Source organism: Aotus nancymaae, unplaced genomic scaffold (assembly GCF_030222135.1).
Source record: "Aotus nancymaae isolate 86718 unplaced genomic scaffold, 86718_ANA_hifiasm-v0.15.2.pri h1tg000040l, whole genome shotgun sequence".
Classification (NCBI taxonomy): Eukaryota; Metazoa; Chordata; class Mammalia; order Primates; family Aotidae; genus Aotus; species Aotus nancymaae.
Window position 1 is genome coordinate 76,745,704 of NW_026988454.1, and position 534,115 is coordinate 77,279,818.

Below are 534,115 nucleotides of genomic sequence, written 5' to 3' on the forward strand. Positions count from 1 at the left end.
ACGCACACATACACACATACCACTATTTAAATAAATTTAATTTAATGGTGATATACCATGCTCAAGGATTGAAAATTGCAATATAGGTAAAGATGTCAATTCTCCCCCAAATTAACTAATCCAAAAATTCAGTGTGGAATTGTAAATCACTGAGTAAAATAAAACTCTATAAATGTACATGTATATGTATGCACGTGTACATGAGATGTATATGCATGTGATTTTATTGAGAATGAAGAAAAAAATGCAGAAGGATACACACCAGGAACTCATATAGGTTACCTGAGGTCTACTGAATGTGATGAGAGTGGAGGGAAAGTTAAGGTGGATAAAAGAGAGGCAAAAAAGAGAAAGGAAAGGAAAAAAGTTCTAAGAAAGCATGACTGATTTTTCATCAAAAGTGTACATTATGTAAATTTTTACCTGTATGTACATATATAAATATAAATAAATTTTTAATAAAATTGAAAAAGTGGTAGATAATCTCAGAATTTGGAAGAGGTATTAATAAGACTTTTATAATTTACTCTATGTACTTGTGAATTGTTTGAAATTCAAAAATTAAGAATGCAGTTATTTATATTACTTGCAAATAAAAATCAGATATTAAAATTCAGGACTCAGACCTCATTAACCAAAAGCAATAATTTACTAAATTCTATCCTTTCTTAAAAGAGTTTTGGTATTTTTTCCATAATTATTTTCTTAAAAAATTCTGGTTATAATTCTTTATTTTACAAACAGATTTCCTCTGCAGGTAGATATCTGGAAAAATAAATAAATAAAGGATTTCTTTAGCACTTAAACAAAAAAACCTATAGCTTCTATTTTCTATAGAAACCCAGAGGTGGGAAAGCTAACTTATGTCAATTTTATTCCTGTTCGGCAGTGTTAAACTATATAATACTTCTTTTTGCCACTGTCTCTTTAAAATGTGGAAATTATTATTTTTAAATAGCAAGGAAAGGAAAACTGAGCTTAACCTATATGAAAAACAGAAATACAATCTTACATATGAAAATACAAGACATTTTGTCCTTTAGACAATCAGTCCGTTTTCTAAAAATAACTATTTCTTACCATTAAATTAGTGTGGGTCTTAGAAATATTCTTGAATTTTCTTTTATTTATCAAATACAAATTTAGCATCTCCTATGTAAAAAGCTGATGGTCCTTTTCATCATATTATTTCAGATCTTGTCTTTCTACCCCCACAAGGATTTTCTATATATTTCTCATAAACAAGAGCGTGCACATATTTACTACTTACCTTATGGGTGAACAAAAAAAATCACGATTGGGTTCTCAGAACCTTAAAGCTGCACTGTGTGTGGCTCATTAGTGGAAAAATTGCTGCTGGTTGCAGATATAAAGGCTCTGATCAGGTGGCTGTGGGGCCCTAATCCAGAATGAGCACAGTTATTTTGATCGATGGAGTCTAACCTAGTCCTCCCGCAAGATTCAAAATGTCCTCTGGTGCTTTGCAATTTTCTTAAAGTATTTTAATCTAATTGATACCAAGCTGGGACCTCTCCTGGTGTATCATATTTGGAAATGGAAAGTGAAACAAATGAGAATTTTCCTTTTGCACTGGTGAATGCATACAGCGATTTAAGTTTGGGCACATTTCTTTCAGTCTGTTGATTGTTCTAGGAATCAATGCTCACAGATCAATGAGTCATGTCCGATTTCACAAACAGCTGCCTGGGGTGAGTCTGGCCTCGTAAATGTGAACAAATAATAATGGAGTGGAAATCAAACCTAAAGTGTTATTGCAAATCATGCCATGCTGAAAGAAGTAACATCTAAAAAAGAGAATAAACATTTGTAGAGTTGGATGTGATAGTTCACGCCTATAATACCAGCACTTTGGGAGGCCAAGGCGGGAGGATTGCTTGAGGCCAGCAGTTGGAGACCAGCCTGAGTAAGATAATGAGACTCCCATCGTTACAAATAATAATAATAATAATTAACAGGGCATTGTGATGCATCCCTGTAGTCTTAGCTACCCAGGAGACTGAGGAGGAAAGATAACTTTAGCCCAGGAGTTCAAGGTTGCGCGTGAGCTATGATTGCACCACCCTTTCCAGCCTAGGTGACAAAGCAAGACTCTCAAAAGAAAAGAAAAGAAAAGAAAAGAAGGGCAGCATGTAGTGGCTCATGCCTGTAATCCCAGCACTTTGGGAGGCCTCAAGCAGATCGCTCGAGCCCAGGAGTTTGAGACTATCCTGAGCAACACTGCAAAACCCCGTCTCTACAAAACAATACAAAAATGATCTGGGCATGGCGGTGTGCACCTGTAGCTCCAGCTACTTGGGAGGCTGAGGTGGGAGTATCGCTTGAGCCCAGGAGGTGGAGGCTTCAGTGAGCTGAGATGGCGATACTGCACTCCAACCTGGGCAACAGAGCAAGACTCCGTCTCAAAAAAAAAGAAAGAAAAAAGAAAAGAAAATAGGAAAGAAAAAAATAAACCTCCCCCTCCCCCTCTCCTCCTCCTCCTACTTCCTCTTCTTTCTCCTCCCCTTTCTCCTCCCACTCTTCGCTCCTTCCCCTTTCCCCTCCCCTTCCTCCTCTTCCTCCTCCTTGGACCTGGAGGGTTCCGGAAGGTGGTGCCGCTGGGTATCGGCGCTGCACAGCCTGCTCCTTAGGTACAGACACCCACACAGTCCAACCCTACAGACCCCGCCTTCCAGGAAGGTCCACAGCTAGCAGCCGCCTGCCTCCCAGGCCCCAGCACACGGCACGCTTGGTGCGAGGCCACACAGCGCCAGGCCCTCCACCGGGCCGCGGATGGCACGGAGCTGCCTCGAGGTGAGCAGGTCCATGGGGGCGGGAGGGTGTGCAGACGTCCTGGAGGCTGAGGGCTGCCCCTCAGAAACTGGTGCTCATCGGGACAGGTTGTTGGCCCGAGTCGCTCCCCAGGCTCCCTTCTCCGGGTGGAACTTCACGTGGATCTGATTACGCAGCACAGCTGCCCTCAGTATCCAGCCTTTGGCGCGGTGCTGAAACTCCCTGCCCATCCGCAGAGACTTCTCGAAGGTGGTGCTGCGCTGATTCACATCCTGGACGTCCAGGATCTTGCTGTGCGAGTCCACGCGGGCGCTAATCAGCCCCTCCCGGATCCGCTGCGTCAGCCCATCTTCCCAGGCTGCCACCGCGGGGCTGAGGGCACCGCCACCCCTGTGCGTGTTGAGGGCGCAGCTGCGAATCTGGGCCTACAGGGTCCTGACGGTTCTGGGGGGAGGGCAGTGGGGGAGGTACACATGTCCGAGAGCAGATTGTCCTACATCTCCTTTTGTGTGTGTGTGTGTGTGTGAGACAGAGTCTCACTTTTTTTTTTTTAATTGTGCTTTAGGTTCTGGGGTACATGTGCAGATCATGCAGGATTGTTGCATAGATATACACATGGCAATGTGGTTTGCTGCCTCCATCCCCCTGTCACCTACATCTGGCATTTCTCCTCATGTTTACCCTCCTCAACCTCCCCACCCCTCTGCAGTCCCTCCCTTGGCCCCCCCGCAACAGACCCCAGTGTGTGATGTTCCCCTCCCTGTATCCGTGTGTTCTCATTGTTCAACACCCGCCTATGAGTGAGAACATGCGGTGTTTGATTTTCTGTTCTTGTGTCAGTTTGCTGAGAATCACGGTTTCCAGATTCATCCATGTCCCTACAAAGGACACGAACTCATTTTTTATGGCTGCATAGTATTCCATGGTGTATATGTGCCACATTTTCCTTGTCCAGTCTATCATCGATGGGCATTTGGGTTGGTTCCAGGTCTTTGCTATTGTAAACAGTGCCGCTATGAACATACATGTGCATGTGTCTTTATAATAGAACAATTTATAATCCTTTGGGTATATACCCAGTAATAGGATTGCTGGGTCAAATGGAATTTCTATTTCTAGGTCCTTGAGGAATCCCCACACTGTCTTCCACAATGGTTGAACTAGTTTACACTCCCACCGACAGTGTAAAAGCGTTCCTATTCCTCCACATCCTCTCCAGCATCTGTTGTCTCCAGATTTTAATGATCACTATTCTAACTGGCATGAGGTGATATCTCAATGTGGTTTTGATTTGCATTTCTCTAATAATCAGTGATGATGAGCATTTTTTCATATGTTTGTTGGCCTCATATATGTCTTCTTTTGAAAAATGTTCATATCCTTCTCCCACTTTTGAATGGGTTTGTTTGTTTTTTTCTTGTAAATCTGTTTTAGTTCTTTGTAGATTCTGGATATTAGCACTTTGTCAGATGGGTAGATTGCAAAAATTTTTTCCCATTCTGTTGGTTGCTGGTTCACGCTAATGATTGTTGCTTTTGCTGTACAGAAGCTCTGGAATTTAATTAGGTCCCATTTGTCTATTTTGGCTTTTGTTGCCAATGCTTTTGGTGTTTTAATCACGAAGTCCTTGCCTATGCCCATGTCCTGAATGGTTTTGCCTAGGTTTTCTTCTAGGGTTTTTATGGTATTAGGTCTTATATTTAAGTCTTTAATCCATCTGGAATTAATTTTAGTGTATTTGTATCCCAGGCTGGAGTGCAGTGGTTCCATCTTGCCTGACTGCAACCTCTGCCTCCCAGGCTCAAGCAATTCTCCTGCTTCAGCCTCCTGAGTAGCTGGGATTACAGGCGGGCACCACCAAGCCTAGATAATTTTTGTATTTTTAGTAGAGGCAGGATTTCGCCATGTGGACCCAGCTGGTCCTGAACTCCTGGCCCCAAGGCTCAAGGTGGCCCTACATCGTCTAGCATCTTCAGACACGAGGCACACTTGGACTCGTGGAATTTGAAGATGATGTCTCCAACCTGTGGCTCCAGCTCCAAGAACAACTTGAAGGAGCTGCTGGTGATGAGGTGGCCTGCAGCTCCTGCTGGTCGAAGGTGGCCAAGGGGCACAGGCCCCCACAGACAGTCACGTTGCTGGAGGACAGCAGCTCACGGACGCCATAGTGATCAAACGAAGCCAGCAGGAAGCATTTGGCAGCCTACTTATCCTTCCTTGCAGCCAGCTGGGCCAAACCTACAGCACAATGGAGCTCAGTGAAGACTGCCTGGGCCTGGCTGGCTGCTCCCCTGTCCTCGCTGCTCCGCAGTCTCCAGGGTGGACTCGGCCTTGCTGACACGGCTCAGCAAGTGAGGCTAATTTTGCAAGTAGACACTGACCTTGAAGACGTTGAGGACATGTTGATGGTGTGCTTGGTGTTGCTGCGGTAGTCTCAGGCAGGGAGTAACACTTGAGGGCATAGCTGAGGCCCAGGTCATCATGGCTATGCCTGATGCTCTCCTTGGTGGGGTGAACCTTATAGTTCTTCAGGTCCGCGTCCGGCTTCTCCAGCTTCAGCAGAGCCTCTTGAGTGGCCTCCACCCAGGCCGTGTCCAGGGAAGGGGGCTCCATGCCACTCTTGGGGATAGCGTCGGGTGCGTTCTGTAGCTCCCTGGTGGCCTCCAAGAGCCCCTGGTGGACCTCTTGTACATGTCCATGTTAAAAATTCTCTACACAAAGGAGAGCGCCATCTTCAGGGCCTCCGACAATACCAAGAGGCAGTAGGCAGCAATGAACTGCAGCCACTCAGTGTGCATCAGGCCCCTGCAACTGGCAACGCACTGCTCCAGTTCCAGGGTGGGGTCCACCACATAGTTGACATCGGGTGCATTCTGCACGTCCTCCGAGGGGTCCACGTTGATTTCCATGGGCTCCACGGCTGCCTCTTAGAGCAGTGTACAGGACGACAAGCTGGCGCTCTGGATGAAGTTCCTGGCCATGCCAGGCAGGAGGAGGTCTCACCTACAGCAAATTTTATATATATGTAAATGTTATATATATATATATATAATTGTTTTTTAAATGAGGTGGAGTCTCCCTCTGTCGCCCAGGCTGGAGTGCAGTGGCGACCTCTCAGCTCACTGCAACCTCTGCCTCCCGGGTTCAAGCTATGATCCCGCCTGAGTCTCCTGAGTAGCTGGGATTACAAACATGAGCCACCACGCCTGGCTAATTTTTGTACTTTTAGTAGAGACGGGGTTTCACCACGTTGGCCAGGCTGCTCTCAAACTCCTGGCCTCAAGTGATGTGTCTGCCTCCACTTCCCAAAGTGCTGGGATTACAGGAGTGAGCCACTGCACCTGGCCAAATATTTTTCTTTTTTAATAGAGAATCTGGAAGCCAGTAGTAGCCTTAAAAACCTAGGTCTGATTTTTGTAGAGAAAGAATTAGAATTCCAGAGAGGTCAAACAACTTGCCCAGTGCCAACAGGCCAGCTTTCCAACCTCTCAATGTGCAGCATCTTTCACTAGTCACCTCTCAGGCACGTAATCTGAGTGCCATCTTAGAGGTGTTGACTGCAAGGGCATCACTAGAACCTAATGAGGGTTTCAGATCACAGCTCTAAGGCACATTTGTAAGCCTGCTCTTTTCCATATAAAATGTAGAAGTGCACAAAATTACTCATAGTTCATCAGTGTCATCTGCCTATTCTATTTTTGGTCATGTAGTTTTTAAAAAGGATGATAATGAAAGGTAGACAGGTGACATTAAAATCCCACTAGCCTGGCACATCAGCCCAGAGTACAAATTGTCTGTCAGAATTAACTAGAGGTAAAAACATACGATGTATTAATAAGTGTATTTGTATAGTATTAGGTTAAAAGTCACATGAAAAGTAATGAATGTAATACCTTGAATGCATTTCATCAGAGGCAGAACATTAAACATTGATAAAAGTAAAGGATGCATGTGTAATCGCTAAGGTAAATTCAGACAACAATAAAGTTAAGGGAGGTAAAATTGAATTAAAAATAATCAACCTCAACTGGATAAAGTGGCTCACGCCTGTAATCCCAACACTTTGGGAGGCCAAGGTGGGTGGATCACCTGAGGTCAGGAGTTCGAGACCAGCTTGACCAACCAAGATGGTGAAACCCTGTCTCTACTAAAAACAAAAAATTAGCTGGGCATGGTGGTGCATGCCTGTAATCCCAGCTACTTGGGAGGCTGAGGCAGGAGAATCACTTGAACCCGGGAGGCAGAGGTTGCAGTGAGCCTCGATCTCGCTATTGTACTCCAGCCTGGGGAACAGGAAGGAAACTCCATTTGAAAAAAAAAAATTCTGAGTGAATAAAGGAAGTCAGAGAACAATACATACATTGGAATACTCTCATAAATTTAAAACTCAAATCCTATATGTTGTTTATGGAAATATGTATTTTTATGAAATATATATTTTTTTCTTAATTCTAAGTTTCATGAGCTGAGCAAGCCTGACATCTGAGAATGGCTCCTTTCTTGATTTTTGTAAGACCCTCGAGTGTTAGAATGTTAGCTGCCAACCTCCAACAATTTGCTTTTATCTGGCAGGGTGAACAATACATCTTTCACCATCTTGCCTGAGGCTACGTCAATTTTTCTGTTCTCTGCTATAATCTAGGTCACAGAGGTCTAGATGATCTTGATATCCCCCAGAATATCATACTGGGTCACTACATTGATAACATTATGCTGATTAGATCTGATGAGCAAGAGAAAAGTACTATAGATGTTTTAATAACAAGACAAATGCAGGCCACGGGGTAGAATATAAGCCCCACAAAAATTTAGGGACCTGCCACCTCAGCCAAGTTTCTGGAGATACAGCCCTTCCCAAGTGAAAGCAGTTTCTAACCCTTGCAGTACAACTACCACAACCACCACCACCATACAAAAAAAAAAAAAAAAGATGCCATGCTTGATAAGCCTTTGTGAATTGTGGAGGTCATTTGATATGCTACTCCGGCCCATTAAATGAGTAACCTGTAAGGCTGTGAGCTTTTACTGGGAAACAGAGAAAGAAAAAGCTCTGCAATAAGTTCAGGCTGCAGTGCAAGAGTTTGCAAAATCCCAGCAAATTAGATGAATTTAAACTTTAGCTAATAAATATGCAATGTGGTTTGGCTGTGTCCCCACCCAAATCCCACCTTGAATTGTAATAATCCCCAAGTGTCAAGGGCGGGGCCACATGGAGATAATTGAATCATGGGGATCGTTTCCCCCATACTGTTCTCCTGGTAGTGAATAAGTCTCTTTTATTCTTTTTTCCAGCCCCCCACCTGTCCCCTCTCGAATAAGTCTCATGAGATCAGATGGTTTTATAAATGGGAGTTCCCCTACACAAGCTCTCTTGCCTGCCACCATGATTGTGAGGCCTCCCCAGCCATGTGGAACTGTTGAATCCACTAAACTTCTTTTTCTTTATAAATTACCCAGTCTTGGGTATGTCTTTATTAGCCACATGAGAACCGACTAATACAATATATCACATGGAGGCTCTAGCAAGTCTCAATAAAAGAATGATAGTGCAGAGCTTCAGTGTTCTGGAGCATAGCTATGCCCTGTTAGAGACTGAATGCCTAACTGTGATGAATCCAGTGACCAGGTGACCTGAGATATCCAGAATGAACTGGGTATTATCTGGCCCATGCCACCGTAGGTTGGGCACACAGCAGCAATACATTAATAAATGTCAATGTTATATAAAACATCAGGCTGAAGTAGGTCTGGAAGGTGTATTAGTTGCATAAGCAGACTCCTTTGATACTCAATACTGTACCTGCTTCTCTTCTCACTCAGTCAACATCTATCTAGAGGCTCGTGTGGAGTTCCTTATGACCAGTTAACTGAGGGGGAGAAAAAAGATTTGGGCCTATTTTCCAGATGTTTCTGACTGATGTGCCAGCAAAGGCCAGAAAAAGACTGCTACCTTGTTACAAAGCCAACCAGCAGATAAAGGTGAAGGGAAATTCTCCTGGGAGGTAGAGCTTTGAGCAGCATATATGATTGTCTTCAGCTGGAGTGGGGAAGGGCCACATCCAAGGGAAGTGGTGAAAGGTTTGGCTGGATGGTTGAAGACTTGGAAAAAAAAACTGTGACAAGGTCTAAGAAGTATCATGAATGGACTTCTAGGATTAGAAACAAAATGTGAAGAGATTTGTGTTTTATGTCAGTGTTCACCAAAGACACTGTAGAAGAAAATTTCCATATGAGATGAACAAAATAATCCATTCTGGGGATGTCAGTCTGTGTCTTTCCCTTGCAAACCCAGTGTTTGCTCAATGGGCCCATATACAAAATCACCATGGTGGTGAGAAAGAAGGCTATGGGCTCAGCGACATGGACTTCCACTCACCAAGGCTGACCTGGGTGCCTCCGCTGTGGAAGGCTTAACATGTCGGAACAAAGTCAAAGTTAAGTCCCAGTGTGGACTAACCAACTACCTATTAGCAGGTTTCTTATATCAGACTGACCCTATCCATGGAGGGGAATGTAATTTGTTCTCACTGGGAGAGACATATTCTCCAAGTGACCTTAATGCTTTTGTCAGCACCACCAAGCACAGCCTAACGGAATACTTATTATTCACCATTATGGTATGATACACATTTTCTGTTCAAGAAACAGATTTCACAGAAGAAGTTCAGCAATGGGCTTATGCTCATGTTTTTCACAGATATTATCATGTAACTTTTCAAGAATTTAAAAGGAGGGCCAGGCACAGTGGCTCACACCTGTAGTCCTAGCACTTTGGGAGGCCAAGGTGGGTAGATCACCTGAGGTCAGGAGTTCAAGACCAGCCTGGCCAACATGGTGAAACCCCACCTTTAAAAAAAAAAAAAAAAGCCGGGCGCGGTGGCTCACGCCTGTAATCCCAGCACTTTGGGAGGCCGAGGCGGGTGGATCACGAGGTCAAGAGATTGAGACCATCCTGGTCAACATGGTGAAACACCGTCTCTACTAACAGTACAAAAAATTAGCTGGGCATGGTGGCGCGTGCCTGTAATCCCAGCTACTCAGGAGGCTGAGGCAGGAGAATTGCCTGAAACCAGGAGGCGGAGGTTGCGGTGAGCCGAGATCATGCCATTGCACTCCAGCCTGGGTAACAAGAGCGAAACTCCGTCTCAAAAAAAAAAAAAAAAAGAATTTAAATGGAGGGAATGCATTCCAATTCATTTTATGAAGTCAGCATAATAACTTGGATACCAAAACCTGACAAGACATTAAGAAAGAAAAATATGTAGCCAGGTGCAGTGGCTCACGCCTGTAATCCCAGCACTTTGGGAGGCTGAGGCAGGTGGATCATGAGGTCAGGAGATCGAGACCAGCCTGGCTAACACGGTGAAACCACATCTCTACTAAAAAATACAAAAAAAATTAGCTGGGCATGGTGACACATGCCTATAGTCCCAGCTACTCAGAAGGCTGAGGCAGGAGAATCTCTTGAACCCAGGAGGCAGAGATTGCTGTGAGCCAAAATCTTGCCACTGCACTCCAGCCTGGTTGACAGAACGAGACTCCATCTCAAAAAAAAAAAAAGAAAGAAAAAATGTAAGTCAATCTCACACACACAAAAAAACAGCAGAATATCCTAAATAAAACATTAGTAAACTACATCCAGCAGTATATTAAAAAATATATATATTACTTCAAAGTTGTGTTTATTATTGTGTTGACAAGGAGTTTTAAGAAAATAAGGAGGCTGAGTGCGGCGGCTCATGCCTGTAATCCCAGCACTTTGGGAGGCCGAGGTGGGTGGATCACCTGAGGTCTGGAGTTCGAGACCAGCCTGGCCAATATGGTGAAACCCTGTCTCTACTAAAACTACAAAAAATTAGCCAGGCATGGTGGTGGGCACCTTTAATCCCAGCTACTCAGGAGGCTGAGGCAGGAGAATCACTTGAACCGGGGGGGGCAGAGATTTCGGTGAGCTGAGATCACACCATTGCATTCCAGCCTGGGCAACAAGAGCGAAACTCCGTCTCAAATAAATAAATAAAGTAAAAATAAAGTTAAGTTTATTCTGAAACTGCAAGGTTTAATTTTTAATGATTTAATTTACCATATTTAATAAAGGGGAAAATAAATAAAGAAGATTTTTTTTTTTTTGAGATGGAGTCTCACTGTCACCCAGGCAGAGTACAGTGGCACAATCTCGGCTCACTGCAACCTCTGCCTCCCAGGTTCAAGCGATTCTCCAGCCTCAGCCTCCTGAGTAGCTGGGATTACAGGTCTGCGTCACCATGCCCAGCTAATTTTTGTGTTTTTAGTAGAGACGGGGTTTCACCATGTTGGCCAGGCTGGTCTGGAACTCCTGACCTCAAGTGATGCACCTGACTTGACCTCCCAGAGTGCTGGGATTACAGACATGAGCCACTGCACCTGGCCTAGAAAGAAACTTTTGTAAGATGATAAACAGTATACATTTTTTTCTTCTTTTTCTGAGACAGGGTCTCACACTCTCTCCCAGTCTGGAGTGCATTGGCACAATCATGGCTCACTGGAGCCTTGACTTTCCAGGCCCAAGCAGCCCTCCCACTTCAACCACCTGAGTAGCTGGGATCACAGGGGTGTGTTACCGCACTCCGGCGCCACGACATCTGGCTAATTTTTTTTTTAGACAGTCTCGCTCTGTCACCCAGGCTGGAGTGCAGTGGTGCCATCTTGGCTCACTGCAACCTCTGCCTCCTGGGTTCAAGTGATTCTTAAACCCAGGAGGGCTAATTTTTTGCATTTTTAGTAGGGATGGGGTTTCACCATGTTAGCCAGGATGACCTCAATCTCCTGACCTCGTGATCTACCCGCCTTGGCCTCCCAAAGTGCTGGGATTACAGGCCTGAGCCACTGTGCCCGGCCCTGGCTAATTTTTTTACTTTTCTGTAGAGACAGGGTCCCACTATGTTGCCCAGGCTGGTCTTTAACTCCTGGGTTCAAGTGATCATCCTGCCTTGGCCTCCCAAAGTGCTGGGATTACGGGCATGAGCCAGTGCACCCTGCCGAACTTTGTGTCCTTGATGTAGAAGCTGGTAAGAAAGAAAATAAATAAATGAGTAAATAAAAGAAAGCAGGGCCTCAAATATGAACACCTGTGTTCATAATACTCCACGGTAGCCTAAATGTGGAAACAACCCAAATGTCCACTGAATGGTTAAATAAAAAGTGATAGGCAGGGCACAGTGGCTCACCCCATAATCCCAACACTTTGGAAGACTGGGAGGGAGGATTGCTTGAGCTCAGGAGTCTAAGACCAGCCTGGGCAACATTGCAAAATCTCTATAAAATATACAAAAATTAGCTGGGTATGGTGGCATGTGCCTGCAGTCCCAGCTACTTAGGAGGCTGAGAGGATCACTTGAGCCCAAGAAGTCAAGGCTGCAGTGAGCAGTGACTGCATCATTGCACTCTAGTCTGGGCAACAAAGTGAGACCAAAAAAAAAAAAAAAAAGAGTAAATTAATAAATAATAAAATAGACCAGGTTGTTCATGCCTATAATCTCAGCACTTCGGGAGGTCAAGGTTGGTGGATCACTTGAGACCAGGAATTTGAGACCAGCTGGGCCAACATGGTGAAACACTGTCTCTACTGAAAATAAATAAATAAATAAATAAATAAATAGCCAGCCATTGTGGCGCACACCTGTAGTCCCAGCTACTAGGGAGGCTGAGGCATGAGAATCGTTTGAACCTGGGCAAGGAAGTTGCAGTGAGCTGAGATCATGCCACTGCATTCCATCTTGGGCAACAAAGAGAGACTCTGTTCCAAAAAAAATAAAATGCTGTAGATGCATATAATGGAATATTATTCAATCTTAGAAAGGAAGAAAATTCTGACATATTCTACAACATGGATGAACCTTGAAGATATTATGCTAAGTGAAACAAGCCAGACACAAAAGGACAAATATTATGTGATTCTACTTTTTTTTTTTTTTTTTTGAGATGGAGTTTCGTTCTTGTTACCCAGGCTGGAGTGCAGTGGCACAATCTCAGCTCACTGCAACCTCCACTGCCTGGGTTCAAGCAACTCTCTTGCCTCAGCCTCCCAAGTAACTGGGATTACAGGCACACACCACCATGCCAGCTAATTTTTTTGTATTTTCAGTAGAGACAGCGTTTTGCCATGTTGGCCAGGCTGGTCTCAAACTCCTGACCTCAGGTGATCCACCTGCCTTGGCCTCCCAAAGTGCTGGGATTACAGGCGTGAGCCACCACACCCAACCCGATTTCACTTCTCTTTTTGAGAATGGAGTCTCGCTCTGCTGCCCTGAGTGGCATGATCTCAATTCACTGCAACCTCCGCCTTGGGTGTTCAAGGGATTCTCCTCCTTCAGCCTCCCTAGTAGCTGGGACTACAGGTGTGTGCCACTATGCCCAGTTCATTTTTGTGTTTTTAAATAGAGACAGGGTTTCTCCATGTTGGGCAACCTGGTCTTGAACACCTGACCTCAGGTGATCTGCCCGCCTCGGTCACCCAAAGTGCTAGGATTACAGGCGTGAACCACCTCGCCAGGCCGTGTGATTCCACTTCTGTGAGCTACCCAGAATAGTCAAATTAACAGAGAGAGAACACAGAATAGTGGTTACCAAAGGCTGGAAAGCAAGTAGGGAATGGTTACTGTCTAATGTTACTGTTGAATGCATAGAGTGGGTAGAGTTTCAGTCAGGAAGATAAAAACGATTTGGAGATGGGTGGTGGTGATGACCACATGTGAATGTAATTAATGTCACTGAACTGTATTTTTTAAAATGGTTAAACTGGCCAGGTGTGGTGACTCATGCCTGTAATCCCAGCACTTTGGGAGGCTGAGGCAGGTGGGTCACCTGAGGTTGGGAGTTCGAGACCAGCCTGACCCAACGTGGAGAAATCCTGTCTCTACTAAAAATACAAAATTAGCCAGGCATGGTGGCGCATATCTGTAATCCCAGCTACTCGGGAGGCTGGGGCAGGAGAATCGTTTGAACCGGGGATATGGAGGTTGCAGTGAGCCGAGATCATACCACTGTACTCCAGCCCGGGCAGCAAGAGCAAAACTCTGTCTCAATAAAATAAAATAAAATAAAATAAAATGGTTAAACTACTACATTTCATTATAGATATTTGCCACAATTTTTTTTCAAACTGTGCATAACAGCATTACTTCTAACAGTCCCGAACTAGAACACAAATGTCTATGACAGTGGGATAGGTTGTGGTTCAACTGAAATATATACAACAGTGAGAATTTACTATTGCTATACTCAACACAAGCATGAACCTCACATACTGCTTAATGAAAGAAGCCAAATCGTATCTACAGTTACAATTCCATTTGAAAGTTCAAAGACAAGTAAAACTAATCTATGATAATGTAAATCAGGGATAGTGTTCTGATAGTGTATGTCCCTAGGGAGAAGGAAGGACTAATACTAGGAATGGTGACGGGGGCACTCTGGAGGGCTGGTAATGTTCTAGTTCTTAATCTGGGTGCTGTTATACAAGTGTTCGCTTTGTGAAAACTCACCATTTCTTTCATGCACTTTCATATGTGAATGCCATACCTCAGTTTTGAGTTTGACATGTTTATGTCTACACCTTCTTCCTAACAAGGCAAGAACTATAACATTTGTATGCTTCCTTGTTCTCCTCTACTCACCATTATGTTGATACTGTCTAAAATTATAATTCTAATTTACTGTTTTCTAAAAATATCTTTCTCTCCCTATACATATCTTACTGAGGTATCTGAACACTTATCCCCATAGCTTTTGCAATATTTTCTGGACTTTTTGTTGAGTATTTTTTCTGAAATGTTTCAATGTGAATCATTGGCAAATCTCTTTTTAAATTTTTTAAAAATTTTCTGTAACTTTAGAGGTTCAAATGGTTTTCAGTTACATGGATGAATTGCATAGTGCTGAAGTCTAGGATTTTAGTGCACCAGTCGCTGACGTCACGAATATTGTACTCAATATAGGCGCAGTGGCTCACACCTGTAATTCCAGCACTTTGGGAGGCCAAGGCGGGTGGATCGCCTGAGGTTGGGAGTTCGAGAGCAGCCTGGCCACCATGGTGAAACCCCATCTCTACTAAAAATACAAAACTTAGCCGGGCATGGTGGTAGGTGCCTGTAATCCCAGCTACTCAGGAAGCTGAGGCAGGAGAATTGCTTGAATTCGGGAAGCGGAGGTTGCAGTGAGCCAAAATGGCGCCATTGCACTCCAGCCTGGGCAACAGAGCAAGACTCTGTCTGAAAAAACAAAATGTTGTTTTTCATCCCTTCCCCATTCCCCCTTCTGAGTCTCAATATCCATTATACCACTCTGTATGCCTTTGCATACCCATAGCTTAGCTCCCATTTATAAGTGAGAACATGAGGTATCTGACTTTTTTCCCTCCGGTTCCCAAGTTTTATTAAAAAACTCATACAAAATATTCCACATAAATGAATTTTAATCCTCATCTTCTTCCTCCTATTTGTCCTAATTTGGAAGTAACATGATTCATAACTTTCTTCACTGTTAGCAACTACGTGCAACCAATTCCACAGATTATTTTTCTTCAAATATTCTTTTTTTTTTTTTCTTTTTTGAGACGGAGTTTCGCTCTTGTTACCCAGGCTGGAGTACAATGGCGCGATCTCGGCTCGCCGCAACCTCCGCCTCCTGGGTTCAAGCAATTCTCCTGCCTTAGTCTCCGGAGTAGCTGGGACCACAGGCACGCGCCACCACGCCCAGCTAATTTTTGTATTTTTAGTAGAGACGGGGTTTCACCATGTTGACTAGGATGGTCTCGATCTCTTGACCTCGTGATCCACCCGCCTCAGCCTCCCAAAGTGCTGGGATTATAGGCGTGAGCCACCGCGCCCGGCCCTTTCTTCAAATATTCTTTGGTGAGATATTTCAAATACCTTTAGGAAAAAAATCACCTTGGAAATTATGGTGATCTTGCTCTTGCTCCTATCCATGGTCACGCCGCCTCCATTGAGATTCCTGGCTTTTCCATTCACTTTGATCCCCTCTTGCAAAAACTGCTCAAACTTAGCAGCTTAGCAGCATCCATGATTCCATCCTCTACAGTGGGGGCAATTAAGAGTAAATATCAGAACTTGCTTTTTTTTTTTTTGCCCCACTTTGCCACAAGCTTTTTCATGAGTGTCATCATGGCAGTGGAAGCAGAAAGGGGTTTCTGGATTTTTTGTTTTAGTTTTTTGAGCTGAAGTCTCACTTTGTTGCCCAGGCTGGAGTACAGTGGCATGATCTTGGCTCACTGCAACCTCCACCTCCCAGGTTCAAGTAATTCTCCTTGCTTCAGCCTCCGGAGTAGCTGTGATTACAGGCACCTGCCACCACACCTAGCTAATTTTTGTATTTTTAGTAGATAGGGCATTTTCCAGTGTTGGCCAGGCTGGTCTCGAACTCCTGACCTCAGGTAATCTGCTCACCTGGGCCTCCCAAAGTGCTGGGACTGGTATCTGGTTTTCAATTCCTGAGTTACTTTACTTAGAATAACAGCCTCCAGTTCCATCCAAGTTGCTCCAAAAGACATTATTTTTTTCTTTTTGTATCGTTGAGTAGCTCTCCATGGTATATGTATACCACATTCTCTTTATCCACTCATCAGTTGATGGACACTTGGTTAATTCTGTATCTTTGCAATTGTGAATTGTGCTGCAATAAACATGTGTAGGTGTCTTTGTGATATAGTGACTTCTTTTCCTTCGGATAGAGATCCTTGGTAAATCTTAATGTTTCTATTAAGTCCTCACATTTGAATGACAATTTAGATAGATTAAAACTTTAAGTCCAGTACTTTAAATATGACATTGTTTTCCTACACCCAGTATTGCACTTGAGAAGACTGAAGTCAATCTTATTCTTGTTCCTTTATACAGTTACTGTAAAAGCTTTTAGATTTTTTTCATTTTCTTGCTACTCTTAAATTTCGGCATGTGTCTCTTATTTGGCACTCTATGGTCCTTTCAATCTATATTTTTTTCCTCCTGGGCTTCTTACCTCAATGTTGGCACACCTACTTCTGGCCTCCATCTTGCTTAAATCCGCTTTCATATTTCCTATATTCTTTTTTTTTTTTTTGCTTTCTTCTGGGGGTTTCTCAGCCTGATTTTCCAACCAATTTATTCTGCACCTGTATCTATCCTACATTTTTGTTTTTGTTTTCTTGAGACTGAGTCTCGCTGTCACCCAGGCTGGAGTGCAGTGTCACGATCTCGACTCACTGCAACCTCTGCCTCCCGGCTTCAAGCAGTTCTCTGCCTCAGCCTCCCGAGTAGCTGGGATTACAGATGGCTACCACCATTCCTGGCTTTTGGTATTTTTAGTAAAGACAGGGTTTCACCATCTTGGCCAGGCTGGTCTTGAACTCCTGGCCCTGGCCTTTTAAAGTGCTGGGATTTCAGGCATGATGTACTGCACCCAGTCTGTATCCTACTCCATTTATTATGTTATTTTAAATGTTTCATTATTTCTTATTCTTGTATCAGGTCGCTAGCATCTTTTAATGTTTACTAGTTTCATTTTAGATTCTGAAAGTCGTACATAATCCAGTTTTCTTTTGAACCAGTAGTATCTTTCAGTCATATTACTTTGCTTGTGAACTCACTAACCTGGTAGCATGAGATCTTCTGAGTGACAGTATGCACTGGAGGACTGACAGCCAACCCTCTAGTTGGTATTAAGGGTTCAAAGAGAAGGAAGGGGACAAGCCCTCATGTTAGAGGGCCCTAGCACTACAAAACCACTGCTAGTTGTTTCAATGTGTAATCCTTTAGGACAGGGCTTCTTCCTTTGAATACCCTGAGAAAAATGGCAATGAGAAAAGGCACTTCCTAGAATCTAGGGCCTACATTAACTCACTAGTTCTGTGAGTTTGAAGGCAGAGGGGTGAAGAAGTAATGCCCAAGCTAATGAGTCCTTACACCTGTTTTCTCAAAATCTTCACTCAAAAAGCTCTTGTGCTACTCTAATTTTATCTGTGAGGACACCTGCAGCAGAGATAGGGCTCACTGTTTCAGTGCTTGCTGTGAGAAAGCAGGCAAGAGCAATCAGTTTTCCCTAACAAATCTACTCAGAGCCATTCAGCCAGCCACACCCCCACAAGGAACCACTTCAAAATTGCTCCCTACGTCCCCTGGGACTTTTACCTCTTTTGATGTTTTAATTATTATGTAAACACAGTAAAAGTAAAATAAACATTCTAATCAAAATACAACAAAACTTTACATGGTTTTATTATACATTACTGTTATTGAAAGCAAACTTTATACAAAACGTTTTATACAGATACAAAAATCCTTGGCTAGGCAAAGCCATTTATGTGTGTGCATACAGAGACACACATACATACATATACACACAGTATTTTACATCATTATACATATTTATAAATACATTATTTAAATTATTTTACAATATACCAAAATGAGAGGCAATTATAAAAGCAAATAAAAAAAGGGATGAACACTTGAACTAGTCACTAAATTTAAAATGCTACAAAACAATTTTTTAAATCTAGAAAAGAAAGTCATTTCTTTAAAATATCAAAACTAAAATTTCAATACATCACTGTTTTCGTTTTAAGTTCTAACATGTTTAAAAATAAATATTTTGGCCAATAACGCATAAGTAAATCAGAATGATGACTGGAACAAGCTGAACATGCTGATGTGAAATCAGAGAGTCACCAAGTAATAACAAACATAGATTATCATCTGGTAATCAAAAAGGTGATAAATCTCCCTCTAGTGCTCATTTATAACATGAGGAATTTGAAGCTTCTGTGTAGTATGCAATATCAATTAAGACTCCCAGGAATTCGGCAACTTATCTGTAATGTAAGAAAATGCTAAAGTTATGATTCTATTTATTTTTCTGATAGGACTATCTCATAATGTGTTACCTTTTAAATGAGCTCTATTTAGACAATATTGGTGTTTAGTAAGCTGGCTTTCTCATCTTCCAATTGGTCTCAAAATTTTAAAAAAAACACTAGCTTTTGCAATCAGTTTGGTAACTATCATTATACTTTGATTGATATTGACAAAAATTTAATGAGACTACAGTACTTGTGGGGGAAAAAATCAGTTAAGAGGCAAGACAGAAGTGAAATAACCCATGATATGTGCTATCCTGCAAGCAAAGAAAATCTCAAATATCAAATTCATTAAATGGTTTTAGATTTTTGGTGAGATACGGTAGCTTATGCCTGTAATTCCAGCACTTTGGGAGGCCAAGGCAAGTGGATTGCTTGAGTCCAGGAGTTCGAGACCAGCCTGGGCAACACAGCGAAACCCTCATGTGTATTTACATTCTCTTCACAAGAAAATGGAAATCGTATTTTAAGATAACATTAAGGTTAAAAAAAGAAACTTGATTTAAATTCTTAAAGGCTGCAAAAATCTTAAAGCAGAGTTAATATAAAAGATAACCAAGCCACTTTGCCCAGAGCTTTTTAAAAAAGTTTAGAATAAGCTTCTTTTTCAAATTCCTCATTATTTAATCTTACATTCTGTTGTATGGTTTTATTTTTTTTTCTTTTGAGATGGAGTCTTGATCTGTCACTCAGGCTGTAGTGCAGGGGTGCCATCTTGGCTCACTGCAACCTCCACCTCCCAGGTTCAAGCGATTCTCCTGCCCCAGCCTCCCAAGTAGCTGGGATTACAGGCACGTGCCACCACGCCCAGCTAATTTTTCTAATTTTGGTAGAGATGGGGTTTCGTCATGTTGGCCAGGCTGGTCTCAAACTCCTGAACTCAGGTGATCTGGCCACCTTAGCCTCCCAAAGTGCTGGATTACAGGTGTGAGCCACTGCACCCAGCCACATTCTGAATTATATAAATAGAAATTTAACATCATAATTACATGAACCCAAGAGGCAGAGTTTGCAGTGAGCTGAGATCTTGCCACTGCACTCCAACCTGGGCAACAAAGTGAGACTCCATCTCAAATTAAAAAAAAAAGAAAAGAAATTTAATGTTGGCCAGGTGCGGTGACTCACGCTTGTAATCCCAGCACTTTGAAGGCCTAGGCGGGCGGATCACCTGAGGTCAGCAGTTTGAGACCAAGCTGGCCAACATGGTGAAACCCCGTCTCTTAAAAAAAAATTTAATGTCATAGTAAACTACTAAACATATTTTGAAGAGCTCACTAGCACTGTGCTGTATGTCCAAATCTAGTTGCTTTTTTTTTCTTTCTGAGAGACAGTCTCACTGTCACTCAGGCTGGAGTGCAATGGCGCAATCTTGGCGCTCACCACAACCTCCACTTAGCAGGTTCAAGTGATTTCATGCCTCAGTCTCCCAAATAGCTGAGATTATAGACACGTGCCACCATGCCCAGCTAATTTTTGTATTTTTTTGTAGAGAAGGGTTTCATCATGTTGGCCAGGCTGGTATAGAACTCCTGGCCTCAAGTGATCCGCCCACCTTGGCTCCCAAAATGCTGAGATTACAGGCGTGAGCCACTGTCCATGGCTCTCTATGTCCAAATATAGTTTCTATTCAGATTTAATTCAAAAACTTCATTTAATTTAAAATTGAATGTTTTGGATTCAAATAATTAGGACTACAAATCAATTAAAAATATAGTGATATGTTAAATATCTTTAAAATTTTGCTTACATAAAAATCCAAAATATTTAAGCAACTGGCTGACATCTTACAGAAAAAAACCTGCTGGTAATTTATTTATTTAATTAGTTTTTAGAGACTCACTATATTGCCCAGGCTAGAGTGTATTGCTTATTCACAGGCACAATCCTAGTACCCTACCCTCAGATTTTCTGGGCTCAAGCGATCTTTCTGCCTCAGCCTCCCAAGTAGCTAGGACTACAGGTGGTCACCACCACACCCAGCATTCTGCTGATAATTTAGATATTATTGCCTTAATAAACCTGTATGTACAAGATGACTTGTACGAGAAGTACAAAACCTGAGGAAACATGTCTGTGAACATTATTAACAATTTAATATGGTAAATCATGTCATCAGTTTAGATGACAAGAGACTTTATAAATATGTTTTGTATTTTAATTAGCACTAATTAAAAAATGTGAGAAATATTAAATTACCATGACAACATAGACTTTTCTGCTTATGAACCACATACTGCAATTCAAGAATGTTTGGTTTTATATTTATCTATAAAATTTTTTTAGTAATCAAATGGATTTCCCCCCACCTTAGACTCATCAGCAATCAGAGGGTTGAGGAGAGATGCCATGCTGATCTGAACTGCAGCAGGCTTCACTCTGAGCACGTCCCTGTGGATGAGGTCACCTTAGATGCCTGCTCGAGCAACCATCCTCCAACCTGTGACTGAGGCAGGAACTCAACTGGATGTCTCTCACCCACTATTCACATCTTCAATGACTAACCAGCCATTCACTGCACAACTACAGTGTCAAACATTTATTTTACTAGTCTCCTGTAGTGTAACCATTAACTACCTGCATTTTGACTTTTCAAAGAGCTTCATTAGCTGCTGGAATCTTTCTGAGACCTGAAAATTTAAAAATCAGTGTTAATTGTAAATACCTCAGTAATCTTTTTCATCTTTGAAGAATACTTTCATAAGACAGCTAAAGACAGAAAGTTACCTTCAATAATAAAGAGATGAAGTAATGTTTAGAAAATTATCTTCATGGCTGGGCACAGTGGCTCACACCTGTAATCCCAGCACTTTGGGAGGCTGAGGTGGGCGGATTACCTCAGGTCAGGAGTTCGAGACCAACCTGACCAACATGGAGAAACCCCTTCTCTACTAAAAATACAAAATTAGGTGGGCATGGTGGCACATGCCTGTAATCCCAGCTCAGGAGGCTGAGGCAGGAAAATCGCTTGAACCTGGGAGGCGGAGGTTGCGGTGAGCCAAGATCACACCATTGCACTCCAGCCTGGGCAAGAAAAGCAAAACTCTGTCTAAAAACAGAAAAAAATAAAAGAAAAATATCTTCATATACTAAAGGTGATTATTAGTTAACTTTTCAATATTAAACTTTTGTTTTTAAGGAGACAGAGTCTAGCTGTGTCACCTAGGCTGGAGTGCAGTGTCAAGAGCATAGCTTACTGTAACCTGGGCTCAAGCAATCCTCCCAGGTCGGCCTTCCAAAGGACTGGGATTACAAGCATTATTATTTCTTAAACAAGCAAACATCAGTTTACAAAATAAACAGGATTTTCCCAGTCATACTTCTTCCACAATCACCAAGTTTTTAACAGTCCTACACTGAGCCATGCTTTTAAAGAGGCTGGCTAATAAATACCTACATATTCTAACACTCAAAAAGTAAATCTAAGCCAGCTCAGGAGTTCAGATCTAGCCTAGGCACTGTAGTGAGACTCTATCTCTTAAAAACATTTTCTTCACGCCTATAGTCTCAGCACTTTGGGAGCCCAAGGCAAAAAGATTACATGAGGCTAGGAGTTCAACACCAGCCTGGCCAATGTAGCAAAACTCTGTCTCTACAGTAATCTACTAAAAATATAAAAAATTAGCTGGGTGTGGTGGCACACACCTGTAATCCTGGCTACTTGGGTGGCTGAGGCACAAGAATCACTTGAACCCAGGAGGTGGAGGTTGCAGTGAGCCAAGATCATGCCACTGCACTCCAGCAGGGGCAACAAAGTGAGACTCTAGCTCAAAAAAAAAAAAAAAAGAAAACTACTAACTTGAATTCAAAAAGAAAAAAATTCAATCTAAGCATTTATTTACTTTTATTTGTCTGAAACAGGGTCTCACTCTGTCTCAGGCTAGTGTGCAGTGGCATGATCATGGCTCACTACATCCTCAACCTCCTGAGCTCAAGCAATACATTTGCCTCAGCCTCCTGAGTAGCTGAGACTACAGGTACATGTCACCATGCCCTGCTAATTTTTTTGTTTTTTGTAGAGACATGGTCTCACTCTATTGGCCAGGCTGGTCGTGAACTCCTGGGCTCAGGTGATCCTCCCTCCTCAGCCTCCCGAGTAGCTGAGACCACAGGTGCACACCACAGCATCCACTAATTTTTTAAAATTTTTCTATAGAGGCAGGGGTCTTAATATATTGCCTGGATGGTCTCGAACTCCTGGTTGCAAGGGATCCTCCCACCCTGGCTGTGCTGGGATTATAGGTGTGAGCTGCCACACCCAGCATAAATCTTAAGTACTTAGAGTAGCAACATCTGTGAACCAATAGAGATGTAAAAATTGGGTAGTTACCTGATTTGGATTTTTATCCAACTTGGCAGCTAAATATGTAAATGTTTTAAATGATGGCCCTCTTTTCTGACACTCCAGTAAAATTTCCCGGTCATCATTTCTGAGGAGGAAAAATCTGTATTTAGTTTTTGTACATAATAGTAGGAAGGTAATAAAAGTCCCACTGCTTAAAGTCCACCAATCATGGAAATTTAAACCCATAGGAAAAAGGAAAAGTGTATATACAGAAATAATGACAATGGGTATCTCTGAGAAATAAGATTTAGATGATTTTACTCTATGAACTCATGTAATCTACAACAAGTGTACTGATTTATTTTCCTAAAGACAAAATTAAAGTTCTTTTTTTTTTAAATTCTACCTTTAATGTACACACTAAAAAACTTAGGGCCCAAAGATGGTCACAGACATAATAAGCAGAAGAACCAGAACTAAAATAGAATCCACATCTTCTAATTCCCAGACCTCTGCTTTTTCTAAATACTCTGACCAAATGTGTGTTTAATACAATTGCTGAGATTTTATACGGCCATCTGCAAAGTTATATGAAATGGGGATTTGAAGACTGTGGAATTTGAGGACCATGAAAACTGATCACCAGTTTTCACAAAACTTGGCTTCTCATTAAGCATTCTAGTCAAGTATGTCTACCTCTAGTCCAGTGATTCATAACTGTTGTTACTTCTACATCTGAATGAGGTCTTAATTTTCTTAAACAGTTCATATGAAACTCAAAAGGATAACTGGTTTAAAAACTGTAAACTTCTAATTTGGAGGAAAAATCAAAGCATTAGGTTGCTGCTAAAGTAACTGCGGTTTTGCCATTAAAGTAACGGCAAATGGATTAAGGATTAATCCTTAAAGTAATGGCAAAAACCACAATTGCTTTTGCACCAACCTATACCAACACTCCCATTTTTGCTGTTTCATCACTTGTCATTCCTTCTAAGATGTGCTTACACTAGTCGCTTCCAAATGAAATAATAGTTTTTAATTTAAAAAGTGAAGTTAAATATACTTTTTAACTTTTTTTCACTACTTTTAACTTCACAATAGAGCTTTTCAGAGTGAAAAGCTGTATCCATGACGGTACTGCACACCTCTGGTTAAGAGCCACTGTTCTAGACTATTCCACAGTACAGCAGTCTAGAATGTATCTTGAACTAAATTTGGCTACTTTTGAAGTCATCATCTTCCTTATTTTAGGATAAAGCTATGAAGACATGACAGATTAGGTATCTTTAGGTTTTAGGATTTTTTTTTTTTTTTTTTTTTTTGAGACAGTTTTGCTCTGTCACCGAGCCTGGAGTACAACCTCTGCCTCCCAGGCTCAAGCAATCCTCCTGCCTCAGCCTCCCAAATAGCTGGGACCACAGGCCTGCCGCAACATGTTGGCCTGGCTAATTTTTGTGTTTTTTGTAGAGACAGAATTTCACCGGGTTTTCAAGTTGGTCCTAAACTCCTAGGCTCAAGTGATCCACCTGCCTCAGCCTCCCAAAGTACTGGGATTACAGCTATGAGCCACTGCACACAGCCAGACAGATTTGATTTCTGAGCTCAAAATTTCTTGGTGATTTAAATATCTCACAAGTCTTACCTTGTCCATAAAATGATAATTTCTCCCTTCTTTTTAATAACATTCTTGGCAGAAAGGCTTGTAGAAGTGGTGAGTGCTGCTGATGAATCCTTAATCCCTGGAGATGCTTTTAATGATGAGAGATCTTTATTCACAGGAGGGGCCCTCTTCTTACTGACTTTCTTTCGGTGAGCTTCAGTATTCTCACAAGAATCTTGGGTAGGTTTTTTGGTCTTTTCCCTGTTGGTTAAGTCTGTTTCCTTTCTTTGTTTTTTATGAGAATGATTTAGATCAGAAAGGTTTTTTCTCTTTTTGTGAGCATTATGCAAAGTCCCAGGCAACTCCAAATCATCACAATTTGATGCTGGCTCTGATTTTAATTTGTCCTTTTTTACTTCACATGAACTGGGAGATTCTGTGGTCAAGTCGATATAGGTGTCCTCAACAATGCATTCCAAAGGTCTGTTTGCCATTTGCACCTTTTCTTCCTTACAATTATCTTCATCTACATGTATCACCCCACATCCCAAGTCTTCAACAGCTAATTCAGGATGATTATCTTCACTTTTACTCTCACTTGAAGCATCTTGTGTCAAATCAATGAAAGCACCTACAGTATCAGCCTGCAAAGAACTGTCTAATATTTGAGCACTTTGATTTAAATTGCCTTCAGAACATCCCAAATGATCAATATTTAAAACTGTTACTTCTATGAATTCCCCCAAGTTTTTGGTTTCAGTAACTGGATCTTTTGTTAGGTCTATGTATGTGTTTGGAAGATGATCCCCAACAGGGTGTGAGAGTTCTTCCACTGATGGCAATTCTTCAATGCTTTCAGGCACTTTTGGTTCCCACACTTGATTCAATTTGAAACATTCATCAGCCACTCCATCACTATGATCCGTCTTACCTGAAGCATCTTTAAGAAATTCATATATATCAGGAACCTGTGTTTGTATCACAGAGCTCCGTTCTTCATGAGTTGACTTACTGCTATCAACATTTTTATTGGAATTTTCCACTTCTTCCACAGATTTAAAAACTGTGTTCTCACATGAAATATATTCTTTCTCTGCTGCCTCATCAGCTTCGTTTCCACACTTGGGCAAAGATGTCAATGATTCATCAGGCATCATACTCTGTTTAAGACCAGAAGTAGATGGTGTTGCACGCCGTATTTTCACAATGAAATGATCATTGGACTTTTCCATTATGACAGCATGCATAGGTAGATTAGGGTGGTACTGAAAGCCTGGAGCAACAGATCGGCTTGTCCAGGATGAAGAACAACTTGATTTACTGCTTGAATTATCAGACTCCAGAGCTAAATGAATATCTTGCTCAGATGCATCCTCTTCTTCAAGTAAGGCATCTTCACTAAAATGAGCACTAATGACTTCTTCAGGAGTTGAACTAGATGAAACATCAGGCTTTAAAAAACTGAGATGAGCATCTGACTTCAGAGGTGATGGTACTGTTAAAGAGACTGCTAGATCTTCAAGAAGTATGGAAGAAATGCAGGGTTTGCTCTTTTCTGCACTACACACATTATCTTTACTTAAAGGTAGGTTAGTAGACACTTCAAACATACAACTTTCATCCAACACATCAGGATGAACTGGTAATGGAAGCCCTGAAGACAGAGACGGACCTTTTTCAGATGATAATAATGACCAATTATCATCACTAATAATTTTAGGACATGGAGAAGCCACCCCTGAAACTAGTTCTTCTGTTGTACAAGCTGGTATGGACTCGCACTTAAGAGTCTCTAGCAGCTGCTTCTCTGGAGTCTTTAACTCCCACTCACTTTTTTCAGTACAGTTAACACTGCTGTCTAGAAGATCAGAACCTTGCAACAAACTTTTAAATATTTCACCCATTTGTGCATCACTCACTAAATTAAAAGTAAGGCTAGATGCTTGCTGTTCAGTAAGAATCTCAAAACTTCGTTCTGGCTTCAAAGCTGCATGCTGGGATGTCTGTGCATCCTCTATGCTGCTTCCTTCATTTTTTTCTGACTTTGGGGTGCTTGGACGGTGTAATTCCAAGGAGTGCTCTTCAGGTTGAGAGTTCTTTATATTATCAAAGCAGGCGTTAAAATTTTTTTTAATGTCATGCTTTACTGTGTTAATACCGGAGTTATTTTGGTCTTGATACTTTTCCTCAGATTTTTTACATGCCAGTGAAGACTTATAATGAACAGTGTCTTCTGATTTCGGCAATTTTTCTTTCAGCGATTCTTTGTTGTCCACACTCCTTTTCTGACATCTCGAAGATTGTGCATTTGGTTTACTTGTTTTTTCAAGTTTGCCTTCATCACTACCTCTTCCAAAGTTCATGGAATTTACTAAGATTTTCCTAAGCTTTGCAAACAAATAATCAAGTTGTTCATCTACAAACTTCCACAATTTTTTTTTCATATCTGGTAGCTGCTGTTCAAATAAACGATCAACTATGCCATTCTTTTTAACTTGCTTAAGTTTAGATTCTATAACATCACAGAGATTCTTCTGTAAGGTAGTCACTGATTTAGAGATTTTGTATAAGTTGAGATGTTTAATTAGAGATGTAAAACTCAAAATTGCTGACTCAATAATTCTATGAAATTGTATTAATGAAAATTTTGCCTTGAATTTCATATAATTTTTCCTTACATGTTTTCTTATTATTCGGAACATATGCATGATCTCTTGTTCAGAAGAAGGTACAGCAATAATTGGAACTATTTTTTCCAAGCTGGAAGTGCTCATTACTTTATCTTTCTTCTCTGTTTTTGAAGATCTGCTAGATTTACCAGGTTTTTTATTCCATTTGTTATTGGTCTGATGGATTCTTACATGTGTTTTCCTACTGTCTTTATCCAAACACACAGTACTTCTCCCACCTGCTGGGACAGTCTTTGAGTTCCGCACTTCAGCTCTAGGCTTGGCATTTTTTTCAAAACTTCCTTGTGGTTTAGATGTTTCACTATCACTTCTAATTTCTCCTTCTTCTAATTCATCTAAAGGTGAATTCTTACATGCGTCTTCTTCTGTACATTTGTCGGATTTGTAAATTGGCTTTTGATTTTCCTTATTGAGATCAGACTGACTCCTAGAGGTAGAATGAGCTGAATTTGGTAAAAATACATCTGTAGAAGACAAAAGTATATTAAACACATCTATAGAAGATAAAAGTATATTAAAGTTTAGTCATTTGACATGTCCACATTAAATATAACAAAAAAATACTGAGGCAATTCAGTTTTACTAGTTCTTTTTTAGGCAGAATGTGAATGCCTAATACTTTTATCATTGATTTTTTTTTTTCTTTGAGACGAAGTCTTGCTCTGTTGTCCAGGCTAGAATGTAGTGGCATAATCTTGGCTCACTGCAACCTCTGCCTCCCGGGTTCAAGCAATTCTCCTGCCTCAGCCTCCCAAGTAGCTGGGACTACAGGTGCCTGCCACCACACCCACCTAATTTTTGTATTTTTAGTAGAGATGCCATTTCACCATGTTGGCCAGGCTGGTCTTAAACTCCTGACCTTGTGATCCACCCGCCCTCAGCCTCCCAAAGTGCTAGTATTACAGGTGTGCGCCACCGCACCCACCTGTATCATTCGTTTTGATTGGTCTTAAAAAGTGCTCAGGTGTCTGACAAGTATAGAGTTTGGTTATTTGAATAATCATCAATTATGCATTGTGTCTTTACTTCATTTTAGTAGCATCACCTACTCTAAGCCATTTGATGATGGCTTTTGAACAACAAAAATACATCAGAAAGCAAGTAAACAGTATTTAAAACAACCTGTCCTAACACTCCCTTCTTTGTATAAATAATTAAGAATTACCTAAATGGGCTGGGCATGGTGGTTCACACCTGTAATTCCAAAATTTTGGGAGGCCAAGATGGGCAGATCACTTGACGCCAAGAGTTCCGAGACCAACCTGGCCAACACAGTGAAACCTCATCTCTACCAAAAAACACAAAAATTAGCCAGGCGTGGTGGCACACGTCTGTAGTCCCAGCTACTAGGGAGGCTGAGGCAGGAGAATTCGCTTGAACCCAGGAGGCAGAGGCTGCAGTGAGCTGGATCGCACCACTGCATTCCAGCCTGGGCGACAGAGTGAGTCCCTCTCTCTCAAAAAAAAAAAATTACCTAAATGTAAGACCCTGTTTCAAAAAAACAACTACCTAAATGTAGACTAAAGACTCCATGTTGGCCAGGCGAGGTGGCTCATGCCTGTAATCCCAGCACTTTGGGAGGCTGAGGCAGGTGCCATCATGAGATCAGGAGATAGAGACCATCCTGGCCAACATGGTGAAACTCCATCTCTACTAAAAATACAAAAAATTAGCTGGGCATGATGGCAGGCGCCTGTAGTCCCAGCTACTTGGGAGGCTGAGGCAGGAGAATCACTTGAACCCGGGAGGTAGAGGCTGCAGTGAGCTGAGATTGCGCCACTGTACTCCAGCCTGGATGACACATCAAGACTCTGTCTCAAAAAAAAAAAAAAAGACTCCATGTGCACTTCTAGATACAGGGGCTGAATAATAATGGTACTTTTTATGTTATCAAAAAAGAAAAAGCACCAGTTTATCTTATGGATTTTACATTCTCATAAAAAGAGAAGTTACAGAATATAATATCAACTATTACCTTTATGACTGTTATTATACACTGGAACTTGAGGTGGGCTTTCATTTCTACAAACTTTTGCTACAGGTCTCACTGGACTATTCAGAGGACTGATGGCTTCCGGAATAGGCCTCAGGTGATTAAGGTCAATGCTCAAAACTGAGTTATCATCATCATGATATGAGTTTGTTTCACCAATTTCCATTCTGTGGTCCATTAACTCAGTCTGCTGAAGTGAAGAGTCTAGAATCTCTTTAGGTAAGCAAGGCTCCAAATGACACGACTTACTCTCAATCAGTGGTGTAACTGTAACAGAAGGCTCAAATTTTGGGCTATTATCTTCTGAAAGCATTATTGGCAAAATATCAGCTTCTTCAACTGAAGGCTGCAAAATGCTTTCAGTGGTTTCACCCACTGTTGTTGAAAGTGCCACCTTCATTTCCATATCTTCAGAAATATCACAAGAATCTGAATTATCATTTCTTTTGGTATTCAATTCCAAGGCCAAGTTTTGGGACACATCTGTTTGTAATATATCCATTACCACAGGAGCTGCCACCCTTGGATTAATGGTTTGTTTCATTTCTGTTGATGGAAGCAAGGATTCTGTTTGCTGTATTTCCACAGGAGATGAGAAGGAAGTCTCTGTAGCACAAATGGGCACTTCACAATGCATAGTACTGTCAACACATCTAACTAACAAACTATTTTCTTCTTCCATTTTGGCTTCTGAGATACTGATCCTGGGTTCAGTTACTGCTAGAACCACCTTTGGTTCCAATAACGTTGACTTGGTTTCCCCCATGGTATCTTCACTGACAGAGGCATTCCCCAAGATATGTTCATTGATGGAAGGAACACATGCCACTGTTTTAGCTGGCAGTGAAGACTCTGAATCACATACACCACTGGATTTGGGAACATCAGTTATTTTATGATGATTATCCTGAGAAACAGGTTGCTTTTTAGCAGGAGAAAGAGTTAAGTTCAATTTTTTCATAAAACTCAATTTTAAGTCTTTGTTTTTTGTTTCATTTGAACGACTCTCAGCTTTCATTGCAAGCTCTTTATTATCTGTTCCTTCAGAAACACCATTATCAAGGACTTCTCTCTTATCAGTCTTTAGCTCATTCTGTTTCTTTAAATCAGTAGTGGTCTTCTTAGTTTCCTTATTAGCCTTCTGCAAATGTTCTGTAGGTACTCTTTTTTCATTTCTAATATGCCTATTTTCTTCTTTGCTTTCTCGTTCTCTTTTCCTCTTATCTTCAGTTCTATGTCTTTCCGCTTTTAAAGGTGTATTTTCCCATTGGTGTATAGCACCGACTTCCTTACAGTCAATGTTTTTGTGAGTTCTACTGTTTGAAAGAGAAGATGGACATCTCCCATCTTGAAAACTATGATTGTTTACACTCCTGTCTCTTTTACAATCTTCCCATCCTCTTCTCTCTTCTACATGGTATTTACTTGAATTATGAGAAAATTTTCCTATTTCATTCTTGGAATGAGGAAGTGATGGTCGTTCAGATCTTCTCCAATGATCTTGGTCCTTTACTACTGATTTAGGTTTTTGATCAGCTTTTTTTTCTTCTTTATCTTGTGATTTAACTTCTTTTCTATTTATACTTTGTGATCTTTCACTTTGTCTTTCTAGTTTTTTGTCACTTTGAGAGTCTACTCGACTGTGTGACCTTTCTCCAGGGGTCTCTTTCTCCGAAGAAGAGTTAATGCGTTCACCTTTATAGTCAGAATCTGAGTTACTTTTAAACTTTGAACTTTTGCTTTCAGTCTTTGCTTCACCTTTACCATATTTCTCAGGATGTCCTTGTAGCTTTTGACTAGCCTCCAAGATCCTTGGTTCACCATCACCACAGCCAGTACTTAAGTCTTTTCGTAATCTATCAGTTCCTCTGCTAAACTGACAATGTCTAACATCTTTTCTTCCTCTTCCATTATCCTCATTTGAGCTACCCTCACCAACCTGATGATGAGAACGCGACCAAACACCATTGGTGCAGTGTTTCTCAACAGATGAAGGTAAATGTGAAGTACTCCTTTTATCAGAATGTGATTTTCCTTCCTTTTCCAGAGTTGGCAGTGAAATGCTATGACGTGCATTTTTAGAAACATCACTTTTAGCTCTGGTATCAGTCTTTGAACAATCATCCAAATGTGGAGATCTAGATTTAAGATCTTTTGTTTTAACTGTGTCAAGTGTCCTTGCAGTTTTATGATTATTTCGAAAATGTGGAAACTCAGACAATCTATTGAGAAATAAAAAAACAACAAAGTTAAATGATATTTAGCAATATTCCAAACTTTATTCACATGAGTAATTCATGATTAATAAATTACCAGCTTTGGCCAGGTGTAGTGGCTCACACCTTTAAAAATCCCAGCACTTTGGGAGGCTGAGGCGGATGGATCACTTGAAGTCAGGAGTTCAAGACCAGCCTGGCCAACATGGTGAAACCCTGTCTCTACCAAAAATACAAAAAAATTAGCCAGGTGAGGTGGCAGGCACCTGTAATCCCAGCTACTTAAGAGGTTGAGGCAAGAGAATTGCTTGAACCTGGGAGGCAGAGGTTGCAGTGAGCCAAGATTGCACCACTGCACTCCAGCCAGGGTGACAGAGCAAGACTCTGTCTCAGCCTCAATCTCCTGGTTGAGAAAGAAATTACCAGCTTTGGCCAGGTGTGGTGGCTCACATCTGTAATACCAGCACTTTAGGAGAACACGGTGGGAGGATCACTTGTTTGAGCTCAGGAGTTCAAGATCAGCCTAGGCAACAAAGTGACATCCTATCTTTAAAAAAATACTTTTGTTTTAATTAGCCAGGCATAGTGGTACATGCCTGTGGTCCTAGCTACTTGGGAGGCTGAGGTGGAAGGATCAGTTAAGACCAGGAGGTTGAGACTGCAGTGAGCCATGATTGTGCTATTGCACTCCAGCCTGGGTGACAGAGTGGAGTGAGACCCTGTCCCTAAAAAAAAGAAGAAAAATAAATTACCAGCTTCCAACTAAATTATCCAGTTTTAAAACATGAATTCTCTTTCACGTGCTTTGCTCAAAGAAGTTTTGAGGACCTGTCAGATCTATCCCAGTACTTGCCAATGTCTCTTAGACACACCACAGTGCACAACTCCCCATCTAACCACAAGTTCACTTATTTTAGAACAAGTGACATTATTTTCTTGCCTTATTCATTCTGGCTCAACTGAAACACAAGGAAAAGTAAAATCTTGCTAAACAACAGACATGATCAAAGTAGAACTCGATATAATTCCCTATGCTAGTTTTCTGTTTCATATACAATCCCATAGCAAGCCGAAGCACTAACTGCCATCTTAAGGTGTTATATACTATGCAAAAGTAAAAAGGAATAAAGAGTTGTAATTCCTTCCTAGGAGAATGGTATATATTTACTGTTTAAAACACACAAAATCTAAGTCTTAAGGTTTTATATTAGTGTTTAAAAAAACTGGTAGGTTTCAGGCCGGGCATGGTGGCTCATGCACTTTGGGAGGGCCAAGGTGGGCGGATCACCTGGCACTGTGGTGAAACCTCGTCTGTACTAAAATACAATAATTACCCAGGCGTGGTGGTGTCCACCTGTAATCCCAGCAACTGGGGAAGCTGAGGCAGGAGAATTGCTTGAGCCTGGGAGGTAGAGGCTGCAGTGAACTGAGATCGTGCCACTGCACTCCAGCTCGGGCGACAGAACTAGACTCCATCTCAGGAAAAAAAAAAAAAAAAAGAAGAAGAAAAAAAAGTGGTAGATTCTCTAGCAATAAAATGTACATAGCTCATTTTAACTTTTATTTTTGAGACAGGATCTCCCTCTTTCACCCAAGCTGAGTGCAGCAGCACAATCATGGCTCACTGCAGACTTGACGTCCTAGGCTCAAGCAATCCTCCCACTTCAACCTCCCAAGTAGCTGGGACTATAGGCACACGCCACCACACCTGGCTAATTTTTAATTTTTTGTAGGGACAGGATCTGGTTATGCTGCTCAGGCTAGCTCAAACTCCTGGACTCAAGCAATTCTCCTACTTCGGCTCCCAAAGTACTAAGATTACAGGCATGAGCCACCATGCCTGGCCCATTTTGGCTTTTTGTAATAACTTCATGTTCCTGAACTTCCATAACTTCTCTGAATTTTCATACATCTATTCCTAATCAGTATTAATTGTGTAGAAAACCCCAAAACGTAAAAAAACTCAGAAATATAGGGAGATTGTTATAAAATAAGAGGATTAGGAAACATACAACCTAAAGCAATATGTAAACCTTATATGAACCCTGTTATGAGTTGACTGTGTCCCTTCTCCTGACCAAATTCATAATGTGAAGTTCTAACCCACTGTAGTTCAGAATATAACCTTTTTGAGACCCTGTCTCAAAAAAAAAAAAAAAACCACATATGTATATCATTATAATATACCAGTTGGAATAGTAGTCATCACTCACATTAAAGCCTTAAGTATTTAATAAAATACATTATTTTCATCTTTCCTCTCAAGGTTAAAAATATTCCACACATCAATATCCATGTAATTTATAACATCTATACCACTCAGTAATACCTTTGGTGAAGATTACTTATTTCTTCATCCTTGCGGTTTATTTCCACTCTGGCAGTTTTGATAAGTGCTGAAATATTCTTCTTAAGAGACTGGTTTTCACTTATTAAGCTGAAATTCTAAAATACCACAAAATATATTAATGAAGTACATACCTACGGGGTTACTAATACTACTGCATATATTAGCTGGTAATTATTGAATGTTAACTACATGTAGGCATCATACATTTAATCTTATATAATTCATAAGCCCTATGAAGAGTATTATTCCCCCTTATACAGGTGAGGAAGCTGAGATTATGAGAAGATAACTGGCATCAGAAATAGTCCCACTTAAAGTGAAACTACTTAAAACAGAGATCAAAGTGAAAAACCAATGACAGCAGAAAAAGTAAGTTCTGTCTAAAACATGATCTTGAAAATTGAAAATAAAAATAAGAATTATATCATATTTAACAGCTTGAGTTAAATTTGCAAAGATGTATTAGTCCAGGCTGGGCGCAGAGGCTCACACCTGTAATCCCAGCACTTTGGGAGGCTGACGCAGGCAGATCACCTAAGGTCAGGAATTCAAGACCACCCTGGCCAACATGCCTAAACCCTGTCTCTACTAAAAATACAAAAATTAGCCAGGCATGATGGCAGGCGCCTGTAATCCCAGCTACTCAAGAGGCTGATGCAGGAGAATTGCTTGAGCCTGGGAAGGGGAGGCTGCAGTGAGGCTGCAGTGAGCTGAGATTGTGCCACTGCACTCCAGTCTGGGCAACAAAGCAAGACTGTCTCAAGGGAAAAAAAAAAAAAAAGATGTATTAATCCTCAGATAAGCAAAGAAATAATTGAGAGTTCACTGGTTTTTTCAGAGGAAAGGTAAGGAAGAGAAACAATTTTACCAATAAGTAAAAACCAGAACAGGACATGACATTCCTGATTTTTGCAGCACAGTCAAAAAATTGGGTCATTCTGGCAAAAACTGTGAAGTCATCATCACTGTCCCCCAAGAGCCATTTTAAACCCATATCTTTGCTCCTCAAAACCATTATTTTAAACCAGTTGCCATCATCTCCACAAATTTTCTATTAACTAACTATTAATTGGCCTAAGTCTAACAGACCCTTTATATCAATGCCATTTAACAGATCAAGCCAGCCGGACGCAGTGGCTCACATCTGTAATCCCAGCACTTTGGGAGGCTGAGGCAGGTGGATCATGTGAGGTGAGGAGTTCGAGACCAGCCTGGCCAACATGGTGAAACCTCGTCTATTAAAAATACAAAAATTAGCCGGGCATGGTAGCACAAGCCTGTTATCCCAGCTACTAGAGAGGCTGAGACAGGAGAATCACTTGAACCCAGGAGGAAGAAGTTGCAGTGAGCTGAGATTGCACCCCTGCACTCCAGCCTGGGCAACAGAGCAAGACTCCGTCTCCAAAAAAAAAAAAAAAAAAAAGCCAGCCATTTTCCTGTATCAGTTTCATCAACTCAGAAAATAATGCATACATGCCACATTTGCTATTTCATTTAATACTAAAAGAAAGCTTCCTCATGAATTATCAACACTTTAACATTTTAATTTCTAAGAACATTTTTTATCTTTTTAAGTGACAGGGTCTTGCTCTGTCATCAAGGCTGGAATGCAGTGGCTCAATCACAGCGCACTGTAACTTCAATTTCTTCAGTTCAAGGGTCCTCCCTCTTCAGCCTCCTAAGTAGCTAGGACTACAGCGGCCCACACCCAGCTAATTGTTAAACATTTTTTAGTGGAGATGAGGTTTCGCTACCTTGCTACGGCTGGTCTCAAACTCCTGGCCTCAAGCAATCCTCCCACATCTGCCTCTCAAAGTGCTGAAATTACTTGTGTGAGCCATTGTGCCTGGTAATTTGTTTTTTATGTTTTGATTTATACCCTACCTGTGTCTGTATTTCTTTATACTTTTTCATCAGCTCTTTCATTTGCAGTTGACATTTTCCATATTCTACTTGCAACTATAAAATATAAAATAATTAAAGTATCATTCAAAATTATTTTCTTAGCTTAAATGGCATTTCAAAATATTTTAAAATTTGCAAATTAATCCACTAAAAAGCCAGATGAGGTCTACTACCAGAAAGATTACCAGTTTTTAAAGTTAAGCCTGCCAGTAATCTATTTTGTTTAGTTTGACATTCAACATCCAAACCTTAAAATTCAAATATAGAAAAAAAAAATGTCTCAGGACATTTTGTGCAACATACAATATAACTTAGTACATGTAATGAAAAGAAAAAAATGTTCTCTAACAGATTGCCTGTTGAGGTTTTATATTCAGATGCTTAAATTGAGTCAAGCAAAATTTTTTTTTTTTTTTAGACGGAGTTTCGCTCTTGATACCCAGGCTGGAGCGCAATGGCGCGATCTCGGCTCACCGCAATCTCCGCCTCCTGGGTTCAGGCAATTCTCCTGCCTCAGCCTCCTGAGTAGCTGGGATTACAGGCACGCGCCACCGTGCCCAGCTAATTTTTTGTATTAGTAGAGACGGGGTTTCACCATGTTGACCAGGATGGTCTCGATCTCTTGACCTCGTGATCCACCCGCCTCGGCCTCCCAAAGTGCTGGGATTACAGGCTTGAGCCACCGCGCCCGGCCAAGTCAAGCAAAATTTTAACTAAATTTAGACAAGTATTCAGAAAACATTCCTTTAAAAAGCAAGTCTAAAGACAGAAACTAACTTAAGTATTTATTAGACTAAAAGCTAGGTTCCTAAACAAAATATTTATTCAAAACTAAGCAGCTGACTGCTCTTCAGAAGTTACAAAACTAACTGTCCTTAATAATTTTGGCAACCCCATACATCATTATATGTTGCCTCCTTCGCAGTTCCTTCTTCAGTCAGGATCTCTTCATATAAGTCCAAACAATTTCTTGATGGTACACAGGATTTGGAAGCACTGTCTAAAAACAAAAAAAACCCTTCCATTAAAATATTTGTTACACTTTTTGTTTTGTTTTTTGAGTCTCGTTCTGTCACCCATGCTAGAGTGTGGTGGCAGTGGTACAATCTCGGCTGACTGTAGTCTCAGCCTCCCGGGTTCAAGCCATTCTCCTGCCTCAGCCTCCTGAGTAGCTGAGATTACAGGTGCATGCCACCACATCCCACTAATTTTTGTATTTTTAGTAGAGATGGGGTTTCACCATGTTTTCCAGGCTGGTCTCAAACTCCTGACCTCAAGAGATCCACCCGCCTTGGCCTATCAAAGTGAAAATATTTGTTATACTTTTTTTTTTTTTTGAGATGCAGTTTTCTCCCTCTGTCGCCCATGCTAGAGTACAGTGGCTCAATCTTGGCTCACTGCAACCTCCACCTCCTGGGTTCAAGTGATTCCCTTGTCTCAGCCTCCCTGAGTAGCTCGGACTACAGGCATGTGCCACCACGCCCAGCTAATTTTTTTTTTATTTTTAGTAGAAAAAAGGTTTCACCATGTTGGCCATGATGGTCTCAAACTCTTGACCTCAAGTGATCCGCCTACGTCGGCCTCCCAAAGTGCTGGGATTACAGGCATGAGCCACCGCACCTGGCCTTGTTACCCTTTTTGATGTTTTGTCTACTTCGAAGAGTTACACATTTCTCCATCTCCTATACTTCATCCTACATTTCACTTCTCCTATATTCCAAATTTATACTGATTTTACAGATGGTCTACCAGTTTATTTGAAATGGTTGTGTCAACCAAATTAGATGTGAAGATCATAGTTCAAAACTTTGAGAAATCTGATTATGGAAAAGGTTCCTAATTTGAATAGGTAAGTAGATTCTCAGCATACCACTCTTACTGATACATTTAAAAATATTTATAATAACTTACACTTTTCAAATGTTCTAATATTATGTAACCTAGTGAGGCCAGGTGCGGTGGCTCACACCTATAATCCAATATGGTGAAACCCCGTCTCTACTAAAACTATAAAAAATTAGCTGGGTGTGGTGGCACATGCCTATAGTCCCAGCTACTCAGGAGGCTGAGGCAGGAGAATTGCTTGAACCCAGGAGGTGGAGGAAAATATTTTTGCACAAGGTCCAATTAAATCTGAGATCTAAATGAATTAAAAAAACCTGTGTGTTAATTTGTTTTTCTGATCAAGCTTTGGTTAAGATTGGGTTCTGGAAGTTACCATGGGGGAAAAAAAGAAAAGAAAAAAGAATTAATTAACTCAGTGTAATTTCAAGAATGGGCAAATTGTTTAGGAGCTATGAGTTATACTAGAATTTGGCAGCCACAAAACAAACACAATGAACTGACCAAAGAAAATGAAACTATTTTATGGAACTCACATACCAGAAACAGCACTATCCAACCCAGCATATATGTCCAATGAGCCTTCATCATTGTTCTTAAGAGGAGAAGCTGCAAGAAAAGCAAAGACTAGTTAAAAATGACTTTAGGCACTGAGATTTTTCCATTCCTGCACTGAAGGACCAGGAAAAGAAAGAGACTTAATAGTTTTGCTTTAAAAGAGAGATAAGCCAGGCACAGTGGCTCGTGCCTGTAAACCTAGCACTTTGGGAGGCTGAGGAAGGCAGATCGCTTAAGCTCAGGAGTTCAAGACCAGCCTGGACAACATGGCGAAACCTAGTCTCTACTAAAAATACAAAAAAAGACCAGGCGTGGTGGTTCCTGCCTGTAATCTAAGCACTTTGGGAGGCTAAGGTGGGAGGATCATTTTTGAGGCCAGGAGTTTAAGACCAGCTTGGACAACATGGTGAAACTGTGTCTCTGCTAAAAATACAAAAATCAGCCAGAAGTGGTGGTACACGCTTGTAATCCCAGCTACTAGGGAGACTGAGTCACAACAATCACTTGAACCCAGGAGGTGGAGGTTGTGAGCCAACATCGTGCCACTGCATTCTAGCCTGGATGTCAGAGCAAGACCATGTCTCAAATAAACAAAAAAAGAGAGAGAGAGACAAGTTTCTCTACACATAGTTATAAAAAGGAAGATTTGGTCACATTTATTTATTAACTACCTCAAATATATACTTCAAAAATTCACTTTTAAAAATATACTAGTGAGGCCAGGTGCAGTGGCTCACACCTATAATCCCTGCACTTTAGGAGGCTGAAGAGAGGATTGCTTAAATTCAGGAGATCAAGACCAGACAACAGGCCGGGCGCGGTGGCTCACGCCTATAATCCCAGCACTTTGGGAGGCCGAGGTGGGTGGATCACAAGGTCAAGAGATCGAGACCATCCTGGTCAACATGGTGAAACCCCGTCTCCACTAAAAATACAAAAAATTAGCTGGGCATGGTGGCGCGTGCCTGTAATCCCAGCTACTCAGGAGGCTGAGGCAGGAGAATTGCCTGAACCCAGGAGGCGGAGGTTGCGGTGAGCCGAGATCGCGCCATTGCACTCCAGCCTGGGTAACAAGAGCGAAACTCTGTCTAAAAAAAGAAAAAAAAAAAAAAGACCAGACAACATAGCATATCAAAAATAAAAATTGGCTGGGCACAGTGGCTTGCCTCAGGTCAGGAGTTCAAGACCAGCCTGGCCAACATGGTGAAACCTTGTCTCTACTAAAAATACAAAAAATTAACTCAGCATGCTGGTGGGTGCCCATAATCCCAGCTTCTCAGGAACCCGAGGCACAAGAATCGCTTCAACCGGGAGGCGGAGGTCGCAGTGTGTGCCAAGATAGCACTATGGCATTCCAGCCTGGGCAACAAGAGCGAAACTCCATCCAAAAATAATAAATAAATAAATAAAATTAGCCAGGTATGGTGGCACATGGGAGGCCGAGGTGAACTGCTTGAGCCCAGGTCAAGGCTGTAGCCAGCCATGATTATGCCACTGCTCTCCAGCCTGGGTGACAGTGAGAGATCCTGTCTCTCATACACACACACACACACATATATATATATATATATATATATATATATATATATATGTATTCTAGTGAGAGTTCCAATTCCAGTTATAGCAGAGTAGTTTCTACAAAACCAATCCTCCTGCAGATAACCACCGTAAACACTAAATATTAGAAGCTATCTCAAGAGCTAGAGAACAACATAAAGTAGGCAAAAACTGAAAGAGTAATGACAACTGAAAGAAAACAGCACCTCACAAGTTCTCTGTTCCCTTTTATTACTGCTTTTTTTAAAAAAGATGGGGTTTCACCATGATGGCCAGGCTGGTCTTGAACTCCTAACCTCAGGTGATCCGCCCACCTTGGCCTCCCAAAGTGCTAGGATTACAGACATGAGCCACCGCGCCCAGCTGCTATTACTGCTTTTTGTAGAAAGACAGGCCCTAGTTGTAGCTACACTGGGCAGTGACAACTCAAGACAGAAATCTCCAGTCCTAGTAGCTTGAAGAACCAGAGAAAAGAATTTGGGGTGATAACAGTGATTAGTACATGAAAGGGGAATTACAGAGATCCACAAAAAGCATTATCCAAATTCTGCCCAAATCGCTGGGTGACCCTCAAAAAAGGGTAGAACTTCAAAAAGCCAGCTAAACCTAAAATACAGATTTCAGTTGCTATTACAGAAGAGACCGAAGTGCAAGTTAAGTATCTGCTAAAATTAAAAACAACTCTTCAGAGGAATATAACAGCATCCAATATCTCTATAACATTTACAATGTTGACTATTCAATCCAAAGTTACTATATGGTGGCCAGGTGCAGTGACTCACACCTGTAATCCCAGCACTTTGGAAGGTCAAGGCCAGAGGATTGCTTGAGCCCATGAGTTGGAGACCAGCCTAAGTAACATAGTGAGACTTTGTCTCTATTAAAAAAAAAAAAAAAAAAAAAGAAAATTAGCTGAGAGTGGTGGCACATGCCTGTAGTCCCAGCTACTCAGGAGACTGATGCAGGAGGATGACTTGAACCCAGGAAGTCGAGGCTGCAGTGAGCCATGTTCATGCCACTATACTCCAGTCTGGCTGACAGAGGGAGACCCTGTCTCCAAAAAAACCACACAGACACACACAGTTATTACACAGAAAATCTCAGAAACGTCTGGGCGCCATGGCTCACGCCTATAATCCCAGCACTCTGGGAGGCCGAGGTGGGTGAATCACGAGGTCAGGAGTTTCAGACCGGCCTGGCCAATATGGTGAAACCCTGTCTCTATTAAAAATACAAAAGTTAGCTGTGTGTGGTGGCGGGCGCCTGTAGTCCCAGATACTCAGGAGGCTGAGGGAGAATTGCTTGAACCTGGGAGATGGAGATCGCACCACTGCACTCCAGCCTGGGTGACAAAGCGAGACTCATTCTCAAAAAGAAGAAAAAAAAGAGAGAAAGTCCATACATGAAGATAAAGATGCTGGCATAAAATATTAACAAGAGGTAAATTCGGAAGAAATTAAGTAAAGGGTTCTCTATATATGCTTATTCTTACTAGTTTTCTCTAAGTTTGGAATTATTTCTGAATAAATTTAATAAAAAACTATTGCAGAAATGTTATAGGAATAAAAATGTTTTTGAAATCATATTAAGTGATAAAAGTCAAGACACAAGGCCAGTGCAGTGGCTCACGCCTGTAATCTCACCACTTTGGGAGGCTGAGGCAGGCAGATCACAAGGTCAGGAGTTTGAGACCAGCCTGGCCAACACAGCAAAACCTCATCTCAACTAAAAATACAAAAATCACCCAGGTGTGGTGGTATACCCCTGTAGTCCTAGCTACTCGGGAGACTAAGGCAGGAGAATCACTTGAACCCAGGAGGTGGAGGTTGCAGTGAGCCAAGACCATGCCATTGTACTCCAGCCTGGGTGACAGAGTGAGACTCTTTCTCAAGAAAAAAAAAAAATTATTTTTCATGAGCTTACTTTACTACCAGGTATTGGCAGTTATCTCTTTTTCAAACTAATCATCCATTGCGACTATCAATTTTTTTCCTGAACAACAAACAGCCATCACTGCATTTACTAAAAATATTAACTTCAAGAGTAACAAATACCAATCTTATATATTTTTGGATATAAGAATAAAAATCATTATCATTCATATTAACAAAATCACTAATTTGACTACATTCTGAGGCTTGAAAGCATACAGTAAGTTCACATTTATTAAGCATTCCCATGTGCCAGGCACTTTACTGTATTATTTCATTTATGTATAGAAAGAAAACATTGACAATGACTGGGTTTCCAATGAGAAGAGGTAAATGATTTTGTAATTTAAAAAGTAAAGTTAGGCCAGGCACAGTGGCTCACACCTGTAACCCCAACACTTTGGGAGGCAAAAAGGAAGGGTTGCTGAGTCCAAAAATTAGAGACCAGCCTAGACCACATAGTGAAACCTTGTCTCTACAAAAAGTAAAGTGATTAGATGGCCGTGGTAGCATGTGCCTGTAGTCCTAGCTACTCAGGAGGCTGAGGTAAGAGGATTCCTTGAGCTCAGGAGTCTGAAGTTATCGTGAGCTACTGATGGTGCCACTGCACTCCACCCTGGGCAACTGAGGGAGACCCTGTCTCAAAAGAAAAAAAAAAAGGAAATTAGAAAGACAATTAAAAGTAACTCTTACCGGAAAAGACATCAAATAAACTTGTTCCATCACCATTGTCATCATCTGCTGCCATGATCCTATTTCCTTTTGATAGTCACCACCTATGGTATTAAATATTTAAAAATTTTCACTGTTAAACCTGACAATTCAGAGAATAAACCTAGCAATTTTCGAATTTGGACACATTGAAAAAGTTCACCCTACCATTCTTTTTTTTTGGAGACAAAGTTTCACTCTGTTGCCCAGGCTGGAGTGCAGTGGCTCGATCTCGTCCCACCTCCTGGGTTTAAGTGATTCTCGTGCCTCAGTCTCCCGAGTAGCTGGGATTACATGAGTGTACTATAGCTGTGATTACAAGAGTGTACTATAGCTGTGATTACAGGAGTGTACCACCATGCCTGGCTAATTTTTGTTATTTTAGTGGAAACAGGGTTTTATCAGGCTGGTCTTGAACTCCTGGTCTCAAGCGGTCCACCCACCTCAGCCTCCCAAAGTGCTGGGATTACAAGTATAAGTCCCTGTGCCAGGCCTCTTTCTCTACCATTCTTAAAAGGAGATTTGTGTTATCAAAAAAAAGTGCCTAATATTTTCCAGGAAAAAGTCAAAACTATAAAATAAAAATTTTAAACTTATTAATATGGCTAGGCATCTTAACATGCCTATAATCTCAGCACTTTGGGAGGTCAAGGCAGGTGGATTGCTTGAGCACAGGTTTGAGACCAGCCTGGGCAACCTGGTGAAACCCATTTCTACAAAAAATACAAAAATTAGCCAAGCGTGGTAGTATGTGCCTGTAGTCCCAGCTACTTGGGGCTGAAGCAGGAGGATCACTTGAGCCTGGGAGGCAAAGGTTGCAGTAAGCCGAGATTGTCACGGCACTGCAGCCTGGGTGACACAATGAGACCCTGTCTTTAAAAAAAAAAAAAAAAGGGCTGGGTGCGGTGGCTCACGCCTGTAATCCCAGCACTTTGGGAGGCCAAGGCCGGTGGATCACGAGGTCAAGAGGTCGAGACCATCCTGGTCAACATGGTGAAACCCCGTCTCTACTAAAAAATACAAAAAATTAGCTGGGCATGGTGGCGCATGCCTGTAATCCCAGCTACTCAGGAGGCTGAGGCAGGAGAATTGCCTGAACCCAGGAGGTGGAGGTTGCGGTGAGCCGAGATCGCGCCATTGCACTCCAGCCTGGGTAACAAGAGCAAAACTCCGTCTCAAAAAAAAAAAAAAAAAAAGAGAGAAAAAGAAAGAAAAACAAACTTGTTTATATGATTAAGCTATGTACTAAGTAAATGATCCTAATTTTATAAAACAGACCAAAATACAACTTAACTTTTGCTCTAAAATAAGAACCATCACTACTATCACAACACACACACACTAATACTAACAAGAAATATTCGGCCGGGTGCAGTGGCTCACGCCTGTAATCCCAGCACTTTTGGAGGCCAGGGCAGGCAGATTACGAGGTCAGGAGATCAAGACCATCCTGGCCAACATGGTGAAACCTTGTCTCTATTTAAAAATAAAATAAAATAAAATGAAGTAAAATAAAGAAATATTCATACAAAAAAAATTAATCACTTAGACCAAATAGAAAAACAATCAAAAAGCACAGACAAACCATTAAAAAATAAATAAAATCAAAGCTTTTGGAACTGAAAGATGTTTGACTTCACTAATCATTAAGGAAACACAAAACGAAGAGATATGCCATGTTGTGTAGGAAAGTGTTGGCATAGCCAGGCATGGCTATTTATCATTAGAAAGGCTGATAACTAAGGGCCCTTGGCTGGAGTCTAAGAACTCAGATTTCAGGAGGGTTCCCACAATTTCCAGACAGATAAAAAGCGGCTCAAGGTGCCTAAACTGTTCATACAAACAATTTGGTCTATCATAAACACCTGTTTCCTTCTGGGATTCTTAAAATTTTAGTACATGCCAGGCAGAGGTGGCCTATGTGACCAGCCCCCAATAAAAAGCCTGGGCAGAGTCTCTAACATGCTTCCCAGATAGACAACATTTCACAACTGCTATCACTAGTTGCTGGGGGAATAAACAGATAAGTGTGTGACTCCGCTGGGAACAAAACCATGAGAACTTTAACCTTGTTAAGATGACTGCTTTGTATCCTTTCATTTTAATAAATCATAACTGTGAGTACAACTACATAGTGAATTCTGTAAGTCTGGCAAATCATCAAACTTAGGGGTGGTTTGGGGGACTCCTGACACGTTTTCACCAATAACACAGTAAAATAAGCAAATAACAAAGTACACTAGGTTGACAAGGTTATAAGAAAAGAGGTACTCTCATATAGCTCTCTCAAGTGTACACTGGTAAAAGCTCCACAAAAGCAATTTGGCAATAGCTTTGATTTGATTAAAAATTTGATGAAATGTTTAAATGTTACAATACTCTTTGACCCAACAATTTCACATATAATAGTTACCAGTGTTGTTTGTGGAAAAACTAGAAACGTTTAAGAATCCAAATCAGTTGGGCAAGGTGGCTCACACCTGTTATCCTAGCACTTTGGGAGGCCGAGGTGGGTGGATCACCTGAGGTTAGGAGTTCAAGACCAGCCTGGCCATCATGGAGAAACCTCATCTTTGGAAAAAAAAAAAAAGAATCCAAATCAGTAAACAAACAAACAAACAAACAAAAAAACCAACAACCATGCCAGGCACGGTGGCTCATGCCTGTAATCCCAGCACTTTGGGAGGCTGAGGCAGGTGGATCGCCGGGGGTCAGGAGTTCAAGACCAAACTAGCCAACATGGTGAAGAAACCTCCTCTCTACTACAAGTACAAAAATTAGCAGGGTGGTGGTGAGTGCCTGTAATCCCAGCTACTTGGGAGGCTGAGGAAGAAGAATCGCTTGAACCCAGAAGGCAGAGGTTGCAGTGAGCCGAGGTTATGCCACTGCACTCTAGCCTGGGCAACAAGAGTGAAAGTCCATCTCAAAAAAAAAGAACCACCTCTCTTCACTAACTTATCTTGCATCCTCTAGTCTACCAGTAAAACCCAATGAATGATGCTTATGGCCATTGAACTATGGCCACTTGGGGGCATGAAATTATTAGCAAGCCTGCACCTGCATACTTCTGCTCCCACCAATTGACAAATATGCTTATGTAGTGGAGGGGGTCTGTATGCTGCCTGAATCCTGAAGGACAGGAGGTGAGCCAAAGCCATGGTACTCAACTGAAGAGCAAGTGACCCTGAGAACCCAAACATCCCAGAGAGTATCTGAGAACCTACCAAGAAAAACAGTCTCATGGCTTAAACACAGTAGGCAATGAGCCAGAAAGTCAACTTAAAAGCATTTTATAAACAAAGGGCAGCGCAAATTTCTAAAGTTGTCCTGCTGCCATCCAGGAGTGCCTTGTAATAAATAAACTGATTAGTGTATCTATTTCCCAAGCTGGACTTGTCTGAGTCATTCTTTGGTCTCTTGGCTCCCTCTTAGTTTGGAGGAAGGTTTTCTATATACGATTCTGGGTTTTTCTCACAGCTTACACATGCGCATTTATTGTCAAATCCAATTATGCCGGTTTTCCTAAATCATAGTATGATGAAAGATCACATTACCAAAGGGAGTTATTTTCTAGTGAAAACAAGGCAGAATACTATGGAAAGATAAGCAACAAAACACACACACATGTGCACAGATACACACACAAAACTGCATGTCAAATCAAGTGAAGATGGAATCATCCAAAGTACTATCGGAGAAAATCCTAACCTCAGATCAGTTAAAGAGTATCTAAGGCCAGGCGTGGTTGCTCACACCTGTAATCCCAGCACTTTGGGAGGCTGAGGCAGGCGGATCACCAGGTCAAGAGATCAAGACCATCCTGGCCAATATGGTTAAACCCTGTCTATACTAAAAATACAAAAATTAGCTGGGCGTGGGGGTACATGCCTGTAATCCCGGCTACTTGGGAGGCTGAGGCAGGGGAAATGCCTGAACCCAGGAGACAGAGGTTGTGGTGAGCCAAGATCACGTCACTGCACTCCAGCCTGGACGACAGAGCAAAACTCTGTCTTAGAAAAAAAAAATTACAAACAAAAATACCTCACACCTGTAATCCCAGCACTTTGGGAGGCCAACGTGGTAGGATCACTTGAGCCCAGGAGTTTAAGACCAGCCTGGCCAACACAGGGAGACCCCATCTCTATTTAAACAAAATAAATTTTTTAAAAAAGTAGCCAGGCATGATGGTTCACACTTATAGTACCATCTAATTGCTTGAGCCTGGGAGGTGGAGGCTATAGTGAGCTGTGATCATGCCACTATACTCCAGCCAGAGTGACGGAGAGACAATGTCTCAAAAATAATAATTAAAAAAAAAAAAAAAAAAGGGCCAGGTATGGTGGCTCACGCCTGTAATCCCAGCACTTCAGGAGGCCGAGGCCAACATGGTAAAACCCCCTCTCTACTAAAAATACAAAAATTAGCCGGGTGCAGTGGTGCGAGCCTGTAATCCCAGCTACTGTGAAGCTGAGGCAGGAGAATCGCTTGAATTTTGGAGACAGAGGTTGCAGTGAGCCGCGATCACGCCACTGCACTGCAGCCTGGGCAACAGAACAAGACTCCGTCTCAAAAAAAACAAAAACAATTGGTGACAACACAAATTGGGAAAAAAAAAAAGAAAAAACAAAAAAAAAGACTAGGACCAACCATCTCTGTTCTGTTCCCCAACTCTCACTGTATCCCCCCCCCCAGCTCTCAGCAGAGAGCCTGGTAGAATGGCAAATAATAAAAGAGTATCTGTTGAATTAATGAAATTCCCAATTTGTTAAAACACGATTCTCATGTTTCTAGCTTTGGAGGATAGTCATGCTTTAATTGCAATGGAGAACCAACGAAGTCATGTTGAGTTATGTGTAGGACATCCAGATAAAGACGTCTAACAGAGGCCAGGCACGGTGGCTCATGCCGGTAATTCCCGCACTTTGAGAGGCCAAGGGAAGTGGATACCAGTTAGGGCCTACTATGTGCTAGGGATGGATCTAGGCGCTGCAGAGATTAAAATAAACTTATTTAGGCTTGTTGGTTTGATGCCTAAATAAGTGTTTCAGAAACATCCAACATCAATGATCATCTGACACTCCAGGAAACCCATTTCTCCAAATAATTCCATCCGAAAGCTTTTAACAGTATATCCCAAGGAGAGAGTGGATGGGGGGAGGGGCAGGGCGAGCGGCCGAAGGGGTAATTCCTCGGCGCGTCCGCCCCTAGCCCCCGCCCAGACCCTCTCGAGGTACCACAGAGGGACGCAGGGTGCAAGCCCAGAAGCTGTACCGGGGGCGGAGGGTACATGACTACCTGGGGGGACCAGACCTCCGGTGAGGCCCTTCCCCGACCTACTTGGCCGCTCCAGATGCACTCCCTCCGACTCTCTGGCTTCTCGGGGGCCGCCGACCTCCGCTCGGGGACTACCGCACCATGCAGCCTCTTCCTTAGCAGCCCCGCACTGACCGGACCCCTACCGCTACTTACCCGCCCTGCCTGGCCCAAAACAACCCCAGTTCCTTTCTGCCCACCGAGGTCCCCCTGGCATCTCCACCAATACCAGAGCTCAATTAGGGTACGGAGGCGGGACTGAGTGCCTATGGCCAATGAGATCAGACGCAAAGCACGTCGCAGCGTCCACAACTAGTTCCCGCCTTTGGAAGGTCAAAAAAAAAAAAAAAGCACGGTTGGCGCCAAACTCCAGTAGTCTTCCTAGGGCTCCAGTAGTCTAGAAAGGGGCGGGGTGTAAGGGGTGGCAGGGACTGAGACGCGGCGGGGCTTCAATACGGAAGGGGCGGGCCTGAGTGGAGTTAGGGGCGTGGCCTGGGAGAAGTTCTTCAGCGAAGGAGAAAGGAAACCTTGAGTAGTCTGTCATTTATTTAGTCCTTTATTTGCATTCTGCTGTCAGCTCCGTGCTAGATAAAGTGCAGGGCTCGATTAAAATGAATAAATTTGTTCCCTGCCCTCAGACGCGTTCCTGGATGATAGAGAAACAATTTAGCTTCGGGTGTTGGGAGCCTTAAGGAGAGGATACTAGTCTAGCGGGGGCAGAAGAGAGAAGAGCTTATTAGAGGGTAGAATAACTGACTTGTCTTATAGAACCTGTAGGAACTGGGGGTGCATAGGTAGGTATAGAGTCAAGAGCTCAGCCTGCGCATTGATAGGTGCGAAAATAAGTCCACCTTCCTCGGCTACTTATTTTCTGCCTATATTCATTCTTGTTTGTCCACTTAGCTGTTTTTTCTTTTTGCTTTCAGACGAGATACCGCTTTGTCACTCAGGCTGGAGCGCAGTGGCGCGATCTCGGCTTACTGCAACCTCTGCCTCCAGGATTCGAGCGATCCTCCTTCCTCAGCCTGCAGAGTAGCTGGGACCATGGACGTGAGCGACCACCATCGCTGGCTAATTTTTTTTTCTGAAACATAATTTCACTCTTGTTGCCCAAGCTGGAGTGTAATGGGCGATCTCAGCTCACTGCAACCTCCGCCTCCCAGGTTCAAGTGATTCTCCTGCCTCAGCCTCCTGAGTAGCTGGGTCTACAGGCGGGCACCACCACACCCAGCTAATTTTTGTATTTTTAGTAAAGACAAGGTTTCACCATGTTGACCGGGCTGGTCTCGAACTCCTGACCTTAGGTGATCCGCCCGCCTTGGCCTCCCAAAGTGCTGGGATTACAGATGTGAGCCACTACACCGGCTGTTTTTTTAGACAAGATCTCACAGTCGCCCAGACTGGAGTGCAGTGCATGATCACGGCTCACTGTAGCCTTGACTTCCTGTGCTCAAAGGATCCTCCCACCTCAGCCTCCCAAGTAGCTGAGACCACAGGTGTCTGCCAGCACACTAGGCTAATTTTTAAAAGAAATTTGTTGGGCTGGGAACTGTGGCTCACGCCTGTAATCTCAATACTTTGGGAGGCCGAGGTGGGAGGATTACTTGAGGTCAAGAGTTCGAGACCAGCTTGACCAATATGATGAAACCTCGTCTCTACTAAAAATACAAAATTTAGCCAAATTTAGCCAGGTGTAGTGGCATGTGCCTGTAATCTTACCTACTCAGGAGGCTGAGACAAGAGAATCAGTGGAACCCAGAAGGAGGAGGTTGCAGTGAGCTGAGATTAAGCCATTGCACTCCAGCCTGGGCAACAAGAGAAAAACTCTGTCTCAAACAAACAAACAAAAAAATAGAAGAAGAAAAAGAAATTTGTTGTAGAGACAGGGTCTTGCCATGTTGCCATAGTCTTAAACTCCTGGGCTCAAGTGATCTCCCTCCTCATCCTACCAAAGTTCTGGGATTACAGGGATGTGCCCCACACCTGGCAACATGGCAAAACCCTGTCTCTACAAAATACAATAATAATAATAATATCATTAAAAATTAGCTGGCCAGTCTCAGTGGCTCACGCCTGTAATCCCATCACTTTGAGAGGCCAAAGTGGGCAGATCAGCTAAGGTCTGGAGTTCAAGACCCACTTAATCAAGGAGAAACCTCATCTTTAGGCCGGGCGCGGTGGCTCAAGCCTGTAATCCCAGCACTTTGGGAGGCCGAGGCGGGTGGATCACGAGGTCGAGAGATCGAGACCATCCTGGTCAACATGGTGAAACCCCGTCTCTACTAATACAAAAAAATTAGCTGGGCATGGTGGCGCGTGCCTGTAATCCCAGCTACTCAGGAGGCTGAGGCAGGAGAATTGCCTGAACCCAGGAGGCGGAGGTTGCAGTGAGCCGAGATCGCGCCATTGCACTCCAGCCTGGGTAACAAGAGCGAGACTCCGTCTCAAAAAAAAAAAAAAAAAAGAAACCTCATCTTTACTAAAACTACAAAATTAGCCCAGCATGGTGGCACATGCCTGTAATCCCAGCTACTTGGGAGGCTGAGGCAGGAGAATCACTTGAACCCGGGAGGTGGATGTTGCAGTGAGCCAAGATTGTGCCATTGCACTCCAGCCTGGGCAACAAGAGCAAGACTCCATCTCAAAAATAAAAAAGACAGCTGGATAGGAGGTTTGATCCTTTTGGTAAGACTATAGACAGCATTATATTCTTGCATCAAGAGCCAAAGTAAGCCAAGTCTTTTTGCCCTTTTTGCTATGTTAGCAGCCATTGATACTTAATGCCTAGACCAATGGATTAATTGGGAGTTGCAAAATAGTGGTACTCTAATTTTGTCAATTATTTTTCAAATTAGGTGGACTATGCTCAGGAAGAGACTTGTCATCATCTTCTATTTAGTTACCCAGTGGTACAATTCACATATGAGAGGCAGGATACATTTAAAAATTTTTCTCTTTATGAGCTTTCAAGATTGACTTCTCTCTCTTTTTTTTTTTTTTTTTTTTTTTTTTTGAGATGGAGTCTTGCTTTGTCACCCAGGCTGAAGTACAGTGGCATCATCTCGGCTCACTGCAACCTCTGTCACCCGGGTTCAAGTGATTCTGCCTCAGCCTTCTGAGTAGCTGGGACTTCAGGTGCACACCACTACGCCCAGCTAATTTTTGTATTTTTAGTAGAGATGGGGGTGTTGACCAGGCTGGTCTTGAACTTCTGACCTCATGATCCGCCCCACCCCCCCACCTTGGCATCCCAAAGTGCTGTGATTACAGGCCTGAGCCACTGCACCCAGCCCACAGGTGCACTTTTAATGTTATGTACTCAACTGTTTTTTAGGATTTCCAGAATATTCTATAACTTACACTGCATAGTTTATTTAAATATTCTCAAACTGAACATTTTCTTCCAACATCTGTATTAAGAAAACTGCAAGGGGTGTCTTTGTCACACTTATGTGAGAATTTCCGTAGGCTAGAGTCCTACAAGGGGAATTTCTGGGTCAGAATGTTAAAGTAGGTACCTAGTTAGATGTGAGCAGGGCAGGAGACGCCTCCCCATCCCACACACACCAGGAGTATTGGGTGACCACCAAATGACGGTCAGGCAGTTGTTAACTGTTTCTCTAATGTTCACTGTAGCCAGAGAAATGCAGCCTCCTAATAGAAAACAGCTGAAACTGATCAGCAGCTTCCCAATAAGATCTCAGGAGTGGGGAGAAGCAATCCAAGTTCCCAAAAGTATGCCAACATATAAAATATGCCAACATATAAAACTTCAAGTCAGGCTGGGGGCGGTGGCTCATGCCTGTAATCCAAGCACTATGGGAAGCCAAGGTGGGTGGATCATCTGAGGTCAGGAGATCAAGACCAGTCTGGCCAACATGGTGAAACCGAGTCTCTACTAAAAAAAAATACAAAAATTGGCTAGGCCTAGTGGCTCACACCTGTAATCCCAGCACTTTGGGAGGCCTAGGCAGGCAGATCACTTGAGGTCGGGAGTTCCAGACCAGCCTGACAAACATGGTGAAACCCCTGTCTCTACTAAAACTACAAAATTTGCTGGGCATGGTAGCACATTCCTGTAATCCCAGCTACTCAGGAAGCTGAGACAGAATTGCTTGAACCCAGGAGGTGGAGGTTGCAGTGAGCCGAAATCGTGCCATTGCACTCCAGCCTGGGCAACATGATCGAAACTTTCTCAAAAAAACAAAACAAAACAAAACAAAACAAAAATTAGCCGGATGTGGTGGCAGGTGCCTGTAATCCCAGCTATTCCGGAGGCTACAGCAAGAGAACTGCTTGAACCTGGGGGGCGGAGGTTGCAGTGAAATTGAGCCATTGCACTCCAGCCTGGGTGACAAAACCAAACTCTGTTTCAAAAAAAAACCTCAAGTCAAGAGGTCAAGATGGGCACTTGGTTTCTCAAGTCGCCTGCTTGGCCGTCTTACAAGTTGTACTTTCCTCCTTTTCTTTCCTTTCCTCCTGTTCTAAAGCCTTTTCATAAACTTTTACTCCTACTGTAAAACTTGCCTAGGTCTCTGCTGCCTTATGCCCTGCATGGAATTCTCTTTTCTGAGGAGGCAAGAACTGCTCAGAAAAAAGCAGTTCTTTTTTCTGCTGACCCCTACCTCTACACCGGCTAACTGCCACCACTAACAAGAAGGGGAGAATCAGCCAGGCGCGGTGGCTCAGGCTTGTAATCCCAGCACTTTGGAAGGCCGAGGCGGGCAGTTCACCCGAGGTCAGGAGTTCAAGACCAGCCTGGCCAACATGGTGAAACCCCATCTCTACTAAATATACAAAAAATCAGCTGGACTTGGTGGCAGGCGCCTGCAATCCCACGTACTCGCGAGGCTGAGGCAGGAGATTCGCTTGAACCCGGGAGGCGGAGGTTGCAGTGAGCCAAGATTGCGCCATTGCACTCCAGCCTGGCAGACAAGAGCAAGACTGAGTCTTAAAAAAAAAAAGAAGGGGAGATTCAGCCTTTTTTTTTTTTTTTTTTAAACAGAAAAGTCTGCTCTGTTCCCCCTCTGGAGTGCAGTTGGGTGATCTCGACTCACTGTAACCTCCGCCTCCTGGGTTCAAGAGCTTGCCCTGCCTCAGTCTCCTCGGTAGTTGGGATTACAGGCGCCAGGCTAATTTTTGTATTTTTAATAGAGACAGGGTTTCACCATATTGCCCAGGCTGGTCTCGAACTGCTAACATCAAGTGATCTGCCCGCCTCGGCCTCCCAAAGTGCTGAGATAAAGACATGCGCCACCGCACCCGGCCGAGAATCAGCTCTTCTTTCACATCTGATCTTTCTGTGTGTTCAGGCAGAGGGAAGGCACCGTGGGCTGATGATCACAGGCCCGTGGAGCCTCCCTTTTCTCCCCGGCCTAGCTTACTCTTTTCTCTGTTTCGCCACGTGCTGTGTTCGCGAGCCCCCATCACTCTAGAATCAAAACCGCCTGGGGGGAAAAAAAAAAAAAAAAACCGCCTGGATTTTTGCTTCCATTTCCCTCCCGGAAATGGCGAGACATTAAAGACCGGCGTTTCCGCCGCAGAGGGGGTGGGGTCAGGAAGGCGTCGCGTCGCGGTCCCGAGCTGATGACGTCAAACGCCGTGTGTTCACCCACGTGTGCTGCAGCTCTCGCTGTGTCGGCGCTGGAGTCGAGGGCGCCTTTCCTGGGGGCGTAGTCGGTGGTTGCTCGGGCACTGGGGCCTCGGCGGCTTGGGGACACTGGCCGTGAAGCAAGGAACGCAGGTGGCCGCTCGCGGTGAGGGCCCTGGGTCATGGAGCACTTCTTGATGGAGGTGGCGGCCGCGCCCCTGCGGTTAATCGCAGCCAAGAATGAGAAGAGCCGCAGTGAACTGGGCAGGTTCCTGGCCAAGCAGGTAAGACGAGAGAAGGGAGAGGGAAAGCGCCGGACCGACCGAGTCGCCCCCATCGCAGGCTTCCTGCCCTCCCCCGCTGAGACTCACCGCTTTAAGTGGGTAGTGGTGCGGCTCCGGTCAAGCTGACCCCCTCCTCTGAGCTGGCGGGTCGTGGAGGTTTCCAAGCGTGTTTGAGGTGATTGGATGGGGTCTTTTGTTTTTATCTGGGGGAGCCTTCTAGTACCCTTCCCACCGCCCTTCACCCCATGCAAGCGCTTTGGCTGCGTGTGGCAGAGGTGGCCTTCCGAAAGGAATATGGTTTGTTTTTCTGAAATTGAGGTTGGTTTTCAGCCGTTTTGACACGTGTACGTATTACCTAAGTGTGCGTAGTCCAGCCACTCCTGTTAGTTTGGGTGAACCATTGACAAATCTTGATTGCATTCCTGCTGTAAGGGACGGGGTGGCGCTGTGAGAAAGTGGATAGTTAAATTCGTTACAATCTCTGCCGTGAGGGAAATTTGCATCTATTTTTGGAGACAGTTCGTAAACACTTAAAACAGCTGAAGAGCAAAGCAAGCGAGCGAATGCTAACTGTTTGTAATTAACCATACAAATTATGAGGTGAACTAGAGTTTTCTGGGAAATGGGTCTTCGGGCTCTTAAGAACCTTCTCGTTGACTCCCTCTACCTGAGTAGACTCCCTCTACCTGAGTTGACTCTGTCTTATCACACATCTTTTCAGTTTGTTTTTCCATTTTATGCTTCCTCACCCTCAATGCCTGTAAGCTTCTTGAGAGTAGAACATGTGTTTATTTTTGTACCTCCATTATCCAGAACTCACTGATTGAATGACAATAATGCATTGCCTACGTGTATATTTCATTGCTTAGAAAGCAACAGTAGTATTTTGAGTGAGTGACCGAGGGACTTGTGCAGTCTGGAGGCGCAGAGCAACTAACGTTGTCTGTATAATAATGACAACAAATTTAACGTAAGAAGAGTCGTCGCATTGTCACCCAGATTTCTGGCCCTGTGGTTAGTGAAGTTGGAATGAAGGGAATTACACAAATGGAAAGTTGTAGAAAGAAAACTGAATTTTGGTGGGTTCAGCTAAGGAAGGGGATGATTAGTTTAGATGAGCTAAGCTTATAAAGGGCTCCTGCATTATAATATTGTTGCTAGAGGTGCTTTTCTATACGTGGGCTTAGAACTTAGAGCACAGGTTCTGAATTTAGGGTTTATAGATCGCCTCTGGGGCATTTATGACTCCCTACCACTGTATTTGGATATAAAATCGGTGTTTATGTATTGAGGATGGCTTGGAAAAATGGTTTATACCTTTTATTATAAAAGATTTTAGAAACTCTGACTTACTGAAATGTAAGAACCCACCACTCATGTACATTTTGAGAATTTTATAGTAATGCTACTGACCTAGGAAGTTACTAGAAAATTAGTTGGTATAGGCCGGGTGCAGTGGCTCACACCTGTAATCTCAGCACTTTGGGAGGCCGAGACAGGCAGATCACCTGAGGTTGGAAGTTCAAGACCAACCCCACTAACATGGAAAAAACCCGTTTCTACTAAAAATAAAAAATTTGAGACGGAGTCCCACTCTGTCACCCAGGCTGGAGTGCAAGATTTGCTGACTGGTAATTGGTTGAGAGTTTATTTAAATCCCTGGAATCAATAGAATGCAGTGTCTGGGTTAAGATAGGGATATGGAGACCAGGGTTCAAACAACTCTCCCACCTCATCTTCCCAAGTACTTGGGACTAATTTTTGTATTTTAATAGAGACGGGTTTCACCATGTTGGTTGGGCTGGTCTGGAACTCCTGACCTCAGCCCTCCCAAATGGCTGAGATTACAGGTGTGAGCTGCCACGCTCTGTCTTTTCCGAAGTGTTTTTTTTTTTTGATTTTTTGAGACGGAGTCTAGCTCTGTAGCCCAGGCTGGACTGCAGTGGCACGATGTCGGCTCACTGCAACCTCTGCCTCCCGGGTTCAAGTGAGTCTTCTGCCTCAGCCTCTCAAGTAGCTGGGACTACAGGCACACACCACCACACCCAGCTAATTTTTGTTTTATTAATAGAGACAGGGTTTTACCATCTAGGCCAGGTTGGTCTCCAACTCCTGACCTCGTGATCCACCAGCCTAGGCCTCCCAAAGTGCTGGGATTACAGGTGTGAACCATTGAGCCCGGCCTCCTGAAGTGTTTTTTTGATGTGTCTCCAGCCCAGTTGTTCTGGAGGGGGGGCAATTTTGCTCCCAGGGACAAATCTGGAGATCTTTATGGTTATCAAAACTGTTCATTATGGGGATGCTACCAGCTTCTGCTGCATCAGTGCCTGTTATGTATGAGACAACTCCCTACAACAGAGTTATCCATCACAAGTGGCAGTGGTGCAAAATTAAGGAAGAAATCCTGCCCAGCCTGGTTTTTTACTCTCTGCTCAGGGTTTGCTATTTCAGCAACACTGAGCTTTCTGCAATGACCACAGGTTGTTACCCTCTACTATTGTTGACTGGAGTCACTTCCTGTTGTTAACCTCTGTTGTTATCGTCTGGGTCATCCATTGCTATTACTTGCCTCATTGACTTTGCATTTCCTTTCCTTTGAAGACTGCATCTCTGCTGTGGCCTGCTCAGTTAACTTACTTGTTCTGGAAGACTGCTTTTGGAATGGTCCTCCCCAGGAAGACTTCTCTGACTTTCTCCTTTCCTTTTTCTCTTACCCTTTGTTTCAACTAACTGATGCTCAATAGTTGATTGAGAGTGTGCCAAGAGAAGGGACTGTGTAGCTGTAGTGTCCAGTACAGTGTCTGATATGCAGCAGGCAGTAAGTGTTTTTTGACGGAATTAACAGAGTAATGTACTGACAAATTTTGATACTTTTGTCTATGAAAAGTGTCAAACTCTGAAAAATATTTGAAGAGATTTATTCTGCGCCAACGACACAGCCCAAGGAGATCCTGGGAACATGTGCCTAAGGTGGTCAGGCTACAGCTTGGTTTTTTACATTTTAGGGAGACATAAGACATCGATCAGTGCGTGTAAGATGTACGTTGGTTTGGTCTAGAAAGTTGGGACAACTCGAAGGGTGAGGGGGGGCAGTCTTCCAGGTCATAGGTGGATTCAAAGATTTGGTGACTGGCAATTGGTTGAGTTTATTTAAATCCCTGGAATCAACAGACTGCAATGTCTGGGTTAAGATAGTGGTGTGGAGACCAAGGTTCATATTATGCAGATGAAACCTCCAAGTAACAGGTTTCTGAGAGAATAGATTGCAAATGTTTCTTTTCAAAAAATTTTGTTATTTTTTAAAGAGATGGGATCTTGCTATGTTGTCCAGGCTGGTCTGGAACTCCTCGGCTCAAGCAATCCACCTACCTCAGCCTCCCAAAGTGCTGGAATTATAACCTAGACTGTAAATGGTTTTGTTTTTCTTTTTTTTTCCCCCAAATGCAAACATTCCCCCCCCACCCGGCCAACAGAGTTTTTGCTCTGTCACCCAGGCTGGAGTGCAGTGGCATGATCTCAGCTCACTGCAACCTTCACCTCCTGAGTAGCTGGGATTACAGGTGCCCTGCCACCGCACCTGGCTAAGTTTTGTATTTTTAGTAGAGACAGGGGTTTCACCAGGCTTGTCTTGAACTCCTGACCTTGGCTTCCCAAAGTGCTGGGATTACAGGTGTGAGCCACTGTGCCCAGCTGCAAAGTCTTTATTATTATTATTATTTTTGAGACAAAGTCTCAGTCTGTCCCCAGGCTCTGGAGTGCAGTGGCACGATCTTGGCTCACTGCAACCTCTGCCTCCTGGGTTCAAGAGATTCCCCTGCCTCAGCCTTCCAAGTAGCTGGGATTACAGGTGGGTGCTACCATGCCTGGCTGATTTTTTGTATTTTATTTATTTATTTATTTTTATTTTTTTGAGACGGAGTTTCGCTCGTTACCCAGGCTGGAGTGCAATGGCGCGATCTCGGCTCACTGCAACCTCCGCCTCCTGGGTTCAGGCAATTCTCCTGCCTTAGCCTCCTGAGTAGCTGGGATTACAGGCACGCGCCACCATGCCCAGCTAATTTTTTTGTATTAGTAGAGATGGGGTTTCACCATGTGGACCAGGATGGTCTCGATCTCTTGACCTCGTGATCCACCCGCCTTGGCCTCCCAAAGTGCTGGGATTACAGGCTTGAGCCACCACGCCCGGCCGATTTTTTGTATTTTAGTAGAGTTGTTTCACCATGTTGGCCAGGATGATCTTGATCTCCTGACCTCATGATCTGCCGCCTTGGCCTCCCAGAGTGCTGAGATTACAGGCATTAGCCACCACTCCTGGCTGCAAACAGTCTTTATTATGAGAAAGCAGTGTTATCTAGTAAAGTCACACGCTGGTTTCTTTCTAATAAAATGACAAAGCAGTTTCTTAAATAATTTACAAAGGGCAGAAGTTGCTCTTAAACAGGGCTACCCCTCCTGGCACACCCACAGTGCTCTGCCTTGAGCATACAAATAGCTACCTATAAGCCCAGGGTCTTAAGCCTGGAACTATCTCCTATGCCTTCCTCCGGGTCCCTGGTAGGGAAAGCAGGGATGAGAGTGGTGTCCCCAAGATCCTTGGCACCAGAAACAAGTGGGCGAGTGACTCTGTGGATGACTCCCCAAAAACCAGGCACCTGGGTGCACGGTTCAGAGCTCTCAAACATCTGATGCTGGCACTTCATGTTATAGATAAAGCAAATACCAGGCTCCTGGTCAAGTATACGATGAATTTCTAAGTCCAAGAGTTCCCTGGGGGAGTAGAAGGAACAATTCTCCCCACCTTTGCAAGGTCTCCCCAAGACAGTCTCACTCAGGCTGTTGCAGGCAGTCACTGACGGTTTCCAGATGTGGCTAGAGCAGGGGGGCTCTGGGCGTCTTGCTAGTCAGGTCCTTGTTAGCAGTGACCCAGGGGTACTCATGACTCCTAGGAGCTTCCACCAGGAAGCTCATGGGGAAGCACAGACATTCTTGGGTATGAAACCTTGGTGGTCAGACAGGGCTTGTTTCCTGCCGGGCACTTCCTCAGTCATGAATGAGAGTGTCATTTCATCACTTTTCTAAAGCCATAATGGCTTCATCCAGCTCTTGGGACAGCTTCTGGAGATGCTGAATTCCTGGCCTCCCACAGACCCTAGGCCACTATCAGACTCACTGGTAGAGCAGAGAGGCTCTGTCAAGGAGTAGGGGCTCTGGAAGGCAGCTGTCTGCCTCCACCTCTGTAGTGTTTGGGCACTTGAACCTGTCCTGGCAGAGAGGCAGTGATGCCCAGGGGTCTGTGGCTCCAGACAGCCGAGTCCTCCTCTAGCTCAGGCTGTGAGCTGGGGAGCCACTGCCCTTTTGTACCCCTTTCTTCTTCCTTCTGGCCTTCACCTGGGTCTCCACTAGCCATTTGGTGGCACTTTGGCAGGACTCCTGGATTCTCTGTGACATGGCACCCAGGGTGCTCTTAGTTGAGCAAGCTGCTGCCTGGAGTCTCTGCCGCCCTGACTCTGTGGTTCCTAGGCGTTTCCAGGAGGGGCCTACCCTGAGGTTGAGGTTGAGGGCTCTCAGGGGTGGCCTCCTTTGGAACTGTCTACACAGAGAACCCAGGTCCCCGGCGGAGATTTCCTGATGGCTGACCATAGGCTGCAGCTCCTTGCTATCTACCAGCTGCTCCTGGTGCTGGAGATATTTCCAGCATGTGGAGACCCTTGCGTCCTACCAGTGAGAAGCCGTCTGTCTGGCCAAGAGTCTTCTCCGCTCACTAGACCTCAACACCCCCAACATCTACCCAAAGCCGAGCACTGTAAATGTTAAATGTTTCTTATAAGACTTAAAGAGGCCGGGTGTGGTGGCTCAAGCCTGTAATCCCAGCACTTTGGGAGGCCGAGGTGGGCAGATCACCAGGTCAAGAGATCGAGACCATCCTGGCCAACATGGTGAAACCCCATCTCTACTAAAAATACAAAAATTAGCTGGGTGTGGTGGTGTGCGCCTGTAGTCCCAGCTACTCGGGAGGCTGAGGCAGGAGAATTGCTTGAACCCAGGAGGCGGAGGTTGCGGTGAGCCGAGATTGTGCCACTGCACTCCAGCCTGGTGCCTGGCAACAGAGCGAGACTCTGTCTCAAAAACAAAAAAAAAACAAAAAAAAACTTAAAGAGACAGCTTTGCAGGGCCATTTCAAAATATGTCAAAGCTATATATTTTGGTCCAGACATGATGGCTCATGCCTGTAATCACAGCACTGTTGGAGGCCAAAGGAAGAGACTTGTTTGAACCCAGGAGTTTGAGACCAGCTTGGGCAACATAGTGAGACTCTGTGTCAACGGGAAAAAAAAGGGAGGGAATAAAATAATCCTGAAATACTTCTCTTTTTTTTTAGACGGAGGGAAGTATCGCACTGTCACCTGGGCTGGAGTGCAATGGCATAATCTCGGCTCACTGCAATCTCTGCCTCCCGGGTTCATGAGATCCTCCTGCCTCAGCCTCCCAAGTAGCTGGGACTACAGGCACATACCACCACATCTGGCTAGGCTAATTTTTTTTGTATTTTTAGTAGAGACGGGGTTTCACTATGTTGGCCAGACTGGTCTTGAACTCCTGACTTTGTGATCTGCCCGCCTTGGCCTCCCAAAGTGCTGGGATTACAGGCATAAGCCACCATACCCAGCTCCTGAAGACTTCTTTTAGGGTTTGCTGTCTGTCATATTGGTATTTTCTTGCTACCAACAGTCTGTTTTGTCAGTCCTTTTTTTTTTTTTTTTTTTTTTTGAGACGGAGTCTAACTCTATTGCCTAGGCTGGAGTGCAGTGGCACAATGTCAGCTCACTGCAACTTCTGCCTCCCAGGTTCAAGTGATTCTCCTGCTTCAGCCTCCCAAGTAGCTGGGATTACAGGTGTACACCAACACACCTGGCTAATTTTTTGTCTTTTTAACAGAGACAGGGTTTCACTATGTTGGCCAGACTGGTCCCGAATTCCTGACTTTGTGATCCGCCCGCCTCGGCCTTCCAAAGTGTTGGGATTACAGGTGTGAGCCACTGCGCCAGGCCTCTTTTGTCCTAAGGTCTCTGTTTTAATGTTAATGCTGGTCAGCTGTGCCAGAATTCTAATGGGAAGAGAGTATAATGAGGCATGCCTGACCACCCATTCCCAGCATGGCCTGAACTAGGGTTTCAGGTTTAGTTTTGAGAGAAGAAGAGTTCACCTTCATTCAGTTGGTTGGGGGCTTAGAATTTTATTTTTGTTTTACACGTTTTTGTTTTTTAAGACGGGGTCTGGAGAGCAGTGGCCTCACCATCCTAGGTTCAACTGATCCCACTTCAGGAACCTCCCCATCCCCTCAGTAGCTGGAACTACAGGCACACTACTGCGTCTGGCTACTTTTTTTTTTTTTTTTTTTCCTAATCTTAGGTAGAAACAAGGTCTTGCTGTGTTGCCCAGGCTGGTCTCAAACTCCTGGCCTCAGGCAATCCCCCGACCTTGGCCACCCAGAATGCTGGGATTCCAGGCATACTTTCTTATTTTTGGCAGAACATAGCTTTAACTTTGAGTGATTTAACCAAATGATGACAGTGATGACACCTTAATGCTTCCCCTGCCTGAGACAGGATTTCCCTTTATGGCCCGGGCTAGAGTACGGTGATGTGATCATAGCTCACTTCAGCCTTGACCTCCTGGGCCCAAATGGTCCTCTCACCTCACCCTTCTGAGTAGCTGGGACAGCAGGTGCACACCACCATGCCTGGCTAGTATCTTTTTCTTTTGAGACAGAGTCTCACTCTGTTGCCCAGGCTGGAATGCAATGGTGTGATCTCAGCTCACTGCAACCTCCTCCTCCTGGGTTCAAGCAATTCTCCTGCCTGAGCCTCCCAAGTAGCTGGGATTACAGGCACCTGCCACCATGCCTGGCTAATTTTTTGTATTTTTAGAACAGACGGGGTTTTGCCATGGTGGCCAGGCTGTTCTCGAACTCCTGACCTCAGGTGATGCACCCGCCTTGGCCTCCCAAAGTGCTGGGATTACAGGCATGAGCCACTGCATGCGGCCTTGCCTGGCAAATATCTAAACACATTTTTGTAGAGATTTTGGGGGGCAGGGGTCTCACTATGTTGCCCAGGCTGGTCTTGAACTCCTGGGTTCAAGCCATACTTCCACCTTGGTCTACCAAAATGTTGGGATTGCAGGTGTGAGCCACCACACCCAGCCTAATTGCTTAGGTTTTATTGAATAGTTTAGGAATTGTTTCTCTTTAGCTGAAAATACACATTTCAGCTGATACACGTAATTATAAAAACACTGAGGTAGAAAAACTTGCCCTATCTTTTTAATTAACTCTGCCTTGAGAAGGGCTAACTGATTGATTAGCAGTTGAATATGACAATGTAGTAGTTTCATTACTCAAAACAGTAAAAAAATCTCAATACATTAAGCATACAGACATACAAATATGAAGTGTTTTTTTTCCTTTTCTATTTTTGTTGGCTAATTATGGGGAAATTGATGAATTTTGTTATAGCAAAGGAACGGAATTGGTTGGTATTTTTGGTGGGAAGAGAAGAGCTGAGCCACCTTAAAAATGTTTTTTTCTTGGCCGGGCATGGTGGCCGAGCTCAGGCAATCCACCCGCCTCCCAAAGTGCTAGGATTACAGGTGTGAGCCACCACACCCGGCTGATAAAAATGCTTTTTCTTTTATTTGTTAAGTAATCAGTGTTCTTCAGCTTTCCTCATACTTGCTTGTATCCCAGCCACCTAAATAAAACCCATTTAAGCTTCACAGAATATTAAGTGAGAAAATACAAAGGTATAGCGGGGAGGAATGTAGTCCTTTCCCTTTTCCAGTGGGTCCCACTTTCCTAAGGAGAAAGGCAAGATTTCCTAAGAATATTAAAGGAGTAATCACAGGTTTAAGAAGTAAATCCTGGCTGTGTGCGGTGGCTCATGCCTTTTTTCCCAGCACTTTGGGAGGCTTAGGTGGGCAGATCACGAGGTCGAGAGATTGAGACCATCCTGGCCAACATGGTGAAACTCCCTCTCTACTAAAAATGCCAGAAAATTAACTGGGTGTGGTGGTGTGTGCCTGTAGTCCCAGCTACTTGGGAGACAGAGGCAGGAGAATCGCTTGAACCTGAGAAGCAGAGGTTGCAGTGAGCCGAGATCACACTGCCATACTCCAGACTGCGTGACAGAGCGAGACTCTATCTCAAAAAAAAAAAAACAAAAAAAAACGGAGTTAATCCTTTAGCAATTCATTGTTCTGTTTTTGTTTCCTGCAATAGCAAGCCAGCTGACATGGTCAAAGATGCTTTGACTAGCAAGGCCCCTAGGCTTACAGAAAGAGAAAGCTGATTATGTAGTTTTCCTGTAACCTCCACCCACCCATACTCACAGGTATCCTACCTAGCTGGTCCCTTTTCTTGCAGGCCTGGCATTTACCCTTTCATGGATTTTAGTAAAACACTTATTGTTTTTTAAGCTTTATTAACTAGTAGTATTCATGGCAGAATACTTGGAAAAGTCAGGAAAGCACCACCAGTATTGTAGGTAAAATTGTGTCTGCCAAAAATATATGTAGAAGTCCTAGCCTGGGCTGGTCCAAGTGCAGTGATTTTTACAACTAATCGATCACAACCAGTTACAGATTTCTTTGTTCCTTCTCCACTCCCACTGCTTCACTTGACTAGCCTTTAAAAAAAAAAAAAAGATATCCTAGCCTGTAATACCTGAATGTGACTCTATTTGGAAATGAGGTCTTTGCAGATGTAATAAAGTCAAGATGAGATCATCATAAAGGGCCTAATCCAATATGACTGTTTTTTACTCTTTTGCCCAGACTGGAATGCAGTGGTGTAATTCCTGCTTACAGCAACCTCTGCCTCTTTGGTTCAAGTGATTCCTCCTGCTTCAGCCTCCTGAGCAGCTGACATTACAGGAGTGTGCCACCATGCCTGGCTAATTTCGGAATTTTTAGTATAGATGGGGTTTCACTATATTGGCCAGGCTGGTCTCGAACTCCTGACCTCAAGTGAGCTGCCTACCTAGGCCTCCCAGAGTGCTGGAATTACAACTGTGTGCCAACATGGCTAGCCCAATATGACTGTTCTTATAAGAAGAGGAGAGAAAGACATAAATGGAAGATGGCCATGTGACGATGGCAGAAACACATATTGGAGTGATAAAGCTGCAAGACAAGGAACAGCAGGGATTGATGATGACAACCAGAAGCTAGGAAGAGGCAAAGAAGGATTCTCTTCTATAGTTTTCAAAGGAGTATGGCCTTGCTGACACCCTGATCTTACACTTCTAGACTTGAGAATTGTGAGACAATAAATTTGTGTGTGGTGTTTTTTGTTTTTGTTTTTTTGAGACGGAATCTTGCTCTGTCTCCCAGGCTGGAGTGCAGTGGCGCCATCTCGGCTCACTGCAGCCTCTGCCTCCCAGGTTCCAGTGATTCTCCTGCCTCAGCCTCCCGAGTAGCTGGGATTACAGGTGCATGCCACTACACTCGTCTAATTTTTTTATTTTCAGTAGAGATGTGATTTCACCATGTTGGCCAGGCTGGTCTCGAACTCCTGACCTTAGGTGATCTGCCTACCTCAGCCTCCCAAGGTGCTGGGATTACAGGCATGAGCCATTGCGCCTGACCAAATTTCTGTTTTTTTTTTTTTTTTTTTTTTTTTTTTTTTTTTGAGACGGAGTCTCGCTCTTGTTACCCAGGCTGGAGTGCAATGGCGCAATCTCGGCTCACCGCAACCTCCGCCTCCTGGGTTCAGGCAATTCTCCTGCCTCAGCCTCCTGAGTAGCTGGGATTACAGGCACGCGCCACCGTGCCCAGCTAATTTTTTTGTATTAGTAGAGACGGGGTTTCACAATGTTGACCAGGATGGTCTCGATCTCTCGACCTCGTGATCCACCCGCCTCGGCCTCCCAAAGTGCTGGGATTACAGGCTTGAGCCACCGCGCCCGGCCTGTTTTTTTTTTTTTTTTTTTAAGTACTTTGTTATGACAGCCCTAGAAAACTAACACATGTAAGAAAAACATTCATTCAGGAACTGCTTATGTTAATATTGTGATATATAATCTTCCAAACTTAAAAACACCTTTTTTTTTTTTTTTTTTTTTTTTTTTTTTTTTTTTAATGAAACAGAATCTCACTCTGTTGCTTAGGCTGGTGTATAGTGGTATGATCATGGCTCACTGCAGCCTCTACCGCCCAGGCTTGGGTGATTTTCCCCCACTCTAGCCTCCTGAGTAGTAGGGACTACAGGCACATACCACTAAGCCTGGCTAATTTTTTTGATTTTGTTTTTTGAGAGGGAGTCTTGCTCTGGCACCCAGGCTGGAGTGCAGTGGCATGATCTTGGCTCACTGCAACCTCTGCTTCCTGGGTTCAAGCGATTGTCCTGCCCCAGCCTCCCAAGTAGCTGGGACTACAAACATGTGCCACTATGCCAGCTAATTTTTGTATCTTTAGTAGAGATGATGTTTCACTGTGTTGGTCAGGCTGGTCTTGAACTCCTGACCTCAAGCAATCCGCCCGCCTTGGCCTCCCAAAGTGCTGGGATTACAGGTGTGAGCCACTGCACCTAGCTAAGCCTGGCTAATTTTTGTATTTTTGGTAGAGATGGGGTTCTGTCATCTTGCCCAGGCTGATCTTGAATTCCTGGGCTCAAGGGATCTGCCTGCATTGGCCTCCCAAAGTGCTGAGATTACAAGTGTGAACCACTACACTCAGACTTGTATATGTAGTCTTTTCTCTATGAATCTGAGAAGATAGAAATAAATGTTTAAATTTATAGGAAGTTCAGTGCTGTAACATGAAAAAGTCAAATTCATAAATACTTCTTTTGTTCATGATAGAATAAATGGTACTGGATTAGCCCTGTTGCCAAAACAACTAGAAAAACAGGATAAAATACATATGAAAAACTTTCAAATATTGGATGAAAGGTAGCATAGGATTGGGATTCCTAAAAATGGGAAACAAGGTAGGCCTAGAATTATCTCGGCTGGAATCACTTACGGGACTGACTCACAGAGGAAGAACGAAGTTCAGCAGTGGTCTTCCAATTGAGCTGAGAAGACAGAGCTCAGAGTGGGAGAGATGCTTAGGTAGTTGGATTATGCTGGGAAGAGTCTTGGAGTGGAGGGAACAGCTCTATAAATAGGGGGTCTGGTGAGTATGGCTGAATGTAAAGTTGCGTTTTCTTTTTTTTTTTTTTTTTTTTGAGACGGAGTTTCGCTCTTGTTACCCAGGCTGGAGTGCAATGGCGCGATCTCGGCTCACCGCAACCTCCGCCTCCTGGGTTCAGGCAATTCTCCTGCCTCAGCCTCCTGAGTAGCTGGGATTACAGGCACGCGCCACCATGCCCAGCTAATTTTTTTGTATTAGTAGAGACGGGGTTTCACCATGTTGACCAGGATGGTCTCGATCTCTTGACCTCGCGATCCACCCGTCTCGGCCTCCCAAAGTGCTGGGATTACAGGCTTGAGCCACCGCACCCGACGAGTTACATTTTCTTAAGGAAAATTCATGAGCTATGCAAAAAATAACTACTGAGTTTTTCTCTGTAGGAGATGTTCACCTCCTACCAGTTGGAGTGGAAAGAACAAGTTGAATACTGACATAATTAGTGTGGAACCCAGAAGGGTCACAAGGGCCAAATCAGCCCTCAAAGCCTTTCTAGACTGATACTAACAAAATTTAAAAGCAAGCCTTGAAAGGATCAAGCTGACCTACAAGGTGATTAATTGCCTATAGAACAGAGGAAGAGAACAAAATCTAGACACATATCTATGTGCCACCATGAGACCAGCCTGGGCAACATGGCAGAACCCCATTTCTACACAAAATACAAAAATTAACCAGGCTTGGTTAGGTGCGATGGCTCAGCATCCAATTAAAAAGTTACTAGGTATAGGAAAAAGGAAAATGGTGGCTCATTACCAGGAGAAAAATGAGTCACTATAACAGACCCCAGAATAATACAGTTATTTAAATTAATAAACAAGGACTTAAAAGAGTGATTATATCATGATGATATGAATGTTCAAAAAACAAAAAGGAAAAAAGTGATTGTAGGGTGGGCTGAGAGGAACGCTTGAGGCCAGGAATTTGTGATCGATCTGAGCCTGGGCAATAAAGTGAGACCCCATCACTCTCAAAAACATAAAAAAAGTAATATGTGCAGGTACTTAAAAAGAAACATAAACATAATGAGAGAAATTTAAGCTTTGAAAAACCAAGTGAAACCAAAAAAATACAATCTTGACAATGAATATTTTACTGGATAGGCCTCATCAAAGATTAGACACTTCATAAGAAAAGAATATTGATTTAGAAGATATAGTAAGAGAAATTATCTAGGCTTAAACAGACAGGGTGGGAAAAAGCCAGAATAAAAATCCTTCAGCGATCTGTGGGCATTACCAACTAGTCTACTGTATGTGTAATTGGAGTTATAGGAGGAGGGAGAGAAGAGAAACAGCAGAAATACAAAAAGATAATTGCAAAATTTCTAAAGTTGATGAAAAATAATTCGCAGATCCCAAAAACTCGTAATCTTAAATCTACTAAACCCAAAAACATACCATGCCATATCATAATCTAGTTGTTGGAAACAAGTAATAAATAACATCTTAAACATTCCAGAAAAGAGGCTGGGTACGGTGGCTCACGCCTGTAATCCTAGCATTATGGGAGGCTGAGGTGGGCGGGTCACCTGAGGTCAGGAGTTCAAGACCTGCTTGGCCAACCTGGTGAAACCTCGTCTCTACAAAAAGTACAAGAATCAGTTGGGCATAGTGGCATGTGCCTGTAGTCCCAGCTACTCGGGAGGCTGAAGCAGGAGAATCACTTGAACCTGGGAGACAGGTGGTTGCAGTGAGCCAAGATTGCACCATTGCACTCCAGCTTCGGTGACAGAGCAAGACTTCGTCTCAAAAAAAAAAAAGCCAAGAAAAGATTCGTTACATGCAGAGGAGCAAAGATAAAAATGACTGCTGACTGCTTAACAGAAACAATACAATGAAACATCTTTCAAATGCTGAGAAAAACTGTAAACCCCCTGGACGTCTGGCGCATGCCTGTAATGACAGCACTTTGGGGGCTGAGGCAGGTATCCACCTCTTAAGCCCAGGAGATTGAGACCAGACTGGGCAATGTGGTGAAACCCTGACTAGTTGTAAAAATACAAAATTAGCTGGGTATGTTTGTGTGTGCCTTAAGCCCAGGAGATTGAGACCAGCCTGGTCAATGTGGTGAAACCCTAACTAGTTGTAAAAATACAAAAATTAGCCTGGTATGTTGGTGCGTGCCTATGGTCCCAGCTACTTGGGAGGCTGAGGTGGAGGATCACTTGAATCTGGGAAGTCAAGGCTGCAGTGAGTTGACATCGAAACACTCCAGCCTGGTGACAGAGGGAAACCCTGCCTCAAAAAAAAAAAAAAAAAAAAAAAAAGGTTAAAAAACAAAACATGTTTGCTTAAGACAGAATTTTGTATGTAGAAAGTCTTAAGGAATCTTCAAAATAAAGAATTTTGCAAGGTCACAGGATACAAGGTTAATGTATAAAAATGAATTATATTTATATGTTTAAAATTGGGGAATGAAATTTACTTTTTATGTATTTTATTTTTAGAGACAGAGTCTCATTCTGTTGCCCAGGCTGTAGTACAGTGGGCACAATCATGGCTTACTGCAGCCTCGAACTCCTAGGCCAAAGCGAGCCCCTCTCCTCACTCCTGCACACCATCACCAGTTAATTTTTTTTTTTTAATTTTCAAATATATATATTTTTTGAGATGGAGTCTTGTTCTGTCTGTTGCTCAGGCTGGAGTGCAGTGGCACAATCTCTCCTCACTGCAACCTCTGCCTCCTGGGTTCAAGCCGTTCTCCTGCCTCAGCCTCCGAGTAGCTGGGATTACAGATACCTGCCACCACACCTGGCTAATTTTTTCTATTTTTAGTAGAAACAGAGTTTCACTGTGTTGGCCAGACTGGTCTCAAACTCCTGGCCTCAAGTGATCTGCCCTCCTCAACCTCCCAAAGTGTTGGGATTACAGGCGTAAGCTACTGCTCCTAGCCACACCAGCTAATCATTTATTTATATATTTTTGAAGAGGTGGCATCTTGCCACATTGCTCAGGTTGGTCTCGAACTCTGGCCTCAAGTGATCGTCTCACATTGGCATCCCAAAGTACCACCAAGCCTGACCAGTTTTCTTTGGATACGTTTCTTTTCCTCTACAGTGGAACTTCTTTTAATTAATTAGTCAATTATCTATTTTTGAGACAGTCTCACTCTGTTGCCCAGGCTGGAGTGCAATGGCACGCTCTCAGCTCACTGCAACCTCCATCTCCCGGGTTCAAGCAATTTTCTTGCCTCAGCCTTCAAGTAGCTGGGATTACAGGCATGCACCATCATGCCCAGCTAATTTTTTTTTTTTTGTACGTTTAGTAGAGATGGGGTTTCACCATGTTGGTCAGGTTGGTCTCGAACACCTGACCTCGTGATCCACCCACCTTGGCCTCCCAAAGTGCTGAGATTACAGATGTGAGCCACTGCGTCTGGCCTACTTATTTTATTCTTTAAAAATTGGGGCCACAGGCCGGATGTGGTGGCTTACGCCTGTAATCCCAGCACTTTGGGAGGCCGAGGCGGGTGAATCACCTGAGGTCAGGAATTCGTGACCAGCCTGGCCAACATGGGGAAACCCCGTCTTTAAAAAAAAAAAAAAAATTGGAGCCACACTTACCTGTAATTGCAGCACTTTGGGAGGCCGAGGTGGGAGGATTGCTTGAGCTCAGGAGATTGAGATCAGCCTGGGCAACATAGTGAGATCCACATGTCTACAAAATTAAAAAAATTAGCTGGGCATAGTGGCACACACCTGTAGTCCCAGCTACTTGGTCTCAGCAGGAAGAATTGCTTGAGCTTGGGAGGGTGAGGCTGCAGTGAGTTGTGATCTTACAACTGTACTTCAGTCTGGGCAACAGACCAAGACCTTGTCCCTCCTCAAAAAATGGGTGTCTTTAGAGAGCTTGTTTATGGGGACATGCTACAGTTGAAAATGTGAGGTTTTGCTCCTATGAATCATGACCAAATCTGTTAAATTTCTTTCCCTCGATTTTTATGAAATCTTTCAGTCAGCCTCCTATAAAGGACAGAAATACTGACAGAAATTGTTTCAAAGTAATGTTTTTCCCTAATCAGTGCTTTGATCAGAATCAAATGTTTTCATGAGAGAATGCTCTATAATTTGGAAGACTTTGTAAGAGCTCAGGTGTAAGGTGACTTTCTGGGTAATAATTTTGGAAAAACTTGTTGAATTTTGCATATGACATTTAGATTGTGTTCAGGGTGCCCTTATATAGGTAACTAGGGTGAACCTCCTCCTCTATCTTTTTTTTTGGAGACAGGGTCTTAACTGTTTGTCACCCAGGCAGTGGCACAATCTCAGCTCACTGCAACTTCCAACTCCCAGACTCAAGTGATCCTCCCACTTCATCCTTCTGAGGAGCTGGGACTGCAGGCGTGTGCCACCAAACCTGGCTAATTTTTGTATTTTTTGTAGAAATGCGGTTTTGCCATGTTGCCCAGGCTGGTCTTGAACTCCTGGGCTCAAGGGATCTGTCTGCTTCGGCCTTCCAAAGTGCTGGGATTATAAGCATGAGCCACCACACAACCTGGCGTGAAACTTCTTAGGATAAACTCATAGCATTGGACTTGCAAGGTCAAAGGGCATGTTCCCCTTTTAAACCTGCTGTTACATTGCTGGGCAGAAAGGGTTGTGCAGACCTGTATACACACTAGTAATATAATGCCTTTTACACAGTTACCAGTTTTCCTTTGTATGCTTACCTACATTCTGAACCCAGGTACTAGAATTTTATGTTCTATTTCATCTTCCATTTCAAAGTGTTGCTGTCTACTTTGGATCTGTTTTTTATTTATATATTAGAGACTGATGCCTTAATCAGCGTGATAGGGATATTCTCATTCATTCCCAGGAATTAATTTTTTACCTCTGTCCTTTCCTCAAGAGTTGGAAGTTTTATGTACTAACTGCAGAATTCCCGTTTTTTTCTTCAAGAGTTAAAGGAGCTGGGGGAATACTGGGGTTTTGGATTCCCTGGAGATTGTTGAAACCCCAGCACATAGATTATTTTTCGGTGTAGTTGTGTAGCTTTTAAATGGAATTCACATATTAGTCCCTGTACCTCAAACTCCAGTAGACTGAAACTTATTTGTAACAGCCTTTATATTAAATTAACTCTAATCCTCCATTGCAAAAAATTTCCACAGTATTTTATGATAGAAACTCACTTATGAAGTCTGGAAATTGGACATTTTTTTTTTTTTTTTTTTTTGAGACGGAGTTGCGCTCTTGTTACCCAGGCTGGAGTGCAATGGTGCTGTCTCGGCTCACCACAACCTCCGCCTCCTGGGTTCAGGCAATTCTCCTGCCTCAGCCTCCTGAGTAGCTGGGATTACAGGCACGTGCCACCATGCCCAGCTAATTTTTGTATTTTTAGTAGAGACGGGGTTTCACCATGTTGACCAGGATGGTCTCGATCTCTTGACCTCGTGATCCACCCGCCTCGGCCTCCCAAAGTGCTGGGATTACAGGCGTGAGCCACCGCACCCGGCCCTGGAAATTGGACATTTTAATTCCAATCCAGGACTCTTTTCTGCTTTTCTACAACAGTGCAAATGAATATTATTTACATAGATATTTTGTTTTGGGCCAGACGCGTGACTCACACCTGTAATCCCAGCATTTAGGATCAAGGTAGGCGGATCACTTGTGGTCAGGAGTTGGAGACCAGCTTGGCCAACGTGGTGAAACCCCATCTCTACCTCAAAAAAAGAAAAAAATACAAAAATTAGCACAGCATGGTGACAGGCGCCTATAATCCCAGCTACTTGGGGGAGACTGAGGCATGAGAATTGCTTAAACCTGGGAGGCGGAGGTTGCAGTGAGCCAAAATTGACCACTGTACTTCAGCCTGGGAGATGGAGTGAGACTCTGTCTCAAAAAGAAAAGATAATTTTGTTTTGCCTTTCTCAGGTATGGACACCTCAAGATCGCCAGTGTGTCCTGAGTACCTTAGCACAGTTGCTCTTGGATAAGGACTGTACTGTGCTGGTTGGTCGCCAGCTTCGCCCTCTCCTTTTGGATTTGCTGGAGAGGAATGCTGAAGCCATCAAAGCTGGAGGCCAAGTCAACCACGATCTGCATGAGCGGCTCTGTGTGTCGATGAGCAAACTCATCGGTAACCATCCTGATGTCCTCCCGTGAGTAGCAATTTTATTCACATTTCTCCTTGAGGTGATAGAACCTGCTATCTCCTGGGAAGTAAGGGAGTCTGAGCTGAGATGGGAAAAGGGAGATACAGAAAGGAGAGAGATAAATAGTATCGTTTTATAAAAAGAATCACAGCAGAATCCATTTATCTAGCCCAGTTCAGTGAGCCTTTACTAGATTTCTCTTAAATCTTGGCCATCAGAACAGACCTGGAAACACGGCCAGGATATGTCCCCAGTGCTGGCAAGGATTATATCATGTGGCAAGATATTCATATGCAGCAGAGTAAATGAGGTTTAATTGAAGTGCTTATAGCATCCACCTCTAATGGGAAAGATTTTTTGCTTATTAGAGCCGCTGAAGGAGTGGATTAGAAGAGCTATAGTGTCCCTTCCAGCTTCTGTAAATCTATCTGAATTAGTGTAGCAAGAACTGTGTTAGAGCTGGGTTGTAATGTGACTTTAAAATGATAGTAAAATATGGTTTGTGAGGAATAGTCCAAAGAGGCACCAAAACTGAGTGTTAGGTTTTTTTTTTTTTTTGAGACGGAATTTCGCTCTTGTTACCCAGGCTGGAGTGCAGTGGCTCGATCTCTGCTGACTGTGACCCCTGCCTCCCAGGTTCAAGTGATTCTCCTGCCTTAGCTTCTAGGTAGCTGGGATTACAAGCATGTACCACCATGCCCGGCTAATTTTTTTATTTTTAGTAGACATGGGGTTTCAACCACGTTTGCCAGGCTGGTCTCGAACTCCTCACCTCATGATCCGTCCACCTCCGCCTCCCAAATTGCTGGGATTACAGGTGTGAGCCACCATGCCCAGCCTAATTTTTGTATTTATTGTCGAGACGGGTCACCATGTTGTCCAGGTGGTCTTGAACTCCTGGCCTCAAGTGATCTGCTTGCCGTGGCCTCCCAAAGTGCTGGGATTACGGGCGTGAGCCGCTGTGCCTGGCCTAATTTTTATATTTTTAGTGGAGACAGGGTTTCGCCATGTTGGCCAGGCTGGCCTCGAACTTTTGACCTCGGATGATCTGCCTGGTTTGGCCTCCCAAAGTGCTGGGATTACAGGCATGAGCCACTGCACCCAGTGATTATTTTCCCTTAATATTATGTCAGAGTGTAACCTTATTTCTAAGTTTTACCTGTACTGACTTGACCAGAGCCTGCTGAGAATCATGTCTGTAGTACATAGAAGTATCCCAGACTAGTGAAGAAGAAATGGTTCCTTTTCCTCTACGTTTTCAGAATGCTTCACCTCTAACACTAGATGTGTGACTTTTTTACCTATATCTGTCAATTCTCTGACACTGGTTTGGTATCCTACAATTCAGTTCAACTCTGAGACTGTCTTCCTGGAGTTAGTACAGACCCTACGGGTTAAGGATTCAGTCCCACAAGAGTATCCCTGCATTCCTCCTCTGCAACCCCTTCGGTAGACACCAGTCTCTTCTAGCTTCTGACCAAAAGACTCTAAATCAGAGACTCCCTTGACTCCCCGTTCAGGTTTGAGTGTTTGTTAGAATGGCTCACAGAACTCAGGAAAACAGTTTCTTTACCAGATGACAAGTGTGTTAGGAAAGAATATAACTCAGGAAGAGCCAGTTGGAAGAGATGCACAGGACAGGACATGGGGGAGGGGGACAGTAAGCATCTGTGCCCTCCCCAGCTGCAGCACCCTCTCAGCACCTCTATTTGTTCACCACCCTGAAAGCTCACAGAACCCCATTTTTTTTTTTAAGATGGAGTCTTGCTGTGTCACCCAGGCTAAAGTGCAATGGTGCCATCTTGGCTCACTGCAACCTCTGCCTCCCGGGTTCAAGCAATTCTTCTGCCTCAGCCTCCCAAGTAGCTGGGATTACAGGTGCGTGCCACTACACCCGGCTACTTTACCTTTTCAATTGTAAACACTTATGATAAGTACCCCCTCCTTTTGTAGGTAATTACTTTAGGTTTTTGTATCCTCTTAGTCAGAATTATCTTATGTCATGGTCCTGGTTCCTGAAATTGAACGGGATAAAATTTTAGAACTAGCTAGATTTGGCATTTATCTCTCTATGTTGTCAGACACTTGGGGAGTTCTGTTCTGTGGTTCTGTCAGAGTAGAGAGATGTGTTCTGTGATATTCCCACCAATCAATGAAAATGTAGATACTCCTTGTTGAAAATAGCTGAAGTTGGCCGGGCGCGGTGGCTCACGCCTGTAATCCCAGCACTTTGGGAGGCCGAGGCGGGTGGATCACGAGGTCAAGAGATCGAGACCATCCTGGTCAACATGGTGAAACTCCGTCTCTACTTAAAATACAAAAAATTAGCTGGGCATGGTGGTGCGTGCCTGTAATCCCAGCTACTCAGGAGGCTGAGGCAGGAGAATTGCCTGAAGGGGGCGGAGGTTGCAGTGAGCCGAGATCGCGCCATTGCACTCCAGCCTGGGTAACAAGAGCGAAACTCCGTCTCAAAAAAAAAAAAAAGATAGCTGAAGTTGAAAATGCGTTTAATACTCTGATAAACCGATTACAAAGCTGAAAAATTGTTAAGTCCAAACATTGTTAAGTTGGGGATGCCTGTATTCTTTGTTTTTGAAGGTTTGCCCTGAGGTATTTCAAGGACACATTCCCAGTCTTTCAAAGACTCTTCCTAGAGAGTTCAGATGCTAATCCAGTCCGCTATGGACGTAGAAGGATGAAGCTCCGGGACCTAATGGAAGCAGCCTACAAGTTTCTGCAGCAGGAGCAGTCTGTGTTCCGGGAGCTCTGGGACTGGAGTGTGTGTGTCCCTCTCCTGAGAAGCCATGACACCTTGGTTCGCTGGTATGTAGCTGCTAGACGTTTTTGTACTTCTAGAGTGGGGCTGGTACATTTGTGGAGTTGTGTTTGTGAGGAGGGAAAGGAAACCATTTAAAATTTGTTATTTTTGTTCTTGTGGCTTTTGAGTTTTTATTTCCTTTCTTTAATCACGTTATTGCAGAGGAAAATGAGATGATATGAGTGGATCTCACCTTTTTCATGTTCCATTAAGTAAATTTATTGTGCCTTATTTGTATTTTCTGTTTCTAAATGTGTTATAATAATTGAGATTTCCTTTTCTAGTGTTCAGTTGGCTAGTAAATTTTATTTATTCTTTATAATCAGCTGCAGATAAACTGAATTTACATACTTTCTTTTTCCCCAGGTATACAGCCAATTGTCTTGCTTTGGTCACCTGTATGAATGAAGAGCACAAGTTATCATTCCTTAAGAAGATATTTAATAGTGATGAATTGATCCATTTCAGGTTGAGGTAAGCAGGAGCCTTCGTGGAGGTCTTACTATCTTGCTGTAGCATTTCTTTTTTTTTTCTTTTCTGGGGGCGACAGTCGAGAGGTAACTGTGGGTCTTGCTGTAGCATTTCTGAGAAATAAGATAATTGATGAGACTCTCCTTTCTCTCAGGTTATTAGAAGAGGCCCAGTTGCAGGACTTAGAGAAGGCTTTGCTTTTGGCCAATCCAGAAGCCTCCCTTTGGCGTAAGGAGAAAGAGCTGCAGTACTTACAGGGACACCTTGTTTCGTCTGACCTCTCCCCTAGGGTGACAGCTGTCTGTGGTGTGGTGCTGCCCGGGCAGCCGCCAGCCTCTGGAGAGCCGGTATGTTGACATCAGTAGAGGGTGTGTCCACTTCCCCCTACTAAACACTTAATGTGCTCTGTCTTTGCCTGGGCTCTGTGTACCACCTGTGAGCTAAATTTAGTTTGTTAAATTGTTACTCCATTTTTGGAAGTATTCAGGGCGAAATTAAGAGAAATTCATCTTGGGCTTTTCCCTTGATATTCCTATTGTTCTTGTTTTTATTTTTTATTAATTTTTTTAAGTTGTAGAGATAGGATCTCGCTATGTTGTCTGTGCTGGTCTGGAACTCCTGGTCTCAAGAGATCATCCCACCTCCGCCTCCCAAAGTGTTGGGATTACAGGCGTGATCCTCTGTACCCAGCCTGTCCCTGTTTAATATGAAATTAAAAACTAATGTGCCTGTGTGATGCCTTTAACTTGAGCAGACCTCTTCCATATATCTTCTTGCTTGCTCACTGCAAAAACTGTGTGAAGGTCTATAGCACATGTTATAATCCCATGTTGATGTAATTCAAAGGCAGAATTAACTTGCTGGAGACTCTTGGACTGCTCTGTGGCTAAGATAGTCCTAGGTCTAGAGATAACTCCTAGCAGCCTCTTCTTTCAGAATCTCATTGTATGAGAGTCCAGTATCTGTAGTATACTTCCTCTCTGCCGTATCCAACAAGCTTCATTCCAAGAATGGCTTGAGATCATACTTGAACAGCCTTACAGATCATGAATCTGGCACTTTTGGAAGCCAGTCTCTTTTTCCATAGCAGTCTTCAGTCAGTTGCCACTTTGTCTGATGGTCAGATCCACCCACTTTTCTTCTTGGAATAAGTCCTGGGTCATTTCTTGAACCATGAGTTGGGCTCTGGTCAGTAGCATTAAAAAAAACTTATATGTATACGCACATTGTTGTACGTGTATAGTTGTATAATCACTAACACCAAAAACCCAGACCTTCCAAAGCTCTTTGTGTTTTTTTCTAGTCGTGAAGACCCATCCCCCTTCCCCTCTTTACACCCCCTATGTACCCTGTAACCAGTATCCTAACCTAGGTTATGTTTAGGGCATTAGGATTTTAACATAGGGAAGGATTCTGGTTAGAATGGGCCTGCTGTTGGTTGGCAGTGGGGACCCTGGTGCCAAAGTGCAGGGTAGAGTTGGGTGTAGCCTGCCTGCTAAATTTCTGAGAGGGACAGCCCTGAGGAAAGTTCAAGGCTTCCAGCTCTGAATTTCTCATTTAGTCCTCACATATCTTTAGGGAACCAGCCATATTTGAGAAGTTACTACCCCTTAAAAGTTATAAATCATTCCACTTTTCAAGAGGTCTTCCCCCCATGTATCTTAGATGCATTGTTATTATTTAACAAATTAAATTTTTTTTCTTTGAGCAGAGTTGCGCTCTTTTTGCCCAGGCTGGAGTGCAATGGCACTATCTTGGCTCATGACAACTTCCACCTCCTGGGTTCAAGTGATTCTTCTGCCTCAGCCTCCCAAGTAGCTGGGATTACAGACGTGAGCCATCATGCCCAGCTATTTTTGTGTTTTAGTAGAGATGGGGTTTCTCTACGTTGGTCAGGCTAGTCTCGAACTCTTGACCTCAGGTGATCCGCCCGCCTCAGCCTCCCAAAGTGCTGAGATTATAGGCGTGAGCTACCACACCTGGCTACAAATTAAAAAATTTTGATAACATAAATATAACATTTACCATGCTAACATTTTTAACTTTACACACATTAGTTCACATTGTTATTTAACCAATCTCTAGAATTTTTTTTTTTTTTTTTGGCAACAGGGTCTTACTCTGTTGTACCTGGGCTAGAGTGCAGTCGTGTGATCAAAGCTCACTGTAACTTCAAACTCCTGGGCTCAAGGAGTCCTTCCACCTCAGCCTCCTGAGTAGCTGAGATTACAGGTGTGTGCCACCATGCCTGGCTAATTTTTAAATTTTTTGTACAGTCTCACTGTGTTGCTCAGGCTAGTCTTAAACTCCTAGCCTCAAGCTGTCCTCCCTCCTCAGCCTCCTAAATTGCTGGGATTACAGGTGCAAGCCACCTTATCTGACTCAGAACGTTTTCATCTTGCAAAACTGAAATTCTGTACTCATTAAACATATCGGATTCATTCTAATACTCTTTTTCACTTTTTGTTATGGAAAATGTCACACATATTCCAAAGTAGAAAGAATGGGTATTCAATAATTATCAATTACATTTCATTTATATTTCTTCACAACTTCCTCTCATTCTATTACTTTGAAGCAAATACCAGGCATCATACTATTTTATATGAAAAATTTCAGTATATATCTCTAAAAGAAACTTAAAAAATAACCCCAGTACTGTTATTATACCAAAAAAATAAAAAATTTATAATATAAAATATTCTCTGTGTCTGTATTTTCCTGATTATCTTATAAATGTATTGTGTGCATTTGTGATCTTAGATGGGAAATCCTGTAATATGGGGAGGGGAAGAAAAGAAAAATCCAAAAGTAATAGATGAGGTTTGCTCCCCCCCACCCTTGTGGATCAGCTTTTTTTTGGCTACTTAAACTTTGGGAGACTTTCTTAAATTTGCCAACAAATTCTGCTTCCCTACTTCCCGTGGAATATCCCACATCCCTCACCCCCAATAAAATGGAAAGGGAAAGAAAAATCAGATCCTTGCTTTATTTTTATTTATTTATTTATTTTTGAGACGGAGTTTCGCTTTTGTCGCCCATCTGGAATGCGGTGGCACTATCTTGGCTCACTGCAACCTCTGCTTTCTGAGTTCAAGTGATTCTCCAGCCTCAGCTTCTGGAGTAGCTGGGATTACAGGCACATGCCACTATGCCTAGCTAATTTTTTTTTATTTTTAGTAGAGATGGGGTTTTGCCACGTTGGCCAGGCTGGTCTGAAACTCCTGACTTCAGATGATTCACCCGCCTTTGCTTCACAAAGTACTGGGATTATAGGTGTGAGCCACTCACTGCACCTGGCCCCTTGCTTTATTTTTTAAAATTTATTTATTTGTATTTAGAGTTGGAGCCTCTGTGTCACCCAGGCTGGAGTGCAGTGGTGTGATGATGGCTCACTATATCCTTGAACTCCTGGGATGAAATGATACTGCCATGTCAGCACTTCCAGTAGCTGAGACTATGGGCATGTGCCACTATGCCCAAGAGATCTTTACCTTAGATGACATACCTGTTATTATTATTTTGGTACTACTCATTTGCTTGCAAAGGTTTATATAAGGTTGGAAGGTTTGTTGTAGAAATTAACTTGTGTTAATTTCTTGACAAGGCTTTTGTTTCTCTCACTTGCCTCTTTAGGTTGGTAATAGGAGTTCTTCACGTGAACAGGAGCTGGCACTTAGGTCTTATGTGCTGGTTGAGTCTGTCTGCAAAAATCTTCAGACCCTGGCTATGGCGGTTGCTTCTCAGAATGCTGTGTTGTTAGAAGGACCAATAGGATGTGGCAAAACTTCCTTAGTTGAATATTTAGCTGCAATGACAGGTAGAAGGAAGCCTCCTCAGCTTCTCAAAGTCCAGCTTGGAGATCAGACTGACAGTAAGGTAATAAGGAAATGTTCAGTTTTGGTGGCTTGTCATGCTTGTAAATATTTGCATTAAAATATTGCTTTTGGTAAGGGAATATAAGAATAGTTATTGGTCTTGCTTATAACCATTGAGGCCAAACTGTATAAACCTCAAGTGCCTGCTTACTTATACCTATCTATAGAGGATTAACAGTTAATCAAAGGTTGTAGCATTGCCACTATAGGTGTGATTTTTCAGTAATTTATCTTCTTTTTGCAGATGCTTTTGGGGATGTATCGCTGCACAGATGTTCCAGGAGAATTTGTGTGGCAGCCTGGCACCCTGACACAGGCAGCTACGATGGGCCACTGGATCCTTCTGGAGGACATTGACTATGCCCCCTTAGACGTGGTATATTATCTCACAAAATCATTGTCCCTTAATATATTTTCCTGTCTTGGAAAAGCATTTTGTTAATAGTGATTCTGGTGATGGTCTAAACAAAAAAGGTATTTGATTAGACATACTATGTTGTAGGTACTTCATGATTACTTACCTGATCTGATTTGTGCTCCTGAATTAGTTGACTAGTTTCTTGTTTGATAGAAGATCTATAAAATTTTGGTTGTGCTGTTTCCTATAGTAGTCAAATATGTGACCAGTTTCACAGCAGTTTTTTCCTCCTCTAATTGAATATGAGATCAACCTTTTCCAAGAATAGGTCTGGTTTGGAACATCTCAACCACGTAAGAGATACATTGATAAGTTTGAGATCCTGCTTCTTAGCTGTGGCAGTTGCAGAGCAGTGGCCTGAGGACAAGTGAAGGAGGAGATGATGTAGTAAGAGTGTACTTGCCTTTTGTTTCATTAAGAAAAATATGCTGGGTGTGTATTTTGGTTTGTAAAAAGACCACTTCTATATGTATGAAATTAGCCATTGAGACAATCCTTGTTGCCTTTGTAGTCTGAAAAGTGACAAAAAAATGTATTGCAGAATGAAATAGTCTTACTTTGGACAGATTTTTTTTCTGAGATTGGTTTTAGACAGAGTCTTGCTCTGTCAGCCAGGCTGGTGTGCAGTGCGGCACAATCTCAGCTCACTGCAGCCTCCATCTCCCGGGCTCAAGCAATTCTGCTCAGCCTCTTGAGTAGCTGGGATTACAGGCATATGCCACCATGCCTGGCTAATTTTTGTGTTTTTAGTAGAGACCGGGTTTCACTACGTTGGCCAGGCTGGTCTCAAACTCCTGACCTCAGGTAATCTGCCCACCTCGACCTCCTAAAGTGGTGGGATTACAGGTGTGAGCGACCATGCCTAGCTGATTTTAATTTTCTTTTAGGGTGAACCCGCTCAAATTAACCGTATATGGACTATTCTCTCTTGAATATGAGAGAAAGAGTGTGTGTGTGTCTATGTGTGAATATGTGTGTGTGAGAGAGTGTTTAGGGAGAGATGAAGGGGAAGGAGTAGCTGAAAATAAGTGTGTACGTTATATCAATGTAGCTGAAAATAAGTGTGTATGTTATATCAATGTTTTTAGAGTGTGATGAGGTAAAGATGTTCTGGAGATGTTGGCCCAGAGAGGGCCTCACAGTTTGATCACTGTGTTCTGGTGTCTTAATGTTCACTTTTACAGAACTGGAAACTCAGTTTTTTTAAGCCCAGAGCCAGGGCTGACTCCTACCAATGAGACTTAAAAATAAAATTGAGATGTTAACTACAAGGCAGTTTAAAAATATTTGTTAAGTTTTTTCCTTTTTGGTGCCCTTCCTGGGCAGTTTTTTTTTTTTCTTTTAAATCAGATATCATGTTATCTGGGAAGTCATTAGCTTTACTTATTTATCTATTTTTGTAATTATTATTATTATTATTTTGAGACAGAGTTTTGCTCTTGTTGCCCAGGCTGGAGTGCAACAGCATGATCTTGGTTCACTGCAACCTCTGCCTCCCAATTCAAGTGATTCTCCTGCCTCAGCCTCCTGAGAAGCTGGGATTATAGGCATGCACCACCATGCCTGGCTAATTGTGTTTTTTTTAGTAGAGGCAGGGTTTCTCCGTGTTGGTCAGGCTGGTCTTGAACTCCCGACCCCAGGTGATCTGCCCACCTCGGCCTCCCAAAGTGCTGGGATAACAGGCATGAGCCACCGCTCCCTGCCAATTTTTACTTTTTTTTGAGACCCAGCCTGGCATGCAGTGGTGTGATCTTGGCTCACTGCAACCTCTGCCTCTTGGATTCAAGCAATCCTCCCGCCTCAGCCTCCCTAGTAGCTGGGATTACAAGCATACGCCACTATGCCTGGCAAATTTTTGTATTTCTTTTAGTAGAGACAAGGTTTCACCATTAGGTCTATGGATGTGTGTGCACATTGTGCGGATTATACAGATGTTCTTACTATTTTGTTTTTTCTAGAACTTCTCAGCTCATAGTTGGCCCGTTATCATTTTAAAGTAGCTTTTACAGACCTTATTCAGGATAATTTTCTTTAGGTTCAAGTTTTTGAGTATGTTGGAATTGCTTCTATATTATTTTGGGCTTCTCTTTCAGCTCCTAGCCATGTATGAAATAATGATGCTTAAAAAAATTATGTCTGATATTTTAGAACCCTCTTCCTTGGCTCTCTGCTCTTCTCGCTTTTTTTTCCTTTTGAAACTTCCCTTATAAACTCACGACTCCTAGATCCATATGTCTAGTCCACACTTTTTTTTGTTATTTAGTTTTTATTTCATAACCATAAACTTAACTCTGCTATCCAAGTAGATGTAGAAGGGAATAAGGAAAATATGGAACACAGAGAGAATGTGGAACTGCAGTGAGCGCACAAAGATTATATAAGGATACTGCAAGCAAATGGAGTGGAGGGGATGCTCTTGTAAGCTATAGAAGGAATGGTTCTAGTGGTTAAGAGAAGACACAAGTCAAATTTTTTTTTTTTGAGGTGAAGTCTCACTGGAGTGCAGTGGTGTGATCTTGGCTCACTGCAGCCTCTGCCTGCCATCCTTAGGTGATACTCCTGCTTTGGCCTCCCAGTAGCTGGTACTACAAGTGCATGCCACCACACCTGGCTAGTTTTTGTATTTTTAGTAGAGACAGCATTTCACCATGTTGGCCAGGCTCATCTTAAACTCCTGACCTCAGGAGATCTGCCTACCTCGGTCTCCCAAAGTGCTGGGATTACAGGCATGAGCCACTGCACCTGGCCTCACAAGTCAAATTTATTAGAGTTGCCCACAGTCAGCAGTGGTGATCCTCTTATTGGCCTTGCTGTTCCTGGACCCAAAATACTTCATGGCCTCCATAATATTCATGCCTTCTTTCACCTTGCTGAAGACTGCATGCTTGCCATCCAACCACAGAGTCTTGACACTACAGATGAAAAACTAGGAACCATTTGTGTTTGATCCAGCATTTGCCATGGACAAGATGCCAGGATCTTTATGCTTCAGTACGAAGTTCTTTTAATGAAGTTTTCCCTATAGATGGACTTGCCGCAGGTGCTGTTATAGGGTGTGAAGTCACTACCCTGACACATAAACCCTGGAATAATTGTGTGAAAGTAGGAACCCTTATAACCAAATCCTTTCTCTCCATTGCTTAGCAGGAAAGATTTTGCTGTCTTTCAAAATTTGTCAGCAAACAGCTCAAAGGAAACATGGCCCAAGGGCTCATCCTCATGGCGATACTGAAGAACATGGTGGGGTAGACTGTGGCTAGTGGCAGAGGGCTCCGGGGGTGGCGGTGTCTGTAAAATGGGCTAGCCCACATTCTTAAGAAAAAACAACAGAACTCTACTTGGCATATCCATTGCCAGCACAAAGTTCAAGATGTCCAAATTGGACTTACTTTCTTTTTTTCAGAATAGCCTTTTCTTAAGCACTAACAAAAAAGAAAACAGCCTTTTCTTAAGCACTAACAAAAAAGAAAAACAGAAACAAAACCTACTATGGCAAAAAAATAAATTGTTAGGATCAAAAAAACACTTTGCTGTCTGGTCATGGTGGCTCATGCCTGTAATCCCAGCACTTTGGGAGGCCAAGGTGGGCAGATTACTTGAGATCAGGAGTTTAAGACCATCCTGGTCAACATGGTGAAACCTTGTCTCTACTTAAAAAAAAAAAAAAAAAAGAAAAAAAATCACCAGGCATGGTGGCGCATGCTTGTAATCCCAGCTACTCGGCAGGCTGAAGTGGGAGGATTGCTTGAATCTGAGAGGCAGAGGTTACAGTGAGCTGAGATTGCACCACTGCACTCTAGCCTGGGCCTCAGAGTGAGACTCCATCTCACAACAAAAAAGAAAAAACAACACTTTGCTGTGGGCAAAAGAAAACAAAACAAAAGAACACCTTTTGTTCCTCATGTTACCAGCTAAACACTAGACACCTCTTCCTCCTTCTGTCATTCAGATGGTCTCCATGTCGTTTATTGCCTTTTCCTTACCTCTTTATTCTGTTCTTATCCCATTGTCTTAGCACTGGATTCTTATTTTATCTACCTATCTTGCCTTTGTTACCGGAATAGTGTCCGTTTTGGCCTTTCCTCCAGGGTAGGGCCTTTCCAAATTGCTGCACAATTGAGAATTATTTCTTTTCTTCTCAACCTAAAATCCTCTTGATAACTCTTATGAAAAAGTTAAAAGCCCTTAACTCAGCACAGTGGGCCTTTTATTACTTATCTCTAAACCTTACTTTTTTTTTTTGAGATGGAGTTTCACTCCTGTTGCCCAGGCTGGAGTGCAATGGCACTATCTTGGCTCACCGCAACCTCCACCTCCTGGGTTAAAGCGATTCTCCTACCTCAGCCTCCCAAGTAGCTGGGATTATAGGCATGTGCCACCACTCCCAGCTAATTTTTTTTGTATTTTTAGTAGGGATAGCGTTTCTCCATGTTGGTCAGGTTGGTCTTGAACTCCCGACCTCAGGTGATCTGCCTGCCTAAGCCTCCTAAGGTGCTGGGATTACAGGTGTGAGCCACCACGCCCAGCCTTAAACCTTACTTCTTTCTGTTGTTTCTTGTGCACATTCTACCTTAAATGTAACAGAATCCTTGTGCCATAGCTTTTAGGCATATCAATTCTTTTTTTTTTTTTTTTGAGACAGAGTCTTGCTCTGCCCAGGCTGGAGTACAGTGGCATTATCTCGGCTCACTGTAGCCTCTGCCTCTGGGTTCAAATGATTTTCCTGCCTCAGCCTTCTGAGTAGCTGGGACTACAGGCATGCACCGTCATGCCTGACTAATCAATGTTGAATATATAAATTGTGCTGGAATGTAGGTGGTTCAGACGTTCCCACCTGCATATTGACCCCAGTTTGGACTATGCTGAAGTTTTCTCTAAGGGTGTGTCTGTCATTTTGAGAGAGATTTGTTTTGTTTTGATTACTTCTGTCTTAATAGCTTTATCAGTGCGGTTTTCTGATTTAGGTTTCTGTGCTGATCCCGCTTTTGGAGAATGGAGAGCTCTTGATTCCAGGCAGAGGTGACTATCTGAAAGCGGCACCTGGATTTCAGTTTTTTGCAACCAGGAGGTATGTACTAGTAACTTTTGGTTTTCACTCTGAAGCCACTTACTCATAAGTCTGCATGCTGAGCTAATGAAGATCATTTATAAAATAAGATATTTTTTCCCACTTAATAAGTAACCAGTTTAAAACAGTTTACCTTATTTCATGTTTTAAAAAATAATCAGAGGTGAAGTTATTGTTATATAGCCCTGGGTTTGAGTCCTGACACTCAAACCCAGGGCTGTATAACAAGCTTAGTACCTAGGTATACCTTGTCTGTCTGGTTATGATGGAGTTAATAATACCTTCTTTAAATGGTGGCTGTAACGAATAAAGTGAAATGACTTGTACTAAAGACCTGTCACAATAGATGCCCAGTTACTGGATAGCCATGATGGTGATAATGATAGGTAGACTTCAGGCAATTGAAAAGTTAATTGGATATAAACATGAACAGAGGCACAAAAACTGAGCATGCTTAGTATATATTCCTGCCTACATTTTAAAATTACATGAAGGCAATGATTTATTTCTTACTGCTAGTCTATACCTGCACAGCTTCTTCAATGTCTTAAAAATCCCCATGAGTGAAACTAACACCATTCTATAGTTAATGATTATGTTAGTGTTTACCTCAGTTAACATTCACTTCCAGATGGAACATGGCGCTAACCCAGTAGTACTCGAGGAATACCTTCCTAGACCCAATTACTCTTTTTTTTTTTTGAAATGGGGTCTTGCTGTGTTGCCCAAGCTGATATTGAACTTCTGTGCTCAAGCAATTTTCCCAGCCCAGCCTCCCAAGTAGCTGAGACTACAGGCACATGCCACTGTACCTAGATGACCCTGATACTTTTTTTTTTTTTTTTTTTTTTTTTGAGATTAAGCCTTGGTCTGTTGCCTAGGCTGGAGTGCAGTGGTGTGTTCTTGGCTCACTGCAATCTCTGCCTCCTGGGTTCAAGCAATTCTCCTGCCACAATCTCTCGAGTAGCTGGGATTACAGGTGCCCGCCACCATGGCTGGCTAATTTTTAATATTTTTAATAGAGACAAGGTTTCATCATCTTGGCCAGGCTGGTCTTCATCTCCTAACCTTGTGATCCACCCGCTTTGGCCTCCCAAAGTGCTGGGCTTACAGGCATGAGCCACTGCACTCGGCTTAACCCTTCTACCTTTCTTTTAAACATCGATAGTGTTTTGCTTTGTCACCCAGGCTGGAGAGGAGTGGCTTGATCATAGCTTATTATAACCATAAACTCGTGGGCTCATGTGATCTCCTGCCTTGGCCTCTTAAGTAACTAGAACTACAGATGTACACCACCATGCCCAGCTAAAAATAAATTTCTTTTCTTTTTTTTTTTTTTTTTTTTTTGGGATAGGATGTTCCCTCATTGACCAGCTTATCTCGAACTCCCGGCCTCAAGCAGTCCTCCTGCTGTGGCCTCCTAAATTGTTGGAATGACAGGCATGAGCCATTGAACCTGGCACTGTTAGTTTTAATAGACCTTGATTTACTTTTTTAAATTAATTTATTTGAGAACAAGTCTCAGTCTCTTTCCAGGGCTAGAGTGCAGTGGCATGATCTTGGCTTACTGCAACCTCTGCTCCTGGGTTCAGGTGATTCTCATGATTCTCATGCCTCAGCCTTCCAGGTAGTTGGGACTACAGTGGCATGCCACGACTCCTGGCTAATTTTTGTGTTTTTAGTAGGGGCAGGGTTTTGTCATGTTGCCCAGGCTGATCTTGAACTCCTGGCCTCAAGCAGTCCACCCTCTTCGGTCTCCCAAAGTGGTAGGATTACAGGCGTGAGCCACTGCATCTGTCCTATTTCATGTTTTTTTAGAGATGAAGCCTCAATTTGTTGCCCAGCCTGTCTTGAACTCTTGGACTCAAGCAATCTTCCTACTTTGGCCTCCCAAAGTGCTGGGACTACTGACATGAGCCACCAAGCCTAGCTGACCTTGATTTTATTTATAGAGATAGTGAAGTTCTTTCCTGGTAGATTCAAACACTTCCCAGAAAGACCTGGGACATCATGGAAAGATGTTAGACAAACTTGTAATCCGATAAACTTGAATTTAATTTTCAGTTCTGCTGTTTGCAGTCATAGTTGAGTGTACAAGGGCCATGCTTTCCTTCTCTTCCATTTGTGTTGGAAGAAAAGAATGGCATCTTCCTCTCAGGACAGTTGTGAGGATTAAGTGGCTTATTGATAAGCATGTACCTTTCCCAGAGTGTATGTTTAATGTATATTCCTTCTCCACTGGAAATTTTTAATGGTTTTAAGTACTGTAGCTTCTGGTAACAAGCTGTGAACTTAATGTTGTTGCTATGGACCTTAGAGTATGTTTTCTCTTTCCTGAGGTTATTTATGCCTTAAGGAAGAGAAACATGTCATTGAAATTAAAACTTTTACCTTGTAGAATCATTTGCAGTGATTTGAAAATACTTGGTTAAAGCACTATCACTCCTTAGGAGAAGAGCCAAACATGGGTTAACTGTCAGCCTTTCATTTCTCATCTGCTCTGTAAGCCCAACAGTGTAGTATCTGGAAACAGAAGGGTTTATGAGTATTCTTCATATGTGAGACAATGTACAGCAAGTAATACCCAGAGGCATAATTCAGGATTTAAATTTGGAGTTTTGTTTGACTGTGTTTTTTATTTTGAATTGTAGACTCTTGAGCTGTGGAGGAAATTGGTATCGACCGCTAAATAGTCATGCTACTTTGCTGGACAAATATTGGACCAAAATTCACCTGAATAATCTGGATAAGAGAGAACTGAATGAGGTATGTTCCTCTTAGAATCAATGCTTTTCTAAGTGAAAAGTTCCAAACTTGCCTGAAACAGGACATAGTATAATAAACCACCAGAACAGTTATCAACCTAAATTTTACACTCTGTGTGCCAGTATTTTACTGTATTTGCTTCATGTATTATTTTTGCTGTGCTAATACATTTGAAAGCAAACTTCCAGCATACATCTCTAAAAATTTGAGGTCATTATATATAACCACAATAACATTATTATATACAATAAAATAAATAGTAATTCTGCAGTATCATTGAATTTTTGGATTATGTTTAGATTTTCCCAATGGTCTCCACAGGATCATTTTACTAAGTTGATTTGAAGTAATGTCTTTCACATGTAACTTAATGGACATTTTGATCTAGGCATTAATGCGAATTGAAGTGAATCACTTTATAGGTTTTCTACATTGATTCAGTTTGTAGTATTTTGGTTATCCTAGATCTGTAAGAAGTATACCTCACTTGGCTGTGCTCACGCCCCACTTCCCTTGTATGTCTCACTTGGAGGATTTCCCTTCTGCAGTGCTTTCTCTAGGAGAGTGACAGACAAAGCATGGTCAGTGGTCATTCAGACATGGGAGAGATGCTTTCTTGATTTATGTGTATAGATACATAAATCCCCTTTCTTGATTTATGTGTATAGATAATTATATGACACTAAATAAACTTCAATTTTTTTTTTTGTTTTTGAGACAGAGTTTCATTCTTGTTGCCCAGGCTGGAGTGCAATGGTGTGATCTCGGCTCACTGTAACCTCTGCCTCATGGGTTCAAGCAATTCTTGATTACGAGGTTATAAGGGGATTACAGGTGTGAGCCACTGCGCCCGGCCACAAACATTTATCCTACATATTCTTTTCTCTTTCTTTCTTTTCTTTTTTTTTGACATAGTTTTGCTCTATTGCCCAGAACAGTGCTCTGTGGTGCAATCTCAGCTCACCACAACCTCTGCCTCCTGGGTTCAAGTGATTCTCCTGTCTCAACCTCCTGAGTAGCTGGGATTACAGGTGGCTGCTACCACACCAGGCTACTTTTTATTTTTTTGAGACGTAGTCTTGCTCTGTTGCCCAGGTTGGAGTGCAGTGGGTGGCACAATCTTGGCTCACTGCAACCTCTGCTTCCCCTGTTCCAGTGATTCTCCTGCCTCAGCTCCTGAGTAACTGTAATTGACAGGTGTGCACCATCATACTCAGCTGATATTTTTTTTTATTTTTGGTTGTAGGGTCTCGCTTTCTCACCCAGGTTGGAGTGCAGTGATGCAATTTTGGCTCACTGTAACCTCTGTCTCCCAGGTTCAAGTGATTCTCCTGCCTCAGCCTCCCGAGTAGCTGGGATTACAGGTGCACACCACCACGCCTAGCTGATTTTTGTATTTTTGGTAGAGATGGGGTTTCACCATGTTGACTAGACTGGTTTCAAACTCCCGACCTCAAGTGATCCATCCTCGGCCTCCCAAAGTGTTGGAATTACAGGCGTGAGTCATTGCACCTGCCTGCCACATTTTTGATGTTTATTAGTAGAGGGATTTTCATGGTATTTAGATTAACATATTACTGGGAAAATACTGATCATGTAATCTCTAAGAAGCCTTCCCTTGCCAATGTGATTTTATAAGTGCATACAGCCTATATTTTTTAAATTTCTTTTTTTGGGAGACGGAGTCTTGCTCTGTTGCCAGGCTGGAGTGCAGTGGTGTGATCTCTGCTTACTGCAGCCTCAGCCTCCCGAGTAGCTGGAACTACAGGTGCGCGCTACCATGCCCAGCTAATTTTTGTATTTTTAGTAGAGAAGGGGTTTTACCATGTTGGCCAGAATGATCTTGATCTCTTGACCTCGTGGTCTGCCCACCTCGGCCTCCCAAAGTGCTGGGATTATAGGCCTGAGCCACTCTGCCTGGCCGCATACAGCTTATTTTGCAGTTGTGAGTTGCTTATCTCACTCAGAGTTGCAGTTCTGTATTTTTTGTCTGATATGTCTTTTTCCTCATCTTGTTGCCCCAATTATAAGCTCCTCTAGTAAGTTTTTCACCTTTGTGTTCTAAGAACTCATCCTGTGCCTGGCACACAGTAATACTGTTTGTTGTATTGATATGTCATAATGCAACTCTTTCGTTTACTATTGTAGACATTTGAATGTTTAGTTTTTCAACTTAAATTTACTAGTCTGTTCTTTGAAAGGACAGGACTGAAGTTCACATTTCAGTGTGATTTTTTTTGGGGGGTGGGGATTAAGGGATGAAGAACATATGACAGCTTCTCTTTTCTTATTTTATTCTGTACTTGAAGGCCAGGCTCATCATTCCATTTTTGTCATGAGCAGCAGTGAGTCATTCTGCTCATAGGAAGAACAACAGGAGCATTCGTCTTCTCACTTATTTCATGTATGTCATATTTAGACAATTGACTTTGACATGCTCTCTTGTTGTCTTTGAACTTTTGGATTTACCAATCTTAACAATACTCTCAATAATTGTTAGTGCTAAAACCCTTGTACATATTACTTAGGAAATAAAGAAAATCTCCTACTTAATTCATAGAGAACACAAAGTACATTTCTGTTGCTCCCATCCCAGGTGTCTTATGGCTTGAAAGATTATGCGTTTAACTTCTTGCTGAAATACTGAACTGCTTTGTAAAATGAGCCATCTACAGTGCTTACCTCCTACATAGGAAGTGCCGGGAACTTGCTTCTGGCATTTTTCAAAACTTGTCTCCCCCAGTGTCTTAAGTATCTTCAGTTGTCTTAACTTGTAGATGGCCTGTGTTCTCCGCTGGCAGTGCCCACTCACAGCCATTGGTGAGCTCTGACAGGCTCATCTCCTGCTCTATGAAACCTTCCTGGGTTTCCCAAGCAGAGCTGTTGATGTTGTGCTTTGGACTGCAAGCTTGATTTTGTTGCACTTCTGTGTTTCACACCAAGTTGAGCCTCTTGAGAGTCCACTACATTCCTCATTTATCTAGTTTCACTATCCCTGGAGGAATGTCTGATACAAAATAGGTACTTAACAAATGCTTCTTACAGGAATGAATCCCCAAAATACATATCAAATTGATAATAGAGGCATTTCATGTTTTTTTTTTTTTGAGGAGTCACATTCTGTCTCCCGGAGTGCAGTGGTACGATCTCGGCTCACTGTAACCTCCCACTCCCTGGTTCAAGCAGTTCTTTTGCCTCTGCCTCCCAAGTAGCTGGGACTACAAGCATATGCTACCACACCTGGCTAATTTTTGTATTTTTAGTAGAGACGGGGTTTCACCATATTGGCCAGGCTGGTCTCGATCTGACCTCGTGATCCACCTGCCTCTGCCTCCTAAAGTGCTAGGATTAAAGGTATGAGCCACCATGCCCGGCCTCATGTCAGGTTAGTTTTAAAGTAATGCTGTATTTAATTTTTTGTATTTATGGTAATAAAGAAAAGATATGTTTTGACCAAGCTAGAAAATGAAGCCTTAGTGAGGACACAAAAATCTTTTCTGTTTGGAACCTTTGGGCCAGGTGTGATGGCTCATGCCTGTAATCCCAGCATTTTGGGAGACCAAGGCAGTCACATCACTTGAGGTCAGGAGTTCAAGATCAGCCTGGCTAACATGGTGAAACCCCATCTCTACTAAAAATACAAAAATAAGCCAGGCGTGGTGATTGGTGCATGCCTATAATCTTAGCTACTCGGAGGCTGAGACAGGAGAATCGCTTGATCCTGAGAGGCAGAGGTTGCAGTGAGCCAAGATTGTGCCACTGTACTCCATCCTGGGCAACAAGAGCGATACTCTTGTCTCACAAAAAAAAAAAGAAGCTTTTTCTCCAAATAGCTGAGTCCTCGAGTCCTTAATAAAGTGTTAAACTTCATGAAGTATTTTTCCAAGTATAATTAGTTTTTTTTTTTTTCTACTGGGTCATAAATATAACACATGCTCGTATCATGGAATTCCTGCTCAACAATACAAAGGAATGAGCTGTTGGTACATGCAGTATTGTTTAGGTGAACCTTATTTATTTAATTTTTTGAATCAGAGTTTTGCTCTTGTTGCCCAGGCTGGAGTGCAATGGCGCAATCTCAGTTTGCTACAACCTCCGCCTCCTGGGTTCAAGCAATTCTCAGCTGGGACTACTGGTGCCTGCCACCACACCTGGCTAACTGTATTTTTTTAAAATAAGCATGCTTATCCCTTCATGGAAATTTTTTGTATTTTTAGTAGAGACGGGATTTCACCGTGTTGTCCAGGCGGTCTCGAACTCCTGACCTCAGGTGATCAGCCTGCCTCGGCCTCCCAAAGTGCTGGGATTACAGGTGTGAGCCACTGTGCCCAGCCTAGGTGAATCTTTAAAAGATACTGTTAATAAATTAAAGAAACCAGAATACAGGTTACATCCTGTTTGAGTCAATGTATGTGACAGGCTTAAAAGACAAAACCGTAGAGATGGGAATCAGATGCATGATTCCCGGGGGCAGAGATTTGGGGAAGAGATTGGTTATTACAAAAGGGTCACTAGGGAACTTTTTGTTTTAGGAATGATAGAAATAGTTCACATCTTGTTTGTGATTTTGGGTATGTGATTTTATAGTGTATTTGTTAAAACTTTACATCTAAAACAGTGAATCTTCGAGTATGAAAATTATACCTCAAAAAATCGGGCTTACTAAAAGTCAGGTTAAGTAAGCCTTTATGTCTAAGTATATGAACATTTTGATAATCATTTTCTCTGTACCCACAAAAAGTATATACTACATTTGAAAGATCCATTAAATTAACTGTTGATTTCATTATTCTCTTCTATGTCCTTATTTTTATTGCATCTGAAATATATGTTAAGCAACAGTATGAAGAAATAAAACCTATTAATATCTACCACTTGATGACACTGTTAAGGCTTTAGTTCTTTATCTTTTGTAAATACTTGGGCATTATTTATATATACAAAATGTGTCCTTATATGTACAAATTGGAATCCCAGTGTTCTTTTCAAGCTGGTTCTTTTTTTTTTTTTTTTGAGATGGAGTCTTGCTCTGTCACCCAGGCTGAAATGCAGTGGCATGATCCCAGCTCACTGTAATCTCTGTTTCCTGGGTTCAAGCAATACTCCTGCCTCAGCCTTCTGAGTAGCTGGGATTACTGGTGCCCACAACCACACCCGGCGAATGAAGATGACAAGCCTGGGCAACATAGTGAGATCTCACTCTTACCAAAAATTAAAAAAAATTAGCAGAGTATGGTGGAGGCTGAAGCCTATTCAGGGGCCTAAAACTGGAAGATCGTTTGCCAGGTTCAAGATTTACATGAGCTATGATGGAGCCACTGCATTTCCAGTCTGGTTGACAGAGCAAGACCTTGTCTCAAAATAAGTACGAATTGCAAATGCTTCGCTAAGGGTTTCGACCTCAGGTTATCTGCTCGCCTCAGCCTCCCAAAGTGCTAGGATTACAGGCATGAGACACCGTGCCCGGCCCGGTTGTCTGTTTTTTTGTTTTGTTTTGTTTTGTTTTTTTGAGACAGAGTTTTGCTCTTGTTACCCAGGCTGGAGTGCAATGGCGCAATCTCGGCTCACCGCAACCTCCATCTCCTGGGTTCAAGCAATTCTCCTGCCTCAGCCTCCCGAGTAGCTGGGACTACAGGCGTGCGCCACCATGCCCAGCTAATTTTTGTATTTTTAGTAGAGACGGGGTTTCACCATGTTGACCAGGATGGTCTCGATCTCTTGACCTCGTGATCCACCCGTCTCGGCCTCCCAAAGTGCTGGAATTATAGGCGTGAGCCACCGCGCCCGGCTCCGATTGTCTGTTTTTTAAAGATCAACTGCTCACCCATAAATTTGTATAATTATCATATGTCAAAAAGGAGATTGACTGCTTTTTTATCAGTACTTAACATTAGCTCCTCTTAACAGATTTTATTATTTATTTTTTTCCTCCTCCTCCTCTTCTTTTTCTTCTTCTTCTTCTTCTTCTTCTTCTTCTTCTTCTTATTATTATTATTATTATTACTTGAGAGAGGGTCTTACGCTGTCACCCAGACTAGAGTTCACTGGTGCAGTGCGTTGGTGCTCAGCTCATAGCCTCAACCTCCCAGGCTTAGGTGATCTTTCCACCTCAGCCTGCCACATAGCTGGGACTACAGGTATGTGCCACCCTGCCCAGCAGTTTGTTTTTTTTTTTTTAATAGAAGTGAGCTTTCACCATGTTGCCCAAGCTGGTCTTGAACTCTTTGACTCGGGCAGTCTTCCCACCTCAGTCTCCCAAAGTGCTGATACTACAGGTGTGAGCCACCGGCCTGGCTCCTTTTATATTCTTGTTGAGAAATTACGTAATGAACCTTACCAGAGCTGTGTTTGAAATTAAATAGTAATTTAAGAATTCTTTAATGAATAAATTCCATGGAATTGGTTGCATATATTTTGGTTACTTGGAGAACCTTTTAACATCTGACTTCTGCCCCTCAAACTGTATTATAGATGGTGAGATTGCAAGATAACTGAGTTCTGGGTAGGAAGAAAGTCATTGGTGTTTGAGTGGGATAGGTGGGTGGGAGCAGAAGTGGGTAAGGGGGAAGTTATTATTTTTGATAAAGATGACATTTCATTTTATTTTAAATTTTATTTTTTTTTTTGAGATGGAGTCTCACTCTGTTGCCCAGGCTGGAGTGCAATTGTGCGGTGTTGGCTCACTATAAACTCTGCCTCCCAGGTTCAAGTGATTCTCCTGCCTCAGCCTCCCAAGTAGCTGGGACTACAGGCATGAGTCACCACACCCAACTAATTTTTGTATTTTAATTAGAGATGGGGTTTCACCATGTTGCCCAGGATGATCTTGAACTCCTGACTTCAGGTGATCTGCCTGCCTCACCCTCCCAAAGTGCTGGGATTACAGCATGAGCCACTGCACCCAGCCTATTGATTGATTGATTTAGTCTTGCTCTGTCACCAGGCTGGAGTGCAGTGGTGCGATCTCGGCTCATTGCAGCCTCTGCCTTCTGGGTTCAAACAATTCTTCTGCCTTAGCCTCCCAAGTAGCTGGGACTACAGGCGTGCACCACCATGCCCGGCTAATTTTTCTATTTTTAATAGAGATGGGGTTTCACCATTGTTGTCCAGGATGGTCTCAATCTCTTGACCTCATGATCTGCCCGCCTTGGCCTCCCAAAGTACTGGTATTACAGGCGTGAGCCACCGTGCCTGGCCTTTATTTACTTTTTTTGAGACAGTGTCTTGCTCTGTCACCCAGGCATGATCACTGTTCACTGCACTGTTGACCTCCCAGGCTCAGATGATCCTCCCTGCTCAGCCTCCTGAGTACCTGGGACTACAGGCACATGCCACCATGTCCAGCTAATTTTTGTATTTTTTTGTAGAGACGAGGTTTCACCATGTTGCCCAGGCTGGTCTCAAACTCCTGAATTCAAGCAATTCCCTTGCTTTGGTTTCTCAAGGTGTTGGGATTACAGGTGTGAACCACTGCCCCGGTGGACAAATTTCATAGAGAAATCCAGTTTTTGACTGACTAGTTTCAGCAGCAATTTTGTGTTTTTCTAAAAATTACTATGCTTTGTACTAAATTTTCTTTTTCTTTTTTCTCCTCTGTCAGGTTCTTCAGAGCAGATATCCTAGCCTATTGGCAGTAGCTGATCACCTGCTTGACATTTATATCCAACTTACTGGAGAGAAACATCACTCTTGGAGTGACAGTTCTGTTGGGTGTGAACAGGCACCTGAAGAAGTTTCAGAAGCCAGCAGAGAAAACAAAAGACCAATCCTTGAGGGAAGAGAATTATCTCTAAGGTATTGGACTAAACAAAAAATTTTTTTTTTTTTGAGACACGGAGTCTTGCTCTGTCACCTAGGCTGGAGTGGAGTGGCACAATGTCAGCTCACTGCAACCTCCACCTCTCGGGCCTGCCTTAGCCTCCCAAATAGCTGGGACTACAGGTGTGCATCACCATGTCTGGCTAATTATTGTATTTTTTGTAGAGATGGGTTTTTGCCATGTTGGCCAGGCTGGTCTTGGATTCCTGACCTCAGGTGATCCACCTGCCTTGGCTTCCCAAAGTGCTGAGATTGCAGGCATCAGCCACTGCCCCCAGCCCAACAGTTTTTTAAAATAATATTTTAAAAACTTTTCTTTAAAAGTTCTTACCAGCTAGAAGTAAATGGTCAGGTTTTGAAATTACCAGTTGTTTCATGGTGTCAGATCCCTTTTTCAGATTTATAATTAATGACCAGGAAGGCTTGATTAGGGTAATGCTTTTAACTTTACAAAGTAACTTTTAAAGACAAACTTGGGAATGGCTCCTAACATAATTCTTTCACTGAATACCCTTTTCTGACACTTGCAGTCTTTAAGTCTTCTTGGATTTTGCTGTCTGTGACTGCTGTGCCGTTCTCTGTCTCAGTGGTTGACTTTCCCTTTGAGAAGGGAGAATTAGACCTGGGCAACGCCTCATTCTGATCTCCTTTGGTTGCTCCTCTCCTTTCCTGCTACTTTGTCTAGAATGAATGGCAGAGAAATGAGTTGATAGGTCACTTCCTGGTATGAATTAAGATTTGGAACTCTATTTTTGTTTTTAAATTTTACACACAAATACAAAGAGTGGAAGTATTGGGAACCCTTACTCTTTGCGAAAATACCTTTTATCTTCTCATTGTCATAAGAAAGGAGAGAGCTGTCAGGTATGCCCAGATTTAAGTGGATCAACAAATGTTGATGCCTCTGATGTTTTTGGCCTGTGGTCTTTTATTTCTTCGTTTTTCTTTTCTTTCTTTTTTTAAAAGGGATCTGCTGAATTGGTGTAACAGGATTGCCCATACCTTTGACAGTTCATCTTCATCAGCATCATTAAATATTTTTCAAGAGGTAAGATCTGGTTTTCCAGTCTTTTTTCTCTTTGCTCTGTAAGGCTGTTGACTTCTGTTCTGTCTTTTGATTGCCATCAGAGCGTTTTCTTTTCCCCTAGTATGATTTCTTGTTCTTAGGTAGTTAAAAATTCATCTAAAGTGGCATTAAAGCTAATTGGGTGTAATATATGTTTTGTGGTTTCTGAAACAAATTATTATTAATTTCAGAAGAAGTACAGTTTGAGATAGGGTAAAACAGATAGGGAAATTAAAGTAAATGAAAAAAAAAAACTCCCAGGTAATAATAAAGCAATGTTTATTCCTATATAAAATCTCTTAGTCTGTTTGGTAAATTTGTATCTATCTGCTCCCTCCACTTTTCTCAGTAGAGTTAGTTGATGTTGGTTGACTGAACCTCTTTGTAAGTGTTAAGTCCCGGATGAGTTTCAATGAGGGTGGTGGACTCTTCTGACCAATGGGTCTGGGGTCCATTGTTAGTATCTATGATAGGAGCATGCATAGGCACAGGACTTAACCATTCTAGTGGATATTATTACAGAAGACCAAATCATAGAGGTAAAGGTGGAATAAGAACAGAAGGAGTTGGATGTTCTTTTAGAAGTAACTCTTTTAAACTATAATATGGTGACCAGAGCAATTTTCTCTTGTACTCTAAAATATATTACTACTGAATTTGAGACCAGCCATTTCCAATCAGTAGTGTAGATTCTTTTGAGAACTACTGATGAAACACTGGCAAATTGTTTGTTTGTTTGTTTGTTTTGAGATGGAGTCTTGCTCTGTTGCCTAGGCTGGAGTGCAATGGTGTGATCTTGGCTCACTACAACCTCCGCCTCCTGGGTTCAAGTGATTCTCCTGCCTCAGCCTCCCGAGTAGCTGGGATTACAGGCACCCGCCACTACGCCTAGCTCATTTTTGTATTTTCAGTAGAGATGGGATTTCACCACGTTAGTCAAGCTGGACTCAAACTCCTGACCTCAGGTGATCTGCCCGCCTCAGCCTCCCAAAGTGCTGGGGTTATAGGTGTGAGCCACCATGCCTGGCCCTGCAAATTGTTTATGTCCAGGTCTTTTCCCCACTTACTCGATGTAGATCACAATTTACCTTTATCAAATATTAGCTGTACTGTAATTTATTACAATTAAAGACTCCACCTATATTTTTGTTAGACCTAGATTGTGATTTCTCCAAGGACATTGAGAACATATTTTTTCCTCAAAACTATTTACAGTCAAATTTGTTCAGAGGAAGATTGCTTTTGGTGACTGCCATTAGCCCTCCGTTTCTGTGGCCTCTTCATCTGTGGAGTCAACCAAACTTGGATCCGAAATATTCCATTTCTGTCCTTAAGGTAGACAGTAAAAAGGAAATAAATAAATAAATATTTCAGGAAAGAAATGATTGTGTTGAACATGTACAGATTTTTTTCTTACTACTCCCTAGACAATACAATGTAATAACTATTTGTATAGCATTCACATTGTATTACGTATTCTAAATAATCTAGAGATGATTTAAAGTGAATAAAGAGGATGTGTATAGGTTATATGCAAACACTACACCTTAAATTTTTTTTTTCTTTTACTTATTTTTCTACATACCGACGTGCACTCTATGCCATTTTATGTAAGGGACTTGAGCATCTTCAGATTTTGGTTTCTGTGAGAAATCCTGGAACCAATCCCCCAGGAATACCTAGGGACAACTGTATCATAATAGTAAATCCTATATTTCTAATATTGATGTTTGTAACTTTAGATTTCTGGGTATAAGTTTTCCTACTTATTACTAAATTGTTGGGAGGTGTATTATTTGGGTCTTTTTGCATCTTGTAAACTGACTTACAATTACAGCTTTAAAATATATTTATAATTCTAAAAGGACTAGGTTCTTCTTGTTAAAAAAAAGATAGATGATGGAAGAAACTTAACTACTAACTCTACCACTGAGACAAAAGCCACTTGCAGTATTTGGGGCCTATTTTGTCATATTTTCATTAATTGAGACAAATCTGTTTATTAAGTGTTCTGATTATTTTAGCTGTCAGGACAAAATTATAAAATACTTTTTTTTTTTTGAGACAGAATTTTGCTCTTGTTGCCCAGGCTGGAGTGCAGTGGTGCCATCTCGGCTCACTGCAACCTCCGCCTCCCGGCTTCAAGCAATTCTCCTGTGTCATCCTCCCAAGTAGCTTGGATTACAGGCATGCACCACCACACCCAGCTATTTATTTGTTATTTTTTATTTTTTTGTATTTAGTAGAGATGGGATTTTGCCATGTTAGTCGGGCTGGTCATGAACTCCTGACCTCAGGTGATCCACCCATCTTGGCTTCCCAAAGTGCTAGGATTGCAGACATATGCCAGCACACCTGGCCTAAAATATTTTTAAAAAGGAAGAAAAGAAAAATGATCAAGTTGTAACTGCCCAACAGTTTCACCTTGCCTGCTGCCTAGACACCCAATTTATTATGACGGGAATTGCAATAAAGAGTAATTCATGTACCCCATTATACAGGAGACCAGAGTTTTATTGTTATTCAAAATCAGTCTTCAAGAGAGTTTAATGAATGCTAGGCTAGAGACATGGGAAATGGAGTTATTACTCAAATCAATCTCCCTGATAACTCAGAAGCTAGGGTTTTCATGGATAATTTGGTGGGCAAGGGACTAGGGAATTGGTGCTACTGAATGGTTGGAGATGAAATCACAGGGGTGTGGAAAATGGTCCTGTACACGGAGTCTGCTTCTGGGTGTGGTGACTGAGTCAGGTGGGGTTAGTTGCCAGTATTCAAAAATCTGAAAATCATCTCAAAAGGCCAATTTTAGTTTCTACAATAGTGATGTTATCTATAGGAGCAGTTGGGAAAGTCACAAATCTTGTGACCTCTGGCCACATGACTCCTAAGCAGTAAGGGATTTTAGAAACTACACCTATATTTTAGCAGAATTCAGGACCCTCCCATAATCCTAATCTTGTGGTCTTTCATTAGGGCAAAGGGGGGTTAGTTTTAGGGACTATTACCATCTTTGCTTCCAAGTTAAACTATAAACTAAATTCCTACCATGGTTAGCTTTGCCTATGCCTAGGAATGAGTGAAGATAACCAGCCTATGAGGCTTAGAAGCAAGATGAAGTCAGCCATGTTATATTGCTGTCACTGTCATAATCTTTGTAAAATTAGTTTCAATTCCACACTCATGGTGTCCTTTACCTTGTTTTATGTCTCATATTTTCTGTAAATAGAAAATAGAAAAATGCTTGACAAATTTAAGTTTAACATTTTTGGTGTACAATCCATTTTTGATGTTATTTTATATTTCATTACATCAGAAGACATGTCTGGTTGGCTCACTGGTAGTTGCCAGGATTGAGTACTAGGTTAAGATAATGACCATGCGATATTACACACCTAGTGTTTAGCTTACACCTAGAAAGCAGTCTTTTGCTATTACTTCAGCACTGTATGAGTCAGTTCTCCTTGAACCATGTACCCATTTGTCAATACTAGTTGCTCTTCCTTGCCTGAAGCTAAGGGTGTTTTGTTGTTTGCTTTTTTAAAAAAAATTTTGCCAATATTTCAATAATAAATTCTTTATGTAGGTGTCTTGTCTTTCCGTTATGGTCAGGTCCTGAGTCCTGGGTTGGTACCTTTTTTGTACTCCCTTCATTCTTAGAGAAATGTTTCTGCTGGATTTTGTGTTTTTCCCTCTTGTGGCCAGAAAAATGATGCTCTATAATTAATATATTATTTTGAAAATCAGCTGGCATTTACCTTGGTTGTTTTAACAGGCTCTGGACTGTTTCACAGCAATGCTGTCTGAGCATACAAGCAAACTGAAAATGGCAGAAGTTATTGGAAGCAAATTGAACATTTCTAGAAAAAAGGTATGTGTGCTGTTTTTACTTCTCTGCTGAAAGGAGGCTGGGTTTTTTGCTTGCTTGCTTGCTGGTCTCTCGTCCTTAGTTGGAACAGCTTTTGAAGTGGTGCTTCTTTCGTAAAAGTTGGTGCTTTTATTGCTGCCTGTTATGGGCATAAGACTCCCAGATCCCCTAGTTAAATAGTTCTTCATATGTTCCACATTCTTAAAGGGAGCTTCCTCATGTCCTGTATCATCTTCTTCAGTGTTTTGGTTAGCATTTATTTTATTTTGTAGTTTATAGACTCAGGACAGTACTATGTTTCAGTAATACCTTTGTGTATAACTTAGTGCTCAGAGTTTTTCCATAATTTTTATTATTTTCCCTCATTAGAAAAGTTGACAAGAGGCTGAGCATGGTGGCTCACGCCTGTAATCCCAGAGGTTTGGGAGGCTGAGGCGGGCACATTACCTGAGGTTGGGAGTATGAGACCACCCTGGTCAACGTGGTGAAACCCCATCTCTGCTAAAAAATAAAAATTAGCCAGGTGTGATGGCACATGCCTGTAATCCCAGCTACTTGGGAGGCCAATGCAGGAGAATGGCTTGAACCCAGGAGGCACAGGTTACGGTGAGCTGAGATTGCACCACTGCACTCCCTCCTGGGTGACAGAGCCAGACTCCATGTCAAAAAAAAAAAAAAAAAGTTGATAAGAGGTGGGGCGTGGTGGCTCAGGCCTGTAATCCCAGCCCTTTGGGAGGCCAAGATGGGCGGATTACCTGAGGTCAGGAGTTTGAGACCAGCCTAACCAACATGGTGAAACCCCATCTCTACTAAAATTTCAAAAATTAGCTGGGCTTGATGGTGAGTACCTGTAATCCCAGCTACTTGGGAGGCTGCAGGAGAATGACTTGGATGTGGGAGGTGGAGGTTGCAGTGAGCTAAGATCCCACCACTGCACTCCAGCCTGGGCACAGAGTGAAATTCCATGTCAAAAAAAAATTGATACGTGGCGGGGCATGGTGGCACATGTCTGTAATCCCAGCTACTTGGGAGGCTGAGGCAGGAGAATTACTTGAACCCAGGAGGCAGAGGTTGCAGTGAGCCGAGATTGCGCCACTGCAGTCCAACCTGGGTGACAGATCGAGATTCTGTTTCCAAAACAAGCAAAAACGTTGAAAAGAGGAGTACCAATGAATACCTTAGGTCCATTGCTGACATTGTTAATATTTTGGCATTCTTGTTTTATGTCAAAATATGTATTTTGGGAGGAGGGATCCTTTCAGTAGTGGCATTGATGGCTCGAGAAATATCTGGCTTGTCTTGAGGCAGGTACCTGGTATTCTCACATGAACGATTATGCTGAAAGATCTTATGTCAGGAATTACAGTAGTAGAGATTTTTATAAGGCTTCTGAAATAGTTGGGATGGCTTTGGCTGGAGGTCATAGAATGTCCTACTGAAAGGGACATAAATGATACATATGTTAATCATCTGGAAGAGTAATAAAACCACCATGAATATTCATTCCACCAATATTCATCTTCATTTGTTGGGGAAGAGCTCACTTTTCCCAGAGTACTTTACTTCTTTTACTCCTGCCCCAAACCTGAACAGAGTCTGTGTTCTTTTGACAAGAGAGGAATGGCTGCTGGGTAGACTTCCAGGAGCACCTGCCACAGCTCTTTTTGTTTTGGCTGTAGTCAGATATGCCAGTAAGTCTACATCTAAAAGGTAACAATGTTGGAAATATTTCCAACATTATATTACCTTTTAGATGTAGACTTACTGTTCACTTTCTCTGTTGGGATATATCAGGGTGTTCACTCCACATATAGGTAGGGATTATTTAAAAAGTACCAAGGAAACATCAGTGTTTTAAAAAACATAGTATTAGAAATTTGGAAAATGAAAAAAGAAATTTCTTGATGAAAAGCTCACGTACCTGTCTGGGAATTAGAGAATGATTCTTTGTAGAGGGCTAATTTGAGGGCCAGAAGAAGCCTCTAGATAAGGAAATGTTCAAAAAGTATATGAATTTTTACTCAGATAAAATCTTTTCTCCCACAGGCTGAATTCTTTTGTCAACTTTATAAACCAGAAATTGTGATCAATGAGCTAGATGTGCAAGTCGGTCGGGTGCGGCTTCTCCGGAAACAAAGTGAAGCAGTTCACATACAGAGGTAAGCAGGGCTCTAAACTAAGCTGCCAACTGTGGGGATTCCAGAAACTGGACAGAAGGTCTAGCTCAGCCTCTTGTCTTTTTGCAGAACGCGTGTCTGAACTGTGATATCTGCAGTATGTTACGTGGGAAGTAGTGTTGTTTTCCCAAAGTGTGTTCTGTGAAATTAGATATTAATAGGTGAAAGAGGCAATGAAAGTTATTAGAGACTTGACACTACCAAAGATGAATCATTGATTTTATTCACTGCAGTGTATTTAGTGAAGTAAGCCTCAGTTGGAAGTCAGACATTAGTCCGTAAATTCCTGGAAGGCTGGAGTTATATAAGATTCTGAGATCTAGCTGGGTGTGGTGGCACATGCCTGTAATCTCAGCTACTTGCAAGGCGGAGGCAGGAGAATTGCTTGAACCCAGGAGGCGGAGGTTGCAGTAAGCCGAGATCATGCCTTTGCACTCCAGCATGGGCAACAAGAGCGAAACTCTGTCTCAAAACAAACATAACAACAAAAACAACAAAAAAACCCACCAACAACAAAAATGATTCTGAGATGGAGGTAACATTTAGTACTTATTACATGTCTCACTTTGTACTAAGTCTTTACATATTTTCTCATGTACTGGTTGTAATAATTCTGTAAATTAATATAATGTCCTAGGCCTGCCATGACAAATTACCATAAACATGGTGGTTTTAAGCAATAGACATTATTCTTTCACAGTCCTGGAGGCTGGAAGTCATACTACTCCCTCTGAAGGCTCTAGGGGAGAATGCTTTCTTGCCTCTTCCTGTTTTTTTCTTTTTTTTTTCCATTTTTTTTTTGAGACAGAGTCTCACTCTGTTACCCAGGCTGAAGTACAGTGGCGTAATCTTGGTTCACAGCAACCTCTGCCTCCCTGGTTCAAGTGATTCTCGTGCCTTAGCCTCCCGAATAGCCGTGATTACAGGCATGTGCCACCGTGCCCAGCTAATTTTTATATTTTTAATAGAGACAGCATTTCTCTGTGTTGGCCAGCTGGTCTTGAACTCCTTACCTCAGGTGATCTACCTGCTTTGACCTCCCAAAGTGCTGGGATTACAGGCCTAAGCCACAATGCCTGATTTCTTTGGCTCCCAGCAGTCCTTAGTGTTCTTGGCTTGTAGTTGTATCACACCAAGTGCCGTCTCTGTTGTCACATGGCCCTTCTTTCTTGTGTGTGTATTTCTTTGTCACCAAATCTTCCTCTTATAAGGACACCAGTCATTGCATTTAAGACCCACCCGAATGCAATGTGACCTTATCTTAATTTGATTAATTTTCTTCAAAGACCCTTTTTTGAAATAAGGTCACATTCATAGGGTCTGGGTGGACATGAGTTTGGGGAAAGATTATTAACCTATTACAGCTAGGTACTGTTGTTACCCACATCTTGCAGGTGAGGAAACTGAGGCTAAGACACATTAAGTAATTTGCCCAAGATGAGATAAGTGGTATAGATAGTCTTGTCTTATTAGTCTTTTTAATCTCCGGAGCCTAGCATGGTATCAGATATGTGAGTATTCAGTGTTTGCAGAGTGACTGAATTCTGTAATTTTTGTATGTTTTAAGACTGATATAGTGTGAAGACAATTACTCTGAGCTGTTTTCTCATTCTTGTTTGTTGACTCTGGAAAATCTGGTTTCTCACAGCAAAACTAGGAAAAGCTTGCAGCGTGGTTTTTAAACCCTTTTTTTCTCCTTCCCAGGGAGAAGTTCACTTTTGCTGCTACACGGCCGTCCTCTGTTCTCATCGAACAGCTTGCAGTGTGTGTCAGCAAAGGGGAGCCTGTGTTGTTGGTGGGAGAGACTGGGACCGGCAAAACCTCTACTGTCCAATACTTGGCTCACATTACAGGTAATGCATAGAGGAAATAAATCTGCCCCCAGACATTTCATACTGACTACCTTTTTTCCTTTTTTAAAAATACTAAATTCAAAGACCACGGAATTTAACAAGTGCCAACACTCCACATGCAGTCTCTTTGCCTGGAAATAAGTACTTTTAACAGATTGTTATTAAATTATTTCATTTCTAATCTTCACCTATGCAAATACGTAGACAGATAGATAGATAGATAGATAGATAGATAGATAGATTTTGTTTTGTTCCAAAACAAAATACAGGATTATATTCTACATACTGCATTTAGTTAAGCAAATTGGACAACTTTTAAAAACAGAATACTTCATTTCTTTTGATATTTATTTATTCTTTTTGAGACACGGTCGTACTCTGTTGCTCAGGCTGGAATGCAGTGGCGAACTCACAGCTCACTGCAGCCTTGACTTTGCAGGCTCAGGTGATTCCCTACCTTAGCCTCCCAGAGAGCTGAGACTACAGGCGCATGTCACCACGCCTGGCTGATTTTTTAAGTTTTTTGCAGAGATGAGGTCTCACTGTGTTGCCCAGGTTGGTCTCCAACTTCTGGGCTCTCATGATTCAGAGCAAATGCACATTTGAAAATTTACCTTATTACTGAGCACAGTGGCTTGCTCATGCCTGTAATCCTAGCACTTTTGGAGCTGGAGGCAGGAGGATTGCTTGAGCCCAGGAGTTTAAGACCAGCCTGGCAACATCGTGAGACCCTGTCTCTACAAAAAAAAATACACAAATTAGCCAAGTGTGGTGGTATGTGCCTATATAGGGTTCCAGCTGCTTGGGAAGCTGAGACAGAAGGATCACTTGAGCCCAGGAAGTCGAGGCTGCAGTGAGCCATGATTGGGCCACTGCACTCCAGCCTTGGTGACAGAACAAGACTTTCTCTCAAAAAATAAAAAAGCTCCATGCCATATTGCACAGCCTTGAGCACACTGGATATTATTGGTCTTTAAATTATTGGAGTAACTCTTTTGTACTTTCTTTATAAAAGGCCACCGTTTGAGGGTTGTCAATATGAATCAACAAAGTGATACTGCAGACTTGCTTGGAGGGTAAGTTTGACTTAAAATTTTTTTCTTATGTTTGTGTTTATTGCTTGAGGGAAGAAATACTGTTTTTTTAGTGTTAACAACCACAAGTTCTAGGGTGCTCAGTGCAATAGAAGTTTTCTCAGATAAGGCTTCATTGGAACTTTTGCCAGGGAGGTAGCACAAATTGTTGCTCTCTCCTACCCGTTTCCTAATTGATAATGTGTGGGCTGGGTTTAATTTATATAAGTAAATCAATTTCATATATTTATTATTCCTCAGATTTTAGTCAAGCTTAATTAAATATGGATGGTTTCTTATTACGCCCTATACATGATTATTTAGACATGTTGGGAAAATAAATGATGTGAATTTTACTGTTCAAGTAGGACTTTAAATATTTTTTTTCAATTTTATTTTTTTGAGATAGGGTCTGGATCTCTTGCCCAGGCTGGAGTGCAGTGGTGTGTTCTTGGTTCACTGCAACCTCCATCTCCTGGGCTCAAGCCTCCTACTTCACCCTTCCAAGTAGCTTGGACTGTAGGTGTGTGCTACTGCGCCTGACTAATTTTTATATTTTTTTTGTAGAGACAGGGTTTTGCCATGTTGCCTAGGCTGGGTTTGAACTCCTGGGCTCAAGTGATCTTCCTGCCTCAGTGTCCCAAAGTGCTGGGGTTACCAGTGTGAGTAGCCGGGCTAAGCTAGTTTTTTCATGGCACTGTTAATTTGATAATCATTTTTACCTTCATTATAGGCCCTTCAAATGGGGGAAAACAGATTACAATTTAAAACTGTAATGTAGATTTTAAATATTTCGGTAGTATTTCTGACTTAGATTAAATGAAATCTGAGACCTACTCCTATTTTCTGAGCCATGCTTTCTAACTTCTGTTAACTTCTGAAGTTTGTAAATCACATTTACCTGTGTCGGTTTCAGTTATAAACCGGTGGACCATAAGCTTATTTGGCTACCCTTACGGGAGGCATTTGAGGAGCTCTTTGCCCAGACATTTTCCAAGAAACAAAACTTTACGTTCTTGGGGCACATTCAGACCTGTTACAGACAGAAACGGTGGCATGATCTCCTGAAACTAATGCAGCATGTACACAAGTCTGCTGTTAACAAGGATGGAAAAGAGAGTGAAACTGGTAAGGATGTGACTCAGGCTGCCGTAGGGGAGGGCGTGAGGCTGGGCTTCAGTGAACAGACTAAGAGTTTTGGGGAAGAGTAAATACTCTTACTCTTGGAGTAAGAGTACAAATTGGAGCTTTCTAGGACTTGGCAGAATGACTAATTATGAGTATTGTGCCCCCATTCTTCATATGATTTCTGCAAAAACAGATGACTGGTAATGCTGATGTGCAAGTTACTATTTAGTCAGTAAGGCTCATTTTCTCAGAAAAAACTTGTTTCTAAGGAGCTGGATTCCATAGCCAAGAGGCTTTTGCTAGCTTAGTTTACTTCTGTGTGGTTCCTTATCTGTAAAGCAGAAATAAGAATAACTAGTCCAGAGGGTTGTATAAGGGATAAATGAGATAATTAATACATATATATGCATACACGTGAGCTAATTCGTGTTATGTCTGGCGTTTAGTTAGCATTATGAAAGGTTTTAGACTTAGTGTTTTGTGTGCTTAATTTTTGTGTGTTTTGTTAATTGTATTATGTTTAAAAGTTGTATATATTACAACTCAAAATGTGTGTTAGATTCTTGTCTTTATTCTTTCCTAGGATTACTCATAAAAGAGAAATGGGAAGCATTTGGTCTTAGACTCAACCATGCCCAACAACAGATGAAAATGACTGAAAATACCTTATTGTTTGCATTTGTAGAGGTATTTCTGTTTTTGTTATTTAGCTTACAGGAATGTTGATTTGATGCAAAACATAACGTTTTAGGCAGGTTACTGTTTTGTATTGTCTTAAGGAAATGATTTTGGGGGAAATTTTTAAAAAATGTTCTTCATGGTAATTATGGCAATTATAAGGTCTTAATGAGCAACATCATTATTTAAATATAAATTTTAAAAGTATAAATTGATGAATTATAATTGTATATATTTATGGGGTACAAAATGATGTTATAATTTATGAATACAGTGGAATAACTAAGGCTAATTAACATATTCATCACCTCAAATACCATTTTTTGGGGTGAGAATATTTGAAATGACTGCCTTAGCAATTTTGAAATGTACAATACATTATTTACTGTTTACAGCGTGGTCACCATGCTCTGCAATATGTATCTCAAAGGAAAGAAAGTTTATTTTTTCTGTCTAATTAAGGCTTTGTACTTTCATTACTCCATACTCCCCAACTCTCCTAGCCTCTGCTAACTCTACCATTCTGCTGGCTGCTTCTTTGAGTTCTGTTGTTTTAAATTTCACACATAAGTGAGAGCGTGCGATACTTGTCTTTCTTCGCCAGGCTTGTTTCACTTAACATAATGTTCTCTGTTTCTGTTTATGTTGTAGCAAATGACAAAATTTATTTTTCCAAGCTAAGTAAGATTCCATTGTTTGTATATATGTATATATACAAGATTCTGTTTATCTGTTGATGGAAACATAGGTTGATTCTTTATCTTGGCTATTGTGCATAGTGCGAATGCACATGGGAATGCAGGCATCCCTTCGACATACTGTTTTCATATTTTTTTGGGAAGTACCCAGAAGCGAGATTGCTGCATCTATTATTATTTTTAAAGATACAATTGATGATAACTAGTGAACTCTGTAGTCTTTCTCTTGCCATGTGCATCCCCAGGGAGTGTGTGAATGTGAGAGAGGGATTTGGAGCTGTTCACTTTAGTGCCCCAATTTTAGTCCCAAGTCATGGACATCTCTACTGTTTGCTGTCCTATGATCCTGTAGGAAGGATCAACTTGGTCAGATATTTGTGACTTGGGCATTTAAAAGAAATTTGTTTCTGTGACAGTCCTTAGATGAAGCCCTAGAGGAAGTGGGAGTCTTACTTGATGGTGTTCTAGTAACAGAGAAGGTCTACTCAACCATATGTTGTGGGTGTGGGAAATTTGGTCATCAGAATGATTCTTAATAGGATTATTCTAAAACAACCAATTAAATTGTTGTGTTCTCAAAACAAGGCTTATGTTTTATGACTTAGTAATACACTGGAGTTAATATATTTCTTCTGTTTTATGTTTTTCTTTTTTTTTTTTGAGATGGAGTTTCGCTCTTGTTACCCAGGCTGGAGTGCAATGGCGCGATCTTGGCTCACCGCAACCTCCACCTCCTGGGTTCAGGCAGTTCTCCTGCCTCAGCCTCCTGAGTAGCTGGGATTACAGGCACGCGCCACCATGCCCAGCTAATTTTTTTTTTTTGTATTTTTATTAGAGACGGGGTTTCACCATGTTGACCAGGATGGTCTCGATCTCTTGACCTCGTGATCCACCCGCCTCGGCCTCCCAAAGTGCTGGGATTACAGGCATGAGCCACCGCGCCCGGCCCTGTTTTATGTTTTTCAATTAAATTTGTAGTAGATTTGTTGTCAGGATGAGCGTTTTTACAAAAGTATAAAGCAGCTTCATAATCGTAAAATAGTTTTTGATGTTGTGTCAGCTGAGTAGATTAGATTTGTTTTTATTGCTCTAGGATATAGAATTTGAAGAGATAACACTAGTGTACTAAAGCCAGGGGATGATTCATTTTGACATTCAGCAGGTGTGAAAGGCTGTGCATGACAAACACTAAACACATTTCTCTAATCTTGATATAGCCTGACCCTATATTTATTTTGAGTTTTAACAGCCATTGGGTGCCTTTAAACACCTGACTACAATGTAAGCTATTTACCTGAACATCCACATAATTAGAGGATTTAGTTCATTGCATCTTTCTGTTAGGCCCAAAGATGTTCCCTTGACCCTTTTGGACATTTTAAAAATTAGTTTGGCCTTAACTCTGACTATCTGCTGTCAGCCAATGGGCAGTTAAGGTATAGGCCCATCAAGTGGGAAAGATTACCGCCTGCCTCTGTTTCTACCCCTGCTTGCATAACTGTTCTTGGAAAGTGTGCCTTTATTTGACACAAATTCTTAACATTTTATTTTATCTTCTTCTAGGGTACATTAGCTCAGGCTGTAAAGAAAGGAGAGTGGATCTTGTTGGATGAGATTAACTTGGCTGCTCCAGAAATACTAGAATGTCTGAGTGGTTTGCTTGAAGGATCCTCTGGATCCCTAGTGTTGCTGGATCGAGGAGACACAGGTAGCACTTGAATCCCTTGGGATTTGACATGGTGTCGAGCCCTATGGCCACTTTAGAGTGAGAATTTATTTATTTATTTTTTTGGTTAGAAGGATGACATGGGCCTCCCAATGGAATTTGTTCATTTCTTAGATATTAATTTTGAACTGTTTTGGTATGGGGAATGTAAAGAATAATAATATAATTTGACAAGGTGTTTGGGTTGTGGATAATAAACACACTTACAAAATAACAGGTGAATGGTTGATAAAAGATAACAGTGAATACATATACCACAAAAGACTGCAGTATAAAATTAGGTTGTATATAGAGGCCTGGAAAATGATTTCAGTAGGGTTTCAGAAAAGACAAGGATGGTGTGAACAGCCAGCACCAGGCTGGCTGGGCCTGAGGTTCTGTGGAGTTAATCATACCTTTGTTGAGAATTTATAATTTTCTCTTACAGAGCCACTGGTTCGGCATCCTGACTTCCGTTTATTTGCCTGCATGAATCCAGCGACTGATGTAGGCAAAAGAAATCTCCCACCAGGAATAAGAAACAGGTGAGGACATGGCTCTTAAGAGTCTTTCTTTTTTGCAACAGGTTCTTGCTCTGTTGCCCAGGTTGGAGTGCAGTGGTGTGATCTTGGCTCACTGCAAGTCCTAGTTCAAGCAGTCCTCCCACCTCCCACCTCAGATTCCTGAATAGCTGGGATTACCAGCACATACCACCACACCTGGCTATTTTTTTGTATTTTTAGCAGAGATGGGATTTTGCCGTATTGCCCAGGCAGCTCTCTAACTGGGCTCAAGCGATTTGCCTGCCTCAGCCTTCCACAGTGCTGAGATTACCAAGCCTTCTTTTCAAGATTCTCTTTATTTATAGATTGGTAATATTAATGTAACCAAACTTTAGAGCAGTGCTTGAAATTTCTTGGCCTCTGATAGAGGAATCTTGATTTCCTGAATTGTGGTATTCCTCTACTTTGTGCAGGTGGTAGGCATATGGGAATCTCCAGAACACTGGAAAAATTTTCCCTTTATGTTACTAGTATGACAGTGAATATTGTTGAAAATAAAAATCTTTCCTTTCTCAGATAATTTTTTGGCTATTAGCAAAATTTCATACACAGTATAACAGGAAAACATATATCAGTATGAGTATATTTTAGGAGCACAGTCCTTTTTGGATGAGGCTGATGATCTGAAAAGGCCTTTTAAGTTTCTTTCATTTTTCATCACTAAGCACTGACATGAACAAAGTACTTAGTTGTTGGTGTTTTATGTATGTAACATTTGGGAAAAGACAAATGACCAGATTTATTGTTGGTAACCATTTACTTCATTTTTAGTTTTAAAATAGCTTTAAAACTTTATTAGATCTCTCTGTTTGTTATAAAGTAACAAAAGCTTCTTCCGGAAGCTTTAGAAACTACATTAAAGTAGTTGTTTTCTTTTCAACTATTTTGTTTTGTTTTTGATGGTGAGGGGGCTTGTTTTTTGTTGCACTTACTTTTTTGTGACATGCAGTTATCATAAAAAAACACCTGAAAATGAGAATAATTAATTCTTATTTTTGTAACTTTTTCTTCTTGTAAGGACTATTCATGGAAGACTTACTGCATAGAAGAAGCAATAATGATATATTTTTGGTAATGGTTACATTATCCTTTATGATCAGTTTCTTTCTCAGGTTGAAAGACATTTTATACTACAAGCAGTTAAAATGAGCTGACATAGCTTCTTCTGTTTCATGTTTTTTCTATTGTCAGCATAGTTATTAACTTTCTAAAAAGTGTTTATTATTTATTGTCTTACAGATTCACAGAACTTTATGTAGAAGAATTGGAAAGCAAAGAAGACTTACAGGTTCTTATTGTAGATTATCTGAAAGGATTGAGTGTGAACAAGAATACAGTGCAAGGAATCATAAAGTAGGTTCCCTTTGGTATGTCTTCATAAACTCTTTCTCTGAACATGGAAATGTGCTACTTATGCACACACACAAATAAGTATTATTTTTTACTTCTAACTTGAGAAAACTGATGGCAAGATTATTATTTAGACTCTGTTGTAAAGTTGAAACCTGATGTGAACTCCTTCAGGATTTTTAAAAAAAATTACTTAGAAAGCTATGAATCACCACCTATGAGAATATATATAAACTATCAGATAATGCTTTCCTAATTACATTTATATCCATGGCTGAGAGTTTGAATTCTTGGAGATGTGCATGGCTTGCATTTTGATCTGTCTTGAAGAAGGTTACTTTCCTTTCTTTTCTTTCTTTTTTTTTTTTTTTTTGAGATGGAGTGTTTTGCTTTTGTCGCCTAGGCTGGAGTGCAATGGCACAATCTCAGCTCACTGCCACCTCCGCCTCCCAGGTTCAAGCAGTTCTCCTGCCGTGGCCTCCCAAGTAGCTGGGATTACGGGTGCCTGCCACCACACCAGCTAATTTTTGTATTTTTAGTAGAGACGGGGTTTCTCCATGTTGATTAGGCTGGTGTTGAGCTCCTGACCTCCAGTGATCTACTCACCTTGGCCTCCCAAAGTGCTGGGATTGCAGGCATTTTGCAATATAAATATTTGCAATTTATATTTATATTGCCTTTTGCAATATAAATTTGCAATTTGTATTTATATTGCATTTTAAATATATTGCATTTTGCAATATATTTATATTTATATTGCATTTAAATATATTTATATTTATATTGCATTTAAATATATTGCATTTTGCAATATAAATTCACAATTTATATTTATATTGCATTTTAAATATAATATACATATTATATTTGTATTGCATTTTGCAATATAAATATAAATATTGCAAATTTTCTATTTGCAATATTTATACTAGCTATGTGGGATATAGGGAGAAAAGGTTTAATATAATTGATTGTGTCAGGTTTGGAATTATTGGAAGCTTAGCCTAACAAATAATAGAGTAGTTGTGTGGCTTGGTGCTTTAATTTGAGACTGTTATTCCTGCTTTTTTTTAATGCCATATGGGCAGTGTGCAATCTTTTGTGTCAGATAACCTCAATTCTAGCATTGGTTCTTTGAGAAACTAATTGTGTCATTCTGGGCCAGTGACTTAATTTGTCTGTTCTCTGGAAAAAAATATAACATGTAAAGGGATTGAAACAGGGTAATATTAGTGTTTTACTGTGTATTTGTGTGTTTTTTTCTCTTCCTTAATACAAATATTTACTGAGTGCCTTGGTGCTAGGGATATAGCTATGAGTAAGACAGACAAAATCCTGGATCTTCTCATTAAGCTTTAATTCTAGAGGAATAATATGGGTTGTGATAAGTGAAGAGAAATTACATATAAAGCTGAGTAGGGTTTAAGAAAATGAAGAGTTGGAGTTCTATTAATTTTTTGATTTTTTTTTTTTTTTTTTTTTTGGTGGAGACAGGAGGTTTGCTTTGTTGTGCAGGCTGGTCTTGAACTCTTGGATTCAAGTGATCTGTGAACGTTAGCCTCCCTAAGTGCTGGGAATACAAGTATGAGCTACAGCACCTGGCTTTGAAATGCTATATTAAATAGATTAGTCAAGGAGGCATTTGTTTAGAATGTTTCAGAATGGTTTTCCACACCACACCCTAAATTGGAATACTCTTTTTTAGCCAAGAATATTTGGACAAAAGTATAAATACATATAGTTATGATTCCAGATGCTAAAAGTAAGCTTTTATAAGTGCCTTATTTTATCTAAAGAGGTAAGGAGATAAACTGAGGCCCTTATCAAATACTGATATTTTAAGTAGTACATGTTCCTTATATTAAAAACCCAGTTCTGAAACATAGATTATTTCTACAAAAGAAAAAGTATTTTTTAGACAGCAAAGAGGCAAGACAAAGCCTGTTTGGTCAGGAACTTGGATTTCATCTGTGATGCATACTTGGTTACATTTGATCTTGAGGTGCTAATTGATCATGCATTTCACAAAATGCAAGACATTCATGTTTCAGTCTGAAACTTCCCATCCTGTCATCACCTGGACTTCTAAAGTGTGGTAGTGACAGTAGTATTGGCCGTCATATCTTCCTGCTTTTTAACATTTTGTCAGTATTGATTATAGCCATATGAAACACCATGCATTGTTTTTTCCGTGTCTTTATTCATCCCCATTTTAGATTGCACAGGAACTTTATATTCCCCTTAAGCTTGAGCAGACTCTGGAACACAGAAGTTTCTCACTCTTTTTTTTTTTTTTTTTTTTTGAGACTGAGTTTCACTCTTGTTGCCCAGGCTGGAGTTAAACAGCACAGTCTCGGCTCACTGAAACCTCCACCTCCTGGGTTCAAGCAATTCTCTTGCCTCAGCCTTCCGAGTGGCTGGGATTACAGGCATGCACCACCATGCCCAGCTAATTTTGTATTTTTAGTAGACACGGAGTTTCTTTTTTTAAAATTTTTTTTAGACAGACTTTTGCTTTTGTTGCCCAGGCTGGATAATGGCACGATGTCGGCTCACCACAACCTTTATCTCCCAAGTTCAAGTGATTCTCCTGCCTCAGCCTCCCAAGTAGCTGGGATTACAGGCATGTGCAACCATGCCCGGCGCTTCTCACATCAGTACCTTTTTGCTAGAGAATTACACATTGTACTTCCCAGTTTCCATAAAGAAATGGATAGATCTTCATTTTATTGTTTTGAAAGATAGCTCTCAGCATGTGAAAAGTAGATTTAAAAGAGACTGAGATATTTTGATTCATGCCCTAGGAAGTTGCATGCAAGCATGACCATTTCTGCATCTAAAAATGTTTGGATTTTCTGTAGAGAATTGATAACAATGGATACTTAGTAGTAAATAAAATGACCTTTATTCTGTTTGTAGCTTCTACACAGCTTTGCGGAAAGAGTCTGGGACCAAATTGGTGGATGGCACTGGCCATAGACCTCACTACAGCCTTCGAACTCTGTGCCGGGCCCTGCGATTTGCAGCCTCCAATCCATGTGGCAGCATTCAGCGCTCACTCTATGAGGTCTTTCTGAAATCTGTTTGACAGGATATGCGCTTGATGAATGGGTTCATGGGAAGGAAGGAATAGGGATGCATATGCCAGGATGCCTGTGCTTTCCAGTTAGTCATATCAGCCCAGAATACTTCATACCAGACCTACCCTCCCCTTTTAAATTAAATATTTTACTTTTTATCTTAAAAAATTTTTTTTTTCTTTTTTTTTTTTTTTTTTTTTTTTGAGACGGAGTTTCGCTCATTACCCAGGCTGGAGTGCAATGGCGCGATCTTGGCTCACCGCAACCTCCGCCTCCTGGGTTCAGGCAATTCTCCTGCCTCAGCCTCCTGAGTAGCTGGGATTACAGGCACGCGCCACCGTGCCCGGCTAATTTTTTGTATTTTTAGTAGAGACGGGGTTTCACCATGTTGACCAGGATGGTCTCGATCTCTTGACCTCGTGATCCACCCGCCTCGGCCTCCCAAAGTGCTGGGATTACAGGCTTGAGCCACCGCGCCCGGCCTAAAATTTTTATTTTTAATTATACATAGAGACAGGGTCTATTACTATATTTAAATATTACTATATTAAAAAGTTGGGAAGCAGCATCACCCAAGAGGTTAAATTTTGTTCCAGAAATAAGTTTGGTTGTTATTGCAGAAGGTCACTTAGCATTATGCATATTTGTGTTTTCTCTCTAGGGTTTTTGTTTGGGTTTCTTAACACAACTTGACAGGGCATCACACCCAATAGTTCAGAAGCTCATCTGTCAACACATTGTCTCTGGCAATGTCAAGAGTCTGCTAAAGCAGGTATATTCTTTTGTTATTTTGGACTTGTTATACATGAAAGGCCGAATTACCAAATTTTCAGCTGTTTGGTTTTTTTTTTTTTAACACATAAATTTTTAATTATAAAAGTAATCCGTTGCGAAAAGTTTAAATATTACAGAAATGTGTGTTTAGATGGTGAAAGTTTCCAATAAACATGCTCTTTGGAGATTTAAATACTGTGGATAATCCTTTCCAGATAAATTATATGATGTGTATATTTTATTTTCTTACATATCCAAGTTTTGATATGTGTGTGTTGATTTATTGAGGTAAATTCTAGTATGTATTTAATGTAAGTGGGACTGTCTCCTAAGAATATATATATTTTTTTGAGAGACATAATCTTGCTCTGTTGCTCAGGCTGGAGTGCATTGGTTTAATCTTAGCTAACTGCATCCTCTGCCTCCTTGGGTCAAGGGATTCTCTTGTCTCCGCCTCCCGAGTAGCTGGGATTACAAGTGCACGCCCCCATGCCCAGCTAATATTTGTGTTTTTAGTAGAGACTAGGTTTCACTGTGTTGGCCAGGTTGGTCTTGATCTTCTGACCTCAAGTGATCTGCCTGCTTTGGCCTTCCAAAGTGCTGGATTACAGGTGTGAGTCAACATGCCCAGCCCATAAGAATATTCTGTAACTTTCCTTTTTGACCTAACTGAATCTTGTATTTATTTCTGTTTTATTTACCAGAGTTCATTGTGACATGCCTTCTAAGGGCCACATAGCATTTCACTGGATGGGTACACCATAATTTCACTATCTACATAGTTTAATTACACAGTTAGTTATAATCTATGCCTTCTGGTTGATGGTTGGGCCTTTTTTGAGGAGGGTGGTAGTGAGGTCACTATTATAAACAATAGCCATTTTGGATTTGACAGGAAATTACAAAATAGCACATGACTGAGAGAGGCTGAGAGAAAGTGGCTCACAATCAACATGTAAATTGGCCTGTTTACATGTTGATTGCTTATTCATTAGGAAGAGAGAGCCCTTGGGACTTGGGGGTTTCTTTGGACTCAGTCTTTCAAAAACTCATACAAGTAATAGAAGCGTAAATACTTTTGGCAAATTGTAAAAATATTGAGAAAAGACTCAGGTTTGCTTTTACTATTACTATAATCAAATAGTAGTCTTTTCCAGTTGCTCATTTTGTGTGTATGTGTGCCTTAGGGTGTGATAGAAACTTAAAAATCTCCTTTCCCTGTTTCCCCCACTGCTTCTCAACTCAACTGAGGAGGGCCTAGACTTGTAGCTTGAAATCGGGCGACCAAATGCTCTAGAAGAGTACTTTTCCGTAGTTATAGATTTGACCACCATTTAACCATTTTTTACTTATAAAAATGGGAATTTGTATAATCGAACCAATAACTTACACCATATCTCAGAAAAGTTATGCCGTCATCCACAATATTATTCTTAATGGGCTAGTTGCTCTGGAAAGTCAATTTTATTTTTAATGTCCTCTAGGGGATCCAGAGTATAATAGTGCAAAAGCTCTTTCCTTAGTACAACACTGGCCCTCTTTTTGGAACATGGTTTATAAGAAATTCATGTTTTTGATGAAAATTTTTAGAGTGGGCATTTTGATATGTGAGAGAAGAGGACTGATTCATAAACCATTTGGGAAATGGTTTTGATTCCAATTGTTTTTTCCCAAACCTACCTACTCTACTTCAGCTTTAAAACCAATACATAATACCATTTTGTTTTCATTCCTCATAATTTTATGTTCGTATTTCACCCATGGGTTTCAATGTTGAAAGTACCCAGAATAAGACAGCTTGTTCAACAAATAGCTCTTTTCCTACTCTGAAAGAATGCCTTAGTTGTTGCAATTGTGGGTTATTCCTTGAACTTCTGTGTCTTTCAGCCTATTCCAGAGCCAAAAGGAGGTCGGCTTATCCAGGTTGAAGGCTACTGGATTTCAGTGGGAGACAAGGAGCCTACAATAGATGAGACGTACATTCTGACATCTTCTGTGAAGCTGAACCTGAGAGATATAGTCCGAGTTGTCTCTGCAGGGTGTGTGGGCTTTTTTCTTGCTGCCCCGGATTTGCTGCAGGCATAGGCATTGATGACAGTTTGGTCTGACTTCCTTAACTTTCAAAAAGCTTTATTCTTATTCTTTGGTCAAGTGAATAATTACTTACAAAAGTCAGTACTATACCTTTTTCCTGGTAGGAAACATTGTTTCTAGTTGCAACTTTGGAGGGAACACTATGGATGCAGATAATTTTAAAGTTGTCTTTTGTTATTTTGCTGATGAATATTTACCACAAATTATTGGGTGAATGAGTAACAGTTCTCCTTTCAGTTTCTCACAAGTGTTGCCCGCAGAGTTGGAACTGCTTTCCTCAGTATTTTTTGAGGAATAATGTTTACAGAGAAACTTCTCAGTGTATGGGTATAAAAATCTTGTTTTGCTTCTTGAAATTTCCAGAAACGTAAAAAGAAAAAAAAAGAGAAAAAGTGCTCTTTTAATGATACTGTTAAATGATGTAGTCATTCTGTTTAAAAAACAACAACAACAAAACAAAAAACAATACTTGACCAGGCGCAGTGGCTCATACCTGTGATCCCAGCAGTCTGGGAGGCTGAGGTGGTTGGATCACTGAGCCTAGCGGTTTGAGTCCAGTGTCAGCAACATGGAAAAACTCTGTCTTGGCAAAAAATACAGCATTTAGCTGGGCTTAGAGGTGCATGCCTGTAGTCCCAGCTACTCAGGAGGCTGAGGTGGGAGGATCACTTGAGCCTGGGAGGTCGAGGCTGCAGTGAGCTGTGATTTTACCACCACACTTCAGCCTGGGTGACGGTGAAACCCTGTGTCAAACAAAACAAACAAACTAATACTCAGTTCTGGTTTCTCAGCTTTGTATTTTTTTTTTTTTTTTCAAGTTGCTTAATTGGCTAATCTTTTACAGAACCTATCCAGTGCTGATTCAGGGAGAGACATCGGTTGGTAAAACAAGCCTTATCCAGTGGCTGGCTGCAGCTACTGGCAACCACTGTGTGCGTATTAACAATCATGAACACACGGACATTCAGGAGTACATTGGTTGTTACACATCTGACTCCTCAGGGAAGCTTGTCTTTAAAGAAGGTAGGGTTAAGATTCCATTCCATGGACATAGGTGTTCATTCTTTCAGACACATTTCCCTAAGTAATATTTTTCTTCATCCTTTCTAATTGTGGCACATGGATCTTTGCTGTAACAGCTGGCTTTTCTTGATGCCTGAGCTATAGATAGTTAAGGAGGATGTACAAGGTGCTGGCTTTCTTTAGGTTCTTACTAATCTTGCTGGCTGTATATAAGACTAGAGCCAAATTTTTAAGATAGGGGTTGAACTGCTGCTTCATTTTCTTTTTATTTTATTTTTTTTTAGAGATGGGGTTTCATGTTGGCCAGGCTTGTCTCGAACTCCTGACCTCAGGTGATCTGCCCGCCTTGGCCTCCCAATGTGCTGGGATTACAGGCGTGAGCCACCACACCTGGCTGCTGCTTCATTTTCTAGGGATTCAGAGAATGGAGTGAGTGTTAGCCTTTCCAACTGAGGCACATGGACCTTTGTTATAACAGCTGGCTTTTCTTGATACCTGAGCTACAAATAATTAAGGGGCGATGCATAGGTGGCGTGCATTCTTTAGGTTCTGTTAAACTTGCTGGCTATATATAGGGCCAGATTTTCAAGAGGGGAATTGAACTGCTGCTTTATTTTCTAGGGATTCAGAGACTGGGGTTAGTGTTAGCCAAAAGGAAGTTGGGAATAGATACGAGAATGTGGTGATTTAAATGAAATTAGACTGCAGGGAAAAATTAAACAAGAAACGAAGTATTTGTCAGCCTTGGCTGTGGGGAAAAAGGGGACTATTTTAGTTGAAAATTGTTCCTCCTCGATCTTCAGTGTCATAATTTGTTTTGGGGCAAGACTAGCTGCAGAAAGTAATTTGCTTTGAAATTTAATGATAGCCTAGGATTTGTTGATTTGTACATAACACATTTTAAAACTTTGGACTGATTTATACGCTAGTTTTTGGTGTTTGTTTCTTCCTAGGTGTTCTTATTGATGCCATGAGAAAAGGCTATTGGATTATTTTAGATGAATTAAATTTGGCTCCTACTGATGTGTTAGAGGCACTGAATAGGCTGTTGGATGATAACCGTGAATTGCTTGTAACAGAAACACAGGAAGTTGTTAAAGCACACCCTCGGTTTATGCTTTTTGCCACCCAGAATCCTCCAGGACTTTATGGAGGCAGAAAGGTATGTAGCATTTGTCCCCTTCCTTCAATTTGTTACATCAGATCGTAGATTTTTCTTAGTAAGAATGAGATGTTTTTACCTCTATTTTAATATTTTATGGTGAATGCTAGAGCCTCCATATTGGAGATTAAAAGGCACCTTTTACCGTATTCTTTCTATGCTTTGCCTAGGTGCTTTCTAGAGCCTTCAGGAATCGGTTTGTGGAATTGCACTTTGATGAGTTACCTAGCTCTGAGTTGGAAACAATCTTGCACAAGCGCTGTAGTTTGCCACCGTCCTATTGTAGCAAGTTGGTTAAAGTCATGCTGGATCTTCAGGTATTTCATTTCCTTATCACTGAGCTTAGTTTCAAATGGAATGTGTTGATTATATTTGGTGATCAAAATCTCATGGCTTCTTTTGTTAGAAAAAAGAATCTGTTTATATATTTTTCCAAGTAGAGGTTTTTTTGTTTTTCTTTTCTTTTTTTGGGAGAGACAGGATCTCACTCTACTGTCCTGGCTAGAGTGTAGTGGCACAGTCATAGCTCATTGCAGCCTTGACCTCCTGGGCTCAGGTGATCCTCTCATCTCTGACTCCTCACTACTTAGTAGCTGGGACCGCAGGTGTGCACTGCCATGTCCGGCTAACTTTTTTTTGTAGAGACAAGGTTTCACCATGTTGCCCAGGTTGGTCTCGAACTCCTGGGCTCAAGGGGTCCACCCACCTTGATCTCCCAAAGTATGGGGATTATAGGCGTGAATCACGGTTCTTGGCCTTCAGGTAGAGGTCTTTTAAATGCTTCCCACTAATATATATTTTTAGTTTTCTTTTATCGATCAACAATTTGACATCATTAAAAATTTTCTGATATTTACATATGATTTTGTATTTGTGTACAGTATTGAAGCATTTTGTTTAGAATGGAATTTGGCTTGGGAAAACTGCAGTTTACGGTTTTTAAACGGATATAGTCCTTCAATGGACATAATTTTAGAGATCCATTCTTTGTGGCTCCCCTTTGTCAACTGCAAAGCTATAGCTGATCTTTAAAAATTCCATTTATCTTATGGGGTTAAAAGTATTCTTTATCAGAAAGTATACATTGTCAAACTGCTTTTTAGAAAGCTAATAATAATGAAGACTCCTACCATTATGGTCCCACATTGTTTCACTAATCTTCCTGCATCTTTGCCACCATTTGCATTACTATTAATCATCTTTTTGTATGTCGCATAAGAAATGTGGAATTCCATTTTATATTCTTAACTTAAATGTGAATTTGAACATTTTTCTTCAGAATATTTACATTAAAAATTATTCAGTGGAATGAAATCATTTTAATGGGAGAGTAAATTTGTTAGGAATTTTATATATGTTGTACTACAGGCTTACTATGCATTGCAGCTAATGTCCTTTTTCATTTGTTTTCATACTTTAACAGTCCTATCGCAGAAGTTCGTCAGTGTTTGCTGGAAAGCAGGGCTTCATCACCCTTCGTGATCTGTTCCGATGGGCTGAAAGATACAGATTGGCTGAGCAGACAGAGAAGGAGTATGACTGGCTGCAGTACTTAGCCAATGATGGTATGTTTTCAGTCAGATGTTCTCAGTATATAGTTATGTTAAATGTTGAAACTTTTTATTAAAACAAATCTTGCCTCAGATTGTGATTGATGTATACATTTGACTAGGTATTCCAGAGAGCCTGTTTCCCTCCAGTTCTAACTGCTTTTGTAAGTGATCTTATTCCTGCCAGCCTCCATGCTAATAAGGACTGGTTGCTAAGGTCTTCCTACTCTTTGCTTCAGGTAGCACATGTGGGAGTCAGGATATGGGCATAGCCTCTTTGGGAGTTTAGGCGGATGGTTGATGGTAGCTTTGTGGGCCATTTTTCTGCAGTGTCACCACAGATAGCCTGGCTAGTGCCTTACAGACATACAGAAAACTGATTTGTCAGAAAACATCAGCATTCTGAGAGACAGAATTTATATAATCTGAGACTCAGGTTGTGTTGTTTTCTTTTAATGCATGGGAAGAATTTGTTACTGTTTGTGATAGGATACAAATTGTTTTGGAATTTTCCTATTTGAAAAGTCCTGATGAATGGGCTAGTTAATAAGTAAGAAGAGTATATAAAACTAGTACAAGAGATATTTTTCTCTACTTGTAAAGAATATTTATGCAGAGGAATACTTCTTTTCTTTTCTTTTTTTTGGCTACGCAAATCAAAAGGAGAGAAAAACTTTTTGGCCTGGCGTGGTGGCTCATGCCTGTAATCCCAGCATTTTGGGAGGCTGAGGCAGGCTGATCTTGAGGTCAAGAGATTGAGATTATCCTGGCCAACATGGTGAAACCCTGTCTCTACTAAAAATACAAAAATTAGCTGGGTGTGGTGGCGCACGCCTGTAGTCCCAGCTACTCAGGGGGCTGAGGAAGGAGAATTGATTGAACCTGGGAGGCAGAGGTTGCAGTGAGCTGAGATTGTGCCGCTGCACTCCAGCCTGGCGATGGAGCAAGATTCTGTCTCAAAAAAAAAAAAAGAGGAATACTTTTTTAAAAACTTTTTTTATTGAGGTATAACATGCAGTAAAGTATTTTCCCATGTAAAGCATCACCTAGACCAACATTTAGAATATTTTCAATAACTCAATAAGTAGGTCTCTTGCCAGTGGAGGTAACCACTACCCTGGCTACTGTCACCACTAATTGACTTCTGTCTGATTATCATTACTAATCTGATTGAACAGAATTTTGCTTGTCCTTGAGCTTCAGCTAGCTGACATTGTGCACTATGTACTCTCTGGGTTCTGGGTTTTCACTAAACCTGATGTGAGATTCAATCATGCCATTATGTGTATCAGGACTTCATTCTTTTTTATTTTTTTCTTTGTATTTGTATTTGGTAATCTATTGTATGGAGACACCACAGTTTGTTTATTCATTCTCTTGGTTATGGACATTTGGATCATTTTAATTTTTTAGCTATCATGAGTAAAGCTTCTCCAAACATTTTCGTGTATGTCTTTTGACCCACATGTGTTCATTTGTGTTTGGGGATACTAGAAGTCATATTGCCGAGGCATAGTATGGTCAGTTTTAATAGGCCCTCCCAGTTTTCCCGTGTAGTTCTTCAGATTTCTACCTCACCAGCAGTGTATGAGAGTTGCTATTGCTCCATATTCTCAATGTCCCTTGGTGTTTCCAGTAGATACTTGATGATTCCTCTCCTCCTCTTCCTCCTCCTCCCAGGTTATATGCTTCTGGCAGGTCGAGTCAGGAAGCAGGAGGAAGTTGATGTGATTCAAGAAGTCCTGGAGAAACATTTCAAGAAAAAATTGCGTCCTCAATCTCTTTTCTCCAAGGAAAATGTCCTAAAATTGCTGGGTGAGTAGGCCAAAATCCCCAGAGGGGTTTGATTTGAGTTGTACTCACTAGAATCTAAATATTTATTTTTCCTTGGATAGGTACATTGTCTACTCAGATGTCCACATTGGAGTCTAACTTTGGCCACATCGTGTGGACTGAGGGCATGCGGAGACTCGCGATGCTGGTGGGAAGGGCATTGGAATTTGGTGAGCCAGTGCTGCTGGTTGGAGACACTGGGTAAGGATCTATGGCAATGACTTGTGAGGGTTCATTTCAGTTCCACAGGACTACTTGAGTTATCACTGAAGAACTCATGAAAGTATTAATCCCTCCTTTTCTCCTCCTTCCTTTTTTTTTTTTTTTTAAAGAAGAAACTAAGATCTGTTAGTTTACTTTCCTCTACCTTCAGACTAGATCTTTATTTATGGAAAAGAATGACATTATTATTATTATTATTTTTGGAGATGGGGTCTCACTCTGTTGTCCAGGCTGGAGTGCAGTGTTACAGTCACGGCTCACTGCAGCCTTAACTTCCTGGACTCAAGTGATCTTCCTGGCTCAGCCTCCCAAGTAGCTGGGACTACAGGCACACACCACCACACTTGGCTAATTTTTAAATTTTTTTGTGAAGTCAGAGTCTCAGCCAGGTGTAGTGGTTCATGCCTGTAATCCCAAAACTTGGGGAGGCCGAGGCAGGTGGATCACTTAAGCTCAGGAGTTAGAGACCAGCCTGGGCAATATGGCAAAACACCATCTCTACTAAAATACAAAAATTAGCTGGCTGTGTTGGTGTCTGCCTGTAGTCCCAGCTATTTGGGAGGCTGAGGCAGAAGAATCGCTGCTTGAGCCTGGGAGGCAGAGGTTGCACTGAGCTGAGATCGTGCCATTGCGCTCCAGCCTGGGCAGCAAGAGTGAAGCCCTGCCTTTAAAAAAAAAAAGAAAAGGGTGGGAGTCTCACTTTGTTGTCCAGACTGGTCTCAAACTCCTGGACCCAAGTGATCCTCCTTCCTTGGCCTCCCAAAGTGTTGGGATTACAGGCCTGAGCCATTGTACCCAGCAAGAATGATTTTTTACTTCATTGCATTGAGGGCAGTTTTTGTCTATTTAGTTCTTTTAAACAGTGAGAGTCATTCTACACATGTGTAGAGAAGAGCGGATGAACTAGTGTCTCTTGCAAGTCTATAAAGTCTGTACGGATTAGATTTCTTTCCCATCCCTTAGTGGGTGTTTTTTGTTGTTTTTTTTTTGACACGGAGTCTCACTTTGTTGTCCAGGCTGGGGTACAGTGGTGTAATCTCAGCTCACTGCAACCTGTGCCGTCTGGGTTCAAATGATCTTCCTGCTTCAGCCTCTGAAGTAGCTGGGACTGCAGATACGTACCACCACGCTGGCTAATTTGTTTTTTTCTTGTTGAGACGGAGTCTCGCTCTGTTGCCCAGGCTGGAGTTCAATGGTGCGCTCTTGGCTCACCGCAACCTCCGCCTCCCAGGTTCAAGCAATTCTCCTGCCTCAGCCTCCCAAGTAGCTGGGATTACAGGTGTGCACCACCACATCTGGCTAACTTTTGTATTTTTAAGTAGAGACCAGGTTTCACCATGTTGGTCAGACTGGTCTCGAACCCCTGACCTCGTGATCTGCCTGCCTCAGCCTCCCAAAGTGTTGTGATTACAGGCGTGAGCCACCGTGCCTGGCTAATTTTTGTATTTTTAGTAGAGATAGGGCTTTGTCATGTTGGCCAGGCTGGTCTTGAACTCCTGACCTCAGGTGATCCACCCGCCTCAACCTCCCAAAGTGCTGGGATTACAGGAATGAGCCACCATGCCCAGCCAGTGGCTGTTGATAGAACTACGACGGAATTTGTGCAGTACCTGCCTTCTGGATAAGGAATATAGGAGAGTGCAGTCATGCAGAGAGGTGCCTGAGCCTGGGTTTGAGGTTCCACATTGGCCAGGACTCTCTGCTGCTGCAGTGAGACTCTCACGGTGGTTCTTCTCTTTTGCTGAGGGGTTTGTTTATGGATATATATTTGAAAAATATGCCTTGTTAATCAGTTGCATATCTCTAACAGGTGTGGGAAAACTACTATCTGTCAGGTGTTTGCAGCCTTGACAAATCAGAAATTATACTCTGTCAGCTGCCACTTACACATGGAGACATCAGACTTCCTTGGTGGCCTGCGGCCAGTGAGACAGAAGCCAGATGACAAGGTTTGTCCAGCAGCAGGTGTTCCTATTCATTTAAAAAACTGCAGTTGGCTGTTCATGAGTCAGTGGTGGGGTTATATTCATGGTGGGGTTTCTGGAGCTGGGTTCTGGTTTGGTTAAATGTGCATATCTGCAGATTTTCACTGGTCTACAAGGGCCATGGCATGCATTCCGGTGTGCAAGTTCTATCTCCTGTTCTCAGATTCTTAACTTCCTCAGCATGCCTGTTTCATCCCTGGAGACACCAGCCAGCTGCATGTATATTGTCTTGTGGAGCCGTCTGCCCTTTAATTTTCCCCACTTTTTCAAATTATAGGATGAAATTGACACATCAAGACTCTTTGAGTGGCACGATGGGCCTCTGGTTCAGGCCATGAAGGAGGATGGCTTTTTCCTCTTGGATGAGATCTCACTGGCTGATGACTCTGTCTTGGAAAGACTCAACAGGTACGTGCCTGAGAGGTTTGCCTTGTGTTTGACATTTTTTTGTTGGTGTGGTTTTTTTCCCCCCCAAGACAGTGTCTCATTCTGTCACCCCAGACTTCAGTGCCATGTCATGATCATAGTTCATTGTAGCCTCGAACTTCTGGGATCAGGTGATTGATGTGATTTTTATAGATATTAAATCCTGTGCACAGTAATGCTCCTCATAGGTGCACCTTAATAAATGCACCATGTTACCATGTCTTTTGGCTTTAGCATTCAATGTCTTTTAAATTTTTAGGTTTTTTCAGCTATCAGTAATCAGATGGGATCGTGGGGTGGCAGGGCTAAAACATGAGCTGAAGTCAAAACTATTTTTTAAAGTGAATTATATGCTTACTCTCTTAATATTTTGAAGGAGCTGTAGTCAGAATCCTAGACTTGTGGCTATAAGCCATCATCAGACCTCAGACCAATATGAATCTTGATGTAGTAACACCCCTTTTTTCTCTTTTGAGGTATAGTTTATATATCATAAAATGTATAATTCAGTAAGTTTACAATCCCATGATGCGTTCTTCTTAAAAGCTGTATGCGTAGAACCAAGTTACTGAGTTAGTGGTATTGCAGTAGAGAAAGAATTTAGTAATTGCAGAGCTAGCCAAGTAGGAGGACAGGAGTTTATTATTCATATCAGCTTCCCTGAAAATTTGGAAGATAGAGGTTTGTTTGTTTTTTTATATAGAGTCTTGCTCTGTTGCCCAGGCTGGAGTGCAGTGCTGCAATCTCAGCTCACTGCAACCTCTGCCTCCCAGGTTTGATTCTTGTGCCTCAGCATCTTGAGTAGCTGGGACTACAGGCATGAGCCACCACACCCTGCTCATTTTTGTATTTTTAGTAGAGATGGAGTTTCACCATCTTGGCCAGGTTGGTCTCCAACTCCTGACCTCAAGTGATCTGCCCACCTTGGCCTCCCAAAGTGCTGGGATTACAGGCATGAGCCACTGCGCCCAGCCTACAATCCAGTTTTACAACATTTCCATCATTCAGTAGAATCCCTTGTGCCCATTACACTAAATTTCTGATGAATGTATTTTTTGTCTCTGGAGATTTGTCTTTTGGGTATTTCAGGTAAAAGATCTCTTCTCTTACTTTGCATTAATGTTTTGAGATTCATTCCTATTTTAGCACATATTAGTTTGTTCCTTTTTATCCCAAATAGTATTGGCTATACCACATTTTGATTATCTGTTCACCAGTCAATGGTATTTTAGTTCTTTCTAGTTAGCTATTATGAATAATGCATGCAATGTGTTTATTTGCTTACAAGGTATTCATTTTTAAGACCAATGCCTTAATAGGTTATAAGTGGAAAAGTTTCTTTCTTCATCAGAAATAGCCATTATTACACAGGAATTGGATAGTGAGTCATTTTAACATTTGTGATAGGACACCATTAACTAAAGTAAAAATTTAGTAGAGAGGAGATGACTTTTTTTTAAAGAACGTCAAGACCATAAAATTGAAAGATTATATAAGCCCTTTTCAGTCTTCTTCAATTTTTCTTTTAGTGTCCTTGAAGTAGAAAAGTCTCTGGTATTAGCCGAAAAAGGCAGTCAAGAGGACAAGGATAATGAAGTAGAGCTGTTGACTGCTGGGAAGAAATTTCGTATCGTAGCAACCATGAACCCAGGGGGTGACTTCGGAAAAAAGGAGGTAAAATTTTTCTGGTACACAATTTCTTTCTGGTTTTTGACCTCAGCTTACTGGTACTCATAAATATAGTATGCAATAATGGATTTGGAATTTTATGTTGGGTAAAAACTGGGTAAAAATGTAAAAACCCAAAAATATTTTAAAATAATTTGGGTTAGAAAATTCTGACACAAATATCCCCTTATTTGATATCTCACTTTGTGTATGTGCTCGAAATGTCATTGTTAGAGTCACCTTGCCTAGCCCTTTACTTACGTATGTTACCCTGAGAAAGTGCTCACGAGCTCTGCAAGAAAGTTTTTATTGTAGTTTTATGGATGAGAAGAGTTGTATCTGAAATTTAAATTAAACCTCTAAGAGTCCACTTTCTTAAACACACCTTTGCTTTCATAAGTGGTTTTAAAGTGACAAAAAAGTCATAGCCAAGAAGCTCTTCTGGTTTATAGATGGAGTTGATTTGTTCTCAAAAGGGTCATGTGGGTCACTTTCTGACTGCTGGTAAAGTAAAGAGCAGAGGGCAGCTCCTGTGTTCAGAGGGTTGTGTTCAGGTATATATAGGAACTAACTAACAACCTTATTGGTTTCTGGCTCCAGAAACCTTTCAGTGAAGAAGTCAGCACTGTGTGCTGGATCCCGGTCTGTTTAAAGTTAAGAAGAGAGTCATGTAACAGGGCAGGGATGATGAGAAGAAACAGAGGGGTTGATCTTAAATGAGGCAATTAAGAGTCTTGGTAATGTGGTGGGTAGCTGAAATGATATTTTGGGCCTAGGTTTCCTCAGTATCATAAGAAGAAAGATTAGCTCTGTGCTTCAAGATATGTTCTGAAGAGAGGGAATAAAATACATCACATTCAAAATATAAAAACTGGCTCCCGAGCAAGTAGAAATGCCACAGAGAGGTCTGATTTAAAGGTTGTGTATATTAACTTGCCTGTCAAATTATATTGTTTTCTTTAAGTCAAAGCTTGCCGACTTTTACCCAAGGGAAAGTTACTTTTTAGTTTTGCATGCTTAACAAGCAGAGCAAGGCAGGATGCTGGACACCAGAGATACTGGTTGTCTAAGATACTGATAAGGTGATAAGGTCCACACATGAATTCACCAGGCATTACTCCTGGGTCTGTCTGTGGTAGACCAGATAGATGATCATCAAGTAGAAGGAAAGTAATGACAGAGTAATCAGACAAACCAATAATTATGCTTATGAAGCACTGGCAAACATTTGTGAATAGTGTTAACTGACCTTTTGAAGGGAAAAGGAACCTACAGGGGCAAAGGCCCTAAGACTGAAGCAGCTAAACAATTTCATGTTATGCAAAAGGTAGAAATATATATATATTTTTAAATTGCACTCCCTTTGAGCCACATAAAAAAAGGTTCCTTCTTCTACGTCAGACTGCCCTCCTCTGTGGGAAGATAGGTGTTTATTTTCTCTGAAGTCTTATTTACCTGATGCAAAGTAAAGGTAAAGTAAAAGGAAGAATCTCTGCTTAAGAAGAAGAGTTCAGGCTTGACTGGCACTAGCTGGCTTCCATCACTTAGTCTGTCAGGCCTCTGACCATGTCTATTAAGAAAGTGATGATGCTGCTGGAAGGTGTCATGGAATGTAAGGAGCCAAGACAAAGTACATCTTCAATTAATTATATCTGGTAGTAGAAATAATAAAAGAAGTATGTAGTATTTGCTGGACTTAACAGCTAACAACATTCTTTCAAGACTTGTTTTCCAGCTTTCCTTATAGTTGTAAAAATTCACATTGGAGTTTGTGTTTCTTATAGCTGTCTCCTGCCTTAAGAAACCGGTTTACGGAAATATGGTGCCCTCAAAGCACAAGTCGTGAAGATTTAATTCAGATAATCAATCGTAATCTTCGTCCAGGATTGTGTCTGGGCAGAATAGATCCTAAAGGTGAGAGTTTGCAGGTGGTGATGGTAGTATTGTGTCATAGCAGGATTTGTGTTGGGAGTTGAGGGATCTCTTACAGGACGTTAGCCCTATACGTATATGGTATGCTATAAGAAGAAAGGAGATAGATAAAGTAGACAAGGAGAATATGGCACTATTCTGTTACCTTCTGTTTAAGTGTCCCTTCTTCATATTGTCGTCATTACCACCTTGACACAATGTCTCTAGAATTTCAACTGCATTTCTTTAGTTGTCATCAATGAATATGTTATTCTTTGACTTTATTTTAAGTTTTTTTTTTTTTTTTGGCTGGGTGTGGTGGCTCACGCCTGTAATCCCATCACTTTGGGAGGCCAAGGCAGGCGGATCACCTGAGGTCAGGAGTTTGAGACCAGCCTGGCTAACATGGTGAAATTCCATTTCTACTAAAAATATAAAAATTAACTGAGCAACTGTAATCCCAGCTACTTGGGAGGCTGAGTCAGGAGAATCGCTTGAACTAGGGAGGTGGAGGTTGAAGTGAGCTGAGGTCGTGCCATTGCACTCCAACCTGGGCAACAGAGTAAGTTTCTATCTTAAAATAAATAAATAAATAATTTTTATTATGAAAAATCTCAAACATAAGGAAAATAGATTAGTATCCATAGCCTATAATTAACAGTTTAAAATATCCAATAAGAGTCAACACTCTGTCTATACATCTTTTTGTTTTTGAAGCCTACGATGTATGCATATATCTTTGATATTCAATGGAGTAAATTTAGAACGCAGATCTGGTTGAAAGACTAAATACATAGTTTTTTGGATTATTTTTATAGTCTTAAGGAATATAAAAAGATAACTGCTTCTTTGAAATCAGAATTCATGGATATATTTCACTTTTTTTTTTTTTTTGAGATGGAGTCTTGCTGTCGCCCAGGCTAGAGCGCAGTGGCATGATCTCAGCTCACTGCAACCTCTGCCTCCCGGATTCAGGCGATTCTCCTGCCTCAGCCTCCTGAGCAGCTGAGACTACAGGTGTGTGCCACCATGCCCAGCTAATTTTTTGTATTTTTAGTAGAGATGGGGTTTCACTGTATTGGCCAGGCTGGTCTCGAGCTCCTGACCTCGTAATCCACCCGTCTTGGCCTCCTAAAGTGCTGGGATTACAGGGAAGAGCCATCGTGTTTGGCAGGATACGTTCAACTTTTTAAAGGTATCCTAAACCATATTTTCAAAAATGAGTAGGGTAGCTTTGAAGAGCATCTAATCTGCATGGAACCCATTCTTATTTCTGGTGTTTTAGGGAAGACAGACTCTTTAGTCAGCTGAGCAAAGACTTCTTTTGAAGAATGGCCCACAGTGAACTGCCACATTTGTAGGTATACACAGTGCTGCTTGAATGGCCAGAGTTGAACTTCCATTGTTCTCTCCGGTCTCTACCAACATCATAGTCACCCAGTGACACAAGAATTGACTAAGTGTGTAGCTAGTTAAAGACTCACCCAGTGTTGCTTATTCAGCAGGGGCACAAGAATTCGCCTAACAAGGCCTCAGGTGATGCCACTAATGTTGGTCTAAGGCCCATGCTCAGAGCTTTGGAACTCAGACCCTGTAACTCTAGGTTGTGTGCTGTTTGCAGTGGCACATTTGTTGTGAGAATTCCAGTAAAAGAAGGAGTATAATACAGACTTTTGGAGGGGTAGGCTGGAGTGCAGTGGCAGAATCACGGCTCACAGCACTCTTGACCTCCTGCGCTCAAGTCTTTCTCCTGTCTCAGCCTCCCAAGTAGTTGGCACTGTAGGCATGCACCACCATGCAAGCCTAATTTTTATGCTTTTTTGTAGAGAAGTTTCACCATGTTACTCAGGCTGGTCTGGAACTCCTGGGCTCAAGTGATCCACCTGCTTTGGCCTCCCTAAGTGCTGAAACTACAGGCAGGAGCCAGGAGGCCAAAGCCGCCCTGAAGACAGAAATCGTTAACCAAGCATGGTTTGTCTTTCAGCTCTGTGTTGGGGCTGGATTCCTTCAGGAAGTTACCTCTACATCTCCTGTGGGCTGTGCTTATTCTTTTCTTAGTTGAATTGTGATAAGAATGACAGAGGGTTTAATGCTGTCATGACCATGCTTGCTGCCTCACCAGTGTGCTCCATGAAAGCGTGGGAGCCCTGAGAACTTACCTCTGAGCCCCACAGCTTGTTCTTAAGGAGCTTGTTTACTTCAGGCTTTCTAGGCTACACAGCAGCAGACTTCCCAAGGAGGCATTAGAGACCTTGAAAGGAGCATGGTGAATAAGGGAAAAGTGGCTTAATAATTCACAGCAGTTTTATTTTCTGGATATAGATTAGGAAGGCACAACATAAAAACTTCTTTAAAAAATTGTGAAATATAAAACAGGAAACTAGACATAGCTTTTTGTTTTTAGATTTTCTTTAAAGATAGCTAAGATTTAATGAATTGAATATTTTAACTGATAATGTCCTTCTAAACTGAATTCCGATCCTAATTGTAGTACTTATATTTATTATTTTAATGAGTATATAAATAACACTGTGGATTCTACTTAGTTTCTCTAGTATTTTTAGTTCACAAATCTCTGTAGTAGTATTACCTGTATATTCATAGAATAAACAAAAGATTCTAATAGCCAGGCATGGTGGTGCATGCCTATGATCCCAGTCTTGGGAGGCTGAGATGAGGGAATCCCTTGAGCCTAGGAGTTTGAGTTTACAGCAAACTATGATTATACCATTGTACTCCAGCCTGGGCAACAGAGGAAGACCCGCTTTTTAATTTTTTTAAAGATTCTGTGAAATTGATTTGTTTTAAAAAAAATTTGCTTGTGAAAAGCACATGAGCTGCTTTTTACAATCTCAAAGTTTTATAAACAGTACTTCTGTATTACATTGGTTAATGTATGAACTATTGGTACATTAGCCAGTATTTTAATGAAGCATTCTATTTCATTAAAACTATTGTTTACAATGATTTTCTTGAGTTATATTCTAAAAGTGGAGATAAGAAACTGTATAGTTCTCATTAGGTAAGGTCAGATTTCCTCTCCAGAAAGATGTTACCATTCACAACACTGCGTGCAACGTAGTGCATGTGCTTCTTGTCACAGTCCCTCCATCAGGGAGTTTTCTTTTTCTGGTTTTTCTTTTTTCTTTGAGACAGGGTGTGGCTGTGTCATCCAGGCTGGAGTACAGTGGCACAATCTCGACTCACTGCAACCTCTGCCTCCCAGGCTCAAGCCGTCCTCCCACTTCAGCTTCCTAAGTAGATGGAACTACAGGTGTACAACACCACGCCCAGCTAATTTTTGTGTATTTTGTAGAGACAGGATTTTGCCAGATTGACCAGGCTGGTCTTAAACTGGGATTATACATGTGAGCCATGGTGTCTGGTCTCATTTAAAAAAATACAATGAAATCCATTATTTTATCCTTATTAGTTTAGTGGAGATTTAAAATTTCCTTGTCTTTTGTTATTAGTGACATAGAACATTCTTTGTGTTTTATTTTTATTTATTTTTTTGAGATAGAGTCTCACTCTGTTGCCCAGGCTGGAGTGCAGTGGTGCCATCTCGGCTCACTGCAACCTCTGTGCTCAGGTTCAAGCGATTTTCGTGCCTCAGCCACCCAAGTAGCTGGGATTACAGACACACGCCATCATGTCTTGCTAATTTCTGTATTTTTAATAGAGATGGGGTTTGCCATATTGGCCAGGTTCGTCTTGAACTCCTGGCCTCCAGTGATCTGCCTGCCTTGGCCTTTCAAAGTGCTGGTATTAACAGGCAAGAGCCACCGTGCCCAGCCTTTATTTTTAATAAAGTAATCATTTCGCATTTGGTATTCATATGTCTTTGGGGTGATAATCTTTATTACATTTATCACAGGTTTTAACATTCTGTTACTTTTTCATATTTGTTCTAAAAATACATATGTGTATCTTTATTTCTGATGATCTTGTTTCTTCAATAGTCATAATTTAATTTCTCTTAATGGACTTTTTCATTTTGATTTTTTTTTTAATTTACCTTGAATTAATTCTTTTCTGAAGTATGGATCTGAGTACTAGTATTTACTGTGCAGTTGTTGAAATAGCATTTAATTTCTTTCCTCATTGTTACTGGATTTTCTCCCTTGCTTTGTCATTTTAAGCTCTTTTTAAAAAAGAGTTGTGGGTTTTTGTTGTAATTAGTATTCTTCCAATCAATTACATTTTTTCTAACTAATTCACAATATATATAGCTTTGGAGGCTGTTGCTGTGCTTAACATTATAGCAATGCTTCCTTCAGAGATTTTGTTTCTTTTTTTTTTTTTTTTTGAGACTAAATCTTGCTCTGTTGCCCAGGCTGGAGTTCAGTGGAGCGATCTCAGCTCACTGCAACCTCCGCCTCTTGGGTTCAAGTGATTCTCTTGCCTCAGCCTCCCGTGTAGCTGGGACTACAGGCATGTACCACGCCTGGCTAATTTTTTTGTATTTTTATTAGAGACAGGGTTTCGCTGTGTTAGCCAGGATGGTCTTGATGTCCTGACTCATGATCCACCCGCCTCAGCCTGCCAAAGTGCTGGGATTACAGGTGTGAGTCACCGTGTCTTAAATCTACTATTGACTTAAGACATTTTATGAATTCTTGATGTAATTGAGATTTCTTTGAATCCAGACAAATATTATCTGATAGGAAATTGTGATAATTAGAATATTCAACTTGATTCATGAGACAAAATTTGTGAATCCCCCCTAATTTGCTGAATTCTGTTTGCTGTATAGATGTAAAAAAACCCCAAAAACTTGAATGAATGCCATTGAAAAGATGACATTCCTTATTATATTGAAGTAAACATTTATTTAAAATACAAGTAAAACTATAAGATATAACAAAATTTGCATATTTTCTAAAATAATTGTGCTAGAAGTGTCTGAACTCTAATTAACTGAATACTTCTTTGAGCAGTTTGCAAGTCAGTGTCTAAAACTGTAATTCCCAAGGTTTTGTTTTTGTTCTTTGGATAGGGATGAATTGCTATTAATAAATCCCTTCAGAATTCGATCAAAGCTGCAGATTGCTTTTGTTAGAAAAAGCATTTATGTATATTCACAGAACTTTTTTTTAGAAGGAGCAGAGACCCCTTTTAGGCTATCTGTGTGCCCCAGGTTATGAACTTTTGTTATGAAATCTCCACTAACTGCAAATGCTTTTCTCGTTTCTTGTGTTTAGGGTCCGACATAGCTGAAGTGATGCTGGATTTCATTGACTGGCTGACCCACCAGGAGTTTGGCCGAAAATGTGTGGTCAGTATCAGAGATATCCTGTCCTGGGTCAACTTCATGAACAAAATGGGGGAGGAAGCTGCTTCGAAAAGGCCTGAGAGCATCTCCACTGTGACATCTTTTGTCCACGCTGCATGCCTGGTGTACATAGATGCAATAGGTTCAGGTATGTTGTCTGGTAGCTGGTGGGGACAAGTGCTCGGGTAGAGAGGCATAGAAAATGGAGGCCCAGGCCTCTGACCCGTCTGTTTTATAGAATCAGTTGGCTGAACATTTCCAAAACTCAGAATGGCTTTCCTTTTCTTTGTACTCTTTGAAAGGTGGTTGGCACGCAAGATAGGCTACAACTTCTCAAAGCTTATAAACCAGGTACTTAACAAATGTGAAGTGGTGATTATGAGTAAAGACTGCTGAAAATGTCTTTGCTTCTGAAGCACTGGCTGCTACTTCTTCTTTTTTAAAAAAAATTTGTTAAGTTCTGGAATGCATGTACAGAATGTGCAGGTTTGTTACGTAGATATACTTGTGCCATGGTGGTTTGGTGCACCCATCAACCCATCATGTAGGTTTTAAGCCTCGCATGCATTAGGTATTTGTCCTAATGTTCTTCCTCCCCTTGCCCTCTGTCCTTCAACAGGCCCCAGGGTGTGATGGTCCCCTCCTTGTGTCCATGCGTTCTCATTGTTGAACTCCCACTTCTGAGTGAGAACATGCAGTGTTTGGTTTTCTGTTCCTGTTTTAGTTTGCTGAGGATGATGATTTCCAGCTTCATCCATGTCCCTGCAAAGGACATGAACTCATTCTTTTTTATGGCTGCATAGTATTCTATGGTGTATATGTGCCACATTTTCTTTATCCAGTCTATCATTAATGTGCATTCGGGTTGGTTCCAAGTCTTTGCTATTGTGAATAGAAGCACTGGCTAATTTTTAACATGAATAGTCATTTTTTGATAATGGGCCTGAGTATTTTGTTTTAAGTTTATTTTAATGTCATAAAAGTCACAATGATTTGGTTTTTCAGTCATGAAGTTTTGAAATATAAATCAACATGGTTACTAGTGCCATATTAGGTACTCTTCTAGGCTGACTTATCATTGAGTGATTAGAGTACTTTACTGAATGAGCTGCTGCTTAATTGATGATCCATAGGTTGGCAGTGGGTGGGTGTCAGACTTCTTTTGTAGGACTGCTTATGCTAGAAATCACATTTAGGCTGCAGTTTTGCTGAGGCCTATTTTTTCCAGGAACCTGTACTAGAGCTCCTGCTGAATGGTGGTGAAGCTTGGTATTGTGCTGTTGCATCATGGACTGATCCTCTGTCTTTTAGGGGTAACTTCATCTGGGTTTGGTACAGCCCTCTTGGCACGAAAAGAATGTCTGAAATTTCTAATCAAGAGGCTTGCCAAGACAGTACGACTTACAGAATATCAGAAAAATGAATTGAAGATTTATGACAGAATGAAGGCCAAAGAATTTACTGGGATAGATAACCTTTGGGGAATTCATCCATTTTTTATACCAAGGGGTAAGAATGATTTTTTAAAAAATGAATTTTCCTTTTTTATAGATCATAGATACTTGGTTTTTATTGTGACTTAGTTTTAATGTGTAATACTCATATTTTTGTACTAAGTGAGTTAGATTCTGACTTGGGACTTAGCATAATTGTGTAAATGGTTGAAAATACATAACTGGCATATAAAAATAGGGGGAAATAGAGACTTCAGTCTATAAATAGATTGTCTTATACATTGCTTATCTTTTTATTAGTTGGTTCCCACAATAGGAACTTTCCTTTAGTAAAGCTCTTAACTCTACTGATGTTGACAATAAACTTTTAAGTGGCTTGTAAAGACCAATTTAGCCCATAATGTATCTTAACTATAGAACTATACTATAGCTTACACTTGGATTTAAGGAAAGTAACTATGAAGGTAAATTGTCCAAGTACATACAGTGATTCAAGGTATAGGTTGTGAAAGGAGAGGTGTGTATTTGCAATTAGACTTATGTCCATGTATGTGTATAGGAGATGGAGAGATCTGTGTAGTAGGCACAGTTGAAGAAAACGTGCTATTGGCTATTCCTATAAAGCATTTTATGGATCTAAAGGTGGAGCAATATTGAAATAGGGATTGAACATTTTCACCGCAAATGGTACCTCAGTAACTGATAGGCCATGTGGTCAATGCTGAAAATCTTGAGTTGATGTTTACATATGATTTGGCGATATCCCGCTTATACATGGCTTTCCTTTTCTCCGCTTAAGGACCTGTCCTACACAGGAATAATATTGCAGACTATGCGCTCAGTGCAGGGACCACTGCTATGAATGCACAGAGGCTCCTAAGAGCAACAAAACTGAAGAAACCCATTCTCCTGGAGGGTTCCCCTGGTGTTGGCAAGACAAGTTTGGTGGGAGCATTAGCAAAGGCTTCAGGAAATACCCTTGTTAGGATCAACTTGTCAGAGCAAACGGTAAGTTCAGTCATCCTGCAGCTGATGGAGATAGCTATAGATAGTAATATCTGTGTCAATTTATAATTTTCTAATCAGAAAGGGTTATATTATCAGTATCCTCAAATTTTTCTTTCTTTTTTTGGAGACAGAGTCTCATTCTGTTGCCTAGGCTGGAGTGCAGTGGCATGATTCTCCTGCCTCAGTCTCCTGAGTCACTAGGATTACAGATGTTTGCCACCACGCCTGGCTGATTTTTATATTTTTAGTAGAGACTGGGTTTCATCGTCTTGGCCAGGCTGGTCTCAAACTCCTTATGTCAATTGATCCAGGCCTTGGCCCCCTCAAAATTGTTGGGATTACAGGCGAAAGTCATGGTGCCTGGCCTGTATCTTCAAATATTTCATATCATAATAAGGACCACAGCAACATGACCTTCCAAACTAAATCATCTTTGGATTTGTTAATTGCTGACACCTAAAATATTAAATCTCTGCATGCTTTATTCTAATTCTCTTTTGAGAGAGAATTATCTATCTACTTTGGTATTTATTGTACTATAACCCCACTTAATTTTTTGCTTAAATTAAAAAAAAAAGAAATAAAATTACTTTCAACAATCAAAGGAAAATATGGTACAGATGACAAATTGAATCAGAATCCTTTGGAATGGGGTTTTGTTGCTTTTTAAGCCCGTCAATTGAAGTCCAAGTTCAGCCAATGTTCCGAACTATTAATCTAGAGCACCAGCTCAAATTGATTGATATATGAGCATGTTGAGAAAGTTCTTAGGCTATGTTTGGGCTGCTAGTAAACAGAGCTGGGATTGGTTAGTTCATCCTGGGTGTAGGAAGGAAGAGTAGTGGTACCAGCCCCAAGTATTTGTCATTTCAGATTTAGGGTGTTAGAATCCAGTTGATTTTTTAAGTAATACTGGCTTTTCTCCATTTCTTCCCCTTTCAAAGGACATCACAGACCTGTTTGGAGCAGATCTACCTGTTGAAGGTGGCAAGGGAGGAGAGTTTGCCTGGCGTGATGGCCCCTTACTGGCAGCTTTGAAGGCAGGCCATTGGGTGGTGTTGGATGAGGTGAGGGGCCTGTTTGTTGTGCCCAAGATGGATCATGTGTGTGAGGAGCAGTCATACTTTTCACAGCTCCAGGGCATTTCTCAGTGGATCATCTCGCTGATGACTTTTCTCTAATGGAAAGATCCTCCGTAGTTTCCTTTAAGAATAAGGAGGATCACTTGGCAGAATACACATACAGACGCCCCTGTACATAATAAAACCTACAAACTCTTCCACTGTTTAAAATTATCCTTCAGAGGAAAACTGATTGTCACTAGTTTAGTCTCTAGCAGGTTTGCTGTTTCTGCATTTATTTCAGAGGCATTTTACAAAGAGTGTCAACCACCTCATGTTTTATTAGTGCACCAGAAAGACTGAGGAAAGACATGCAAAATGACCTACCAAAATGAGAAAATGATCAGGTGTAAGTGCATATTGGGTAAATTATGCATCAGAAGAAAGAGCAGAGCATAAAACATGCTAAATACTGAATCTCTGACAGCTGGTGATATGGAGCTGGGTCAGTTTGGGGTGTACAGTATTCACGAAAAGGCTAGAAATATTTGTGGAGCTGAAATGATTTGAGTGATGTGTCACAGGTGAGACTTTGGACACAGGCTGCAACAGGTTCCCCAGGTTCAGACTCCTGGATCCGAACATCAGAGAGGGTGCTGTGGGACTCCTGTCTGCTGAGCTTTCTGCCTTTTATTCTTGGGATAACAAGGAGAGGGAATTTTTTTTTTTTTTTTTTTTTTAAACAGAATGTCTGATAGAATATATATTAGCCAGGAAAAGAGAAAGCCTAGTTTTAAAGCTGAAGGCTACTGACCATACTTAGCATTTAGTGGAATTGTATTCAGGGACTGCCAGTCATTCTAGATTTACAAACACATCTAAGAGCAGCTTTCTGTTTGGGAATATACAGAGGTGTTTGTGCTTGGTAGTGCTTATGTAAACATGACACTTGAAATTCTAATGTAGTATGCTTTGATTTTTACCGTTTGTATTTTATTAATTTGTATTTTCCCAATCTCCTTTTTTTTTCTATATTACCAACAAACCACACATGCTTCCCATCCCTGAGCTCTGAACTGCTCATCTGAAGACCTCCATTCAGCTCTTTTCATTTCTGGCACAAGATCCCCTTGTAATTGCTCTTGTTTACAGAGTTGGTGGAAATTAGTTGTATTGACTCACTTTGTGTTGTTTATATCCTGACTTTGAATCCCTTTGGAGATTTTATTCAGTGTTTGAAATGGGAAAGTATTTAAAGAGTTAGCAAACCTTATCTATTCTCTACAATTAGTGTTACCTGTCTTTTTCTTTACTTTACTTTTTTTTTTTTTTTTTAAAGGCAGAGTCTTGGTCTGTCACCCAGGCTGGAGTGCAGTGGTGCATTCTTGGCTCAATGTAACTTCCTCCTCCCGGGTGAATCTCCTGCCTCAGCCACCTGAGTATCTGGGATTACAGGTGTGCGTCACCACACCTAAGTTTTATATTTTTATTAGAGACAAGGTTTTGCCATGTTGGGCCAGCTGGTCTTGAACTCTTGGCTTCAAGTGATCCACCTGCCTTAGCCTTCCAAAGTGCTGGGATTGTAGGTGTTAGCTACCATGCCTGGCCAATTAGTGTTATGTATCTTAAAAACTCAGATTGTGAAAATGAAATATCTGTGTATTGGCAAAAAATTTTTAAGTTTTTACTTACAGAGCAGGTTAATACAGGTGCATATAATGGATACAGTTTAATTTTTAAGAAGATTTTTAACTTTAAAATATAATTTGAGCATTTATTTAGTTTGAAGATTATTAATGTGTGTATATATATATAACATATACATATGTGTATATACACATATGTAAATATTATATAAAATACCAGCCAAAATCTCTTTAACATACATGTGAAATAAAGAATAATAGAATTGGACCAGGAACAGTGGCTCATGCCCATAATTCTAACATTGAGAGGCTAAAGTTAGAGAATTACTTGAGCCCAGGACTTGGGACCTTCCAGGACAACATAGCAACACCTTGGCTCTACCAAAAAAAAATTAGCTGAGTGTGGTGATGCATGCCTGTGGTCACAGCTGTGCAGCAGGCTGAGGTGGGAGGATCTCTTGAGCCCTGGAGATGGAGGTTGCGGTGAGCCATGATCGTGCCACTGCACTCCAGCCTGGGTGACAGAGTGAAACCCTATCTCAGAAGCAAAACAGAAGAATAATAGAATGAATACAAACAACTCATAACTCAGCCTAAAATATAGAAGGTTATCAATATTGTTTGAAATTCCACCTTCTGAAGATAATGCCACCTTTCTTTGCTGCGTATTATCCCCCTGCTTTTTGTTGCAGTTGTACAGCATATTTGAGACAAATATATGTACTTTCTTTTTTAAATAGCTTAACCTGGCTTCTCAGTCTGTATTGGAAGGACTCAATGCTTGTTTTGACCACCGAGGAGAAATCTACGTGCCTGAGTTAGGAATGAGCTTTCAAGTTCAGCATGAGAAGACGAAGATTTTTGGGTGTCAAAATCCTTTTAGACAAGGAGGTGGGAGGAAAGGCTTGCCCAGGTCTTTCCTTAACAGATTCACTCAGGTAAGATTTGCTGTTGCCACAGAGACCAAAGATAGACTGTGAGGGTAGAAGACTACTATCATGAAGCCTTTAAGGATGTTCACTGTGAGAATTAGCTTAACAATACTCTTTCTTGTCCTTATGTGATCAATAGTAATGTGACTGATTCCCATCATTGCTTCTGTCCGTCTTTTGTCCCAGAACACTAGATGTGTTAACAGTTGGAAGAAAGTTCCCCAGCCTCTTTAGGATTCTAAAGCCTTTATTCTTACTTGCAGAGTGGTACATGTGTTTGTGTATGCTTACTTATTTTAACAGCAGGTTTTCAGAGTTTGGCCAATGTAGGGGTTTGGAAACGCCTCTAAATTTCTTTAGTGTCATTGCCCCTTATGATTAGGAATTTGCTGAGTATCTTTTAAGAAGGTTTCATTGGGCACGGTGGCTCATGCATGTAATCCCAGCACTTTGAGAGACTGAAGTGCACAGATCACCTGAGGTCAGGAGTTTGAGACCAGCCTGGTCAACATGGCGAAAACCCGTCTCTACTAAAAATACAAAAATTAGCTGGGCGTGGTGGTGGGTGCTTGTAATCCCAGCTACTCAGGAGGCTGAGGCATGAGAATTGCTTGAACCTGGGAGGAAGAGGTTGCAGTGAGCTGAGGTTGTGCCACCGCACTGCAGCCTGGGCAACAGAGTGAGACTCCATCTCAAAAAAAAAGACCAAAAAACAAAAAGAATGGTTGTATTAAGAAAATTTTCAGGCTGGGTGCAGTGGCTTGTGCCTGTAATCCCAGCATTTTGGGAGGCCGAGGCAGATGGATCATAAGGTCAGGAATCCAAGACCAGCCTGGCCAAAATGATGAAACCTCATCTCTATTAAAAATACAAAAATTAGCTGGGCGTGGTGGCGGGCACCTGTAATCCCAGCTACTCAGGAGGCTGAGGCAGAGAATTTCTTAAACCCGGGAGGCAGAGGTTGCAGTGAGTCAATACTGTACCACTGCACTCCAGCCTGGGTAACAAAAGCAAAACTCTGTCTCAAAAAAAAAAAAAAAAAAAAAAAAATTCAAACATAGGGAAAAGTTGAATGAATTTTATTGTGAATACTCATATCTACCACCCAGATTTAAAAGCATTTTACATTATATATAAGAAATTTTTAATAACATAGTTTTTATTAAAACACATGATATGCCCACCTCAGGCTTCCAGAGTGCTGGGATTACAGGCATTAGCCACTGTGCCCGGCCTAATAACAGTTTTTAAAACATAAATTGCATATATCTTTTTTCTTTTTTTTTTTTTAAGATGGAGTCTCACTCTGTTGCCCAGGCTGGAGTGCTGTGGCTTGATTTTGGCTCACTACAGCTCCTGCCTCCTGGGTTCAAGTGATTTTCCTGTCTCAGCCTCCCAAGTAGCTGGGATTGTAGGCATGCGCCACCACACCCAGCTAATTTTTGTATTTTTAGTAGAGACGGGGTTTCACCATGTTGGCCAGGATGGTCTTGATCTCTTGACCTCGTGATTCACCAGCCTCGGCCTCCCAAAGTGCTGGGTTTTCAGGTGTGAGCCACCGCGCCCAGCCTTTTTTTTCTTTAATTTACTAGAATAGACCTTAAAAACAGAACCTCTACTGTGCCCTATTAAGATTTTATGATTCTTTTTCCTCAAAATGCAAAAAAAGAAATTTCTGTAACTGAAAATCATATATATTTCTTGTGTATTGTTACTTGGTGTTAAAGATTTTACATGATGAGACATAGTAGTCATTTCTAGTGTTTGGTAAAGAGAAACAAAAGCGTTTCTTCATGTTATTTTTGGATTTTCTAGGTCTTTGTTGATCCCCTTACAGTAATTGACATGGAGTTCATTGCCAGTACTTTGTTTCCAGCCATTGAGAAAAATATTGTTAAGAAAATGGTTGCCTTCAATAACCAAGTAAGTACCTACATGTATTGGTTCTTTCTTTTTCTTGCTGTATTTGAAACCAGCATTTTTTCAACATAGGGTTCTACCAAATTATCAGGATCTCTAACTAAAAACAATTACTTTGAATTCTACAGGTTTCTAGTGGAAGGCACACTACATAGTGGAGGCTTCCAGTAGTTTATTTCTGTGTTGTGGCTACCAGTGTTACTGCTTAGAGAGTATGCCTGGCATTTCGAAATCTTGAGAAAGAGGCATCTGAATCAAGCCTGTTAATTCTTGTTTCAGATTACATATGCTTTTGTGGTACGTTCCTAGTACTTAGTGCACTGCCTGGTAGCAAGCAGGATATGTTTCCCAATCAGGATGTTTTCTTTCTAGATTGATCATGAAGTGACTGTTGAGAAGAAATGGGGGCAAAAAGGAGGACCCTGGGAATTCAACCTACGGGACCTTTTCCGCTGGTGTCAGTTGATGCTGGTTGACCAGTCCCCTGGGTGTTATGATCCTGGTCAGCATGTGTTTTTGGTCTATGGTGAAAGAATGAGAACCGAGGGAGACAAAAAAAAGGTGAGTTTCACATTTGCTGTTTGTATTTCTTTCCATCCAAAAGTTGATTTCCTGTGGGTGAGAAAGGATATACTCACACTAGTAGCAGACTTTTTCTTTTTCTTTTTTTTTTTGAGATGGAGTTTTGCTCTTGTTTCCCAGGCTGGAGTGCAATGGTACAATCTCAGCTAACTGCAACCTCCACCTCTCAGGTTCAAGTGATTCTCCTGCCTCAGCCTCCCAAGTAGCTGGGATTACAGGCATGAGTCACCAGGCCCGGCTAATTTTTTATATTTAGTAGAAACGGGGTTTCACCATGGTGGTCAGGCCGATCTCGAATATCCATCCACCTCAGCTTCCCAAAGTGTTGGGATTACAGGCATGAACCACCATGCCCAGCTAGCAAGCCTGTTAAAGCTGCTTCAAAATTTAAAGGTTAAAAGAACAGACTAAATGTTTTCCTATCTTGGGGTCCCATAACATAGAGTAACTTGCTTTAGAGGACATAATTTGCTGATCTATTCAAATCTATTCTGCTACCCATTCCATGTTTTTTTGTTTTGTTTTGTTTTGTTTTGTTTTGTTTTGAGGGAGAGTCTCACTTAGTTGCCTAGGCTGGAATGCAGTGGCACAATGCTGGTTCACTGTAGCCTTGACCTCCTAGGCTCAAGGGATCTTCCTACCCCAGCCCACTGATAAGCTGGGATTACAGGCACGTACCACCACACTCAGCTAATTTTTGTATTTTTAGTAGAGACAGGGTTTCACCATGTTGGCCAGGATGGTCTCCTGACGTCGTCATCCACCCACTTCAACTTCCCAAAGGGCTGGAATTACAGTCATGAGCCACTGCGTCTAGCCGAAGTTTGATTTTATAGAGCTAAACCAAAGAGCTAGATTGGGAAAATATTTGTAATTTGGTTTTTTTCAAATGGAGTCTCCCTCTGTTGCCCAGGCTGGAGTGTAGTGCACTGGGCAATCTTGGCTCACTGCAACCTCTGCCTCCTGGGTTCAAGCGATTCTCCTGCCTCGACCTCCTGGTAGCAATATTTGTAATTTTAACCCTCTGGTAAAACATCAGGGATTGAGATTGTATGGGTTAGTGTGGAACATGAGGTCATGTATCACCTGAACTCAGAGGTAGGTGACAGGAATGCTTTCCTGTACTGCTTTTAGTTTCACAGTCCAATGTTTGATACTGATTATGATTTTATCTATATTATTTTTATTTTTGTACTTCAGTGCAGTATTCAATTATTATGTGAGTATTGCCGCTTTTTAGAAAAATCATTTTGTATGCTTTTTTTCTTGACTCTAATTTTCCCTCCCGTTATGGGCTAAATTAATGTTTTTTATATACCTGTATCCACCTCCACCATTACTCTTAGATTTTTGAAAGAGATCCAAAATCAAAGAGAGTTAACAGAACATTATCTAATAGTATTACTGCTGACGAAAGGATAACAAAGTAAATAATTGATCAGAGGAATAAATTTGGTTTTCATATCCGCATAAGTGTTTGGAGGGTTAACATGTTTTTGGAGGCAGACTGGCTTAGATTTAAAATCAGTCACCAACCATGGGCAAATTCAGTAACTCTTGTGAGTTTTATCTATATAAAATGGACATGATGACCATTTTACATGGGTATGAAGAACAGAAATAATCTCCCAAAGTACTTAATACAGTGTTTGGGTCATAGCAGACGGGCAATAAATGGTCATTACTGTTGTCCTCTTTTTAGATAGTGTTGATGAAAGCAAACAAGTCTTTTTTGTCTCTAGATTTCAATACTACAGAGTCCATGGCTTCAATTTAATTTATGGTGCATTCTCACTGAAATCTCAGATAGTTTGGGATATGACTGCTATGTTCTCAATCTCAAATTTACTTTCATTCCAAAGAATTAAATAAATGCAGTCGATTTTTTTTTATAAGAAAAATTCAAAAGGTTAAGGAAATTGTGCCCAGCGTCCTTAGAATAGTGACTCTTATCACTGTGCTTGTTTTCTAGAAAGTTTGCCTAAGAATTAGGTGGAGTGATTTGTGTTTTTATAGCATTATCTTCTTCCTTTAGGTCATTGCTGTATTCAAGGATGTGTTTGGTTCAAATTCCAACCCATACATGGGAACCAGACTATTTCATATCACTCCCTATGATGTTCAGGTAAGGAGACTAGGATAATCCTCTATCCTTTGACATTTTTTAATGGTTTCTACTGCTCCCACTACCGGCACACTTATAAAATCTCATTGGCATATCTTTGCAGCTGGGCTACTCGGTCCTTTCCCGTGGCAGCTGTGTTCCTCACCCGTCCCGCCATCCTCTGTTGCTCCTGCACCAGTCATTCCAGTCTATGGAGTCAATCATGAAGTGTGTGCAGATGAGCTGGATGGTCATCCTGGTTGGCCCAGCCTCTGTGGGCAAGACCACCCTGGTCCAGCTTCTGGCACACCTTACTGGCCACACATTAAAGATCATGGCTATGAACAGTGCAATGGATACTACTGAGCTGCTTGGTGGATTTGAGCAGGTAACCAGTCTGCCTTCATATTTTTGGACAAAGCATAATAAACCATGTGGTCTGACTGTGGGTCTTCTGTGTTGGTAGTGAGTACAGAAAACAGTATTCTTTGACCCTGTGATGAGTTCATGTCCTCTGGAAATTGCAGGTTGATCTTATACGACCTTGGAGGCAGCTGCTGGAGAAGGTGGAGGGTGCTGTAAGGGCACTGTTGAGGGATAGCCTCCTTATCAGTGCTGACGATGCAGAAGTAGTGCTGCGAGCCTGGAGTCACTTCCTTCTGACTTATAAGCCTAAGTGTCTTGGAGAAGGCGGTAAAACTATCACGATGGAGATTGTCAACAAACTGGAAGCAGTGTTATTGCTTATGCAGCGACTCAACAATAAAATCAACTCATACTCCAAGGCAGGTATGTATATTTGGATCTCTGTATCAGGCACTTACCATTGCCTGTATTGTGTCCATTTACACGTAATAGATTTACAAATATAATGCTCACATTTTATATTAATTTAATGATTACTAACAATCAGAACTTGTGGGAAAGTTTGGCCTACAAAGTAAAATGAGGCTGAGATAAAGTATTCAGAATAGTCGATCCTAAAAAATCAGATAGGAAAAAAATTGCTTACCACACTTTATGGTTTATTTCGTGTGTAATCACCTATAATGATAAAACAGCATGTAAAACTTTTATTATTATTGGCTGTTTTTTTTTTTACTCGGTAATTTCTCAGGAAATTGAGCATTTTAAACTGAAGAATAGGAGTCCGAATTCATAGGATGCGTTTATTCATTTATGTGGAGATGGAAGAAATGCATCATTCTGTATGCCATCCAATTAACATGGAAACTTCTCTCATTCTGTGGTGCCACTTTCTGAGTGGTGGTGAGCATGCCCTTAGGGAGGATTCAACCTAAAGGCCCATAGGCTGGATCTGTCACTATGCTTGTTATTCTTTATTTCCAAAGCCTGCTTGTAACTGATTACAGAATGTTGATTCATTATGGCTGAAGAAATCAGACATCCCACTTCTAGCCCAGCAAACATTTTATCTGTGGCTGTGGACCACTCATTTACTTTCTTCATTGTTGATTTGATCTATCATTTCTCACTTTAAGCCTGCCATTTGAACTTGAAATCCTTTACTCATTCACTCAAATTAATTATAAAAGATATCCAATGGAGCTACGTATCATATATTTTTTAATGGATATTATAAAACTCATCGAATTATGAGTATTGCAAACACTGTACTGAATATATGTACGTTTAATCACCACGACAACACTGCATTATAGGAAGGATTATATACATCTAATAGATGAGGAAATGAATGTTCATAGAGATGAAATTACTTGCCTGCAGTCTTACAGTTAGCAAGTGGTTGGCCCAGGGTGTTTTTTCGGGGGTGGGGTGGGGGAATGTTTCTGGGGAGAATCCAGAAACAAGGGGCTAAAAGGTTTTGAATCCAAGCCTCCTCCAAAGCCGTTAATCTAGTGAGTGTGTAAGTCTTTCCTAAGTCAGTTAGAAATTAAATAATAGGGTTAGTTCTCACAGCTTATTCCCAATACTACTATTTATTTAGGATTGGCTGTTTCATATTGAGTAATTTCTTAGGGTTATTAATAGAGTGAAAGGACTAAGCAATTTGTCTGCTATTTTACATTTGGCTAAAACTTTTTAACTGTATCTTTTGATGTTTCTCTGAACTTGTATGACTTTTAAAATACAGTTCCCACTATGTTCATACTTTTTCTGAGATAGTCTCACTCTGTTGCCAAGGCTAGAGTGCAGCAGTGTGATCACAGCTCACTATAGCCTTGACCCCCTGGGCTCAAGCAATCCTCCCACCTCAGTCAGCCTCCTGAGTAGCTGGGACTACAGGCATTTGCCACTATGCTTGGCTAATTTTTAAATTTTTTTTAGAGGTGGGTTCTTGCTACGTTCCCTAGGCTGATCTTGAATACCTGGGCTCAAGTGATCCCCTGCTTTGACCTTCCAAAGTGTTGGGATTACAGGTGTGAGCCACTGTACCCAGCCACTTTTAAGCTTTTTAAGATCAGATCTAGAGTATACTTTACTGTAGGGCTGGATTAGCCTCACTATTGAAGCATGACCTGGGTAGCATCTCTACTGAATGTCCTTGTAGTCAGTGAGTTCTCTTCAATTCGTCTGGTGGGAACTAGAATGATACTCAGCACAGTTTGAACTCTGGGAATTATTCAGCTTGCATTTCCCCAGGAATTGTCCTTTCTTTGGCAGTTTTTCTAAGGCCCTTACTGAGATTTTTGGAGTTCTTTCTCTGAGTAATTTCCTCCGCTTAAGTACTCTGTTCTTCATTCAAGTTGCCTTAGCCACCCTGAGCTCTACTCTGTCTGTTCAACTCCATGAACTCCCTGATGTGTTTGGGTTCCCCCTCCCTGCTTTGCAATCCAGAAATTGATTCCAGGAAGAAAGCCAGGGCAATTATGGGGCTTCACCTGATTTTTTTTCTTTCCCTCACGTATCACAGTCTTGTGCTGCCTATTGTCCAATACTAAAGCGTATGTTTCACATATTTTGCCCAGTTTTCTAGTCATTAATTAACAATGGTAGATTAAGTCTAAACGTTCTTACTACCTCATCTTTAGAAGTAGAAATGCAATGTATATTACCTTGTATATGAAAAATGGTCATAAAACAATTTCCAACCAAAAAGCTCTATTGAAAAATTTCTAGGGAAGGGCTATATAAACTACAGTGCACTTGGCAAGTAATTGCCAGTTATTATTATAATCATATGATATGCTCATTATAAAGGAAGCCCAGTTTGTATTGTGTGAAGTTATAACACTTTCATTTAGTATAAATGCACTGATAGGTGGGAAACATCCTCCTTCTGCCATTTGACAAACCGTAATACAGAAAAATCATATGCCACTTCTGTTACCCTAGAGTCAGCCCTGAGTAGCTATTAATTCAGAGAGCCGTTAAGAAGTATTTTCTGTCTTAAACTTAACTTTCCTATCTGTGTTTAAATAGAAGCAAAACATTCTTCTATTTATTCTATTATGAAATCTTAAAAAAAAAAACTGGGCTAGAAGTATCAAGCTTCCTTTTCATAAACTTAATTCTTGGTTTGAAGTTAAGTGCTGTGGATGGTGATTCTTCGCTGTGACATTTCAGAGTTTGCCAAACTTGTTGAAGAGTTCCGAAGCTTTGGTGTGAAGCTTACGCAGTCAGCCAGTGGCCGTAGCCATGGCACGTTCGAATGGGTTGACAGCATGTTGGTTCAGGCCCTGAAGTCTGGAGACTGGCTTCTGATGGATAATGTTAACTTCTGCAAGTAAGAACCTTATGCCTTGTCGTGAATGGTTCAGCTTGAAATCTGAGTGTGCTTGTCAAAGTAGAGAACCAGATAAGAGTGCTGGTATTTTGAAGCTACCTTTTTTCTTAATTACATAGGCATCCTCAACCATATTCTGTAAACTTCGCCCTATGGTGGACAGTGGTAGTTTATCATTAGACAACTATAAGATTTCAGCTCTGTATGATAATTTTGAGCCGAACCAAAGGCTAACAAAATTGGATTACTTTTCCCAGCAACCTCCTTTGAGTTAGGCCTTTTAATATCAGAAGTCTTCTTTTTTTTTGTTAGAGTTTCTTCGGTGCAGTTTTTTCTAATGCAGGGTCTGACACAAGGCAGGCATTTAGTAAACGGGCATCAGTGATACAGCGATTCAACCATGTATCATTTTTGATCTTACAGTAAGGTAAAGGACAATTGTGAAACTACTGTACATATGTAGTTACCATAATAGAAGCTATTACAAGTTACATGATGGCCATTTTTTGTGGAGCATTTATCTAACTGTTACAAATTGAAATCCAGTCACCTTAAATGGATTTGATAATGTTGTGGGATGGGGGGCAGGAAAGGAAAAAGTGAAAAGGTTATAGTGCAAGGAACTTATTAGCATTTTCTTTAATTTTATTCAAAAATATCTTGAGTATTTACTGTGTACAAGGCCCTGGGCTATGTTCCTTGGGGAGTGAGAAGGGAAATGAATGGGGAGTATACTTTGGAAGGAGATCACTACTGTATCTGGGTAAGTGATTGTGCCAAAAGGAAATGTGGGTCAAAAGCATTTGGAGGCCAGGTGCAGTGGCTCATGCATGTAATCCCAGCACTTTGGGAGGCTGAGGTGGGCGGATTATGAGGTCAGGAGTTTGAGACCAGCCTGACCAACATAGTGAATGCCCGTCTCTACTAAAAAGACAAAAAATTAGCTGGGCATGGTGACAGGCACGTGTAATCCTAGTTACTCAGGAGGCTGAGGCAGGAAAATTGCTTGAACCCAGGAGGCAGAGGTTGCAGTGAGCAGAGATTGTATACCAGCCTGGGTGACAGCGCGAGACTCTATCTCAAAAAAAAAGGCATTTGAGTCCCGGGCATGGAAGGAAAGAAGAGTCAATGCAGCATGTCGGCCTATTCACCATTTGAATTCTGTCTGTGCAGCCCATCAGTATTGGATCGTTTGAATGCTTTGCTTGAACCTGGAGGTGTCCTCACAATTAGTGAGAGAGGAATGATAGATGGATCCACTCCCACGATAACACCAAATCCCAATTTCAGGTATTTATGTCTCTTACATTTCTGCCTCAGAATCTGGACAGCCTCAGTAGCAGAGGTAGACATTCGTTAAGACTTCCTTACATATTTTATTTATAAACTGAGTCATGGGCAAGTTCACCATTTAATAATTCACTTAACAAATACTTACTGAGGCTCTACTATTTACCAGGCACTGCTGGGCTCTGGGAACACAGCATAAACAAGAGGTGCGAGGTCTTGGCCTTGCATTGGTGATGAATGTTGGAAGCAGGGATAGGAGTCACATTCCTTTTGCAGTAGTTCATGCAGGACATCACAGTGGCCTAGATGAAGGTGGTCAGATGGGTTAACTTGCTGATGGACATAATGGATTGAGAAAAAGAAGAATCAGGATGACATCTCTGTTTTTGGCTTGAGTAACTGGATAAATGGGGTTGCCATTCATTGAGAAAGGGAAGACTGGTAAAGGAGGAGGTTTAATTCGGGGAGGACCTACAGGGAATCAGCTGTTTACTTTCAGACATGAATGAGAGAGGTGTCAGATAACTAGATGGAGATGTTGATGGGCGTTCAGTATATGAAACCGATTGTTTCAGGAGATGACACTTGCTTCTGTTCTGCTGTCTGTAGTTCAGTTAGAATAATGAATTAGGAGTGCCAACCTTGAGGAATATCTGAAGGTTAGATTTTTAAAGTTCTCAGCACTAAAGGTACACTGGATATATCATACACAGTTCCTTAGGAAAGTAGGCTTAAAGAAAATATTTTGCTATATTGATGCATGTTAGAAGTAAAAGATCCTGCTGGGGGCGGTGGCTCACGCCTGTAATCCCAGAACTTTAGGAGGCTGAGGCGGGCAGATTGCCTGAGCTGAGGAGTTCACAACCAGCCTGGGCAACACAGTGAAACCCTGTCTCTACTGAAATACAAAAAATTAACCAGGCGTGGCAGTGTGTGCCTGTAGTCCCAGCTACTTGTGAGACTGAGGCAGGAGAATTGTGTGAACTTGGGAGGCAAAGTGGCAAAGGTTGCAGTGAACCAAGATCATGCCGTTGCGCTCCAGCCTGGGCAACAAAGTGAGACTCCGTCTCAAAAAAAAAAAAAAGAAAAAGAAGTAAAAGATCCTTGGTGTGAATTCTCTGACAATGAGCTGCATAAAACTTGCCCTCACTGACTCATGCTGAGCTACACCTTTGGTTACACTGGGATTTAAAATAATTATTTTCTTTGAATTGCTGTTTTTCTAGACTTTTCCTTTCAATGGATCCTGTTCATGGAGATATATCCCGAGCTATGAGGAACCGTGGACTGGAAATCTACATTTCAGGAGAAGGGGATGCGAGCACCCCAGACAACCTGGATTTGAAAGTTCTGCTACACAGCCTTGGATTGGTGGGGAACAGTGTATGTGACATCCTCTTGGCTCTACACACAGAGACCCGGAGCACTGTTGTAGGTGAGATGCTTGACTTTTGGGCCTGTGCATAGTTTTAGTCTTGAAGAAATTTGTTATTCCATGGACTATTAGTCAAAGATTTCTTACATTTAGTGTATATAGATAGAAATTATCAGGAAAGCTTGTTAAAAATGTGAATTTCCTGATAGTTTCTATCTATATACACTAAATGTAAGACCCTAAGAATTGGCCGGGCTTGGTGGCTCACACTTGTAATCCCAGCACTTTGGGAGGCCAGTGTGGGCGGATCACTAGGTCTAGAGATTGAAACCATCCTGGCCAACATGGTGAAACCTTGTCTCTACTAAAAATACAAAACTTAGCTGGATGTGGTGGTGTGCGCCTGTAGTCCCAGCTCCTCGGGAGGCTGAGGCAAGAGAATTGCTTGAACCTGGGAGGCGGAGGTTGCAGAGCCTAGATTGCGCCACTGCACTCTAGCCTGGTAATAGAACAAGACTCCATCTCAAAAAAAAAAAAAGACCCCAAGAGATTGTGTTCAGCAGGTAGCAGGTCAGGGCAAGGCACAGAAATCAGTATCTGAAAGATGCTTTCTATGCCATTCTGATGCATGTAAGCAGAGGCTAACCCCTGAGTAATTCTGCTTTAGACACTGAGGTTTATGAAGTTTGCCCCCATCATTTCTCTGGGTCATTAACAGCCTCTTGAAGTTGGAATAAAGAGGAAACTTTGGTTTGTTTAAAGCAGACAGGTGTGACTTTTTCTAAATCTTCAATTATATAAAAAGCAGCAAGATAATAAATGAAGTATTGCTTGTTGGTAACTACTCTGTTAGGTCCCATGCAGATTGCGTATTTAGTCATTACATTAGTTCTGCTAGGCATATGCTTTCATTTTCCAGATAAGACTAAGAGACTTTGGTAATTTATCATTTAAGAATAATGGCTGGAGTTTGCAAATAGGTTTGTAGGCTTTCAAATCCCATGGTCTTTTATGAGGTTACACTCAACTTGTCACCTTCAGTGTGTTTCAGCATTAGATTAAGGGTATACATGACCAGGTTTTATCACATCTGTAAATGAGTCCCCTATAATAAACTGCAGTTAGCCAGAAAGAAACAGGAAGCTAGGAATACAAAGGTTCCCACAGGTCCATTGTGCCTTTGGGGGACTCTAGAGTCTATTTAGAAGGTTTTCTAAAATAAGTATCTGGGTGGGGCTGAGTGGAACAAGGTTTGATGGGAGGGTAGAATTTATCCATTTTCATAGGAGATTTTAAAGACTCTATTGTTTATAGATGGCAATTTTTTTTTAATAGGTTCTCCAACATCTTCTGTATCAACTCTAATCCAGACAGCCATACTAATTGTCCAGTACCTGCAGCGAGGGCTGAGTTTAGACAGAGCCTTTTCTGAAGCATGCTGGGAAGTATATGTCTGTTCCCAGCATTCACCAGCAAACCGGAAGGTACTATGAAGTATTTCAGAAAGTTTCTAAGTTGCAATACCCTACATTATTGAGTACAAGGAAATTATTTTTAAAGATGGCACCCCAGTGACCTGAAACAGTTGACCACTGCAGTTTGCTCTAATAGAGATCTGGTATCCAGGTACTTTGCTGGAAAATAGCTTGAATGTAAATATTCCTTTTTGAAACTTACCTGTCATCAGCAAATGTAGAATTTAACTTGTGTTTTTCATTGAAGAGTATATTAAGAGTTGTGAGGTGGTCACATGAACTCTTACCACTTTATTTGCTGTTTCTTTGGAGAGTATCACTTTTATGTTGGTACCACTGTACTGTGTTTTCATCTCCTAACAGCTTGTACAGGTTTTACTGGAGAAACATGTATCTTCTCTTCGAGCACATGAAACCTGGGGAGACTCCATTCTTGCCATGGGACTGTGGCCAGATTCTGTGCCCTCAGCTCTCTTCGCCACTGAAGATTCTCATCTGTCTATAGTCCGAAGTGATGGACAGATCTTAGCATATTGTCTCAACAGGATAAGCATGAAAACCAGCAGCTGGGCAAGGTCAGTGGAGCCTTCAGCTTTTGTCTCTGGTTTCTTGGCTGATTTTTGCTCTTGCTGGAAATGGTCAGGACACAATATATTTAAGTGGAGCATTCTGTGGCCATTTATTATGCAGCTGTCATAGTTTTGTTCTTTGTGATATTGCTCCCTATTATTTATTAGAAATGTTTAAATTGTCTCTCTGTGGGGGACTCATCTTTCCTCCTTATCGTTCATCCAACATTTGTGAAAGGAGTTTTCTCAGTTATTTGGAATGTGAAATAAAAGGTTATTCTAGTACTGAGTTTGTTCATTCAAATGAATTTCAGGAGTCAGCCTCTTACCTTGCAAGACTTAGAGAAAATTATGCAGTCCTCCAACCCTGAGAACCTGAAATTCAATGCAGTTGAAGTGGATGCTTACTGGATCGATGAACCAGATGTTTTGACCATGGCTGTTAAATTGCTCATAGAAAGAGCAACCAATCAGGATTGGATGCTCAGAGTTAAATGGCTTTATCATTTAGCCAAGAATATACCACAGGGGCTTGGTGAGTAGAACAACTTAATTTGTCCAGTGATGTGATTTATATACACTTATGCTATTTCAGTGCCCCAGGAGCTGTGTTAATGTGTGAGTACACCGTTAAAATTACAGTTGGGAGATCTCCTAGGAAGAAATTTGTGATCTAGCGTTACTGTTCGGGAGCAAGTCTGTATGTGGATGTGTCACAAGATAAACTTTGGTTTCCATGATATCCTTAGCATTTCAGGACATATTCACCTTTCTAACACATTCAAAAGGAAAGCGTACTATATTATTTTAGTTTTCAGTTTTGAATATCTGCTTTTTGTGCTGTACTACTGTTGCAGAATCATTCTATCTGGGAAAGGTATTAATTTTGATAAATTCATTTCCTCTAAAAGTATGTAAGATTCTAATCTTATTTTAGTTCCAGTGCTACATTTTGCAACACTTAGAATTGTCCCTTGGTATCTGTGGGGGATTGATACGAGGTCTCTCCCTCCCCCACCAACCCGGGAATACCAACATACGTGGATGCAAAGGCCCCTTATATGAAATGGGATAGTATTTTCGTATACCTTACACACATCCCTTGTATGCATTAAATAATCTCTGGATTACTTATAATACCTAATACAATGTAACTGCTATGTAAATAGTTGTTGCAGGTCGGGTGTGGTGGCTCACACCTGTAATCCCAGAACTTTGGGAGGCCGAGGTGGTTGGATCACCTGAGGTCAGGCGTTCAAGACCAGCCTGACCAACATGGAGAAACCCCATCTCTATTAAAAATACAAAATTAGCCTGGCATCTTGGTGCATGCCTGTAATCCCAGCTACTCGGGAGGCTGAGGCAAGAGAATCGCTTGAACCCAGGGGGTGGAGGTTGCAGTGAGCCGAGATCGTGCCACTGCACTACAGCCTGGGCAACAAGAGCAAAACTCGATCTAAAAAAAAAAAAGTTGTTGTAGTATGTTGTTGAAAAATTGATATTATTTTTGTTGTACTTTTATTTTTTTTAATTTTTGAATATTTTTGATTTGCAGTTGGTTGAATTCCACAGATGTGGAACCCTCAGATATGGAGGGCCACCTGTAGTCTTTTTGTACTTCTTTCATTTTAAGAGAGGTCAAAGCAATCACAACATTGTTTGAACTGTAAAGTACAGAACATGGAATTTGTTGGTGGAGATTAAGTAATTGCGTTTACATGAACCTTTCTACTCCATGAGAATTTGTCAGTAAGCCGGTGGATATTTATATTATTTTGTGAAACGTGGTCATCTGTCTAAACGTGTGTAGAGAGAATTTGTATAAATATTTTATCTACGTTGTCCTATATGATAGCCACTAGCCAGCCACAGAGAGCTACTGAAATTTAAATATAAATTAGATTTTAAAAATCCAGCCCTTTAGTTGCACTGGCCCCATTTCAAGCCCTCGTATGTGACTAGTGGTTATTCTGTGCAGCTATAGAACATTTTCATCATTGCAGAACGTTCAGTTGGATGGCACTGCTTTAGAGTCTAACACTGTTTTCTCCTTCCTCCACAGAGTCCATACAAATTCATTTGGAAGCCAGTGCTGCATCTCTCAGGAATTTTTACTCACATTCCCTCTCAGCTGCAGTCAGTAATGTTTTCAAAATATTACAACCAAATACATCAGGTATGCACTTTTGATTTCTAGCTCTTAGCACTGTTTAGGAAACTTATCTTTTGAGTTCACTGGAAAAAGATCTAACCTGTTAGAGGTCTCAACATAACAGTATTTTTAAAGAAGATTAATGATATGCAGAAGCAAATTCTCCCTCTTTTTTTTTTTAAACTCCTTTTTTTTTTTTGAGACGGTTTTGCTTTTGTTGCCCGGGCCGGATTGAAATGACGCGATCTCAGCTCACCACAACGTCCGCCTTCCAGGTTCAGGTGATTCTCCTGCTTCAGCCTCCCGAGTAGCTGGGATTGCAGGCATGTGCTACCACACTCGGCTAATTTTTGTATTTTTAGTACAGATGGGGTTTTTCCATGTTAGTCAGGTTGGTCTTTGAACTGCTGACCTCAGGTGATCCACCTGCTTTGGTTTCCCAAAGTGCTGGGATTACAGGCAAGAGCTACTGCACCTGGCCTCTTTTTTTTTTTTTTTTAAAGAGACAGGCTCTCATTAAGTTGCCCAGACTGGTCTTTATATTCTGGCTTCAAACGATCCTCTTCCGTTGGCCTCCCAAAGTGCTAGGACTAGAGGCTTGAGCCACCATGCTTTACCTAAAGCTATCCATTTACCCTTCAGCTTCTGAAGGAGACTGATGATGTGCCAAGGAGTGAAAATAATCTGAGAGTTACAACACTGGGCCCTGGTACCACTCTGCCACAAACTGGCTTGGTAGATTTTTGACTCATCGTTAGTTGTCTCTGCTTGTGTTTAGAAACTAGGGGAATTAAGCTCTTATTTCTCTGAGGTCCCTTCCACTCTTCTTTGTGGTGTTTACCAGCTCTGTTAGTAGGAAGAGTTTCAAACCATGAGATATTTGACTTAAAGGAAAGTTACACAGGATCAGTTAACTTAGGAAAATATAAAACTTTAATCAGTGGCTTATAGCTGTGGTCCAGCTACTTGGCAGGTTGAGATAGGAGGATTGCTTGAGTCCAGGAGTTTGAGGCTGCAAATGAGCTGTGATAGTGCCACTGCATTCTAGCCTGGGGGATAGAGCCAAACTCTGTTTCTGAAAAAGCCTTGATGACAAAGTTATAAAACCATAGTGATAACAGAAATAGCCATCTAAGCTGTCTGATCAAAGGAAGTATTCAAGATTTATTTTTTAAAATAAGGAGTGAGAATAAACATTTCCTAAAACAGAGTAATATAAACTTGATTGACACAAGCTTTAATGAAGAAACTGGGCATTTTCACACCACATTTAAAATTTTCTACCTCCATCTTCATTTGATATTGATCAAAATATACCATTGGCCATTTGGTTTAGAAAAAAATATGCATGATGCTTCTGTGCTAAATGATTCCTTTATGTACACTAAAGATCGTGCAGTGAATGGGAAGAAATCAAACAATAGAGAAAAATACTTTTAGAGTCCAGTTGTGGCTGAACTAAGTCATGGCTTTCCACTATGAGGATTGTAATCTTTACAAACAGTTTTACAGTAGCAGCTTTCATTTTCAGCAGGGATTACTTGTCCTCTGTTGTCACACATTAGCTCTAACCATCTTTTTCAGTTGTGTAGCCTTTTTATCTTACTGGGCGTTGGAAATGGTTTCCCTCTTTAATGTACCTGCTGTTCACACTATGTTCTGAATAGTCTGGGTTGTCCACTATATGGTGGATACTTTGCAAACTTAAAGTGCTCCAGTGAACCATCCTGCCAGCCACCTTCAAATTAATGTTACCCTTTTTGGTGTCTTGCCTCCCACCCTTTGGTTTTTGCAACTTCTGGAAAGTGTCAGTCTCCTGCTGTTTCACAGAAGTTGTATCAGATGTGAGCCAGAGGATTGTGGGGCATCAACAGCCACACTCTGATTATAGATAAATTGTTTCTAAGTTTAAAAAATTGCATTGTTGGCCGGGCACGGTGGGAAATGCCTATAATCCCAGCACTTTGTGAGGCCGTGGTAGGCGGATCACCCTAGGCCAGGAGTTTGAGACCAGCCTGCCTAACGTGGCGAAACGCCATCTCTACTAAAAATACCAAAAATTAGCTGGGCATGGTGGTGGGCGCCTGTAATCTCAACTATTTGGGAGGCCGAGGCAGGAAAATAGCTTGAACCCTGAAGGTGGAGGCTGTAGTGAGCTGAAATCACACCATTACACTCCAGCCTGGACAACAAGAGCGAAACTCCATCTCAAAAAAAAAAAAAATTGCATTGTTTTCTTAATGAAAACAGATAGTGAGATGTATTCATTCATTTTCTGTCATGTAAGTAACTTTTTTTTTTTTTTAGCTAATGATGACCACTGTAATTTAGCCCATGGATTAGTGTGATCTCAGGAAGTGAATTCATTGGTTGGATTGTTGTATTTTAGTAGGGATTACCTTTATATCCTGCATTGGGATGGACTTGAAAGAATGTAAAAGCTATTAAACCCTGCTGTTCTAGTATCATGGGATGAAGCTCATGGTATTTACTGGTTCAACCTCTTCCTCATCAGGACTCAATGTGCTCAAAGTAAAACAATGAAGATATTCAACTGAAACTTGCTAGGCAAGGCGTTTAACTCCAGTATTTCTGATTTTTGTTTTGTTTTGTTTTTAAACTAGATGAATTTGTGATCCCTCTGGACCCCCGATGGAATATGCAGGCTCTAGACATGATAAGAAATTCGATGGACTTTGACCCAAAAACAGACCAGCCTGACCAGCTCTTTGCCCTTTTAGAATCAGCTGCAAACAAGTAGGTGAAACCTGCTGCTCTGTGCACTGTTTGCCTCACCAGCTTCTCAGATTATACCATTCCTACGAATCTGTCAAATACAGCTTACATGTGTTGAATTTTGTGAACCTGAGAAGTTGTGGGGTGTTGGACATGATTGCCTTTATCGTACGATAGTCATATTTCTACTGTTTTCTGTTTTGTTTTATTTTTTAGAGATGGAGTTTTGCTCTTGTTGCCCAGGCTAGAGTGCAATGGTGCGATCTTGGCTCACCGCAACTTCTGCCTCCCAGGTTCAAGTGATTCTGTTGCCTCAGCTTCCCAAGTAGCTGGGATTAGAGGCATGCACTACCACGCCCAGCTAATTTTGTATTTTTAGCAGAGACAGGGTTTCTCCATGTTGGTCAGGCTGGTCTCGAACTCCCAACCTCAGGTGATTCGCCCACCTCAGCCTCCCAAAGTGCTGGGATTACAGGCGTGAGCCACCATGCCCGGCTGTTTTCTGTTTTTGTTTTGCTTTTGAGATAGGGTCCATCTCTGTCACTCAGGCTGGAGTGCAGTGGCACAGTCTTGGATCACTGCAGCCTTTGCCTCCTGAGCTTAAGCCATCCTCCCACCTCAGCCTCTCAAGTAGCTGGGCCTACAGGGACATACCACCACACCTGGCTAATTTTTGTATTTTTTTTTATAGAGACAGGGTTTTGCCATGTTGCCCAGGCTGGTCTTGAACCCCTGAGTTCAAGTGGTCCACCTGCCTTGGCCTCCCAAAGTGCTGGGATTGTAGGTGTGAGCCATTGCCCCTAGCCTGGTTTTTGTTTGATTCCCAGCAGCTCTTTCCATTTTTTCCTACTTGTTTTCACTTGTCTCTTCCTTAGCCATCTCTCTGTCCACATCATTTCTTGTCCTCAAATGTTGGAGATATAATAGCACCCCCATACGTATGTACACACTCACATATGAATTTACATAATTTCCAAAGTGAATCCACAAGTGTAGTGTATACCTCAGAGGTTGCCTTGCAAGCTGCCAGCCCTCTATTCCCCTACTCCCCCAACTCCTCTTTCTACTGTGGCCACTTTGAAGAGTTCACAGTTCAGTTTGTCAGGTCGTGGCAGACCAAGGCCTGGCAGTCTGCCTAGGCCCAGCTTTCTCCATCCATCCATCCTCTTTCCTTTCACCTTAGTAGTTGTCACTTTCACCTCCATCTCTTTAGTCCAAGATTTGCAGAGGCAGGAGAGGAATGGCAGGATGAAGGACCCTGATATTCCAAGTTTTCCATCAGGTAGAAGATACGATTGAAAATGTTATTAACCGATAACTATTTGTTACGTTTTTTGAATCTCATTCCAGGACAATCATATATCTTGACCGGGAAAAACGGGTTTTTACTGAAGCAAAATTGGTTTCTGTTGGTAGCAAAAAGCTAAGAGATAGTGTTTTGAGAATGTCCTTTGAATTCCATCAAGGTAAGAACATTTACCTTTTGTGTTCTCTAATTAAGCATCTGATTGCATAATGTTGCTAAAGTTGAGAGGCATGTTCAGCAGCTGCTGCTGTTTACTGATTTCTTTTCATCTGCTGGCCTGATTTTAAACATGTTCCCTTACCCAGTATTAATGACTAACATTTACTGAGCACTTTGTGCCAGGTGCTTAGCTAAATGCTTTTACATGTCCGTGATCTCATTTACTTTTTATAGCCACCTGTGAGACAGGTCCCCATGTTATCAGTGAGGAAAGGGAGACACGGAGATGCTCAGTCAAGGTCACATGTCCAGCAAGTAACACAGCCACTGGAAAACCAGATCTGTCAGCTAAAAAAAAATAACATTCATAAGCATTTCCTATAGGAGGAAGCATTTCTCCCATCTTTATTTTGTTTTTAATTGAAAAAATAGTCGTGCTTGTTGGAAAAAATTCAAACTGTTAAAGTATAAAAATTGAAAAAGTTCATCTTTACATCAACTACTGTTAGTAACAATTTCATTTATATTTTCTCATATCTATTGGTGTTAACTCTCCATCTAAACATATGTACTTAATTTTCATTTTGTTCTTAAACACTTTTATAAATACATTTTTGCTTTATAATCTGCATTTGTCAGTGAGACATTATTTACATTTTTGCTTTATAATCTGCATTTGTCAGTGAGACATTATTACAGCTACCTCATTAGCAAATGAGGTAGTTAAACATGCCTCATTTGCCAAGTTTAATAATATAGATTGAATATCCCTAATATGAAAATTCGAAATCTGAAATCCTCCAAAATCAGGAACTTTTTGAGCACTGACATGATGTCACAAATGGAAAAATTTTTTTTATTTTATTTTATTTTTTATTTTTTATTTATTTTTTTTTTATGATTTGGCTTTTATTTTTTTATTTTTTTATTTTTTTTACCCTTTTTTTTTTTTTTTTTTTATTGCATTTTAGACAAATGGAAAATTTTATACCTGACCTCGTGTAATAAGCCATGGTCAAAATACAGTCCAAACTTTATTTTATGCACAAAATTATTTAAAATATTGTAAAATATAAAATTTGGACTATGTATATCCCCAAGATACCTCATTATTTATGTGCAAAGATTCCAAAATCCAAAAAAATCCAAAATCTGAAACACTTCTGATCCTAAGCATTTCACATAAGAGACACTCAACCTGTAGTAGGCAAAGAATTTGGTTTTGGTTTTGCTCTTTCAAAATTGACCTTTGTATTGGGGATAACATTTAAGTTCTAGATTATAGTGTATTTTGAAAATGTCCAGAGATTATTTTAAATCTGATGAAATGTTCTTATTTATGTTGACTCTCAGATCCAGAGAGTTATCACACTCTGCCCCATGAAATTGTGGTCAATCTTGCTGCTTTTTTTGAACTTTGTGATGCACTAATCCTGCTCTGGGTACAGTCCTCCCAGGGAATGGTGTCTGATGCCAGTGTCAATGAGGTAAGGAACTACACCTTGTTTTCTTTTAAACAACAAAATTTGTCTTTGTTGGCATAAAGATTCTTAGGGCTAAGAATAACTTCGGTGTTACTGTATGCCCAATATTCTTTAAGAAATTTATTCTTAACAGTTTTAAATATACCTATACACATATTTAAAGTCTTATTGGGGTATAATTTACATATTACAAACTGCGTATATTCAAAGCATATAAGTTTTGACATGTGTGCACCTGAGAAACCGTTATCACAATCAAGAATAATGAACATATCCATCACCCCAAAACGTTTCCTCATTCCCTTTTCGTATTTTCTTCTTTTTTGCTCCTGCCCACAGCCAAGTAGCCGTTGATATGCTTTCTGTTACTGTGGATCAGTTATATTTTCTACAGGTGGAATTACACATTTTTTTTTTTGTTTATCTTCTTTCACTCACTGTTGTGATTTGGAGATACACTCGTGGTTTCAGGTATCAGTCGTTCATTCCTCTTTATTGCTGAGGAGTGTTCCATTGTATGGATCTATAGTTTTTTTTTTTTATTGATTCACATATTGATAGATTGTATCAGTTACATTTTAATCCATTTAAGTCCTAGACATTATTGTCACATATGGGTTAAATGGAGTTTTTATTCCATATTATTCTAGTAAGTCTAATAAAGTAGAACAGCCAGTCTTAAACTTTTTGATCTCTGCCTCTATACTCTTAAAGGTTCTCAAAAATCCAGAAGATGCTACATCTGTCAGTTTTTACCATATTAACTAAATCTGAAAAATATAAAAAAAAAAAACCCATAAATTTGCTTAAAAATACAGGAGCAAACTATTTCATGTTAATATGGATAACTTATTTTTAATTAAAAAAAAGCAATTTCTAAAATAAAAATTGAAAAGTGCAGAACTGTTTTACATTCCTGCAAGTGTCTGTAGATCTGGCTTGTGAGAAGATGCATTCTTGTAGTATGGTATTTGGAATAAAGTTTGTGAAGAAAAACTGGCCTCTTGTAGTTAGGTTGGAAAGGGGAGGAATATGTTAGTAACCATTCCATATAATTTTAAATATTTTTATTTGATGGCACACCAAAAATGACAAGCAGTATAACCTTTACAAATAACCTTTTGTAAAGGTTATTTGCAATGGGCAATCTGAGCAACTAATCACTGATCTTCTCATGTTAAAATTCATTGGCCTACTTTGCAACTTGTATGGACTTTAACCCTGTGTGAGTCTATAGCTCATGCATAGATAACTTGGAAAATACTGTTTACTGAGTTGACAGATTTCATCCTTCAATATAAATAAATAAAAAAGTCATACTTGTGAAAATCACAAATCTCATCAGAAAAATCGTTACCAGGAAGTTATCAAACTCTGTTTTCCAGATTTATTTTTTTTATTTTATTTTTTGAGAAAGAGTCTCCGTCACCCATGCTGGAATGCAATGGCGCAATCTTGGCTCCCTGCAACCTCCTCCTCCTGGGTTCTAACAGTGATTCTCCTGCCTCAGTCTCCTGAATAGCTGGGACTACAGGCACGCGCCACCACACCTGACTAAGTTTTGTATTTTTAATAGAGATGGGGTTTCACTTTCTTGGTCAGGCTGGTCTCGAACTCCTGACCTCAGATGATCTACCTGCCCCAGCTTCCCAAAGTGCAGGGATTATAGGCATGAGCCAGTGCCCTGGCCTCTCAATTGTTTCTTTTGAAGTAACAGTTTCACATCATTCATTTTCAATGCAATATCTGTCAAATAGTCATAATTTGCCTGTCAGTCCTTTTTTGTACCATTAGTGTAAATGTCATCATAGTGAAAATGGCAAATAACGTGATATGAAAATAGCTTTGACCTCGTGGACTATGGAAGGAAATCACTAATCTAGAAACAGTGTTACTGTAAAAATACATTATTCAAAGGGCCATGTTGGAGACTCAGTTACCTGATTTGCATTGCAATCCTGTATTGAAACCATATGGTATTGTCTAAGGATAGACATTTAGATCAATGAAACAAAATAGAGGATTCACAGATAGACCCCCTTCCCCATACATGGTCAGTTATTTTTGTTTGTTTTGTTTTTTGTTAAATATGCAAAGGTAATTTAATAGCAAAAATGATCAATTCAGTAACTGATGATGGAACAATTAGATGTCCATATAAAGTAAAATGAGCCTTTACCCCATCTCACATTATATGTAGTTACCTCAACATAGATGAGACCTTTAAAAAAAGAACTAACATTATGAACTGGCTAAAAGAAAACATAGGAAAAAATCTTTACAATGTAAGTATAGGCAAAGATTTTTTTAGGATTCTCTGTAAATGAAAGAAATTGATAAATTGATTTCATTAAAATTTAAAACTTCTGTTCTTTATAGCTACCTTTATAAATGTACTTGGAGAAAATGAATATACTGGGAAAAACTCTTAACAAAACACTTAAATTCCATGAACTAGCTATACTAATACAACCCAGTTTTTTTTGTTGTTGTTTTTTTTTTGAGACGGAGTCTTGCTCTGTCGCCAGGCTGGAGTGCAGTGGCATGATCTCAGCTCACTGCAACCTCCGCCTCCTGGGTTCAAGCGATTCTCCTGCCTCAGTCTCCTGAATAACTGGGACTACAGGCATGAACCACCATGTCCAGCTAATTTTTGTATTTTTAGTAGAGACAGAGTTTCACCATGTTGGCCAGGATGGTCTCAATCTCTTGACCTTGTGATCTGCCCTCTCAGCTTCCCAAAGTGCTGGGATTACAGGCATGAGCCACCTCGCCCCACCACAGCCCATTTTTAAAATGAGCAAGACATTTGAATAGAATGTCTTCTCAGAAGTTATAATAATCCCCAGTAAACACTTAAAAAATTGCAGTGTCATCAGTTATCAAAGAAATGTCACTTGAAACCACAGTGAGATAACCATCCACCAGAATAGAAATAAAAATGAAACTAAAGTTAAAATCATTAACAGCCAATATTGGCAAAAAAAATGGAAGAACTGAAACTCTTCTACCCTTCTGGTTGGAGTACAAAATGGTACAGCTGCTTTAATACAGTTAGTAGTTTCTTATAAAATGACCTACACTTTGACCCAATAATTCTATTTTCTCTAATAACTTTCTGCTTCAAATGCTGAAAGATCTTTGCCTCCTCTGTCTGCCTTAATGTTCCTACATACATTCCAGTTTAGTCTTAGACTTTTTGTGTATGTATGTTGAGCATTGATTAACAATTATACTCTTACCTTGTGTACCTTTTCCCAGAAGATGTTTGTGAACAGTCTTGGTTTACGTTGTTTTTCTTTTTCTTCTTTTTTTAGTCATTCCTCTTGCCATCTTATCTAAGAGACTTTGTTTTTAGATCTTAGGTTCTCTGCAGTGGCGGGACCGGTTTTGGACTGTAGCCGACACAGTAAAAGTAGATGCCCCAGGTCTGGCGCTTCTTGCCCTCCATTGGCACTGGGTTTTAAAACATCTGGTCCACCAGATCCCCCAACTTCTGATGAATCACGAAGACAAGTAAGATTCATATTTATAGTAGGAATGTCAAGAATTACAGACAGATGATGTTAAAGATAACAGGATTTGGAACTGAAACTGTTTCTTCTTGCTTTATTTTGGTTTATTCCCTTGGCATATTTGTGAATATACAATTAAAAAAGAAAATAGTAATGGCTTCTATTACTCTCCAGCATTTCCCACTTTCCTTATTTCCCCTCTGCTCTTGTTCTCCTTTAAAGATATTACAAAGAAGTTCAGACTGTCTCAGAACATATTCAGAAGTGTCTGGGGAGCCAGACCGGCGGCTTTGCTGGTGTGAAGAAGTTGCAGAAGTTCCTGGGACGACCGTTTCCTTTTAAGGTATGCCTGGAAGTATCTAGTAAATAACAAAAATTTGACTACTTTTCCTGAAGTCCTGGAACTTGGGAACTGACATCGGGTAAGAATTAATCATTGTCAGCCGGGCACAGTGGCTCACACCTGTAATCCCAGCACTGTGGGAGGCCGAGGCAGTAGATCACCTGAGGTCAGGAGTTGGAGACCAGCCTGACCAACATGGAGAAAACCCGTCTCTACTGAAAATACAAAATTAGCTGTGTGTGGTGACACATACCTGTAATCCCAACTACTTGGGAGGCTGAGGCAGGAGAATTGCTTGAACTGGGAGGTGGAGGTTATGGTGAGCCGAGATCATGCCATTGCACTCCAGCCTGGGCGACAAGACTGAAACTCCATCTCAAAAAAAAAAAGAAAAAAAAAATATTAATCCTTGTCTTTAAAGCATAACTCTTAAATACAGTTTTCCCTTGGCATCTGGGGGTGATTGGTTTCAGGATTCTCCTATGATACAAACATCCAGGACAGCCCACGCCTCTTATATAAAATGGCGTTGAGTGTGTATATAACCTGTGTACGCTTTACATCATCTCTAAATTACAGTACCTCATACAATGTAAACGCTGTGTAAATAGTATTATACTGTATTGCTTAGGTAATAATGACAAGATAAAAATGTCCTTAACGTGTTCAGTACAGACACAACCATCCATTTTTCCCCCTGAGTATTTTCAACCCATGATTGGTTGAATTGATGCCGAACCCAAAGATAACAAGAGGGCAGGCTATATCCTATGAATCTTGTTAAGTAATATGCTACATAATATCATTTTACTTATTCCTGAGATTACTAAGGCTGGGTAGAGATTTAACTGGGTAGAGAGTAAACAAGTCCTTTGTTTTCTGGAAACATTAAGAATATATCATAAATTTATTCTCAGACCGTATAGGCTACTAAAGAAAACCACATTTGTGCTCTATGGTTTGCTCTTGTGGGTTTTGTTGTTTCAGGACAAGCTGGTGGTGGAGTGTTTTTCACAACTGAAGGTCCTTAACAAAGTCCTTGCCGTCAGGGAGCAGATGCCTGCCCTTGGGGAGAGTGGATGGCAGGAAGACGTTAATCGTCTCCAAGTGGTTGCTTCTGAATGGACATTGAGGAAAAGTCTCCTGCAAGCCTGGGGATTGATACTTAGAGCTAATATTTTGGAAGATGTCAACCTAGGTAAAATATTCTAGCACTTGGCTAGCTGACAAATGCTCTGAAAATATACTCTTGCTGGTAGCTAGTAAGTTTTCTCTTAGACTTTTCTTTTCTGGGGAATGTGAGGGGTATAGTGTAAATGTCTTTAAATAAGTGTCAGGCATAGGGCTAAACTTCACATATATTTTTAATTCCATCAGTAGAATTGTGTGGGTATTAATAACATTTCACAGATGAGAATCTCAGAGCTCAGGTTAAGGAGCTTAACTCTGGTTAGCTCAAGTTAAGCTTGCAGTCTCATATCAGGCTGTTGAGAATCTAGAGGCTATACGCTTGACCACTGTGCCCTAATACAATGTTTGTCTTTTGTCCAGATGAACTGAAGAATTTTGTGCATGCTCAGTGTTTAGAACTGAAAGCCAGAGGACTCTCACTTGGTTCTCTGGAGAAAAAACATGGTGAAGCTTCCTCCCTGTCCCATCCAGACTTTACCTCCTTGATCCAGCTCACCAGGAGTGTTCAGTTGTGGCCTGCGATGGAGTACCTGGCTATGCTTTGGCAGTACAAAGTGACAGCTGATTTTATGGCACAGGCTTGTCTTAGAAGGTAAACCATGCTTTCAGTTGTTTTTCTTGTGGGAACTTTTTCTCTTGATTATTCTGTGTATCCTATACCCATAAACAAAGCACAGACTTGATGGGGATGGTTTCTGAAACAGAGGGAGATAGTTTGCCATTTTGGAAAGCCAAAATGTATTGAAGGTTTTTTGCTAGTTTTGACTCTACTTTAAAAGTCACTAGGAATTTTATCAATAGACTTGTTCATTTTTAGATAAATGTATTATAAGTTTTATGTTACACGTTCCTTAATATAGCAGCTTTCCAGTAGTTCTTTGATAGTCCACACCCCATCTTCTCCCTCTTTGTTTTTGGAACAGATGCAGCAAAAATCAACAACCCCAGATAAATAAGGAGATATGTCATCTCATCTCATTTTGTCTTTATCACACACCAGTTGCTCCTCAAGAGCTTCGAGATCTGTGGTCCTTGCTGCATCATCAAAAGGTAAAAATTACAAAGAGACATAAGCCTCCTTTACACTATGAGTTGATTAGATTTTCTGTGACAGAGTGGTTGCAAAACATTTTCTTTGTTCTTAAAATTCCATGTTGGAAACCTCAGGTTATTTGAGTTACCTCTTAAAGGAGAGAATTTTTAATATTCTTTTGTAGTAATTATGAGGGTATATTACAACTCTTATCACAGGAGTATTCATTTGGTTTCCAGTTAAATGAAATGAAAATATTTGCTTCTAAAAACTTCCCAATTGCTCAAAAATATATTGTGAGAATGTTTTGTACTCTTCTCTTCTAATAAGTTGAATATGAATACTAATAAACTCTGGTTAATAGAATTTCATTAGTACAGCTTTAAATAAAACTGTAAACATGTCACATTTCTTGACCAAGATTACTGATGTGGCAGAGAATCAGAAAAATTTGGATTAATACCTTTAAAGTCATGATAGTTTTAGATGAGTCTTAGAAAAAAGAGAACTAATAACTTGATTTATGAAGTCTTTCTCAAATATTCTCTTACCTAATTATTCCATTATTTGTAGGTGTCTCCTGAAGAAATCACTTCTTTGTGGTCCGAGTTATTTAATTCCATGTTTATGGCTTTCTGGAGCAGTACAGTGACCACACATCCAGAGTACTGGCTAATGTGGAACCCTTTGCCTACAATGCAGGAGAGGGAGGCGCCCAAGTCCCTTTTGGGCTCCACACTGCAGGTTTGTTGGTCTAAAATTATAAAAAATGTTTGATAGTGGCCAAAGAGTTTCTGAATGGATCTATCAGTAAACATTTATTCCTGGCATACAATAGTGACTAGGTGATTGCAACGCTTTATTTTCTGCAGGATGTGAAATAAGTGTAGTGTCAGTAAAAGTATACCATATTAAATGTTTTGTGAAATTCGGAGATAAGTCAAAAAAGGTTTTATTGAAAAAGTCTATACTATTTTTCTAATTAAAAGATCTTTTTTTCACTATAAAATATTTAAACAATACAGATATATGTATATATAATATATAGAATTCATTAGAAATATCCACTCTGCTCTGTATCCTTTTGTTTACATATATTTTTATATTAAATACATATATAAACAAAAATAAGTACACATATATGTAATAGAAATATGTATGTCATTCCAGCTTATTTATCTTTTTGTGATGGATTTATTCTCCTGCCTCAGCTTCCTGAGTAGCTGGGACTACAGGCATGTGCCACCACACCCAGCTGATTTTTGTATTTTTAATAGAGACGGGGTTTCACCACGTTGGCCAGGATGGACTCAATCTCTTGACTTTGTGATCTGCCTGACTCTGCTTCCCAAAGTGCTCGGATTACAGGCATGAGCCACTGCGCCTGGCTCATTCCAGCTTATTTTGTAAAGTTATTCCGTTGTATTGATGTGTTAGAATTTATTTCACTCACTTTCTTATTGATAAAGTGTTGAAGTTTCTTGCATTTCTCCCTCCTCCTGTAATAAGCATGCCACATTGACTGTCCTTGTATACATCTTTGTCCACTTGTTGGCGCATTTCTGCGCATAAGTTATTGGAATTACAATTGAATCTTGGTCAGAGTATCTACACATTAAAAGTAAAATTATGGTTATTATCAGACTACAGATGTGGCTTTTGCATTTTACTTTTTTAAAGATGAGAGGAGCCAGTGAAGAGGGAAGTCCTGAAGTCCTGGATGACCACAGTGAGGTTTAGTTTCCTTTAATATAGAGATGAGGACCTGTTCTTCATCTGCTTGCCACACTAGGTGTTATAAACATTTCTAATGGTTTCTGCCATATAGTTAGAACTTATTTGCACTTCTTTGATAAATACGAAGATTGAGCATATTTTCACATTTATTGATCTCCCTTAGTTCTTCTCTCAATTTTCTAGTCATACTCGTCCTTTTTTAAGAAAAAAAAATTGGGTTGGCTGGGCATTGTGGCTCACTCCTATAATCCCAGCTACTTGGGAGGCTGGGGCCGGAGAATTGCTTGGGCCTGGGAGGCAGAGGTTTCAGTGACCTGAGATTGCACCACTGCACTCCAGTATGGGTGACAGTGTGAGACCCTGTTTTAAAAAAAAAAAAATTGGGTTGTTCTGCATCAATTTATTATTGAAGATCTTTTTATATGTTATGGATGTTAAACTTTTGTCCAATATAGGTTGGAATTATATTTCTCGTTTTCCATCATCTCTCAAGTTTGTTTTCTTATATGTCACAAGTTTTATTTTTTCCCTCCAAATATGCCAGTGCCTTCTACTTACTGACTTTAGGATCATGCTTTTAAAAAATGTTTTCCGGGCCAGGTGCGGTGGCTCACGCCTGTAATCCCAACACTTTGGGAGACTGAGGCGGATGGATCACGAGGTCAAGAGATCGAGACCATCCTGGTCCACAAGGTGAAACACCATCTCTACTAAAAATACAAAAAATTAGCTGGGCATGGTGGTGCGTGCCTGTAATCCCAGCTACTCAGGAGGCTGAGGCAGGAGAATTGCCTGAACCCAGGAGGCGGAGGTTGCAGTGAGCCGAGATCGCGCCATTGCACTCCAGCCTGGGTAACAAAAGTGAAACTCCGTCTCAAAAAAAAAAAGTTTTCCTTCATCACCTCAACAGTTCAAAGTTATTTTCTTTTATTTTCTCCTATATTTTTATTTTATGTTTAAATCAATGTCATCTGTTTATGTTTTATGAGATAAGGATACAAATTTTTTCTTTTATACAAACAGATCCAATAGCGATGTAATAACACCATTTTGACTAATTTGTCCTTTCCACTCTCATTTGAAATGTCACATTTATCATACACCTAACTGCCTCAAATATTTATGGATTTACTTGACTTTATTGTAAAACACCTCTCAAAGCCTTTAGTGATAAACTTTGGATCCCTGAGGGTTGTGTGACATATACAGAGTTGACTATCACACACATTTGGCTGTCAGCCCTTTGACAACCCTTTGCTTTGGACAGTTATTACTGTGTCCCATTTAACAGTCTAAGGAGCACAGACATGGCAGATTTTGTCCCTGGCTCTTACATTTGTTTCTCACTCTTTCCTGAATTGCCTTTTATCCTCCTATAGTGTAGCTCCTTCCCTTCTGCACGAATGTTCTCCCTGATTCCCAGGTTTGCAGTCTTTCCTCCTGCATTACTAAAGCACCCATTGCCCATATCCTAGAGCATGGAGTCCACTTTGATTTAAGGTATACCAGCCCCAACCCATTCTCTCCTTCTAATCCCATCTCTGAGTGATGCTTACCTGTTCCAGGCAAACTGAACCTTCTCTTTTTATTCTTTCCTCTCAGGTTCCCTATTGCTGCTTCTGGAAATTGTCTTAGTTAATTTTTAAAAGTTACTGAGTCTTCTCTTGTCCCTTAGGGCCCTGGCAATCTCAGTAGACCCATATTCTCTAAGTGCTGCTTTGAAGTCTTAACCAGCAGCTGCAGAGCAAGTCCCTGGGATGTGAGTGGCCTCCCCATCCTGTCCTCCTCTCACGTGACCCTGGGAGAGTGGGTTGAGAGAACGCAGCAGCTCCAGGACCTCAGTTCAATGCTTTGGACCAACATGGCTATCTCTTCAGTAGCAGAATTCAGGTATTCCCTCACCCTGGAAGCATACTGTAAAGTTCCTGCCTTTTCTCCAGAGCATGGAGCAGAGACCCAGTGAGAACTTCCTTCTATAATGGCTAGTTCTGGTGTTTGAAGTGAGGGCATTTTCTGCCTGGATCAGCATGTTTTCGGGCTACCATGAGCTGACCAGTTCCTCTGTCAGTTTTAAGCATATTGTGATCAAGAGGGTGATGCTTAGTAAACCAAATAAGACTATGTGAGAACAGAAATTCAGCTCCACATATTGATGCTGCATTCTATGGTTATTTCTTGAGAGAGCGATAGTATATGAAAAGGAATGCCTTTTGATACAGTACAAGACTTTCAGTGCTTTCTTATTTTCCCCACAGACGCATGGATTCCCAACTGCAGGGGCTGGTGCTATTCCGGCACCTGGCAGGCCTAGCAGAGCTGCTCCCAAAGCCCCGGCGGCAGGAGTACATGCAGAACTGTGAGCAGCTGCTGCTTGGGAGCAGCCAGGCCTTCCAGCATGTGGGCCAGACTCTTGGGGACATGGCTGGTCAGGAGGTGCTGCCCAAGGAACTGCTCTGCCAGTTGCTCACCTCCCTGCACTACTTTTTTGGTGAAGGGGAGAGTAAGAAGAGCCTGCCTGAGCCAGCCCAGCGTGGGAGCCTCTGGGTGAGCCTTGGCTTGCTGCAGATTCAGACATGGCTTCCCCAGGCACGCTTTGACCCTGCGGTGAAGAGGGAGTACAAGCTCAGTTACGCCAAGGAAGAGGTATGGGAGCCAAGCGTTTGGAGCATTGGCTCCTTCCCTGACCCGAGTTCAGATCATGATATTGCATAAACTGCCTTATGACTTCCCAGGAGTCTTGTTTTGTTTTGTTTTGTTTCATTTTTTTGAGATGGAGTCTTGCTGTGTTGTCCAGGCTGGAGTGCAGGGACGTGATCTCAGCTCACTGCAGCCTCTGCCTCCTGGGTTTAGGCAATTCTCTGCCTCACCTGCTGAGTAGCTGGGATTATAGGCACCCGCCACCACGCCTGGCTAATTTTTGTACTTTTAGTAGAGATGGGGTTTCACCATTTTAGCCAGCCTGATCTTGAACTCCAGACCTCATGATCTACCTACCTTGGCCTCCCAAAGTGTTGGGATTACAGGCGTGAGCCACCATGCCCAGCCTGGATTTGGATATTCCTTTAGATAGTATATAGTATCCCTGTGTCCTAGGAATTTTGAACTTATTGGTGTTTGCTGTCTAAAACTCAAGAATCAAGTAGAGGCTAGGTGTGGTGGCTCACCCCTATAATCCCAGCACTTTGGAGGCTGAAGTGGGAGGAACACTTGATCCCAGGAGTTCAAGACTAATCTGGGCAACAACATAGTAAGATCCTCATCTCTACCAAAAAAGAAAAAAAAAAAAGCTGGATGTGGTGGTATGTGCTTCTAGTACCAGCTACTCACTAGGCTGAAGCAGTAGGATCACTCGAGCCTGGGAGGTCAAGGCTGCAGTGAGCTATGATTGCATCACTGCACTTCAGCTGGGCTAAAGAACCGAGACCCTGTCTTAAAAAAAAAAGAGAAGTTGAGTCAGATACTGTGGTATCCCTTGCTATGTGAAGTTTGAACCAAGTTCGGGAACTAAATACATTAAGGTAATGGTACGTTAGTACATATTTTGAAGAAGGAAAATTCTATTAGTAGGAGTAGCAGAAAGACTAAAAAATTCAGTGGTGGAAATAAGATTGTTTCTTTCCCCTCACAGCTCTGATGTGAGTGGTCTAGATGAGTGGAGCAGAGCCACCTCTCCTTGGGTTATTCAGGAACCCAGATTCCTTCCATCTGGTTCCTCTACGTGCCCCCAGGGCATTGTCTTCATGTGCATAGTCATAGCTGGGACACAGTGAACTGATTTTTCTGTTTTCCATTAGTTACACCAACTGCAGTGTGAATGGGAGACGCGGAACCTGTCATCCCAGCTGCAGACTGGACGAGACCTGGAAGATGAAGCCATTGTCGGCTACTCTCATCCTCATGTCAGGTAACACAGCAGAGTGATTATTTGTTTTGGGGATTATTGACTCTCCTTTTGATGGAGTTGACCTTTGCAATGTAATTATGGTGTCAGTAGAGGTGATAATATACACTTCTAAACTACATTAGCAATTAGATCCCAAAGCCTTGGTTATAGTCAGGAAAAATGTATGCCTTGTGAAAGGAGGGGAGGGGGCTATTCAAGGTGTGTGTTCACATGGGGCCAAGATGTTTGAAGCCAAAACTTAGTCTCAGCCTAGAAGAACTGGGGTGTGATGGTATACACTGTATTTCTCTGCTGTTCTTGGCTGTAGGTCTGTCACTAGGAAATCAGTACGGGTTGGGGATCCCTTATCCAAAATACCTGGGACCAGAAGTGTTTTGGATTTGGGGTTCTTTTTTTCCTTCAGATTTTGGAATATTTATACCAGTTGAGCATCCCAGATCTGAAAATCTGAAATCCAAAATACTCTAATGAGTATTTTCTTTGAGTGTCATATTGGCTGGCCATCGGAAAGTTGGGAGCCTTTTGGATATTTGGATTTGGGATGCTCCGCCTGTATAATGTAGTAGCTTCTGAGTTCCAGTCCTACTCCTGACCTTTGGTTTTAGATGTTGGGTAAATCACTTAATGCCTTACATCTCAGTGTCCATATCAGCCCAAGAAGGATAATTGCAGTTACCTACTCCAGCGAGTCATGATGAGGCTTCAGTAAGGTATGCATCCGAGCACCAGCAACATAACACAACACAGTAACTGCTGTGTAAATGTTACCCATTTTCACTAATTGTCAATATTGTCATCACGATTGAGATGATATTAGAAATTATTATTTCGCAGCAGCTGATATTTCTTCCTTCTGTTTTCCTAGCTGAGGATCCAATCTAGATTTGCTGTTCTTCTTCTGACATAATTTGCATACTGTGTTACTTTCTCTGTAGGCTGCTTCGCCAAAGGATGGATCGGCTGGAGAATTTAACCTCTCGCCTGTTGAAGAAACAGGCGTTCAGACCCCAGGTGCCTGGCTATGAGTCCCTGGTGCAGGAGATCCACCACTACTTCACCAGCATAGCCAAGGCCCCTGCCATTCAGGATCTGCTCACACGGCTCCTGCAGGCCCTCCGCATGGATGGGCCACGGTCTGCCCAAGTAGCCCAGAGCCTTCTAAAGGAGGAGGCCTCTTGGCAGCAGTCACACCACCAGTTCCGGAAGCAGCTGGCAGAAGAGTACGCCTTGTATCCAGATGCCGTGACCCCACTGCAGGCATCCATATTGCAGTTACAACATGGCATGAGGCTGGTGGCCTCCGAACTCCATGCCTCACTCCATAGCAGTATGGTTGGTGCAGACAGGCTGGGGGCCCTGGCCACAGCCTTGCTGGCTTTCCCATCAGTGGGTCCCACCTTCCCCACTTACTTTTCTCATGCAGACACTTTGTGCTCAGTGAAGTCTGAGGAGGTTCTACGAGGCCTTGGGAAGCTAATCCTCAAGCACTCAGGAGGAAGGGAGCTGGATGGCAGGGGCCAGAGAGCCTGTCCCACTCGGGAGCAGCTGCTGATGAATGCTCTCCTTTACCTGCGCTCCCATGTACTATGCAAGGGAGAGTTGGACCAGAGGGCCCTGCAGCTCTTCAGACATGTGTGTCAGGTGAGCCATCTCTGGGAGGGTGGCCTACAGGACATTAGCATGCCTAATAGATACACAGTGTGGTTAGGGCGTGGGCATTCTGTTTTCTGTTCCTTCCTTTTCCCAATATAACTAGTATGTTTGCAGATCTTTGCCTCTCAATTTTTAAGAGATTTAAAAAAAAATGAGAAAGCCATTTATCATACACTGCAAATATTTTCTCCCAGTTTGTCAGTTGTCTTTTGACTTTGTTTACGGTAATTTTGCCAAGTACTTGTGTCAACTTACATTAAAATGTTCCCTTATTAATAAAAGTCATTTGTTCTCCTTGTATGCAGCTAAGAGAATAAAAACCAAAATTTCTAATGATCCTACCACTTAAAGCTGTATAAACCCTACTAACATACCAGGTATCCCATTCTAGGCTTGCTTGTGTGTATATATTAATATTTATCTGTAGCTGTATGTCTTTGACACCCTAATTTCAAAAAATAATTTGTCCCAGTGACTTACAGATTTTTTTTAGTAGCAGCAGCTTTAAAAAGTACAAATCTTAGCATAGTTAATAGAAAAAAAGAGTTGCACTGGTTCAGTTTGATTCTGATCCCCCCAGAGCCCCTGGACATGTTCTTAAACTGCTACAAAATGATGTACAACAAACCACTAATAAAGTTTATTCTATTTGATAACTTTGTTTTAAAAACTTCACATATAGTGATTATATTCCTGTCATTGTGTATTCTTCACCTGCTTCCTATTTAGTGACTGCCATGTATGTTTATGCCACAAGTAATTTTAACTGTTTTTCTATCATTGAACATTTACATTTGTATATACTTGCTTTTACTATTTTGCTCCCCCTTACCAAAAACAAAAAGCAAAAAAACAAATCCAGTGCTACAGTAAATAGTCTCACAGCTAGATACTTGAATACGAATCAAGACTGCTGGGCAAAGATTAAACACACTTCTTAGGCTTTGCGTGCAGATTACCTTCCTAGATGGTGGATGCTTATTTCCTCAGCCTTAGCAGTATTGGATGATTCTTTAATTTACAGGTTTTTCCAGTTTAAGGATCTGAAATCTTAGAGTTGGAAGGGAATTTCAGAAGTGTCTGGTAAGACACATTCCAGTTTTGCCTGATTGGTGCCCTTTCTAAGGGCACCAGTCCCTAATCTAAGTGTTTCTTTCCTGAACCCCTTGGCCATCTCCTCGGCCATCTCCTCGGGGTGCCACCCAAGTGCAGTCTGAACCACAGCCCTCTCATGGCCAGCCCCGAGTCTGTCCTTGTTACAAAGCACATTTAGCTGTTGACAAGAAGTTCCCATTAGCTGTACTGTGGCAAGTTTTCCACCTTCAAAAGTACAATGACACAGCAGGGGGGATTTAGGAAACTGGTTGTTTTTGAGTCATGATACTTTCATGAGAAATCATTAGTAAATCTTGCCTTTGTGAGTGCCTCAGCAGTGAAAGTTCAGCTTCTGTCTATGTAACTTTCAGGAAATCATCAATGAGTGGGATGAGCAAGAACGCATAGCCCAAGAGAAGGCTGAGCAGGAAAGCAGCTTATACAGATACAGGAGCAGGAACTCTAAGACAGCCCTGAGTGAAGAGGAGGAGGAAGAACAGGAGTTCAGAAAACAGTTCCCCCTGCATGAACAGGTAGGGCAGTGGTGGCCAGGTTTGTTTTGGAATGAATCCCCTTCATGCATTCCCTCTGATGGCTTTCTCTCTCCCTGTCTCTATTTTAGAGACTAGAGTGCAGTGGCACAATCATAGCTCACTGCAGCCTCAAACTCCTGGGCTCAAACAGTCCCCTAAGTAGCTACAACCACATGTGCATGCTACCACATCCTGCCAGTTTTTAAATCTTTATAATATACAGACAAGGTCTCACTATGTCACCCAGGCTATCTCAAACTCCTGACCTCAAGCAATCCTCCCACCTCGGCCTCCCAAAGCACAAGGATTACAGGTGTGAGCCACTGTGTCCAGCCTATAGTCTTTTAAAATATACTTTAATACATATATAAGTCCTATTTCATTTTCTCCATCATTCTTAGGCTTTTTTCTTTCTTCCTTTTGGTCTGATTAGAAGTAGATTCTGATTTTTAAAAGTTCAATTGCTCTAATGCTATTTATAGGACTTTGCAGACATTTTGGTACAGCCAACGCTGGAGGAGAACAAAGGAACTTCAGATGGGCAAGAAGAGGAAGCAGCCACAAACCCAGCTCTCCTCTCCCAGAATTCAATGCAGGCAGTAATGATGATACACCAGCAATTGTGCCTCAACTTTGCTCGATCCCTCTGGTACCAACAGACTCTGCCACCACATGAAGCAAAGCATTACCTCAGCCTGTTTCTGTCTTGCTATCAGACTGGGGCATCGCTTGTGACACACTTCTACCCCGTGATGGGTACAGTAGTTTACTGTTGTTATGCCCTTGGGAAGTCAAAGCAAATAGATGCTGTTGCTGCTTCTGGAACAATCACACTCATAAATTTCCTGTTTTCACATAATTCCTTATTAATGGAATTTCCTTGGCTTAAATAACTTAAGCTGATTCAAGAAAACTGATTTAGGATTATGTAGTAAGATGGATTTTCATCAGTGTGCAAATGGGTAAAGAAAAAGATGGATATGTATTGTTTGGATCCTTTAGGGTGAAGGATTAAGAAAATAAGGATAAGGAGTTAATTTTATTTTTTTTCCTTTTAATATTATTTCTGCTTTCTGTCAATAGCATTAGTGCTTTTCAAATGAAATAATATATACCTGGAAGCAACCAGTCTCCTGGAATATGGTTTAATAGTTGGTTCAGTGTAGTTTCCTACCTGATTTCATGGCATTATTTCATACAAGTAGGGAGGAGGCATAAGTTTCCTTTCTGTTTACCTAGAATAGGTATAAAACTGGGAATTTGAATGCATTGAGTTAACCCCTACACCCTTTTGTTTATACCTAGGCAGTTTCTGACTTCCTCTGCGCATCCCAAAACTTGAGAACTTTAGGTAGCTACTGTGGTATTGGTATTACAATTCTCTAGGCCAGTATTGCTTTGGGGGAGAATGGCTGGCATTAGTGCCAATTAGTTCATTGTTGCTGATGTCTTTTTTTTTTTTTTGGGAGGGGGACAGAGCCTTGCTCTGTTGCCAGGCTGGAGTACAGTGGTGCAATCTCAAATCACTGCAACCTCCACTTCCTGGGTTTAGGTGATTCTTCTGCCTCAGCCTCCCAAGTAACTGAGACTATAGGCGCGCACCACCACACCCAGCTAATTTTTTGTATTTTTAGTAGAGACAGGGTTTCACTGTGTTAGCCAGATGATCTCGATCTCCTGACCTTGTGATTCGCCCGCCTTGACCTCCCAAAGTGCTGGGATTACAGGAGTAAGCCACCACACCTGGGCTTTTTGTTTGTTTGTGTTTTGAGACAGTCTTGCTCTATTGCCCAGGCTGGAGTGCAGTGGCAGGATCTTGACTCACTGCAACTCCACCTCCCAGGTTCACCCAATTCTTGTGCCTTAGCCTCCCAAGAAGTCGGGATTACAGGCACATGCATGCCTGGCTAATGTCTGTATTTTTAGTAGGAATGAGGTTTCACTATGCTGGCCAGGATGGTCTCAAACTCCTGTCCTCGAGCAATCTGCCCATCTTAGCCTCCCAAAGTACTGGGATTACAGATGTGAGCCACTGCGCCTGGCCCTGTTGCTGACATCATCTTGACGTGTTGATAGATCAGCTTACTGAGTTCACTGACTTTACCATGATGTTAATTTCACAGGAGTTGAACTGAATGACCGACTCTTGGGCAGCCAACTTTTGGCCTCCACCCTCTCCCATAACACTCTCGTTGGGGAGGCAGCCTCAGACCTGATGGTGAAACCTGATGGGCCCTATGACTTCTACCAACATCCTAATGTTCCAGAAGCACGGCAGTGTCAACCTGTGCTTCAGGGTTTCTCAGAGGCTGTCACTCACTTGCTGCAGGACTGGCCAGAACACCCAGCACTTGAACAGGTAGGGCAGTTGCTGAGGAAGGAATTCTCATAGTACTGAATCTGCAATGAGGATACAACCTCACCATCATCCCTGGGGGCACTCACTTACACACGTGTACATATAAACAAAGGCTTAAAGAAGTGCAATTCAATGAGATGCAACTTACTAACTACAGGATGAACACACCAGTTTTGTATTTCTCTTGTATAAATGATGTTTGGGGATTCTGTTAATTTTATTTGTTGGGCAGGGGTTGCTGACCATATAATAAAATGCTGCCATGTTGCTCTGTTAATTCAGACACATACTCATATTACCAAAGGCTTTATAGTTTTCTTAAATGTACTAGAAATAGGTTTTGCTTTTTTATGATGAGCAGTTTTAACTTGGACATTGCTCTGTGGTCTTCAGCCAGTTCTATAACCCTTAGTACAGGAAATAAGACTGATTATCTTGTCAGACTTCATCTTATTTCTGGGGTATGCAGTAGATAAAGTGCTTATCTCGGTCAAAATACATACCCCTGAAAGTTTTTATTCATAGTTTTCAAAGGTGTTTTAAAAGCAGAGAATTGGGAGGAAACTTCTGGTCAGGACTTTCTTCAGTACCCTGTGACTTTGGATCACTGGTATTCCTACTGAGATACCCATATCTTTATTTCTGCAGCTGCTGATTGTAATGGACAGAATTCGTAGTTTCCCACTTTCCAGTCCCATCTCAAAGTTCCTGAATGGCTTAGAGATCCTTCTGACAAAGGCACAGGTGAGCCAATCCCTCTCTTCCTCATTTTAGTTGGTGGTCAGTTGGCAAAAGATGTATCTTGTGGCACCTTTGTTGTTAGACAGAAAATTATGGTTTGGGCTGGAAAAAGATAAGCATCTTTGGTTTTTCTGGCATGGGGTGAGATCATTGCAATTGAGCCATTGCCCCTGTGATGAGGGTGAACTGCCTTGCCTTTTTTCCAGTGGGATGCAGTGTCCACTGGTAATGAGGGTATAGTCCTCCAGGCCTTCCAGGTGGGCCTTCAGTCCAGCTGAGTGCCCACATATGCTGTCCCCCGCAATGCCCTCATGGCCTTGGAGTTAGCTGTTACCTCCCCATTGGACAGAAAAGGGCCACATGTCTTTGATCCAGGTCAGATAGCAAACAGCATGAATTCAGGCTCCAGTCTGTAAACACTGTGCTTTCTTGCCTGCCTCTAAACTTGAGTTCTGTCATGTGACCAGACAGAAGCTGGATACACTGTAAATTCATTCCTGCAATTGGTGTAAGTCGTTTAGGGGCCCAGTAGTCTTCAGTCACGCACAGTTCAAGATGTTCTTGAGGGAGGAGGTCAGGATTGAAGAATGTCCACGGTGAATTTTGTCTTTGTTTCTTTAGGATTGGGAGGAAAATGCAAGTCGAGCTTTGTCTTTGCAGAAACATCTGGATTTGGTCAGTCAAATGATCATTCGGTGGCGTAAACTGGAGCTGAAGTAAGTGACTCTCCTTCCTTTTCCTGAACTTAGGTTGTAAGGGCTTTTTTCTTTTGGTAGTTTAAATTTCTTTAGGATTTATATAGTATTACAGCTACGGAATGTGGTTTTTAGTCATTAATCACAGAGTTAAAAGCAGGGCATTAAAATGGCCTGAATACAGTCTAGACAACAGCGTGTGTTCTTGCGGCAGGAAACTGGGCGGTTCCTCCATCTCCATTTGGGAGGAGAGAAGAGTGAGCATGCAGCTTCTGCATCTCTGATTTCAGATCTTTCAAATGTTTCCCTAAATGCCCCCTTGGCTACTTTTCTCGTTTCAGCTGCTGGTCCATGAGTTTGGATAATACCATGAAGCGCCACACTGAGAAATCCACCAAGCACTGGTTCTCCATCTATCAGATGCTTGAGAAACACATGCAGGAACAAACAGAAGAACAGGAAGGTAACACCTGGCAGTACGTTTCCTGGCCACTTAGAGTTTCCCAGCTAAACGGAGTGCTGCAAAGCGTAGGATTTCCCTGCTCCTGCCGCTCCCCCACACTGCTTTCATGAGGGAATGCCTCCCATTTGACTTTGTGGTATTTCTGAGAGGTCAGCCAAGAAAGCTATAAATAGCGTTTGTCTAACTGAGAGAATAATAACAAAAGTCTGAGAGGTTTAAATGTCTTCTCCAAAAGTCTAAAGAAGCAGTCATATGGTAAGGTTTCCTTCTTCTCTATGTCCACGATAGAATTCAAACTGAAAGTTGACTTCTTGGTAGGTAGTGGCCAACATGCTTGAATGAAAAGTCATTTATACTTAACGACGAGCACCTTATAGTTCATTTTCATAATTTGCTGTGAGTGCATTTAACACATGCCCTATGTGCAGCTGTTACTTTATTCATTTAGTTTTTTGAGATGGAGTCTCGTTCTGTTGCCTAGGCTGGAGTACAGTGGTGCAATCTCGGCTTACTGCAACCTCCACCTCCCAGGCTCAAACAATTCTCCTGCCTCAGCCTCCTGAGTAGCTGGAATTACAGGTGCTGACCACTATGCCTGGCTAATTTTTGTATTTTTAGTAGAGAAGGGGTTTCACCTTGTTGGCCAGGCTGGTTTTGAACTCCTGACCTCAAATGATCCACCCACCTCGGCCTCCCAAAGTGCTGGGATTACAGGCGTGAGCCACCACACCTGGCCTGTTATTTTAAATCAGCTTAGAATGTAGCTGTGGTCCTTGCTTGAGAGCCTCACATTGTGATCTCTACCTCATGGTCATCCATAGTATCCCAAATAGATTGCGTGCCCGTCAGGAATAGGGAGTGATGGTTGAAGGAACATACATATTTTCCTCTTTGAATTTTTAAAGATGACAAACAGATGACCTTGATGTTGCTGGTCAGCACGTTACAAGCATTTATTGAAGGATCCTCGCTGGGAGAGTTCCATGTGCGACTTCAGATGTTACTGGTTTTCCATTGTCACGTCTTGCTGATGCCACAGGTTGAAGGAAAGGGTGAGGATTTTTTTTTCTTTCCTTTTACATCACACTATTCAAATGGGTTAGGCTTTGAATTTACCACGAGACAGGTGCCTTCTTGCACACTTGGTTTTAAACAAGACACATATAGTTATGTTTAATGTGCTTCACATTAGATAGAGAGGAGAACACTGAAAGTGAAGTGCAGATGGTTCTAAGTTTAGCACTGACTAGCAAGCTCTGGCAGAAGTAAATTGCCAGATGAAGATCTCAGGACCTAGCATGTTGAGGCAGCACATCTCTGCCCAGACACTGTAATATCCTGCTAAGCTACTGCTTGATCCAGGCCATTATTAGTTTCTTTCATCCAGTGAGAGCACTGCCATCCATCAAGGAACTGCACATAAAATTGCCTGTTGTCAAGTACTATTCCTGACCACAGCAATTGGGATAAAAGTCTCACTACAAGATGAGTACAGACTGTACATGAATGAGCATTTGGGGTGACCTGCTTAATATGCCATCTTTTAAATCAAGCTCAGTTTCTGCTGATTTTACAATAAGATTCAGAGAAAGAATTTGACATTATGATTTTAGAAGAACCTGAGTACATCATCTTCAAGAACAAAAGTGCAAAAAAACATCTGTTATAAGCAGAAGTGAAAAATAGGGGAGTGTTGACAGTCTGCATCTCTGAGAAATGCTAAAGTTAGACAGGCTCCCTAAATAATCCGCCTGTGAAACTTGCTGTAATCTCATGGCATAGAGAGTAATGAGGAAGGACCATTGCTGAACTATGAAGGCCACGGCTGGCAGCAGCAGCACATGCAGCAAGTGTGGTGTTTTTGTTTCCTTTTCATTTCTTCCAGATTCACTTTGCAGTGTTCTATGGAATTTGTACCATTATTACAAGCAATTCTTTGACCGGGTCCAGGCCAAAATTGTGGAACTTCGTTCCCCCCTAGAAAAAGAACTTAAAGTAAGATGAACAGCTGTCATGATCACTCTTGGGAGGACAAAATCAGCAAATTCTCTTTCTTTAATCCTGTTATCCATTTAACACTGAGGCAGGGACCTAGGGGAGTAGTGACGAGCATTGCCATTGCTAAGTAGGATGGCAACATGTACAGTGGTGGCACTGGCTTCTTTTGTCACCTGCAGAGTGTGAGGGGTTGGTGGAGTGGCCTATCAGAGCCTCCTCAGAGGACTGCCACAGAAATCTGTTTGTGTTCCCCTAGTCTTGCCCAGGCTTGTCTCCTACCTCAGAGCTGTGCCGTGTCGTGTTGGTCCACGCACCAGTGAAGTGCCATGGGGGAAGGAGGGACCTCTCTTTTGGATACTCTTGGTGGTTCCTAAGCTGGAGTACATGTCAAGTGACAGTGACTGTAGCAGCAATTTTTTTTTTTTTTTTTTTTTTTTTTTGAGATGGAGTCTTGCTCTGTCACCAGGCTGGAGTACAGTGGTGTGATCTCAGCTCACTGCAGCCTCCGCCTCCCGGGTCCAAGTGATTTTCCTGCCTCAGCCTCCCGAGTAGCTGGGACTTCAGTCACCTACCACCATGCCCAACTAATTTTTTTATTTTTAGTAGAGACAGGGTTTCACCATGTTGTCCAGGATGGCCTTGATCTCCTGACCTGGTGATCTGCCCACCTTAGCCTCACAAAGTGCTGGGATTACAGGCGTGAGCCACTGTGCCTATCCCGTGGTTTCTTTTGTACACTTGTTTTACTTGTTCACTGACACACAGTCCAGTTTTTGGGATAGAGTGGGCTCTGGTCTTTGCCGAAGAGAAATCTGGAAACAGAATGACACTAGCTTCATAAAGCCATTTCTTGAACATCATTTATCTTACAGGAATTTGTTAAGATTTCCAAGTGGAATGATGTCAGCTTCTGGTCCATTAAACAATCTGTAGAAAAGACACACAGGTAATCTGTCTTTTAAAACTGGGGGCAACCAAAACAGAATTTTGTGTGGTAGGGAGCAAGACTACCTAGTTACCATAACCTGACTTAATATTAAGTATTTAAACTTCTCAAAAAAAAAAAAAAAAACAACACCTCGATTGTGTTGGCTTTGCTTTCAACACCACCCCCTTCTTCTCTGAGCAGAGTCTGCCTGCAGTAGGGATTGGTGTGCCTTGAGACAAAGCAGGCTATGTGTCAGGTCTTCTGCCACCCCCTAGCTGTTAGAGCAAAGCAATCCCATTCTTCCTGGCTTTAGTTTCTCTTCTAGAAAAGGAGGATAACAGTACCTGCCAATCTTTTTCTCTTAAAAATAAAACAGCTATTAATATTTAAAGAGATCATTGTATATAAAAGGTACAGGGTATTAAATTATGTATGGATGCATTATAATGTATTTTTATATTCACTTGCTAATCCAGTTTTTTTCTTGTTATCTCTGTCATTACCTGGGGACAGGACCCTCTTTAAGTTCATGAAGAAATTTGAAGCAGTCCTGAGTGAACCCTGCCGGTCATCCCTGGTGGAGAGTGACAAGGAAGAACAGCCTGACTTTTTGCCCAAGCCAACAGATGCAGCTGCGAGTGAACTGTCTTCCATTCAGAGTCTGAACAGGGCACTGAGGGAGACCCTGTTAGCCCGACCAGCAGCTGGGCAGGTACTTGGTTGTGGGACAGTGCTTGCTTATTCCCAAGCCAATCAAATGGGATCTGTGTTTTATGTGCAAGGCATGTCCTCAGTACTAGACAAGAAAATGCCTTTGAAATCTTATTGTTTGGACATATATCGCATATATTTGTTTGCTTGACTTTCCAGTAGAAAAAGGCAAAAAATCTTGATCTTGTTGCTAAAAAGTTTTTCTTTTTTTTTTTTTTTTTGCTTTTTTTTGAGACAGAGTCTCAGTCTGTTGCTCAGGCGCAATTATGGCTCACTGCAGCCTCGACTTCCTGGTCTCAAGTGATCCTTCCATGTCAACCTCTGAGTGCTAGGACCACAGGCACATGCCACCATGCCTGGCTAATCTTTTTTTTACTTTTTGTAGAGATGAGGTCTTGCCTTGTTGCCCACGTTGGTCTCGAAGTTTTGGTCTTAAGTGATCTTCCCTGCCTCAGCCTCCCAAAGAGCTGGGATTATGGGCGTAAGCCATCGCACTCAGCCTTGCTGCTTCAAGTTTAATGTCAGCCTCTGAGAAATAATTGTGCTTACCTGTGAACATCACATGCTATGAACGAAGATTTGAAGCATCAGTTTAAGAATATGCCATTGAAGCTGCCTGTGGGCTACCACGTGAGGAAGCTGCTGCACAGAGTGTGACTGTGTGCCATGATGTGCTGGTTTATAGTTACTGTGGTGTAAATACTCCTGCTATGGCCAGTTTCAAGCACCAACAGTTAAGATTTGGCTTGCAAAATTCCCGAAAACTTAACAGTGATACATCTTGAGTTAGCAGGTCTGTTATAGAATTTATGTTCCTGCTTCATGTCCTTGGGTGTGGGGAGCTTCAGGATCGGAAAGCACTCCTCCAGAGAGTAATTTCTTGGCAGGCGTAGTGGCTCACAGTTGTAATCCCAGCACCTTGGGAGGCTGAGGCAGGAGGATCACTTGAGCCCAGGAGTTTGAGATGAGCCTGGGCAACGTATGAGACCCTGTTTCTCCAAAAAAAAAAAAAAAATTTTTTTTTTAAAGAGTAATTAGTTTTGCCTTCTTACTGTATTTCCTACTTGGGGTTCACAGAGTTAGTAATGAAAGTCCTTAAGCTATTTTTGTTATTTTAGTGGTTCAAAACTCATAATAGAAACTGAACATATAGTCATAAGAAGGCTGCAGAGATATGATATGGCTACCAAATTTACTTTCTTTTGACTGTATTTGTCAGCTCACTGTTTCTGTCATTCTAATCAACAATTTTGATTTGCTAATGACAGCATAGTAATATCAGGTTATTCCTCAGGACAAAAAAATGAAAATATGCCCCTGATGGACAAAAGCTCTTCCCTTCATATAATGTCTGAATTCCTGTGTCTGGGGTGCATTGGCTCATGCCTGTAATCCCAGCACTTTGGGAGCCCAAGGCAGGTGGATCACTTGAGACCAGGAGTTCGAGACCATCTTAGCCAACATGGTAAAATCCTGTCTCTACTAAAAATACAACAAATAGCCGGGTGTGGTGATGCATGCCTGTAATCCCAGCTCTTGGTGGGAAGCTGGGGTACGAGAATCGCTTGAACCTGGGAAGTGGAGGTTGCTGTGAGCCAAGATGAGGCTACTGCACTTCAGCCTTGGTGACAAAGTGAGACCCTGTCTCAAAAAAGAAGGAAGGAAATCTAAATTCCTGAAATTTGTACTGTTAATTAGGGGTAAATGGTCATAGGAGCAGGACCAATTTCGCCTGGCTGGTATGTCAGAAACACAATGTGGCTCAGCACCTTAAGGGCAGCGGTGATACTATTCATTCCACTCTGTTCGTCATTCAGAACTGGAGTCTCTCTGTGGCTATCGTAGTAAGCGTTGCTGGATGTAGGGATATGGGGGTCCTTCCATTATGTTGATCTCTTATAGAGCAGTAATATGGTTTTCTAAATATCTGCAGTATGTCCCTTAATTTTAGTGATGCTACATTTGTTCTCATGAGACTTTGGAGATGATGGTAATTTAATATTTGCTGAACTAGGGATGTGTTTGTGTGCAACAGTTAAATCTAGTTCCCGTGCAATTTAAAATGATGCCCGTCATTCTTGGCAGCGAGGCTAACCTGTCCTTTGTATCACAGGCCACAATTCCAGAGTGGTGTCAGGGCACTGCCCCTTCCCCCTTGGAAGGGGAACTTCTGCGTCGCTTGCCAAAGCTCAGGAAACGTATGATGAAGATGTGCCTGACCTTCATGAAGGAGAGTCCCCTGCCTCACCTTGTGGAGGACCTCGATCAGTTCATAGGTGGGTGCCAGCAGCCAGGTCAAGGGTGGCACTTCCTCTCTGTTTTCCCCAGTGGCCCAGGAGGTCCGAGAATGTGGTACCTATGTCCTTTTTTGACATCTTGTATAGTGTTGAACAGTTGATTGAATACACAAGTGGGCTTAAAATCTCACAGAGCCAGACACAGGAGCCTACTGAGAGCACACAGTCATAATTTTCATATTGTTGTCCTCTCATGTAACCTGGTACTGTGCCATTTTTTTATGAGAGCCTTGTCTGCACTAGTTCCTATTGGCTGGCATTTGGGTAAAGGGGCACAGAGAGTCCCCACTGTCAGAAGGTTGTCTCACTTGAGGAAAAGGCAGATTCATCCCCATCCTCTTGCTTGCTTCACTTCAGAGACACACAGCAGTTCATTTCTCAGGCTGTCTTGGCTCAGGGAAGGTGAGAGCCAAGACCTGCTCATAGTGTACACAGTAATAGCTGGGAAGGGAATACAGAATTTAATAGAATGTTTGGGCCCCTGGCAGCCTCTCACTACCTCCTTCACCCCATCTATTGCCCACCCATAGTGAGTGTGCTGTCAGTGAGGCTGACTTTCCTTTAATGAGGTTGTGTCTGATCTCAGGGAGCTCTTTCTTTTTAAAACTTGCCAGCTGTTGCTTAAGGTGACACGAGCCTGAGACTGGGGATGAGTGGACTAGATCCACATGCATCTCTTGGACCAGGGATATGCAGCGTGATGTAAGGCCTCCCTCATCCTCTAACTCTCCCACACTGTCAGTCTGTTGTCTTTGGTGTCCTTGTGCTCATTGATAACTGCCTATATTTGGCTGGTAGTGCTGCCTTAATACAGTACCACAGACTGGGTGGCTTCAGTATGAGGAATTCATTGCCTCACATTTCCAGAGGCTAAAAGTCCAAGATCAATGTGTCAGCAGGGTTAGTTACTTCTGAAGCCTATCTCCTTGGCTTGCACATGGCCACCTTCTCACTGTGTCTTCCTGTGGTCACTCTTGATCTGTGTGTTCTGTGTCCTGATCTCTTCTTTTAAGGACTTCAGATTAGAGCCCATTCTCATTTCACTTTCATTACCTCTCTAAAGGCTGTCTCCAAATATAGTCACATTCTGAGGTTGGGGGTCGGGGGTGGGACTTTAACATATGAATTGAGGGGGAAGGGAAGACACAGCCCAGCCTGGAACAGTGCCTGCAGCAGGGAAGTGGCACCCTTGTGTTACTGGTACCCACATGTATTCAGGAAGGCAGGTTGGTGCTGTATAGAAAGAACTTGGGCTTTGGAGTATGGTAGGTCAGTGTTCAAGTCCTGGCTCATCTACTCATTAACCACATGGCCTTCAGATAGTGAGTAGACCTCACTGAGCCTTTCTTTGAAGTCTGTAAAATGGAGCTACAAATAGGTGCTTCTGAAGTTCTGCAGATGAAAAGAGAATTTACCATGTACCAGCTACAAGTGGAAACTCAATACATATTAGTCAGAAATTTCCTTCAAGTGATTATAAATTTCTAGTATAATGCACTGCACATAGTTGGTGCTCAATAAGTTCATTTTGCTTGATTGATTATAAAACCCCTAAATACAAAAGAATGACTGCTGTTGTTTGGTTCATTTATTGTCAAGAGATTTGAAGTCCTTTGTGTTATTTTTCTGTTTCCATGCACCTTGACCAGTTTGCTTAAAACACTTAATGAGATTTTTTAAAATGCTAGGGACTAGGATAAATAGTCGTATAAAGATGAATGATACTTGGCCTTTGTTCTCCAAAAGGTCCCTGGTGTTGGGTAACTTAAACACATTACTAAACCCCTGGGTTTTCTTATTTCCCCCTCCCCTGCCTGTTTTCCCTTACAGGTGAAGTGATTTCCTCTGTGAGTGAGCTACAGAGCTTAAAGGTGGAACCCTATGCAGAGAAGGAGAAGCAGCGGTCAGAAGCCAAGCACATTCTCATGCAAAAGCAGCGAGCTTTGTCAGACCTCTTTAAACACCTTGCAAAAATTGGTAAGGCTCTCACTTGAAACCCAATGAAATGTAGTCATCAACTTATAGGAAGAGAAACAACATGACTGATTTGGGGGAAATGCCAGACAGTTGAGATGGTGGACAACAGAAGGTACAGGCAAGGTTTTTGAAATGTCATTCTAAGAGTTCCACTCATGCAGGAAAATCCTACGACCAGCTAGCTGATTCCCAAATATTTCCAGTTTTGTATGAGGTTTCTCAGAATCTATATTTTTAAAATTTCCATCACCATGTGCTGTACCATATGCTTGCAGCATAGTATAGAGAGCAGTGCTTCTCAAACTTGAACGTGCATGTGAATCACCAGGGGAATATTGTGAAAGTGCAGCTGCTGTTCCTGTTTGAGTTGCTGTGGGTGCAGCCTGAGAGTCTCCATTTCTAACCAGCTCTCAGGTGATGCTGTTGAGAAGATTTTGCTTTGAGTAGCAGGGGAGAGTGGGCACATCTGGTCTCTACTAAGTATCTTTGTTTAAGTGAATGCGGTTTATTTCCTAGGTCTGTCATATCGCAAAGGTCTTGCATGGGCCCGTTCAAAAAATCCTCAAGAGATGCTTCATCTTCACCCGTTAGATCTCCGGAGCGCATTGTCCATCGTCAGCAGCACTCGGGAGACTGATTCGAGGTTTGTCTGGTTTTGTTGTTTTTCCTTGCTTATAAATGGAACAGGTAATTTAAAACTCCTTGGCCTCATTTGCAAAAATGGGAATAGCAGTACCACTGTGGCTACCACTTACAAGAGTGCCTGGCTCAGGATCTGATTCCTGATGGACATTCAAATGAAAGTGTGAGGCTGGGTGTGGTGGTTCACACTTGTAAACCCAGCACTGTGGGAGTCTGAGGTGGGTAGATCACTTGAGGTCAGGAGTTCAATACTAGCCTGACCAACATGGCAAAACCCTGTGTCTACTAAAAATAGAAAATATTAGCCAGGCATGATGGCACATGCCTATAATCCCAGCTACTCAGGAGGCTGAGGCAGGAGAATCGCTTGAACCCAGGAGGTGGAGGTTGCAGTGAGCTGAGATCGTGCCACTGTACTCCAGCCTGGGTAGCAAAGTAAGACTGTCTCAAAAAAACCCATTTCTTTTCTTTCTCTTTCTTCCTTGCATTCACCTCTCCTTCTTTATTTTTTTTCTTTTGATTTTCCTGAGGTCTGCTCACTTCATTTGATAATACACGTGGAAATCTATGGGGAAATGGCATATTTTTAGTTGCTCTATATACATACATCCCTCATAAGTTCTAAGACGTTCTTGAATTTGTGGGTCCATACACTGTTGAGACAGGCAGGGCTACCTCTATCTACAACACAGCAGAGGGTGCTGTGAATGATGCTTTGCATGAGCTGGGTATAGTACACATTTGCGTTTTCTTTGCTCAGTTGACCCTCCCAGGGCTTTAAATTTGAATTCAACAGAACATTGTAGACAGGAAATTTTACATAAGCATTCTGGATTTTCAGTTTTTCAGGAAAATTTGCCAAGTGGGCTTGCATTCCCATTCAGTCAGCAGTGCTGTAGCTGAATAGTAGTTTCCTCCTATTGATAGGACACATTCTCTCCAGCTTACTTGAGTCCTCAACAACCCCCGTGTCTTCGCCACATTGAGGTCAGCTGTCATTGCCATGCATCATTTTGTGCTTGGCTGTCTTTAGTCCTCTTAACATTATTTGCCTGGCCCCTGTAGGCATCAGAGTTTATGACCCCCTAGCCTCCACTGCCAAAATAAGAAGGTTTCATTAAAGAAACCATATTGTCAGCATAATTTATTTCCCCATGATACTTCCAGTGCTGAGTATAAAATACATCTGTTAAGTAAGGGACTAATGAGTGCCTCACTGAATGAGTCCTCATGGAAAAAACCTGTTCAGACAGCTGACTCTTGGTTATGGCCAAATATATCCATCTCTGAGTTTTTAGGATCTGGGGTGGGAGAGTGTGGTTTTAATTAAGTAAATGATGTTGATATCTTTTCCAGGCTGCTCACAGAAATCTCGTCTTCATGGGATGGATGCCAGAAGTATTTTTATCGCTCTCTTGCACGGCATGCCAGGCTTTACACAGCACTAGCAACTCCTGCCAAGGTAGAATGATAGAACATGAGACTTGCAGGGGACCAGGGAAAGCTCTTATTCTGTTCATCCCAGTCCACATTCTCAGACCTTGTTAAGTGGTAACAGCTTGTTAGTGGAACTGAGCTTTTTGCAGTATATCCTTAAACTTAAAAATATAAATCAGTGTAATTCTTTGCAAAATCAGAGAGCATCTTAAATTCTGTTACACTTGCCAGCAGGACCAAATGTTTAAGAAAAATTAAGAAAAACCTCAAATTGACACTGCCATGTTCGGATCTTTTTTCCCTTTGTGAATTGAGAAAAGACCACTAATAAATGGATTTTTGGAGTTAAATCCAGTTCCTGTCTATGGAATATCAATGATCTGTGCAATCATAATTGGAGAAACTGCTCAAAAAAAAAATGAATATGTCATCTTTAGAGTGTATGTCTGTCACTTATATTGGCAAGGGACTCCTCCCCTGGAAGAGTCCAGAAACAACTTTCTAGAGGCACAGCTGTGGGTGGCGTTTGCCAGCAGCCCCTTCAACATGTTTTTCCTTCTCCTGCCAGGAGATGGGCATGGGCAATGCAGAGCGGTGCAGAGGGTTCTCGGCACATTTGATGAAGATGCTTGTCCGACAGCGGCGCTCCCTGACCACGCTTAGTGAGCAGTGGATCATCCTCAGGTATCAGCTGATGAGTTGGGCTATTGGGAAGAATTGGGTCAGTCAGCTCAGAGTTGCCGCATATGGGGAGAGGAATAAGACATGCTCTCAGTTGTGAAATGAATTTAAGGCCCAAAGAGGCAGGTAGGGAGATTTTGGGGTTGCGTCAGGCAGTGAAAATTGTCATGGGTGAACTATACCTGTGTCTGGAATGAGGATATATGTTGCTGAAAGTCCATGTGGGCTGCTAGATAGGGTCGTGTTCATGGTATTAGGGTGTCCCAGTCTTGGGCACAGATGAGATTTGAGTCTGCTTCTGTTACTTAAGCTTTTGGGATCTGCTGAGTCATACATGGAGGCTCCTCAATGGAAACAGATAATTAAGAGATGAGGACAGTGAAGAAGGTTGGCGTCATCTGTTGAATGGATTCATAGCTGAGAGATAGTACTTCCAGACTGTTCACTCTAGCTTCAGGTATTTCCTGCTCCATTCATTAGGGTTTATATAGCAAAGTACAGTACATTTACTAGATATTCCTAGTTGAAGTCTCTGTAGTGGTGTGATTGTGTTGTGATGCTTTTCCTGAAAGACTGAGGGATGGGTTTAAGTACTTTGGGAGGCATTTTAACAGACTTCTTACCTATATGGGAGATTCTTCCTTCTTGACTATATGGAAAAGCCCAGGCTTGTTCAGAAACACAAATTTCTTTTAAAACAATATAGTAATGTGGTTTAAAGTGCCATTCATTGTGTTTTTCCCATGGGTTTCTCTGTACAGGAACCTCCTCAGCTGTGTGCAAGAGATTAATAGTAGGCTGACGGGGCCCCTGGCCTACCCCGTGGCCTTTCCTCCTCAGGATGGCGTGCAGCAGTGGACTGAGCGCCTGCAGCACCTGGCCATGCAGTGCCAGATCCTGCTCGAGCAGCTCTCCTGGCTTCTCCAGTGCTGCCCCAGTGTGGGGCCAGCTCCAGGCCATGGTGATGCCCAGGCATTGGGTCAGCGTCCTGCCCCCTGCCTGGAAGGACCAGAACTTAGCAGCGGACAACTGTGTGGAGTAGTGCAAGACCTAATTCCCTCCAATCTGAGCTACCCATCTCCAATTCCTGAAATTCAGCTGCCCTTTGGTTGCCGGATGCGGAAACAGGATCAGCTTTGGCAACAGTCAACTATGAGATTAACAGAGATGCTAAAAACCATTACAACAGTGAAAGCTGACATTGACAAAATTAGGCAGCAGTCTTGTGAGACTCTCTTTCATTCTTGGTACGTGTGTCTATGTCTTTACTCTTCCCTGTGTGCTTAGGTTCTTACTGTGCTTATCTAAATTGGGGATGGGAAGGGAAGAGTGTTAACAGAAAGCAGCAGCTGTTAGACAGCCCTGGGGTCTAGGGAACTCGTCGGTTTAGGGTATGGGGTGGGGAGGGGATAGGGAGTGTCATCTGCAGGTTCTGAGACTTTAGTGGAAACAGCCTTAGCAAAAAGATGCCAGACGAAGCCCTAAATAATCCTCAGGGAGAGCAAATCACATCCTGCTATTTGTGGTGGTCCAAAATAAAAGCCTATCACCCCAAAGACTAATGATAATGGAATATCATTAGTCTTAATGGAATAAGTTTAGTAATTTATTTAGTAATTTATTCCATTACTAAACCTAGGTGTTTAGTATTTTGCTCCATTATTAAACCTAGGTGTTTATTAATTTATTCGATTACTAAACCTAGGTGTTCAGTAATGGAATAAAATTATGTAAAGAATTGTGCTTCAGTCCTGTGTTACTCAGTGGACCTGCACAGCACTTTGTGGCATGTGTTCAGCTGTAACCTTCTGATAGGAGGCGTTCTGCCTTGCAAACATTGTAGTGGTTGGAGGGGGGAGGGGTGTGTGTTTGTGGGGATTGTAGTGCATTCTTTTCAACATTGTGGTATTTCTGTTGCAGGAAAGATTTTGAAGTTTGCTCTTCTGCATTGAGTTGCTTGTCCCAGATGTCAGTTCATTTGCAGGGCCTAGAGTCCTTGTTCGTTCTTCCAGGGGTGGAGGTTGAGCAAAGAGACTCAAAGATGGCACTAGTTGAAAGTCTGGAATATATAAGAGGAGAAATTAGTAAAGCCGTGGCTGACTTTACCACCTGGAAGACACATTTACTTACTTCAGGTAGCCAAGGAGGTAAGGAATATTATTCAGTCAGGGAATAAAAGCCCAGTACAGAAATGATGTCTTGTAGATGTAAGTCTCATTATCCTAAAGACATATTATGTTTTGGTCTACATGTACGTGTCCAGGGTTCTGAGGGAGGGAGGTGTGGTTGAAATCCACAGCTCTTAACTTTTGCCCCATTTGTTTGAATGCCTGTTACATACTCTGTAGTACACACAGGAAGGCAGCACAAACTCACTGTCTGTTAGTTTTCCCTTAGATTGAAAAAGCTTGGAGCTGGTATTTGGACTAAGTTAATGTTCATACTGTCTTAACAGTTTTCATATTTGTTTACATTGTTTTAGTAAAATTGTTTTAATACAAAGTAATAAACTTGTAGGTTTATCGAGGCAAGGAATTTGTCTCTTTTCTTTGTATCTGACACAGCTTGACAAGTAGCTTATCAGTAAATGAGTATTTTTAATGATTTCCAGACGGACTAAACCAAATGATTGGTGTCTTTCATTTGTATGTTTGTTTTGCACCCTGTTACTTACTAGGAAATCAAATTTTGGATGAAGGGTTTGTGGAAGATTTTTTCGAGCAAATGGAAACTGCCATCCGAGCCATCCTCTGTGCCATTCAGAACCTACAAGAAAGAAAGAATGAAAAAGCACAGGAGAACACTGACCAAGCAAGCCCACAAGAAGAGTCTGGTATGTCTGAGATCAGGCAGAAATTAGTTTCATGCCTGATTTAATATTTGTATTTGATGATTTATTTCTATGGCTAAATAGTTAAGGGTGAATATTAGATGTCTGCATGAATAGAGATGAAAGGATTTGTTTGCTGTTATTTATCATGTTATTTTCTCTGAATGAATGGGGCAGCAGGCTTTGAGAGACTGCAATCAGGACATCTAACAAAACTCTTAGAGGATGACTTCTGGGCCGATGTGAGCACTTTGCATGTGCAGAAAATAATTTCTGCCATCTCTGAGCTGTTGGAGAGGCTGAAATCGTACGGTGAGGATGGCATAGCAGCAAAGCACCTGGTAATTAACTGTTCTTTACAAGCTTTTTCCAATGCACTGAGCAAAGGCAGAGTGGGCTTCACCTCACTCCATGTGGTTAAGTCCCAGAGCAGGCCTCAGTGCCACCATCACCAAGAACTTGGTCTCTTTATTTATATGTGCAAAGTCATTGACAAGCTTTGAAAAGCTTAGGGCTTGCTAGCTAATTGTAAGATGCATAAGTGCAAAACTGCTAAGCATTCAGAATATCCATTATATTAGGATTCTTTCATATCTTACTCACATACTCCCAAGTATTTGATGTTAATGATAGATGATGTTATCAACTGAGGCTTAGCAGCCACCTTTTGTAAACACTATTTCCACTGTGGTAAGCCAACAGAGTAAGCAGTTGTAGTCTCTGCAGTGAGTCCAGAGAAGCAACTTATTTTGTAGGACATTGTATGTTATTCTATATCATTGCCTCTAGTGCTAACTTTGAATTAGCAATAGAATTTATTTATAAACATTATTTTATTTTTAATTTTATTATTTAATTTTATTTTTATTTTTTATTTTATTGTACAAGGTCTCATTCCATCTCAAAAAAAAAAAAAAAAGAAAAGAAAAGACAGGGCGTGGTGGCTCATGCTTATAATCCCAGCACTTTAGGAGGCCAAGGCAGGTGGATCACCTGAGGTCAGAAGTTCAAGAACAGCCTGGCCAACATGGTGAAACCCTGTCTCTACTAAAAATACAAAAAAAATTAGCCAGGCATGGTGGTGCAAACCTGTAATCCCAAGTACTTGGGAGGCTGAGGCAAGAGAATCACTTGAACCTGAGAGGCGGAGGTTGCAGTGAGCCGAGGTCGAGACTTTGCACTCCAGCCTGAGTGACAAGAGCAAAACTCCGTCTCAAAAAAAAAAATTGTAAAATTTTCATACATAAAAAATTATTTTATTTTACAAGGTCTCATTCTGTGGCCCATGCTGGAGTGTGGTGGCATGATCACGGCTCACTGCGGCTTTGACCTTCTGGGCTCAGGTGATCCCCCCACCTCAGCCTCCCAGGTAGCTGGCACTATAGGCATGCACCACCATGCCCAGCTAATTTTTGAAGTTTTGAAGAGATGGGGTCTGGCTATATGTTTTGTTGGTTTGGTATTTTTTTGTAGAAATGGGGTTCACCACATTGCCCAGGCTGGTCTTGCACTCCTGGGCTCAGGCAGTCTACCCACCTTGGCCTCCCAAAGTGCCTGGCCAACATTCTGTTTTTTAAAAACCAACACTGTGAGCCAAAGGAGACGTCAGTCTGAGAATTAAGTGTACTTTTGTGATGATTTATGTAAATGAAGAAATCTCAGTGAGCTGTGTGTATTGGGGTGGGATGGGGGTTACAAACACATACATGTAATTTGCCATTAGTACTAGTTAGTGCATTTGCAATGTTGTGCAATTACCACCACTATCTAGTTCCAGAACGGAAACCTGGTACCCGCCAAACAGTGTGAGCGGGCCTTTTGTTTTGTTTTGATCTCAGTTCTTCAGCCAATCCTGTTCCTTGCTGGTGCGCCTCATGCCGGTCCTCTCCAGCTACTCAGACCTCGTCCTCTTCTTCCTGACCATGTCTTTGGCAACTCACCGTAGTACTGCGAAGCTGCTCTCTGTGCTTGCCCAGGTCTTCACAGAGCTTGCCCAGAAGGTAAGGACTGTTCACATAGTGCACTGTGAGCAGCAGGGACCCAAGTAAATTTCATATCATTAGTCTCTGGTGAGATAGGCTTTTAGCAAGATGTGATTTGCTCTCCCTGTGGATTATTTAGGGCTTCATCTGGCATCGTTTTGCTAACGCAGTTTCCACTAAAGTCTCAGAACCTGCAGATGACACCCCCTATCCTCACCCCACCCACCCCATCCCCCAAACCGATGAGTTCCCTAGACTCCAGGGCTAACAGCTGCTGCTTTCTGTTAATACCCTTCCCTTCCTATCCCCAATTTAAATCTTCAGATAACTCTTGAACTAGAGTTGTAGGATAAACCCTTAAGGCAACTAAGTTTTCTTTTAACTATGTAGGTGTAATTATGATTAAATGATAATGGGACTATTAGTATTAGAGTTTTTTTCTTTAGCAGGGAAATCATTTGTTCATTCAGCTATGTACCCAGTACTGTGAAAAGCACTGAGGTTGTAGAGATTGTAGACCCTCCCCTTGAAACTCAGGGAGAGTAGACAGTGAAATCTAAGAGCAACACGGTGTGGGTAGGTCTAGTCATAGAGGTATCCAGCTGTCAGTCTCTCCTAACCTCTCCAAGCCTCAATTTCCTCATTTGTAAAATGAGATCTGCCTATACTCTTAAGCATTTTTGTGAGCGAGAACCACCTGCATTTGAGTATATGAGTTTTGTTTTTGTTCTTCCTTAGCAGTCTAAGATTTTCTCCAAGCTAAGTGCAGATGGGATGTACTCGAAGAAGATAGGAGTTTACAAACTGAAGATAGGGTCTGAATTTCTTATAAACAGTTAAAAGTTTTTAGTTATGAGTCTCTAAAATACTGGAAAGGGTGAAAAGTGGAAGCTAAGCCTAATGCCTTATATCAAGAGGATAAATATGTTTATCTGCTGAATAAGAGAAGTAAAAGAATGAGTCTCAGGTTTGTCCTCTCTGATGGGCACCAAGCCAATCTTAACCTTCCATTGCTTCTTGGAATAAACACTGTATGCCAACGACAGTGGCAGGAAAATGTATGGTATGGGTGCCTTGAGATTTGGCTCAGCTAGATCTGTCCATTTGCACCATAACTGTTGTCTGACAGGCTGTAGAATGACGTTGGCCTTTCAGACCTTTGTCTATTTAGGGTAGAATGGCTCTGATATGTGCAGAATGTTGGGAGCCCAGTGGCTATCCCAAATGTAACAACTGCAGTGATATGCTCTGGTAGGGGCATCCGAAACTGCTTCCTATGTGGTCTTATTCTTCGCCTATATTTGAATGTCTCTCTTTTAAATAATGTAGTTCAGTGCAAAAATTAAGCAAGTAAGCCAAACTGTATTTTCCAATCTAGGTCCTAAAAGTGTCTAAGTGTCCAAATTGTATTCATATCCTTTCTGAGTAGTTCTGAGGGAACTTGAAAGTAGGTTAGACAGTGCTAAGATAATAGATCTAGGTTGTAATTAAAGCTCTTGATCCAAATAAAAAAAACAGCTCTTGATCCACAGGAAGCTGTTTCTGTGTAACCAAGTCATAATTAGTGTTTACTGGTTTTGGATCTTAATTCCTTGCTAATTAGCAGCTTTTTAAAGTGCATTATCATCCTCAGGTTGACAAATATCTTCATAATATATATTTTTTCTTACAAAATTAAAATTTCTGATTGAGAGTCACTACTTCTTTTTCTTTTTAATTCTGTTCAGGGGGCTAGTACTCTTCTCAGGTTATTTTCATGTATAAAATAGTTTTGTTGAACATTTCACAGTTACTACTGTGTCTGGCTGTGTTCTCTTCAGAGCCTTTTCTGCCTTGCTCAAGGCCTTTTCCTAAATACTGTCCTTCTAGTATACTTCATTTAGATTTTTGTCTTGGCAGACAAATGACCACATGCCAGAGACTTCTACAAAGTCAAGTCATATGTTAAATCTGATGTCAAGCTGTGAAATTGCATAACTATTAGCACCAAGAGGAAAAGAATGTCAGAAGTCTGCTGTACTTCCAGCAGATTTAAGATGAAAAGCTAGAAAAACAATTCAGCATGTGTTTCAATTGTTTTCCTATGGCAAGAATCAAAATCCCCTTTTAAAATTGCTTTTGTGCCTAACTGTTCACTTCCTTTTTCTTTTTTCTAAGGGATTTTGCTTGCCCAAAGAATTTAGGGAAGATTCAGCTGGAGAGGGAGCAACTGAGTTCCATGACTATGAGGGAGGTGGAATTGGAGAAGGCGAGGGCATGAAGGATGTGAGTGACCAGATAGAAAATGAAGAACAGGTATGTTCTCACATAGGTATACAGTTGACAGAAGATCACTCTCTTCAATATTTAAGTTGCACATAAAAATGGTTTTTACTAGGTTAATGATTTTTAATCTGTGATCTACAGAGCCCAGAAATATTGGTGCTTGGGCAGTGGGTGTAAATAAAAAGCCTAAAAACCACAGGAAGGAACCTTGCAACTCTGTCATTGGTTTTGGCTATAATTATGGAGGAAATAAATGATTTTTACTTTTTTTTTTTTTTAATGGGGAGATATATTTGCTGATGATTTTCTAGAATATTTTTTGGTAGTATTTTTAAGCATAAAAGGCCTGGCTATCTTAAGTGATAATTGCATTAAACAATAATGCCAAAATATGCTGTTAATAGATTTTGCTGTTGTCTATCTGTAGGGCATATTGAGAGTTAAAAAAATCTGTATCCTTTTTTGGTTGGAATCAAGCAACTTCTGAAATATTCAGATGCTATGGACTAAGACTGTAAGATGCAAACCTTGTAGAAAAGTACAGTTCATGCAAAAAACAGTATGTGGAATTAAAGGTTTCAGAACAATTTGGTAGTGTCCGCTGAATTTTAAATTATGTGTATTCATTGACCCCCCAAGTTCCATGTTTTCTTATAGAAATACTAGTGTTGGCCAGGTGCGGTGGCTCACACCTGTAATCCAAGCACTTTAAGAGGCCGAGGCAGGTGATGAGGTCAGGAGATCAAGACTATCCTAGCCAACATGGTGAAACCCCATCTCTACTAAAAATATAAAAAGTAGCTGGGCATGGTGGCATGTGCCTGTGGTTCCAGCTACTTGGGAGGCAGAAGACTGTTTGATCCCAGGAGGTTGAGGCTGCAGTGAGCCATGATTGTGCCACTGCACTCCAGGCTGGCAACACAGCGAGACTCTATCTAAAAAAATAAAAAATAATTTTTTTAATAAAAGAAATATATAAACTAAGGAATGAGCAAGATTCTCTTGGGTCACTGTCTTTCAGCGATCATAGTGACAAAAATTGTATTAAAGAACTGGATAATAAAAGATTGGTGAATTTTTTATCCTACAAAGACTGTGTATTCTTTCAAATGTCCCTGGGATTATTTTTACAATTACCAATAAGAAAACCTGAATGAAATTTTATATTCTTTGATTACAAATGCAATAAAGTGGAAACTAACTCCAGAAATTTTACAAATTCCATGTGGCTGTCTCTGTTGTTTCTTTTTTTTCCTCTCCCAAATATATTTTTACACCATTAATCTTGGCATTTATATCTCAGAGCTGAAGCAAACATTGGTAAAGTTATAGCATTTATTTATGTTTAATATAATCGTTTTTTATATAGGTGGAAGATACATTTCAGAAGGGTCAAGAAAAAGACAAAGAGGATCCTGATTCAAAATCTGATATTAAGGACGAGGATAACGCCATTGAGATGTCTGAAGACTTTGATGGGAAAATGCATGATGGGGAGCTTGAAGAACAAGGTTTGAGATTATCTGTCACTTCATTCTTTTCAAAGTATAAATATTTTATCCAGGAAATTACATGTTCCTAATAAGGAACCTAATATAATCTTTTGAAACAAGTTGGTTACTGTGCTTAACTGCAACTGAAAACCTCAGCAGCTGCATGTACCATCACCATCTCCACTGAGGCAGAAGTCCCTAGTCTCAGAGTCATCAGAGTAAACTAAGACATTGACTGATATTCTAGCTGCCTCATGGGCTACATGCAATGGCTCAGTAGTGCCCTTCAGGGAAACCTGAAAGGAGATGATCCCTAATGGAGCTGGGCTCTCAACAAAAGGCAAATTGTTCTGTGTGATGTTTAAAATATCTTTTATCCCTAATTAGAAAAATAGTAGATGTTTGTTGTAGATGATTTGGAACAAAAATGTAGGAAAGAAATAGATCCCCCCTCAGGCCTACCGCTCATAGTGCTTAATAAATTGTTGTATATTTCTTTCCATTTATTGCGTGTATACATACACACAGACCATACACAGTTCTGTAGTCCGCTTTTTAAATTTAATATCTTATGAACATTCTCCCTGTCATTAAAAATTATTTGAGAATATGATTTTTTAAAGTACATCATTTTCTGTCATATGTTTATGCCATAATTCAGCCCTTGCCCAAAATTTCTCTCCAATTTGAGATACTATGTCTTATTCTAAAATGAGTATCTTGCAGAAATGAAAGTTGACCTTAGTGTACAGTTTGCCTAAGGCACATAGGATATGACCTTTGGCAAAGTAGACCCTGTGCAAAGACAAAAGAAGACCTGATTGAGACCTGATTTTAGATGTTGGAAAAAAATCATAGCAGTATATTGAAGATGGGGAGGACCAATGGAAACCACATAGTCCAACCTCATCATTTCACAGACATGAAACTCAGGTTGCTGAGTCCCATAATGGCCATTCCCCCAGCACTAGAACCAGGCATCCTGATAGGTATTTCCCTTCTCTTCGTACCATCTGCTCACATATTAGAGACTTCCTTGTTCCTCCACTTTGCAAAACACAGTAGGACTTTGTGTAGTAGGACTTTGTTTTTGACATGTGTAGATCTAAAGGCATCCACGCATGTGGTGTTTCCTGTAGAAAAAGGCAGTAAATCTGGGAGGGGCCCTTACCCAGGAAGCAGGTCCATACCTTTCTTACAACACAGGACTGGGTCGATTTGGAGATCTGCCTAACTAAGCTCAGTGCCTTCCCTTTCAGAAGAGGATGATGAGAAATCAGATAGTGAGGGCGGAGACCTGGATAAGCAGATGGGTGATCTCAATGGTGAGGAAGCTGACAAACTAGATGAGAGGCTTTGGGGTGATGACGATGAGGAGGAAGATGAGGAGGAAGAAGACACTAAAACTGAAGAAACAGGACCAGGAATGGATGAGGTAATTAAAAGATTTCTCCCTTCCAAAACAAGCTGAGCAGAGGTAATCTGCCCACCAACTGCCATTCCCTGTCATTTACTTCTCTGCCTTTTCTGTATTTGGTTTTGTTCTCTTTCTTCAATTCTTTTTTTTTTTTTCTCTCCTATCTCATTGATTACATTCAGAGCTAAAAGAGTAGCCTGACGTGAGTCATCCCATGTGTTACGGAGGAGGGAGATGAACAATACTCAGTGCAGATGTTCTAAACTGATTCTCCTATAGGCCACTGAATTTCTCCAGCTCCCAGCTTAGAAGACTCCAGGGCTGAGATAGAGAGACTTGCACTGTTTTCTCTAGGTCACGGATGGCACTTCATCAGCCATCCATGGGGATAGGTCCAATAGGCAGAAATTATGCATGTCTAAGTCAACCCATGTAGAAGCAGTTTCTTGGATTGAGTGTGGTAACTGTTTTTTCTTCCTTTAACATTTAGGAAGATTCTGAACTTGTTGCTAAAGATGACAACTTGGATAGTGGCAAATCGAACAAAGATAAAAGCCAGCAAGATAAGAAGGAAGAAAAGGAAGAAGCAGAAACTGATGATAGTGGACAAGGCGAAGACAAAATCAATGAACAAATAGATGAGGTAATGAAAATTTGAAACTGATCCGCTCTTCTGACTCAAGGCCAGGGCTCTTGAACTGCATAGTTCTTGGGGTGTCTCAAGACATTTTTCCCCCTTATTCGCTGACTGCTCTCCTATTACCTCATAAAAGAATATGCAAGAGGCTCTTAACATAAAATATCTAACTGTTGGTTCCTGACAAAGTAGTTCATATGTTGTTTGGGCTTCTGCTAGAGATCAGAAGCTAAAACAAACCTATGATCCCTTCTTTATTTTGTCTTGTAAGTTTCTTTGAGATTAATTAACATAGCACCACTTGTCCTTGGAAGCACTTGCATAGAAAGTGAAATTTGAGATTCCAACATGAAAGGTCTAAAAATAATATTAAAATACTAATGTGTACATGTAATTTTAGGGAACAGATATTGTATTTTCTCACAGTGTAAATGCTTAGAGCTGATTTTATGGGAATTCTACTTTTTAAAAAACGTTTTGTATTTTTATTTTATCTCGTTGTCTCCATTGTCCCAAAGAGGGACTATGATGAAAATGAGGTGGACCCTTACCATGGCAATCAGGAAAAGCTGCCAGAACCTGAGGCCTTGGACCTTCCAGATGACTTGAACCTCGACCGTGAGGACAAGAATGTTGGTGAGGACACTGACAATGAAGAAGGAGAAGGTGCGTCTTTCAGAAACAGAGACCAGTTAGAACTCACTACAAATGAACAGTAACCTATTTGTCTTTCGAGAGCTAGCTCAGTGTTATGGCCAGGGGATAAAGCATTTTGGTTGGCTCAATCTCAGTTTAAGGAAATGGTTTGCCTTGCCTTTGTAGTGTTTCTCATGTGAGTGTCCCCTACAGCTCATCAACCAACATGTATCTCTCAAACTATTGTCACGTCCTATCTGCTGTGCCCTGGTAGTGCTTCACACATAACACTGTATCTTCATAGCCATTACTGCATGTCCCGTCTCATGGGATGGTGTACATGGTGTGCAGTCTTGGCATACCAAGCTGTTGTGGAGTCCAGTTATAGCTTTTTTAGCGAAATGATGGTTTTAGTTATTGATTGTCACATGTGTATAGTGGGGAACGAGACTAAATAATCCCAAGAGCAATCACATGGCATATGACAGTATTTAGTGCCTTTGTCACCCATTTTTTCAACCCTAGTGACTCCTTTAGAGAATATTGTCTGGTATTGGTTGAAAGCATTGTGTTGGAGGTGCCCCTGTAATAGAGGGCCCCATTCCTGCTGCTTAACCAGACAGAAAGATACGAGCTAGCCTCACTGATAAATGAATCAGTTACACAGTTACAAAATCTATTTTTTAAAATGTATATTTTTATAATGCTGTATTAGAACAAAAATGGCAAGTTAGAAAGGAATAAATAAGAGGTGCCATTTATGTAAAAATTAACTTTGGATCTAGGTGCAAACAAAGTCAATAACCAAGAAAGCATAAAATTAAGAAAATTAAAATCCACTGAGAATGTAATAAGCTATCTGATTTTAAATAGCCAGACACATTTTGTATACTAAGAAACAAGTATTCAAAATCATTGGCGTATTTAAAATCATTTGCTAATTAAATAATTTAAAAAAAAAACCAATAGGCTGGTCGCAGAGGCTTATGCCTGTAATCCTAACACTTTGGGAGGCCAAGGTGGGAGAATCACTTGAGTTCTGAGTTCGGGACCAGCTTCAACAACAATAGTAGAGACCCTGTCTCTACTAAAAATAAAAAATAAAAAATTAGTTGGGCATGATGGCACACACCTGTAGTTCCAGCTACTCAGGAGGCTGAGGCGAGAGAATCACTTGAACCCAGGAGGTTGAGGCTGCAATGGGCCATGATCTCGCCACTGCACTCCAGCTTGGGTCACAAAATGAGACTTCTTGTCTGTAAAAATTAAAAAATTAGCTGGGCATGGTGGCTCACACCTGTAATCCCAGCACTTTGGGAGGCCGAAGCGGGCAGAGCACCTGAGGTGGGAGTTCAAGACCAGCCTGACCAACATGGAGAAACCCTGCCTCTACTAAAAATACAAAATTAGCCAGGTGTGGTGGTGCACGCCTGTAATCCCAGCTACTCAGGAGGCTGAGGCAGGAAAATCGCTTGAAGCTGGAGGCAGAGGTTGTGGTGAGCCGAGATTGCGCCATTGCACTCCAGGCTGGGCAACAAGAGTGAGACTCTGTCTCAAAAAAAAAAAAAAAATAAGACAGTTATTTTAAGAATTTGCTAATAACTGATATTTGAAGTGTCCAAAGTATAGAAAAGCTCTTTTGACAAAACTTTTTCAAAATAATTGTTTCTATTTCAACGTGAGTTGTATTTTTTAAATATGATAATGATCCACCAATTATTCACAATGATAATTGAGCATTATAAGCTGTCATTTCCTATCATTGGCCTAAAATTTTCCTACTATGTTTTTTTGGTTTATGGGGTTTTTTTTGGCGGGGGGTGGGGGTAGATTAGCTATTAGTCTTTAATGAAACATGCCATTGAAACAACTGTATGTTGAGTATGGTTTAGAACAAGGGTGGGCAAACTTTTTCTTATACAATTTCAGATAATAAATTTTTTTTTTTTGGAGACAGGGTCTTGCCCTGTGACCCGGTCTGGAATGCTGGGGTATGATCATAGTTCATTGCAGCCTTGTCTTCCTGGGCTCAAGTAATCCTTCTGCCTCAGCCTCCTGAGTAGCTGAGACCATAGGCATGTGCCACCATGCCTGGCTAGTTTTTTATTTTTTGTAAAAGATGGGGTCTCTCTCACTATGATGCATGCCCAGGCTAGTCTCGAACTTCTTGGCTGAAGCGATCCTTCCATCTCAGCCTCCCAGAGTGTTGGGACTATAGGCTTGTGCCACCGTGCCCGGCCAGTAGAACTTTCTTCATAGAAACATGTGGAGGGCCAGGTTGGCCTATGGGTCACAATTTGCCAATCGCTGGTTTAGAGAATTGTAATAAGACAAAACTTGCATAATTGGCTCCCAGCTTAAGAAATCATGTAAGTTAAAAAAAATTGTGTGTTCTTCCTTTTTATTGTATCTATACAGAAGAGAATCCTTTGGAGATAAAAGAAAACCCAGAAGAAGCAGGTCATGAAGCTGAGGAAAGAGGAGAGACCAAGACTGACCAGAATGAAAGTCAGAGTCCACATGAGCCCGAGGAAGGCCCCAGTGAAGATGACAAGGCAGAAGAGGAGGAGGAAATGGACACAGGATCCGATGACCAAGATGGAGATGCTGCTCAGCATGCTGAAGAACACTCCGAGGAGCAGCAGCAGTCTCTGGAGGAAAAAGACAGGGAAGCCGACGAGGAAGGTGGAGAGAATGGCCCTGCTGACCAAGGTTTCCAGCCCCAGGTATCGTGGGATGTCTGTCTTTTCTTATGTTAAAAATAATGAGAAAGAGAAGTCACCTTATTCCCATTAAAATCTCTTTTAGAATACTCCTCCATCAACCTGTGGCACTGCTGAGGAGTTCTAAGTTTCTGTTTTAAGACCCTCAGTGAGGAATGGGGAAGCCTATTTGTTTCAGGGTCTCCCACCTTATGCTTTTCCCCCAGAGCATTTAATGCTGTGTTTGATTTCTCTGCAGAAGCAGGAGGAAGAACAGGAGGACTCTGACATAGAGGAGCAGGTGCCAGAGGCTTTGGAGAGGAAGGAGCACGCCTCCTGTGGGCAGACTGGTGTGGAGAACATGCAGAGCACACAGGCCATGGAGCTGGCTGGGGCCGCACCTGAGAAGGAACAGGGGAAAGAGGTGATCTATGGTTTCACTGCAGCCACCGGCTGCCTCTTAGTAGGGTCTCTTCTCCCTGTCTGACATCACATTCTGTGTAGCAGTAGTTGGTTTATGTTTGGTTGTTTTGTTGTTGACATCTAACAGACCACATCTCATTCTTTAAGCAGTGTGTGACTGAACCATTATTTTTATAAAGACAGGGATACATTCTGAAAAATGCCTCATTCAGCAGTTTTGTCATTGTGTGAACACCTTGGAGTGTGCTTACACAAACCTCGATGGTACAGCCTACTGCCCCTAGGCTGCAAACCTGTAGTGTGTTACTGTACTGAATACTGTAGCCAGTTGTAACACAATGTAAGTATTTGTGAATCTAAACATGGAAAAGATACAGTAAAATGTGGTATTATAATCTTATGGGACCACCAGTGCACATGCCGTCTTTCCTTGACTGAAACGTTGTTAGGTGGTGCATGACTGATACTTATTTTTATATGCGCTCCAGGACAAACCCCAGAATATCAGCTATATTTAAGTGGTGTGCATAATAAGAAAAAGTTGTTAGACTGGTAGTTCTAGATTGGAGAATCAGGTTCATGTTTTTCAGAAAGCTCTCCAGGAAGGAAACATGGAATTTAGACTTCAGGCAATGTATGCCTTTAAATGGTGTTTTTCTTTTCCTTGCTCATCATCAGGTTTCTAAACGTTTAATTTAAAAAGCAAAGCTCTTTTTCACTCCTTGATCTGGTGATGATGTGTTCTGATACGGCCACAATTCAGGTTGCTGGGTGCTATGGAAAGAACCTGGAATGTCAACAGAGGACCTGCTGGTTACAGTGGTGATCCTTGACAACTTCAGTCTCTTTGAGTCCTAGTTCTTAATGACAATAAGAACCATTTATATTGCTTATACCCTATGACCACCACCTCCACCACAATTATTCATTGAGCACCCATTAGGTGCTAAACATTTTCATTACTTCAAGTCCTCACTGTGTCCCCATGAGATGATATTGTACTGTTTTTCTCCACTGTATATTTGAGAAAAATAAGCCTCAGTAAAGTGAAATGACAACCTCAGGTGTACACAGCTGGCTGTTGAAGCCTGGTTTCTAGCTGAGGTCTGTCCTGCCTTTGGAGTGAAACGTAATACTCCTGCAAAGAACTACACAGCCTTACAAAGGCCCCTGAGAGGATAACATAAGGTGTACCTGGACACTCCTATTTCTGCCTATTGGCCAGGCCTTAGTTATGGTGAGTTCCAGAGCAGGCAGACAGGCAGGAGTGATTATATGATTGAGAATGAAGAATAGCAGTGAGAGAAGTTGTACTCAATGCAGCATAGTAACCAGGGACTTGTAATAGCTTCTTCTAACTCATTCTTTTGTGGCTTGGGATTTCCTAGGAACACGGAAGTGGATCTGCAGATGCCAACCAGGCAGAAGGCCATGAATCGAATTTCATTGCCCGGTTGGCCTCCCAGAAGCACACCAGGAAAAACACACAGGTTTCTGTCACTCCTCAGCTAACCTTAGTTAGGTGAAGGCTGCATGTTGAAAAAGATACTCCAAATGTAGTGATTTTTTTTTTTTTTAAGTCATACTCCTGGCTTTTGCTGTCCCACCAGATAGTAGCCTTGGTGAGCAGACCAGGACCATGGGGTTTATCCGGCAGGGTCCTGTCACTGGGCTTCTTCCCTGCATGTGTCTCTCCCCCATCCCTGATTCCTGCCATGAAGTCTTAAGAGCCAAGTGCCGTGTGCTGCTGCCCAGTGCCAGCCCGTCTCACTCTTTTCATTGTCCATAGGCTCTTGTTTTTTAAGAGTAAGTTTTTAAAGTAGGGTATAATTTATGCAAATGATGCAAAATTAATGTAAAATACCAATCCCTAAAAAGCTTACATCCTATTCCTGTCTCCAACGGACCTTCCCCAGAGCAAACTGGTATTATCAGTTCTTTCTTCTTTTGGAGATATCTTCTGCATATATGACATATGGATGTGTGAAAGTGTGTTTCTTTGCCTTCATTTTAGATATAAAAATATATCATATTGTTCTATATAAATATATAGAGGCCTTGTTCTTTTTAATAGCTGTACTAAATTCCATTCTTGTATGGCTACACCTAATTTACTTCCCCTGTCCCCTACAGATGAATATTATGCTTATTTTGTGTCCTTTTGTCATGACAGGCAAGGCTCTGATGAATTTCTTTTTACTTCTCTCAGAGTTTTAAGAGGAAACCTGGGCAGGCCGACAATGAACGTTCTATGGGTGATCACAATGAGCGTGTGCACAAGAGACTGAAAACTGTGGATACGGACAGCCACGCTGAGCAGGGGCCAGCTCAGCAGGCCCAGGCCCAGGTGGAGGATGCAGATGCATTTGAGCACATTAAACAAGGCAGCGACGCATACGATACGCAGACCTATGGTATGGTGCCGGGAAGGCTGCTGCCTTTGCCCACTGAGCTCTTTGTGCGAGCTTGTGCTGTTATGACTGTGTGCCTGGCAGCTGATAGTACCCATTCATATCAGGGGAGAGAGGAAATGGCTTTGTAAAGATAAGAAATGTGGAGAAATACAGTTTGTTTTTGGTACAGAGGTATCTGTAACCAAGTGAAGATGGTTAAGATTTCTCAGTTTAGTATAAACCTTTTAGATATCCTTAAATATAATGGTTAAAAGTAACAGTTGGCTACATCCAAATGCTGATATCAGGGTTTCTTAGTACTGGACATTTCTTTCTTCTTAGTCATTTCTGGATAGGTCCCTGTACTGAGGAGCTATGAACTTGAAATATGTTTTCTCCATAAGTGCAAAGGGGAGGAAAAATGTCTCATCATGAGGTCATTGGTCAGACTCCCCTTCTAGTTCTCTTGGTGACTTCACTGCTTCATTCCTAATATGTAAACTCATGTTGAGAATAATCTACCTTTGAGAATGGTACAAACATGACTGCTGTACATTGGATTATGTTTTTCTCTCCTGGATCCCACTTAAAAAGAATTAGAACAGTAGCTACCATGTATTGAGCTTTTGCTTCGTGCCAAAAAACTTTCTGAGCCTTTGCTGCATTATTAAACTCAAATAATCCTATGAGCTAGAGCATCTCTGTTTCTTTTTTTTTTTTTCTTTTTTTTGAGACGGAGTTTCGCTCTTGTTACCCAGGCTGTAGTGCAATGGCGCGATCTCGGCTCACCGCAACCTCCATCTCCTGGGTTCAGGCAACTCTCCTGCCTCAGCCTCCCGAGTAGCTGGGACTACAGGCATGCGCCACCATGCCCAGCTAATTTTTGTATTTTTAGTAGAGACGGGGTTTCACCATGTTGACCAGGATGATCTCGATCCCTTGACCTCGTGATCCACCCGTCTCGGCTTCCCAAAGTGCTGGGATTATAGGCGTGAGCCACCGCGCCCGGCCTGCATCTCTGTTTTATAGGTAAGTACACTGAGGTCAAGTGGTTTAAGAACTCACCCAAGATCACAGTGCTGAGGTTACTATTCTCAGGTTCATCTTTCTGTGCCTTGTTTTCTGCTTCTTTTTATTATTTTTAATTGACCCATAATAATGATACGTATTTATGGGGTACAGTGTGATGTTTTGATACATGTATACGGTGTTTAATGATCAAGTCAAGATAATTAGCACCTCAAACATTTATCATTTATCATTTCTTTGTGTTGGAAACATTCAAATCTGCTCTTGTAGTCATTTGAAAATATATATAATTATTGTTAGAGTCACCCGATAGCCCAGTTAAACACCCTGTTTTTGTGGTCACGTGTATAGTTACACTATACCCTCATAATTTCTGTAGGAGGTAGGGAACAGGCAGTTCGTTATGTCAATAGGTCAGTAGGAACTCTTGGGCACAGACAAGTCTCCAAGCCACATAGCTGGTCAGTGGCACAAGTCGCATCAGTAGCATCTTGGAAGCTAGAATGACAGAAACCATACCCACTCTTATCATTACTTTGTTCTGCAAAGACCTAGGATTTTTATGTGTGGGTGCATGCCTTGTTGACAGATGTGGCCAGCAAAGAACAGCAACAATCTGCAAAAGACTCTGGCAAAGATCAGGAAGAGGAGGAGATAGAGGACACCCTCATGGACACAGAGGAGCAGGAGGAGCTCAAAGCAGCAGACGTGGAGCAGCTGAAGCCAGAGGAAGTCAAGTCAGGCACCACAGCACCCTTCAGTGAGTCCTGCTAGTGAACAAATCCTTCCCAAGATCTCTGATTTAAAGTCAGTTCCCTCTCACTATAGTCTAGTTTGGTGTTCAGTTCCATCTCCTAATCCATGGCTTAGATGAATCATTTACCTATAAAAATAAAAATTTTATATATATATATATATATATATATTTTTTTTTTTTTTTTAAATAAGACAGGGTTTCACCATGTTGGTGAGGCTGGTCTTGAACTCCTGACCTCAGGTGATCCACCCACCTCAGCCTCCCAGAGTGCTGGGATTACAGGCATGAGCCACCGTGCCTGGCTTACACTATATTTTGTTTGGGAGCAAAAAAAACAATATGGACGGGGTGGATGGTGCACAACACCATCCTTCGAGGAGTCCCCTGGCACTTGAATTTCTGGCAAAATCTCATCAGTTCTTAAAAAATATGTAGAAGAAACCAGAATAGTATACTGACTACAGCTATAATGAAAAGGTATATTATTAGAGAAATGGTGTTTTCAGTTATATTAAAGTACCATAGTATTAGCATAAAATGCAGTAAAATATTAAAGGAAATAGAATGAGGAGTTTCCATTGTATAGCCAACCAAGTTCTATTACTTGTCAAAAAAAAACTTTATCAGCAATGCAATAAATCCAAATTCAAAAGAACTTGCCAAATTCAAAGGCTTTTTCTTCTGCTTCATTCCTGTCCTCTCAAGAGTGTTAGAACAGTTGACTGCCCTATATGACAATGCAGGCTTTGCCTCTCACCTCACAGGTTGAAGCAAATTATTCATCCGTTCTTTGCCTTAGTTTCCTCATCTGTAAAATGGAATCATGGCTTTATTTTAGTTCTTATTTCTATCAAAGTTATACATGCATATAGTTTCACGAATCATACAGTTTTACAAGGCTTCTTAAGACAACCCAAAATTTCCATTATTTCCTTTCCTAGAACGTCTGCCTTCAACATCAGGAGGGGAGGTTAGAGATTGTGGGTTGGCAGTGACTGTCTCAGAAAGAAAGAACATGTGAAATCAACATATGGAAGTATGTTGGAAAGTGAATGAAGTTTGATTAATTGTTAGGATTAATGGGCAACAGCAAAGGCTTTGTCAGTCAACAGGCTAATATTATGGTAAGTAAAATTATGTCCTTAAATGAAAATAGGCTTTGATGAGATGGAGGTGGAGATCCAAACTGTAAAAACAGAGGAAAACCAAGACCCCAGAACAGACAAATCCCATAAGGAGACAGAAAATGAGACACCAGAAAGAAGCCAAGAGTCAACCATTCATACAGCTCATCAATTCCTCATGGACACAATCTTCCAGGTACTAAATAAAACTCACAAATTACTACATTAGTATTGGGTTAATAAATTAACAAAATATACTTTTTAAAATTGCTTTTAAATCTTTGTCTTTAGAACTTTATGGAACATCTGGTTGTTGGGGGTGGTTTCATGTTCTTATTGAAAAGTTTTAGGAATACTATCGGTATGATAGGTGTTCTTTAAACACATGATACTGTTCCAGCAGTCTGTGATGGCGTGTCTGGTCCCTGGCGTCTGGGACTCACATCCCACTTTTCTAACCATCTTTGTGTAAGGAACCTTCAGGACAATGAAGTTTGTGATGGTTAAGTAAAAAAATCTTTGGTTCAATGCCTGTATTTATGAAGAGCTGATATTAATCATATAACATTTCCATTATTGATGACTTAAGGGTGTTTTGTTTTTGTTTTGATAGAGTGGCTTTATAAATGTTAAAAGTTTTCTTTATCCATATTGTCTCTCTAAGAGGGGAAGCAGAATGCTTGTCTGGCATCATCTCATTGTGCCACTGTATTTGCTGAATTAAGTTTTGAATCTCAGGAGGATTTGACTGTGTAGATTGAGTTCATACTGTAGGGTGCAAGGCAGCCAGTTAAAGTAAGTTGGTGATTCCAACATGGGCCACCTCTTATCTATGGCTTTTTCTTCTTAGCCCTTTTTAAAAGATGTCAATGAGCTAAGACAGGAGCTGGAGAGACAGCTGGAAATGTGGCAGCCACATGAATCTGGAAACCCAGAAGAAGTAAGTCACTGTATTTTTGGAAAATATCTTGACTTTTCTTTGTCTGACATCTAGCAAACTTAATAGGTAAGCTATTACCTTAGTAAAAAGGACCAGGCATACGGAGACTATAATTACAATCCTAAAGCCTACGTATATCCATCAGTTTCGTCGTCTTTGCTGCTAGATCTGTAGCTTAATTAGATAGAAATTGGTGTGCTTAATTTCCGTAATTTCTGTTGCTGGCTCTGTTAATGGATGTAATAGTTGTGACAGTGGTTGAAAAACTGGGCAAGAGTCTATGCTGTGCCATCATGAGAGGAGGCCAGCTAGATTGTTGCTGACTGACTTAACGTGGTAGCATGCATTAACCAGCAGTTTTATTTTTAATGACTTTGCATCCTAAATTTACTGTATATGTACACATTTTACTTTTATATCTATTGTCATCATCACTCCCACCACATATATGTACTTGAGTGCTCTAGTTGGCAGTAAATCATGGGGCTTTGTGTTGAGTGTGTTGCTGGAGGGATTTGCACTTAGCACTTTTACTTTTTTTTTTTTTTTTTGAGATGGAATCTCGCTCTATTGCCCAGGCTGGAGTGCTGTGGTGCGATTTCAACTCACTGCAACCTCAGCCTCCCAAGTAGCTGGGATGACAGGCACATGCCACCATGCCCAACTAATTTTTTTGTATTTTAGTTGAAACGGGTTTCACGATGCTGGCCAGGTTGGTCTCAAAATCCTGACTTCAGGTGATCCGCCCGCCTTGGCCTCTCAAAGTGATGAGATTATGGGCATCAGCCATTGAACCTGGCCCACTTTTACTTTTGAAACCTGACTGAGAATCCACGAGTAAGTAACTAGATCTGCTGGTGCCAAAATTGCCCATTCACATCTTCCTCCCTGTATGAAGGGTACATGTTTTACTCTTTGTAGGAGATGTGAGTAAGGCATTGATTTGGTCATGAATTCTGATAATTAACTGCCTTGTTTCATTCTTTCTCACGTAGAAGTGCGGGTTACGGGTTTGGTTGAAGGAGAGATTTTTTTCTTCTTTTTTTTTTGTTTTTGAGACAGAGTCCCACTCTGTCACCCAGGCTGGAGTGCTGTGGTGCAATCTTGGCCCACTGCAACCTCGGTCTCCCCAGGTTCAAGAGATTCTCCTGGTTCAGCTTCCTGAGTAGCTGGGATTGCAGGCACACGCCACCATGCCCAGCTAATTTTTTGTATTTTTAGTAGAGATGGGGTTTCACCACATTGGCCAGGCTGATCTTGAACTAGGATTACCGGCATGAGCCACCACCCCCGGCCAGAAGGAGAGACATTTTTAATCAAGTAAATTGCATGGTAGCTTGCTAGGAGATTTTAAAGTGCTTCTGTTGAGAAAGTTTATGCAGGTCATTTTCTACCATCATCTTGCTAGAAGACTTGGTTGGCTCTGACATTCTGAGGGTGAACTTACATTTTGTTGTCGCAGGAGAAGGTTGCAGCTGAGATGTGGCAGAGTTACCTGATCTTAACGGCACCTCTTTCACAGCGGTTATGTGAAGAGCTTCGTCTCATATTAGAACCTACCCAGGCAGCCAAGCTGAAGTAAGTTGCCCTCTAGAAAGCCTCACAGTGCCCTGGGAAGATGGCCGCTTCATTGATTCTGTTTCACTCAGCACCTAACCATTTATGGTTCCAGCTTCTCAGTTGCCTCTTCTGCCGTACAGGCACCAGTGTTCCTTACCCTGTTTTCCTGTTGTTATCTCTGCACAAAAGTTTCTGGGTGTCTGCATTGATTACCTTGTTCATGTTGAGTTACTCACTTGTTGAGGTGTTACTCACCTAGATCTTTTCAAAGATGTACCCCAAATCTTAGTTTTAGAATAGAAAAGAGAGAATCCAAGATTTCGTATTCAGTGGATTTTTGTCCTAATTTTTCAAAAGATGTTTGGAAGGACCTAGTTATTATTGCCACATACATGTCCACTTTTTCTGGCTGGACATCAAGAAGATCCTGGCACTCAGTCCTCAATTAACAGTAACACTTCATTGTGCCAGGCTCCTAGTTACTTGGTATTATTTATTTTAAGGTATTATTAATGTGATTTTTGTCTCTAATGAAAATTCTCGGGAATTAAATGTTGTTAACTAATTTTTGCCCATTTGAATCAATAAATAGAGGAGACTATCGAACTGGGAAACGACTGAACATGCGGAAAGTCATTCCATACATTGCTAGTCAATTTCGGAAAGACAAGATTTGGCTTCGAAGGACCAAGCCCAGTAAACGCCAGTATCAGATTTGTTTGGCTATTGATGACTCTTCTAGTATGGTAGACAACCATACCAAGCAGGTAAGGAAGAGAAATGTAGTGGTGGTTTGATAGGAAATTAACACCAAACCATGTTCCATGGGCCACCAGAGCCACCAGAATGCTTTCAATATGATATGGCTAAGACATTCTGAAATACTTGTTAGGCCTGTTTTGAGAATGTGATAACCATCTTTGATAAGAGCTAAGATTTAAAGAGTTCAAAAGGGCAATTTTAGGATGTCTCAGATGTGTTGGTTTCTTACTGTTGTAGGTCTTTTAAATTGTTTTCTTTCTTGACCCTGCTCTTCTTACTGTCTAGTTGCAGAGTAAGTAATTCTGATAGTATTTATTTTGCAGTAAATGCAACAATGTACTATTAAACTATTTAAGACTATGCAGTAATTTCAGAAAACTCTGATTTTTTTTTACATATATATCTAGGATACATTTCTTTTGTATCCTAAATTATCCAGTTATTGTTCTGTCAGTGCTAATATTAAGTTTAGGAGCCTGAACAGAATTACTTACACCTACATTACAGACGCCAAAGAGTGTTTGTTTTTGGCAGTGATGCTGTTATACAGCACGGGCTAACGAGCAACCTAAAATTTGTATGTTCTGCTGGAAAAGGTTAATGCAGCCTCTGAACCTGGGTTCCTATCCCAGTTCTATTTATTAACATGTGACTTTGGGTAACTTATTTCTTATGTATCAGTTTCATCTTCTAAAAAGTGAGGATTATATACATATATATATATTTACATGCACACACACAACAGTAATTATAACCTCATACTCGCAGAATTGTTATGAAGATTAAATGAAATAATATATGGAAAACACACTCAGTTTGCTACTTCTTTTGTCATATTGCAGATAGTAATGAAATTTTCTGATATAGCTGTACGGTTTGATTTGGCTGCATATGTATGAATGGATTTTAAATTGGTTTTTAAAATTTGTTATCTACAAGAGGTTACTCTTTACGTAGGTCCAAAAAAAAAGAAAGAAAAATTAAATTCATGGACCATATTTCTCAAGGTCCCCCCCACTTTTTTTTTTTTTTTTTTTGGAGACAAGAGTTTTGCTCTTTTTGCCCAGGCTGGAGTGCAATGGCGTGATCTCGGCTCACCGCAACCTCCGCCTCCTGGGTTCAAGTGATTTTCCTGTCTCGGCCTCCTGAGTAGCTGGGATTATAGGCATCCGTCACCACGCCTGGCTAATTTTGTATTTTTTACTAGCGATGGGGTTTCTCCATGTTGGTCAGGCTGGTCTTGAACTCCCGACCTCAGGTGATCTGCTCGCCTCAGCCTCCCAAAAGTGCTGGGATTACAGGCGTGAGCCACTGTGCCCAGCATTTTTTTTTTTTTTAAAGACAGGGTCTTGCTCTGTTGCTTAGGCTAGAGTGCCGTGGCATAATCATGGCTCACTGTGGCCTCAGCCTTCTGGGTTTAAGCAGTACAGTCCTCCCACTTCTCTGGAACCAAAGGTGTATGTCACCATGACTGGCTAAATTTTTTTTTTTGAAGACAGGGTTTCACTCGGTTGCCCAGGCTGGAGTGGTAGCTCACTTGTAGCCTCAACTTTCCGGGGGTCAGATGATCCTCCTACCTCAGCCTTCCAAGTAGCTGGGACCACAGATGTGGGGGGTCTTGCTGTGTTACCTGGGCTGCTCTTGAACTTCTGGACTCAAGTGATCCTCCCTTCTTAGCCTAAAGTGCTGAGATTATAGGTGTGAGGTAACACGCCTGGCCCTCAAGGTCACTTTTTATTCAATGTCTACAGCAGACCATTCCTATCAGTGTAATGGATTCTAGGTTTCAACATTTATGGTACCAGGCAGAGCATAAGGCCATCAAAGCCTCAGAGTTGGTTGTGACTATAATAACCTTACTGATGTTATTCCTCTACCTGCTGAACAAAAAAACAATGTTTTCTGTGGGAATCTTGATGCAAAAAAAAAGTTGAGAGGCTCTGGTTTAGAGGATATTCTGATTCCTGAAATCATTAACTTTCTAATTCACAGCTTGCATTTGAATCTTTGGCTGTGATTGGAAATGCTCTAACCCTCCTGGAAGTGGGTCAGATTGCAGTGTGTAGGTAAGGTTGCCTTTAATTCTATTGTGAAAACTTTTCACAATCTGTTTGGTTATTTTGATCACACAGCAAACAAACAACTGCTGTTGTATTTTTTCCGCCCCCAAGTTTTGGAGAATCTGTAAAGCTGTTACACCCATTTCATGAGCAGTTCAGTGATTACTCTGGGTCCCAGATTCTACGTCTCTGCAAATTCCAACAAAAGAAAACCAAGATTGCTCAGGTATGAAGATGAAATAAAATGTCTTCTGCATATTTTTAAACTGGTGTAGATAGGAGGGAGAACTTTTTTTTTTTTTTTTTTTTTTTGAGACAGCATCTCATTCTGTCACCCAGGCTAGAGTGCAGTGGCACCATCATAACTCACTGTAGCCTCAAACTCCTGGGCTCAAGCAGTCCTCTTGCCTCAGCCTCCCTAGTAGCTAGGACTACAGGCCTGTGCCACCATGTCTGGCTAATTTTTATTTTTTGTAGGAACAGGGTCTCACTTTGTTGCCCAGACTGGTCTCAAATTCCTGGGCTCAAGTGTTCCTCCCTTCTTGTTCTCCCAAAGTATTGGGTTACCATCATGCTGGGCTGAGAAACCATCCCCCAACCCATCCAGTACAGACTGAGAACAGGGATAGTCCTAAACGTCAGCCTGTGTACCACTGGAATAGAAGCTTCCTTGGCATCCATTATAAAACAAGGTGTGACTTTTTCTCAGTTCCTCAAAGATCACTTGACTTTGCATCACTGTTTTCTGGCTCCCTACTTTTTTTGCTGAGTAGTTCAGAACATTATGCAAAACCAACCCCATCTCCCATACCCTTAGGGTGGGCCAAGACCTACTTTTCTCACTCATTAAGCCTAGAGAAGAAATGATATGATATAAAGTCAGTGACTTTTTGAGGATAGCACAAGTTCAAAACAGAGCATGGGATTGTATTTCTCCTGGGTCCTGCTCTGATTCAATCTGCTTTCTCTAGGCTGCCCCGGACATTTTGTATTTTCTTGCCTTCTCTTTTGCACATTTGTTTTCTGTTCTTGAAAGAAGACAGCTGTTTGGTTTATTTGAGGGAGTTACTGACTTCTTATGTCCTAGGGAAGCACTTCTTTTCCTTTGGGGTGTCTTCCAGAACTCTAGTGGCTTATATGTTAACGAAACATGTCTCACCTGTGCTTGAGAATGCATGTATCATCTAGGCATGAGGGCTCACACTTGTAATCCCAGCTTGAGGCCAGGGGTTCAAAACCAGCCTGGTCAACATAGTGAGAGCTCATCTTTACAAAAGACAAAATATTCACGAGTGGTGACACATACCTATAGTCCTAGATACTTGGCTGTAGGCTGAGACAAAGCCCAGGAATTAAGGCCACAGTGAGGTGAGATCGTGCTACTACACTGCAGCCTGATGACAGAATGAGACCCTGTCTCAAAACATAATTTAAAAAAAAAAAAAACAGAATGTATGTATCCAAGGATCCTCCCTTTTAAACTACATGTGGCCAGAAGGGACAATTAGTTGATGGTCTATAAGCCTGAGGTGGTTATCTGATAATCACTTCAGTGTCAGAAATACCATCAGTCTCTTTGATACTGGGAAGGGAGCATTTAAATAGTTTTCTAATTATCTATTTCTGGTTCTGGTTTAGTTTCTAGAGTCTGTCGCCACCATGTTTGCAGCCGCTCAGCAGCTCTCACAGAACATCAGTCCAGGTGAGCTACATGCCTTCCTCTTCAGTAACAAAATGCTTTCTTGTACTCTGTATTCCCAAGCTGCTTGCTTCAGCTCACTGCCCCTGTCACCATGTTTTAACAGGTATGCTCCACAGGAAAAGATATAAGTTGATGGAGCTGATGGAATTTATTAATTCATTCAGAAATTTTTGTTAAACCTGTACTCATGAGGCTTATAATCAATGGGAGATCTAGACACTCACTAGTATATACACATTTGATAAGAGTTTAGAGTTGTGAGAGAAAGGAGCAAGTGTGTGGAATTAAATATAAAGACTACAGTTGACCCTTGAATACCACAGGTTTGTCTCTACGGCTCAGGTCTACTCACACATGGAGTTTTTCCAACCAAAAGTGGATTGAAAATTCAGTATTTGAGGGATGCGAAACCCGAATATATGGAGGACCAACTTTTAATGTATGTGGGTTCTCCAGGGCCATCTCTGGGCCTGAATATGTGTGTATGCTGGTATACTAGGGGTGGAGGGTAGGTGTCCTGAAACCAGTCTCCTGCGAGTACTTTATTCTCTAATATTTTAATAACAGAGGAAAGTAGAGAAAGACATAATTTAAAAAACAGCTAATCCAACCACATTTACTTTGGGGGTTTGAAACATGCCCATTCTTTAGTGCTTTCCAATAATCTCTCAGTGTCCTCAGTGTATCATGCAGAAGCTTCAGGTTTTGATGGAAGCAAGTCATTCACACCTCTCAACATCTGCTACAGCAGCCCACCCTCAACTTAAGTACTATATAATCTTTATATGGAAACACTATGTAGCAAAATTTTTAAAACATCTTATTCACTGTTGAGTGGTTCCTTTCTATTTGTTTTTGTTTAAACAAGTCAAATTTCAAGGGGAAAAAAATACAGAAATTAGGTACAAGGAATTAACAGAAATCTGAAGGTGATTATTACATGTGATGACAGAACTTTGGAAGACATAGTTCCAGGTTTCTGATTTGGGTACTTTCTTCTAATGGCCTACTTGATACTATCATTTTTAAAATTAATAGCCATAAACAAGTGTTTTAATTCTCATCTACAGTATGTTGCTCTGTAATTGACGTTGAGCTGAACTTAACATTTCCTAAAGCACTATTGAGAAACTCTGCTGTACTGACAGAAGCTTACTTAGTATCCCTTATTATGCCTTGTCTCTGACTCAAGCATCCTAAGGGATAGATCTCATCAGAGGTCCCTTATGTTTGTGCCTAGAATTCATCAGCTTTAGAGGTCTGTCTAGCTTTAATAGTACAGAGAAAGCCTACACTAATATGTCCTACTTTGGATAGTTTGAGTTATTAAAAATGGATGTTCATTTTATTCCCTTGCTTCCTCTTATATGGTCTACAGAAACTGCACAACTCCTCCTGGTAGTCTCTGATGGGCGAGGCCTTTTCCTTGAGGGCAAAGAAAGAGTCCTGGCCGCAGTTCAGGCTGCCCGGAATGCGAACATCTTTGTCATCTTTGTTGTATTGGACAATCCCAGTTCACGGGTGAGTGACTACTAAAAGCCATCTCTTCGGGAGATAAAGTGGGGATTCCCTTCAACCTGTTCAATCTGCATTATGGTCTGGATCACTCAGACATACTGAGAACTCCCAGCATTCATAGTACCATTATAGGCACTCAATTAATCTTTGCAATAAACCAGTGAGGTAGGGATCATGATTCCCACTTCACACTGAAAAACTGAAACACATAGAGGTTAGGTAATGAGTGGGAGAGCCAAGATTTCAGAATGACCATCCTCTTGGGTCGTCTTTTTCTTCTATGCAAAGTTAGTACAGGTATTACAGCCTTGATAATGGCTACTGACAACTTTGAAATGGAGATCAGGTGTTTCTACACTTATGTCTCAGCAGCCCTCCTCACAGCAGGAAGCATCAATCATCTTAGCGAAATATGCCGACAGGGCAGTTCTATTCCAGGGAAGCACTGTGTCTGCAGGTCACATTAAGGCCTTGATAGCAAAGTAAAGATTTAATGTGATTGATTCCAAGTAGACAATGGGGAAACACCACTGTAGGGAAAGTAGATTTTTCTATCTATCCCTTTTCCTTTTTTTCATCAGTGTCCCTCCTCCTCGAAGGGCACTAAAAAAGAGATCTACCTCCTTAGTAGAGTTCTGAAAATTCTCTTTTACTTAGTAATAAAAGCTAGGTTCATATGCAGGAATAAGACACAGGAGGAGACACAAAAGTTGTCAGCAAAAGAGCTAGCTAAGGATGCTGCTTTAATCGCTACCTCCTCATTTCAAAATGCCTTTTGTTGACAGGATTCTATCTTGGACATTAAAGTACCAATATTTAAAGGACCTGGAGAGATGCCTGAAATCCGATCCTACATGGAAGAGTTCCCATTCCCATACTATATCATTCTACGAGACGTAAACGCACTTCCTGAGACACTCAGTGATGCCCTCAGACAGTGGTTTGAGTTGGTGACAGCCTCTGATCACCCATAGAACAGAAAGAAGAGTCCAAAATGGGACTTAACCGTGGTCAGAAGGTCACGTTCCTTACCCAGGTGCTCCCTTTTGGACAACTACAAAAAATTTTATTGTAATATATATTTTTATTTTACAACATGATCTTACAGCCTATAGAACGCTCTCTGGCTCCCTGCTTTGCCTGGGCTAAGGTTTTTACAACAAACTTGGAAGCAGCAGCCGCCTGAACTGGTAACTGGAAGAGATACGAGTTCAGACGCCTGCTGCTGCAGTGGGCTTGGAAGCCCTGGCCTGGGAGGAGGTCATACCCCACCGTTGGAGCCCAGCTGCCTGTTTTCCTTTGCAGGGGACCTGGGCACCTGTGCCTTGAGGAGATGCTGCCAGGAGCATGGGATTCTGACAGTCCTTTGTATAAAGGATTAAGGGGAGCTAGCTGCCCTTTTGACCCTGCTCTAAGCTCTGCCTTGCCAAGCCCACAATGTGTACCCAAAAGCTGTCAAGTGGCTGAGACAGCTGCAGTTTCTGGAGAGTATGAGGGTGTGTTGTTTTCTTACTGGGAAAGGAACTACCTTCTCTTAGAGGGTAGGAAGAGTGTGGGGTGTGTGTGTGTGTGTTCTCATAAAGCAACCGGACATTATTAGAAGTCCAAGTAATCCATAAAAACGATCCTTGGGCTGTGTAAACACAAAGTGGCTTTTCAGTATCCTCTTTCACATGTGCTGCTTCGGGAGACTATGCAATGATGGAAAGATGATTGCCCCTTTATTTCATTTAGTGCCATGGTCCCTGTTGTTGTAGTAATTTATTTGTTTAGTTCATTTTTTTTTTTTTCTTTAATGGTTAAAGGGAAGAGTCATTCCTCACACTGCTTTCAAGCTGGACTGAGCCAGTTTCATTCTGGGAAAGAAACACTGTATCCAGAAGAACTCAGCAGCTCCATCTATTTTTTCCAGTCAAAAGAAACTGATTTTTAGGCAGTTTTTACTTGGCCAGAAAGCAGTGCTTGAATACTTGAAACTGTGTGCTCTGTTCTACTTAATGATCTGTCAGAATGTTCTTTTGTAGGCAGTATGTCATGATGTAATCATCTATCTATCTCCCTGTCTGTTTCCAAGTTACACTGTGAAGTCTGCCACCCTTTTGAGGTGGTCATCAAAGACACAGATTGCTTGTTGTTTGTTTAACCAAGTGTGTCCCAAAGCATGTACCTGAAGTTATATCATTATTTTTTATTCTAAAAAGCTATGCAGCTTATATTCTGAGAACTATTAAAACATATACCACTGTTGATATAATTTGTGACTATTCTTAATGGAAGATGACAGGATTGTAAAAGGTATGCTAGGAGATTGATCTCTGCTGGATCAGTAAGCTGTTAGTAGTTAATGCTGTGCTAACATGACCTCCAACTTCAATGTTGTTCTTACTACAAGGGTTGATTTCTCATTTGCATTTATGTCCATGGTAGGGTGAGCTATAATATGCTGGCTTTGCGGCAGAATGAAAAGGGTGAGTTGATAGGGCCGTGCAATGGCTTGTAAAGATTCTCCTCCATAAGTGATGTCACATCCACTCACATTTCATTGGCTAAAGTCCTCCATGGGGCAGGCAGTTTAATCTTCCAGTAGGGTTGAGTCTGGGAGGGAAAGACACCAATACTATGACAATGCTGCAGTCTATTATATCTGCCTTTGGAAGCTCCATCTTAGATAGAACTCCCAAACTGGAGTGCCCAGAGTGATTCCCTTGGCCCTGGGTTAGCTCATGAGATCAGGGACAGTAGGAATTCCAGGAAGCAGGAACCCAAGAGTGCCATTTTCAACTTGTGCTCCCAACAGGGCTTGCAGGAGTAGTGATAAATTAACCTATCATGTTGATAGTTCACATTTGTGCCATCCTGCCCATCCCCCCAGGCCTTGGCCAAATAGGTAAGTTCTGATATTTAACGAATGGACAGCAGAACACAAATGTCCGCCATGGCATCTTAAAAATCTCACTTTGGGGCTGGGCGGGGTGCCTCACCCCTATAATCCCAACACTTTGGAAGGCAGAGGCGGGTGGATCCCTTGAGGTCAGGAGTTTGAGACCAGCCTGGCCAATATGGTGAACCCCGTCTCTACTAAAAATACAAAAAATTAGCTGGGTGTGGTAGTGCGTGCCTGTAATCCCAAGCTACTGGGAAGGCTGAGGCCAGAGAACTACTTGAACCAGGAGGCACAGGTTGCAGCGAACTGAGATCACACCACTGCACTCCAGCCTCGGTGACAGAGCAAGACTCTGAACAACAACAAAATCTCACTTTGGACAACTTCACCACTCCCATGGCACTCCCATGGCCTCAACCATCATTGAAGCAAAAAGACTAAAATTCTCCATCCAGGGGTCCAGGAAGTCTACTCTTTGGTATTCTCAATTATATTCAGACATCTGTTGGAGCTGTATTTAGGCAACAGACTCTTCAAATGCATCACATTCAAAATGTCACTCTATTCTAATTCCCCTATCCCAAACGTTCCTTCAACATTCCCATATGCAATGACCATTCCAACAACCACCCTGTTCACAAACTTGGAGCTTAACCTATACATCTGCTTTACTTCCTTCTCCATTTCTATCCATACCCCAATCAAATTAATCATCTTGTCCAGTCTGACTTCGGGACATCCTATCCTATTGCGCACCCCCTCCGCCCCCATTCCATTGTGACTGGGGCTCTTTTAATCTCTAGCAGGGACTCTTGCAGTGGTATCCTGACCAGTAACTTGTTTTTGCTTGCTTCGCTTCATCCTACATATAACATCCAAGATCTTTCTAAAAGTTCTCTAGCTGAAAATCCCTTCAAAGCTCCCCGTTGTGAACAGGGTAATACTCCAGCTTCTTCACGTGACCTATGAGGCTCTTGCCTGACCCTTCTGTCCCTTCTCTCCCAGTATCCCTGCCAGTGTTCCATGTGTTGTCTGGAATCTTCTTACTGACTTTGCTTTTCTGGCAAATACCTAGCTCAGACAAGCCCTCCAGGAAGAATGATTTCCCACAGTATGAACCGCAACATTATTTGTTAGCACTATATTGAACTTAAGGGATTTTCCTGCCCAAAGCGTAAGTCCAAGCAAAGAGCATATGTGACTTATGACAGCATTGCCAGTGTCTAGCATGAGTTTATTGTTTTTCTTTTAATGGAGATTTGCTCTTGTTGCCCAGGCTGGAGTGCAATGGTGTGATCTCTGCTCACTGCAACCTCCGTCTCCCAGGTTCAAGCAATTCTCCTGCCTTAGCCTCCCGAATAGCTGGGACTACAGGTGTGCACCACCAGTCCCAGCTAATCTTTTGTATTTTTAGTAGAGACAGGGTTTCGCCATGTTGGGCAGGCTGGTCTCGAACTCCTGACCTCAGGTGATCCACCTGCCTCGGCCTCCCAAAGTGCTGGGATTACAGGCCTGAGCCACCGCGCCCGGCCTGAGTGTCTCTTGATGGGAAGAGGAAATAATGTAAAAATGTGTTTTCTCACATATTAATTTATAGATTCAACACTATTTCAAAATTCCAATCAAGATAACAAGATGATTTGGAGGGAAATTATACAAAACATTTCTAAGTGTTATAGAGAACAATACTAACATTTTTTTTAACAAGAAACTAGTTTTGCCAGATAATAAAAACATATGTATAAAACAAAAATCAAAAACTTAACCCCTCTAATATGAAACAATTCTGGATTACACAGACCCTAAATGAATTTGCCATACAGTCAAAAAGACATCCATCATAAGCCCAGGAAAAAGTGAATTATATAATAAATGATACTGATACAGCTTAACATCTAGAAAAGAAATTAGATCCACATGATGCTGTAAACCAAACTAAATTCTAGATGGAATAAATATTTTAAAAATAATGAAAACTTTAAAAAATGAATTACAAAGGTCTGAATGGGAAATGAAAAGCCTCAAAAGGCACAAAAATACATGTGATTGTATAGATAAAATTTCTGTATGTATAAAGAAATGACAAAAACAAAACAGAGCCCATATAAAAGAATAAAAGTCCTCATCATAAACAGACCCAAGTCATGAACAATTCACAAAATCAGAATAACTAAAAATGGCAAGGGGTATTTAACTTCACTCATACTTTTTAAAAGTTAGCAATGAACTATCAATGCTAATGTATTAGACAAAGTTTGACAAATATATTATTACAATGCCTGGTGAAGTTCAAAAGAGCAATGATTAGAGTTCATATGTGTGCCAGGTCCTGTTCTCAGTTCATTACAGATACACAACTGAGGTAGATGCTGTATTTCACTTTACAGGGGAGGTAACAGGCCAGGAGAGGGTAAATAGCCAGAACACAGCTAGGAATAGGGAGCCCCAGGATGCCAACAGGCAGGCAAGCAAGTACTCAGTAAATAGCAATTGAATGAACACTTTTGGTACTATTTTAATTTGATACAACACTATTTGGAAAATTAATAATGGCAAAGGTTTGCTAACTCCACTTTTAGTGACTTAACCTAAAGGCATGTGGTGTGTATTGTGGGAAAGATGAAACAGTTATAAGGAAAGAAAAGCAAAAGCTTAGGGAGGGTTCTGCTCCTCCTTATGAGGCCCCCCTTAAAACTGCAGTGGGGGCCAGGCGCGGTGGCTCAGGCCTGTAATCCCAGCATTTTGGGAGGCGGGTCACGAGGTCAGGAGTTCAAGGCCAGCCTGACCAACATGGTGAAACCCCGTCTCTACTAAAAGTACAAAAAAATTAGCCGAGTGCGGTGGCGCACGCCTGTAATCCCAGCTACTCCAGGAGGCTGACGAAGGAGAATCGCTTGAACTCAGGAGACAAAGGTTGCAGTAGGCCAAGGTAGCGCCACTGCACTCCAGCCTGAGTAACAGAGCAAGACTTCGTCTCAGTAACAAAACAAAAAACCCCGCAGTGGGGCAGCCATTCAAAGCTTTGTTTCAAAGGATCATGAAAGTCACCGCTCCGGGAAAACGCTTGTATTAGAAAAGAACAGGACGAAAAAGAGAGAGAGAGAGATGCACTCCAAGGCTATTCATATTGCCAAATCCTTCCTTTCTCACCACCACAACCCCTGTCCCTCAGACACGCCTCTAGAGGCCGAGTCAGCCTCTGTTCTGCTTTCTCAAGACTTGTGCCAAGTGGGATCAAATGAAGTACTGCCAAAAGAACATTCAAATACTTTTTCTCCTCTTTGCCCACACAAAAAAAAACAAAAACCCTTTTTTTTTTTCCGAGGCATAGTCTCGCTCTGTCGCCCAGGCTGGCGCAATCTCGGCTCACTGCAACCTCCACTCCCGGGTTCAAACGATTCTCCTGCCTCAGCCTCCCGAGGTGCTGGGATTACAGGCATCCGCCACCACGCCGGGCTGGTTTTTACATTTTTTGGTAAAAACGGGTTTTCACCATGGTAGCCAGTCTGGTCTCGAACTCTTGACCTCAGGTAATCTCCCCGCCTCGGCCTCCCAAAGTGCTTGGAATTGCAGACCCGAACCGCCGCGCCCGACCTCCTTCACTTTCATTTGATGAACTCTCTTTACCAAGAACCGTGCTAAGTGCCCTACCTTTCTTCTTTCGTCATCACAACGACCCTATGAGGCACTGCTATCCCATTTTGCCGACGAGCAAACTTCAGCCAGCGGAGCCCATAACCTGCTCCAAACCCTAGGGCCTCAGTCCCGAGACCTCGCGCTCTCAGTCAGTGACAAACCTGCCGCCCGTCTCCCAGGAAATCAGGCTCGCCACACCCCTTGGTCGGAACGCCCCCCCACTTCCGCTCCTGCGCGCTGAGGCTCCGGCAGACAGCTGGCGGACATGGCCGCTTCCCGCTTACCCGCAGCGACTCTAACATTAAAGCAGGTGCGGTTCTCTGCCCTCCAGAGCAGCTTACCTGGGTCTCAGGGTCTGGATTCTCCATCTACCCTCCATCCAACGGGGCGCGTTCCGGGATCCTGACGCGGCGCGCGCGCCCTCTGATAATAGCCCGACGCCTGCGGGGCGGGGCTTCGCGCCGAGGAGGCCGATGGGAGGCAAGAACCGCTTACTCGGTTTGGTGTGGTCGCGTCAGGTGCGCCAGGTGCTTGATTTCCTCAAGTACCGGCGCCCCTGCTACTCAGTGCAGCTGTTAGTTGCACTGAGCTGTGGCAAACGGCAAATGAGATTACCAAAGATTTGAACAACTGTTAATTTAGAAAAAGTGCTGTCGTCGTGATGACAACTTCTAGGAGACCGGCAGCCCTTTTCAGCCCGGTAGTCAGCTCCTGATTTTTGTGTGTGTGTGTAGAGACAGAGTCTCACTCTGTCGCCCAGGCTGGAGTGCAGTAGCCAGATCTCGGCTCACTGCAACTTCCGCCTCCCGGGTTCAAGCTATTCTCCTGCCTCAGCCTCCTGAGTAGCTGGGATTACAGGCGCGCGCCACCACGCCCAGCTAATTTTTGTATTTTTAGTAGAGACGGGGTTTCACCATGTTGGTTAGGCTGGTCTCAAACTCCTGACCTCATGATCCGCCCACCTCGGCCTCCCAAAGTGCTGGGATTATAGGCATGAGCCACCAGGCCTGGCCGATTTTTTTAATCGTTCTTAGGTTTCACAGAGGAGTAAGCAAAAAGATCAGATGAACCTCGTGATGCTTTCTTTAAAACATGTTTTTGAGACAGGGCCTCACTCTCGCCCAGGCTGAGTGCAGGGGAGCAATCAAGGCTTACCGCACCTTACACCTCCTGGGCTCAGGTGATCCTCCCATCTCGGTCTCCTAAAGTCCTGGGATTACAGGCCTGAGTCACTGCACCTGGCAAAAAAAAAAAAAGAAAAAAAAATGTCTTTGCCTTTTTCGAAATTGACCAATGAGAAGGAGTCTGGTTACAGTTTGTTTGCTGAAATAGAACCTTCCAGGCTGGCGATTGTGCAGTAGTAATTGCTATTTCTCCTCTCTTTTACAGTTCATAAGAAGGCAACAAGTTCTTCTCCTCTACAGAAGGATTTTGCAAACAATTCGGCAAGTTCCAAATGATTCTGATCGCAAATACCTGAAGGATTGGGCAAGGGAAGAATTCAAAAGAAACAAAAGTGCCACCGAAGAGGTGAGAACAAAATCATGGTGAGGACAGACCCTAATTCTTTTAATTGTCCAGTGAATTTTTTTTTTAAGTTTAGCAGACATCTTGGAATATAATGCCACCGAGCTGGCATAGCTTTATCATTGCTTGTAATGTTACCGATTTTAAATGATATTTTAAAATTTAATATTGCTGTATCTGTACTCTTCAACATCATCACTTGACTTTTATGTTATGTATTATATATGTGGAAATCTTTTGGGGGGAGGCAGCAGTTCCAATACCTAGTATTGGTTCTTGATTTTAACAAATAAAATGGTATAGCTATACCTTGTTTAACCAGGTAAAACAGTAACCAGATTTTACTTTATTCTACAGGACACAATCCGGATGATGATTACTCAAGGCAATATGCAGCTCAAAGAGTTAGAAAAAACACTTGCTTTAGCAAAATCTTAACTATAGCATTATTCTGAAGGATTTTCAAAGTCTCTATGTGTTTTATTGCATTTAGGATTAATGATGGACAGCACAAAGCCCAGTCTTACTATTTGTATGTACAGTATTTGCTGCATTTTGAAAATGTTTATGGATGTCTCCGAAGTTTTTAAAAGAAGCAAAACCACTAACAAATGGCTAGTTAGCACATGAGAAGATGCTGGACATAATCATTAGGGAAGTGTAAATCAAAACCAAGAGGCGGGGTGCAGTAGCTCATGCTTGCAATCCCAGTACTTTACGAGGCCAAGGTAGGTGGATGACTGGAGGTCAGGAGTTAGAGACCAGCCTGGCCAACATGGCGAAACCTTATCTCTACTAAAAGTACAAAAATTAGCGTGGCGTGGTGATACATGCCAGTAGTCCCAGCTACATGGGAGGCTGAGGCAGGAGAATCACTTGAACCCAGGAAGCAGAGGTTACAGTGAGCTGAGATCATGCCATTGCACTCCAGCCTGGCTGACAGAGTGAGATTCCATCTCCAAAAAAAAAAAAAGAAAACACACAACTATGAGTTATCACTTCATTCACTAGAATGGCTGTAATTAAAAAGAAAAATAATAACAAGTGTTGAAGATGTGCAGAAATTGGAACCCTCTTACATTGCTGGTGGGAATGTAAAATGGTGCATCCACTTCAGGAAACAGACTGTCAGTTCCTCAAAAGATGAAACAGAGCTGCTGTGTGATTTAGCAATTCTACCCCTAGGCCCATAACCATTATTTGGCAGTAAAAAGAAACAAAGGACTGATATATGCTAATCATGGATAAACCTTGAAAACGTTAAGTGAAAGAAGCCAGTCACAAAAGATCACATGATTCCATTTAAATGAAATGTCCAGAATAGGTGGAAAGATTAGTGGTTGCCTAGGCTGGCTGTAGGTAGAATGGAGTAACTGCTAATGGGTGTAAGGTTTCTTTTCAGGGTGATGAAAATATCCTATAGTTAGCTTGTGGTGTAGGTTGCACAACTCTGAACATACTCAAATCCACTGAATTTTACATTTTAAATTAAGATATGAATTGTATCTCAATAAAGCTGTTATAAAAAACAACTCTTAGGTGTAGGACTGAGAGTATACTGACATCAGGAGATACCCTGGAACTTTCTTGAAAAATCCTGTATTATCCCTGAGGGTTGTTCGGATATGTTCTTCACATGTGTTGTGGTTTGATAGAGGACTTGTCAAAAAGATCACCACTGGGAATCTAGATCCCAGTTGGAAAGGGAAGGGAAGGAGAAGCTTAATGAGCACATTGAAGCACTTACCAGAAAGAAGAGGGAAGACTTCTGGATGAAACTTCTGTGAGTACCTTAACATACACGTAGAAGAAGTAAAAAAAATTAAAATTCTGGGTGCAGTTCTCAAATGACAGGAAAAAACAGAGAATTTGAAGAATATGTCAGAGATAAATACATTATAACCAAAGTTGACTTTGGAGCACTTTTGAAGGAAACCAAATTTATAACTCAGTGAAAGATGTGAAAGTGAAAGCTTGTGGAAGATGCTGGAATCAGTTCTGAAAACTGAAGTCGTCTGTTCATCAACAGAACAGAGCTAAGAAGCTAATCTAAGAATCTGACCAGCACCTGAAAGATATAGACATCATTTTGCAGAATGATAAATGGTGTCCAGTACTGGACTGCGCCTGAGGAGAGGCATAAACTCAATGTGGATATTGATGACCTGGACTATCAGGGTCCACCTCTACTACCTCCCTGAGCTTCAGAGCCCACAAGACAATAATTCTGAATACTGTTCTATGGGAGTAATCTACTAATTCAGAATGCTTGCTTGAGCCAATTTTCAGGTTTTTATGTAGATAAGTATTAGTAAACTTATTGCAAAATGATCTGAAAAACAGGAGGAGCATTTGTGATGCTTCTGAACAGAGAACACTTTGGAAATATTTTTCTTTGAGTGGCATGATTGATATACTCAAATACAGGCTATCTAGTAAATCTAAAATCTTGAAACTCAAATCATCCTTTTATGGGTGTGGAATTAGTGATTTAATGATGCTCTTCCTAACAGTGGTGTGCATGGAAAGGTTTTCGTTAAAGAGCGTATGTGGTTTGCATTGCAAGAGGCAGATAGCACAGATTCCAAGAAAACCTAGTTTTTTGTTTGTTTTAAAGTATGTGTCTGGCCATGGTGGCTTACCTGCTTTGGGAGGCTGAAGTGGGAGGATCGCTTGAATCCAGGAGTTCGAGAACAGCCTGAGCAACATAGTGGGACCCTGCCTCTATAAAACATTAAAAAATTAGCTGGGCAAGATGGCATGTGCCTGTAATTCCAGCTACTCAGGAGGCTGAGGTGGAAGGATTGCATTTAGCCCAGGAGGTTGAGGCTGCAGTGAGCCATGAACATGCCACTGCACTTCAGCCTGGGAACAAAGCAAGACCCTCCCTCCCCCCCAAAAAAACTAAAACACTGAAAACTGAATAATCTGTCAGAGGCGAAAATTACTGTAATGGATGTGCTTTTACTTTCATCTCTAAAGAACAATTTAATATGTTCACTTACATGCTTTGCTTATCTCCTCTGAATTATAGGCCAATCTTGTTAGTTAACCTAAGGGGATTTATTTAGCAATTTATTCTCAGGTATGGAGGCACAGTCATTATGAAGTTGGTCTGAATTGAACTGCCAGTGTTTTTTATGGAGGAATGAAAAAAACAAAAAAAAAATGGTGAAACACACTTTATTCATCATGAAGCATCTCTGGATTAGACAACAAATTACTTTCTAGATGTTTCCTGAAAACTGTACTTCTGTTTGAATGTTAAACTTCTGTTCCTAAAGTTTAAGATGTTTGAATGTCAGTTTATGTATTTGAACCACAATAAATCGATCCTTTTATATTAAAAATTTAAATACAGAAGCTTTGTAGCATAAGAAGTAGCTAAAGCTACTTATTATATAAACATTAACTGCCCATGTTATTTCCCCCTTTTAAAATGTGCCATCAGGGCCTGGCATGGTGGCTCATGCCTGTAGTCCCAGCACTTTGGGAGGCCAAAGTGGGTGGATCACTTGAGGTCAGAAGTTTGAGACCAGCCTGGTCAACATGGTGAAACCTCGTTTCTACTAAAAATACAAAATTAGCTGGGCATGGTGGCACATGCCTGTAATTCCAGCTACTCAGGAAGGCTGCCTCAGTTTGAACCTGGCAGGCAGAGGCAGAGGTTGCAGTGAGCCGAGATCATACCACTGCACTCCAGCCTGGATGGAGTCCACAATGAGACTCCATCTCAAAAAAAAAAGTAAAAATGCGCCATCAAGTTAAAAGTTTTAAATTCATGGTACAAGCATTACCATAAATGTGCCTGTAAGGAACACACAGATGACTTTTTTTTGAGACATGGTCTCTGTCACACAGGTTGGAGTGTGGTGGCTTGAACATGGCTTATTGCAGCCTCAACCTCCCAGGCTCAACCGATCCACCTGCTTCAGACTTTCATGTAGCTGGGACCACAGGCATGTGCCACCATGTCTGGCTAATTCTTAAATTTTTTTTGTAGAGGAGGGTAATCTCACTGTGTTGTCAGGCTAGTCTCAAGTTCCTGGGCTCAAGCAATCCACCTGCCTCGGTGCCCAAAGTGCTGGGATTACAGGTGTGAGCTTTTTTTTCCCCTTTTTCATATGGAGTCTCCCTCTGTCACCAGGCTGGAGTATGCAGTGGCGTTATCTCAGCTCACTGCAACCTCTGCCTCCTGGATTCAAGCGATTCTCCTGCCTCAGCCTCCCAAGCAGCTGGGATTACAGGTGCACGCCACCATGTCCAGCTAATTTTTGTAGAGACGGGTTTCACCGTGTTGGTCAGGATGGTCTCGATCTCTTGACCTTGTGATCCAACCGCCTCAGCCTCCCAAAGTGCTGGGATTACAGGCATGAGCCACTGTACCCGGCCAAGCTCTTTTTTTAATTAAGAGACACAGTCTTACCTCATTCTGTCACCCAGCCTGGAATGACTTTCTAAAATTACAGAAAGCAGAACATATTTCTTGCTGTTTATAGTTATTGTAGTCATACCAAAGGGGAAGAGTGTTTCTCCTTAAATAAAATTACAAATAAAAAAATCTCTGTTTTACTCTTACTCATAAAAGTTATTCTAGAATACAAAAGGGTAGTTTTTCAAACTGGTTTTGTCTTTGGCTTTTATTATCCACACTTCACAAGAAGAAATGCATTTAAGAATTAACTTAGGGGCCGGGCGCGGCGGCTCATGCCTGTAATCCCAGCACTTTGGGAGGCCGAGGCGGGTGGATCACGAGGTCAACAGATCGAGACCATCCTGGTCAACATGGTGAAACCCCGTCTCTACTAAAAATACAAAAAATTAGCTGGGCATGGTGGCGCGTGCCTGTAATCCCAGCTACTCGGGAGGCTGAGGCAGGAGAATTGCCCGAACCCAGGAGGCGGAGGTTGCGGTGAGCCGAGATCGCGCCATTGCACTCCAGCCTGGGTAACAAGAGCGAAACTCCGTCTCAAAAAAAAAAAAAAAGAATTAACTTAGTCAAAAGGTATAACGTTGGTAACTACTGCAGATGATGTTTTGTCCCTCCCCTTTGTCCAGTATTGTCCAAATGGTCAACAGTTTAAACATTTAAGCTCGCACTGAGAAACCTTGCCACATTTCAGCAGTTTTGTTTTGCTTTTGGTGAAAGGCACCTGATCTCGACTTTATAGCCAATGTATGTACTCTGAATTACACTTTTTTTCTTTTTTTTTTTTTTTTTTGAGACGGAGTTTCGCTCGTTACCCAGGCTGGAGTGCAATGGCGCGATCTCGGCTCACCGCAACCTCCGTCTCCCGGGTTCAGGCAATTCTCCTGCCTCAGCCCCCTGAGTAGCTGGGATTACAGGCATGCGCCACCATGCCCAGCTAATTTTTTGTATTTTTAGTAGAGACGGGGTTTCACCATGTTGACCAGGATGGTCTCGATCTGTTGACCTCGTGATCCATCCGCCTCGGCCTCCCAAAGTGCTGGGATTACAGGCGTGAGCCACCGCGCCCGGCCCCTCTGAATTACACTTTTATAGATACAAGGTAAAGTGTAGCTGGGTGAAGGGTCTCAGGAGCCATAAACTTTGGTCAACCACAACAAATGAAAATATAAGCTAAACAAAGTATTCACACTTTTGTTTTTTTAATAAGGAATTTAAGATCCACAGTATCTTAAAGTTTAGTGCTTGGAAGAGACACAGATTCAAGGTGATAAAAATATTGATTACAAGACACATAACATGCCTCATGAACACTTGACTTCACAAACAAGGTTTAACCATGAAAACAGCACTCTATTTTGGGCTCCCGAAATCAAAAGTAAGATTAGAACTAATATATTTATTCTGTCACAGATATTTAGTATACTCAATACAATAATGCACTAACAATTTCTTTAAAAAAACACTAACATTGTACAATGTTTTTGTGTTTCACATTATTTTTTTTTTCCACAGCTGTTGAAAATTTCAGCCTCGGTTTGAACCATGACCTGCATGACAGGCTATACACTGTCAATAGTTCTGTTTCTTTGGAAAAGTACAGTTGTGGCATTTACTCATTTTAGCAGATAGCTAAAAGGGAAAAATATACACTGGACCTGCAGTTAAGTTTTTGACAATGCCAAGGATCAAAAACAGACTAAACAACATTTGTTGAAGATGAAAAGGTATTGCATTGGTCTTAATAGAGATACTGTCATCTCTGGGTAAGGATGCTGACTGAGCCTATTCTGTTTCTTCACTTCTATGTGTTTTCTCTTCTACGACAGACTTCCAAGAGACAAGATCATGTAGTCAGCCACACTAGGTCCATTTGACCTTTCTCATTCTCTGGTCTCTTCCCTGTGACTTTTGACAAAAATACTCAGTTCACAATATTAGCTGCCTGCTTCTGATGGGTAGGAGGTATATAATCAAAATACTCCCACCAAAGCACTCTATGGTCTAGACTTGATACTTAATTTAGTTTTCGGCATTTCTCAACAAGGATACCTTGAGGTAATAGGAGATATTTTGGTAAGTGAAAATAATGCCTGCTTGGAACACAGCTTACTGAACTCAGGATTTCATTTCTTTGAGTATTAGGCAGTTCTCAATAAACTGATGTATGTTGAGGAATAATTCTAAAGAGGTTAGTGATATCCTGTTTAGGAATAGGTTTAGAAAACTGAAGGTACTCTCCAGCTCTACAATTCTGTATTAGGAACAACTGGGAAATGAGGAAGTGCCTCTATACTGCAATCTAGTGGTCTCTGGGGGAAGACTGTCTGTCTGCATAGTGGTTGAGGAATAAGACGAGCTCACAAACACATGAAAATCAGCTTGAAATAACATCAAATTCAGCCTCGGCAATATAGTGAGACCCCATATCTACAAAAAATTAGCTGGGCATGGTGGTGCACGCCTGTAGTTCCAGCTACTTGGGAGGTTGAGGCAGGAGGATCGCTTGAGCCTGGGAGGACAAGGTTGCAGTGAGTTGTTATCATGCCACTACACTCCAGTCCGGGCGACAGAGCAAGACACTGTCTCAACAAAATCAAACAAAAACATCAAATTCATTTCATATTCAGGTTCTATAACAGTGACATATATCTACTGAATTACTTTTTTTTTCTTTTAGGAATGTCTATATCTATGGATTGTCACTATTAAAAAAATCCCCAAAACTGTGAGCTTGACAAAGGAAATAAAAGAATACTTTGTTTTTCTTGGTGTCTCCATGTCAGTAAGTCATTTTTTCTCTTTGGCTCAATGAGCAGCATTTTATTCACAATTATGTTCAATAGTCACTAGGTTCCTGTGTTTATAGAAATAGAACTGAAGTTTCTATGCATACATGGGATATTGAGGAGATGAATATAAATCCCACATTCCAAAGGACAAGAAGTGGTCCAGAGTTTCAACATATCCAAGCTACTTTTACAACTTTGTTTCTGCGTTTATATTTCATTATGGAGCAAAGTAAAGTCTTCAGGCCTCCATGAAGCTGGGGAACAGTGAGGCCTAAGTTGTTACGGAGTATGTTGCCTTGACATAGTCACTGCAAAGCAGTAGAAAGGTTCTGAGGTTCTTTAACGACGGTTTAATTCAAAATGAAATACTTTCAAAAAAATAGCCTTATTCTTTATAAAATGTAGAGCAATAATCTCAAATTCAGAAAGGTACTCTGATATAATTGGGTTTGATTAGGAATAGGTTACAAATTTTCAGGTAATTGTTACATGAATGTTTTTTCCATTAACTTGCTTTAAAATCACTATAATTGATTTTTTGGCTGAAAATACAGAAAGGATCAAACAATTTGAATCTTTCTTGTTTGATCTCATTATTGTTTTCGGAGCTGTTAGCTAATTATTCATTATCTAAATAAACTGACTTTTCAATACATTTTATCATAAGATATATTGGATCTTCTGTCATCATGAAAACATGTCTCCTCAATCTGGTAACTTTTCATGTGGTTAATAGTCAACATTTTAAGAATTATGAATTTGAGAAAGAGGGTTTACTTAGCACATCCCAGAGTTACAGCTCTCTTAGAGAAAGACACTTGTCTAGGCACAGCAGGTGTGTTCAAATTTATATGAATGACTACTGGAGTTCAGACGGGATTAAGTTTTTCTTGGTTTTGACTTATTTCACACATCTTGAATTTTAGAGTCTAGGCTTACACATCATTCGATTTCTTGGCATGGCTTGCTTAATCTGAGCTTTCAAACTTCAGATGAACCTGGACTGAGGCTTAAACCCAAAACTAAGCAAACTTCCCCTGGTTTCAGTTTAATTGTTGAGGCCTTCATAACTTCCGGGCATAGGAAACATGTATCTGGCACACTGTAGAAATTAGTGATTTTTTTTTAAAGGCAAATCTGCGATATATACAATAGTTGACTCCTTGGGCATAACTACTATGCAGTTGCAAAACTGGAAATCTTCAAGAATCCTTTCTTGTTTCCACTTTATTGGTGCTAATTTTCCTTCTGCACTCTAGTCCTTAGTTTAGCAAGTTCCTCTTCTAAACTTTTAATGTGTTCCTTCAAAGTAGCCTTGTCTTGCTGAGCTTTCTGATTTGCTTGGCTTCGTGCTTCTTCAATCTTCCTTTCATACCACTTTTCCATCTGGGTAGAAACAGCCTCAAAAAAATACTGGGTAAGCTCCAGAGCTTGGGTGTCCCGAATGTGAGGGCCAGTCTGCTCGCCTCCTGCTGGTGGCGGCTGCCCACAGGTGCTGCTGGCTGCAGGTTGCTGGGTGCGATGCCTTGTCAGCCCACTCTTCGCAGACTTCTTAGTTTGAGTGCCTCTGTTGACGCAGGGCCCAGCCTGCTGATCAGATCTGCCTGCCTCATTCAGGGGTAGCAAGACTGTCTGGACCTTGACGTTCCTCAGTCGGGAGCCTGTGCAGTCAGAAGACGACAGCTCCTGCTGGAGTCTCTGGGTAGCAGTGGAGTTGAGGGCCTTTTCCTTGGGCCTAACCACTGGAGGGGAGCTGTCAGAAGTTGCTGCTGGACCTGCAGTCACCACTGACTGATCCACACCTGGTTTCAGAAGGAAAACAAACGTGAGAGCAAATCCACATTCACACAGTCATGTGGCTGTGGGTCAGTATTTGAGTCCTAAGGATCCTGTAGATCACCAGCCTTTGCCATCACCACCCACCACATGTAACGTCTCCTGTGAGCTTTCTCGCACTTTTCTGTTCCTCCCTTCCACTTTGTCTCCTCTGATGATCACTTTGGCTTGTCAGGGCTTTCATGGATTCTGTGTTAGCCACACTGGTATCATTTAAGCCAAAAAAGTTGCTGGCTTTTCCTTTATCCTGTCTCAATCTACCTGAGAAGGCTCTGGGTCCTGTTTCCTGATGCCTAAAGATGATACAGCTCACCAAGTGTCTCAAAGCAGATTTGGACATTTATCTATGAGAATATGTATTCCCATTCTCTAATTCTGGGCCTATTCCATAACTAATTGCTTGACCCAAGCTCCAATTTGGAAAGGAGGCCCCATTTTCCACACCCAGAGCGCCATGACAAGCTCCAAGGGTAGTCTTAGCATGAAACATTTTCTGGGGATGTTTCCCCATGTTGTTGGTACAAAGATGAAACCACAGTTCCAGAGATGGCCTGTGATAAAAAAAACACTTATATCAAAATCTCCCATTGAGGCCTAGTTACCCAGGCTCTGAATGTCCTCAAAATTACCACTGAGTATAACCACTGTGGCTAATGTCAAGATGTTGTGCTTGAAGCACTTCCTGTCTAGCACTGGGGGCAAGTTCGATGTAAGAACTTGCTGTTTAATGAGGATTTGCATAGGTGGACAAAAGTAAAAGGCAGATCAAAGAGAAGAAAGGGGTAAAAGGCAAAAGGCACGGGAGGTAGAGCCCTGCTGAGGAGGCTGATAGATCTTCATCACTTCTCATCTTTGGGGTCCACTCTGATACCATCAATATTGTACTCAAAGCAATGTTATCACCAATCAACAATTCTCTAATTCCTTTACTCAAATAAGCTTCAGCACATAAATGAGAATGCTTTTTTACTATATAGCAACTGAGTATATGATTATGAGTAAAATATAGTCCTTGCCCCTACAGAGTGCACCCTACCATCCAGTGTTTCCCACAGTCCTATCATACGGACTGCCTTTTATTTATTTATTTATTTTGAGGCGGAATTTTGCTCTTGTTGCCCAGGCTGGAGTGCAATGGCGTGATCTCTGCTCACTGCAACCTCCACCTCCTGGGTTCAAGCGATTCTCCTGCCTCAGCCTCCCAAGTAGCTGTGATGACAGGCATGTGCCACCAGGCCCACCTAATTTTGTATTTTTAGTAGAGACAAGTTTTCTCCATGTTGATCAAGCTGGTCTCAAACTCCCAACCTCAGGTGATCCGCCCGCCTTGGCCTCCCCAAATGCTGGGATTACAGGCGTGAGCCACTGTACCCGGCCCAGACTGCCTTTCAATGCAGGAGAGAACAAGAGCTGCTGGTTGTGTTCCTTTTGGACAAAAGGGCTCTCTGTATGTGGGTTACCTGTAGAGGACTCGCAAGTAGATGGTGTGGATTTAGCTCTGGAGGCCCTAGAATCTCCAGAAAGCTTCAGCTCCAGATTCTGAATCTTTAACATGCACCAGGTTTTTAATTCATCCACCAAGGATATCTTAAAATAAATAAATGAATGAATGAATGAATGAATGAATTTGATACATGGTTTATGAATTAAAGCCGCAAGATGGACTTTTCAATTCTAACAGTTGAGGACATCATCTAACAAACCCAAGAAGTTATGGCTTGCCCACTGCTATAGTTTGGTTATCTGACCCCTCCAAATCTCATTGAAATCTGATCCCCAATGTTGGAGGTGGGGCCTCATGGGAGGTGTTTTGTCACGGGGCTGAATGCCTCATGACTGGCTTGGTATTATCCTCATGGTTAGTGAGTTCTTGCTTTATTAGTTTTTGAAAGAGCTAGTTGACACCTCCCTCCTGTCTCTCTTGCCTCTTATCTTGCTAGGTGATCTGTGCACACCAGCTCCAAGCTTCCTGAGGCCCTCATCAGATGCAGATGCTGGCACCATGCTTCTTGTACAGCCTGCAGAACCATGAGTGAAATAACTCTCTTCTTTATAAATTACCCAGCCTCAGGTATTCCTTTATAGCAACACAGCCAAAGCCACCCTTTTATAGGCTACAGCAGGCACCCAAGCAGAGAGCTATCTACAATCTTCACTAAGTGACTTAGAGCCACCTTAAACTCAACCACCCAAAGCTACCCAAATCTTCCAAACCAAATACTTCTGGCTGCTTAGAAGCATGAGTTCTCACACACTCACCTCTACTCATTACATGTCTATTGTCTTGGTGAGACAGTAAGCTCCCTGAGGGCAGAAACTATGTCTTGTTCTAAAACTGTAATGGCCTAACAAATGCACAATACATGGACTTAGTTTGGGGCAGAAATGGCATCTTCCCCAGCATGGTCAGTCTTCATCTGTTGCCAACATACTCTGCCATGGACATAAACAGAACTACAGGTTCTTTTCTACTAACCTCATTTCAGGATTATAAAAATGATACACTATATAATGCAAAAGCTCTCAGGGAGTCTCAGCCTCTGAGTTTTCAGTGTCAGGCCTGCCTGAGCTCAATGGGCCTGCGTGGTAAATCATAAGTTAAGGATTGGCAGATACTGGTTCCTACCTGTCGTTTCTCCCCCTCATGCTTCTCTGTGTCTGAGTGCTGTTGCAGGCGGTTCAGGCACTCTGTCCTCTCTGCAGAGAGTCGCTCAACCATCAGCTTGTCCAAAACACGCATCTAGGAGTCAAGGGGAGCAGGTGAGCCCTGGTTTCTCAGCTCCTGTGGAGGGGCTCAGGGGAACCAAGTAGGAGCCCCTGCATGCCAGCTTCAACTTCTCATCTGATTCCATTTGCATATAGGACTCATGGAACTTTTTCAGAATTCTTGAGCATGTTTCTATGAGACCAATATTTCTTTTTTTAAAAAAATCTCATTTGTTAAAGTTTAAGAGGTTTAAGAGATTATGAATATGCAGGCCAGGCGTGGTGGGCTATAATCCCAGCACCTGAGGGCAGGAGTTTGAGATCAGCCTGGCCAACATGGTGAAACTCCATCTCTACTAAAAATACAAAAATTAGCCAGGCGTGGTGGTGGGTGCCTATAGTCCCAGCTACTCAGGAGGCTAAGGCAGGAGAATTGCTTGAACCTGGGAGGTGGAAGTTGCAGTGAGCCGAGATCACACCACCGCATTCCAGTCTGGGTAACAGAGCAAGACTCCATCTCAAAAACAAAAGAATGGGAATATGCAGTAAACACACAGCTTGAGCCCATGTAGGCCTTGAAGGCCTTAAAACATTATTTCCCAGACTACTGTAAGGAAAAACTACATCTCAAATTATGGAGACTCTCTTCCCCAACCCTGACTTTCAAAAATGTTAGTGGTTGCCTACAGGGCAGTAAAATGACCTTTTATCCAGCTTTTCCAGTGAGCAAATATTTTTTGGTGCTTCACTGGAAGTAGCTAAACTATGTAAGAAGAGTGTAGAAGGAACTTAAAAGAACTGCTTCAGAGAACAAGGCGTTGTCACTTTTCAATCACATGCCCTTCTGGAGTCCCCTTCATCTCAGCATTTCCTGTAAGACCCCCACACCTAGAAGGGCCAAACTCACTGCTTTGACAAGGACCAAAGAATGAAAGGAACTATTGTTAGGAAGAGCCAATCCATGAAGGCTCACTGGTGATCTCCTCTCCTGTCAGGGACATACGCGGCATTCTACATTAAGAAAAAATAAGCATCAGTTCTGGAGACGTGGTGAGCACCTTCTGTTTTTCTTTTCAGCTCATGTTTTCCTGTGAACTGTGCTCCTCCTGTTTTCTAGGATTGGCCTACTCTCCCCCGCCTCCCTTAACCTCTTCTTCCAGGTGGCTGTTTTCAAGAGCAGCCATAGGTATACATTGCTTTGTTCACAGGTCATATTGATTGGCTCGGGTATGAACATCTGACTCAAGAGTGCCCGGGTCCTTTCTCTGTGATTTGGAATGAGGACTAAGATTCTATATCCCAATCTGTCACTTCCTTGAACTGAAACAAGGCCCGTAAGGTATCCCAGCATTCATCTCTCATTCCTCTTTGAGCTTAGGCTAGGCGAAGTAGAGTTTTGTGCACACAAAGGTATGCACAAATCTATGATGGCCCTAAGAAAAGACTTTTAAAATGGCCTTTCTATAAAATACGGATAGAAAATAAGTCTTAAAAATGTTTAATCTTGGGCCGGGCGCGGTGGCTCACGCCTGTAATCCCAGCACTTTGGGAGGCCGAGGCGGGTGGATCACGAGGTCAAGAGATCGAGACCATCCTGGTCAACGTGGTGAAACCCCGTCTCTACTAAAAATACAAAAAATTAGCCGGGCATGGTGGCGCATGCCTGTAATCCCAGCTACTCAGGAGGCTGAGGTAGGAGAATTGCCTGAACCCAGGAGGCGGAGGTTGCGGTGAGCCCAGATGGTGCCATTGCACTCCAGCCTGGGTAACAAGAGCGAAACTCTGTCTCAAAAAAAAAAAAAAAAATGTTTAATCTTATCAGTAAACAAGGAAATAAAACTTAGTAAAATGTCCTTAATCAATTTGGCAAAAACTTAAAAAAAAAAAAAAGAGCAGGGCATGGTGGCTCATGCCTATAATCCCAGCACTTTGGGAGGTAGAGGCAGGCGGACTGCTTGAGCCCAGGAGTTTGAGACCAGCCTAGCCAGCATGGTGAAACCTCAACTCTACCAAAAACCACAAAACTTAGCTGGGCATGGTGACATCTGCCTTAGTCCCAGCTACTCAGGAGGCTGACGTAGGAGAATCGCTTGAACCCAGGAGGTGGAGGCTGTTGTTAGCCAAGATCACCACTGCACTATAGCCTGGGTGACAGAGTGAGACGCCATCACAAAAAAAAAAAAGAGCTATAAAAAATATTATTTTAGGAAAACTAAGAAAATCTGAATATATATGGAATGGATGACATTTTCTCAGGTGTGAAAACAATATCGTTGTTATGAAGTTGAAACTGTTATTCTAAACATTCTGAAATATTTAGAGGTGCCCTGTCAGGACAGGCTGCAACTAAATCTGAAACAGTTCAAGAGGAAAAAAAAGTATGTGTGAGAGACACAAGGCAAATGTAACAACATAGTAACTGGCTGACTGCAGGGATTATATCCGAGGATTTATTCTATTATTCTGTGAACTCTTTTGTTATATTTGACAACTTTCAAAAAAAAAAAATCTGGGAAAAGAAAAAAACTACAAACATAATTATTCTTTTTTTTTTTTTTGGAGATGGAGTTTCGCTTTTGTTACCCAGGCTGGAGTGCAATGGCACGATCTAGGCTCACTGCAACCTCCGCCTCCTGGGTTCAGGCAATTCTCCTGCCTCAGTCTCCTGAGTAGCTGGGATTACAGGCATGCGCCACCATGCCCAGCTAATTTTTTGTTTTGTATTTTTAGTAGAGACGGGGTTTCACCATGTTGACCAGGATGGTCTCAATCTCCTGACCTCGTGATCCACCCGCCTCGGCCTCCCAAAGTGCTGGGATTACAGGCATAAGCCACTGCGCCCAGCCCCTACAAACATAATTATTCTAATTTTGTATGCAATGGGGAAGGAGTGTAGCAAAAACTGACATATAAAAAGACTGGAAGAAAAGAAACCCCAATTTTTTTTTTTTAAGACGAGTCATGCTCTGTTGCCCAGGCTGGAGTGCAGTGGTGCAATCTCCACTCACTGCAACCTCCACCTCCCAGGTCCAGGTGATTCCCGTGCCTCTGCCTCCTGAGTAGCTGGGATTACAGGTGTGCACCACCGTACCAGGCTAATTTTTGTAATTTTAGTAGAGGCGGGGTTTCACCATATTGGCCAGGCTGGTCTCAAACTCCTGACCTCAGGTGATCTGCCCGCCTTGGTCTCCCAAAGTGCTGGGATTACAGGTGTGAGCTACCACTCCTGGCCTAAACTCAAATATTAATAGTGCTTTTTCAGCACAGTGGGATTATGGGTGATTTATTTTCCTAATTTTCATGTCTAAAAATGCTCTGTAATGGGGATATCTTACTTTTAAAATAAGAAGCAATTTAAACATGTTCTTTAAAAAGCTGAAATAAATGTGCTTTAACAGAATCACATAAGCAGAAGCAGGGCTCTTCCCTGACAGCCCACTGGACACTCCCAGAGCAGAAGGGTGTGCTAAAGTCAAAGTCTGCTCTTGAGTTCATGTTCTGCCAGAACACCTTGCAATTAGGAGGCTGGGTCTTATGACGTACTTGGTGCTGGGTCTTATTCTCCATCTGCCCCAGCTTTATATTCATTTTGTCCTGAACCGATCCCAGCTCTGCTTTTATCTCCTCCACAGTAGCCTCCAACTGATTCTCCAGCTTGTTGATAAGAGGTTCACATCGACAACCATTTATTGGTGCCTAAGAGAGAAACAAAAAAGGAATTAATCCCTTGTTCATTCCCTCAACAAGTATGTTTTGAGCATCCACCATGTGCCAGGCAGTATACAAGGGGATAGAGATGATGGAAGAGACAGGCTCATCCTTGTTATAACTTTGGAGCATCCTATAGGCCAAGCTTTGAGGGCAGTAATCACTAAGAAGATTCAGAGGGTAAGATTTGGTCCCTCTCCTCAAGCTGCTTTTATACACCCTGGGGCCTCAAGATACCTAGTCACCTGAAGATGGTGCAGCAAGCTTTGCAGCTACACCTCTGTGTGCCTTGGCTTAGCAGCAGGAGTGATCTGCCCTGTGCAGGTACGGAGGCCATCTGGCTTACCTTCAAAGCTCATGCTTAACTAAGTCAATGCCTGAAGTAGCTATCAGCCCCCAGGAATGCTGTTAAACAAACCCTTGCTGAACGCCTAAGTTCCCTTCTCCTGACAGTGCTTAGCAGGTACCTGCATCACTTTCCCGTCCTTGCCCCGGTACAATGTGTACAGCTGGTATGCCCTGAACTCATGGGGTGGGGGTGGGGATGAACACCGATGCCTGTTCCTCTTTTTAGGGTGATTATGAGTATGCAGGTTCTTCTGATGTCCAGGCTGTTGGTCGGCCGGTGGGGTGGGATCAGAAAATGCTGACACCTGTGGGAGAGGAAAGGACGACACCTCTGAGCCCTCTGACCTTTGCAAGACTGATACCAGTCAGTGGTGCCCATGTCACCCAATTTGGGCAAAGAGCCCCACTTTGTTTTACCTCATAGTGTTCTACTCCAAGCTACACATGTCAAAAGAAATACATCAGCACATTAACTTTGTGTCTGATGTTTGCCAGATTTAATTTCTGTGCTCTGGCTCCAAACCAGCCAGCTAAGTGAGGTGGCTTTTTTTTTGTTTTTATTTTTTATTTTTTTTTATTTATTTTTTTGAGACGGAGTTTCGTTCTTGTTACCCAGGCTGGAGTGCAATGGCGCGATCTCGGCTCACCGCAACCTCCGCCTCCTGGGTTCAGGCAATTCTCCTGCCTCAGCCTCCTGAGTACCTGGGATTACAGGCACGTGCCACCATGCCCAGCTAATTTTTTGTATTTTTAGTAGTGACAGGGTTTCACCACGTTGACCAGGATGGTCTCAATCTCTTGACCTTGTGATCCACCCGCCTAGGCCTCCCAAAGTGCTGGGATTACAGGCGTGAGCCACCGCGCCCGGCCCGTGAGGTGGCTTTTTAGCTGATAGGCATGACACTCTGCCAGGACTCTCACCTCCCTGCCTCCCAGCCACCCTCTGGGCTGCTTTCTGTGCCTCCTGACCTTGGGCCTTGATTTCTTCCTCTTGTCATCCTTTGCTCTGGGTTCTGGGGAGGCTGACAGGAACTCTTCTTTGCCTTCTTCTTTTCTGGGCACAGCCTGTTCACTGCTGGGGGTGTCTCCTGCTGAGACACTGCCCTACAGAAGAAAAAAGCCCGGAGACCTATTCCATTTGCTCCCTTGGCCTTTTTCACTAATAGGGTCAAATTTTCTTTGCAAGATTCCATCTATTAAGAGACCCAAGGGAAAGTTTGCAAATGAGATAAATTTCAGACGTAGGAAACACTGCTTGGTGATCTTAACTAACATAGAATATTTTTCCTGGTTGGTTGAACATTTGGCTTTCATTGTGTTTACTAGGTCCTAAACTAAAGATATTCCTGGGTCTAATTTGATGTTGTAGAACACCAGGAACCTACCCGACACAAAATACCTCAGCATTAGAGACTTTCAGTCTTTTGCATTTCAAAAAAACATAACTCACTCATTCTTTGACCTTGGACACCACCCCCTGCCAACAAAATTCATGGCAAAGAGTAATAATCCTTTGAAATGAAAAAATATCATATTTCTGGTCCTTGTGAGAATGTTCACAACTGAATATGTACAATTCACACCTAGGAAGTTAATCAGAGTTGCAATGGCTTAACCCTCGAAATCGATGAGAGGATTCTGAAATAGCAGATAGAAGAGCAAGTACTTGGTGATAACATTTTCTGTGCCAAAAGCTGTCTCTATATCCTAGACTTCCTCCTGAGTGAACACAAAGGCATGGTTTACATGGCACAAGGGCACCTAGCTGAGGCAGAGGTATGAGGCAAGAGGAGCTGAAATCAGCTCGGGCTCTGCTCACCATGTCTGCCCTGTGCACGGCGGGTCTGCCCATGGGGATCTTTTTCTAATTCCTATAAGGGAGCCATATAGGCTGGCATAGCCTTGGTCCCCTACCTGAAGCGACCTATGCCACTGGCTCTCAAATTTTAGTCAACATGAGAGTCCGCTGGAGGGCTTGTTTCAACATAGATTGCTGGGCCCACCCAAGTTTCTGATCCTATGGGTCTGAGGTGAGGCCCAAGAATTAGCATATCTAACAAGGTCCCAGGTGACACACTGGACACCACATTTTGAGAGCCACTGCCCTACACAATCTGGGCACAGTGTCAGAGAGGCAGTGCTGCCCACAGGACAGGGGCAAAGGCCACAGATACCTGAGCTGGTAAGCGTGCCGCCGACGCGTACCGGATGGGTAATAGGCAACGCACACGGCGGCACATGGCCTGAAGCCTTGGGGAATGGAGGATGTGAAGCCAAAGAGAAAAATACTGGCAACAGTTTGAAGAGCCCCAGCAAGGAGGAGAGGCAGAGAAGGGCCTGGCAGAAAGCAGGTGAGCCCGGCCGAAGCAGGGAGATAGTTTCCCACCCTCTGTTCATGGGCAGACTAGGGGACGGCGGGAGGACTGCCCCCCACCTTGCTTTGGGCCACCTCATCTCTTGGCACAGACTGGGCTCTCCTCTCTTCCTTGAGCCTCTCTCTCTTTTTCCTCAGGCTTCGCCCGCGACTGAAGCGCAAGACCTGAAGGAGGCAAACGGCATTGTTACAACCACTGGTGTGCACAGCATCCACGTGAGAGAATTCTCCCTGGACCTGGGGCTCTGACCTAATGGAACTGACAGCCTAGAGGGTGACAGCAGGCGCTCACATCAAACAAGCACCTCTGGACTACCTAGCATCCTCCTAGGGTTTGTCCTGGGCACTACAGGGACTTGGAGATGGGTAGGCTATTATCCCTGACCTCAAGAAGCTTAAAGTCTATGATGATAATAACTACAGGCACTGATGCTGGGCCAGGACTGCCAACTACATGCACAGAGGCTGTGCTCCAAGGAGTGCCATTCACATAAACTAGGATATGAAGGGTGTTCCCCAGAGGTGTGCAATGCAGCAGCCCTGTGCCAGGCAGTCTCACTCTCCATCTTGGTACACTGGACCTGAGCTAGCCTAGCAGATGTTCCCTTGGCCAAACTGTGTCCAAGTCACATCAATTTGATTCAAATATTATTAAGGTGTATCTATGAGCCACAGTACCAACCATGAGACAGGAATCTCCTCCCCAAAAGGAAGCATTTACTCTGCCTCTTACAGCGCAGAGTGACAGAATGGACACAGAAAAATGTATGTGGGGTCAGAACAATCTCAGTTTGAACCCAGTAGCCACTGGCTGTAGGGTCTTTGGGCAAGTGATTTGAGCTCTCTGTGCTCTGTCTTCTCAAATGTAAAAATAGGTCAGGTGCAGTGGTTCATGCCTATAATCCCAACACTATGGGAGAACAAAGTGGGAGGACTGCTTGAGGACAGGAGTTTAAGATCAGCCTGGCCAACAAAGCAAGACCTTGCCTTTTTAAAAAAGAAAAAGAAATAAAAACGGGGAGTTGTTGGGATTAACCAAGAAAAAATAGGTGGCTGGCATGCAGTGACTGTCAGGGGCCTCCCTACCTGCCTTCAGGTGGCTTACTTGGCAGAGGGTGTTTAACAGAGTACAGATCTTTGAGCTGATGGAAACCTTCAAACTCTGGTCCATAACAGTCAAAAACGAAACAGAGTCCTTAGATCAGAAAGTCTGAGAAACACTTCCCTGAGTCATTTCTAAAGCTAAATTCAGACTCATTAGGAAGTCAAGTATGATGAAAGAAAGTGACTATACCCATCGCTCACCTGATTTATGGACTCTTTTTTTTTTCAGAGACAGAGTTTCACCATGTTGCCCAGGGTGGCCTTGAACTCCTGAGCTTGGGTAAGCCACCCGCCTCTGCCTTCCAAAGTGCTGGGATTATAGGTGTAAGCCACCACACCTGGCCTATAGACTCTTAATATAGCACCAGAATCAGCCTAAAATTTACTTTCAGAGCATTTGTGAACCACACCAATCAAAATGACAAGTGACACTCAGAGGTCACCCAAACCCAAAATAATCATCGGCAAAATTCCCTCCATTCACCATGTTATTAGTCACTGAAAATAACTGCATGGCTTCCAGCCTTTCTCAGTAAACCAGACCATCTACCAATGGGACGTCATTAATCTTTTCCAGTCCACAGAAGTGAGGGAATATTGACCTTGAGGCCTCCAATAGTAGTATTATCTAGATGGGCATGGTGGCTCATGCCTGTAATCCCAGCACTTTGGGAGGCTGAGGTGGATGGATCACCTGAGGTCAGGAGTTCGAGATCAGCCTGGTCAACATGGCGAAATCCCATCTCCACTAAAAATACAAAAATCAGCTGGGTGTGGTGGCACACACCTGTAATCCCAGCTACTCGGGAGGCTGAGGCAGGAGAATTGCTTGAACCTGGGAGGTGGAGGTTGCAGTGAGCCAAGATTGTGCCACTGCACTCCAGCCTAGGTGACAGAGCGAGACTCCATCTCAAAATACATACATACATACATAAAAATTAAAAAATAAAAAGTAGTATCCTCTTAGTACTGCTGTGGCCCATTTAAAATCCACGTCTGACTATGGGCCTAAGGCAAGGGGATTTCTCTTTTCAGGCAAAGCAAACACTAATGTTATTTCTGTAACCACAGAACAAGAGAACAGTATGCATAACATTTTATGCATAAAGTTCCTTGTTTGTGTTGAGAATAAAGCTCAGCATATACTATTCTGCATAAAATAAACTTTCACAGCATGTCATCCAACTTATTTGTTATTCGATGTAAGCATGGAGAAACTTGCTTAAGTCTTTTTTTTTTTTTTTTATGGAAACAAAGAACTGCATAGGGAAATGGTCCACGGTAAGGTCTTTTCCCTGTAAGTGAAGATCCTTGGGCTCTGGAAGACAAATGACAGGTGGATTAAAGATCCGTCAATCTTTCTGTGCCTGGGGAACCCTCCAGTCCCATAAGATTTGATGATCTTTGTATGGCTGAGGGTGGGGCTGGATGTCCATTAAATTACCATATACTGAAACTGCCAGAGAAATGTGATGGGTTCTGACATTTATACAGCACTTCATACTTTTAGATTCATGAGAGACTAGCATTTTTCTATCAGGATTCATGGATGTGATTCCACTAACGATAAAAGCTGCTAGAGGTAGAAACCCCGCAGCTTTTCCTACTGACTTCCTTTTGTTGGGAGCTCTGTGGCCTTCCAGAGACCACTAAGAAGAACCAGCTCCATGCACAAGAGGGTGATCAGTTTTGCAAAAGATACAAATCTTAACCATTTCCAGAAACTACTAGTTATATTAGGCATGTTTTAAAAATTTAAATGAAATAAAGGCCATCCCAAACCCTGGGCTGGTATCGAGTTATTTTGCAGCAGGGTGGTGTTCAAAAATCTTCCTTTGACTCCCTGAGACTTTATCTTCTTGCAGAATAAGATGGAAAGCCAATCAGTGTTTGCTATAATGTAATACAGAATAGTGCCAATCTGGAAATAACCTAAATGTCCATCATTAAGGAAATGGCTTAATAAAATATTAATAGCAACAAAAAAGAATATTATGCCTCCATTGTAATGAATAATTATGAAGACTGCAGAGCACTGTTTGTTAATAGGATAAAAGGCAGAAACACAAAAGAGTATATACATTGTAAGCACAATTATATAAAAATTATGTGTCTCATGCATTTTGTGGATGAAAGAAAAACAGTTGTTTCAGGGGGCTAGAATTATGAATAATTTATAAATTATTATTAAATGTCTTTATTGTTACTTAGATAATGTCAACCTTAACTAAAGTATCAGCCACCATTTAAAAAAAATTAAATGATGGTCAAAATACCATTATTCAGTAAAAGAGGAAAGAAAACTAGACTGTACTTAACTGTCTCTGGCAGGTGACTATCTGCCCAGAATGGTCCCCTCCCTCTTGCCTTTCTCTGAGGAATGCCCATTCTCTTCTTAAAGTCCCTGTCCCACTTCTTCAGGGATGGGCATTTGGCCTAAACTCTGCAATCATGGTCCTCTCCTGCAATGTCTTAAACTGGAACTTCTTCCTTGGCTGAGTAGCTGGGAAGGTATGACCCAGGCAGCTGGCTGTGACAATGATCCAGCCACAGGGAGAAGACGAGGCAGCCCAGGCCATGAAGAGCTGGACTGGAAGCCTTTGACTCTCATCATCCTGAGCACCCATGGATACTTACACCTCCACTGCCTGGTTACATTCCCTATTTAAGTTAGTTTGAAGTGGCTTCAGTAGACTGCAACCAGGAGTCCCAAAACTTTGTAGCCCCACATAATCAGTACCATGGAAAGGGCAGTAAATCCTACCTGGGGAGCTTTAGTGAGGAGAAGAGCAACTTCCGGGTTATTGTGGTAGCGGGCAGTCTCCAGTGGAGTCTGGCCTGCCTGAGGAGAGGCAGAGGAGGACAGGTGAGAAAGGGCCACTGGCCCGACACACACATAGCCCAGTTGGCATAGCTCTGGCCAGAAGCAGGCAGTTCCACACCCAGCTACACCCAGCACCTACATGGCAAAACACAGCCACCTATGTGATATGGCCCTGAGCATCAGCCTCAGACCCTCCAATGAGTGCTGGGTCACACCAGAGGACACCTCAGTAAAATACACGGCCAGAGGGCAAGGGCAGACCAAGGGGGCAAGAAGTGCTTTAGGAGGCCAAGGCCTGGGCACCATCCACCAAGGAGTGCTTCCCAGAAAAGAGGGGAGGGAAGGTAGCACTCAGATGGCATCCAGGGGGAACGTTTCAGTTGGGGAAACACCACAGAAGATCTGAGGTCCAGCCCAGTGATTTACCTCCCCTGGAAAACAGTGGGAAGATGCCGGAGGGGCAGATCAGGGCCTGGCCAGAGTTTCAGGAAGTGGAATATGAAAAGCAATTACAAGTTATGGCCATAATGTAAGTTCTCAGGAGATTAAGCCAAAACCCAGGAGTTGATAGCAAAAGGAAGATATTCAAGGCATCATGGAAGAGGTAACTGTGCCCCCAGTACTGGTTATAGAGCTATGAGAAGGCAGGAGGAAGAAGAGGGAAGCCAGATATAGGAGCCAAGAAGGCTTGAGAGCCTGTGCCAGCATCAGCAGTCCCAGGCCACCCCCCTCAAAAACACCTTCACACAGCAGCTGTTGCACCCTCCAGGCCCCGCTGAGCCATTCAGAAAGGCAGAGACTGCAGGGTGGCCTCGAAGAAGAAAGTGCACCTGAGTTGGCGCCTGCTCTAGGATCTGCAGGACACACAGTGGCGGGGGAGGAAAACAGTGAGGTCAGGCAAAGTGGAAGAAAAAGGAGTTGGCTTAGAATTTTGAGGCTGATTAATCTGAGGGCCAGGTGGCCATTTTTCTGAGCACCACATGAATTTACAGCCTGGAACTCACTTTGGGTAGCATTCACTTGTCAGTTTACCCGGACATCCCTGAGTTCCTTTTCATGCCAGGTTGTGCTCACTGCAGCTAGGCGGCTAACAGCAGGCTTGTCAATTCTTGGGGCTGCTCAGAGCATGGGTTCCCTTCAAGTCCACCCCAATGGCCCCAGGGGCTGTGGTTCCAGCAGAGATCCCCCCTCTTCCAAATGCGCTGGGCCCGAGGGTCTGCAGGGGTTTAGTTGTAACAACACACATCTCATTCTGGAAAGGGGTGGGAACCACTTCAGAAAGCAATGTTGCAACTGAACTTACATTGTTAACAATGGTCATATCTGCTCCGGCTTCCAGTAAGATTTTGGCCACTTTCTTGTGATTTAGGGCAGCAGCAACGTGAAGTGCTGTGTCTCCAGCCTGGAATTGATTAGAAGGCCTGCTAAACAACATCTGCTCATGGCCTACAGCCCCCAGCTTTTCATTACCTGGCCTAGGTATGGCTCTTCAAAGTCAAACCAAGATTTGCCTGAGACCAAAATGGGGCCCTTTGTTAAAGCGTCATGAGTCTCTACTTAAGGAGATCTTGGAACTAAGTGACCTCAGCACTGTATCATCTTTCTTTCTGAGTGGGGATACCTAAAATCACAGAGCAGGATTAAACGCAGGGGCAGAGTAATGCTGGCCTGGAGTTGCTGAGAATGGTAGGACCTGAAGCCTCACAAAGACAGGAGGACAGGCGGGAGGCCTGGGGTGGACAGGCTAGTCATTCCACTTTTGACTCTTTTACTCAAGGAGGTCAGAGGTCAGAAAAATTGCTTGGTGTCCCACTGCTGGATTGAGCAGGAGAAGCTGTGAAGATGGCTACTTCTGCAAGCACTGGAGAGGTGACAGGCTGGCCTGCAGCTACGGTGGGTAGATCTGAAGGGGCCACTGGAACTCAATCCATCTGCAGGCTCAGGATATGCTTTGTGCGGGTGGACACACCAAGAACCAGTGTTCGCTTAAGACCAACTGTTTTCTACATCTTACAGATAGCCTATAAATAAGTGCTCACATTATCTTTATACAAAAAATATGCTTTCACAAAATCAACTCTGAAAAAAGGATAAAGACAACTGCAGCTCAGTGGGCCCATTCCAAATGCAAATGCTGTCATTTCCCAAACATGATGATATAAATAAACCAGACAAATATAGGAAAAGTGAAACAATTCATTCTCTCTCCTATCAGGTGATCAGACAAAGCGCCTAATACTTTTTTCCTGGGTAGCATGAAAATTCAGTCATCTTTGTGAGGGGTGGAAAAATTTTATTTCTTTTTTTTTTTCTTTGGGACAGAGTCTCATTCTGTCACCCAGGCTGGAGTGCAGTAGTGTGATCTTGGCTCACCACAACCTCCACCTCCCAGGTTCAGACGATTCTCCTGCTTCAGCCTCCCAAGTAGCTGGGACTACAGACGTGCATCACCACACCAGGCTAATTTTTGTAATTTTTTTTTAGTAGAAATGGGGTTTCACCATATTGGACAGGCTGGTCTTGAACTCCTGGCCTTGTGATCTGCCCGCCTCAGTCTTCCAAAGTGCTGGGATTCCAAGTGTGAGCTAACGCACCCAGCCATATTTCATTTCTGAGTCACTTAGCTGGGTGTGTTGAAGGAAGCTCTGCAGCAGTGCTTTTCCCTTGGCTGAATACTAGAATAAGCTTTGGAGCTTTAAAAAATGCTGATGCCTGGGTCCCACTCCCAGATATTCTAAATTCATTGGTCTGCCATGTGGGCTGGACAGGGGGACTTTTTAAAGCTCTCAGGTGCCGTAACATGCTACCAAGGCTGAAAGGCATTGGTGGAGGGGTTACCTGATGACCTAGCACCTACTGGGGAGGCTGTGGAATGACAGACTTAGCTACTTGATTAGGTCAGTGGTTCTCAGTCCTGGCTATACACTCAGATAAAGAGCTTTTTAAAAACACCATTGCCTGGACCTCACCCCCAGAGGTTCTGGCTCTCTTAAACTGGGGTAGAATCCAGGAACAGTATTATTAATTCCCCTGTTGATTCTCATATGCATCCAGGGTCAGAAATCACCATTATATGGTATGTTAATCTGCACCACAATCTAATGTTTTTTTAGTTCAGATTTATGCACTTCAACAAAGAAAAGCCAAACAATGTACCACATAGGTATCAATAAATACCAAGACAATCTATTTTTTAAATCCAACGACTGCTGGAAATTGTACACATTTCCAAGGAAGACTGTAATACTCACAGCTTTATTTCAAAACCCCATTACATGGCACTATCTATAGATTATGTACCCAATATACAGAAATGAAAGACTCTATCAGCTCAATTGTAAGTAAGTAGCAGTACAAGGAACAGAACTCAGGGAGTCATAAGACTTTTAATTACTTGCTTGGTGTTTTTCTTTTTTAAGAAAGAAAACAGAACTCAGGGAGGCATAAGACTTTAAATGTTTGCTTGGTGTTTTTCTTTCTTCTTTAGAGAGACAGGGTCTCATTCTGTCACCCAGACTGGCGTGTAGTGGCAAGATCACAGCTCACCACAGCTTTGAACTCCTGGGCTCAAAACAATCCTCCCGCTTCAGCCTCCTGAGTAGCTGGGACTACAGGTATATGCCACTCTGCCTAATTTTTATTTTTTAAATTAATGTATTTACTATTATTATTTTTTTGAGACAGAGCCTCGCTCTATTGCCCAGGCTGTAGTGCAGTGGTGTCATCTCGGCTCACTGCAACCTCTGCCTCCTGGGTTCAGGTGATTCTCCTGCCTCAGCCTCCTTAGTAGCTGGGATTACAGGTGCATGCCACCATGCCCGGCTAATTTTTGTATTTTTTGTAGAGACATGGTTTCACCATGTTGGCCAGGCTGGTCTCAGACTCCTGAGCTCAAAGTGATCCACCCACCTCAGCCTCCCAAAGCACTAGGATTACAGGCATGAGCCACCATGCCCGGCCGCATTTAAAAAAAATTTTTTTTTGTAGAGACAAGGTCTCCCTATGTTGCCCAGGCTGGTCTTGAGCTCCTGGCCTCAAGTGATCCTCCTGCCTTGGCTTCCCAAAGTGCTGGGATGTGAGCCACTGTGCCTGGGCTCCCTTGCTTCTTTACTAAATCACATTCTTCCTTGTGGGTTTTCTTTTTAAAATCATATTTAAAAAACAAAGCCTGCCCCAGGATCTCCAGAAAACGTTCAATATGCAAATGTGGTGATATGCACAGGAATTATAAGGGCACACTTTCTCTAGGAGGCCAGATAAGCCAGGGCCACTAGAACTCAGGGGGACACCCATGCAAAGCCCAGAGCTGGTGGAGTCCCAGATAGGTGAAATGGCAGCACTTCCCAGCAGCCTCTGCTCCTGTTTGCACTAACACACCTGTCCGGTAGCCTTGTGGGAAGGATGCTGGCAGCCATGAAGAGGAAACATGCACTGACCTGGTTCTTTTCATGGACAGAACAGAAAGCACTGAGGAGGAGCCTAATGATGGACAAGTGATTATAGCGCGCAGCAACGTGCAAACAGGTGTCTCCTGCCTGCGAACAGAAATCAAACTCTAAGCACAATCTGAGCAGTTACAAAAAAAATAGAGAAAAGTAGAAAGAAAATATTATTTAAAAGCTGGTAGACTATCATATACTCTTTAGGAAACCATAAGCAGCTCTTTTAACATAGATGCCAAGGCTCGCCGTCCTTTGCTGCTGTGACTGCTGTGTGCAGCCTTGCTTCTTTTCTGCCTGTGTACAACAACCAGTGGTCACAGAATCACTGCTTTCATGTTTATGAAACTAGACATCTGCTCTGCACGAGACCTTCACAAGAGCTGAGGCAGGCTCTGCTTACCCAGTGCTTGAAGAGGATCCAGTGACCCTGGGCTCCCTACGACCCAAAATCTGTAATACACTGACTTAAGACCAACTGCATTGCTTTGGAAATGAGCCCTTCCCAGCACGGATTCCTCATGGATGAAAGGACAGGGCAGTAGGGGGGTTGTCAAATCTTAAGATCACATGTGCCCCCTGAAATTCAAGGAGTATCCTACTTTGGACCTTAATATCCTATATGAAGCTATGTAGTGGGGGAGCTGATAAGGAAGCAGTCACTGGGAGCAAAAAAGGGTATGAAGGAAAACTCAGGGCAGGATCCTCACTAAGCACAGCAGATAGAATCCTGCTCCCAGAAAGACAATAAAGAACTGGAGACAAAAAGCTGCCTGCAGTGTTCTCTTCCCGTTTCCATTCTAACTCTGTCTGGAAAATGTTGGCCACACGGCATACTTTCCTCCCTTGCATTAAGATGGAACCAAGCTCAAAGCTGAGGTTCAGAGCTTAGATGAGTTAGATGAGGTCTACCCCAAACAGGGAAACCTCAGTTGAGGCCACTTTAGAAAAAAAACCTCAGATTTTTTTTTTTTTTTTTTTTTTTTTTTTTTGCCAATGTGGCTAAGGCAGGGGATTTATAAAGGAAATACAGCTTCTTTATGGAGGAAGAAGTGATACCCACGTGACCTTTCTGGTTAGCTCATCCCAAGGGTGCCTCAGTAATCAATAGGACCTGCTCACTGTAGACGCTGGGCGTGGGGTATTAGAGGACCTCTCCCTGTAAATGGCACCATCCCATATATGCTGATAATAGTACAACACTCTATGTGGGTAGAGACTTTCTTAAAACATTAACTGGTTTCCTAGTCTTTCATTGGCCAGACATGTGCTGTAAGAAATGATAAACTAAAGTTGAGGCACGAAGGGAAAAGGATGGGAGAAAAGCAGTATTTCCAAATCTATTGATTCCTCTTCTCGTGTGCCTAAATGACCCCTTAGAAAACTGGCAAAAAAAAAGAACACTTTAGAGATAGTCCCTAAACACTTTTTACGTTTTAATTTCAAGACATTAAGGTTCAAGTATGCTCATGAAGTTATTTTCTGAAGTGACACAAGAAAGAGCATGAGAAGCCGGTTTTGTTCACCCACGTTATTTTTGAGGTCAGCGCGGGACCCGGCCAACAGGAGGACGCGTGTGCTCTGGGAGTGGCTGTTCTGGCAGGCCAGGTGCAGAGCCGTGTTCCCCGCCTTGGAGAGAGGCAGAGAGAGGGAGGACACATTAGCAACATGCTTCCGCACAGACCTGCATGCCTTGCAGAGGGGCAGTACTTACTCCTGGGAAAAGGCAACGCTCACATTCTCTGCCTCCTCAAAGGAAGGGTTGGTTTTGGTGGGGATGCTTCAGAGGCAAGAACATTTAATTTGGAGTCCAAACAGGCAGAAGAGTCCTATTTGTCATAAAACCTTGGTTCCAAGTCCTGGCTCTACCAGTAACTAGCTAAAAGCCAGTCTCTTCAAATGCTCAAATTACTTACCTGGGAAATGGAGCATGACCCCCACATCCTGAGGCTGTGGGGACTGATTCGGTGTCTAGGAAGGCATTTTCTTAACCATACAATGCTGGACACATGCACAGCACTCAATTCCTGTAGATGACATCCTACCTCACATAAGGAATAGCTGTGGTTACGATCCTTGCCAATGGTGGGCTTAAAAAGGTAAAACTAGCCACTTCCTGGACGTGCATGTGAATACAACTGAGATTTAACTTTAAGCCTTTTTCAAGTCACTCATTCTTGTATTTTTCTTGAAACATCAAAATTTTAACTATGGATACCAGGCCCCGCCTTTTAGGCAGTACAGTCACATATGTCACTTAGGACACAGATTGAGACTCTCTTGCTTTTTGGGTCCCTCTTGTTTTTGAGATCCTCAACACACCATGTCACAATGGGTCAGAATAATGTCCATAGCAATACTGCAGGAAAAAGTTGCAGGACATAAACACAACTTTTGAGTCTATGGGAGTAGGGCACATGAGGCTGCTGATAACCCCTAGAAAAGTAACAAGAAAACAAGGCTATGCGATAGGTGACACTTTGTCATCCAAGAGCCTGCCAGCACTCAGGAGGTTAACACAGAAGCTCTGCACTGGTTCTGCTGAGCTTACGTGCTGGGTCAGGCTTGCAGGTGTGTGGGCTCAGAGCTATTACACTGCCTGGCTGATTGCTTCTCCCTCACCTAGTTCACTCCCCTCTGGATCTCACAGTACTGACTGTTGACACTCCAGTATGTTAGATTCCTGATCTTTTAAAAATAGAAATGAGTTTGAAAAAAAAATAGAGGAATACTGGATGCGGCCAGTTTACTTATCCCCCTTCTCTTCACCTTAGCTCCAACCAGCCCAGGTGGACCTTTTGTCTCTACCTCCAAGCACAGGGAGGATTATGGGCCTGAGGTTCTAGCAGGCTCACTGGTTCTCAACCCTTGGATGCACATTGGAATCACCTGGGGAAGCTTTCAACCCATCCCTGTGCACAGCCGCAACCGTTCTAGGGACTCTGATTTACTTGGCCTTGGGGGTGGGTGTCCAGCGTCCCCATTTTAGCACTGAAAGTCCCACATTCTGGGAAACCCCTTAGCCCAGGGTGAACTGGAACAGTACATCACCCCAGGCCTGGTCTTCAGGGTTTTTTTTTTTTTTTTAAAGTTTTGTTTTTTGTTTTTGTTTACAATTCCCCAGGAAGGGTCTAATGTGCAGCCAGGTAGAAAACCACTGCTAGCTTAGTTTCAGCAACAAGGGGTCTGCCCAGGTTTTAAACACTCTACTCTCAAGTTGTCTGCAAGTTATGGGCTTCATGGCAACCATTAAATACATGCTGAATAAATGCGTGAAGTGAAAGAAATCTGACGCCTCTAGAAATATATCATATCAAAGCTTATTTTGCCGCATCAATGATGCGGAAAAGCATTTACGTCAAGAAAATTAAAAACCATAGGTTTAGATACATTGTGGCAGATCCACACAATGGAATACTACTCAGCAATAAAGAGGCGTGATCCATTCCTCCATGTAACAACATGGAGGAATCTCAAAAACATTATGCTGAGTGAAAGAAGCCACACACAGAAGGCCACATACTATATGATTCCATTTATATGACATTCGTGAAAAAGCAAAACAGATCCGTGGTTGGCTGGAGCTGGGAGAGGGTGACTGGGGGCTGCCACCAGAGGGCGCAAAGGAACTTTCTGGGGCAATGGAAGCATTCTATATCTTATAGTGGTGGTGACACAACCGTATACATTTGTCAAAACACACAGAACAGCATGACTTCATACCTATATCTCAAAACCTGACATTAGAAAATGTGGCCTAGGGTAGATATATGTGTAGCAGGCGTTTTTCCCCACCCTGAGTAGTGGGTACTGATTTCCCAAACAGAAGCTGCTATATTTGCTGAATAAGGATCTTTCCAGAGGCTATGCCTGGTGCAGAATGCCCCTCTCTCTGGGATGCATGAGTTTCCTGACCTGTCCTTCTGAAGCCATTTTATCTACACAGAAAGAATTTGTGACCTTCCACGATATTTTTAGGGCCCTCCATGGGATAGAAGGCAGTATGGTGGGACAGACTGACCTGAACTAGTTCATAGCTCTAATTATGTCATCAAGAAATCGTGTATCTTAGTCAAGGACTCTACTGGCTCCCAGCTTAGGCATACTTATCCATTAATTGAGACCGCTTGCCTCTCAGAGTTGGCATTTTAATAATGTGATTACAGGCTGGGCATAGTGGCTCACACCTGCAAACCCAGCACTTTGGGAGGCCGAGGTGAGCAGATCACCTGAGGTTGGGAGTTCAAAAACAGCCTGGCCAACATGGTGAAACCTGGTCTCTACTAAAAATATAAAAATTAGCTGGCGTGATGACAGGTGCCTGTAATCCCAGCTACTTGAGAGGGTAAGGCAGGAGAATCGCTTGAATCTGAGAGGCAAAGGTTGCAGTGAGCCGAGATCGAGCCATTGCACTCTAGCCTGGGTGACAAGAGTGAAACTCCATCTCAAAAAAAAAAAAGTGATTATATACCACCAACTCCTGTTCCAGACCATGTGCACTTTGATGAAATGGGGCAGCCACCCGCCTGCTGAGCAGCAAGCCAGGCACTACCAGCAGTATTACCGCGCATAGCTCGCTGCTCTCCCTCAAGCTTTTGACCCATGAGGGAACCATGAAAAACATGAACTAGGAAATTACAGCACAAAGCTGCATCTGGTGCCAAGGGACAGCTGTGGAAGCAGCCCCATGAGCCTTTGGAGGGAAAGGGCCTGGGGCCAGGTTGGAGGTCTACAAGCAGGAATGAGGAGCAGGCCAGTGAGGGCGCAGAAGGCCCTCTCGGGAAAAGGAGCTGAGAGTAGCTCCAGAGGTGGGCTGGGAGAGCCTTATAGACAGTGTAGGGCAGGAGCTTTACAGGAAGGTTGCTGAGCAGAGGAAGAGCAGGATGAAAGAAGAGACTAGACTTGAGCCCACCGATCTCTTGAGGCTTCTGAAATAATCCAGGGAATGCTTACAAATGAGCATGGAAAGAGGAACAGGTGTGAGACTTGAGGATGTCCTAAGATGTGATGAGGGACTGGAGAGGGGAGACAGATGAAAATGAGGGAGGCATGGCTTGCTTAACTATGCTCTCTAATAAACCAATGAAAAGGCAGTGAAAGCCAGAAGATTTACCAAAGGGCAAAGCCACTGAGGTGGGTTCTCTTGCTCCCACAGAGATTATGTTCACAAAGGCATTTCAGGCTGTCATTTCTATTTCCTGCAGCATGCAAGGTCCAGAGAAGTCCCTTCATTGATGGGATATATTTCTACAGGTTGATTCACCTGACATTGTTATTGAAGATCTTGTATGTAGATGTGTGTGTAGGTGTCATAAGCTAGAGATACTATGGTTTCAGATTTGACTTGGCCATGAAATTGTACTTACTGTGTGTGTGTGTCTGTGTGTGTGTGTCTGTGTGTGTCTGTATTAGAGAGGCTACTTACTACTGCCCATGGTCCCCAGGCTATTGCCATCCAAAATCCCATTCTAGCCCACCTGATTCATTATCCCACCACTATTAGCTGAAGCTACCACCCTGTGATGTGCCAGTGCATTGTGGGAAATTCTGTCCCCTTTAAACCCTTGCTACAGACCCAATCTGGCCATCCAGGGACAGAAAAGATGGCAAGCCCTTTTATGACCCTTCTTACCTCAACTGCAAATATCTCCAGAGTACTGATAATGCTTTTTTATTTTTAAAATAAATCTCTTGGCTGGGTGTGGTGGCTCACGCTTATAATCCCAGCACTTTGAGAGACCGAGATGGGAGGATCATGAAGTCAGGAGTTCCAGATCAGCCTGGACAACATGGTGAAACCCCATCTCTACTAAAAATACAAAAATTAGCCAGGCGTGGTGGCACATGCCTGTAATTCCAGCTACTCTGGAGGCTGAGGCAGGAGAATTGCTTGAACTCATGAAGTGGAGGTTGCAGTGAGCAGAGATCACACCATTGCACTTCAGCCTGGGTGACAGAGTGAGACTCTGTCTCAAAAAAAAAAGTCTCCCAATTATAAAAGAAATAATGGGTTCATTTTGGAAAATTTGGGAAAGGTACAAGAATAAAAATCAATCTTAGCCTCAATTTCCAGAGATAACCACTCTTAATATTCTGATGATATCCTTCTGTGCTTAAATTTTTAAATATACAAATTTATATTAAGCACTGGGACATGTACTATATATGATCTTATATCTCTGTCATGTTCATGTTATTTAACAATGGAAAGCATTACCTTCAAAACTATGATTTTAATATCAATTATATTCCACTGTATGAATGAACCATAATTCTAAGTCTCCCTCTCCATATTTAAAACATATCATTAACTACTGCTGTCATGAATGTCTTTGTGGGTAAAATTTTACTGGTTTTATTGCTTATTTTTTTTCTTTTCCATATTTCATTTTAATAGCAGTTTTCATTACTTTTTTAGGATGGAGTCCCAGAAGGTAGGTACTGAGTAAAAAGGACCCTTTTTTTGAGATGGAGTCTCGCTCTGTCACCCAAGCTGGAAGTATAGTGGCACAATCTCAGCTCACCGCAACCTCTGCCTACTGAGTTCAAGCGATTCTAGTGTCTCAGCTTCCTGAGTAGCTTGGATGACAGGCATGCACCACCACACTCAGTTAATTTTTTTGTATTTTTAGTAGAAACAAGGTTTCACCATGTTGGCCAGACTGATCTCCAACACCTGGTCTCAAGTAATTCACCTGCTTCAGCCTCCTAAAAGTTTGGGATTACAGGCATAAGCCAGCACACCTGGCAAAAAAAAGGACGTCCCCACCTTCCTTCCCCTGCAATAGTCTTGGTCTGTGCCCAGGCTGGAGTGCAGTGGTGCAATCTTGGCACACTGTGACCTCTGCCTCCCAGGTTCAAGTGATTCTCCTGCCTCAGCCTCCCAAGTAGCTGGGACTACAGATAGGCACAAGCCACCATTCCTGGGTAATTTTTGTATTTTTACTAGAGATGGGGTTTCACCATGTTGACCAGGCTAATCTTAAATTCTTGACCTCAGGTGATCTGCCTGCCTAAGCCTCCCAAAGTGCTGGGATTACAGGTCTGAGCCACCATGCCTGTCAAACAGGAACCAATTTTAACACTCCTGATTTGTTTTGCCAAATTGTCTCCCAAAGGTGGCTGTTCGTATCACACTCTCCCAGCAGCATCTGGGTAAGCTTACTTTACTAATTTTGGGTACTAGTATTTTAAAGTTACAAATTTATATTAAGTTCTTTTGCTGATATTTTTTAATGCCAACTCCATTGCTAAATTTTTGAATACAAAGAAACTAAGGGACAATAATTGCATGTAGATTCCCAGCAGCAGTCAGGGACCTCTCACATGAGCAGGGTTTTGGTGCTGTTAGTGGGCCTGCTCCTAACCTGGGACATCAGTCAGCTTCTAGCCTTTTCTGCAAAAGAAACTTCTGGGTCAAATGGACCTTCAGGTTCCTCGTGCCCCTCTGGGTTCCCACTTTTCTTGCTGGAAGAAGGTTCCCACAAGGGGAGAAACCCACAGCCATCCTCACCTGTGAATGAGGCATTCTAGCACCTGCCAGGCCTCACCTTGTTCTTGGCAAGCACGTTGGCTCCTGCTTTAACGAGCAGCTTGGCTGACTGGCTGAAACCGTGCCAGGATGCTTCATGCAAGGCTGTATTCCCATCCTAAGGAAGACACACAGATGGGAAAGGCACATTACCCAAGACTAATTCTTCTCATCATGATCAATACATCACAGTGGATTTTTACAAAACACCAGAAGACCTTTCTCAATTGGACTTTCTCATCTGAGCCACAGACTACAGAAGATGATTTGAGTGGTTAGTTTCTCCATTCTCCCAGAAATGATACATAATAAGAACCATTCTAGATGCACAGAAGACAAATGAACCCAAGACGAGCCATGGATGACTGTTCATAAGGCATTAGGGGTTAAGTCTCTCTAAGAACCCCAGTTGAGAAAGGCTCCAGGCCCCATCCACAGCTTGTTTAACAAAAAGCGACATCAGGATGGCATGCCGTCTTTTCCTTCCCACCTCCACCACCCTTAGAGTCTGCTCTGCTCCTGGCATCAGAGAGAACCCTGCAAAGGTCAGGCAAAGGAAGAGCCCAGCTTTGTAAGATTCAGAGGGCTGACAGATTCCTCCACCACTGTTCATCAAAACTTAATCTCTCCCACCACCTTAGTCCAAAAGCCTCAGGGCCCCCAACAAATAATGAGCAAGGACTGAGGAAACAGTGATTTGGAAATAAAACTAACAAGTATCCTCAATGTGTGGCTTTTATTTTTTGAGAGAGAGTCTCGTTCTCTGTCACCTAGAGTGGAGTGCAGTGGTGCAATCTTGGCTCACTTCAACTTTTGCCTCCGGAGTTCAAACGATTCTCCTGCCTCAGCCTCCCAAGTAGCTGGGATTACAGGCATGCACCACTACACCTGGCTAATTTTTGTATTTTTAGTAGAAACAGGTTTCACCATGTTGCCTAGGCTGGTCTTGAACTCCTGACCTCAAGTGATCCACCCACCTTGGCTTCCCATAGTACTGGGATTACAGGTGTGAGCCACTGCACCTAGCCTAATGTGTGGCTTTTAAATAAAAATCATTTAATGAACATAGCTCATATTTGCTTAGTTTACTATTTTAAACAAAGAACTATCATTAAGTGCAATGAATTGAGTGGGGTGAGAGCAGGAAGGCAAGGGTTACAGGAAGGGTGGAGCCTGGAGAGGGAAGGGTGCCGGGCAACAGCTGGGGCCAGCACAGGTGCATTCTCCAATTACATCCAGGTTCTGGCTTAGGCTTTAACTCAACCACAACCATGCCCCTGGAAACAACTAAAAATAAAGGCCTGGCCAGGTGCGGTGGCTCATGTCTGTAATCCCAGCACTTTGGGAAGCCAAGGCAGGTGGATCACCTGAGGTCTTGAAAAAGTTCAAGACCATCCAGACTAACATGGAGAAACCTTACCTCTACTAAAAATACAAAATTAGCTGGGCGTGATGGCACATGCCTGTAATCCCAGCTACTTGGGAGACTGAGGCTTGGGAGACTGAGGCAGGAGAATCACTTGAACCTGGGAGTCCGAGGTTGCAGTGAGCCAAGATCATGCCATTGCACTCTAGCCTGGGCAAGAAGAGTGAAACTCCATCCCTAAATAAATAAATAAAAAGTAAAGGCCTAACGCAGTTGACATCCACAAAGGGAAGTCTAGGGTCTCAAAGGCCAGAGGATGGGGTGGTTGCTGGGAACTATATTGGCGATATGTGGCTTGGACAGTGGGACTGACTGCAGAAGGAGGAAGCCACAGGAAAGGGGGATGCAGGGGGCAGGGGGCACAGGGTGTGGGGCTTCTGGGTGCTGTCAATGAGCTGCTTCTTGAGCTGGGTGCTCACACAGGTGTGTTCAACTAGTGAAATTCATCAAGCTGCACACTTGTCCACTTTTCTGTAGGTATATTTTAATGAAGTTTTTTAAAAAGTAAAGCAGAGTTCTTCCCAGCATAGCCTCTTTTTTTTTAAAAAAAAGGAAGCAGTGGCTGAATTACACTTAATTGTGAAGTTTTGTGTTTTAAGATTGTTTGAAAATTTAAAAAGATCAGGTTAATAAGTAAGAAGTCTCTCACTCTGTTGTCCAGGCTGGAATGCAGTGATGCAATCATGGCTCACTGGAGCGTCAACCTCCTGAGCTCAACAATCCTCCCATCTCAGCCTCCTGAGTAGCTGGGACTACCGGTGTGTACCACCATGCCTTGCTAATATATTTTTTTTAATTTTCAAATTTTTTGTGGAGGCAGTGGTTTGCTATGTTGACTAAGCTGGTCTTGAAGTCCTGGCCTGAAGCAATCCTCCCACCTTAGCCTCCCAGAGTGCTGGGATTATAGGCGTGAGCCACTGTGCTTGGCCTAATGGAGCTTACTTTTTTTCCTGCAGTATAGTTTGAAGAAATTAACTTGCTCACTTATCTAAGAAAGTAAACAGAAAGTCTGGGGGCACATCCCTTGTCCCCACCCCCACCCCCACCCCTACCCAGGCTTACATACGTCCTTATTTCTAGATTTTTTTCTTTACCATTTAAGATTTATATGGTTGTCACTGGTGCCATGGAATAAGGAAAAACATTAAAAAAAAATACAATTGGCAGCTGGGCGCAGTGGCTCATGCCTGTAATCCCAGCACTTTGGGAGGCCGAGGTAGGAGGAGCGCTTGAGCCCAGAGTTCCAGGTGCAGTGAGCTATGATCATGCCACTGTACTCCAGCCTGGGCAACGGAGTAAGACCCTCTCTCAAAAAAGAAAAGAAAAAAAAAAAAAAACTAAAATTGTCTGGGATACAGCTAGTGTTTCAAAGGAATTTTGGGCTGATTTCATCATGTTAAATCATAAGTGGAAAGACGGGAATGATAATAAGGCAAGGACTCAAAAAGTTTCCAGAGAGGGCTCCTCCCTCAAGCCACTGGCTTCCCTCACCTTGGGGAATAAGTAAGCTCAGTGTCCACTCACCTTGTCTTGTCTGTCCAGGGCACACCCCTCATGGATGAGTGCGGAGATGATCTCCGTGTTCCCCACCACGGTGGCCCGGTGCAAGGCAGTCTGGTCCCCCTGCAAAGTGACACGAAGGCAGGAACAGCAGTCAGCTCCCCTGCACCCCCTTGCACTACTCACTTGACACCTGGACACAAGAACCCCTCGTGTCCCCATATAGAGCAGAGTGATTATTTGCAGAAGGGCTTGGTTATCACAGGCAAGGCAGGCTTTGTGGTCTTGTTAGTAGACAACGCATGCTGGCAGAGCAATTTTGTTCACAAACTAAGAGAGAGACATTAAGCCAACACCAAGAATAGCCCTTGGCCACAGAGCTGACCTCAAAATGAGGGTCAGGCTCTCACCTTCCATCCAGGACACTTGATTGTCACAGGTGTGAAGAGTGGGTGTGGGGGCAGGTGTGTGCTATGCAATTAAAGCAGCAATGCCTGGAATCTCTACTGCCTGCCAAGTTCCCAGCTTGCAGGGGAACCACTGTCCAGCTCTGTCAGTTAGCAGCACTCATGATTTGATGCCAGGCATGTCATTTGTTCATTGACTTGTACTAGTCAAGAGCAATGCAAGGGTTTGCCCTATTTCATCTGAGGACTCCAGGGACTGCAGCTATCACTGCATATTTCTAAGAATCCTCTTCAGAGATTTCATGACAACATCCTCACTGATTTATGCTGCATTCTGAACGCTTTTCTCTGTGATTGGATTCCTGGGATTGCCAGCCATTTTTCTCCTTTAGGCGCCAAAGGGAGCTTGACTCTTCCTAATTGCAGTTGAGTGAAGGATGAAACACTCCCAGAGGTAAGCAGGTCAAGACTGTAACAGGAGAGTTCTGAAGTCTCTAAGTACCCTTTATCTCTGACAGGTCCTCAGGAAGCTAAGCTGAGGCAAATCAAGCTGAGCCTGTGTTCCAGGCTTCAAAGGGAGGAGGGGTGGGCAGTATGGAAATGCTCTAGTGGAAAAAGTAATGAGCATGAGACAAGGGGTCAGGAGGCCGGGGTTGTGCACAGCTTGCTAGAAGCCTGTTGCCCCGCTGGACCTCAGGTGTGTCACCTATAAAAGGAGGGGGTGGATGATCCTCAGGGTCTCTGAGTTGCCTTCTTGAATTTTGTGATTTGGTTGGTCAGAGTCTTGTAAAGTTTCCTGGCAGAGCACCAGAGGGGCAAAGGAAACACTCTGGGGTGTCCCTGGTCCTTGGCCCAGGAGGGGGCAGAGGCCATCGCAAGATAAAACGATTTTTTAAAAGAAGGATGCACTGCTACCTATAAACAACCTTAATGAAATACTGATTCTACTTACCAAACTCCCCTGATCTATAACAAACAACAATGCACATTAAAAGCATGTCATCTGAAACAAAGTTCTAAAGATGGATGGTGATGGTTGCACAACACTGTGAGTGTACTTAATGCCACTGAACCGTATAGGTAAATATGTTCAGATGCCAAATTTAATGCTATGTATGTTTTATTACAATAAAAAACCAATCCTAGTTAAAACTCAAAATTGCTTTCTTAAAATTAAAAGAGTCCCTTTAAAACTCCATGAGAGGATTTTTTCTCATTTTTCTTCTTATAATTTTTAATATTTTCCAGCTTTTTATATTTGACACGGATAACTTTTAGCATCCGGAAAAACTGTTACTTATTGGAAGTCTGAGCAGAAACAATACTCCAGTAATGGGACTGTCCCTGTCACAGACTCTTTTCTCACTGTTCATTCATGGAAAGTAAAGAATTTCTGCAGTAAGAAGGTCAGGACACTGAGGACAGGTCACTGTCCTCAACACTGCCACCACTGACCCTCCCTTCAGCATCCTAAACTATTATTCCCGTAGGCTCAGGCTGGTTTTCTTCCCAGACCTCTTATTCAAAGATAACCCTTGCTGTGGTTAAAAGAAGAATGTGGCTGCTGTGTCAGTGGCTGCAGGAGGTGGACTGTGCCATTGCACTGTCTACCTCACACCTCTTAGAAAGTAGTTCTAGACAAGGAAACTAGTAATCATATGAGATACCGCCCAGGTTTCAACTTTTTGTTTTTGTTTTGAGACGGAGTCTCGCTCTGTCGCCCAGGCTGTTGTGCACCATCTTGGCTCACTGAAACCTCCACCTCCCAAGTTCAAGTGATTCTTCTGCCTCAGCCTCCAGAGTAGCTGGGATTACAGGCATCTGCCACCACGCCTGGCTAATTTTTTTTTTTTTTTTGTATTTTTAGTAGAGACAGAATTTCACCATGTTGGCCAGGCTGGTCTTGAACTCTTGGCCTCAAGTGATCCACCCGCCTCAGCCTCCCTAAGTGTTGGGATTATAGGCACGAGCCACCATGCCCAGACCCAAGTCTCAACTTTTTAAAATTTCCATAAGATTTCCAAGACTTCCCATTTCTCTAGCAGAATGCTGATGGAGTTTCCCAAAATAGGCCTCTGGTGCAATTAATGATTACTGATCTGCTAACAAACAGTGCCCTTCTTAGCAAGAACCATGTAATTGCAGCTCACGCTTTCAGGGTATTACTGACTTGGTTAGATTTCCACTCATTACAGGCTTTTTAATATAACCACAAACTGCCTACACTCTAGCGCTCTCTGGACCAACAAAAACAACCTTTTTCCAGGATAAAACCTATCACTCTGTATTATTCATAAAGTGTGAGCAATAAGCCCTGAGCATACGGGGTGAGTTAGCCACACTTGCTGTACAAATTATTTCATGGAGGGCCTTCACTGGATGATAGGGCTTAGTCTAACATAAGCCTTGGTTTAGGTCAAATGTTTTTTATCATGTTTCACAAGCTGCCCTCTAAATTATGAGTTGAGGCATCTTTGGAGCCAGAATGGCACGTTATTTATTACTTGCTTTCATCATCAATCTACTGTATTTGCTTCCTTTGAGACAACTTTCCTTTGTGAAACTCTAGCTCAATGCAAGCAGCTAAATCTAACTTTCAGTTCAGACCTTAGGTGGAAATTTCTAGAGTAGCAAGATTCGGGTGATCTAATGACTTGTGTGAGGTTGCAGCAAGAACACAAATTGTCCTAAGCTGCTGGCACAGGTTTCTCCTGCACACCCCTTCCTCTGGGGGACCTTGTGGCTGTCCTACCTGTCTCCAGCCCACAGCACCCCCTCCAGCCGTCCTCTCAGACAGAGACCTCACTGAGACCCGGGTCAGATAAACAATGCTGTCACGCCAGGCTCGGCCTCTGCCTACAGAAAGTGGCTGTTCTTAGCTGTGCTTACACTAGCTGGAATGGTTCTGGAGGACTGATCAATATGCTTTCTTTGGCTTTGAAAAACCCACCCTTCTCAAGTCACCAAGATGAGAATTAAAGGCTCTGAGGGACACAAAGCATAAACAAAGGCTGCCTCAGGTTATCATCTCAGATCTATTCTTCCTTAGAATAAAACACAAACAATTTAGCACCCCTCGGTTGAAGCAGGGTCAGTTACCTACAAATGGACTCTTTCCTCTTGTAAGATTAAAATTTACTGTGGAAACATTTCCTCCTTGCAATGACACAGAGAAGAACAAGATGTACCCTCAATACATACAAGTGGCTACTTTGACATAATTCTTTTTTTTTTTTTTTTTTTTTTTTTGAGACAGATTCTCGCTCTGTCACCAGGCTGGAGTACAGTGGCAAAATCTTGGCTCACTGCAATCTCCACCCCCCCGGTTCAAGGGATTCTCTTGTCTCAGCCTCCCAAGTAGCTGGCACTACTGGCGCATGCCACTATGCCCAGCTAAGTTTCATATTTTTAGTAGAGACGAGGTTTCACCAAGTTGGTCAGGATGGTGTCAATCTCTTTACCTTGTGATCCGCCCGCCTCGTCCTCCCAAAGTGCTGGGATTACAGGTGTGAGCCACCATGCCTGGCCCTGACATGATTCTTACTTGTATATGATCTAAGTCAATCATGAAATTCTGAAATGCGAGGAAAAGGCAGAGAACTCTCAACAGCATTTACTCAATTATCTACTCAGTGAACGTTCATTCATTCATTTTGAGACAGGGTCTCACTCTGTCACTTACGCTAGAGTGCAGCGGCATGATCTCAGCTCACTGCAACCTCCACCTCCCAGGCTCAATCAATCTTCCCACTTCAGCCTCCTGAGTAGCTGGGACCACAGGCATTTGCCACCATGCCCAGCTAATTTTTAAAATTTTTTGTAGAGATGGAGTTTCGCCATATTGCCCAGGCTGGTCTCCAACTCCTGGGTTCAAAGGATCCTTCCTCTGTAGCCACCCAAAGCGCTGGGATTATAGGCGTGAGCCACCACACCCAGCCTGAATATTTATTGACTGACTGCTATGTGCCAGTCTAATTCCCTCATTTTATTGATTTTTTTTTTTTTTTTGAGACGGAGTTTCGCTCTTGTTACCCAGGCTGGAGTGCAATGGCACGATCTCGGCTCACCGCAACCTCTGCCTCCTCGGTTCAGGCAATTTTCTTGCCTCAGCCTCCTGAGTAGCTGGGATTACAGGCACGTGCCACCATGCCCAGCTAACTTTTTGTATTTTTAGTAGAGACGGTGTTTCACCATGTTGACCAGGATGGTCTCGATCTCTTGACCTCGTGATCCACCCGCCTCGATTTTATTGATTTTTATCTCATTTTATTGATGTCTAATTCTCTCGTTTTATTGGTAAGCCTAGAACTCAGGGTAGCACGCTTGGACCAGAAATCAAATTGTCAAGGCTCTTTGCACTCACTCCAAGCTGTCTTCAACTTGGAAGTCATTAACCTTAAGACGGGCCTCAGAAAAGATCAGACGCATCTGTGGGGTTGGGGCTGCCTCTTTCATAAAGTATAGCCACTGTAGCTGCCCAAGAAGTATTTGTTGAATGATTAACTACAAGAAGCAGAAGGAAAAATGCCGTGGCTGGAAACTTGAAGAGGCTGCCACCTTGCAGTTTGGCACTATGATTTGGAACACGTTGACCCATTTGCAAAGTACATGAACTGCCAGCTCTCAGTTCTTCAGAGACAGTGTTTCTCACTTTGAGATTTTAAGAGCTTTGATGTCTATAAGGTCTAAATCTTTGTTTTGAAATACTGTTATTTTTCTTTCCTACATGGTGAAAAAGAGTGAGCGTAGTGTTGGCAGATTCCAAGGCCACGCTCATGGAAGAAATTCCAGTCATGCAAGCGTGCAGCGTTCCCGCCCCTCTTCAGGAGGAATCACACCCATGTGGCACAGGCAGACATACTGTAAGGAAGCTCAAGACAGGATAGTGTGCAAAGCAAGTTGCTGACCTCTTTTTCTCTCTCTGATCTTCTAGGGTCCTTCCTAACCTTCCCTCTGTGGTTTTTCTTATTTTTATCTTCTTTCATGGCTTTCATTGTGGCCACAGGATCCTGGACTATTTCTGAGGTGGGGGCTATGTGACTGCTCACTGACCAATCAGAGATGGCATTAGCACTCCAATGAGAGTTGACAGGATTGGCGGGAAGCAAGGGAGAATTTGCTCCTGGAGTTGCATAATCTAAAGAACTGGTTTCCACAGGTTGAAATTCATAATAATCCCACTCCAAGCCACTGGAGGTCATTCTTCAACTAATTCTCAGTTCTTACCATGCCATAAATCAGTATCTGTAGAATATGAAATTAGGAGTAAATTCTTCATAACACTAACATTCTCTGTTTCTACCCACCATCCAAGACAGGTAACTTCTGATATTGATTTTTTCTAATAACTGATCTTCTAGATTCTTTAAAGGACACAATTTCTTCCTTGATTTCTTGCATGTATTTCAAGGCTGGTCATCAACAGCATGTTAAATACACAGAGAACAGGAATGGATCATATGCTGGCAAATGCGTTTTTTCAGAACTAGTGAAGGTCAATTCTACCTTCTCCACTCCCAACTACTTCTTGTTGTTGTGTGTGTTTTTTTTTAATCTGGGAGAAGCAATATATGCATTATCTGTCTAGGACAAGGAAAAGATGCAAGAAAATAACTTCAATAAATAAAAGGAGGTCTTTCTGTCTAAAAGTAGAGCTGGCTTTTCTTCTGCTGACACGTCTCACTTTGGCTACCTAAAATAATTCTTGCCTGTTCCACGTCCTACCTTGCCTGGTATAAACAGTTCTAGCAAATTAGCAAGGCTTTTGCTGCATGAGAACACAGTGATACTTAGAGCCCAGGATGTGAGGCAGGGGTATCAAGTTGGAATGGGTTAGCACGCCCGGCATTTTGGCATTGCCACTGTGGCAAGCAAAGCCTTTAATTATACGAAGAGAAGACCAGATGCATCCCAACATGTTTGCACCAGTAACTCAATGTCCCACCTTTTCTGTGGTCAAAATCTTTTCTCTCTCCTTGTATTTTTGCTCCTGTCATCTAAGGATATGATATAGTTGAGAATGTTATGATGGTCACAGTGCAGGAAAATAAAGTATTATGACCCAAGGTGGAAATCAACAGCTTAAAGCTAAATCAGCATTTTTTGAAAGTAACGTCCTTGATGACCCAGCAGTTTCCAGATATAACCAGAGATTTATGAAAGACACTGGATGGCCTTCTGCCCATGCATAAAACAGTCATATTTAGTTATTTCTTTGCAAATACTGTCCTTCTCACTGTGTGTTTGCCAAGTTTTATGACATTATACACAGACCCAAAGAAGATTAGAAGCACTTTGGTAAACCACACTCTAGCAGATCTGAAGGTCTGAAATTTGAATCACACTCTATAACTACACTTATTAAAGTGAATTTGGAAGAGGTTATAAGTGCAAACACTCTAAGATTCTGTGTTCCCCATAAAAGTTCTTATTTATTAGAGTTCTACTACACAAATTAGTGTTGCAATCATTTCTAAAAATAGTTTTCAATTATACTATCAAAGGACCTTTTCCTAATAGTTGTTGGAGGACAATTTATATGGTCCTTTCTTAGAGAATTTACCTTTCCAAAGACCCAATAGGGCAGCCCACTGTACTGCATGACTCCACCCCAGCCACTACTAACTCACTCAGGATTGGCCACTTGATGCCAGAGGAGCCAATCAGAGTCCATCTCTAGATAATCCAAATGCATAGACTCAGAGCTGAGTTGGTTGGTGGACATGTCTCAATAATAGCATAGTACCAGAGTGAACTGTTTCTGGAGGCCTCCTTTTTCTTAGATTCTATGATATTTGTGTCTTCCCCCTACTCCCCAACTTGAATAGCTCCTTTTCCATGTCATAGTCACTGACAGAGACATTAAGATAAGAAAAAAATTAAGTTTTTGACCCCCATTTTTCTCCAATGATAAATTTGGTCACTGACACACATTTCCAGTGGGTCTTGCCCATACTGATGTGCATGTGTGTGTCCCTTTATGCTGAGACCGGACACAGGCAAAAATGCCCTTTGAGGCATTTTGTATAATAGACAGGAAGTGATCACTTGAATAATAGACAGGAAGTGAACCATGATGGAAGAACCACCCCATACTCCCAAACTCTAACTTGCTACTGAGAATGGGCCTCAGAGCAGGTCTTCAAGAGGAAGTTCTTGCTGCCCTAGAGACCAAGATGTAGCTAAAATGTGCTGGGAGGGCATCTACTACCCTCCCATCTCATAGCTTACACTTTGTGGATTTCTAGCCAGACAAGCTTCACTGCCAACTCAGCCCCTGATAGAATGATGGCTTCTACTCACATCATCCTGGACATCGAGGTCACAGCCAGCCTTCAGCAAGATCTGGACCACAGGAAGATGGCCCTTATTGGCAGCAAGATGCAGGGGAGTCCGGCCATGCTGTGAATGTAAAACAAACAATGATTTCAGAACAAGTCATCAAAACCACTCCCTTGGGAGACAGAGGCCCTAGAGCAAGGTTTGTACAGGGGCTTTTGGATGATCACTCCCTCCTGCCCCTTTATATTGGCAGGAGATTCTTATGGGTTAACCAGAATTCAAGTTTGTCTCAGTTAATCTTGGCTATTGTCATTGTAATCAATGAACAAGATATACTCAAAATGTGAAGACTTCCTTTAGTGCATTATTTCTACTCTCCACTCATCAGACTATCAAGTAGCAAAATGAGCAGTTTTGTACCTTCTCTTAATTTCTCACTGGTGCTAATAGTGAGGAATGATGAAGTGGCCATGATGAATCTGGGCAAGAGGTGGGAGAATAGCAAAAGGAGGCCTCCAGAAAGAGTTCACTCTGGCACTATGCTATTATTGAGACATGGCCACCAACCAACACAGCTCTGAGTCTATTCATTCGGATTGAGATGGACTCTGATTGGCTCCTCCTCCATCAGCCCCAGGAGTCCAGTTAGTAGTATCTGAAAATTAAAACTGTTGATTGAACTGATTAGGAAAGGTTCTTCTTCTTCTTTTTTTTTTTTTTGAGACAGGGTCTCACTCTCTGCCAGACTAAAGTGCAGTGGCATGATCTTGGCTCACTGGAACCTCTGCCTCCCAGGCTCAAGGGATTCTCCTGCCTCAGCATCCTGAGAAGCTGGGATTACAGGCACCCCCCTGACTGTCACCTAGCTAATTTTTATATTTTGAGTAGAGACAGGGTTTCACCATGTTGGCCAGGCTGGTCTTGAACTCCCAACCTCAAATGATCCACCCGGCTTGGTCTCCCAAAGTGCTTGGATTGCAGGCGTGAGCCACCGTGCCTGGCTGGTTCTTCCACTTTTTAAAAACAAATTCTAGGCTGGGTGTGGTGGCTCACACCTATAATCCCAGCATTTTGAGAGGCTGAATTGGGAGGATCACTTGAAGCCAAGAGTTTGAGACCGACCAGCCTCAGCAACACAGTGAGACCTGATTTCTACTTAAAAAAAAAAAAAAAATTCTTTTCTAAAAAAAATTAGCTGGGCATAGTGGCATGTGCCTGTAGTCCCAGCTACCTAGGAGACTGAGGTGGGAGGATCACTTGAGCCCAGGAGGTCAAGGCTGCAGTGAACTGTGATTATACCACTGCACTCCAGCCTGGGCAACACAGCAAGACCCTGCCTTAAAAAAACAAACAAAAACACTAAATTAAAATTATGAAGTATTTCAACCACTAAAAAATCTAAGTAATATTTTAACATTCACACACCTACCAACCATTTCAAGAAAACAGATAAATCATTGATATTTTTTTGTGAACAACTCCTAGGTCTCATTTCTCTTCCATCCCCAGAGGTAACCCACTCTCTCGAATTTGGTATTCATCATCCCTTTGCTTTTCACTATATTTTACTAACATGTTTGTAGCCAAGGACAATATATATAAACATTGTGTTGCTTGTTTCAAACCCTACATAAATAGCTTTTTTTTTCCTTTGAGACAGGGTCTCACTCTGCTGCCCAGGATGGAGTGCAGTGGCATGATCATGGCTCACTGCAGCTTCAACCTCTTGGCTCAAGTGATCCTCCCACCTCAGTCTCCTGAGTAGCTGGGACCACAGGCATGTGCCACCATGCCTGGCCAATTTTTTCTATTTTTTGTAGAGATGGGCTTTTGTCATGTTGCTTAGGCTGGTCTTGAACTCCTGGGCTCAAGTGATCCACCTGCCTCAGCCTCCCAAAGTGCTGGGATTGCAGGTGTGAGCCACTGCGCCTGGCCTAACAGTTTTCAACTATACAATAAACTTGGCATTTTTTTGTCTAACTTTATATTTTTGAGATATTTTTTCATGTTGTTCATGTGGTTTTGATTCACTTATTATTTACTCATCCTCCTCCTGATGGGCACCTAGACTATTGCCAGGAGGTTGCAGAACACATTAGTGTGTTCCCCTCCTTCTGCACCTGAGTAGGCTTCTTAGCCCTGCTGCTGGGTCACAGAGAAGACCATTCCCTTCAACTGCCCTAAGCATGTTGGCTTCCAAGGTGCCACATCAAGGGTGACAGCCAGAAGAAATAACACTTTTTGATGTAAATCAACTTCTATCCAGAGAACTGCCCTGCCAAACTCCTAATTCTCCAAATTCTCCAAATTGTGAAGCAAACATGTTTCCTTTGCTTTCTCCTACAGGTTTCACTGTGAAGAAACATTCAAATATCATTGAACCATGGCCCTACCCATGCTAAGATCTTCCCAAAGGCCTTTATTGATACTCTAGCAGGATAAACATTTATGATTTCAAGAAAGCACCAGTTTGCCATGGGTAATGAGCCATGGAGGAAAACAGGGATAACAGACAATAAAGGATCTTAATTTCTCCCCATGAAATGCAATCAAAGCACTAAAATGATTCTGGGAAACGGTCAGAGCTTACTTTAATCACTTCCAAAAAAAGTGGGCTATAAAAAGCCTTTAGAAAAAGATAGTGTCTGAGATGAAGAGTGATCTTTCTCTGATGGTGACTGTGCTCAGTCATGTGCTCCCTAACCTCGATTCTTCCAATGAAATGTCCATAGCTGATGAGATAAGAGTGGCATGACCAGGCTCCAATGGCTGGGCCCGGTCTCCAGCTCCATCTGTCACCACGTATTCTTGTCAAGGACTTCTTAACATTGAGTAAGTGCCATTCACAAAGTTTCCTAAGACATTCTGAAACAGGGGAGTTTATCACATGTGAGGAGAGAGGTGTGTGCTATGAGGGAGGTGACATCACAAGTGCTTCTGGGCAGCTGGAAACTATAGACCAGCATGGAGGGAAGCTGTTGGGGAGTCTGGAAAGGGGCCAACAGACCCAGAAGCACTTTAAAAAAAACTGAGATGGAGTCTCGCTCGGTCACCCAGGCTGAAGTGAACCTCTGCCTCCCGGGTTCAAGCTATCCTCTCGCCTCAGCCTCCCAAGTAACTGGGATTACAGGTGCCCGCCACCAGGCCCAGCTAATTTTTGTATTTTTAGTAGAGATGGGTTTCACAATGTTGGCCAGGCTGGTCTCAAACTCCTGACCTCAAGTGATCTTCCTGCGTCAGCCTCCCAAAGTGCTGGGATTACAGGTGTGAGTCACACGCCTGTATTGTGTTTCAAGAGATCCTCCTGCTGTACTTGGGATCCCAGATGCCCGAGTACCTCCTGGTACTCTGACCATGGACTTCCCAGAACTATGAAGAGCAAACATCTGTTGTTTAAATTACCCATGTTACCTTGTTAGAGAAGCCCAAATGGACTAAGATGGGTTCAAACAAGATCATTTCTGGGAGGGCACTTTATAAACTATAAATTACAAACAGGATGGGCCTGGATTGGAGGCACCTTTCTAATCCAAAGTCAGCAAAGAACCACCCATGGAGACATGAAAAGCCAGAAGCATCAGCGCCTAGTTTGAATCCCAGCTCTGAGTAATAACACCTGTGTCATTTGGTGCTTAATCCCCTAAACTAAGCCTGCTTTCTCTTTTGTAAAATAGGAATAACCTCCACTGCCCACTCCATAGGCTTGAAATAAGGACAGGAGGTAACATCCACCATCTAGCATGGGTTTCCCTTCCCTCCAGCTGTCCTTAGCCCCCACCCCAGAGGACACCCCAACTGTCCCCTCTCCTCTTCGACACTTTACACCTTTGCCTTTGCAGAGACCAGTAGGATATTTCCAATGTCAAATGGATCTGAGTGAAGAGCTGGATCTCTTCCAACCAAAAGAGCTATGGCTGGAGAGTCCAGGTTTCCACCAGCCAGTCCTGACCCACTTGTCCACTTCCATTTTTGAAATGTAAACTGTGGTTCCCAGTCTCTGTGTCTCTTTTTGGAAGGCATTCTTCAAGAACACCGTTCTCCAAACTATGACTTCTCTGATGCTCCAGCAATACTCCTGACCTCCCACAGCACTCAGGCTCCCTGTCAGGAAACTGCAGGTTCTAGGATGGCTCTGCCCCTCTGAGGAGGTGTGACATCCTGGGAGCTTCAGGAGTTGAACAACAACAGTGGCACAGGGGCTTTCTGAGGAGGGTCTGTGTTCCCTGCACATGTGTGACTCCTTTTCTGGCATCTGGTAAAAGTACTGCAATATCAAAGGCAGTAGTTGGTTTCCTATAAAAGCTGAAGCTGTCTCCTCTGTCCCTGGTGCTTTCCTAGTACGAGACCCACCCTCTTAAACACACACCACCTGCCAAAGGAGAAAAGCAAGAAAGCAGCAGACATGCACTTGATTTTCCAGAACATTCTGTAGTAAATAGCAATCAAAATAGAGCCCCTTGGAGAAGAGGCTGCCCCTATCCAGCACATAGGAATGCTCCCAGGCATATCCGACTAATGGGAAAGGCTGGAACCCCACTAAGGGTGAGGGAGCAAGTAAAAACTGATCCTCAGAGGCAGCTTTGAATGACTTAGACTTAAGGATGCAACTACTCTTATTTCCATTTCCGTGCCCCCAGGACTGGCCACTGGAAGAAATGGGAACAGGAAAAAAGCCCATGTATTATGAATGATAAGCAGTTTGGGCTGGGCAAGGTGGTTTGCACCTGTAATCCCAGCACTTCAGGAGGCCAAGGCAGGTAGGTGGATTGCTTGAGCACAGGAGTTCTACAGCCTGGGCAACATGGCAAAACCCCATCTCTACCAAAAAATACAAAAATCAACTGAACATCATTTTGTGTGTCTGTTGTCCCAGCTACTCAGGAGGTAGAGAGGGTGGATGGATTGAGCCAGGGAAATCAAGGCTGTAGTGAGCTGTGATTGCACCATTGCGCTCCAGTCTGGGTGACAGAATGAGACCCTGTCTCTCAAAAAAAAAAAAAAAAAAAAAAAAAGGAAGATATTTTAAAGCATCAATTTGCCCTGGGTCCTACCCCAGTTATCCTCAAAGATCAGTTCAGCTTAACTCAACCCAGGCCCTGGTGAGCCCAATAATGATGTGAGCAGAGCAAAAGATAGCAGGAGCCAGCATTTATTGAATGCTTGGGTCCATTTACTGTGTAGAAGGCACTATCTTAAGAATTTTACACGTGTTAGCTCATTCTATCCTCATTAATAGACACTATTAATGAGCCCATTTTATAGATAAGGAAACAGGCATGGGAAACTGTCACTTGTTCTAAGTTACATAGCAGGTAACTGGAGTTTGGATTCACCCCTTAAGCCATTTGAGCCCAGCTGCATGCGCTTCCCCACCACTCTGCGTGCTGCCCTGGTTGTGCTGGGGGTGGGAGTAGGAGTGAAGTTCTTCCCTGGCAGAGTGGGGGCTTCATGTCTCACCCTTAGGAAGCTCCGAAGTTCTTGGGTGTTGTACCTCAGCCCAGCCACTAACCTCTGGGGCTTGTTTAAAAATAACCTGATTTCTTTAGAATTTCAAGGACAAGGAGAGGCATTTTCTATTTTCTCTGTATCTGGGTCTCCCGGGGAGGTTGCTCTGTTATCATCTCTCTGTATTGGTACATGAGCCTCTCCCTCCAGAGTCTCTAATCAACTTGCTGTGGTGAGGCCCAGGCACCAGTTTTTATACAACCTCCCCAGGTGACTCTAATGTGTGACCTGGTTGAGAACCACAGGATGGAATCAGGAGGGGCCAGGACAAACCCTCCCTGGATAGCTACAGGCCCTTAGGCTAAACCTGCCCTTCAGGGCTGCCCTAGCAAGGACCATACCTCTTTTACATTCTTTATGATGCTCTCCTCTGCCTGTCAATACAAAACACCTAAAATACTGCCTTGCCACAACCTATAGCTTCCCAGATCTTTAAAGAGTATATAAGCAATGTAATGACATTACTAAACATGTGGAAAAGAATATCTTTATAATTCTACAACCCAATACAACCATTATCATTTTTATCCTATTTTTTCAGTACATCTCCAGATGTGGCTGGAGGTTACAAACCACTGCCTTCAATCCTTTAAAGGTGCTGGTGTCTCCAAGGGGCCCTGGAATCAGGCTGGCCCATCTGAGGCCAGCAGGGGTGAGGAGAAGAGGCAGTGTACACCCCAGCCTCCTGCATCTCCCTCTGATCCAATCAGGAAGAGGCACAGACTCAGGGCCTCACTTCCAGGGAACTGAATCAAAGGGCCTTGAGATGTTGCCAAGCAACAACCACAAAAATGTGGCTCCACTGTCAATACTGCTGGAGCACTGGCCTGGGATGATGATTTGTTCAGACAGGTTGAGCCCTGTGGACCTGGACTCCAGCATAACTGCTGCATGGGAACATCAGAACGACTCCCATTCCAGCAGGAAAGCTATAAATTACACAAACAGATTATCACAATGATGCACAAAACGAAACGGTCCCTGCTATTCACTCTGAGGAGGCCAACTCCCAGTTGGGAGTGGGACCCTTCCGGGAAGATGATTCCAGTTAAGACAATGATCTCCCACCAGTGAGGGAGCCCAGCCAAAGATAATCGGCTTAAAAGAAACCTTGAAAGGAAGTGGAGGTGTTTTTTGTTCCCAGCAGGTGTCAGATTGGCATTCAGTCTCCTTCCTGGACTCCCCAGGCAGACCAAGGTGTTACGCTAGAAATACCTCCATAGGAGGGGCCGGGACCTACGGAGGAGAACCGTGGCCATTTGAGAAACAACCTACAGAAATAAGCCAGTCAACTGCCCCTGCCACTGACTGCGTGGGGCCTGGGAGCCCAGGGCAATGACCCTGGTCCCTCATCACCCCAGCCAGCATGCAGGGTGGGTCCTGGCTTCTTGCTCCTGCTTCAGTATCTTGGATCCTACTTATTAAAGGGTAGACCTTTCAGACCAACAGTACCTGTCCCAGGAATGACAAGTCTAACAGAGTACACCTGAAAAGGGAGAAGGAAGGGTGTGGTGCTTAGCCATTCCTGGAACACCTTTATTTATTTTTTTTAAGATGAAGTCTCACTCTGTCTCACCCAGGCTGGAGTGCAGAGGTGCAATCTCAGCTCATTGCAGCCTCTGCCTCCTGGGTTCAAACGATTCTCCTGCCTCAGCTGGGAGGCAGCTGTGACTACAGGCATGTGCCACCACACCCAGCTAATTTTGCATTTTTAGTAGAGACAGAGTTTCACCATGTTGGCCAGGCTGGTCTTGGACTCCTGACTTCAGGTGATCCACCTGCCTTGGCCTCCCAAAGTGCTGGAATTACAGGCATGAGCCACCGCACACGGTCTCAATGATAATTCTTATGACCAGAGTCACAAGGAAACCTGGGGCAGAAGGCAAAGGAATAAAAGGGCAGAAACTGAAGGAAGGGGCTGGGGAAAGCTTGTATAAAGGAATTGAGACTCATTGGCTCAAAGAAAGAAAACAATTTAAATGTCTTAACTAGGGACTGTAACAAGGAGGGCAGTTGCATGATGTGACCTACACAAGGAGAAATGGTGTAATGGGAAGAATTTAGGTTAAATTAGTGTAATCATTTCATAATGATAAAGCTTCTTTTCTTGAGGAGACCATGAGAAATACACTAGATAAGGGTCATGCAGTCTCTTTTGAGGCAAGTAATGCCTGCCTATATTATCTGTCACATTAAGAAAGAGGTAGGCTGGGCATAGTGGCTCAGGCCTGTAACCTCAGCATTTGGGAGGCTGAGGTACGTGGATCACGTGAAGGTCAGGAGTTTGAGACCAGCCTGGCCAACATGGTGAAACCCTGTCTCTCCTAAATAAATAAATAAATATATATATAAAATTAGCCTAGTGTGGTGGCAGGCGCCTGTAATTCCAGCTACTCAGGAGGCTGAGGCAGGAGAATCGCTTGAACCTGGGAGGTGGAGGTTGCAGTGAGCTGAGATTGCACCATTGCACTCCAGCCTGGGCAACAAGAGCAAAATTTCTCCTCAAAAAAAAAAGAGAGAGAGAGAGGTAGTAGGAGGCAAGAAAGTTGTAACACTACTAAAATAAGAGTGGCACATATTTTACAAACATAATGTTCAGAATGAGAAGAGTCTTTGAGAGTTTTATTTGGCTGAAGAGGTGAAATAAATTCTCAGTATCTCCAATCTTGTTTTTTGGCAGAACTGCAATAGCTGGAATTCTGGCCACTTGGTTCTCCATTTCATTTTAAATAGTAGAAGACCCCATCGACTTTCCTAAGAGCCCCAAGGGTCCTCTTATCATAGATGATGTTCCCTAAGAGCTTCAACAGCCTGGAATGGTGTAAATTTGGGTCAGAAAAGTTCAAAGTCCTTCTCAGGCTTATGGTTCAATGCAGACAAAGTTTTGAAGACATTCAGGAAAAAATGGAGGACATTCGAGAAAAAAATCAAAAAGGTGCCATCAATCAAAGGAGGAAAATAAAACTTTACTTTTTTTTTTTTTTTTTTTTTTGAGACAGAGTCTTGCTCTGTTGCCCAGGCTGGAGTGCAATGGCACGCTCTCGGCTCACTGCAACCTCCGCCTTCTGGCTTCAAGCAATTCTCCTGCCTCAGCCTCCCGAGTAGCTGGGACTACAGGCGCATGCCACCATGCCTGGCTAATCTTTGTATTTTTTTTTTTTTTTTTCTTGAGACAGGAGTTTTACTCTTATTGCCCAGGCTGGAGTGCAATGGCATGATCTCAGTTCACTGCAACCTCTGCCTCGTGGGTTCAAGTGATTCTCCCATCTCAGCCTCCTGAGTAGCTGGGATTAGAGGCGCCTGCCACTATGTCCAGCTAATTTTTGGTATTTTTAGTAGAGAAGGGGTTTCACCATGTTGGCCAGGCTGGTCTCAAACTCCTGACCTCAAGTGATCCATCTGCCTCAGCCTCCAAAGTGCTGGGATTACAGGCATGAGTCACTGTGCCCAGCTTCATTTTTCCATTTTTATTAGAGATGGGGTTTCATAATATTGGCCAGGCTGGTCTTGAACTCCTGACCTCATGATCCACCTGGCTCAGCCTCCAAAAGTGCTGGAATTACAGGCATGAGCCACTGTGCCTGGCTGGCCCTAGTGCTTTCTAAATGTTGCCTCTTTAATCATGTTTCCAATATTTCCTATGCTAATTAGACTAAGTTTGCTGCTTCTTCCTGCGTCAATTTGTGATTTACAAATTTGTGGTCAAATATGCATATATATATAATTTACCATTTTAACCATTTTTAAGTGTATAATTTAGTATCATTAAGTATATTCATAATGTTGTGCAACCATCACCACCATCCATGTCTAGGACTTTTTTCTTATTGAATTCCTTACGTTCTTCTTGCTTTATTGCAGTGGCTAGAACTTCCAGCACTACAGTGAATGAGAGTGGTCAGAGCAGACATCCCTGCCTTGTTCCTTATCTCAGCGGGAACACGTTCAGTCTCTTACCATTAAATATGATGTTAGCTGTAGGATTTTTAAGATGCTCTTTATCAGGTTGAGAAAGTTTTCCTCAATTTCTGGTTTGCTGAGAGTTCTACTCCCAAATGGATGTTGGGTTTTATCAAGTTCTTTTTCTGTATCTGTTAATATAATCAGATGATTTTTCTTGTTTAGCTTGTTGTTATGGACTAAATGTTAGTGTCTCCCTAAAATTGGTATGCTGAAACACTAACTTTCAACATGATGGTATTTGGAGATGGGGTCCTTTGGAAGGTAATTAGGTTTGGATGAGGAAATGAGCGTAGGGCCCCGATAAGATTAGTGTCCCTATAAGAGGAAGAGAGACTAGAGCCTCCTCTCTCTGCCACACAGAGAGAAGCCGGCCATCTACAAACCAGAAAGAGAGCACTCACCAGGAACAAAATCTGCAGGCAACTTAATCTTAGAGAGACTTCCCATCCTAGAAAACTGAAAAATAAATGTCTGTTGTTTAAGCCACCTAATACGTGGTAGTTTTTATAGCAGCCTGAGCTAAGGCACTTGTTGATATGGTAGAGAACACTGATGTTGACCCAGCCTTGCATACTTGGAATAAATTTCACTTGATCATGGTTTATAATTCTTATACATTGCTCAACAAATTCACCGAAAACATGAACTAAAAGCAGACTAGGCAGAGCTACTACCTATTCACCCAATTACCCTCAATTATTGGCTTAGAACAACGAACATATAACAGTCCACTCTCACTAGAAACACACTGACAGGCCTGCTGAGAAAGAATTTTCAGTGTCCCAACAAGCTCCTGGCTTAATTTATTTTCTGAAACCTAAATCATCATAACTTAAAAGAAAGAAAAGAAAAAGAAGGAAACTACTAAGAGGGCCTCAGGGGATTCACTAACAGACCACCTGCACTGGCATCTGAGCAGAGGCCCAAGTGGGCAGTTCAGGGGCTTTGAGAGCTCCTTTCCTCTTTGGCTTCTTCATTCTACAGGGTGTGGACGTGGAGAATCACCCATGCAAGCCTCACAACATGCTGATTACTGGCCTGGAAACCAGTAATCCTCCAACGCATTTTGTTCAGGAAAGATACAGGTATTTAGGGAGGATTTTTAAATGCTGACACCCAGCTGTGCCACAGTATAATGTCTCGTCTAGAGTGCTTAGGACCTACTAAATATATGTTTTCTAGTTTTACTAGCACATAATCTGGGTTATAAAGCACTCAGCTGCGTAGTTAGGCTTACTTTTAAGTGCAGACTGCTAAGGCAACAGGATACAACATGGACAAATGACGGTGGTGGCAGATGGTGGATGGCTTGCTGATTGAACACTCAGGGGCTGGGGGTCCTCTGGGCCCAAACTTCCACCAAGCTTACCCAGAGCTGAGGAGAGAAGTAGGGGGCAAACAGGGCCTGCCTTCACTGCCACTGAGAACCACTGTAGAAAAGGTGGGCCTTTACAGAGGGCAGGAGGAAAAGACCTTGCAATTCTGCATAGGTAGTAAGGGGGCAGCAGAGAGCAGACAAGAGACTCAGGACCAACTCCTACCTAGACTCTAAAAGCAGCCTAATAGCCTCTCCTAAGGTGCTTGAGTTAGCTTTGGGTGTCCACCTCCAAAGTTCTGAGGCTTGTTCTCCTCAATTATAGCATGTCTGATCTGCCACACCAATTCTTCCATTGTCCCTCTCAATCTGAGGTGCCGCATCTCTCTTTCCTCCAAAGAGCATCTCCTGGGGACACCTACCTACTTTTGCTAGAAACATGAGTCACTGTGGTGCATGCCTAATTAGCATCCTTATCATAGTAAGTTAACACTTAAGACTTTCATATTACTGACCCAATAATTTTTCATGTGTTGTCTCATAGACAAGCCACACAACAATTCACAGCATACATTTGTGTTCCCATATTTGAGACATTTATTTCCTGCTAGTAAACTTGTTTCTAGTTTGAATCATGGCATTTAGAGTATCAATATTTCATGGTATTCTACAAAGAGCAGCACAACTTCCAGATATCTAACCAGTGGTTTGGCCTGATGCTCAATGGACAGTGTTGTCCTGCCCTGCATGGAAGGCTCTGAAACCTCAGGGGGAAATACCAAGAACCGTAAGTGGTTCTCCGCCTTTCTGCTCTAAAAAATCCCAAACCCAGGCCATACCCCAGACCAACTAGACTACAGCCTCTGGGCGTGGGCCTGGGCATCAGTATTTAAGGCTCTAAAGGAGGTCACATGTGCAGTTAATACTGAGAACCACTGACTTTTGTGCCTTTGAGGACAGACGACTCCAGTGGGGAGTTGGTCTTCATGATCATAGAAACTGCCATTTGTTTAGCTCTTTCTACATCCTTAATTACACTGTTCTAAGCACTCTACATGGATTACCTCATATAATCCTCACCACATATCATTGAGATCAGTGCTGTTATGCTGATTTTACAGACAGGAAATGAAGGCTCAAGGAGGCTAATAACTTGGGCAGGGTTGAAGAGATGGTAAATGTGATTCATTGCCTTTACTCTTGGTAAGGAAAAATTGTGAGAGACTTCAAAATGGGTGACAAATTCATAGTGACAGAAAGTGGAATGGTGGCTGCCAGGGGCTGGGTGGGAGGGAGAAAAGGGGAGTTAGTGTTTAATGGGTACAAAGTTACGGTTTGGGAAGATGAAAAAAGATCTGGAAATGGATGGTAGTGATTGCACAACAGTGTGAATATACTTAATGCCACTGGATTGAACACTTAAAAATGGTTAAAAAGGGGCTGGGTGCAGTGGCTCATGCCTGTAATCCCAGCACTTTGGGAGGCTGAAATGGGACGACTGCTTGAGCCCAGGGGTTCAAGACCAGCATAGGCAGCATGGCGAGACCCCATCTCTACAAACAATAAAAAAAAGTTAGCCTGGCATGGTGGTGCATACCTGTGGTCCCAGCTCTTTGGCAGGCTGAGGTGGGAGGATCTCTTGAGGCTAGGAGTTCGAGACCAGCCTGGACAATATAGCAAGACGGCCCCCCCAATCTCTACAAAAAAATTTTTTTTAATTGTCTGGGCCTGGCCTGACAATTCTCCTTCAAAACAGTTGTAACATCTTACTGGTTTCCTCTTTAATTAATGAGTTAGGTAAAATCTTCGTTTTGTAAATGTTCATTTTATAACTGTTTCTCAGAATTACCACCATATGTCAATTTTCCCCAGAGATTTTTGATGATGAAGTACAAAAGCCTAAGTTTTCCTGGTTGAGATTTTCTTCCCACAGGGTGATGTTTCTAGCTATTGTAGAACACAAGCAGATCTTCTGTTTCACCTGCCATGTAACTGTACACCCTCAATGCCCTGTTTGTTTCAGTGAAAACACACCTGCTCCACAGTGTGTGGATGTGCTAACCCAGAGCAGAACCAGGCACTGCAGCAGCCCTGCATGGGCTCCTGCCCTCGCTCTGGATGTAAGAACACACTGGAGTACTAGCGGCCAGGACAAAAGACACAGGCGTCTTGGGAGGGAACTCCATTTTCCATTTGGGAATGGAGGATGGGGAAGGGGAGGAGAGGTGTGAAGATCCCCGTCTTCTGTTCCCTTGCCATCAGCCACTCCCCCACTTTTCCCTTTGATTCCCAGGCAGCTGGCCCTAGACTCAATCCAGAGAAAATTCTACAAAACCTATGCTGAAGTGAAGAGGAACTGAGGCCACACAGGCCAAATCCACCTTAGCAGAGAGCTCCTGGAGAGAAGGCTAGAAAGGTAAGATGAGCTCAGATGGTGAAGGGCCAGGAGAGGCAGCAGAGGGAGCCCAGTGTACCACTGGCACCATGTGTTTAAAGGTCAGTACCATTAGGCCCCTCACACACTGCTGGTGGGGTGTAGACTGGTACAACCTCCCTGCGAACAATTTAGCTCTAACTGTCAAAATTACAAGGGCATGCATGCTCTGACTCAGAAGTACCACTTAGAGAAATCTATCCCACAAAATAATCATACTGGACAATAAGACCTTTGAACAGAGTCACTGCAGCATGCTTTGTAAGGGCAGGAGATTAACATAATCTAAATGTCCATCAATAGGGGATTGGTTAAGCCAATTAAAATGAAGAAGGGGAGTATCGCATCCCATAATTTGTATAAAAAGGGCAAACACACAGAGATACATCTACTTGCGTGTATGTCTGTAAGTATCTCAGGAACAATGTAAGAAACAGGTAAGACAGATGCCTTCAGAAGGGGAAACACTGAGTGGTGGGGGCAGCATGGAAGAAGGACTAGGCAAACTTTGTGCCTTCTGTGGTAGAACCATTACCTACTCCAATTAAAATAAGTGTATGGGGGCCGGACGTGGTGGCTCATGCTTGTAATCCCAGCACTTTGGGAGGCCGAGGCGGGTGGATCACGAGGTCAAGAGATCAAGACCTTCCTGGTCAACATGGTGAAACCCCGTCTCTACTAAAAATACAAAAAATTAGCTGGGCACGGTGGCGCGTGCCTGTAGTCCCAGCTACTCAGGAGGCTGAGGCAGGAGAATTGCCTGAACCCAGGAGGCGGAGGTTGTGGTGAGCTGAGATCGCGCCATTGCACTCCAGCCTGGGTAACAAGAGCGAAACTCCGTCTCAAAAAAAAAAAGAAAAAAATAAGTGTATGGAGTCTCCTGGAAGGAGCATTCTATATACAACACATTCTCTCAAGTAAAAAGTTTCACCTGACCAACAACCTTGTAAGTGTCTATTTCCCCACATCCTGGGGAGTGACAGCTTAAAGCAAATGACTAGGAACCAGCAGGCCGGCAAACATGAATTCAGGCCATGCCATTCTGGTAAGTCCTAACATTAAACACAAACCCAGGAAATCAAAAACAAAGCAAATGAACACCACAAAATATCCTTCGCTTCCAGTGTTCCCCTGCCCTGAGATGCCAGCATTGCAAACCCCTTGTGGAGGTAAGGTTTTGTCGAAACTGGAAACAGGTTTAAAAGCAGGAAGCCCGGTGACAGCAGGAGAGCCTCTCCGTGCAGAGCCCGTTCTCGCTGTTTCTTGAGGCCATGAATGTACACCACTTACTGACTTCCAGTATTCTCTTGAAAGTGGCTGCCAGAAAATATTTACCAGCCAGGCATCCTCTTCATTTCTGCAAACACCATCATGTGCTCGTGCTGGGGAAAGTGACCACTTTACTACAATCGAACTCTTTGCATTTCTCTTTGGAAAAGTTTAAAGTTTATATTGCAGTACAGTAGTTACCAGCATGGGGAGACAACACGATGCAAAAGCCCCACAGGAACCACAAGCAACCTATAAAGGACTCATTCAGCCTCCTGACACTTCTGTTTCCTCATCCATAACAATTATCATACTTAGGAGAGTTCTTTTTTTAAAAAAAATCAGGTTTCTTGAGGTATAATTTCCACTCAACAAAATTCACTTTTTTAAAGTATTCACTTTGATGTGGTTGGAGAAGTGTATACAACCACTCCCCACAAGCAAAATATGAAAGATTTTCATCCCCCTCACCCAACATTCCTTCCTGCTCCTTTGCAGTCAGTCACTTTCTACCATCCCCAGCCCCTAGCAATCACTGATCTATTTTCTGTCCCTATAATTTTATCTCTTCTAGTAAGTCTGAAAGATACTAGTATGTCTGGAAATCAGGTAGTAAATGTCCTTCAACTTTGTTCTTCAATGTCGCTTTGGCTATTCTAGATTTCTTGCATTTCATATAAATTTTAGAAGCAGCTTCTCAACTTCTATCCCAAAAAGCTGATAGTTTTCATTTAGTAAATGTTGGACATTGAGCTAGACACTATCATCTCATTTAGTCTTTTTTTTTCTTTTTCGATACAGAGTCTTGCTGTGGCCCAGGCTGGAGTACAGTGGCATGATCTCAGATCACTGCAGCTTCTGCCTCCTGGGTTCAATTCTCCTGCCTCAGGCTCCCAAGTAGCTGGGATTACAGGCATGCACCACCACGCCCAGCTAATTTTTGTATTTTCAGTAGAGATGGGGTTTCGCTGTGTTGGCCAGGCTGGTCTCGAATTCCTGGCCTCAAGAGATCCACCAGCCTCGGCCTCCCAAAGTGCTGAGATTACAGGTGTGAGACTCCATGACCAGCCTTTATTTAGTCTTGATGGCAATCTCATGAGGTTGAGATTATCCTCATTTTTCAGATGAAACACTGAATGGCCTTGAGTCCTCTACTCAGGACTCCCTGCCAGATATTTGGACCATAGCTCTCAGCATTGTTGCACTGGCAGAATCCCCTCAGTGCCTACTACATTTGACACTGACTATGTGCTAAGCACTGTTCTAAGTATTTTGCATATATTGATCCAGTTAGTGCTTATATAACCTAATGAGTAGCTGCTATTATTTACTCCTCATTTTAGGGGTGATGATATAATGTACAGAGATAAAGTAATTTACTCAAGACCACAGAGCTAGTAAAAATATCATTGGCATTTGAACCAGCGCACCTGGCTCCTGCGTCCAGGCACATATCTTCTACACTACATTGCCTTCATCAGGAATTTCTGAATTTGCTATAAAACTCTGAGAATGGTATGCCTGAGGCAGGGACAGGGGAGGAGAAAAGTCCCTTTGGCCCACCCCGCAGACAGCCTCTTTCTCTGTTTGCACTGAGGGGTGGCCAGCATAGTGCTGGAAGGGCAGGGACTATGGAGATGCTGGAAACAGGGTCAGGAGTGTCCTCCATGTGGGCCTCAGGGCCACACAAAGCTGGCTCCTTCCCAGGACTTAGTGCTTACTGCTTATTTGATCATGGGCAAGTTACTTTCTGCCTGGCATCTCCCTTTCCTTACTGGTATCTCAGAGAAAAAAGCACCAGCTTGGCAGAGCTATGGTGAGGATTTCAACCAGATAATATATGGCAAGCGCCTGGGCCACTGCTGGTGGAGGCACTCAACACATATTTTAAAAATTGACTTTATCTTTGGCAAAGTACAAAATTAATATATGCTTATTTTAGTAAGTGAAATAATACAATGAAAAAAATCAGGCTGGGTGCAGTGGCTCATGCTTGTGATCCCAGCACTTTGGGAGGCCGAGGCTGGCAGATCACTTGAGGCCAGGAGTTTGAGATTGGCTTGGGTAACATGACAAAACCCCATCTCTACCAAAAATACAAAAGTTAGCCAGCTGTGGTGGCACATGCCTGTAACCGTAGCTACTCAGGAGGCTGAGGCAGGAGAATTGTTTGAACTTGGGTAGAGGTTGCAGTAAGCCAAGATCATGCCACTGCACTCTAGCCTGGGCAAGAGAAGATTCTGTCTCAAAAAAAAAAAAAAAAAAGCACTAATCATCTTCCCTGCTAGGTAGCCAGTGTTAACAGTCTCATGTGTCCCATGTGGTTCTCCTGGCTCACACAAATACAAGCATACATTTGTGAAGAGAAATAGATTTGCCTCTTTAAACTGAAGTAGATCATACCGTACGGTCTCCGTGCTACCTGCCTCCCCTGTTGCACTCTGCAGAGAACTCTGTGGGGCTCACCCTCTATGAACAAGCTCTTTGAGGCCCTGGGCTTTGTGCTTAATTATCTAAACTCCGATTTCGTTACTCGTGGGGAGTGGCAGTTATCAAACGGAGATTAATTTTATGAATGAAACTGAATTTTCTTCTTAACCAAACTTGTATCAAACCATCTTTTTCTAGTTCCTTTTGGAGAAGACAAAAACTTCAGTAAAACATTCCAAGGACCAGCTTTCTCGTTGTTTTGTTTTTTGTTTTCTGAGACAGGGTCTCCCTCTGATGCCCAGGCTGGAGTGCACTGGCATAATCATAGCTTACTGCAGCCTTGACCTGCTGACTCAAGCAATCCTCCCACCTTGGCCTCCTAAGTAACTGGGACGGCAGGTGTGCATCACGATGCCCAGCTAATTTTGTACTTTCTGTAGAGATGAAGTCTTACTATGTTGCCCAGGGTAACATGCTTCTTAACGATTCTAGAAAAAATTACTCTGCCTGGGGACTCCTAGAGGCTCTCAACTCTAATGCTATGGCCAATTCTTGGCACTAAGGAGCAATGCAGAGGGTTTATCCAGATGACAAAACACCTGCTGGTATTGAGATAACAAAATTAAGCTGTATGAGGAGGTATTTGACTAAAGCACAAGGGAACTAAGAAGAGTATTTTCATTTATAAAACCAGAGCTTTCTTGCAAAGAAAAAAAAATCCCTTTTTTTTGGTTTTAGTATCAACTATCTCAAGCAGTTGAGAGAAGTTAGGAGGCATAATGAGTCTCACTTGGTCATGGACAGGAAGCATAAGTGGAGGGATGTTAAAGACCCAAGACAAGAAAGGATGGCTTTGGGCGCTGCGCAACTGGGGCTCCCTTGCATTGATAAAGCGACCTTGGAAAGAGGACCAGGCCTCAGGAGAGGTTGCAGCTTCCAGTGCGAGCACTTAGATTTGAAATGCCTGTGGATTCTGCACATAAAGATGCCCAGGAAGGCTGGGCGTGGTGGCTCACGACTGTAGTCCCTGCTACTTGGGAGGACAATCACTTGAGTCCAGTTTAGGACCAGCCTGGGCAATATATTGAGACCCTTGTCTCAAAAAAAAAAAAGAGCCCATGAAGGCAGCTTGCCATGGGGGTTAGGAGACAGGGCAAAGCTGGAGAGGGAGACATGGTGACCAGCCTTGAGCTAGAAAAGCCAAGTGGGTGTCCAGGGGGAGAGCAGATGAGCACAAAGGGCCTGAGGAAAGCGAACTTTAGAGGCAGGAAGAGCAAAAGGAGATGGAGAAGGCACCTTGGGGAGGAAAACCAGAAGGCAGAGCTGACAGACTGAAGGGGAACGTCAGGGACAGAAGTGCGGGCAACAGTGTCAAATTTTAGCCTGTCTCACCAAGAACGCAAGCTCCAGTAAGGGCCAAGAGGGCTTTTATTTTCTGTCTTGTTCACTGGCGCACAGCTGATGCTCAAAATATATTGTCTGGAGACTTTGGTGAAAGGAGTAGCAGGAAAGTGAAGGGTCACGAGCCTGAGTTATTGTCTCCAAGAATTTGGTCCAGGGACACGTCAGACTTCTCAGCATACCCAGTGCTTTTGTCAGATTACCTGTTCCAGCTGAAAATGTCTTTGTCAATATAATGAAGTACAACTGGTCTAGATATGAAAGTTGTGCAAACAGAAAATCATAGTGCTCAGTGAGCCTTTCTCTTATGAGTTTTAAATTCTTACACGTACACGTAGTTCCCACATCAATTCCCAGCTCCCGACCCCACTTGCTCTAATGACATGTCCTGTGCATGACAACCCCACCCCTACTTAGTGGACAACATACTGGAACCACCCACTATGAGCTGAAGTGAAATCCCCAGGACGGAAGAGATGCCCTTATCTGTAGCAGAGAAAATGTGCATGGCAGCTAGGGAATTCCAGTTCTGCACAAGCAACATATATGTGAAAATAATATGGAAATGTTTTACACAAGTACAATCCCATTATTGGGATATTGCTTTTTCTCTTTAAGTACCTGGGCATACTGGGCTTGCAGTCGATAAAATATTTACAGATTATATCCACAATGTGTCAAGTGCCAAGGAATATGCTGTAATAAGAAGCAGCCCACAGGAAGTTGACAATCCAAACTTATAAGCCACATAGTTGAAACATGATGGTTACTAGTGTTGGGGCTCAAAAAACAATACCCTAAAATTTTGGAAGGCCTCAGGAGCAAAAGTTTTTCTCTGACATTTTCCTGCCCTCCTGTCTCTGGACCCTCAAAATTCCTTCCCAGAGGCTAACCACAGAAACTTGAATCCCTCTTCCCCCAAGGCAGGTCATAGAAACCAGAACCCCTTTCCCCAAAGCCAGCCATAAAACTTTAAAATATTACTCTGACTTCCCCCCCCCCCCTCCCCTTTCTGTGTAAAAGCAGGCCATAAAGAAATTATCTGACCTAGCTGACTATAGGTTTTAAGATTCCATTCCAGAGAAGGTTCTGCCCCATACCCAGAAGGCAGGAATGCTGCTCAGAAGGGCCAGGAAGAACTTAGACGGACTGGCTTTGCTGGGTCTCCCACTCAGTCTATCAGCCTTAGATCGTATGCTTTTTGTCCAATCATATTTCTGCATGGCTGTCCACACTGTTTTGAACCTAAGCATAAAAATGAACAATTTCCCCTGTATATTTGGGTCCTCATTCCGAAGGCCCCTGTGTGTACATGTTAAATAAATTTGCATGCATCTTCTACAATTTATCTGCCATTTGTGAGTTGGTTTTTCAGTGAAACTTCCAGGGCCAAGGAGAACTTTCCTCTTTGTCCCCTATGGGAGCAAGGACTCTTGAACCAGATGGCCAGGGTTTGAATTCCAGTTCTGACACTTTCTTTCTTTCTTTCTTTTTCTTTTTTTTTTGAAAGAAAGAAAGAAAAAGAATAAAGAAGAGGAGGAAAAAGGAAGAGAAAGAGAGAGAGAGAGAATGGGAGTATTGCTTGCTTGCCCAGGCTAGAATGCAGTTTAGTAATGGGTATTGAAAACCTCTTTTATACCAATAATTATACTTGATGTAGACAGGAAGGAATAACGGAAGAAAATAACAAACGAGCAGCCAACCAATATTTCATTTAAACCTATGAAATGCTATGCGATTACTGAGGAGTGATTTACTTCCAATTATGTAGTCACTTATGGAATAGGTGTGAGGCAGTAATGTATGTTTTATGTATTTGAAGTGGAGAGTTCTATAAATGTTTATTAAGTTTACTTGTTCCGGGTCTGAGTTCAAGTCCTGGATGTCCTTGTTAATTTTCTGTCTCGTTGATCTATAAAATCGTTAGCTCTTCTTGTTACATTGATCCTTTTGCCATTATGTAATGTCCTTCTTTGCCTCTTTTGCTCTTTGTTACTTTAAAGTCTACTTTATCAGAGGCGAGAATTGCATCTCCTGCTTTTTATTTGTTTATTTTTACTCTCTGATTGGTTGATAAATCTTCCTCCTTCTCTTTGTTTTGAGTCTTTGTGTATTGTTGCATGTGAGATGGGTCTGGATGCAGCATAGCAATGGGTTTTGGCTTTTTATCCAATTAGAATATATATAACTTTAATACTAGCATTTGATGCTAGCTGGCTGTTTTGCCCATTAGTTGATGTAAATTTTTCGTTGTGTTAATGTTCTTTTCTTTTTGATATATTTTTGGAAAGGCTGATATTGGTTGTTCCTTTATATGTATAGTGCTTCTTTCAGAAGCTCTTGTAAAGCAGGCCTGGTGGTGGTGAACTCTCTAAATACTTGTTTGTTCGCAAAGGATTTAATTTTTCCTTCGATTATAAAGCTTACTTTGGCTGGATAGGAAATTCTGGGTTGAAAGTTCTTTTCTTTAAGGATGTTAAATATTGGTCCCCACTCTTTTCTGGCTTGTAGGGTTTCTGCTGAGAGATCTGCTGTAAGTCTGATAGGTTTCCCTTTATGGGTAACCTGACCTTTCTCTCTGGCTGCCCTTAGTATTTTCTCCTTCATTTCAACCCTAATAAATCTGGCGATTATGTGCCTTGGGGTTGGTCTTCTTGAAGAATATCTTTGTGGTGTTCTCTGTATTACCTGGAGTTGAATATTACCCTGCCTTGCCAGGTTGGGAAAATTTTCCTGAATGATATCCTGAAGAGTATTTTCCAACTTGGATTCATTCTCATCACATTCAGGTACACCTATCAAACGTAAATTAGGTCTTTTCACATAGTCCCATATTTCCTGGAGACTTTGCTCATTCCTTTTCATCCTTTTTTCTCCAATCTTGTCTTCTCGTTTCATTTCACTGAGCTGGTTCTCGACTTCTGATGTCCTTTCTTCTACTTGATCAATTCGACTGTTTAAACTTGTGCATGCTTCACGAAGTTCTCGTGTTGTGTTTTTCAGCTCCATCAATTCACTTATATTCCTCTCTAAATTGTCCATTCTTGTTAACATTTCATCAAACCTTTTTTCAAGGTTCTTAGTTTCTTTGCATTGGGTTAGAACAAGTTCTTTTAATTCACAGAAGTTTCTTATCACCCACGTTTTGAAGCCTGCTTCTGTTATTGGAACACACTCATAATCTATTAAGCCTTGTTCCGTTACTGATGAGGAATTGCAATCCCCTGTAGAGGGAGAGGCATTTTGATTTTGAGTATTCTCTGCCTTTTTACGCAGATTTCTTCCCTTCATTATGTATTTCTCCGTCTGTTGTCTTTGTAATTACCGACTTTCTAACTAGGTCTCTGAGCAGACGTCCAACTTGTTGATTCCCAGCGCCGAAATCTGAGCAGTCCACTGCGCCGGCCAAAATAGCGGTGTTAAGATTGATGGTGCTTTTCTGCCCGAGAATCTCCGGACTCTGCACCAAAAACTGGTGCGCTAAGGCACCAGCAAAACCGCCGTGCCGGCCACAAGAGTCGCCCTGGCGACACGTGGGACTCCTCTGCTGGGAATCTCCTGGTCCGTGAGCAACAAATATTCGTCTGAAAGTGTGGCGTCCTCTCGTTCTCTGTGCTTTCATTGGGAGCTAGGAGCCCGAGCTGCTAGTGATCAGCCATCTTGGATCTCTCTCTCCAGTTCTGACACTTTCTAAGGGAAACTTAGGGCAGGTTACCTGATCATTCCTTGCCTCAGTTTCCTCATCTATAAAATGAGGATAATAGAGTCATGGTGAGGTTTGAAATAGTTAATTGCTGTAGAGCTCTTACAGGAGTGCCGAATACCTTGCAATTGCTATCAAAGTGTAAGAAATTTACAATCAATAACATTACTCCCCTCATTCAGCATAGATGGGGCCTACTAAGTGAGTACTGTGTGAGGCACTGGAAGAGTTAAAAATAACCAATATTTTATGTCCACTTAGATTTTATAATTATGGCAACATGTGCTATCACACATAGTCCTTATGGAAACTCTGCAAGGTTTGTGAGGAAACTGAGACTCCTGACATGATTGGCCTAATCTGTGGTTCTGAGGCGGGGATGATTTTGTTCCTCAGGGGATGTCTGTCGATGTCCAGAGACATTTTTGGTTGTCAAAACCGAAGGGAAGGAAGTACTACTGGCACCTATGGCAAGAAGCCAGGGATGCTGCTAAATACCCTATAATGCACAGGACAGCCCCCACAGCACAGAATGATCTGGTCCAAAATGTCAGTGATGTTGCTGAGGTTGAGCAACCCTGGCCTACATGAATAAGCCACTAATAAGCATCAGAACAAGCACCTATATCAAGGTCTTTGGATTCCAAATTCAGTGCCTTTCTCCTCTGTCAAACCAAACACAAATCCATGTAAGAGAGACACTATGACGCAGGTCACAGTGATGATGCGGTGGGAGTTCTGAGCACCCACAGAGCGGTATGCAATTATGAAGGACACAGAGTGCATGGACGACAACGTTATATCAATTAGGAGGAAAGCAAGTTCCATGCAGGGTACCATTCACTGGGTGGACTTCATCTTGGTGGTGGCTCCTGAGCTGAGTCCTGAATGTCCAGGTCTTCAAGGGGCAGAGTGGATGCAAAAGGCCTTTCAGAAGGCAGTTGTAAGAGACACTATAAGCTGAGTTTCCCAACAGCAACAGTGTAAGCTCAAAGATGAGGCCCTGCCTGTGAAGTTCTTAGGCAAAATAATTCCCTATACCAAACTGTCACTTAAGCAAGAGGCTAGAATAAGATTTTTCAGACACACAGACTCTCAAAAGATTCATGTCCATATTCCCTTTCTTAGGAAGATATCAAAAAATGTGCACTATCAAAGTCAGAGTGACATGGGTTCCAGCAAACAGAGGATCTAATACAGGGGAGAGGTGAAAGGACATCTCAGGATGACTGTTCAGAACTAGAGCAACCCAGATCAATCAGAAAGAAGGATAAATGACTCCAGAGGGGATATCCCCAGGAAAAGACTTGGGCTGATGAATATGTATTAAGTTTACTCATGGAAAACTGCATTAAGAACTGTTTTACAGAGTTATTGGATAATAGAGGAAACATTTACCAATAAGTTTAAATCAAATTAAACAAGTGAAAAAATTAGGGTAACTATGAACTCCAGGAAAAATAATAAGCTATATATATTTTTTTAATGTACTAATTCTTGGCTAACCAGTGAGCAGCATTTACATAGTCACAATAGCTATAGGTCTGATTTTAAAATTGTGATATTTTGGGAGGCTGAGGCAGTAGGATGGCTTGAAGTCCAGGAGGTTCCTCATTATTATCAGCTAGGCATGGTGGCACATGCCTGTAGTCCCAGCTACTCAGAAGGCTGAGACAGGAGGACTGCTTGAGCCAGGAGGTTAAGGCTGTAGTGAGCCGTGGTTGTGCCACTGCACTCCAGCCTGGGCAACAAAGCAAGACCCTGTCTCAAAAAAAAAAAATTATGATATATAGTCACAACAATTTTGAAAAGAACAAAGTTGAAGGGCTCACACATTCTGATTTCAAAACACATTAAAAGCTACAGTAATCAAAACAGTGTGGTATTAGAATAAAGACATATAAACCTGTGAAACAGAATAGAAAGCTAGAAATAAACCTTCATGTCTATGGTCAAATGATCTTCAGCAAAGATGCCAAGACCACTCAGTAAGAAAAGGATAGCCTCCTCAACAAATGGTGTTGGGAAAGCCCAATATCCACATGCAAAAAAATAAAGATGGACCCTTACCTTACACTATATAACAAAATTAACTCAAAATGTAATAAAAACCTAAACATAAGATCCAAAGCTATAAAGCTTCTAGAAGAAAGGGGAAAAGCTTCATGACTTTGGATCTGGCAATGATTTCTTGGCTATGACAATAAAAGCACAGGTAATAAAAGCAAAAATAGATAAATGGACATCAAGCTTGAAAATGTGTGTACATCAAAGAACACAATCAGCAGAGTAAAGAGACAAGCTACAAACAATGAGATACCACTGTACAGCTATTAGAATGGTCAAAATCCAGAACACTGAAATACAAAATGCTGATGAGAATGTGGAGCAACAGGAAGTCTCATTCATTGCTGAAGGGATGCAGCAGTTTCTTGCAAAACAAAACATACTCTTGCCACACGATCCAGCAGTTGCACTCCTTAGTATCTAATGAAAAAAGTTGAAAATATATGTCCACACAAAAAACTGCACATGAATGTTTATAGCAGCTTTACTCATAATTACCAAAATTTGGAAGCAACCAAGCTGTCCTTCAGCAGGTGAATGCTTCCAAAACTGTAGTATATCCAAGCAATGGAAGATTTTTCAGTCCTAAAAGGAAATCAACTATCAAGCCATGAAAACACATGGAAGAAACTTAAACACATATTACTAAGCGAAAGAAGCCAATATAAAAAGGCTACATTTGGTATGATTCCAACAATATGACATTCTGAAAAAGGCAAAATTACGGAGACAAGAAGAAGATCCAGTGGTTGCCAGGGATTGGGGTGGGAGGAGGGAAGGGGATAAATAGGTGAAGCACAGAGGAACTTTAGGGCAGTAAAAATAATCTAGATGACACCATACTGGTGGATGTATCTCATTATACATTTTTCCAAATCCATAGAATGTACAAGAATGAGTGGTAATGTAAATTATGGACTTTGGGTGTTAATAATGCATTAGCATAGGCCCATCAGTTGTAACAAATGTATCACTCTGGTGGGGGATGTTGATAATGGGGTAGGTTATACATGTTTAGGGGTAGGAGATATATGGAAAATCTCTGTGCCTTTCTCTCAATTTTGCTGTGAATCTAAAACTGCTCTAAAAAAAGTATTCTTTTTTTTTTTTTTTTTTTTTTTTTGAGACGGAGTTTCGCTCTTGATACCCAGGCTGGAGTGCAATGGCGCGATCTCGGCTCACCGCAACCTCCGCCTCCTGGGTTCAGGCAATTCTTCTGCCCTAGCCTCCTGAGTAGCTGGGATTACAGGCACATGCCACCATGCCCAGCTAATTTTTTGTATTAGTAGAGACGGGGTTTCACCATGTTGACCAGGATGGTCTCGATCTCTTGACCTCGTGATCCACCCGCCTCGGCCTCCCAAAGTGCTGGGATTACAGGCTTGAGCCACCGCGCCCGGCTAAAAAAAGTATTCTTAAAGGCAACCATAGAATGAAAAAAAAAGTTACAAATCAAATATATGATAAAGGATTAATATCTAGAATATACAAAGAACTTACAACTCAACACCAAAAAACATCAAATAACCAGATTAAAAAATTGGCGAAGAACTTGAATAGACATTCCTCCAAAGATGATATACAAATGGCAGATAAGCATGTAAAAAGATGTTTAACATCACTAATGATCAGAGACATGCAAATCAAAACCACAGTGAGATACCACCTCACACCCATTAGGAAGGTCGGTAAAAACAGAAGATAAATATTGGAAAGGATATGAAAAAAATGGGAACTCTTGTGCACTGTTGGTAGCATTGTAAAATGGTGCAACAGCCATGGAATGCAAAGTTATTCAAAACTTTAAAAACAGAACTACCACATTTCACTTCTAAGTATATAACCAGAATATATGAAAGCAAGGACTCAAAGCCCCATGTATACCCACGTTCATACAGCATTATTCACAATAGCCAAAAGGTGGTAGCAACCCCAAGTGTTCATCAGTGGAAGAAGGGATAAACCAGATGTGGTATATACATAAAATAGATTATTATTCAGCCTTAACAAAGAGTGAAATTCTGGTACATGCTACAACATGAGTGAACCTTGAAAACATGCTAAGTGAAACAAGCTAATCACAAAAGGGCAATATGGTATGATTCCACTTATTTGAGGTGCGGCTAACAGTCAAATTCAGAGACAGGAAGTAGAATGGTGGGTGCCAGGGTCTGGGAGGAAGAAATTAGAAGTTAGTGTTTAATGGGTATACAGTTTCAGATGGGGAAGATGAAAAATTCCTGAAGATGGATGGTGGTGATGGTTGCACAACAATGTGAATGTACTTAATACCACTGAACTATACATTTAAAGTCGTAAATTTCATATATATATTTTTACCACAATAAATAAATTTTAAAAATATAAAAGAGAGGCCGGGCATGGTGGCTTATGGCTGAAAATCCAACACTTTGGGAGGTTGAGGAGGGAGGATCACTTGAGCCCAGGAGTTTGAGAACAGCCTGGACAACATAGGGAGACCCTGTCTTAACAATTTGCATGCCTGTAGTCCCAGCTTACAGGGAGCTGAGGCGGGAGGACTGCTTGAGCCTATGAGGTGGAGGCTACAGTGAGCCGAGTTCATGCAACTGCATTCCAGCCTGGGTGACAGAGGGGAGCATATCTTAAAAATAAATAAATATATATATATGTGTGTATATATATATATATATACATATATATATATATATAGAGAGAGAGAGAGAGAGAGAGATACACACATATGAGTATAACATAAATAAAATATTAAATGTGACTTCATTACAAAAATTAAACTGATGAATCAGGTGGTAGAACATACACACTCATTGGAAATATGGAGAGAAATGCCAGAAAAAAAAACATCTAGAAGGTTGAAAGTTGTTACTTCAGAGTGTAAATGGGAGTCAGCTAAGGGATCACTGTTTTTATTAAAAACCTTTAGCAGTATTTGAACTAATAATTTTAAAATGCCAATGGGCATGTGTAACTTTGATAATGATAACTATAAAAAGGCAAATAATGGAGAAAAGACAGACAAGCACTGGTGAGAATGTAGAGAAACTGAAACCCTCATACATTGCTCGTGGAATGTAAAATGGTACAGGTATTCTGGAAAATAGCTTGGCAGTTTCTTAACATGTTAAACAGATTTGCCATATGACCCTGCAATTCCACTTCTAGGAATATACTCTAGAGAACTGAAAACATATTTCTGACATAAAAACTTGTGTATCAATTTTCACAAAAGCATTATTCATAATGGTCCCAAACTGGCATCAACCCCAATGTACATCAGCTAATAAAGAGATAAACAGAATATGGTGTATGTATACAATGGATTATTAATCAGCCATGAAAAGGAATGAAGTATTAATACTTGCTACAACAGAGATGAACCTTGAAAACTTTATGTTAAGTGAGAGAAGTCAGACACAAAAGACTGTACACTACATGATTCTATTTATATAAAATGCCGAGAAAAGGTAAGTTTATAGAGACAAAAAGTAGATTCATGGTTGCCAGGAGCTGGTGGGAATGGGGAGTGACAGATAATGGGTATGATGATTTTTATTGGGAGCTGGGCACAGTGGCTCACACCTGTAACCCCAGCACTTTGGGAGGCCGAGGCAAGTGGATCACCTGAGGTCAGGAGTTCAAGACCAGTCTGGCCAACATGGTGAAACCTTTTCTCTACTCAAAATACAAATACAGGTGTGGTGTTATGTGCCTGTAGACCCAGCTATAGGGGAGGCTGAAGCACAAGAATCGCTTGAACCTGGGAGGTGGAGGTTGCAGTGAGCTGAGATAGTGCCACTGTACTCCTGCCTGAGCAACAGAGTGAAAGACTGTCTCAAAAAAAAAATTTTATTGTGATGATAGGAATGTTCTAATATTTGAACCTGCTTGTGTTAGTCTGCTTAGGCTGCCAGAACAACAGAGATTTGTTTCTCAGTTCTGGAGGCTGGGAAATGTGAGTTCAGGGTATCTGCATGGTCAGGTTCTGGTGGGGGTCCTTTTCCTAGCTTGCTGATGACTACCTTCTCACTTTGTCCTCACATAGTAGGGAGGGACAGAGCAGACCCCGGTGTCTCTTCTTACACAGAAACTAATTTCATCACAAGGGCCCCACTCTCATGACCCCATTTAAACTTAATTACCTCCCAAAGGCCCTATCTCTAAATACCACTAGGGCTTAGGGTTGAAACAAACAAATATGGGGGAGAAACAATTCAGTACATAGCAGTGGTGATGTAAATACACTAGAAATTATTAAATTGTAAAATTAAAATAGGTGAATTTAATGTATATAAATCAAACTTTAATAAAGCTGTTTTTTAAAAAGCAAATAATTAAGTCTATCTAGAAGAAAACTTGCAGACTATGCACTAAGTCCATTAAATAAGTTATTGTTATTATAACAGTCTTGAAAAGTTGACATTATTATCCCTCTTTTACAGATAAGAAACTGAAGCTGAAAGAAGTTAAGCAACTTGCACAATTAGCAAACAAAGCAGAGTTAAAATCTGTGAGTATGTGCCCTAACTACAGAGTTCTGCACTTTCTCCTATCTGTGATTGCCTAAGCCCTGAAAAGTGCTATGGATAGATCACGAGAGCTCTGAGTTAAGGGGCTCCTTTCACCCTCAGTTCAGACAATTCAACCACCATTTATGTGCAGACAGCTGTTCAACTCCATGGGGAACCTACAAGTAGCTCAAGACCTCCCTGGAGGCCGGCATGGAATGTGAAGACTACATGTAAGTAACCATGAAAATATGAGCTGGCCAGTCTGCCACAGGAGGTCAGAAGTTAACAGACGATCCTATTTGAAAACAAACTTTGCCCCTCTCCACAGCTCTTTCTGGAAAGGTCTGGAGAGTGGGCTTCGGAGCCAGATTCTGGGTACCAGTTGCATTTCCACCACTCAGTGGCTGAGGGACCTCATCTCCAAAGTGGAGATGAGAAGAGAATCTCTTCTAGAGGGCTGCAGAGTGCTTACAGCAAAACTAGGGCTCAATAAGTGCTTGCTATCAGTGTTACTTTGCCAGTGTATTTAAACTCTCCGTCTAGCTGCATAGAACATGCCTTTTCTTGGCTTTGCTACAAAACTGCCTTTGGCCAGTATGGTCTCTCATCTTAAGCAATGCCCTCCAAAGCTTACCACACATCTTCACTGACCCACATGAAATCAAAGTCTATAGAAGTTGTAGCAGTCGTCTGGTCTAGGCTGTCACGATACAGACGAGGACAATGAGACTCGGCACAGTGGAGGAGCTGTGCACAAGCTGGTCTACCTCCCCAGGCCTATCTAACGTGATTACTGCATACTCTGTCCAGTGTCCCAACTTATCCCAAGAGATCTGTCCATTTGGCTAAAGAAATAGGTGAGAAAAGCCACAGTGATTTTAAAGACTGTCAAATGCTAATTACAAGTTGCTCCACTTGAAAGATGGCAATGAAAGCATTCTTACTAATCCTCCTTCTCCCTAAATCTCATCACTGGAAGAAGAGCCAGTTCTTTGAAAGCTGCGAACCAAACACAGCAGTTTTTCGGACAATGGTTAAGAGGTAGGCCACTTCCCAGGGAATGGCTACAGCATATTTTTCTGTTGTTACCTTGGTAACCGCTACCTTGGCGCCCTTGTTGATGAGCTGAACCACATTCTCTGTTTGGCCTTTGTAAGCAGCTATGAGAAGGCGTTCTGAAAGTGCAGCGACCGCATCTTGCTGGCTCATGAATTAGGAAAGAAAGGTTTTCAGGGAGGCGGTAGACAAGTTCCTTCAGCTCAACACGAAGTCACTGGCCCGGGCTGGCACCCACGGGTAAAGATGTTCACAATCATCAAAAGATGTCTTTATGAATATGCCATCTTCAGGACCTAGGGGTTACAAAACAAAGCTGCCATCAGGGTCACTTGACACACAAGGACAGGTCACACCTCTTCTTTCTGATTTTAAGGCATTCTGCTGCTTGCTTGTTGCAGGAGGGGAGCTGTGGGAGGCAAGACACACAGGAAGCTCACTCCACAGCAAAGCCCCTGAACAGAACTTCCAGAAGGCAGCAGAATATGCCAACCTCCCTCCCTTCCTTCTTCCCCCATTAGGGACATCCTCCGGAAGAGTACGGCCAGAACTGCAAGGTTTGCTCTGTTTTTCTCCCAGGGAGCGGAGGCCTGGTATAATCCCCTAAGCACCACCTGGTTTACACACCACCTTTGGCAGGGAACTGTACTGTGTGTGATCACCATAGGCCCCCTGGCTGGGTTCCGTGGGTCCACTATGGTTAACGCGCTGCTTCCCCAGTGGGTCAGCAACCTGTGGAACACACCCCACAGAGACCCTGCTGAGTGTGTTCTCTTTTTGGGGTTTCTCCCAGCATTTACTGCAGTTCTCTCCCTTCATTCTTTTCTCACTGTAAATAGTGTAGTTCTCCAGTTCTGGAACAGATGGAGAGCTGGGCACAGGCCCGGGCCGATTCCTGGTTCCAAGTGGCTGAAACAATCCACCTTGGGGACAACACAGATGCTAAACACTGACAGTGGCCCTGCCAATGCAGGGGGCTGGTCATGTTGCTTCCTTGCTAACAGGAGGAAAAGAAATGGCCACCAAAACCACCTATGGAACACTAAAGCCCTGTCACAGAGCAGTGGTCTGGAGGGTAGTAACTACTAGTAAACTGAATTCTTCCTACCACATGGCAAAATGAATAGAATTTTAAAGACTGGGACTCCCCCCAGTATACCTGGGCCACCATTAAACCCAACCAAAGTCATTGGTAATTATTTCAAGGGTGAAGGGTTCTTTGGGCTGAAAAATGAATACTTAAATGTCTAATCTATTCCTGCTAGAACAGCAAGGAAGTGAGGGCTTCCTTTGTATTTTAAAAGACACTTATTAAAAATACTAGTATATACAAATGCAAAGAGAACGCTACAACAGAGATACCACTCTTCAACCCAAACCCTACCACATATCCTAATTTTGAAGGTCTGGAAGATGCAGCCATCCTTTACATCTGTTCCCAGGCACACCCAAATGTCCTTTCAGTCTCTAAAGATTAAGGAATTGGCCATGATATGGCTGGAAAGCCCTGGACCATATCCCATTCTAACTCGTTCACCATGGCATTCAGGCAGGTTGTTTGGCCAACCACTCTGGGAGGATGGGGTTAGATGCTCACGTGTAAAACAGAATAAATTTATCTCCCAGGACTATGGTGAGTATTAAAGAGGGTATTTTATTATGTGAAAGTGTGGGCCAGATGTGAATAATGTAACCTCGGAAAGATAATTCTTACCCCGTACTCTTGTGAATTATCAAATTTTCTCATCATTCTCCATCTATTGCTCAAAATGCAGGGAAAGAGTAGCAGGGAAATACAGAGGAACCCTCACAAACCCATCCTGCTCCCGCTCACTGGGTCATTAGAAGCACAATAAATCTGGAGAAGGGTCTGCTCTAAAGCAGCTTGGTGAGTCACGGTCAGAGAACCCTGGGATATGCCAGAAGTAGAATGAGCCAAAAAAAAAAAAGGAATAAAGTTGAGACTCAAAACACGGAAAGAAATGGAATTAGAAACGCCTTTGAAAATTCTCATGGTTGCACTGAACGCCTACAGTCTGGGCTTTGTGTTTCCCAGACCATTACAATATTTAGAAGTGGTTTGTTTTTATAAACATAAGCTGCCTCTTTTCATTTAGGTAACCAGTGGTACGTTCAAACCAATTATACTGAGCTTCTGCTCTGCTTGCCCAAATATTGCAAAATCACTCCAGGCCCAAATGGCAGGAAAATACAGAGGATTAGCCATGATTTCCGAAATGATCTCCCTCCCACAACCATACCCTCCCCCTCATCTACCCATTTGTTATCTCTAGACAGTAGACCCAACAGCCCCCTTCCATTCTAGAACCTTTCTTGCAATGGACATTTGAATGTCTACAGTACAACAGTCCAGTTCATACAAATATTATCATGGCTACAATTCTACTCATTCTGCTCCATGGCTTACCCCCTGAGGGTAGAGGTTTCTTTGCTGCATCCTCGGTACAGCCCATCAGTTGAGGTCACAAGCTCCACACCAGCAGTGCTGTGCAGCCTTCTCAGCAATGGATACAGGGGTCCAGCCGGCCCATAGTAAATTGATAGCCATTCCCCTCCCACCCTCCAGTCTCATGCAATGAATTCAGTCTCCTGGATACTGACACTGAAGCACACTTAGGCCATAGCTGCAGGCTATTGAGATAGCCTTGTTAGACAATTACCACTGGTAAACAGCCCTTTGGAAGTACAGCCCACAATTATTTTCCTTTTTGTTTGGTTAAAGATAGAAAAATACTACAGTGTTGAGAGAACATTGGTCAAGCAGAAACATCCTTCTATTTTTTGCTTTTCAGTTATAGCTACTTAAGAATGTGCCTCACTGTCACCCCATCCCCTCCACCACAGATGGCCAAAGCACCCACAGCAGCCTCCAGAACAGGTCCCTCACACAGGATTTTGGATACTCCCCCTACCAGAGTCATATAGAAAACTGCCTGCAAGATCAAGAACAGAGCCCCAGCTTTCCAATTCCTAGTCTGTTGCCAACACCATCCCTATTCCCTTGGACAGCTCAAGCTCATTTTCAATTTAAGCCCAGTAATTGCCTCCTTACTAGGACCTCCAGCCTTCACCTGCAGGTGCATTTACACACAGTGTGGGTGGGAGGGTATCAAACAAGGGTCTTCTTTTCTACTTCCTTTCTGCTTCTTCCTGCATCTTCAGCCTTGGGTGTGGGTGCAGGCCCAGCAGAGATACCACCTTTCTCCCTGTCTCCTGGTCATTCTTCCTAAATCCCAAATCCTTACCTCCCATCTAGAATAATGATCCCCATCTCTTAGAGTGAGAAGACACTCTGCTTCTCATCTGATGCTTTGACCTGACAAATCAGACCAGACAGAGGTCTGGTGTTTCAGGGGGGCAGTTTAAGAAGGAATGGGGGAACCCCTGACAATAAATTGGGAAGGGGAAGGGAACAGAGGGGTGAAACCAGTCTGCAATCAATGAGTTAAACTACACTGCCAACCTGTTGGCTACCTCGGCTGTAGCAGTTCATCCCCTCCTTACATCTAAGCGTCCTTTCCAACTAGATCAGCTATCATTCAAGATACTTCCCATTGCTGGCAGTGAGAAAGTTACTCTGCCCCAAGCCTATCAATTACATCCCTCTTTGTCACAATGCTCATTTTTCACAGCATTCTAGAGGAAAACCTTAAACGCAAACATGCTGCCCATTCTTTAAGCAAAAAAGGAAATAAATACCTGAGCATAAGTATGCAATGCCCATCCTGAATCTAGGTACAGGAATTTAGCTTCTTAAGATTTCCCTCCTTTCTCCCAGCCCACTGCCCCATTTTTGTTGCTCTCTAATTTGCCAATTCTTTTGTCTCTCATTACAAATATCAGAGGGTCACACAGCTCCTTGGTCTGTGATGCAATCGGTTTTCTTTCTACAGAAGAAGGTCTATGAGGCTTGCTTTTGCTGTTTTCTTGGGGCTTTACAACAAATTCTCCTATACTTTGGAGAATTTGTCAATATCCTAAAGCCACTACATTTTGTCTCCCAAAAGGCAAAATATTCTAGAAGAGACCTGCAAATAAAAGTCCTCACCCGGCATTATGTTCAACCCACCCAGAGATGGCCCACAGGCATCCAGGAACCAGTGGTTATGGAGCGCCATCAGCTATAACAACTAGCTTTGTTCCTACTGCTCCAAACCTTGTGTTGAAGAGATGGTACTCACATCCGAGGGGCTGTCCTCTCTGTTCTACATCGTGTTCAGTTTCTGGATAACTGTGGTCAATTCTTTCCTGGAGAGATCATTCGCTTCCTAAGGCTGTCATTCCCAGCAAATCTGCAGTGATTTACGTTACAATATTCGCTGCCTCTTCCCTTTAGCCTCCTCTGCCGATGCTGGCCAAATCACATCTAAAAGCTTATTAAGACATCCATTCAGCTTGCAATGTTTTGTGGCTTGCTAGTCTGCTCGTCACAGCTTCTGAAAGTCTTGTGTCTGCAGATTTTGATGGACTGCTTCCTCCTGCCAGCAGAGGACCTGTAACACTGCCCCGATTGAAGTCAGGGAAAAATTCACAGATCAGAGGAACATTTCTGAATGACGCTCAGATGACAGAGAAATGAAGTTTGCATTCTTTCAGCAGTAATGCAAGAAAAGATGAATGTGAGTGTTGTAAGGGAGGGAGGAATGCAGAAAGAATTGAAATCTGTAACAAACTGCCTCCAAGATAACAGAAAAATGCTTGCTTTGTGGAAGCAGCAGAGCCCAGACACTCCACCCTCCTCAGCAGAGAGTTCCAGCACAATGACTGCGGCAGCACAAGAGACAAGGGTCTGGCTGAGCAGCTGTTCCTGACGTTTGTCTCACAAATGCTCCTCTGACAGTCTCTGCAGGGAAGGGGGAAGGGAGTAAACAGGGAGCAGAGCCCCTTCAGAAGCTGCTCTGAGTGCTGTCGACTGCCCTAAACTGCAAGCGTGTGCTCCAGCCCACTTGTTGAGGCAACAGAAATCCAGCTCCCACCTGGAGAGATCATAGAAAGGAGAGGGCTTTCATTTTGACTTGAGTCAATATCCCCACATTTTGTTCTTTGTTTCTAAAGATAGAATTGTTGGTCCCAGAGATGGAAAAATAACTCTACTCTGTCAGCACAAACGCTCTTACCACCTGCCGTCCTAAAGCCTTGCCCTATTTCCCCGAGGGTAATAGGGGCAATGGAATGGACTGCAATCCTGCTTTGGTCATCATTTGGCTTACACCAAGGGCAGGAGAATAGCTGGAGACTCTGGCAGGTGCATTGCAAAGAGGCTGAATCCCACTAGGGAAACAAATTGCCAGCAGAATAACACAAGCTTCCCAAAAAAACAAACAAACAAACAAACAAAAAACAACCCACAACACTCTTACTAGTTTATCCAAGAGCAATCACTACTGGGTTACTGTGATCTCTACTGGGGGACAAGTGAGGCTGCAACAGAGAGGTATGTGACTGTATCCTTACTTTAAAGAAACTCATCATCTGGCCACTGAAAAGCCATGATCAGGGCTTTTGCCAGAAGATGAGTGTAAACTGAGTGGGACAGAATAGAGCAAGGAGTGGTTCATTTTCTCACAGCTTCCAGGACACTTCCTCCTTCTGAGAAGATCTAATGCCACAGATAGGGCCCTTAACACAGTACTATCCATGAGGACACTCAGCACTGACTGCTCATAGAACCTGGTGCCCACCAGGACCATTTGCAAAAGAAGGGAAATGATAGCATGGACATGCTCCGCTTTAGCAAGCCCTTGACTCATTACATACACCCCACTGTCGCAAAGGAACAAGTATGTTTATTTCTTGAGCCATTTAAAGTACAATAACTCTCTTCTTTTAACTGTGACAGTCACTGAATCTTTGAAATAACCACCTCTGCAGGAGGCATAGAGACTGTTGCAGGGAAAGCTGAGTGACATCTGAATATTATTCAGGAAACCTGTGACATGCCCTACCAAGAAAAGCTGATTACAGATGTAAACGTCACATAGGAGGAATAAGCACATATCACTGAATAAAGATGTGACTGCAGAAGGCTTGAGATGTAGAGACCTCCTCTTTTTATGTAGAATAATAACTTATGACTGACCAGCACTGCTAGACCACATAAGCTCCTGCTATGAACTGAATTGCGTCCTCCCCTCCAGGTGCCCATTCATATGTTGAAGCCCTAACCCCCCAGTATGACTATATTTGGAAATATGAGAAAACTAAGGTGAATTTGTTCATAAAGGTGGGTCCCTGATCTAATAGAATTAGTGCATTCATGCTTGTGCATGTTCTCTGAGTGTGCACACTCAGAAGAATGGCCATGTGAGGACAAAACGGCCATCTGCAAGCCAAGTAAACAGCCCTCACCAGAAACTGAACCCTGCTGGACTTTGATCTGGGACTTCTATCCACTAGAACTGGGAGAAAATAAATTTCTGTTGTTTAAGCCACCCAGTATGTGGTATTTTCTTATGGTAGCTCAAGCAGACTAAGACACAGTATAACTGCTGTTACTGGCTCAAGGTTGGTCTCCCTGGTTACATGAACTCCTTGTGGCAGGAAGCCCGCTTTGATCATCTTGTATCCCCAGAGGCTACCATGGAGCCAGGAACACACTTTAATGTCCTTTCAACAAATGACAGAAAAAACAATAACCAATTTATTTTTAGTCATCAGTTGGTCTTCAGGAGCCTGTGGTCCCATAAGAAATATATGAGGTACTTAGCTAGTCACCCCAGCTCTGCCACTTACTTTGGGCAAATTTCTTTTTCCTTTCCAAATAGATGAGGCTGGCTATGGCTCCAGACCCTCCAAGAGATAACAGAGAAGGGATGTGATCATTCTCCTCTCTCCCTTCCTCCTCAAAACAGAGGACTACAGTTTTTGGGGCCAGAAGATTTACCACTCCAGACGTGGCCCTTATTCAGTGATTCAGTGAGACAGGTCTGTCAGCACCAAAGCACTGGACAGCACCACAGCCTCTCTAGGAATTTTCTTTGCAACACCTTCAACCCCTGTTAGGTAAAGACCCAAATGCTAAAGACAAATCAAAATAATCAACACAGTATCACAATAAAAGCAATTATATGTATTCATATCTCAATTTCCACCCACTCCTTAAATCTGCTCTGATCTGGCTTTTCTGTCCACAGTTTTTCCACTGAAACCTTTTTTGTTATTTATTTTGTGGTGTATTACATTTACTGAAGAGATGGGCACAAGGAACTGTGGAAACTGGGAGAGGGATCATTCTTGCTCGCTGTGCTGGGGTGAAAGGAGGTCAGGAAGGTTTTCACAGAGAAGGTAGTGTGTTAGAGGAGGTAGGACTTGGTTAGGTTAGAAGGGGAAAAGACACAGGCAGAGGAAACAGCAAGAGCAAAAGGCAGAATGGTCTGAAAATGTGTGTCATGAGTAGGAAAGAAAGGCAAAGAGACAACTGCAGCTGGAGCTTGTAAAATACAGCAATGACCAGTGATGGTGCTGGAAAATGAGGTGGCAGTCAGGCAGCAAAAATGTTCACATCATGCCAAAGAACTTGAACTGTATCTTGTACTTGTGATGGGGAGCCCTAGAAGTCAGTAAGCAGAAGAGTGGCTAGTCATATTTTTGCTTACTTGTAACACAAGCATACAGAATTAATTATAATTATGGTTTTATGCTACACTCTCAAGACTGTATATGCATGGCTTTCTCTTTCTTCCTGCCCTTTTTCCTCCTTCATTTATTTCTATTCTGTCCTTTCCTCTTTCCTTTTTTTTAATCTTCATTGATTGTCTTAAAAAAAAAAAAAAAAAAAAGTCTGAGTCTTACTTTGTCACCCAGGCTGCTGGAGTGCAATGGCATGGCTTGCTGCAACCTCTGCCTCCTGGGTTCAAGTGGTTCTCCTGCCTCAGCCTCCCAAGTAGCTGGGACTACAGGCACGTGCCACCACACCTGGCTAATTTTTGTATTTTTAGTAGAGACAGGGTTACACCATGTTGGCCAAGCTGGTATTGAACCTTGTGATCCGCCCACCTCGGCCTCCCAAAGTGCTGAGATTACAGGCGTGAGCCACTATGCTCGGCCAAATAGACTATTTTTTAGAACGACTTTAAGTTTACATAAAAATCGGGCAGAAAGTTCAGAGTTCCCAAATAGCCCTTTGCCCACCTCCACTCCTACAGTTTTCCCTTTTAGTAACATTCTTGTATTACTGTGATACATCTGTTACAATTGATGAGTCAATATTGATACAGTATTATTAACTAGAGTCTGTAGTTTGTATTAGGGTTCACTCTGTGTTGTACAGTTCCATGGGTTTTGACAAATGCGTAATACCATGTATCTACCATTAAAGTACCACACAGAGTAGTTTCACTGCCCTAAAACTCCCCTGTGCTCTGCCTATTCATCCCTCTCTTGCCCCAAAGCTCCCGGCAATCACTGATCTTTTCACTCTTTCCACAGTTTTGCTTTTTCTGTAATTCCATATAGCTGGAATCATACAGTGTGTAGCTTTTTCAGACAGGCTTATTTCCCCTAGTAATATGCATTTAAGGTTCCTCTGTGCCTTTTCATGGCTCATGTCCTTCTGGTACTGAATAATATTCCATTGTATACCATAATATTCCATTGTACCACAACTTGCTTTTCCATTCATCTGTTGAAGGACATTTTGGTTGCTTCCAAGTTTCAGCAATCACAAATAAAAATGCTGTAAACATTCATATGCGAGTTTGGCAATTACAAATAAAAATGCTGTAAACATTCATGTGCGAGTTTGTATGGACATATGTTCCATCTCATTTGCATAAATACCAAGGAGTACAATTGCTGGGTAATATGGCAGCACAGTGTTCAGTTTTGTAAGAAATGTCTATACTGTCTTCTAACACAGCAGTCTTCAACCTTTTTGGCACCAAGGACCGGTTTCATGGAAGACAGTTTTTCCACAAATCTGGCAGTGGAGAGGATGGTTTCAGGATGATCCAAGCACATTACATTTATGGTGCATTTTATTTTAATTATTACATCGCAACACATGATGAAATAATTATACAACTCACCATAATGTAGAATCAGTGGGATCCCTGAGCTTGTTTTCCTGCAACTAGATGGTCCCATCTGGCGGTGGAAGGAGAGAGTGACAGATCATCAGGCGTTAGATTCTCATAAGGAGTGTATAACCTAGATCCCTTGCATGCGCAGTTCACAATAGGGTTCACACATCTATGAGAATCTAACGTTGCCACTGATCTGACAGGAGGCAGAGCTCAGGCAGTAATGCAAGTGATGGGGAACAGCTGTAAATACAGATGAAGCTTCACCTGCTTGCCTGCTGCTCACCTCCTGCTGTGCGTCATGGTTCCTAACAGGCCACGGACCGATACTGGTCCATGGTCTAGGAGTTAGGGACCCCATTCTAACATGTCTGCAACATGTTACACTCCCACCGGCTGGTTTTACATTGACCTAATTGCCAAATGCAACAGTAACTTTTGACATTTCCTTTACCTGACTTCTCTGTTGCATTGGGCCCTGTTACCATCCCTCTCTCAAAATTCCTCCTTCTTGGTTCCTGTGAGCCATTCTCTCCACGTTCTCCTAACCATCCCTTGGATGATTCCTTTCTTCCACTGAATGCTTCTTTCACCGATACCTTAAATGTTGCAGGCCCTTGAGGTATTTGGGCATCTTCTCTGCTCATTTTATTCTCTAGATCTCAGTGCTCCCCCTCCCTGCTGCTCACGCGCTCCTCTGCTGCCTAGATACAGATTCCTCCAAGTCTACTTCTTTACCCTGGATCACGTTCTCTGAAGCTCTATATTTAAACACCCAACCACCTACCAGACCTCTTCCTTGAATGTCCCCTATCAACGTGTTCACAACCAAATCACCATCCTTACTCCCAAACCTGTTCCCTTTCCTGTGTCCTCACCTTGGTGAGGGGCTCCATCTTTCATCTAGCTACCTATTTCCCTAATCTGGAACATTCCTCCCATTTATTTCCTTCCCCTTCCCCCTACCCCACATTCACTAAACCACCAAATCATCCTGATTTGAGACAGTAAGGCATAGAAACTAAAAATACAAGCTTTGAAGTCAGATTGCCTGGGCTTAAATCCCAGTTCTGCCACTTACTTTGGGCAAATTTCTTAATGACTCTGAGTCTGTTTCTTCATGTGTAAAATAGAAAAGGTAACAGTTCCTACCTCATTGGGTTGTTGCAAAGATTGAATGAGATAATGCACATTTTATTCAATGCCCGGCACATAGAAAGTGCTCGATTAACATAAGCATGGTTATACGGTTACTGTTTAGATGTTCCTTTATCTGTTCCATCTTCTCTAGCTGTACTGCCACTGCCTTAAGTTGTCATCATTTCTTACCTGGGTTATTGCAATAGTCTCTAACTGAATGTTGGAAATGTTTCTTGAAATTCTGTTTGTGATTATCTAAACTTAGAAATTGGGATGAGAGGTAAAGCAGGTTTCAGTTTATATATGGAAATCTGCTTCTGCAGATGGGTTTTCACTTAGGGAAAAATAGAAGCCAAAGCCAGACTAATATTCAGGATTTAGACAGTGAGTGTGCTTTGTCTCAAAATAGATCCTCAATAAAAGATAACTTTATACAAGTCAACACAACCTGGCCAGCTAGTTCTTAGGATTAAACTTGACTCCCAGGAAAAACAGAACCATTGAGGCCATGGTGGTTAAATTCTCTGTCCTCTGTCTGGATCTTAGAGAGCAATGAGCCAACAAGAGGCAAGTTTCTGCTTTCTGATGTGTCAGTGTTAGAAGAAAGGGATAATGAGAACCTAGCCCTTCCCCTTCAGTTTGTTTCAAGATGGCAAAGGTGGAGAACAGAGAGCTGTGCTGAAGTGCCGTAGGACCCATTGCCACTGTGCCCACCTGCCAGGGGGCAGATTGCTGGCAGTGGTTGGTAGATCTATGGTGCCTTTATCTATGGACTTCTCTTCCTCTGTGCCTCTTGTCAAAGAGTGTTTTATGTGAACAGACCATGCAGGGGGCTAGTGGGACTGCTAACTATGGGCTGAATTCGCACGCAGAAGCCATTCTGCCACGTTAGTCTCCCTGCCTCAAGTCTTTCCCTCACCCTCCCCTCCCCTGATTTATGTGATCCCTGATGTTTCAGTGCTCTTTTCACAACACAAATGTGATTGTGTTTCTCCTCTGCTTGTAACCCTCAGTGACACACATTCCCCCAGAACAAAGTCCAGTGATAAACAATTTTTCCATGCAGCCTCTGTTTCCAATCACCTTTTTTTCTGGTTCCCTGCCCCCTGCCACACCCATCCTGCATCCCAGCTTGGCCAAAAGGTACTTAAAGCACCTTGAAAGCCCCACCCTGTCATTTTTGCTTAGAATTCTCTTTAGAACTTATCTAAACTCCTTCTTAGCTTTCAAAGATACCTGATTCAAAAGTGTCTTCCTCTTAAAGATTCTCCTAATACTCTTCCAACCTTCAGGATCCCAGGGGTGAAATCGCCCTGCCCTCAGCTCAAATCCCAGGTCTGCTACTTATTTTGGGCAAGTTTCTTAATGACTATAAGCCCACTTCCTTATGTATAAAATGGAAATAACTACAGTTTTTGCCCACTGGGTTGTTGCAAATGAGGCCAGCACAAACTAATGTATTTTTAAAATCTCGCTGTAATACTTATTAAACTGGATTGCAATTGTGTGATGTCAGTACCATTGGCCTCTCTTCTTACATTCTGAATAAAAAGGCTTCCCCGTGTGCCTCTCCTTTTTACAGAGACTATCCTAACCAGAGAAGGTCCTGGGCTTTAGGACGTAGACTTACAGGACAAGTGGGAGAGATGAGAGGAAGGTTGACTTGTCAAGGGAGGCAAAGTCCATCTATATAACAAAACGCTGAGGTGGGGGAGAGGGGAGAGAAGGGGGAGGAAGGGAAGGGAGGAGATGATAAGGAGAGAAGGGGGAGGGAAGAGAGGATAGAGAGAGAGGAGGGAGAGAGGGAGAAATGAATGTGTCATGCAGAATGGGGGAATGGGAGCAAATTAGAAGGGAAAACCAGGATATGAAATTGTACTATGGGAGGGCCGGGCGCGGTGGCTCACGCCTGTAATCCCAGCACTTTGGGAGGCCGAGGCGGGTGGATCACGAGGTCAAGAGATCGAGACCATCCTGGTCAACATGGTGAAACCCCGTCTCTACTAAAAATACAAAAAATTAGCTGGGCACGGTGGTGCGTGCCTGTAATCCCAGCTACTTGGGAGGCTGAGGCAGGAGAATTGCCTGAACCCAGGAGGCGGAGGTTGCAGTGAGCCGAGATCGCGCCATTGCACTCCAGTCTGGGTAACAAGAGCGAAACTCTGTCTCAAAAAAAAAAAAAAAGAAATTGTACTATGGGGTTATGTTTTGGGTTTCCTTTACTTTTGAGAACAAGAAATGACTAAAATGTTTTTAAAAGTTAATTTTGGTCTTTGGATTGTGCTTCTCTGAATATCTTCTTACAAACACTGGACCATGAGAGACTGAAATTCTCTCAGGTTCCTCTTGTGTACAATGTCTTTCCTCTCAGACTCAGCTTCTCCAGCACAGGAGCTGTTGTCTCATTCCACTATGTAAGTTCAATGCAGCCACACAGCCTGTCTCATGCACAATACATGGCATGGGAACAATATGTGCTTATTGAATAAACAGACACATCTATATTTACCCAATTGCATTAGACTCTCGGAGAGCAGGTACCTTCTCTTATTTTTCCATGTTTCCAGATAAACTAATGGAATTCTATAGTGAACTGAATGGTGGCTCCCCAAAGATATGTCCATGTCTTAGTCCCCAGGATCTATATTAATTTATATGACAAAAAAAGAGAGATGTGATTAAGTTAATCCATGGATGTCCTGGATTATCTGGGTGGGTAGTCACATGTGTCTTTTATAAGAGAGGCAGAGTTTTGAGACAGAAGAAAAAGGCCATGTGACCCCAGAGGCAGAGATTGGAGTGATATGGCCAGAAGCCAAGGAACCCTGGAGCTACCAGAGGATGGAGGATGTAGGAAGAGTCTCCTCCAGAGGCTGTGCGGCCTCACCAATAGCTTGATTTCAGACTCTGCCCTCCAGAACTGTGAAAGAACAAGTGTCTGTTGTTTCTAGCCATGTCATTTGTAGTGGTTTGTTACAGCAGTCAGAGGAAATGAACAGAAATGCCTTCTGCATAATGGATGTTCAATAACTCTTCACCATTATTTGTCTCAGCCACTGAAAATCACAGGCTGTGCTGCCTTTTTAAAGTCACTCCCACACCCTCATCTTGAAGGCCCAGAGCCAGAGCTCCGATATGTCACTTTAACACCTATGACTACTTTGTAACCTAAAGGTCCCCTGCTGCTGTTTGAGGGATGGTCAGGTTCCAGGGGCTAAGAGTAGTCCTGATGGCTACATATCCTTCATATAATTTCCATACATTTTATACGTACTTCTATATATTAATTATCCATCACTCATTCCTTTGTGAGGGAGAGAGTAAGGTAGGGAAGCACTTGATGGGCATGATGCCCGCAGGAGAAGTGGCTCCTGCTGATGAGGGCGAGAGGCAGGCACCCTGGCTGGTGTCTCTCCAGCTGCCAGCTGAGACAGGCTGAGTCCTCAGTAGTCTCCCATAGGAAACACCACTGAACTGATATGAGAGTGTCAGCCTGCCCCTTTCCAATTCTGTACCATAAGCTTGAAAAAACCAGGTAGCTGTTCTGCTAGCGAGAATTAAATGTCTGACTATACTCCTCAAACACAGTCCTGAATATAGCAAAGGGAAGTCTGGGATAAACGAGTATCTACTCAGAAGTAAACACCAACTGTGATTTGCTACTCTAATTTGGTTTCCAACAATAATTCTTCTATGCTATCCCACAGAGGACAGAGGCCTTCATCCAGGGCTGGAGGACGCCTGCAAGTCAGCGAGCCCGCAATCCTCAGGCACACGCTCAACCTCTCAGCAACACATATTTGTTTCTGCTTATCAGTCAGCTGTGTGATCCTCCAGAAATGGTGTTTCTAACTCTTCTGGGCCTGGTTTTCATTTCAGAAGTCCCATTTTATTCAATCATTCTGCCACTGAGTCATTTCTTGAAAGGATATCCATCTGGTGCTAGAAATTCCAGATACTATGACACACGCTGCTCTTCCTTCTCATCCCCCACTATCCCTAAGCCACATAACCTTCTCTCACAGCTCTCTGCAGCTATCAACATGCATGTTCAGGTTACATGTGATTTTATGCTGATAATGTCTACCACCTGTGAGAGGTGACATTATGGTCTGGAATCACCGGTACTGCATGGACTGTCCACACCACTATCCACCAAAGACTCCGTCGGGTCCTCCTTCTCAATTCTCTTCCAAGGTTGGCTGAGGCAGGAGTGGGTAGAAGCAAGGGAAGGAGAGGATCTATTTAAACAGTCCACCCATAGAATGTGGGCATGGCCCTAGGCAGGTTATATGAGTAGCTTCCTTGAGCCTTAATGTCCTCATCTATAAATATGAAGATAATAAAGCTAGCTGCTGACTTCATAGGGTAGCTAGGAGGATTCACTAGGGAGCTACTCCCAAGGCCCTAGATGATAAGCACAGCACTTGGCACAGAAAAAGCACTCAGTAATTATTAGTGTGTATGTATGCCTGTATGAAGTCAACAAGAGGCTAAATTCTCCAATTATATTTCCAAGCCCTTCACAACATCTACTTCTCCCTATGTCTCTTACACCTTCGCCTCTTCTTTATAGTTCCCAAGGGCTGCCCAAACCCTCATTTGGTCTCTTGGCCTTACTCAGCATGCAGCATGACACAGTATTTGGCTTCAGAACTGAGTTTTGCTGGGATCAAGTGTCCCTGCAGAGAAGGGTGAGTAGGAGGACTTCAGGTACTGCTGGCTGTCAGGGAGGCCCCAAGGGTCCTCTCCTATATTCATGTCATCACACACAATGATTAGCCGTGTGCATGAGCAGTGCATGGCAGGAAGAGGCACTCTGACCTGGTGGACTCTGACCCCAAGGAAGGTAATGCTCTAGTTAGGTGGAGGACAGGCTTCACAAGAATACCCCGTCTGAAGTCAGCTTATTCTCAGTCAGCATCTCCCTAACCCTGGTTATATCTGATTATTTCCTAGCTAAGGCTTTCTTCCAAATTGGATATTCTCCGTATTTTAAGTTTCAGCCACAGATTAGCCATAGCAAGTCTGGTCCACTACATTCTTTAACCAATAATTATGTCACATGACAAACATACTAAATTGCCAACATTATCAATACTATGAATTATTTAAAATCAAAATTCTGTCACATCTTTATAAGAAAAGGTCCCTAATATGAAGGCTGAAGGAATAGAAATGAAACCTACCTTGAATTGTTTTTTTAATGCCCAGAATGAGGCCCAGACATTTATTCCTGACAGTTTTAAACAGTCTTAAACATCTCTCTCAGGATATTCTCATTATTATCACTGGCAAATTATTTCTACAACAAAAATATAATTAGCTGAGCTTCAGCAGCCTTCAGGAGGCAGGATCCAAAATAACCTAAGAAATTACAAAGCTTAAGACCCTTCTGTGAATAGTCCCAGGTTAACCCTGTGCCCTTACCCTACTGCTCTCACAGCAAAAGGCTTAGCCCTCTCCACAAAGAAACTCTGCATTTGCTATGGTAGATGGTGGAGCTTTCTCTCGTGGGCTTGCCTCTTCCTTGATCTCAAGGGGCCTGGGACCCAGTCTTTGGGGAGTCCTTTGCAGGGAGAATCCGCAGACCTTCTCCTGGTTGGACATTCCAGTCCTGACATCCCTTTTCCCGGGTGGTCTCCCAAAACCCTGGGCAAGGACAGCTCTGCACATTCCCCAACCTCAGGAGATTGCCTCTTTGATAATTTTTTTCTAGTCCAATGTCAAAACAAAGAGCATGGTGGGAAGAGGGTGACAGAAAAAAGCTAGGAAGATTTGGGGGTAGGAGAGGAGAAGCAAAGGAGGAAGGACCACATGAAAACAGAGCATAGCAGTGTGAGGAAGAGATGCAGCTACTGACACGGGGTGGGGGCTGAGCTCAGTCCCTCCCAACCCTCAGGCATTCTCAAATCCCACACCCTTCCCAACAAGACCTCCCCCCCAGCCCAGGCTCTGTTCTTCAGATAGTTGTTGAATTAACAAAAGGATTATTTCTAATTGAATTTGTTACATTTCCATAGTCTGTATCATGTTTAAGATTTTATTTTAGATCAAGAGATAGGAAAAACATAAAACCAATTATTTATATGTATGTGTGTATACATATATACATATATATATGTGTGTATATATTTATTCTTTTTATTTATTTTTGCTTTTTGAGATGGAGTCTCACTGTGTCACCCAGGCTGAAGTGCAGTGGCATACTCTCTGCTCACTGCAGCCTCTGCCTCCTGAGTTCAAGTGATTTTTCTGCCTCAGCCTCTGGAGTAGCTGGGACTACAAGTGCCCACCACCATGCCTGGCTAATTTTTGTATTTTTGGTAGAGACAGGGTTTCACCATGTTGGCCAGATTGGTCTCGAACTCCTGACTTTAAGTGATCCACACGCCTCAGCCTCCCAAAGTTCTGGGATTACAGGCGTGAGCCACTGCATCCAGCCTACTCATTCTTTAAAAAATTCTAATATACAGAAAAGTTTATAATTACAGTATGTAAAACTTTCTAACAGAATGTACCTGTGTAACTAGCACTTTAGTCAATAAGAAGATTAACCAGTGTCCAGCAGCCCCTCACACCTCTTCCAATCACTACCCCCAAGAGTAGTCACTGTCCTGGTTCTAATATCACAGGTCACTTTTGCCCATATTTGAACTTTATATGGATGGAATCACATAGGATATATTCTTTCCTGTCTGGCTTCTTTCACTCAAGTTTTATTTGTGAAATTCATCCAATATTGTTATAATTCTTTCATCCTCATGCTGTATAGAGTTCCAATATGTGAATTATCATAGCTTATTTATCCATTCTTCTGGTGAAGAGATTTTGGGTAATCTTATATTTTGTGTATTTTAAAAAAAAAAGTGGTGCTGCTATAAACATTCTAATATGCATGTCTCTTGGTGAACAGACAGACACACATATATACCTAACAGCAGAATTACTGGGTCATAGGTATGCATGTATATGTTTAACTGTAGCTGGTTTCTTTTTCTTTCTTTTTTTAAGACTGAGTCTTGTTGCTCAGGCTGGAGTGCAGTGTCACGATTGTAACTTACTATAGCCTCAAACTACTGGGCCCAGGTGATCCTTCTGCCTCAGCCTCCTGAGTAGCTAGGTCTACAGGGCCCTGCCACCAAATCTGGCTACTTTTTTTTTAAGAGACACAGATCTCACTATGTTGCTCAAACTGGTCTTGAACTCCTGGCCTCAAGCAATTCTCCTGCCTTGATATAGCTGATGTTTTTATGCAAATTTCTCCTATTCAAATATACTCAGAAGTCTGTTTGAAGCATATAAGGCATTGGGTGTCCCAGAGGCAGGAGTGCAGGGCACTGGGCTTCTGTCTATTTCTCACCACTCTAAAAAGCAGTCTATGACTTCAAAAAGTCACATAAAAAAAAAAATCATGTAAGAATAAACTCGTTTTTGTATGTATACACACACACACACACACACACACACACACACACACACACACACACACACACATATTAGAATTAAAGAACAATCACTGCCTGAATATGGTTAACTGTAAAATTAGTAACAGAGGTTGACCCCTGAGAGCACAGCCTTCCGCTTTAGGTCAAATGCAACAACAGCCTTGCCAGCTCCCTACAGAAGCAAATCACTTCACCCCCTGGGCTGGCATCAAATGCCCAGTTGTTGGAAAAAAAAGATGCCATGATTTCTTATCAAAGCAGGCTTAAAAAATAGCTGAATGTATGGAAGGTTGTCTTAGTCCATTTTGTGCTGCTATAACAGAATACCTGAGACTGGGTAATTTATAATGAACAGAAATTTATTTCTCACAGTTCTGGAGGCTGCGAAGTCAAAGATAGAGAAGCCAACATCTTGCAAGGGCCTTCTTGTTGTATCACCACACAGCAATGGGCAGAAGGGCAAGAGAGCGCGGGAGGTGTTAGAGGTTGGGGGTTGGGGAGGCAAACCTGCTCTTTTATAACGAACCCACTCCTATGATAATAGCATTAATCCATTTACAAGTGCAGAGCTCTCATGGCCTGATCACTTACTAATGGTCCTACATCTCACCTCTTAATATTATTACAACGGCAATTAAACTTTTTCTGTTTTTTTTGAGACAGAGTCTCACTCGGTTACCCAGGTTGGCATGCAATGGCATGCTCATGGCTTACTGCAGCCTCAACTCCCAGGCTCAAGTAATACACCCACCTCAGCCTCCCAAATAGCTGGGACTACAGGTATGTACCACCACCATGCCCAGTTAATTTTTTTTTTTTTTTTTTTTTTTTTTTTTTTGCTGAGACAGGGTTTCACCATGTTGCCCAGGTTGGTCTCGAACTCCTGGCCTCAAGCAATTCACCTGCCTCTGCCTCCTGAAGTGCTGGGATTACAGGTGTGAGCCACTGTGCCCAGCCTCAATTAAATGTCAACACAAGTTTTGGAAGGGACATTCAAACCATAGCAGCGATAACAGAAATGGAAATCTAACTATTACTACAAAAGTCATGTGTTTTCCAGCCTACACACTTGAGACTCTGTGTAATCCTCAGTTGCTAACACTGATTGCCACTGGATAATTTTATCAACATAATAACAAAGCTCCAAAGGAAAAGCCTCTTTTTTTTTTTTTTTTGCACAGCAGTGGGAACTCTCCTCTCCATAACATGCTAGCCTTCTACACCACTGCCTTAAAAATTGTCTATTTATTTTATTTTCATACTTTGAGAAGACTCAAGAGTTCAAATAAAAGTCCGGTTAATTCATAAAGTTACCATATGACTCAGTAATTCCACTCCTAGCTCTATACCTAAGTGAACAGAATACATATGACCATACAAAACTTGTATATAAATGTTCTCTTCAGCATTATTCAAAATAACCAAAAAGTAGAAACAACTCAAATGTCTATCAATGGTGAACTGATAAACAAAATGTACTACAGCCATACCATGAATATTATTCAGCCATAAAAAGAAATGAAACACTGATACATGCTATAACATAGATGCATCTTGAAAACATTAAACTATGTAAAAGAAGCCAGATACAAAACACCACATATTGTATGCTTCTATTTATATGAAATGTCCAAAATAGGCAAATCCATAGAGACGGAAAGTATATTAGTGGTTGCCAGGAGAAAAGGATGGGGAATGACTACTAATGCGTATGAGCTGTCTTTTTACGGTGATGATGTTCTGGATTTAGTGGTGATGACTGACATCTTTGTGAATATACAAAAAAATCCACTGAATTGTACACTTTAAAAAGGGTAAATTTATGGTATGTAAAATATATCTCAGTTTTAAAAAATCTAGTTAAGTGTTGGGGCATTGAAATCAGACACAGATTTAATTCCAGTTGACTGCATGCTGTATGCCATGGGCAAGTAATTTAAGCCCTGTAAGCCTCATTTTCCTCCTCTGCAAAATGAGGGTGATAAAAGAATTATTGATACGGCTACTGTGAGAACCAAAGAAGGTAATAAACATAAAGTGTTTGGCACAGTGATGAACACAGGAAGGGCCCACTGACGATTAAAGTGACAGAAGTGGTAGGAACTGGCTCTCAGCCAACTTACCTTTCGACATTCCTGGATATACTCAATGATTTCTATAAGACCCAACAAAGGATATAATTTTCTATAAAATCCTATGTAAGGAGTTAAAACTGGTTTGCTGTTTAGTCAGAAGAGGAAAATCCTACAATCAAGGAATATCCACAAGCAGAGAAACAGCAACTAACACTGAGGGGATGGCAAGAGTTGTTTCCCAAGTCCCGCTGGTGCACTGCCAAGCAGCTGATGTCGAGGAGCCCCTACATGAGTTAGCTGAGCAGGGCAGGCTGCCACCCAGAGGCAGGTGACACCCCCGGAGGCCTGGGAACACAACACCACACCTGATGGCTTTCCACCCTGCCCCTTTGTCCTCAGGCATGGGCAAGAGCATCAACATCAGGTCTGCAGGCCATGGCAAAGGCACGTCCCACACCACACCAGTGAAACCACTCAGCTGGGCTGGCTCTTACTGGAGGTGGCAGGAAAAAGGGCTGCCAACAGTGGTTTCCCACCTCTAAGACCAACCCTTGCCAGATTAAACACTGCTCCCTACATTTGCCTCAACTCATTGCTAGAACACATATGTAACCCCCCAAATAACAAGTTGTAACTAGTTACTATTCTTAGCAATGCCCCATAACAGTGCCCCATAAAGAAGTCTCTTAAGGCCAGGCACAATGGTGTGCACCTGTAATCCCAGTACTTTGGGAGGCCGAGGTGGGAGGATCATTTGAACCCAGGAGGTTGAGGCTGCAATGAGCTGTGATCACGTCACTGCTTTCCAGCCTGGACAACAGAGCAGGATTTGTCTCAAAAAAATTAAAAAAACAAAATTTCTTAAAATTGATATTTCATGGCAGCTCAACAGGTATCCTGTAAGTGGCAAGGACTGGAGAGCAGCTGACTGCAAGTGCTCCTCATAGTCCTTCGGCTGCTCATCCTGGTAAACGTCAATCATAGTTAGAAGGTCCTAAGAAACAGGGACTTCTCCCAATTTTTTCCTCCTTTTCTTTTCTTCTTAAATGTGGTTTATTGCAGTAAAAATATGTAATAGGCAAGGCGCGGAGGCTCACACCTATAATCCCAGAACTTTGGGAGGCGAGGTGGGCAGATCATTTGAGGTCAGGAGTTCAAGACCAGCCTGGCCAACGTAATGAAATCCTATCTCTACTAAAAATACAAAATAAGCCAGGTGTGATGGCACACACCTGTGGCCCTAGCTACTCTGAAGGCTGAGAGTTCAAGAATTGCTTGAACCCAGGAGGTAGAGATTGCAGTGAACCGAGATCACAGCATTGCACTCCAGCCTGGGCGACAGAGTAAGTCTCTGTCTCTAAGTAAATAAATAAATCATCACATTGCTTTCAGCTCTTCCCCCTACCCAACTTTTGGAATGTCAATAGCTTGTTACATTGTCCCTTTTTCAAAAATTACATACATATTAAAAATTCTTATGTTTTCATGGCTTGGTTGCAGAAGCAAAATAGCTGTTATAAACCAGATGGTTAACATTTTAGAGTCGGATAAATTTAGGATCAAATTCAAGCCCCACTCCCCTCCTAGTTATTTTACTATGGAGAAGCTGCTTAACTTCTCCAAGTGTCAGCTGTTTCTTTTGTAAACTGAGCATATTATCTCTTTGATAGATGGTTGTAAAAATTAATATATACAGAACATTTAGTCCAGGGGCCATCTTTTAATAATGGTCAGTAAATGGTAGCCACAATTATTATTGCTATTATCATGGTTATAATAACAACCACATTTGATTCAAGTTCAATGTTGTTTTCTTCAAGATTTAGTTCATCTTTTGGGGTCTGAGAAACTTCAGAAGCAACACTTGGCCTCCCAAGAATCCTGTGACTGTATCTGTCACACAGGAATTCTGGGTTTAAATGAAGTACTTAGTACTTATCTGACCTCAGAAATAAAGGCTCGTAGAAAAACCTTGGACAAGCATCTCCTGTGCACTACTTCATAATCCTCTCAGCTGCTTACTAACTACCTTAGCAGCTACTAGTGCTGTGACCAGTAGAGCTACATAGCACCTCACCTGGGATGGAGTTTCTCTGACACCAAGGAGTCGGACCACCCCTACAGGAAACCACTGTCACAACCCAGAGGTGTGGAAAGTTTACCCAGATGGAACCACTTTGATACTTGTGATTAAGGACATTTGGTGGACAAGTCCCAGAATCTTGAACTCCCAAATTCCCTTGAACTTTCTGGGCCAGTAGAAACAGCCCTTTCTTACTAGAGGAGAGGAACCTCTTCTTGCCTGGAGATCCTGTAAATACCTCATCTGAGGCAGCTGCTTCTTAAGATGATGCTTCCTCAAATCCTTCCACCCCAGCTGATAGGATCATGCAAGGAATAGCTTCATGCTGAAGAACTTTCAGGACCCACTGTTGGGGCTTGGGGAACAGGCTGGAAGGGGAGGGTGATGAAGTGAATGTCAGGCTGGATTGGTGAGGCTTTATCTGCACAGAAGTACTCTGCTGTGACTTGTGGTTAGTATTCTGGCACAGACACCTGAAGCTGGTCCTCAGACACTGGGATGGCTCCTAGCAGCCTGAGCCCAACAGTGGCCTCATGAAAGTTAAATGGAAATGCTGGAACTGCCTTGGCAGAATATTGAGGAGGTCAAAAGGCTCAAGGGTGGGCATGTAGAGTGGATCTCTTATGAGATATCAGAAGAGCCAACCATCTGACTGTGATCCCAGGAGGGCCGAGAGGTCACTACCTTTACTAAAGGGATAAGTGCATCCGTGAGGGGCACAGTGTCATTGAGAAGCTCAATGGTTCTGTCCTCTGTTAGCTGGAGTTGACAGTAAGAGACACTGCCATGGTATTGAGCTTTTGAATTACTGGGGGATGGTAGGATTCCAAAATAGCAGAGGCCAGGTGGTAACAATTAACCAGAAGTTAGATGGATGTAATACCATAATGGACAGCAAGGCCAGAGTGGCAATCGGAGTTCTTTAACCACAAAGAATCTGTGGCTGATTGGCATGGGTGAGATGGACGGAACCTGACACATGTGTTACCTGACTTGTATAAAAGAGAGGGAGATGACAAACAGAGGCTGACATCAGATGCTGCAATTCAATCTCAAGAGTCCACTGGCTGAGGAGAAGACAGGTCTTGTTGAGGAAGGATCCTGCAGTACCCACACACACAGTTCATATGATAAAGATTTCACTGATCCTCCTACAAAAAAACCTTCTACCACCTATCAGAATCACAGGCCACAGGCAGGTGCTGGGGAAAGTGGAATGCCAGATCTTTCAAAGACTGTTAGATATGGATCTGAGCCGGCCCTGATACCACGGGATCTAAAATGATGATTCTCTCATTAGAGTGGGGGCTTATGGAGTACGGGGCTTATGGGGCCAAGTGGAGCTGTTTCACAGTGAGTCTAGTAGGTCCACAGAAGCACCTTGTGGTTATTTCCCCAGGCCCCAAGTATATAACTGAGGTAAATATACTTAGAAACTAGCAGACCTTCACAATGGTTACCTGGATAAGGAAAAGTCAGAACACTCTCCACGGAAAAATAATATCTACAGGTTTTCCTTAAGTCTATAAAGCAAAATATAGTATGTTGTCCCTGGAATAACAGGCAGCAGCTGTCACTCATAAAAACTAGTATATTTCCATTCACAAGATGGCATCAAGGAATCTCCACACATTTGCTTTTGCCATGTCTGACACTCCTTGCATTTCCATGTTTGGCAACCTAAATCCTATCTGCTATCAGGCAGGCTGAATGTTAAGTAACATAAAAAACCCCAAGAACAAACAGACATTTGACAATTTTTAATTGAATAAAGCTTATTCATTTGAATAAAAAAAATCCCTACCCTTCCCACAAAGTTGCATTCTGTTTAATGACCAGAAACAGAAGTTTGTTAAACAAGAACAAAAATGCTACCAGTTTCTGAAATTGAAATTAGAAGGCTGTAATTAAGAATACCTTTCAGTAAATTTTTGCCCTCATATGAGTAGATTGTGGAGTGAAGTGATTTAGCACTGAATTACTTATACTGGTAATCTTAAATAATTTCAGGTGTCAGAGCTGATCCAAACAGTGAGACAAAAGTCTTGAGGTTAAAACACGATGTCCTACTCTCCTTTATCACTGACTTGTCTTCACAGTGCTTTGCAAAGAGTAGATGTTCATTAACTAGTTGCTGAGAGCTATTTCTATATGACAAGAGACCTCTAGAAAAGTGGAATCAGATAGGAGGACTTTTAGTAATGTCAAAGGACTTGGTGTCCTATACTATCTATGCCTCCTATGGTGGGTTGGTGGGGTGGTCAAAGAGTTGATCAGGTGGTTTCCCTTTATAAAATTATCTCATATAAATGAGCATAGAGATAAATGAAAGAGGAATAACAGGATTAGAATATCACCACTGTGCATTGTCTAATACCTAATGGCTCTTGACAATAATCATCAACAGGCAACATCACAGAAAGAGACAAGCAGCAACTAGACAGTGTATCCTCCTGTTGAAAGTACGTAACATTGTTGTGAAGTAGTCCCGTCCCTCTTACCCAGAAAAAGGGCCAGACTCTGATGAACCTTTTAGGAGCTCTAACTACCAATTTACAGGAAATACAGAAACAGAAGAACAGGTTAAATGACACCACAGGCATGTTTGTTTCTAACTTGGTTTTTTAGTTCTAACCTGTCACAATTTAAAAAATTGTTGATAATAAAAATACATTAGAAAACAGACATAAAATGCATATAAAATACAAGCTGGGTATGGTGGCTCCCACCTGTAATCCCAGAACTTTGGGAGGCCGAGGCAGGTGAATCACCCCTGAGGTTGGGAGTTCGAGACCAGCCTGACCAACATGAAGAAACCCCCTCTCGACTAAAAATACAAAATTAGCTGGGTGTGGTAGTGCATGCCTATAATCCCAGCTACTTGGGAGGTTGAGGCAGAAGAATCACTTGAACCCAGGAGGCAGAGATTGCAATGAGCCAAGATTGTGCCATTGCACTCCAGCCTGGACAACAAGAGTGAAACTCTGTCTCAAACAAACAAGCAAACAAAGAAAAAACAAGCCCCCAAAGACATCAAAGTACATGTTAATTAGAAAAAAAAAAAAAAAAGCAAGAACAAATAAATTAGGAAAGTTACACACATTATTTATTGAAAGTACACATACGGACAATTATTAGAAAATTGCTATTACACTCATAACTTTCTGTTATTCTGCAGTCATAACTAAGTGAAGTGGACTCCATAAGAAAACTAGTAGAACTGATACACAAATACAATTATGTTGCAGGATACAAAAATCAACAGCATTTCTATATGCCAACAGTGAACGATGTAAAAAAAATTTAAAAAGTAATCCTACTTATAATAGCCACACATATTGGGAGGCCAAGGTGGGCAGATCATGAGGTCAGGAGTTCAAGACCAGCCTGGCCTACATAGTGAAAGCCCCTCTTTACTAAAAATACAAAAAATTAGCAAGGCATGGTGGTGGGTGCCTATAATCCCAGCTACTCAGGAGGCTGAGGCAGGAGAATCACTTGAACCTGGGAGGTGGAGGTTGCAGTGAGCAGAGTTTGCACCATTGAACTCCAGCCTGGGAGACAGTGCGAGACTTTGCCTCAAAAAAAAAAAAAAAAAGCCACACATAAAATTAAATACCTAGAAATAAATTTAACCAAAGAAGGGAAAGATCTCTATAATGAAAACTATAAAACACTGATAAAAGAAATTGAAGAGGACACCAAAAAATGGAAAAAATTCCATGTTCATGGATTGAAAGGATATTGTTAAAATGTCTGTACTACCCAAGGCAATCTACAGACTCAATGTAATCCTTGTCAAAATACCAATGACATTCTTCACAGCAATAGAAACAAAAATCCTAAAATTTATATGGAACCACAAAAGACCCAGAATAGTCAATGCCACCTTAAGCAAAACAAAACAAAACAAAACAAAAACTGGAGGAATTACATTACCTAGCTTCAAGTTATACTACACAGCTACAGTTACCAAAACAGCATGGTACTAGCATACAAATAGACACACAGGCCAACAGAACGGAATAGGAAAACCCAGAAACAAATCCATATACCTGCAGTGACCTCATTTTTGACAAAGGTGCCAAAAAGATATACTGGGGGAAAGACAGTCTTTTCAATAAATGTTGCTGGGAAAACTGGATATCCATATGCAGATGAATGAAACTAGACTCCACCTCTTGCCATATTCAAAAACAAAATCAAGATGGATGAAAGACTTAAATCTAAGACCACAACTATGAAACTACTACAAGTAGTTTATTGAAAGTACACATACAGACAGTTATTAGAAAATTGCTATTACACTCACAACTTTCTGTTATCGGGGAAAATCTCCAGGACATTGGTCTGGGCAAAAATTTCTTGAGCAATACCCCACAAGCACAGGCAACCAAAACAAAATGGATAAACAGGATAACAAGTTAAAAAGCTTCTGCACAGCAAAGGAAACAATCAACAAAGTGAAGAGACAACCCACAGAATAGGAGAAATTATTTCCAAACTGCCCATCTGACAAGGGAATAATAACCAGAATATATAAGAAAAAAAAAATCTAACAGTCCAAACAAAAGATGGGCAAAAGATGTGAACAGATATTTCTCAAAAGAAGACACAGAAATGACAGACATATGAAAAGATGCTCAACATCACTGATCAGAGAAATGCAAACCAAAACAACAACAAGATATCATCTCGCCCCAGTTAAAATGTCTTAATATTCAAAAGACAGGCAATAACAAATGTTGGCAAGGATGTGGAGAAAAGTGAAAACGTGTACGAAATTGGTGGGAATGTAAATTAGTACAACCACTGTGGAGAACAGTTTGGAGGGCCCTCAAAAAAACTAAAAATTGAGCTACCATATGATCTAGCAATCCCACTGTTGGGTACATACCCAAAAGAAAGGAAATCAGTTTATCAAAAAAATATCTGCACTCTTATGATTGTTGCAGCACTGTTTACAATAGCTAAGATTTGGAAGCAACTTAAGCGTCCATCAACAGATGAATGGATAATGAAAATGTGGTACATATACATGATGGAGCACTATTTAGCCATAAAAAATAATGAGACCCAATCATTAGCAACAACATGAATGGAATTGGAGAGCATTATGCTAAGTGAAATAAGCCAGGCACAGAGAGCATTATGCTAAGTGAAATAAGCCAGGCACAGAAAGACAAACATCACTTATTTGTGGGATACAAAAGTCAAATCAATTGAACTTAGGGACATATAGAGCAGAAGGATGGTTACCAGAGGTTGGGAAGTGTTGTTAGGGGCTGAGTGGAGGGAAATGAGGATGGTTAATGAGTATTAAAAAAAACAGAATAAGACCTACTATTAAATAGCACAGCAGGGTGACTATAGTCAGTAATAACCGTACATTTTAAAATAACAAAGAATGTAATTGGATTGCTTGAAATTCAATGGATAAATGTTTGAGGGGATGGATACCTCATTCTTCATTATGTGTGTATTTCACATTGCAGGCCTATATCAAAACATCTCATGTACCTCATAAATATATACACAGACTATATACCGACAAAAATGAAAAAAAATTAAAGTTATAAAGAAGGCAGCAACTCTTCATAATAAATGCTTATATACATACTGCACAAACACTATGCATATCATTATTTAAAATTTTTAATATGAAACATAAGCTTCCTTCTAGCCTATTAATCCTAAATTGGGTTAAGGATAACACTACTTGGGGATATTTATATGAAATGTTTCAATGTTTAATAACAATCATAGCAGGAAAAAACAGTCTCACAAAGGTATATTTATGTAAATGAAAGAACAGATTTTAAAGTAATTTTTATTTTTATTTTTAATTTTCTTTTTAATTTTTTTATCTCTCTACCCCACCCAACTTTGCCATAATTTTTAAATCCACAATTAACTCCAAGATATAGTAATTCCAAGATATTTACTTTTTAACTTTTATTCAAAATGAGACAACTGACATTCCATTTTCATAATTCACCTTCAATCTATAATAGCCAATTCTAGTAATTTATTCTGTAACATTAAATTATCTTTCAATGAAAGAAACAGATTCCTAAATCCATGTATTTCCCCTATGTGGATCTTCTTTCAATGAACAATTAAAATCAAACATTGATAAAATTCAAAAGGTTGTACCTAGGTACAATCACATGTAGATACTGTTCATTAGTTATCAAATTATGTAATATGTCATAAGAATCTGTTGAAATTCTGTTCTTCCAAGCTTTTTTTTTCTTTTGATATTATCTGTCATTGAAAAGCATGTTGCTTTTCTTCTTTGCATGAAAGTATTAAGATCATTAAAATATCAAAGAGATCAGACAAATTCACAATTCTTTTTTTTTAAAGTTGGAACGAAACTGGTTTCTTATCCTGAGGAACTAGAGAATTTCCTACATTTGATGGAATTTTCCCCTAGATAATCATCATACTTCAACATGCAGTAACTATTGTTTATGGTTACCTTCCACTTAATACATGATAGAGTCTCGACCTTAACAGAATAGCTTTTATCTAAATAAATAAATTTTACTGCATTACTAAGCCTGTTTAATTCTGCTGAAATTTTTTCATAGTAAGATATTCCTGAAGGAAGCAATATGCTGATTTACATTCTGGTGCATGCTTCTTCCACTCTGTGGTTACGCTAGAATGCTTTCCTGTATTGTAGTAGCACTTTAGACTATCACCACACACACAATTTAAACCCAAACCACATTTGCTGATGATGCTTATGCGCTTAGATGTTGCAGCAATGTCTAATTGCTATCATAGTTTCTAAACATTTACCATCAATTTCTATACTTGTCACAAACCAGCATTAGATCACACTTTGAGAAGCTCTGCTGTAAATGACAAAAGACCCAATTGCTTCAACAGAAACAGAAAATTGCAAGGGGAAAAACGAGATGGAGAAGAAACACAGAGATTAAGAAAGATTTAAGAGACTTATCAGCCAATGACTATTTAAGACCTTTGGATTCCAATTAAACTTAAAATGTTATGTGATAATGAAAAAACTGTAAACAACTACTAAATATTTTAGGATACTTTTTGAATGTGTGGTAAAGATATTGTGGTTATATATATATTTTTTTTTTTAGAAGAGTGCATTTAGAGATACAAACTAAAATGCCATAGTTGAGAATGAAATGACATGCTGTCTGGGATTTGGCACAAAGTAACTTGGGAGGGATTGACATGTAAGATCCATTATATAATACTATTCCTGCCACATTTTTTTTTTTTGAGACATTATTTCTCACTCTGTCAGCATAATCATAGCTCACTATAAACTCTACCTCCTGGGTTCAAGCCATCTTCCCGCCTAGCCTCCTGAGTAGCTGGGAGTACAGGCACATGTCATTATGCCCAACTAATTTTTTTTTTTCTTTTTGTAGAGACAGTCTTGCTTTCTTACTCAGGCTGGTCAAGCAATCCTCCCACCTTGGCCTCCACAAGTGCTGGGATTACAGGCATGAACCATCTTGCTACTTTTATATGTGTTTGAAATTTTTTTTTTTTTTTTTTGAGACGGAGTTTCGCTCTTGTTACCCAGGCTGGAGTGCAATGGAGCAATCTCGGCTTACCGCAACCTCCGTCTCCTGGGTTCAGGCAATTCTCCTGCCTCAGACTCCTGAGTAGCTGGGATTACAGGCACACGCCACCATGCCCAGCTAATTTTTTGTATTTTTAGTAGAAACGGGGTTTCACCATGTTGACCAAGATGGTCTCGATCTCTTAACCTCGTGATCCACCCGCCTCAGCCTCCCAAAGTGCTGGGATTACAGGCGTGAGCCACCGTGCCCGGCTGAAATTTTTATTATAAAATACAAAACATATTTTAATAATATAATTAAATAATAATCCAGCTTTTTGTGGTCTAGGTAGCCACTCAGAGCATATTAAGCTCCTTTGCAAACCAGCATCTAACCACAAGCACTTGTCCATTTTGTTTAGTCATTACTGGACTCATTTAGCATCTGAATTGAAAATGGATTTGGGTTGAAGAAGAATCACTGGCAATTAGCATCCGAAACATACCAGCATCCATGCTCTAAAACCTTGTGGGGTGTGTGGGTGGGGATCCTGCAGAAAGAATGTAAAGTAATACCTTCACAAGTATGTAGCTGTACACTCTGCAATGGGGGTTTCCTTTCAAGGTCAGCCTGGTGCTCATTTTAGAAACTATTTTTAATTATTATTTTAATTATAATTGCAAAAGTAATATGCAATACATTGTACTGTAAAATCAAATTCAAATATGATAGATAAAGCAAAATTCCCCTAGGGCTCCTCTTTCCTTGATTCTCTTCTTATAGGAAATCATGTTCCCAGTTTGGTGTCATCCTTTCTACACTATTTCTGTATACGCACACACACACACACATACACACACAAGCACAAATCACAAACTCTCTCATCTGTGTGTGTATATTTTAGTATAAATATCGTAATTACTATTTGCAATTGCTTTAAAAAATAAATTGCTATGGCTGGGCGTGGTGGCTCATACCTGCAATCCCAAAACTCCTTGGGAGGTTTACAAACAACTGAAGGTTGTTTCCAATTACTTATTTCTGTTACAAATAATGTTGTAATGAACAGACGTCTCTTTGTACCCATTATTATCATTTACCAGATGGGTACATGAAGGTAAAAGAAGGCAACTGTCTTGCCCAGGCTTGCAATATGTCCTAGAGCAGAAAGGACCCACCAGCCTGCTGGTTTGCTTTGTAAGGTTCTCCCCAAATAATATGAAAAGCACTCATTTGCTCTTCCAATGTCTCAATATAGGTAGGTATGTGCATGCACACGAGCAAGCGCAAGCACATACACACACACACACACACACACACACACACACATTCAAGTCAGCCTGACAGGGAAGCCTTTGGAGGCAACTCCTCCTGAATCAGCTATATTCCTTAACAAACTCCCAAACATGTTTCTAAACACACAGGGCCACAGAGGACTGTCAAGCCGTATTTCACCGAGAGCATGTTCCACCACTCTGAGCCTGAGAGCAGTGCAGAGTCAGGTTCATGGCAGCACATACTTTCTTCCCAAAAGCACCTCAGTTGCTGAGGATGCAGCTTTCATATACTTTACCGAGAAAGCGCAACTGGGAAAACAAAGGCTCAGAGGCAGCCCACCTGGAAACCAGGTGAAATCCAGAAAAGACACGTGTGGAAGCAGTAAGAGTGCTAATGTTTATGGAGCTTTTTGCTAAGGGGCACACATTGTACTAAGGTTTTGTGGGTTTTTTTTTTTTTTTTTTTTGAGACAGTCTTGCTATGTTGCCCAGGCTGGAGTGCAATCTCGGCTTACGGCAACCTCCATCTCCCGGGTCCAAGGGATTATCATGCCTCAGCCTCCCGAGTAACTGTGATTACAGGTGTGTGCCACCTCACCCGGCTAATTTTTGTATTTTAGTACCGATGAGGTTTTGCCATGTCGGCCAGGCTGGCCTCAAACGCCTGGCTTCAAGGAATCCACCCACCTCAGCCTCCCAAATTGCTGTGATTACAGGTGTGAGCCACTGCACCTGGCCTGTGATAAGGTCTTCATTTAGACAACCCAAGGGATTGGCCCTATTATACCCACATTTCACAGATGAGGAAAGTGAATGAGAGACCGCTTGGGATCACAACTGCTAAGGGGTGGGAATCTGGATGTGAGCCCAGGTGGTCTAATTCTATGGCAACTGCTTGGAACTGTCTGTGACACTGCCTCCCTAGCTTCAAGAGGAATCAACTTTCCACATTAGGTCAAGGACAGGTCATGTGCTGTGGTATTCTTTCAGGTGAAATGTATTTTGACTTAAATTTGCCCTGCATAAGGTCTATAGAGCAAGGCCCTAAAGTCCTAGTCACTACTGCCAGGAGTTCTCTGTAGAGCTGTCCACTCAATGGAGAAGTGTCTTGTGTATTTTATGGCCAGATACAGGGCAAGAATTCAGCCAAACAACTGTATGTGCACCACATTCCATACTGATTGGCAAAACCAAAAGCACAGTATTTTGGCATTTTTACTGTGTGTGTGTGTGTGCGCACGCACGCTTGTATTTTAAACTATTGTTTTATTCTGTTGTTTCAGCTGTCAAAATGCAATGGCTTAGGAAACATACAGACTATGGTAGTAGAGTTTCAAACCAAATATTTTTTTCCCCAGTATGGCTAATTCTTGGAAATTTTACCCCATTTTATATTTGGAGGCCTTTGGGGTTTACTACTTGCAAACATTCAATGAAAGTCAGAGTTTTACATCTGGGGGCACACTTCTCTCCCTCTCCTAAGTCGGGATGGCTTTAGACATCATGGAGGACTTGAGATATAGTTACTTACATTAAAATTAAGTTAATCATAAGGAAGTTTTAAATATACATTCCATTTTAATGAACTTGATTAAAGCAGCAAATGAGAATCTGTCTTGTTTAAGACTTTGAATGACTTTTTTTTCCCCTAAAGAAACTATGTGCTCTACTTAAGCTGAGCTGAGAATCCAAAGAGAATTCTACTAATGGTTTGCCAGCTTTCTAGAGGTTTCCATTTCCACCTGCCAAGTGTTCAGCACTGCCTGCAAACTCAGGTAGGAGAGGCAGGAATGAGGAATCTTTCTCAGGCATTAGCTCCCTAGGTCCAAAACATTTCTGGCAGGTTGAGATGGACTGGCTGCCTCTCTCCCTGAACTCCACAGGCCATCATATTACTGAGTTTTATATTTTCTGCACAACAGCTGACACCATTTGAACTTAGCTGGTTGACCAATTTATTTATGTGCTTCTTGTCTCTCCTTACCCTCATCCCCATGAGAGCTCCAAGAGGGCAGAAACCCTGTCAATGCTCACCACTGAACCCCTACCTGGAATAGTCCCTGGGCACAGCAGCACTTATAAATATTTATTGCATGAATGGATGTATGAATGGATGAGTTAGATATGAGATGTCTAATTAAGAAGGTAAAAACAGAATCTGAAGACAGTTCTAAATGATGACCCTATCCACTAAAAAATCACTTTATGAACTCATTGGCCAGGAGAAAGCCAGAAATCATAATTAATTCCCACGCTTAGGAGGAGAGGCACAAGCTTTTTTTTTGTTTTCCCATGCCATGTTTATGTTCAGAAAAGAACTTTTTCATAAATTGGGTTTTCTTTATTCTTTTTTTCTTTTTTGGCAAAAGCAACAACCACAGGGTAATTATAGGCTTTACACCTAACAGGATCATAAATTAATTGAAAAGCTTTGTACTTCCCACAACTCATCTCTCCTTTGACTGTCAGAAAGAATCTGTTAGGGGGGCAACATGATATCAACTGAGTACTTAGAGACAAATGCATCAAGTCAGCCATAAAATTGTCTAATTGTCTTTGGAAATTAAACTCTTTTACAGCACAGCTACATTTAGCTGCATTATTAATATCATGACTTGGCAGAGAAAAAAAAACTTGTCCCATCATCTTGGGAATTCATTTGTAACTTAACACAATGTCATAGGCATTTAGATAACAATACCCCAATGTTCTGGGTGTGTAGATGTATTCTCAAGTCACCTTGGGAAGACACATAGCCTCAAAACATACAGGTATATACTAGACTTTTTATTGGACCAGGTACTGCCAGACAGCCCCCCTCTCCCGGTCACTGAGAGATGCCAACTCAAAGAAACCAGCTTCCCCAATCAGTTCCCACTCAGCCACTATATGTGGAAGACAGGAAGAGAGAGGGTTGCTCTCAGGGGAGTACGCTGGTCATGGAGAAGCATTCATACATGCATACGTACATACATACACATATACACACACATACGCACACTCTCTCTCTCACACACACACACATTCATGGTGGCTAGAGGCAAAAGGGCACATGTAAAGATCAGGAGTAACTTCAGTAAGGGGAGAGCAGCATTCTGGTTCTCACCTGGGTATCTGCTTAGCCAGCAACCTTGCTATCTTGCTCCCATTTACTGAGGCAGAGGAAAACAGTACTGAAGATGGTCCAGAGAAGACTACAGAATAAAGAGTGTACCAGGTCCAGATATCAGACTCTTGAGAGATGGAAATGAGTCCTACAGTGTGACTACCAGGAGGCAGAGAACATTGTGGGACATCCAAGGACTACTTATCTCATTAGGTCGCTGCAGGTTGTCAAATAGCATAGTGCCTGACTCCATGGTTACACTCATTACTTTATTTAAAGCCCAGCTTCTTTATGACTACATGACCTTGGGCAAGTCCCTAACCTCTCTGGGCCTCAGTCTATAAAAGTGAAGATAACAGTATTTACATATGTCAAGAGCCTAGTATCTTCACAAGCCTGGGCAACATGGCAAAATCTCATCTCTATAAAAAATACAAAAAAATCAACTGGGCATGGTGGCACATGCCTGTGGTCCCAGCTACTCAAGTGGCTGAGGTGGAAGGATGGCTTCAGCCTGGGAGGCGAAGGTTGAAGTGAGCCAAGATTGTGTCACTGTACTCCAACTTGGGTGACAGATTTAAAAAAAAAAAATCAATCTAGTATCTTGTAAGCCTTCAATACATTCTTTCATTCATTAAATGATCTTTGAGCAGCCAGGAAGTGCCAGGCATGTAACAGCAAAACAGATAAGCTCCCTGACCTCATGGAGCTTAAGGTCTAGTGGGGAAGGCTGACACTGAACAAGGAACTAACTATGATATGTGTTATCAAGGAAAGTGTAGTATGCTCTGGTGACATGTATCAAAGGAAATAAACCTAGCCAGGGAAATTAGGGAAGTGCCTTTTAAGAAAGGGGAATTTCAGCTGATAGGTTAATTAGAATGAGCCAGATGCAAAAGCACTCCAGATGGAATAAATAGCATGTACAAAGCCCGGAGTTCAGAAGTAGTGTAACTTATTAGAAAAGCTAGGAGAGGTCCAGTATAAACAGATGAGAAAAAGCAAAAGAGGGGGAATGATGGTTAATAATATGTCAACTTGGCTGGGCCACAGGGTGCCCTGATATTTGGTTAAACATAATTCTGGGTATTCCTGTGAGAGTGTTATTGGATGAGATTAATATTTAAATTGATAGATTCAAAAAAAAAAAGATTGGTTCCATAATGTGTGTGGGCCTCATCCATTCAGTTGAGGGCCTGAATAGAACAAAAAGATCAGCCTCTCCCAAGCAAGAGAGAATTCTCCAGAAGACTGACTTCAGACTTCATCGTCAGTATTGACTCTTCCCGGCTGGTTCTATAACAGACAGTCTCTGTCTCAAACCGCAGCATAAGCTCACTTAGGTCTCCAGCCTGCTGGCCTTAGGACTCAAACTGCACTACTGACTCTTCTGGGTTTCCAGTATGCCAACCCACCCTACAGATTTTGGATTCACCAGTCGTCTCCATAACGGCATGAGCCAATTCTTTCTACTAAATCTCTTTCTCTATACACACACAACCTATTGGCCTATTTTGTAGGAGAATCCTAATACAGGAGGTGAGGAGAGACAAGGTGGTAGTGTGGGCCACCCAAAGGTCTGGTGATACTGGCAGGTAAGTCATGGGATATGAGGTCAAAGAAGGGATACAGGGCAATGGTGAACCCCAGGAGGGCATTTTGGAGGAGGTCCAAGAGACCAGATCTGTGATTCTTTAAATGTTCTGCCACAGTGCAGGGATGGGACAATGATGGAGCCAGGAGATACCACTGTGAGATGTTGCTGCAGCAGCATGTGGAGATGTCAAAGGCTTGGACTAGAGGGAGAAGGAGGAGAAGCAGAAATGGAAAGATCCATAAAATATCATGAAGCTTCGATCCACATGGTGGGATATTAATGCCTTTTCTCTTAGAAATAGGAGATAAAACATTCTATAAATTTGCTTCAAGGAAAGTACTTGCTAGTAACAGGGATTCATTGGTTCCTTTCATTTGAACATATTTATTTGCCCATATATTCCATTCTATTGATTCTGCTACCTCCTTTCCTCAGCCTAACAGTGACATAACTGTGAAAACAGGAGCTAAGAGAAAGAACAGATCAGCACTTTGGCTGGATTCCCAGACAGGAGCACACCTTCCATGCACTGGCAGGTGGATGCATGCTCAGAGGCCCCAAGCCACTTCTCCTTCCCATAGACACATGGCTCTCTGGGGTGCACAACGATTTATCGTGTATCCTTTACTTACAACTCCTAAGGCACACTGAGGATAACACCTGCCATGGGATCCCATGATTACACTTTATGTATATGTGTCATGAAAACAAATCCAACAGTCTTTGTAACTCCTGACATTCCAATGTCAAATTTAATAAACAGATCTGTTCCTTGAAGTAGTCTCCATGATTCTCAAGTGGTTGGCCACTGAGCAGCATGAAGACTAGATGACTGAGACAATGACAGAGCTGGGAGATACCAATGTGGCTGTTACTAGAACCTCTCTACCCAATGAGTACAACTTTCAAAATCCAGTTCTCCATTTCTTCCAGAACATTTTCAAAGGAAGCCCTCCTGGCTGACTGTACCACATTCTTTATTCCTCCAACAGGGCCCTTCCTGCTGGCTCTGACTGGCCCCAAGAAAAAGCACTGTGAGTGGCTGGCCTGGTGTTATCTGGGCACTGTACAAAATGAACACCACTGATGGTCTGTCTCTCTGAAAGCAAACTATGCTACTTAACTCCCAGTTGCCACTTAAAGTGTTTTTACTCACTTAAGGTCACCACAGAATGAGGTCAAGCAAAAAAAACTTCCAAAACAGTGATCTACTCCCCCTTCCCTAACTGATAAGATTTGGGCTCTCATTTTCTGGCACTTCACTCTATTGTGCTTCACGATTTTTATTTTTAACAAATTGAAGGTTTGTGGCAACCTTGCCTCGAGTAAGTTGTATCAGCGCCATTTTTTCCAACAGCATGTGCTCACTTCATGTTCGTATGTCACACACTTTGCTAATTCTTGCAATATTTCAAACTTTCTTTTTTTCTGAGACAGGGTCTCACTCTGTTGCCCAGGCTGGAGTGTAGTGGCACAGTCACAGCTCACTGCAGCCTCGACCTCCTGGGCTCAAGCGATCCTCCCAGCTCAGCCTCTCAAGCTGCTGGGACTACAAGCACACACAACCATGTCCAACTAATTTTTGTATTTTTTGTATAGGCAGGGTTTCACCACATTGTCCAAGCTGGTCTCAAACTCCTGGGCTCAAATGATCTGTCCACCTCGGCCTCCCCAAGTGCTAGGATTACAGAGGTGAAGCACCATGCCCAACCCTCAAACTGTTGTGTTATTATTATATTTGTTATGGTGCTCTGTGATCAGTAATCTTTTATGTTACTATTTTAACTGTTTTGGGATACCTCAAACCACACCATATAAAATGCCAAACTTAACTGGTAAATGTTATGTGTGCTCTGACTGCTCCACCAATTTTATGGTTCCCCATCTCTCTCCCTCTCCTTGGGCCTCCCTATTCGCTAAGACACAACAAAATCGAAATTAGGCCAACTGATAACCCTACAATGGCCTCTAAGTAAAAGGACAAGTCTCATGTCTCTCACTTTAAATCAAAAGCTAGAAATGATTACGCTTAAGAAGGAAGGCATGTCAAAGCTGAGAAAGGCCAAAAGCTAGGCCACTAACACCAGTTAGCCAAGTTGTGAACACAGAGGAAAAGTTCTTGAAGGACATTAAAAATGCTACTCCAGTGAACACATGAATAATAAAGTGAAACAGACTTACAGCTGATATGGAGACCAAATATACAGCTTACATTTGGTCTGGATAGAAGATCAAACCAGACACAATATTCCCTTAAACCAAACCTAACCCAGAGCAAAGCCCTAACTCTCTTCAGTTCTACAAAGCCTGAGAGGTGAGGAAGCTGTGGAAAATCTGAAGCTAGTAGAGGTTGGTTCATGAGGTTTAAGGAAAGGAACCATCTTTCATAACTAAAAGTGCGAGGTGAAGCAGCAGGTGCTGATGTAGAAGTTATAATAAATTACCTACGAAGAGAAAATCTAGCTTAGATAATTGATGAAAGTAGGCTACACTAAACAACAGATTTTTAATGTAGATGAATCAGTCTTCTACTGGAAGAAGAGTCCATCTAAGACTTTCATATCTAGAGGGAAGTCAATGTCAGGCTTCAAAGCTTCAAAGGACAGGCTGGCTCTCTTGTTAGAAGCTAATGCAATGGGTGACTTTAAGTGAAGGCTGATGTGTCAATCCTAGGGCCCTTTCAGATTATGCTAATTCTACTCTGCCTGTGTTCTATAAATGGAACAAGGCCAGATGTCAGCACATCCGTTTACATCATGGCTTTCTGAATACTTCAAGTCCATTGTTGAGACCTACTGCTCAGAGAAAAGATTCCCTTCCAAATATTACTGCTTACTGATAATGCACCTAGTCACCCAAGAGCTCTGATGGAGATATACAAAAAGATTAGTGTTGTTTTCATGCCTGCTAAACAAAACATCCATCCTGCAGCCCATGGATCAAGGAGTTAATTTCTATTTTCAAGTCTTACTTAATACATTTTGTAAAGCCATAGCTGACATAGTAAGTGACTGCTCTGATGGATCTAGGGAAAGTAAATGTAAAACCTTCTGGAAAGGATTCACCATTCTAGATGCCATTAGAAACATTCGTGATTCACAGGAGAAGGTCAAAATAACAGGAGTTTAGAAGAAGTTGATTCTAACCCTCATGGATGACTTTGAGATATTCAAGACTTCAATGGAAGAAATAACTGACTTTGTGGTGGCAATAGCAATAGAATTAGAATTAGAAGGGGAGCCTGAAGATGTGACCGAATTACTGTAATCTCATGATAAAACTTGAATGAATGAGGAATTGCTTCTTATGGATGAGCAAAGAAAGTGGTTTCTTGAGATGAAATCTACTCCTGGTGTAGATGCTGTGAACATTGTTGAAAAGACAACAAAAACTGTAGATTAATATAAATGTATTTGATAAGGCAGCAACAGGATTTGAGGGGATTGACTCCAATTTTGAAAGAAGTTCTACTGTGAATAAAGTGCTATCAAACAGCATCACATACTAGAGCAAAATCTTTTGTGAAAGAAGAGTCAATCGATCTGGTAACTCACTGTTGTCTGACTTGAAGAAACTGTGGCTGGGTATGGTGGTTCATGCCTATAATCCCAGCACTTGGCGGGCCGAGGCAGGAGGATTGCTTGAGCCCAGAAGTTCAAGATCAGCTTGGGCTACATAGTGAGACCTCATTGCTACCAAAAGTTAGAAAAAAAAAAAAAAAGCCAGGCATTGTATGTGCCTACAGTCCCAGATACTTGGGAGGCTGAGGTTGGAGGAGCACTAGAGCCCAGGAGTTTGAGGTTACAGTGAGCTGTGATTGTGCTATTTCACTCCAGCCTGAGTGACAGAGCAAGACTCTTGTCTAAAAACAAAAAATAAAATTAAAAAAATGAAATTGCCATAGCCACCCAACCTTTGGTAACCACCACCCTGATTAGTCAGCAGCCATCAACACTAAGGCAAGACCTTCCACCAGCAGAAACCTCCATCCACCAGCAAAAAGATTACAATTCACTGAAGGCTTAGATGATCACTTGCATTTTTAGCAAAAGTTTTGTTCTGGTAGATTTTTGTTTGTTTGAGATGGAGTCTTGCTGTTTAGCTCTATTACTCAGGCTAAAGGGCAGTGGCACAATCTTGGCTTACTGCAACCTCTGCCTCCCGGATTCAAGCAATTCTCCTGCCTCAGCCTCCCCGAGGATTATAGGCACCCACCAACATTCCCAGCTATTTTTGGTAATATTAGTAGAGACAGGGTTTAACCATGTTGGCCAGGCCAATCTCGAACTCCTGATCAGGTGATCCACCCTCCTCGGCCTCCCAAAGTGCTGGGATTACAGGCATGAACCACTGTGCCTGGCCGAAAGTATTTTAAAATTAAGGTATTTACACTGTTCTTTTAGACATAATCCTATTGCATACTTAATAATGTATAATATTAAGTATAATATCATTTAAACGTAACTTTTATATACACTGGGAAACCAAAAATGCCTGTGACTAGTTCTGTTGCAATATTTGCTTATTGCAGTGGTCTGAAACTGAATCTGCTGTATTTCCAACGTATACCTATGCCTGTGATGGTTAATTTTATGTGTCAACTAGGGTAAGGGATGCCCAGATATCTGGTTAAACATTATGTATGGGTATGTGTATAAAGATGTTTCTGGAAGATATTAGCATTTGAATTGTTGGATTTAATAAAGCAGACTGACCTCCCCAATGTAAGTGAGCATCATCCAACCTGCTGAGGGCCTGAACAGAACAAAAATGCCAAGGTGAGAGGGTCACTTGAAGGCTGAAGTCTCTGCCTGACAGTTGAACTGGGAATTTTCTCCTGCTCTTGGCTCTTCTTGTTTTCAGGCCTTCAGACTTGAATTGAAACATGCGCCATAGGCTCTCCGTCCCTCAGGCCTTCAGATCTATACCACTGGTTTTCCTGGGTCTCCAGCATGCAGATGGCAGATCATGGGACTTACCACTTTCCATAACTGTGTGAGCCACTACCTTAAAATAAATTTCTATCTGTATATGCCCTATTGATCCTGTTTCTTGGAGAACCCTGACTAATACTACACTTTAGGAGCCCTCACTCCATGCCCAATTCAGGAAATGGTAAACAGGGCATACATTTCCTTGAAGATCTGAACCACTGTGAAATGGGCAGAGTTCTACTAGGTACTCTCTCCAGCTAGGACCAGGGCTGCAATTTGAGGAGCCACATTTCAGAGCCTGCAAACAGGACTACTGTGGGCTGACAGCTGCTGTTTCTCTCTCTTTCTTGAGAGTTCACAGATGTAAAGGTATAGGAGCAAGGCTGAAAAAGGGAATGGGAGGCTCAAACTGCCACCTTTCGTTCATGGAGGTTCAATTGTTGTGGCTCCCTAGATATCGGCACCAGGGATTATGGGGAAATAGGATGGGGTAGACCATTCAGACCACTCTGGACCATTCAAAGCCCCTGCCAACCAGAATGTGTGTACATACACAATTGGTACCTCACAAGCAAACCAGCAGCTCATGGCAGCGTGATCTGAGAGATCAAAACAGATGCCCCTTTATCAACTAAGATGATCACTAAGGTTAAGGAAACAAAAGTTACCCATGGACAGAGGATACAGAGGATAGAGGGTTAAGGGCTTGGCGGGCATAGCCCTGAATTCATCTATGGCTACAAGAAAAACCACTCTTGCCAAACTCCCTAAAAATAGGAGCTATCAGACAAATTGTCAGGCCCTTCCTAACTCTGATTTACAACCCAGATCACTACAACTCCAAATGGACAGAGAACGGGCCTTACATACATTCTTTCTCGATAAGGAACTGCAAACCTCAAGCCAGTTTTGACCAGCTTACAGAGACTGTGCTTTGTGGTATATAGTTCACCTTTAGGCAGAGAGCCAAATTCCACTTTGTTTTAATGTTAAAATCCCACCCCAAAGTGAACACGGGCTGTATGTTACATGTTTACTCATTGCTCATGTACTGGACTCCCCTCATAACTATGTATAGCTTTTCCCCAAAACCTGCTGAATATATATGACTCTATTGTGTGATATAGGCCCAGTGAGGCATAAAACCCAACCTGTCCCTTCCCTATGCAAAAAGAGAACAACACCATTGGCCCATCTTGGAGGCTATCTCTTCCTGGTTTGCAAACTGATAGTATTGCCAATAATCCTTTCTACTCATCAGCCATCCTGGTGGTCTTTTGGACAACAGTAGCAAGAGGATGACAGGATATATTTAAGGCACAAAAACAACAGCAGGGAAATGCTGGATTCCCAGTGAGAAGTGGGCAGGAGAAAGTGCAACTTGCTGCCATTTGAGAGCCCTCAAGGGCAGGGGTACAGGTCTTTAGGGAGGGAGCTTGGGGATAGGCACTCATTTTCTTTATTTTTTTTTTTTTTGTGACAGAGTCTTGCTTCGTGGCCCAGGCTGGAGTGCAATGGCATGATCTCAACCAACTGCAACCTCCGCCTCCTGGGTGCAAGTGATTCTCCTGCCTCAGCCTCCCATGTAGCTGGGATAAGAGGTGTGCGCCACCAACCCCAGCTAATTTTTCTGTTTTTAGTAGAGATGGGGTTTCATCACATTGGGCACACTGGTCTTGAACTCCTGACCTCAAGTGATCCACCCACCTCGGCCTACCAAAGTGTTGAGATTATAGGCGTGTGCCACCCCGTCCAGCCTAATTTTCTTAAAACAGACAGACTCGAGGGGGATCCAAGATGGCAGATTAGGAGCAGCTCAGGATTGCAGCTCCCAGTGAAAACATGGAGGGTGAGTGGACCCTGCATTTCCAGACAGATTTTTATTGCCCACAGACCAGGAGATTCCCAGGTGGAGGAGCCCCACGGGTCGCCAGCGTGGCTGTTTTCACCATCACGGCTGTTTTGCCGGCACACCAGTGCGGCGGTTCCCCATACAAAATACATGGCTCTGGGCACCATTTTAGTGGCAATTGGAGCTCCGGGAAGGCAGAGTTGCCCATTCATCTGATTAAAAAGGGGACTGAAACAGGGAGCCAGGCCAGGAGATTCCCGGGCAACAAAGCGCCACGAATCTCAGTGCCACTGTTTCAGCCAGTGCAGTGGGTGGCCCCATGAGAAATCACACAGATCCTGGCGCCTTTTCAACAGGCGACTGGAACACCTGGGAGACAGTCAACCGTTCAACTAAAAAAAAAAAAAAAAAGGCTCTGAGGCAGGGAGCCAGGTGATCAGGTTATGCTGGTCCCACCCCCACAAAAAAACAGCAGTTGGAAACACTCTGGATTGAGAGTTTCACGTCAAGCAGAGCTGAACCCGGGATGGTCCAGCTCTGTAGGGGAGGGGTGTCTGCCATTACTGAGGCAGTCCACCATTACGGAGGTAGTTTGCCATTGCTGAGGCAGCCTGACATTGCTGAGGCAGCCCGCCATTACAGAGAGAGTCTGCCATTATAGAGGTGGGCTGCCATTGCCGAGGCAGTTCTAACTACACCCATATAAACAGGACTGCAGGGAAGTTCACACGGCAGCTGGGCGGAGCCCACAGCAGCTCAGCAAAGCCTCTGCAGGCAGACAGTGACTAGGTTGCCCCCTCGCTGGGCAGGGCAGCCCTGAAAAAAGGCAGCAGCACAACAGAAACTCATAAATAAAGCCCTAACTCCTCAGGACAGAGCACCTGGGGAAAAAAAAGGAGTGGGGGTTATGAGTTCTGCTGCAGCAGACTTAAACGTACCTGCCCAGCAGTTCTGAATGAACAATGGAGCTCACAGCTCAGCACTTGAGCTCCTATAAAGGACAGACTGTTTCTTCAAGCAGCTCCCTGAACCCCGTATACACAAAGAGTCACCTCATAAAGGAGAGCTCAGACTGACATCTGGCAGATATCCTTCTGGGACAAAGATAGCAGAAGAAGAAACTGGCAGCAACCCTTACTGTTCTGCAGCTGCTGAAGGTGATCCCCAGGCAAGCAGGGCCTGGAGTAGACCTCAGCAGTCCTACAGCAGAGGGACCAGACTGTTAGAAGGAAAACTAAGAAACAGAAAGAAATAACTTCATCATCAACAAACGACGTCCACTCAGAGACCCAATCTGAAAGTGAACAACTGACAAGACGACACGTGGATAAATCCACAAAGATGAGAAGAAACCAGCGCAAAAAGGATGAAAACACCTGAAACCAGAACGCCTCTCCTCCTACAAGGGATCACAACTCCTCGCCAGCAAGGGAACAAGGCTGGATGGAGAATGAGTGTGATGAATTGACAGAATCAGGCTTCAGAAGGTGGGTAATAAGAAACTTCTGTGAACTAAAAGAATATGTTCTAACCCAATGCAAAGAAACTAAGAACCTTGAAAAAAGATTTGACGAAATGCTAGTGAGAATAAACAACTTAGAGAGGAATATAAGTGAATTGATGGAGCTGAAAAACACAACACGAGAACTTCGCGAAGCATACACAAGTTTCAACAGCCGAATTGACCAAGCAGAAGAAAGGATATCGGAGGTCGAAGATCAACTCAATGAAATAAAACGAGAAGGGAAGATTAGAGAAAAAAGGGTAAAAAGGAATGAACAAAGTTTCCAAGAAATATGGGACTATGTGAAAAGACCTAATCTACGTTTGATAGGTGTACCTGAATGTGACGGAGAGAATGAATCCAAGCTGGAAAATACTCTTCGGGATATTATCCAGGAAAAATGTCCCAACCTAGCAAGGCAGGCCAATATTCAAGTGCAGGAAATACAGAGAACACCACAAAGATATTCCTCAAGGAGAGCAACCCCAAGGCACATAATAGTCAGATTCACCAGGGTTGAAATGAAGGAGAAAATGCTAAGGGCAGCCAAAGAGAAAGGTTAGGTTACCCACAAAGGGAAGCCCATCAGACTCACAGCAGATCTCTCAGCAGAAACCCTGCAAGCCAGAAGAGAGTGAGGGCCGATATTCAACATCCTTAAAGAAAAGAACTTTCAACCCAGAATTTCATATCCAGCCAAACTAAGCTTCATAAGTGAAGGAAAAATAAAATCTTTTGCAAACAAGCAAGTACTCAGAGATTTCATCACCACCAGACCTGCTTTACAAGAGCTCCTGAAAGAGGCACTAAACATAGAAAAGAACAACCAGTACCAGCCACTCCAAAAACATACCAAATGGTAAACAGCATCAACACAATGAAGAAACTGTATCAACTAACGGGCAAAACAGCCAGCTAGCATCAAAATGGCAGGATCACATTCACACATAACAATATTAATCCTAAATGTAAATGGACTAAATGCCTCAATCAAAAGACACAGACTGGCAAATTGAATAAAAAGCCAAAACCCCTCTGTGTGCTGTATCCAGGAAACCCATCTCACATGCAAGGATACACAAAGGCTCAAGATAAAGGGATGGAGGAAGATTTACCAAGCAAATGGAGAGCAAAAAAAAGCAGGAGTTGCAATCCTAGTCTCTGATAAAATAGACTTTAAACCAACAAAGATCAAAAGAGACAACAAAGGACGTTACACAATGGTAAAAGGATCAATGCAACAAGAAGAGCTAACAATCCTAAATATATACGCACCCAATACAGGAGCACCCAGATACATAAGGCAAGTTCTTAATGACTTACAAAGAGATTTAGACTCCCACACAATAATAGTGGGAGACTTTAACACTCCACTGTCAATATTAGACAGATCAAGACAGAAAATTAACAAGGATATCCAGGACTTGAACTCACACCTGGAACAAGCAAACCTAATAGACATTTACAGAACCCTCCACCCCAAATCCACAGAATATACATTCTTCTCAGCACCACATCACACCTACTCTAAAATTGACCACATAATTGGAAGTAAATCACTCCTTAGCAAATGCAAAAGAACAGAAATCATAACAAACAGTCTCTCAGACCACAGTGCAATCAAGTTAGAACTCAGAATTCAGAAACTAACTCAGAATCACACAGCTTCATGGAAACTGAACAATTGGCTTTTGAATGTTGACTGGATAAACAATGAAATGAAGGCAGAAATAAAGATGTTCTTCGAAACCAATGAGAACGAAGACACAACATACCAGAATCTCTGGGACACATTTAAAGCAGTCTCTAGAGGAAAATATATAGCAATAAATGTCCACATGAGAAGCAAGGAGAGATCTAAAATTGACACCCTACCATCAAAATTGAAAGAGCTAGAGGAACAAGATCAAAAAAACTCAAAACCTAGCAGAAGACAAGAAATAACTAAGATCAGAGCAGAACTGAAGGAGACAGAGACACAAAAAACCCTTCAAAAAAAATCAATAAATCCAGGAGCTGGTTTTTCAAAAAGATCAACAAAATAGACAGTCCACTAGCCAGATTAATAAAAAAGAAAAGAGAATAATCAAATAGATGCAATAAAAAACGATAAAGGGGATATCACCACAGATTCCACAGAAATACAAACCATCATCAGAGATTATTACAAACAACTCCATGCACTTAAACTAGTAAACCTGGAAGAAATGGATAAATTCCTGGACACTTGCATCCTCCCAAGCCTAAACCAGGAAGAAGTCAAAACCCTGAATAGACCAATAACAAGGGCTGAAGTTGAGGCAGCAATTAAGAGCCTACCACCCAAAAAAAGCCCAGGTCCAGATGGGTTCACTGCCAAATTCTACCAGACATACAAAGAGGAGCTGGTACTATTCCTTCTGAAACTATTCTGAACAATCCAAAAAGAGGGAATCTTTCCCAAATCATTTTATGAGACCAACATCATCCTGATGCCAAAACCCAGCAGAGCCTCAGCAAGAAAAGAAAACTTCAGGCCAATATCCATGATGAACATAGATGCAAAAGTCCTCAATAAAATACTGGCAAACCAATTGCAACAGCACATCAAAAAGCTTATCTGCCATGATCAAGTAGGCTTCATCCCGGAGATGCAAGGCTGGTTCAAACATACACAAGTCAGTAAACGTAATTCACCACATAAACAGAACCAAAGACAAAAACCACATGATGATCTCAATTGACGCAGAGAAGGCCTTTGACAAAATTCAACAGCCCTTTATGCTAAAAACCCTCAATAAACTAGGTATCGAGGGAACGTATCTTAAAATAATGAAAGCTATTTATGGCAAACCAACAGCCAATATCATACTGAATGGGCAAAAACTGGAAGCATTCCCTTTGAAATCTGGCACTAGACAAGGATGCCCTCTCTCACCACTCCTATTCAATATAGTATTGGAAGATCTAGACAGAGCAATCAGGCAAGAAAAAGAAATAAAGGGTATTCAAATAGGAAAGGAGGAAGTCAAATTGTCTCTATTTGCAGACGACATGATTGTATATCTAGAAGACCCCATCGTCTCAGTCCAAAATCTCCTGAAACTGATAAGCAATTTCAGCAAAGTCTCAGGATACAAAATCAATGTGCAAAAATCACAAGCATTCCTATACACCAATAACAGACTTAAAGAGTGCCAAATCAAGAACAAACTGCCATTCACAACTGCTACAAAGAGAATAAAATACCTAGGAATACAACTAACAAGGAATGTAAAGGACCTCTTCAAGGAGAACTACAAACCACTGCTCAACGAAATAAGAGAGGACACAAACAGATGGAGAAACATTCCATGTTCATGGTTAGGAAGAATCAGTATCGTGAGAATGGCCATACTGCCCAAAGTAATTTACAGATTCAACACTATCCCCATCAAGCTACCAATGACCTTCTTCACAGAACTGCAAAAAAACACCTTAAACTTCATATGGAACCAAAAGAGAACCCGCATAGCCAAGTCAATTCTAAGCAAAAAGAACAAAGTGGGAGGCATCACACTACCAGACTTCAAACTATACTACAAGGCTACAGTAATCAAAACAGCATGGTACTGGTACCAAAACAGAGATATAGACCAATGGAACAGAACAGAGGCCTCGGAGGCAACACCACACATCTACAACCGTCCGATCTTTGACAAACCTGTCAAAAACAAGCAATGGGGAAAGGAGTCCCTGTTTAATAAATGGTGTTGGGAAAACTGGCTAGCCATGTGCAGAAAGCAGAAACTGGACCTCTTCCTGACACCTTACACTAAAATTAACTCCAGATGGATTAAAGACTTAAACATAAGACCTAACACCATAAAAACCCTAGAAGAAAATCTAGGCAAAACCATTCAGGACATAGGACAAGGCAAGGACTTCATGACCAAAACACCAAAAGCATTGGCAACAAAAGCCAAAATAGACAAATAGGACCTAATCAAACTCCACAGCTTCTGCACAGCAAAAGAAACAGTCATTAGAGTGAATCAGCAACCAACAGAATGGGAAAAAATTTTTGCAGTCTACCCATCGGACAAAGGGCTGATATCCAGAATCTACAAAGAACTAACACAGATTTACAAGAAAAACACAAGCCCATTCAACAGTGGGCGAAGGGTATTAACAGACAATTTACAAAAGAAGACATACATGAGGCCAACGAACATATGAAAAAACGCTCATCATCACTGGTCATTAGAAAAATGCAAATCAAAACTACATTGAGATACCATCTCACGCCAGTTAGAATGGCGATCATTAAAAAATCTGGAGACAACAGATGCTGGAGAGGATGTGGAGAAATAGGAACACTTTTACACTGTTGGTGGGACTGTAAATTAGTTCAACCATTGTGGAAGACAGTGTGGTGATTCCTCAAGGACCTAGAAATAGAAATTCCATTTGACCAGCAATCCCATTACTGGGTATATATCCAAAGGATTATAAATCATTCTGCTATAAGGACACATGCATACGAATGTTCATTGCAGCACAGTTTATAATAGCAAAGACCTGGAACCAACCCAAATGCCCACTGATGATAGACTGGACAGGGAAAATATGGCACATATACACCATGGAATATTATGCAGCCATCAAAAACGATGAGTTCGTGTCCTCTGTAGGGACATGGATGAACCTGGAAACCACCATTCTCAGCAAACTGACACAAGAACAGATAATCAAACACTGCATGTTCTCACTCATAGGTGGGTGTTGAACAATGAGAACACATGGACACAGGGAGGGGAGCATCACACACTGGGGTCTGTCAGGGGTGGAAATAGGGGAGGGACAGTGGGAGGTGGAGAGTTGGGGAGAGATAGCATGGGGAGAAATGCCAGATATAGGTATTGGGGAGGCAGGCAGCAAATCACACTGCCATGTGTGTACCTATGCAACAATCTTGCACGTTCTTCACATGTACCTCAAAACCAAAAATGCAATCATAAATAAATAAATAAAACAGAGCAGACTCAACATCACTAATTATCAGGGAAATGCCAATTAAAACCATAATGAGATGCCACCTTACTCCTGCAATAATGGCCATAATTTAAAAATTAAAAAAATAATAGATGTTGGATCAATGTGAAGAAAAGGGAACATTTTTACACTGCTGGTAGAAAGTAAACTTGTATAACCACCATGGAAAACACTGGAGATTCTTTCAACAAATAAAAGTTGAACTACTATTTGATCCAGCAATCCCACTACTGGGTATCTACCCAAAGAAAAAGAAGTTATTATATGAAAAAGACACTTGCATATGCATGTTTATAGCAGCACAATTTGCAACTGCAAAAATATGAAACCAGGCTAAATGCCCATCAGTCAACAAGTGGATAAAGAAAATGTAATGTATATGCCACATTTATTTTGTTCCTTTTTATGGCTGAATATTACTCGGCCATAAAATACTGACTACAACTCCATACCAGTTGCTGCGAATGCCATTATTTTGTTCCCTTTTATGGCTGAGTAAGAAGTTAAATAATGGCATTCTCAGCAACCCGGATGGAGTAGGAGCCCATTATTCTAAGTGAAGCAACTTAGGAATGGAAAACCAAATATCCTATGTTCTCATTTGTTAGTGGGAGCTAAGGACACAAAGACATAATAATAATAATATAATGGACTTTGGGGACTCGGGGGAAGGGTGGGAGGGGTGAGGGATAAAGGACTGAGGGACTGTGTTAAAGAAAATCTTCTCTTCCTTGGTCCATAGGGGGGCAGTTTCAAAGGCAGGAGTTTCCTGGCTCCACGCCTCCATCTGGGAACATAAAATTCTTTGGGTTTCCCTGAGTGGGCTAGGTAGAGAAATCCTGGTGGGCTCCTTTGTCCAAAAAGCCTGATGAAAGCTTTGGGAGGAGGGGGCTCTAACTCAGAGTTGTGGACCAAGTATCCAATCCTGTATCAGAGTCAAAGAGCAAACATTCCAAAGGATGTTTGAAAGAACTCCTCTCATTGGACGAGAACATGAAAGGGGAGGAAATAACTCAAGGGTTAAAACTCCCACTGCTCCTTCCCTATAAAATATAGAAATTATGCAGGTGGTAAGTATACAGGTGTTTACTGTAAAATTCTTTCAGCTTTGCTGTATGTATAAAAATTTTCATAATCAAACATGGGGGGAAAAGTATAGGCTGCATAAAACTGGCAGCTGCATCAGTCTAGGACACAGCTGCAGGAACGTTTCCTGAACAATAAAAGAAAATGATTTGAAAGAATTACCAAGGAATATAGTCTGTTTTGGAAGCAAATATCTTTGGAGCATTACTATATCTATTTTATAATATACATGTGTATAGATAAAGTAGGATTAGATGTGTATGTGTTACTTAATTTTATCCCAACTCTCAATTTGCAAAAAGACACTGATTTGCCAATTTTAGTTTTTATCAGCAAGGGCACTTCTCAGGAACCCCATGAATGACAAGGAATTACCATAATAGCAAAGGTAACCTATTTCTTCCGATGAGGACACCAAACATCCATTTATCCTACCTTGTGCTCTGTTCTGTTTGTTCTGTCTGATTTAGTTCCCAGACTAATTAGGCTACCTTAATTCCCTGCTGCTTTATCAGCTAAAGGTTAAAGAAATTTGATTAACTTTTACAGAACATGCTCAATACAGAGCTGCAAGAAATGGGTAATTCTGCACTCCAGAGAAATCAGACTGGTAAGACCAGAGTTGATGCCAGTTTGTGTTTTCCTTGCTATTTATCTGTACCTAACATCCACTCCTGCATATTTTTATAGTGAAGAGTATGCTAAAATTGCTGTTCATACCAAACATTGAGTATATATTTTTACATAAATAATGCAACTCGCCCAGTCTTTTTAGGTAATGATATGAACCATAAAAAACATTCTGTGTTCAACAGAAATCCAGACCCATTGTTTTCTTCAAATATAAACAAACCAAAATCTGCCCGTTAGTGATTGGGGCCCACTTTGTTTATTTTACAGATATCAGAGGTGGTCATCACAACATTAATTTTTAATAAAAGTTACCCTGTTACAAAGCACACAGTATTGTACTAGAGATATACTTAGATATATATAGCTTGGAAAATGTATATAGCTAGAGATATACTTAGACATATATAGCTAAAAATATATAGATATTTTTAGAGATATACTTAGATATATATAGCTAAAAATATACAGATATATATAGCTAAAAAATATAGCTAGAGATATACTTAGATAGATATAGCTTGGAAAATATTGACAGTTGGATTCAGTGTTTAGCAAAGAGTCTTATTTATATTGCATATGGAATCTTCTCAACACTGGTCAATACCAACACACCTGGAAGGAGAGGCCCCTGCAGTATTCACCACAGACAAGCATGAGGTGATGCAGACTAGGGACTGGCTTGTTTAATCTTACCTATCTGCCTCCTAGTTGGAGAGGACAGAAGGTTAAACACTACATTTTGCAAACTCCACACCTTGCAGATAGAGATCAGGATGTGAACCAACTAAAGTCACCTGTGCAAAATTAGGAAGGAGGAAGTGAAGCAGAGGCCTTCTCTGGACAGTTTCTGGCTGGCAAGCAAGCTGTGGAATGGGAGGTGGGTTTTTGTTTTGTCCAGCTTCATTGAGGTACGACTGACAAATTAAAATTGTATAAATTTAGGCCAGGCGTGGTGGCTCACACCTGTAATCCCAGCACTTTGGGAGGCTGAGGCGGGTGGGTGGCTTGAGGTTAGGAGTTTGAGAGCAGCCTGGCCAACATGGTAAAACCCTATCTCTACTAAAAATACAAAAATTAGCCACGCATGGTAATGCATGCCTGTAACCCCAGCTACTCAGGAGGCTGAAGCAGGAGAATCACTTGAACCCAGGAGGTGGAGGCTGCAGTGAGCTGAGATTGCACCACTGCACTCCAGCCTGGGTGACAGCAAGACTCCATCTCAAAAAATAAAAATAAATAAATTGTATAAATTTAAGCCAAACATCATGTTTTGTATACGCGTACATTGCTAAATGATTACCACAATCAGGCTAATTTACACATCCATCACCTCAGTGACTTTTGTATGTGGTGAGAATACTGAAGATCTCTCCTTGCAATTTTCAAGTATAATACACTATTAGTAACTATAGTCACCATGCTAAATATTGGATCTCTAGAATGTATTCATCTTATAACTGAAAGTTTGTACCCTTTGACTAACATCTCCCCATTGCTTCCACCACCCTCCCCCAGCCCTCCCAGTAACTACCTTCCTACTCTGTCTCTATGAGTTTGACTTTTTAAGATTCCACATGTAAGTGGGATCATGCAGTAGTTGTCTTTCTGTGACTGGCTTATTTCGTTTAGCATAATGTCTTGGCAGGTTCATCCATGTTTTCGCAAATGGCAGGCTCCCCTTTATTAAGGTGAATAATATTCCATTGGGGTTCATTTCCTTCATTCAGTCATCCATCAGTGCACACAGGTTATTTTCACATCTTGGCTATTGCTATCACATCTTGGCTATTGCTATCACATCTTGGCTATTGCTATCGCATCTTGGCTATTGCTATTGCATCTTGGCTATTGCTATCACATCTTGGCTACTGGTAATGCTGCAACAAACATGGGGTGCTGATATCTCTTCAGGACAGTGATTTCATTTCCTTTGGATACATATCCAGAAGTGGGATTGCCGGATCACAATGCAGTTCTATTTTGAATTTTCTGAGGAACCTCCATATGGCTTTCCATAATGGCTGTACCAAATGGGTGGGTTTTCTGTAGTCACACTCTAGGGCCACCCTCTTGAATGCCAGGAGGCACTGTAGTGACAGCCTCTTCTCCATTCAGGCTTCCTCAACTCTGAAACCCAGTAAGGAGTGGTTTCTTAAACCTACACCTCCAGTTAATGTCCTGTGGGTTAGCAGCCCTGCTGGAGGGCCAGATCTTCACTCTTCTGGGAGTTGCTCTGAGGGCTCAGCCCTGCCAGTGATTCTGTGAGCACTCAATTCTGTCTCCTTCTGCTTAAAATGCCTAGAGGGGTTGCTGTTTCCTGTAGTGATCCCTTACTTACTCTCAACAGAAATCCTGTATCTTTTAAGAACACTAAAAAATGCAAATACAATGATCCCTCCACTGTTTATTTTCCAACTACTCAATCTCTAAGAACTTCAGGATGGGTGGCAAGTGCTGAAATTGCACAGATAGAGCATATGGGAGGACAGCCCCCGGAAAAGGCAGAACTCTGGACATTGGGTAAGGAAATGGAGAGCCAACAGAGCGCCAGGGTGGTCAGGGTTAGACCCATTCTGCCTGCAGAGAAGAAAGGGCAAGGGGAGGACACAAAGGGAAACTAAAACCATAAAAGCTAACTTAAAATGGACTAATGGGCCAATCAGCTGCAAAACTTACCTGTGGACACCTGTGACTCATGGAAACCAAGCTCGCTGCTTTATACTTCAAGCTCACATGGTATAAGGTGAAGCCAAAAAAAGAAGCTGTGATGTCAGAAGCTCTGTGACATGCGCACGATTTAATTGAGCATTTCCAAGCTGTGATTTCACAGTGATTCAGATTTTTATTAAAGGGAAAGGCAGGAGGCCTTCTATTTGGTTTAAAGCCAGCAGGTCTGAGTTCTGTTCCTCACACTGCTGCTGCAGACTGGATGGGCAAATCCTTAATTTGTTTCCTTTACTTCAAGACCATCCTTCAGCTAGGCACAGTAGCTCACACTTAAAATCCTAGTACTTTGGGAGACCAAGACAGGAGAATTGCTTGAGTCCAGGAGTTCGAGACCAGCCTGGTCAATATAGCAAGGCCACATCTCTATAATTTTTTTTTTTATTTTAGCCAGGCATGGTAGCATATATCTGTATCCAAGCCACTCAAGAAGTTGAGGCAGAGTATCTTTTGAGCCCAGGAGTTCAAGGCTGCAGTAAGCTATGATTGTGCCACTGTACTCCAGCTGGGCAACAGAGTGAGACCCTGACTACAAAAAAGAGAGAGAGAGAGTCCGTCCTACAACAAATGTCTCAATAATAAGAGCAGCAGCTACCCTCTATGGAGAGCCTACAAGCCCAGGTTCCCTATGCTTCCCATTTAACCTCACAGCATCCCATCAGCTGGTTATTATTAAATCAGCTGGTTATTATTAAATTATCAAATAAAGGTCTCTCTTCATCTCACCTCCTCATCTAATCGAGTTGCTATGGAGTTGTGTATGAGGTGGTGGAGAAGACGCTTCCTTGGTAAGTAAAGGTGGAGGAGTCTCTTCCTCGCTGGCAGTTTACTCTGGCTGCACTACAAGTGGGGCCTTCTTTAGGTCTTCAGTCAGTCGAGGAGGGGAAGGGAACTTTGATTTTTCCTTTAAGCCTTGTGAAGATTTTATTTCTCTTTCTTCCTCCTCAAGGGGAGATGTTTTCATTTCTTTCTCCTGCTGCTGTCTGGCCAAATGGCTTTTTCTAGCCTCTTCCTGGGATCTTGTAACTCTCCCTCCTCTCTCTAACATCTCCTGTTCCTGGGATCTTATTGTTTTGGGTCTCTCATCCGTCATCTCCTCTGGTTTTACTCTGGGCATCTCTTCCCCCTCCTCTTCCTTAAGCTCTTTCACAATTGGTGCCTCCCTAGATTTACCTTGTTTACCACTCCCATCTTGATGCAGGCCTCCATCACCTTTCACCTGGATGATGAAGAGCCCCATGCTTGGTCTTTCTGTTTCTGTCCTTCCTTTCCCCTCCCCACACTATCACAATACAACTGCCAAGGTGATCCTTCAAACCTCAAGTCAGACCATGTCACTTCTGTACTCAAACACCCTCTCTCCCACCACCACTGTCTCATTTTACCCAGAGTAAGTGCCCAGGTCTGTACAATGGTCTTCAAAGTCCTCCAGCATCTGCTGCCCACTTGCCTCTCTGATCACATCACCTGCTGCTCCCCTGGCTCACTCTGCTGTGGCCACACCAGCCTCCTTGCTTCTCTTCCAGCATACCAGGCACACCCCTGCCTCAAGGCCTCTGCACTAGGGTCCCTCTACAAGGAACGCTCTTATGACCAGCTAGCTAAACAGCCTTCTCCCTTAGGTCCTGCAGGTGTTCGCACAAATGTTACCTAATCAGTGATGCCTTCTCTGACTACCCTATTTAAAATTGCAGTCTTAGCATTTATTGCCATCTATATAATGTATTTATTCATTTTGTTTACTGTTTGGCACCCTCTCTCGTTCCTTGAGAGCAGAAATTGTTTTGTTCAAGACTATATCAGCCACATATAGCAGGCACTTCATATTTGTTGAATTTGATGAAAAGATGAAGAATGTAGGGGATTAGATAACTTGCCCACATCTACACAAGTAGTAAGCAGCAGCATAAGGGGCCAACCTCAAGTTCCCTCTGACTCAGAAGCCCACACCCTGTCCAGAGCACCCACAACTCCCCTTCCACAGCCCAGGAGCTGTTAGAGATGCATCAGGCATAAAATAAACACCCAGACCAATGGCCTTCTCTCCTCTAATGGCTTTCTGTCCTCTCTCTGCCATGGAGAGGGGACATTAGGTACTGGCCTAATCTACACGACTTCCTAAGAGAGCGTGCACAACCTTACAAGCAGTGGGACCCCATTTCTGAGGACTCTCCTTGTCCTTCTCTTCCAATCCTTCCTTGAGTGTCCCAGCAGCCAAAAAGCATCAGACCCACCCACTAGTCTAATGCAAAAAGCTCATCACAGCCTGAGAGTTCAGTAGTTTTGTCCAATTACTAACCTCAGTGAGATTATAGCTTCTGCAGAATACCTCTGATTCTGGCTTTAAGAACTGTATGAATCCAAGTCAAGAACCCTGCTGTCTGCAGGATGAAAGAGACATTGGAAGAGTTCCCACAGCACTATGAGGAGGGTGCAGAAGGTGTGGTGGAGGGGTTACAGCCCAGAGTTATATAGGAACAGGAGCAGCAGCAAAGGACAGAGGGAATCCTGTTAGAACCAGACAACCCCCACCCTCCACACCCCACTCCTCTTAGTGGAATAAAATTTATCTTGTCATACCTTATGTGAAGATCTCTGTATTTTTAAATTAAATCAATTAACATAAATAACACTTAGAATAGTACCTGCCACACCGTAAGTACTACATTTCTGTAACTATTATCATAATGGGATTTAATTGCTATATTTTCTTGACGATAGCCAAAAGCTCCAAAAGGGTCCTGTCAAGTAAGGAAAGCAAGGATCAAATCTGCATATGCTTTAAAAGCTGACTTTTAAAAAAGTATTCATCAGCTCAGACTTTTCTAAAAAATAAGTAAGACTAGGCTGTAAAATTTTTGGTAGATAGGGATTTGGACCTATTTCCCTTTTATCTTTTTTTTTTAATAATAAAGTTTTGCCATGTTTCTTTAATAAAGTTTCACCATGGTTTCGCCATGTTGCCCAGGCTGGTCTCGAATCCCTGGGCTCAAGCGATCCATCTGCCTCAGCTTCCCAAAGTGCTAGAATTACAGATGTGAGACACCATGCCCAGTCTAACTCTCTTTATATCTCTTTTGGAATGTTCAAATGATTATTCTGCATGAGATAATTACAGTTAGGTTATTTTATTATAGTTACATTAATTATGGCAATGTTACATTATTTGAAGTAACTATATACCTGAAACTGAAAAAATCTTTTTCAAGTAAACAGGCACTGTAAACCCCAGATATGCCTACTATCCTAATAATTACCATGGTTGCTGTGAAGAAACATGGTGGACCTTGGGGGAAAAAGGTAAAAACATCTAACAATCAATGAAAGAAATTGAATAAAAAGAGATTTAAGACAAGTGTAATTTAATGTTAATAAGAATATGGGAGTCTAGGTGGTCGTGTTAATTATCTGCAGCAACTGCCCACCAGCACTTTCAGCTGGAAACCAATGAAGGTGAAACCATCCACAAACCAGACCCATTAAAAGAACACGTAAGTCCTGTGGGGTGGTGATGAGGTGGGACATACTGTTATTCCTACTACTCATTTCAAGTCACTGCTTTTTTTTTTTTTTAAGATAACTCCTTATAACAGAGACTTAGCACCACGATACCTTCTAAATGACAAATAAATAAAATAAGAAGAATCATAGTTACTGCATCACACAAACACAAAACACCCATTCACTTTGGTGTAAGAAACAATATTTTCAAGTATCTCCACATGAATGCTACCCATAAAGCCCCTCCCCAGATGTCTGAAATAAGCAATTTTCTTCAATGCAAAAATACTGTAGAATCACAATCAACAGGCAGTTTGCTATATTTTGCTTCTTTCCAGAGAGATGCCCTGCGGATTCATTACAGAGAGTAAAAGCCATGCTGCGAGTAAGCCTGGCATCCTCGTGGCTGGGAGCTCTACTGAGCTCTTCAAAGGAATGTTTCTAAAGAATGTTTAAGTAAGCTTAAGGAGTTCCAAGCAACTCAATACTGACATATCTAGCATGCTATATTTGCCAAGAAGGCATCCCTCTCGAATGCAAATACAGATCAGAGCTCCACTGACTCCAAGCTCAACTTGCAGAAGGGAGACACAGAAGACTTTCTGCTGAAAGTATTTATGTTTTTTCATAAGCATGTGTTCCTTAAAGAACAAAACACTGGAAATACTTAGAAACAAACCTTAGGCTTCCAAAAGGGAAAACAATTAACTGTAAGACTTGATTTTTCAGGTAGAAACTATGTTCCATATAAAGAGAAGTAAACCTCAATGATGAAAAGCCTCCCAAGTATCTCATGTTCTGAAATTATGATGCGGGCAAAAACTACTCCTAAGAAAGGGCCTTGAGTGCAAGCTTTGTCTTGATGAGCATTCCTACCAAAATGTCTTTCAGATACGGTAAGAACTGTGCTTTTTTTCTGTGCTAGAAAAACAAATGACTAACTGGGGACAATCCCCTTCTGACTGTTAAGTGCATCCCAATTATCTTTATTATTTACTCAGCACAGAATCTACTGCCTTGGCCTGAAATAAATTAAGTTGGACCTAATAAATCAAAATACAACAAAAATCAACAGAAACTTAAAACTACAGCCCACAGTTCTGGATGCTAGCTCTCTATTATTAATGACCAAAGCCACTAAAACCATCACAGCTCTAATGAGAATAGCAATCAACTTTGTTGTAGCTATTTACAATTTCCAAAGCGCCTTCCCATCCCACAGCCCCTTTAATCTCCCAGGAGATTAGGGACCTGGGAGGGGGGTGTTAGGCTCTTCCCCCATTACAGGATTTCTGAGAACTCTCAGAAATTCAATGGCTTACTGACAAAGACACATCTGGTGATGGAGCCAGGACTTTTTCAATTCTAGTTACTATTCATTTTTTTAATGCATTGTTTTATTACTTAAAAAATATATGACATTATTCATAGTAGGACGGCGTGATGAAAATTCTGCAGCCTGATGCATTTTTCTAACCATGGTATATTCATTCCATTTCCAGAGGCTGCCTGTAACTGTGATATTTTTGGTGCCAGGAACTTTAGGGTAGTATTTCTATGTTGAATATCACAGCCTCTGGCTTCTCTGCTTAGAATTCCACCTCTGAGTAAAGGGGAAGAAGAAAAGGAGATATCTGGCTTTCTCCTGGGAGGCAGGGCTGGGAGCTCTAGAACTTAGCCCCTGTGTTGCTAAAGGAACCAGAAGCTGTCTCGGTGACAGAAACCTCCACTTCCTTCCTCTAGAAGCATCAAGGCCATCAACTGGAACAAGATGAAAGAGCCACCAGAGGTGGAAAAAGTGACCGTTCACAATACCCCAAGCCCAGGCCTCATAAAACTAGGGTGTGATGGAATCTGGAGAGACAGTGAACAAATTATAAGCCCAGATGCCTCGGAGACTTTTCAGAGTACGATTTTATAGGGGCTTTAGGGATTTTAGTGTGCATTTCATGCTTTTTTTCTCCATTGATCTTTGGTTTGCAGTGCATTTGTCTTTTGCTTGGAATGCTGCTTTGATGCTGAAGTCCTGAGGAATCAAAGTGGGCATCATAACAGAGGTGAAAGGGAAGACAGGCTAAACTGAGGAGCAGCAGGGAAAGAGGACGGTGAAGGTGTCTAGGTTGTCCAAGCCACCGCAGCAGGGTCTCAAGAGCCCTGGGTGGCTTGCTCTCTGTCTAGGACTGAATCAGGGAAGTAGACTAAGTGTTTCTTACCATGCATTATGAACTGGTATTGTGAACAGGACCATTTGTGCTACGGCACTGTCTCACACAATACAGGCTATTGGCACCCCTGGCCTGCAGCTGCTAAATACCAGTAGCACCTTCTCCCCAGCACTGTGACCCCTACTCACTGGTTGGGAATCATTAAATTAGAAAATGTCTCGGACTTCCCATCCCTAAAATTCCTCAAGTCCATGATTAGACCAGAATAGCATCAGGCATGACAGTACTCTGAAGTGGCAAGAAGGTGACAAATGCATAAGTAACAACAAAGCACGTAATCAGCTGCAAATAACAACAACAACAAAAAAACTCACCAAGCTTTACAAAATAGAGGCTTCTTTTTTTCCCATATGGGGAAGGCAGTCTACAGTGGGTGACAGTTTACCATTACCCTCAGGGACTTAGGCTCCTTTTATTTCTGAATTTTGCCAGCCTTAATGTGATGGCTTTTATCCTTATGTCAACTCACGATTTCAAAAAGGCTGCTCTACATCCATGTGTCACATCCAGGTCCAGACAGGAAGAAGGAAAAGTCTTTTTCTATTTTAGATACGTCTTTTTATTCAGGAAGGGAGGCCTTTCCCAGCAGACTTGTGCTTGGCCAAACAGTTTCACATGACCACTCCTGGCTGGAAGGTGGTTAGAAAAACTGAACATTCAGATTTCAAGTCTTAACAGTAGAGGAAGGCAAGGGAGACAGTGGTTGGGAATGGGCCTTGAGAAAGCCAACCTCAAGCATCTGTTGCAGAAATCTTTATCCAATTGTGCTCACTTCTGCAACGAAGCTGGCACATACCTTATACCCAATAATTACAAAAACCTTAATGAATGGTCCATAAAGCTATTCAGGAGCTTATTTCTCCTTGCTTATTCTAATTCAAAGACTCCATCTAATCCATAGCAAACTGGGCTCTCAGATCAACAGAAATAATGACCAGATTGTATTCTCACCTTTGGTCACAATTTCAGATTAGCAAATTTGAAATTATCTGCATTCACCTCTCTGCATAGCAGGTTTCAAGAGAAGACTTCACATCATTCTCTACAACATATCTCTCTCTACCCTTAAAAAAAAAAAAAAAAAAAACTTGGCATTTAGAATAAAAGCAAAATCTAAACAAGCTATAAAATATATATATATATATAAAAAGGGAAATCTATTATCTGCACAGACTGATGTTTGAATTAAGTACTGTAATTATATTTACAGACCTAGTAGATATATAAGACTTATACATCATATCCTAGATTGTCATATGTAGTACCTTAAACATAGCAAGAATTGTATATCTTAGTTAATTTAATGTTTAGTTCTCTTACCTTCCCCCTTACCTAAGTAGCCACATTTTCTCTAAGTATTTAGCTCCTTAGCTATAGAAAAGAATGAGATATATACAAATGATATACTAAAATATTTACAAATAAAGTGATAACACTGGCTTCAAAATAACCCAAAAGAGTGGGAAGAAGTGGGTGGAAGAGGGAACAAGACTGACCATGAGTTCACAATTACTCAGTCTGGGAGTGAGGTACACTCATCTATTTGTGAAATTTGTCACAATTCAAAGTTTTGTTTTTATTTGTTTTAAATCCCTCTGGAACTGATATTAACATATACTTCACAGATGAACCTCAAAAACATTACGCTCAATGAAAGTAGCCAGAAACAAAAAACCATAAACTATCTGATTCTATTTATATATAATATCTAGAAAAGGCAAATTTATGGAGGCAGAAAGGGGATTGATGGTTGCCTAGAGGTAGGGGTGGGAATGGAAACTGATCACTGAAGGACATGAGGAAACTTTTTGGAGTGATGAAAATGTTCTCAAACCGGATTCTGGTGATGGTTGCACACTGTGTAAAATTACTTTAAAAATCACCAAACTGCATAGTTATAGTGGATAAATTTTATAATATATAAATTATACCTTAATAAAACTATTTTAATATTTGAAAGCTCTGAAGATACACAGATACACACAGAGAGAGAAAGAAAGAGAAATACAACCACTGTTATTTGCTAATACTACACTTAGGAAGACAAGACTTGCAGGAAAAGTGTTTAAAAGACACAACTTAGAAAATAGAACAGTTTCCAAGGATTTCAAAGATCCTCTATTATTGTAGAAAAGCAGCATCTAGACATATATACCACTTCTGGTAGTCTTACAAATCTGAAAATTAGAAATAGAAACAGGAAAAAAAACCCAGAGGTCTGTTTTTGGTCAAGCTGAAGCAATCAGCCACTACTTTACTCAGCAGAACTCACCAGGAGGCAGGAATTTACCAGGGCAAGGAGGATAAAAGTCACAAAGCAGGAGACAGGTATGCTGAGTGAATGAATGAATTAATAAATAGTAGTTAAAAGCTTTCAAATTCAATTTTAAATACCCTAAATGATCAGCTTGTACCAAAGTAACTTTTGCAGACTGAGAAAAATCATGAATGGAAACCTGGTTTTTGTTGCAAAGTAATTTTTTGTTTGTTTTTTACAAACTTTTGGGAGAATCTAATCTATTCATAATCACCTCAGATCAAACTTACCTTGCAGAAGGGAAACGATTAACTTGAAAGTTCAGAGAGAAAGCATTTCTGACAAGTTGGAATTTATACAAAACAGAAAAGAAGAAACTATAAACTCTCCCAGAGCAGGGGACATTCTGTTTGGGGTAGAAGCTTTGGCTGCTGCAAAGTAAAGAAGTGGAGTAATTTTTCATCAGTATTCTTGGATGTTCTATCAAAAAATAAAGGCTACTGTTTATGCTTAGATGTTGGGACAAACCTCTTATTTGCAGACTCCATAAATTTTCCAAATTCTGAAACACAATAAAAGTTTGTTATTTGTCATTTGAAAACAGACAGTAGCATTTAAATTTTATCTTTCCCCCAGATCACCTGAGGTCAGGAGTTTGAGACCAGCCTGGCCAACATGGCGAAACTCCATCTCTACTAAAAATTAGCCAGGGGTAGGGGCAGGCGCTTGTACTGCCAGCTACTCAGGAGACTGAGGCAGGAGAATTGCTTGAACCTGGGAGGCGGAGGTTGCAGTGAGCCAAGATCACATCACCACTCCAGCCTGGACGATAGAGACTCTGTCTATAAATAAATAAATAAAATTTGTCTTTCCCCAGGGCACATCTCTGAAAAGGGAAAGAGAGAAGAGACGGCTTCCTGGGCCTGGTCTCAATGGTGCCACCCAGTATATCTCTGCCCACATCTCTGGTTTATACATTGACTTCAGTGAGTTTCCTGCAAGCTTGTTATCAACAGGATCCCAGCTGGTGATTTACTCTGCCCTCTGCCATTAATCATTCCAATAGAACCGCACCTACGGGGCAGCTTCATAGGCAGAATTCTGTTCTGTTATTCATTCAAATATTGTCTTCCCAAAGGAAACTCCTAAGTACTTTAATCACAGGGTGGGGGAAGCTTGCTAATCCCCATTGTCAGTGTTCCTGAGACCTAGAGAAGTACAACTCCAGAGTCTTCATTTTGTAGATGGGAGACAGGCTTAGTAAGATGTCCTAAAGCCTGAAGGTGGCCACAAGTTAGCTCCAGGATTCTTTCTCTTTCTTGGGGCCCATGGGATTGCATATGAACACGTACACTGGGGTCAGCAGCATGGACTCCAAATCTTGACACCACAATTATTACAAAGGAGAACCTGGGCAAGTCGGAAACTTTCTGAGCCTCAGTTTCCTCACCTAAAAAATGGAAATAACACCTATAACTTGCAGGTGGTTGTAAAGACAAAATGAAATAAAAAGTGTCCTAGACAGCATGCAGCAAAGGGCTGGTGTTCAATAAATGCAATTTATTGAATGCAATAAATTATAGTGAGCTGAATGTAATATAATTAAATTACAGTATTGAATTCCTACAAAGCCCTATGATAGAGTTTCAGTTTGATAAGTAAAAAGCACTACTTTCTCATCCTGTAGTAGAAAAATGAGCCAACAGAAGAGAACTGAAAAATATTATGAAAGTAGGGCTTTCCTAAACTGAAGCACCAGCGGGAGCTACCTGCAGAGTTGTAGAGTTGATTCCATTTATATACCACCTGTCAGAGTTCTAGGCACAATACAAGCCGACATCCACCTGCAAAGAGGTGAACCCAGCAAAAGAGCTGTACTGAGCTCAGTCCTGGTCCTATCTTGAGGAGATTAGTCAGCTTGGGGTCTGAGGGCAGACAGATTCCTTCCCTGCTGTGAAAGAGATCCCCCTCACCCTCCTCCCAGAGGTCCACCTTAGAATAGCCACCTGGCTTCTTATCTGTCGAAAAAGTTTCTAAGTCTGGGCCCCAAACCAGCAATCAATTTCTTCTTCCCACATACTGACCGATCTAAAATTCTCTCTGATGTGGTGATGAGTTTCCTAACATCAGTCCTCACGGGTGTTTTATTTTTCCTATAGGTTGAATCCAAACAATAATGTTTAGGCAGAAGCAGGCGCCACTTTTTAACTGGGTGGCTGGGAAGCAGAGTGGCCTCTAAACTGCTATCCTCATGAAGGCAGGATGTCCACACTGCAAGGATAGTGTGGCTAGGCAAGAAAGACTGACTGCAGGAGAGAAGGGAAGGCAGTGCAAAGCCACTTCTGTCATTAGGCAGCAGCTGCATGAAGTGCTGAGGTTCCCCAACCAGGACAGGCTTGATTGCTGATACCTTCACATTGAAAACCAGGTTCCTATTAATGGTCTTTCTGAGTCTGCAAAACACTGCTTAGAGAACTGTGACAGAGACTCACTCCTTGACCAAACTTGAGTTGGACTCTTCTGGGGCCTCTTCTTGACTTGGCTTCAATGTTAGTTCTGGTCCTTTCCAGGCCTGCACAGCCCAGTGTTAGCAAGAATCCTGCTAAGTCAGTTCAGAGAGAATCCTCCCACCCCTGATATTTAATCCCATTACTATCTAATCAAATTCTTCATCCCCCTGATGACATCTCATCAAGAGTTATCTGCCTTCAGCAGGAATCCTATTAGTTTAGCATGAATTACCCAACCCTTGATGTCTCCTCTTAGTAATCTTCCATCCAGAGACCCCCATGGCCTTTCTCTTGGCTACCAACCCCACTCATTTTTTTTTTCCCTTGGTAGAGAGAGGATCTTACTATGTTGCTCAGGCTGGTCTCAAACTCCTGGTCTCAAGTGATCCTCCTGCCACCACACCTGGTCCTCCTACTCATTCTTGTATTCAGAGTTGAACCCAATCTCTCTCCCCTTGTGCAACTGCCTTGACACCTAGCAGGATAATCCTGAATAAAGTCTCCCTTACCATTTTAACGAGTGTTAGAATAACTTTAACAATTGTAGCGGGTTGAACAGTAGCCCCCAAAAAGTTATGTCAACTTCGTAATGCCTGAAACCTGTCAGTATTACCTTATATGAAAAAAGAGTGAATATTATCTTATATAATCCCACAAAATGTGGTTAAATTAAGGATTTTCTGAGGAGGGGCTTATCCTGGATTATCACAGTGGGCCCTAAATGTAGTCACGTGTATCCTTATAAGAGAGAGACAGGCTGGGCACGGTGGCTCACACCTGTAATCCCAGCACTTTGGGAGGCAGAGGTGGAAAGACTGCTTGAGCCCAGGAGTTCGAGACCAGCCTGGGGAACACAGTGAGGCCCTGTCTCTACAAAAAATTTTTAAAAATTAGCTGGGCATGATGGTGCATGCCTGTAGTCCCAGCTACTCAGAAGGCTGAAGTGAGAGAATTTCTTGAGCCCAGGAGATCAAGGCTGTGGTGAGCTGAGATGACGCCACTGTATTCCAGACTGGGTGATAGACAGAGCAAGACCTGGTCTCAAAAAAAAAGGAGAGGGAGAGGGAGAGAGACAGAGTTGACACACAGAAGACAAGAGGAAGTAAAGATGAAGGCAGAGATTGGAGCCATATTTCTCAAGCCAAATACATGCAACCACCAGAAACTGTAAGAGGCAAGGAACAGAATCTTCTCCAGAACCTCTGGAGGGAGCAGAGCCCTCCAACACCTTGATTTTGGACTTCTGGCCTCTAGAACTCTGGGAGAATACATTTCTGTTGCTCTATACCCACCAGGTTTGTGGTAATTTGTTACAAAAGGAAACTGATGTGAGGACTGAAGTGCAAGTCCATGTCTGCAGCCAGCTGAAGTAGGTTATGGAGCCATATATTCACACCTATCATTTGACATTTTTACAATAAGCTTGAATTATTTCTATTATAAAAACTAATAATGAAAAGCCATAATCCATGAGTATATGTGGAATTTGGGGCTTGGGGAAGAGCAAAAATATAAGACTGTATCATGCAGCTTAGGAAGACAGCTGAAAAAACACAAGACTTTCACCCGCTATTTCTCAAGTGGTAAATATAAAACTGAATTAGGTCCCAGAATATACTCACTCTTAAATTCTAGCTCATGAGCCGGGCGCGGTGGCTCATGCCTGTAATCCCAGCACTCTGGGAGGCCGAGGCGGGTGGATCACCTGAGGTCAGGAGTTCAAGACCAGCCTGACCAACATGGTGAAACCCCGTCTTAAAAAAAAAAAAAAATCTAGCTCATTAAAGAAAAAAGGTACCAAATGGTCCAGTTCTTCTAGAATGGGGAGGGTCTGTTGTGAATCTCTGAAAGAGGCATGGACTGATTTCATGTTATGAACTTCTTCACCTGGCTTAAAGATGTTTACTACACTTCTCAGGAATGAGTATATATTAATTGATCACTTCAAGGAAATAAAATGCCATGAAAATATATCTGTTTAGGAAAAAGCAGTGAGAAGTGCAGGTTCAAAAACAAATTGCAGAAAGTGGCTAAGGCAGCTCTCTAGTGGGGCGTGCATGGCTGTCTTCAGCAGGCAAAATCAAGGAGCATTTACACATCGGGAAGCATTGCTCCCCATGCAGCCACCTGGGTAACAAACAAACCTCACCCTGTGTTTTTTGCTGGGTCACCAGTATTAAGAGCCATTACCTAAGAGGCAACACAATGAACTATCAAATGATCCCTTACAAACTAGGAGCTACTCAAACCACCACAAAGGCGCTGGGTCAGCTACGTGCTTTCCAGTAGTTATGTCTTGCCATGCCTTCCACAAAATCTGTGCTCCGGCCAGGCGGCTCACCTCTTTCTTCCTAAACAGGGCTCTGTCTCCCAGCCCCAGCACTCTCTCCAGAAATACCCTAATAGGAAGGAAAAGCATCTTTCCTCACCCATACTAGGTTCATGGCTGAGGGCCCGTAACAAAAGATTAACCAGAGAAAAACATGAACATTTATTCAATGTAAGTTTTAGGTGACATGGGAGTCTTCATAAGGAAATGAAGACCCAAAGCAATAGAGAAATGTGTATATTTTTATGCTGGGTGTGATGAAGAAATGGAGAGTGATGAAGTATGACTGGATAAAGGGGATAGGATCTAATGGTAACAAACTGGAAGAAACACAGCACGACCTGTTTGTGCAGATTCTTCTCTGTGACTCTTCATCTTCAGGGATAATTACATTCTTTTCCTCCGGGTTTAAAGAGAGGACCTTTCACACGAGGTCCTGCTTCAGGGAAAAGATCAGACAATTCTTCCTAGATTGCATGGACAGCTTTAGGGGAAAGGGGCAAGGGGGAAAGTAAGAGCAACCCTCCTATGTCTGCAGTTTTCTCAAGTTTCTGCAGCTTGAAATATTTTGGGGTCACGTGTCTTGAACCACAACACCCTCCCTTCCAGACTGTGTTGATTTTTAGGATTGTCATAATAAATTACCACAAATGTGGTGGCTTGGAACAACAAAAATGTGTTCCCTCACAGTTCTGGAGGCCAGGAGTCCAAAATGAGGTTGTTGGCGGAGCCGTGTTCCGTCTGGAAGCTCCTGGGGAGACCCCTTTCAGCTTCTGAAGACAGCAACATTCCTTGACTTGTGGCCTCATCATTTCAGTCTCACTGGTCACACAGCCTAGTCCTGTTCTATGTCAAATCTCCCTCTGCCTCTTAAAAGAACACTTGTTGGATTTAGGGCTCACCCAAATGATCCAGGATGACCACCTCATCTTAATCACATCTGCAAAACCTTCTTTTAAAATAAGGGAACATTCAAAGGCTCTGGGGCTTAGGACATGGACTTATCTTTTTGGGGGCCACCATTTGACCCACTACACAGGCCAAGCAGAGATAGCACTTCTCCCCAGAAGCCTTCCCTACTCTCATTTTCTAAACCACAGAGGTGGGTTTTCTCTCAAAGACATACCCTGCAGCTTCTCACAGCTGTGTTTGGTCGAGATGAATCAGCCAGCCCACTGCTCTTCCAGAGCAAGACCACCAGAGCAGGTGCTCATTAGGGTAAGGAGTACGTAACCAGGCATCCTCACCACTGCAGTCACCACTGCGTCACAGCAGCCTTTTGCGCCTGTCTCCTCGCTATCATCTGACCATCTCCAGGACAGGGCCCATGTCACTCATCTTTGCATCCCCTGCACCTCACCACAGTACCTATAAGCAATAAGGGCTTCAATCATATCTGATATTTGTCAAATAAAAGAATGAATCTATCTGTATCACTCACAAAAAACACCCGTTTTGTACATTGCTGCTCATTATGAGGTATCACACATTTGGGTACTACACAACGCCTAGTAGGGAAGATAAATATTTACAGGATCCTCTGAACAATTCCTGTCAGTTACACCCATAAAACTGATTTGAAGATCCAGTAACAGGTGAAAACCACAGCCAGAAAATCACTGACCGAGGTGATTGCTAAGGTCTTTTCCAGCACTAAATCCTATGATGACCAACAACTAAAAAAGCAACTGGCATGCAATTGAACTGCGTTAATCTGGACCAACCTAAATGACCAGAAAACTAAGGAAAAAATGCCCATATAAATGCAAGGTGCTTAGATGCCATTGGGAAAAATAAAAGGTGACCCGTGGGTAGCATAGATTATTGTCATGTTGTCTGCATAAAAATAAATTTGTTAAACAAAACACAGTGGACAACACAGGACACAGAATCCCTGAGTAGCAAGTGGCCCTAAGAGTTCTGGTCACCCTTGTTGAGTTCCGGTTCCTTCATCTCTAACCCCTGCTCAAGTACACCCCAAGTCACAATGTCTTCATAAAATTCTCATTAATATATCTAAAGGGCTCCACAGTTCATGGAGCTTTCCAATTACCATTAGACACAGAGGCTTCACCAGGCTGAGACTGCCCTGCGGCCTCCAGTTCCTCCTGCTCACCATTCTCTAGTCTGCCGGTCCTCCCTCCAGTATCCCCAGCTCCACCCAAATGTGCATGCCTTGCTCTCAGCACTGTCCAAATCCCCATTAGATATTACCTAATACAATCCTAAGGTAGTCTCTTTTCCAATGATGTTTTTATGTTGATCTGGAATCCCAGAAGACCAAAAACTTAGAAGATGCAAAAGACCAAACTTCTCATCATGAAATTTTAGGCACAGGAGACTGAGTAAAGACATTTAAGAAAAATATTTTCTGGACCTCTTCAAAATTTACCAACTGGAGAGCCAGATCTCTACCTACTTGAGTGTGAGCCAGCCCTGGCTATAGATATATCAATCTGTGGGCAGCTGGCATCCTTAATAATGAACAACTTCCTTCTGTTCTGTCAAGAGCAGAGACAAAGACATGATTCAGGGGCACTCAAACTGAATTATTGTCCTCGTTTAAACTTTCCCTCTCAGGCAGAGCTGTGAGCTGCAGTAGCCGGTTCGGGGAAGGACCAACATTCTCAAAAGCAAAGCTGTTCAAGTCCCCAGGCATGCCAACACAAACAGTTCTGTCTTGATTTCCTGCCCAGCTCTGTGGCACTGAGACCCCTCCAGAAGCAATGCCCTGAGCATGTACAGCCTGCCCTGGACCCAGCACCAAGAGGAAGGCAGTGTGCAACGAATGAGACAGGCCACAAGTCCCCACCAAGGTTATCAGTCAATGCACAGTCCTAAGAAACCACCTCTGGAATTGGATTTTCAAACTGGAGGTCATGGCCTATTTGTGGGTCATGAAAATAAGTTAATAATCATAAGCAGCATTTTAAAGAATGGAGTGAGTGAAATGGAACGGAACAGAACAGAACAGATTGATATATAGCACATCTATTTTAGGTAGGAAACATTTGTTTCATTTGCGTGTGTGTTTCTATATGTATGTGTACACACTGGGTCACTATGTAAAATGTAGTTCTTACAGTAGGTCACAGACAAAAGTTTAAAACCCGCTGTTCTTGATAAAAAATGAGTCAAATATTCAATACAAAGAAACAATAAAAATATAACCTATATTTCTTTTTGGAATGCCAATAATTACCCAAAGTACCTTGGACAGTGTCTAAAAATCAAATCAGCCTTTACCAAGCATAGTTCTGGGGGCCTAAGATGTATTTTCAGAAATCTGAGAATCCTCAATGAGGATGAATTTTTACATTCTTTGTTCTTAATGAGAATCTAACAAACTGAACATATTGGAAATCATCTGGATGCTTCCCTCATAACTGCATTATGTCATGTGGTTTGTTTTTATTTGTTTATTAGAGACAGGGTCTCACTCTGTCCCTCAGTCTGGAGTGCAGTGGTGCAATCACAGCTCACTGAAGCCTCAAACTCTGGGGCTCAAGCAATCCTCCTGCCTCCACCTCCTAAGTAGCTGAGACTGCACCACTACACCCAGCTTCATTATGTTACATGAATTAAATACTCACGTTTGCATTTGTGTTTATAATCAAATGCAGGTGGGTGGACTGCTGAGAACAAAATGAAAGCAGGCTTCACCTGGCAACACTGCACTGGATACAGGTGAAGGCTAGGCTGGCTAGGTCACAACCTGGTGTAGAGAGGGGTCTCGGTCATCTAAATAGAGATCAAAGGTGGGAGAACTGAGTCACCACCGGGCACTTGGTAGCACAGGCAAGCTGAACAAGCATCCTGGGCCACAGCACTTATTAACAAGTCAAGTAACAAAGGGTACACTGTGGATCCTCTGTACATACCAACTTGCAGCAATTTCTTTATGGTAAAAGTAAATACAATGAAATAAGTGATTTTTACATATCACAGAATAAAAAGACTGACTTGCTGTTTCACAATTTATGTAGCTAATTTCATGTATTTTTCCCATCATGTTACCAAATATCATTATTTTCCTTCTAGTATGTCTAGACATTAAACTGGGTTGCAGGGAAGAGAGTCTAAGGACTTCACATCCTCTCACACATAAACATCCCTTGATCAATGACAGAAGGTGAAGTACAGGTAAAAATACGAGTGTAGGTGAGCTGCCTTGTTCTTTTCATTTGATGGTGAAATGCTTTATGTGATTTGTTTTGTTTTGTGGCTAATTCATTTTCTTAATTGTGCTTGCCCCAGAACAATAGGAAATGAAATTATATTCCAAATTATTGGAATGAGGAGGTCCCAGTACATAGAATGTTAGAAGGAACCCAAGCTGAATTTTTTAATGCTGAGAAAAGTTAGTAGGAGGAATACTGAGACAAACTTCCTGGAAAGAAATCTAGCAATATGTATCCAAAGCTTTAAACTGTTGTTTGTTCTTTGGCTCTGAAATTCCACATTTTGAAAATGATCTTAAAGTAATACTCTGGAGGGGGTTCGTTAGTGGATGTATGGTCATATAATCATGTTGATGCTGGTGCTGATTAGATGAAATTTAACAGATACTGAATGCTTACTTTAGGTAAGGCTCTTTTCTGAGCACCCAACATCTATGATCTCATTTAATTCTGAGAACACACCAATGTGATTGGTATTAACATTCTCCCCATTTTACAGATGAGTAAATGACGCACAAAGCCATTCAATAATTTGCCTAGTTAATAAGTGTCAGGGCTAAGGTATGAATCCAGATGGTCCCACTCTAGGACCTGTACTCTCCAGCACCATCCTTTCAGTGGATTACCGGTAGTTGCTATGGACTGAATGCTTGTGTCCGCCCCCCATCCCAAATTCACATGTTCAAACCTTAATCCCCAGTGTGATGTGATCTGGAGATGGGACTTTGGGGAGGTAATTAGGTCATGAGGGTGGAGCCTTCACGATGGGATTAGTGCCCTTATAAGAAGAGACAACAAAAGAGCTTGCTTCCTCTCTCTGCTCTACAAATGTGAGGACACGGCAAGGAGACCAGGAAGATGGTTTCAACCAAAATGCTGGCACCTAGCATTCTGGAGACCAAAAAAAGAGAATAATTTGAGCCCAGGAGTTTGAGACCAGCCTGGGCAAGATGGTGAGACCCCCCATCTCTACAAAAAAAATTAAAAATTAAAAATATATTTAAATATATATATTTAAATATAAAAATATATTTAAATATTTTTAAAAAGAACTAAACCAGGCTGACACCCTAATCTCAAATGTCCTAGATCTCAGAACTGTCAGAAATAAATTTCTGATTGCTTAAGCCATCCATCTATAATATTTTGTTATAGCAGCCTGAACTAAGAAGTCACGTAAAATTCTCTAATACAATCATGTTGCAAACATGGATACATTCTGAGAAATGCACTGTTAGGTGACTTTATCGTGTGTGAACATCACAGCATGTATGTAGAGAAACCTAGATAGTATATATATATATATTTTAATATAATTTTTTCATATGTGTGTGTGTGTGTGTGTGTGTGTGTGTGTGTGTAACCAAATGTCCCAGCATCATTACTGAATATAAATCATTTCTGCTACTTGACCTGCAATGCTAGTCTCAAGTGCCATATATCAGGTTTCTCTATAAGCTCTATTATAATCTTTTGGGACCATCTTCATATAGATGGTCTGTCATTGGCTAAAAAATCGTTATGTGGTCCATGACTGTATGTCGTAGAAACAATACGTGAGGTATTACAAAGTAAACAAAGTTGGCTGTCAAGCATCATACATTATTACCCCATTTTGGTAAAATGTTTTAAAGACTGGCAAGATATGTATCAAAATGTAGTTATTACTGATATTTTTCTTACTTATTTGAATTTTCTTTAAATAAATTGTTTTTATATGGAAAACAACACATTAATTAAAATGCATGTTCCAGGTAATAGAACACTGCAGTTATTAAGAGTTGTATATATGCACAAACATCACAGCAAATTTCTGGTGAGGATTAGTAATAATTCATGTTTGCTTTCTACAAAAAGACAATCAAGAGAGAAGCTTTTCTGTGTGACTTTCATTTAACAGCACTTCACTATCAAATAAGGAGTAATTTAATTATGCGAACCTACCAAAAAATTCAGATACCCCAGTAATCTTTTTTCTAGTCCAAATCCCCTTCTGCCTCATCAGAATTGTCTAGATGGTTCCTGCAGTCTGGCCTGTGACAACAGGCAGCCGGATTCGGATTTGCAGAGCAGCACCAGAGGCTCCAGAGTGACCCTCTTTCCCAACAGATGGGACAGCACCCAGCAGCAGGGCAATGTGAAGAGGCAGTTGCCCTTCGTTTATAACAGAAAAGCCCAGGGCCTGGGGACAAGCATGTGGCCCCAATAAACCCACTGCTTCCCTTTGAGGAAAGAATATAAAGGAAAATCCAAAGCCAATCAAAAAACCCAGGCCTGGCTCTGCACCTGCTCTTCAGTCATGTCAGTATTTTCTGTGCTTACCAAGCAACAAAGTTCTGAATCTGAGATGCCACAGCCGAGTGTCCTGACCCAGCATTACCAGATATGACTTCACGCCAGAAAACATAGCTTTCAATGCTAAATGTGAGATATAGACATTGAGCGTATTGGCATCATATCAGTATGTGATGCATGCCAATACCCCACTTATGAACTTGACAGAAACAAAGCAGGAAGAACCTTAGTAATCATCCAATCCAGTGTTACTCATGGGGTGTCACTGATATTTGGAGTGGGCCAGTTCTTCATTGGGCTGGGTGAGACAGTCTAGGGCACTTCAAAATGCCTGACATCCAGGGTCCCCAAACCATTAGTGCCCCCAAGCAGTGTGGCAACCTGACATATTCCCACTCAACATTTCCAAGGGCCCCTGGGTTTAGAAGCACTAATCTAGTCCCTCGCTGAGGTCCAGAAGTCATTCACCTAAGGCCACCTATGTAGCTAGAGACAGAGCCCAAGACTCAAAACACTTAGTTTAGTGTTTCTTCCACTGTACCAAACTCCACTAATTAAATTCATTAGAGCAGAGGCACTTAAAAATCAAGAATAGGTTTCACACTCCATAATAGGCTTTATGGCTTCTGGATCTAAGACTGATTACTTGAACTTTTTTTTCCAATCTCATTATGGGTATTCTGGTAGGTAAACCTAACTCTATTACTGTAATTGCTTTTAAAAGAGCAAAAACATATCTGAATATTCAAGGCTTAAGGGTTCATTGTGTGCTGAATTCATATTGCAAAAGGTATCTGTACCAGAGAGAGAAAGAGATCTGAAAACATTTGTATTTTATTAAAAAAATGTTTTCTTTAAAAGCACCATCTCTGTAAGTAGTTAAAGAAGTGAGTCCTATGTGGGAAAACTTTATCAAACAAAACTTTTTACTTCAACATTTTTTAAGATCAAGATTTTTCTCTTACTCAATCCAGTACTCATCATCTGAATATGAAATCTAAATTTATATTTTAAATAATCTCTGGCTAGTTAGTAAAGGACTTGCAAAAAAAAAATAAGCCCACAGCATTACAAAGACATATATCCTCTACCCTGTGGTAAAAGCATCACATATTTCACAATTCACATATTGAATTTTGGATGCTGAAGTTTCAGAAGAAAAAAGAAAAACACTTCAACATATTAATTTTTGGTGGGGTGTGGTGGCTCATGCCTGTAATCCCAGCACTTTGGGAGGCTGAGGCAGGCGGATCACCTGAGGTCAGGAGTTCAAGAGCAGCCTGGCCAACATGGTGAAACCCCCGTCACTACTAAAAATACAAAAATTAGCAGGGCGTGGTAGCATGCACACAACTGTAATCCCAGATATTCAGGACCCTGAGGCATGAGAAGTGCTTGAACTTGGGAGATGGAGGTTGCAGTGAGCCAAGATCGCACCACTGCACTTCAGCCTGGGTGACAAAGAGAGACTGTCTCAAAATGGTTAGAGAGAGAAACAGAGAGAGGAGGACTACAGAAAACACAATGCCAAAAATAAAATTATTGTTCAGAAATGTCAGGTAAAATTTAAAAAATACTTTGAACCTCTTGTAAATGTACGTACATGTGCACAAATGTGACTGTTGCTCTCCTTACATAAATCAATTTAATAATCACCCAGCAGTATTCATTTTCATTTCAAAAACGTTTAAAGGACGTATGTCTATATCCAGAAAAGAACATATTCCAAACACTCCCACTGTATGCGGCTGGGAGAACCTTGCTGTCAACAACCCCAGTGCAAAATGGAACAGTTTTATAAGAATGAATACTCACGGGGACTTCCCTCTGCATCCGGGACAACCCAGTCCTCACAAAAGCAAAGCCTTGGCCCTCACAGAGCCAGGGCTTTGTGTGGGAAGGCGGGAGGGTCTGCTACGAAACAGTCTCAGGCCCCTCTGACATTTACATGTCAATGCCCAAACCAAAACTCCTCTGATCCTCCACTCCAGCAGATTCTCCACCACGGCAGCCGTGGCACCCTCTGAGAGCCAGACCTTAGGTTTTGTTCTGCTTTTTCTAAGGAGCCTTGAATCCGCTGGCTGCCAGCACGCATTTGGCAAACTCATTATGAGGGATTTGTCACCCTCTTCAAAGCCCCTAAGCCTAGGTAAATGCATCAGCAATCTAGCAGGCAGGCTTTTCAAATCATCCAAGGACACCGTGCTGGGAGAGATGAATGCTTTAGATAAGACCCACTGGACAGAATCAGAATTCCAAAAGATGACTGGGTCTGGAAAAAATGAGCCCAAAGGAAAAAAGATAACATTTTAGAGAAGCATGTTACATCTTGCACTTAGGATGAAAAAGCAACTGCTCTGGAGTTTTGGTTTGTTTACAAATCAATATGAGACAATGGTGTGATGTGGCTGCCAAAAACAAGTTAACAAACTTAATTTTAGGATGCATTATCAGAAATACCGTATTATGAAAAAGGTGGTAGGAACTCTGGAGAATAGATGGTCTGTGTACTGTTCTACCTAGTGGAGTAGGTAACCAAGAGGGTGACTTCCAGGAATCTTGTCCAGTGAGGAAGAAATCATTTGAGGGTGGGGGTAGGGACATGACCATCCTCAATACATGAAAGATACAAAGAGTAGACTTATTCTGGGGGCTCCAAACAGCAGAACAAAGGAGTGATGATTGGATGGAGATAGTATCTACATAAGGTAGGGAGAATTTCCAACAATGAAAAATTCTGGCCCCTGTGCATTTGTGAGCAAGGGAGCTTTCCCGCAGGACTGGGGAGAGGGTAGCCTACACAGAGGGTGCTGGAAGAAGCCAGTTAGGTTTCAATGACTTCCTTAGTGGCTGATACAAAAGGACCCCATTAAGAAAGGAATCTCAGGATTTCTAGACCTGGAAACAAAATGACTATGAAATAAAAATATTGATTTAAAAAGCAACATAATCTGTGTAATGTAGAAAGAATGATTTATATTGGGATGAAGCCATTCTTATAATGTGCAAAAACAGCCCAAGAATTAGTCATTTCTGAAATTACAAAATGCAGATGTATGGCCATTAATTATGGGTTGAAAATAGCAAGGTTGCCTCACTGGATCTCATTCCCTTAAATTCCTTTTCCTTTTCCTCCCATTTCTCAAAAAGCTGCTGATACAATTTGGGCCACTTAGAGCACTTACATTTACAAAGTGTTTTTATGGTGAATTGAATGTTATAAATATTTCAAAGGGCAGAATCTCACTGCCTGTCTGGGACTCAGAAGCAAAGGAGGGGAGGGAGTTCCTAGGAAATGCCTTTTGAGTGTGTGAGGATGGGGCTGCTGGATGGACACCAGCTATTTCCACCTTATTAGGGGCAATGGTAAAAATCTTTTCTCCTGGAAAGCTTATCTTTCTGCCCATGTTGTGAGAGAATCAAGAGAAGTGCTTTGACCCACACTGCCCCCTTGGCACTGTTCTGGGTACAAAGCAGACTTGGATGTGACTTCATCAAGCTTCATCACGTAGAAGACAGCGAATGCTGAAATCACCAGCACCACTGGCAACAGTGCTATAGTGGTACAGTATTAGCACTACCAGTAGTACCACCACCACCAGCAGTACCACCAGCACCAGCAGCAGTACACCAGTACTGCCAGTGGTGCCACCAGTACCACTACCACAAGCAGCACTGCCACTACCACTATCACTATCGCTAATAACATTATTATAAAACAGCTATCAATGTTCCTATTTTTCTAAAGTCAACAGAGGAAATACACATGACATGTGTTATACATAAGATTTTGATCATTACCGACAAATTGCCCTCTAAATAGATTACACAGGTTGAGTATCCTTTAATTTGATTTGCTTTGAATCAGAATTGTTTCAGATTTTGAATTTTGGGGGGTTTGGGAACATTTGCACTATACTTTGAGCATATCAAATCCCAAAATCCAAAATCTACAATGCTTCCAATGAGCATTTCCTTTGAGTGTCATGTTGACACTCAAAAATTCTTGGATTTTGGAGTATTTCAGATTTTCAAGTTTGAGATGTTCAACTTGAACCAATTTATATCCCTACTAACATTGTATGAGAGCACCCATTTTGCTATGTGGCCATCAACATGGATGTAACTAGTCTTTTTATGTTTTTGTTTTATCTTTAAGAGTTAAAGGGGGAAGATGCTCATTTTTGTTTACTTTGTATTTCATTTATTGTTAATGAAGCTGAGCATCAATTTTTTTTTTTTTTTTTTTTTTTTTTGATATGGAGTCTTGCTTTGTCGCCAGGCTGGAGTGCAGTGGCGCAATCTCGGCTCACTGCAACTTCCGCCTCCTGGGTTCAAGTGATTCTTCTGCCTCAGCCTCCCAAGTAGCTGGGACCACAGGTGTGTGCCACCACGCCCGGCTAATTTTTGTATTTTTAGTAGAGACGGGGTTTCACCATGTTGGCCAAGATGGTCTCGATCTCTTGACCTCGTGATCCGCCCGCCTCGGCCTCCCAAAGTGCTGGGATTACAGCCACCGCGCCTGGCCCACTGTATTTTTTAAATGCTAGGAAAAAAATTGGAGAAATATGTCCTAAACTGCAGACCATGGTGGGTTATCTTTGTGGGGTAGGATTATGGGAGACCTACATTTTCTACATTTTGTGCTCCTATAATATTTAAAATACATATAACTTTGCTTCTTTTTTGAGACAGGGTTTTACTCTGTCACCCAGGTTGAAGTGCAGTGGCACAATCATGGCTCACTGCAACCTCAACCTCCTGGGCTCAAGTGATGATTTTGTCTCAGCCTCTCAAGTAGCTGAGAATACAGGCATGCACCACCATGCCCAGCTAAAAAAAATTTTTTTTTTAATAAAAAAATTACAGAGATGTGGTCTTGCTATGTTGCCTAGACTGGTCTCAAACTCCTGGCCTCAAGTGATTCTCCTACCTTGGCCTCCCAAAGTGCTGGGATTACAGGCATCAGCCACTATGTACGGCCAACTTTGCATTTTTTTCCTGATTTTTAAAAGTAAAGTTTAAAAAAAGTAGTGAATGCGATATCTTTTTCAAAAAACTGGTTAAGTTATTAGCCCTTGATGCTTATTATTTTGTTGAGTCAATAAAATGTATTCATACTCACTTTTCAGATGAAGGAAACAATACAATCTTTGCTGGCAAACCCTCCCCTCACTGGGACAGAACACCCTGTCATTCCTGACCTGGCTCTGTGCACCCGTATTCCCATGTGTCACCATGACTGCAGTTGTCTGTTAGTCTATTACAGTAGATATGCTGCCAACATAAATGGGATTTCAAGTCTGGTGGAGAATGCAGGAGTCATTTTGAAAGACACACAAAATAGAATAGAAATAGCTCACTTGGAAGGTGAATCTTTTGGGATAGTTACCTTTCAGACAGACAGCAATCTAGGAGAGTATAAACAGGCCAATGCAATACACACACCGGCTGGTAAGAAACCAGCACAGAATTGTGTGGGCAAGTTTGTGACAGTATTGTGCCCTTTAAGCAAATTTCTTTTAGATGGAGGAAGGAACTTAAAGAAAAGGGGTTCTTCATCACATGTGATACAAACCAAACTATACTTTCTAGGCAAGTATCAGTCTTCAAAAGAAAGAAGTATTGCACTGTTTTAACACACCCTAAACAATATAAAAGACTATAATAAATCAATTTGTTAATAAATTTCACTTGATTATTAGTGGGAATATGTCAGCATTTTTGAAAAGTAAGTAGACCATTTTCATACTATTTCTACTTTCATTCTATTTCTAGGACTCAATAACTAAAGAAATAATTCTAATCATAGAAAAAAGCTTTATGCAAAAAATTATACACTACAGTACTACTTATAATAACAAAACACTGGAAACAGAACATCAGGGAGACTGCTATCCAATAAAAGAGGATGATTCAATAAGCCAGGAAAACTCCATCTGGTAGAATATTATGCTGCCTTCAAATGATATCTCTAGTTTCATATTCTTGTCTCAATAGTGGTATGCTGCTGAGAATCTACCCTAAAGAAATAATTCAAGGCTGGGCGTGGTAGCTCAAGCCTGTAATCCCAGCACTTTGGGAGGCCAAGGCGGGTGGATCACGAGGTCAAGAGATCGAGACCATCCTGGTCAACATGGTGAAACCCCATCTCTACTAATACAAAAAATTAGCTGGGCATGGTGGTGCGTGCCTGTAATCCCAGCTACTCAGGAGGCTGAGGCAGGAGAATTGCCTGAACCCAAGAGGCGGAGGTTGCGGTGAGCCGAGATCGTGCCATTGCACTCCAGCCTGGGTAGCAAGAACGAAACTCTGTCTCAAAAAAAAAAGAAAGAAAGAAAGAATTCAAAAACACAGGAAGGGCCGGGTGCGGTGGCTCACGCCTGTAATCCCAGCACTTTGGGAGGCCGAGGCGGGTGGATCACGAGGTCAAGAGATCGAGACCATCCTGGTCAACATGGTGAAACCCCGTCTCTACTAAAAATACAAAAAATTAGCTGGGCATGGTGGCGCGTGCCTGTAATCCCAGCTACTCAGGAGGCTGAGGCAGGAGAATTGCCTGAACCCAGGAGGCGGAGGTTGCGGTGAGCCGAGATCACGCCATTGCACTCCAGCCTGGGTAACAAGAGCGAAACTCTGTCCCAAAAAAACAAAAACACAGGAAATTCCTTTCGGCCGGAACCGCCATCTTCCAGTAATTCGCCAAAATGACGAACACAAAGGGAAAGAGGAGAGGCACTCGATACATGTTCTCTAGGCCTTTTAGAAAACATGGAGTTGTTCCTTTGGCCACGTATATGCGAATCTATAAGAAAGGTGATATTGTAGACATCAAGGGAATGGGTACTGTTCAAAAAGGAATGCCCCACAAATGTTATCATGGCAAAACTGGAAGAGTCTACAATGTTACCCAGCATGCTGTTGGTATTGTTGTAAACAAACAAGTTAAGGGCAAGATTCTTGCCAAGAGAATTAATGTGCGTATTGAGCACATCAAGCACTCTAAGAGCGGAGACAGCTTCCTAAAACGTATGAAGGAAAATGATCAGAAAAAGAAAGAAGCCAAAGAGAAAGGTACCTGGGTCCAACTGAAGCGCCAGCCTGCTCCACCCAGAGAAGCACACTTTGTGAGAACCAATGGGAAGGAGCCTGAGATGCTGGAACGTATTCCCTATGAATTCATGGCATAATAGGCGTTAAAAAAATAAATAAATAAAAGACCTCTGGACTGTTAAAAAAAAATAACAAAAAAAACACACACACAGGAAAATTCCCATTTGCCAAAATGAATAACCGGAAACATCCTAGTGTCCAATAACAGAAAAACAGTTAAGTAAGCTCCTAGTGGTTCTTTAAAACTCAGCTCAAGTGATATATCCCCTGGGAAATCTTCCCTGACCCTCACCTAACCTAGTCTCCCATGATACTCTGTATATCACCCAAAACTGCACAACCACAGGATTCTTTATGCACATGCCAATCTGGGCACCTTCAAGACAGAGAACTTGACCTCTTTAACTTAGTATTCCTAAACCTAGTGCAATGCCTAGCACAAAGTAAATATTCATCCAAATGTCTGCATTATGTAAACTGGGTAGCTTAAACAACAGAGACTTATCGTCTCACAGTTTTGGAGGTTAGAAATCTGAAATAAAGGTGTCAGCAGGGTAGCATCTGTCCAGGCCTCTCTTCTTAGCTTGTAAATTGCCATCGTCTCTACGTCTCTTCACCTCATCTTCCTTCTATGTATCTCCAAATTTCCTCCTTTTTAAAAATTGTTTTGGGCTGGGCGCAGTGGCGCATGCCTGTAATCCCAGCACTTGGGGAGGCCGAGGTGGGTGGATCACAAGGTCAGGAGTTCAAGACCAGCCTGACCAACATGGTGAAACCCTGTCTCTACTAAAAACACAAAAATTAGTCAGGTGTGGTGGCACGTACCTGTAATCCCAGCTACTCAGGAGACTGAGGCAGGAGAAGTACTTAACCCCAGGAGGCAAAGGTTGCAGTGAGCCGAGATCACGCCACTATACTCCAGCCTGGGCGACAGAGTAAGACTCTGTCTCAAAAAAAATAAGGTTTGGGTTTTTTTTAATTAAATTTTTTTTAATCTCTCTTTTTTTTTTCTTTTTTGAGACAGAGTGTCACTCTGTTGCCTAGGCTGGAGTGAAGTGGCATATCTCAGCTTACTGGAACCTCTGCCTCCAGGGTTCAAGCGATTCTCCCGTCCTAGCCGCCCCAAGTAGCTGAGATTACAGGCGTGCGCCACCACATCTGGCTAATTTTTTGTATTTTTAGTAGACATGGGGTTTCATCTTTTTGGCCAGGCTAGTATTGAACTCCTGACCTCAGGTGATCCACCAGCCTCACCCTCCCAAAGTGCTAGGATTACAGGTGTGAGCCACTGTGCCCAGCCAATTAAAATTTTTTTTTTAGAGACAGGGTCTCACTATGTTGCCCAGGCTGGAGTGCGGTGGCTATTCATAGGTGCTATCCCACTACTGATCAGCAAGGGAGTTTTGACCTGCTCTGTTTCTCACCTGGGCCACTTCACCCCTCCTTGGCAACCTAGTGGTCCCCCACTTCTGGGAGGTCACCATATTGACGCTGGGGCAGACACCCAATCAGCATAGTCCACTACTGCCCAGAACTCCTGGGTTCAAGCCATCCTCACACCTCAGCCTCCTGAGTAGTTGTGACTACAGGCATGTGCCACCGTGCCTAGTGAATTTCCTCCTTTTATAAAGACACCAATCATATTGGATCAAGGTCCACTCTACTGACCTCATTTTAGCTTGATTAGCTCTGTAGGAATCCCATCTCCAAATAAGGTCACAATCTGAGGTACTGGGGATTAGGACTTCAACATACGAATTTGGAGAGAGAAACAATTCAATGTACAATAATCAGAAAATGTGCATATTTATGAGTTCATAATTATACAGAAATGCCTACTTTATCATGTTTAATACGGAAAAAGGGTGGGTATGAATGTATGTATACAGTAAAAATTCTATTTTTTTAATTAAAAAAATTTTTTTTCAACTGGCCACTTGGTAGAAAAAGAATTCTTAATTCGGATTTTTTCAGATTTTTAAAAAGGTCTATGACTACCCCAAAATTAAGAAACAATGATGGTGTACAATCTCAAATATTTTTAAAGAGAAAATGTGAAGGTAATACATCAAATTATTAATGATGTTTGCCTCTAGGCGATGGAATTATAGACGACTAGGATTATTTCTCAATTTTCAGTAACAGTTTCAAATTACTTTCACCAGAAAAAAAACTTTCATTTTTTTAAAAAATGAAAAATGACATTTGAAAAGGGTTTAAAACATGTACAAATAAATGTTGTACACAAAATAGCATGGAGGCAGACTGTAAAACAAGAAAATAAAATATTAAGAAAAGACAGGAAGGAAATGGATCCTAATGCCCACAGAATTTATTAACAGAAGTTACAGGACAATTTGTGTGTGTCATCCTATTTTTTTGTGTCTTCCAAATTTTTCTATAAGCACTATATTACTTTTATAATCACATCAAACCAATCAACCTTATCATTTAAGAACATGGAGTTTAAGTACTTAGTTTTATATTAAATATTTAATATTAATTACTGAATTAACAAAGTATGGTATAAAAACAAAATACAACATGCAGCTTTTTAAAATAGCCATGATAAAAGATATGGAGAAACAGGAAACAGCTTATAAAACAGTTCTGTGGAAAAAGTCAAAGATAAAAATACACACATACTGGCCGGGAGCGGTGGCCCATGCCTATAATCCCAGCACTTTGGGAGGTCAAGGTGAGCAGATCACCTGAGGTCAGGAGTTTGAGACCGGCCTGGCCAACATGGTGAAACCCCGTCTCTACTTAAAAAAATATAAAAATTAGCTGGGCATGGTGGTGAGGGCTTGTAATCCCAGCTTCTCAGGAGGCTGAGACAGGAGAATCACTTGAACCCAGGAGGTGGAGGTTGTAGTGAGCTGAGATCGCATCACTGCAATCCAGCCTGCACGACAGAGCAAAACTCAGTCTAAAAAAAAAAACACACACATATTAATTACAACTGATAAAATATATTCACATGTAGATGGTAATCTGCAAAAGATGAAAATGTATCAAGAGGATTATGCATTATTTTAAAGATTCTTTAGTATTATATTTTTCATGTAAAAGTATTTATGAAAATGTTCTTTGCTAAAGATATCTGTAAATTGTTTCACACTGTCTAACAGCTTATAGTCATACCAAGAATCCACTGCTAGACTAGAAAATGGCAGGCAAACTTTAGGTTTGTCAGGCTTCCCACAAACGCTCCTACAGTACTTCATTCAACTCAGTAGTTGGTTTCACTTTCACTGTGGGTGGCTGTGCACATGAGTTCAACCTTTCTGCAGGACAATCTGGCAGTATTTGTTGAATGTTCACTCTCTTTGAGCATTTCCACATCTGGGAATCTGTCCTATAAAAACAATTCCACACATGTACAAATATAAAGGTGATGAGAATAATCACTTCGTCTATCTAGGACAGTGGGAGCCTGGGGGCTGTGAGAGGGACAGTTTCATTTAGAAAAGCTATGGAGGCCAGGTACAGTGGCTCATGCCTGTCATCTCAGGACTGGGAGGCCAAGGTGGGCAGATTACAAGGTCAGGACTTTGAGACCAGCCTGGCCAACACAGTGAAACCCTGTCTCTACTAAAAATACAAAAATTAGCTGAGTGTGGTGGCAAGTGCCTGTAGTCCCAGCTACTCAGGAGGCTGAGGCAGAAGAATCACTTGAACGGGGAGGCAGAGGTTGCAGTGAACTGAGATTGTGCCACTGCTCTCCACCCTGGGCAACAGAGCAAGACTCCATCTCAAAAAATAAATTAATTAATTAAATAAAATAGAAAAGCTGGGGGGAAAGATCTAGAATAACTACTAAATTAAAAAACCTATGATTTGTTGCCCAGTTTTTCCATTTTCTTTGATGTCTTTATTTTTGGATATCAACCAGAAACAAAAGTGCACTACAGCTCTGCATGTTCCAATCATATGCATGCCAGTACAAATGTTAACATATAGAATCAATTGAAATAAGCAGGCTTTAGACTGTTTTCTGTTTAGCTCCTAGCTTCTTAAACAGAATTTAGAGTATGGCAACTATTTAATTTGAAAATAGGCATGTGATGAGAGCCAATTCAAAAATAGTTATGGAATGAGAGTCATATGTGCATGACTCTGATATTTTTCCTTAAGAAAGAAATGTCCAGATTTTAGGTTTGGGCTCCTCAGGTTTGTTTCTTAAATAAGTTGTATTTTCGGCCGTGCACGGTGGCTCACACCTGTAATCCTAGCACTATGGGAGGCCACGGTGTGTGGATCACAAGGTCAGGAGATCAAGAACATCCTGGACAGCATAGTGAAACCCTGTCTCTAATAAAAATGCAAAAATTAGCTGGGTGTGGTGGTGGATGCCTGTAGTCCCAGCTATTCAGGAGGCTGAGACAAGAGAATTGCTTGAACCCAGGAGGTGGAGGTTACAGTGAGCCAAGATTGCACCACTGCACTCCAGCTGGGCAACAGAGCAAGACTTCATCTCAAAAAAAAAAAAAAAAAAAGTTGTATTTTCATGCATCTATTCATGTTTTACATAGAAAGTTTTGGGTGTTGCTTTCTGACAACATAAAGTGAGACAAATTTCTCATTATATATTGAGTCTCTTTATGGTTGACTCAAAGTCCAAAAATTCTGATCAGGTCAAGAATATAGGTTAAGTTAAACTTGGAATATAAGAATATAAGTTAAGTTTTACTCTGGCTATAAAGGAGCCAAAGTAAAAACAAATAATTTCACATCAAAGTGAAATTAACACTAGGTTTGTTTCTAGACTACAGCCAATGCAACACCGTAGTGGCAATTTTCAGATTAAAAAAGATGAGAAAAAGTTCTAAAAGTTATTGATGTTAGATATCCTCAGATGGAAATGCCTTTATGAAGTCTGGTAATTTGTTTATGGACCACTGTACATTCTGAACGTTTCTTTTCTATCTCAAGCTAATGACAGCTATAGAGATGTGGGAAAAAGATAAAAGGAAGTTGGGTGAGCTGTGTAGCATCACACACAGCTCCCTTGTCCATCAGCACCCTTCACTCTAAGGTTTTCCAGAAGAATCTATAGGCAATGTGTTCACACACAAGGTACAGGTCATCCTGAGAGGGTGTTATTGTACAAGACCCAGTAAGTTTTGAGGTTTTTTGTTTTGGGTTTTTTTTGTGAGACAGGGTTTCAAAAGATGAGACAGTCGTCTATTAGGAGAAGTTCAACACATAAGCACTGCCTCCTGTTTCTCCTTCATCTATGTCATTACAAGTTGAAATTTTTTGTTTTGTTTTGTTTTGTTTTGAGACAGGGTCTCACTCAGTTGCCCAGGCTGGAGTGCAGTGGCACCTCTCACCTTCGCTTCCTGGGTTCAAGCGATTCTCCTGCCTCAGCCTCCCAAGTAGCTGGGATTACAGGCATGCGTCACCACACCTGGCTAATTTTTGTATTTTTAGTAGAGACAGGATTTCACCATGTTGGCCAGCTGGTCTTGAACTCTTGACCTCAAGTGATCCACCCACCTCAGCCTCCCAAAGTGCTGGGATAACAGGTATGAGCCACCACGCCAGGCCAAATTTTTTTTTTTAATGAAACAATATGCTGTTAAATAAATTCTCTAGACCTACAGCAATGGTTATATAAGATTAAAAGGCATAGGCAAGGGAGAAAAAACTTACATAGTATGCCTGAATTTGAAATTTGGGATGCCAGGTTAGGGGGGAAAAAAATCTAATAATCTCTGATTTGAAGAAACTTAAATAAAATATAAGCAGTCCACCACGAAAACACAGAGCAAGGACAGTGACCATGGGGGTGGGTGGGAGGCTGGGAAGCAGGCAGTGACCACCCTTCCTCTGGGGCTCTTCCTAGCCAGGTATGAGCCCACCTAACCAGGGCACCGGCAGAACCCTCTCTGAATGGGATGAGCTCCAGCTCACAGGGCCAAAGTGGGGACTTAGACGTGGGCCAATGAGACTGAGTGGTCTGCTCTGCCTTTCAGAGGGAGGTATTGAGGCAGGCAGCGTGAAATTCTTCTTGGCCTGTACAGTAAGCCACTCACAGCCAAAGGGACGCCAAGAGTCTGAGAGACCCTGCAAGATGCTAGGATGGTAGCAGCAACATCACCCCCACCTCCTAATAGGCTAGCTGGAGCCAGGTGTCCATCAGGACCCTTCACTCCATGAGGTTTTCTGAAAAAATCTATAGGCAGTGTGTTCACACTCCAGTCACAGGCCAGAAGGGTGTCACTGTAAAGGATTCAAGAAGTTGTTCTTTTGTTGTTGTTTTGGGTTTTTTTTGACACAGGGTCTAATTCTGTCATCCAGGCCGAAATGCAGTGGTGCGAACATGGCTCACTGCAGCCTCCATCTCCTGGGCTCAAGTGATCCTCTCCCACTTCAGTCTCCCAAGTAGCTGGGACAATAGGCAAGTGCCACCATACCTGATTAGTTATTATTATTATTTGTAGAGACAGAGTCTCCCTGTGTTGCCCAAGCTTGTCTCAAACGCCTGAGCTCAAGCAAAGGCTCTTTCAAGCAAATTTCTCATGGCCTCCCAAAGTGCTGGGATTACAGGCATGAACCACCGTGCCCCATAGACTCAGCAAGTTTTTGACAGGCCCACAGTGAAGCAGGGCTATTGCCAAGACAAGGGAAGGCCTAGGAATAACAACTGCCTCCAGAAACCACAAGCTCCTGCTCTTCTTCTGTGTTCCCTTTACCTCTAGGGCACCTACAGTGATTTTACTAACTCTGGGCAGAATGAGAGTTACTGAAGTTTGACCAAATGGGGCTGTTCTGGAACTTTAAGTAATAAATATGCACATATACACATATGCATTTATACTTATGTATGTGGAAGTGAAAGGGCAGAAGGAAGGACTGCAGGGGCTAAGGGTTATTCTTCATTTGGGAAAATAAAAAAACAGGAGGTGGGACTATACAACCTCTCAGCTAATCCATGCACTTCTGTGAAAACTTCCTTACATGTACTTGAAAGAAAGGTATTCCAAGCAGCTATTCCAATAACCACTGTGTTCTGTACATGAGACTTTCTTGGACTAAAGTAGTTTTACTATGAGAAAGTTCCTGGCCAAGCTCAGTGGCTCTCATGCCTATAACCCCAGCACTTTGGGAGGCTGAGGCAGGAGGATCAACTGAGGCTGGGAGGTTGAGGCTGCAGTAAGCCATGATCACACCACTGCACTCCAGCCTAGGTGACAGGGCAAGACCCTCTCTCAAAAAAAAAAAAAAATTCTATAAAAGCCGATTGAAAAAGGAAAGAACTAAAATTGATCCTGCCTGTCCTATTACAAACTGTACCGTTAGCAACCAAATAGTAGGCAAGGTAATTTCTCTTTATATTTCAGCTAATAAATCAGGAAGGAATGATACAATCAGAATATCACCTCTTAAGCAATACTCACTGGGTTGATGAATCTAGACATTAAGCCTCAATAGTTCCTAAAAAACAGAAACAAGCAGACAATGCATGCCACCTGATAAAAGAACATGTCACCTCTTATGAGCAGTCAAAATAAAAACCTAAATGTGACCAAGCTTCTGGGTCCAACTGCCAACTTACAAGAAATACTGGGAACAGAAAAACACATTGATGACATCACAAGAATACAACCAGCAAAATCCAGACAGTGTAAAGTTCTACAGTACAGACAGCCTAGGGCTGGCAGGGTGGCTCATGCCTGTAGTCCTAGCAGTTTGGAAGGCTGAAGCAGGCAGATCGCTCGAGACCAGGAGTTCTAAGACCAGCCTGGGCGACATGGCGAAACCTCATCTCTACCAAAAAATACAAAAATTAGCCGGGTACACACCTGTAGTTCCAGCTACTTGGGAGGCTGAAATGGAAGGATGGCTTGAGCCTGAGAGGGGAAGGTTGCAGTGAGCTGAGATTACACCAGTGCACTCCAGCCTGGGTGACAGACTAAGACCTTGTGAAAGAAAAGAAAAGAAAAAAAAAGAAAAGAAAAGAAAAGGGGGGGGGTAGGTAGGAGAGGGGAGGGGAGGGAAGAAAGAGAGAGACAAAGAAAGAAAGGAAAGCAAGGGAAGAAAGAAAGAGAAGGAAGAGAAGGAAGGGAAGGAAGGGAGGGAGGAAGGGAAGGAGAGAAGGAGGGAGGGAGGGAAAAGAAAGAAAAAATAGAAAAAAGAAAGAGAAAAAGAGAAAATGGGAGGGGAGGGGAGAGGAGAGAAGAGAAGAGGGAAGAGAATGCAAAGGCAGGTATCAATTAAGACTGCACTGCTGGGCTCCATGGCTCAAGCCTGTAATTCCAGCACTTTGGGAGGCTGAGGCAGGCAGATGCGTGGTGGTGGGCACCTGTTATCCCAGCTACTCAGGAGGCTGAGGGACAAGAATCGCTTGAACCGAGGAGGCTGAGGTTGCAGTAAGCTGAGCTCATGCCACTGTACTCCAGCCTGCATGATGGAGTGAGACTCTGTCTCAAAAAAAAAAACAAAAAAAGAGACTAAGAATTATATTGAACAATCCAATACGTGGACCTTATTTGGATCCTTAGTCAAATGAATCATTTTTAAAATCTTATATTTTTGACCATTTAACTAAATTTCATGACTTTTTTTCTCAACTTTTAAGTCTTAATTTCCTACAGGTAAGGTGCTTATTCAGGTTAGATTAGAGCTCTGCCAACAAGAACTTCTATAAGTGTTCCACAACTCAGGCTGGTGGTTAGCGGTCCAGACACAGTGCTTTCAGTGGGTAGGAAAGACCCAAGTGTCAAGAAATAGAAATCATAAACATAGTCAGATCTTTCAAAGAGGTTGAAGTAAAACGAAATTAGACAAGGGAGCAAAATTCAAGTTACAGATTTTACAAAGTAGAAAACCAACAAAATGATTTCCAATGTATATATTATATATTATATATCCCAAAGATCCAAAAAAGTCAAATAAACTATATGAAACAATTAGGGAGTTTAAAGTGTTGCTGTTATAGATTGAATTGTGTTCCCCCTAAAAGGATAAGCTGAAGCCCTAACCCCTACCACATCAGAATGTGAACTTATTTGGAAATATGGTCTTTGTAGATGATCAAATTAAGATGAGGTCATTAGTATGAGCCCTAATCCAATGTGACTTGTGTCTAACAGAAAAGGGAAATTTGGACACAGAGACATGCACACAGGGAGTCCACCCTGCGAAGATGAAAGCAGAGACTGGTGTGCTGCATCCACAAGCTAGGGAATGTCGAAGATTGCCAGCAATCACCAGAAGCTAAGAGGGAGGTGGGGCAGATTTTCCCTCATAAGGAATCAACCCTATTGACACCCTGGTCATGGACTTCAGACCTGTGAGACAATAAATTTCTACTGTTTAATCCCCCTAGTTTGCAGTACTTTGTTATGTTAATCCTAGCAAACTAATACAGTGGCCATTGACAAAATTAATATAAAGTGAATGATCACTATCAAAAAATCAAAATATAATGATAGATAATGCTATTCACATTAACAATTTTTAGAAGTACAATATACCTAGGAATACATTTAAAAAGAAATGAACAGGCCCTATATAAAGAAACTCTTTAAAATCCTGCTGAGGAATTTGAAAGGCAAATGAAAAGACAAATTTTGCCTTCCATAGGAAAACTCCTTAAAGGAGTGGTCTACACTTATGACTCCACTTTCTCTCCTCCTTCTCTATCTTGAAGCCGCTCCAGTCAGGTTTTCCTTTGGCCACTCCACTACGATTGCTCTTACCAAGGTCCCTAGTGTTTTCCACATTGCTAAGCTCAAATGTCAGTTCCCACTCCTGGACTAACTTGATTCAGGATTTGAAATATGAATCCTTTCTCCTTGACTTTGCTCAGCTTTCAGTAAAACACACAAAAACAGATACACACATACCTAGTTTCCTTCCTAACTTTCTGGCCACTCTTTCCCACTTTCTTTTGCTGGCTTTTCCTCCTCTCTCCAGCTATAACATTAGGTAATCCAAGGGCTCAGTCTTTGGGCCTCCTGTCTATATATACTCACTCTCTAGGGGTCCTATACAGTCTCATGGCTTCAGTGACCTTCCATGTGCTGGTAACTCCAGCAATTAACTTCCTGCCTAGATCTCATCTCTTTTCTTTTTTTGAAACAGAGTCTCACTCCACCACCCAGGCTGGAGTACAGTGGTGCAATCTTGGCTCACTGCAACCTCCGCCTCCCAAGTTCAAGCGATTCTCCTGCCTCAGCCTCCCATGCCCATACTAAATTTTTTGTATATTTAGTAGAAACAGGGTTTTGTCATCTTGGCCAGCCTGGTCTCGAATTCCTGACCTCAAGTGATCCACCTGAAATTATTTAGGCTCAGGTCCCCGGAAGACTGCAGTCTAATTGAAGGAAAACACATGAGTGTACACACATGCACACACACATGGACATTTACAAAATGATATTCAAACTCAGTCTTCAAAGAAATGTATTACATATATATGTAAACATATATATATAATTAGTAAAGATTAAGGTGATTGGATAACATCCATGTTGGTGAGGGTAGTGAAAACTCCACTCACAGCTGGGTGCAGTGGCTCACACCTGTAATCCCAACACTTTGGGAGGCCTAGGTGGGTGAATCAAGTAGTCAGGAGTTCAAGAGCAGCCTGGCATACATGGTGAAACCCCATCTCTATTAAAAATACAAAACTAGCCAGGTGTGGTGGCATACACCTGTAGTCCCAGCTACTCAGGAGGCTGAGGCAGGAGAATCGCTTGTATCTGGGAGGTGGAGGTTGCAGTGAGCCGAGATCATGCCACTCCACTCCAGCCTGGGCAGTGGAGTGAGACTCCGTCTCAAAAAAAAAAAAATCCCAGTGGCTAAAGCCTGTAATCCCAGCACTTTGGGAGGCCAAGGTGGGTGGATCATGAGGTCAAGCAATCAAGACTATCCTGGTCAACATGGTGAAACCTCGTCTCCACTAAAAATACAAAAAATTAGCAGGGCATGGTGGTGTGCGCCTGTAATCTCAGCTACTCAGGAGGCTGAGGGAGGAGAATTGCTTGAACCCAGGAGGCGGAGGTTGTGGTGAGCCAAGATCGTGCCATTGCACTCCAGCCTGGCTAACAAGAGCAAAACTCTGTCTCAAAAAAAAAAAAAAAGTCCACTCACAACTATACCTCAGTACAACATTACAACACTACCTTTCTGATGGGCAATTGGGCATTACAGCATCTAGAATAAATACACTTTCAGCAATTTCACTTCCAAGAATTTATCCTAAAAAGATAATGGATAGGAAAGAGAGTCTAAAGATAGCAATAAAAGATGTTCACTACAGTGCTGGTTACAAGAGGAAACAAAAAAAGAACAGAAATGCTCATTTTAAGGGGGTTAACATTATTATTATTATTATTATTATTATTATTGAGACAGGGTCTCACTCTGTCACCCAGGTTGTAGCAGCATGATCTCAGCTCACTGCAGCCTTGACTTCTGGGGCTCAAACAATCCTCTCGCCTCAGCCTCCTATCTGGGACTATAGGCATTCACCACCATGCCTGGATAATTTTTTTAAATTTTGTAGAGACAAGAGTCTTGCTCTGTTGCCCAGGCTGGTCTCAAACTTCTGGGCTCAAGACATCCTCCCACCTCAGCCTTCCAAAGTGCTGGGATTACAGGCATGAGCCACTGTGCCTGGCCTGTCATTTTTGACTCACTCGAATAATGGACTGCTTTACAGCCTTTTTTTTTTTTTTTTTTTTTTGAGACAGAGTCTTGCTCTGTCGCCAGGCTAGAGTGCAGTGGCATGATCTTGACTCACTGCAACCTCTGCCTCCCGGGTTCAATAGATTCTCCTGCTTCAGCCTCCTGAGTAGCTGGGACCGCAGGCACGCACCACCATGCCTGACTAATTTTTGTATTTTCAGTAGAGATGGAGTTTCACCAGATGGTCTCGATCTCCTGACATCGTGATCCACCTGCCTCCATCCCCCAAAGTGCTGGGATTACAGGCGTGAGCCACTGTGCCCCACCTTTACAGTCATTTTTAGTAATGATGATTAACAAGAGCTAGCTTATAAAGATGTACCCAATATAATGTTCAATTTTTTAAAGCAGGTCACAGGACAGCATTTAGGTGTGATTTCACTGATATAAAATTATGTGTCATGAATGTTGAGTATGTGTATGTATGTGCAATGAGACAGGATATTTAGTGAAAAGTAATTTATCTATGGATGATGGCATTTTAAATGATTTTTACCCTCGCCAAGTCCTGTACTATTTGCATTTTTTCTTGAACGAGCTTGTTTATCAGGAAAATCAATAAAACTACTCATTAAAACAACCATTTATGGAGAAAAGGAGAGAGGTATGGCTATAGAAAGAGAAGAATTGGGGTAAAGAGAGAGTTTGGGGTAGCTATTGTTTTACAATAGGAGAGATGAGAATATTGAAATATTGACGAGGAAAAGAACCTGAAGAGAATGTCACACGGAACACAGACCGTACGTAGGCCATGCAGTCTGAGTACGCTGAGGGGAGCTAGAAATGGATGGGTTGGTTCCTATCCTCAGGCAAGAGTGATAAGGGTCTACAAATGTAAAAATAATTCCAGACGAGTGACACAGGGGCTACGAAAGCAGAGGAGCACTGCGAACTGGCAGTGTCTGGAAAGGAATGCTGGAGAAGAGGTGTCATCTCAGCTTCTCAGGTGGGTCAGATTTCTCCGCACAGAGACGAGAGGTAAGAAGAGTGCCGCCTGCTAAAAAAAAAAGACTACGTAGATCAACAGGGGTGGCAATTGATGAAGTTAGAAAATTAAGCTGGAGCTTATGGTAAAGAGGCTGGAAGTAAGTAAGAACTTTGTACTCAGGAGAAATTTTAGGAGGGGTGTACAGTGACCCACTCCTAACAGTGCTCTGGACATATTAAAACGAAGCAGCCGCTTGTTGGACTTACAGCTTGAAAGGATTTGACCTGGAGGCAAGAAAGGCCCAGTGAAAAGGCTAATGTGACAGAGATCTAAGCTAAGCTTGTGAATGAAAACAGTGGCAAAAAATAGTGATATGAGTGATATGAAAGGCATCACAGTAGGGGTCTATATATAGTATGAAATATTTGACAGTTACAACCACAGTAAACCTACTCTGTACAAGACTGAGCTGATTATATGAGGTTAAGCTGTTAATATTTTTGCATTAAGCATTTTGCTCAACTATCACATTTTATAAACAGGTGCATCCTCCTCTCTTCTCTCTGCAATTTACTTTTGAGCTGGATATGGGAAAGTGCAAAGGTAATTAACAGTTCTCAAGAAAACCCAAAAGCCAGGAGACAGCTTTAGTGCCTCATTAGAAAGAGCTGAATTTATAAGACAAGTCCCAGGCAACAATCATTATTCTTGAGGTGAAAAAAAAACAGACTCATAAATGAGGATGAGGGTGTAATGGGTGGGAGGAAAGGAATGAAGAAGCTAAGGCAGGGAGAACCAAGAGAAAAAGTTTGCAATATAATTTTTACAAAATGATATGCCTTAAAAAAGCATCTATATTTCTCAAAATACTATTAAAAATTCTAAATACAGATTAAGTGGCCAGGGAAATACAAAAGGTTAGCTAGAAAAAGCCATCCACAGGTGTCCAACCCTTTGAATAAGGGGACTTTTTTGCTTATCTGTGGTAACAGATACCATGAAAATTATGTACACATTTTTTTTTTTTAGTTCATCAACTATCGTTAGTGTTAGTATATTTTATGTGTGGCCCAAGACAATTATTATTCTTCCAGTAGAAGCCAAAAGGTTGGACACCCATGCTTGAGACACTTAAAAATAGAAAAATTAAAATAAAAAATGTAATTCTCAACAAACCTTCAAGTTCAACCATCAAAAACATCTTAACCATGCCTAAGTAAATAGGATCTAAATATTTATAAAAAATACTGGTAGAAAAATAGATGTGTACTCTGCTGATTGATATAAATTTTACACATTTTTCTGTAGTTTATTTTTACCTTCTAATAAATAGGTAATATGGGATATTTCATTAGTTGAGTAAAAAAATCCAGAGAGACAAGATAAATAGCTTCATTACCATCTATTAGGTAAAATGTGAATTTTTAGATACTCTGTCTGGAATGTCAGAAACTTCCTTATGTTAAGAATCTAAACTGTTAAAAAACCACCTATAAGACTCAAAGCTATACATGCTTGGTATGGGTCACTTAATTATTTTTTTGGAAGACTTTCTGCTATCAGCTGTATCTCCTTGGACCTCTAGGGGCAACTTGCACTGAATGGAGGCTGGGCCGGAAGGCTGGTGAAATGAGAGCCACACTGCCTCAAGAACTCCTTCAATGTAACAAGAATTTTTACGGCTGTTTTAAATTCCAAAAGTGTTTAAAGTCCTGGTAAAGTTTCAAAATACACTCTAAGGCAATTTACTTCAGCTCCAGGTTTCACAAAATATACGCTTCACGTTCAAGCCCTACAATGCTGCACAAATGAATGCCTCCCCAACATAAGAAGCTTCAGGAGTTCTGTGTGTAAGAGACTGAGCAACAATCATCTATCTGCCCCACACAGGGGGAGCTCTTGGGATAACTCTTCAAAGAGAACCAGGAAAGCATGAATCTTTTGCAACTGCTCCGATCTTTCTAAGAATCCCACCTTTCAAGTCATGGAAAGCACTGTGATACTAAGTATTATGAACACAGCTCTAAAACCACAAAATCTGTGGGCCTTCCATCTTGACTTTTGATCTAGCTACACAGGGAATTATTGAAAAGTACAATGCATAAACCCTGTGGATGACTGTTAAAGTTAAAATACTAAGTGTCTAGTAAATAGTTGAGGAATCAACCAAGATAATCATAAGCATCACACAAAATGGGACTCATAACACCCGATCAGGATGAATGAAGAAGATATTCCACCAACAAAGCAAACTTCAAAAGTTAAATCCACTTACCAACAAGCACTTGATATACTCAGAAAAAAAAAAGTCCCATCATATCTATAAATGATATACACTATGTACTATAATATTATAAATGTCAACTGATTAACTGTTTTTCTCTAAGAGGCCTCATGAATGAAGCTTAATTGACCAACCTTAATTTAACAAAGCTGTTGACACTGTCTTTTTTTTTTTTTTTTGAGACGGAGTTTCGTTCTTGTTACCCAGGCTGGAGTGCAATGGCGCGATCTCGACTCACCGCAACCTCTGCCTCCTGGGTTCAGGCAATTCTCCTGCCTCAGCCTCCCGAGTAGCTGGGATTACAGGCACGCACCACCATGCCCAGCTAATTTTTTGTATTTTTAGTAGAGACGGGGTTTCACCATATTGACTGGGATGGTCTCGATCTGTTGACCGGGATGGTCTCGATCTCTTGACCTCGTGATCCACCCGCCTCGGCCTCCCAAAGTGCTGGGATTACAGGTGTGAGCCACCGCACCCGGCCTCTTTTTTTTTTTTTTTTTAATTAGGAGAAAGGGTCTCACTATGTTGCCCAGGCTAGACTTTAACTCCTGGGCCCAAGTACTCCTCCTGCCTCAGCTTCCTGAACAGCTAGACTACAGCACATGCCACTGTATCCAGCTTGCTTGAAAAAAAAAATCTTGTGAAGTCACCTGACAGCTTTTCTATATAAAAATCTCTAGCTGGGCACAGTGGCTCATGCCTGTAATCCCAGCACTTTGGAAGGCCAAGATGAGAGAACAGCTTGAGCTCAGGAGTTCAAGACCAGCCTGGAAAACAAGGTGAGACCCCATCTCTACAAAAAAATTTAAAAATTATCTGGGTGTGGTGGCACGTGCCTGTTGTCTCAGCTTCTTGGGAGGCTGAGGTTAGAGGACTGCTTGAGCCTGGGAGATTGAGGCTGCAGTGAGTCATGATCACACCACAGCACTCTAGCCTAGGTGATAGAGTAAGACCTTGTCTCAAAAAACCAAACAAACAAACAAACAAAATCTCTTACAAATTTTAATTTACAGGAAGGTAAAGACTTTGAAAGAAAAATGTGCACAAAAAATTCACAGGCATTTCACATATACACAGAATAAAAACACAAAGGCTAAAAACATACAAAATAGTTCAGCCTTCTTTATAATCTATGAAGAATAAAATGATGAAGATACAATGTTTTTAACTATCAAGTTGAAAGTTTAAAAACCCAGGATAATCAATACTGACAAAAAGGCAAGAAAACAATTTCTCATGTATTGCTGGCAAAATTTCTGGGAGGCAATTTGGCAATATTTGTCAAAAGTCTGAAAACGATAAATAAATATCTTTTGACTCAGTAATTCCATTCCTCTTCAAGGAAAGTAACCTCAAGTGTGAAATTAATGTACAAAAATGTTTGTTCAAGCATTATATATAAAAATAAAAAACTAGAACCACCTAAAGTTTCAACACTATGGAAACAGCTTAATAAATATATAACTGTATCTACTCAGTGTAGCTCTAAGTTTTAAATATAATGATTTTGAAAACTGAGTAGAATGGGAAAACCCTCATGATACATTATTAGAGGACAAAGTTATAAAATAGTATGAAGAATATGATGTCAATTGTGTATACAAAAAATATATAAGGATATGTACCAATACAGTAATAGTGGTTACCTATGGGTAGAAAGATTGGAGAGGATTATCTTCTTTTCTGCTCATTTCCTATATTATCTGCTTTCCTACAATGAATATGTATTAATTTTGCTGGCTAAGTACTTTATCCATAATAACCTAATGAGACAGGTACTATTATTATTCTCATTTAAATTTTTTTTAAAAATTTATTTATTTTTGAGATAGGGTCTCACTGTCACCCAGGCTTGAGCACAATGGTACGATCACATCTCACTGCAGCATTGATCTCCTGGGCTCAAGAGATCCTTCTACCTCAGCCTCCCAAGCAACTGGGACCACAGGTATGTACCCCCACACCTGGCTACTTTTTAAAAATTTTTTGTAGAGATGGGGTCTCACCATGTTGCCCAGGCTAGTCTTGGACTTTGGCCTCAAGCAATCCTCCCACCTTGGCCTCCCAAAGTACTGGGATTACAGGTGTGAGCCACCACACCTAGCCTATTCCCATTTTAAATAGAGGAAACTGAGGAACCAAGAGGTTAAGTAGCTTGCCCAAGGTCATACAGTCATGAAGCCCAGATTCATCCAAAGTTGACCTGCCTCCAGAGCCTAATCTCTTCATCACTTTGCAAATATGCACATTAAAAATAATAATTAGGCTGGACACAGTGGCTCACACCTGTAATCCCTGCACTTAGGGAGGTCAAGGTGGGTGAATCACTTGAAGTCAAGAGTTCAAGACCAGTCTGGCAAGCATGGTGTAACCCCATCTCTACTAAAAATATGGAAAATAAGTTGGGTGTGGTGGCAAGCACCTGTAATCCCAGCTATTCGGGAGGCTGAGGCAGTAGAATCACTTGAACCCAGGAGGTGGGGGTTGCAGTGAGCCAAAATCGAGCCATAGCACTCTAGCCTGGGTGACAGAGCGAGACTCCATCTCAAAAAAAAAGAATTTTTGTCCGAAGTAAATGATAGTTTTCATATATTCTTTGAAAAAGTTATAAGGTCTCCAATTTGATGAGATACTCTGTTAAGATATAATTATTTGAAAAGCATTGTATGAGCCTTATATTATGTGAAAAGCTTGTTATGAAAAAAATGTTCATAACTTGCACCCAGTACTTTAATTTTTGATAATCCATCTTAAGGAATTAATTGTACACAAATGTACAAAACATTTATGTACAATACTTTCTGTTTTTCGAATGACATTCCAGGGGCTTCCTTAATGTCTAATAATAGGAAACCAGCAAAATTATGGTATATCCATATGATAAAATATTTTGCAGTTATTAAAAATTATGTTGTTTTGCGCTAGGCGCAGTGGCTTACTCCTGTAATCTCAGCACTTCGGGAGGCTGAGGCAGGTGGATCACGAGGTCAAGAGATCAAGACCATCCTGGCCAACATGGTGAAACCCCATCTCTACTAAAACTACAAAAATTAGCTGGAGATAGTGGTGCATGCCTATAATCCCAGCTACTCGGGAGGCTGAGGCAGGAAAATTGCTTGAACCAAGGAGGCAGAGGCTAGAGTGAGCCGAGATCGCAGCACTGCACTCCAGCCTGGTGACAGAGTGAGACTCCGTCTCAAAAAAAAAAAAAAAGAAAAAAAATTATGTTGTTTTAAAAAATTAATAACATAGAAAATGCTCAGAAAAAAACACTGAATGAAAAAATATGTGATAAAACTGCTTTTATATATTTTACTTTAAAAAGCATACATAGGGCCGGGAGCGGTGGCTCATGCCTATAATCCCAGCACTTTGGGAGGCCGAGGCGGGTGGATCATGAGGTCAAGAGATCGAGACCATCCTGGTCAACATAGTGAAACCCCGTCTCTACTAAAAATACAAAAAATTAGCTGGGCGTGGTGGCGCACGCCTATAGTCCCAGCTACTCGGGAGGCTGAGGCAGGAGAATTGCTTGAACCCAGGTGGCGGAGGTTGCAGTGAGCAGAGATTGCGCCATTGCACTCCAGCCTGGGTAACGAGCGAAACTCTGTCTCAAAAAAAAAAAAAAAGCATATATATTGAAGTGGAAATTTGGCCCAGGATTTTGTTAGCCCGTAGTCAGCAACCATCCCTACTTTAAAACTGCCCCTATTTTTGTTAGTAATTGCCTCTTTCTGCTTCTGTACCTCAGCTTATTGCTTACTAACAGAAAAGCCTTAAGGAAAATTGCTGCGTCGTCTAAAGTCCTGAATTACTACCCCTGCCCCTTTACCTATAAAAACTGTGTACTTTTCTCAGCCGGGGTCCAGACTTTTGGGTGTAAACCCTTCTGGGCCTGCTGGCTTAATAAAGTGTGTTCCTCCGATCCCCTGAGTGCTGCTTGGGTTTGTTGTCAGGTAAGATTTTCCAGAACAATATTAGAAAATATACACAGGTATGATGTCTCATGCCTGTAATCCCAACACTTTGGGAGGCCAAGGTGGGAGGATCACTTGAGGCCAGGACTTTGAAACAAGTCAGGGCAACATAGCAAGATTTCTGTTTTCACAAAAAAGAGTTTTTTTTTTTTTAATTAGGTGGGCATGGTGGCACATAGTCCTAACTACTTGAAAGGCTGAGGCAGGAGGATTACTTGAGCCAAGGAGTTTGAGCAAGCTCTGATAGTGCCATTGCATTTCAGCCTGGGTAACAGACTAATACCTTGTCTCTAAATTTAAAAAAAAATCACCTGAGATCAGGAGTTCAAGACCAGCCTGGCCAACATGGTGAAACCATGTCTCCACTAAAAATACAAAAGTTATTGGGGCACAGTGGTGTGCACCTGTAATCCCAGCTGCTTGGGAGGCTGAGGCAAGAGAATCCCTTGAACTCAGGAGGTGGAGGCTGTGGTGAGCCGAGATCGTGCCATTGCACTCCAGCCTGGGCAACAGAGCAAGACTCCATCTCAAAAAAAAAAAAAAAAAAAACCTAAAAACTCATCTTGGTGGTCAATACATAGGGGTACTTGTGTACTTATAAACATCTCTAAAAATAAATAAACAGCTCTAGCTAACTTAGGAGATCTGTTAAAACAGAAAGTCTGTTATAGGAATTGCCCAAAGACAATATTTTTATTGTCTTATGCAACAGACTGTTCTATCTCTAAAACAAAATGCAATATATTAAATATGAAAGACAGAACAGAGGCATGTGAAGCCCACTCAGATCAGGACTTTAAATGGTATTGGTATTTCAGAAGCAATCTAGTGTAATTAGTCACTGTGATTCCATGTCCTGTATGTGTTAGAACTGTATTCTTCAGCATTTACCAGTCAGAGGTGCTTCACTCCAGCTCTCTATCCTGCAGCATGGAGATAGATGTCTTTTTTTCTAAGGCAGACAGATAGAAGCCAACAGACGGCTTGTATTATGTGTCTGAAAAAAACTGTTTATGATACATCTCTGCTACAAATAAATTTCAATAACCTTGACTCTGCAAAAACAGTTTGTTTTTGAGACCGAGACCGACTCTTGTACTATTGCCCAGGCTGGAGCACAGTGGCACGTCCCTGGCTCACTGCAACCTCCGCCTCCTAAGTTCAAGTGATTCTCCTGCCTCTGCCTTCCGAGTAGCTGGGATTACAGGCACCACCACGCCCAGCTAATTTTTTGTATTCTTAGCAGCAACAAGGTTGCACCATGTTGGCCAGGCTGTTCTCGACCTCCTGACCTCATGATTTGCCTACCTCGGCCTCCCAAAGTGCTAAGATTACAGGCATGAGTCACCACACCCAGCCCAAAAACAGTTTAATCCTAAAAGAAGACAAACATTGTAAACTTCCTTCATTTTTATTATTATTATTTTGAGAGGGAGTCTTACTCTGTCGCCCAGGCTGGAGTGCAGTGGCACGATCTCAGCTTACTGCAACCTCCACCTCCCAGGTTCAAGTGATTCTCTTGCCTCGGCCTCCCAAGTAGCTGGGATTACAGGCATGCACCACCACGTCTGGCTAATTTTTTGTATTTTTAGTAGAGACAGCGTTTCACCATGTTGGCCAGGTTGGTCTTAAATCCCTGACCTCAGGTGATCCGCCCACCTCAGGTGTACAAAGTACAGGATTACGGGCCACTGCCCCCAGCCCACTTCATTTTTATAACTAGCACTGGTTATCTCTAATGAGCTTGTGGAGTACAGTAGAAATGAATATAATAGTTATATTTTTATGATATGAATTGTATGAAACTCAGTGTGACAGCTACCCAAATTATTAGACAAACTTCCAGGGCTATATAAATTCAGTAACATCATTTCTCATACTCTGTTCACAAAAGTCTGGATTGAATGTTGATTCATTTCTGTAGCCCTGTGTAGTTCAAACAAACTACAATATATTAGAGAGCTTATACTTTTATCATATTTTAATAAAGTTCCTAATTTTCTTTTGTTAATGAAATCAAAGCATCTTTAGCAAATGATACTGAGTGGTTATGAGTGAATGTGAACTACTAAAAAAAAAACCACTGAATTCTAAATTATTAGCATCAGCTCTGCAATGGACACAAGTTGGCTTAACATAAAGCCATGAATCTTTTATTTCACACTGTTCTATCACTTCAGTAACTACATAACTTCCTACAAACAGCGCATAATACTATAATACATAAGAAATCTCATCTCTCACTAATTCTATTATCTCCCATCAACTAATGTACTCTTATATTATATATGCCTTTATATTAAAGGCATATATGATACCTGAAACATTTATCCCAATTTCAAAAAATTCAGTTTCTTCCAAGGTATATGTAAATCTCAAGGAACTATTAATAAAACTCCCCTTTGAATTCCAAAATACCAGGCCAGGAGCCATGGATATATTCCAAAGATAATAGTTAGTCAATTTTATACAGTAGCAGCACAATTCTGGAAACATTAGAAATACTACTGTCAGCTTTCTTTGTCCATAATTAAGCAGAATAAATATTTATGGACAGAAGATAGAGCCTGATACATCTCCTTATAACTGTCATAATGTTTAAATAAAAACCACCCTAAGCTGGCCACACCAGCTTGTGCCTGTAATTGCAGCTACTCAGGAGCCCAAGGAAGAAGGATTGCTTGAGGCCAGGAGTTCAAGACCAACTTGGTCAACACAGCAAGACTCTATCTCTAAAAATATATTTTAAAATTAGCTGAGCATCGTAGCACATACCTGTATAGTCCTAGCTACTCAAGAGTCTGAAGCAGGAGGATCACTTGAGCCCAGGAGTTCAAGGCTGCAGTGAGCTTAAAACAACCCTAACCCTTACAAGGGTGAGACAGAGAAATGATCCTTAGATGGCAGTGGGAATAGAGGTTAGAGGACTGAACCAAGAATAAACATTGAAGAGTTCAGTCTTATGGCACAGAAGCTTTAAATTAACCTGAGGCTTCTCTGCATTATGCTGGGTTTATGAACATTGAGGGGATGAATTTAAAGACATGTTCATTTGAAGAAGACTATTAGAAAAAAGGTGAACTCTGAACCAACAAGACACGAAGCACATACACCACAGGTGTGCACACCCTCCACATTGCCCAAGGTTGTCGTCACTCCTTTTGCATGTCAAATGTGGGGGTGGGGGGAACATGGCAGGAGTAGCTGCCCATGGTGCTGAACCCCAGGACACAGCACAGGCCAAGAACTAGCCAAGACCACACAGGGCTCCTCAGTGGAATTTCACACTGTGATGGTTAATATTGTCAACCTGATTGGATTGAAAGATGCAAAGTATTGTTCCTGGGTGTGTCTGTGAGGGTGTTGCCAAAGGAGATTAACACGTGAGTCAGTGGACCGGAAGAGGTAGACCCACCCTCAATCTGGGTGGGCACCATCTAATCAGCTGGCAGTGCAGCTAGAATAAAGCTGGCAAGAGAAGATGGAAGAGCAGACCTGCTGAGTCTTCCAGCCTTCCTCTTTCTCCTGTGCTGGATGCTTCCTGCCCTCAAACATCAGACTCCAAGTTCTTCAGCTTTTAGACTCCTAGATTTGCACCAGTGTTTGCCAAGGGCTCTTGGGCCTTTGGCCACAGACTGAAGGCTACACTGTCAGCTTCCTTCCTTTTGAAGTTTTGAGATTTGAACTGATCCACCACTGGCTTCCTGGGACTTTACCTTGTGATCCTGTGAGTCAATTCTCCTTAATAAACTCCCTTTCATATATACATCTATCCTATTCTGTCCCTCTAGAGAACCCTAATGCACACATATATTCTACTTTTCCACAGTTATAGCCCACTTACTACTTTCACCATTAAAAATGATTTATGTTGGCTGGGTGCAGTGGCTCACACCTGTAATCCCAGCACTTTGGGACACCAAGGCGGGCAAATCACAAGGTCAGGAGTTCAAAACCAGCGTGACCAACATAGTAAAAGCCTGTCTCTACTTAAAAAAAAAAAAACAAAAATTAGCTACACGTGGTGGTGCATGCCTGTAATACCAGCTACTCAGGAGGCTCAGGCAGGAGAATCACTTGAACCTGGGAGGCAGAGGTTGCAGTGAGCCAACATCATGCCACTGCACTCTAGCCTGGGCAACAGAGTGAGACTCTGTCTCAAAAAAAAAAAAGATTTATGTCTTAGTAGTTATGGCTGCTGTAACAGAATACCATAGATTCAATGGCTTAAACTATAAACATTTATCTCTCACAGTTCTGGAGGCTGGAAAGTCTAAAATGAAGAAACCAGAAGATTTGGAATCTGGTGAGGACCCATTTTCTGGCTCATAGAACACCATCTGCTCACTGAGTCCTCACATGGTAGAAGGAGGCCTAGAGAGTCTCTGAGGTCTCTTTTATAAGGATGTAATCCCATTTATGAAGGCTCCAAACTCACGATTTTAGTATATCCCAAAGGCCCCACCTCCTACTACCATCACACTGAGGGTTAGGATTTCTTTCTTTCTTTTTTTTTTTTTTTTTGACAAATCCACATTTATTTATTGACTTCTCATTAGTTTAAATCCTTGAGGGGTACAGCATCACTCGGATTCTATGTCCAATAGCCTTAGCAGGAAGGTTGCCTTGGAATTTGGCATAAACCATGCCACTGTTTCCGTGGGCCCGAGTTACCTTTCCCCAGATTACTCTGGTTTGGTTTGGTTTGCCACCAGGAGTCACTGTGTTGTTCTTTGCTTTGTACACGTAAGCGCATCTCTTACCCAAATAGAATTGTTTCATCTCGGGCAAACACACCTTCAATGTTAAGAAGAGCTGGTTTACAACCAGTATCTTAGATAAATGATAAAGTTGAAGATAAATCTATTAATAGATAAATGTATGTATTTGGATTAGTATAATGCTGTTTGTTAGTCATATGGAGAGATTAAGCATAACAATTTCTCCTGAAAACTCTTAAAAATATTACCTCATTAAGTGAGAAGTAGAAAGATAGCATTTAGTAATGTTTAATTTGATGACATGCATGTATGGTAAGTGTGCATTTGAAGATGGAGACTTGCAAACAGGTTTCCCAAAGGTAAGATACTTTTTACCACTCCAATTTATGGAAGTCTGTCTCCAAGATAGTTTCCAATACTCCCGACCTCCTATAATTAATGCCCTTGTGAAGGCTTCTTCCACAGTGGATCAAGGCTGGGTCTGTTTGACCAATAGAACATGCTGAAAGTGGCAATACCTAACTTATGAGGCTAGCATGAAAAGCACTGCATCTTCTGTCTTAGCACCTTGACTCACTTACTCTGGGGAAAACCAGCTGCCATACCATGAGGAAATTCGAGCAGCCAGTGGAAAGGAGATACACAATGAATAGCAGCTACCACCAACATGCCAACCATGCGAACGCACCATCTTAGAAGTGGGCCATCTCACTGCAGTCAAGCTTTCAGATGACTGCAGCCCCACCTGGCATGTGACTGCAATTGCCTTGAGGGACTAAGGTCAGAACCTCTCTGCCAGGCCGCTTTCTAATTAATTCCTGACTGACTGACTCTGAGACACAATAAATAATTGTTGCTGTTTTAAGCTACCAAGTTTTAGGGTAATTTGTTATACAGCCTTAGTAACCGAAACATAATTTTATCCTACTTAATCCAGGCTAATCTTCAATGGTGTCCTTCATGGATGATCTTAACACTTTAATGTAAAATTTCTGTGGCCATAATTTACGTTTTATGTGACTAATGGTAAAACAGCCCAGCTATTTTGTTAGACAAGTAGTAAAGAAAAGAAAGGTATGGAGGCTATTATGAGCAGAACAGGTTCATATATTAAAGCTCTCCCAATACCTCAGAGCATGACTATTTGGAGACAGAGCTCTGAAAGAGGTCATTAGGCTAAAATGAGTCCATTAGGGTAGGCCCTAACCCAGTCTGACTGGAGACACTAAGGACGTGGGTGCACAGAGGCAAGACCAAGTGAGAACACAGAGAAGGTGGCCATCTGCAACCCAAAGAGAGAGGTCTCAGGAGAAACCAATTCTGCCAGCACCTTGGTTTTGGACTTCTAGTCTCCAAAACCATGAGAATATAAATTTCTGTTGTTTATGCCACCCAGTCTATAGTATTTTGTTATGGCAGTCCTGCCAAACTAAGATAGAGGGTGACAGAGTTGGATATTTGTCACCTCCCAAATCTCATGTTGAAATGTAACCCACAATTGGAAGTGGGGCCTGGTGGGAGGTGACTGGGTCATGGAGGTTGGGCAGATCCCTCATCAATGGTGTGTTAGTCCATTCTTGCACTGCTATAAAGAAATACTTGACTTTGGGAGGCCAAAGCAGGTGGATCACTTGAGGTTAGGAATTCAAGATCAGCCTGGCCAACATGACAAAACACTATCTCTAAAAAAAATACAAAAAAATTAGCCAGGCATGATAGCATGTGCCTGTAATCCCAGTTATTTAGGAGGCTGAGGCAGGAGAATCACTTGAACCCAGGAGGTGGAGGTTGCAGTGAGCTAAGATTGCACCACTGCACTCCAGCCTGGGCAACAGAGCAAGATCCTGTCTCAAAAAAAAAAGGAAAGAAATACCTGAGACTGCCTAATTTATAAAGAAAAGAGGTTTAATTGGCTAATGGTTCTGCAGGCTGTACAGGAAGCATGATGACATCAGCTCGGGGAGATCTCAGGAAACTTACAAATTTTAGCAGAAGTTGAAGGGAAGTAGGCATGTCTTACATGGCCAGAGCAGGAGGAAGAGAGAGGGGCAGGTGCTACATGCTTTTAAAACAACAAGATATTTGATAACTCACTCACTATCATGAGAACAGCACCAAGGGGACCGTGCTAAACCACTCATGTGAACTCTGCCCCTATGATCCAATCACCTCCCACCTGGTCCCACCTCCAACATTGGGGATTACAGTTCAACATGAGATTTGGTGGGGACACAGATCCAAACCATATCAAATGGCTTAGAGCTGTCCTCATAATAGTGAGTGAGTTCTCACAAGATCTGGTTCTTTAAAAGTGTATGGCACCTCCCCCACTCTCACTCCCATTCACCTTCCACTGTGAGTAAAAGCTCCTTGAGGCCTCCCTGGAAGCCAAGCAGATGCCAGCACCATGCTTCCTGTACAGCCTCCTGAACTGTGAGCCAATTAAACCTCTTTTCTTTATAAATTACCCAGTCTTATGTATTTCAGTATAGCAATGCAAAAATGGCCTAAGACAGAGGGTAAATCCATAGATTAAAAAAAAAAAAAAGCCAGGCGAGGTGACTCATGCCTGTAATCCCAATACTTTGGGAGGCCGAGGCAGGCAGATCACAAGGTCAGGAGTTTTAAGACCAGACTGGGCAATGTGGTGAAATCCCATCTCTACTGAAAAATACAAAAATTAGCTGGGCCTGGTGGCTCATGCCTGTAATCCCAGCTACTTGGGAAGCTGAGGTAGGAGAATGACTTGAACCGGGGACTGGGGAGGTGGAGGTTGCAGTGAGCTGAGATCACACCACTGCACTCCAGCCTGGGCTACAGAGCAAGACGCCATCTCAAAAAAAAAAAAAAAAAAAAAAAAAAAAAGGCTGGGTGTGGTGGCTCACACCTGTAATCCCAGCACTTTGGGAGGCCAAGGCAGGCGGATCACTTCAGGTAAGAGGTTTGAGACCAGCCTGGCCAACATGGCAAAACTCTGTCTCTACTAAAAATACAAAAAGAAATTAGCTGGGCAACGTGGCGCACACCTGTAATCCCAGCTACTCAGGAGGCTGAGGCAGGAGAATCACTTGAACCCTGGAAGCAGAGGTTGCAATGAGCTGAGATCACACCACTGCACATCAGCCTGGGTGACAGAGTGAGACTCCCTCTCAAACAAACAAACCTCAGAAGACAACAAAAACATTTGAAGGGACAACACTAAACTATGTTGTCTAAAAATGTACATTTGGTTCATAGAACTATAAAAAAATACAAGGAAGTGATTACTCTAAAAGAATCATGAAGGCAGTCTTTACTTTACATAATTCCAACATGCATAATTCCAATTCCAGTTTAGTTAAATTACAGCAGTGCCCCAATGACATACCTCAAATTTCACTTACCACATTAAATTAACTTTGAGAAACTACATGAAGTACAAACTTCACTAATAGTTCTTCTGGCCATAGATCACTGTGTAATTAACAGATGTGCGTCATGATCAGTGACCAATTATGTCACTCCTTTCAAAGTCATAATTGGTCACTACTCATCTGTTATTCAGTTCTCTCACAGAGAGCAAACCAAGTATCTGTGTTGCTTCCTGGTCTCTCAGGGATAAACCCATATAACATTTTATAAAATGAATAATCGAAGAAGAAACTGGCCAACAATGATGAAAGTGTAGCAAAGAAATGAAAAGTGATAGTAACACTGGACGTAAAATATCAATAGAATGTAAACAGATTTACATATAGAAGAAATAGCTGACCATGGGAATGTCAGCATCACCACCACCTGAAGACTCTAGATGTGCCCCTGAAAGACCTTCGTAGAGAAAAGTTACTGATATAAACGAGAAAAGTTGTTGAGATGAAAAAAATGAAGAAATGACACCAGCAAAAACTTTGCATTAAATGAACTCTTGCCGGGCACAGTGGCTCACGTCTATAATCCCAGCATTTAGGGAGGCTAAGGCAGGTGGATCACCTGAGGTCAGGAGTTCAAGACCAGCCTGGCCAATATGGCAAATCCCTGTCTCTACTAAAAATAGCTGGGCATGGTGGTGTGTACCTGTAGTCCCAGCTATTTGGGAGGCTGAGGCAGGAGAATCGCTTGAACCTGGGAGGTGGAGGTTACAGTGAGCCATGATCACACCACTGCAATCCAGCCTGGGCAACAGAGCAAGACTCCATCTCAAAAAAAAAAAGGGGGGAACTCTTAGAGGCACTTCCCAATGTTGAAAGCACAAAGGATAAAATCTTAAAAGCTGATTCAAACTTCAAAACAAGTATAAAAATTCATCAAGGCATAGAAAAGATGCTTGTTGTATATCTTATATCTTAAGTTATATAATGAGAAAAAAGAAGGCAAGCACTATTCAAACTACTCTTGATAAGTTTTTACAAAGAAATAAAACCTTTTATTCTCACTATTGCTAATGTTTTAAATTACAGGGTACAACACTTTACTATGTTTTCACTTCCCTATACAATTATAACAGACAGTAAAAGGGCTTTTAATGTTTTGACACAAATTTTTAAAGGTTCCCGAACAGTCACAATTTTTCCCACTGATTATTAGGATAGCTTATCAGTGTTTCAGCATGAACTATCATTTTTCCACTACCACAATGCTGTGTAAAGCAAGAACTGCCTGTAGTTACTTTTGGAGGAGGGAATTATGACTGGGATAGAACAGAAGGAGGAGCTTCTGGGGTGACTGGCAAAGTTCTATTTCTGACCAGAGTGATAGTTTTACGAGGGTATTTGCCTTATAAACATTTGTGAAGCTAAAATAATGTTACTAGCGCAAATCCATGGGAGCAGCAGACTAGTTCATGAGGACCAGTCTGAACTATCAGTCCAGCAGTCATCTTTCTAAGAAAAAAGAAAAGAAAAGCCACAGAAAGGTACTTGGCAGAGGGTACAAAGGCTGCTGTCAGACATGAAATCAGAACCCATGCCTTCCTGGCCGCTAGATCTGTACTCGTCTCTTTAAAGCTTGCCAGTCTTTCATGAAACAGACTTCTCGTAAAGGGCATCATTATTGTCCATTTCCAAGAGAGGTAATTCAGCCAGGTTTGGGTGTGGGGCCTGGGGATTTAAGATACATTACTCAGGTGCAGTGGCTCATGCCTGTAATTCCAGCACTTTGGGAGGTTGAGGCAGTGGATCACGAGGTCAGAAGTTCAAGACCAGCCTGGCCAAGAGGGTGAAACCCATCTCTACTAAAAATACAAAAATTAGTCGGGCACGGTGGCAGGCACCTGTAATCCTAGCTACTTGGGAGACTAAGGCAAGAGAATTGCTTGAACCCAGGAGGCAGAGATTGCAGTGAGCGAGATCACGCCACTGCACTCCAGCCTGGGTGACAAGATGGCATTACTTAATACTAATTAGAATGAATCAATACTTTCGTTTCCCCTCTAGATTAAGTATTGTAACATTTTTGCACCTCACTTAAATATCTGAATAGCTTCTGATGTTGTTTTTTCATGCAAAATCCATCAGGAATTACATAGCTTCTATTTGCTTAAATTTGGAGAAAATGTTTTCTCTTCACTTTGTACCAATCTTTTATTAACACTGTAAGAAGAACAACTTACATAACTGGGATATGACCTTCATCTGATTTAGTTGGCTAAAAAATTCACAGCGTATACTGAAAGTCTTCTATTTTGTTTTCAGACAGGGCCTCACTCTGTGGCTCAGGTTGGAGTACAGTGATGCAATCGTAGCTCACTGCAGACAACTCCTGGCTCAGGTCATCTTCCTGCTTCAGCCTCTCAAGTAGCTTGGAGTACTACACTTGGTTAATTTTGTTGGTGGTGTTGAGATGGTGTCTTGCAGTTTCCCAGGCTAGTTTTGAACTCCTGCCCGCATGCATTCCTCCTGCCTTGGCCTCCCAAAGTGCTGGGATTAGAGGTGTGAGCCACTGTGTCCAGCCTAAAAGTCTCTTAAGATTTATTCTCTTACTCTTGAAGTAAATGTCCCTGACGTTAAAGGAATTTCAAAAGGGTAGCAGAGGGGGTTGTAATAAAAAACCACAGAAGTCCTACAGCAAAATCAGAGACAATATTTTACGTTCTATTTTTAGATGCACAAAAACATGGTTACTTTTTTTGTTTTTGGAGATGGACTCTCGCTCTGTCGTCCAGGCTAGATTGCAATGGCGTGATCTTGGCTCACTGCAACCTCCGCCTCCTGAGTCAAGCGATTCTCCTACCTCAGCCTCCCAAGTAGCTGGGATTACAGGCGCCTGCCAACATGCCCGGCTAAGTTTTATATTTTTTGTAGAGACGGGGTTTCACCATCTTGACCAGGCTAGTCTTGAACTCCCGACCTTGTGATCCACCTGCCTCAGCCTCCCAAAGTGCTGGGTTACAGGCGTGAGCTACTGCGCCTAGCCAACATGGTCACTTTTAACACAACCAGTTAATTATAAGTACAGTGTTAGGGTTTTTGATTCCTTAAGTACCAAGGGAAGAATATAGTCAGTTTAGAACATACAAAGAGAAATGCACTGAGCATAAAGGCAACTGGGTTTTGGCATATGGAAATAACAATTAGTTTTTAAAGCTGCAAGCTCTGTTTTCTTCAAAATGACCCTTTCTCCAAGATTTTGTAATAAAATGGAAAGAAATTCTGGTATCTAGAGAGAAATCAGACTTTTAAACATTTTTAAGGGGAGAAAGAAATGATATAGAGCTACCATTTTAGTAATAGAATATGGCTGTTTATTTTGTAGAGAATGCAGTCCACAAAAGTATTTCTACCTTCCTGACAATGATGAGCTCCTGAAAAAAATGATACAATTTGAATTTTATTTTATTTTATTTTTGAGACAGTGTCTCACTCTGTTGCCCAGGCTGCAGTGCAGCAGCGTGATCTCAGCTCACTGCAACCTCCACCTCCCAGGCTCAAGCAATCCTCCCATCTCAGTCTTCTGAGTAGCTGGGACCACAGGCACATGCCACCATGCCCTGCTAACTTTTCATATTTTTTGTAGAGATGGGGTTTCACCATGTTGCCCAGGCTGCTCTTGAATTCCTGGGCTCAAGCAATCTGCCTACCTTGGCCTCCGAAAGTGCTAGGATTACAGGTGTGAGCCATGGCACCCAACCGAATTTTAATAATTTGAATTATACAGGCATGCCTTGGAGATATTGTGGGTTTGGTTATGGACCACCATAATAAAACAAATATCACAATAAAATGAGTCACATGAATTTTGTTGGTTTCCCAGTACACATAAAAATTATGTTTACAGGGCCAGGCGCAGTGGCTCACGCCTGCAATCCCAGTACTTTGGGAAGCCGAGATAGGCAGATCACAAGGTCAAAAGATTGAGACCATCCTGGCTAATATGGTAAAACCCTGCCTCTAATAAAAACACAAAAATTAGCTGGGCATGGTGGCACGTGCCTGTAGTCCCAGCTACTCGGGAGGCTGAGGCAGAAGAATTGTTCGAACCCAGGAGGCAGAGGTTGCAGTGAGCCGAGATCGCATCACTACACTCCAGCCTGGGGAGAGCAAGACTCTATCTCAAAAAAAAAAAAAATTATGTTTACATTATATTGTAGTCTATTTAGTATGCCATAGTATTATGTCTAAAAGAAACAACATACATATACCTTTTTTAAAAATACTTTATTGGTCAGGTACAGTGGCTCATGCCTGCAACCCCAGCACTTTGGGAGGCCAAAGCAGGTGCCCAGGAGTTCAAGACTAGCCTAGGCAAGTTGGTGAGACCCCCATTTCTACAAAAAAAACAATTTTTTTTTTTAAATTAGCCAGGTGCAGTGGTGCAGACTTTTTTCGTCCTAGGTACTTGGAAGGCTGAGGCAGGAGGACTGCTTTAGCCCAGGAATTCAAGATGGTAATGAGCTATGATCACACCACTGCCTCCAGCCTGGGCAATAAAGTGAGAGTCCATCTGAAAAATATGTAAATAAAAATACTTTACTGCCAAAAATGCTGATGATCATTTTTATGACCTTCAGCAGGTCATAATCTTTTTGCTGGTGGAGGGTCTTGCCTTAAGACTGGTGGCTGCTGACTGATCAGGGTGATCATTGCTGAATGTTGGGTTGGCTGTTGCAATTTCATAAAATAAGACAACAATGAAGTTTCTGAATTGACTGATTCTTCCTTTAATGAGTTTTCTCTGTTGTATGTAACAAGTGTTTGACAGTATTTTATCCACAGAACTCCTTTCAAAATCAGAGTCAATCCTCTCCAACCCAGTCGTTGCTTTATCAACTAATTTTATGTAATATTCTAAATTCCCTGTTGTCATTTCAACAATATTTACAGCATCTTCACCTGGATAGATTCTTTCAACCAAAAAAATCTCCAAATATGTTGAATTTCTTTAGGAGTTAGAACTGAGAGTATTATAAACTGAGATGCACAATGGCAAGCCACATATGCATCCGAAGAGGGGAGGGTAAAGGGAAGCTTTTATTGACGGAATGAGAGGTTCACATAAGCTGCTTGAAAACAGAGCTCACTGGTTTCAGGGACTCAGAGATGGTACAGGTTCATTGGTGAAGATGCCGTTGAGAGCATCTTGTCTGAATTGCCGCGATTCTAAAGAAAGAATTATTTGTGGTTATTTTGGAAAGTCCTTGAGATAGCCATGCAAACATGAGCCTTTCTCTTCATGCTCTCCTGGCTCTAGTTTGTTTGGGTGTGACAAAAAGTGATTTCATCTGGTATCAACTTTCACAAGTCTACCTCAAGAAACCACTTTCTTTGCTCATCCATTCAAGTTTTATCATGAGATTGCAGAAATTCAGTCACATCTTCAAGCTCCACTTCTAATTCTAGTTCTCTTGCTATTTCCATCACATCTGCATTTCTTTTCTCCACCAAGTCTTGAATCCCTCAAAGTGACCCAAGGGTTGGAATCAGCCTCTTGCAAACCCTGTTAATGTTGATATTTTGACCTCCTCTCATGAATCATGAATGTTCTTAATGGCATCTGGAAAGGTAAATCCTTTCCAAAAGATTTTCCATGTACTTTTCCCAGATCCATCAGAGGAATCACTTTCTTTGACAACTACAGCCTTACAAAAATGTATTTCTTAAATAAGACTTAAAAATAGAAATTAACTCCTTGATCTATGGGCTGAAGAATGGATGTTGTGTTTAGTTGGCATGAAAATATTAATCTCCTTGTACAGTGCCATCAGAGCTCTTGGGTGACGAGCTACATTGTCAATGAGCAGTAATTTTGAAAGAAATCTTGTTTTCTGAGCAGTAGGGCTTAACAGTAGGCTTAAATATTCAGTAAACCACCCTGTAAAAAGATGTGCTGTCATCTGGGTTTTGTTGTTCCATTTATAGGACACAGGCAGAGTGGATGTAGTATAATTCTTTCTTTTTTTTTTGACAAGGTCTCACTCTGTCCCACAGGCTGGCGTGCAGTGGCACAACCATGGCTCACTGCAGCCTCAACCTTCCAGGCTCAGATGATCTTCCCCGCTCAGTCTCCTGAGTAGCTGGGACTACAGGCACATGCCACAATACCTGGCTAATTTTTAAATTTTTTGTAGAGATGGGGTTTCACCATGTTACCCAGGCTGGTCTCAAACTCCTGGCTTCAAGCAATCTTCCCACCTTGGTCTCCTAAAGTGCTGGGATTACAGGTGTGAGCCACCACACCTAGACAATGTAGCATAATTCTTAAAAGGCTCTAGGAGTCTCCAAACGGTAAATGAGAATTGGCTTCAACTAAAGTCACCAGTTGCATTAGCCCCTAACAAGAGAGTCAGCCTATGCTTTGAATTTAAGGCCACGCATTGTCTTGTCTTTTCTAGCTTTGAAAGTCCTAAGTGGACTCGTCTTCCAGTAGAAGGCTGTTTCATCCACATTGAAAATCTATTCTTCAGTGTAGCCATCTTCATCAATGATCTTAGCTAGAGCTTATGGATAACTTGCTGTAGCTTCAACATCAGCACCGGCTGCTTTACCTTGTACTTTTATGTTACAGAGAGGGCTTCTTTTCTTAAGTCTCATGAACCAATCTCTGCTAGCTTCAGACTTTTTTTCTGCAGCTTCCCACTCTCTCAGCCTTTACACAATTGACAGGAGTCAGAGCCTTGTTCTGGATCAGGCTTTAGCTTTAGGGAATGTTGTGGCTGGTTTAATCTATCCAGACCACTCAAACTTTCTCCATATCAGCAACAGCAATAAGGCTGTTTCACTTTCTTGTCATTCATGTGTACACTGAAGTAGCCCCCTCATCCCTTTTTTTCAAGATAGCATCTCACTCTGTCACCTAGGCTGAAATACAGGGGCACAATCACAGCTCACTGCAGCCTCAACCTCCCAGGCTTAAGCAATCCTCCCGCCTCAGCCTTCCTGAATAGCTAGAACTACAGGTATATGTTACCATGCCCTGTTAATTTTTTAATATTTTGTAGAGACATGATTTCACTATTGGTCAATTATCATGCTGCTACAAAGAAATACCCTAGTTTATAAAGGAAAGAGGTTTAATTGACTCACAGTTCCGCACGGTTGGGGAGGCCTCAGGAAACTTACAATCATGGCAGAAGGAGAAGCAAACACTTCCTTCTTCACGTGGCAGCAGCAAGAAGTGCCAAACAGAAGGAGAAAAAGCCCCTTATAAAACCATCAGATCTCATGAGAATTCACTATCACAAGAACAGCATGAGAGTAACCACCCCCATGATTAAATTACCCCCTACCAGGTCCCTCCCACGACATGTGGGGATTATGGGAGCTACAATTCAAGATAAGATTTGGGTGGGGACAAAGCCAAACTATATCAGTTGGCCAGGCTAGTCTTGAACTCCTGGTTTAAGCGATCCTCCTGCCTCAGCCTCCTAAAGTGCTGGGATTTTAGGAGTGAGCCACTGTGCCCAGCCCTAGAGTAGCACTTTTAATTTCCTTCAAGAATTTTTCCTTTGCATTCACAACTTGGCTAGCCCTTTGGCACAAGAGTCCTAGCTTTCATCCTATCTTGGTTTTTGAAATGCCTTCCTCACTAATCTTAATTCTAATTATTGATTTAATGTGAAAGTTGTGAGACTCTTTCCTTCACTTGAATGCTTAAAGGCCATTGTGGGATTCTTAATTTACCTAATTTTATTTGTATTGTTATTATTATTATTATTATTTTTGAGATGGAGTTTCACTCTTGTTGCCCAGGCAAGTGCAAGGGCACGATTTTTGCTCACTGAAATCTCTGCCTCCTGGGTTCAAGAGATTCTCCTGCCTCCCAAGTACCTGGGAGTACAAACGTGCACCACCACGCCTGGCTAATTTTTTATTTTTAGTAGAGATGGGGTTTCACCATGTTGGTCAGACTGGTCTCAAACTCCTGACCTCAGGTGATCTGCCTGCCTCAGCCTCCCAAAGTGCTGGGATTACATGCATGAGCCACCATCCCTGGCCAATTCACCTAATTTTAATATTGCTGTATCTTAGGAAGTAGGAGGCCCAAAGAGAGGGAAAGAGATGGGTAACAGCTGGTCAGTGGAATAGCCAGAAAACATACAGCACTTATTAATTAAATTCTCCTTCTTATATGGGCACGGTTCATGCTGTCCCAAAATGATTACAATAATAACATCAAAGATATCTGAATCACCAGGCGCAGCGGCTCACGCCTGTAATCCCAGCACCTTGGGAGGCCGAGACAGGTGGATCACCTGAGGTCAGGAGTTTGAGACCAGCCTGGTCAACATGTTGAAATCCCATCTCTACTACCAATACCAAAATTGGCCAGGCATGGTAGCATGTGCCTGTAATCCCAGCTACTAGGGGGGTTGAGGCAGGAGGATTGCTTGAACCTGGGAGGTGGAAGTTGCAGTGAGCCAAGACTGCCACTGCACTCCAGCCTGGGCAACAGAGCAAGACTCCATCTCAAAAAAAAAAAAAAAAAAAATCTCTGATCACAGATCACCAAAACAAGTATTATAATAATGAAAAAGTCTGAAATATTGTGAGAATTACCAAAATGTGACACTGAGACATGTAGGGAACACATATTGTTGGAAAAATGGTATCGATAGATGCTCGACACAGGATTGCCACAGCCTTTAATATGTGAAAAACACATAACTACAAAGTGCAATAAAATGAGTTACGCCTATATATTAAATATCTTGGGACTAGGGGAGCTCATTATGTAACGGAATCCTTTGATAGTATTAAACAGAATTTCTTTCTTTTTTTTTTTTTGAGATGGAGTTTCGCTCTTGTCACCCATGTTGGAGATCTGGGCTCACTGCAACCTCTACCTCCTAAGTTCAAGCGATTCTTCTGCCTCAGCCTCCCAAGTAGCTGAGACTACAGGTGTGCTCCACCACACCTGTCTAAATTTTATTTTTTTATTTTTATTTTTTTTTTGAGATGGAGTTTCGCTCTTGTTATCCAGGCTGGAGTGCAATGGCGCAATCTCGGCTCACCGCAACCTCCGCCTCCTGAGTTCAAGCAATTCTCCTGCCTCAGCCTCCCGAATAGCTAGGACTACAGGTGCGCGCCACCATGCCCAGCTAATTTTTGTATTTTTTTAGTAGAGATGGGGTTTCACCTTGTTGACCAGGATGGTCTTGATCTCTTGACCTCGTGATCCACCCACCTCGGCCTCCCAAAGTGCTGGGATTATAGGCATGAGCCACCGCGCCCGGCTAAATTTTATATTTTTAATAGAGATGGGGTTTCACAGTGTTGGCAAGGCTGGTCTTGAACTCCTGACATCAGGTGATCTGCCCGCCTCAGCCTCCCAAAGTGATGGGATTACAGGTGTGAGCCACCACACCCAGCCCTTAAATAGAATTTCTAAAGTCCCTATTAACAAACAGCTTTTGAAATCAATTTCCCTAGGTATATCCCAACAGAAAGATATCTGATTAGTTATAAGTCTGTCAATGGATGATAAAATGTTTACTTATATTTCAAAGTACAACATACCCTGGCTTACACCCAATCAAACTTTTAGATTTTATTTCAGCAGGGTAGCAAAGAAGAAAAATGTTTCAAGGCATCAAAACCTCAGTTTTAAAATAGTGCTTCTAAACAGCAGCAACCTAACTTCAATCATATCAAGTACTGGAGATGAAAGGTTCTTTGATTCTTCCTTCAAGTTTTAACTTTTTTTGTTCTGTATAAAAATCCAACAGGTGTCAGGGGATTTTGCTGTTATTCATTACTCATTTGCAGCTCTCTCCGAAGTTTTTGAATAGTAAGTGGAAGGAAACAAAGGCTTCAGTGAGCAAGTTATTCATTAGATATTACATAATTCAGGACATTACATTCTGGAGATTAAGAAAATTATAAACAATCAAACAAGTGTTTGTTCTTAAAGTGCCTGGACTTAGGTTCTTCCTCTTATCAAAGCTCTTTCTTTTATTAACTTTTACCTTGATTTTAAAAAGAGATGGCTAATTCAAGGTCACAGTGCTCATTTTAACTTTAATTTGTTCTCTCTTAGCATCAAGAGGCATACTAAGCTCCGATATAAACCATCCACATTCACTAAAGCCCCAGTGACAACTTTTTCTATCATTCCTATTTGGAAGTGAAGTGGCAGAGGTCTCTATAGATAAGCTCAGACAGTGAGTGATTTGATTTATAGGACAAGCCTCCTGCTCTGTTCAGATGCTGATGATTAATGCCACTGGGCATTCCCCTCTTGGTTCCAAGATTTCCTACCAAGTAGGCAAGACTTCAATGCTAGTTGAGACAAGAACCTTATCTACAGCTATGAAACAAACTGTTTTTAGGAATTGAAAGAGAAATTGCCACAAGGGCTCAAGTTATTTAAAGGGTGCCAGCCTCGGTAACAAGGCAAAATCTCATCTCTACAAAAATTAGCCAGGCATAGTGGCATGAGCCTGTAGTTGCAGCTACTCTGGTGGCAGAGATGGGAGGCTGAAGTGGGAGGATCACTTGAATCTAAGAAGTGGAGGCTGCAGTGAGCCATGATCACACCTCTGCATTCCAGCCTGAGTGATAGAGTGAGACCCTGTCTCAAAAAATAAAGTGTGGACCACGGTCACCTCATCAGAATCTGGGGTGACTGTTAAATGTGTGCTTCCCCAGAACTACTGAATTACAATCTAGGAAGTAAGGCTGAGAATTCCCAAATTTAAATACATTCCCCAGATTATTCTTACATTTAAACCAAAAATAAGATTCTAAGCTCCCCCAACCAACTGAATGGATCCTCCCACCCCCGCCTGGGCCAAGGGATTCCAAAGAACCCTGAAAAACAGATGCGGGCAGCGGAAGCAGACGTGCTTCATTACACCCTCTTCCTTTTGGAGTTCAGGCACAACTGACCAGCATTAACATTAAAACAGAGATCTTAAGACTGACAAAACAGATTCTTTCTAGCAATAAGGTACCAATTTCCAATCTGACTCTAGTATAACATCACATGACAGAAAAAGAAGAAAATCAAAATATTTTATCCCAAAATATGTTTCTTTGCCATATTTTGAAATGGCCCTGCAAAGCCATCTTCTGTGGGGGGAAAAATTGCTTCTGCAAAGAATCTCTATTAACATAACTAGATCTTCCCCTTTCTAGCCCCTCCATATCCTGACAAAGAATCTCTATTAACATAACTAGATCTTCCCCTTTCTAGCCCCTCCATATCCTGAAGAGATCAACTGAGAGTCTAGCATTTTTTAAAGGTTTAAACAGAAAAAATTTGCCATCTACTGTCTCTAACAGTGGCCACCTACGAGACTTCACCTACATAATAAGAACTTTGGTCTCCACAACCCCTTATCTTAGCCCAGAGACTGTGTCTATTGATTTCAGTTCTTTAGATGGTAACTTTTGCAACCAGTTATCAATGAGAAAATCTTTGAATCTGAACCAAACCAATACACACCTCACAGATATTAATTGGTGTCTTTTTTTTTTTTTTCTTGAGACAGGGTTTAGCTCTGTCGCCCAGGGTCTTACACTCTGTTGCGGTGCAGTGGTACCAATCTTGGCTCATTGGAATCTCAACCTCCCAGGCTCAAGTGATCCTCTTACCTCAGACTCCAGAATAGTGGGGACTACAAACATGCATCACCATGCCTGGCTAATTTTTTTTTAAATAGATGGGTTTTTACCATGTTGCACAGGCTGGTCTTGAACTCCTGGGCTCAAGGGATCTGACTGCCTTAGCCTCCCAAAGTGCTGGGACTACAGGCATGAGCCACCACACTCAGCCTGACTGGTATCTATGTCCCCCTCAAATGTATAAAACCAATCTGACGGACCAGGCACGGTGGCTCACGCCTGCCTGTAATCCCAACACTTTGGGAGGCTGAGGTGGGTGGACTGCTTGAGCCCAGGAGTTCGAGACCAGCCTGGGCAATCGTCTCTACTAAATACAGAAAAATTAACTGGACATGGTGGTGCACGCCTGTAATCCCAGCTACTTGGGAGCTGACAGTAAAGATATCAGGTTTTGTGAGCCATGCAGTCTCTGTGACAACTACTTAACTCTGCCATTGCAGTTGAAAGCAGTTATAGACAGCATGCAAAGGAATAAAACAGGCATCAAGCTGGATTTGGCCCATGGCTATAATTTGCCAACTTTTGGTCTAGTACATCTTTTTTTTTTTTTTTTTGAGATGGGGTTTTTCTATGTTAGCTAGGGTGGAGTGCAGTGGCTATTCACAGGCATGATCATACTGCATATGATCAAACTCCTGGGCTCAAGCGATCCTCCCACCTCAGCCTCTCCCAAGTAGCTGGGACTACAGGTGCTCACTGCCACACCCCAATAGTGCACCTTTAATTCCAATGAAAGGTATCAGGATACGCTACCCCAAAATACGCAACTTTGGCATAAGGATTATTTTGAGCTGAAGGCAACTGAGAAGAAGTGGATACAAGAAAAGCTCTTTGCCTTCCCCTATTTGCCTAAAAGCAGGATATAAATCAATATAGAAAAAAAAAACAACCTTCTCCATTCTCCACCAGGAAGGATAAAGGTCAGTCACAGAAAACAGCTTTAAGTCCTTATCAGCCTAGAGACGGCACTAGAGGCATCTGTATGACAAACTGCACTAACTAGCTTTTATCTGCCATTAGTTCCCCATATTATTTGCCTTCCTACTATTCACAATCACTAACAACTCAAGGTCCTTTTCCTTTGCCTTGTCACTTCTCTAAAAGGGTACTGTTCTTTGTTGAAGATGCTTTATAAGCCAGAGTTCTAAGAAATCTTTTTGAGAATTACTCTTTCCCTGAGTTTTCTCCCATGCATGTATGAAATATACATATTAATAAACTTCCATTGGTTTTTCTCTTGTTAATCTATGTTTTGTTACAGGGGTCCCAGCTGAGAACTCACAAGAGTAGAGGAAAAACTATTATTTTTTCCTTCTCTATACCAACATGAGCATTATAAAATAGAAAACCTGGAAGCCTTTCTCCTCTTCTCCTTTCCTTCTTCTTTCTCTACCTAAATAAAATCACCTTTCTGCAACCAAAAAAAAAAAAAACAGGAAACCTTATTTTAAAATTAGGATTAAAGGCTGGGCACGGTGGCACATGCCTGTAATCCCAGCACTTTAGGAGGCCAAGGTGGGCAGATCACTTGAGGTCAGGAGTTCGAGACCAGCCTGGCCAACATGGCAAAATCTTGTCTCTATTAAAAATACAAAACTTAACTGGGCATGGTGGTGCACCTGTAATCCCAGCTACTCAGGAGGCTGAGGCATGAGAATTGCTTGAATCTAGGAGGTGAAGTTTGCAGTGAGCTGAGATCGCTCCACTGCCTTCCAGTCTGGGTGACAGAACAAGACCCTGTTTCAGGAAAAAAAAAAATTAGGATTTAAAAGATGGTAAATTTTAATTATTTGCGCCTTTTCCTTAGGTAGAACAGCCCAGTGTCAACTAGTAATGGATAAATGAAGCTGAAGCATTACTAGAGTTAGTGCACATTACTGAAGCGTCTCCATGACTCTAACTGGGTCTTGGGATCTTTCACATGATCTTGTAATCCTTTAATGTCTACCATTTGATACTGTGTACCCTCTTGGGCACAAATTTACTTCAAACAAGGAAGACAAACAGATCCAAATTTTACAACTTTACTTTCCCTTAAGAGCAAATAAGTAAAACTGACACATACACTTTATGATTATGTAACACATTCCGTGGCAAAAACTTTTTTGAAGTGTAAAGAAGTTTCATACCCAGCCTATTGCCAGCAGCTTAAAGTAGTTTTAAACTCTTATGATAACATTCACAAAGCCATTAAGACATGCATGTTCTTGTCCTTTGCTAATCTTTCTCTGCTCTATCTTTCTCAAATGTACAATTGTCTACATGGTTGGATGATTCTGAGTAAATTAAATATGCTTCATTCCCTAATAAATGTCTGAACCTAGATGGCTTAATGGCATTTTTATTTGCTCACATGGCAATTATGATACATTTTTTTCCTGTATGGAAGTCTCCTTCATACCCTCCACTATGATAACTATGAAGACATACATTTTATTTATACGTGTGCATGTATATACATATACATATATATATAAACACATATATATATACATATACCCATATATGTTTAGAAAGTGAGAAATAAGGCCGAGCATGGTGGCTCATGCCTGTAATCCTAACACTTTGGGAGGCTGAGGCGGGTGGATCCCGAGGTCAAGAGATCGAAACCATCCTGGCCAACATGGTGAAACCCTGTGTCTACTAAAAATACAAAAATTTGCTGAGTGTGGTGGCACGTGCCTGTAGTCCCAGCTACTTGGGAGGCTGAGGCAGGAGAATCACTTGAACCAGGAGGTGGAGGTTGCAGTGAGCCGAGATGGACTGCACTCTAGCCTGGCAACAAAGTGGGACTCCATCTTGAAAAAGGCAGTTACACTTAGTTGATCAGTAAAAAGACTAGTGCCTTACTGTACAAAAGATGGTATTCATCCATCAAAGGGTTCTATTGATTTTTGCTAAGAAATAGTTGCCCAGCCAGGGACTGTATTTCCCAGCTTCCTTGAATCCAGGTGGGGCCATGTGACTGGTTCTGCCAAAAGAATATAAGCAGAAGTGATGTGTTTCACTTGCTGGTGAAGGCAGTCAACATGGTTTCCTTTTGCCATACTCCTTTCCCCCTTGAAGTGACTCTGGAGACCACATGAAGATGGTGGCATCACAAGAAGGAAGGAAGCTGGATCGCTGAGTCACCTGAAGGACAGCTACCCAGGAGAGCTGCCCAATAGGAATAACTGATTTGGACTTTGTGTGAGCTAGTAACAACCTTTCACTAGATTAAACCACTGAGATTTGGAAATGTTTGTTACAGCAGTTAGCCTACCTTACTAGAATATACCTGTATTGGTGAAAGACTCAAATCATGATTTATTGAAGCATTTCTAAGATAAATGGAAATATTGAGGAATCATATGTATAAGAAGAGCTTGCTGGTCACCATTTTTGCCACTTACCTATCCCATTCATCTGAGTTTAAAACCAGTGTGAGCCTGGGCAACAAGGTGAAAACCCTGCCTCTACCAAAAATACAAAAATTAGCAGGGCATGGTGGTATGTGCCTATAGTCCCAGCTACTCAGGAGGCTGAGGTGGGAGGATTGCTTGAGCCCAGGAGGCGGAGGTTGCACCACTCCTGGTGCAACCAGGAGTCAAAATTGCACCACTGCACTCTAGCCTGGGTGACAGTGAGAACTTGCCTCAAAAATAAAATAAAATAAAATAAAACCAAACCAGTCTGAATGAGTAGAGACCTATTTATTAGTAAATTCTGATACTTAACATCTTTTCTAACAATGTGTAAATGCTACAGCTCACCTAAATCACTGGATACGAAACAAGGTAGGATGTATTGTATGCTATATTTAGAATGCATTTGGAACATAAAGACACTCTTGAAATTAAATGTGCCTCCCCTAAGGCAGAACATACTGGACTTCATTCAGTACCATCTTCATGAGTTTTTCCATAGCTGTGTACCTCACGTATTATTATTTATTGCATATTTTTCTGGAGCCTAAGGAGGGCGCGGAGAGATGTGGCAGTTGTGAGACTTCAGTTCCACATGTGCCCTATACAGAACTCCAAGATGTTCATTCTGGGGTGTGCTTTGGCTCTGGAGGAATTGGTCCTGGAGTTTTCAGGATCCAGATGAATGGCTGGGGGCTCTGAGGTAAAAGAACTGGTTGGGCTTACCTAAGGTCTGAGCAGAAAAAAAGCCTCTTGAACATAGCTAGTGGGGGAAAGATATGTCAGAGAACTGAAATGGGATAAGACACCCAAATATTAAGGGCCTATTATGGGGTGGGGCTGGGTAGGGCTTTGTAAATATTTCTTTGTAGCACTTACTAACCTTTTTTGACTTAGGGAACCATTTGAGAATCTGGTGAAAGCTATGGAACTTCTTCCCCCTCAAACATACATAAGAGCATTCACTCAAATACTTATACATAATTTGGGGAGATGTTAGAGTATCTGTAGCCCACCCCCGAACCCCAGGTTAAGAATTTCTCTCAGCGAGAAATTTAACAGCTGATCCTCAGGTTTATACAGGAACCCACTAATAAATAATGCAGACACTTCCCTATAAAAGAGAGAGAACATAGCTATTTCTTCCATGTCTTCCCTCTTGATGGGATGAGGAAGAGCTGGGAAAGAGAGGTAACATCACCCCTAAGCTTTTCTCTGCTGCTGACCCTAACCTCAGTGCCTTCGTACAGTCCAGCAGTGGGGCACCATCAACAGAGCTCGTTTTTTAAAAAAACTTTTTAAAACTTTATTTTGAAATAAATTAGTCTCACATAGAAGTTGTACAAATAGTACATGAATTCCCTATTCTATACTTCCCCCAGCCCCTGGTAACCACTATTCTACTTTCTGTCTCTGTGTGTATGACTACTCTAGGTACCTAATACAAGTGGAATCATACAATATTGTCCCTTCTGTGACTAGCTTATTTTACCTAGCATGATGTTTTCAAAGTTTCCTATTTTGGACCCCCCTGAGTGGGTGTTTTGCAACTATAGCAAATTCAAAGGGGTAATGTAGAAAATTCAAAAATTTCAATGGAAATAGTACACCGAACATGTCTGGACACTGCTGAACCTACTAACCGGAGGTAGCTTGCAGTTTCAACAGCAGATCAGGTTACATTCCTATCAATGACAACACATCTTTGCAAAGCTGGGTTTTCTGTGGTTGCTGTGATAAAAGGCAAGTGCTGCGGAAATATTAATGTGAAACAGGAAATGACAGTGGCGGTGTCCAATATGATCCCAAGGTTTGAGAAGTACACAGGCACATACATCCTGTTAGTAACTGTGACTTTAAATGATGTAAAATATTTTTTCTCTCAGTTTATGTATATTATTTTTTCAAATGACTTCTAAGTAAATACTAAGTTGTTTGAACCTAACTACTAACTACTGGAGCCTAGAGGAATTGTGAAAAAATTACTCAGACACTAAGGGCTCCATGAAACCAAGTTTGGGAATCTTTACTTTAACCAAGAAGTATAGAATAGTGTAAGATTAACCAAAGAAAGCCATGTGACCTTGAAGAAATAACTTAAAGACATAACACAAATATACCAACCAGGAAAAGAGGAATTCGAGTTAAAATCATTTTTAAAGGTCACTGTTAGCTTAATCCTTCAAATCCCACACAATGCCTTCTGGATAATTTGTATTTTTTAAAAAAACTTCTAAAACACATGAACCCAAATTACTGTTTTCCCACTTCTTAGAGACTCAAGTAAAGCTTTTAAAATTATAGCCTCCAAGCTATGTTGGAAGAGACCAGGTCTCCCCTGCACAGACAGAACACACCCTTGGGATCCGTGCCAGGGAGACAGGAGAAACCTAGAAGAAGACAGACTAAAAGATCCCTCCACTTTGAGACTTTTGGCTTTTTTGCGGTTTGTATCTTACCCTCAATACCCTGCTTTTAAGTTCAATAAGAATGCTCCTTGAGAAAAAAAGAAGAGTAAAGAATGCTCCAGGTTATTGTGGAAATGCTTATTGGGAAACTTCTTTTCTCAGAGTTTTTCATATAAGCAAGGGAAAAATTAACACAAAATCCAGAATAGTGGTTCCATGTGTGGGAGGCGAGAAGTGAGTGGACAGCCATGGAGAGGAGTACTCAGGGGCTCCAGGGGCCTGGGGATGTTCTAGTTCTTCAGCCCTGTGACACATACTTGGGTGTGATCTACTGTTATTCTTTACATTTCACTCTAAGGTTTATACTGTCTGAGTGTATGATGTATTTCACAGTGGCAGCACCAGAATCTATACAAGAAGGAGGGCTTAGGAGTTGGAAATGTGCCTAGTCTCTAAGCTCAGTTGGATCGCAGGCAGTCTGCTTTTACATGGAGCATATGCTTATCTGGAAAGGCTTTGGGGAGGCTGATGAGTTTAAGAGAAAGATTAAGATTAATTTTCAGTGCCACCATAAAAAAACAAGGAGTTAATAAATTCTCATTTTTTTTAATTACTGTTGGTTTATACCTCCCAACACTGCAATTAGCTGTTTTCTGGTCTCTTTAATTCCTGTTCATCCCTCTTCTACCCTCCCCCCATCTCCAGTAGGACTTAAAGGGCAGAAAATGCTCCCCAATTTTAATTTGTATTGCTATTTTTTTTTTTGAGGCAGAGTTTCACTCTTGTTGCCCAGGCTGGAGTGCAATGGCACGATCTTGGCTCACCACAACCTCTGCCTCCTGGGTTCAAGCAATTCTCTTGCCTCAGCCTCCCAAGTAGCTGGGATTACAGTCATATGCCACTGCACCCGGTTAATTTTGTATTTTTTAGTAGAGACGGGGTTTCTCCATGTTGGTCAGGCTGGTCTTGAACCCCCGACCTCAGGTGACCCACCCACCTCGGCCTCCCAAAGTGCTGAAATTACAGGCGTGAGCCACAGTGCCTGGCCTTGTATCCCTAATTTTTAAAAGACTTTTTTGTCACCATATGCTAAACAAATTAAGATGACAGAGGAAGTGTAACATGTATTGGTATAGACACACCTACTATACTTAAGAACAAGGCTGCAGGCCAGCACAGTGGTTCATACCTGTAATCCCAAAACTTTGGGAGGCTGAGGCAGAAGAAGACTGAGACCAGCTTGGGCAACACAGTGAGACTCCGTCTCTAGTAAAATAAAAAAAAATCATAATTAGCCAAATGTGGTGGTCCCAGGCTGAGGTGGGAGGATCGCTTGCACTAGGGAGGTCAAGGCTTACAGCCTGGGCAACAGAGCGAGACTGTCTCAAAACAAACAACAACAAAAACTGCACCAAGGTTGCTATTGCTGTTTTGGGGATGAGAAACCCCCAATCAGTACACCATGGATGGGACCACCTTGGACCAGGTGTGTTTGTCTTCACTGCCCAAGCTCTTTCCATTTACACTGGCCTAACAGAACACAAGCATGAATGAATTCATTACCCAACAGGTTCACAAAAGAAGGTGTCTAACACACAAGAGAACATATCAAGCATTTCGTTCGCATCACTTCACTGCATGAACACAATACCACGAGGTTACGTACAATACCTGCAGTTTACAGTTCTGAAAACTAAGGTTTAAAGAAGTGAGTTTTTCAAGTCACACACCCAACAAGTGGTGGAGTCAAAACTCAGTATCACGACCTTAAAGTGGCTCTTTGCTACCGCGTGACCCATCTCATGATACCTCGGAGGAAACATTCTTGACCAGCTTTGAGACGTTCACGTCCCTCTTGAGTCACAAATAATGCTGCACTTCCCCTGCTGCACCCCCCTCCCCTCCACCAGATCTACCGGAAGCGACACATCTAAATGCCCAAGATAAGCTCGGTTGAGCCGAGGTCTGGACCCAAGCTAGACAGCACGCCGGCTCCCTGGACTCTGGGAGATGCCACTTGCTGAGCCTTCGCCAATGGGGCTCCTGAGGGGCCTCGGCCCCTCTCCTGCGCCTGCACCCCCGTGCAGTCGTCCAGGGCGGGAGGGACGGAGTCACTCGGAGGTGGCCGCAGGCCTGGGACCGACCCACCTCCGCGCCGCAGACCGGACCCCCACCCCCATCGCCCTTCCTTCAAACTGCGAGCGAGCAGGAAAACGAGAGACGAGCCGCAGAAGAAAGTTCTCCACATCCCCCACCCGAAGTTCCAGATTCCAGGGAGGCAACTGAGGCCAGGCAGAGAGGGAGCCGCCCCGGGGGGACCCCTCGCGCCAGGCGTTTTCGGAGGCCGCAGGCCAGGGGGCAAGGCGCGGTGTCCGGGTTTCCCCCGCGGGCAGTCGGCGGTCCTGAGGTGCCGAGGAAGCAGCGCCCCCTGCCCCCGACAGCGTCCTCCCCGACCTGAGGCACCCACCCCGGGGTAAGCGGGGGTCCCAGAGAGCCGGCGAGGTCGCCCGGTACCTTTCTCTCCCACGCCGGACGTCCACGCCGCAGGGACCGAGGCCGGCGACAGCGAGGAGGAGAGGGGCGACGACGGGGATGGGCTCCCGCGGCCCCAGGGCCTCGGCGCCGCCCAGCGCCGCGCCTCCAGCCGCCCGCGCGCCAGGCAGCGCTTGCTGCTCCCGCGGGTTACCTGTGGCCAAGCCCGCCGCGCCCGGCGCTGCTGGGCCCTCCGCCCCGCCCCGCTGGCCCTGCCCCGCCCCGCCCCGCCGCGCCGGCGGCTCCTACGCCGGGGCCGCAGCGCCCCCCAGCGGCGAGTCGGGGCACGGCGGGGGCCCTCGCGCAAGAAAGGTGGCGCCCGGGAGGCCTTGGGGCTGGCCCTAGTCTGCAGCCCGCTCCTGGCTGGGGCCGCCACCCTCTGAAGAGTGGGAGGAAGGGGGCCTACAGTGGGGTGAGGTTTTCCGCGGCGGGGCGGGGAGGGGGTGCCAGGAGGTGTATTGGAGGGGGAGGAGAATTGCAATAGAAACCTCTGAGCCTCACACAATTCGTGGCCAAGTGGATATTTCAATATAACCATAGCTCACTTGGCCGGGAGCGGTGGCTCACGCCTGCAATTCCAGCACTTTAGGAGGCCGAGGTGGGTGGATCATCTGAAGTCAGGAGTTAGAGACCAGCCTGGCCAACATCGTGAAATCTCGTCTCTACTAAAAATACAAAAATTAGCTGGGCATAGTAGCACACACCTGTAATCCCAGCTACTCAGGGGGCTGAGACAGATCACTTGAACCTGGGAGGCACAGGTTGCAGTGAGCTGAGATCACGCCACTACACTCCAGCCCGGGTGACAGAGCGAGACTCCATCTCAAAAAATAAATATATACAAATTAATTTTTAAAAAAAAGAAACCGTCATAGCTCAGCTCACTTAACTCTGGCTGCTCAGTGCAAGCTGAACAATGATGAATGACCCAGATTCATTGGGGTAGCTAGAGAGGGGAAAGGAAGCCTTTATTCCTAACAGCTTGACTATAAGTAGCTTGTTGGAATCATCCCATATGGAAATGGCAAAAACCGCTGAGCGAACCTGGCCCTCATATTCGTATCACACTTTACATACCATTATCTCAGTCTGGTTCTATTTTCATTCACAGCCACTTCTTCAGTACCTAGAAGAGCTCCCTGAACACAAGAAGCATTCAATAAACTACTGTTGAATACATATACAGATGGATGGGATCTCATTCCACCCTTTGAAGAAGCATGGACAGGTGTCTGCTCTCCAAAGGCAGAGAGGTGGAGGAGGAGGCAGGCGGCACCCTAAAATGGACTTTCAATCTTACCTGAGGTTCTGGGTCAAGCTTATCACAAACCTGACTTTTCTTATTCCCACTGAAACAGGCCTGGTTTCCAGGAGAAAGAAACATGGTGATTTCTTCCTTTTCCTTAAGATGTTTGTTTTCCTCTCTCCTTCAGGGATCATTAGGTTGTAGAAATCCCAAGAGCCTCTTCCCACACTAGAGAGGGGAAGTTCTTTTCTCCTACTGCTTCTGAAATTTCCCCAACCCCATAGTCATAGCTGCAGTTTTACCTAACAGGGTGTGAAATCTCTCTTCTGAGAGTCATTTGACCTTCTCCAGATTTTTTTTTCTTGGGATAGGGTCTTGCTGTGTCACCCAGGCTAGAGTGCAGTAGCTCAATCATAGCTCACTGCAGCCTTGAACTCCTGGGCTCAAGCAATCCTTCTGCCTCTGCCTCCTGAATAGTTGGGACTACAGGTGTGCACAACCACACCCAGCTAATTTTTTTATGTTTAACACAGATGAGGTCAAGGCTGGTCTTGAACTACTGGGCTCAAGCAGTCCTCCAGTAATCCCAAAGTGTTGGGATTACAGGTGTGAGCCACCGTGCCCAGTTCTTCTTCTGATTTGTGCCCCATTCCTGTTGCTCCCCTCCTGGGGCTGATAGAAGAACACATTTCCTTTCTCTGCTGGCTTGTAGCTCCAGGTTTCTCTCCAGGCAGGTCATTAATGAGTTCCCAGATAACCCCTAAAGTCAAGGTTTGTACACATGACCTTTCAATGTGATCATTTCTCTCTTGTACTTTTCCACATTGAGTTTTCCTAGCTAGTCCCTTGAATAAACTTCCAACGATGTAAATGCTCAGTTTCCCTGAGAGGCTTTTAAAACATCACCATAAAGTCACACTGAGATGGGATTTTAAGTTATATGTGTGGGCAGTCAGAGCAATCATGCTGAAAGAAACAGAAAGTCCCAGCCAGGCTGCAAGACATGTGAGTGCTCCTGGGAACTGACTGGTCTGCTTTTGTTCCCAGACTTTGATTAATGGGGATTCCTGGCAGGAGGCCTCATAAGAGCCAAAGCAGGCAGTGGCTGAGCTGCTCGCTCATCTCCATGTGGGCACACAGTCTTTGGGCAACCAATGAAGAAGACTCCTGAATCTCCCTTTTTATGAGAAAGGCTCCCAGGCTACAGCTCAGTTTTTACTCCTCCATTCGGCTCAGTCACAGCCAGACTCTTAAATCCATCCTAGCACCCCCTCCTTCTGCTTTGTGAGAAAGAAGTCTGCTCTGCAAATGATCATTTTCACTGCTTTGTGATAACATAATCTGCTCCTATTTTCAACAACATTTCTTTAATGAGCTGACTGCATTAGCTATCTTTCATGTTGTTGGTTTCTATTTTTTTTTTTTTTTTTTTTGTCATGTTGTTAGTTTCAGTGCAGCCAGCCTTCAGCACACTATTCTGGGTTTCATCGCTGCCACTCCCCTGAAACTGCCTTTGCTAAAGCTTCCACTCAAGGAAGAACCCTTCCATTTGCCCCTCTATAATCATAGCCTACTCTTTCTGAGGGAACCACCATCCTGAGTTTTATGTTAATAATTCTATTATCACAAATATATGTGTCCCTAAACACTACACGGTTTGTTTTTGCTTGTGTTTGAGCTTTTTGTAAATAGAATCATTCTGCCTGATTCCTGTGCACCTTGCAGTTTTTGCCCAGCATTGTTTTGAGATTCACCTATTCGATTTCTCTGTTATATGATATTTTGTTGTAAAAACATAACACAATTTAGTTGCCCATTCTACTTTTGGATGTTGGATGGGTTCCAGTTTTTGCTATTGCAAACCGTATAGCTGTGAACATTCTTAAATATTTTTCCTGATACATGTGTGCAAGAATGTTTTTTAGGATGTATATCTAGAAGTGGAATCATCGGGTCTTAAGGTATGTGCATGTTCAAATTTACTAAGTAATGTCTAAACTGTCTAAACTGGTTGTTTTCTAAAATTGTTTTCTAAAGTGGTTGTACCAATTTTCATTTCCAACAGCGGTATATTAAAGTTGTTCATGCCCCACATCTTTGCCAGCGCTTGTTTTCTTCTTTCTTTCTTTTTTTTTTTTTTTAAACACGGGGTTTCACCATGTTGGTCTGGCTGGTCTTGAACTCCAGACCTCAGGTGATCCACCCACCTTGGCCTCCAAAGTGCTTGGATTACAGGCGTGAGCCACCACGCCCGGCGCCAGCACTTGTTTTCATATAAATCATCTCTAATAATAGTTGTAGTTTCTATTTCCCCAATTATCAGTACAGCTAAGCATCTTTAATGTTTAATATACCTAGTCCTGTTTCCTCTTTTGTTAATTGATGGTGTCTTTTGCCCTGTTTCATGTGTTCTGAGAAGTCCTTTCTGACAAGGATATAAAAATATTTTCCCATATTTTCTTTCAAAAGTTTTACAATTTTGCCTTTTATTTAAGTCCACATTCCATCTGAAATTCATTTCTCCTTTCATTTGCAATGCCAGGGCTCTCTTACAATGGATTTCTATATACATATGGGTCTGCTTTCGGTTCTCTATTTTGTTCCTTTTGCCTATCCCTGTGCTAGCATTATACTGCCTGAACTCTGTGGTCTGCCTGCCTACCTGCCTGCCTTCCTTCCTTCCTTCCAACTCTCTCTCTTTCTCGCTTTCCTTTTTTCCTTCTTTCCTTCTTTCTGAGTCTCACTCCATTGCCCAGACCAGAGTACAGTGGTGCAATTTCAGCTCATCGCAACCTCATTCTCGTAGGTTCAAGCAATTCTCCTGCCTCAGCCTCCTGAGTAGGTGGGATTACAGATGCACGCCACCATGCCCAGCTAATTTTCTCTCTTTTATTTTTTTAGTAGAGACGGGGTTTCACCATGTTGGCCAGGCTGGTCTCGAACTCCTGACCTCAAGTAATCCACCCGCCTTGGCCTTCCAAAGTGCTGGGATTACAGGTGTGAGCCACCAAGCCTGGCCTGTGGCTTTATTTCAAATGTTGATTTATAAATACACAAGTCCCGCCCTAACTTATTTCTTTTTTTTCTTTACAAAGATCTCAAGTATTCTTAGCTCTTTGCTCCTTCATAGACATTTTCTAATCATTTGTTATGATAAACTTGAGATTTTAATTTGAAATCTCAGTAAATACATGTGGTGGATTGCATTGTTCATTCACAGTTATTTGTTCCCATCTTTGCCATACTTTTCTATAGGTGGGGTAAACCAGTCTGCTTCATTGGTTTTTGGCTTGTGTTGACTTGCCTTGGCCAACACCAAATTGGAGCAGAAACTTAAATTATGTTGTATGCTTTAGTGCTTCCCCTACCTCCCTTGAGCTTCTCCCATTTGCCAGGAGATCACACCCCAAAGAGTGGCTGCGCCTTCAGTGGGAATCCCAGAATGAAAAGACAAATGGAATCATGCAGAGTCCAATATGGCCACAAAAAGTCTGCAGCCTTCATGTAATGGGAGCAAGAATGTTCCTATTACTGCTATTTGGAAAAAAATTGGCGTTTTTTGTTTTTTTTTGAGACGGAGTTTCACTCTTATTACCCAGGCTGGAGTGCAATGGCGTGATCTTGGCTCGCCGCAACCTCCGCCTCCTGGGTTCAGGCAGTTCTCCTGCCTCAGCCTCCTGAGTAGCTGGGATTACAGGCACACATCAACGTGCCCAGCTAATTTTTTGTATTTTTAGTAGAGACGGGGTTTCACCGTGTTGACCAGGATGGTGTCGATCTCTTGACCTCGTGATCCGCCCGCCTCGGCCTCCCAAAGTGCTGGGATTACAGGCGTGAGCCACCACGCCCGGCAAAAATTGGCGTCTTTATGATATCGAGTCATTGGTACAGTGTGTGTGAGTGTGTGTGTGTGTCTGTGTAATTTTATCACATGTGTAGCTTCATATAACCACGTTCAATCAAAATACGGAACTATGCCATCACGACAAAGACTCTTCCTCATGCTACTTAATTATAGTCACACTCAGCCTCTCCCCCACACCATCCCTAATCTCTGACAACCACTAATCTGTTCTCCATCTCTGTAATTTTGTCATTTCAAGAATGTTATGTAAGCCAGGTGCAGTGGCTCATGCCTGTAATCTCAGCACTTTGAAAGGGTGAGGTGGGCGGATTGCTTGAGGTCAGGAGTTCAAGACCAGCCTGGCCAACATGGCAAAACTCCATCTCTACCAAAAATATAAAAATTAGCTGGGCATGGTGATGTGTGCCTGTAGTCCCAGCTACTTGAGAGGCTGAGGCAGGAGAATTGCTTGAACCCAGGAGGCAGAGGTTGCTGTGGGCCAAGATCACACCACTGGACTCCAGCCTGGGCAACAGAGCAAGACTCCATCTCAAAAAAAAAAAAAGTTATGTAAATTAAATCATAGAATATGTGTCCTTTTGAGACTTTATCTTCATTCAGCATAATGCCCTTGAGATTCATCCAAGTTGTGTGTGTCAACTGTTGATTCTTTTCATTGCTGAGTAGTATTCCACAGTGTGGATATACCACAGTTTGTTTAGCCATTCACCTGTTGAACAGCATCTGGGTTTTGGTTATTATGAATAAAGCTGCTATGAACATTCATACACAGGTTTTTATATGAACGTAAGTTTTCACTTCTCTGGGAAAAGTAATCAGTAGGGCAATTGCTGGGTCATTTTGTAGTTGCATGTTCACTGTTAAAAGAAACTGCCAAACCATTTTCCAGGGTGGCTATACCATTTTACATTCCCACCACCAATGTATGAGATATCCAAGTTTCTGTATCCTTGCCAGCATTTGGTGTTGTCACTATTTTAAAATTTCTGTCATTTTGATGGTTATGTGGTGGTGTCTCACTGTGGTCTTAATAATTTGCATTTTTTGGCAGAGTGTGGGGGCTCATGCCTATAATTCCAACACTTTGGGAGGCTGAGGTGGGAGGATTGCTTGGGGTTAGGGGCTTGAGACCAACCTAGGCAACATAGTGAGACCCCGTCTCTACAAAAAAAAAATTAAAAATTAGCAGGGCATAGTGGTACGAGCCTGTAGTCCTAGCTAATTGGCAGGCTGAGACAGGAGGATTGCTTGAGCTCAGGAATTCAGGGCTGCAGTGAGTTGTGACTATACTCTAGACTGGGTGACAGAGTGAGACCCTTCTCTAACAATAATCATCATCATCATCATTTGCATTTCCTTAATGGCTAGTGATGTGAACATCTTCTCATGTGCTTATTTGACATCACTGTATCCTTGTCAGTGAAATGTCTTTTGCTATTTTCTAATTGGATTTTTTCCCCTAAGTTTTGAGAATTTCTTTTTTTTTTTTTTTTTTTTTTTTGAGAAGGAGTTTCGCTCCTTACCCAGGCTGGAGTGCAATGGCATGATCTCGGCTCACCGCAACCTCCGCCTCCTGGGTTCAGGCAATTCTCCTGCCTCAGCCTCCTGAGTAGCTGGGATTACAGGCACGCGCCACCGTGCCCAGCTAATTTTTTGTATTAGTAGAGACAGGGTTTCACCATGTTGACCAGGATGGTCTCGATCTCTTGACCTCGTGATCCACCCGCCTCGGCCTCCCAAAGTGCTGGGATTACAGGCTTGAGCCACCGCGCCCGGCGAGAATTTCTTATACTTTCTAGATATGAGGCTTCTGTCAGATACGTGGTTAGCAAATATTTTACCCTAGTCCGTAGCTTGTCTTTTCATCCTCTTAACAGGGTCTTTGTAGAGAAAAAGTTTTTTAATATTGACACAGTCCATTTTATCAATTTTTTTATTCTATGAATAAAATAAGTGGCACAATTCTAGTGGCACAATTCTTTTGTTTTATTTTCCAATCTTATTATGCAGTCAAGGATCTATAGTACACTGTGTAACAGGAGTGGTGATAGTGGTCATCCTTCTCTGTTTCTGACTTTAAGCTTCTGATTTTCTGATCTGTCTTCACGCATTTTCAGTTCCTAAGAACCATAGTCATCAGTTACATTGTGTTTGGCTGCAAGAGTGTGCTTGTCTAGAGTGGCTTAAATGACAAAAATATGTAGGCTGCACAAGGTGGCTCACACCTGTAATCCCAGCACTTTGGGAAGCTAAGGTGGGAGGATTGCTTGAGCCCAGGAGTTTGAGACCAGCTTGGGCAACATAGGGAGACCCCATCTCTACAAAAAATAAAAAAATTGGTCAGGCGTGGTGGTGTGCGCCTGTGGTCCCAGCTACTCAGGAGGCTGAGGTAGGAAGATCACTTGAGCCCATGAGGTCAAGAATGCAGTGAGCCACGACTGTGCCATTGTACTCCAACCTTGGTGACAGAGTGAGATCTTGTCTCAAAAAAAAGTAATAATTTATATGATTAAAATATGTGGCCTTGGGCTTTTTCTGTCATTCTACTGTACCACCCTCAGATTTGGCTTTTGTCTTTGATGACATCCTGGCAAGAAAGGTTTCAGGCTTTCTCACCATATTTATTTCAGCTCGGGAACAACTTTTCATCAGATGCCCTGAGACATATTTCCTTTTCCATGTCGTTGGTTACCACTGGATCACAGATAGGGGAGTGGTTACCATACTTACCATAAACTAACCATGATTCAACTTCTGGGTCTGGGGTTCCTTCCCTGAGTATGTTGATACCAAACTAGGCCAGGCGCAGTGGCTCACGCCTGTAATCCCAGCACTTTGGGAGGCTGAGGCGGGTGGATCGCCTGAGGTCAGGAGTTTGAGACCAGCCTAGCCAACCTGGTGAAACCCCGTCTCCACTAAAAATACAAAAATTAGCTGGGCGTGGTGGCAGTTACCTGTAATCCCAGCTATTCGGGAGACTGAGGCAGGAAAATCATTTGAACCCAGGAGGCGGAGGTTGCAGTGAGCTGAGATTGTACCATTGCACTCCAGCCTGGGTGACAGAGAGAGACTCTGTCTCAAAAAACAAACAAACAAAAAGAATAAATAAATAAATAAAGTTACCAAACTAAGGATGAAAGGGGTGAGAGGGAGGAACTGGCTATGCTGCCAACAGTGTCTGTCCAACATCTATTTGACTTTGTATTCCCTGTGCCTAGCAATGGCAGATACATTTGGAGGTTTCTGTTCAGCTTATCCCCCTTCATTAGGAACTACCTCTCCATCCCTGAGGGTAGACCTCTGCAGGCACACAGCTGCACTTCCAGCCATACTGAAGGGGACCATTAATTTAGTCATCAAAACATATTTATTGGGACTTAGCCACCATCAAGCTATTTATGTTTATATTTATATTTCATATGTATATATGCTGCATATAAAATACAATGTAAGCGGTATACACTAGAATTATATTTCATCCAGATTATAGCTACTGTGCTAGGTGCTGAGGATAGAATGGTGGATGAAAGAAGATGCCCCACAGTCTAGTGGTGAATACAGTCCTCAATCAAATCTTCAATCACAATTGAGATAAATGCTCTAGAGGACTAGTAGTAGTGATATGTAATACATGATTAGGGGATTAGGCCAGGAGTGAACCACTGGCTCAAACTCAGCCAATCAGATTTTCTTTCCTGGGAATTAAAGATAATAATAGCTAACACTTATATAGTACTTACTGTCTGATATGGATTGGCTGTGTCCCCACCCAAATCTCATTTTGAATTGTGGCTCCCATAATTCCCATGTATTGTGGGAGGGACCCAGTGGGAGATAATTAAATAATGGGGGGCGTTTCCTCCATACTGTTCTCATGGTAGTGAGTAAGTCTCATGAGATCCGATGGTTTTATTAGGGGTTTCCGCTTTTGCGTCTTCCTCATTCTCTCTTTGCCTGCTTCCATCCATGTAAGACAGGACTTGCTCCTTCTCGCCTTCTGCCATAACTGTGGGGCTTCCCAGCAATGTGGAACCGTAAACCCAATTACATCTCTTTCTTTTGTAAATTGCCCAGTCTTGGGTATTTTTTTTTAAGGTCTTTTAATTGTCATTTTATAGCTTCCCACCGCAGGTGCCCCCAACCTTTTCCTTCAATGACAACGTTTGCAGGGTTCAGGGGGAAGGAACAAAGCTGGGGACTGGAAGCCCCACTCCACTGCCAGCTGGGGAGAACAAGTCACAATTATAAATTATCACAACAATTAGCGCCTGTACTTGAGGGATCTGCAAATTGAGGAGGCCCCAGCTCCTCACTGTACAGGGGTCTATTTGGCAGTGATCTTGCTCTGGAGGCAATGCTATTCCTTCAGCCTGACAGAATTGATGTTGATGAAGCCAGTGTCATCAATTAGCTCACAGTCACCCTGAACGTTCATGCTCACCAGCTCCTTGTTGTAGAGAGACAGTGGGGACTCCGGCCGACGATGTACACCTGGCCCTTTAAGATGGACACCTGCACTTTCCCTTCCACTCCCTCCTGGGACTTGGCAATGCAGTGGTGGACAAATTCACACTCAGGGCTGTGCCAGAAACCGGTATAGACCAGCTCAGCAAATTTCAAGCCCAGGCCTTGTTTGATTTTGCGCACTTCCCAGTCCATGGTGAAGTCCTTGATGTTTCAATGAGCGTGGTAAAGGATGGTGCCTGCTGGGGACTCCTAGATACCTTGGGACCTCATTCCGATGAAGCGGTTCTCCACGATGTTAATGTGGCCCACGCCGTGCTTGCCCACGACTTCGTTCAGGTACATGAAAAGCTCCAAAGAGGTCTGGTGGGTGGTGCCATCCTTGACGTTGGTCTCAGATATGTTTTTATTAGCAGCGTGAAAATGGACTAATACTGTCCTAAATTATTTTATACAGTTTAATGGATTTAATTCCTTCCCGCAATCCTAGAGAGGTATATTACATTATCTCCAGTTTAGAGGTAAATACATTGAGGCACAGAGAGGTTAAGTAACTTACTGCAGGTCACACAGCTAGTTAGTTATGGAGCTAGGATTTAAACCCAGGTAACCTGATTCCAGAGGATGGGCTCACTATCACTGGGACTAGGAGGGTGGGGCATCTGTCTCCTGCCTCTTTTGGGAAAAGCACAGAAAGCTGGTTTTCATGCAGAAAAAGAAGAATAAAGGGAGAAGTGCCGAGAGAAATAAAAGCAAGGTCCCCCCTCCAACTTTTTCTGAGACAAGATTTCACTCTCTGTCACCCAGGCTAGAGTGCAGTGGTGCCATCATAGCTTACTGCAGTCTCAAACTCCTGGGGTCAAGTGATCCTCCTGCCTCAGCCTCCTGAGTAGCTGGGACTACAGGCACATGCCACTGTGTCTAGCTAATTTTATTTTTTATTTTTGGTAGAGATAGAGTCTTGCTTTGTTGGTAAGGCTGGTCTTGAAGTCCTGACTTCAAGTGATCCTCTTGCCTTGGCCTCACAAAGTGCCGGGATTACAGGCATGAGCCACCAAACCCAGCCATGGTCCCTTTCTTGAGGAGTCTCAGTTGTCTCCTGTAATATCCAGAGACCTCTTTACCAGGATCCTCTGAATATGATATGACTTCTGAATTTCATCACCAGGTATATGACCAAGCTTCATTTATCCTTTCTTCCCTCCACTCATCAAGGATATATACTATGTCAGTTGCTGCAAAGTTCAGAACACCCCACCCATATGGGCTAAGCTGAAATTCCCAACTGGTTTGCCACCACCACTTGTGTGCCATAAATGGCTTACACATATGGCCAAGTTTTTGATCCTCTCAGCCTTTGGGGCAGCTGGGCAAGACCTGAGGTGACTAAAGTCTTTGGGCGAGTCACCTCTGGCTGTAAGTAGCCTGTCCATTTACACACCAGTGTATCATACAAGTAATATCTTTCTTTTTTCTTTTTTTGTAAGAGATGGGGTTTTGCTCTGTTGCTCAGGCTGGAGTGCAGTGGTGCAATCATAGCTCACTGTGGCCTCAAACTCCTGGGTTCAAGCGATCCTCCTGCCTCAGCCAGTTTTTCATTTCTTTGTACAGATGGCAGTCTTGCTATGTTGCCCAGGCTGGTCTTGAACTCCTGGCCTCAAGTAATCCTCCCACCTCAGCCTTCCAAAGTACTAGAATTACAGGAGTGAGCCACCTTTTAGGCCCAAATAGTATCATTTTCTGTGTGCCATTACCAGACAAGGTGGAGAAGCACTGGCTTAAGGAATAGACTTATAATTTTCACCTGAAATAAGAAGTGTAGGCTCTTTCTGCTGCCATCATTATATTCCCTGCACAGATCTGGCATTGAATCTGACAGTGAAGAATCAGTACCAGAACTCGAGGAACAAAATTCCACACAGGAACCACACAATAAGCCCAGGTGGCAGCAGCAGCGCATTTGACGAAGAACCAGTCAAGAAAGCAAAACACGGAGTGAAGAGTAGGCACATGGCCGGGCACGGTGGCTCATTCCTATAATCCCAGCACTTTGGGAGTCCAAGGCAGGCGGATCACTTGAGGTCAGGAATTTGAGACCAGCCTGGCCAACATGGTTAAACCCCATCTCTAGTCTCTACTAAAAATACAAAAATTAGCCAAGTGTGGTGGCATGTGCCTGTAATCCCAGCTATTCAGGAGGCTGAGGCAGGAAAATCACTTGAACCTGGGAGGCAAAGGTTGCAGTGAGCTGAGATTGTGCCACGGCACTCCAGCCTGGACGACAGAGCGAGACTGTCTCCAAAAAAAGAGAAAGAAACGAAAGAAATGAAAGGGAGGCACAGAAGCTATGGCTATGTCCAAACTGGGTCTGTGAAAGGCTATGAGGGTTACTAGAGTGACTATCCCGAATCTAAGAATATCCTCTTCATCAACCAGATGTTTACAAGATGTTTACAAGAGCCTAGCTTCAAACACCTACACAGTTTGGGGGGAAACTAAGATCAAAGATTTATCTCAACAAGCACAGCTAGGAGCTGCTGAGAAGTTCAAAGTTCAAGGTGAAGTTGTCTTAAACATTCAAGAAAACGTACAGACTCCACTGTACAAGAGGAGAGGGAAGAGGAAGCAGTTGAGGAAACAGGTGTGAAACTTAAGGATATAGGACTGGTCTTGTCACAAGCAAATGTGTGAGCAAAGGCAGTCCAAGTCCTGAAGAGCAATATTGCAGATATTGTAAATGCTATCATGGAATTAACGTAAGCTGAAAATGAGGACCTTTTCTATGTGTCTTTCAAATGAGTCACTGCAGCTTGGTTTGAAATTTGTACTGTTTGCATTATTAATAAAGTTATGGTTTCTTGCTGGGTGAAAAAAAAAAAAAAGTTTGTGGTGGGCATTTCCTAGTTAGAGTGCAGTTGCTCAGCAAGGTCATCTAGACCTTTCCTCTCTTTATGCTGCTATTCCCATGATGGGTTTTTATCTTCAGCCTCAGGGTTGCATGGTTATTTCATGGTTGCAAGATGGCCTCCCTATCTCTAAGTACCACGTTCTTACAAATGGGGTTGAAAATGAGAAATGGTATGAGGGTACTCTTCCGATTCATCAGCCTCTTTTATCAGGAAGCAAACTCTTGCCTAGAAGTTCCCCAGCAGGATTCCTCCCTATAGCAACAGATGCGAAATAGTCTTGGAGTTTAAGTATCTGATTTTCCCTTCTCTAACTTGGAAAGTGGGCTTGAAAAAGGTTTGGGAATGGCTGGAAGGTAGCTGACTGATAGTGCCTGCTATTTTTGTTAGGTAAAATAAAACGGTATGTGTAAGTGACAGTTCCGGGACTTCATTCTCGTGAATTTTTAATAAGGTTGTTTCTCTTGGAGTATCTGCCTACTTATATCATTGAATATGTAAGTTGGTGTAACTCTCCCATCTAAAGCAGGGGTTGCCTAGTCCAAACTGATCTACAGACATGTGGCGCACTTAATACCTCTGCACTGCTGACTCTGTTGTCAAGACAGAGCTTTCTGCTCTCATGTGATAGCACTACTTATATCACAAGCTTGTCCTTAAAAGTCCATATGAGGCCGGGCGCGGTGGCTCAAGCCTGTAATCCCAGCACTTTGGGAGGCCGAGGCGGGTGGATCACGAGGTCAAGAGATCGAGACCATCTTGGTCAACATGGTGAAACCCCGTCTCTACTAATACAAAAAATTAGCTGGGCACGGTGGCGCGTGCCTGTAATCCCAGCTACTCAGGGGGCTGAGGCAGGAGAATTGCCTGAACCCAGGAGGCGGAGATTGCGGTGAGCCGAGATCGCGCCATTGCGCTCCAGCCTGGGTATCAAGAGCGAAACTCCGTCTCAAAAAAAAAAAAAAAAAAAAAAAAAAAAAAAAAAAAGTCCATATGAATAAAAAGCTAAATTTGTTTTTTAGAAACAGGATCTTGGTATGTTGCCCACGCTGGCCTTGTAGTCCTCAGCTCAAGTGATCCTTCGGCCTCAGCCTCCCAAGTAGCTGGGACTTATAGGTGCCTGCCACTGAGCCCACATTAAAGTTGTTATTATTATTATTATTATTATTATTATTATTATTATTATTGAGATGGGGTCCTGCTCTGTCACCCAGGCTGGAGTGCAGTGGTGCCATCTTGGCTCACTGCAACCTCTGCCTCCCAGATTCAAGTGATTCCCCTGCCTCAACCTCCTGAGTAGCTGGGATGACAGACATGCACCACACTCCGGGATAATTTTTGTATTTTTAGTAGAGACTAGAGATGGGGTTTCACCATGTTGGCCAGGCTGGTCTTGAACTCCTGACCTCAAGTGATCCACCCACCTTGACTTCCAAAGTGCTGGGATTATAGGCGTGAGCCACCACGCCCTGCCTGGACTTTTTTTTTTTTTTTTAGATGGAGTCTTGCTCTGTTGCCAGGCTGGAATGCAAAGGAACGATCTCAGCTCACTGCAACCTCTGGCTCCCGGGTTCAAGTGATTCTCCTGCCTCAGCCTCCTGAGTAGCTGGGACTACAGGTGCATGCCACCCAATTTTTAATAAAAGTTCCTATGTAGGAATTGCATCTCACTAGGTTGAGACTTTCTTTGGATAATCACAAATGCCATCTTTAGTTCATTCATGGCTTGCAGTCAGAAAACTTAATTTATTTATTAAATAAATAAACATTTATTTATTTCAAAGACAACATGATTGACATCTAAGAAATGACCAAAACTGCAGGATTAAGAGAGATTGCTCTGTAGCAATACACAGTAACTAGGATGTTAGAAATCTAGGAACCTGATTTACTTCTCACCTCCCAGTCCTGTTCCTATCTGGGTCTTACTTATTTTGATAAACAGCCTTACCTTACATCTGGTTGCTGAAACCAAATGCTTGGGAGGAGTCCTTTCCCCGACCGCCCACATTAAATCTATCAGTACGACTTATCTGTTCCACTTCCAAAATGTATCTCAAATCTGTCGACTTCTCTCCATTTCCACAGTTCTCACTCATTTCTCTTTTACCACTCCAGTGGCCTACCTGTTATTTCTGCTTCCACCATAAGTCCCCAAAAACCCATTTTTCCCGCATAAGCCTGAATAAGCTCTTCAGTTCATCAGTTATCTACTGCTGCAGAACAAACCACCTCAAATCTTTTTTTTTTTTTTTTTTTTTTTTTGAGACAGAGTCTCTCTGTTACTCAGGCTGGAGTTCAATGTTGTGATCTCAGCTCACTGTAACCTCCACTTCCCAGGCTCAAATGATTCTCACGCCTCAGCCTCCCAAGTAGCTGGGACTACAGGTGTGTGCCACCATGCCCAGATAATTTTTTTTGTATTTTTAGTAGAGAAGGGGTTTTACTATGTTGGCCAGGCTGGTCTCGAACTCCTGACAAGTGATCTGCCCATCTTGACCTCCCAAAGTGCTAGGATTACAGGCGTGAGCCATTGCATCCACCCCACCTCAAATCTTGATGATTAAAGAAAAAATACAGTCATTTGCTCACGATTCTGTGGGTTAGCTGAGCAGGGCAAGTTCAGCTGGAATAGCAAGGCTGTGCTGCATGTAGTGTAGGCTGGACTTTCTCACATGACTGAAGTTTGGGCTGGAGAACCCAAGGTAGTGTCACTTACATGTCTAGTCCCTCATCAGGGACGGCTGGAACGCTGGGGCCGAGTGCTCTGGCATCCTTTGGGACCTCACTATCCATGGGGCCTCTCCAGCAGGCTCCAAGAAAGCAGCAAGAGCTCTTAGAGCCCAATCTCAGAAGTTGCATCGTGTCCCTGTTACTTCTACCACATTCTGTTAGTTAAAGCAAGTCACAGGGGCCTGCCCACATTCAGGAGGAGTGAAAACAGAGAGAGGAATTGCAAAGGTCCATTTACAAAAGCGCATGTGGGATGGGATGGATGGTTGCAACCACCTTTGAAAACAGTCTAACGGAGTGAGATTGTATTTATTTATTTTTTAATTTTTAATTTTATTTCTTATTTTTTAAAACAGGGTCTTGCCTTGTTGCCCATGCTGGAATGCAGTGGCACTATTGTGGCTCACTATAACCTCAAACTCCTGGGCTCAAGTGATCTTCCCACCTTAGCCTCCTGAGTAGCTGGGACTACAGGCTCACACCACCATGCCCAGCTAATTTTTAATTATTATTATTATTATTATTTTTTGTCGAGACAGGGTCTTGCTTTGCTGCCCAGGCTGGTCTTGACCTCCTGGTCTCAAGCAATCCTCCTGCCTCTGCTTTGCAAAGTGCTGGGACTGTAGGCATGAGGCACCATACCTGGCCCAGAGTGAGCTTTAAGAAAATTATACAACACTTTTCATCCCTCCCTCCCTCCCTTCCTCCCCGCTTTTTTTTTCTTTGAATAGGGCCTTGCTCTGTCACCCAGACTGGAGTGCAGTGGCACAGTCACAGCTCACTGCAGCCTCAACCTTTTGGTTTGGGCAATCCTCCCACCTCAGCCTCCCGAGTAGCTAGGATTACAGTTGCATGCTACCACGCCTGGCTAATTTTTTTCTATTTTTTGGTAGAGACAAGGTGTCCTATGTTGCCCAGACTGGTCCAGAACTCTTGGGCTCAAGTGATTCTCCTGCCTCAGTCTCCCAAAGATGTTACAGGTGTAAGCCACTGTGCCTCGTCACCTTTCTTCTTAAACTTCTTCAGTGCTTCCACTGGCACTTAGACTACAATCCAAATTCCCTATCCTGGCTGAAAAAACCACCTGTCCCTTGTGCCACCACCCTCCCACTCTTCATTACATTGGCCTTTTTGTTCCTGCAACACCAAATCCTGCACCTTCTTCTTGGTTTAACAGCAGTTTCTGGCAAACGCTCCGTCCCAACTTACATTTTGCTCTCTCCTTCTCCTGGTCAGCTCAAATGTCACCATTTTAGAGAGATCTTCTCTGGCCACCCCATCAAAATCAGACTCCTTCCCTCACCCCCAGCTACTCTTTCACCTCCCTCTGTTTTTTTTCCTTCATAGCACAGATCTGAAAATTCCATCGTCTTCATTTTCTTTTTTTTTTTTGAGAAGGAGTTTCGCTCTTGTTACTCAGGCTGGAGTGCAATGGCATGATCTCGGCTCACCGCAGCCTCCGCCTCCTGGGTTCAGGCAATTCTCCTGCCTCAGCCTCCTGAGTAGCTGGGATTACAGGCACACGCCACCATGCCCAGCTAATTTTTTGGTATTTTTAGTAGAGACGGGGTTTCACTATGTTGACCAGGATGGTCTCCATCTCTTGACCTCGTGATCCACCCGCCTCGGCCTCCCAAAGTGCTGGGATTACAGGCGTGAGCCGCCGCGCCCGGCGTCATTTTCTTTCTTTAAAAAATGCTCGTCAACTGTTAATGGGATGAGGTTATACAATAGAAATCTCTGTAATGGCTATGAGTATGTCTGCACATTTATATGTATATGAAGTTATACAGTAGAAATGTCTGTAATGGCTATGTCTACACATTTAAAGACCAAGTGTTTCCCTCTAGAGAGAACTAGAGGGCTGTAGGTCAGGAGAGAGAGAAACTAGCTTTTCATTGCATATTGTTTTGTGTTGTTGGGCTATTTTACTATGCACACGTTTTTAAAATTGTAAGACATTTTAATAAGATCTCTTTCATGAGAGACTGCTTCCCAAACATTGTTCAGTGATTTTTAATAATTTCACTAGATCATCAGATGTCTTAGGTGAACTGGAGGCTGTGAGCTGCCCTCTTGAGAAATTTGTTTGGCTTCCTTGGGTTAGAGTAAGTCCAGCAGGATTCTGCAGAAGGCTCTTTTCTTTGCTTGCTTCGAGAGAGAATGAATGTCTTTAAATACATATTTAAAAAGAAAGCGTGAAAAGCTTTCAACATGTGAATCCGTGGAACCAGGCACAATGCCATGAGATGCCTCAAAATACCCTAAGATGCAGGACACAGGCTGTATTCAATTGCTTGCTCTATTCAGGACTGCAATTACTCTGCCTACATTGTGCAGGTTTCTTTTAAATAGCTCTCATGTTCCTTGTCATCACAAGACATCTGATTGGTAACAGCAAAATAATTCACTGAAATAAGGAAACAAACTTCTGGCCTTTAAAATTCAAATTTTCAAGCCAAAGTACACTTGGATTTTATACTTTGGCTTAGCATACAGTATAGAAATATAAACCAGAAAGGGTACTAAATCACTTGCTACTTGTGTTCCTAGTGAAAGGAGTGATGACAATCCACAATTGTATTACAACAAGAAGTTTTCTTTCTTTTGTGGGTTAGGAAGCTTTTCATTTTTTCTTTTTCCCTTTCCTCTCAGTGAATCCTGCAAATTAAATCCAGCTGACACAACAGATCCATTTTTTTGAGTGTCTATATGAGTTTTGCTTCTTTCCTTAGGAGATTGAGAGCGGCTTATCACTTCCTTTCTACCCTTTTCAATTCAATGGTTTTATTTATTTATTTATTGTACTTTAAGTTCTGGGGTACATGTACAGAACATGCAGGTTTGTTATATATGTACAGATGTGCCACGGTGGTTTGCTGCATCTACCACCCCGTCATCTACATTAGGTATTTCTCCTAATGCTATCCCTCCCCAATACCCCACACCCTGTTATCCCTCCCCTAGCCCCCCACCCCCCAATAGGACCCAGTGTGTGAGGCTCCCCTCCCTGTGTCCATGTGTTCTTATTGTTTAACACCCTCTTATGAGTGAGAACATGCAGTGTTTGGTTTTCCGTTCTTGTGTCAATTTGCTGAGACTGATGTTTTCCAGCTTCATCCATGTCCCTTCAAAGGACATAAACTCATCCTTTTTTATGGCTGCATAGCATTCCATGGTGCATATGTGCCACATTTTTTTTATCCAGTCTATCATTGATTGGTGTTTGGATTGGTTCCAAGTCTTTGCTATTGTGAACAGTGCCACAATAAGCATATGTGTGCATGTGTCTTTATAATAGAATGATTTATAATCATTTGAGTATATACCCAGTAATGAGATTGCTGGGTCAAATGGTATTTCTAGTTCTAGATCCTTGAGGAATCCCCACACTGTCTTCTACAATGGTTGAACTAAGTTATACTTCCACCAACAGTGTAAAAGCGTTCCTATTTCTCCACATCCTCTCCAGCATCTGTTGTCTCCTAATTTTTTAATGATCGCCATTCTAACTGGCACGAGATGGTATCTCGATGTGGTTTTGATTTGAATTTATCTAATGACCAGTGATGATGAACTTTTTTTCATGTTTCTTGGCTGCATAAATGTCTTTTGGAAAGTGTCTGTTCATAACTTTTGCCCACTTTTTGATGGAGTTGTTTTTTTCTCTTCTAAATTTGTTTAACTTCTTTGTAGAGTCTAGATATTAGCCCTTTGTTAGATGGGTAGATTGCAAAAATTATTTCCCATTCTGTTGGTTACCGGTTCACTCTAACGATAGTTTCTTTTGCTGTGCAGAAGCTCTTAAGTTTAATTAGATCCCACTTGTCTATTTTGGCTTTTGTTGCCATTGCTTTTGGTGTTTTAGTCATGAAGTTCTTGCCATGCCTATGTCCTGAAGGGTACTGCTTAGGCTTTCTTCTAGGGTTTTTATGGTGTTAGGTCCTGTGTTTAAATCTTTAACCCATCTGGAGTTAATTTTTGCATAAGGTGTAAGGAAGGGATCCACTTTCAGCTTTCTACATATGGCTAGCTAGTTTTCCCAACACCATTTATTAAATAGGAAATCCTTTCCCCATTGCTTGTGTTTTTCAGGTTTGTCAAAGATCAGATGGTTGTAGATGTGTGGCATTGTGTCTGAGGCCTCTGTTCTGTTCCATTGGTCCATATCTCTGTTTTGGTACCAGTACCATGCTGTTTTGATTACTGTAGCCTTGTACTATAATTTGAAGTCAGGTAGCATGATACCTCCAGCTTTTCTTTTTTTTGCTTAGGATTGTCTTGGCTATGTAGGCTCTTTTTTGGTTCTATATGAAGTTTAAAGTGATCTTTTCCAGTTCTATGAAGAAAGTCAATGATAGCTTGATGGGGAAAGCATTGAATCTATAAATTACTTTGGACAGTATGGCCATTTTCACGATATTGATTCTTCCTAACCATGAGCATGGAATGTATTTCCATCTGTTTGTATCCTCTCTTATTTTCTTGAGCCGTGGTTTGTAGTTCTCCTTGAAGAGGTCCTTCACATCCCTTGTTAATTGTATTCCTAGGTATTTTATTCTCTTTGTAGCAATGGCTTTAATGTAGAGTTTAGCCTTAGGCCATTAAATAGGACTAAGGTAGGAGTGTCCAGTCTTTTGGCTTCCCTGGGCCACATTGGAAGAAGAAAAATTATCTTGAGCCACATATAAAATATACTAACACTAATGATAGCTGATGAGCTAAAAAAAAAAAAAGGAAAATGTCTCATAATTTTTTTTTTTTTTTTTTTTTGAGACGGAGTTTTTGCTCTTGTTACCCAGACTGGAGTGCAATGGCGCGATCTCGGCTCATCGCAACCTCTACCTCCTGGGTTCAAGCAATTCTCCTGCCTCAGCCTCCTGAGTAGCTGGGACTACAGGCATGTGCCACCATGCCCAGCTAATTTTTGTATTTTTAGTAGAGACAGGGTTTCACCTTGTTGATCAGGATGGTCTCGATCTCTTGACCTTGTGATCCACCCGCCTCGGCCTCCCAAAGTGCTGGGATTATAGGTGTGAGCCACTGCACCCGGCCTGTCTCATAATGTTTTAAGAAAATTTACGGATTTGTGTTGGGCTGCATTCAAAGCCATCCTGGACCACATGTGGCCCGTGTACCATGGGGTGTATAAGCTTGGACTAAGGTTTCATGTTAGGCTGAGTTCCAAAGTAGTTCCTCCATCCATTCTGTGCAGTACCTTGGGTGAATGGTTTAACTTCAGTTTTCTTATCTATAGAGGGGATAATATTAAATCCTTAAAGAGAATATTTTAAAGTTCATATTATTTTGGAACAGTGCCTCCTCATTTGTAGAAAATCTCAGTAAATGTTAGTTGGCTAAATTTTAATGGGTAATAGACAAAGTTCATCTTTCATGATACTAAAAAATATCTAAAAGTTGAGGTTTTTTTTTTTAAGTTAAAATAAGCATTTAGTCTTTGTGATATTGTAGTCTCTTCAGATCTCAGGCAATCTTGGACAGATGAAGACCTAAGACATATGCTCTTTTTGCATGTCAGCTCATTCCTAGTTGCTCTCTTATAGCTCGCACTTCATATTTACCCCCACAGTGGCATTTCCCAGGGCCTGGAGCAAGTAGAAAACTTGGCTGCTATTTCTTCCTGAAGTTTCTCTCCGAAATAGGCTAGATCTGTGTGAAGAGCCATATACTATCTTCCTCCCTTTTTCCCACCCTTCTTTCCTTCTTCCCTTCCTTCCTCTCTTCCTTCCTTCTCTCCTACTTTTCTTTTTTTTTTTTTGAGACGGAGTTTCGCTCTTGATACCCAGGCTGGAGTGCAATGGCGCGATCTCGGCTCACCGCAACCTCTGCCTCCTGGGTTCAGGCAATTCTCCTGCCTCAGCCTCCTGAGTAGCTGGGATTACAGGCACGCACCACCATGCCCAGCTAATTTTTTGTATTAGTAGAGACGGGGTTTCACCATGTTGACCAGGATGGTCTCGATCTCTTGACCTCGTGATCCACCCGCCTCAGCCTCCCAAAGTGCTGGGATTACAGGCTTGAGCCACCGCGCCCGGCCCTTCTCTCCTACTTTTCTTTCTCCCCTCTTTCTTTCCTTCCATTTATTAAGCACCTGCCAAGTATAAGGCATGGTTACATACTTGCCATGGTTACATACAACAGCAAAAACCATGGGTAGCCCAGAGACAAATCCTCACATTCTTTGGAGCACTGTCCTGTGGAGACATCCTCAGACATAGGCTGAGCTCCAGTCCAGGGTGGCCAACGCAGTAGCCAATTCACTGAGCAGAGCCCACGCTGAGTTTCTTAAAGCTTTTCAAGGTTCTTGTAGTGTTTTTCAATTTTTATTTAAATTTGGAAAGAGTCTACATATGTGATTTTTTAAATTCAAGAACTTCTACTTCTAGAATATTTTCAACATATCTCTTGTTTGAAAGCTAACAGTATTGAAATGATGTCAGCAAAAGAAAAAAAGCAATCAAGCTTTTTCCTGTTCTGTTCAATACTATACATCTCTGAAATGGCAGTAAATTAGAATATCTTAAATCTACATATGACTCTTTTATCTAGCTTGGGGTAGAATGTAATTGAGGATTTGACTTTTACTGATATTTTGTGGGATTTTATTTTATTCTTCTTTTTAAGAATGGCCCAGGCAGGGTGCTGTGGCTCATGCCTGTAATCCCAGTACTTTGGAAGGCCAAGGCGGGTAGATCACCTGAGGTCAGGAGTTCAAGACCAGCCTGGCCAACATGGTGAAACCCTGTCTCTACTAAAAATACAAAAACTAGCTGGGCGTGGTGGTACATGCCTGTAGTCCCAGTTACTTGGGTGGCTGAGGCAGGAGAATCGCTTGAATCTGGGAGGTAGGCGCCACTGCACTCCTGGTTGATAGAGCAAAACTCCATGTCAAAAAAAAAAAAAAAAGACTGGTTCAATTTTCAAGTATCTTGGAGTGTGCTCCAATCAATTGTTTCCTTCTAAGATCTCTCTTCTTGGAGGAAGTCAGAGAATCATCAGACATTTCTGTCTTTTCTGGGCCATAGGCAGTGAGGCTGTTGGATTATGACCTGCCCTTTCTTGATCTCTGGGTCCATGGGGCATACACACTTGGCAACCTGCCCAGGAATGCCCTAGAGGTCTGAGTCTGGGTTGACCTGGTACAGTCTTCTAGGATCTCCTAAATTGTTATTTCCAGTTTGAATCAGTCCAGCTCAAAGCTCCCGAGGGTGGTGGGCTAGCTATAGGATAGCTGAAAGTCCTCAGCCACACTCTAGGAGGCCCTCCTCCCTGGAGTTTCCTTTGATGGAAGGGATGAAAATGGGCTAGGAAAATTACTCCTAGGAAATGAGCTTTGTAAGTACCTGAAGTTTTTTTTGTTGTTTTTTGTTTTTTTTTTTCCCCCTCATTTAATCTTCCTAATAATCCTTAGAAGGAGTGATGTTCTATTGATAAGCAATCAGGTTTAGAAGGGCTTAAGTAACTTGCCTCTGATGGGAGTAAGTAGTGCCTTCTTGTGTTGGTGATGCTCCTTGCACCTCACCCAACCCTGGGACCCACTCCCTTCCCTCCCTATCCAGTCTCTGTCCTGGACTAGGTTCTGGGCTCCCTTGCCTTCTGGCTTCCAGTTGGGTTTGGTCAATGGGAGACACAGGAGAGTGGAGGGAGGATGGATGGAGAGAAAGAGGTCAGGGTATTTATTTCCTCTGCTCTCTCCTTGATGTGAGGCAGTTTTGGCAACAGCAACTTCCTCATCAGTTACAGCTCCTGTTTTGTGGCCCCTCTCCAGGGCTCTAGCTCTCTTCCTGTAAATTTAGGGGTGGTGATATCTTCCCACTATTGCTAATACCTGAGTTGATTCCCTAACCTCTGTCCACACTCCTGTAAATTGTTCCTTCACTTGAAGGCTTCAGTTAAAAATCTTTGCACCTACCATCTGTTTCGTCCTGGGAAGGACCTTAACTGATACAGTCATACCAAATTATACTGGCTGCCTCCCTTGGAAAATCTCAAGACCTTTCCAGTCAGAAGCAGCTACCTTCTGAAAAGTGTCTGCATCCACCTTCAACACTCAGAAATACTAGAAAATCCAGGACATGAGTCATGATGTGGTAGACTGAGAGCTCCCTCAGGGCAGGAACACACTGCCTTGAGCATCCTTAGATCCCCTACTTAGCCCAGCCCCAGGCATACAGCAGGTGGTTAATAAATGTTTCTTATGGAAGTTAGCACCCTTGGGCCCGGAGAGTCTCCTGCCCGAGCTCCCAGTCTCCTCTTCTGTACTGCACCAGCGGCTGAGCTGCTGGCACCTGTAGGAGCTGGATCACCATGCTGACCAGCCGGTTTTTTCTTATTGTGCTCCATAGAAGGAAGTTCATCCACGTGATTTTCTGCAGTACCCAGAAAGGGTGGGTACAGTGTGTTCCGTGGTGAAAAGCTTGTGAAGGAGGAATGCAGGTTTTAGAGTCTCACTCCACGTTGCTGCTATTCCTATTCGAGAATTGCGCCCCCCCACCACTCCCCTACTCCCACAAAAGCCTTGAAATATTTTATTTATGTGGGATTTCAGTCTATGCAACAATGAGACATGAGGAGGTGGCCATGAATAGCCCCTGAATGTGTTATACACTGAGACCTTTTCCAAAAGGCTGCCGAAGAATTATTTAGTCTAAGCAGGCACGAGTCATGTGATTTCTTCAGAAAAATTTACATCTGGCTAGGCCTGCTTTTTGAATATTCTTGGTGGGAAGCACTTTGAACCATAAAGGCACACTAAAAGACAATTGCTATGGAGACTGCGCCTCCACTGTGCATTTCTCTGAGTTCTCTGCCCGGGGCTCTTGAGCGTCCACGGGGTGTCCTCCGCACGCTGCTCTGGGGTGAGGGTCTGGGCGCCACGCTGTTGGGAGGCCGCCCACTTGGGATCCTAGCTTGGGACTGAAAGCAGGAGGCAGCCACCCACGGTAGGGGCTCTGCGGGTGTGTGTGCGTGGTGGCAGTGGGACGGGGGGGACATTCAGGGTGTGCGGCGCCCCCTCCCCCGCTTGTGTGGGGACCACGTGCAGAGGCGGCGCGTGGGGGCCCCTGGCGCGCAGCCGCGGTGGGTGACGGCGCGGCGTCCCGGGGGCCCAGTGTACGGGGCGTGTGTCTATGTGAGTGTCTGGGAGGATGCAGGGGCCCCGTGCCGCCCCGCTCTCCTCGTGCGTGTGCGTGTGTGGCCTCGGCCCTGCGCCCCGCCGAGTGGTGCCCGAGGCCGGGCGAGCGCGCGCGCGCCCGTGCGGGTTGTGTGTGTGAGTGTGTGACAGTGTGTGTCAGGTGACTCGGGTCACGCAGTCTCTCTCTCTCCCTCCTCGGGGAGGAACTGCCGCGCTCCGGCTGACTCCTCCGCCGGCGGGCGGGGCGGGGGAGGGGGCTTCGCGCGCGCTGGGAACCGCGGGACCCGGACCTGGGCGCCGCCCGCCGGGGGACGCGCGGCCCCCGCTTCCGCCGGCCCCCGCCGAGCTCTAGACAAACCCCCGCTTCAGAAATAGGCTGAGGGAGGCCAGCTAGGAGGCTTGGCCCCCACTCCGGACCCTCCCCGCCCCAGGGCCGGCCGGTGGGCGCGATGAGCCAGGTGCTGGGGAAGCCGCAGCCGCAGGACGAGGACGACGCGGAGGAGGAGGAGGAGGAGGAGGAGGAGGAGGATGAGCTGGTGGGGCTAGCGGACTACGGGGACGGGCCCGACTCCTCGGACGCCGATCCGGACAGCGGCACGGAGGAGGGAGGTGAGAGCTCGGCCCCTGCGCCCTCAGCTCGAGCCCCTTACCTCCCCGTGGTGTCTTCCCGCCCCCAGCCTGGCCGCTCACGGGCCACCGACTTGGAGGGGGTCCAGGGGAGCGGAGTTGAGGGGTTAGGGTGGGGAGGGGCGACAGAAGCGCGACCTCGAGCTGCCAAACGTGGGAGCACGGTGCTGGTGGCGGAGGGGGGACCTGGATCGGTGGGGAAGGGGAAGGAGAGAGGAAGCTCCTGGGCCGGAGCAGCGCGCGCTTCTGCCCCTTTCAGAGCCGCTGCCTCCAGCGCCCCTCACCCGAGCTCTCCGCAGCGTCTGGCGGTTGGGGAGGGGAGGGGACGGCGGGCGCGCCTTGGGACCTCTCTCCAGAACGCTGCTGTTGAAGCCAGAGTCAGATGTCGTGGCTAAAAAAAGGCACCGGCGGCAGCGTGACTGGCAGGGTCGTTGGCAGCTGCGGGTGTCAGTCTCGCCCCGCGTCGCCGCGGGAGGGGTCCTGGGGCCGCCCAGGTGGTGGCTGGGGAGACCCGCCGGGGGGGATGCTCGCCAAGCTGTTTTGGGAGTCGCCGAGTGGCTGCAGGTTTCCCGGGATCCACGCAAACACCGTTATCTGGACACCTTATCTGCACCCCGTATCACCACCTGGACTTGGCAGTGCCTGCCAGGGAGTGAGCGCGCGGCAGGGGATTCTTGCCATTGAAGCAAACTCTGTTTCCTGTTCTAGAAGCGGGTTTTAGCAATCAATCGTTCGGCTTGTGGGGGCTTCCTGCATTTTATTCTTAAGGTCTGAGGAAGTTGAGAGCCTTTTAGGATTCCAGAAAGGTTAAACTTTTTTGTTTCCCTCAAAAGCGAGCAAAAGTTCCTTTACTGTAAGGTTACTTGGAAAGGTCAATAGAAAGTGGCTGTTACACATATTATTCTCGGTGAAGCTGTATGCATCCAGGAGAAGGAACTAACTTTAGTGTTTAGCACTGAAGAAATTGTGTTAGAGATACAAGTATCTTTGTGACTATTGATTTTTAAAGAACTTTTATTGGGTATTCACTGAACTTCTTTTGAATTCCCTATACAAAGCCTTTCTCACAAGGGTAGTTGCATAATTCTACATCTGGCAGGCACGACTTTCAATGAATCAGAAAGGAAATAAAGTTAACTATGCCTGGTAGATGAGAAAGAAGCCTCCCAAGTCACCATTTTTCAGAAAATGTTTTCTCTCAGGCTGTTTCTCTCTTTTGGCATGATTTGTGCTAATTCCTCATTTGCTTAAACTGATGTGTGCACCTTTGTGCTGTCTTCTTCACTTCCGGTAATTGGTCCTACCGTTGAGCACTGGGCCACATTTTTGTAGATAAAGGCTCTCAGTCCTTTTATTGGAGTTTCTAGAGCTACCTTCCGTAATTAAATTGTTCAGTCGCCTCATTATTATTCAAATTCCATTTGTTAGCTCTTGCCAGATTCTCAGAAGACTCCAGAGAGATGCAGAATAGGGATGTATTTGCAAGGTATTTGAAATGGTGGACACAGCAGGGTGTATGCGGGATTCTCTTTTTTAAAAAAGAAAAAAAGTGGGGGGTGGGGGAACCATATCCGGAAGGGAAAGCCCTGTAATTTGATACTGTTCCGAGGCCCAGAGGGTCCAGGAAAAGTGCTGGACCCTTCGTTTATTCTGCAGTTCTTTAAGTGGGCACTTTTAAAATTTGATGTGGGGACTTGAAATTGAAGTGAAATTAAAGCCCTGCTTGAAGGACGGGATTCCCGGAACAAAGGGCTTCCCCAGGGCCCAGACTTTGAGGCTCCTTAGCTGCTAACCTAAAGGCAAACTTGCCTGTAACTGATTTTTGGTGACTTGCATAATAAAATCCTTCTGAAAGAGCTCTTGGGATCAGCTTGGGATCTTGCTATAAAAGGATTAAATACATTTGTATTATGAGAAGAGCAACATGTTCATATTTGCTTGGCAAACGTTGGGCCTGCTGTGGATAGCTGGTCTGCTTCTCAGACTTCCTCCCTTATATTTTGGCCTCTGTTCTTTCCAGATTTCCCTGACTTTGACTTTTGGGTTTAGGCATTGATGCAGAATCTCTGTCTGAACATTTGCTTTCTAGTGGCAGATAGGCTCCTCAGTCAGCAGTTCCAGCGAGGACTGTTCCTGATGGCTGTCAGGCCAGCTGATAGGGTCTGGGGAGTGGGGATTGGGATGGGGAGGTTGGGAGTCGTGACATCCCTTCCTGTGTCCTTCAGAAGGCTGATTCACGTGTTGCATTATAACCTTGTTTTATTTTTGGTAAAATTTACCTACTCTCAAACTTAAGAAATGGAACATAGGAAAAAAGGACTTACTTATTCTGAGAAAAGATGGATGGATATGGTGTACTCTGAACCACTAGCAAAGCATTTCTCTAATGAACCCCCACTCCTGTTTCCCCTTCCTAATAGCTTGGTTTAGTGCCTGCACTTAGTGGAGACCTGGGGTTTTTTCCATTAAGTTCAGAAATGTACCCTGTCAGGCTGGAGGCTGAGGGTGGGATGTGGGACCAACTGGTATGGCAGGCTAAGTTGCAAAGCAATTTATCAGGAGCCGTGCAAGAAAAGTGGACTGAAGGTGGATATATAATACAATTTTCATTTCCCTCAGTCTGTAGGACTTATAAAGGAATCTCTGATCTTATTTTTAAACCGAGTGCCTTGTAAGTTTTACCACATTGTACTAAGTTTGAAAACATAGGGCAGCTAAGGTGAGACTTAAATTGCACTTCTCTGGCTTCCACTTCATATTTTATTCATGAATAGCAAAAGTGTTCTCAGGCACACGAGTTCTGTTAGGGCAGATCTGGACACTTCTCAACCTTCCCCACATGGCAGTTAATTACAGGTAAGGTGAGTCTCACCTTCAACTCCCAGAGAGGAGGCAGTGGTTAGGCCATTAAAAACAATTTTATCAAAAATAATGATTATTTTTAGATTCATGGACTTGAAAGCTTTTAATAAGTTACTATGCTTTAAAAACTGTAATAACATGGTGGCTCACGCCTGTAATCCCAGCACTCTGGGAGGCCGAGGCAGGCAGATCACGAAGTCAGGAGTTCGAGACCAACCTGGCCAACATAGTGAAACCCTGTCTCCAGTAAAAATACAAAAATTAGCTGGGCATGGTGGCTTGCGCCTGCAGTCCCAGCTACTCGGGAGGCTGAGGCAGGAGAATCACTTGAACCCAGGAGGCGGAGGTTGTGGTGAGTTGAGATTGCGCCACTGAACTCCAGCCTGGGCAACAGAGCGAGACTCTGTCCCCCCAAAACAAACAAACAAAAAAAGAAATACAAAACCAAAAAACCCTATAATAACAAGGAAAGCAATTAAAAGATCATATTTCATCAGAAAGTAAAATTGTTTTCCCCCAAAGCCCCTCCCATTTTTTAGGGGAAACTTGGCTAACAAAGCTGCTTGCCCACAGTCCAGTGAAGTTCGGTCTTTGTCTTCATAGCAGCCTGTGCACACCCTTAGGATCTGAGGAAGTGACTCTCCAGGTGATTTCTGGAGGCATGAAAGATCCAAGGTCTTCCTTCCTGAAGGATGTAGATGGGGTGAATCCAGCAATTCATATCTATTAATCGTTTGTTCATTAGTGTCAGCTTTTTGTGGGGAAGGGAGTGGGTTTCTCTATGTTGCCTAGGCTGGTCAAGCAATCGTCCTGCTTCAGCCTCCCAAGTAGCTAGGATTATAGGCATGCATGACTGTGTGTAGCTTTTTTCCTAAAATAACTAAAAAATTAGCAAATTCACCTTTTCATTGTTCCTTGGAAGTAAGTAGAGTTAATGGTTCTCCTGATACTGAAACCATGGCTCAGAGATACCAGGGGACTTTTCTACCGCCCTATCATGAGCTAGAAGTGAGCGAAGTTTGGAAGAGGATCAAGTGTGTGGAAATGTAAGCCCCTTTTCTTGTAATTCTGCCTTATCCAAAAAGAGTTGGGTTGACTACAGTCCTGGACACAACTTAACTCTTGGATTTCTTTCTGGCCCTGGAAATACAGAAGAGTTGGAACAGATCAAACTACAGGATAGTTTAAAAAGACGTGATCAAAGTCAAATCTTAGGTAAATACTTGTTTGAATGCCTATATTGGGAGAGTATCTTTTATCAGACATTTTATCAACATGTGTCAGTGATTCAGGGCACCAGAGAGTACTGACTCTCTTTTTTTATTAGCAGTCTCTTCTATTTTAATATTAGACAGAAGTTAGTCTAATGGAAACAGGAGGCATAAACAGCAAGTTCTGGGTAAGAGACGATGGCTTTGGGTTTGAGAGATCATCTTTTGTTTTTCAAAGATAACTGAGTCTGCCCCAAGTTCACCCTGCGTTATTCAATCCTCCCCCAGCCCATAGCAAATGCTGGTGACAATCAATTTCACTTTTAGCACAGCTACCTTGTTCCTGCTCATTTTTCTTCTTTCTTTCTTTTGAGATGGAGTCTCACTCTGTCACCCAGGCTGGAGTGCAGTGGTGCAATCTCAGCTCACTGCAACCTCTACCTTCTGAGTTCAAGTGATTCTTCTGCCTCACTCTCCCCAATAGGTGGGACTGATTATAGGTGCCCATCACAATGCCCAGCTAGTTTTTGTATTTTCAGTAGAGATGGGGTTTCACCATGTTGGCCAGGCTGGTCTTGAACTCCTGACCTCAAGTGGTCCACCTGCCTCGGCCTCCCAAAGTGCTGGGATTACAGGCATGAGCACTGCATCTGGCCTCTTCTTTCTTTCTTCTCTATCTCCTTTATTCTTTTTGTATCCTTTTCATTTTTTAAGAAATCTTTTTTGTTCTCCCTCCTGTGCCACAACCTTAAAGCTCTCTTGTGATTGCCTTTCTGGTTCTGCTGTGACACTCAAGACAAATATGTTTTTCACTCCTGGGCTACAGGGTCCAGGGTGCTTGCTGGTCAACTTTCTCCTCTTGTGGTCCTCCTAGAAAGACTTTGGCTTCATTTCTTAGTGTGTAAAATAGAGGACTGCATAAAGCCAACCTTAGTGCACTCTCAAAGTGATTGTTAAAAAGTTTGTAAGAATGCCTTTCCCTTTCTGCAGGCATGTTGGTAAATCAAAACATATTAGTGAAATGAGAAAGGTTCCCTTGTCCCCCTCGCAGGGTGTGTGATGGGGTTTTGGCTCCCTTCTTCATGCTCCGCTGCTCAAACCTCTAGGGGAGCACACAGACGGGCAGGCTGTGGGCCTCTGACCCCATGGCAGTGTCTGGGCTGAATGTTTACAGCTCCTAAAGCCTCAGTGGGCGTGTGTTACAGGGTCCTCTTTTAGTTTTGCCATCTATGGGCTTGTGTTAACCAGCTCAGTTAGACCCTCTATCTTGTCACAAGAAGAGAGTGCTTTCTGTATCCTGGGTTCTTGCCTTAGTGTACTGAAGAATCGGATCACACCTGGGCTTAGAGAATGAGCGCAAGATTTTATTGAGTGGAAGTAGCTCTCAGCAGATGGGGGAGCCAGAAGGGAAATGGTTTTTGCCTAGAGTCTGGCTGCTATTCTCTGACCACTCTGGCCAAACTCTTTGTCCTTCTGCTGGTCCATGGCTAGCTGGTGTGCTCCCAATGTCCTCTCGACATCCATCCGCTTGTATCTTCTTCCACCGATTTGCTCCTCTAGATATTCAGCTGTTTGTGTGTTCCTCCACTGATGTGCTCCTCTCGACGTCCAACCCCTTCAGTCTCTGCCTTGCTAGGGTCTTGGTTTCTTTTCTTTTTTTGAGTTGGAGTCTGGCTCTGTCACGAGGCTGGAGTACAATGACACGATCTTGGCTCACTGCAACCTCCGTCTCTCTGGTTCAAGTGATTCTCCTGCCTCAGCCTCCCAAGTAGCTGGGATTACAGGTGCACACCACCACACCCAGCTAATTTTTTGTATTTTAGTAGAGATGGGATTTCACCATGTTGGCCAGGATGGTCTCGATCTACTGACCTCGTGATCCACCTGCCTCAGCCTCCCAAAAGTCTTCTTCTTTTTTTTGAGATGGAGTTTAGCTCTTGTTGCCCAGGCTGGAGTGCAATGGTGCAATCTTGGCTCACCACAACCTCCGCCTCCTGGGTTCAAGCGATTCTCCTGCCTCAGCCTCCCAAGTAGCTGGGATTACAGGCATGTGCCACCATGCCCAGCTAATTTTGTATTTTTAGTAGAGACAGTTTTCTCCTTGTTGGTCAAGCTGGTCTCAAACTCCCAACCTCAGGTGATCTGCCCTCCTCAGCCTCCCAAAGTGCTGGGATTACAGGAGTGAGCCATCGCATGTGGCCAGGTCTTCGGTTTTTATAGCCACAGGATGGGGATGTGGCAGGCCAGGGGGTCTTGCAACATTTGGGCAGGAAATGCCTGGCTTCACCTAGGTCTTTGGGGGTGGAGCCCTTGCCAGGGACCAGGCCCTCTTCTACCCAGCATTTCCCTTCTTTCTTCCATATAATTTAAAGGGACCATGCCCTTCTCTTCCCAGCACTCCCCTTATCATTAGGACTGCTACTGAATGAATACATATGTTAAGGAAATATTCATATGTGGTATCAATCTTGTTTTTTAGTTATCTGCCAGTGTGATTTGAGAGGATTTCACAGGGAAAGATTTAGTCTTCACACATAAATAAAAGAATCACCTTCAAAAATCTTTATGCCTTTGAAAAATATGTGTTCTGTTTGCATTTAATTTTCTCTACTAAGTAGTTAATCAAATGGACAGTAAATCTTCGTGATTTTTGCATATCTCTTATTAGTAGTAGTGTTATTATTCACATGATTCATTCCCACTTGAGTTGGAATTTCTTACTGAACTCCTGGGTCTTGAATGTATAAGTAGTTCCATTGATCAACAGAAGCTCCAGAAATTTAAAGGAGCCACAGAGAAAGTTGCAAATAGAAACACACCAGAGGCCTCTTCCTAAAACCATAAGCACATAGACACTTAAGCCTTTGTTGATCCCACAGAATACTAATAGCGAAGACATTCTAATTTTCCCTTAAGGTTGAGTGAGCCTCTCACTGTAGTCACATTCCACAAAAGACTCTCTCGTTGCCCAGGCTTGGGGTGGGAAAAAAAGAAGGGGAGTGACTGTGTGTGTTTGTGTACATGTGTGTGTGTCCGTGTGTATGTGGATAGAGATTGATAGAAGAAGAAATAAAGGCTCATGGGCAAGGGGACATGTATGGGGTCACATAGCTAGTAAATGGCAGAGCTGGGACTTGAACCCTAGTCTGACACTAACCCAGTACATGTTCAACCATTCCACTTGCCATCACTTTGCCACTTAATTCTTGCATTAAATAGTTTATTTTCCTGTTTTGAGCCTGTTCAAAGATGTTACCTCTCAGAGAACTCTCCTTAATTATAATAGTTCTCAATCGTATAATGCACTAGAATTTATGAAGTGCATTTCATATGATGCCTCATTCTTCCTGGAAAGAAGGCAGGGCCAATCTTAAGAGCTGTGTAAGGAGGTGAACATTGGGTATCAATTCCCATTTTCCTGATTTCTGGTTCCTTCTTTGTTGTAAGCATTCCTAACCTCAGATCAGTCAGGCAGGGTCCCCAGGCAGCCCTGTTATACTCAAGGCACCAATCCATCTTTCTGTCCCTTCTTTTTCTATTTACTAAGGCCTGTTGGTTTTTGACAGGGCTCTGCTGGTTACTGGATAATTCTGGATTAAGTAATTAGCCTGCAGGTGTTAAAGACTGATAATGGGCCAATTTGATGACTCCTCCCCATAGTGCTGTTCCTTGGGTGATTGAATTTCCTGGGATCTACAGCAGTCCAGTTTGAAGGCTGGGTGGGCTCTTTGGGAAATCTGGGTATTGACAGCACTGAGTGGAGGAGAGGTGAGGTCTACTTGGTGTCCCTGACCACAGTAAATAAACTACACCTAGGCCTAAGCTGACCCTCTTGGCACTCAGTTCCAAGTGCTGATCTGGGCCAAAGTCAGACATGAAGTTTCTTTTTAAAGCTTCGGTTAATTTAGCCTCAAATTCTGCTCAGTCACTTTCATGTAATCATCCCAACAAACATCTACTGAGTGTTGTGGGTAAGCACTGAGGCCTCAGTTTGTTTTTACAATTTAAATTTTCTACAAACTGCAAAATCTTGTTTTCGTATTATTTTATAATTTGTGTTACACAGATCATTGGGCCCAAATTTTAAACTAATAGAAAAAAATCCCCCTTTGGAATATAATATTAAAATTTTACAGAAAGGCAGAAATTGCTTACCAATACCTAATACCCCTTCAAATGACAACTGTTTTTTATTCTTCAAGTATGTGTGTAATAACCCACATGGGAAAAATGGCAAAAGGCCACATTGATGTTTTTTGTAAATATAGAGAAAATAAAGATTTAAATCAGGAAGTGGTCAGGCACAGTGGCTCACGCCTGTAATCCCAACACTTTGGGATGCCAAGATGGGTGGATTGCTTGAGTCCAGGTGTTCAAGACCAGCCTGGGCAATATGGCGAGGCCCTGCTTCTAACCCTTGCCCCCACAAAAATAAAAAAATTAGCCAGGTGTAGTGGAGGTGGTGTGTGCCTGTAGTCCTAGGTACTTGGGAGGCTGAGGGCAGGAGGATCACTTGAGCCCAGGAGTTTGATGCTGCAGTGAGCTATGATTGAACCACTGAACTCCAGCCTGAGTGACAGAGTGAGACCCTCTCTCTCAAAGAAAAAAAGAAAATCAGGAAGTCCATTATCCATGGCCATATATATATAAAATATATATGTATAATGTATATATCCCCAGGTAAAAACTGCTTTGTTGCCTTATAATATTCCACAGACATAAAGGTTCTCAATGCCTGGATGTTCCCTAAGTACCTTTTAATTGGTTCATTTATCCTCTTCTTTATGTCTTGACAGTTTTTAAAAATGTCACTATGGTAAAAACACTTAACATGAGATCTGTCTTAGTAAGTTTTTAAGTGCACATATACTATTGTAGGTACACTGTGGTACATCAGATCTCTAGAACTTAGTCTGCCTGCTTGACTGAAACATCGTGCCCATTGATGAGTACCTGCATGGGAGCTGTCATTTACATTTGTAAAGGACGAGTGTTGCCACCTTGAGAGATGACACTGTGTGCTATGTAGGTGATCAGTAAATGGCAACCGCTGGTTGATGAGAGGTTGGAATGGATTGGTTTGAGTTGTTTTGCTGTGGCCAAAGCTACAACTCCTCAAACATGCCCTCAGTTTCAGCCAACAAGGTCAGGGCTAGCTCAGCAGCTTCTGTTCCTTGCTTCAAGCCTGTCACATTCTTACCTCCCTCGTGAGGCCCTGGGTCCTTTCTCCATGTGAGCTGCAGACTGGCAAGCCCAACAAGTTTAAACACTTGTTCAGCGTCTTCCCCCTAACCTTCTTGGTGAATGAGCTGCCAGATCAGGAACCCAGGGCTTCTTTCTCCCTTGTCCGCCATGCCCGATGGGACACAGATTTCAGCTCCCAAGTCCATTTCTTCTACCCATTTCCACAGCCTGTGCCTTAGCTCTTTTTCATTGGTGTTCTAGAACAACTTCCTAATTCCACACTGGCCCCCACAAGGGAGTCTGTTTCTGGAGTGAACTTAATGAAATGTAAATCACATTAGTCTCCCTTTAAAATCCTTAGTGATTTCCAGGCTGGGCTCGCTGGCTCACTTTGGGAGGCTAAGGCAGGTAGATCACCTCTACAGAGTGTTGCCTCTTGTTGCCTTCAAACTGCATTCCCTAACCTCCAGTTTCCTGAACTTGAAAATCTCTTCCTGGAGCAACCTTTTCCTCATTCATCTCTTCCACGCCTCCTCTCCTTTAAGACTCAGATGTTACTCCTCCAGGGAGCCTCTCTCAGTGCCTAGAATACCTAGCTGGCCGTGCATGGTAATTGCCAGTTTCTCATGTCTGTGTTCCCCTCTAATTGCTAGGGGATGAATCGTTTTTCTTTGTGTCTGCAGCCCTGCCTTATACTTGGCCAGTGTTCAGGGAACCTTGGTGAAATGAGAACAAACTGCTCTCTTGTACATTTCATCTCACTACAGCAAGTTCCTGGGCAGGTTGAAGGGGAGCCCTCCCTTAGCGGATTTTTAAAGACTTGTCCTCTGATTGCTCCTTTTAGGGGGGCTGTCATCTTTCATTCTCTTTTGCCCGCCTAGAAGCCTGAGACAAGGGTAATACTTAGGGAGATGTTGGTGGAGAAAGCCCAGCCTTCTGCAGGAGGCAGAGAGGCTGAGGTGCCTTCTTTCTGGCATAAGCTCTTTGCCTCTACCACGCCTATTGTGGAGTGAGACCCTTTGGGGAATTCAGAGCTGCGCTCTAGGGGATTTGTTTTAGTGCCTGTGCTTAAACCCTGGACCCTCAGATTAACACTTTACCTAGGCTAAGCTACCTAGGATCTATGAGGTTTCTTAAGCAGAGATATTTGAGGAGGGAGTGGGAGGGGATTAGAGGGAAAATTTTGGTCAGCAGTCCATTTCTGATATATAAGAAACCTTTCCTGATGTAAAGGCATGGTCTATAACATTTTTGACCATGGCCCACAATAAAAACATTTATACTCTGAACGAGTACTCACATACATGTAAATAAACCCAAGAGAGTTTCACTAAGCCGTGTTTTACTCTACGCTGCACCATGTGCTCCGATATTTTTCTGGTTTCTTCTTTTTAAATCTTTGTTGTTTAATGCTGTTGCTGTTTAATGCCCATGAATTGATTTTATGAAGACTGATGTGTTCTGACTTAAAGTTTGGAAATCACTGATGTGAAGTATTTGAAGAGCAGCTGGAATGAAGCCATTTTGTAGAACACCTCAAGGAAAAGGTCCCTTGTAAATTTTAATTTATAAGATATGCAAATTAGACGACACTTTAGTACTAAATGTTACAAACAGAGAGCTGATTGGTGGTGAAGGTTCTGGGTGAGCACTCCAACCAATACCAGTCGTATGGCCTTGGGCAGTTTCATTCCTAGAGATTCCTCAGGGGTAGAACAGAACCCCTCACTGGGCTGGTAAAGTTTATAGGAATGTCCAGCACAGACCGGGAACAGTGGCTCATTTCTGTAATCCCAGCACTTTAGGAGGCTGAAGTGGGAGGATCACTTGAGCCTAGGAGTTCCAGACTAGCCTAGGCAACATAGGGAGACCTCATCTCTACAAAAGGAAAAAAGAAATTATCTGAGCATGATGGTACAGAGTGCACTGGCATAATCACAGCTCACTGCAGCCTTGACTTCTGGGCTCAGGTAATCCTCCCACCTCAGCCTCCTGAGTAGCTGGGACTATAGCCACATGCTACCACAACCTGCTAATTAAAAAAATAAATATTTTTAGTGGAGAGAGGTTTGCCATATTGCCCAGGCTGGTCTCAAACTCCTGGGCTCCAGCAATTTGCCTTCTTTGGCCAAAGTGCAGGGATTACAGGTGTGAGCCATTGTACCCAGCCTACACAGCATATTTCCATACTCCCTAGCTGAAGGCATCTGCTCAGAACCAGGGAGTCCCTGCAAAGTTGATGGTGTTCTTTCTGATAGGCCACCCTTTCTCAGCTGTTTAATGGTTGGTGGTCCATGCTTGAATTTGGCAGGCAGAGAAAAGGAAATACTTCCAGCTGTATTGCTGTTGCAGCCGTATGTGTATTTAGCTTCCCAGCATTTCTGTGTATGTAAACATGCACACATACTCCCTCCCCCTTCACAATGGTGTTTGTCACCTCGCCACCCTCCCAGGAGGAGGAGATCCAACTTCTACAGGGCATCAGCGTGGATGATCATGCCACATAGAGACTTACACACCCTGCTGGAGAAACACTTAAATCTACACCCATATCTAGCAGTATAAATTGGGAAGAAAGGCATTTATAAACACATGAATATTTTTCCACTTGTATGTAATTTAAAGGAGTTTTGCTTGCATTAATTGGAGGCAGTGTTGCACAGCAGAAAGAGAATGCATAGACCATGAGTGGGCCAGCCCTCAGTTTAAATGTTACTTGACCTTTCTAAGCCTGTAAATTATAAGATATGCAAATTAGAGTACAGTTTAGTATTTAATGTGACAAATAGAGAGCTGATTGGTGGTGAAGGCTCTGGGTGGGTGGTGAAGGCTCTGGGTGAGCACTCCACCAAAACCAGTTTCTTCACCTGTGTAATGGGGATAATATCTATTCTTGAAGGAGCATGAATGGGATGAAGCGTGTAGAGTGCCTCAAATAGTGCCTGGCACATGGTAGGCACCTTCATACATGATAGCGATGAGTTTTCATTGCATGCATATTTTCCTGTTCCATGCAAGGCATTGTGCCTTTGCTTACATTTGGACTTCCCTCTTCTGGAGGACCTCCTGCCTCTCTTTCTCTCAACCCATCCAAATTCTGCAGTACTTTAAATCTGCATTCATATTCTGTGTGATCCACTGGGTCTCTTCCCTGGCCCACAAGCATTTCCCTCTACTTTGCATTGATTAAACACTTGCTGCTTGGGAGGTGATAGCAGAGCAACTATAACTGTTAAGGTTTCCGTTCTTATCTTGAGATTACATTTTGTATAGCAGCTGTAACTGTCAATTACAATAGTTTATTGACATAATACATATTTGATATGTTTCACATATGTATGCACCTGTGAAACTTATCAGCACAGTCGATAAAGAACATATCCATCACTTCCAAATGTTTTCCCGTACCCCTCCCTTCCTTCCTCTGACCTTTCCTTACTGCCTACTGCTTCTTCCATTTCTTTTTCTATCTTTTTTTTTTTTTTAAGAGGGAGTTTCGCTCTTGTTGCCCAGACTGGAGTGCAGTGGCACAATCTCAGCTCACTGCAACTTCCGCCTCTCAGGTTCAAGCGATTCTCCTTCCTCAGCTTCCCGAGTAGCTGTGATTAAAGGTGCCCACCACCATGCCAAGCTAGTTTTTGTATATTTAGTAGAGACAGGGTTTTGCCATGTTGACCAGGCTAGTCTTGAACTCCTGACCTTAGGTGATCCACCCACCTTGGCCTCCCAAAGTGCTGGGATTACAGGCATGAGCCACCACACCCAGCCCTGCCTCTTCCATTTCTCAGGCAACCAGTGATATGCTATTTGCCACTGTAGATTAGATTAGTTTACAAATTTTAAAAAGAATTTTATGAAAAAGGAGTCATGGCTTCTTTCACTCAGCATAATTAGAGATTCATCCAGGTTATATGTATCAATAGTTTATTTTTTTTATTGCTGAGAGGCACCACAATTTGTGTATCTAGTCACCTACTGATGGACATTTGGGTTGTTTTCAGTTTTTGATTACAAATAAAGTTGTTATGAACCTTTGTGTACACGTTTTTATATGGACAAAAACTTTCATTTCTCTTAGGTAAAAACTCAGCAGTGGAATGGAAGGGATAATATGATAGGTGTATGTTCAACTTCTTAAGAAACCACCAAACTGTTTTCCAAAATAGTATCATTTTACATTTCTACCAGGAGTGTATGAGAGGTCTAGTACCAGCACATCCTTGCCAACAATTGTTACTCTGTGTCTTCTTGATTTTAGCCATCTTAGTGGGTAATAGTATCTCATTACAGTTTTGATTTACATTTTATAATGATTAATGATGTATCGAGTATCTTTTCATGTGCTTATTTACCTTCTATAAATCTTCTTGGGCAAGTTGTCTCTTCAAATCTTTTGCTTATTTCACTTTTAAAATTGGGTCAGCCGGAGGCTAGGCGCAGTAACTCACACCTGTAATCCCAGCACTTTGGGAGGCTGAGGTGGGTGGATCACGAGGTCAGGAGTTTGAGACCAGCCTGACCAACATGGTGAAACCCTGTCTCTACTAAAAATACAAAAATTAGCCAGGTGTGGTGGCGCACGCCTGAAATCCCATCTACTCTGGAGGCTGAGGCAGGAGAATCACGTGAACCCGGGAGGTGGAAGTTGCAGTGAGCCAAGATTGCCTCACTGCACTCCAGCCTGGGTAACAGAGCGAGACTCTGTCTCCAAAAAAAAAAAAAAAAAATTGGGTCATTGGTTGGGTACAGTGGCTCACGCCTGTAATCCCAGCACTTTGGGAGGCTGAGGTGGGTGTATCACTTGAGCCAGGAGTTCAAGACCAACATGGCGAAACCCCATCTCTACAAAAAATTAGCTGAGCCATGGTGAGTCACACCTGTAGTCCCAGCTCCTCCGGAGCCTGAGGCAGGAGGATTGCTTGAGCCCGAGAGGTAGAGTTTGCAGTGAGCTATGATTGCGCCACTGCACTCCAACCTAGGCAACAGAGTGAGACCCTGTCTCAGTAAATAAATAAATAAAATAAAATTGAGTCATTTGTTTTCTTATTAATGAGTTTTGAGAGTTTATATATTCTGCTTACAAGTCCCTTCCCAGATACATGATTTACAAATACTTTCTTCTAGTATGTGTCTTGTCTTTATTACTTAACAATATTATTTGAAGTTTTTATTTTACTTTATTACTGTTTTTTTGAGAGTTACTGCTGTCTTAAGTCCCAACAAATTTTTCATTTTTGGATTTGTGCTTTTCTTCCTTTTTAATTTTTATTTTTTAAAGTTTCATGGGTATAGAAGTTTTATTTCAATAAAATCCAGTTTACCAATATTTAGGGGAGGGTGTCATATCTAAGAAATTTTTGCCTAATGCAAAATCATCTCCTAGAAGTTTCATAGTTTTAGGTCTTACAGTTAGTACTATGACCAATTGGGTGGAATTTTTTTCTTTTTGCATATGGATGTCCACTTGGCCCAACAGTCATTTGGTGAAAATGACCGTCATTTCTTCATGGAGTTGGCTTTCTTTGCCTCATGGTGAAAAATCAGTTGTCCATGTATGTGTGGGTTTATTTCTGGATTCCCTGTCTGTTCCAATGATCTCTTTGTCTATCTGTGCACCAACACTCACAGTTTGGACTGGATTTTGAAGATTCTCCAAGAAGTGAACCGTGTTTTATATATCTTTTTGTATAACCAGCATTTACCAAGCAACTGCTTTGGGTCCATTAACCCACATATTTATTGTATCTATAAAACAGAAACCTTAAGAGCACAATTGAAAGAGAAAATGTGGAGTTGAAATCACAATTTAGGGAGTATTTAAGATTTTGAAACATTTGTGTTTGGCAAATAAAGTGAAAGGAAATATCAAAGGTTTTCAGTGAACTTGTGCATCTTTGGAATTTAACTTAAAGGCCTGGGCTTTGTAAATTAAACCATAAAACAGTGTGTCAGTTGTCTCTTTTTACGTTGTAAATATTATCTTAGTTATTTTCATTGACAGATTATAGTTCTATACATTTAAGTTGTTATTTCTTTTCTCTCTTTTTTTTTTTTTTAGACAGAGTGTTGCTCTGTTGCCAGGCTGGAATGCAGTGGTGCAATCTTGGCTCACTGCAGTCTCCGCCTACAGGGTTCAAGTGATTCTCCTGCCTCAGCCTTCCAAGTATCTGGGACTACAGGTGCATGCCACCACACCCAGCTAATTTTTATATTTTTGGCAGAGATGGGGTTTCAACATGTTGGTCAGGTGCATGCCACCACACCTGGCTAATTTGTATTTTTTTTTTGTAGAGATGGAGTTTTGACATGGTACCCAGGCTGGTCTCAAAACTCCTGAGCTCAAGCAATCCACCTGCCTTGGCCTCCCAAAGTACTAGGATTACAGGTGTGAGCCACTGTGCCTGGCAAATTCCAGAAAATTTTTATCACTCCAAAATAACTACATACCAGTTAACAGTCACTCTCTATTTTCCATTCTTTCTAGCCACTGGCAACCACTAACTACTTTTTGTCTCTATGGATATGTCCATTCTGAACATTTCATGTAAATGGAATCATATAATAGATAATATTTTGTATATGTTCTTTCACTTAGCATTATATTTTCAGTGTTCATCCATATTGTAGCATGAATCGATACTTTATTCCTTTTTTATGGCTGAATAATATTCCATTGTATATATTTTTTTGAGACAAGGTTTTACTGTATCACCCAAACTGGAGTACAGTGGCGTGATCATGGCTCACTGCAGCCTCAAGCCACTGGGCTCAAGGGATCCTCCCACCTTGGTCTCCTGAGTAGCTGGAATTACAGATGCATGCTGCCATACCCAGCTAATTTTTAAAGTTTTTGTAGAGATGGGGTCCTACTGTGTTGCCCAGGCTGATCTTGAACTCCTGGCCTCAAGCAGCCCTCCTGTCTCAGCTTCCCAAAGTACTGGGATTATAGACATGAGCCACCATGTCCAGGCTATATTCCATTGTATTGATATACCTCATTCTATTCATTCATTCATGAGTTGATGGGTGTTGGGAAGTTTCTGCTTTTTGGCTATTGTGAATAATACCACTGTGAACATTTTTTACAGAAGAAGTTTTTGCCTGGACATAATGTTTTCAATTTTTTTTTTAGTATATATACATATATATTTTTTAAGATGGAGGAGTGTTACTCTGTTGCCCAGGCTGGAGTGCAATGGTGCTATCTCAGTTCACTGCAACCACCACCTCCCAGGTTCAAGTGATTCTCCTGCGGTAGCCTCCCAAGTAGCTTGGATTATAGGTGCCCAACACCATGCCTGGCTAATTTTTGTATTTTTAATAGAGACGGTTTCACCATGTTGGCCAGGCTGGTCTCAAACTCCTCACCTCAAGTGATCTGCCCACCTTGGCCTCCCAAAGTGCTAGGATTACAGGCGGGAGCCACCATGCCCGGCCTATGTTTAATCTTTTGAGGAACTGCCAAACTGTTTTTCAAAGTGCACCATTTCGCATTCCTACCAGTGGCATATGAAGGTTCCAGTTTCTCTACATCTTCACTAACACTTGTTATTATCTGTCATTTTGATTATAGCCGTCCTAGTAGGTGTGAAGTGGCATCTCAATGTGGTTTTTACTTGTGCTTCTCTGATGGCTAAGGACCTGGAACACCTTTTCATATGTTTATTGACCTTTAGTGTTTCTTTGGAGAAATGTCTATTCACATCTTTTGCTCATTTTTTATTGGGTTGTCATTTATTATTAAATTATAAGCGTTCTTTATATATTCTGGACACTAGACTCTTATGTATGATTTGCAAATGTTTTCTCCCATTCTGTAGCTTGTCTTTTCACTTTAAAAATTTTTGATGAAGTCTAGTTTATCTATTTATTTATTTATTTTTAATTTTTTAAATTTTTTAAATTTTTTTTTTCTTTTTTTTTTGAGACAGAGTTTCGCTCTTGTTACCCAGGCTGGAGTGCAATGGCACGATCTCGGCTCACCGCAACCTCCGCCTCCTGGGTTCAGGCAATTCTCCTGCCTCAGCCTCCTGACTAGCTGGGATTACAGGCACGCACCATCATGCCCAGCTAATTTTTTGTATGTTTAGTAGAGACGGGGTTTCACCATGTTGACCAGGATGGTCTCGATCTCTTGACCTCATGATCCACCCGCCTCAGCCTCCCAAAGTGCTGGGATTACAGGCGTGAGCCACTGCGCCCGGCTAGTTTATCTATTTTTTTCTGTAGTTGCTTGTGCTTTTGCTGTCATAGATAAGAAACCATTGCCTAATGCAAGGTCACCAAGATTTACGCCTATGTTTCCTTCTTAGTTCATTTTAAGAGTTTCATAGTTTTAGCTCTCCAATTTAGATGTTTGATCCATTTGAGTTAAATTTTGTATATGTATATAATTTTTGTATGACATAAGGGTCTAACTTCATTCTTTGGTGTATGGATATCCAGTTGGCCCAGCACCATTTGCTGAATGAATCTTAGTTTTAATAATTATTTTAGGTCCTTGATCTCATTTATTGTAACAGCCCTATGAGATGTTTATTTTCATTATCAAGTCCATTTTATAGATTTTGAAATTGAGTCTCTAAATCTAAGTATCTTTTTCAAGGTCTGAGAGCTTAAACCCCAAGTCTTGCTGACTTCAGAGCCTTAACACTTAACCACTGGTCTGTACTTCCTTTACGTCTGTGAAATGTACATGCTCTTGGTCAATTTGGAAGGCTGCTTAGCAATTAAGTGGTTTTCTAGGACTGAAGAACATTGTGGAATTAATACTATATATTTCAAGAACAGAGAAAAGAGAGAACCCTACAGGGCTTGGGGCTGTTACACCAATTACTACTTTTATCAAGTAATGCCTAATCCCTCCAGGACCCTTAGCAAAGGATTTTAAGATTGATTTTTGTTACCAGGGACTGCTGTAGTGCTGGCCTCTAGGACTTTCTGTGAGGATAAGAATGTTCTGTGTCAGGGATTCCCAAACCTTGGGCCACAGACCCGCACCATTCTGTGTTCTGTTAGGAACTGGGCCACATGGCAGGAGGGGAGCTGTGGGCGGGCAAGCGAAGCTTCATCTGTGTTTACAGGCACTCCCTGTTGCTCTCATTACTGCCTGAGCTCCGCCTCCCGTCAGATCAGCCATGGCATTAGGTTCTCATAGGAGTGCAAACCCTGTTGTGAACTGCACACGCGAGGAATCTAGGTTGTGCGCTCCTTATGAGAATCTAATGCCTGATGATCTGTCACTGTCACCCCCACATGGGACTATCTAGTTGCAAGAAAACAAGCCTAGGGCTCCCATTGATTCTACATTACGGTGACTTGCAGAGTTACTTCATTATATAGGACAATGTAATAATAATAAAGTTCGTAATAAATGTAATGCGCTTGAATCATCCTGAAACCACCCCCACCACTCCACTGGTCCCTGGAAAAATTGTTTTCCACGAAACTAGTCCCAAGTACCCAAAGGTTAGGGTCTACTGCTCTATGTCTGTGCTGTCCAATACGTTAGCCACTTGCCAGAAGTGGCATTCACATTGTTATGTGCCCCTCACCACCAGCCACGTCCAGAACTTTCTCATATTCCCACACCTGAAACTATGTACCCATTAAACAAGAACTCCCTATTCCTCTCTTCCCCCAGCTCCTGGAAACCACTCTCCAACAGTCTGTGTCTATGAATTTGACTTCTCTAGAAACCTCATAGGAGGAGGATTTGAATTTCTAATTTTAATTTATTTTTAATTTAAATACTGTATTTGGCTAGTAGCTACCTTACTGGATGGGGGTCCCAAGCCAGGGTAGGCCTGAGAGATGTCTGCCTCTCACAGACTTGGCATCTGCTGTGTAACACAGTCCAAACCTGCAACATCTAGTCCAGGGCCCATTTTCCAGGCCTTCATGGCTTGGGAGAGCGCTAGCCAGAGGAGGGTGACAGAGAGGCATAACTCGCATCAACAAGCATCTCTTTAGTGATGACTTCTCAGAGAACGATATGGCTCCTGAATGCTCAAATCTGGATTCTTTCCACAGACAGTGTTCCAGGAAATCTCTCTCTTCGCACTCGGAGTCCCTGCTTGTGATGTGGCATTATATTGGTGTCTGGCCCCCGGGACTGTGTGAGAAGTAGCAAGACTGCATTGTTGAGTGTTTTGCATTTACCAAAAGCTGTCCCCTCAGTGAGTGGAGGGATGCAGTTAGTACTCCCTTTGGAAGAGTAGCATCATCTGTGAATCATAAATCACGTTTGAAGTGGAAGTGAAACTCCTCTAATTAACCGCTGTGAAAGCGTTTCACCCTTATTCTCATTTTGTGGTTTCTCCAGTTCTGGACTTCAGCGACCCCTTCAGCACTGAGGTGAAGCCGAGAATCCTGCTTATGGGCCTGAGGAGAAGTGGCAAGTCGTCTATTCAGAAAGTTGTCTTTCACAAAATGTCTCCCAACGAAACCCTGTTCTTGGAGAGCACTAACAAGATATGCCGGGAAGATGTTTCCAACAGCTCCTTTGTCAATTTTCAGATTTGGGACTTCCCAGGACAGATCGACTTTTTTGACCCTACGTTTGACTATGAGATGATCTTCCGGGGGACAGGAGCACTGATATTTGTCATTGACTCCCAGGTACAGCTCAGTCTCGGGGCTATGATGTCCTGGCCAGTCCCCTCCACGCTGCCCCATGTTTTTGGTTTGGTTTTTAAACTCTGAAATAGGCCTATCTGCCAAACAAGTGTTTCTTGGTCAGGGCTCTCAGACTTTGCAAAAGAAAAAGGGCTTCAGCCTTGACTAACAGTCAACCCACTGAGCATTAGGGAACCATTGGTACTTCAGAAAATCATAGACCTAGGAAACCCCACTGATGGAGAGGCCCATTCAGGCCAAACTTGTCATCCCCACTATGGTGCCCTTGGTCAGCATCTACAAAAGATTACAGGTTCTCTGCATTGAAAGCATGTATATAAGTTTACATTTTAAACGCTTTATTATATCCTATGAAGATAAAGTTCTAGGTGTGAAAAATTTTCTGAAACATTATCATTATTGCTTAAGATAATATAATTATATTACATATTTCATAATTATTAAATATAAAAAGTAAAATTTGGGATAAAGAGCTCTCTTAAGAAGATAGATATTTGGCCGGGCGCAATGACTCATGCCTATAATCCCAGTACTTTGGGAGACCGAGGCGGGTGGATCACGAGGTCAAGAGATTGAGACCATCCTGGTCAAAATGGTGAAACCCCGTCTCTACTGAAAATACAAAAATTAGCTGGGTATGGTGGCACGTGCCTGTAATCCCAGCTACTCAGGAGGCTGAGGTAGGAGAATTGCTTGAACCCAGGAGGCGGAGGTTGCGGTGAGCTGAGATCGCACCATTGCACTCCAGCCTGGGTAACAAGAGTGAAACTCCATCTCAAAAAAAAAGAAGATGGATATTTGATATTTTGTCCACTTGATGGATCCATGCTTGAATAAGACAATATTTGGCATGAGTTCTATTTTTTTAATGTAGTTATAAGCACTGAGAAACTTTGTTCACATAAGTAAGTAGGTGGATATGAGGTGAGTTTTGTTCCAGCATTCGTCCAGCTACTTAGATTCCTTCCAAGTTACACCCCCTAAATTACCCAGGTTCCCATCATGAAAAATTATTTTTAGTAGTTTGTCAACAGGCTTCCAGAGTAGGTTCTCCTTCCACTTTGTTAGAAGCAAAGAATTGGGAACCCGTTGGCTGGTGAAGAGCCCTATTCCCAGTCACAAGTCATTCCCTTTATCAGGTTCTCTTTTCCAGCATTCCACACTGGCTCCTTGGCACCCTGGATTTTTTAATACTCTGGGGCTTTTCTACTGTCATTGGGGTAAAGGGGAGGAGGCAAAGGGAGACAGTAGGACCACAGGTGCGTGTCAGGCAGATACATTTTAGGAAGGAGATGTGCAGCAGGATAGGGCCATTGGTGCTTTCCAAACTATCCATGTTTGGGGCTCTTAGAAAGTGCCCAGGACACGTGGCCCAGCCTGAAGGCTCCCCAAGGGCTCCCTTTTGCAGCTGAGGGGGAAATAAATGGTATCAGCCCTTCTCAGCATGTGCGGAACCAACTCTGAGGTTCAGGTTGTGCCATTTCCCTGGAACTGTGGACCCACAGTGAGACAAGTTGGCCCGCTGCGGGTGTGCATCACCCGGCTAAGCACACCTGGCCCTTCTAGGTAGGGCTGCGGTGTTGCAAAGACTATTCCTGATAAAATCGTTCTGAGCCCGTGCTAGAGAGCCATCCTCTGAGTAGACTCCTCTTGCCTGAGAGGATCATACGTTCATTCAGGAGCTAGGTGCCTGCTTAATATAATAACAAAAGTTTCAACTAAGCTTCTCAGTCCCAAGCGGCTGCATTGTGTACTTGTATGGCTGTGGGAGCATGGCCATATGGTTAAAGGGGTTCTTTCTTTCCTTTTTGGTAGGGGTGTGCCTTGGGGAGGGAGACTTCAAATCCAGTGCCTGATCTGTGATCACCAGTTTACTCTCTTCCTATAGGCCCCCAGAAATGTATGTGTTACCTACACCATGTCCAGGGCCTGCTGTCAGCAGCTGCTTTCCTGACTGTCCCACTTGTACTGACCTGTTTTCTGGACCATCTGTGGTCTTGGCAGTATCCCCTGCCTTACTGTCTCAGGTCTGCCAGCACCATAAATTAGGGAGCTTAGAGCCCGAGGGGAGTGGAGGGGGTGTGTGCACACTGCTGTAGGGAAGGGGAGGCTCCAGGGATGTCATGCTCATCTGTCTCTTCTCAGCTCCATTTTTCTCCCTAAGTCACGCAGCAGCTGTTTCTGTAGTTGTTGAACTGGGTAGCTATAGTAGTCCTACCCATGGGTGAGTAGATTTCCAACCAGATGACTCATCATTACAAGACAATGGGTTAGTAAGTACTTACTTAAATACCATGTTGTACTTACACAGCAATTTGCATTTATAGGAATTCAGATTTCCAGTGTAATCTATTTTATGTGTTTGTAAGCTGGCTATAATATGGCTAAAATAGGTATATCTGCCTATTTTTAAATTAAAAGCAGACCTTCAGTTTAGGTTGGTAAATGTGTTTTTTATTTTAATTTTGTTTCTCAAGGTTTTTTTTTTTTTTTTTCTCAGATGAGGTCTCACTATGTTGCCCAGGATGGAGCACAGTGGCTATTCACAAGTGTGATTATAACACAGCCTCAAACTCCTGGGCTCAAGTGATCCTCCTGTTTCACCCTCTCAGGTAGCTGGGACTACAGATGCACGCTACTATGCTTGGCTCTTCTCTTGGGTGCTTGTTTTTGTTTTTGTTTTAAGCTGTGGGGCAGAGAAAGATATAGGAATGTTTGAGAAGTTCATTTTCTAAAATTATACTTTTTAAAAAGAGTAAGAGGCTGGGCGTGCCCATGTCTATAATCCTAACACTTTGTGAGGCCAAGGCAGGAGGATCCCTTGAGCCCAGGAGTTTGAGGCTGCAGTGAGCTATGATTGTGCCACCGCACTCTAGCCTGGGTAACAGAGCAAGACTCTATCTCAAAAAGAGAGAAAAAAAAACACACATAAAAATAAAGAGTAGGAAAAACATTGTTGAATGCTGTAATTTATTTAAAATAAGGAATAATTAAAAAAGCAGTTTCAAAACCTAATATACCTTTCTGTTGGAAGGAGAGTGTAAAAATCATGTTTGCAGGAATCTTAATGGGCTGTGATTAGAAGCACTGACAGTAAAATCAAAACTTCGGGGAAGTGTCTCTGCAGCACTTGAATGTCCTTTCCTTTATTTCTAAGCAGTGCTATTTTGGTCTCACACCTCAAATTTTTTTGTCTGTAAATTCCTCACAGTCACAGGATTGCCAGATAAATATATCCCCAAGGAGAAATGTGTCCTCACAGAATGTCATGAAATAAAAAAGAATGAAAGCAAGAATGGTTCCCATGATCTGCGGTGACAGACCAGCCCCGCTCCGCAGCCTACAGAATGCACCATTTCTCCTGAAGCCATTGCACAAATGCCTGTGGATCCAAAAGAGAGTTTCTTCTTGACCTGTGCTGGTGCTTGTGGCCTGCCCGTAATTCCCAGATCTAGTTTCAGAGTAGAAACTATGCAGTGTATTTCACCTTAATTTCTGTTTGTCATAGGAAGTAATAAACAATGGGAAAAATCACCTGCAATCCCTCTGCTCTAACCAATCAAGTATTTTCTTCTTTTTAGTCCTTGTAGCTACATGCTGCTTTATCAGTTAGTTGGCAATCAGACCATTTTATATGCTTGGCAGGGAGGTTAGAGTAGCAAATTCCAATCTTTGGAGATGTGATTCTCTCTTAACATTGGGTAGTTTCGCTCACAGACATGTTCCTTTAACTCTCCTCCTTAGTTAAAGACAGCAATGACACTTTTCTTGAGGTATAATTTACACACAATAAAATGCACTCATTTTAAGTGCACAGTTCAACAGGTTTGACAAACGTGTACACCATATAACCACCTCTCATTAAAGATATAGAGTATTTCCACCACCCCAAAGGTTCCCTTGTGTGCTTTCTCAAGTGGTCCCCTGAAACATTCAGCCCCAGGCAACCACTGAAGTGCTTTCTGACACTTCAGTTTGCCTTTTCTAGAATTTCATCTATGTGGGACCTACAGTAATACCTTTCATTTTTAATGCTTAATCTGCTGACCCAGTGTCTGACATCCACCTTTCATTAAATTTTTTAGAGACAGGCTCTCACTCTGTTACCCAGGCTGGAGTGCAGTGGCACGATCTTAGCTCACTGTAACCTCAAAATCCTGGGCTCAAGGAATTCTGCCTCTGTCTTCCAGTAGCTGGGACTACAGGTGTGCACCACCAAGCCTAGTTTTATATCTATCTATCTATCTATCTTAGGCTTTGTATATGTATATTTTTAGAGATGGGGTCTCACTGTGTTGTCCAGGCTGGTCTTGAAATCAAGCAGTCCTCTCCAGTAGGTGGGATTATAGGTGCAAGCCACTGCTCCTGGCTTTTGTTTTTTATTCTAAACAACTCTTTAGAGTGTCAAGGATAGGAAGGACTCCTGTGCGTAACACCCTCCATGGTCACCGAGGAAGGAGAACTGTCCAGACCCCAGGCACAACTAGTGCCTGAAGAATATCTTAGTTTATAGTGTTATTGCTCAGCTGTTTCCTTTATATAATCCTTCATATATAATCATATATTAGTTTATAGAATTAGTGCTTGAAGTGTAACTTACTGCTTACATATATCTAGCATATTTAGTTCTGTATAATCTTTCCATATAATCATATAGGTATTGTAGTTGGAGCTGTACTGACACATTTAGTGCTGATTTATATAATCCTTCTATATAACCATATAGTAGTCTGTAGTAGGAGAAATGCCTAGAGCAGTCACAGAACAGAATCAGTACATGGGAAAACAGCCAGATCAGGATGAGAACCAAAGATCCAGGCAGTGGCGTCCCTGCCTGAAAGGGCATATGCTGTATGGCAGGTTTGGAGCAAGTGCCTCTCCTCCTGATAAAGGAATTGTGGTACCTTGCATCCAGTTCCTATGGAAAGTAGGCCTCAGGCCTGAGATCCCAGAAGTAACCGAGGGAGAAGAAACCCTCTGGTGTGACCAGTCACGGTGGCTGTACACCCTGTCAGTCTTTTCTCGCTTCTGTGCTAGCTTAAAGAATCCTCCCATAAATATCTTAAGAGAAGAGCACAAGTCTATCAGCTCCCACTGCATTAAGCTTACAGTATCCTTCTATTAGAAATCCTTTGACGTCTCCAGCCCCCAGATAAGAAGTGTTGCGCACAACACCTGTTGCACACAGCCCACCTCCTTGCCTCGGTGACCTAATGTGGGTGGATCCCTTTTCTGTACATGACCCTCTACTACTGTGCATGGCACAGCCCCCTGCTGCGCACAGCCCACCTCTCTACCCAGGTGACATAATGGGGTGGTCCCCTCGCTTGTAACTCACGTGATTATGTATGCCCTATTACTAAGCCTATAGATGATGATCTCACTCATGACCCTGCCCCCTGCTTGTACCTAATAAATACAGATGCTCTTGGGCATTTGGGAGGCACCGCTGATCTCTGCTCACAGCTAGTGTGCCCCCCTGAGTCCAGATGCTCTTCACCAGTTCTTCAGTGTCCTGTCTCTTTACCTCTTGGATCCTGCACCTCGACACAGCATAAGGGACACCCCACAACCCAGTGGGTCCTCCACAGCCCTACATCTGGCACCCAGCGTGTGGGTGCCCTACAGACTCCTTTTGCTGTTTCTTCCTCTTTATAGTTTCCTATTTGTATAATTAATATTTGACTTATCTAGAGACTAGGGATATATTTTTGTTGATGTTTGGAGCATGGAAGAATGCCAGAAAACATCCCCAATTATATTGGCTTTCTGTATTTTCCAGGTTTGGAGTCATAATTGGGGGGAAAAGGCATTTAGATTCTGTCCTACAGAGCTCTTCCCCCCTTTTTTTTTTGGCATAAAAACAAGACCTTTTTCACACCCTTAAATTGGCAATAAATAAGAGATCCGACAACACCAATTGCTGGTGAGGGTCTGAAGCATCAGATGGTATTACACCCTTCCAGGTACAGTCAAGGCACTCCTACCTATGACCCAACAAGTCACCCTTCCGAGTAAGCCAATGAGACTGTACATATATCATTGTAATCACATATACATGAAAATATTTACAATGTCCATCAGCAGGCAAATATACGATAAATTATAGACCATCCATAAAAGGAAGTTTTATAGAGCCATTAAAAGGAACTACTGCACTATAGTTATGTACTACATAACATTCAACATAGATGAATCTCACCGACATAGTGTTGAATGAAAAAGGCAAATTATCCATACAACTTAATATTTCTTTCCATTTTTAAACAGTGTAAATGAATTCTATGTGATGTTTGGGGATGTTTGTGTCTGTACCAATGTATACATGAGTGAGAATAAATACTAAACTTGGGATGGTGGTTGTGTCTAGAGGATGAGCAGGTAGAGGGATGGCATGGGTTGGGAGGATGAGGAGAAACACAGGGCTTTGGTGTAAATGTTTTCTTTTTTAAACAGAGATGAATACGCAGGTGTTCATTATATAGGCATGGGAAGAAAAAAAAAATTAGTATTGTGTTGTTTGGGGCAATTACTCTAGACCAGGGGCTTTTTCTGTAAAGGGCCAGATGGCAAACATCTTCGGCTTTGTAGACTGTACTGTCTCTGAGGAGTTTCTCTAGAGGAAACTTACTCAACTCTGCCATTGTAGCACAAAGGCTGCCTTAGGCAATATGAAAGCAAATAAACACGTTCCAATACAACTTACTTTTAAGAAACAGGCACGGGGTCTGTGGACTGTGGTCTGCTGACTTCTGCACTAAACCAGCTCTCCAGCTCCTTCCCCATCCGCCCAGTGGCCCGTATCATGCCTCTTTCTCTAATTGTTCATTATAGTTCACAGGGGACTGGAAAATCTGGGAGAAACAGTATTCCAGGGAAGGTCTTATGTGGAGTGGGGTTTCTCTTCCTGAAACCAGAACTCTGATCTTTATGACTGTAATCAACCTCGGTCATAACTACCTAAATCAGCTGCATTTTTTTAGCCTTTCTTTTTCCTCTCTTTATTAACAGAACTTAAGTTTTCCCTCTTGAATTCTAAGAGGCCAGCTTGTTGAGGGGAGCCTTTGCAACATATTTCGGGGGGTTATAGCCACATGGTTTCCAGGTGAAGACTGTGTGTGTGAGGGGGCTCAGGAAGCAAAGTGGCCTTCTCTCACAGGTGTTGCCTTTGGTCCTAGGACGATTACATGGAAGCCCTGGCCAGGCTTCACCTTACGGTGACCAGGGCCTACAAAGTGAATACTGACATCAACTTCGAGGTGTTTATTCATAAAGTGGATGGTCTGTCAGATGACCACAAAATTGAAACCCAAAGAGATATTCACCAGAGGGCAAACGATGACCTTGCAGATGCTGGATTAGAAAAAATTCACCTCAGGTGAGAACAGAAACCCCTTGAGGATCCCAATAAAGGATGGAAGAGAGCAAGTTTGGGGTTTGGAGTCAGCATGACTGGCTTGGCATGGGCAGTAATTTACCTTCTTTTCCATTTTGTGCTGTAGACATTGGGATAGGATTTGGGGAAAACAAGCTTTGCACGTGCTAATGCTAATCTTTAGTGAAAGCAGTGGTTTTTTGCTTTTTTTAACAAGTGGTCAAAGCTAAGAAAAACACATTATAGAAAACCCATGAATATAATTCTAGTAGTCAATGCTAAAGTTTACAGTTCTTGATAAAGCTATTATCTGTAACGCCTGTAATCTCAGCACTTTGGGAGGCCGAGGCGGGTAGATCTCGAGGTCAAGAGATCGAGACCATCCTGGTCAACACGGTGAAACCCCATCTCTACTAAAAATACAAAATTAGCTGGGCATGGTGGCACACGCCTGTAGTCCCAGCTACTCGGGAGGCTGAGGCAGGCTTGAACCCAGGAGGCGGAGGTTGTGGTGAGCCAAGATCATGCCATTGCACTCCAGCCTGGGTAACAAGAGTGAAACTCCATCTCAAAAAAAAAAAAAAAAAAAAAAAAGATATTATCTGTAATTATAAGTAAAGGAGTAGTCTGAAAATCCAAATAGGAATACTCACAAAAGAAAACAACATCTCCATCCTTTTTTTTTGTGGGTGGTATATGCATCGTTCATTTTGTAAATGGAAAAAATTTGTTGCTTCAGTATCAAGAATGTAAGTTACTAATGGGGCAACCTAAGAGGCTTGTGTAAAGATGATCTGGCCTGGATTGTCTTGCAGAATGTCAGGAAGCTGGGATGGACACAGATTGCTGCAGTTTTAAGCTTGCCTGTTGGCAGATGGGAATAGACACAGCTCAGGCTTTTTGGGAGGTGGAGAGGAATGGCTTGTTTTTAACCCAGGTCACTGTGAATTCTGAAGGGGCTGGACTGTATGTGTTAGGACTATAGATACAGAAGGCAGATTACTGGGGCATTGACATAGCCTAAGCAGACTATTCCTCATTCAAAGGGAAAACATGATGAAATACTGTTTCCTCTTTCAGCTTTTATCTGACAAGCATATATGATCATTCAATATTTGAAGCTTTTAGCAAAGTGGTTCAGAAACTGATTCCACAACTCCCAACTCTGGAGAATTTGCTGAACATCTTTATCTCAGTAAGTAAATAATATACTCCTGTTTGAGTCACTCGTAGAATTTGAAAATAACATTGCAAGAGTGAAAAAACTCTTATTTCTGATTGCTCCTATAGCATTCCAAGGTCATTTAAGTATTACTTTTAAAGATTACTCCTATGTGTTGTTTTAGATCCTTTAAAATTTAACTCCCTGCCTGGCTTGGTGGCTCACGCCTGTAGTCTCAGCACTTTGGAAGGTTGAGGTGGTATGATGGCTTGAGGCTGTGAGTTGGGGACCAGCCTGGGTAACAGAGTGAGATCCTGTCTCTACAAAAAATGTAAAAACTAACCAGGTATGGTAGCACATACCCGTAGTCCCAGCTACTCAGGAGGCTGTGGTGGAAGGTATACCACAGGAGTTTGAGGCTGAAGTGAGCCATGATTCTACCACTGCACTCCAGCCTGGGCATCAGAGCAAGAACTTGTCTCTAAAAATAAAAATAAACTAATCAAATGGATTCCTGCACTTCACTGGTATAATTGGAGTGTTTATTCAAGTTGTAGGCAATCATTCAATATTAATAGAGCCCACCAGAGGTACGGAACATAAAACTTGGCTTTAGTGATAAGATGCATACTGTTGAATAGCTTTTTATAAGTTTAACATGCTGTGAATGATGTGCTGAATGAACCCTAGGCACTACCAGCTCCAGGTAGGCTCTGCCGAGTTGAATTGAGGCAGACCTGTTGGCTGTACTCACGTTTACTCTGTCATTACACAATTTTGAGTGTGTTTGTTTAGCGTTTCTAAACTTATTTTTAAATTTACAGTCAGTAAAAGTATTTTTACTTGGGCTTTTCCTAACTGCAGGTATACATCTCTGAGTTAGGAAATACTGCCCAATTTGGTTACCTAAAATAAATAATTTGTGAAAATTATAATTCTACTTTTTCTTTCTTTTTTTTTGAGACAGAGTTTCACTCTTGTTGCCCAGGCTGGAGTGCAATGGTGTGATCTTGGGTCACTGCAACCTCCGCCTCCCGGGTTCAAGTGATTTTCCTGGCTCAGACTCCTGAGTAGCTGGGATTACCGGTGTGCACCACCACGCCCAGCTAATTTAGTATTTTTAGTAGAGACGGGGTTTCTCCATGTTGGTCAGGCTGGTCTCAAACTCCCGATCTGGACCAAGGTGGTCCACCCGCCTTGGCCTCCCAAAATGCTGGGATTACAGATGTAAGCCAGCACGCCTGGCCTCTACTTTTTATTTCTTGTCTAAGTCCAGTATAAAGAAGTTTATGACAGTGAAGTTTAAATTGTAATAAAATGGTACAATTAAAATCTTTAGTAACACTTTTTGCTCATTTGTATTTTACATTGAGAGTGGCATTCAATTTTGTGTAGTGATGACATGCTCTGAAATTGGCTGTTGCTTTAAGGCAGTATTTTTTTTTTTAATTTCAGAATTCTGGAATTGAAAAGGCATTTCTATTTGATGTGGTCAGTAAAATTTATATTGCAACTGATAGTACTCCAGTGGATATGCAAACCTATGAGCTCTGCTGTGATATGATAGATGTGGTTATTGACATCTCTTGTATTTATGGGTAAGTACAACATGCTTAAAGGCCACAATCAAGCCATCTTCTTTCATAACCTTTGAGGCGTTTTGGATTTACATTTACTTACTTGACTGTAGTATCTTTGTCTTAAATGACTGAAATCTTTAAATAAATATATCATTTAGCATGCAATAACAGTTATTGAGCAAATGCCAGGATTATGCTAATAATCTTATTGCATGTATCGTATCCTTTATATTATTTTTTTAGTGATGGGGTGTCCCTGTGTTTTCCAGGATAGATCACTCCTGGGCTCAAATGATCCTCCCACCTCAGCCTCTTGAGCAGCTGGGATTATAGAGATGAGCCACTGTGCCCAGCTTACCATTTAATTCTCAATTCCATGTGGCAGGAATTACATTTGACCCTTGAACAACACAGGGGTTAGGGGTACCAACCCTTTGAACAGTCAAAAAGCCACATATAATATTTTACCTCCCCAACTTAGCTGTTAATACTAACAGTCTACTGTTGACTGGAAGCCTTATCAATAACATAAACAGTTGATTTACACATAGTTTATATGTTTTATGTATTATGTACTATATTCTTACAATAAAGTGAGCTACAGAGAAGAAAATATATTAAGAAAATTATAAGAAAGAATATAGACCGGGCATGGTGGCTCATACCTAGCACTTTGGGAGGCTGAGGTGGGTGTATTATCTGAACTCAGGGGTTTGAGACCAGCCTGGGTAACACGGTAAAGCCCTGTCTCTACTAAAATACAAAAAATTAGCCAGGTATGGCAGTGTGCGCCTGTAGTCCCAGCTACTCAGGAGGCTGAGGCAGGAGAATCGCTTGAACCCAGGAGGTGGAGGTTGCAGTGAGCCGAGATCCTGCCACTGCACTCCAGCCTGGGCAACAGAGCAAGACTCTGTCTCCTTTAAAAAAAAAAAAAGAATATATTTACTATTCATTAAATGGAAGTGGGTCATGATAAAGGTCTTCACCCTAATTGTCTTCACATTGAGTAGGCTGAGGAGAAGAAAGAGAAGGGCTTGATTTTGCTCTTAGGAGTGGCAGAAGCAGAAGAAAATCCATGTATAAGTGGACCCAGGCAGTTCAAATCTGTGTTGTTGAAGGTCAGCTGTACTGGATTCACTTTACAGATGAAAAAACTGAGGTTCAGAGTGGTTACATATCTCACCGTTGCTCATACTATCGGTAAGGATTGGAACTAGAATTTGAACTCAGATCTGATTCCTGATCCCCTTCTGAAAAAAATCTTTTAACATATCATTCTTACAAAACAGCTTTCTATACACTTAATATAAAATAAACAAGGAATGAGGAAAACTGATTGTGTTACTTGATGTAGAAACAATTCTATATAATTATAAATGTGCTGAACAGGTGGTGTACAGACTGGGTGTGAACTACTTGTTCATCTTACTAAGATGTCAAGGTGTTGCTATCTCTATTGTCTCTGACATTCTCAGCTAACTAATGTAAAGCTTTTGCTTATCTTCCTCTTTACTCATTGCCTGTGACCTGCCTTACCCAGCTTGACACTCTGCCTCCTTTGTCAGCTTTTGTGAGTCTAGTCTCCATTTCTCCCTTTCATTGCTTAAAAATTCTTTGCCCACTCAGCTCAGATTCTGTTAACTCTTTTACACACACACACACACACACACACACACACACACACCCGGAAAGTGATACTTATAAGATTGTAGTGAGGATAAAATATCATTAGACTCATAATGTGCCTTCAACTGGTAGACCCTGGATAAATGTAGCTGCCATAATATATTATTACTGTTGTTATTAAACGCTGACATCTGGCTTTAGAAATAGACCGTATTGCCCAAGATTACTGCCCTGAAGCATTCTATTATTTTTAAACCGTAAGTAGATGACCTTGAAATACTCATGGAAGATGAATGCACCCTGATTACAGTCTAGATTGCTATGGTAATCAAGTACAATGAACAACACAATTAATCTGGCACATACTTAACAATATGCATTATCATTACTGTGCCATATGGTAATTAGATGTAAGTGGTAAGTTGTTCATGTAAATGATGTTAATCAGAGTTACTTTTACCCAGCTAAAACAAACAAGGGGGAGAGGGTTAGGAGGAGGCAGCCTGCCTGGCTTTGTTGTCAGATGGGTTTTTCTATGGTGGAGTACAGTGTTCTGAGAACCCACAGGATTCAGTAAGAACCAGTCTGGGTCACAGATGGTTTGTGGGCTCTGGGGTTTCTTCAGTTGTTGCTGGAGCAGCAACAAGCCAGTCCTGTTAACCAGCAGGAGGCGGGGTTGTGTGCAGAGCCTGGGGCCCTCTTAGGCAACGAGGAAGCAGGTGGCCTCGTAACTGGAGGCTTTGCTGCCCCTCCCCAGCTGCCCAGTGGAGACCAGCAGGCCCCAGAATCAGGTGACCTGGTGCCTTAGGAATCTCTCAGCTGAGGTTTTGCCCCAGCCAGCAGCTCTGTGCTTGCACATGGATGCACCCTCACACACACACCCGCACACACACACATGCACACACACACATGCACACACTTTAAAATCTGTTCTATCTTCATGTGTTTTAATTGCTTAGAGATGAAAAACTTGAGTAGTAAAACAGATTTCGCAGTTGCAAACCTTATCAATTTCTACTTGTAATTTTTGGTGGAGTCTTTTTCTTTTTCTAATTTGTTTAATGTTTACCTTTTTCTCGTTGTGAAAGTAATTCATTGTAGAAAATACATAAAAGTCTAAAGAATAAAATGAAAGTAGCCCATAATCTCACCACCTAGAGACAGTCAGTGTTGACATTTTATATAGTTTCTTCTTATTTCCATGTGTAATTTTTAGGATAATGAGATCATATTGTATGTAAAATTTTATATCCTGCTTTTTTCATTTAACATTATCATCTAAGAATTTTCTTGTATTATTAAATGCTATTAATGAACACAGTGTTGAGTATCTATATAGCATTGTATTTACTTGGAAATTTTATTTATTTTTATTTTTTAGCTTTGTTTTATTTTTTTTTTTAAATTGTATTTTATGTTTTGGGGTACATGTGAAGAACATGCAAAATTGTTGCATAGGTACACACGTGGCAGTGATTTGCTGCCTTCCTCCCCTTCACCTATATCTGGCATTTCTCCCCATGTTCTCTCTCCCCAACTCCCCAGTCCCCACTGTCCCTCCCTGTTTCCCCCCAACAGACCCCAGTGTGTGATGCTCCCCTCCCTGTGTCTGTGTATTCTCATTGTTCAACACCCACCTATGAGTGAGAACTACTTGGAAATTTTAAATGCCATTTTCTTCATTGGGTAAAACATGTTAAATGTTTCAGTTTTTTGTTCTCAGAACATTACTTATAAGCAAGAGAGACTGAGTCTTAAAATATAGTAGATAAAAGCAGTGCAATGGAAGTTAATGAGTTCTGTTAAAGCATCTTTAACATTTGAAGTTCAACGCTTAAAAGGTTTTTCTTTAATGTTTTGGTAGGTTATAGCGAGTTGAATCCTTTTTTAAAAAAAAACAAACTAAAAAACAAAAAAAAACTAACCTCCACAATTTACTTTTAAGTAGCCCTGTGTATGGCAGTTTAAAGTACTCTCAAAACCAAAAACCTACATTTCCTTAAAACTACTTTGTGCAATTCGGTCTTTTCATTAAATCTAGCTTGATACTTTACCCCCTTGTGTATTTACAGGATTAAAGCATTAACTTTGAAATTAGCCATATCTAGGTTTGAGATCCTGGCTTTACCCCTCCCTATCATCAGCTTTGAACAAATTATCTTATTTTCCTTCAGCCTCTGTTTCCTTAGAAACTTAGAGGATTCTTATAGCAGACAGTTCTTAACGCATTTTAAGAACTAAGGATGGTTCATATCACATAAATATTTAATAAATGCCAGGTCTTAGTGAATGTGATAAAGTTTAACACAATTCCAATTAAGTCAAGTTTCTGGTCCATTATTCATAAATTTAGGGAGTAAAAATAAATCAGAAAATTTATGTACAGTTTCAGGTAAGGGGGAAAAGGTTTAGGGAAGTGTCCTTTGCCTATGAGGAAAGGATTCATAACTTATTACACAGGTATCTTCAGATGGTCCAGTTTCAATCGTTAAAGCCATAATAGTAAGTGTGTATTTTATGTTCTAAGCTTTATGCTTTGTATATATATGCATTATTTCATTTAATCTTCATTGGAAAACTTTGAAATAATTACTGTTAGTGTACATATGAGGAAATGGAGGCTCAAAGAAGTTATTCGACTTGTCCAAGCTCACATAGCTAGCAATTAAAAGAATTGAGATTCAAACCCAAGTCATTTGTGACTACAGACCACACCTTTTCTTAAATAGACCTATATATCTTATTTAACTCTTTATTTTGAAAAAAATTGCAAACCTACAGAAAATATGCAAGAGTAGTAAAATGAACTCCTATATAACTCTTCATTGGGATCCACCAGTTTTTACCAATTTGCCATATTTGCTACATTTCCCTTTTTCTAATACCTACTATGTATCTATTTCTTTTTTTTTTTGAGACGGAGTTTCGCTCTTGTTACCCAGGCTGGAGTGCAATGGCGCGATCTCGGCTCACCGCAACCTCTGCCTCCTGGGTTCAGGCAATTCTCCTGCCTCAGCCTCCTGAGTAGCTGGGATTACATGCACGCGCCACCATGCCCAGCTAATTTTTTGTATTTTTAGTAGAGACGGGGTTTCACCATGTTGACCAGGATGGTCTCGATCTCTTGACCTCGTGATCCACCTGCCTCGGCCTCCCAAAGTGCTGAGATTACAGACGTGAGTTCTTTTTGGTGAACCATTTGAGAGTAAGTTGAACCAGTTCACAGTTCAGCAAATTTAGCATGGCTACATTATTATCTAATATATAGACCATATTCAGATTTTACCAGTGGTCCCAATTCTAACTTTTATAGCAGTTTTTCCCAATTCAGGATCCAGTCCAGCATTTGGTGGTCAGGTCTATTTAGACTCCTTGGATTTGGAACATACCTTCGGCGTTTCTTAGTCTTTCATCAGACCATGCTTTTGACTAGTCAAACCATGCCTCGCTATTCTAGATGAGAAAACAAGAAGCCCTGGGCCACAGAGGTGGGAAGAGCTAACCTCGCCCCTCACCTGGCTTCCTCAGGTTCCTGGAGAGTGGCCCAGCTGTTGCAGACAGCCACTCATTGTCAGTAGGAAGTGACTGTTGAGGACTGTGTATGTTTCTGTGCCTGTGTGTTTCTGAGGTCTTTTGCTGAAAGGCATTGTAAGTGTAAACAACTTATGATTATCCCTTTTTGTGGCTTAAAGCCAGTCTCTGTCACTGGCTTACAGTTTCTGTTTCTTTCTCCATGGTCACACGTTTTGGTTTCTGTCCCCATTTAGTCTCAAAGAAGATGGAGCAGGAACCCCTTATGACAAGGAATCCACAGCCATCATAAAGCTGAATAATACAACTGTGCTTTATTTAAAAGAGGTGACAAAGTTCCTGGCTCTCGTTTGCTTTGTCAGAGAGGAAAGCTTTGAAAGAAAAGGTAACTTATTGATGTGATTTAAAAGAAGCATTTCAATTCAGATTGCTACTGCATGTACTGTTTGTTGAATGTGGGTGGACAACAGCATGCCCCTCGAAACTTCCAGATGCCAGTCACAGGCCCCCTTGGCTAGGAAGCCAGTGCTGGGCAGGCTCCTGCCCACAGCGTCAGCTTCTGGACCAGTGCACTGGCCTGCCCTCCAGTGGTGCAGCTGCAATTGCAGCAAGGTGGAAGTGGAACCCCATGATCCTCCCAGGGAGGGAGGGGCCTTGGCATCTCTGCTAGGAGGAGGCTAACAGGGGCATTGTTGCCAGGCTGTGAATGAAGTCTCTTATCAGGGAGCAGGCTCCCCAGCCTATATAGAGGGTGGAGGCCTCCACCTTGGTCCACACCTCTAGAAGGTCTTAGGTGACTGTGTGATCTTTTGTTCTTCCCATGTAAAGGAGAGGACAACAGGTGGTTTGACTTCTGTTCAGCCTCAATATACTACTTTTTTTTTTTTTTGAGACAGAGTCTCGCGCTGTCACCAGGCTGGAGTGCAGTGGTGCAATCTCAGCTCACTGCAGCCTCTGCCTCCTAGGTTCAAGCAATTCTCCTGCCTCAGCCTCCCGAATAGCTGGGGCTATAGGCGAGCGCTGCCATGCCTGGCTATTTTTTTTTTTTTTTGTATTTTTAGTAGAGACAGAGTTTCACTATGTTGGCCAGGATGATCTTGATCTCCTGACTTCATGATCCACCCACCTCAGCCTCCCAAAGTGCTAGGATTACAGGCATGAGCCACCGCGCCCAGCCATATACTTCTTAAATCTTCAGAACACAAGGATGGCATCATGATTCCGAAAAGGGAAGACATGAATATACTTAACTCCACTAAATATTTTTTTAGGATCAAATTCAGTTTTATTTTGAAACCAAAGCAATTAAACTTATTTCCCCCTTCTATAATATCTGAAAAAAAGTTACTAACAGAAGTCCCTAGCTCCGGGACTATTTCCCTGGGAAATACCAGCTTACTGATGTGGCTAGGGACTTTTGTTAGTAACAGGATATGGTTTACTAATTTGTTGGGTAAAAAAAAATCTCCAACAAAGTAATAGTTACATATCCTGAATATGTAATAGTAACATATCCTGAAATAGCCTTTTTCTCCTTATAAGCAATATACACCTATTAAATCAAAATGCTTTGAAAATTTAGTAAAGTATAAAGAAAAAACTACTTATTTCACCATCTAGAGCTAAACCCATGTTAAATATCTGGGATTTTTTTTCCCCTTTCTCTCCCTCTCATTTTTGAGACAGGGTCTCGCTCTGTTACTTAGGCTGGAATGCAGTGGCAAAATTATGGCTTTCTGCAGCTTTACCCATGCGGGATCAAGTGATCCTCCCACCTCATCCTCCCACGTAGCTAGGACCACAAGCACATGCCAACACGCCTATAATTTTTTTTGGTTTTGGTAGAGATAAGGGTCTCACCATGTTTCCTAGGCTGGTCTCAAACTCCTGGGCCCAAGCAGTCCTGCTGCCTCGACATCCCAGAGTGCTGGGATCAGACAGCCACCAAGCTTGCCTCTCCTTCTCTCTTATTTTCTCTCCCTCCTACTCTCTTTCCTTTTCTCCCTTTCTTCATTCCTTTTCTCCTTCCTTCCAACAAAACTGGGGCCATATTGTCTAATATAGTTTTATATTCTATTGTTTTCACTTCTGTATACCATGAAATTTTCCTAATTCATTAAACGCGAAACACAATTTAGATTTTTTTCTTTTTAATCAGAAAAGTAATAGATTCTTTTAGAAAATTTAGAAATAACATTTAGCAAAAAAAAAAAAAAAAAATTATTAAGATTCTCATTCAGATAACTACTCTTAACATTTCCTGTATACTTTTCCAGTCTTTTCCTGCACATGCGTTTTTTTGTTGTTGTTGTTTTGTTTTGAGATAGTTTTGCTCTTGTCACCCAGGGCGGAGTGCAGTGGCATGATCTTGACTCACTGCAACCTCTGCCTCCTGGGTTCAAGCAATTCTCCTGCCTCAGCCTTCCAAGTAGCTAGGATTACAGGCAGCTGCCACCACACCCAGCTAATTTTTGTACTTTTAGTAGAGACAAAGTTTCACCATGTTGGCCAGGCTGGTCTGGAACTCCTGGCCTCATGATCCTCCCGCCTCAGCCTCCCAAAGTGCTGGGTACGGGGATAAGCCACTGTGCCCGGCCTGTGTTTTCTAAAAGAACTATGAGATTGTATGATGAATTCTACTTTATAACCTTCACTTAAATTATTAGAGATGTGTTTCCAAGTCATTGTCTTTTTTTTTAACCACATCATTTTAATGGTTTTGTTAGATTCTATTTTCAGACATCTACATTGTTTCTAGATTTTGATGTTATAAATAATATCATTATGACCTCCTTTGCATGAAATATTTGTGTGCATCTTTGGTTGTTTCCTAAGGAAAAATTTCAAGTGGAATTACTTAGATCAAAAGGGTAGGCCCATTTGGGGGGCTTCTAACACCTGTTACCAAAATGTTCTTCAGAAAGATTTTCTGGTTTTATGCTGCTAAGAATATGAATACTTATTTTGCTGTCTTCTTATCAATATTGGGTATTAGTATTCTTAAAAGTTGATAATGGAAAACTGCTGTATTATGTACATTTACATTTTCTTGCTGCTTTGTGATGTCCTGTATTTTCCTGTGTGTACCATGACTGACCAAATTGCCTTTTGTGTCCTTTGCCCTCAAAACTTTAAATGTTGTTCATCTTTTACTCCTTATTTTCATCTTGCTAGAAGCAAGAACAGATTATATAATAGATCATGGAATTTTTAAGACAGACAGGCAATACACCTTGTTTCACCCTCTCATTTTACAGATGATTTTACTCAGGCCTAGAAAATATAAATGACTTTATCTCAACATTTCACCATCACTTTATGGCAGTCAGGGCTAAAGGTTGCTGGTCTCAAGTGATCCTCCCTGCTAGGCCTCCCAAAGTGCTGTGATCTACTGATCTCCTGGTGTGCCTGGTGCCTGGGTGTTTTTATTGTGCAGCTATAGGGTTGAGAACTTGTAAGCCAGAGAAGGATGTGGGTCCTTATGAACTGTAGGTGGGGGTGAAGACAGTGTTTATTTTGTTCATGTCTCTGTTCATGTATTTTCAAAAGGTTTTCATGAGGGTTGAAATAGCAAACACTGTTTATGAATGTTTACTGTCTTTAAAAAGCCTCATTTGTGAACTTTTACTTCTTAAAACCCCACATGCAGCAAGGTTACTGTTACATTTTGAAATGTGCAAGGATATGTAAGTTAAGGTTTGTCAAGAACAATAGGGCTAGGTACGGTGGTTCATGCCTATAATCCCAGCACTCTGGGAGGCCACGGTGGAAGGATTGCTTGAGCCCAGGAGTTCAAGACCAGCCCGGGGAACATAGTGAAACCTCATCTCTACAAAAAATAAAAAAATGAGGTGGGAGGATCGCTTGAGTCCAGGAGGTTGAGACTGCAATGAGCTGTGATCAAGCCATTGCATTCCCACCTGGGTGACAGAGTGAGACCTTGCCTCAAAAAAAAGACCAGTAGCATGTGTCTAAAATTTCAGAAGTTGAGTATTTCATTGTACCCTTCGCATAGAGCCAAGTTCTTTTAGCTAAGCTTTCTCTCTAAGACAGGTTGTGGCACATAAAAGCAGAGAATCTTGAGGCTGTCACATCTCACATTCAAATTGCCATGTCAGAATCGTTCCTTTGCTCCTTTGTTTTTATTACTTTTCCCTTTGCTTGTCTCATTGTCTTTCCTTGAGGAAAGACAGTGGCTTTACTGCACTTGTGGTTCTCTATCTCTGCAGGAGCAGCAGAGGGCACTGCTCAGAGGTTTTCCTGCTCCTGGAAACCGAGATGGTGCCCTCCCCGCCCTCCCCTTGCGGTTAGTTGTATAACTAGTTAAAAGAATTTAATCCTTGGCTGGAATCCCAATTCTTCCTTTAGACAGGGCTCTAGAAGCGCATCCCCTGATAGAAATATTTGTTGGGCTAGTTATTTTAATAAATGTAAAGATAGTGAATAGAACTGACCACCTTATCCTAATTGGTATAAACACAATATTGCTCTCAGGACTTTTACAAATTACTAGTAATGATGAAAAATGCACTCCTCAAGACTTTGGATTATCTTTTATTCTACTTTTTGTGCTACTGATACATTTCTGAAAAACACAAGAAGATTCTCTCCTATCTCTCCACTTAAAATACTTAATACTGAAAAGCTGAGTGTCATTGGTTGTTCAATTTCTGCTGGACGTGATGTGAGATGACTGTTAACACTCTAAAATTGGGGTTTTTGCTTTCCCTAGGGCTTATGAGAATGGTTTAAATATAATAGATAGTCAGTAAATATGTATTGATGAATACACAGCTTTGGGATCTCAAGTCAGGGTCTGCCCTACTCAGTCTAATAATGCCCTTTGGGGAGAAACATTTTTCATTACAGATTTCTCTTAATTCTAAGAAATCTTTAATTCTGAAAGGTTAAAAAAAAAAATGCAGTTCTGTGATTCTTTACATATTTTGGGTCATAGAAACCTTTGAAAATATGGCATATACTCTGGAAACTTGCCTCAGGAAAAATCTTCCTTCACAAGACTTTGCCTATAATTCCTAAAGGTTTACAGCAATATCTGAAGGCCACCTGCAGACATCCCAGGGAAATCTGTGATCCTTATGCTAAGACTATCCTCTACCGCCCCCTACTGGCTTGTCTTGGCCATGGGTCACACGAAAAGATGGAGGTTATTTCTATCTGACATTTATAATATTTTTGTTCTCTTCTACAGGGCTAATTGACTATAATTTTCATTGCTTCCGGAAGGCCATTCATGAAGTTTTTGAGGTGAGAATGAAAGTAGTAAAATCTCGAAAGGTTCAGAATCGGCTGCAGAAGAAAAAGGGAGCCACCCCTAATGGGACCCCTAGAGTGCTGCTGTAGGTGAGGGTTCAGGAACATCTTTTGAAATCAGACCCTATCCATGAGGCTGCTGCACCATGTTGCACTAAAGGAAGAGGAAGAAGGAGATTGGGACACATACCATGGATTTGTTGTAAAAAAAAAAAAAAAAATCCTGCAACCCTCTTGATCTTCTCTTTTATAAATAAAGTAAGCACTTTGAAGCAAAAACTTGTATATTAACAATGATGTGAACTCCATTGTCCTTTCATTACACAAATGTAAACTTTTATGGTCTGTAGTCAAAAAAAAATCCCATGTGAGAACTGCCAGGAACTGTACATATTTTGCACTTTTTCATGTTTCTCATTGAACTGAACTTTGATAAAATGACTTTTCTAAGCTTTTTTTCTGTACTTGGTGTCAAGGACATGGATACTGTAGTCCATATCTATATGGCAATCAGAAATTAATCAAAAAGTGATGCATTGGTAATGATTTTTTGTAAATTTGGAAATCTTTGCTACCAATTGTTGAGAAAAATCATTTTTCAGTGGAGCTGGAGCAGATTGGGGCTCAGGAGCAATAAGAACTGTCCCGTATTTATAATGGGTGTAAACAGTTTTGTAGAATAATGTTAGCACCAGACTTACCTAAAAAGTTCTATGGTGGTGGCTGTGCTTCCCTGCTCAGAGGTTTTAATGAAGCTCTTTACCTCAACACACATCTCTATAATCACTTTACACAGAAAGGTTATTTCTTTTTGTTGCATTACTATTCTTTTGAAACTTTGGGACCAGATTTCCAAAATGGTGTCGATCACTGGGGAGAAGTAAGAATGTCACTGAATTGCAGGGTTTCTGGAGGCTTTTCTATACCTGCCACCCAGGGCTAAAGTAATGTCAGAGACCCAAAGTTGTCCCGAAAGTCTGTGATTGGCAACTGCAGACTAAAAAATATTTATACAATTCTGGACTTTCGGCCTTGTGCGGTGGCCTGTTGTGCTGCATTTAAAATGCTTCTTCAGGACCAGTTCTTTATTGCTCCATGACTGTAGTGACACAGCAAATCGCAGATCTGCACCATGGAGCTTAATCCTGTTAGTCACTTTTGTCACCTCCGAATCTCCTTCTCACTGGTGATAAGGTGCCTCGTGTACTCCACCTGTTCCCACTTTATGATTGAGCCACACTCAGCCTGCCACCAGCATGCTCTGCAAGGCTGAAGAGTCATCCTGAAGACCCCTAAAGGTCAGTGGGAAAAGGATGGCTGGAGAGACATTACAATTAGCTGTGTAATTGTTTCTGTGAAATTCTTTCACTTATGTTTACTTTAGACTAACAGGAAATTAAGAGTCCTAAATCTACCCCTATGCCAAATCATTCCAAGTAGATAATTTTATGTGTGTCTCAAGAGTTAGCACCCTAAGGCATGCTTGTGGGGCATTAGAAAATAAGATTTTTTCTTTTTTAAAAAGCAGAGCCTCCTAAGAACTTCAAAGTTGGTCCTAGCAAAATATATAAAGTCCCTAGAGCAACTTATCCTTGAAACTTTTTTTTTTTTAGAGGGGGGGACTCTTACTCTTGCTTGTGCTGGAATGCATTGGTACAGTCATAACTCACTGTTACATCTGGGGCTCAAGGGATCCTTCCATCTCAGCCTCCCTAATAGCTAGAACTACAGGTGCACACCACCACGCCGCCTGATTCTTAAATTGTTTTTTTGTAGACATAGGATCTTGCTGTGTTGCCCAAGCTGGTCTCAAACTCCTGGCCCCAAGCAATCCTCCTGCCTTGGCCTCCCCGAATGCTGAGCTACTGTGCCCGGCCTAAACTTTCCCACTTCTCTCTGCGGCTTCTTTCCAACCTCTCTTCTTCCTCTCCCCAAGTCCTGTTTCTTTGAAGCTGATAACTGAAATTTAAGATGATATCTGGTTGGGGTTTAAGGTTTGAGCCTCCCAAGGGTCTGTGCATTTTGAAAGAAGATTTCTAAAAATAATTAAGGTGCCCTAACTCCTTCCCTCATGATTCCTACTCAGAAACCTGGATGTTTAGGAGCCCAGGGCTCCCTAATTTCCAGAGCTATATCCTGTTGGACCTTTGCCAACAGACCTGGCACTTATGGGTTGTTATAAATCTAATTCTCTGATATTTTTTACATGTTGTTTCACTTTGAATAAGCAAATGAAGAATCTGTTTTCTAATGTGACTTTATCCTCAAGATAGAGACATTAGCCTATTTGGTAAATCACACATTACTTAGGTATATTTATTACTATAACCAGGTGGAGCTTCCATTTTTAAGCTGGGTATATGATGGGTTTTTGTTAAAATGTGCCTTAAAAAGCCTATTACTTCAAGAGCAAATGATTCTTTGGGGGAAAGGCAAAAATAATTCTATGACATAGGGCCCAAGTTCATGGTAGTAAGTGCACTCTTTGATTAATCACACGCTAATATAGATTTAATATAGATTACTGCCTCTAACCTTGTAAGTGTGGCAATGACTTCTCAAAGAAAGATGTAGGAGTTATGTCTAAGCATTCAGTTTTCAAGTCTGTGCTACTGGAAATGTCTTCAAGTCATTTTGCATTGTATTTTTGATAAGGGAGGCAGCTTACTGCGATGTATATGGCCATGTTTCATTCTCAAATTTAATTCTATAAATACAAAGCCTAAATACACAGCTACAGCAACTGCACTGGAACATTTTTGCTGGTTTTAAGGGTTGAGAACTTGCCTTGCAGGTTTCCTTCCTCAAAAGGAGCCAGGCAGTCCTTTGCCTTTGGAGTCAATTAGAACTTTTACATAGAGGTGAGACTGTGAATTATTTTGGTTATTTTCAGTGACGTAGATTAGTGTGAATGACCAGGGTGGAAAGTTTTTGAAGGAATATAAAGCAAAAACCGGTTGACATTCACAAACTGTTCTTTTGTGAACATACTTTGGACCCTTAAACATGACTAAAATCACAGCAATATTGTTACATACGGGTTATATACCAACTCTGTTTGAAATATACTCTGGAAAAACAGCTGAATTGTCTTGGTTATTAAAGTATGGTATGCATTCAACTTGTACAGACTGGATGTAATTTGTAATCAGGTATAGCTCATGTTTTACTTTAAACAGTACATCACTTATAACCATTGTTAGGCCATTGCTTTCAAGAATGTTAACTGCCAATTTAAAAGCGTGTGTCCTGGGTTCATGCTTTGGTAAAGCTCTCATTTCAAGTGTATTCATAACTAAGCTTTCTGGGAGCAGAATGGTCTCTTTGGTGAAAGGAAGTACAGCCTTTCCTGTTTCTGAGGCTGCTTACCATACATGTATGTCACTATTTCATTGACCCCGTTAGATCCAAACTTTGGTAAAAGTTATTTGTCCTCAGTAACTAGCTTCCATTTTATGGAAATGATGATAAATCGCACTACTTAAATTTATGATTTTATTTTTAAACTCTTACATCTCCACATTTTTGATGGGTACATGCCAGTTAGGACTGTAGAGCTGTTACTTCAGTAAACTTCAGATTTTTTTTTTTTTTTTTTTTGAGATGGAGTCTCGCTCTGTTGCCCAGGCTAGAGTGCAGTGGCACAATCTCGGCTCACTGCAACCTCCACCTCCCGGGTTCAAGCGATTTTCCTGCTTCAGCTTCCCCAGTAGCTGGGACTACAGATGCTTGATACCATGCCCACTAATTTTTGTATTTTTAGTAGAGACGGGGTTTTACAAGTTGGCCAGGCTGGTCTTGAACTCCTGACCTCATGATCCACCCGGCTCAGCCTCCCAAAGTGCTGGGATTACAGGCATGAATCACTGTGCCTGGCTAACTTCACATATTAATTCTTGCTGCTGTGGCCCTAATCCCCTAGGATTTCCCTAGGGAAATCCTTTACCTAACAGTTTACCTTATCATTCTTAACTTTGCTTAGTAAGATTCCATCCTACAATGACCTTTACAGATCCATAGGAGTTCTCAGAGGGGCTAGCCTTAGATGTTATATCTTAAATATGAAATCCTGTTTCTGATTGGAAACCTGATCTGAAATAATTATTTCCAAGATTTTCAATCAGTGGTGATGTTGAGCTTGAGAGAAAGAAAACTGTTTCTTCAACAGAAGTATTTAATAGTAATAGATACTGACTGAGTACACACAATATGCCCAGGCAGTGTGCTCTGAAGTACTTTCGCATAACTAAAATTTATAATCCAAGAGGTAAGTACTATTATCTAATTTTCAGATGAGGCAACGAAGGTCAAAAAGATGAAATAACTTGTTCAAGATCACATAGCTAGTAAGCCCACTCTCCCAACTACAACTATAAGCTGCTTCACCAAATGTTTTTTAAAAATACCCTCCTTTCACAAATGTGAAAAGGGGCACTGGAGGATTTGTCTGGTGGACTAAGACTGCAGGTGTGCCATTTGAGGATGCAAAAGGAGGGCAGGATTCAGGAGAGTGTATCAGAGCCCACCAGATTCACTGGAGTTTATATATCTAAACTAATAAATTACTACATGGGTGTGAATGCTGGCATACTGAAAAAGAAATACCTATTCTTACATGAGCTTACCTGGCATATTTATAGAACCAATAGGAGCAGTCTTCTAAATGTGCTTCACTCAGAGAAGAAAGTCAAAGATAATGCATTTTTATTCCTAATCCATTAAATAACTAATGCTGAAGATGGTATTACGTGTTTAACTATCTGAAGAAAATGTAAATACTTTTTACAGCAACTTGGTTTTCTAATAGGCAATAGTATATTTCAAGCTCAGAAAATTAAGAGAGAATAATAAGCCTTTGGTCTTAACTATATTCAACTTTTTACCTTGAGATTTCAAAATGTGTAACAATAAAATACTGCTCTGGATTAAAATCCAAAAAGGTACATTTCCATCCTAATTTTTTTTTCACCTTCAGATCTGTATCTTAAATTGCAACTAGCATGCCTTTACTAGAATCTTCTATAGGTGAAGAGCCTCAAATCTAACATGTCTAAAATTGACTTCCTTCTTGTTAAATCTCCTATGATGGTGTGACTTTCCTCCCTGCAGTTCTGCCAGACACTCGGGCCTCATTCTTGCCTCCTCCCTCCCCTCCTGTTCACCTGCAGTCAGTTACTCAGTTCATTCAGCTCAGCCCTAGAAAGGTCTATTGAATCGGTCCATATCCTCTGCCACTGTCTTGGTTAAGAATATCATCTCCTTTTACTTGGATTTCAGTAGCCTTTTTTTTTTTTTAAGAGACAGTCTCATTCTGTTGCACATGCCGGAGTGCAGTGGCATGATCCCAGCTTACCATAACCTTAAACTCCTGGGCCCAAGTGATTCTCCTGCTTCAGCCTCCCGAGTAGCTAGGACTACAGGTGTGTACCACCGTATCTGGCTAATTTTTTTTTTTTTTTGAGATGGAATGTCGCTATGTTGCTTAGGCTGGTCTCAAACTCTTGGGCTCAAGCAGTCCTCCTGCCTTGGCCTCCCAAAGTGCTTGGATTATAGACATGAGCCACTGGATTGGACCCCTCAGTAGCTGTTTAACCAGTGTTTCTCCACCCCATCTGTCCAACCACCCATCCATCCACCCATCCTTCACACAGACCCCGAGTGGCCTCTCTGAAACACCACAATTCTGACCTTATAGCTTCCTTACTTAACATCCTTCAGTTCTCAAGCTCTCCATGACTCCTAAATTATCAGCCCAAACTCCTTAGCAAAGTTCACAAGACCTGCTCCCTGACCTTGCTGCATCTCCAGACTTGGTTCATTCTCCCTCAATGTGTTGAGGACAAGCATGCCCAAAAGGGTGTGGGGTAAAGAAAAGGAGCTGTGAGTTTTGTCAATAATGATTGCTAAATCTCCTATGATGGTATGACTTTCTGAGGGAAGTTAACAATGTTCTTTCATCCAACAGATATTTATATCCAGACTCTGTGCTAGTGAAATGGCTGAAAGGCAGATACTGGAGATGAAAGGATTTTAATACCCAAAAATAATGAAAACTAAACTAATTTTTGATAGGCTCTTATAGATGTCAGTTTTTAGAACTGCAGTTGTGTGGGACTTTACCACTCTGTGCAGAAGAGACCATGCATAATAATAACTAGCATCCGAGAAATTGAGTTGTTCCACCAATAGAGCAATCGCTATATTTACTATTAAGACTAAATAGAAGAAGTAGGCTGTAAATTGGAAATATTTGTGGACGTGTAGTGCTTTTCCTTGTAATTAAGAGGTGAATTATCTTAAAAGTAGGAAGTTTTAAATGTGATTTTAATATTCATACTTTTCCAGCTTAATACATATACGATATCAATATCATTTCAGAATTAGATTTAATAAAAAGTTTATTTGTCCAGATGTGGTGGCTCACACCTGTAATTCCAGCACTTTGGGAGGCCAATGTCAGGAATTCGAGACCAGCCTGGCCAACATAGTGAAACCCGAGCTCTACTGAAAATACAAAAAATTAGCTGGGCATGGTGGTATGTACCTGTAATCCCAGCAACTTGGGAGGCTGAGGCAGGAGAATCGCATGAATCTGGGAGGCAGAGGTTGTAGTGAGCCGAGATCGCGCCATTGCACTCCAGCCTGGGTGACAGTGTGAGACTCTGTCTCAAAAAAGTTTATTTTACTTTTCTTTTCTTTTTTTCTTTTTTTTTTTTTGAGACGGAGTTTCGCTCTTGTTACCCAGGCTGGAGTGCAATGGCGTGATCTTGGCTCACTGCAACCTCCGCCTCCTGGGTTCAAGCAATTCTGCCTCAGCCTCCTGAGTAGCTGGGATTACAGGCACGCACCACCATGCCCAGCTCATTTTTTGTATTTTTAGTAGAGACAGGGTTTCACCTTGTTGACCAGGATGGTCTCGATCTCTTGACCTCGTGATCCACCCACCTCGGCCTTCCAAAGTTCTGGGATTATAGACGTGAGCCACAGCGCCCGTCCGAAATCTGAAATTAATTTTTTTTTTTTTTTTAAAGACAGGGTTTCACCATGTTGGTCAGGCTGGTCTTGAACTCCTGACCTCAGGTGATCTGCCTGCCTTGGCCTCCAAAGTGCTTGGATTACAGGCGTGAGCCACTACGCCCGGCCTATTTTACTTTTCTATCCTTTTCAATCTGTACCAGGGAACTATTAATATGAGTGTTGCCTAAGAATATTTATATTCTCTTAACATGTCATCAGGAACAATAGAATATGTGAGAAAATCTGATGGTAGAATATAGGGCAAATACAGAACTCTTTCAGATCATTTAGAATTGTGAAAGGCTGAGAGATTTTAAAATGTGTCAAACTTGGCCTAGAGGTCCTCAAAAGACCTACTTTTATCATAAATTACAGTTACGTTCAGGCAGTGACCTTATTTCAGTTGTATCATCAGTATTTTGCAATAGTCCTAAGAGAGTGAAACTATAAGCTCTAGTGGTCTCTTTCATGATTTTGAAGATAAATTTGAAGTATCATATTATTCCAAGGAACAGCTTAATTCCATGATTTAAAAAAATCCAAAACAAGGTTAAGAACAGTGCAACAAATATTTACAATAGTCTTTTCTTTGTAGAATATTACATTTGTGGTTTCAATAAATGATATAGCAGTTAAAGCTGAGATGAAGCCTGGTTCTCACAGTCAATCTTGAAAAACTAAACTATCTTTAAAAAGTAGAACATCCATGTGAACTCATGTCTGAAGCCATGTTTGAACGCTATGTAAAATGGCACTGCGACGGAACTGTAGGAGTTGACCTTTTTAAACTTCTTAATTGTGAACCACAATAAATACAGTTCACATTGCAAACTATCGCATACTCATACAAATATTACTAACAAAAACTTACCAAGTTATATCCTCTCTACATGCAATGCATTCTGGTATTTTCTCTTTCATTTTCATTTTTAAAAAGATCTCACAATCCACTAATAAGTCACAACCTGTGGTTTGTAAAGCAGAGTTAGAATGAACCCATTGGCCAGATCAGAGATATCTAAGGATTTTCTTTCTGACCTAAAATATTTTCCTTCTCTGTTAATTTAAGATCTTAACAAATGGGAAATTCTGAGTAAGTCTTGAATTTTTCTTTCATTTGATCACAACTTTCTAGTGTGTACTGGAGTGGTTTTTCTTTTCACTGCCATCCGTGGGCATTTTTATATGCTGGGTTGTATTAGGGGTGAAAGGCTGATGGGGTTGTAGGCCTAAGGGGATCATCTTTACTATGGATTCTAACCTTGACTATAATATGATAGTGTCACATGGAGTTTAGTGATTCATGAGCTCATGTTTGACTCCTAAGGGGTCCTTTGTTAATTCAGATGACATTGGTCTTATCCATTATCAAGGATCCACAAGTTTGCCCTTTTGTGCTGTTTTGAAAGGGAGCTGACCCAGTGACTACACTCAGGAGGGTGGGGGCATTAACTGGTATGCAGCTGCCTGAGACCTTAACCATCTTGTTTCCGCAATCTTTACTAATAAGCTTCTGGGGCTAGCAGCGTTATTCTAATCTTCCAAAATTGAGTTATGAAACCAAGCCCCCACTTATGAAAGGTCAACTATGATAGAGCAATTTAAACCTCAGTGCCATGCTAACCCTCACCACCACGTGGAGAATTCCATTCCTATAAGCTGCTTTTGTTTGCCTCCTGCTTTCATTTTTGCCTAAGTCCTTCAGGCTGCTACGTTTTCTCTCCTCTGGCTTTGCAGAAAGCTAAGCCCTGTAGTACTCAACTTTCCTTACCTAGATAGCCTGGAACTAATTCTGGCCTTCTCCCAGACTGCTTATAAGGTGGCCTTGGTAATTAGGCTTTGCTTCTCTTCCCTGGGAGAAGAGTCACCCTGGGGTTGGCTGTGGGAGACCAGTCCTATGTATCTTTTCATCTCAGTGGGAGAGGAAGGAATTCACTTAAACTTATAAGCTACAAGAAACGATGCCACCAACAAACATAGTACTGTTTCATTTAATGCTCTAGGTCCATATTTTCCAAAGTTACCCAATTTTAAAAATCATCTAGAGTGCTTAAGGATGCAGATTCCCAGCCCCATCCCATTCTTCTTGAATCAGAATCTCCAGGGAGAAATACAGAAATCTGTATTTTAAAATAAGGACCCTAGATAATTCTCATCATTTGGGAGACGCTGTTTTCTCTGTAGTAGTTTAAAGGGATAGGGAGGGGAGATGGTGGGGGATTAGGGCTGCAATCACCTAGGGGAGCTTTTTGCATCCTCTATACCTACATACATATCAGTATCTCAAGTGTTAGTGTTTTTCCAACTTGAAGCTTTAAAAGTCTACATTATTTAACCTATAATTTACATGTAAACTTTTATGAATGTAAATTAATTTTGTCTATTTAAACCATTTATTCAGTATTTAAATACTCATTTACATCTAATATCACAAATTGTGCAGATGGTACTAATTTAGAAAAATTGCTTTTTCCTCACTCAAACAATTTTATTCAAATACTTCAGATGCATCGTTTACCACTGGGTCTTTATCATCACTGAAACAACATCCTGAGTCCTCTCACAGTTTCCTCCTAGTTATTTAAGGTAGAGCATGCCTTAAATTGAATAGAATGCTGTCAGGGGAGATTTTACTACATCTCAAGAACCATTTGTTAAACATCAGAGTTTTTTTTTCCTACATACTCATAATCACCACAAATAAGTAGTTCCTGTATTTCTCTGTTCAACGATCATTTAAAAGCCTAATGATCGCCAATACTTGTTCTGCAAGGCCATACCCTCAGGAATAATTAATAAATATATCTTTGCCTTTTTTTCACCTGATTTTGCAAGGTGACCTTTATAAGACAGAAAACTGCCATTGCTTGTGGCCCTTTCAAGACATATTATCTTCCTCAAGAGTATTTTGTTCAAAAGGACAAAAGAAACACAAGGTGACTCTCTTTTCTGAGAAAGGGTATTTTTGGAAAAATTTTGCTTTCTATTCTGCATACATAGTATATATTACTATCTAATAGCACCTTTATCATCCCCCTACCCCGCAACTTCTGTGTGTGTGTAGAGACAGGATCTCACTATGTTAGCCCGGCTGGTCTTGAATTTCTGGCCTCAAGTGATCTTCCCACCTTCACCTCCCAAAGTGTTGGAATTATAGGTGTGAGTCATTGCGCCCAGCCAGCATCTGTACCTAAACCCAACTTGAATTCCCCAGAGAAGTTAAACTGGCCCCAGTATTTTCTCACAAGATGCTAGAAGGCAGATTGTGGCATACCTATAACTTCTGGTTGTTTAGTGCTGAAAAAAGTGCAGGACTACTTTTGAGACGTTGACGATGTGGTTATCATTCAAAGTTTGCCTATAATTGTAACTTGGGTTTTAATGGGAAGCAGTGTAGTACTGATTGTTCTGAAGACATTAATAATATTGCCAAAATGCCCCGTGGCTGCAGAATTACTGCAAGAATTTCATAAATCATGTATATGCTGAGCATTGTCTGGAGATTAAGAATGTTTCTCCTACCTATGACATTATTTTTTGGAAGTTTGTAGATGCTATAATGGTGAATAAAATACAAATTTGTTTAAAAGTATTGAACTCAGAAATTTCTAGACTTTTTTTTTTTTTTTTTTGCACTTTCCCAATGAACAGAAACTGAAACTACTCCCAAGGAAGAGCAGACTTCTAAAGCTGTTCAGGTTAGTTTGTTGGTGACCAAGTTTCATCAATCAGCAAGTGGCTAAAAGGGGTCCAGGGAATGACAATTTGGGGTGACAAGATATGCAACACAAGAAGAAAGATACAGGCAGAAGTGCTTTGAAAGCTCTTAGGACAGGACTCAGAGGAGGGAAGGAGAACACCCTGCCGAAACAGTTGGCAGCTGTCTGCCAGCACACCACCAAGTGCACAACATTTTCTCTCCCAGAAACCACAGTTTTATTTTAGTTGCAGGTGTTTCCTTTAGAGCTGAACTTAGAAAATGAAATAACTCAAACTCATCAGTTCATCAGAACTAAGGAGTAAGAATAAGTATTGTAATTTTGTTACTAGTTTTTAAAGCACCTTTACGCTTTGAGAAAAGCAAGATGCAGTCTATGCAAATAAAGCAAAAGCACAATACTAAGCAGATTTGCATTTCCTCATCCCTAACACCAAAAGTTATAATTTTGGGAGAGATAGATAATTCGAAGCTATGGTAGCAAACTGAGTCTCAAAAAAAAAAAAAAAAAAAAGACATTATTAAGAAAGCTGCGGTGAAAATTACTTTAATAATGCTGCAAACAACTATTTACTATTTTATTTAGAAAATGCTTCTTTGCTTACTTATAGGAAAACCTTTTATAACGAGAAATGGTACACTACAAGTCATCTGGTGAAGGAACCTACTACACTAGTATTTAAGTACTCTACTAGCCAGGCACGGTGGCTCATGCCTGTAATCCTAGCACTTTGGGAGGCTGAGGTGGGTGGATCACCTGAGGTCAGGAGTTCAAGACCAGCCTGGCCATCATGGTGAAACCCCATCTTAAAAAAAAAAAGAAAAAAAAAAGTACTCTACTGTATTTCAAATATATTTGCTTGATATCCCTCCATAATATTTTCTCCTGAAATATATTAGAAAAGTGTTAAAATGAGCAAGCAAGACATATCTTGAACATAGCAGAAACTGAGAAGGAAAAAAAAAAAAGCAGAGGCATTTTCTCTCCTAGATCTTTCAGCCAGCTGCCGATCTAAGGATTAGACCTGCAATGCAGTAAAGTAGGGCACGCAAAAACAGAGAACTCCTTCCTGCCTGACATTTTTGTTCAGGTAATCAGAGTTTAAACTTGTGTAAACAATGTAATTAGATAATAATGTAACTAACATCTCCATTAAATTAATACCACCTACATCCCCATAGGAAAATGTTCCATGTTTTTTATTAACCAGTCCCAAGGGGAAATCCTGGGGATAAAACAAGAGAAAAAACTATAGCAGATGTTTTCTTTTATTTTCTGGAAAAAAAAAGTATTATAAAGTATTCAAGGTAATTAACAAAATGTTTATAATAAAGTCTACGCTTGATCTTAGCCAAAAGGCTGAGAAGCAATGCAATAAAGTCTATATATGGCTTTCTGAGGTATTTTTTTAAATTTTACTCAAGGAAGACACTGACGTAAAATAAGCCAATTCACACTATCAGTTTAAGTGATAATAGCACTGCAACTGGCAAAACAAGTAATCCAGTTAGCTAATGGCAGATATTTTAAGTATATAAAAGTATATACGGTATAATGGGATATTAGTTCTTAAAATACCTATGCCTTATAAACAAAAGCTCCAGGTAAATACACCGAAATCTTAATCATGGCCTTTTCTAAGCAGGAGGATTATGGGAGATTTGGATTTTGTTCATATTCCATCTATTGAACAATCATCATATTAATTTTATGATCAAGAAGAAAATAATAAAAAAAAATGTTTCCAGTGCTAAAGAATAAGTAAAGTGTGTGAACAAAGAATAGCTCTAAGGTTCTAAGAAGTATATTCTTTATTCAAATAGTGGAAAAATCAAATGATGCAAAACAGCCTGATTCCTTCTAAGTGAAGCAAAACAACCCAGGTTTCAGTCAGACCTGGACTTGAATTGGGGTTCTTTCATTTTCTAGATAAGCCATTGAAGCTTTTCTTAAGTCGCCTTAAGAAACTTTATAAAATATATTTCAAAGTATTCAAACCAAATCAAGAAATAGATGAAAATCTAGAAAACTTTCCTCTCATTAACATAAAAAATAATATGCCAGAAAGATAATAATTTGTAGTTGAAAAAACCGAGAAGTAGACACTTGATTTCTCTGAGACCTCAATTATCTTCATCTATAAAATGGGTATAAAGAATCGGTGTCACTTCCAGGGCTGTTATGAGGAATAAATTAGTTGATGTTATGTCAAGTGCCTGATACACAGTAGATGCTAAAAAACTCTAGTCCAGACTTTGCAGAAGGATGCAAATGGCGGTGGGGAAAGGACCTGCACTTCAAAGGGCTTCTGGTTCCTATCTAAGGAAAAGATGAATTAATTACACAGGTCAAGGGTTGTGGTTCTAAGATGTTTTCTAAGATTCTGAAACATTTTAAACCTCATCTTTTTTCATTTTTGTTAGCTAAGGGGTATGCTTTAAAGATTTAAAAAAAATTAAAATGAAAAAAAGGAGTTTTCCTTAGGATCATCAAATGTAAAAAAAAAATTACCCCAAATTTGATCTGGGATTGAACCTTTTACCTAATTTGTAACTTTTTCTAGGAATAAATAAGTGTTCTAGATGAAAAAAAAAAAAAAGCAGTTTTTGGATAATAAATTTTCTGGGGAAATGACCTCCTCTTCCCATCCAGCTGTTAGTCAAGAATTTAGCAAGCTTTAAATAGAATTACTCTTCTCTTTGTCTCTTTTTGAGACAGGGTCTCGCTCTGTCACCCAGGCTGGAGTGCAGTGGCACCATCATAGCTCACTGCAACCTCCTCCTCCTCCCTCATCCCCCATCCCCCATCCCCCAGAGCTAAACTGATCCATCCTCCTCAGCCTCCAGAGTAGCTGGGACCACAGGTACGTACCACCATGCCTGGCTAATTTTTGGGTATGTGTATATTTTTAGTAGAGATGGGTCTCACCATATTGCCCAGGCTGATCTCGAATTCCTGAGCTCAAGTGATCCGCTCACCTCAGCCTTTTTTTTTTTGAGATGGAGTCTCACTCTGTCTCCCAGGCTGATCTTGGCTGACTGCAACCTCTGCCTCCAGGGTTCAAGCAATTCTTCTACCTCAGTCTTCTAAGTAGCTGGGATTACAGGTGTGCATCACCAGATCCAGCTAATTTTTGTATTGTTAGTAGAGACAGTGTTTTGCCACGTTGGCCATGCTGGTCTCCCACTCCTGACCTCAGGTGATCCACCTGCCTTGGCCTCCCAAAGTGCTGGGATTACAGGCGTGAGCCATTGCACCTAGCCAGCCTTTCTTTTTCTATCTCTAACTTCTCTTTTCTCTGTAAATGTCTCTGCTGAGAGAAATTTTGGAATTGGCTTTGATCTTGGAATATGATTGTAATTAAGCTTTGATATGTGGCCATAATTAAATTGTTACGGGTGCACGTCCACAATAAATTGTTGTTGTTTTTAACCAAGGAAGGAGAGATGTAATTCCTACTGAGCCAATCCTGTGGGAGAAGAGACCCAGAGAGCAGAGGAGGTGGCAGTGGCTAAAGGAGAGCCCCAGAGGACAACTGCATCCACAGACTGGTGGACCTGGAGGCTGAATAGCAAAAGGCTTTTAGTACTCCCCTATCAAATAGGAACGCATTATATACAGCACCTGCTTCACAGGCCTTGCTGTGGTAGGGCCTATTGCACAAATTAAGGGTTTTTATGGAGCTGTGGCAGGAGGATGTCAAATGGTAGCTAATTTGAAGATCCAACACAATGAATGAATGAAGCAGCATTGAAATTTGGTTTTGTTTGCATATCTCAGCCAATCAGATTATCAGTTTACTATACAAAAAACAACATGGGGAATGGTTTAAAAGATACCATCTAATTTTAGATATCCTTCACTTTTTTCCTCCCAATTTCACCAAGAAACTCATGGATTTAGATTATTAACTTTAACAACAGAAAACAAATCAAATTTAAGAGTTTTGTATCTTTAAATAACAGAATAACACTTGCCCAACCTGATTAACCCTCTCTATCCTCCCCACCTTCCCAGTCCCTCCCTCCTTTCCGGTCCTAAGGTTCCTACTCCTTCTCAAGTCTTTTGAACTCATAGTCCTCTCTCAATCCCACACATTGGACATTGAAGCAAGAAGTGTGTTCTTTGAAGTTAAATCTTTCATATTTGTATGCTTTCGCTCAATTCAATGTTATTCCTTTTTTTTTTTTTTGACGGCTTTTAAATCTAAACAAATCAAAAGCAAACAAACTCCTGCAATGCCTAAAACAGTGTCTTGCACCTAACGCACTACCCGAAAAAAAATTGTTATTGATATACAACTCTGATTAGCGCCGTGGCTCACGCCTATAATCCCAGCACTTTGGGAGGCCGAGAAGGGCAGATAACCTGAGGTCAGGAGTTAGAGACTAGCCTGGCCAACATGGTGAAAACCCGTCTTTATGAAAAACACAAAAAATTAACGGGGCGTGGTAGCGCACACCTGTGGTCCCAGCCGCTCTGGAGGCTGAGGTGGGAGAATCGCTTGAGCCTGGGAGGTAGAGGCTGCAATGAGCCAAGATCGCGCCACTGCACTCTAGCCTGGGCGACAGAGCGAGACTCCGTCTCACAGGGGAAAAAAAAAAATCCTCCTCCATTCCCTTGCCACTGGCTTTCCCCTCCCCTCCTCACTTAACCCCTGCTTCTCGCCGCGCCCCTTCCCCCACACTCCCGCCCGGCCACAGCGACTGGATCTAAAAACAAAGCCCTTCCCAGACCGCGCGGGACCTCGCGAACAGCTTTGCAGCCGGAGCCCGGCGCCCCCTCCGAGCTCTCGAGGGCCCGGGGATCCCGGACCTCTCCTGCAGCGAGTAGGGCCGGGGCTGCTAGCGCCTGGGGGCTCCGGAGGGCCTGGGGGAAGGTCGGCTTCCGGGGGCCGGGGCGAGGGGACAAAGACACCGCTCGCTCCTGCAGATCCCAAGCCGGCTTTACGGGGCCGGCGGCGACCGGGGAGTGACCGACCGCCACGAAGCTGCTGCCACGTCAGGCAACTTCACAAAACCCGGACGAGGGCAGGTGACGCAAGCCGGGCGGCCGCGGCGGGGCTGGGCCTGCGGCTACCCGAGGAGGCTGACCTCCGGCCCGGTCGCCCGGTTCAGCGACGCCCCGGCCGGCGCCGGCGCCTGCCCGGCACTCAGGGAGGCGGGGGTGCAGCGGACGAGGCGGCGCCATCGCGAAGCCCGCGCCTCGCCCGCAGTCAGCGTTGTCACCCGCCTGCAGTCCGGGCTGGACTGGGCGGCGTCTGCGGAGGCTCCTCGGCCAGGCCCCGTCCGCCCGAGCCGTGTCGAGACCAGGGCAGCGGCCCGGGAGGCCGGAGCCAGGCCAGCGACCCGCCATGGAGACCCGCTACAACCTGAAGAGTCCTGGTGAGCGAGGCTGGGGCCCCCGGGCGAAGAGGGCAGAGTGAGCTGGACCCCGGGGCGGTCGCCGCGGTTCCCTAGCGTCTGGCGCCACTCATGGCTCCGCTCCCGGTGTCGCGCTCTACGCGAGACCGCCGCCTGCCCGGGAAGTGCAGGCCGCAGGGCGGGGTGGCCCGGTGAACGCCCGCTGCTAATCCCCGGGCCGGCTAGCGCGCCGCAGCACCCGGACTCTCCCTTTTCTCATCTTTGCCCCGTCCCGTAGAGCTGGGTCAGAAACTCATCCCTAAGAACAGGTGTAAAGGTGATATCGGTGGGCGACAGTCAACAACCCCTTGCTGTACCTGCATCGGGAACACCGTCACTATCCCCTCCCGGTCGCTGCCACTGGACTTCTGTTAGCCGGCTGCATTACTCACATTTGAGGAGTTGGTCGTTTAAATATCTTACTTGCAGCACCTGGGGCGAATAGAATTGCAGACATAAAAGAAATGTTCTGTAACTAAACCAGTTAACTATAGAACTAAAACAAAACAAAACGAACAAAAAATACCTAGTTGAACCCTGTACATGAGAACTAACCTTGATTTTTGCCATACTGGCTAATATGAAATATATATGTATTCGGTCGTAGAGATTCCTTTCCTGCATTTAATGATCCTGCTTCATTTACACAAGCAGTCCCAGCAATCCTAGCCTCTAATTACTTTCTGGTGCATAATAAAGATAAGTAACTAGCTTTCTCAGCTTAATAAAACAGGCTTGAAATGAATCATTGGATCCTCTAAATGGTATTTTTTTCTATCTGTACCTTGGTAAATTTTGCCAGGAGGAAGAAACTCCACAGTTAACTCTGCAAACTCTAGGATATTAATGATGATTTCACCAACTCTTGCTGTTGCTTAAAATTTCCTTCCAAAAAAAGCTGTTTCTCAGTAGGAATTAGCAAAATTAGCATCCTGATGGAAAGAGTTGACATTGTGAATCTTTGGGGTTTTTTGTAAGGTTTCAGAATATGCAAAAATCCCAGAAAAGCCTGAGGATATTGATTGGAGGGAGCTTTGTTAGCCTGAGTGCTGCCAGGCTAAGAAATGTCCTTAGGTGACCAAGTGTGTAGATTTGGTCATAACATTTTAGGGGCCACTGACTTCTTAAAAAATATGGTGAAGACCTGGCATGGTGGCACGTGCCTGTAATCGCAGCATTTGGGAGGCTTGTGGGGTGGGGGGGCAAATTACTTGAGGTCTGGAGACCAGCATGATCAACATGGGGAAACCCTGTCTCTACTAAAAACACAAAAATTAGCCGGGCATGGTGGTGGCGCACTCCTGTAGTCCCAGCTACTCGGGAGGCTGAGGCGGGAGGATGGCTTGAGTCTGGGAGGTGGAGGTTGCAGTGAGCCAAGATCGTGATTGCACTCCAGTATGGGCGACAAAGCAAGACTCCATCTCAAAAAAAAAAAAAAAAAAGAACCCCGGAGTGGGGGTAGGGGGAAGAAAAGACCAAAGAGAAAGAGAAGAAAGAAGCTTAATGTGTGATTGAATTATTTACATTGTGGTAGATTTAACTAGTACTATTTGGGTAGAAACATCTGGTGGCTCCCTGCTCACAGGGTTCCTTAAGACAGCAGAGGTGCTTAGTGAAAGGTCCAGAGGATAATCCACATGTGAGTAGTAGTGCAGTTTGGAATGGAGAACTGGTGGAACCCAAGAGATTGTTGTCAGAAAACATCACCCAATTTCAACAGGTTAGACTTAATACTATGATGATAAGCTTTGACAATTCTCCAGAATTTTGTACTTTTCCAAAGTATGTGAACTATCATCAGCTGGCTGAGCTTTGGTTGACATGCTTCTAGCTGTGTCATAAATTGCTTCCTTTTTTTGGTTTTATTTCCTCAAAGATAGTGTTGCTGCTTTAAAAAACAATGCCGCCTTTTTTTTTTCTTTTTTTTTTTTGAGACAGAGTCTTGCTTCGTTGCCAGGCCCCAGACTGGAGTCCAGTGGCGCGACCTCGGCTCACTGCAACCTCCGCCTCCCAGGTTCAAGAAGTTCTCCTGCCTCAGCCCCCTGAGCAGCTGGGACTACAGGCATGCATCACCGTGCCCAGCTAATTTGTGTATTTTTAGTAGAGATGGGGTTTCACCATGTTGGCCAGGATGGTCTCTATCTCTTGACCTTGTGATCCACCTGCCTCGGCCTCCCAAAGTGCTGGGATTACAGGTGTGAGCCGCCGCGCCCGGCCACAATGCTTCTTAAAAATCTATTTTTGTTAGTGTGTGGATTATTTGGAATTCGTGGAGAAATTGAATTAGGTGAGATATGAGACTTACTGAAAATGCTGGGAGGCATCCTGAAAATCCTTCCTTTGCTTAATTCTCGGTCCTGTGGTATTTTTAAAGTAATGCCTATATGAAGGAAAACAACTGAAAATTCCAATCTCCTGTGTATGGCAGGGTGCGTGCACACACACATGCGCACACACACACACACACGCACACACATAAAAAACACCAACCAACCAACCAAACAAAAACAACCACACATTGTGAGGGATATAATCCTTTACTTTTTATCTGATGTGCGGTTGTCTTTGATGTATGAGTGGAAAGATTAAATGAAGACAATACAGACAACTGGTTAAGGTCCAGTGCACTAGCATGTGGATAGTAAATCTGTTCATTTCATAGGTGGGAAACTTTCTCCTTTACGATTTTTTTGGAATGGACTTGTGATTGTGGCTAGAGCTGTTGTGTAGGATCACCTCATATGCCTCTGACTAGCCTGTCAGTAGTTGTCTGTGGATCAAGCTCCCTGACCCGTGTATGGGTCTGCTCTGGCTAAGAAAGTAGGGTCTTACAGAACAAACTGGGGAGACGTGTATAAAGAACCTCCTTTGGCAGCTTCTTCATAAGGGGGCCATTGACATGTGCAGCAGGTGATGGGAGTGTAAGAGACTGCTGCCAAAGTACCCACTGCCTCTACCAGAAGTCTAAGAGTTAGCTATACATGCCGTTGGTGTCAACTGCACCTTCACACTAATCCACTCAAGGTTTCATGTCCAACTCAGATCCTTCTCCTAAGCTATAGATACACAGCACTTATGGTGACTCAACACCTTCATCTTGATTTCCCATAAGAGAAAAAAATCTCTGCGAGTATAAAAACGAAACTCATCAGTTTTCCTCTCCTCCCCTAAATTTGCAGTTTACCCTAATATTCCATATCCCAGGGATAGACAGCACTCAGGCACCTATGGGAGTCATTTTTAATTTATTCATCTGCTTCCTTGCTCTATCCCTGCCCTGAAACACACAACTCAGTACACACACAGAAACACATATATCTAGTCAGTCACTGTTGTCACCAGATCAGTTAAAACAAAAACTGATTACCTCTCAAATTGAAAAATTTTCAGTAGCTTTCTGACAGCTGTTGATAAAGTTCAAAGTAAACTGCTTAGCTTGGCCTACAGGGCTGCTCATGATTGACCCTGGCCTTCCTCACCAGCCTCATCGTCCACCACTCTTATGCTGTTTTGCATTTTCTTTTTTCTTTTTTTTCCGAGACAGGGTCTTCCAGCCTGGAGTCCAGTGGTGCCATCATAGCTCACTGCAGCCTCAACCTCCTGGGCTTGGGTGATTCTCCCACCTCGGCCTCCCCAGCAGCAGGGACCACAGGTGCATGCCACCATGCCTGGTTTATTTTTGTATTTTTTGTAGAGACAGAGGTTTCGCCATGTTGTCCAGACTGTCCCAAATTCCTGAGCTCAAGTGATCCCTCCACCTCGGCTTCCCAAAGTAGTGAGATTACAGGTGTGAGTCCCTGTACCAGGCCTGCATTTTTACCTATCCATTTTGCCCAAATGACTCTCCAGGTGGAGTAGCTTTTCTCACTTACATGCTTTGGTTCCTTTTGGAACCTCTGCTTAGAATGCTTTCCTTTAAATCCATCTGAAATTCCTAAAGTTCTTCAAACTTTAAGGTTCAGCCTTGTCTAGTTCCCCTAGGCAGACTAAAGTAGTTTCTGTATATACTTGCAAATATATACTTGGTCAATATTACCGTTTGTATTGTAATTATTTTCATGTCTTTCTCTACTCTTATGGAAGACAAGAAGCAGATCATGGTCATTCTTTTATCTCCAACACTCAGACATTCTTTGAATGTTTGTTGAACTGATACCTTTGCAGGGTCCTCCTAGGCAGAAACATCATTTAGGCATTTGCTTAAGTACCTTCATTATGGGAGCAGGAAGAGGCAGTGAGGGAGCATGCCTTCCTTAATATACCTGTCTCCTGCATTTCACTCATGCTTTGGAAATTGATAATATCAAGATAATTGCTTTTCAAGAGAAATCCATATATGGGAGCCAGTGGCCTGTAGAAGATCCCTTTATTTGTAGCTGGATCCAAACCCCAGTGTGAGCCTAGTGAGCTAGCCCCAGTGTGTGAAGAATGCTAACGCCTAGGCCCACAGCACCTAGAGCATGGCTCCAGAGTGCCCATGTGGCCTCTATAAGAAGGAAGAACAAAAGCAGGGATGCAGGTGCCACCCCTTCCTTTCCTGGCACATATTATCTCACCACAGTGAAAGGATTCCATGGAACAACCTTTCCAAGAGATATAAGAGGAGCTGGAATAAAAAAGTTTCCTCTCCAGCCGTGTAGAAGCAAGAGATGGAGTATCAGGAGGGGCCAACTATACTGTAGCCCAGTTGCCAGGCAGCACCCTGAACCGTGACAGTTTCCTAACAGTGGTATTTCTCCTCAGGAGGCAGGGAGCCATGCCATAAGGCCAGCTACATCTGCTGATGCGTGGTTTTGAGTTAGGAAGAATCGTTGAGAAGGCCTTATATCCCAGTCCATTTTCAACCTTAATAACTCAGGGCCTGGGCAAGAGAGAGGGGTGAAAAGGAAAGGAGAATTGTGTGGAGAAATTATTGACTCTTATTTGACAGATGTAAACATCAAGCCATAATCGGATTAAGTGACTTGTTCAAGGACTTAGAACTACAAAATGTCAGTCAGAATTTTAATGCAGCTCTAAATCGCGTCTCTGTTCCTTTTCACTGAAGCATTCATAATATATGTTATTTTTGGAAAAAATAGATTATAGAAACAATAGACTAATCTTACCTTTTGGCTACATGGCCTTAGCTCTTACATGGTATGTGCCTGTGGCTTATGAACTAATCAAATCAGCTATTTAATTGTTGAACCAATGATTGTTCCTTTACAGGATTGGTACAGATACATTCTTATAACAATTCTGACCCTTTATACATCTCTCTCAATATCCAGATACAAGTTTTGAGTGTTTATTGTTTTCTCTCCTGTTGAACTGAGCTGAGTAGGGAAGAGGCAGAGAAAATGTGTTAAGGGTATAGAATGACATAAAATCTGACTTCAGCTTAATCATTAGTGAGTTCAGCCAGTTGATGAGGAATGAAGGAAAAACAATTTTTTGGCATCTCCAAACTAATTAACTTCAAAACAGCTTCCATAATTGTATCTCTATCTAATAATGTTAACTTAAAGGAATGATATGTTTATGTGGCTTGGAAGCAGGGTTTTCCATCCTTGTTCCATGGATCCGTTCAGAAGTGAAATGGAAGGGCAGGGATTAGATAGCCTGCAGGCCCTTCTGTTGGCCTCTTCAAAGTGGCTCTGGGGTTTTTGTTTCACATTTTGGGATTCTCATTAAGCTTTTATTTGAATAAAGGATTTTGTTTTATTAAATAAGTTTAAAAACCTTGTCTTTAATCGGATTCTTAGAAAAAGATAAATTGAGAGAAGATAGTAAAATTTAATTCAACTAATATTTGAGCTCTTACCATGTGCTAAGCCCTGAGGAGACTGTATTGCTACACTGTCATTACTATTGCTTAGCAGGGAAGATGGATATTAAACAAGTAATTAAAGTGGGACAAACTTCATAAAAGGAAAAATACAGTATTATGATGGCATAGAGCAAAGAGACTCAACCTGGTCTCTAGGGCAGTGGTTTCTAAACCTAACCAGAGTAATTCAGAGAGCATTCCTAGTCTCCACCCCTCCCTAGGACGCTGCAGAGATTTTGATCTGCCCAGATTGGAATCTCCAGGCACTGAGAGGGGACAAGGGAAGATGTCATAGAGACGTTCCTGAGAAGTTACTTACTTAAAGGTCTAGGGTAGCCAGACTAGATGGTGAGGTGGAGGATGGGGCCGAAGCAGCCTGGCCCCTGAGGAAAGCTGTGTAGAAAGGTCTAGAGTAGAGGGCAGGTAAAGTATGTTCAAGGAATTGAACAAATTACCCAGTCTCTAGACTTGGAGGGAGAGGGTGTCTCAATATGTACATGTTTCTAAGATAGCATTTATCATGCTATTTTGTATTGACTGCCCCTCCCAGCCATAAGCCTTTACCAAAGGCATATTTTGTTGATAGTCGAAACTGTAACATCTCGTACCTAGGAGGAACTCAATAAATAGTTGATGATCCAGTAACCAAAGTCTCTGCATATAGGGGCTTAGTTCAGAGTAAGAGATGGAAAAGAATATTAATAATTATGAAGTAGGATAGTAACAACTTTTTTTGCCCAGGCAGAGGTGCAGATACAGATAGGATTGTAGATTGTGATAGGCAGATTGTGATAGGCATCTGAGTGTGCTCCTGCTAGGAGTAATTTATCAGGGAGATAAAAAGCTGGGTACTATTAATGGAAAGAGAGGAGAAATGAGACTAGGTGCGAAGGAATCTTGGAGTGCTAGGTGGAAAGAGTGGGCTGGAAGGCTTACTAGAGAAATGTAGGGGCCAGGCGTGGTGGCTCATGCCTGTAATCCCAGCACTTTGGGAGGCCGAGGTGGGCGGATCACCTGAGGTCAGGAGTTCGAGACCAGCCTGACCAAAATGGAGAAACCCTGTCTCTATTGAAAAAAAAAAAGAAAAGAAAAGAAATATAGGGACATTAGGTGGCATTGTGTCCCAGTGGAGGTTGTTGATAATGACTTGCAATGGCATTGCTGTACCAGCTTCTGTGACTTTTTTCCCTCCTTTCAATGATGCTATATATAGACAACAAATAAGATGGTTGGGTTGGGTCAGGCACAGTTGGATTTTATTAAGGGAGCGTGAAAGAGGGACTCCTAAGAGCCAAGGATGTGGATAAAGAGGAAAATGAATATAAGTAAAGGAGAGGTGAAGAAAGTTGTGGGGTCAGTGGACTGGAGGTTTAGTGAAGCTGAAGGATCATTTCAAGAAGGAATTTAATCAGGGCTATGGAGAGTCAGTGAATTCAGAGGACAGTCCATTAATTTAATCCAAGATAGTGGATGGAAAGTCCCAAGAGGTAGAGGATATAGAGGTGTTTCCTGTTCACCGAGTATGAGAGCCAGAGGATACATTTTTTTGTTAATAAAGGCATTTTAACGGGTAGAGCCTAACTGCCGTGTTGGAATCCCATTTCTCTCATTTACTAGCTGTGTGACCTTGAGCAAGTTAGATAATCTTTCCATGTCTCGGCTTCCCATCTGGAAAGTGGGGATAGAAATAACACCTATCTAGTAATGTTGTATTAAGGGTTAAATGAGTTATTAATGTCTGTAAAAGCACTTCAATAAATACCACCATATAGGAAGTATATATAAGTACTTATTAAATAAAAATAATGTCTTCACTATATATTTAATATATAACTCTTTTAAAAGTGTTAATGTCTAGCAACTATTTCCTTCCTCTCTCCCTCTATTTATTCCCATCTTCTTATAATTAAACCTTTGCCATATGCTCATTTGCACTAGTCCTTTGCACATTTTTCATGCGGCTTGTAAGTCTGTGCTAATCATTCAGAAAAAGTATATTTTAAATATCTCTACTTTGTGAATTTTATTTTAGCTGTTAAACGTTTAATGAAAGAAGCAGCAGAATTGAAAGATCCAACAGATCATTACCATGCGCAACCTTTAGAGGTTAGTTTCTATCTCCATGTTCTTTATATGGATTTTAGTATTTTAACATTTAAAACAAATTCTGTAAAATTGCTTTTCATTGCTTTGAGTCATTGCAGATGTTTGTAATGTAGTTTGACATTTTATTCACCATATTTCATGAATATTTCATTAGCCATTGCAAATCACTTTAGAAGAAACGGATTTGTGGTGTTTATAAAATGGGTCTCAGATGCTAAGTTGAGGTTAGATCTTGAGTATGAGGGAGGGGAAGTGGAAAGAATCCCAGATACTTTAAAGTTTGGAAGCCCTTTGATGGGTCTTCGTAGCTACTCAAGGCTTTTTGTACAAACATCTTTACCTGTCTCAGCCTTTTCATCTGTAACAGGAGGGCATTTAAATATGCTCAGGCAGGTTTTCATGGTAACAGTGGGAATAAAAATATAGTAACTTATATGCAAGTATTTTGTAAACTGAAAAGTACGTGGTAACTGTAAGATGACATTAAATATATTAATATTACTGACCATTTTGTAAATAAGCTCTTAGGCAACTATAAGGGATAATTTTTAAAGATGTGTTAAAGTAACCCAAACATAGTAATTATTTGATTATCTGATAATTATCACAATTTGCTATTCTTTCAAGGATTAATTTCCAATTTAAACCTGTAAGTTACCTATGAATATATAACAACACTCAGAAAGTTTTAATGTGTTTATTTAAAAAAGATTTTAGCTCAATGGACCATGAAAGCTAGATTCAATAGCTTTTACTTATAAATTTAATTTATCACTTATATTCTTGAGACATCTTGTGCATTAGAAACTATCCTAGCAATAATGTAAAACATTTAATTTTTCTTGCTTGGTACTATTTCTAATATTTAGATTGATAAAATGATCAAACTTTTTAAGGTTATTGATTCCTTGTGAATTATTGCTTTTGTTCAGGATAACCTTTTTGAATGGCACTTCACGGTTAGAGGGCCCCCAGACTCCGATTTTGATGGAGGAGTTTATCATGGGCGGATAGTACTGCCACCGGAGTATCCCATGAAACCACCGAGCATCATTCTCCTAACGGTAAGAATTCTGGATTTTCAGAATGCTCGTGGCTTAACTCTTCCTGGTAGCTGCAAAATATAGTAAGCAAATCATTTTCATTAAGAAATAATATAACATTATTATAATTTTGCTTTTGGGGTCCAGGCCCTGGGACTACAATTTTTATCCTCCAAAATAATTCCTAGGAAACTGATGCACCTAAGAAGTAAAAATGATGCAACTGAATGCATAAATGTCATATCATGGGTGTTTGTTAGGATTTAATAAATTAATATATGCAAAGTGCTGGGCACACACATCGGGCACTTCATAATTACTAAAGAGTAGCTAATGGTCTGGGCATGGTGGCTTATGCCTTTAATTCCAGCTCTTTGAGAGTCTGAGGCGGGTGGATCACGAGGTCAGGAGTTCAAGACCAGCTTGGCCAAGATGGTGAAACCTTGTCTCTACTAAAACTACAAAAAAAATTAGCTGGGCGTGGTGGTGGGTGCCTGTAATCTTAGCTACTTGGGAGGGACGTGGAGGTTACAGTGAGCCGAGGTCCCGCCACTGCACTCCAGCCTCTTTTCCTCAGTTTCCTCATCTTGACAATAAGAATACATGATACCTACCTCATTGAGTTTTCATGGGATGAAAAGTGTCAATATCTTATTGTATAGCTCTTAAAGCCTGACACAGAGTCCTCAATAAGTATTAGCATCATTTCTATTTCTATCTCAGAATCTCTCTTTCTCTCCAACTTTACATATCTTTTCTTCATACAAAGGAAAACTTTTTTTTTTTTTAAAGACAGGGTCTCACTCTGTTGCCCAGGTTGGAGTGCAGTGGCACAATCATAGCTCACTGTAGCCTCAAACTCCTGGACAGAAGCAGTCCTCCCACCTCAGCCTCCTGAGTATCTGGGTGTACCAAGCTAATTACAAAGGTTTTTGGTAGAGACATGGTCTCACTGGTCTTGAACTACTGGCCTTAGGCAATTATCCCACCTCAGCCTCCCAAAGAGCTAGGATGACAGGAAATCACCATCATACCTAGCCAAGGAAAACTATTGATCTAATTCCTCTCTTAATTGTTAAGCTTTTCTTTCCTCATTTCTTTTAACTATGTTTAATTATCCCCTAACCTTGAAAAAAGCAAAAACAAACACAAAAACCATTTCCTGTATCTGTTACCATTTTAAGCTGTGACTGTTTTTCTCTTTGGTAACCTCCAAGGCATCCTTCTTCTAGTTTAGCCTGCTGCAGGCCACCTTCCACACATAGTGCCCTGTTGAAACATGCTTACTACACCAGTTTCAGAAACCAGTTTGAGAAATCTCACTGCTTCTTCTCAGTCTTCATCCTCTTCTAAGTTAAACATCTGACCCACATGGAGTAGCAAATGGTGAAACAACAGGTATTCATCAATAAATACCAAATTAATTCTGCTTTTAACTCTATTTTGAATAACGGAGAGAGCATTTGTTTAAGAGCCAGTAGACCTGGATTCTGACCATTGCTCTTTCCATTACACTATGGGCAGGTTACATAGTGTCTTTAAAATTCAGTTTTCTCACTGGTCAGAAGGAATGTTGTGTTTGGTAATTGTAATCACACCATAAAGTGCCTGACATATAGAACCTGCTTAACAAGTATTAGCTGATACTGAGAACTGTTAATGCTGGCAATAGGGTTGGAGCAGGTCCTGGAGACACTCTTCTGTGTCAGGAGTCACTTATTTAGTTGCTAGATCATGGGGAGAGCTAAGTGGTCTTAGGGGAGGGAGGGGCTGGTGCATGGGGAGACCGGTGGTGGTGGAGGGCAGTAGTTAGCAGCAGCTCTTTGCCAACAAATACAGATATAATTCAATAGTCTGGCCATACTAACCACACTGGCTGAGAATCAGCCCTGATTTTCAACATTACACTCTTTCTGGATTACTTCCTTTCTTTTGAAAAGTCTTCTCCAACTTTTATTCCACAAGTACTATTTATTTATTCATTCATTCATCATTCCTCTGAAAATCATACTTCTCTCAAAGCCATTCTCCCCATGTCTTTCCTCACTAACATCCAGTTAGGGGATACTGAGTCTTGAGGTTTCATCCTAGCCTCTTGCATATCTTCTCTTTTAGATTCTTTTTTTTTTTTTTTTCTTGAGATAGGGTCTTATTCTGTCACCCAGGCTGGAGTGCAATAGTATGATCACAGCTCACTGCAGCCTTGATGTCCCAAACTCAAATGATCCTCCCACCTCAGGCTCCTAAGTAGCTGAGACCATAGTCATTTACTACCACACTTGGCTAATTTTTTTTAATTTTTATTTTTCATAGAGACAGGGTTTCACTTTGTTGCCCAGGCTGGTCTCAAACTCCTGGCCTCAAGTGATCTTCCTGCCTTAGCCTCCCAAATTGCTGAGATTACAGGCATCAGTCTCCCCTCCCCTGTCCTCCCTTCCCCTCCCCTCCCGAGACAGGGTCTCACACAGTCAGGCTGGAGTGCTGCAATGCAGTCATAGTTCACTGTGGCCTTGAACTCCTGGGCTCAAGCAATCTTCCTGTCTTAGCCTCCCAAGTAGGTAGGACTAGAGACACACGCCACCACTCCTGGCTAGTTTTCTTTCTTTTATTTTCTTATTTTGTAGACTGTCTCACTATGTTGCCCAGGCTCGTCTTGAATTCCTGGCCTCAAGTGATCCTCCCACCTCACTCTCTCAGAGTGCTGGGATTACAGGCATGAGCCACTTCACTGGCCAGTAAAACTTGATGTGTTAATTATTTAGATTTCAGTTGTGCAATTCAGTTTCAAAAGGTGCTATATAAAACACCTTCTAAAAACAGCTTTTTACTTTTTTTTTTTTTTTTTTCTTTTTGAGACGGAGTTTCGCTCTTGTTACCCAGGTTGGAGTGCAATGGCGCGATCTCGGCTCACCGCAACCTCCGCCTCCTGGGTTCAGGCAATTCTTCTGCCTCAGCTTCCTGAGTAGCTGGGATTACAGGCATGCACCACCATGCCCAGCTAATTTTTTGTATTTTTAGTAGAGACGGGGTTTCACCATGTTGACCAGGATGGTCTTGATCTCTTGACCTTGTGATCCACCCGCCTCAGCCTCCCAAAGTGCTGGGATTACAGGCGTGAGCCACCCTGCTCTGCCTTAAAAACAGCTTTTATTGTTCAGCATCCAACAAGTATTTTTGGAGTGTCTATAAGGACAAAAAATCTGTGCCACATTAGAGGTTACATTTAAAAAAATTTTTTTAAGATAATCTCTAAAATTATTAGTTATATATAAATAATGTATTTTTACTTTGAAAGTATAAAATATTAAACACATGTATTTAATTTTCTAAATGCATTGTTTATTCCTCAGGCTAATGGACGATTTGAAGTGGGCAAGAAAATCTGTTTGAGCATCTCAGGACATCATCCTGAAACTTGGCAGCCTTCATGGAGTAGTAAGTGTTAATTTATAGTGAATATAAATCTCTTATAACTTCAGTCAATTCATAGTTATGAAGTATAATACTTTCTTTTTTTCTCTTTCCAGAATAAACCCAGTTGCTTTTACAAAGCAATTTAGATTGATGTTTACTTTTTTATTTCAGTAAGGACAGCATTATTAGCCATCATTGGGTTTATGCCAACAAAAGGAGAGGGAGCCATAGGTTCTCTAGATTACACTCCTGAGGAAAGAAGAGCACTTGCCAAAAAGTAAGTTTTGCATTTCATTCTTGTTGAGGCCTGAATACTATTCAGGGTAATGGCTGTTAGGAGGTAGGGCCTGCCTCTTACTATGTGACTTACTTTCTGAGTGAAAAGATCTACAGGATCTTATCTCAGTTTTGCTATTTTAGCAATTCAGCTATGCTAATTTCCTTGGAGTGACCAGAATCTAAGTAATTGATTTAATGCTATCTAGTCTTAAAAAGTTGTCAATACTGTTTCCTTTTTTTTTAACTACAGTGGGAGATATATTCTCCTGGAAAACAATACCAGTCATTTGTCTCCACTCATAAGGCATTATAGATGGAAAAGAACCAGAGCAATTAATTTTAGCTTTCCGCAAGATTATAAACCCCTTGAGGGCCAGGAGGGAATCTACTTTATCCATCTTTGCATCTAGCTCATAGCAAGTACTTAATAAATGATCTGGAATAAAGCAAAAGATTTTATCAAGTTATGATTGCCCAGTAGCAATCAGAAACAGCGAAGTCGAAGTCATGCCTTCTCTGTTTTTTTTCAGTTGCGGGTGCATTTTTGTCTATATAATCAAGATCAGACCTTCCCTTCAGAGTAGCCCCTCTTTGAGTAGTGCTGAGATCAAATTTTTGATGTTGATAATTTTTCTGCTCTGGAGTCTGCTGCCTACCACCCTTCAGCCATACTACGTTAATTAAATTATGTTGTATTTTACCCTAGCACACCCCAGAGTAGGCCCTCCTCAGATATTTGCTAAATCAAATAGTTAGATTTTAGCATCTGGAAGATTTGGTAGACTTCTTGGTCTTATAAGCAACTTTTCTTTTTAAACCTTATTTCCAAACTCTGGGGATATACTTTATTTGTACAATTCTTCATAGATTACACTGTGTACTTTGAATACATGGTGTTTGTTTTCATGTGATTTTCTGTGTTGGTTTTTTTTAATCTTTATGCTTTTATCCAGTTGATTTCATGGGCAAGGTAAAAAAAAAAAAAAAGAACTGGAGTTCTTGTTCTTCTAGGCTTCTCACTGTATATATTCTAGATTCTCAGTCTATAATAGAAACCTTTTAAAAAATGATTTTGGGCTGGGCATGGTGACTCACACTTATAATCTCAGCACTTTGGGAGGTCAAGGTAAGTGGATTGCTTGAGTTCAGGAGTTCAAGACCAGCCTGGGTAACATGGCAAAACCCCATCTCTACAAAAAATACAAAAATTAGCTGGGCATGGTGGCACGTGCCTGTCGTTTCAGCTACTTGGAGACTGAGGTGGAAGGATGGCTTGACCTGGGGAGGTTGAGGCTGCAGTGAGCCATGACTGTGCCACTGCACTCAAGCCTGGGTGACAAGTTGAGACCCTGTCTCAAAAAAAACCAAACAAACATTTTGCATTCAACCATGGTAGTGTGCTACCATTGTGGATAGACTAAAAGATTCAAAATAAACACTCTACTTAAATTTCATCTGACTCAGTTAAAAGTGAATACATTTTGAAGCAAATAATTTGTATATAACCACATCTCAAAGGTGTGTGGACAACAGTACCACTTTTGATAAAACAAAAAATACTCATTAATAAATACTAAATTAGGCTGGGCAGAGTGGCTCATGCTTGTAATCCTAGCACTTTGGGAGCCAAGGCAGAAGGATCTCTTGAGCCCAGGGGTTCCAGACCAGTTTGGGTAACATAGGGAGACACTGTCTCTACCAAAAAAAAAAAAAAAAAAAAGAAAAAAAAAATAGCTGAGCATGGTGGCACACACCTGTGGTCCTAGCTACTTGGGAGGCTGAAGTGGGAAGATCATTGGGGTCTGGGAGGTTAAGGCTGCAGTGAGCCATGATTGCACCACTGCACTCCAGCCTGGGTGACAGAACAAGGAGACCCTGTCTGAAAAAAAAAACCAAAACAGTAAATTATGCTGCTTTTACATATATTTTGTTTATATGATGTTACTTCATAATTTTAACTAGCATATTCTTCAAGACCTGAAGTTTTTGAATAGAACTAGAAGTACTATGAAAAACAATTTTTTTAAAAAGAAGTTCAATAGTGTAACAATATATACTTCTATATATGCGTATTTACTTTCAGTCATTCATATCCTCATAGGACTATTGTAAACTTCAAGGAAGTTTTGACTATATCTGGAATACAAAGGGAAAAATGGAAAAACAAATACATTTTAGGAAATAGTCTAGTTAACAGACATATCTTGAGTCTCTACTTAATATATATAATCAGTAATAAATTAAGTCTTTGGATTTTCTGCAAGTTTTCCCAAGTCTTTCAAGTTATACTGCTATTTGTGAGGTTTTTGTTTTCTAGAAATATCTGTAAATTCTATGTTTAATTGGCTTCTTTAGTACTTTATATATGTTTCTGCTAACAGGTAAGTTGATCTTGTTAAAAGACTTTTTTCACAGGCTTAAAAGAGGTTTGTTTTATGTGATCTTAAGGATAGTATAATAGATTTTTCATTGTGTAGATGTAAAGCTGGGGGGTGGGGGCAAAAAAAAGATGTAAAGCTTATTTTTGTTTTTTTGCTTTTTTCTTTCTTTTTTTTTGGGCAGGGGGGACTGGAGTCTCATTCTGTTGCCCAGGCTGGAGTACAGTGATGCAATCTCAGCTCACTGCAACCTCTGCCTCCTGGATTCAAGCAATTCTCCTGCCTCAGCCTCCTGAGTATCTGGGATTATAGGTGCCTGCCACTATGCCCAGCTATTTTTGTGTTTTTAGTAGAGATGGGGTTTCGCCATGTTGGCCAGGCTGGTCTCAAACTCCTAACCTCGTGATTCATCGGCTTTGGCCTCCCAGAGTGCTCAGATTATAGACGTGAGCCACTGCACCTGGCTGCTTATTTTTCTTTAGATAGTTTATTGGAAAAATAGAATCTGAGCCCTGGATTTTTTTTAAAGCCAACCTAACATTTACTTGTCTCAGGACTATAATTATTGCATTAATTGTCTAATTCATAGCATGTGGATAAATGTGATACAGAATTTTCCAGTGTTCCTTTCTTTTCAGTTTGATGATTCAGCATTTGAGTGTCTCAATAAGAGGAATTAAACATCTAACTATTTGATTCATTTTCATTTAAAAAATTGTTTCCTACCAGATCACAAGATTTCTGTTGTGAAGGATGTGGCTCTGCCATGAAGGATGTCCTGTTGCCTTTAAAATCGGGAAGTGATTCAAGCCAAGCTGACCAAGAAGCCAAAGAACTGGCGAGGCAAATCAGTTTTAAGGTACTAGAAATCCTTAAGTAAATTCTAATCTTGTAGCCCTTTTGTTTACTGCTAGATTCTGCATAGAAGGGAAAGCAATGCAGTTCTTTTGCAATATAAAGTTTTGCAAATGTTTTTCTTTTTTCATATTTTGTTTAATTTTTATTTTTTATTTTTAATGTCTGTGGTTACATAGTAAGTGTATATATGTATAGGGTACATGAAATGTTTTAATACTGGCACAGTTTTTTTCTTATTACAAAATTCATAACTACATTCACGAAAGCTTTATAGCATAGTGAGTGGTTGAAACTTGAACTCTGGTATACAATGCCAGGGTTCAAATCCCAGCTCTGTTGCTTATTAGTGGTATGATGTCAGACATATTAACCACTTTGCACATTTTTCTTATCTACAAATAATAATGGTACCTATATTATAGGATTGTTGTGAGGACTGAATTAATATATGTAATACATGAGTTGCATTCAGAATTGTCCCTGGTGCTTAATAAATTCTACCTATTATTATAGAGAATATAGATAAGCAATAAGAAGAAAATGACATTCATAATCACATCCTCAAGAAATAACTACTGTTAATATTTTGGCATACCTCCCATATATCCCTTTTTTTCTGTATATGTTTTACTCGAACATAGGATTATATAGTACTATTAAATATTTAAATATTTAAAGTATTAGCCAGGTGCAGTGGCTCATGCCTGTAATCCCAGCACTTTGGGGGGCCAAGGAGGGCAGATCATGAGGTCAGGAGATCGAGACCATCCTGGCTAACATGGTGAAACCCTGCCTCTACTAAAAATACAAAAAATTAGCTGGGTGTGGTGGTGGGCACCTGTAATCCCAGCTACTAGGGAGGCTGAGGCAGGAGAATTGCTTGAATTGGGAGGGGGATGTTGCAGTGAGCCGAGACTGGGCTACTGCACTCCAGCCTGGGGGACAGAGCGAGACTCCATCTCAAAAAAAATATGTATAAATAAATAAAAAATAAAGTATTAAGCATTTAATCCTTCTGGAATTTGATCACCTTCACAAAAAGAAATGTCAGCCTGCATTAAGCAACATGCTCTCTCTTCCTCCCTCTCCACTTCTCTGTGGACTATCTTTCTAGGTCCAATGCCCTTCTCTTTTATTGTAGTGCCTGGAAGAGGAGTTGCTCAGAACATGCTGGTTACTTTCTTCCTTCTGAGGATTCCTATTACACTTAAAATTGCTTCTGAAAAATCTCAGGACCAAATGCGTTTTGTACGTCAGAATTTTTCAAACTTAAGAAAAGATCTTACATATACCATATATTAACCTGCAGTGGGATCTGGGGCAGTACCTCATAATCAAATCCATTAGGATTTCCTCAGCAAACCCTTGAATAGTATATTAATGTGGGATTAGTATTTACATTAATGTGGGATAAAGACTATTCATAGCTTCACATCAGCTCATGTCAGGCTTTGCCTAAAAATTACCAAAAAAACCTTGAGTTTTGAGAGGGTTTTAGCATTGTGGATTGTGAACCATGGGTATTGGTTTGATTCCTCATCAAATAATGGCTTCTTGAGAACAGGTGTTGTTCATGCTTCTTCCTATGATACCTAGTACAGTGTTGGACAAAAGAGTGCTCAGTGCTTAACTGCCTGATAATAGATATTAAACTAGCAATTAAAATAAATCCAACAGAGGGGATTTAGCAGGTTGCAGATTATTCTGTATGTTTCCTGTTGTAACGCTGCTCTTGGGTCTATCTTGTTTATAGGCAGAAGTCAATTCGTCTGGAAAGACTATCACTGAGTCAGACTTAAACCACTCTTTTTCACTAACTGATTTACAAGATGATATACCTACAACATTCCAGGGTGCTACGGCCAGTACATCGGTATGACTCTTCTCTTTTAATATATATGTATGTCTCTATCATTATCATTGTTTGGAATAGGAGAAGATCCTAGATCAAATATCTGAAAAATTTGGTTCTCTTAACAATTGGATTCTAACAGTCCCTCTAATTAATCATATTATGTTGAGCAAGTTGTTCATGCTTTCTGGCCTCACTTTTCTTTTTTGTTAAATGGGGCTGGATTTAATTTTTGTCTTGTCCCTCTGGAATTCTATGATTCTCTGAAAAGTTCATTTTAATATAGTGTTAGACTCTGAATAAAACAAAATATCCTTATGTTAGCCACTTTCTAAATAGACACTATTTTTGGCAGGATTGTTCAGCTGCATTAAGGTACTGACTTAATAAAATCCTAGAGCCAAAAATTTGCCTTAGACTTGCTCTGTCCAACACATTAGCCACCAGCCACATGCAGCTATCTACATTTAAATTTAATCAAAATCAAATAAAATTTAAAATTCAGTTCCTCAGTCACACTAGCCACATTTCAAGTGCTTCATAGACACATGTGGTTAATGGGTACCATATTGGACAGTGTAGACATAAACATTACTATCATCACAAAGTTCTATTGGACAGTGCTACCTCGTATATAGTAAGTGTCCAATAAATAATTGTTGAATAAAAGAATGAATGCTATGGGTGTTGTTAGTGTACTCTGACCTATTGTCTAAGAAATTGGTTGGCCTAGGTGATCAGAGAGACTGATTAAAAAAATATGACTGGATTGGTGCCAAAGAATTAGGATTATGGGGGAAAAATGATTTTCCTTCCTATATATAAAAGATGAACTGTCTTTTGAGGTCTTTTCTAACAGATTGTTCGGTTAAGTAATCAAATCCTTTTTGTTGTTGTTTCTTCAGTTTATTGAGGACTTTAAAGGGTGAAGGAAAATTCAAATAGAAGTTGGGCAGATGCATATTTGCCCTTTACCCAGCAATAACTTGTATAAAGTGGGACTGAATAATCTTGAGTAAGTCTCTACTATTCAGAGAGTGAGCTGGGCAGGGAAAAGTTGGTTGAAGAAGAACAAGGGAGAGGGTGGTACTATAGGGGACTGAAGACGGAGGTCCAAGAAAAAAGCACGTGGGGATCAGTTTAATCATTTTTATGTAATCCCAGTGTAATTTATTAATTGCAGAGGAAAATAATGAATTAATTTTAAAGTCAGTATGTTTTAGTTTAAAATACTAAAAAAGCTTTCTAATTACTTTCTATTTCATAGTTTTCTTAAGGAAGGTGGTAATCTTTTTTTTACCTTTTAGGACAGCCTCCTAATGTTTGTGATGTATTTAAATCCTTTGTATATTTTAAATCTATGTTAAGCTCCCCTTGTTGCATATTCCATTTATACTTATTCCAGTTGTAATTTACTTTGTAATTATTTATTGTCTGTCTCTCTTCCCGGAATGTAAGTTCCTTGAAGGTCAGGAGTCTCTTTCAACTTCTCCACTGTATCCCCAGTGCCTGGCTTAGTGCCTTCTATACAGTAGATTGTCAGTGTTTATTTGTTGATTGAATGAATGAATCTTAGGATTGACACTTTTAAAAAATGCTAGGAATATAATTAAATCAAGAAGTAAATTAGAGTGTACAAACAATGATATTATAGTAGTATTTCTCATTTTGATTTTAATCAACATAAAACTTAGAATTCTTATTCATAGATACAGGTCATTAATTGAGACCATTTTTGGTTAAAATACCAACAAGCAATCAGTTGTCTACAATTCCAAGTTAAGCTTTTAATTATATTTACATATAAACTATTTCAGAGTATGATTATGTAATTTTACCACTGTGAAAGTAACTGAAACCAGTTTGGCTAAGGGTGATTACTTTACATTGAGTGTAATATAAATTCATTGAGATGTTATACATCAAATCCCAGATAAGCTATGGTTTTTTTTTGTTAGCCTTGAGGAGGAGCAAGAGATTGTTAAAACTCTAAATACAGCTGATAACATCAGGCCATCTGCTGATTTTTGTTGCAGATATTTTAGCATCAAAAAGCAATGGGAAATGCAGAAGTGGGAAAAACACTAATGGCAGTTTTGTTCTTGCAATCTATCAGATTTTCCCCTTTTCCCAGGGATCGAGGTTCTGAATAAGCCGTTTCATTTTATATTAAAAAGGAAAACTCCCTCACACATGCTGGTTATTCTAGGTTATTATAGAAAAATTTATATATATATATATGTATATATATCACTAGGAACTTAACTAAGAATGTGATTTTTTTTAAGAGACAGAGTCTCACTCTGGTTGCTCAGGCTGGAGTGCTTGCGTGTGATCATAGCTCACTGCAGCTTCAACCTCCTCAGCTCAAGTGATCCTCTTTGCCTCAGCCTCTCAAGTAGCTAGGACCACAGATGGGCACAACCACACCTAAGTTTTAAAATTTTTTTGTAGAGATAGTGTCTCGCTCTGTTGGCCAGGCTGGTCTCAAACACCTGGGCTCAAGCAGTCCTCCTGCCTCAACCCCCCAAAGGGCTGTATGATTATTTGAAATAGGAAACATTTTAGAATTTTATCAAGGTACTCAATTTTTAGTCAGTGTTATACCATCCACAAGGCATCTGAGGCTGGGCACAGTGGCTCACGCCTATAATCCCAGCACTTTGGGAGGCCAAGGCAGGAGGATCACTCGATCCCAGGAGTCCAAGACCAGCCTGGGCAATGTGCAAGATCCCATCCCTAAAAATACAATGATAAAAAAAAATAGAGACAAAAGGCATCTGAAACATAGGAACCTAATTAAAACATTATATGTATATAAATATTTTCAGTAAGTGTATGTGTTAAAATATCACCTAGAGTCAATGTTTTAAGGGATTGTTTTTCTAAATAGATCAATAAAACTAATAAAAGGCCAGAAAGCTGTCCTGAGTTATGACTTTTTTTTTTTAACCTAAATTTAGATGCCTCCGAAGGGATACATTATTAGTAACTATCATTCTTGGTAGTGTTGCCTTTAGCCATATGTTGTACTCTGAGATTCTATGTATTCTTGAATAGATAACAAGCATTTATACAAATCTTCTTTGCCTGTTTCAAACAAAATTTCTTAAAATTTCCTAGTATGGAGTCCAGAATTCCTCGGCAGCATCCTTTCAACAACCTACCCAGCCTGTAGCTAAGAATACTTCCATGAGCCCTCGACAGCGCCGGGCCCAGCAGCAGAGTCAGAGAAGGTCATCTACTTCACCAGATGTAATCCAGGGCCACCAGCCAAGAGACCACCACACTGATCATGGTGGATCAGCTGTACTGATTGTCATCCTGACTTTGGCATTGGCCGCTCTTATATTCCGACGAATATATCTGGCCAATGAATACATATTTGACTTTGAGTTATAATATTGTTTTGTGATTTAAGAGCTGTGACTCAACTGCTTCATTAAACATTCTGCATTGGGTATAATCTAAGAATTGTTTACAAAAAGATTATTTTGTATTTACCCTTCATTCCTTTTTTGATCCTTATAAGTTTAGTATAAATATATCTAGACATTCAGACTATGTCTAGCAGTTATGTCCTGCTTAGTGTAAGGGACCGGAAGTCAAAGTTCCTTGTCTCACTATTTGATCTGCTTTGCAGGGAAATAACTTCTTGTTTTTTCTCATGCTTCACCTTCTTTTTATGTAAATTTATAATACTTTACTGTATTGCCCTTTGAAATTTTTGGATAAAAGATAATGTTTTAAGTTCCAGTGAGTATTACTAGTTACTCGATACCATTTATTGAGTACTCTATTTCTACGTATGTAGAATGTATAGGGATAAAACAGTTGAAAAGGGAAAGCAAAACTCAAGTAGTTTCCTTAAAAAAAGTCATTCATAGGAGATTTACTGGGATTGCTCATTCTGTGACTTTGTGTCCTAAACATTCTTCAGTGAAAAAACTTTATTTCAGTCAAACATTTATGAGGAAATGAGATCACATCTTTGTCACTGGATATTACTTGAAGAGGAAGTACTTTGTAACCACTTTGATATGCTGTTATCACCACCCCCTGCTGCCATACTCACACACATTTAAAAAGAAGTAAAACAGTCTTCCGTAGATTTTTGTTTTAAGGAAGAAAGGGTCCAAGCTAGGAGATCACTTTATTTTCTTCCCAGAAATTAAATGAGGAGATCTTAAGATTTGAATGTTTGCTCTGCTTTGTAATGTATGTATTTTGAGATGTATTATATGTCTAGCTTTATAATCACTGTAAATTTTAATTCCAGGAATATGCATAATATTGAAATATTTCATGTACTATTTTAATAGAAAACCTCAGGGCCCAGGTAACAGTGATAGAAGTTAGAAAAACATTTACTTAGAATTGTCCACCTAGTCAGAGCCCAAGAAAGAATTTTCAGTGGAAAAATCAATATATAACTTAGTGCTAGCTAGCTCCACAGACTCTAATAGATAATATTCTCATCATAATGCCTGGTGAGACCATATAATCACAGAAAAACGTTGCCTTCAGCATGTTCAGTTCGTAGCACTGAAGGCACTCTTGAGGGTGTTGTTAATAAAGATTTAATTTTTAAATATAGGTAGTCCCAAGCTTTCAAATAGGTTATGCTCCAAATGGGTGTTTGTAAGTTAATTTTTTACAAGTCAAGCAATGTTGGAAATTGTGTTTAGGTTCTAGATCAGTCCACAAAAATTAGCTCATATGTGTATATCTTGGATAGGGGAGGGTATTCATAAAGTCCTTATGTTGTTTTAACCAACTGAAATTATGGATAAGAGAAATAATTTGTAAAATCATTTTAAAGGCAGATTTAATTTTTACTCCTGTTTATGGAACGTTGGTTCTATTAAAACTGTCAGACACAATTTCTGTTTTCATCTAAGAGCCAGTTTTCTTTTATTTCTACATCTAAAATAAGAACATATTGTACACTATTATATAATACAGAATTGTCTTAAACTTTAATAAATTAGCATTTTAAAGGTGTTTACAGATTGTTTTTTATATCTGTAGCTGAAACTGATAAAGTCTAAAAAGCTCAAGGACTTTATGAAGATCTCGTATGTGAGGAAAATTACAGGTTACCATTTTATAACTTTATTGCCATGATAAAATACATTCTAAAGTCTTGATGTGAAACATACTAGAAACATTGGTTTAGTGCTCAGTGGTCTCCTAGCAAGGAGTCACTGACCCAGCTGGGAAAGCCAGGTAGTGTCATATGAGAAGAAAGAAATCCCCACCACTTCAACCTCTGCTGAGATTGTGTGCTAGGAACAGTCTTCCTTCCATTTTCCCTCAGTCAAACCTGAGCCAGCCTCTGGATCAATGTGATCTTGTTGCATGTTTCCATGGGGTGTACCTATACTTTAAGCCAATCCTGCTGCATTCACTGCTAAGTGAAAAAAAAAAACAACAAAACAAAGCCAAGAAGATTTTGCATTGTGCAGATCCTTCTCTATCTGACTTGCATCTCTTCCCTCACCTGTCAACTAGCTACCTGCTTGTTTGTGTTGGGATATTTTTTAGTACCTGATGCACCATCTGAAAGTGGCACCATTTTCTTCTTCCCTTTTACCTCACATATGCTCCCTAAAAATCCTTAAATTGTCAATCTGACTCCCCAGTGTGAGGTTAATGAGCAAAATCGGTCTTTGGAGCCCTTCTTGTCCAAGCCCCACTGAAAAGTCTCCAGAAAACTATTATTTTTAAAGTTCCACTTTAACTCCTTAATTCCAGCATAAAGCCAAAACTTATGGATATATATTCTGGCAAGTAAAGACTGAGGACTCCTCCTTACTTTAATCCTCAGATGTAGATAACTCATGACTTTTTCTTTGACCAACATAGCACATGATGAGATATCAAAGTAATTAAAATAGCATGCTTATTGAAAAAATACATAATCTATTTCACTTATAACTTTAAGCCAATGAACTTTTCAAAATTTATATAATATGGGGCTTTTATGTAGCACTTTACATTTTCATGCTGCTTATTTTATTCTGAAATAAATGAATTTCAAGATTCTCAACTTTTTTTTTAATTTCAATAATTGTTATTTTGACTATGGAAATACAAAGTTTCCTATTTCAGGAGAATAAGAACTCTGTCATTTTTGGCTGTGAGTAAACTTTCTGGTCTCTTGAGACCACCCATTTTTATAGATCAGAATCAGAAAACAAGTAAACATTTGGACTCATAAACAAGTCACATTTGGACTCATTTGAACAAAAACCTAGGCTGAAATACTGAAAAGCCTGTGTTTTCTTAATCGCAAGTAAGTATATGTAAGGTTAATGCATCTAGTGAACCTGACTAACAAAGGCTAATGTGCACATTAACAGATGTACTTTTAAAGCTTTTATGGGAGGCTGCGCATTGCTCAAAAGCTATTGGGAACATCTTTTGAACAGTTGCCTTCAGAAGTAGTTTGAGCTGCTCAATAAAACCAGTGACTTTATTCATACCTTGTTTTTGATCAAAGGTTGTATTCTTTACGTCATTCAGTCTTGTCTCTCATCCATTCTACCTCTTGGAATATTTCTCTCACATCTTTCCACTTCCCTAACTAGGCAC

The 534,115-nt window shown here is 42.0% G+C and overlaps 8 protein-coding genes, 1 long non-coding RNA gene and 5 pseudogenes across 32 annotated transcripts in view; 6 read left to right on the forward strand and 8 right to left on the reverse strand.

The window, feature by feature from the left end:
* GJA10 (gap junction protein alpha 10) overlaps positions 1 to 1,330 on the reverse strand; it is a 5,836-nt gene extending 4,506 nt beyond the window's left edge. The window contains 1 exon segment of the mRNA XM_012444281.2: positions 1,271 to 1,330. The gene's annotated coding sequence lies outside the window, so the exon portion shown is untranslated.
* Positions 1,331 to 2,885: 1,555 nt separating this feature from the next.
* Positions 2,886 to 5,783, reverse strand: LOC105711422 (COP9 signalosome complex subunit 1-like; annotated as a pseudogene).
* A 12,231-nt stretch (positions 5,784 to 18,014) lies between these two features.
* CASP8AP2 (caspase 8 associated protein 2) lies at positions 18,015 to 47,839 on the reverse strand. Of its 8 annotated transcripts, none has more exons than XM_064360835.1 (12): positions 47,652 to 47,833; positions 44,728 to 44,885; positions 42,297 to 42,379; positions 38,098 to 38,166; positions 36,615 to 36,715; positions 35,695 to 35,769; positions 33,790 to 33,905; positions 29,227 to 31,466; positions 24,604 to 27,715; positions 23,007 to 23,106; positions 21,254 to 21,306; positions 18,015 to 18,634 (listed from the first exon to the last, which is right to left on the reverse strand). In XM_064360835.1, the coding sequence occupies exons 3-12, from the start codon at positions 42,349 to 42,351 to the stop codon at positions 18,631 to 18,633; spliced, it is 5,925 nt and encodes a 1,974-aa protein (XP_064216905.1). In that variant the 5' UTR covers positions 42,352 to 42,379; positions 44,728 to 44,885; positions 47,652 to 47,833; the 3' UTR covers positions 18,015 to 18,630. The 8 variants fall into 8 exon arrangements, 7 of the variants coding, with proteins under 7 accessions (XP_064216905.1, XP_064216906.1, XP_064216904.1 ...); XM_064360836.1 differs by having other exon boundaries at positions 44,795 to 44,885; positions 47,610 to 47,833; XM_064360834.1 differs by having other exon boundaries at positions 47,610 to 47,833.
* A 5,475-nt stretch (positions 47,840 to 53,314) lies between these two features.
* MDN1 (midasin AAA ATPase 1) lies at positions 53,315 to 221,570 on the forward strand. Of its 3 annotated transcripts, none has more exons than XM_064360839.1 (102): positions 53,315 to 53,501; positions 71,572 to 71,798; positions 74,391 to 74,615; positions 74,977 to 75,084; positions 75,236 to 75,428; positions 78,718 to 78,960; positions 79,204 to 79,335; positions 84,342 to 84,445; positions 87,097 to 87,211; positions 94,812 to 95,005; positions 95,996 to 96,077; positions 99,871 to 99,966; positions 102,010 to 102,122; positions 103,845 to 103,993; positions 105,009 to 105,069; positions 105,983 to 106,194; positions 106,778 to 106,881; positions 109,134 to 109,278; positions 109,724 to 109,820; positions 111,078 to 111,191; positions 114,108 to 114,255; positions 114,930 to 115,040; positions 116,930 to 117,081; positions 117,981 to 118,159; positions 119,113 to 119,321; positions 119,492 to 119,638; positions 120,745 to 120,886; positions 122,552 to 122,686; positions 122,767 to 122,905; positions 124,737 to 124,875; positions 125,189 to 125,319; positions 126,867 to 127,011; positions 128,790 to 128,919; positions 134,121 to 134,339; positions 135,503 to 135,700; positions 136,445 to 136,653; positions 137,598 to 137,720; positions 140,101 to 140,298; positions 142,108 to 142,215; positions 142,585 to 142,773; positions 144,830 to 144,919; positions 145,023 to 145,286; positions 145,426 to 145,687; positions 148,448 to 148,607; positions 149,781 to 149,897; positions 151,124 to 151,332; positions 152,608 to 152,756; positions 153,111 to 153,322; positions 153,631 to 153,851; positions 155,379 to 155,492; positions 158,093 to 158,225; positions 159,555 to 159,670; positions 161,023 to 161,156; positions 164,512 to 164,669; positions 164,891 to 165,011; positions 165,999 to 166,209; positions 166,563 to 166,794; positions 167,126 to 167,252; positions 167,809 to 167,979; positions 170,648 to 170,862; positions 171,228 to 171,615; positions 172,767 to 172,876; positions 173,812 to 174,517; positions 175,996 to 176,157; positions 176,640 to 176,913; positions 178,281 to 178,516; positions 179,165 to 179,260; positions 179,879 to 179,973; positions 180,294 to 180,415; positions 181,321 to 181,467; positions 182,301 to 182,410; positions 183,286 to 183,359; positions 183,855 to 184,053; positions 186,166 to 186,328; positions 188,180 to 188,326; positions 188,843 to 188,969; positions 190,325 to 190,430; positions 190,974 to 191,089; positions 191,848 to 192,333; positions 193,007 to 193,233; positions 193,764 to 193,919; positions 194,094 to 194,257; positions 195,755 to 195,916; positions 198,056 to 198,193; positions 199,533 to 199,674; positions 200,916 to 201,091; positions 201,564 to 201,716; positions 202,229 to 202,376; positions 204,765 to 205,072; positions 205,308 to 205,472; positions 206,860 to 206,961; positions 207,681 to 207,885; positions 209,483 to 209,653; positions 210,807 to 210,970; positions 211,625 to 211,714; positions 213,177 to 213,292; positions 213,867 to 214,041; positions 216,029 to 216,102; positions 216,208 to 216,322; positions 217,735 to 217,798; positions 219,177 to 219,319; positions 220,102 to 221,570. In XM_064360839.1, exons 1-102 carry the CDS (start codon positions 53,400 to 53,402, stop codon positions 220,288 to 220,290), a joined length of 16,794 nt encoding a protein of 5,597 aa, XP_064216909.1. In that variant the 5' UTR covers positions 53,315 to 53,399; the 3' UTR covers positions 220,291 to 221,570. The 3 variants fall into 3 exon arrangements, 2 of the variants coding, with proteins under 2 accessions (XP_064216909.1, XP_021521221.2); XM_021665546.2 differs by having other exon boundaries at positions 194,097 to 194,257; XR_010336665.1 differs by lacking the exons at positions 216,029 to 216,102; positions 219,177 to 219,319; positions 220,102 to 221,570 and having other exon boundaries at positions 216,169 to 216,322.
* Positions 58,466 to 60,711, reverse strand: LOC110567145 (protein PIMREG-like; annotated as a pseudogene).
* On the reverse strand, positions 187,923 to 226,261 carry LOC135268346 (uncharacterized). 2 transcript variants are annotated; one of them, XR_010336667.1, is made up of 3 exons: positions 226,178 to 226,261; positions 193,761 to 193,852; positions 187,923 to 193,145 (listed from the first exon to the last, which is right to left on the reverse strand). It is a non-coding gene; the product is annotated as an uncharacterized LOC135268346 (long non-coding RNA). The 2 variants fall into 2 exon arrangements; XR_010336666.1 differs by lacking the exon at positions 226,178 to 226,261 and adding an exon at positions 225,852 to 225,987.
* On the forward strand, positions 226,088 to 230,713 carry LYRM2 (LYR motif containing 2). 2 transcript variants are annotated; one of them, XM_012444224.2, is made up of 3 exons: positions 226,088 to 226,146; positions 227,226 to 227,366; positions 227,721 to 230,713. In XM_012444224.2, exons 1-3 carry the CDS (start codon positions 226,102 to 226,104, stop codon positions 227,799 to 227,801), a joined length of 267 nt encoding a protein of 88 aa, XP_012299647.1. In that variant the 5' UTR covers positions 226,088 to 226,101; the 3' UTR covers positions 227,802 to 230,713. The 2 variants fall into 2 exon arrangements, with proteins under 2 accessions (XP_012299647.1, XP_012299648.1); XM_012444225.2 differs by lacking the exon at positions 226,088 to 226,146 and adding an exon at positions 226,408 to 226,536.
* A 2,264-nt stretch (positions 230,714 to 232,977) lies between these two features.
* Positions 232,978 to 428,394, reverse strand: ANKRD6 (ankyrin repeat domain 6). 12 transcript variants are annotated; one of them, XM_064360844.1, is made up of 17 exons: positions 428,183 to 428,248; positions 301,753 to 302,015; positions 272,090 to 272,188; positions 264,405 to 264,503; positions 261,474 to 261,572; positions 255,454 to 255,552; positions 253,921 to 254,019; positions 250,788 to 250,886; positions 250,225 to 250,338; positions 249,425 to 249,502; positions 245,617 to 245,721; positions 244,152 to 244,286; positions 243,302 to 243,487; positions 242,670 to 242,822; positions 239,047 to 239,160; positions 237,881 to 238,007; positions 232,978 to 236,386 (listed from the first exon to the last, which is right to left on the reverse strand). In XM_064360844.1, the coding sequence occupies exons 2-17, from the start codon at positions 301,870 to 301,872 to the stop codon at positions 235,821 to 235,823; spliced, it is 2,292 nt and encodes a 763-aa protein (XP_064216914.1). In that variant the 5' UTR covers positions 301,873 to 302,015; positions 428,183 to 428,248; the 3' UTR covers positions 232,978 to 235,820. The 12 variants fall into 12 exon arrangements, with proteins under 12 accessions (XP_064216914.1, XP_064216915.1, XP_064216912.1 ...); XM_064360845.1 differs by lacking the exon at positions 428,183 to 428,248 and adding an exon at positions 361,469 to 361,487; XM_064360842.1 differs by lacking the exon at positions 428,183 to 428,248 and adding an exon at positions 305,922 to 306,462.
* Positions 380,760 to 381,279, forward strand: LOC110567148 (large ribosomal subunit protein eL21-like). The gene has a single exon (XM_064360840.1). The coding sequence runs from the start codon at positions 380,797 to 380,799 to the stop codon at positions 381,277 to 381,279; it is 483 nt and encodes a 160-aa protein (XP_064216910.1). The 5' UTR covers positions 380,760 to 380,796.
* Positions 428,395 to 437,635: 9,241 nt separating the features above from the next.
* On the reverse strand, positions 437,636 to 438,962 carry LOC105711457 (argininosuccinate synthase-like; annotated as a pseudogene).
* A 142-nt stretch (positions 438,963 to 439,104) lies between these two features.
* LOC135268278 (nascent polypeptide-associated complex subunit alpha-like) lies at positions 439,105 to 440,535 on the forward strand (annotated as a pseudogene).
* A 12,211-nt stretch (positions 440,536 to 452,746) lies between these two features.
* Positions 452,747 to 496,759, forward strand: RRAGD (Ras related GTP binding D). Its single transcript, XM_012444279.2, has 7 exons — positions 452,747 to 453,177; positions 472,777 to 473,072; positions 480,269 to 480,468; positions 481,546 to 481,660; positions 483,083 to 483,225; positions 488,601 to 488,749; positions 493,577 to 496,759. The coding sequence occupies exons 1-7, from the start codon at positions 453,018 to 453,020 to the stop codon at positions 493,726 to 493,728; spliced, it is 1,215 nt and encodes a 404-aa protein (XP_012299702.2). The 5' UTR covers positions 452,747 to 453,017; the 3' UTR covers positions 493,729 to 496,759.
* Positions 496,760 to 505,565: 8,806 nt separating this feature from the next.
* On the reverse strand, positions 505,566 to 505,745 carry LOC135268415 (U2 spliceosomal RNA; annotated as a pseudogene).
* A 3,856-nt stretch (positions 505,746 to 509,601) lies between these two features.
* Positions 509,602 to 532,522, forward strand: UBE2J1 (ubiquitin conjugating enzyme E2 J1). Of its 2 annotated transcripts, none has more exons than XM_012444259.3 (8): positions 509,602 to 509,758; positions 517,621 to 517,694; positions 518,627 to 518,758; positions 522,088 to 522,172; positions 522,323 to 522,428; positions 525,538 to 525,667; positions 527,420 to 527,539; positions 530,642 to 532,522. In XM_012444259.3, the coding sequence occupies exons 1-8, from the start codon at positions 509,728 to 509,730 to the stop codon at positions 530,918 to 530,920; spliced, it is 957 nt and encodes a 318-aa protein (XP_012299682.2). In that variant the 5' UTR covers positions 509,602 to 509,727; the 3' UTR covers positions 530,921 to 532,522. The 2 variants fall into 2 exon arrangements, with proteins under 2 accessions (XP_012299682.2, XP_012299680.2); XM_012444257.3 differs by lacking the exon at positions 509,602 to 509,758 and adding an exon at positions 511,971 to 512,063.
* The last annotated feature ends 1,593 nt before the right edge of the window (positions 532,523 to 534,115 follow it).

Excerpts from the sequence above, each read along its gene's own strand:
- CASP8AP2 (XM_021665536.2), bottom strand. The coding sequence starts at position 42,351 with ATGGCAGCAGATGATGACAATGGTGATGGAACAAGTTTATTTGATGTC. Across the intron at positions 31,467-33,789 it reads ATAAGTAATCTTCACCAAAG|ATTGTCTGAGTTTCCACATT; the intron begins GTATTACTGAGT and ends ATTTCTCAATAG. Across the intron at positions 23,107-24,603 it reads ATTATCATTTTATGGACAAG|AAATGATGACCGGGAAATTT; the intron begins GTAAGACTTGTG and ends TTTCCTCCTCAG.
- MDN1 (XM_064360839.1), top strand. The coding sequence starts at position 53,400 with ATGGAGCACTTCTTGATGGAGGTGGCGGCCGCGCCCCTGCGGTTAATC. Across the intron at positions 75,429-78,717 it reads CGCCAGCCTCTGGAGAGCCG|GTTGGTAATAGGAGTTCTTC; the intron begins GTATGTTGACAT and ends TTGCCTCTTTAG. Across the intron at positions 205,073-205,307 it reads ACCAAGGTTTCCAGCCCCAG|AAGCAGGAGGAAGAACAGGA; the intron begins GTATCGTGGGAT and ends ATTTCTCTGCAG.
- LYRM2 (XM_012444224.2), top strand. The coding sequence starts at position 226,102 with ATGGCCGCTTCCCGCTTACCCGCAGCGACTCTAACATTAAAGCAG. Across the intron at positions 226,147-227,225 it reads CGACTCTAACATTAAAGCAG|TTCATAAGAAGGCAACAAGT; the intron begins GTGCGGTTCTCT and ends TCTCTTTTACAG. Across the intron at positions 227,367-227,720 it reads ACAAAAGTGCCACCGAAGAG|GACACAATCCGGATGATGAT; the intron begins GTGAGAACAAAA and ends TTTATTCTACAG.
- ANKRD6 (XM_064360841.1), bottom strand. The coding sequence starts at position 269,988 with ATGACCTCCAGTGGCTTGGAGTGGGATTATTATGAATTTCAACCTGTG. Across the intron at positions 255,553-261,473 it reads ACGTGCTTGCCAAGAACAAG|GCGGGGAACACGGCTCTGCA; the intron begins GTGAGGCCTGGC and ends CCTCTCTCCAAG. Across the intron at positions 249,503-250,224 it reads GCAACAGCTGCTGTGTGAAG|GCAGGCCAGACTCCACTGGA; the intron begins GTGTTTTTGAGG and ends GCCTCTCCTCAG.
- LOC110567148 (XM_064360840.1), top strand. The coding sequence starts at position 380,797 with ATGACGAACACAAAGGGAAAGAGGAGAGGCACTCGATACATGTTCTCT.
- RRAGD (XM_012444279.2), top strand. The coding sequence starts at position 453,018 with ATGAGCCAGGTGCTGGGGAAGCCGCAGCCGCAGGACGAGGACGACGCG. Across the intron at positions 453,178-472,776 it reads CAGCGGCACGGAGGAGGGAG|TTCTGGACTTCAGCGACCCC; the intron begins GTGAGAGCTCGG and ends TGGTTTCTCCAG. Across the intron at positions 473,073-480,268 it reads TATTTGTCATTGACTCCCAG|GACGATTACATGGAAGCCCT; the intron begins GTACAGCTCAGT and ends CTTTGGTCCTAG.
- UBE2J1 (XM_012444257.3), top strand. The coding sequence starts at position 511,997 with ATGCTTCTTAAAAATCTATTTTTGTTAGTGTGTGGATTATTTGGAATT. Across the intron at positions 512,064-517,620 it reads TCGTGGAGAAATTGAATTAG|CTGTTAAACGTTTAATGAAA; the intron begins GTGAGATATGAG and ends ATTTTATTTTAG. Across the intron at positions 517,695-518,626 it reads ACCATGCGCAACCTTTAGAG|GATAACCTTTTTGAATGGCA; the intron begins GTTAGTTTCTAT and ends GCTTTTGTTCAG.